Below are 576,716 nucleotides of genomic sequence, written 5' to 3' on the forward strand. Positions count from 1 at the left end.
GAGTTGCGATGTACTTATATAAAGTATTAGAACATGGAGGGCTTGATTTATAACACTAAACAGTTAATGGGAATAAGTCATAAATTACAACATTAAATTTACTGGGTGTTTGAGATCCTTGCTTTTTTGTGTGAGTTGGTGGAATAGGAGGATGGCAGATTTTTTTTTTTTTCTGGATGCACCTTGTGGGCTTTCATATGTTGGTTTTACATCATTATATCATTTCAGTGAGTCAAAAGGAAACATTTTTAATTTGTGTGCTTTGAAAATGTGGGGAATAGGGAAATTTCTTTCCCTCTCTGTCTGTCCCTACCTTCTTTCTCTTTGTTTCTGAAAGCAGCCGTGGTACCCGTGGCTGCAGAGCACTGCACTGGAGCTCCAGCTCTGGGACATTACTTGCTGATGGCAGCAGTACACATATGAGATGAGAAGACAGCTGGAATGGCCAGTAGGATAAATTGCAAGTTGAAGAACTTTAACTTCCCTCCCCCCCCCTTAAAGGACAATTTCTATAGGTTTCTTGTGACTGTAGGGGTCTGCAGTAAGATCCACTGAAAAATGTGGAAGGAAGCTGTAACTATGTATGGGAAGACTAATATTTGTTTATTCACTTTAGATCTGAAGCTGCACCTGCAAAATCAACATGCTACTGATCTCTGAAAAATCCCCCATGTTGTCAAAGCCAAGTAGGGAATGGGAGGGAAGACCCAGGTGCCCAGCAGAGAGGGACCGCCTGGGCAGTACCAGACTGGCTTTTCTCCTGCCCCATTCCTACATACCACTGACAGCCCTGATGTTGGCATCTGGAGGCTGAAAGACAAATGCATATTTGAAACATCATTTTGGGGACAGGAAAATAATGCCAACAAGGAAGACTTGGGAATTTCTGGTTTATGGAAAATGGAATTATATGCTTCTGGTTCTGCTCCCCTGAGTTGAATTTAAGACCCTGTAAATAAGTACAATGTTGATAATGTGTAAATTATTGCCTCTGGAAGTAGAAGAGAAGTATTATAGCAGGGATAGTTAGTGGTGAAAGACCACTGGTCATCAGTAAGCCTTTGAACATTAGAGTAATGTGTGCTATCTAAACAGATGGTGTGCTTTGGCTAATTTTTCCAAGGATGAATTGGTGACATACAATCAGGAGATGTCAGAAAAGAAAGCATCCACCTTTGAATGGCAAAGCATAATTGTTGTATACGCAATTGAGAGTGGACAGTACTGGACTTGCAGTAATGGTTGCTCAAAGTGTTGGACTGGGTTTTTTTTGTCAGATCTCAGATTTGGTCCGACAGCAGCAAACATCTCCTATCAAAGTGTTAGTTTCTTTTTATGCTCCACCTGCCGCCACCCCCCCCACCCCCCCACCCCCTTCCTGTTCTTTTTTAGTCATTTGACAATAATTTACTACCTTGCTTAGCTTTTTAGTCAGTTGTCTCCCACTCCGGAAAGCCAGGCTTCTTAAGTGCTTCTATGATGCCAAGTTAATTGCCCGAAAATAAGTGCTTGAAGATGGATCAAGTATTGTCTCATCAGCATTCAGCATCCCTGCCAGAGCATGGGAGGGGGAAGGGAGACAACACCAGGAAGGTTTGCAGAGAAGAGATGGGGAACAAAGGAAGGCATGACTGTCCTGCAAATGGCCCTGGCTAGGGTGAGGCAGCAAAGCTCTCCTTGGCTGCAACTCAATCCCTGCAGTACTTGCAGGTTGTCCTGTGAAACATCATCAACGCTGCAGTATGGACATGGGTGGGGCTGACCTCCCCTCCCCAAAAATGAGAGGGGAAACTGTGCTTTTGGGTGGCCCTGGTCTCGATTCTTTACTAAGGCAAAAGTTCAGCCAGTACTTGTGTAACCACTGCTTTGTTTTCTCTACCTCTCTATAAAGCAAGGGAGGGAGTCAGTGTCCTGACTTGTCATTATGGTGAGGATGATTTACAGATAAATGAGCAGTCTCAGAGGTATGTCTAAAGTGCGAAGAAATACAAGAGCGATCATATAAGTTAGAAGTGGAGAGTGCAGAGGAAAAAAATCATAGCTGGTGCCTGTGAGTCCACCTTGCTGCTGGTATGTAATGTAGTCAGATGCAGCACAAGACTGGATATAATACAGCACCTTTTCCTTCTTTTTTTGCCATGGGTGGTATGCAAAAAAATGAACAGGAGTCATAACCATGCCCATTTGAGGCAAGACAGGAAGGTTTTTATAGGATAAAGCACAAAGCATCCCCCTTTAGGCTCGCAGGGTACTTTGAAGGAACTGTGGGGATGAGGACAGATTCCAATGCGCAGCCAACATTAGTAACAGACACTTTGTGCAGCGACCAAAGTGCAAGTCAGTCCTGCTGAAAGCCCCTGTGCCTCAGTGGTGGGTAGGTGCCGGCAGCTCTTCATGAGAGCATGAGTGTGTTTGGGGTACCTGGCTGTCCAGCCCTGCTTGTCACCTTGGGTTGTGCTCCCCAGATCTGGGGAGAGGAAGGAGACTGCCACCCCCTCCAGACTTGCCAGCAGCACTGAGGCTTTGCTTTAGCCTCCTTTGCCAAATACAGTCAGGGCCGCTCCCTGGGATTTAACAAATCCTTTACTATTTCAGGGCCCGAGGGTATTGGCAGTGCTCTTGATCCCTGCTGCCCCATTCTCCCTCTGATTGCTTACACTCGGGTGGGTTGGACTCTGCATCCTGAGGGATTTCTTGCAGTCCTCTCTTTCTGGGACCCAATGGGCAGATTTGCCCTAATGGTGCGTATATTCATACCAGCCCCCCTTACCTCACCTCAGTGAGTTTCAACGCCTTTTCTGCTCGCCTTTAATCTGGGAGAGCCTCCCTGCTCTGGAGAAGGAGCAGGCTTTTATTCTGGCTTGTGCGTCGTCAGCGGATTTGTTAACTAAGCTTTATATGTAAAACCTTTAATAAATGAGATGTCAGCGCTTTAGAGAACCTGCCTGACTTTCACATCCCACTGGCAGGGCCTGCAGTTAGAAATACTGTTCTTTCACTAGCAAATTTGGTATAGGCACATGAATATACGTGTAGCCTATAGTCACTTTGGAGAGCATACGTATTTTTTTTAAACCTTTTTACCTTTCAGTCCTTATCTTGAGATCAGAAACACTGCAGTCCTTTACTTGATTAGGCAGCACTGAAAGTAAATAATTATAGTTGAAAAACACTCTGAAAATATTAAATATTGCTTTAATAAGTGCTCTCCATCTACATTTGTGCCTTTTGTCAGATGCGCAACCCTCGATTAACGTGTCAGCCTTTCTTTACCATTCATCTGTGAATGTTACCCCATTTATCGCCTGCATTTTTGAAGGACCTGTCACTGCTGTGTCTGTGCATCTCTTCCATATCTCATTTGCCAAACAGGTTGGGGCTGGCAATAACCAGAAAGGAGTGTAATGAGCCAGCACGCCTGGTGCATATATTCAACAGCATCCTAGCTGATAAATTTGCAGGTCTACCTTTGATGGTGCTCACTCAGTAATGTCAGTTCAATAACATCCCTTCAGGACAGTAAGATGGGTTTTACATTTATAATGAATGAGATAATTTGATTATTGTTGCTAGAAGCAAAGAGGTTTAGAGATAGTCCAGTTCTCAGCCTCGTGAGAAGCAGAAATGATGAAAGAAACATTGCGGCATTCCTCTGCACACATTTGATCCATCAATCACCCAGACAAACTGTGCACTCCTAAACCATTAAAGTGTGACATCTTCTCCTCAGACTTTTGAGTTTACTGACTTTAAAGCAGCAAGTCAATTAGGAAGCCAAACCTAAGCTGGGAGGAGAAGAAAAAAACACTATTAAAATACTAACTTGACATGCTTAGGTTTGTTTGATAGGCTAACAGACTGCTAATATTTAATTTAAAAAACCTGGATGCTGTCCAAAGCAAACTTATGAATAGCATAAGTCATATTAAAGCAAACTTTCATTAAGCAACAGCTTTCTCATAATTAGTTTCAGCAGAAGGATATGGTTTCAGAGAAACTGTGGCATTTCTTTATTTCGGTAACAGAGCTTTCTGCTAAAGGTTATTTCCAGAGGGTTACTCATCGTGTGGTGTGATGAAATAAATGGGGGACTGATAAATCTGGAAGGAAACCTATACCATGAGTCCCACTCCTGTTCTCTTCCTGACAGTCCCTTGGACATGAGCATTGCGTTAAAATTTAACCTCTATGTGCAGTCACCGTGGGGTGCTGCAGGGGTGAAGTGTGTTAGTCACAGTTCTCTGTTGGAAATGCCACTGTTAGTTACCTGCTGAATGACTGGGCAGGAAGAAAAGTGCAAAGAAATACAGCATAAAGTGGTTCTGAAATGAAATTGTCTGCTTAAACAATAGGCCAGGATAGTCAAACGGGTGTATTGGAAATAACCGCTTAAAGATTTGACTGCTGCGTGAGATGTTTGCAGCCCTCGTGCTTGCACCCTGTCCAGTTGTTGCAGTGGTGTGTGCTGTGGCCAGTAGCAGATTATATGTGTCCCCAGGGCCAGCTGCACTGAAAGTCATACAGCTTTGTAATCAGAGATTTTGGCCTGGTGTAATATTTATGCTTTTGCCTTTTCCTTTGATAAACTGCATTAAGTTAATTGCTGATGAGGGGAGGAACATGCACAGAAATATCCAAAGGGAGTGAGGAGCCCAAATTTTCTTGCCCAAATTGTCCTTGATTCCTTAAATAGAGAAACACACATCCAAAAATACAAAATATATCCCAAAATAGCTGGACATGACGATGTGTAATTAGTGACTTTTTTTCTTACTACTATTTTAAAGCTTGTGCACTTTCCCAGTAGTTCCAACATTTGACCTAGTAAGGTCTCTGCAATGATGAGGAGCAAGGGAGGTTTTCTTACTCTTCGGCATGTGTTTATTTTCAATGTCCATGCCTTAGAAGCCGTAATATGCATGTGTGACAAGTGTTTGAATTTCCTGGGTGAGAGGAATGGGTTGTGGGAGATAAAGGGATCAGTGGGTGGCATCAGCAAGAAGCGTTGGAGATGGCCCTTGTCATGAGTCCCATAGCTGCTCCTCAGAGGTATGGGAGTTCATGTTCTTGACAGCTTCCCCTCCAAGGTCTTCAGATTGGTTCTTAATTGGCAAGCTCATTAGCAGGCTCACTAACAGGAGGGAGAGCAAGCCAAATTTGTATTCTGTCAGCACTTGCTGTGAGGAGTCAGTAATCAAGTAGCTTTTTTATAGTGTCTTCTTTGGTGTCTATTTGTGATGGCTCAGGTTTGTAGGCCTGCTGTAAACCCCAATAAATATAACAGCCATTAATAAGTGATTGACCAAAGGGATTTATGTAATCACGGGATTACAGATGCTAATTCCTTTCTCCAGTCATGTTTCTGCATTTTATTGATCGGGGAGCTGGCTGTAAAACTGATTTAAAGTAATGGCATGACAACGCAAGGGTGGGTTTAATGCCACTTGGATGCCAAAAGACTGCTTTGGCTGAGTGATTCTTGGGCTGGTTTCACAAACACTTGAAGAGGGAGGTGGGAAATGGTTTTGTGTCCTGAGGACAGCTTCTCCAGCAGTTGCAGTCATGTAATCACCTCAGACAAGGCGACCATACTGGGCTGAAGTAAGTCTACTTTCTTGCAGTGTTTGCTTATATGAGAGATGTGCTCTGCTGTAGATACCTGTTTTTATTGGGATGTGGATGTCCAGGACCCTGTTTTGTCTTGTAAGCCAGTTAGGTTGTTTGGATTTGCTGGTTCCAAATGGGAATTAGAGTTTTTTTCAGCTGGGGGTGGGTCCAGGGAAAAGGAAGAAGTACCACCCTTCTAGAAGGGAGATTGTAGCTGGGCTGTGGAGACTGGGAGTGCTGGAGCTGCTGGGGGCTATAATTGAAGGTCGTAGAGGAGGACTGGGGCTGAGTGATGATGGGCCAAAATGGCTCCTGAGGTGAGTGTAGGTAGTGACATACCCTCTTCACAGCCAGGCTAAACTTGGGCCTGGCTTGGCATGGGGGGTCCGTCACATTTGGGGCTGTAAGACATCACTTGGAGAAAAGGGGTCACCCAGTCATGACTGTCCCTGCTCCCAAGCTTGTTTCGGGGCTATTGTGCATGTCTCCCTATCATGTTTCACCAGCTAGAGTTACCTCATTAGGCTGGGTCTCTGTCCCCTTCTCCTGGTTGATGGGGAGTGATGGGGCTGATTGACACCAGTTATTGGCTCTTCCATACTCGTGTTCTTAAAACCCCTTCAAGTCTTTTCCAGAAATTATTAAAGAGCATTTCCTCTGAGGTGCTACCTGTCTTTCCCAACTGTCCAGGTCTTTCACCTATAATTTGACCTGAATTTTCCCCTGAAAACCAAATTTATTTTTTTCCAAGATGCTAGAGGCAGGAATGTTTGGTTTGCTGAGCATGGGATGTTCCTGCATTAGTAAGATGAAATTACTCCAGGTTGTAGAGGTGCTATGAATCCACGAGGCACTGTAAGGCAGTGCTTACTGGACTGTTTTGTTGCTGTCTGCTAAAGACCTGCAACTCACTGTAGAGTGATGAGACCTGGACTTGTGAAGATAGCTCATCAATGCTTTAAGCAGGCTGCTGGAAGTGCCTCTGATGAACCATCTTTTTTCCACCTAAAAGTAAACAAAATTCATCTGAAAAAATGCTGAATAGAAATCATCAGATGGCAGTGGCCGACAGTCAGTGTTTGGAATGTGAAATGTATTCTAGATTCCCAAGGCAGAGGATGCAGGTGGTGCCACGTGTGCTGTGCCTTTGAACACTGAACGCACCAGCTACATCTGAAAGGTATCAGACCAAAAATCTGAGCAGCAGTGAGTGCCTATCAGCTCTGTCAAACAAAATCCTCTGTGAAAAGTGGCTGCTGGTAGAAAACCAGACAATATGCAACGATGAAATGCTTTTCATCTGTTTCTGAACTGGATGTTTTTTCCCCAAGCTTAACTTTAACTTTTTTTTTTTTTTCCTCCCCCCCAGAAAAGCAGCACTAACAGCCACGTAGTTACTGTGGATATGAAGAAGACCTAAATAAAAAGTAGAAGTGAGCATGCCAGGTTGATGTCTTTGCTCGCTCATGTTGTGGTGCACAAAGCACAACTTTCTGTAAAAGCTGTGGATGCCGTTTTCTGCTGCGCCCTTCCATCCGACAGCGGAAACAATTCCCAAGGGTATTGCTATTCCAAGCCTTTGCCATCCAGCTCCGAGAACAATAGCCCTGTTGTGCTATTTTGGTAGGCTTCAAGTTAGGCCTTCCCTAAGAGCATGGGTTTCTGGACAAGATATTGCCATTTCTGCTCCCACCCTGTTTCTGGCCATATTGTGTCTTCTCTGCATGGGCTCACTGCATGGGTGGGCACAGCTGAGGGGGAGCTGCCATTCCCCAAAGGGAATCTCACTTTCTTTCCTTGACAGCTCCACATCTTATGACCCTCCTGGAGCTTAGTTTAGTATAAAAAGTAATATCCCAGCTTTGTATGTCTGTTATTTATCACCTTTTTTTTTTTTTTAATTTACCAGCAGCTCAGGACTTGGAGACATTCCAGGTCAGGCTTGATGGGACTCTGAGCAACCTGACCTAGTTAGAGATGTCCCTGCTTATTGTAGGGGTGCTGGACTAGATGACCTTTGGAGGTCCTTTCCAACCCAATACATTCTATGAATCTATGACTGAGTGTTACGACTTAAATGTTGAATCTGGGCTCTCTTTCAGGGGACAGCATGAATGAGCAGCAGATGCTGGATTAATGCCTTATCCTGTTCTCCTTTTATTTGCAAATACCCAGTTCCTTGCAGATGGCCCTTAACAACAAAAAAACATACACGGCCTGCCTCTGGGGAAAATTAGGTTGGTTGTGGCCACTGCCGTCTGAGTTATAATCCCTGCTGGGAATTTCTTCATTGTCATCAGAATGAGGGTTCAGTGGCACTCTGGAGGCACAGCACGGCAAGGTGGTATTGGACACAGCACCCCTTTGGGCTCTGAAGCAGGACAGTGGAAAGAGAAAGAAGAGGACTTTCTCTGTTTAGAGTGAAGGGTGTTGCATTTTTTTTTCCTTCTTATCATCCTTTCACTGGTGCCATGACAAGAGGGTCAGGACAACCAGCTCATGTGAGCATCTGTCCTTGTAGCACGAGATACCTTCTCATGGCAATGGGCTGACTGTGGAGCTAATTTCAATCCAGACTGTCAGTTCTCCATCTCGACTACTGTCCCCAGGCTTAGCTGATGTGTGGCGAAGCAGTGCTCATTCGTGACTTTATCCTCAACTTGTCAGAGTGTCATATGAGAAATCAAATTTGATGTGATGAATTAAGGGCAGGGCTGGACAATAACTGCTCTTGCGAAAGGTGGGGGGAAAAGCTGCTTATCAGGAGATAATTAATCGTGAAAATCAAATGATCAGATTAAACTTTGTGGCTTCACTATGTCCCAAAGACTGCCAGCAGAAAAATGCAAGAAGCTTCCAATAAAGAATAGGTGTTGCAGCAGGAGAGATGAGCCCGAGGTACCATGTGCAAGCAGAGGTACTGGCTGGTACTGCTAAAATTTGTCACTGCTAGCTACGCTAGAAAGAAGATCTTACTGAAGATGTCAATGTCACATTGTTAGTCTGAAGTGAAATGCTTTCTTGACTCACTATCTAAGAAGGCAGGAAATTGCAGAAGATAATTAACTACCAACAATTTATCACTAGGGTGCCTGAACCAGCTTTCTGGATGCTTCCTAGGTAATCTAGAAGCCAGTCTGTTTTGCTTTTTTCTTTCTTTTCTTTATGTGGGTAACTTCTGGGCTATAAAGGAGATCTCCTTTCTTCCTGTCCCTTTGGCACCGCTGCCTTCGAGGCTGGGGTGCTACGTCTGCCTGCAAGCTAGTCACAGGGGTACTGCACCTCTCAGACCAGTACATGGAGGTGAGCACTGAGCAGAGAACTGCAGACAATTCAGGAGAGGATCTGATGTCTTTGGTTTTGGAGTTAGCAAAGTCCCTCAGACCCTTAGTTTGTGTCTGCATGCCTGTCAGGGCTGGTAGCTCTACTGAAAGTAATCGGGCTTCTCTACTGCTTGAACACCTTTAAAAGTGGGATTAGTTAGGAAAATTGTTGCTGTAGCAGCTTAAATCATACTGAAAGTCTGTGAAGCACAAACATGCTACTACTGTAAATTGTAATTGTAATTGCCATGTGAGACCTACTTTTGATCAAGTGTATCGTGGCAGCAATAGCAGTGAAGCTGTGGCAAGACAAGGCTCCCTTGTCACTCTTTCTGGCGCTTGAGTCAGGTTGATTAAACGTACTGCAGGTATGTTGGCATGTGTTAGTTGCACCTTTGACAGAAATATGAATGTGCCTTGAGGCTCCTGCATTTTTGGAAGTATGTGTTTTATCTTATTGAAAGCTTAGAAATTGAAACAAGTTGTGTGCATCTTTTTTCCCTTTCACAAGCTGACAAAATCAGTCCAATATATGGGCCCTATCCTAAATCCTCTGCCATCAGCAGATGCTCCACAAGATACCAGCAGTGACAGGACAGAGCCTGACTCGGGCTATCTTATAAAGCAGTGCTTCCAGTTTAGCCTTTGCTCCATTTCCCCCTTTTCTCCTCTGTTAGAAGTTTTTGTTCTGTAATTGTATTGACATTTGCAAATATTTTTTGGATGCCATCTGTAGGAAAGAAACTTGGCCAGATGTGCTCTCATATGCCAGGTACCCCTCTAGCTAGATAGTCTGAGTCATCTGAGTGCCTAGTGCATGTCTTTGTCTATGCTGGGCCCTCTGCCTTTTAGGGCAGGAAGGCTGTATTATGAAATAAAAAATTAAATTAAATTTGCAGTTTCCAGATGGCAATTAGGAGATGTCCAGGGTTCATGCCATGACATTTTGTTCTGCTGTAACTGCTTCTTCGTGCTATTGCTTTGCGATCCTCTTGCCTTTTCATGGAAGACTGCTGCAGATGGTTCTGCCCAGGTGTAACATCTCAGACAGATGTTTTGAGTATCCTCTTGAAAGAAATGTGATTTTTGCCATGTTGAATTGACTGTACTTACCTCAGCTTTGCTTAACCCGCTTCTTAAAATATTGTGTTCTTATCCTTTTCCTGATAATCTCCAGCACTTACTCTCCATCTCTGAATTCAGAATGTTAAAGGAGGCTTTGCAGGTGAATGTCCTCCTTAGAAGGAGGGTTTTTTTGTTGTTGTTTGGTTGGTTATGGGACATTTTGTAGATTTGTGCAGTGGAAGTTGAATCCCCAGGAGAAAAGGAGACGCAGTATACCTTGAAAGGGCATCAGTATTTGGCTATTAGCTCTGGCTGGTTTTAAGTGTTGAGACATGTCCCTGGGTAGCAAGAATATCATAAACCATGTTGCATGTTGTCTGAGTGGGGGAAAAAATGGAGCTTTGGAAGACCGCGCATGCTCCTGCTGCAGGGAGGGGTCCAGTCCCCTACTGAGGTCCAGCTGATGGCCTGCACGTGGATATTGAGTGGTTTGGGGAACAGAGGAGTCCTACCTTGTCCCCAAGCCAGCTAGGGTGATGGCAGAACGGGGATTTAGACGAGCAGTGGCAATTTGCTGCAGGGCCAGCCATGGGCTGCAGCCATGTGAGCATCGTTGCTCAGCTGTTGTTTTCGTTGCTGTCTATGGGAGCGTGTGTGGAAGGGATCACTAAAGGCCAACCCTTGCCACTTTGGTGCAGTCCCAGCTCTGCCTGTCCCAGGGCTTCTCTGGCATTCCTGCTGAGGGGTATATGCTTGCACAGACCAAAGCTTAGGAAAAGTGCCCTGGCACTGGGTTTTTTGGGTTTGTTTTTTTACTTTTTGAGCAAGCTGCCAGTGTCTAATAATACCAAGGCTGATAAGTCTGTAGTTTGGTACAACAGATCAAGGCAGTGCTGCCTGCTCTAAGAATAATGCCATCTCCAAAGCACATGGAGGAGGATTAAATGGTTTTCCAGCAACCTGCTGCCATCTGTGCAAACCGTTTCCTAAAATACGCTGGTAAATGCCTGTGAGAAGAGCTGCGAGTCTGGTTGTGTTTGCAAACCAGTACGTTAGTCATTGGTCCTGTCTGCAAGGTTAGGTATCAGCAGCCCAGGTAGAAGACACTGATAGGAGTAGGGCAGGTATAGAGCGGATGCATGGGGTAATGGAGGTGGTGGGGAAGGAGAGGCAGTGAGAGCCAAAGAACTTGGGAGGGTTTGATTCCTTGCTCAGCAAAGGTGCCTCCTAGAGCATCAGTGTTATTAAGCGGAGATTGGCCATCTTCAAGCCGTGCGGCAGCAGTGGTATTATTATTAAATGATCTCTGTAGAGATAAGAGGCTGTTATTTCTACAAATTCACTTTGAGACAGATCCTGCGGTCTCCACTTACGTTCAGCAACTTGGTTTTCCAAATCCCGTGGGTTTTGTTGAGAGCTATTGTGTGCTAAACCCTGCTCAGCTTGAATATTGGTGGAATAATCTGGTCTTATTACCCCAAGTGTTATATTAAAACTCTATAATTAAAAGAGGGAGAGGGATCTTCAAAGCATTCTCCTTTTAATATCGCTATCTTGCTCAAGAAATGTATCTTTTCGAGAGAAGCCTTCTTACTGAACTGTGCATCTCTGCAAAAAGAAAAACAAATACTGACTCCAACATAAGCTCCATTCTTCCTTGAGGCCTGTGAGATAGCAGCATAAAATGTGACATTTTACATCAGCCTTTTCTGAAGGCTTCCAGATAATTGTGAAGGATCCCTTTGTTTAGAGCAGTCACTTTTCACAGCTCTCCTGCAAAAACTCTGGAGGGGAGGATCAAGAGCAAGAAACCCTCCTCTCTGGTTTGGGAAACACTGCATTAAGAGGTGCATTTTTAGCATTTATCTTACCTCAAAATTGATAAGGTTTCAGCTGTCTTGCTCATTTTCTTTCCTTTTTGATAGAAACTGCTGAATTCAAAGCTGCTGTACTGATGCTTGCCATACTTGATATGAGTCGGGACTGTTAAGAGCCCCGTCCTGCAAAATGATCCGTTATTCTGATGACCTCTCCTCATGTGAAGGCAGGATTAATCACTGTAGTCTATTTGGAATCCTACTGTCAGCTGTCACTTGTTTTATATGGAAATTGTGAGCTCTTTGAGGTAGAAAGTGTCATTCTGGCTACTTGAAGTTATACCACCTAGGGCAGCAGGGCTCTGAGCCAGGACTGAAGTCTTCATTTGGCTGAAATTGTTCCAGGGAAAACATTTTGGTTTGCAACTGGAAGGCCTGAAAAAAAAATAAAAATCTTTCAATCATGGTAAACCAGTTCTCTTTTGGTAGTCCCAAGTCCTTTTCTGAAAGATCAGGGAGTAAATTTGAGGCTTATAAGTAAACTAGAATGTGGTCTGCATTGGAAGAGTGACTTTAAACCAAACATGTATGTTATAGTGGCGTAAGCGGTGAGAAGCATGAGTATGCCAGGGCGGCTGGACAAGCCCATATCACGGATGAGTTGCAGAGGCATAAGCAGAACAGAGGTTCCCAAATCCCAGTTCCATTGCCTTGCTCCATGGTCCATGGAACTTCTTATCACCAAGCAGGGTAAGAAGAAAGCTTTACTTCCATTAGGATATGACAAACCGCTCGATTTGGTGTGGAGTTTAACTTGGAGAAAGACAGTTTGAAGCTTTCATGTACTTACTGGTTTGGGATCATGTGCCCTCTCTCTTCCCTTGGAGAACACTGATTGGCAGCTCTGAATGCTTTGTGTGAACTTCAGGTCTTGGGTTAAGACTGTACAAAATCATCCAGTTACATTTGGCTTCAAGTTGAAGTTGTAAATACTTCTCTGTCACTGTGAGAGAAAGGCAAGGGGGTTATCCCGATTCATAGCCCTCTTTGGGGTGGTGCTGACACTTTCCTGAACTTTTCTTGGGGGCACAAGCTGAATTTCGGATTCATGGTGAAACTTGAATGCAGGTCAGCACCGTGCTGCCTCAGAGATGGTAACAAAAACCGTTGCTCGGTGCTATTTATAATCTTTTAATTTGTATTCTGGCCTGCTGAGCTCTCCGGGGGGCTGAAATAATGGTGACCGTAACTCAGCCCCCAAGAATGAACGAGTTCCAGCAGGGTCGCTCTCTTCTGCAGCTATTGAGTCCAAATTAAACGATCCCGTTGACCTGTCTTTCCCCCTCTCAGAGGGGCTTTATAACATGGCACAAACACAGGCAGGGCTTTTAACAACCCGACCAGCACAAGTAGGAAGAAATTCAGTGTAATTGTGCTTCTCCTTGGAAGGTTCCCAAAGCCGAGGGTCTGGCAGCACCGACGTTCCCCTCTTGCTCCACAGACCGTTTCGTTGAAATCAATAGGATCTTGGCAGCTTGTGTGTTGTGAGGGGCTTAAAAATGGAGCAGAAATTCTGGAAGGTAATCTAAACGAGGAATGAACTCAAAGCAAGGTGCCTGTGGAGTAAGGGGAGCTTTAATCAAATAGGTCACTTGAGAGCTGATGATTTCCTCTGTTGCCTGCCATAAGTCCCTTAAGTTTTCCTGTGTCTCCATCTTCAAAACAATTGTGTGCCTTGCTGGCTTGTTTTATAATATGGAATTGATAGAGAATTATTTGCCTGGCATTTAGGATTTCGCTATTATGGGTTTTTACAGCTAGGAGACTATTAACTCATCCATTTCAACCTCCAGCATGTCACAATTATCTTATTTTCCAAGGTGCTTCTCTCTGGATCCCTGTAGACGTGAGTTTTAGGTAGTCATATGTATTGCTGTTATCCCTAGGCTTGCTTGCACTCAAGAATATGTTGTTCTTGTATATCTCTGAACAAAGCCATGTCAAGGCACCCTTTCCCTCTTCTCCCCTTAGCACGACCTCCAACCGTCCCTGTGCAAGCAGCATGTCTGAAGGTGGGCAGTGCTGAGGTCTTGTTTCTCTTGCCATCTTCCTTGTACGTCTTACAAATAATCTTAATGGGTATATTTTTGTTTGGTTGCTTTTTTTCTTCTCCCCTCATCTTTGGTGTTGAAACTTAAGTGCTTTAATTGAGGTGCTTTGTCCACCAATTGCTTAAGGCTGCTTTTGGTCCTACAGTTACTTGCAGCAAAATGCAAACTTTTTGGATGCATGGGACATAGGACAGCAGTGTGTGCCTGCTCTTGAGTACTCATCTTCTCTCCCAAGTGGCTTTTAAATGTGATATTATACTGTTTGGTTTTTTTTTTTTTTAATAATGTGAAGCCATTTTTTTTTAATATTGTGAATCTATAATATTTTTATAAACCACTTTTATTAGTAGTAATACACACAGGCTCCAGCTGACTGATGGCCAGATACGTAAGAGCGGTCTGCTTCTCATCCAAGTAACCAAAATAAGCTGGGAGAGGAAACAGAGTTGCAGAGCAGGGAAGGGGACTGATTTAGGATTTTGCACCACTCTTGCTGAGTGCAGTCCTTGATTCAGAAATTTAAGGTGTGCTTTCTCACGGAGGCTGTACCTGCAGCTAGATATCTGATTCATGGGCAAATTACTGCAAGATACCCTGTGCCAGTACATCGTGGTCTATGGGCTGCTGTCCTGCAGGGAATATGAAATAATTTGAGATGTTATGTTCTCCTGTAAGAGCTATGTCCTGCTTACCATGGAATTGTGTGCACAGATTTACTAGGGAACGCAATATAAGGTAACTTGTTTCAGAATACAGTGTTTGGGACAGTGCAGTGCTAACGCTAGGTTTATAGGCATGTTGCTGTCATGGACAGAGTTGTCCTGCTTGCAGGCCATTTCTAGTGTTATTTTGGCCTGATTCCTACAGTCTTCCTTTAATTATACTAGAAGCAATTTGGTCTCAGGAAACAGGGGGTTTTATTGTTAAAATTTATTATTCTAATTAAAAAAAAACAATGATGGCAAAGATAAAGTTAATATTTTGTGTTTGCAGCTAGGCATTAGTTCCCCATTTATTCATATCCATCAGTACTTCTCTATTGTGCGGAGTGCAGTTTGGATGAGGCCGTAACACAGCACTTGAGAATGATGAAGGAACGTCTGCTCAGGCTAAATCCTTGCCTGTCTAAGGCAGTTTCGTGGTACTTGGGTGTATCGGCTGTTTTGGCCTTGAGCACAGTTTAATGAGCTGCCTCTTAAGAGAGCAGAGAGTTCCTCCGGCTTTGGTGCGGAAGCTGTCTCCCTTTGTCATACACGCACAAGAGAGGACGGCGGCTGGAGAAAAGGTGTTGTGCCTTTACATGTGGGAGTGGTGTCTACTGGTGGTGTGAGCCACTGAAAACGACTGTTCAGAATTGCCTCTTCCAGCAGTTTCATTGTGAAACTCTCTGTATTTGGTATCTTTCTTGAAATCTCAGCTCCTTCAGTCCCCTTACGGCATGAGAATTTCAGCTTCAGATTTCGTTTCTGAGCTGTGGAATGAACCAAACAGAAGATCAGACAGCTCTCTGCTAAGGGGAAATATCTCCCCTTCTTCTCCACACCTGAAAAACCTAAAAGGTAAAGAGCAATCCAGTCGCTCTTTAAGGGGTGGGGCTCTGTGTGTATTTTTTCTCCTTTAAAAATATTCTAATTTTTGAGGCAAAAATTAGAGAGCAGTGGTCTGAAAAACAGAAGCAACTTGGATGCATTAGAGAAGAACACTGTGGAGAAAGAACAGTGAGTGAAGGTAATATAGGCTGCGTTGCCCCCACCGTTTGTTGTTTGGTTTTGTTGTTTTATTTTTTAATTTTGGCCCAGCATTAGGCGTGGAGGTGCTAGCTCTTGGAACCTGTCCCTTTGATATTGCAAATTCTTTTTATTCCTGTCCTGTGTTCATGCTTCTCTGTGCTGGTATATGTTGTAAGCAGGTGAGTGGAGGCATAGCAGCAGGAAGAAGATGCATCATGAAATTTAGCCTTGCGTTTGTTACTCAGTTGTTCCTGCATTAGGTGCAATAAGCGCTGGGTTCCTTTAAACCTGTGTTAAAGTAATAGGAGTTTAAAAAAAGAAAATCATGCATGTGTACATGCACACTGTTTACTCTTGGTCAGTAAACCCCAGGGAGACGTGTTTCATCATCTGCTGGCTGAGAGTTTAAAACCAACAAATCCCTCCCCTGCGGAGATAATGCCCGTGTGAACAGTTCATTATCATAGTCTCTGTTTTGCTCTTAAGTTCTGCTTACCTTCAGAGAAGCACCTATTTAACAACCCTCTTGTGTCAAGGGCCTTGGGCAAATGTTTATGGGCTGTGCGGGCTGGCAGTCGGGAGGAGAGGGAAGGGTCTGTATGTGAGTGCTGTTGCTCAGTGTGTTGCTGGCCATCCCGTTTGCCGGTTGAAGTGAACTACTATGGGAGGTGACATGTTATTTCCCACCTCCTTGCTAATCGAGAGCATCATCGTGTGGGGCAGTGAGAGGGCAGCTTTCACTTGCCCACTGTATATTCCTCCTCGCAGGTAGATGGGATTTGTATTCTTTGGGGGGAATAAGCATGGCCTTTTGCACAGGCAAAAAAAAAAAAAGAAAAATGTTCATGTGCTTGCCCTGCATTGCAGCAGTGCCTGGCAGTTCGCTTTCTCAGCTAATGCTTTGATGTGTATTTTCAGAGTGGCTGTGACACCGTGAATGAGGGACGATGACTGACCTGAATTTTGGTGGAAAAAACAGGCAGGCAGTTTCATCAAGTGCCAGAAGAAATAGATGATAGACTGGCAAATGATGTTTTATCTTGAGAACCTCAGAGCTCTTGTTTCCTTGAACTGCTAGAGTGGTTTCCAGTTGTTTTTCCCCTCCACTGTAAATGATAAGCTCATCCAAGGAGAGGGACAATCATTTCTGCGTTGTAGAAAGTGCCAAGGTACATTGGTACTTACATAAAGAACGGATGTTTCACCCTCCTTTTTTTCTTTTTTTTTTTTTTTTTTTTTTGTCTTCCTGCCCCTCTGACTTAAGACTGTTTGTACAGCAATAGCCCTTTTATTGCAGTGTCTTCTACAGCCATACTTGGACTGGATAAAAGTTCATAACCCTTTAACAGCAGTTGGGTGAAGATACGGGATAGATGTGCTATGCTGAAGAGCAGCCTCTTTGCATAGAATCATAGAATAATTTAGGTTGGGCAAGACCTGTAAGATCGAGCCCAATTGTAAACCTAACACTGCCAAGTCCACCACTAAACCATATCCCTAAGCGCAATGTCTACATGTCTTTTAAAAACCTCCAGGGATGATGACAACCACATCCCTGGGCAGCCTGTTTCAATGCCTGACCACCCTTTCAGTGAAGAAATTCTTCCTAATATCCCGTCTAAACCTCCTTTAATGCAACTTGAGGCCATTTACTCTTGTCCTATCACTTGTTACTTGGGAGAAAGTCCAACACCCACCTCACTACAACCTCCTTTCAGGTAGTTGTAGAGAGCGATAAGGTCTCTCCTCAACCTTCTTTTCTCCAGACTAAACAACCCCAGTTCCCTCAGACGCTCCTCATGAGACCTGTTCTCCAGACCCTTCACCGGCTTCGTTGCCCTTCTCTGGACACACTCCAGCACCTCAATGTCTTTCTTGCAGTGAGGTGCCCAAAACTGCACACAGGATTTGAGGTGTGGCCTCACCAGTGCCAAGTACAGGGGCACAATCACCTCCCTACTCCTGCTGGCCACACCATTGCTGATACAGGCCAGGATGCTGTTGGCCTTCTTGGCCACCTGGGCACACTGCTGGCTCTTGTTCAGCTGGCTGTTGACCAGCACCCCCAGGTCCTTTTCTGCCGGGCAGCTTTCCAGCCACTCATCCCCCAGCCTGTAGCGCTGCGTGGCGTGGTTGTGACCCAAGCGCAGGACTCGGCACTGAGCCTTGTTAAATCTCATAGAACTGGCCTGTCCAGATTGTAAGTATGTTGGTAGCAAACCCGAGGAAAATTCTCCCTCCCCTTTTGCCAAGTTACTCCATCACCTGTTTTCTGAGATTTCTCTGTTGTGAGTAGTGTTGCAAGGTTATCTCTAGAATAAGCCTTCCCAGAGAAAAGGGATAGTTAACTTCTCACTTCTCCCTTGTCTCTGACCGAATGTCTGTGATTTCACCATTGCAATCCATCCGATGCTCAGGTGAAGGTGATGCCAGGGGAGCTTGCCCTCAGCTTCATGTCAGTTGGAGTGGGACGAAGCTGACTTCATTTTGGGTCTCTGATGCTCCTCTAAACAGTGTGGTAAGTTTAGGGCTTCATGCCCATCTGTGAGTTGAATTCTCACTTGAACTTCCTTCTTCAGCTTGTGAGACTGCAGATTGATATGGCCTATGGCTGCTCCTCCACAGGATGCAAACTCCAAAAGCAGATTTACTGTTGAAAGAGATTTTCTCAATGATTGAGTCTTCCAATTTTGTTTTCATATTTCCAAGAACCACATGGGCATTTAATGCTCTCCCTAGTTCACAGGAAATGAACTCCAGGTTGAATCAAAGGACATTTCATGGGAGCTCTGTCTCTGTGAAACACTGCTGGAAAGTGAATAGCTTCTGTGGTGGGTTTTGTTTTCTTATTATAGCATGCACATCCAAGTCCCTCTCTTAAAAAGAGGGAGCATTTTTGTTGTGCTTGTTCAAGTGTTCCAAACTTCCCCTTTCTCTGAATGCAGAGAAAGAAGCTGCTTTTTGGTGTAGCAGCACCTTTTTTCTAGTACAGTTGTGCATCTTTGTGACATCCAGCCTCGTCCAGTGTTGTACATGGGTGTGCAAACCTATACAGACCCGGCCTGGCTACAGAGAGGGCTTCCATTCATCTCCTTTTCTGCTGCTGTCACTTTTTAGTTGTGTTCTGCCTTTGTAGGTTTTGTTTATTGTTTGGTATTTCAGGCCAAGAACTATGCCTTTTAATCAGGCTGCAAATCACTCGGTACTTTTTGAGAACTGTGTAATAGTGATTTGCTGTCAACCTCTCAAAGCTGCAAAGAAAGTTAAAATAAATTCTTACCAGAACAAAGGGTGATCACCTTTTGATGAATAAACTCGCAGGCAGTTAACATAATAACTATAATGTCTCCAGACATCTGTCCTCTCCCTTTTGCCAGCTCTCCATATGGCACAAAGTTTGTAGGCAGAGAGTAAAAAGGAAATCCCCCATGAAATGTGTTGCTGTGTTTCACAGGACTGTTCCCTACCCAGCTGCTGCCATGATCCAATCCTGAAATTGCCCCCTGTACATGCAGAATAAGGTGATGGTTCTTCATAACCAAAGCCCTGCAGGGCTTCAGGGCCCAGAAGGTACCTGCTGTCACAGCAGCATCCAACGCTCTGCAAAAAATAAAACTGCTCAGTAGCACAACTTTGTCGTAAGGAAGATTATGCCATTTGTGGAGGGAGGGTGTATTGTGCAGGACAGTTAGGATCTTCTGGGTGTGAAGATAGCTGTTGTCATGCAGGGAGGGCAGTAGTGATATTTATCAATGTATTTTCCTTGTAGTTTTGGAGCTTAGACAGCCAGATGGTCTGAAGACTGATGTGGGGTATGCTGTGCCCTGAACCCACTGCATCTTCAGGAAGAAAAACAGTTTTGAAAGTGTCTTTTGCTTTAAATTTCCATATTATTGGTATACAGCGGGAAGGAAGTTTAAAAAAACCCTAGAACTAGCAAGGAAAGAATATAGATAGTTGAAAGTATGGAGGGGGAGGGAGAAGAGAAAAATAAAGAAATTAAAGTTTGTTTATTTTTAATCATTAACATAGAAGAGAAGTTGTCTCTGTGCTATTTCTTGGATGACTTTTATCATAAGTTTCTCAGGGGATGATGGCAAAAACCAGTCAGAATATATTTGCATTCATGTTACCCACTTGCTCTTGCACAAATGTGAGAGTTTTTCTGTATGTGACTTTCCTCTCTCATTTCCTTAGATCCTGAGCAGCAAAGAGATTGCCAGATTGTCTGATAAATGGTTCCAGGATAACCTGGTCACAAGGATTTTGTGAGCTCTCCAGGATTAGGGGCTGGGATATAAACATCTGCTGCTTTTGTGAATTGGCTTCGTCACCCTCTTGTGGCAGCGAGTTCCCTGACTTAGGTGGAACAGGGGGAATTTCTTCAAGATATTTTGATTTACTGCTTTTTAACACTGCTGCATGACCCTTGATCTCGTCTGGAGGAACATCAGTGTCCTCGCTACCTGAATCTCTTTGCATGTTGTGACTGAGCCCCTTCATGATTGCTTTGGAAGTGGTGTCTGTTCTAAGTGATGTGCTTCCATTATACGCAGGATGTATAGATGCGGAGTATCTCTAGTTGGTCCTGCTTTGGTGAGCCTGAATGATTGGTTTCCTTTGCACTACTGGGATAAGGAGGCTGGATTTGTGCCGAGTTTTGTAGAAGCGAGGAGGCTTCTTGCTAGCATGCAATGTGTTCCCCCTTTTGAGATCAGGAAACTTTTAAATTAGTGCCAACTAGTAACTTAAAGGGGTGGTGGAGATTTAGTAGGCAACTCTGTGTTTGTGGCCCTATGCAACTGTGTTGGTTTTACACAGATTGTTTACTATATGAAAAGAAAATATTCACCTGCTGATAAGGAAATTAAAGCACTGGGGGTTGTGGGGGGGAAGAAGCAAGAGGCAAGGGAAACAAATGACTGCTGGCTGTGTTGTAACTATGCTTTCTGACCCAAAATTTCTGTGTGTCCAAATGTCTGGAGTCCTTTCATATGTCTTTGAATAAGTCAGCAGTGTTATATGTTGAAATCCGAAAGATTGCTTTATTCAGCTGGGAGGGGCAAGTATTTGAATCATGAGGCTTTGAGCGTAGCTCATTAGTGCACAGAGGGGGTAAAATAAGTTGGGGGAGCCATTAACAACAATGATTAAAATTTATCATAGTGGTACCATAATTGGTACCTCGACTGAGCGAGAAGTGAAGTACTCCAAGCCAGTTGTATTAAGTGTTCATTTCTGAGAGGCTGACAAAGATTTATAGCTTCTTTTCTATAAGTCCCATTTAGTCTCTGCAGCACTACATCTTTTACTGATGCACATAAGAAACAGTTACTATTAATGGCTGGACCATTTCTCTGAAGGGTATGTTTAAAGTCTGATTATTTTGGAAGAGAGGGGGAAGCACTGTAGACCTTGGGCTACCATTTGCAAAGGCTGCATTGTTTTTAAAGTACATCTGTAGGTGTTATTTGACTTCTTAAACACAGTCTGACCTCTTCATCTGGTGAAGGACAGCAGCTCTGTTCTCACCACGCTTTTTGGCCCACTAGGGTATTTCGAGGCTCCCCGATGGCTTTGGGGCACTCAATCTCAAACAAGTCTTCTGCAAACCGTTGTTCCTGCTTGCCTGGCCTAAAAGGTGTGTTAGCAATTTAATGGCCTCTTGGTATGCCTAATGCATGTGGGATCAGGGTCTGAAAGCAGCATTAGAGACCTGCGGCTCCTCTCCTGTGTGGCTGGGAGCCTCGGCACTGGTTTCCATGGAGGAGCACCAATGAGAATGACTTACTTGTCCTGTGGGTGTGGGATGGGGCTGATGGAGAAATTGTGCATGGTTGCTGTGGGGCCGCTGGGCCTTGCCAGCGGATCACTGTGGGGCTTGAGCTGCAGTGGGCAGCGGGGAAGAAGATTGCTGCTTGGGGAACATCAAAGTGAGGTCTTGGGGCCAGGTGTTGCCATGGGGCCCAGGGACCCTGGGGATGGGGCCTGGGGAGGAGGCTGTGGGGCAGGCCCCACACCACCTGGGTGTGGTGGACCCCAAAGAGCAGGTCTGAGTGCCCTGAGGCGGTGCTGGCCCCGCCAGGGCCTCTACACTGTCCTCTATGAGGGGAGGGAGGAGGGCTGGGGGTGGTGGCCACAGTGACCAGGCAGGGCTTCCCCTGAAATACCACTTGGGAGGTGTGTGGGACCTGTGCAGCCCCTTCCTACCCCTGCCGCTTCTGCCAAAACCCCCAAATTTCCAGCTTGTTACAGAAATCCCTTTGGAGGCCTCTGACACAACGTTGAAGGTGTCCTCCCCAGTGCTCTGTGGGGATGCACTCTGTGGTAGGAAAGCACTAGTAAGTAAGGTAGCCCTTCATGTTCCAGGCCTTATTTAAAAATAATTTTAAATGAAAATAAAAATGATTAAAATTTTATATGAAATATTGTATATATATATGTATAATATACACAATGGATACGTGTACAACTTGCATATATTTTTTAGAAGGAGATGGACAGTGTATCTGTCAGTACTTGCTGCTGCTGTGGTCTTTGAACTTGCAATCTTCCTAAACATCTCCTGACCCTCATAGCTGTCTAGCTGGTATTTATTGTTTTACTGATGTGTTTATCCCCCAGCTCTTTTCTAATCCTGCCCCGGTTTTCACCCTGAGACCATGGGAGCAACGGGGAGGGAGGGGAAGGTAAGTGTGTCCCTAGAAGCCTTTCACCTGGCTGAGAAAGAAGATGGGAACATGCAAGTATCCAGTGGTTGACAGGCTTTTCTGTCTCTGGATGCACATTAAAATAAGCCCATGCATTAATTTTATCTGGTTTTGTCCCTGCATAGTGATGTGCTTTGTCTGTACTCCAGTGCACTCAGCAGGAGCAGTTTTCAGTCAGGCAGAGCGTGTCATGAACCGATCCGGGTAGCCTTGCTGAGTTGTCTGAGGTTGTCATAACTAAGTGTTCAGCCTGATAAATCCACAGCAGAATTGTTTAAAAAATAATTTTTGTTTTTTACTGTAAACTATTTTGACAAATGTATAACACAGAACATGCTACCAAGGGGTTTTTGTAATTATCCAAGGGTGAATTCAGGTTTTTAGGAATTATTAATTAGGAGTTTCGGTCTCCACTTTTCCATTTTGCAAGGTGATAGAAATGTTTCAGAAGGCGAAGAAAAGAGTGTGGAAGTATAGCTCCATAGAATCAATAGGTTCACATTGCTGCTCATTTGGTTAGTGGCTTACCAATATTGGCCCTGAACAGTATTGATTTAGTTTTCTCACTGTCATTACAGCATAGCTTTGCTTTACACCACAGAGATACAAGTTGCATGTTTTCAGTTTGCAGTGATTTTCATGCAGGCTGCCTTTGAAATTGTTAGCCTCACGGACACAATTATTGCCTTGTGAAGATGAGCTCTCACTTTGCTAGTTATCCCTGCAATCGTTTCTGTCCTGTCTCCAGTAACCATGGTGTGGTGTTCCTGAGTATTCCTCTTTGTCCTTTTGCTCAACATGGGAAAACCTTTCCAGATGCTGTTTGGTTAAGAAGACAGAGGAACATATTTTAAGGGTTGGGGCTTGCTGCATTTCACTGGAACTTTGCCAGTTTAAGTTACAGTAATGAGGTATAGATATGCTGAAGGGCTATGAGGAAGGCTTAGTCCTGGTATAGTCTTGAAGTGTGGACTGCAGGTATTCCCTGAAACTATATATGTGACAATGGCTTCATTAGATAGGGTGAACGAGTCTGACTGACACTTTCACTTAAACTGGATAAAATCCTGCTGCTGACTTGAAGATTACTATTCAAAAAAGAATCAAAGGTGCTGGCTGTTTTTGCAAGAAAAGGTAGTGTAATACTGCAGAGAGGAAGGCACAAGGAAGTGCTATGGATCAAAAGTATAACATCAACTAATTCAGGATTCACCCTTTTTTCTTTTCTTTTTTTTTTTTTTTTTTTTTTTTTTAACAGACAACCCTGAGCTTTAATTCCAATTATTCCTGACATGAGCTTTTTAGGTCTATAGTGTTCACTTGGACAACACTGCCATGCGTGGTAGAAAAGACTCTAATGCTGCCTCTCCAGTACCAGTCATTTGTAGATGAGAATAGCAATACCCAGATTAGGTCAGAGAAAGATCAGTGAAAGAACACTTCAGTCTCACACCTCGCTTCTTTGAAAGCTAAACATTAGTGAATGTGTTTCAAGGCAGGTAGAAAACTAAAGTAGGTAGAGGGAGCCGAAACACAAGCGTGTCTCACAGAGGAAAGTGCTTGAACTGATTGTGTGGTGCTTGAGGATGGCGATGCTGGAATGTGCTTTGCTCTCACTGTTCACTTCCTTACTCTCCGCCTTTTTGTCTGGGTAATGCTGAAGTTGGTAGGGATGGGCAAAAGAGCACGTTGCATTCGTCCTTACTGCTGGTACTGGTGAGTTTGCTACCAGGGAGCAGACCCACCCTTTGACTAGCTGTTCTGATTTAATTGTGGCTAACTTCAAGTTACCCAATAAGGAGAATATAATTCTAGGGAGACCTGTGTTCTCAACTACTCTCCACCCGTTAGCTTTCAGTGATGTGCTGGTCCATACTTCTTCCATCAGTCTTGTTTTTACCTACAGTAATGAAAGGCTTGGACTCTTTTCAGTGCTTTGGGGGAAGAAAGCGGTGGGTTTGGGACTGAGCCCAGTGGGGTGGAGATTCTGGGTATTTAAGAGGTGAAGGGTGTATAAGCTGTAGTATATTTGGTAGCAGGGAAAAGAGCGCTTGAAAACGTATGTGCATTTTGCATTGAAGGAGGATGGGGAAGAAGGGGCTTGCCCTTTTGCTGAGGGAAGCATAACAGAAGTATGATGGAGAATCAGGGTCATAGAGGGCCTTCCAGCACCAGACTTCATTTGCAGAAGTATGGTGATTCTTTCTGGTTCTCCTTTCAGCTCATAGTAAGCTGCCCAGTGGTCTGACCGTTTTATGCAAGAGTGATCCAAGCAGTCACATTGCACACATCTTCTCTATTGAGTAGAAAGAAAATTACTGTAAGTTGTTGGCAATTTTGAGGACGGAAAAAAAATAAATCCAGGGATTACTATTTTCTCCAGCAAATTACCTTTTTTTAAATCAAAATCATGTATCAGCCAGAATATTTCAACATAACTGAAATATTTTCTCTTAAGAGCACCTTAGTTTATTAAAATCAAATGTCATGAAGTGAAACATTATCAGAAAAGTTAATTTATAACTGGGTAATAGGAAAAACTAATTTCAAAAATATTGAAATTGATCACTTGTTTATTTTCAGAAAAACATAAAATTCAGGAAAAATATGAGAAAAAAAGTCCTTTGGATCAGCAATGCTGGGGTAACAGAAAACCTGTGTCTTCTGTTGTTCTGGAGAAGAGTTTACATAATTCTAATTCTCAAGGAAGAGATGAAGGTAACTTTTCTAGGATAGCCCTGATACATGCAGGTTGGTTGAGAAGTTCCTGCTGTACCCCAGTCACGTGTGCCAAGGGCTTCTGGTGCCTCAGAGTGAAATTCAGCTCTGCCTCTGGGTACCTCGGGATGATTTCCTTGCCTCTCAGATAATTAACTCCTTCCTCTTCAGGTGATGCACCTAATTTTATTGTTTGTCTCAAATTGGGAGGGTTTTTAAAAAGAAGAGCAGTTGTAAAAGGGAAGGAAATTCCTATAAGTTCCCCATCCTGATTGCCATGAAAAGGGGTTTTGGTTGCCTGCTGTCAACAGGTGACTGTGACAATCAACAAGACTCCTTATGGGTGAAGATTCAACCTCTGACGTTAGTGGACTTCTCTGCCAAGCATTGCTGTCTCCCTCTAGCTGTGACTGAAGCTGTGAGAAGGTGCTTGTTTGGGTTTTCCCCCCCATCCTTCACTCTGACGGTCTGAGCCCCACATCAGTGGTTTTAACTCCTAATGTAGGAGGAAGTAATCATGCATAAACACCATGATAAAGTTCTGATAGCAAACTGTGTCCCTCTTGAGCTCTCCCTACTCTCTCACCCTAAAGCTCTCTACAGCCTGAAATCTACTGGCATGTAAATACTTTGGCTTTATACATGTAGATTTCTGAAGTGTTTGATGCTAAACTGTTCCTGGTGATCACATCCGATTTACAAATGCCGTTCCTGTTGTCTTCCCTAATGAGACAGCCCTGTCTGGGATCTTTCTCTGAGGGCTTGCGTATGATACGCTGCTGAATTATACTGTCTGCATTTACACTGAATGTGTGCTTTGGGTAAAGGCAATGTTAAATTGTGTGTTCAGAAGGGACACGTATGCCAGGAAGCAACTTGCCTACTTCTTGCCCTTAGAAGGCATGTTCAGGTCTTCCTTTCCTATATCTATTACAGTCCAGGAAAGGCCTGAATGGAGAAATATTACTTTGGAGAAAATTAATTTTAGGTATTGCTCTTTTTGTTGATGGTCAGTTTGATCAACAGAAGGTCTTGACCTTCCTCTTAGCTTAAATGCAGTTTTCTTTCAATTCAGACATTGCCTCTTGGGGATCTCTTTGCTTTGGGACTGAAACGTATGTAAATGTAAGGTAAGCAGTGGATGAAAGGATCTTAATGTTAGATTTTTAGCCATCAGTTGGCTCTATTACATCTGATAGATTTCCCATCACAGGCGATCTGTGTTCTTGCTTGCTCAGATCCACGCTGGTGCCAAGTGCTAAACAATGACACTATCTATCTTTCTGCACAATTTGCCAATTTTGGTTACTTTTGAAGCCAAATGTTCCTGCTTTACGCTTGTACATCTCCCTTACAGGGAGAACAAAATGAAGCAAGGAGTGATTGCTTTAGCAAAAAGTTTAGGGCTGATTTTTCTTTGCTGTTTATCCCCTTGTTTTATAAACTAGAGTACTTACTCCTCTTACAGTAAAATAAGTCAAAGTAAAGATGTAGTAAAAAGTCGTCCTTTGTTGTTTATCGTGAATGGCTTTTCAGATAATTGAATGAAATACTTTATTGCAGTTCCACTTCCAGCTACGACCTTAAATAACAAAGGTTTTACTTGCTGCTTGCTAGGTTTAGGGTGATGTTTTAAAAGGCCCTCTATTGGTTGTGCTTCTTCCTACAAGAATCCGTAGGATTTTGCCGGTGGTCTCAGATAAGCTATCATTAGGGCAGTGCTTTTCAAACTCCCTCTGCAGAGGATAAGAAACGTGGTCTTCCTTTCACAGGGAACATTTCAGGAGATACCAACATTCTCCTCCCTCCTCACCCCAAATTCATCTCACATATCAAATGTAGCTACATTTTAGTATTTGTAGAGTTCTTTGTAAAATATCACAAGAGACAGGCCCATGTATCAGATTAATTATCTTGCCTTGTAGTTGCCAGAGGTGCTTAATTTCGTCTTTGGAATTGAATGTGATTTCTGCAATTAAATGTTTTTCCTCAGCTGCTGAGACATCTTGCTTTTTCTAGGTGGAAGTACTCCATTAGGAGTAAAATCAGAAGTGGACTTGCATACTTTATATGTACCACCACTAGTAAAGGTGTTACAGAAATTCTACAACTATTATAGTTAGAGTATATGGGAATGAGACCGTTTATTGTTTCCTTAGAAATAATGGAAACTGAGTAATTAAGTTCATTGCAGAGTCTCAGTGGTACAGCCATCCGATTTCAGTTTGACTGTATTTGATTTTGCCAGATGCCTGTGACTGAGTTAAATGTTTACATTGTTTTCTTGATAATTTTAAGTTCAATGTGCACTTAAAACTGTAAAATGTTACAGAAGTTCAGTTTGGCAAACTAAAATGAGAGCATTGTTGTTGAATACAGTTGCTTCAGTCCTGCAATAATTTGTCTAAAAGATTAGTTTCAATCCCTTAATTTCAGATTTCAGAGGAAGTCAAGCAGGAGTTAAGTTTAGTTGGGGAAAAAAGCCCTGAGGAAGTTTCAGGTGTTGGTTTGGGGTGTCGTCACCCCCGCCCCCCCCCCTTACGTGATACTGCATCATTTACTGGGACTTTAGATAACCTTCTGTGGTAAGAACTGCCTTCAATTTTCCCGTGGATCTTTTAGTGACTGTAACTGTGTAATAGGCTGTTAAGAAATGTGTTTAATTTGAGCGTTTCTGAGGCAGGCAGATTTTAGATTGGAAAATTTCAAAACAGGTGTATTTTCTCTTTTGGCTGGTTGCTATGAGGCTATCAAAATAGGGCAAGTGTCTCGCATTCCTAACTCAGCTGCCCAAGACAATTCTCTTAAAAAGCACGTTTGTCCTGCTTGTCCTTACAATTAATTTCAACAAGAAAGCACTCAAGGAATTAATTAATTTTAGCCTTTCACCCACCCAAACATTTTATGGTTTAGAAACTTTATAGTACCCTTTAAAAAGCACACATGCTTACTGGAGTAAGCTTTTCTGTTGCAAAAGGCAAGTATTTTGCCTCTAAAAGTATCTTTTGCAAGAATTGGGGACCAGGCCATTTGGAGAAGAACTGGTCACCACATGGATCTTACCAATGCCAGTTCATGATGCGAGAGCCTCCGGAGACTTTGGCTGAGAGCTCCTGGTGAAATTCCAGCCAGGTTTAAATGTTCTGTTTAGTTAAGATCCCTCTTGTAGTTTCATCTGGAAATATCTGGCCTTTTTTTTTTACTTCAAAAGGGAAAAGAGAAATGTATGTGATCTGCATTATATAAATATTTTATTCATCCAGAGGTTCTAGTAAAAAAATGTTTCCTTTGTAGTACCAGGAGAAGCGTTGACTTTCAGCTGTAGCACTGTGGCCCCTTCGAATTGCAAATTGCTGCTGTGTAGAATTGTGTGATGCTCCCAATTAGGAAGGAGACCAAAGAAGTTGCAGTCTATCAGCTTGTCAGTTTGAGGGGGGACTGCTGCTTGGGGTGACACCAAAGTACCTTCACACAGAGCTGACCCCTCACATTTTCACTGGATAGGGGTTTAGCGGCATTTTATAGAAGACTGGTTGTAGTCTTGGCCTCCAACTGTGTGAAGGCAGTAAGAATGATGCTGAGGATATTACCTCATTTCCGTAAGGTTTGATGGGAGCTTTGCTATCTGGCTTGCTAATCAAGCTTCAGTGCTGAAGTAGTAGCTTGGGAAGAGATGACCGCTACCCTATAAGATCTTCAAAGTACTGCTTTGGAGAGGGACAAAGCTAAGGCAACTGCAAATTACTGGGGGTAGGAGGGTGGAGGACGGGATATTTTTGCCAGAGATTGGATTGAGTTCAGTTGCTCTCTTTGGAAGGGCTGCTTCTGCAGGGATTAAGGAAATGTTGAGTAGCTACCACTTGTTATCGAAGTCAGCTGGAAATAGTCCACTTACTGGCTGAATCTTGGTTTCAGAGTTGTAGGGCACACATGGAAATCACCAGCTGCTATCTCTCCACACCTCTGTTCTGTGCAGAAGAGTGTTTTCCTCCCGTTCTTTGTTGATTGGATAATAGGAGGGAGGAAAGGGGAAGGAGGAGGAAAGCTGTGTTTTACTGTGAGAATGCCCAGGACCTTTCAGAACTAGGCTTTGGGTTACATGGTGACCTGTGTTAGCAGCATATAAATAATAACAAAAGTATCTGTGCAGAAAATGAGTGCAATAATTGAATCTTTTCCCCTGGCTCACCCCACTCCCCCCGCCCCCAAGATCAAAGATGCTGGACTCTTGATTAATGTGCAACAAAAGTCATTAACATGGTAAAATGTGGAAAAACAGGGTCTTTGTTATTACTACACAGACATTTGCTGTAGAAAACTGTAAATACTTTTTGCTCTGTTATTTGGCCTGTTGCTTTTTCTATTATTCCTGTGTATGTAGCTCATTGGAAAATACCATGCCTAGGAATGTAGATGCAACATTTATTCCTCCACATCCTCTTAATTTTTTATAATGCAGAATGCTGCTTCTGTGTTACTGTCTTGCTTTCCCACTCAGCTATGGACTGGCTTTGCCTTGCTTGCCTGCTCTTTTCTATACTACATCAAGTGCTGTTTGTTTTTCTCCTAGTAACCCATTGGGCTGCTCTACTGTCTCTAGGTCTAAGAATAATATTTATTTTTTTTCATTGTAGTTATGAATGCTTAAGGTTGACTGCTTGTGTGGAAAAATGAAACAAAGTTTCAGACCTACTAATGCTCATTTTTGAGAGTGACTACAAAAGACTAAATTCTACCTAAGATTTCTCCAACACAGGAAGGTCAGGAGTTTTTCACAGATTTTACTTCTATCCAGACTCTTTCTTAATTTGCATTATTTGGTTGAATAATGTAACCTTCCCAATATTTTTCAAGCCACTTACACTTAACTAATCACTTACACTTATCTTCAGCATAAACCTCATTGATTTTATTTCTCATTGAAAACATCAGTAGTAGCAAATATGATCCTATTGGCTCACAGTCGATTAGAAATAAAATTATATTAAATGTCTTGTGGGGTGTGAAGAGGTTAAGTCAAGGAGAGTCGTCCGAAAAAGTCATCCTGGTGTAAAACATAAATCTGGTTTATATTTTAAACTGCATGTCACCCACCAGCCAAAAATAGCAACGATCATTAAAACCCAATTTGCTGCTAAACATTAATAGACGTTTATTACATCGTAACAGATCTGAAAGACAATTAAACTTAACTTTTTCCTAGGTAACTTTCTTGTAAAAATGTATTATTCACCTGGCTTTTGCCATTAATCTCATTTGCCAGCAATTTTTGTTTTATTTGATAGTGTGCATGTGTGCATAGATTTGTATGTATAGGTGATCCCTTGTTGTTACTCTAATTCTTTAAAGAGCAGTACATTTTAAATTGGAAAAGCAATTAACCTTGCTTATACTGCCTGTTAATTTCCTAATCAGCACAAAAAGTGAAGGAAATTACATTTTTCTTAGGGCAAAACAAGTAGTATCTCTTACCATACTTTTGAGAAAGGAATAGTAAGGAAGACCAGAATAAAAAGGCACTGGAGACACATTTTGCTGGTAGCTTTGCTGCTGTTTTCACTGCAGTTGCTTAATCAAGTGGTACTCTTTCCTTTTTTTCTTCCTATGTATAGTTACACGTGCGAGTAGTGACTGGAGCTGGAGTAAGTTAAAGGCTGAGGAAATCCACCATTGGCAAAAGTACTGCTTCCTACAACACAGTTGTGACCCTGATATTTCGGTTCATGCATTGCTGTCTGTCAGGTCCCTGCTGCCACGGGCCCTGTGCAGCAAGCCATTGTAGAGGCCAGGCTTTCTGCTTCAGCTCAGCAGTGCTCCATTCTCTGTAGCTGGTGGTGCCTTTAACTTTGCTTAACCTTCATATCCAAAGAGCTGTGGGGCCAACTGGGCTGTGAAGGAGAGTATCAAGAGGTGGACATAAGGCAGTCCCTTTTCTGAATTGCAGGGCCCACAAAAAAGGATTCACCATCATCTTTGCAAGTAAGAGTCTTCTCCGGCATATGCCACTTTGGGGGAGCAAACAGCTTGGAAAGCCTGTGTACCATCTTCCTGTTCCTGGCTGATGCATGGAGAGGTAGAGCACCCCCATATGGGCTTTGGGCTGCCTCCTGATGAGCTGCAGGCAAATAAGAAATGGCCCCCACCTGCATTCCCCTACACCCCCCAGGAAGAAAACCCACCCCCAAAACCTGATCTTGCTGTAATGGCAAATGGCACTCTTCCCTCCCTCTGTATCTGCAGCTGCTGGACAATTTTGGGCAATGTAAACAGGTCCTTTCCTGCCAGGATGGAGGAAAAGAAGACAATTATAGGTGGTATGAAGGAGATGGAGAGAGTGGGAAGGGAGAGATAGGGTGGGTAAATGAATACTGAAAATTATTTTAAAGGCTTCATCCAGAGGCATTTAGGAGTGTTCTACCTCTGATCCCAATATCACACTTCTCTTAAAGATGAGCTATTTGAACTCTTCTGGAATTCTCTGTCGTTTCCTTTATCTGTTTTTCTCCTTAGTGGCTGTCATTTCCTCAGGTTAAAGCAAGACCTAGTGCAGAAACTGTGCCATCACAATTACAGCTATGGTAAGACACTTGAATAAACAGGGCTGGTGTGTATGGGAGAGGTGATACATCAAAATACAAGCTCTGCTAATGGTAGCAAAGGGAAGTTAAAATTATGCTAACCCTGGTGATAAGCGTGTCTCCATTTTCAATGCACGCACCACACATGTTTTATTTGTCACAGAAGAATTTCCAAAGGCTCTGTGGAATGCAAATATGCAGTATGAGAGCATTGTCAAACCCAGGCTTTCAGCATCATGAATCATTCACAGAAAAAATTATGAGATTTGATTGTGTCATGTGAATTTCAAATCAAATAAATATGTTACGTTTATTTACCACTGGTTTACTAACCCTCTGGGCGGCATTTGGGTCCTGTTTTTCAGCTTCTCTCTGTAAGGAGAAATTTATTTGAAAAAAAGCTGAAATTTTCGTTCTTGCAAGGAGCTGCTGCATGCTGAGAGTTTTGCAATGAAATCGTAACTGTTAGTGATAGTGTGAGAAGTGCTTGCTTATATATTGTTTTCCCTCTATAAAGATGTGCTACAAACAAAAGCATTTGAGAAAGATGGCATATTATGTAGGTATAATTAATTTTTGAGAAAGATCTTAATACCTCCCCAGAAGCTTGCAGAACATTGTTGTGGTAGTTGCTGTATACAATGATGAAATAGGATTGTTTCAGGTGGTCAGAAGTTTATGATGCTGTGCAGCTTGTGCAAAGAGCTGCATAGCTTATCCCGAGACTTGTAGGGGTTTTTTCCCCCAGTGGGGTTAAGAGTGGTGCAGGGGCTGACTTGCTTCTTGCCAGCTGCGAGCTGCTTTAGCAGGTGGTGCTTGACCAGTAAGACCACCAAGTTTTTCCTAATCAGTTTTCAGAAAGCCCACTGATTTGGGGATGGTAGTAATGCAATACAAACATTTGCATATTTTACCACATCCTCAGATGATACCCTGCACCTTTTGAAATTTTGTATGTGTTATCATATATTTGCATACATGCAGGGACCTTGTGAATGATGCACTTTCGTCTTTTAAATTCTGTGAAGAAGTGTATTGCTGAGGATAACTAGCAGATGCCTAAAGAAAGGCCTGGAGCATTCAGTAGCTGTGATATTAATGCATGGAATTTGGTACAATCTTTCTAAACTTCTGGACCATGTTTCCAAGACTCTTCCTTTTCTTTCTGTTCCTTCCCCCCATCTTCCCATGTGGAGTCACAAATTTTGTGTGAGTAGCTTCACTTTTAGTTTGCTTATAATTTTCTGCTGAAATTGCTTTGATCCTGGATTGAATGGGAAAACCAACAAGCAGCTGATAGCTTAGGTTCCCCTTTTGACCTTTGGAAAAGCACAAAAGCCTCCATTTCACCTACACAGGAAAAAAAAAACAACCCTCCTATATTCAGCTGGTCTATATTTGAGTGTGCTCTTATCAAAGGCTTGATTAATCTGAAATTAATTAACTCAGTTAACACTTCGAGAGTTATTTTGCAGCGAATCCCGTAAGTACATCTAAAGAGTTCTTTGTCACTTTGAATTATAGCCTAAACAGGTGGTTGATGAGGCTTGGTTTAAGCTGACAGTTGTTGCATGCTGCCTTGGCTGCTCCTCTCAGGGGAGTGTAAGTAACACTGCGGTGACACCTGAGAATCTAGGGTGAACACAAACTTACTAGACGTTGTTGCTGTTGTTGCTTGCTTTTAAGGTTTTTGAAACTACTTAGAGTGCTACATAAGTTATAAAGGAGGAGTAAAGGGCAGAATGGTCTTAGGTTTTCAAACAATATGGATGAAATGACTGTTAATATACAGGAATGTGTAATTAGGGGCAGAGGCGCTTGTTTTAAACCTTGTTTGGAAACAGGGACTTGGAAATACCTTGTAGATTTATCGGTCTGGGGTGAGAGAGTTGAGGAGTTTCCTTCTGAGTTCACAGCCCCAGCAGAGATGTGAGAATGGGAGCAGGGTCTGTGGTACAGAAAGATCGTAGATGTGAGCAGGTTGAACCACAAATCGGTGAGTCCACTCACCCTAAGAAGCCTCACTGGGTCTCTCACAGTGCATCACATCTAGCAAACTTAAAACCTGAAATGAAGAGCCAAAAGCCACGACTGTCACTTGATATTTTGAGAAACAAAATGTTTGTTTTCCTGAACTCTGTGAGAACTCTGACTTTATGAGCATTTGCAGTGTAGGATGAACCTTCTTCTGGGCTGAATGCAGACACAGATAAAAGTTTACAGACCAGTTCTGTTTATGCGTGTCAGAAGCATGTTCCTGACTTCTTCAAAATGGTCGTGAAAAAATCTACCCACAAATAGTCCGGTCCCTGTAGTGGTATCTTCAGTGAGTGGCTAGGAGTGAAAGTGCATGTGGTTCCATTGAAATGCCAAGAGTGCAGCCTGCTCCTGCCCTGCTCCGCTTGTGTTACACTGTCAGTAATGTCCGCGTGACCTTTTACATGGCGGGTTGTGTTGCTGCCACCACAAAGTGACCACGGAGCCATATCCTGAATACCTGACAGGGAAAGGGATTTGAAACAGGGTAAAGGTAGGAAGAGGTGGGAGGGGAAAAACTTTTATTTTTTAAGTGTTGCAAAAAAATAACAAAATGTGTTTTACAGACAACTCATAACTAAATGTATTGCAGCAATTCTTTTGTTTAGCCATTCGTAAAGCGTGCGGCAATTCATAATGGGAGTGGCAGTACAGGTAATTCTTTTATTTAAAAGAAATTTTCTAACATTAAATTGCAGTTAATTTACTTTTGCAGAGATTGCTGGGACTGCTGGGATTACTTCTCTCTCTTCTTAGTGAAATTCTGAAAATATTGTCTGGAATAAATTGTCTCAAGTAGCAGATGCTGGGAATGGGGAATTCATCCATGGTTCCAGCTTGGCCCATCAGCTTGAAGGAATTTCATTACTTCCAAACTTTTTCCCTTGGAAATAGTGGATTTAATCAATATTTGTTTGAAGCACCACACTTATTTTCCACTTAGTAAGCAACTTCTGCCAAAGGAGGACACAAGTGTAGGAATTTTTTCTGTTAAAAAATATGAGGTAATCCTTGCATCACTGATTTGTTTACGCTAGTTTTACTATGCACATTTTCAGGGGTGGGCAGAAAATTGCTGCAAGTAAAACTGGGTAAGAACAAAAGGGCATTTCTGTCTGGCTTTTGCCAGATAGAGCCACTTTGTAAAACACTTTTCCCCCTCCTGTGGTCATACCCCAACTGTCTAGAAAACACTGGATACCTGAGGAAGGCAGGCAGTTTTTGCCGTGTGAGAAGGGTAGTGTCCAGCCTTGTGCAGGTGCAAATGCTCATGTTTGGAGGAAGGCAGTAATTAAGTGGATTTCTGACAAGTTTAGCTTGTGCTGCTCTAAATTCTACTTCGAATTCAGCCTATCTGTTCACTCGCTAGATGAACTGGTTTCCTTTTCTTTTTCACCCTACCTGTAGACCGTCGACAGATGAGCTCAGAAGATGCTCCATGTGCTGCTTGACATCAACTGCTGAAGAACAGACTTGGGTAGATGTTGAGTTTGTCAGTGTATATATAATGCTCTTTTATGAGCAATGCCTTGACAAATGCTTCACTGCTCATTTCTATACCACGACTCCTTAGTTTTCATTGGCTTTCTCTTATTATGTCAATACCACTTTAAGTTGGATTTTTGAGAACTGCCAGCATGCAAATCAGGTTTGGATGACGCTTGGCAGCAGATCAGATTGTGAGGGTGTCAGGGGCAGCCCTATGGGCAGAAAGGTCAATGAGCGGAAGAACTTTATTTTAAATCAATGCAGGCTGCATAATCTTCATGGTTTGAGTCCAAATGCCTCAAGTGTAGCCCTTAAATTTTTCGCTGTGATGGTATATCCCCTTCTTGCATCAATAAGTGTAACACTCTGCACTGAACAGTTCATAGATACATGCTTTAGTTTCTCTCTTTGGCTGTACTTTACCTGGAAGTAATCCAAAGATTAAGTGAATTTTGTTTTGCCGGCCTCTTTCTGCATCTCATAATGCTGCTTGAGAGGGCTTGTGTGACCATTAAGAAAAAGTGTTGCTCCACTTGTTTCTTCTCTAACTGTTCCTCTGCATATATCAAGTTCACAAACATGCTATGGTTATTTGATTACGAAGTACAAAACCACCCAGAATTTTATAGCTTTACAATGTGTTTGGTTGATATAGTGGTGCCCTGTGTTGTTAAACAACTTTGGCATTTCTCCAGACACGCTGTGGATTTCTTAAGATTTGTGCATGAGCTTAAGCCTAAGGGGTTGACATCTTTGTAGAGTCAGGCTTAAGGGCAAGGTTGTGCCAGCCAGAGTGCGCAGACACAACCTGACAGGCTGTGTCTCTGGCTTGTTCTACTCTGGCAGGAAGGAAAGTAGGGCTGGGAATATTTGGGCCAGATTTACAACTGGAGTAAATGGTGTATAGTGCTGAGCTACACCTGTCGTCTCTGTTCTGCACAGGAGCTGTGACTGGATAATGCTCTTTCCAGTATGATAAAATGTTTATTTGTTGTTCTCGTGGTTGCAAGACATTAGTTCCCATAATTAGTGTTTGGACTCTGCAGAGGGCAGGTGAATCCTTTTGCTCAGGCAGCCCCAGCCCATGTGACTGTAGAAAAAATCCTTGAATCCTATCATGCAAGAATATATAGACAGATAAAAACAATTTTAAAGGCCATCATATAAATATTTTGTTGACAATTATCCTTTCTCTGGTATAGGTAGAGTAATTAATTTGTGACTTCTTGAGTTTACACCCAAAAACATTTTACTGCACCATAATGTTATCTCTTTCTAACATTTAGATTATCCAGAACTTGATTCAGCTTAAATAAAAACCAGAAAACGAATCTTCCACTCCTTCATTGCCTGGCTGAGGTTTTGCTTGTATAGCTTCCCCCCCCCCCCCCGCCATGTACGCCTTTTCAACTTCTGTAGCACAAAAAGCTTCTCCCTTTTAAAACTTTACAGAGATTGTTGTAGAAAAAGCATGCATAAATAATGACCAGTGGTGTAGTTTGATGTGCATTGGTAGCCTCCTAAAATATAAATGGAAAACTTGATCGCTGTTTAGAATGTATGATTTAAAATATTCATGAGTCTTGTTCCCCCTTTGAAAAACAGTCTTTAAATATTATCAGTGGCCATTCTGATTAGTCCCAGCTTGAGCCAAGTTTTAATTTCTAAGATGTCTGTAAAGAAGCCACTTGACTGCATATTGACCTTGGGATTTTAGTCACCCCAGTTACAGAGCTGAGAAAAAGCTTTGGAAACTAAATGCTACATTTGAGTGAACAAATTGCAGGAGTAGACTGGGGAGGAGAGTAGAGTGGGAGAATAAAATCTTGGCAGTGTAAGCAGATATATTTATCAGAAAAAAATGCAGCTTCCTTATAGACTTTGGTTCTGAACAATGTGGGGTTTGATTTAGTTGATCAGCAAAGACATGAGGCAAAACAAAGGCCACTTTGTCATGCCGGAGTTTCAGAAATACACCCACATCACGATGGCATGCAGCACAGTTTTTCATATAGCTTTTTGGCTCAAACTGGGTTTTGGGTAAGAACAAAAGTTGGCAAAAACAGCTGCTTTGCTCAGAGAAGAATAACTTCTGTTGATCAGAGATTTTCGGAGAGATTTTTAATTAGACCAGTGCTGTGCAGGCTGCAGAGTCTAGGGAGTTCAAAACAGATACGCAAAGTACTTTTCAATTCCTCATACTTTATCATCATTTCAAAGTCAGCAGGGAGCTAAGTCTCAAACTGATGCCATGGTTTAAGTCTGTATAGTTGTTTTTTTCCTGCCAAGTTTGAGTCACCGTGGCCATCTCGCCCCTTCTTGAGAGGTTAAAATGATGGGAAGCTGGAATACTTTTTCCAATATAATGAGTGAATGTTTCTATTCAAGCATGGATTCAGATTTCCCCATGCTTTCCTGTAAGCATGCGAGATGGATGAGACCATTATTTTTAATCACACAATGAATAACTGCAGAGCTCAACTAGGAGTGACTGACTGAGTCACTGGCAGTCACCATAGAAAGTATCTATAGGGTAAAGGTGACTTAGGTTCTACTTGGGTTCAAAGCCTGGTCCAGTTTCAGTGATTAAAAGCCATACAGGACATATCAAATGGGGGATAAAAAGGCTTTTAGGCGTATTGTTGGCAGACATACTCCCAAACGGTATTACTGATCCCACTGCCTGGTATCTTGGCATCAGCCTCGACAGCAGAGGCATGGGAGAAATGCAAAAGGGAGTGAAAGGTCTCAGTAGAAAAGAGTGCATTGCCTGTTTACCTGTGGAAGCACTGGGCTCAATTTCTGTCCAAGTTGTTCAGGACATGTAGCGGATGTCTGCATAGATAATTCTTGGCCAGCGTGTCCACCTGCATTACATACTGCGCAGGAGGTTAAAGAGAAAATGGATTGTTGTCTGGGTGTCTTATCCCTTACGCTGGGACCAGCTGAGGTGGTGTGGATGTGTTTACATATATTGAAAAAAGGTTTTTGTTCGAAGGGAAGGAGGAGGCAGGCCAGGGAGTGCAGCTCTGTCACAACTGTGAGTTGTGTTTTCTTCTAAAGCACTTTGCTTCCCATGTGTGCTCACAGGTATGGCCTAGACTGAGTGGCAAAGTGACCTCTTGTCGGTGGTTTGTTGGCTTGCATGCTGGCAAGTGTGCTTTTTCAGGAGCTTGCATTTACTGTTTGCCCCCCCGCCCCCCCCCCCCCCCCCGCCCCCCCCCCCCGCCCCGCATATTTGAGGGTTTTGTGTGGAAAAGAAGTGACTGGGGTGGAAACTTATTTCTGTTTAAGAGATTAGCACAGAGCCTAGGCCATTTCAGCTCTGAAATTTCTGTTGGCTTGTGATTTATAGACACTAAAACATTTTCAGGAGAGTTGCAGCCTTTTCTTTAGAAGTCCCATGTACATAGGATACAATGCAATATGTATGGCCTTGATTTTTTTTTTTTTTTTTAGTCAGCTTTCAAGCCTATGGACTTTCTGGACCCGTGGGCATCACTGTTCAAAACCACTGTCTTAAGCCCTGTTTTGAGAGAGGAAGCAGAGCATTAGTGATGCACAAACTGGCTGTCTGTACAGGGTCGGTTTTAATTCTTATTGTACATAGGAATGTGTATACATCTGAAGGGCTGGGTGGGAAGACATGTTTGCCTTTACAGCTGTTGGCAGCAAAGAAACACAGCAAGACTTGATTGAAAACACCAATCTTACTGTTTTACTAACTGCGTTTTTTTTTCCTTTCTCATTTGTAGGTCTCAGACTCTGGATACTAGCTGTGGGAATTATTTTTTTTTACTATTATTATTTTTATTATTTTTGATTGGGTTTTTTCCCCTTTTCGGATGTGAATTGAAGGCCAACAGTTGAAGTGTTGCAAGCAAGTGCAGGAGGACGCTCACCTTGTTTTGTTTGAACCCTCGTTTGCTGGGATACTTTCAAGCCCTCCTTCACAGTCATGTGGTCATCACAGCTGCTGTTCTTCACAATGCTCTTAACACCGTTAGCCCATGGTGAGTGAGAGATGGTGTTAATTTGCCTGTGGGAAGGGAAGAAAGACTAGAAAATAAGAAGAATTTTGCCGGAGTCTTTTACCTAACGGTGTGGTTTTTTTCCAGGATGTTGATTTCTCTCCCCGCTTCCACCCCAGGTCTTTGAATTCCCAGGCTACATTATGACTAGTTAAATCCTGAAACAAAGAACTCAGGTCACACGTAAAGATTTCCATTACCGAGTTTGGCTGATACGTTAAGGCAGACTTTCTTCCTCATGCCCAAACCTATTCTGTTAGCTGTGTGTGGAAATGAATTCCCCTTCTGTGAATGCTGCTCATTAAGGGCAGTATTCCTCTTTAAGCCACAGTTCCAGGGTGGGATCTTACCACCATGTTAGACTGTGATTTCAAGCATTGCAGTGGATGTTTCTGTGCTCTGCTGAAAGACAGTCTCCCGTAATCTCAGTGACCCGAAACCAAGGAGAACCAAAACCAGTATAGTTGCCTTACTATAGTGCCTATAGTTGGCACGCTGTGTAACTCGCGTAGCAATGTGGAGTCATAAGGTGTAGCACCACACTGAACAGCTGGGCTGCATCTGAGAACTGAGCTAATAGCATCAGGCATCGCTGCTGTGCTGCGGGGGTGTATGAGCTTGTGTTGTGTTGACCCTGGCTGGATGCTAGTTGCCCACCAAAGCCACTCTATTACTCCCCTCCTCAGCTGGACAGAGAAGAGAAAATATGAAAAGCTTGTGAAGTGAGATAAGAACAGGGAGATCACTCACCAATTACTGTCACAGGCAAAACAGACTGGGCAAATAATTAATTTAATTTCTTACCAATCAAATCAGAGTAGGATAATGAGAAATAAACCCAAATCTTACAAACACCTTCCCCCCACCCCTCCCTTCTTCCCAGGCTCAACTTTGCTCCTGAATTCTCTACCCCCTGCCCAGGGTGGTGCAGGGGGACAGGGAATGGGGATTGCAGTCAGTTCATCACATGTTGTTTCTGCCACTCCTACCTCCTCAGGGAGGACTCCTCACACTCTTCCCCTGCTCCAGCATGGGGTCCCTCCCACGGGAGACAGTCCTCCATGTGAGTCCTTCCCGTGGGCTGCAGTTCTTCACAAACTGCTCCAGCGTGGGTCCCTTTCGCAGGGCACAGTTCCTCAGGAACAGACTGCTCCAGTGTGGATCCTCCATGAGGTCACGAGTCCTGCCAGCAAACCTGCTCCAATGTGTGCTCCTCTCTGCATGGGTCCACAGGTCCTGCCAGGAGCCTGCTCCAGCATGGGCTCTCCATGGGGTGACAGCCTCCTTTGGGCAGCCACCTGCTCTGGTGTGGAGTCCTCCGTGGGCTGGCATGGAGTCCTCCATGGGCTGCAGGTGGATATCTGCCCTACTGTTAACCTGCATGGGCTGCAGGGGGACAGCCTGCCTCACCATGGTCTTCACCATGACCTGCAGGGGAATCTCTGCTTTGGTGCCTGGACCACCGCCTCCCGCTCCTCCTTCACTGACCTTTGTGTTCACACAGTTGTTTCTCTCACATATTCTCACTCCTCTCTCCAACTGCAGTTGCTGTTGTGCAGGCTTTTTTTTTTTTTTTTTTCCCTCTTCTTAAATACGTTATCCCAGAGGCACTACCACCATCCCTGATGGGCTTGGCCTTGGTCAGCAGCGGTCCATCTTGGAGCCGGCTGGCATTGGCTCTGTTGGATGTAGGGGAAGCTTATGGCAGCTTCTCACAGAATCCACCTGTGTAGCCACTTCCTGCTGCCAAAACCTTGCTACACAAACCCATTACAGAGCTCTAGCAGAAAAATTTGGTCTTTTTATTAGCCAGGAAAATGTTAATGAAATCTGACACATTTAATTCTTCAGAGTAAGATTTTGAGGCTTGGGATGGGGTTTTGTTGTTGTGGTGGTTTTTATTTGTTTGGTGGGTTTTTGTTGTTTGTTTGTTTGTTTTGGGTTTTTGTTGTTTTTTTTTTTTAATATGAGAAGCCCAAATGTAGGCCTGAGAAGTAAGTTCCCAGGTTTCATAAGTGCTGAAGGGTTCAGGAGCTCCTGTTTGCAGTGATGGTTGCTAAATGCTCAGAGCTGTCTGATTTTCCTAATGCCTAAATGGAGGTAAGCTCCACCAAAAGTCTCATTTTAATTACAAGTCAGTGGGAGCAAATTTGTAAATAACGTGACTCCTTGTATGTAGGCTGTGGGCTGCTGCTTTTAAAATATTCATCGGACTTTTTGTGCTTTGAATGCACTGTGTATATGCTAAGACACTGGAGCAAAATTTTACAGTGAAGAAGGAGGTTAAAAAATGAAATACGTGTAATTGGCTGAACATATCTATAGAGTACAACCTGTCTGCTCATATCACTTATAACACCTTTGGGCACAAAGGTTATCTGTTCTTTCGTTCTTCAAACAAAACTTGCTGACTTGAAAATTGGAATGAATATTTAAACTGAGCCAACCAGTTGGGGTGAAATGAAAAAGCTATTAGGAAAAGCGCTCTCCATTCTTCTCCAGGAAAGTTAAATGGTAAATGTTTTCTAAATCTTTATAATTAAACAATAGTAACAGTTAAAGCAATTAACAATTTAAATATGCCTCTGGCAGTTCTGTTTTAAATTCGCAATGCAACTGCAGCTGGAAAAACCTGCCTGAGAGTCGCAGTAAATGAAAATGTCACAAGTATCCTAGGAGTCATATTATGCTACAGATGAGCAAACACCGGAGATGCAGAAACCAGGTGCCTGGAAATATTTGTATTCTTTATGATAGTAGTAAATGTTCAGGGTCGCTGCTGTGGTTTTTGTAGCAGTCAGTGGGATGAATCTGACCTCCACACATCTAACAAACACACATTTGTTCTGATCCCTATAAATTGCTAGTGGAAGTGTGGTAGAGGCTCACAGCCACCTTGGAACGGTGGAGAGTGAAGACCTTTGGTCTGAGCCAAAGGGCTTAGTTTGGTTCTCCCTGTTTTGATCTCTAAGATTGGCCAGGATGCAGCTACCATCTCAAAACATTGGCCTGTTGCCTTTCTTGAGGGAAGCAGGTACTGGTTGGTTGAGGGTGGTATGTTCCTGATACGAAACGAAGGGAGAAGACTGCAGTTTAGCTGTGTGATGTGATGTTCAATGAGTATGTACGCTATCTGTCGGAGAATAACGGAAGATTGGTGAGGAGGATTGTAAACACGCTCAAGTGACTTGCAGCTGGGGTGTCAAAAAACACATATATCACACTAATTGTCATTTATTTCTGTGTGTTTGACAAGTAGAACATCTATGTTCAGATAACGTAGGCCTGCGATGGACTCGGAGGCACCTTATCAAACACACTTGAGATTCCTGCCCTGCTGCAGGAAAGATGAAAGCACAGTGGAAAAATATGCCTGAAAAGTTCCTGTTATAACAGGCAAAAAGCAGCAGGGGTGTTAGCTTTTTACTCGCTAGCAGGACTGAGCTCCGCGTTGCCTGCGTCCCCACTTACGTGCCTCTGCCTGGGTGCTGCTGCAGAGATCCCCAGGACCGTGAGGTAATGAGAATAAATTTACTCTTGGCATTTCATTGGTGGTTTTGTGGTTGTTCCTGCGTCCTGCCTGTGTCAGCTCACGCAGGATCAGCTATCACTGGGCAGTCAAACCCATACAGTCTTCCATGGGGACTTGAAGGACATGCGCATAAAAGTCAGAGTTGTATCAAAGGTAGGAATAAATAGTCTAATGGGGCTTCCAAGGCTTTGAAATCCGAGACTGAATATCTAATGGCTTTCAGGCACTCTCCCTTGCTGCTCCTCTCTCTTCAGGTGCCTGCAGAACGTTGCCTGAAGTAAATGGCAAGCCAGTGTCAATGCAGAGGTTCCTGCTAGCCTGAAGGCAGTATATGTGTTTTAACACATGCCATAGCCTCACCTTGCATATAAAAATAGTCCAGTTAAGCCCTGCTTTTTTTTTTTTTTACCTTTTTAGTAATCCCCTTTCGCTGCATGCAGAAAACTTGCGTATTTTATGTTTAACACGACTCAAGGATTTGAGTTCCTATTTCAGGGGCTGGAATGACTCCTGTCCTGTATTGTCAGAGTTGATACAAACTGCTTTTACGGACTGACCTCGCTGCATCTCCTTCCCTTTTTGAGTTTCCTGACACAGTCTCTTCATCTGTAGTTGTAGCTACATTATAGACAGATTTCTTAGGCCAGTGATCTTGTAAATTTGTTGGTGTTTGGTTTTTTGATGTTATTGGGGTGTGGGTTTTGTTGTTGGTTTTGTTTTTTTTTTGAAGAGGCTTTTTTTTTTTTTTTTTTTTTTTGCTATCTCATTTCTTGGAGTATATTGTGTGTCTGGCGTTGTGATGACAGGTGTGGAGTCAAAGGGTGTGCGACTTCAGTGATCTGCAGGATGAAAAGTAATTTTCCAGGATACTGCCCTGGTACAATGTCATCTTGTTGATAAGCTGCAGAAGTAACAAAAGGGGAAGGAGTCATGAAACCTTGCAGTTTCTCAGTGATGATGTTAATCTGCTGTATCCTAAATGCATAGGCACTGTACTGTCTAGTTTTGCTTGGACTGCTCTGAATTACAAAAAGATGAAACTGTGTGAAATACTTGAGATAACAGCAGATCTGAGTAGTGAATTCTTTCTTTACTGTTGCCCTTCACTTGAATCGAAAATAGCTTACAGCTTGCATAGACAATGCAACTCAGACCATTATGGAAGCCCCCAGAAAGCTATCCCCTCTTCTAAGCTCTGGCAAAGCCTGTAAATCCATCTGTTGGATAAAACTAAACCTGTTATACAAAATTAGAGAATTAGCCAAGATAGAAAGCAACAATGCCAGGGAATAAAAAAACCCAGAACACCAGCAACAACAACAAAAACAAAGGCTTTGTCATCCTTAGTAAGGGCTCTGATATGGACAGGGCTTTTGCACCCCTCCCTGTTTTTTGCCCCTGTTCGGAAGCTTTTCCCAAAGCATCCGAAGGCCTGGAGCCCCAAGAAAGTGCTTCTTGACTTGCATCCCCCCTTGTGCACCTGAGCAAACTCATCCTCTTTGCCTGTAATAGATGGATTTCCCAGAGGCATTTTCTGGAATGAGCAGCTGTTCTCATCTTCCTCAGCCTTCTTCCCCTTGACCCCAAACAAAACAGGTTTCTCTTTACCCACAAATGAACACTGTCAAAGTTCACTGAAAATGAGACGGACATGACAGGCAGCAGCTCAGTTTGCGAGACTGGAGAGTTGTACACCTGCTTTGTCACATTGCTGTCATGCTCATGTGGAGCTGAGAGTTGAGATTTAAAACTTCCAGCCTGCTGGACAAAAATAATAATAGAAATAAAAGGATTCAGAACTGCATGCTCTTAGGAGCAGGATAGGAAGTATAGCACAGTGATTGCTGTGGGTTGAAATTTTGCATGTCTCCAGACAATTAACTTATTTTAGGCTTTGAAAAAGAGCTGAAGGCCTGTTCTATGCAAAGATCTTTATCATCCCATCAGATTTTTTCGTTATTATTTACTTGAAAATTATTTATTTTAAGAATTGTATTGTGTGCATAATTTCATGATGGGCAGCCAAGAATGATTTTTTTTTTTTATTGTTGTTGTTACTCTAATGCTTTAACAGTCTAATCCAAAAATGGACAACCACTTATTATTACTCAGATTAAAGCAATAATCCAAATTGCCCAGTTTCTGTTAAGAGATCATTACAAAAGCAATAAAATCAACAGGCATGGCGATCTGCCTGTTTCCTCTGATGCTAAGCTCTCTCCCTGAAGCTGTGTTGTGAGTGTGAGCTGTCAGCATCCTGGTTCCTGCTTGGGCAAAGTTGGTGTCAGTTGTGGGGGTTGGGTGGTCCTTGTTCTTGCAGCTGCTTGGGGTTATTTTTTATATGTTTTAACCGTGTATTTGTTAATGGGTTGCAGCCTGTTCCCTCCTGATGATCCATGGAGTTAGTTAACCATTGCTGTGATTACTTGAGTTTCTTAATCTTTTTCTCCATATACAATGTGATTTTTGAGCTAGAACCACACACTTGCCCAAAGCTAAGTGAGATTGAAGACAGAACAAGTTAAGCAATAATATAACCAAAACCTGACTGAAACTACAGGACAAACAATAGGTATCTGACATTAGAGCAGTTTTGCTATTACAGTTAGGACAGGCTGGACACAAGTCATCTGGTCCTAGGGTGAGTTGCAGGTGCAGCGAAGGTTTCTTAAATAACTTTGGAGATAGAGCTAAGCTTAAGCTAAAATAGATTCTTGTTCCTGAGAAGTCCTGGAGCTTGGTATTGTTATGAAGCTTAAGGCCTACTACTGACAGCACCAAACTGGCAGGGCTACAGTTGCTGCTGGCCCAACTCTGAACTTCCAAAAAACGAGTTGCCTCCAAGAATTTATTTATGCAAATGAGTTGTGGCATGGCTGTAAAGTGACCTTCCTGCATTTAGGGGCAGATGCCATTTTGTCTCTTCATATGAGAATTAGTTCGAGATGGGGCTGAACTAATTTATCATTTGCAGAGTAGAAAATGAAATTTGAAGTCCTCACAAGTCATTGCAGCTGCAAGGAAGAGAGTCTGCTGTCCTGTTCTGACCCTCTGCACTTCTGCACCATCTTCCCGATGTTTCTGGGAGACAACCGTGGTGAGGGAGGGCTGCGTCTTTGTGAAAAGATGGTGCTCGAAGGTCAAGCTGATCTCTCTAGGCATTAGCAGGTCCAGATGCCAAGCCAGTTTCTGTGGGAACAGTGAAAATATTTATTACTGAACAGCACTGGTAGTTGCCTGGTGACAATGATTCTGTTAAAGCAAGCAGCATTATCTTTCTTGGGGGAATATATGATGCTAGCAAGCTAGTCCTCGGTGACAGAGTGCTCTTTAATGTGAGCTGAACGTTTGCCTCAGTACTATTTTAATACAGTGGAAATACTGTCACTGCTTAAAATACATACTATGTTTCTTTTATACTTGTACAAGTGTTATGTTAGCTAGTGAATGGTGGATAATTGCCTTTTACTACAATACTCTTTATATAGTCAAAATGAAATACAAGAGACATGTTTTATTAGTTGTGAAATAGCCAAGTTGACTTCCAGGCTTCTGCCTGACTTCATTGTTTTAGAAGATTAATCATCCTTGAAATATTTATAATATTTGCTATTCTTGGCAATTTGTATTACCTGCAGCCGTGCCACCTTTTCCGTAGTGGAAGAAGTGATCGAGGAAGGCTTTTCCTGATAAAAGGAGGTGTCTGTTCTGTGTATATACTACAGTGCTTTCATTAGCAGCAATATACTAAAATTGGGAGTATTAAGTTCCCCATTTGATGACTGACCGATCTATAAACTGATAGAGGGTGAAATTCAACCTTGCGAAGACTCTATACACCATTTAATTCTCACTTAAGCCATTAAGCAGTGCAGAGGTCTGTGTGTGGACCCACTTCTTTCATGTCTGTTTCACACTAAATAAGAAGGAGATTTTTTTTTTCTTCAGTGTTTGGCAAGTCTGCTCATAACATCTTCCTTCATTATGGAGGGAAACAAGATCTTGTACTATTTTCACTTGCCATTCATACCAAAGCATACTTTTCTTGGGATGTGCAACCCATAGCTATTGGCACATCTCTAGTTGCAATGAAGCTGGAGCTACTTGATTTGAGCTATAAAAGAAGGCTGGTGACTAGTGCCCAAATTAATGCATGGAAATTATCCTTTCACACAGGCTTCTTAACACGCATGACATATGGCGGCAGGCACATGGCTTGCTTTCTGCGCTACAGCAGTAGAAGATGGGCTTGCTCTCACAGCAATAGGAAGCGGGGGGGGGGGGAGTTGTGTCACCCTGCAGGCCTATAACCTCCAATGCTTGTTTCATTTGTAACTGTTTCCTGACAAGACTGGTTTCTGATCTCTAGTGACCAACTCTGTGCGCTCTCATTTTTTTAAATTTTTTTTTTTAGTGTTAATTAAGCTGTGAGACGTGACAGCATGTGAAATACAGTGTAGTAATTCACGCCCAGCACATTCAGGCCCAAAGATGAAGGCCAAATGGCCTCTGTGCAGCTAAGTGTGAATTATTGTACCATAATTTAATTCCCATTATATTTTACTGTGATTATAAAAATGTTTTTGTTAGTGAACTTCTTTAAGAAGAGTTACTTTTTAGAAAATGAATTGGAAAGTATAACACGGATTTTGTCACAAAGAGAGATAAGTAGCTTTGAGGGATGAGGAGTTTTGTTGAATCCTGAAAAATTTGTATTTGTGTAGTTATTAAGCATAGTTAATGAATGGATGTTGTGGTGCAGACATCTGCTGTCTAAAAAATGGACCTAACTCTTAACTATTTGTTTCATATCAGCTGCCAAGAAGTTGCTAAGTAAGATGACTAGGTTTATTTATTCCTGACCTGGTCTTGATTTGATCTGGAAACTTTAGCTTGCAACCAGTCTCTTGAGCCACCTAATCTTTTTCCAGTCAGACTATGCAAATACACGTCAGACACTTATTACAGCCAGAGCGTTCGTTTTCAGTCCTAGCGAGCGCTGAGTGAATAGAGCAGTTGGGGTGTCTGCAGCAGTGTGGAAGAGCACTGGAGGTACCAAGCTGGTATGCCTGCTCTGCTGCATGTTGGGAAAAATAAGCCTGGAAAGTGGCTTGTGTGGTACTGGAGAGGAAAAACGAAAGGGCCATGAATGCCTTAAAAATCTTTCTCAATACTTCTTTGTCTTTCTACAAACCTCTAATACTCTTTTTTTTGTTGTTGTTGTTGAAGACAAAAGGCAAAGCTCTTGCAGTTAAGGTTGCTTAAGGGTTACCAGGATAAAACCCTCTTGCCAATGAATTGTTTTTAAAGAATGAAGAGCAGCCATGTACTTGGCACATTGTTCATTGAGATGACAGGATCTCTGAGGCAGTGCTTAGCTGTCTCTTTCTCTTGGGATTCAGGAGGATGTTGAGTTTATTCATCTACACTGATCCCGCTGTATCTCTCCTGCAGTAGTCCCTGGCTAGCAAGCACTGCTAGCTAGCACTGTCCCCAACTAGTCCTTGTCATAGCTAAGCACAGAATAAATAAGCAATAGCTATTAAAAGTGGGCTTTTCCAAGGGACTTGCTCTTTGAATACATTTTATTCGTGCTCTCAGTGACTTCTAGCTCATCAGGATATTGGTGGGGCCAGGGCTGTTCCACTTTTGGTGGATATCTGGATTTTAGGAATATTATACAGCCTAATATAAAACCATGATAATTTTCCATGTAAGCAGTAAGTGTCTGTGATATGACTACTGTGGTTTAACTTTAGATGTAAATACTTTTAAAAATCCCAACCAACCAACCAACCAAATGAAAAAAAAACGCCTGACTTTTCCAAATAAAAACATCAGCATAATCTTTTTATACATCCTTTTGGAGTTAATAATCCCAAGCAACCAGGACTGAAAAATGTAGTGAGTCAAAGCTGACTCATACGGGTACAGGCATCCCTTCGCCAATACCCAGAGGTATCATGGAGCACCAGAAATTTTTTCACATCTGCAGCTATCTCTGCATGTGAGAAGACAGCTTTTACTCTGTCTTCCTGGACAGGCAGGATACTCCAAAGGGACTGCTGTGGAGCAAGCTGAGGTTGAACCAGGCTGGTGCAGCAGAGAAAGAGCAGCGGAAGCGAGTAGCTTCCCTTCCCTCATTCTAGTGAATAGGGGAGATGATTGCCTACCCATTCCCTGTTGGCTTTCGCCTATTGTGTTACTACCTGAATGGGAAAATGGAGATCTATCTGGCTAATTACTAATCCTACCTACTACTTTGTTAATGCGCAGCTTCCAGATGAAGCTTTTATGTGGTTGAAGATGACAGGAAGCTACCAGAGGTTGGAGAGAACATGCTGTTCTGGGCTGTGTAAAGGGGTCTGATGGTTGAGGCTGTGCGTCTTTTCCCCAATACTTGGAGGAGTGCAGGACCTGAAGACAGCTTCACAACCAAAGTAGCTGAATAGTGCTAGGGCAAAGCCACCCTTTCCAGCAATGCAGGTGGGGAGCCATGGCCAGGTTTTGAAAGCGCAAAAGCTTGATGTGCTGTAACTCCTCTTTTCTGGATATGAATATGCCCACAAATGGGATGTCACTCCTGGGTTTTTTTTCCTAATAACTTCAGCCAAGCTTAAACCATTGGAGTTGGAGAGAAAAAAAAAAAAAACTTCTGAGGGTTGTCTGGCCCTAGTTCTCTCATCCATGTAAGCTGGGCATGTTGAAGTACTTTAAGCTAAAATGAGAAAAGAGTGATAGTAAGGCAATGAATTATGGCCACCTTCGTTCTCGCACTGCCTCCTCAGTTGCTGCTAACCTGCTCCCACAAGATCTGGGCAAATCTGCTGTTTTCCTGTTAGGAAGAGAACCCTTGGCCCAGCAAGAACAGCAAGCAGAAGCTCTTTATTGCAAATTAAACTGCTGATTCCCTAGAAGAAATCTCTAACATCCATTTTATCAGCTCCACAGTCATGTTAAATGAATCCTAGAGCTAGCTGATGTTTGTTACCCCATGGCACATTCACTGTTGTTCAGTTGGTTTCTTTAGTGATCATGGTTTCTTGAATTGGTTACATTGGTTGGTAATGTGGTTTTATGTGAATTTGGAAGAGGCTTCCTGCTGCTCAATAAGCAACTCATCTGGGAAAGATGCTCTGGGAAGGGAAGACATTAAAAGCATGTGAGAGAGTTCAGAAGCTTTTCCCCACTTTGAATTTCCATGATTCCACGAAATTGTTTGGTTCTGGGCAGCACACAGACACCACACCACCCATGCACCCCCGCCCCCCGCCCCCTCCAAATATGCCTTCCAGTGCCTGGCAAGACTGTTTCTGTTCTCTCATGAACCTGCTACAAGCTGTGAGGTGCTCGATCGGTTTTTAGCCAACACCACACAGATGCTTCAATCTGCCCGTCGCAGAGAGCGTAGGGCTGGACTGGTGGGTTTTCAGTTACAGTGCAGTACTGGATGCATACCAAAAACTCAAGGAATTGTAATCAGAGCAACATCTACTTTTTATATATTTCCTTGTGCTTTATCATGTTGAGCTGCTTTCTGCAGTGCCTGATATTGTTGGATGCCTTGCTACACACATCTTGAGGTGTGAGTTTGTTTCACGTAAGATTCGCAGATGCTAAAGATCCTCCCTAGTCAGTCTGTGTATTAGAGTGGGCAGAGCAAGGGGTAAGGGCTAGAAATATGTAATTTGGGTATTGTCACTCCCTCCTGTGCCATAATCTGTAGAAACCGAGATGCCTGATAGATTTTAGAAGCTCAGTCAAATTGTCAGTTGTTCTTAAATCTACAGAGCATGGAGCCAGAAATAAAAAGGCATTTTAATACTGAATTTTTAGGATCTAATCCAAATCCCATGGCAAGTTGGTGATTCCATGTAAACGTGTTTTGAATCTGGTCTGCTCAACCCAGAGAGGTTATTTTGGGGAAAGCTGGACTATAACATGGGAGAGATCATACTCTGGGCTTGTCTTTGCATGACCGTCTCTCAGGTCTTAGTGCTTGCAATGAACGGACCAGGTTGTGCCTGCCCCAAAAGCTGCAGCATTGTGCTCAGTCCTTATTCTTTTGGGAGACTGTTCCCCTTCAGGCTCTTCTAGGAGCAATTAGCAGTCATCAGTACTGCTGATTTAAATGAGGATTATTTTAGATTTTTTTTTTCCCTGTGCAGCTCTTTTTGCTAAAGATCTGTCTCCAGTTTTTAATTCTCAGTGGTTTGTTTCTATTACTGAAATACTGGAGGCTGTAGTAAGGGTTGATTTAATATCAAAAGAGCAGATGACAGAAAGAAAACTAGCTTTGGTATGTCAGTCTTGTGTAATATTCCTCTCTCTAGCTGGGTGAAGGGGGAAATATGCACGTCGCTTTATAAGCAAAGCAGTTAAACTGGCTGTGCTAGTTGTGTAGAGTTGGAGTGGGGCTGGGAACTTATCTCCTTTGCAGTTCAAGATGAGGATGAACAAACCCACGTGGCAGTGTCTCTGCTGGCAGGGAAAACCAGGGTGGTGCTCCATATAGCCAGGGGCTGGTAGTAACCATGCCAGCTGCTGCTTGCCATGCGTCTCTCAAAATGCATCATCTCCCTTCCCCTAATGTGTCTGCTTCTCTGCTGGAGGGGAGCATTTGGCATTGGTGCTGACAGGCATTCCTGTGAGCAGGTATCCTTTTTATTCCTCCAGTGGAGGCACGGCTCCACTTTGCAAGACAGATTCATAGCCAAGTCCTATTTATCGCTTAAAACAATGTTTTGCCAGCATTGCTGCTCACTTTAAGTGTGTGTAATTTATAGCATGTTTTGAGGAAGAATGCCTACTTGTAATAGTTGTAGGAAAATCCAGGTCACCGAGTTTATTTTTGTGTGTGTATTTATATATATGCATATGTGTGTGTGCTTTAAATACAATTTTCACACTGTATATATAAATAAACCTATAGAGAGCTGGTCTGTCTATACTTAGAATAATGCAAGGAACTTTTAACATGCCTTCATTTCATTGATGTGACTTGAAATCTAGCCTGTGATCACAATTTGTAATCATATAGGCATATACAATTAAAGATTTTACTATTAGATATTACTCTGGGGGAATTCTGAGGACTAAGAAATCAAATAATGTTTAGTTGCTTTCCTTAATTCAATTGCAAAAAAAAAAATAAAATTGGTCAGATGCCAAATATATAATGAGTTTGTATCATCAGCAGACACTTTAGAGTTTCTGAGTCCTGCTGACAAAAGTGCATGGAAGTCATGTGTTACAGTATCAGAAAGCCATTAAAAAAAAAAAAAAAAAAAAAGTACTTGCTTAACTTTATTCTTGTGTCTCACAAAACAGATCTGGATGTAAATTTTGGGAGCTGATGATCTCTTATTTGGCATGTCCTTAGCATTTCTACCTCTCCGGACACAGAGCAGTCACCATGAGGCACTGCAAGCGTGTCCTTACATCCTGACAGCTACAATCCTTGTTTGAGATTGCATACCTGAATTCACAGCAGCCTTCGATTAAAGGGGTGGAAGACAGTAAAATGGAAGAGATGAGACACAAAATGGACGAACCTGTGTGCTTTGTTTAGTGTCCTTGGGGAACTGAATTAAAAATGGGGGCAGGATTCCTGTTCAGTAGAAAGCAAATGTTTTAGAGTATTTGCTATATGCTGTGATTTGTAGCACTGGTGCCAAAAACTTCCTAGCAGGCCCCAGAAAGTGCGACTGCTCTATTTTGATGCCTGGCTTGATGTGGATTCACGTTTTGTCCCGTGCACTCTTTGCCGTGGTAACGTTGGCCATCTGAGCTCTGCTTGCCTTTCTCAGACTAGGGTGTTGACTCGTGGTCTTTATCCTCTAACCAGCCAGCAGTTCTTGCAAAGTGTGGTAACTTAATTATTTAGGGTCTGCACTGATTAGCCTCACATCTTGAGGCTATGCAGACTCTCAGCTATGGAACATCTGGTGACAACCCTTTTTCTTGGGGCCCTAGCCCTTGCACAAATACGGCCTATTTCTTTTTGGATAGGAAATGTCTGACAGAAGTGAAATTCTCCAGTTCTTGAGGGAGTGCTGACATGTTGAACTTCATTATCCCTTGTTGGCCAGTTGGCAAAATGCAATCAAGAATAACTTTTGAGGAGGTCTGGTGTATTCAGTATCGCTCTGGAATGCTATTACGGTGAGAAGCTTAAAGAAGGACGAGCTTAGGGCACAGTTAAGTTGATACAAGGAGATGGGATCAGTCTGTCTAGCACTTAGGAAAATGCAGAGCATTAAGAACGGTAAACTTTGAAGGCAGTGGGAGCTGTAAAGTACAAACCTCTACGAGAGTCGGACTCATGACCAGTTTAGGTGCCAAGATCATTTTAGTACACTTCACCGCAGTGTGTGGTTATTTTTTTTTTTATTTGTTTTTTTATGGTTTACACTGGAATATAGCAATCTGACTATCTTATGGAGATGGTAACTGCAAAGATGCCAGAAGTTCCTTAGTTTTTATAAATATATTCATTGGTGCTTTAAGCATTCAATGTTTAAACAACTACAGCATTATGTGTGAAGTCAAATACACATATACGGTGTATAGTAGCCAGATATATTCCTTGGAAAGTAATAGAACTAGAAGAAAAACAGTTAAAGCTGTGGGGAAAGAGCTTGTTACAGATGGAAAGTAATAGTAATGCTGGTTAGAGGTGTGGGAAGAGTTACAGCAATGGTATTTTTTTCTAGGGAAGCCTGAGGGAATATTTGTTTATAAAGCTGAATATGTGGCTTTGACAACATAAAAAAAAAAATATTTATTTTGAGTTGGAGTTTGCTGTGATGTCTCAGGTGAGTTGCAAACCCCACGGCTTCGTATGTGTGTCCTTCTCTCCTGATCGGGCTCCTTGTCTGAAATGTGTTTCTTGGGGGTGACCCACCTTCCCTCAGCAGGCTAGGAGAGGAGGTGTCAGACTTGATCATTTAAGTTAAGCTGTGCAAAATGAAGACCACGTATGCAGCCACTACAAGTTCCTCAGTTCTTGAGCGGAGAGGTTGATCAAGTTCTGCTTTTATTAGATTACAGAGTTCAAAGCAAAGTTAAGGAGAAAATCATGCAAAGAGCGTGAATGAAGTGTGAAAACTATGCATTCTGGACCAGTGAAATGATGCTATTGTATAGTAGAGGGAGTGAAGGACATTTCTGATTATAACTTACAAACATTGTAGTCAACTTTCTTTTTCCCTCCCTTACCTTCATTCCTTTCCCACTTCCCAAACCAGAAGCAGAGAACCCAACACCCGTCCCCCCACCCCACCCCCCTTTAAAATACCAAACCCAGCAGATCATCTTGTCTGTGGAGAACTGTCACTGTTCCTCAGAGACTGTCTCCAGGGTAATTTGTGAGGTCCTCAAAGGGACGGTGCCCTTCAGACTTTTTTCTGGGAAACAAAGCTTTTGCCTTACACCCTCAAATGCATTGCATTATAGTGCTTCGAATATATCTGAGCACTCACTTGAACCCTGCAGAACACACGATTATCATGCCAAAGTGGCGCAGGATTGAATAGATGTCATCTGAATGTCTTGGTAGCAAATGTAATCGCTTATGTATTAAAATAGATGTTCAGTGAAGCAAGATACTGCTTGAATATGGAGGTATCTGGTTCAAAAGCATGCTCTTTGTTTCTAGAGCTGTGCTGTTTGGAAGAGTTGCTTTCTTCTTATTGTTCCTTGCTGAGTATTAATTGATGGCCAGTTAACTAATTGACTCCCTTTCAAATAAAGAGCTGTAGTAAATAATTTATTACTTGACTGGAAGGTTATGTGACAGCTGAGGTTGTTGGCGTGGCACATGCAATCTATCCCTTTAGCAGGAAGAAAGGAACATAAGAAAGCATCTTTCTTAACTCTTCTCCTGCAACTTCGGTGTAGATCATACGTTGACATCAGGAAACTCTTTTCCTGACATACCTGTGTCCAGTATAAAAAGACCTGAAAAGTCAAAAATCTTGTCTGTTCTTGTACTTCTAGCAAGTAGTTTGAAGAGGTTTCTGTGGTGGTCCCTAGGGGAGATACTAGTCAAACAAACTTTATAATTCTGAAAAGGTGACATTTCATGAGTAAAGGAAATGATGGAGACTGATTTCTATTTTGGGTTCTTTCCTCCACTGGAGGATCTAGTAGGGTGTCTCTCCACTCCCAGGCTGCTCACTTCCATGAAACTTGCAGAAATTGAATTGTTCATGCTCTCTGTCCTTTCTGCCAGACAGGGTTCCGAATGGACAGCAGGCTAAAAGTGATTAGGGGGATACGGTCCAGCAGACATGGTCTACTAGCTTCAACACACTTGGAGAACAAGCCAAAACAAGCAAAAAAAAAAAAAAAAATCAACCCTTCTGGTATGCAGTGGTTCATTGCTGCTTGCTGCTTCTTTGCGTGGATGGCGTCTGCTAGCCTAACTTCTTCCCCTGCTCTCCATTAGCAAGGTCAAGGCGAGTCCTCTCTGACCTTGAATGTCAGAAGTGAGCATTAAGGGAAATGTGGGTTGTCGGTGTAACCATGCAGGTTCAGTCTAGCACTGCAGAGAACTCATACAGCCATGTGCTTCACATAACTGTTCCAGGATGAGTTGTTTTATAGTATTAGCTGCTCATTGCATATAATCTGTCAACAGCACTCATGGCTGAGCAGAATGAGGGTGCTGTGGAAGTCTTTTCATAGAGGTGGAGATCTATAAGGCAAATGATACAGCATGATTAAAATTATGTAACGATGCTGTTGAAATGAAACCCTATAGGGTGCTATTACAGATAGGGCTTCATTTTCACAAAGTTTCTGGACTTAACACCAGTTTCCTTAATTTGACACCTCTTTGTTCAAACAGAATATCAAAATGACACTTAAATTGCATTGTGAGTGAAGAGCTTAATAATAACCATGCAGTGTAATGTGTTTAAATTAAAGCACAGTGTTGTTTCAGTCTGGGATTTCAGATTTAACTTTCAAATGCATTTCATTTCCATACTGAAAATTTGACAGATGCCTTTTATTGGTAGAAGGTTGTAAAGACTATTTTCATTTACCTGACCTAAAGGACGCAGAGTTTATTTGCGTTTGGGTGGGAGTTTGCAGCACAGTGAATTAGCAGTAAACTGATACTTTAGTTCTTGTGGTTTTTAAAAAAAGAAAAATTCCTCCCAGGCTTTGAATTTTATTTTATTTTATTTTTTTTTTTTTTTTTTAGTATCATAATGTGTTTATACACAGCTTTTTTTTTTTTTCTCCAAATAAAGAAATCTCATTTTCTGTTCAGGAGATCGTATGGAAATTTTCAGAGACTAATTGGCAACACTCAAAAAAACAAATCATAAAATAGAAACAGAATAATGTTCTTTGAGACTGCTTTTGTATTCCTTTTGGATCATAACTTGAATGCCTTCAGTTTCACGTGTGTGGAATATATCAACATTGATTTGCAATGCAGACACCCAGTGTGCTGTGTACTTTATGGATATACTTGGTGCTATTAGTATTTGTATCCTGTGCTATTTTTATTTTATTCCATCTTTAATTCTGCTGCTAGTACAAGCTTAAATCTGCAAAGGCAATAATGAAAAATTTGGAATGTTAAAATCCAAGTGTCCTTGGCATGGTGAATCTAACTAAAGAGCCCCCACTGCCGAGGTGCTATAACTTTGTCATGCCTGTACTCTGAAGCTTAAGAGCCAAAGACTGCTTGCTGGATAATTGTAGAGTATCTAGCACAATGTCTTTGCAGGCTAGGTACTCTCTAAGTACATTTCATTTTTCGTTTAATTTAATCTTCCTTGTGCCAACATCTATTACTCTCTGTCATTTGTTGCTATTTCCATCTGCTTTGTGGTAGTGGTGCAATCAACTATTTTATCTTCCCTGCAAACATTTCTCCATTAGATTTTTATGGATGCTGTGGTTTCCACTTGACGGCTTCGCATGGGGGATCTGTGTGAATGCGTCTGAAATGTGTGCAGCTCTCCTTTTTTGGTAACAACGTAGTATTCTTATATGTTATGTACTGAAACCTCAGAGCTGGCACTTGTAGATGCAAGTGGTATTTTAGTAAGTGAAAAGCAGAAGTTAGAGTGAAGAATTTGAGAAGGGAATAGGCATCTTTGTGTCTTAACGCTCCTAACACAGAGTAATTTTTTGCAACTGTGGTTTCAGCTGCAATTTCTCCCAAAGGTCACTTAGCTGTGAGAGGGAAGGAAGGAATTGACACAGTAATGCTGTAAATCTGCCTTTGGGGATGCTGCACAGCAGCAGTGCAAATGAGCACTGCACCGTGCTCTGGGTGGGGATCGATTTCTGAAAACATAATGATGTGCTTCATATGGGACCTTTCTTGGTCACTGGGTGCTTTCTCCTTGGGCGATCTCCAGGTAGGGGAGAAGGCAAAGAACAACAACTGTAAAACTCTTGTGCCCTGTCAATCTCTCTCCCTTTTTGCCTGGGCTCGGAGGGTTTATTTCTTCGTTGATTAATCCATTTATTTTCAAAATGGGCTGCCTACTTTCTCTGACTAGTCTTGGATGATGATAAATTGAGGAGGCAGTCTTTCTCAGAATAACACTCTTTTTGGCGTCATTCCTTGCCCTAGGTGATACTTTTCTGCCTGGCGAAGAGAGTGATGTTACAGAGTGGTATCTAAAGAGGAGCAACAGCTGGTCTTTGGGTGTTTCACTAGAGATGGGAGAGGCGTATAGTTTTGGGGATACTTTTACTCAAGGAAGTGAGCTAAAAACAGCTAAACCCAACCTTGTTGTTCATTGCATCCTAGTGCTTGCTAAAATCTAAGCTATCCCCTGCTGCCTTCCCACGTCTGTGGAGAGTGATTTTTGGGTATGTCCAAGAAAATTGTCCAGGAAAAATAAGAGCCCTTAATGGCTTTTATTAAGTATTTGCCTAATTTTGGATCAGCTAGTTTAATAGCAAGCAGGTCATCATCAGAAACAGTGTATGTGTGTGTGTGTATATGTGTGTGTGTGGGTGGATAGGTGTGTATATATCCCTACTAAGATACAAATAGTTTCTGAAACTCTTGGTGTTAAAGGACACTATAAAAATGCTGAAAACTTTTTTCACAGAGGGAATAATTGATTTGACTCATGATTTAAGGAAAAAAAAAAAAGATTTCCTATTTTGAGGTTTGACATTTTTCCGACTGCAGCATGATTTTTCCCATCAGAGCCAGCTGTTGGCTGAATTTTGTCAGAGACATATTCAATATGTGCTTGTTAAGAAAACTTTGTATCATTGTGAGGGCTCCTGGAAACCTCTTACGTTTCATTTGCCCTTAGTGGATAGAGAAAAGCAAACCCACATGAAAAATGTGATTTTTATGTTTGATGGCCGGGCCAGAAATTTGAGCAATATAAGAAGAAAAATAGTTATTTCTTTTAAGTCATTTGGGGGTGGGCAGGCCAATTTTCTAACTAAGGGGAAACTTCTAACCAGGAGGAAAACTCTTGACTAAAACCAGCTCGCATTAAACTGTGTTTCGTCATGAGTCCAAATGAAATGTTTTATTTTTCCCTTTTAGATTTTTTTTTTAAAACTAATGTTTCAGTCTGACATTGCCCTGGATTATTTCAAAATAAACTTCCAGAAGGTACTTGGTGACTTTAGAACTGCTTTTCGGTGACTAGACTATCTAAATTAAAAAAAAAAAAAAATAAAAATTAACGTGTGTTAGACAGGAAAAACTCATCTCCTGCATCACTGATGTTGTCATCATTGACTTATATCTTGTGATATTTTGATATTTTGTGGCGTGCCTCGTGATGTTTAGTGTTTTTCTTAAAGGACCTACTGCGTAGAACTAAGTGATTACCTTAGGTTTTCAACTTCTGTTTAAAAATAAAAACCTGTATTGCCCTCAGTCTAGTGCAGGCAGCCTTTTGAAGACAGGGCTTAAAGTTGCTAAGATAAGAATTTGACTTGGGTGACTACAAATAGTGATGTGCGTGTGTCTATGAAGTTCTCTCTCACAGCAGAGTTTTTTTTGCTTTCCTGTTTTCTTCTTGTGAGATTCATGCTACTCTTTATTAAAAACGAGGATTGTGTGCTAAGTGTTATGGTCCGTGGAGAGAGACTTGATAGTGGATGCAATTAAGTAATAGGAAAATCTCACTTACAGAGGTGGTAGGACTGGGCTGTTGCATGCACAAATCCTAAGCCTTCAGTTTACTTTTCATGCTCCTTGCCTTTTCCTCCGTTGCCACCTTCCTGCTCTTCTTCAATGCAACCCTTCCTCTCTTGCTAGCTGCTTGTTGCTCTTGCTGTTCCTTGAAGGGCTGCTGGGTCAGGGGGTTGGAACAGCTAGGAAAAGTTATGAGCTTTGAGAAGGATTACAGGGTTTTAAAATAAATTAAAATGAAATTAAATTGTCTGTCTTAGGAGGAGGCAAATGCTTTCAAATTTAGGCCTGCTCTGATGTGACCAACGCTTGAGGAATACATTCAGTTGGTTTGACATTATGGGGTAGTTTAGTAAATGAACGCCACCGCCTACTAGTGTTTGATGCCATTTGTTGATGTCAGCATATAGCAGGTTTTGGGGAGCCAGAGCAAAAGCACACAGAATGTATAAATAAAAAGTACTGGATGGAAGGCAACTTCCTCGTCAGCTCAGACCACGCGAGAACACAATAAACAGATAGTAACTGGGAAGCAGCTAGAACATGAAGAACAAAAGTGAATTTTTTTTTTGCTTACTGTGCAGGTTATTTTTCAGTCATGACTCCTAAGGCTGGTGCTTGCAGGAAAACAGGTTTTACAAACACAAGAACTGCTCGTGTGTCGTGTCAGACTTGTATGGCAAAGAGACAGCAAGCACTCAGGTACCTTGTCTTGGTGGGTTTTGCATTTTATGAGGTGATTTGCCCTTCACTTTTTAATGTTCTTCTAGGCCTATTGTAAGACAGAGTTGGCCAGAAGAACGGACGGGGAGCAGCAGAAGGCCCCAAAGGCTTTCACAACCTGCAGTGTCTGAGCAATGATCTCCAGTGTCCATGGGTACCAAAGGCACACAAATGCATCCTTCCATGATACACTTGATAGCTTTGGCTGACTTGGACTAATGTGTCAACTGACAGCCACTGGCATGTAAACAACACAATTCTGTAGACTTTAGAGATAGAGAAATTCAAACCTGAATAATTATTTTTTTTTTTTAATGTATTACTTCCTACAAATTCTATGGTACAACTGGCTGCAAAATTCATTTGTCTCAGTGTGTGTCTGAATGCAGAACTCTGTTGCTGTTACTAACTTCCTCAGTCTTGAAATATCAGTATCCTCTAATGTAGACTTTCAAACATTGGGACAGTGTGGTGCAATCAGAAGACTCGTGGAAAAATGCAAGCTTTTGATACTAACCAGCTTGCAGGAAAATAGGTATGAAAGCACCTTTACGTGTACATCAGCACTGAGGAGAGATACCTGAAAGGTAAAGGAGTGTGGCATGATTCTCTGTGTGTATTTGTCAACATAGATGTCTCTAGAAGTCTTACTATTAATTAGAAAAGTATTCCACTACAAATTATGAAAATTAGCAGGAGACTGATTTCGGTTGCTCTCATTTGCTCTCATTAACACTTTAGCATAGTGTGCGCTTCAGTCAAATAAAGATTGGAACCTTTTTTTGTGCCTTTTGAGAGTGCCTCAAAAAGGGCCTTGATTTATACTCTACTTTTTAGCCTAATTAAAACTGATGATTAAAACATGCAAGTCCCTTAAGATGACTGTGCTAAAGTGATTTTATTTTTTTTTTATAAGCTGGATAATGTTTAATGTTCAGGGTAAAACTGAAAATGGTATTACAGCATCTCATTATGTTTTGTATTTAAACTTAAGTAATTAACATTAACACTGCCACTGATTGTGGATATTATTGTGGAAGATTATACACAGTTACTGAAATCACATATGAATCACTGTTCAGAAACACACAGCCTTAGGCCTCACAGCTCCAATATTGAATAACAGGGTGGTGGCCCTTATCTCACCTGTCTCCTGTCTCACCCAGGCACTCATCAGACCTGTGTCCCTGCTGTACATTTTGGAGACCCAGTCACTGTGTGCATGGAAGGGTCCAGCTAAGCTTTAATTTTATTGGGTCGGGTAGCGATGGGAATGAAGGAGCTGCAACAGCAGACATTCGATGTGACATCTTGTGGTTTTGGTGACTGGATCTTGTGCTATTTCGGGCTAATTGCCGGATTAAAGCTGCCCTTATATGCTGATTTAGGCCTTGATGACACTTCTCTTCCACCTCTCATTTTAGAAATCTCAAATTTGCTATTGCTGTTTGAAAATGCAGAGTTTCTTTTGTCTGTCTGCATTTATGTTTTTACTGCTTCCACTCTTAAGTACAGAGGGGTTTACCCTGCATAAACAGGGCTCACTCCCTCTTCTGCACACTCCCGAGGTCTATTCTTTGCAGCCAGACTACTCCGAAGAGCAGAAGCTGGCCAAGAGAGGCTGAAATCTTGGGATGAAGGGGAGTGGCCATGTGCTGATCTTCCTTCTCCTTGATAGCATTGTTTCCAGCACTTCTTGGGGCTGCGCAGGGGGCTCTCCACATCTGTGGCATCGATGGATATACGTGTGTAGGGTGGCAAGAAGCAGGCAGGCCATCATAAATGCTATCCTGCTTGTTGGTACCATGATACGCTGCAGAAGTCTGCAGGAATGAGCCCCTGGTGATGGGTTCCCAACCTGTGGCTGTTGTACGGTGTGAAAATGTATTTTAAAATGCTTCGCTAGCACTCCTACTTTTTATGTGCTGCTGTCATATTATTTGAGATGAAGGGCTCTGTTTGGCTGTCACACTTACAGTGCATGATTTGGTCTGATTTAGACAAGTGACATCACATGGCTTCTGGATACGAGACCAGGCAGAGCTTAGCCCTGTGAGGTGCTATAAAGCATCCTTTGCCAGAAGCACAGTAATCTCATTGCTGGATGGCTTGTATGGGAGCTCTGGGCAGCTTGAGTCTCACAAGGTCAAACTCTGAGGATTACAGCCATTATTCCAAATTTTCAAGGCATTACTCTGGGTCCCATTATCTACATGTGATGGGGGAAGTGGGTATAGTTTGTGCTTGGGGAAGCAGAGACAAACATTAACTCCACTACCATTTTATAAAAGCTGTTGTAAGCCATCTCTTGCAAGAAACATGAATGCACAAAGAGAGAGGCAATGCCAAAAAGTGTGTGGTGGACTGTTAGAGAGCCTGGTGTCCAGAGCATCTCCAGTGATGTGGCAGGGTCTGTATTTAACCTGATGAACAAGAACAGTGCTTTACCGTTGTCAAATTCCATTGAGAATTCACTGGGGGAATGAAACCTTAACCTTTCTCACTGCATTACATGGGGGTGTTTGAAGGATTTGAAATAATGAGACCTGCTAAAAACAATTCCCTTGTATAAACAGGATAGAAATGCTCTAAGTGCGTAGCTGGTATAATCTTGCATCTGCTTTAGCTTTGTCTGCCTGCTTGACTGAGAACTGTGTAGAACCAGACCCTCCACAGTTTATCTCTTAGATCCTTTTCTCCCAGAAATTGCTCACTTGATCATTCTTGGGCAGAAGTGACCACATCACCCCTTTTTGGAGGAGAACAAACCTATTCTGTGTGCTTCAGGGTCTTACGTTGCCTTTGCTATGGGTATCCAAACACTTGACACTATTGCAGGGACCAGTATGAGAGTTGGATGCGCTCTGCTCTTTGCCCAGCAAATGAACTCTAATGACTGTGGCCAGGGTGTACATACAAAGGTAACACTCTAAAACAGGGTGGCTGCCTCCAGTTGGCTTACAGAGTATGATCCTTGGCCTGTCCTAAGCCCTTCGCCTTACCTAGACGTTGGGAGAAAGTTGTTGCTGGAGCTGAAACCCATGCCACGAACAGAGCTAAGAGTTTGTATGTGGATGATCGTGTGGTAGTGTTTGTGACAGTGTCCTGGCCTTGTTTAATTTGCTAGTATAACTGTAATCACAGTGTTGGGTAATCTCAGTGTTGGGATTGATATTTTTTTGGGGCAGCCTTTGCTCTGTATTGCATACGTTGTATTCTCCCGTTGCCCTGAATTCATATGTCAAAGGAGCGTGCCTTGGCTTGCACTGACCAGTGATTTGTTCAGACAGACAATCCTGTGTCAGTTTGAAGGAGGCCCCACTGCAGCACACACAGCATTTGGAGATACTTGGTTTTCACTCAAAAAAATCTGCATGACCTGCAGATCTGGAGGTGCCTCTGCTTTGCGGTGCTTGCCTGGGTGAGCCGTGCCCTGCAGCTGCTGATTGACAGCTGCTCTGATGCCTCTGTGTGACAGTTGACACTAAATTGAGTAGCACCGAACCAAAATCCCCAAAGGAGACCAGGAAAGATGATCTGGAGAGCAACTGGTCGCCTGGGTCATATCTCGTACAGAGCTACAAATACCATGGAGGTAGGGCCCTGTGCTGTGCCTCCAGACCCAGCTGGCATCCCTCTAAAGGTCCTGTCACATTTTGGGTTTGCCACTGAAACTCCCCTCGTGGTGCAGTTCCTGCTGTCTTCCACATCAGCATGCCTGTGTTGAGATGCACAGGCTGATTTGCTAACAGACTCTTAGAAAATTGCGTGTCGTTGTTTAAATAGCTGGTGCTGGTCTGCGATGCAGGTGGAGAGGAGGACAGACTAGGTGATACAATAAAAGGAATGAAAACTGTAGAGAATTTTTATTTTTTTTTAAAGAAATGTAACCTGCATGTTTTCACACTTCACTTCCCTGAAAAATAGATGGGTTTAGCCTTCTATGTTTAATAGGTTGCAAGGAAATGTAGACGTGGGTATCAAATGAGGAACGTCTAATTTTGCTTATTTGAATTATTGTGCTTGAAACAAATTATGTTTTCACTCTGGTTTGTATCTAAAAGGAAATCATAATCCCTCGTACATTCATCTCAAGCGTAATAGCCTTTTGTTACTGCTGTTCACTCTTCCTTCAGAGGGAAAATAGGTATTAATTTTGCTTAGATTTTTGCAGTTACAGTTTAGCACTTCTTTTGTACAGCAAGTGTTGGATTAGTTCAAAGCTCTCGGCTTCATTGTTTGGCGCTTTGGGACATGGAGACACTCTTTGAATAGGTGTAAATAGCAGTTTATATGCTTGGTAAGTGTTGGGAAGCCTGGATTACTGGGAAGCAGCTTCTCAAAAATGCAGTTTATTCGAGCTTTGTGGTAGAGGGCCCATGTTGTGTTGGTGGTGTATCACGTGCATCCACATTGGTTATTCCTCTTAACTGCCAGAAGGACTGAAGGAGGTAACAGAAAGGGAGATAAAATGCGTATCTCTGGTACTCTCTGGTTTAGCTTGCTTCACATGCTGTGTGGCTCTTTCGATTTTAATATGTGGATCAGATCCCTGAATGCAACTCGCCAGTAGTTGCCTCTGACCTCATCCCTTGGGACCAGGGATCATGCTGATCTGCTGCCCTCTAAGAGCAGGGGAGGTGTTAATAGTTGGAGGACTCAGGTAGTGCAGGAAGACCTGGGAGACAGATAAGTTCAACTTTAAAGTGCTAGAAAATGCCTCTATTCTCCTAATAATCTCGCTGTGTTCTTCTGAATATAATTAGTGCAACATTCATAGCTGAAGAAGCAAGTATCTGATGAGAGATTGCTTTCTTTTCCTGTTTTGAAGAAGGCTAATGATTTAATTTTCCTTTCACTGTTCCTATACATGGCAGTTAAATAATTTAGTTGTTTTGCTTCCTTATTGGAGGAAGTCTCTGCTTTAGAAAAATGAGATCTGTTTTTACATTTCATTCTCATAGTAAAAGGGATGTGAAAGGAATTTCACTGACTCAATGAAAAATAGCTCTATTACAATAGCTACTAAAGGTGAATCTTAAAATTTATTTTTTAATGAAGTCATGAAAGGCATTGGCAATATTAACAATGTGCTTAGGTCTCTTTTGCTCTTTTTTAATTAAAAATAAATCTTCTGGTTCCATTTATGTTAATTCACTTAGTAAATAATTTGGTAAAGAAAGAGCTGCAGGAACAAGGCTTGGAATTAACAACCAGAAGGGGAATGTAATGGACTTCTGTTATATTGTTTATGAAATACTTTTTTTGTCTTCTAAATGTTAGAAGCTCATGGTTCTTTAAACAGATCTCCACACTCAAGGTCACCGTAAACCCTTTGTGCCAGGAATTAAATGTGCCGTGGATGCTCTGAGACTGCCTTGACATTTTGAATGAGACCCACAAGGATGCTCTCCATGTTCACAACACTTGCTGCTTCTCATCAATCTCTTAACTGGCTTTCTTTTTCTTCCTGTGTTTTGGTAGAGATTCTTATTTCCTCCTGCTATGTATGTCACTGAATCATTTCTTTCTTCTTCTTTACCTACGCCCCTCCTCTTTCCAGCTGCCTTTTGCGCAAAAAAAAAAAACAACCCTGGATAACTTTTTTCTCTCTACCTTTTTGCTCTCCATCAGTCTCTTTCCTCATCTCCAGGATGCCCCCTTGCTCTCTCATGCTTGAACTGTTGGTCTTTGTCAGAAATTAAGTTCTTTGGGGCATAGAATGTGTCATCTGTGTCATCTTTATTTCCTTGGGAAGGTGCCATGGACATTTATGGCAATGCAGTTGTAGTGATGGTAATGGGGAAAGAGAACAGCAGAGTGGCTAAACTCTGCCTTTGCTGAAAATTTGTCCTGTTTTATAGTTTTGATGAAACAGCCTAGATTGGGGGGGAATACTGAAGGTCATTTAAAAAATGCGTGAAACACTGTTCTTGCATCCCTGTGTAGCAAGATCTGATCCTATTGGCGTTATATCACTGGCAGGATGCTGGAGTGCCATATTAATGTCAAAAGCATTGAGATAAATGACAGCTGTGTTAATTGGGTAGGCATTTGGGCTCAACTTGAGAGCCGAACATTTTTTATAGGTGTGCTTGGGGCAACAGGGGGGTAGTATGTTGAAAAGTTACTGGGCTCTGATATTAACCTCTAGGTATGTTAATGTGAACACAAGCGTTGCTCTGTCTGTAAGGCTTGCATTGTTGGAGAGGGAGTTTAGGGATGCTGCGCACATAGCCTGAGAGGAGATAGACTCTGCATATATCATTTTTTTTCAGCTGCAGTCCCTTAGCACAAGGGGAGCTGTACACAGGCAATATGAGCTGCCTGCTGATCAGGCACACAACTCCTACTCAGGCGGGGATTTTTAGGGAGGTTTAAGGGAGCTACAGCTGGATCCGGAAAAGTAATTAAGCACTTCAGCTGACATTGAAATCTGGGAAGTTAGGAAGTAAGATGCCAAAACTTTAGTACTTTCATGGATATCTATGTTCTGCATTCAACAGAGGAAAAACTTATTAAAAATACTATCTCTAAACTATGCATGGGTTTGGGTTTTCCTGTGATGTCAGAGGTCATGATGCAGGTGTTTTCTTCGAGCTTAGTAGTCTCACCAGGTGACAGAGATGGTGGGCTCTGCCTCCAGATACAAGGAGGAAGAAAATGCATGCATTGCATCAACTGCCCAGCTCTTAAAGAGAATGCAATATTCAGTTGCTCAGGAATCTGTTGAACAGAAATGGTCTTTTTGATGGTAAAGTGTTTACCTGCTTTGACTAAGTTATTGTGGTGTAATGTCACTTTCCTGGTGACAATTTTGCTATATTTCTATTTTAAAAATTCCTGCTAGGAAATTGGAGTTAAGAAAGGTGGTTATTCTTCCTCTGCTGTGTTAGAGAAGTCATGGCTTTCTGAATTTTTTCTACATGGATAATTAGTTACACTTGTGCAACTTCAATAAATGCCATCAAATTGCACAGCAACAACTGTGGTTTAATTTGCCCAAACATCTTCTATTACTTACGATAACGTGCAACAAGGACGTATCCTGGGCTGATTTTCACATTCCAGGCTCATTTTTTTGGGGACTGGCAGAGAGCCATTGTTGTTCTCTGTTTCCATTTTTTGAAAGAACCCTGAAAACCTGCAGTCTTTGTGTGTATATGCTGCACACATTTAATATGGAAATTACAGTCAATAAAATCAGAGCCCTGCCATGCCTTTTTTTTTTTTTCCTTTTTTTTTCAAAACCAAGCTGCTTGTCAGAGTTGAATCACACTTTCAGGCTTCTGCTGCAGCCGGGGAGTGAAATTGGTGAAGAATTGAAATTGCAGCTGGCTCTGGAGACGTGCAGGTTTTTAGAGATAAATGACATTAAGGGGACATTTATGGCCTATGTAATTTTCCACAAGTGGCAGCCAGGATATACTAATTTTAACTAACATTTGTACTTCAGATGATTTTACATGCCAAGTAGGTCTTGAATAAAGTTCGAAATCTGTTTGCTTTTTATTTTATGGTGTTGACTAGTTAACAGGTTGCTATTAATAAAACCAGGAGGTTTTGGTTTTTCTGCCCTATGCTCAGCTGACAGAAAGTGTCTGGACTTTGCCCCAGGCAAAGTGCAAAGCAGCAAGGACATTGCGAACATATGAGGCAAAGCTTGAAGTAATGGGTGATCTCATTTCCCTGATGAGATTGAAACTTTGTCTTTTCTCCCAACAGGAGACTCGCTAGAACAGAGGAGTTAGCTTGAATCGAATGCTTTGGCACAGCTGGTATCGTAGATTCACAGTAGTCTCAGCTAGAGGGGATGTTGCTGAGCCAAAAGGGAGGTAACCAGCAGGAACATCAAGCCATGCATTTATTAAAACCAGCTTTAATGTGGTGCTCATCACATAAATGGCACTGACTGTATCTTCAAAACTATCATAAAAGCAATAATGTCTGTGGGGGGAAGCATAGGGGAGAGTTTTTCAGCAGTAACATTAATAACCCAGGACTCAGGTTTTCAAGTCCCAATTAGGTGCTCAGCAGCTGTGACCTGCTGGAGTTGCCCATTACTGTCAATCTCAGGAGCGGACTCCCGTGCCACACTGACATCGTCCACCCCAAAGGTCGATCGCAGAAACTGGTTTTCAGATACTCACTGTCAGCTCTATTATGCCACGTTGCATTTCCATATGTTGAAAAGTCAACAAATTGTTAATATGGTTATCATAAATCCAGCCAGGTTTTAGTGGGTGTGATGATCACTACTCTTCTGATAACTTGTGCTCCCCAAATTGGCAAACTTTTGAATGGTGGCGTTACAGTGTGCCTTGTCTTACAATTTTGCAAATAGGTGAGGTCCCAATTCAGGAAAAAAGTTATTAAACTATTTGACATGAAAAAAGCTTTCAGGTAAGGGAATAAAATTCTGCAAGACCCTCCTGGGAGTGCTGTCTTTTCTCCATGTAGTCCTGGTGGAGAACAACCAGGTAGACACTCGCATTTCAAATTTTCCCAGTTGAGTCAGAGTTTGATGGGAGCTGGAAAGGAAGATTTTTATTTTTTTTTCAGATGTCTCGAATATCAGAAGCATGGGGTGAAAATGGCAGTCTTAATTTTAGCTCAAAGGACAAGGGTTTTGATGGCTTTGCTGCTATAACTGCTTCACCTGAGTCCGTATTTGTGTTGAGTTGTGTTGCAGTAGTTGACAGAGATGTTAACTTTCACCAGAAACCAAAAAATAAAAATAATTTGAGATCTGTCTTCCTATTCCACAGCTTGTTCTGGAAATGTGTGATTTGTGGCAAGATTTTACCATAAGCAATGCGGATTTTCTTCTGATGTTCTTTAAGAAATTGGAATTAGTGATAAACATGGTTGTTTTTCCTATACCATCTTCTGTTTCTCATATTTAACATTCATTAGAGATAGTTTGTTCCTTAAGATCCTAATCCTAAAGGAACTCAGTAGAGTGTGGCTGTGTGTGTGACTGTGACAGTGCAGACTCCCTATCTGCTGAGAAGAGCCAGAGAAAAAAAGGCTTTTTTGATCATGCTGAAATGATTTTGAGGGGAAAAGAAAGAAAAATTTTCCCATCCTGACTGGAATGTTAGTGTCTTAAATTTAATCAGTGTATAATTTGGGAGTGGGGAAAAGGGCATGAGAACTCATCAGTGAAAATACTGGATTTATGGTATTTGGAAGCACCGCATTTTAATTTCAACTTTTTTTAAACTTGATTGAAAAAAGATTAATACATGCTTGGAAATGAGAAGGCATTCAAGATTAATTTAATCTCTTCATTTAGAAGATGTTTAAGTTGGACATTTTGACAATTTGGAAGTTTTTGTTTTATATGCATTTTTCTTTTCCCAAAAAGATTTCTCAGAATTTCCCCTCTTCCCTTGAACAGATTTAGTTTTGACAGATCACCATTTTCTGATGAAAGAACAAGTTTTGTCAGAATATTCTCAGCCAGCTCTTTGAGGGCTGTACATACTGAACACCACCAACCTGGCAAGCATACTTTGTTAATCCATGTGTGTGTCAAGTAAAGCATAAAACCAGGTGCATGTTATGCTAGAATGAAATTATAGATTCTGTGTTTTTTTCCTGAATTTTTGTTATTATGAACCACTGATGGCTTACAGAACTTTGGTTTTAAACAAAATGTAAAAATAGGTAATTTTGTACGTTTCGTGGTTTTTTTTTTTTTTTTTTTTTCAATGAGAAAAATGATGAAATCTGGTGAAGTGGTGGCAAACTTTTTTGTCAGTATATTGTGTTGTCTGTTGTGGAACACACTTATGCTGTATTGGGTAACTAGCAAACTATTAACTTGTGGGAAAAGCATTTGTATACATGGCGGGCCTTGTAGGATGCATGCTCAGTTTTCTTTCAGAAAAGCTGCCGTCCTCCAAAGGGAAATACTAGTGGTGTAGCCTGAACTTTTCATGCTTGTTTTTGAAGTCAGCTCTTGCAGTAGAGTGAAAGCGAGCTCTTACCCAGAAAGTGTACTTTAAATCACACTTTTTTTTTTTCTTTTTTCCTTCCTGGAGTAGGTATAATACATTCCTTTTAAGTAATTCAAAAATGCTTTACAAAGAAGACACCACCTTACAGGTGGTGTCTTCAGGTAGGTCTACAGGTCTTACAGGTGAGGATAGCAGAAATACAGCCAGATGTAGTAACCCATGGGTCTCCCAGTAGGCTGTTGCAACCAAGGCTTGGCATTAGCTCTGTTGTCGTGTTTGCAGGTAGAAGTATAGGGGAAAGCTGATTTCCTCAAACCCTTGTTCACTACATCATCTTCTGGATGTGGGCTCCATAGCCAGGCAGCAGTTGCTATTCCAAAAAGTGCTGTTCCTGCAGCTGATGTTGCTTTCTGCTCATGCTGGGCTGTCTTGCTCCGTGAGGTGGTCTCTGACAGCTGCCGGCAGCTCACTGGCCTTGGGGCTATCCCTCTGTGCTAATGGGCACAACAGATACAGATGCTTCAGATTTCACTTTAGTGGAAATGTGACAGTTTTTAATCATTATTCCTACATCTTTTAAACCACACTGTGAAGTGGTGAGTAGATAGTAATACAAGGAAGAAACCTTAGTTTTTTCATACACGTGTGGCTTCTCTTCATCTCAGCATGCAATAACCCTGCTCTGAAAGTTTCTGTAGCTTTGTTCCACAAGGCCCTGTGCACCCTCCAAGTCTTGTTGTTTTACTGGCTTGGAGCAATTGTGGGATAGCTGTTAAAGTCTTGGTTGACTTCTTGTAGTCTACGATTTTAGCCCCAAAGTAATTTTGCCCTCACCTTCACACAGTGGAGGCAGCTCCTGAGCACTTGTCCTGCAGACAGCAAGGAGGTGTCATTCATGTAACCTTCATGCCTGAAGGGAGGTGTAGGCAGAAATGGTCTGATAATTTGGGTTGCCTGGGTGGGGAAATGCTGTCGTGGACCAGGCTGGAAAGTAGTGGTTCTCTTGCCTTTTTTTTTTTTTTTCCCCTTTTTAATTTTTTTATATTTTTATTACCACCCCCCACACTAACTTTCAGAGATCATCATTGTTATTTTTTAGAAGGCGTGTATTTTTCAGTGCCCTAAAATACATTGGTGCAGAAACTTCAAGTAGCCTGGAAGCTTCAATTCCCATGTTCCTTAGGATAGGAGAGAGGGAGAGAGAGTTAACTGCAGTAACCAGTTATTCAGGCAGAGATATTATTTTCAGCTGGATACTGCTGTACATCATGCGATTTCAACAACTTCTGCTATGCAAAGTGACTCTTCTGTGTTTTCTTTGGCTTTATTTCCTTACTGCAGTGAAGCCTTTTTAGTCCAGGAATTTATTGTTTCAGTGACTTTACTCCTCTGATGGTTCTTCATTGGCTGTGTTATTTGTGAACCTCGGCAGCTACTTTCTGAAAGAGCCCCGTGATTGCATCTGTCCGGGCTGTTACTGTATTTCACTACAGCTCTTTATTTTCTATGTATTATATATATTTATATATAAATATTTAAACCACTTATAAAATGGCATTATAAATGCATGCCGCTTGGTAAGCTTTTTCTTCTTTTAGCAGGTAAATCTTGAGTGGCAGTGTATTGTATCAAGTAATGCCTTGTTAGTTTTATGCAACCTATAGATTTGATTAAAATGTGGTAGAAAATTGCCTTTGGTATGTGTGAGGGAACAAGGGCAAACCTTTCCTGAATCATTGTGTAGATCTCACATGAGGCTTGCTAGGAGAAGTTTTGAAAGCAGAGGAGTGATGTGTATTAGTAGAACTGTGCTAAAGATCATGGGAAAGTGTTTTACTATATTCCAGAAATATTGTCTCTTTTTTTTGATGATGATTTAAAATGGCAAGAAGAAGATGAAGTCTTGAAATGAATTTGACTGTTAAAATGTAACTGCTGTGAGCTTACGTGAGGACTGGTAGCACAATTAATTCTTCTTACACACTGACAGAGCTGTTGGATGGCTGCACCATCTGTCTGGGTGTGGGATAGACTGGATTTGATCAATATTTATCTTATTATTAACCCTTAGGATGCTGGCCTGCATCCACGAAGAAGGGATTTAGAAGTTGTTGATTCCTGCAGAGTTGGGAGCAGGAGGTGGACTGGGGAAGGATTTTTGGTGACTGGAAAGCAGAGCAAGATCCCACGCTTATGTGAACTGGCTCCTTTTCTGTTGTGGTGGGATATCCTGAAACTTGAATGTAGTCTTTGGTTAACTGGGTATCGCTCGTTGCCATATATGCCCACCTATGGGAGCTAGAAGAATCATGGAATCATAGAATATGTTGGGTTGGAAGGGACCTCTAAAGATCATGTAGCCCAGCCCCCCTGCAATAAGCAGGGACATCTCTAACTAGGTCAGGTTGCTCAGAGCCCCATCAAGCCTGACCTGAAATTTCTCCAGCGATGGGGCTTCCACTACCTCTCTGGGCAACCTGTTCCAGTGATCCACCACCCTCATATTAAAGAACTTTTTCCAAACGTCCAACCTAAATCTACTCTTTTCTAGCTTAAAACCATTACCCCTTATACAATTGCTACAAACCCTTGTGGAATAGTTCTTTGCCCACCTTCTTATAGGCCCCTTTCAGGTACTGGAAGTTCACTATAAGGTTCTCCCGGAGTCTTCTGTAGGCTGAACAACCCCAACTCTCTCAGCCTGTCTTCATAGGAGAGATGCTCCAGCCCTCTGATCATCTTCGTGGCCCTCCTCTGGACACGCTCCAACAGGTCCATGTCCTTCTTGTCTTGGGGCCTCCAGAGCTGGATGCAGTACTGCAGGTGAGGTCTCACCAGGGCAGAGTAGAGGCGCAGAATCACGTCTCCCGATCTGCTGCCACACTTCTTTTGAAGCAGCCCAGGATGCAGTTGGCCTTCTGGGCCAATTGTGCACTGGTGGCTCATGTCCAGCTTTTCATCCACTAGTACCCCCAAGTGTTTTTCCACAGGGCTGCTCTCTAGCATGTCTTCTCCCAGGCTGTATTGATACAGGAAGTTGCCCTGGCCCAGGTGCAGGACCCTGCACTTGGCCTTGTTGAACCTCATGAGGTTCACCTGGGCCCACCTCTCCAGCTTGTCCAGGTCCTTCTGGATGGCATCCCATCCCTCTGCCATATCGACTGCACCACCCAGCTTGGAGTCACCAGCAAACTTGCTGAGGGTGCACTCAATCCCACTGTCAATATCATTAATGAAGATAGGAAACAACACTGGTCCCAGTACGGACCCCTGAGGGACACCACTTGTCACCATTTTCTATCTGGATATCAAGCCATTGACCATGACCCTCTGGATGCAACCGTTCAACCAATTCCTTATCCACTGAACAGTCCACCCATCGAACCCGTATCTCTCCAACTTAGAGAGAAGGATGTTGTGGGGGACCATGTAAAAGGCCTTGCAAAAGTCCAGATAGATGACATCCATAGCTCTTCGCTTCTCCACTGATGCAGTCACTCCATTGTAGAAAGCCACTAGGTTCATCAGGCAGGACTTACCCCTAGTAAAGCCGTGCTAACTGTTTTGAATCACCTCCTTGTCCTGTCTTGAATCACCTCCCTGTCCTCCATGTGCCTTAGATGGTAGCTTAGAAAAGTCCTGAGTATACTGAACTCCTGTGGTGTCTAGTATGGACTGAGTTAAAACTACACCTTCTTCTGTGCCTATGCAGTTTCTCTCTTTTGCTTTGTTACTATTCTTACCAAAACAGTAGGAAGTCAATCATTAGCGAAATCTCTTTTCCTTGAATCAAAAGTCAGTGAATTGAGATGAACAAATACTGACCTGTACGTAACGATACTATACAAGTCGTCTTCCCATATGAAACAAGACTAACACTGCACCAAAGCAGAGTATAAGGATATACTGGAGTTGAGGTCTCCAGCCTGCCCCCATTTCCACTGTGCAAATGATGAGCCAGGCCATGCTCTTGTGATGGCACTTGACTTCTGCATGTTGGGATTGGAGAGCTGTTTGTTCTATTTGGATCATAGGTTTTAGTGACAGAGGCCGGTAAAGTGTGTTGGGTCCCTGTTGAATGTTTTCCGTAGTGATTTTGCCTATAGTTGGAGGATTAGCATATGAGATGTGTTCTCCCCTGCTGCCATTGCTACCTCTCTTCAGTGCTGCCGTTTAGTGACCTTGCTGAAAGCTAGAGGATTTATTAGGAGCTTCCTTAGTGTGGGGACACTTGTGAGAGATAATGCTTAATAACAGGGCTTTGAGCTTTTGGGCATATGCGTACAGGCTGCTTACCTGCATGTCTTGTAGCAGAATGCTGCCTGTGTGCGCTCTGATCAGTCCTGACAGATGTCATGGCGTCCTGGTTTCGGCTGGGATAGAGTTAATTTTCTTCCTAGTAGCTGGTACAGTGCTGTGTTTTGGATTTAGTGTGAGAATAATGTTGATAACACCCTGATGTTTTAGTTGTTGCTAAGTAGTGCTTGTCCTAAGTCAAGGGTTTTTCAGTTTCCCATGCTCTGCCAGTGAGGAGGTACACAAGATGCTGTGAGGGACCATGGCCAGGACAGCTGATCCAAACTAGCCAAAGGGATATTCCATACCATAGGATGTCATGCTCAGTATATAAATTGGGGGGAGTTGGCCGGGAGCAGCAGATTGTTGCTCAGGGACTGGCTGGGCGTTGGTCAGCGGGTGGTGAGCAATTGCGTTGTGCATCACTTGTCTTCCTTGTGTTTTACTTCTCTCTCTTCATGTTATCTCCCTCTTCATTACAATTATTATTATTATTATTATATTGTATTTTATTTTAATTATTAAACTGTTCTTGTCTGGATGTGTGAGTTTTACTTCCCCTCCCCCCATAATTCTTCTCCCTGTCTCACTAAGGGAGGCGGGGGGTGGGGGGGTGGGGGGGGTGGAAGAGGGGTGAGAGAGCAGCTGGAAAGTGCTTAATTGCCAGGTGGGGTTAAACTATGACACATGGAGGCAAGGGGAGAGGGAGAGCACTGACTTTTCTTCCCCAAACATTTCCAGCTCTCTTGGCTGTCTAGCAATAACAGCTATGCTGAGGATCATGCTTTTGCACAGATTTCCCTTATGACCACTAATGAGATGCTTGGGCTCATTTCCATGTACTGAGAAGCCCACTGAGATGGCTGATGAGTGGGAACAAGGTGCTTGCATGCTGCTGTGGCAGCAGTGAAGCTACCAGAGATGCTGACAGCACTGCCAGACTGAGGCTCACAGGGAAGATGCAGCATCAGGGTGAACATTGGCTTTTGGCTGAAGTCCCATGTCAGTCCTTGCACCAAGGCTCGTGCTAGTTCTTCTGACTACTCCTGGTGGACCTGGCCCGTAATCCCTTCAGACCTTGGTGTATAAAGTGAGAACATGAGAACTGTCCTGTCTCTTATTGCATGGCAGGCAGGAAAATGTAAAATGCACTCAAATGCTGTGGGAACTGAGCCTACATAAGTATGTAAAATAGTCTTGACTGGGGACTGAATTTGTCTTCAGACTCTGGTTAAGGTCCTTATGTCGCTCTATTAACATATATGCTGGGAATAAATCAAGATAAAAAGGTCAATATCCAGAGAAATTGAAAACACCAAACAACCACCAGGTGCTGGCATTTGTTTTGAGGAGCTAAAATAAGACATAATCTGGAAAACTGGAGCAATTGGTATAGTTACAAGTACCTATTTTCTAATCTCTTTTAGACCTTGCTTCTCTCCATTGAATAGCTCTGAGTACTCCTGTGAATGAAGCTGCTGTAATTTGTGACTGTTTTTTGAGTTGTTGGGTTTTTTCTTGATTATTTCTCATCATTCCTTGCTTTGCCTGCTTCCCTCTGTCTTGCTTACTAATTTCTTTTGGTTTAAGAGCCACGTGGGCGTCTCAGAGAAAGTGTGGAAAGCCAGTACTGATCACTTAAGACATTCTCAACAACTCTAAGAAGGGGGGAAAACATACATGTGAAAGATGTATTGCAGACTTTTTTGATGGGATGGCAGGAGATATTTTTATGGCAGCTCCTGTAAGTACATAGGAGCACTTGCACTGAGACAACATGATCACAACTTTGTCATGTAGGAGAAGTGTAAGACTAGGGCAGGCATGGTGCTACATGCTAGCACTTGCCCAACTGCTGGCTGTTTCAGCTTCCCAGCCAGATGTGGCGCTACGAAAGGTAGTGGTCCCCATTAAGTGGGGTGGAGCTGTGCTGTGGTAGTGTTGACGTGCTACTCGACCACCCTCACGCAGGGCCCAGACCCAGGTTTTCCCTGATCTTGGGCAGCTGGCTTGTAGCGAAGGCAGGTCTTGCATAAAGGCAGTACCGGTGGGGTGTTCTGGGTGGTGAGCTCTCTGCTTGTGTGAGGAGAGGCTGCGTGCAAAGCTCCTGTCTCTGAGTTTCAGTTGCCACCACCAAGTCATCTACCAACTCATTTTGCATGTGTGCGCATGTGTGTGTACCGACTCTGCCTCCTTTGGCATCGTATATTGCTGAGCTGCCATTTGCAGGGCCTCACAGCACTGCAACGAGCCCATGCAGCATGGTGGGGAATATGCCTGCAGAGCAGGAGTGTTTGAGGGTCTGGTCACTTCATCATCGGCTTTCTAGGTGAAGATTTGAGGAAAGCAGATTTATTAACACAAAAGATATGGTACCGTTACATTTGTTTTCTCTTCCATGCCCTTCTCGGTGCTTTGTATTTCTTATATTCCTTCTTCTCTTGGTTTCCAAAGAAATCTCCATAGCAACCTCCCTGCTACAGGGAGGAAAGAAGCCAGGCTAGGAGAAGTAAGAGAGAGTCAGCCTGTAAATATGGCAAGGGTGTGTGCTGCTACCTTTGCTAATTCTGTTTCTGAAGTAACTGTTCAGTTTGGGGTATTATCTAGAATATGAAGCATAAAGTACGGTGGTGCCAATGAGACCCACAAAGGGCAAGAATTACAGCAGTGCTGGTTTGAAGGGACCTCTGGAGATCTGTAGTTCAACTTCCCACTCAAAGCGGGACTGTTGCCAACCATATATCAACTTGAGAGTGATTAAAAGAAGAAAAAGAAAACCACTGTCACCATGCAACTAAATTAAAGAACTGTATACAAGATCTCAAACACATGAAAAAAACTTTGGAGGATGGTGATAGAGAAAGGAAGACGTGAGTCTGTGCACAGACTGACCTGGAAGATAAAGATAAGGAAACAACCATAAAATTTGCTTCTCAACTTGTGGGAGAACAGTGACCCCAAGGTGTGACTGAGAAGCTGTTGCTGGGAACAATGCCTAAGGGTGCCTGGTGTTTGCAAGTCTCCTTGCCCCAGGTGGAGCAATAGTGCTTCTATTGCCCAGAACCAAAATGTGGGAGAAGGCAGAGTTAACGCCATTAGATAGCTGACAACTCTGGCTCCAGCACGTAGTTTCTGGAGACATTGAAAACTCCATAGCAGTGAATCCACATGAAGCATGCCAGTTAGCAGGAGGGCAGGTGGAGAGAAAGCTAACTGAAAGACCCAGTAAGAGGCTGAAAACCTAATGCAGAAACACATGTGGGCTGCAGGAACTCAGAGCACAGGAGGTATGGACCTACTTTCTCTGTATGTGCAGTGCTAGAGGAAGTTGCCAGACATTCGACTGCCGTATTTGCAGCTATGCTGTGAGCCAACAGCCTATTCAGTTTGCTCTGGATTGCCAAGCCAGCTGCTGTGTAATCCCAGCCATGCTGATAAGCAGAAATATAAGCCTAAGAAAATATGACCAAGCCTTGGTGAGATAACAGTGCAATCATTCTGTGGCTAGCAGGCAAATGCAAGCATGTTGTGATAACAAGCCCATGCAAGAGGAGAGGTTTTTGCCTGGAGGTTCGTGCAGCTGACATACAGCAATACCACTTGTGGCGGAGCATGGGTGTAATCCTAGGACAACACTGAAGAACACCCTGGAGCAGGGTGGTAGAGCAGATATCTGGGCCCTGTCTAGTGTCATGAGGATGTACTGAAGGAGATGAGTGTCTACAGGGTGAGGTGACGATAAAAATAAAAGGAAGCTTTTCTCTCAGCCTTGTCTTTTACTCCCTCCATCCGTGCAATGCTTGTGTGGCTTCTGAAGCATAAAGTACTGGTAATGTTGGTGGAGAAATCATTGCATCCCTTGAAACTGCCCCATCCTTGATGGACCACTGACAGCACCAAGAGAGCCCTTTAGTAAACTGAGGGTTCATCCAGTCTAAGACAGTTAAGGAGGATGCAGAAAAGAAGCTGTTACCGTTGCCAAGGAGAAAAGATACTCTGGTGCTTAACTTGTGACAAAAACGGCCATTGCTCTGGGTTATGGCAAGCTGACCTGAATGAGTTCCTCAGCTTCCTGACATCAGGAAATTATTATTAAGGTGAACGCACTCACCTGTGGTGGAAGGGCTTCCAGGCATGGAGATGGTGGTTGATGGCATTTGTATGGCAGGAGCACAAAGATGCTGCAGAAAGTGATCACTGAGAAACTCAGTGCCAAGGTCTGTGTGCTCCTAAGGGAGGGATGATGCAGAATACAGGCCGGCTCACCCAACAGAGCCAAGCTCTCTACCACTGGTAGCCTCCAGCCTCCTCATCTTCTACCCGACGTGTCTCTGCCCTGGTTCCCTTGCTGAAACAATTGAGGGGGGAGAAGGAAATGAAAAACAAAAGACCCCCAACCATTGTGTGGGATCCAACTGAGCTTTTTGGTTGGGCTGAAAGGAAAGGTTTCCTATAGGTTCTGTTTATTTATTTTGCATAGTTGTTTTAAATGGCATTTAAAAAAATACAGAAATACGGTTTTAAGGTATTTGTTTTGTTTGGAAGATGTTTCAATGGAGTAGTGTTGGCTGTGTATTTAAAAATGAAAGAGGAAGATATTGTTTGAATATTACCTTCCAGTTCCTGTGTGCCTTACAGATTGCTTTGTTCAGTGTGAATCTGGGTGAGTAACACATTTGATTGAAACAACTGCCACAAACTTCTGCCTATGGCTTTGAAGTTGAGTGAAGTTGTGGCACCTCTTTATTTAATTCTGCTAATAAGGAGAGTTTGATTTTAGCATCATGGTATTTTGTTATGTTCTTGCCTGACACACGATATGTGGAAATAAACTCTCAGTGTTTACTGGGTTCACTGTGCTCTGTGTGCATGTGCTGAACAGGGATGGTGGTGCAGCAACATTCACAAAAATGGGAATTGCCCTCTAACTTAGGGGTTCTGGACCCAAGCCATTTCAGAGGGGTGTTGCCACTTTGGAGAAAAGATAATTTCCGGGACTGTATACTTGTGTGACCGATCCATTAACTAACATCAGTCAGAATAATTTTATATTTGGTCTTGTTTTCTTGTTGCCACTGGTGAATGAGAATGATGGGAGCAGAAAAGGCTGGTTACAAAATGCCTTACAGGTGTCAGCTGGGCCTTTGGAAGCTTTTTCCTGTGCTGCTTAAAAGGCGAGGAATGGCAAGGTTTTTTTTTTTTGGCTGTCAGGAGCCCTACCATAGGCTGGAAGAGCCTCCGCTGAGTCTGTTCTGGATCTGTCAGGCTTTGTATCTGCTAGGATGGGCTCTCACACAGCACTGTGGCTGGTCCTCAAAGTTATCTCTGCAAACAGAGAGATGATCGGGTGGCGACAAGGCAGGGAAGGCTGATGTGGTGTTTTTCCCTTGTGCTCTTGTTATGATCAGGGACCTCAACACACTGCTGAAGCTCTGCTGTCTCCTTTGGTGTTGGAGCAAGGACCAGGACTGAGCCGGCTTCTAAATTGGGCTTATGTTAGGTGTCTCCTGCAAGGCACATCTGGGAGCCATCCCTACCTACATGGGAAAGAAATGGAAGAGGAGGGGGTGAGCACTTTGCCTTTAGGTTAGAAACGAGACAATGGATGAAAAAAGTCAGTTTAAAGCTGGTGTGACAGTGTGCATTACAGCCAGGTTTTTAGGAGCTTGTTTCCCACTTTTTAGATGGCTTATTTGTTTAATTCTAGTCAGTTCAGTGAATTAAACTTTTTCGCTTCACCTCACTTAACTTCTGTGTGCAGAGAGGCCTAAGCAATTGATATGACTTTTGCTTTTTGCGGCTGTTATTTTCTCAGGCGGCTTTTTGATTACTGTTGTCTCTATTGCAGTTGTTTGTTCTTCTGCAAAAAGGGAGCAAAGCGCTCCTACTCTGTATTTTATTCCTGTGTCCTCAAATACGTCAGTTAAAAAAAAAAAAGGTAAAGAGGAACAGAAGCAAGGGTCCCTCCTTGCAGACCTTTCTCTCCAAGGGGCTGGGTTCTCATCCATCTCTTAACAGGCATTAAAAGCAGAAAAGCAGTATGTTACTTTGGATTAACTCTGGAAGTATCTGATTTTGAGATTGCAGGACAGTCATCTCATTGAGCAATTGAAGAAGTGATGATGCTTGTGATACTGCACCTCTGCCATTTCTGTGCACGGCTTTGACATAAAGCTCGACTTGCCCAAGACGTGATAATATCCCAGCAAGGCACGCATGTGCTGTTGTGCCTGTGTAACATAAATCTGTAAGTTAACAATGTAGAATGGTTTCACCAAAGTAACTGTAGCCCTAAACCCTTTCTTTTTTTTTTTTTTTTTTTTTCTCATTTCTTTCTGTAGCAGTGAACAAACATTTTGGATTTGGTTTGTGTAACAATATTGTGATGTACCCAGCTTATTGTAGGCTTCTCTTGAAGCTTCACTTAGTAGCAGTTGACGTGTTCTCCACAGCCTGTTTATGGCAGTAGTGAGGGGACTGATTGGCATGCTGTCTTCTCCCTGTCTGCTGGTATTAGTATTCGTATCAAAGCAAGCTGTTTGGTTCCCTTTCTCCTGGGCCACTGCAGGAGTCAAATCACTGCTTCCTGATGTGAATGGCAACAAAGACAGAGAAACTGTTCATTGATTCAGAGCAAAAGAGCCCAAGTGGGTGCTTTGATTTCAGAGAAACTCTGCCCTGCGAGGGATCTGCATGGTTAGTCTGCCAGTGTTCTTCCAAATTGTGACTCCCAAAGCGTTTTGGCAATAAAGAAGAGTGAAAGATAAGCAGGCAGGCCTCATGGATAATTTTACATTAATAACGATGACTTATAAATGCCACCGTAAGACAAGTGATTCCACTGTGAGAGTCAAACCGTCATTAAATGATCTAACTCTGTAGAGGTCTACGCTGGTGGTAAATGGGTTATTGACTTTCAGCTCCTATTTTGACTGAAACTACATACAGAATGTAAGGAATCTACCAAATCCCAGTGCCTAAGGTGGTAATGCATTCTGTAAATCAATAATATATTAGTAATAAAAATGACCAAAGCACACATCCATTAAGAATTCATAATAGAAATTTGTTTAGGTTATATACTGTGTGTATTGATTACTGATATTTAAAGATGAAGTATGTCTTTCAAACAGAGTGCTTATATATGTAGCTGCCTACATTTTAAATCCATTTATTTTTAATATGAAGATGAACTTAAATAACATGGGGAAATAGGTATGAATAGAAGTCAGCATTTTAGACTGCAAAACATTATGAGAGTGTAAGTATGCTGAGAAGCCACAAGTAGATGTCTGATGTTGCTGAAACCTAAATATTGGACCTGAGCAAAATAATGCGCAATGTATGTGGCAGTCACTGTTTGCAGCTCCAGGCTTCCAGGTAGCTTAAGTTTTTCTTGGTTTTGCACCTTAACATTGAATTGCTCACCTTCCCATGTTGTGGTATGGTGTATAATGTAACATTATGTAATATAGTCATACCGTGCCCTGCTTTGCCTGCATGGCAGAGACAGATTTGTGGTACAGGGCTGCTGGCAGAATGGAGGCCCTGCTTCTGTGCAGTGCTGCTGGCTCTCTGCAACTCTCCTCATCTGGCACGAGTGGCTGTACAGTCAAAGAGGACTTATGGGACCATGTCAGGGTGGGGGACACTTGCAGCACCATGACTGGGAAGTAGGATTTGGAAAATAATGACCCCAAACCATCCTCGTAACATCATACCAGGACCCTCAATGCCTCTGCTATTGATTTGATGTTGTAGGGTGTACACTGCAAAGACTTTACATAGCTAATAGCACCTAGAGACTAGTTAATAGGCTTTGCAGAATTATAACAATTTATTAGATAACCCTAATGGAAGGCTGAATTGAAAAGCAAAACATCACCACCTCCCACCCCAAAAAAAACCCAAAACCCAAAACTCAAACAAAACCAAAACCAAAAAACCCAAACCAAAGAACTCCTCACAAAGCAGACAAACCTACTAAAAATGTTGTGCCATACCTACGCTTTCATCCATACTTCTAAGCTTAATCTGACTGAGAGTCCAGTGCATCTTCAGCAATGAAGAGATACCTTCTGTGGTGATGGATGGTTGAGAAAAAATTCACATGCCATAGCTACAGTCTTTATGTCTCACTGCAGCAAATAAAAACTGTTTTAGCTTACACAGATGATGGTTCATTATGAAAACAAAGCAAGTCTCTGACTGAAATCCCATCTGTTGGTTTGCATTGAGCAATTCCCTTCTTCCTCCTTGCCATCTTTTATTCGTAGGAATTCAAAGAAGCTGTCCTGGAACATTTTTTGTCTATTCATGACTACTAGATATAGGCAAGATACAAGCCTTCTTTGCATGGCTGAGCACAGCAGGTATCTGCGTAAAAGCTGACTGAGGGTTGGTTTTGTTTTGTTTTGTTTCATTTTTTCTTTTTCACTCTAACATAATAAATTCTGTGGGTTCCATGCTGCCAAATGTCCCTCTCTCTTCCCATTTTCTTTCTCCCAGATCTTCATAGATCTTAAAAGTATAAAGAGACTCCTTGATCAACAAGCCAGACTGTTTGCACGATGGAGATCTCACCCAGTAATTTCTGAATCAGGCTCCCACATCTTCTGTTTGAGCTGTAACATATCTTCCAGAAAAATACTCAGTCATGATTTAGGGAGTTCAGTTGATAAGGAATACATTGTATACCTAAGTAAACTGTTCCATGGCAAATTACTCACACTGTTAAAAATAAATACCTTATTTCTAGCCTGAATTTATCTGGCTTCAACTTACAGCTCTTGCATCTCGCTTGCATTTTTGTGCTAAAGAGCTCCCTATTGTAAGAAATACCTTCCCTCTGTAGATACCTGCTGACTACAATGGTCTTTTGAACTAGTTAAACAGACTAAGCAGCTTTGGTGTCTCACTTGTAAAAGTGGCTTTCTAGACTCTACTTGATTTTATTATTTTTTAATTTTTAAAATTTTCTTAAGTTCTTTTGCAAACCCTTTCAAAGTTTCTGGCAGTTTATTTTGAAGTATAGACGCCGCAATGTACATGTTCTAGTAATGGACTCGTTAATACCATATGCAGGGCAATTTCATCTTCCCATTTCTGCTTGTTTTTCACCTCCTAATACTCGCAGAGATCATGTTTGCCCTTTGAGCCACTGTGTAGCGTTCAAATTCTTATCAGTCATGAAAACAGTCTTGTTTCAGAGTGACTGCTTGTGAGGCTGTGGTCTCACATAATGAGCACTTTTTGTATCCCTATGTGGACTTGTATTTGTCTGTGTTAAAGCACAGTCTGCTCAGACAGTGTATAGATCAATCTGCAAAACTGACAAGGTCCATGTCATTACTTAACATTTCATCAATTTTTGCGCTGACTGCAAATTTGGCAAGCTCTGAGTTTATTTTCTTTCAGATCATCAAGAAGAGCGTGTTGAATGATATTGGACTGATGAGGTTCTTGCTGAACTTTCAGAAATGGTTCAGCTGGGATGACAAGTCCACTTTTTGAGAAGCAACAGCTAATGCATTTTTTCTACGTGAAATCAGACTTGTGTTCTGGTTTTATAGCTTGATTTTTTTTTTTTTTTTTTTTTTTTAAGTCTTGCTAGTAGCAATGTACCAATGTCTCAGATTAAGTTAAAAAAACAGCAAGGGGTTCCGAAGATGGTTGTGGGTTTTTTTCCAAACTCCCAGGTAGAAGATATCTAATTCTGCAGAATTAAAAATATTGGGCTGTTTGCTATTATATCTTTCCTAATATCCAATAAAACAAAAAGCATCTCTTAATCACTGTGAATTATGAATACATTTTTTTGCTTCTTTCCAAGTACAGATTAGAGTGAATTACTGAGTATTTGTAGGGGCTTGATTTCATGCTTGATAACTGGTTGGTTTTGACCCATAGGTTTGCTTTAAAAGGTTTGCAAGCATAATTTTTCTTAGTCTGATGGTCCACAGTTATTTCATTTGTATTTTGACCTTTTATTACTGCATGCTTGTGTTTCCAAACTTTAATTCCTATTTCTTAACTACATTGCTGCCTTTGTCTTCTCTTTTTGAATGAGGGTAGACTGTTTAACAACAGAAGCTTTTTCTCATGAAATCAGAATTGGGGGTTTTATCATCTGGAAATGGACTTCTCAGTTTACTGTCTCATTTTTAAGCTTAAATCTTTATTTCTGTTTAATTTTGTGTGAAATATTTTAATCTATGAGGAGCTATCCTGGGTAAAACCCTCAAGTATATGTGTTATCAGTCAGGACTGTGATCTTAATTTACTTTCCAAGTTAAATTGGTTCATTGCTATTTGATTACAAGCACTTTTTTTTTTTTTTTTTTTTTTTTTTTTTTTGGGAGAGGAGGGGAGTGGTGCAGTTAGGGGGTTTTGGATGCAGTTTGTTTGGTTTGATTTGGCTTGGGTTTTTGTCTGTGATCAGTTTATTTGTTTGAACAGGATCCTATATGAAATTACCCGGAGACAGTCTCACTAAAATTTACTTAACTTTTTATGGTCAAAAGTAGGCATCAATACTTTATTGGTTTTGCCAGTCACAGTATGAGATTTCCAGTATATACTTCCCGGATAATAATGCAATGAAACAATTGCAGAGATATTTAGGAGTTGTTCTTCCTCATTCCTTATCTGAGCGAGGGACCTTAGGGCAACCCTCCACCAGCACAGCATCCTGTGTGTTAGCACCTCCACTAAAAAGCAATAAGGGCAAATACTGCAGTACATCAAAAACTACTTTATTTTTTAAAGGAGCAGGCTCAACAACAGACTTGCTCAGTGTCCTTTGATATGTTGCTCAGGTAGTTCCCCCCAGCCTCTGCAAAACAGTTTTTTAACCCTACACAGTTTGAGGTGCTTTGTTACACAATAATAGGGGGCATGGAAGAACTGTAAGTAGAAAACTCTGATTTCTCACATGAAGGTTTTTCCTTGCACTCTAAAAGTGCCCTTGGAGGGCAGTGACAGCAGAATGCTTTCCTTGAATATGAACAGCAAACACAAGATGAAGGAAATATGCAACAATTTTTTTTTTTTTTTTTTAGAAAAAGCAGAAAATTCTAGATGTGAAGTATAAATAACTCTAGAAGAATGATGCTTGAAGTAGATACAGAAGGAAATGGATATTGTAGGTACAGGAAAAAAATGCTCGAAATGAATCCTTTGTTAGACGAAAGTCTGTTTCTATTTAGAAAGTGCACTTAAATATACTGTGACTTAATTACATTAGAAATTTAACTAATGATCTCCCAGAAACAGTTCTCTGGAAACCTTTCTGTGGTGCTTTTTTCAGCTCAGAGGAATCCTTCAGAAATCTTTAGGGAGGAACAGTGCAGAAGGATTTGGCAATGGTTACAGGTTGGTGCCAGGTGGGGGTCTTGGTGCCTGCAGGCTGTCTGCCTCAGGGTCTTGTTGGAGGGTATCCCTAACCTTGGACAGGATGCGATGGCACCCCAACCTCACCCATCTGCAACACTCACTCAATCTGAGTGAAGCTGCCTAGACCATCTTCTGTCCTGGTAGGTCAAAGCTAGGATTCTGTATGCCTAAGGTCTCATTCTGGCCGACAGAGACTGTTTGGCTGGGGCTGCTGGATCCTGTGTCTGTTCTTGATCAGATGCTGTTGCATGGCTGAGCTGCAGTGCCCAGGTGTGCCTGAATTAACTTTGACCTCCCGATTCTCCAAGGGCCTCTTCTGTGTTCTAACCCTCTGTCTGGGCATCCTCTAATGTCACAGCAGTGCTGTCTTGTCTGGGCCTTGAAAAAGTCCTGCTTGTTCTGACCCCGCATCTGTAGTGGAAGGAGGGATGGAGTCTTTTATCAGGTTATGTCGTTGAAAACTTTTCTTTGCCTTTAGCCCTGATATCTCTGATTTTGTTGGGCAATTTGATCCTGGTTTTTGTTGCCAGCGAGATCAGCAAAAGATTTACTTCTTTCATTTACCTCTTGGAGGAGGAAAATTTGAAACAAGATTAGTGATTGTGTTTAAAAAAAAAAAAAAAGAAAAGAGGAGGAAAAAGGAAGCCACTAACTTTTATCCATCATAACTGTTTGCAGTGCTTTTTCCTGAAGCAAGTTATTTTTTTTTCCCCAACCGTATTTTCATTGAACTGGTGAGCATTATGCCCTCAAGTGTAGTATCTGCATCTGTCTGTTACTCATGCTGCATGGCTATCCTTTTCTGTGCCACCATAGCTCCTGTCTCTAATCTGCACATATTTCTTCTTCTCTTTAAAGTGTCCTTTGGGGAACAGACCCTCTTTTTGTTCAGTTGCACACACAAGTGTCTGTGAAGGAGCCCTACGTTTTCCCATGAGGCAAGTAATAAAATATCCCCTCAGGGGAGGGGAACTTGAATGCCTCTATGCAAACACATGTAGTATGGGGAATAATCAAGGGTAGACACATACACATACCTGCAGGGATATGATCTTATTGGAATCACAGAGATGTGGTGGGATGGCTCCTGAGACTGGAGTGTTGGAATGGAAGGATACAGGCTATTTAGGAAGGACAGGCAGGGGAGATGAGGAGGGGGTGTCGCCCTCTATGTCAATGACCAGTTGGAGTGCATGGAGCTCTGCCTGGGGATGGGTGATGAGCCAACAGAGAGCTTATGGGTCAGGATTAAAAGGAGGGCAGGGACAGGTGACGTTATAGTGGGGGTCTGCTACAGACTGCCTGACAAGGAAGACTGAGCAGATGAGGCCCTCTGTAGACAGATAGGAGCAGCCTCACATTTGCAAGACCTAGTCCTCGTGGGGGGGCTTGAGTGGCCCCGATATCTGTTGGAGGGGCAACACAGCAGGGCATTGGAATGCACTGATGGTAACTTCCTTCTCCAAGTGACAGAGGAGCCAACAAGGAGAGGTGTTATGCTGGACCTTGTTCTCACAAACAAGGAGGGGCTGGTGGGGAATGTGGAGCTCAAGGGCAGCCTTGGCTGCAGTGACCATGAAATGGTAAAGTTCAAGATCGCTAGGGCAGCCAGGAGGGTGCACAGCAGGCTTGCTACCCTGGACTTCCAGAGAGCATACTTTGGCCTCTTCGGGGAAGTGCTTGGTAGAGTACCAAGGAATAAAGTCTTAAGTGGAAGAGGGGCCCAAGAAAGCTGATTAATATTCAAGGATCACGTCCTCCAAGCTCAGGAGTGATGCATCCCAACAAAGATCAAGTTGGGGAAAAAACACCAGGAGGCTTGCGTGGATGAGCCAGGAGCTCCTGGACAAACTCAAACAGAAAAAGGAAGCCTACAGAGGGTGGAAACAGGGACAAGTAGCCTGGGAGGAATAGAGAGAAATTGTCCAAACAGCCAGGGATCAGGTTAGGAAAGCCGAGGCCCTGGGAGAATTAAATCTGGCCAGGGACATAAAGAACAAGCAGAAAAGCTTCTATAGGTTCGTCGATGATAAAAGGAGGACTAGGGAAAATGTGGGCCCTCTCTGGAAGGAAACAGGAGGCCTGGTTATGTGGGATATGGAGAACGCTGAAGTACTCAACAACTTTTCTGCCTCAAGCCTTCACTGGCAAGTGCTCCAGCCATATCGCCCAAGTCCCAGAAGGCAAAGGCAGCGACTGGGAGAACGAAGAACCTCCCACTATAGGAGAAGCTCATGTTTGTGACCATCTAAAGAACCTAAAGGTGCCTAAGTCCATGGGACCTGATGAGATGCATCCGCAGGTCCTGAGGGAACTGGCAGATGAAGTGGCTAAGCCACTCTCCATCATATTTGAGAAGTCTTGGCAGTGCAGTGAAATTCCCACTGGCTGGAAAAGGGGAAACATAACTCTCATTTTTAAAAAGGGAAAAAAGGAAGACCTGGGGAGCTACAGGCCAGTCAGTCTCACCCCTGTGCCTGGCAAGATAATGGAGCGGATCCTCCTGGAAACTATGCAAGGGCACACGGAATATAAGGAGGTGATTGGTGACAGCCAACATGGCTTCACTAAAGGGCAAATTGTGCCTGAAAAAATTTGATGACCTTTTATAACAGGGTTACAGCATTGATGGATAAGGAAAGAGGAACTGACGTCTGCCTGGACTTGTGCAAAGCATTCAACTCTGTCCTGCACAACATCCTTGTCTCTAAATTGGAGAGACATGGATTTGACAGATGGACCACTTGGTGGATAAGGAATTGGCTGGATGGTTGCACTCAGAGTCACGGTCAACAGCTTGATGTCTGAGTGGAGACCAGTGATGAGTGGCATTCCTCAGGGGTCAGTGTTGGAACCAGTGCTGTTTAACATCTTTCTTGGTGATACAGACAGTGGGATTGAGTGTACCCTCAGCAAGTTTGCCTATGGCACCAAGATGTCTGGTGCAGTTGACATCCTGGAAGGAAGGGATGGTGTCCAGAGGGACCTTGACAGGATGCAGAGGTGACCCTGTGCAAATCTCATGAAGTTCAACAAGGCCAAGTGCAAGGTCCTGCACCTGGATTGGGGCAGTCCCAAGCACAGATACAGGCTGGGTGATGAGTGGGTGGAGAGCAGCCCTGTGGAGAAGGACTTGGGGGTGCTGGTAGGTAAAAAACTGAATATGAGCCAGCAATGTGTGCTCGCAGCTCAGACAGCCAGTCACATCCTTGACTGCATCAAAAGAAATGTGGCCAGCAGGTCGAGGGAGGTGATTTTCCCCCTCTACTCTGCTCTCTTGAGACCGCACCTGGAGTGCTGTGTTCAGCTCTGGGGCCCCCAGCATAAGAAAGACATGGATCTGCTCGAGTGGGTCCAGAGGAGGGCCACAAAGACTATCAGGGGCTGGAGCACCTCCCCTATGAGGACAGGCTGAGAGAGTTGGAGTTGTTCAGCCTGGAGAAGAGAAGGCTCCAGGGAGACCTTATAGCGGCCTTCCAGTACTTAAAGGGGGCCTACAGGAAAGGTGGGGAGAGACTCTTTACGAGGGAGTATGGTGATAGGACGAGGGGTAACAGTTTCAAATCAGAAGAGGGTGGATTTAGGTTAGATGTTAGGAAGAAGTTCTTTACTGTGAGGGTGGTGAGACACTGGGAGAGGTTGCCCAGAGAAGTTGTGGCTGCCCCCTCCCTGGCAGTGTTCAAGGCCAGGCTGGATGGGGCTTTGAGCAACCTGGTCCAGTGGGAGGTGTCCCTGCCATGGCAGGAGGGGGGTTGGAACTAGTTGAACTTAGAGGTCACTTCCAACTCAAAGCATTGTGTGATTCTATGATGCCCAGCACTGTAGGGACTTTCATTAAACAGGGTTGACTTTCAGCTGGTACCAGGTTGGATTTTACTGAGCACAATGTCTCTGTGAGTATTCATGCTTGTTATTACTACTTTTGAAAATGCATTTTGGACTATTGTTAACCACTTTTGAAGGATGGAGTGGAAAATGAGTGGAAATATGTATCCTGGTGTCCCGGTTACTTTAAACTGGAATTACGGGGTGTGGAGTGCAGGATTCAGAGCATTTATTTCAGATAAAAATGTTGTAAGGCAAGTTTGGCCATGCTGCTGTGACCCAACCACCCTCGGTCATGATGGCAGTGCTGGTGTTGATGCAGGATAAGCGTCACCTCCCTAGTGTGAAGCCTAAGAGCCCTCAGCTCTGTGGCAGAACTGTTCTGGGAGTAGTTAATCTGTTCAGAGCTTTTCTGGGAGCCTACAGGTGAGCATTATTTCAGATTTTGTTGCAGCTCACCTTGAGATACGCAGTATTGTGTGTGTATGTGTATTTTATATATACTCATATTTATGTATATAGGATTTTTGGAGCAATATTTGCACAGGCTGAATTAGGTGGGAAAATAATTAACCACAGTGTTTGCTGTGAGCAGGTGGGAGCCACAGGAATTTTCATCACTCAGGATTTTAGTTGTGTTTTCTAATAAGTGAACCATTTTGTGGACTGAATTTAATTAATTTGTTTTAAGTTTTTGCTATTTTCCACTGACAAGAAGGGGTATCTATAGGCAAAATTATGTGATTTCCCCAAAAAACTACTTTTACTTGCAATATATCTCCACCCGGAGCAAGTGTGTGTGTGTTTCAGCTTCTTCCCCAAATTTAGTTCTCCTTTATTTTTAAGGTTGGAGGGAAGTAAACAAAGATGGCCACTGTTCATATGAATGCATATGCTTCTGCAAAGCTCTTTTTAGCTGCTAGTATATCTGAGGTGAAATCCTTGATCTTTTGAGGTCAGAGAGGAGTTACATCACGGACTTTGGGGAGAGTCATGATTCAGAGGGCTGCAAAGAATAGCTTGCCTCAGCCAACTTGTAATTCTTGTTAGCGTATCAGCAAAAAGGATCTTAGATATCGTGTCTCTGTTTCTTAGATGGAGCTCGTAGATGTAATGCTATGGAAATCCTCATCCAGCAGCTGGGGACTGGGGTATCTTTGTAAATTACTCACAGATCTTTCTGATAAGCACCCACTGGTTTCTAAAAATCAGTGACCTTTAAGGTGTACTGAGTATGGGAGCCCAAATTCCGTCTTGCCATGTAGAAAATGACATTTTCCATTTTGCCTGTTACATATATCATGCATTTATAGAAGTGTGTGTATATATTAAAAAATATATATGTATAATGGACTGCAATTCTGGGAGGAGGCAAGATCTTAAAGCAGTCTCAGGCTTCTTTATAAAACTTTCAGAGAGTTATGGCTAGTGGAAACTACAAATTCTGTGTTGATATTTATGGCAGAGACTCAAAGGAGCTGTGATGTCTAAAACACTAAGAAAAACCACTGTTATTTATTTAATGACCTACAGTTTAGCCATATTACTTCCTGAAGATGGCTAGTCTTCAAGGTCTGGGTAATTTCTTGTAAAATTAACTCTAAAGGAGTCATTCTTGGCCTTCGGTGATGTAAAGCAATTGGTTTAAATGATAAATATTTGAGGCCACAGATTTTTATATAGGTATTTAAATGACAGCTCTAATACTTAGGGAGAAAATATTCTCTTTTGCCTGCCTGTCTTTTTCTGTGGACAGTTCTTCAGATTTCACACAGTTCCCCTTTCTGGGCAATACAAACTTAAAAATAGATTTACTGCTCTGGTAAACAAGTCCATAAACAGCACAGAGTAATCCTCACTCTGCTGTTCATCATTTCTTTAATAATGCAGATATTTCTACAAGAGCTTTAATGTTCCCCTTCAGAGGCTATTCAGGGAACTGTAAATCAAAATTAAACTTTAACTTTGAAGAGGTGTTACTTGGTAGGAATCTATTATTTGCAGTCAGTCTGCTCTTCAGCAAAGCTCCAAATACATCCAACCTGTCTGATTTGCATCAGCCTTAAAAGGATTTCTGAACCTGCTGAGTTCACTGAATCTCTTCCTGACTTTTGGGATTTTTCGGGTGGGTTTTTTTTTGGTTTGGTTTGGGGTTTTTTTGTTGATTGGTTGGTTTTGTTTTTTGGGGGGAAGGGGGTGGGGGGTGTGTGTTTGTTTCTCCCTCCATTTTTTTTCTCCTAGGAAGGGATAGAAGTCAGACCTGGGCTGTGTTACATGTGGCCATCCTCCATGGCAGACCATCTCTGACTTTTGAGGATGCATTTGGGTCTCAAGTCTCCAGCTTATCCTCATCCTGCTTCCTGTAGCTCAGGTCTGTCACCTCCCAGTTCACAATGGTACAAATGGTGGAGAAGAGCATTGCCTCAGCACTTGGACAATAACTATCTGGGGACACCACTAAATCCTATTGAAGCCCATTCTGATGACTAACCTAAAAAAGCTGTGCTGGTAACAGGAAAGTTATTCCAGATTTACATTATTTTATCAAGAGTAAGAATTTAACCTAGTGTTTTAAATGGAAAAAGTAATGAAGTGTAATATTAAATAAACTTCTGATTTAATGTGAAATCCAAAAATTATAAACAGATTCTTTTTCCTCAATATTCTTAGGCTAAACCCTTGATACTGATTTATCTAACTGCCTCTATGCTTATACCTACTGTAGTGGTTTATAGCATTTTTTATCTGAGATTAAAAAATTAACCTTACTAATGGCTACAATAAAAAGCTACAGTGGAGTAATTTAAAATGGGACTAATTTTGTTACTACTCAAATTCTACTTGCTTCACCACATTAATTTAAGACTTCAAGGTTGTTCAGCAATGTCAAAGTCAAGGTTTGACTATTTTTTGGGGTTGGTTTTTATGGTGGGTGGGTTTTTGGGGTTTTTTTGGAGGCAGTGAAGTGTCTATTGTAACAGCAGTAACTTTGAGTTGTGTAAGTGATAAATGGCATGTTTTTCCTTATCGAAGGCCTTGACACAATTTGTAAAAAGGGCTGGTCCCTGTGGCACAGAACCTAACGCTTCCTTTATTGAGAACACAAATATCTCAATGTTATGTCCAGGATCTGAAACCCTGATATTTTAAGTAATGTCACTGTTAGGCTGGAGGGCAAATTTAGCATAAGGCTTGGTTATACATCTTGTGCACTGCAGTGCAGGGCTTTGACCGCAGATGCTTTCCCTATCTGTACACTATTTTCCTACACTTGAAAGTTAATTCATGTGAAGGAAGCCTGTGAATTTAAAGAGCAGTCATATCCAAGTATCTTCTCATGCGTGCCTTTCATTACAAATGAGATGATCCACTGCAAAGGAAAAGATACTTGGGAATAGCTTTTTCCCATGATGAGACCTAAATATTAATGTACTTGCATTCAACCTTCCCCTTGGAGACAGTGTTTCATTTGTCTGTTCTTCTCAACTTGTTGCTTTTGCTTTAATTAAATTCATTTAAGTGACATTTAGCTCAGGCTGGGACTGTGCTTCTGACCTCTGATTTGAAGGTAAGTTGTCATGTATTTTTGAAAAGCACTTTAAATTCAGCCTCCCTTCATTTCTTCTAAAAATCTTTTACTTCCTTTCTATGACCCTAGCTAACCTTCTTTGAGCTGATTCACCTCTACCAGCCCAGCAGAAACCTTTCTTTTCTTCTCCAACCCCCCTTCTGGTTTAGTTTCTTGGTGGACTACTGAGTTGACCTGTGTTGTGAATGGGTCCAACAAGCACCAGAACTGGGTGCAGGTCCAGCAACTGAACCATGGCTGGAGATAGGAGGGCTTGGCTGAGGGGGAAGCAGGACCCACTCTGCCTTCAACAACAGTGACCTGGTAGGTTGGCTTACCCTGGACCACTGCCTCTTTAGCAGCATGGACAGTGGCCCTCGGTGATGCCTTGCCTTGCAGTGTGCTCTGGTGTAAATATTAGCTGCAGAGGTATTCACCTCTCTGTAAGTGGGGGATTTGTGAAGATGAGTTCTTGTCAAAAGAAATGTTTGTTGCAATTCTCAGAGTATTTCCCATCACTTGCTAATGAGGCTACGGCCTGTGAGTCTCAGAAGATGGGAATGGAGAAACAAAATAAAGCACAGTACTGCTGTTGCACTGCTTTCTCCTGCAGGTCTGATTCAGTTCAATGCCACGTCTCTGGGCCAGGCTGTCTTCTTGCCTCTCTCCTTTTACATGCCCTCAGTCACTTTCTACTGTCAAGACTCCTCCATTGATAGTTACCATCTGGTTTTGGTGGTCTTGCTCTTTTATCACTTCACCTCCTTTCCTCACAGGGCCTCGCAATGACCCATTTCGCTTGTGAACACTCATCCTTAGGTGCAAATGCTTCTACTTCACCATTCTTTCCTCTTTCTGATGATCTTCCACCAGTCCTCTTTGCCCATTATCTGTGAATTTCTTTTCTCTTTACCCCTGTAGGAAGAGCTAATTAATACTTAAAGAGTCTAAGACAATGTAATACTTTTTACTAATGAGAAAAGCTTCTCCATACTTTGAACTAACGTTTGGGAGAGTGAGGGGAGAGAAGAAGGGTATTTATCAGCTGAGCATGGCAAGGAGATGAGGAATATCAGTGGTGTGAAGCATGAGCAGCAGAAGTGCCCCAAGATGTAGCTGTCTGGTGCTTAATCCTCTGTCTGCTGTCATAGAATCGTCATAGAATCACAGAATGGTTTGGGTTGGAAGGGACCTCAAAGATCATCCAGTTTCACACCCCCCCGCCCTGGCACTAGACCAGGTTGCTCAAGGCTCCATCCAGCCTGGTCTTGAACAGTTCCAGGGATGGAGCATCCACAACTTCCTTAGGCAACCTGTTCCAGTGTCTCACCACTCTCAGGGTGAAGAACTCCTTCCTTGTATCTAGTCTAAACCTGCCCTCTCCCAGCTTCCAACCATTACCTCTCATCCTATCTCTGCAGGCCCTTGTAAAAAGTCCCTCCCCAGCCCTCTTGTAGGCCCCCTTCAGGTACTGGAAGGCTGCTATAAGGTCTCCCCGGACCCTTCTCTTTTCCAGGCTGAACAACCCCAACTGTCTCAGCCTGTCCTTGTAAGAAAGATGTTCCAACCCTCTGACCATCTTAGTATCCGTCCTCTGACTTGCTGCAACAGCTCCATGTCTTTCTTGTGTTGGTGTCTCCAGAGCTGGACACAGTGTTCCAGGTGGGGTCTCACAAGGGCAGAATAGAGGAGCAGGAAAGGGGTTAGGGTTAGGATGTCCCTGGTCTTTCTGGGCATCCAGTGGTTAGTGGAAAGGGCCAGTTGTTTCTGCATCACCCTTTTGAGATCTGATCTCTAGGGTGTCTAGAAATGTGGAAGGAGGAGATCTGCCATGGAAATAAAAGGTGCTTTCCAGGACGCTGGTGCTTGGGGCCAAGGCTTGCTTCAGGGATGTGCTATTTGGGACTTGACTAGGCTTTTTGTTGTGCTCCTGTTTGCATCCTTGGCTGCGTCACCTTGGAAAATGCGTTGTCTGTGTGTAGGTTTGGCAGCCTCTATAGAAAACTACCTCTACATTTACTGCACACTTCTCCTGTGTCTTCTCTTTATCATTGGGGAGGGTGTCAGATTCAAACATGCTGCTGAACATCTATTGTATTTTAACTCACATTACCTGTAAGCATATCCCTAGCAAGTGTCACTTGAGTGTTACAAAGGAGGTAGATTAAGCAATTTATGGAACCATAAGATAGTTCCATTTATGGAACCTCAACCTCCACATAAAATGCACAGGGAATTGTGTGAGGGTTGTTTGTTTGTGGTTTTTTTAGCTTTTCTTCCGTTGCCATGGCTGGGGTGTTGCACAGCATTGTGTTTCTCTTCTGTCTTTTTGTATACTCCATCCCACCATATAAGAGGATGCTCTTACAGTTTCTGAAATCTGTTCATAGCTGGCTGTTTGCTGGGTAAGGGGGATCACTGCTTCTGGTGAAGGTGCCCCAAGGGAAGACACAAATTGGTTTTGATATCTTCTATAAAATAAGAAAGCCCAAGACAGCCTGGGGGGGATGTGGGTATTTGATTCACGGGGGGAAACTCAGGCTGAAGTCACGTTCTTCACCTTCTGAGGATTATATCTAGTTGTCTTGTTCCTTTCCCTAGCAGATTTTGGAGTGTTTAATGGACAAGATCAGATAATTTTCACATTTTTATAGATGAGACGGCAATCAGCTGAGGCACACAGCGGAGGGCTGGGAGTGGAGACCAGCACTGCCTGGCTCCAGCCTTGCATTGCTGATGGCTCCAGCTGTTTGGCCACACTGCTGCCTTCAGTCTTCATTTCCTCCCCAGGGGAGCTGGATATGGATGTTGCAAGCGTTTGCTGCAATGTCTTGGCACCAGCCGTTGTCTGTAGGATGCACCTTTAACCCCTCTGCAGGCTGGGAGCAGAAAAAAGGCTTTTCCACCCTGTTCCTCTAGAAAAGACACAGAGTTCTTAGCTATTTAATTTATTGTCAGCATATGCAGAGAAAGGATACTAATCACAAGTTTCCAGAGATCTTTGGACCAATCACATTTTTAAAGCTTGTCAGAACTAGATTGATATTTGTAAGCAATGAAAATACTGGGGAATGGAAGTATTGTACATTGGAGAAATGTTTGTTGTCACCATCTTTAACCTGAGGTTTTGTTTTCTACTAATGTTGAGATAAGAGGTCAGGTATAATTTGGATTAAGGAAAAAGAGAACAGAGGAGCACTGAGCTATGTTTGCACGCTGCAAATGAGTGCACTAATGAGACTATATCTTGATAGGGAAAAGTAGGGTCCTGATTCAGAAAAGCACTTAAGCATGAGCTTCTCTTCAGGGAGTGACAGAGTAATATAAGGCCTATTGACTCAATGACTAAAAAGGGTTTCAGCTCGTACCCATACCTGAGTAGGCTTTGAAATAGGTGGAGGCAGGGAGGGGAATTTTTTGCTATTGCTTTCTGATATTTTTTTTTTTCCTCAGTCAAGGTGAACTGTGGGAATATTAAGTACTGCAAAATTATAAATGCAGAAGTGTTCCTCCAAATTGGTAGGAAACTTCTTCCCCCAGCCTGTTGTGATTGCCTTTGGGAACAGTAAGTCAGGTATTTAACTGGACGAACCAAATCATGTGCAGAGCTTGTGAAAATAATTATCTCTACATTACCAGCTTTTGTTTCACTGCCCTTAAATATGCACTGAAATTTCACTGAAAATTCTGAGCTAGAACATTATTTTGCTGGGAAAATTGCATATAAAACCTAATTAAAAGCATCATCCCACACTTTTCTTTTAAAAGTACATCGACTACCATCATGCCTCTGAATGTAACAGAGCTCAACAAGTCTCTAGCAGCCAAGAAGACACATAATTTAAAGGCTATTTCAGCATTTGATTAAGCACACAGTGATAACTACAAGCCCATGCCCTGCAGGCATGACAAGAGGCAATTATGTTCTGAGGTCAAAAGCAAGGGGGAGAAGAAGCACAAGATTTTGATGACTTACTTAATTTTCCAGCTCGGGAAATTAGCAGAGACAAAGAAGTTCTAAATTGCCCAGATAAAATCCTGTCATTATCTGTTGCCGTTTCACCCTCTGCTCTCACTTTGCCCTGCAACATGCTCAGGAGGATGATTTTCCACCAAATGGCTGCACTTTGAAAACTCATGTTGGCACACGTTTAAATGTTAAAAAGAGCGTTTTTCAAAATCTTTAAGTTCTGCCGTCTGTATTTAGATAGCTGTCTGCACATAGGATCCTGGAAAAAGACACCTGTTTTCCAAAGTAGTAAGCAGCCATCAGCTCCTCTTGACATCAAGCCAACAATTAGGTCACTTATTTAGGAGATTAAATAAGGAGCTCAGTGAGAGACTGCAAAGATAGGGAACTGCTCAAAGGAGAGAGAAGTGCATTAATGAATTAATACAATCGTGCTGTGTATTTCACAGATGGGCTCTGACGTATCTTATTTCATAGCAAAAAAAAAATCTTTGCTCTTCACAGAAAAAACAGTAAAAATGTTTAAGTAAGGTTGTCATATAGGGACACAACATAAAGAAATGTGCTTACAAGGAGATAAATAGCCAACCCCTGGTCTCCCTTTGGAGTATTTATTGCAGATTTCAGGGTAGGAAAAAAAGCCATGCAGAGCAACTGGTTTGGTGGAGGATGGCAGGATGGAAAACATGCGCCATTGCTTTCTTCTATCATATTGTATTACAGTATTCAGCTATTCCTACAGGGTATCATGTTTCTTTTATGCTCTATAACCAGGAAATAAATGTTAAGTCCATGATACCACAGTGAGGCATCTCAAAGCGAAAGCTGTCTTTCTAATGGCAAGCAGTCCTGTGATTATGTGCGAAACAAAAAGGTGAATTCTAGTAATGTGTAGAAACGTTTGCATCTGTCCAGAGATTTTTTAATGGGAAGTAGAACATGAGCTTTTATTTTGGGGGAGGGGTGTTTGGTTTGGGGTTTTTTTGGGGTACTGGGGACTGACATTCATGCAATTTTAGTATATCGATGTACAGGGATGATGCCCAAGATACAAGAAATGTGCTCTCACACCTGGTGCAGAAACACATTTAACAGCTTTTACTAAACCTCTGTATTTTCATATTAACTGTGAAATCCTCCACCAGAAGCCTGAAGAACTGCATCGTCATTGTTGATAGAGTTGCTGTGAGATTAGGATGCTATCTTTGCCCTCAGATAAACTTCTATCCTAATAAAACGATATTGCTGGTAGCAGTTCCTAATTCTTATTTCCAAAAAAGACACGAGAGTTAAGATTAGCTGCATATGTACAGGATTGCTGTTTGACAAATACAGCAGGTTTGTATGAGTGAATTTCCAGACAGTTAATTTCTGTGATTTCAAGTAGGTTTTTCCTCAACCATCACATGTTTAATGTCTTCTTTCTTTGCCAATATAGAATAGTTACTGCAAAAAATGCATAGAAATTAACAGCAAAAGTTAAACTTTCTGAAGCATGTGGGTCAGAGGTTTGAGTTTTGTTTTCTGTAGTGAGAACTGGAAAAAGCAAAGTAGTATTAGCAACTGTCTTTACTGTTTCTGTAGCCTACAGTAGCCTCCCAGAGAAAAAGATTCAAATTGCCCAAGAACTGAGCCCAAACACCGTAACCCCAAATGGCTAATATTGACTGTAAACCTCATTTTGCCATTTTCTTGGCTGTTAATAGGAGTCCTCTAAGCACATGGCAGGAGGATGGAAGGCACTTGGCCTCAGCATTGTGCCAAAAGCTGCTAGAAACCTTCTGCCTCCTGTGTTGCCAATCTGCTCAGGTTTAGTACAGAGGAGGCTCGAAAAGAGAGCTCACAACAGCTCTTTTCCAAAATCAGCAACCTGGCATCAGAAGTTTTCTGGTTAGCGCTGGCCCTGTGCATGCTAAAGGTAACGCAGGCAAATATAAACTCCCCCCTGTTGCCGTAGAATTCAGTGCTTTGCAGAGCGAGGGCTGCTGCAGGCTTCTGTGGACTTAATACCTCTTGATATTTGTTGTAGGGCAGGGTAAAATTACTGGGCTTTGCTGACTCTGCCTTTCTGACAGGGTTATCTCTTCGATCAAATGTTGTCTCTAACTTTATGTCCCATCCTTCCTCCACTCACCTTGTCATCGATTAGTGACATAAAGCCAAGGGTAAGAAGGAGGTATTGCATCTCAGAGGTTTGCACTTGTCCTTCTGGCTTCCCTCCTTCTATAACAGAAGAACTTGGTCCCAGTAAGAATTTACTGCATTACACAAATGTATGGTGCAGTACAAGCTCAGGGCAAAACCATTTCTCTGATCTTGGGGAAGGAGGACATCTTACATGATCCAAACCCTGAAGCTGTGCTAATTGTAGAAACTGTTATTCAAGAATAAATGCATGTTTGTCTTGTGAATTTGGCAATTACTCCACAATTCTGGCACATCTTTAAGGATCTGTTATTAGAGTAATCCCTGCAAATTTACGGAAATGGGAATGTTTTTCTGTCCAATAATACAAATCTAAATGAGACAACTGGTAATAATAGAAGACTTCACAGAAGTTAGAGTAATGTTTTGGATTGCTGCCTGCCAGACCGACAGATAGAGCAGCCTGTGAAGGGGTATACCGAGAAACGTCAATACACTCTTATTTTCATAAGCAAACTTGGTGTCCACGTACCGTGTGGAGATTATATGGGACAAGACAACAGTGCGTTGGAAGGGATTTTTGGTTTTGGGTGGGTATTTTGGTGTTCTTATAATGGGGCTGGGGGGAAAGTGAGTTGAAAGATGCTCGGTGTCATATGAGTCCTGGATCTGTTAGAGGGTTAAACCTTCTGTGACTGCTCTGTGACCATCACATAAATACAGACTTAGGTTATATGCTGAGTTTTGTGGTTGGAAGTAGTACAAAATGGACCCAGAAGGGCACATCATCCCTGCAGCTGGAAACCTTTTTGGTGTGGGTGAGTTTTCATTCTTGTGGAGTAAGGAAGGGAAGGAGTTGGCTTTTGTTTCAGCTCATGGCTGGTGCACTGAGCTGGAAAAACAGTATTCAGTTCCCAGCTTCACCATGGATTTCCCTTGAGATCACCTGGAAGCCACATAACCCTTCTGCAGCTGAGATGAGAAAGACAACGCATAGCTACTTCATATGGATATTTGGGGGATTAATACATTCACGTTTGTTAAGCTGTTGAAGATCTTTGGATCAAAGAGGCTGTAAAGATGGGAAATATTATTGCTTGTTGTCATGTGAGTTTATTTAATAATACTTTAGGGCTTTGTTTTCAAGGCATCTCAAAGCATGTTTCTTTTTTCTTTTGCAAACTATAGCCTGGATTTCTTTTAAAACAGGTAAGATTTCTGAGAGCTCTTTAAATTAACTTTACAAGTCTGTGCCAGTATTGAACGTGCAGGCAGATCCAACATAAAGCTGAGACTGAACTTTAATCATACAGTGTCCCACATATTGGCCTTTCCATGGAAAATATCACTGCAGGGCCTAAACTTTGGGATGGTTGCCAGAACCCACAGGCCATCCCCCGGCACACTGCAGGCTACAGGAAAAGCCATTAGGCTCATGTTTTCTAAGGAGCAAGAAAAGGACCAGGAGCAATGCAGATGTTATTACATCTGCAGTAGGACAGATGTAATCTCGCTGAGCAGGTGGGATCCCGGTGCTTGGGTTGCTCATTGTCAGAAAATGTCTCCTGGTTGATCAGGTACAACAGGACTGTAATTTTCTATATCAAAGCCAACTAGCTTTTCACCTGGTAAGTAGAAGTAATAACAATGCCATAGTTGCTATTTATGTCTTTCGTTAGGGGATTTCTAAAGCCCTGTGTAAAAGGGATCATTAACTTCTTTTTGAGATGAGAAAAATCAAGTCAGTGAGTGGAGAAATGATTTCTCTGGGCAGTCATCAAGCCAGGGTTCGGATCCCATTTCTGCAGACTATAATCTCAGTGGTACTGACACTAACTCAGTACAACATATGAATAAAACGTGCTGCTAAACGTCGTTCCGGTTTTAATCCTAGCCTTAGTGTGGAAAGTAAATGTTTGCTGTGTTTCTGTGTTAATCCTTGCAGCTTTCAGCCGTGCCCCGGTCCCCATGGCTGTGGTTCGAAGGGAGCTGTCCTGTGAGAGTTACCCCATAGAGCTTCGCTGCCCAGGAACAGATGTTATCATGATCGAAAGCGCCAACTATGGGAGGACTGATGATAAAATCTGTGACTCTGATCCTGCTCAGATGGAGAATATCCGCTGTTATCTGCCAGATGCCTATAAGATTATGACTCAAAGGTATAGTATTTAATATTCTGTTTGCTGACTGTTGGTTTTTTAATCCAGTATGTACACACCAGTTGGTGTGTGTGTTTGCATGAGAAAATGCAGGTACTTTGTATGTATGTGCACAGAATTACAGCTATCATTGCTAAACTGTGGGTTTAAGAGAGTTGGGTTATTATCACACAATATAAATAACATTTCCTGTAAGTACTACTAGTCAAGTCATCTCGATACTCACTGTGTCCCAGTTTTACTTCTGAAATACCTAAATATCAAGGCACTTGGTGAACATATAAGTGAAGTCTTTCTCAAATGCACGTTCACTGCTTTTTGTGCTGTGTTCAAACAGATGGCAAATAATCTCCTTCAAACAATATTTTCTGTTTAGAATAACATTTACGTTTTTCAAAATACAAACAGAAGTCTCTGTCACTCATCACGTTGCCATGCTTAGTTTTAGGATGGATCTGAATTCCCAGTCAAGGACTCGCATTCACATTGGTTTTGCAGAAATCTTGCTAAATTTCTGTATAATACCTGCTGCTGTTAAGCGTGGCTACTGCATCTGGAAATGGTAACTGATGTACATTCCATGTAGAAAGACTCCTGTATTGCAGCGCCAGGGCCTAACAGTTGATTCCAACCTAGAGGTATCCTTGTTATGGAAAGCCTGTAACTGTTGCTGAATTTTTCAGGCTGTTTTCTGGCAGAAGAGGTGTTGTGGGAAGGATTCATAGGTCACAGTTCTTGACGTTTAATTGCATTAATTTCTCCTAATAACCACACATGAATAATTATTCAGTATATTTGGCTGTTAATTAAATAGCAATAGATATTAGTATTTCAGGGTATTAATAATGGTATTGACATAGGCAAAGTAGTTGCTAATTGAAGTCATGTCAACAGTGACCCAATGGCTAAAGCAGTGGAACATCTTAATGGAGTATCTTGCTGTTGTTTGCTGTGAGACACTTTGCACTAAAAATGGAGTTGGGTGAGCAACAGAAAAGAAAGTGTGAGTTTCATCTGTATTTGACATGCTAACGACTATTTTGGAGATCCCTTTAGAATTGCTCCACGTCAAGGATTTAGATCTCAAAATGCTGAGAGGTCTCATGAAAAATGTCCTTGTTGCTGCATATGGCTCCTATAAGCCCATTCTTTAAGTTGAACCTCCTTGCATAACTGGTAAAAGTCCTGTTTGTAGGACTGTGCCGATTACATTTTCAAGACAAGTGGAAAGGGTAACAACGTGCCATCAGCTGGTCCCTTGGATTCGGCATGGTTTTAGTGGAATTACTGTAATTCTCCTATTCAGGTTGTTAGTGGCTTCAAGCAGAAACCCTTAATCCTCTGCATATTGGCAGAATAAAACCATGTCATCCCCTTTGTGGACCATTACAGAGTACAAAGTATTAGTGTTTTTAAATATACATAGTAGCGTCCTCCAGGCGCTAGCTTCCAAGCCAAATGCAGTGCTCTGCAATCTTCTGGTCAGTCCCCACATGGAGCAAGTCTGCAATAAACATTAGCCCTTTGGTCAGGGAGGGCACATAATCATATTGTGTGCCCACGGCGCTGGATTGAAAACTCAGGTTGATTACTTGGCTCCAGATATCATCACTGCAGACTCAAACAGCTTAGCAGAGAGTTAGCAGGGAAGCACATCTCTGGGGCAAAGCATCTCTGTGGTAAGAAAGTGGTGCTGTAGAGGACTGCCACTGAGGGGAAAATTTCTTGCAAGGGAAAAGCAAACCCCTGCTGACTGAATATTAATATCTGTGGGGCCTTCCCTGATGCTGTTTATCAGTGAGGAGGCTCAGGAAAGGTGATGGCTCTTTCCATTTAAGCCATTTGATGATCAATTTTCATGAAGAAGTGTGCAGTCATGTTATTAATTGGGTATTACTGAGTTTCCTGAAAATAAATATAACCTGGTTCTAGTTAAAAGGCAGGTTTAAAAGGGGAAAAATACTCTACTTTGCATTTTTATGTCAGTCTCATTTCTTTTTTTAATCTTGGTTAATTCAAAGAGTTGAAACAATTTAAAAATAAAGCCATTAAAATGAAATATGTTCTTCACATGCAAACCAGTCTGCCAGCTCACAGCTCGGAGTATGCCTTATAGCTGAGCCTCTGAAAAAAGTAGTTTTAAAGGAAAATCGTGACAGCCTAGTCATTGTGGCACTAACTATGGCATTCTCTTCTGAAAGCCCCTACCTGCTAAACTAATCAATTCAGCAGTATTTGGGTGGTTTTGCAGATGAATGCAGGCTTTAATACAATAAGCTTGTCTTTGCTAACGCTGCAGGGTGCGAAAGCAGCTACTGGGAACTAAAGATCCTCGTGGCATTGTAACCCGCATGGTAATCGAAGCTGTCTGCATACGGAAAGAAAAACCATATGCACAGTGCATGCTTATTATGCATTGATTAATTATTGCAGTCATAAATACACAGTCGCCTTGTAGGTTTTATACTAAGTTGTCTAACTGCTGGCAGCTTTTAATCAGCAGCACTGTACAGCCGACTTAGACACTTTATGACATGGCTGTGGGGAGGGGGAGAGGGAGAGGTGGAAAGAAAAGTATGTATGAGACAGAGATGTTGTTAGTATGTTAGCTGAGGCTGTGAGTGAGTAGATTTATGGTAGATATTAGTGAATGCTCCCCCAGGCCACCCTCCCCCCTCTCCCCCTCCTCACCCCCTCAGAAAAATAGTTGAGCAAGAGTGTTCGTTTCTTCTGTATGTTTGTTTAAATTAATTTTGCAGATGAGTACGTGGGGTTATTTTGAAAGGGAAAGGCATAAATCTGATGGTATGTTTGTGGAGCCCCCTGAGCAGAGGGAACACAAGGAGTTCTTACTGCAAGTGTTGCTCTGAAAAATCTCTAAAATCTTCAGAGTATTGCTCCAAGTAAAGAACGTTTGAAAAACTTGTAGGGAGCTATTTTGTAGGAAATTAAATCTCTGTGGCCTAATTTGGTTTTTAACTTGCCAGCTCTTCCTTCAAGCATTTGAGTAGCAGCTGCCCATAAAAGCTCAGAAAGAGTGCTTTATGGACTGAATTTTTTCTGATATGATTAGAGAAAAATGTGTTTCCTGGTGTGTTTGCTTTGGAGAAACATCTTTTCGAGGACTGTAACAAACAACTAAATTCTAACCATGCCCGTTATAAACTGTGTGCACTGTACCATGGGAGACTTCACTATGTCTTCCCTTGAGCAACTGTGCCGCAAAATTAACATATCATCCATTCAAACAGCCAGGGTTCTCTGCGAACAATAGGGAAAAAGCAGCCTCCTATTCCCATAGGAGTTGCCTTTGTTGTTACAGTGTTAACACTGCCGTTTAGTCTGTTAAAAACACCCTAAAGAAAAAGAAAAAAAAATAGCTTTCAGCATGCTGTCTTGAATTTCTTGTGGATGCTTTCCACCACGGAAATGCCCAGCTCAGAAAGACAAAATCTGTGTATTACTTCTTGCATGCTGGTGGTTTCATTACAAGACAGTTGAGGTAGTCGCCTCATATAAGCGCCACACAAATTTAAGGCTGCAACACAGGCAAGGGAGTTAAGCATTTACTTGCCTCCTCCTTGATTCAGACAAATATGCCAGTGTGTACTTCTTTTTAAGGCACATGCTTAAGCGTTTTGGGGAACGCATGGACTTTCCTGGGTTGAAGCCAATGGAAGGAAGAAGACGCGTGGATCAGGCTTTGCATGTATGTTAGCAGAACTGTGCACTGTTGATACCACCTTTGTGTTTAACTTTGTAACTTGAAACAGTCTGTTTTACTGAGCTCCTTATCCTTTCCTGTAGGCTTTGACCTTGATTGTTAAAATGGAGGAGAAGACCAAGTAGCAAAGCTGGCATATAGGTACGCATAGACAGAACAATTGCATTTTTTGCCTTAAGGACAAGATCAAGCCTTTCCTTTTGCTGTCCAGATATCAGGAGTAAAGGGATCCTTGTCTACCCCAACTATTGTCTGCTATTCTTAAGCTGAAGGAATGAAGGGAGGGGTGGAATAATAAGGAAAAAAAAAAAAAAAGAAAAAAAAAGCAGGTGTAACAGAAGAGCCCGGGGAGAAAAGTTCACAGGTCTCAGGAGCTGTTCCCAAACTCAAAGCAAAATTCCTTCTGCCTTTTCAAAATTTGGAAGGTGGAAAATGTGGAATGCTTTTGCTGGGAAACTCTCGCATATCCTCAGCAGCTCAGAGAGCTCAATTTGCAAAGGGGGCAACTTTTGCCTTTTGCCGCAATAGAGCATTGCAAAGCTCTTGTGTGCCACTGTTGCCACTTCTGGCTTGGGGATGAGGGCTGAAAGCTGCTAAGCTCCCTCTTCTCTTCACCTCTGAAAGGAGAACTGGACCCATATTGTGTCCCACAGGCAAGACACCTCTTGCCCAGAGCTTCCCGCTGCTCTCAAGACAGAGAAACTGCAGCTCCTCCAGTGGACGATGTGTAGCCTGCACAGTGCAGTGGGACGTGTACTCTCTGCTCCACTGCAGCTGGTCACGGTGCTGTCTGCCCCCAGCAGAGCACCCTGGTGCGGTGCAGGTCAGGGCCTGGTAGGTGGGTGCTGCAGCTCTGCTAGTCGCCACTAGCTGAGCAGATAGAGAATTTCTGGTACCTCTGCAGGAGGCCCAGCTGGCAGGTACTAGATGCCCTGCTGGGCTGCAATTGCTTAGCTGAGCTAGCTTTCTTTAAGTTCGAGTCTAATCTGTGTGGTTTGTCCCTGTGGTTTCAGTATGGGCATCACTGATGAAGCCTGCAAGTCAAGACCTAGAGTTAAAAAAAAAACCCAAAACAAAAAAACAACCCAAAAAGTGCAATTAAGAGTGTAAGACTGCTGTCAGCTGCTTGATGCTCTCAGATTCCCGTTTAGTTTCATCGGAGGGCTTGATCTTTTTATCTGAGGAGGGGCATTCACGACTCTCCCAGTAGTAGTCAGAAGGATGGCAGCAGGCACTGTGCACAGGATGGGTGAGACAAAAGAAATTGTATGAACCAGCTTGCATTACACTGCAAAGATTTTTCATCTCCTGAAGGGCTGTGTTTTGTTAATGTTTTTGGTTGATGACCTGAAAAATGCAGGAGTCTGAAATGAGTGCCATTATTATTGTAATAATATTGCATCTCATGGTGTGCTGTCATTGTTGCCATCAGCACCTGTGATTTCAAGACACTTCTCAAATGCCAGTGATCTGCTCTTGCGTTGGAAATAAAGAAGCGGGGTTGTCTGTATTTTACAGATAGGATAATTCATGTTAATCATTCATGAAGTGGCCACTGGTTTTGATCATACCAATTTTGGGATGTTCTCACAGAGATTTTTATATTAAGTAGCTTGTCCTGGTGCATGTGAAGAGGATGCGCAGGACAAGGAGAGCTGCAGACCTGGAGGCTCTGTAATGACAAGGCTGTCAGTAGGACTGAATTGCAGCAGAGTTGTGTCAGGCTCTACAAAATTAATGGCCTATTTCTCAAAAACCAGCCCCCTGCTTAGACGTTGTCATCACCTCTGACTTGGATACCGAATGTCCCATTTAGTAGGAACTCCTCTGCCTTCCCCTGCATCCTGAGTACATTTTACAAAGACTGCCAAGATACTACTCATTTTTCTAAATTTGTTATCACACAGATGGCATGGGAAGTACATTTCTGAAGGACTGAGATGTTGCAATGAGAAGCTAGGTTTTTTTCTTCCTGGGAAGTGTGACTCTGGTACTTTGAGATCACCACGTGAAAAGCATCAATATGGAAAAATGCTAATGTTTCAGTTAAACACTGGTTTCTGTAACCAGTAGAAATGAACAGGGAATACTGAAGCTTACGTTCCCTGGATTCTTGATTTTAAAGGCTATACAACAAGCTTCACCACTTGGTTAAACAATCTATTTTCTCACCATGTGGAAAGATATTTTAAAATGAAGCAAAATCTACTAATCTCATCTGCACCTTAACCCTGGGACAAGGGCACTATTACTAAGAGAGGAAAAAAATTTTAAAAAGTAAAAAAACCCACCAGTAAGTACTAGTGGAGCAGTGTGCACTGAGCTGTTGAATCACTCTAAAGAAGGTTGCTACTTCCTACCCTGTACAGTCTTAATTTATCCTGCCTCTTCCTTTCCTGAAAATGCTGTCAGACCCAAGCAGGGAAGTAAATTCTGAAAGCGACAGCCCCCTGGAATTGCCCTGGTACCCTAGTAAATCAGGGCTTGTCAGCCCAAGCATCTTGGCTGATTGCAGCTGCCATGGTAACAGATGAGGGGAGGCAGTAGTTTCTGGAGGTAATTAGGTTCCAAACCGTGGAACACTCTGTAGATCAAAAATGATGCTTTAGGTTTCCCCAGGTACCAATTGGAAACCGTGGCCAGCTATAAAACATCACATTAAAAATAAATAAATAAATAGTTACATTGTGCCACGGCTGCTGGTTTTTGGTTGCTGTTAGCATGTGACTCCAGTGCGCCATCGTTTGAGAAAATCCAGGCTAGAGCTGAGAAAGCAATGTGCAACCAGCAGCTTCTGTGGCCAGATGGAAAGGCCTCCTTGAAGCATAGAGGAAGCTGGAGGAATTCATCATTGCTGTTTTCCAAGACTGTTTCAGTTTGCCAGTGATTTGGTTTTGTTTCATTTCATTTTTTACTCCCCTCACTGGCCTTAACTGACAAAGAGAAGACGTGGGATAATCTCTTGGATAAATCATGTCTTGAAGCGGCCTCAGAAGTGCTGAACACATGATGTGCTGAAAACCATGCAGGGAAAAACCAGGTTTATTACTCCATCCATTACTCTACTAGTGTGAAAGTTGCCAGCTTCAGCCTATCAGAGGGAAGGGACTGGCCAGCCCTTGGCAGCCTGCTGTGTGTAGCTTTTGCCAGTGGGAGAAGACCTGTGTGAAGCATGCCCCTGTCATCTGTTTTTTTCTGAACGTTTGAGGCTTGTTGAGAGCAGCAGCTACTAATTTGTACCCAGGGAGGATGTGCTGAGCAAAGAAGGAGACGTTGCTGACAGTAGCGTCCACTGGTTGAAACATGTACTGCATTTATTATGACATTGCAGGAGGTGGGTGCAAGCACATAGGAAGCCTTCCTGTGACTGCAAGGAGGGCAGTCAGGGAAGATGCAGCCCTAGGCCCTTGAGTATTGTTCTCTGCTTTTTCTGAAATGTGTTTTGTACCGTGAAAAGCACTATTCGAGGTGCCCAAGGAGCAAAGTTTAAAGCCAGGCATCTGCACGCTGCCCATGGCACCTCCTGCCCGTTGCCTAAATTGCTGAAGCGATAAACATCAAACATGCTTCTGCTCAGTCTTGCTACATCTTCAGTCCACCTGAATGTGACAGCCTTACGAGGCTATTGCAGGGCTTGGTCTTCATATGCTTGGTCTTTTTTGGCATGAGGCTTAAATTGATTTAGAGCATTGCAAGGTAGTGCATAAGGTTTATTCAGACTAAATGGACGTATACTATGTTAAGAAGAAATAATTTGGTTTGAGTAGAAAGATACATGCATGCTCCTTCTCCGGTTAGTCTTCTGGCTAGAAATAATGGCTAGAGGGCTGTGAGGTAAGATCACTTTGAAGTAACGCATCTATATCAGTTTCTTTTGCTTTTTTTCTTTCTTCTTATACAAAAGAGCTCAGTTAGACTGTGCCTGGGGTCAAAATTGGGTTTATACACAGGGGATTGCCTATTCTCTAGGATATTTCAAAGCTTTCATTCAGCACATTTTTGACTGCATCGTTTGTGGAGTCTTTGGAGCTTGAACTCCGTATTCTGCTCCAAGTCATGTAAAACCAGCACTGTCTTGTACCACACCCTCTCTAGTATGCCTGGGATGTCTGTACTTCTCTGCAGGGCTGGAAACACTCTCTTCAGACCTCACTCACTTTTGCACGCTTGCAGTTTGGCATCCACAGCACAGCTTTGCATTTTGTTTGATCGTTCTGCTGATAACCAAATACAAACAGGCAAAAAGATGGGTGTTAGACACAAATCATTTGCTTGTCAGTGTCAAAAATATGGACTGACGCAGGCAGTGTTCCTGGATCATCAGTTCAACACGGTCCTTGAATTTAAGTGTGAATTTTGTTAGTGAGATGAACTGAAGTTTATTTCAGCCTCTTTGGGGAAAAGGGGGAATGAATGGTTTTTATTGGAAGCAGTGACCCAAGAAAAGGTTTTGCTGCTGTTATGATTCAGGAGAAGGATTTTATATATCAGTAAGTGAACTGTGTAAGAGATGCTGGGCCGCATCTCTGATGTAAAGGAAGGGCAGGATATGGAATTTATGATTAGAGCCATCTTCTATGCATTATGCATAAGATAATACATTGGTGTCAGTTATGTACAGTGGAAGCCTTAATTCAGCTGGAGTCCTGCTGACATCGTAAACTGGGAGACAGCAAGTAGTTTATGGGCAGTAGTAGAGCCTCCGGTCTGAATTATGGCCTCAGCATTCGTTCCGTTACTGAGAGTTGCAGTTTGTAGTAGGCAGTATATTACGTGCTTTTACTCAGAGTAGGACCAGTGACAAAGAAGGAAAAACTTTATTGCAGAGATGCTGTGAGGAATGGGAGATGGAGTTATGGGCAAGAGAAACGTAGAAAACTATAAAACTAATGCAAGGGAAGAAGGGAGGATTTGGAGCTGACCAGAAGAAAAGATGCCAGAATGGGTATAGGGTTTCCCCATACAGTCACTGGTCTGCCCTCTGTGCCTTGTCCTGCCTGCCTCAGGGCAGAACGTGGCATCCCTTAGTGGGCAGGGACTGTCTCTGCCTTTTTTCATCCTGATCCCACGTAGTCAGAGATGGGCTTTCACCCCAATGCCCAAGATTTTTAGTATTCTTTCTAGATTTTCTTTGTTAGCATTAATTGGAATTGCTGGATATTCTTGCTGTCCATGTAAATGGCCAAATCCTTTCTGAATCTTATCAAGTCCCTGGTCATGATGACTTCCAGGAGCTCTAAGTCCAGCAGGATAATAGCTTATTGTGTGAAAAATGATTGCTTTTCCTCAGGTTTTAATCTCGTTGCCATCCCTCCTCTGACTGTGAAGACAGATGCATCCAAGCTAATTTTTCTTTTCTGTTCGTTAGCTTGTATTCATTTGTTATATTGCTTCTAACTTATCTACTCACCAAGGGAGAAAGTTATGATCTTTCAAATATTTCTTCTTATGGGAGTTTTTTGGGTTTTTGTAATGAGTGTGTGAAGGTTCTCGTTGTTTTTCCCTGAATACCCTTTAATTCTACATTGCCACATTTGAGACAAGATGAGCTGTACAGTGTTCCAGTTCAGGCTGCATCATCTACCTACATGAAGTCAAGATGTTACATTTTTATTATTATTTGCATTTACACACACACACACACACACACTCCTGTGAGACCTACTCAAATGCTGAAAGTTTTCTCTATTTTAAACAAAACTGAAAGGACAGAGGAGGGAGAAAAAAGTAGTTTGTGATAGATTTGAGAGTTTGAGGTCATCTCTCTTTGGAAAGCCTGCTTCCTCTCTTCCTTTCCCCGAATGGCTTTGAATTACGCAGAATGTCCGATTTCACTCAAGAGTATTACAAACCACACAAATATAATTACATCCTTCCCCAAAATGCCTATTCTGTTTCTGATAAATTATTAGCTCTTTTGGTCACTTGGAACAGGTTGTTCTACTGAAATGATCACAGTGGTGCCCAGCCAGCACTGATGTAGAAGTGAAGTTTGGTCCTTGATGCTAATACTAGCAGATATGTGGAGTAAAAAATAACAGCAACCATTAGGTTGGAGGGAGCAAAGTTCTGGAAAAAATACAGTGCTTGTTGCAGGTGCCTGGGGTCTGAATCATTCATATCAGAGCACTATGCTCTCATCAGTGATGTTGGTGGACTGGAGGTGTCCTCAAGTTGGTACCTCGAGTGATTTTTCCCATGGGTAGCAGAGAATTGCATGTACGAAGGCAGATGAGTAATCTTCACTGTTGATATTTGGGGGAGCAGGGGAGAAATCTTTAGGATCTCTCCAAAACCTAACTGTGTCAGAAGAGTTCCTTGTCTCTCTTTTGAATTACTGACAAGGTTGCTGACAGCTGAACACAGGCATCTAATGTCCGAGACACCTTAAAAAAACCCAAACCGCTTACCTATACGTACGCACAAAGTATATAGGTCACCTTCAATGCAGTAGGTTAGACTGAGCTCTGGAAAATCAATTTCAGTTGATTAGTTGCACTTGTAGCTAGATGTAAAGAGTTAAAGCCAGGCACCAAACAACGCAGGCTAACGCCTGTTGTGTCAGGCTGCGATCCAGAAAACACTTTGGTGCTTGTGTAACGCCATGCGCGTGACAGGAGCTGTCTGAAACCAGCAGAGAGGTAGAAGTGTTCCAGAATACCTCCGAACACTTTGTTTTTGTGGCCTGGATGGCATCCAGGCGGTGAAAGCACCCGATGCACCACCTCACCAAGTTGCTGGAAGTCAAGGGGACCTAGGGGCAACTAAGCAGCCACCTACCGCGTGCATTAGTGAGTTGGCAAGCCAAGGGTGGATCTCATCCTAGGCACCATTTCACCCCTTCTAATGACTATAGTCTTCTATGCCCAGAGGTGGCTGAAGTGAAACTGAAGTTGTAAACGTTTGTCAATTATTTGAAAACTAGAAATACTCTATAAAGAGTGAAGAGAGAGGAAGAGGGTGGAGGGGTATTTTGATAGTGCTTAGCATCCCCCAAAGGTATTTTTTGTTGGGAGACTTTGGGTGGGAGTAGAAACCTCTAATAACTAAAGTATCCTTCAGGAGGACCCATGTATTTGTGCTAGTATTAACAACAGGTGAAATAAATTCCTTTATGTCTTAATAATCTTTCTTTGTGGCTTAAATTTTAAGGGTTTATAACACTAAAAAGCACCCATTGCAGCCAGGAGCCTGACTCCCACTGAACTGGCACAACTCCTGGGTTCCCAATGTCCAGAAATGTCTTTTGGAAATGGAAGTTCACTCAAGTGGCTCCTAGCACCTTTTAATATTTTGCTCATGATCTGATTTGGATCTTAAGAATACCAATTTGGAAACAGCCTGCCTGACATCAAGCTCTGAGTTTTTAAACTCATATGGTTTAATAAGATTAAGTTGCTGCAGTTCTGATACAGTCTTCAGTGAAAGCTTATTCAAATTAAGAATCAGTCAGAAGGGAAGTAGCCTCAAGCACGAAGTAGGAGGTGGTGCCAAAAATGGGAGCTCTGAGAGGCTCTGTTGTCTCACCCTTCAGTGGGAGCAGAAACCTTTAGCTGCCAGATTACTGCACTAAGGGGAAAAAAAGCATAATTAAGAGACGAAAACCAAATATTCCCTTTTCAGCTGTCGTCTTTGGAGATGTACATAGATATGCACACATAGAAATGGATACATAGTTCAAAAACTTTTGGTTTTGAGACTCTAGAATATTTATTAAAATATGTGGGAACTGGGTACTTTCTTACGTGTCTGTTTGAATTATCAAGAATAATTCACAAAGTAGAGCATGGCCACTAAAATGTATGAATAAATAAGTGAGTTTGAGAAGTATTTCTGCCAAATCTGTGTTTTGGGGCTCTTCTGTGTAAAAGAACTAATTCATGTTTTTTAATCATTTTAGTTTCTTCCAGTGTTTCCTTGCATTTCAGCAGCTGAGCATCTCCACCATGAATTTAATTTCCTCAACGTTGGTATGGGAAATCCTGGTTGTGTAACCTCTTTTGACCCAAGGTTATATCTTAATCCACTTCCTCCCTGAGGGACACCCTCAAGTTTGGCAGGTAGCATGCAATTTTCAAATGTGTACCCTATTGATAACATTTATGCGAAATCAGGGTCCTTCTGGTTCTGATTTGAATTCTGAGCATGTTGGGCATTTTTTTCTTCTTCCACGAAGAAGAAAATTCTCAGCAGAGTTTCCATGCATAATTTGCTTCCACTGTTTCAGCAGGAATAAAGCAGCTGTGAAAGAGGACTGTGAAATCAAGAGCCCATCACTTTTTGAACATTGCAAATTTTATTAAGGGTGTTATAGGAAGGAGGTCTATCGGACAGATAGGCCTTTGGTCACAGTCTGGTGTTGCTCATCTAGAAGAGACACAAAGCTGCAGTGGCTGTGGTGCTAATTTAAAGACATGCTTAGCACTGGCAGCAGGAATGGCTGAAATGCTTAGTCATGAGGGGTAAATGTTGGGTAATTTTGAAATCCCTGTGTTGTGACAGGAGCCATCATCAGCCATTGGTTACTCAGACCTGGTCCAGGGGAGGGCTTAACTAAAACAGTACAGTCATGTTTTGACCACACGGGAAAATAGAAGATTTTGAGATCTGAGGTTTGCAGGGGTGTGTCCTCTGTAACGATGATGAAAGTGTGCCTGTACTGTCTTCTGCAGCAATTAAAAATGTGCTGAAAAACAAGATGGTCTTCTGCTGAAATTGTTTGCTGTACAATGTAGCCTGGATGTCTTTGTATGGATAAAGCTAGTGCAGTAATGGTTAATTTGCTTGCAGAGCAAAAAGTGAGTAGCCAGTAAATTTTTTTTCTGTAGCTTGGCAGAAGTGTAAAAAATCTAGTTTGGTTACATTTCTTCTATGCTTTTTTCCACTTCCAGATGGCTGTTGCCAAAATAGACAGTATACAGTATGATGTTTAAAATATATGCATTTCTTTAATGTGCAACATTTGGCATGTTTGTATATACATCTAGGCTGATTTCATATATGTAGAGAGGGATGTACCTATGAGAATGTACAGCAACATGCGCACAGAAAAATAGCAAATGACAGCCTTTTTTAAAGCGCAAACTTCACAATTCTTGCCTTACATGTACACAAAGAGTAGAACTGGTTTAATATCAAGAAGGAATGCAGAAGCAACTCACTGTCTCTTCAGAGAATTAAAACCAGTATCAACATCCAGAAGACCACAAAGGTGTTGCAGCATACTAGCAAATCCAGATTGTTTTATGATAGATATATTTGTTGATCATTTGTTTTTCTTTGAAACTTTGCAAAGCAAGCAAGAAAGTTGCACTGCCCTGGATGTCTGTTAAGCCTGTGCTGCTCTACGACACATAATGCTGAAAAATTGCTGTCTTAATATCCCACACAGGTGCCATGACTTTCAGCTTGGCACCTCCAAAATTTTATGACTCCTAATCAGTAAACTCACACTGTGACTGTGTGTCCTACTTTTGCCCACAGTGCTTAAGACTGTGGTAGGCACATGGAGTCCAAGGGAGGTGGCTCCATAATATGCCCAAGAATTTAACGATTGACTTCCAACTGCTTAATTTTTTCCATCTTACCCAATCTTTTTGCTTTATTATGTGCTGCTTATCCTCCCGTTATTAGGCAGTGGAGAAAGCTGTAGCTCTTGCTTTAATACTTTCTATATTCTCTTGGCTTTACATCTGCTAGATTTTTTTCTTTCTTCCTAGATGCTTCTCAGCATCCTTTTGCTCCCAGGTGATCACCGTTTTCTCTGTAACTGTGAAACCTGTGCTGTTGCTTATTTCTAAGTAATCCTTGTATCTTTTTTTTGTGTTGTTGCAGGGACTTTTATTAGACTATGTGGAACTGCTATAGGTGAGCTGCACTTTGCTGACTGCAGTCAGAGCGCACTGGCTTGCAAGTGCAGAGGATCTTTTTGTGCAATACAGCCTTTGTGTGGCCACACTAGCAAATGCCTTCTGTGGGGATAGCACCACCAGGGAGGACAGCTTCTATTTTCAATGACTTCCTACAACCACCCTTATAATGGGAAGGCTATCTTTGCTTTCAGGTTTGGCATTGAACAGGCAATCTGTATCTTGGTGCAGTATGTCATGTAACTGGAGAAGAGGGGAATTTCTTTGAAGGTTGCACAGTCAGCCAGTACGGAATTAATTTAATATTTTACAAGGCTTTTGTTCTGTGGCTGTGTTCAATCCCTTCGATCTTCACAGCTCCTAATGAGGTGGGGCCCCTGACTTTTGCTGGGCTGCGCATGTGACTCTGCCAGTGGTAGCAGTTAAATCCATGTTCATATTCCTGGCTTTGGGCTGTGCTCTGAGATGTTGAAAACCCTGAGTGTGGAGGCTCTCCCTGCCATGTCAGCTCTGCTTTGAGTAAGCAGTCATGCTTTGCTGAGGTTCTGGATGGCTTGAGATGGTGTGCAAAGCAATCTGAGCAGCAGAGCTGTATGCAGAGCGAGCAAAACCAGATGAGTGTATAGTCTGGGAAGTGTTGGCCATGATCAATGAAATTTCTAACAGCATTCTGGAGCATCAAGAGCCTGATTCTGGAAGGTCTAGGGTAATTCAAAGCGCTGTTGTGCATTAGTGGCTCAGTTCAACTGAGAACATCTCCTGAGCCACAGCGGTCATCCTTGTGATGTTTGCAGGATCCAGCTTATCACTTTTGAAAGTCCCTTGCTGTGGATTTCAAGATGCCACAGAGAGGGCAGAGAAGGAAGAGAAACTTGCTGGGTCATGGGGAGAATAAGGAACGTTTTAGAGTGAAACCTTAATTCGAAGAATTGGCTTTTTTCATTGTGTAGTAAATTCATTAGTCATGTACAGTGAAGAGGTTGATTTATGACTGTTAACTTTATTGAATTGACGAACACAGCTTCTTGAAACTTAGTGGCCAAAATTAAAGCCTCTCCAGGCATTAATAGATTAGACCGCTTAAAACAATTTAATTATTTGGCCTGTGCAAATGGGATAGGATGTTTCTAGAGTGATGCCTGTGTTGCTTTAGACATATTTTAGTATACATGTGATTAAAGCTCTGTTTGTAATTCCTACTAATTGGCTAATGGTACGAAGTGGTGGAGGATGGGAAGGAGCTTGGTTGAGTCTTAGGAATTTTTGATTTTGGGGATCTTGAAGAGGGAAGAAATAACAAAAGTGTCTCAGTCTGGTTTGAGTTCATGTTCTCTTCCTCTGCTTCCCGTAAACTCTGTCAGTGTCTGTTTGTAAAGGAGTTAAAAGACCAAAAAATAAGGTTATTAATAGCACAGTATGTCTGCATTAAAACACAGTATTATGCATATATACTGCTATTTTTATTGCTGTAGTATGCAGATCAAGTGATGTCCCATCGTGATAGGCTTTGCGTATCTCCCCACCTGGAGACCTTAAAACATCAGTGTATTTTTTGTGAGCGATCATGTCACCAAGTTGTATCATCTCCAAAGGAAATGACTGTGCTGTAAGTGGCTCGTCCTTAAGTGCTATCCTACCCGGAAAGAGAAGGAAATAATTAAGATGACATGAATTATGTAAAACAGACTTGAATAAAGAGTGACAGAAGGGCTGGCTTTGACAGCTGGATGTTAAATGAAATTTGTTTCTGTTGTTATAGATGCATAGAATGTTTTTAAATGTATAATTTATTTAGATTTATTTAAGGAGTAGAGGAAAGAAACAAGAAATCCCTGATGCGGAGAATTGAAATAATGAGTTGTTATACACACATAAATAGTCATTACAAAATATCTTATTGGTCTATTTTTGCTGTATTTATAAGGGCATTTTGAGACTCCTTGAGTCTGCATTTTACATGCACACAAATACACGCTGCATTTTACCCAGCAATCCTTATTGCGTGCTTAATTGAGTTAATAGCAGAAAGATGCAAATAATCCTGACTGCTCCAGCTTGGCTCTGGGGAGAGAATGAATTTTTCATCTTTTCCAAAAGAGAATTTATCCTGAACAGCTGTATCTCAGACTGAGTTCTATTACTCATACCTTTAAGGAGGCCAGAGCTGTAGGTATGGGAAGGCTTTCTACTCTAAGCCGTAAGAGCTTTAGCAATGAAGTCGAAACATCTACAAAGAAGTACTTAAGTTATGTTATAATGGTGGGGGAAACAGGGGTGAGGGAAAAGGGGAAAAAAGTCTTCAGATGGTTGGCTGGGGTAGAATTGATCCTCTGGTTAAGATTGTATAGTGCTTTGCAAATGTGTCCAGCAAGACTGCGGACCAAGGATTTATACAATGAGGGGAGGAATGATTTCTTCTGGGTTTGTTAGACCAAGTCACGTCAGAACTCATCTGCGATTTGCTCGTGACTTTTCCACTTACACTATATGCAAATACATGCTATCACTATAAATTTTAATCTTTATAAATAAATTATTTTAAAAATTCAGAGTATTCAGCAGCTCATACTGATTTTTGTGGAGATTAAACTAGAGTAGTGCTTAGGACACAAGTAGTCCTGAAGCAGGCAATTGTGGTAAAATTTGCCTGCAGGGCAAATTCTTCCTCCTCTCCTCTCTGATCCTTGCTGTCACTAACTTAGTAGTTTTCATCAGATATAATATTACTTGTGTTTCTCTCTTTTCTCTTTTTTTGGCATCCTGATATTGTGTTAGAGCTCTTGGACACCCTTGGGGCAAATGGCAGAGGTTTCTGTTCTCCTAACCAGCTGCCTTGCCACTGCTGTGCTTTTGCTTTTCTCAGTGCGAGCACCTTCTGGGGTTTTTAAGGCTTATATGTTGATCTGCTGTAGAGAGATCTCTCCTTTTTTTCTGCCTGTCTGGCATTTACTTTCCTGTAAGTTGTTTGGAATGAATTGGTGTCACTGATCCTTTTGCTTCTGCTGATCTTTTTTGTTGCAGATGTATTTGATGCCTCTGATTGCTACTGACAGCAGGATTGTCTGATAGTCTGTATCTTTGGGCGATTGTTTAATTGCCTCTATGACACCTGCAGTAATATGGTCAGGAATTTGTCACTTTGGTCGTGAAAATCATAAAATGTGTGTTTGCTCACAGATATTTTGTGGTACTTACGAAGAACTCAAAACTGAGCCTCTTTTTTTTTCCTATTTTTTCTTAGAATCATAGAATCATTTAGGTTTGAAAAGACCTTTAAGATCATCACGTCCAACCTAACACTGCCAAATCCACCACTAAACCATGTTCCTAAGTGCCACATCTACATGTCTTTTAAATACCTCCAGGGACAGTGACTCAACCACTTCCCTGGGCAGCCTGTTCCAATGCCTGACCACCTTTTCAGTGAAGAAATTCTTCCTAATGTCCAACCTAAACATCCACTGGCACAACTCAAGGCCATTTGCTCTTGTCCTATCACTTGTTACTTGGGAGAAAGACCAACACCCACCTCACTACAACCTCCTTTCAGGTAGTTGTAGAAACCAATAAGGTCTCCCCTCAGCCTCCTCTTCTCCAGACTAAACCACCACAGTTCCCTCAGCCGCCCCTCATAAGACCTGTTCTCTAGACCCTTTACCAGCTTTGTTACCGTTCTTTGGACATGCTCCAGCACCTCAATGTCTTTCTTGTAGTGAGGCACCCAAAACCGCACACAGGATTCAAGGTGCGGCCTCACCTGTACTGGGTACGGGGGCACGATCACCTCCCTACTCCTGCTGACCACGCTATTTCTGATACAGGCCAGGATACTGTTGGCCTTCTTGGCCACCTGGAAACACCATTGGCTCATATTCATCTGGCTGTCAACCAACTACCATAATACAAAAATATGTATTACTACTGTAATAAAAATAATATACTAGCAGGTCCCATTCAGATTACTGAAGAAGCCTTTTGTATGTTGAATCAATGTTTAGATGAGTGTTGTGAGCAGGGAGAAGTCCCCGAGATAGCCATTTGAAACTATTACTGCCAATAACCTTCCGTTTCTGTTCAATTTTCTACTTAGAGGTTGCTTGATGTGGAAATGGGTGCTATATATTAATTTTAACATTAATTTATATGGGATAGGTTGCTTGCAAACAGTAAGTAAAATTCTATTTCTGAGAAATATTAGAAAACTCAGTGTTTGTGACATTCTTTTGTATTAAAATACATGGTTACATCAATAGATGCCAAAAAATCCATATTGGATGATCTGTAAAGCTCACTTGGTATCTTTTCCACCACCATTAAAAAAGTGATAGGGAAGAATGGCAGTGTCTCTATTAGCAGAGTCTTAATTTTAATTAGATGTTGCATCCTTCATATTGTTTAATGAAGATCTTTCTGTGCATAAAGGTTTGCATCTGTATCAGACAGCTCTTTCGCTTGACAAATATTTTTGTCTCTTGGAGAAATTTTGATTGAAAAAAATCTCCAAGATATTGTAGGCACCTTTGAGGGAGAAGAGATGTGCATGAAAGCCTGGTGATGGCTGGATCATCTTGTACAGTGCTGGATGGTTTGCTTTTGTTGTTTTTTTGGGGGGGGCTTTTATTGTTGGGTGGGAGGGGGTTGCCTGCTATGTGGTGTGCTCTAGCAAACTGAATTTAGAGAATGATGAGAAGGCAAGATATGCAGCAGGCATAGCCTGGAGTCAGACAAATTTGGTCCATATTAAATGGGGTGATAGCAGGGATGGAAGTCTGCATGGTGGTTGAGACAGATTTCTAGGAAAGTGTTTTGGAAAGGAGCCTGGAGAGAGAGGGAAATCTTCTGGGTGAAGGCAGAAGAACTCACTGGTATGGATACAAACCTTGATGTAGGTCATCAGGCATCTAACTCAGTGATACTCTGTATTCCCTGGGGCATGGAAGAAAACGGAGGCCATCCCTTACTTCCTTCACATCCCAAATTAGATTTTGCCCATGGGGGAGATGTAATTTAATTATCTCCAAGAACTTCAACATCGCCAAGACACTGGAATGGCTTCACAAGCATCCCTATGACTTCACTGTGCATTTGTTATCCCAGCCCGCTCTCCTGTCACGCCTCCTGCTTTCCAGTTGATAAGAGCCTCTGCCTTTCCATTTGGTCGATTAAATGCTGTAAATTCTGCGATGAGGGGCAAAGCATTAAATTTCTCAAGCGCGTCTGTGTGTCTTATCGTGGAGCTGCTTCCATGTTGTTAACAGTATTTGATTCATACTGAAGGAAAATTGATGACCTGAATCCTCCTCACGTAAGAGCTTCATTGTTAACATCTCTTGTTCTCAGTCACCCCCCCCTTTTTTTTTTATGCCTTCCCATTCAATTTATCAAGCATGCTTTCAACAATCAAAGGCTAGAAAATTGCTTTCGTTCTTGAGGAAGATATTCTATGTCATTTTATCAAGATGTGGAGCTCCTAATTCTCTGAAGAAAAGCTAAAGAAGCGGGGGCTGTAGCTTAGCACCATCTCCCAAATCACGTTAACGGAGGATTGCAGCCAAGGTGACAACAGACCGTTCCTGGTAAAAGAAAGCTCCCTCATATGCTGAAGGAGCCGTGGGTAAAATAACCTTTCTCATTGCATCAGTGTTCAATACCGAAATGCACAGAGTCAGCTCTGGTGCATGGTAAACTGCTCGGGGAGGAGGCTTTGAAATGCCTGACTTCGAAGCTGTAGAAGGATTGTGTGTGGATTTAAAAGAATAAGGAATATCAAGGGAGTCAATAGATGAAAAAAGACAATTAAAACTGGTCAGACGACATCGTTCTGAGTTCAAATAACCTCCTGCTTTACAGAGGGCAGAATTTCCTGTGGATTTTGTAGACTGAGCTGGCTGGCTCTATGTGGGCAGGCTGCTCTCATCATTAGTACAAGCTATATTTTGTTCACGCTCGTAAGGTTAATTCTAACCCTTTGTTATTGCTTAATACAACTAGTACTGGTCCCCTGTTTACGCAGACCCGGTATCCCCAGGAAAACACAGGAGTAATTAAAGATGCAGTTAGCTGTGGAATAGACCCATGCTTAATTTTAAGTGTGTGCTCAAGAAGCATCTGGAAGACAGGCTTGTTTTTTGTTGTATTTTAAATGAGACTGAGTAAGTGAATAATCCAACTGAAAACAACTTTTTTTTTGCTGTGTGCTTCTAGCCATGATACATGTGACTCTCCAGTGTTTTGAGGGATTTGGCATTTGCTGTCTGTACAACCTCTACTCTAGATGAAGAATGATAGCATGGGTTTTGGCTCTTTTTTGACAAATGAAAGAGGGAGGGTGTGTCATTTTGGAAATTAGCTTTGTTGGGGAATAGCAGTGAGACTGATTGTTTTGCTGCCTGACAAACCCTTTAAAGATGGGTTGGTTCACCTAATAGCTCTAAACAGGAGCTCAGTGCTTTGGAGAGTTTGATCCAGGAAACACGACAGTTGTTTTATATAACCTGGTGATGGGTATTTCATATTTACACAAGCAAGAGGCATGCAATTGCTGTTTATTGGAAAGAGGATTGAAAAAAGAATCGTATGAACATAATTGAAGTTATTGTCTGTTGGTCACCATTTCAATTTCAGTACAACTGGTAGGTCTGCCTGCTGTATGGCAACTGTAGTGCACAACGGGAAGGGGTAGGATGGTTAGTGCTGTTGCATAGTTATGCTAGTAAAGAGGTGGGGAGGAAGTAAGAAAGAAGGAGGAGGAAAAAAAAAATCTACTTCACTGTCTAATTTAAATACCTTCATTTATCCCTTGCTTGGTTGCTGTAACCTGACAGCTTTCACTCTGTGGAAGCTGTTGTCTTTGTAAAGACAACCAGTAAACAGTCAAGATTTGTCTCTGGAGTTGTTTCTCTCATTGGTGACTGTCACTGCAGCCCTTCCAGAAAAGCAGGAGAAACCCTTTGTAATGCATTATCAATCAACCTATATGATGCACTCCTTTTTTTCCCCCCTCTTTAATGCCCTGTGTAGTTCATCCACTGACCAGGAATTTCTCTGACGCTAGTCACCTCCCATCGATCTAGCCATTCCATCTGATTCAAGTTGAATAGCTTGAAGGTGTACACCATGAAAACCATTGGGAAATGGTCAAAAATTGCATTTGGTGGTTTGTCAGCTGGAATTTTTTAGTGCGGTCCATTGGGCTTTGCCATGGTGATTTTGGAACATTTGCTTTCCTTCTTATTAGCCAGTTTTGACGTATGCAAAAGTATTACTGAAGTTGCTTTGAGACACTAATTGCATTCAGCCTGGGGAGTGGGGAGCCTAGAAGATCCTAAATAATCTTACAGATGCACTTAATGTGACAGCAGTGTTAAATTAGCAAACTTTTCATTTCTATAATGCTTTAAATTATAATTAATAAGTGAACTGATGTTGAAGCTTTTTCAGGTGTAGTGCTTTCACCCTGTTTTGTTTTCTGATGGTCATAATAGGTTGCATATGCTTTCTGTATTGAGGTTTCTTCATTCTTGTTGGGGTTTTTAGATATTTCTTGCTAATTATTGGTTAAGTTGGTGTGGAGCTCTCTGCAGAATATCCCAGGATTCAGGCTCTGATCCAGCCCATGGTGCTGACTTGATTTAATCCCTCCACATAGCTAATTTATCTTTTACTTACTGTTTTCAATATATCAGAGTTAGTTACTTGGAATGCTGGGGAGAGGGGTGGTTTTGGTATGCACTAGAGAGCACTTAAAATGGAATCGAGAAAAATTCTCCCTGCTTTCATGTCCATGTGCAGTATCACTGCTATCCCAGGTTTCTTACTTGGAAGTATTCTTGCAAACTTCAAGTTAGAACTCAACTATTCCCTGTTTTCTGTGTGTGTGTTTGCCATGTGTTGTATATGCATATGTCTTTTCCTCCAGTGTAGGTCATAAAGCTGAACTGTGAGCTATGATTTGTTATGAAAGAGTCACTTATTGTAGCAATGAATTGTCTTCACTGAATTCATTTTCACTCCAATGGGGTTTTCAATGAAAGTTTACAGACACTATAGTTCAAGCAGGCCGCCAGTGCAGAAGGGATTGCTGTTTGTGTTTCTTTATTTCAATGCCAAAGGAGGATTAGCTTGTGCTGAAAGGGGTAGAGAGGTGAGCTAGAAATGCTTGACCTGGTCTTTACTAGACATTTGCTCATTATTTTCTTTTGAGCATTTCATAAGTCCTTCTTCACGTGTGTGGGCAAGAACAGGTTAAAAACCATGTAGACCTGCCAAAGCTTTACAAATCTCTTTACTAGCTTTATTAAACCAAGCTAAAAGAAACCTTCTGTATCTTTTTTTTTGTTGTTTTTCCCTTTTATTTCCACCTTCCCCCCTGCGCCCCCCTCCCAGCATTTTGGGTTTTTCTTTCCAGCCCACACATGTGTAAATGTCTGCTTGGTACAGAAGACACATTTTCATAGTTCATTAGCTTGCCTTTCCAGCCCCGGCTTTGTCAGCATCCCCGACTCTGCGATGTGTTCAGAGCTTCGTTGGGCTGCTTGTGACTGTGTTTCGGTGAGTGCTGCAAATTTTCTGTAACATGTCTGGTAATTTACTTGAATGTAGCATAAGCTGGAAGATGGGAATGAGCCTTTGATCTCTGACATTGTGATATCAGCAGGGGAGAAAATAAGAAACACTTCAGAGTCAAGATGTGTTAAATTAGTTGGAAAGTAAATTGACAGAGAGTTGGCAACAAATACATGCTATAAAATAGCTAACCCTTTGAGTAAAGTATGGGTATTTTCCAGCAGTGGAAAGTAGTTTGCCCTAAAGATTTTGGCTAAGAAAACTGACTAGTAATAGCAAGAGCAAAGGCTTAACATTTCTGTTCTATGTCCAAGAACTTCTTTGAGGATACCACAGCATTGTCTTACGAAAATGAAAGCTAATACAGCAGGAAGCTCTTCACGTATAATTTGTAATTCTTAACTATTTATTTAAGGCTGCATTTCCTGTTAGTAGCATATCAGGCTGCCGTTTGTGCCAAAAGCTCTCCATGCCCCTCTTTCTGTAAGCCAGTTTGGTTTCCTAATTCCCTTCCCTGAGCTGCATAGTAAACGTAATGTAGTTCATTTAACAACCAATATATTGCAGGCTGTTGACACTGTCAAATGGACTATCACAGTAGGGCTTTGAAATCTCCACTGTATTTTGATGATGATATACAAAGTATAATCAACAAGCTACACTAGAAAAAAATCCAACAGCCTCCAAACTCAAATGAAAACCTGAAGTGTTTCCATCATCAGCTATCAGTGATGAGAGCCCTGCTTTGCACTTTGGAGGAATGTGTGGATTGCTGAGATGGTGAACGTGGTCTGTAATATAAGGTAGTAAGTTAATTTCTATATCCAGTGGCTTTTGAAGTTTCTGAAATAGCTATTTAAACAAGTGTGCATTTAAAACCTTTAGAATAACTTCCTAGAATCGCTTTCCAGAATTCAGCTCTCTGGGCAGAGATGGCACGTGGTCTAAACTTGTGTGCAGATTTCTTCTGCACAAAAATCTGACAGTGTCTGTTTGGGAGCAGTAGTGGGATGGGTAAATCCTGAATGCATTGCGACAAGGAAATGTAGAACAAAATGGTATCATTTAAATTTAGGCCAGGAAGCCAGAGCACATCAAAGAGCAGCTCTGAATTAAGGCAGATGCGCCAAGCACAGAAGAGAGCCACCAGGGATGGGAGGCAGAAGGAGACTCAAGAGTTAAACCACTTAATCAAGTTGTTGCCCCACAGAGGAATATGTAGGATGTGGCCATTCTCTGCAAGTACACGTGTGGTAGCGGTTTGTATGCACAGTTGCTCCTCATTCTGCATGTGTTTATGTTTTTTTTCCAAGGATTCCACACTTTTTAATAAGATCAAACTCAATTATTGAACTATGGACTTCCTTCCTTAAAACACCATGTGCCTAGATTTCCCAGTAGTCTGACTGGAAAACAAATACCTGGGCAATTTAAACAGGTGGCCATTTGCAGCATAATTACTGGAGTTGTTAATGATAAATAACAGGCTCAGCTTGCAAACCCCAAGAATATCTAATTTGTTTGCCTGCCTCCAATGGATTTTCTTCTGTGCAGAATACAGATGATCCTGCTATTACAAGCCGTAAAAAGGAAATTATTTCAACTCATTCACCCCAGTCCTGGAAACACTTGCAAGCTGTTTACAGGATCAGGGCCATCATTTGCTTCTATGAGGGCAACTGGTCTTTACCAGCTTTAATGATATTCCAGTTTTTCAGAGAGGAGAGAAACCCTGGAGCAGCTTTCTGAAGTTTCCAGTGTTAGTGATTTTGTTTTCACCTTTAACAAACTGGGCATTTTTTCTCCTTAGTCTCTAGCTGATGAAGACATGTAATATTTGACTATTTTGATTTTTAAAACAATATTTTTACACTGGCTATTTAAAAATACTTTTATTTGAGAGAGAGATTTGTGCTCCAAAATGTCAGGAAAATGTCCCTTCTTTTTACATATTTTTTTTCCTTGAATCAGTGTCATGCTTTTAAGGGGATTAAGGCATGATGTTTAAGCGTCTGTGTTTGGCAGTGCTACTCAGTTAGCAGTCAGCATAGGTTCCTCATAAGGAAAACATGTTTCAGGTGAATCTCGTTTCCTTTTCAGCCATTTCATTAAAAAACTTATGTCAGAATACTGAAATAATGATTCACTATCTGTACTCTTTGTAGTCTCAAAGACTTCCTCACTTTCCCTGTATTTCTTAGGTATAATATATAAGGTGGTAAAGAAATGAATTATTGTTACAATGAAGAAATAGCCCAGCAAAAATAGTACGATAAAGGAAACATCACCACTTTACTGTTAATTTGGAGCTAGGGCATGCATCTTTTCCCACTTACAAATTCCATAGTTTTGGTTCATTTGTATGGTTTGCTACCCACAAAAATTATGCAGAATTGGATAGTGGGAAATGCATTTATATAAAGCTGTCTTCTCTTTTTAAATACAAAACCTATGAATTTTGGATTTTAATGCAGAGTTTGTTTTCTTATAAAACCCTCCTTTAAGGTATGGCAGGCATTGGAAAAAAATATTACTAATTTTCACTGATAATTATTCTTAGTAAGCATATGCTTTTATGTATTTGAGACCAATACTTCAAATATCTTTGCAGTTTCCCTTCATGTTTATTAAACTCTGTTAACTTTTAAGCACACAAATCCTTTTCCTTCTTTTTTCTTTTTTTCTTTTTTTTTTTCTTTTTTTTTTTTTCTTTTTGAGGCAGGGATTAAGCATCTGGACAGTTGGTCAAGAAATGTAATAAAAGACTTTGCCTTGCTTTATATCCTTTAGACCATTACAGTTTATGATATCATTGCTACTACAAACTTGCATTAGCATTACTGAGCTTTGGTTCTACATGACAAGTTGATGGAGAGAGGAATTTGGTTACAGCTGCATTTTTTAAGTATGACAGACAAAATGAGAGATAGAATTCAGTTGACCATTAATATTTTTGGTTTTGGGGGGAGGGTGTTTGTTTTCTTTGATCTTTGAAGCTTGTCTCCCGATAGATACTCTCGGCTGCCTTCTGGGGAGGTTGGAGTTGTAAAGCTTTTGTCTGCCTAGAGACATCTTAAAAAAAAATAATAAAGCAAAAAACCAGCAAAAGTATAACATAGCTTAGCATGCAAAAGCTGAGCATTTATGTTAACACTGCATATATCACAGAAAATGTGCCTTGCAGGAAATTTAATCTAAAAATTTTCAGACAGTTGAATTGTAAGCATTTGTTAATACCATCTTTGTGTTCGTGAATATAGTCTTTATTTTGAAATTTTCCTACTAATTGGTGAAGGTATTAATTCATATTCATTAGGAAACTGCCACATCTTGTTAGAGCTGCTGAACACTGAGGAACATCAGGGCGGACTTGTCAATACAGTTGGTAATCCCACTTTGAGTAACTGAAACTGTCAATATGGTCCAAGAGAGCAGTGTGCAGATGCCTTTGTGGCACTTTGTTAAATATTTCTGATGTATTTTGTGTTACTTGACTAAATTCCCGTTGGGGGAGAACTACGTATTTAAATTCACCTTGCGGTTTGAGTCTGATCTCTTTGTGCTGCTTCTTGCTCTGCTTGCAGATTCCAGGCTTCCCCTCACCATCAAAGATGTCTAAGTCAAGAATACTAATGATCACACGTCCGTTGTAGTTGGAAAGCTTTATAGTTATGCCATTATTTATTCTAGCTGCTTGTTGTTTTTTTCTCACCTGAAAAACGTTATATTCTCCACTTCCTTTGGTGACAGTGACGCCATGGCCCATATGCTTTTGTTGTTTAACAGTCTCCTCTTCCGTGTCATTTACATACTATTGGCCACGCACACATTTTTAATAGTTCACAGAGTGAATCCATGTCTGTATCTTTTGGACAAAGCCACTTTTGGTCGTATCCAAGCAAGCTGCCATTGCAAGCTGCCAGAACTTGGACCACTTTTGTTGGACATGTTTTATAATGGCATAAGAGTTTTGGCATGCTATGTGTAGTAGAGGCTTATTTCAGTCAGTGCTGTCTAAACACACTAGATTTCCCATCAATTACACTGCTAAATCTTTGACAGACTCTGCCAATCTTTGGGTAAATGCTTCCCAATTCTTCATTTTGACAGCCAAAGGAGAATAGGGAAATGAGAGCTACTTTGCACAGAAAGTCTAATATGGGGAGTGTGTCAAAGTTTTCTTAGATTACTTTTTCCACAGTTGAGAAATGTATGGTAGGTTTTTGTTGTGTCTCCTGAGATGCTTTGCATCAGAAATGTCTTAGTATTGTGTTTGATTCTAATTTAACTTAGTAAATCTGTTCTTTTTTTTTTAATTATTTATATATATCTTTTAAAATGGATGGTGTGGTGGATTTTATTTTCACTTTTTAACCAAAGAGGTATTCTTTGGATTGAATGACAGTGAAGGCGAATGTCAGTATATGTAGTACCGAGGATTTCCTTGCCTTGAATCTTAGAGGTACTGTATTTCTGTCCAAGGCATCTTTGAAGCAGCACCTCAGTGATACAGTATAGAAAGCTTTCAGCATCATGTCCGTGACTGTCTGCTTGATTCTTTCCTGCTCAGAGAATTGGCTGGATGCTCAATGGAAGTGAGCGTTTAAATGTACGTGAGTTGCCTCGTTGCCTGCACCTTAAATCCAACATTTTCTTAAGTTACTGGACCCTTTGTGCGTGTGCTGTGCAATTTCACCAGTGTACACAGCCAAGATTTCTGGACATATGGTAGCTTCAACTGGGCTAACAGCTGTCCAGGCATCCTTGCACTCAGCATTGTAGATGTACAGGCAGTCCTCAGTCATCCCTACAAAATTTCTAGGAAACCTGTGCAGAGGGCAAGTGTTGTAATGTGCTATTACCTGACTTTCAGTCATACTCAGAATCCTTTCTTCTTTCATTTGTGGATAGCATCTTCTTGAATATGTTATACCTGCACATTAGAGGTGTGTGTACATATATTATATGTTTATATATATGTGTATTTTTATAAAATAATAAATATTCCTTGAAACTAGGAACTTAGTAGTAGCATATCCCAGTACATATTCTTCTGTGTGAATATGTACAGAATCAAATTCTATTATTAGGAATGTGATTTTATACAGATGTGGTTAACATCTGAACACAGTGAATGAAACCTTGTTTCTATTATAATCATTAACTGTCTACCTATAGATATTCGGGAATGGTACTTCAATAAGGATAGGTAAGTCATTGGAGGAAACTGGAAAAATAATTAAGGAAAATAAACCTGGTTTATTTTATCAACGCTATTCTTTATTACTCCTGAAAATAAACCTTATTTTCATTGGCTCACTGCAGAGTTAAGTGACCACTAAAGAGAGGAGTCGGAAGTCATTTAACGTACTAGTTTATTGCAGCTTTCAGTGCTGCTGTTACTTGCTTTTATGTGAACACATCACTTAAACATAGGTAAATTAATGGAACTGGAGTTGTTTTGAAATGGTTATGCCAAGTGGAAAGAGGTGGCTTATTTTTTGGCCTTGCCTGAAGAGCAGTTTTTCTCTTTTTGCTATGGAAACATAGACCTAGATCTAATGAAGCACAACGTAACACAGGCTTGTCATTCTGGCCATTCCTTTGCATTCTGCAGCTCCCTGGGCTGTAGAGACCCGACTGCAAAAATTACACTGCTAAATTGCCAGCTTGTGCAAAATGAAAAGTTAAGACAGTCTTCATGCCTCTCTCCTAGCTATTTGCGTCAGCCTTTGAGACCCCCTCGCTGTCATTTTGCTAAACTGTCGCCTTTATTGGTGGCTGAGAGGCCAGGACGGGCAGCCTGCCCTAGCCCCTCGCTACTGTGGGGTCAGCTTTCCATGCTATGCTGTCAGAACTCCTGAATCTCTTCATAGGTTTTGGAAATTTGGGATGAAGTTTGAGAGCGTGGTCCCTCCTGTAAATTAGTAAGTTGTTATTACTTTGTTTTCAACAACTGAGTGGCTTTGAAATTCTTTTTTTTGGCAGGGATTTTTGGCGTCTCCCACTCCCAACCATCCTTTATTTTTAAAGAAATGTTTTCTTTGGATTTACTTCAGGTTAAGGAATTTGTATTGTGTGTGATAGTCGCTTACAGCAAGGGAATTCTGTTTTAATCCCTAAACTGTCATTGAACAGGGAAGGAGCTTGTTCTTTCAAGTTGATGCAGGGAAGCATTAGTGATGATAAAAGGCTATATTGTTTAAAAATGGCTGAGAAAAGCTGCTGTCCGTATTCCTCTTTCCACCTTTCCTTATCCGTGATGGGCTTAGGAGGAGCCTTCACTCCCTCTTTGGACATGGAGGTCTTCATTGTGGCAGCCCTGTATGAGGCAAGGAAAATGAGAGAGAGAAAAAAAAGAGGGGAAAGAGCTGCTGGCGTCCTTTTTGGAGCCTGGTTAGTGGCTCAGTCGAAGGGCAGAATCCTGTGATGTACAAAGAGGTTAATTAGTGATCTGAACACATAGAGCTGCAGCACTAAAATAGGATTTTCTGCTCTTGATTGTCCACAGTCTTTTTTTCTTTTTTCCTTTTTTTTTTTTTTTTTAATTATAAGAAGGATGGCACTTCTCACTCGCTTCCTGCAAGCTTCGATCACACTATTAGTACAGCTTCCTAAGGCATGTGCGAAAGCAGCAGCAGTCAGTAATTTAGCCACACAGATGCACGCTCGTGACAATATTGAGCAACACCACAAGCGTGATTTGTAATGGTAAAGGACTAGTGGATGAACTGGAATGAACATGCAGCACATTTTCAAATCTAAGCCTCCAGTCTTTGAATCAGACTTATGTTAGCAGGTCCTGCTCATCTTTGGATAAGTTTTGGGAAGAGAGGTTTTCACAGATACAACTGAAGGCTGGGCCGTGATTCACTGTGTCATCTATGTGGGGATACTGAAGGAAGCTGATTTTAAATGTGGTCTCAAAATGGATTAAAATCATTTAAAGGGCTCTTACCATTACCTCTGATCATCTAGTACCAAGCCAGTGATGGCCAGAAATGAGTTCTCATGCCCTGTGGGTTGCTGATCGGCAGAGGAGTAAAAGATTAAACTGAAGTTACTATCCATCTGGAAAGGATTTGTTATCACCCAGGATGGACTGGAGTCAACAAGGGATTTTATTAATTCAATTAATAAAATCTTTTCTCTCTTCCTGCTGAAAAAAACTGATAAGGTGACTGAAAAATAAGGTGTCAGTGATGGGATTAGAGAGGTTCCTGCAACTTTTTCAGTCATTTGCTTTGAATTAAACAGCATTTGAGCTTTCTCTTGGGGCACTGGTTCTTCCCCCCCACCCCTTAGTTTCAGGCCATAGTTGTAGACTTTATTTTCTAATCAGGTCTGGCCTGTGCCCCTAATTTGGGCTATGAGGAGACCACTCTTTGTAGATCTATTTCTTGGGTGTTTGCCTCCATGTGCCCTTGTCAGCTGCTTCCCTGGAATTAGAGCCCTGCTCCTCCCAGGGTCTGAGCTGCCTCTCCTGTCTGCTAAATGCCCATGGCTTGGACCTGGCTGGCTCTACACATGAATCTTACCAGCAGGATAAGACCCACATACTGTTTCTTTTTTTAAGCCCTCGAAGATTTGTGCTTTCCTTTTATTTTGAACTAGCTCCTTATCAGCAGGCACACACCAAACTCTCTGGGAGGGAGTTGCATTAAGAAGTAGGTTTAGGTGAAAGCTTTATTCATTCTGTCTGTAATTAAGTAATTTGTTCCAAACTCATAAATCTCTCCTCCTTCTTTCTTTTGCCACTGACTAGATCATCCTTTCAGCTTCATGTCGAGCACTCCACTCCCTTCTCCCTTTCTAGATCAGGCTTCCTTCATTGCCTCCTTTCTCCTTAAACCTTGTGGGTTCTTTTTACTTGTGGGTTTGATTTTTCAAAGTTTTTTATTTTAAACTACTCCTTGTGTTCCTCCTAGCAGCCTCTGTTTCCACAGTCTTTTTGCAAAGAAACTAGGTTTTCTCTGTCTCTTTGCCGAGCACCTTCCTGTCAAGTCAAAGCTCCTGAATTTTGTCTGGCTCCTGACCCTAGCACGATTTTGGCTCTGTTGGTGGGTTGTGGGTAAATTAGCTGGTTCTTCCTTCTCCTCACAGTTCCTTTCCTTTATACATCTCACATGTCCCCCATCAATCACCTTGTGCCAACCTCAGAAGCTGTCAGGAGAAGTTGGCACCTCCTACTTCCCCCCTCCTCCTGCAGATCCCACTTTCTGACCGTTCCTTTATCCCTGCCGGAAGGACTCGCGGCTTCTTTTTCTGCACTTTGCGCTCTGCAGAGCTAGCCTGCTCCCTCACACACCTTGTTCTGCTCTTGGCGCATCATCCTGCCCAGTGGCCAAGATGTTCCTTCCCTGCTACCTGCATTGAGCTGTGCTTAGGTGGTCTTCGGCCTCTCTGCTTCTCGGTGTCTTTCACTTTTTATTGCCTGACTCTTATTTCCTGCTCTAGTTCTCCATTAAATCTCTCCTATGCCCTCACTTCTTATGAATGTTATTCTGATTCTGATAGGGTTGTAAAAAATATATTTAAGCTTCAGGGGAAAATTTGGAAACCCCCCCTAAAAGAGAAGACTTCCATTATGAGAAGTATTTGGAGGGGAGAAGAGGTTAAAATTACTTTGGAAATCCCAGCCTGCTTTCTGAGATCAGGCACAGTGGTGACACTCCTGAAGATCTCTGTTGCCCTTTTGATCATCAAAAATATTTAACTCTCAATCTACCTGCCTAGGATTGTGGAATAGCTCCATCCATTGAAGAGTCCTGGCATTGCCACTGCCTTCCCATACCTTTATCCCACCCCTTCTGCAATCCTTAGCCTAGCATAAGTTACGCTTAGTGATATTATCAAACAGGGCTGAGGCTCAGGGGAGCTCACATGACTTTGTATGCTATTTTTGTATACTGCTGCTTTGAGCAGAGGAAGGAAAAAGGGGTAGGCTCATATAGGCATTCAGAGACATATATGTCTTAATTCTTAGGAAGCACCATTAGGATCCTTGGAGATGTGCTGCAAGCCCACCATTTTATAAGCCAGTGTTAGTATGCTCTTTTTGCCCTGTTATCCATGAATCGCTGTAGTAAGCAGTCTCCAGGTTTGTTTGCTTTTTACTCAGTCAGGGCCCACACCCTGTGTGAGGCCAGTGGAATCATTCTTGACTCTTAAGCAGCCTGCTGCTGCTATCTGTAGCTAATTAGAAATCTGCTCTTACGGTCAGGTTTTCCTTTCAGAATGTTAATTAATTTTCCAAACCTCTCTTATTTGGAGGAATGGGACCACAGTGGCAAGATAAGGAAGATCTGGCTTCTCTTCCAGCTCTTGATACGCTTCTGGATTCCCATCCTCCTGTGTGCCGATCATCCCTGCGATAGCTGGGGTGGGGACGTGAGCCAGCCCTGGGAGAAAACACTCCTGCCTTTCTCTGCTCCATTTGATATTCTCTGTGTGTGTGTCCCGTCTTTATTTTGCATTCTCTTGCAATATCTAATTGATTCTTTATGAGGCCTCTGTGCTCCATTCCTTTCTGTGTAAAAATGTCAGTTCCGTTTGGCATTGTGCCGTGAGTCCTTGGGGTCAGGAGACTGGCTCTGGGTTCGTGTCCTCTCTCTGTGAGTTCCCATCCTCCCCCAGGGCAGTATGGAGGACCCTCCTGCCTGGGCTGCTTTGTGGGGTTTTGGGGTGTGCCCTTAGAGACATGAGTTGGAGAAGGAAATGCCTGTAGCCTCTGTAATTCTGCAGCATGTCATGTTGTTTCTCTCCTTCCACCTGTGAAATAGAGATAACTACTCTTAACCCATCTGTATCAGAACAGTGTTGAGAGATTTAATTAGCTGCTGTCCACAGGGCTTCAAAGGTGTAAGGTATATCTGAAGTATTTTAAAAGTGTTACTAAGATTAGCCTTGCTGAGTTTTGCTCTTTCCCATACAATTACCATGCAGATGTACACAGTACATGTGCAGATATGAAATAGTTAAGAGTTCTTGTGTGTCCTTAGAAAAGTCATCCCATTAAAACAACACATCAAAGTGAATTAATTCCCTTTGAAATAATCTTTCTTACTGTATGTGGTTTAGGACCAGCTGAACCCTCTGAAAAGCCAAAGCAGGGAGCGAGAGAAGGAGAAGGGGAAAGGCACTTATTTATGTGAAGTCTTGTCCCTCTGTTTGACTTTGTACAGCCAGAAACTGAAAGAAAGGCTTCCCTAGTGTGTCCAAGTTTCTGGTGAATGGCTCCTTTGGGTGCGGAAGTGAGCGCTGCGGATCCTTTCAGCCGAAAGGAACAGTTAATGAGTGTTTCTCTGTTCTGCGCTGCTGGAATGAGACACATCCCTCTTTCTAGGTCACTAAGTTAATCAAGTCAAGGATTTCTGTCCATTGTCCTTCTTATCAGTCACAGCTGCATTTGCATTAGGAAGCTTTCTGTTTCTTTAAGCCTCATTCATGTACTGATTAAATCCCTTTCCAAGTCTGCAGAAGCAAATGTCTAATGTATTATATAGCCATCTCCCATCCCAAGTAAAAACAAGATACAGTAGAATACGTTTAAAAGCAGATGAAAGGAAAAAAATCATTGCTTTGATTTATCTGATCCTCGGTGATAAAGCATAGGGGCAAAAGAGGTGGAAGCTTATGTTTCTAATGTGTGAGTTTTAACTTGGTGCCGGGTAGCATCAGTATAGGTATCAGTATATATATCAGTGCATACCTGACCAAACAATCTGAGGTGGGAAGTGAAATTGCTCTTCTTGAAAGTTTGAGTAAACATTGCTGTAGCATCTCATGATAAACAGCAGTGGCCGTTGCAATGTATTAGATAATAAATTGGTGCTGGCAGCGCATTTCCGATTCACAAGGATGACTGAAGGATAAACTTGAGACAAAAATGCAAAACCAAGTACCATTTTAACCAAACAGTTGTAGCACTCACTTTTAAAAAGGTAGCAGTCTGCCTATGCTTATACTTTGGTTCCCCATTGAGACATAGTCTTGATATTTGGAGGCATAAGCTAAAATGTCCATCCTATTGATTATGAGTACAATTTTGGACAAAATAATAAAGAATTCCTTGTCCTCTTGTGACTGCTGCAGCCCTTCCACATCCTAAAGGGGGCATCTCATTGCATTTTTTTTCCCTCTGGATCTCCTGAGTTACTAGGAGATGTCGACCTTAATCTTCTGCCAGTACAATTCTTGCTTTCAATGGTGTAAGAAAAATTACCTTGGTCATCTTCGTACCTTTCCTGTGGCCACTTGTCCATTTTCCAAACCTTCTTTGACAACGTTGGGAAACACCTCTTGGCGAACAACACTTAGACTTTTTTTCTTTGTAATAGCATCATCCAGGGTTCTCTGCTTAACAGCTGTACTTTACCCTTCCTCATAGATTTTCTTGCAGGTTCCTTTACAGAGGGCCTCTCTTACACTGTAAGCAGTGCCCTGAAGCTTGGACTTTTCCGTCTTCCCTCAGCCTGGTGAGCATATACGGGTTCAAGTCCTTTGCAGCATAGGAAGGAGTTCCTTTTGCTTCCATTTTCTTTCACTGCTCTCAGGCAAATACTCAATTTCCCTCAGTCCTGCAGAATTCAAGTGCTGTGTCCTGATCACCTGGCCTCCCTCAAACAACAGCCAAACGAAGGTCAGTGATGCCAACAGGCCACAGCAGGAGCAGGGTAAACCTCAGAAGTGGCTATCACAATACCAACACAAGCGAGGTCTAAACGGTGATAGTTGTCCCAGTGGCTGCTGGATGCCCTGCTACTTCAGCAGCTGAGGAGTGACAGAGTCTTCTTGGGGAGGAGAAAAACACCTAATTTCAAAATGGGGATGGTATTATGAGAGCCTAAAAACACATTGGTATACAAACAGCTCATCTTAAAAGGCATTACAATGCAGTTGGACCAATCTGAAACCTTTTTGCCTTCACATGAGCTTGCTTCCTGCAAAAGGCTCAGGTTGTCTCTTGCTGAGTAGCTCCTGCTAGGCTGTGGTGCAATCTGTGTCTCATGTGCACTTATTTTTGCATTTTAATGCCCACAAATCTACTCAGCCAATCCTCTGAAATACTGTAAGTGTCCAGAATTAGGGACCGAGGGGCGAGTGAGGTATTGAAGATCAGTGGCTCTGCAGTAACTCTCAAAAATATATATACATGTATTCCGAGGGACCATATAGTAATCTCAGGTCAATTTGAGGTAGCATGTAAGCTGGTGAAAGAAGACTGCATTACTTGGCATTTGCTGAGACCATGCTCAGCTGCTGGAAAGCAGCTATATATTAAGTTAAAAGATGTGAAGAAAAAGAAGCAACTCTTGGAGTTACCTGGAGACCAATTATTCTGTGCTGCAGGAACTTCTGCCGTTGAGGTGGCAGTGTAAGAGAGTTCTGAATCAACGCAAGATCAAACATTTGTAAATTGTCCAGAAGACCGATTTTTTGTTGAAAGAAATGTTTCTGTTGAATCAGAATATTTTGCTTTTCAAAACTACATAATCTGTTTTAATGAGAACACATAAATATATTTTAAACTGGAAAGCTTTTTCCTAAGTGACAGTGTGAATCAACACGTTCCCACCCTACAATTTGATTCAATAGTTCATCATTTTCCAAGAGAAAACAGACCCTTAAAAATATTTGGCTGTGACAACTATTTGGATTTAACCATGTTGATAAGAAACCACACGGTGGTTGTTCCTATGGATGCGTGCGAGTGTCTGAAGAAGCACAGACTGGAGCAGTGCAGGGTTTGAAGGGAATAGCTTTGCTTTCGTCAGAGATCAGTGGTAGCTCCATGGGATCTTTATTGACTGAGACCTGCTAAGGGTCTGGCTCACTAAATATGCAAGATAAAACTATCTAAATGCTCCAGTGTACTTAGAAGTTGATGACAGACGAGCTTCAGATTGAGTTGTTTAATTATTCTTATCTTTTGTCCACATTAACCTGTGGTTTCTAGAACTGCACTTTGATTAAAATTCTTCAATTAAACAGATGAGTTGACAAGACAAAGGTTCCTCACAGCCCTCTAAAGTGTGGTACAGATTTATGAACCTGTTCCTGCTTCGGTTTTCGTTCCTGCTTTCTCTCCCATCCACAGCCAAGTGGATTTAGGATGAATCAATAGGGACCTAAATATCTTCTGGAGCAGTATCTTTCATGCAAGAAAGTGTAGCAGCTGTAACTGAGAGAGAAATGGAATTTCTTAGTAGCTTTTGCAGAAGACCATTGTAATTTTTTAGTTGGTGAAATAGTTACAGACTTTTCAGCTTCCTGTTTAACATCAATAGCAAAAAAAAAAAAAAAATCAAGCAGAGGCCTTGACAAATACAAGCGCTCAGTCTCTATATTGTTGGTGATGGTCAGGCTGCAGCTGAACAAACGTGTCTGATTCCCTTTGTGTTGCTGTAGTCAGGATTTGCCTGAAATGGAGGGCAATACAGGAAAAGGCAGGCTCTGTAAGGGAGGATTTGGAGCGGGTGGTGAGGGAGGCTCCAGCTTTGTGCCCTTGTAATTATGTTGTGAAGTAATGCAGAGAGACGGTCTTGAGAGCAGATGTTTACGGGACTATTGGCACTGAAGGAATCAAGGGTGAATGCGGATTTTCCTGACATGAGGGGGAAGCCTTTGAAAACAACACTGGTCACCAATCTGCAGGCTGGTCTGCATTGGACTGTTTTGCCAATGCAGTTGGTTAACAGCATGAGATGACGTTGTGCCGTGCCATTAGGAGTCATATGTTAGGAACAGACCTATTAGCAAATAATTTGTTTTGCCAGGGTAGCCGGTTTTACAGGGAGAATGAGGAAAGCTCTGCCAGCAAAAGCCCTCTCTTACTAGCATCATTTACTTCTCAGTGTTGTTGAAGTGGTTTAGTTTGGATATGGCTATATCAAGAAGAGGCTTTTATGAAGCAAGCATTATTTTTATTAAATGCAATACTAAACAGGATTCCTCATTTGTGATACTTTTAACAGAGACGGTTAAAGCAATTTGCTGACTTTGCTCCTTGTGCAGACCTTGGACAGAGGCTAGCTTCTCCAGACAAAGTCCTCTCTCGGGTGGCACAAGGGTCCTTGATGCTTCCCTGATTTCAGAGCATCGTTTTGAGCATCAAGGCTATTGCAGAGTCTGCAGGCTAGACTGCAAACTCATCAGGTCAGGGGTTGTGTTTCAAAACCGAGGGGGCACTTTGATCCCCCCCGTGGGGGTCTCTCATTGGACTGATGTAGTAAAAATAATCATCCTTGTTGGAAACGGTTAGGTAATGAGAAATCTGGTCAGATTTGGTAAGTGTACAGCTATAATAAAGTAACACAGTAATGTCAGACCACCAGTGCTGCTGAGCAAATGTGCCATATGGCCCATTATTTACTTTTTCCTCCTAAAATTTGTAGGCGAAGGTTCACCAAACAGGAGCAAAGAGCTTTCATTTTGCTGTGAGTGCTTGTCTGCTATTTCACTTGATGTAACAAGTTCCAGGTGAACAGACAAAATGACTTTCACTCCCATATTTTTTTCAGATACAACCAGGTTTTAACACTTACATCATCACAAGAAAGTGCTGACCATTTATCACATCCAAGAGTGTCCCCTTTAAAAGGGTATAAAAAACCTAAAGCAGCCTGTGACCCAGTTTCTCAGCACTCGCTATCCCGGTACTCCTTAGCGCAAAGGTAATCACAGGGGCAAAACCACAGCGGGTTTGATTCACTTCAGTATTCCTGCACTGGGGCACTGGAATAACTGCCGAAATCAATACTGTTATTCCAGTGTACAAACAGAGCCTTGCCAGGGTGAATTTCTTTCCTTGGAAACAAAATGGGCATGGATTTACTCACCTAGTTGGTAGTCTTCTTAATTTTGCTCCTGTGAGTAACTGTTCTTGGTAGGGGAGTGATAGAGTCTACTCTTGTGGCCTGGAGAAATTTATTGCGCTTTTTCTGCAGAGCTATCTGCTTTTTTTTTTTTTTTTTTTTTTTCCTTCCTCCTAATTCCAGTGGAAATGCCTTGTTTGTCACAGGTCATCCCACATCACTGCAGCTCACTGGGGAAATGGCAATTATTCAACCACTTGGGTATGGATTTTGGGCTTTTCTCTCCCTTTTGTTTTGTGGCATGACTGATATTACTTTGCTTTGTTTGAAGGCAGTGGTTAAGAGGGCAGGATAAGTAAAGCTACGGTTGCATGAGAAATAAATGTACCTTGGCTCTTCAGGTGTTAATACCGTTCCAGGAGTGGTGTGAGAGTGCTTCAAAGTGGAGCAAAGGCAAAGTGGGGAGGAAAGAGGAGCAGGGAAGTCAGGAGAGAGAAATGTCCAAACACCAGTAGCTGCTGGCAACTTCTAGCAGCCTCATCAAAAGCAAAGGACTGAACAGATCTTGAAAATACTATCCCTAGATAGCAGATGCTGAAAGTTGCTGGAGCAACAGCAGGATGTTTGCTTCCTTGTTGTCATTTCCATTTCATTTTTGTTGATGAAGAGAAGACATCTATTGTCTCCTATGCAAATGGGAGTTACTCATGTGCTATAGCAGAGCTGTGGGGGTCTCTGAGCTGTCTTTCCAAAGCCTTTACTGGCACTAAATCATCTTTGCAAGTATATATGTTCAAGAAGGAAGAGAAAGGGATGAGGCTGGATGTGGTTTGTTAGAGACACCAAAGAAGAAGTCTCAAGATGTGAATCTCTGCCTTACAGAGTTGACAGCAGATCTCACTGAAGTTAATGTAAGTTAGTTGTATGATGTTCAAAGAAGAGGGAGACCCAGGGTTTTGCTTCAGTAGGCACATCAGGTCCTGTAAAGGACAGTACCATGGTGGTGTATCCATGCTCCAGCTGTGGCCTGTGTAAGCCCCATAGGCCATTCCACCAAGCTCTCTGTGTACCAGGTGGGACACAGGAAGACTGCAGTTTTGAGTGCTAGAGTGGAAGGGGAGGCAAAAAAAATGGTAACATCCTGAGGTGAAAGCGTGGCCCTAGAGCATTTTAGCCCACTTTCTTTTTTTTCTCTGCCATCCCTAGCATCATTTGGAGTTAACTAAAGTTGTGGTTTTAAATTTGTGTAATTTGCTTGTGCTTGGAGACATGTGTTGGTGTTTTAATGTGCCTTATTCAGTTTTATCATAAGTCAATTAGGACCAGGTAGAAACTAAACTGATTCTGTCACTCTTAACCAGGGGTTTGTATCAGCTTAGCTAAATTAGTTTAATTAAATCAAACACTACTGCATTCCTCAAACAATCTCCCAAAAGGGTGCCTGTGCTTGTGCATATGTGTACGCAGAAGGTGCACGTGTGCTGAATGTGTGTGCCACTATGCGTAAGCAACTGAATTTCTACATATCAACCTGCATATCTATCTGGGCATTTATAGGTTGCCAGTTACTCTGATATTGCGTCTAATGGAGAGATGTAAATCCTCCTATAAATTCAGCTTGCTGCTTTGGTGGCTTTGCTGACAGACTAGTAAACAATTTCTATGCAGTGTGCGATTTTCTAGTTTAGGAATGGAGCCACTCAGATTAGGACTCAGCATTTTAGTGAGAAACGTCTAAAACGTTTACATAACCTATTTACATATGAATACAAACATTACAGGCTTTATATTAACAGCCCTTGTTGTTGCTCATTACTATGCATAGAAAAAGACATCAGCATTTCTAGTAGCATCTACAAAATTATAAATATGTGATAGAGTAATTACTGATTTGGAAATCCAAATTATATTAAAATGATTGTAGCATCTGTGTCTCCAAAAACCTCTCCATTTGTCAATTCTAATCTTTTATTGCTTAGGCAATAAACATGAGTCTGATATCTGTTTACACAGCTCTTTATGAATTCCCCCCCTCCCCTTGAAATTTAAAAAGAAATTGGAGGAAGAAGAGGTTTGATATCAGGGTATCTGAAATTGGTCCATAGCTGTTTCTCTCACCTTTTCTTTGCCCCACACCCTCAAAAACGTGAGAATTGATGGTAGCTCTTGCAGCTTTATCTGAAGCAAGCAGGAGTTGCTGGGACTGATGAGATTTTGCACTTACGGTAAAAACTCCCAAGGAATTTCCTTCCAAGAAACAGAGGGATTGGTTCGGGGCTGATCCTTTACTGGTTTTACTGCAGACTGGCCTGAGTCAAATGGAAGCTCCTGTAAGCCACAGAAACATTTGGTGTGCTCCATGGCATGACTGAATGAAACTCAAGCCTTTCTGTGATCACTGTGATGCAAAGTAGAAACCAGGGACAGATTCTGATGCCCTTCATTGCAACGGTGCTTTGCTTCCAGAGGAGACCCTGTAGGTCTCGGCAGGTTTGGGTAGCAGATTTCACACATCAGTAAATAGTAATAAAGGTAGTATTTTTTTTTCATCTGTGGCTCTCAAAAGACTTTGTAGGGAGGTCAGTATAATGCTTCCCCATTTGCAGAAGAGCAGAGATGCCCCCCCACCCCCCAAGGTTCCTGTGCCTTGCAGCAGTAGTCACAATAGAGGCTCCTTTCCTGCTCCCTCTCTGGTCTTCTGGCCCCTAGAAGACACTGCCCAATGGAATTTATTCATGGCTCACTCAACTGTAATTTGTAGCAGTGTCCGCTTCCAAGTTTTTCAGTTCAGGAGCAAAGTTTTGATTGGGGGAAGTCAATGAGAGATGATTTTCCTGGAAATGATGTGCTTGCCAGATACAGCAGGTGCTGATGTTGTGGATGCTCTGATAAGCCTAATGGGGATTGACAGTGTCACACTGACCTTTAAGAAGGTATTTGAGAATGGGTCCATGTTTTTCACCTTGCTTGATGATGGGGAGTGAACACTTCAGAAGAAGTGGTATGTTTTCTCTGGCACACATTCCCCAGTTTTAGCTGAGCCATCCATGAGTCGCCCCTTGGCTTTAATTATGGTGCTGCCTCTAGCTTTCATCTCTCTTTACACCTACTGCTTACACCAAACGGGGACTTAAAGACCTGTATGTGCATAGTAACAGTTCTGTGAGATGAAATGCTGCTGTATAAATAAAGCATTTATCACACCTGCAAGGGAGGTTTGAGTAAAATCCCATATAGTTTTACTGCATGAGCAATGAAAGATCGGAAATGACAAATGGGTTGACAAATGGTGTGCAGTGCATAAATAGCATTATTTATTTACTCAGTCATATTGGAGTAAGTGAGATGAGGCTCACTGGCTTTTTGAGAGAGTTGCCAGAGGATTTGTAAAGGCAGAGGCTGCAGGATCAAGCCCGAGGCCCTGGCACTAGCAGGTAGGTAGCTATTAGCTGGAAAAGTGAAGCATCTCTTTCCCAGACTGCATGGTTGCAGAGAGTGATGGATAGGATGAGGCTGGTTGGGACAGAGGGAATTTCATAGTTGGACAATGTTTTAGGGATCACCTGTCAATCTATTTGCACTAAACTGTTTCTCAGCACTGTCCATATGCCTGTACTGGCTAATTCATTATACTGAAGGGCACTGGCTGTTTATACATAAGACTTCAAAAAGACAGGAGTGAGATAAATACTATTAAAGGCACCCAATGACGTAAGGAAAAGCTTCATCTTCTCAACATTTGGAAAAGAATTGACTTTCCATAGATGCATTGAGAAAAAGAAAGAAGAATTTGTATGTCGCCTGTGACTTAACAAGCTAGTCTTGTTTACACTAACAAAGAAAATAAAATTCTGTCAGTCACCTATTATTTTTACTGCCTGCAAGATTAGCAGTAGTGAGTATATGGAGAGTTTCTTTAACCCCGAAGCTGAGTTTAGATGTCCTTACCCCAGACCGCTTACTCTCCAGCACCTGAGATATCATTCACCACTGCTCCTCATTACAGCCAGGCTGCAAAATGGACTACCGAAGTATTGCTGGATTTTAAGTCACCACAATTTTAGTGGCATTATATGGAACAAAATGTATTGGGTTTTCCATTGCTGCTCTTGCCTATACGTTAATTGGTCAAATATTCACCAAGCCAGATAGGAGCAGAGCCTGCCAGATGTTTTATTCTAGCAGTCCAACATACACAAGAAAGCTGGGATGCCATTTTCAGCCCCTGTCACAATGCTTCCTCAGTTACTCAGAAAAAATGGAGCCCATTGCAAAGAGAAGAGGTTAGACCCCACCACTGTAAGGGTGTTCTGCTAGAGGATGGGAACTAAAGGTTTCTGTCTATCTGTGGAATTAAATGCAACTTTTTCAGATCCTGAACAAAATCTGTGGTGCTGACTACTGCAGGGAGCAGGAACAAAGTAGGTGCAAAGGATGAGGCATCATCAGACTACTATGCTTGGCAATAATGGTCATAATGGGGTGCAGGACTTCAGAGCTTATTGTGATTTTTTTTAAGCCTGGGAGGTGTTACAGCATTATTAATGGTTAATTTCTGTGAGTTATTGAGCTGATGCAAGGGCCCCTGTGTCATGAAACTGGGGAAATAGCTCCTTAGTGTCCTCAGGGGAGTGTGACTGTCACCTCTGCACCCATGTCTTCATCTCCTTGAAAGAACAGGGAACTTTATAAATATGAATGTCAACAGGGCACACATGGACTTGGACATGGCAAAAAGTCCAGTAGCAGATTCATGGTTTCAAGCATCCAGCACAGAGTTCAGCAGGACCAAAAGCCAGTTGGCAAGTTACTCCTTGGCTGGGAAACACAGCAGGAGCCGGTGTGTGTCCAGAAGTCATTTTCTGGCCGTGGTGCCATTACCAAAGAGCCATCCGGCCACAGCCTCTGCTCGGCAAGGGACACTTTTTGTGCACCCTGAAATTTTCCCATGACCTCCCCAAAGCTTATAGTGTTTGTCTGAGCATCCACAGTCAGTTACATGAGAGTCCAGAGGGTCTGGGAAGCCTTGTGAGTATTATTGTCCAGCTCTTTACAGTTTAAGAGCTTGCTTTCATTACTTGTACAAAGCTGGAGACAGGTTTTCTCCCGAAAATTGGATCTTTTGATAAGTCAGGCAGAGGAGCTGTTTGAGTGAGGGCAGGAGGAGGGTAAGACGAGCATTTTAGGGAGGAGGGTGGTGAGGATGTAGCATATGGCTGGTGATCCTGTAGAGAAATTGGGCACAGTTGCAGTGGATGAGTATAGCTGAGTGGGGGTCACATGTATGGGGTGGTCCTTTTTATTAACAGTGTTTTAAAATCTTAATAATCAACAGAGGCTTTGGGTGGATGGCTTGAGGAGTCTCTTTGGTTACATGAACTGATGAAACTGTGTATTTTCTTAATAGAGGAGTATCCTTGATTGTACACTCCCACTACCCAGCTCAGACTCTGTTAATGGTTCAGTGGTGCCTGTAAATAACTGTTCACCCACTGAATTCACTGAGGTATGGATCAAGCCTGTGGGGAAGAGCAACTATACGGCCATACAGTATGTTTGGGTTTTTTCCTAGGAAGAGTTTGCTTTTTTGCTTCTTACAGTGAAGTGAATAGTTGATGCCTTCCTCCTGGCAGGGCTGAAGTATTCATGACCTAGCCCATGATGTGTAGGCCCATACAGTGGTCTCATAAGATAACAGGGCAGGTATCAGAGGCTAAAGTCTCTCTTCACCTTGGTTGTAGCTAGCAGAGCAAGCTAGTCGGCCTCAAGGAGCATTAATGCATACAAATATTCTGTATCGTCTTATCCCTTAAATGCAACAAGGAGAAGTATGATAGAGGGAGCCACGCTCTCTTGGGGAACCCCGCTGCCAAATTCAAAGCTTCACATGGCTGTAGCAGTGCAGCTCCTTGTCATAAAATGGAGGATTTTATTTTGCTTTTATTAAGTAACAGAAGCTTAATTAAGTTTCTCCTGAATGTAATAAAGCGATACAGCTGAATGTAGGTCAGTCCCAAGTAATTGTTTCACTGCTTTAGCAGATGTTTAACTAATACTCAAGTGTTAAATAAGAATGCTGAAAATTTTTTAATTTTTTCTTCTTTTTTTCTTTTTTAGAGGGGCTAAGTGGTCTCTTTCTCAGGGAACTGTGAGTTTAGCCTTGGCCCTTTGAACCTAATTAATCAATGGTGAGGCTCTCCAAGTGCTGGTTGTGGAATGCTCTTTAATTGCTCACTTGTGCAGTCATTTGTTTTGTTTAACCTGCGACGGATTAAACTCTGTTATAAAGGTCCTTGCTTCTGTCATAGAACAACTCCAGCCAAGCAACAGCAGTCTCTCTGCTCCATTCCTGCCCCCCCCGGGGATGTGGCACGGAAAAAGGGAAATACAGCTCTCCCCACTCGCCCTCGCCATGCTGCCTGGACCCGCTGGCATTTTCACAGGCCCCCATCGCTGTCGGTGAGCTTCCCAGGGCTGTGCTCTTGGCAAAGGGAATATCATTAGCTGTTAGTATAACCCAAGAATTCTCCAGATATGCCCCTCGCTTTTCTAAATATGAAACTTTAGAGACAGAAACTTTAATGATTTTCTCTGTGTGTGTGTAATACTGTATGCTCCACTGGGATCCCTCTGGCATCCCACGTCTCTGAACAGCTGTCAGGCAGCTCAAATTCTTTTCCAAACTGCCAATCTCCGAAAATATTTCCTCCTCTTCTTGAGTATGGAATTTCGCCCTTGAGTCGGAGGGTCTTCGCAAAGAGAATGGCAGGATTCAGGGACAAAATTAAGGCTGACAAAACATTAGGCTTAGAAATAAGATCTTTTATAGCAGTTGTGGGGGGGGACCAGGACTGTGAATTTCCAGGCTACAGCAGGACTCTGCTTTTGCTTCCAGCCCCAGTGAATTGTTTTGAGACAGTGTGTTTCTTGTAATGCTTGCCATTAACATTCAGAAGAAAGCTGGATCATTTTAAGATGTTTCAAAAAGGGATGTTAAAATTTATCTTCCTTTTTATTAGATCCACTGCACCAAGGCACCCAGTGGCTTTAGAAATGTAAGTAATGAAAGCCAGAGAACAAATGTGAACTATAGAAATGATTTATGGAGACATCTGATGAATTTATCCTGCATCTTTACCCCTTTCATCCATCTCCCTGGACTTCAGCTAGTATGTCTGAGCAGCATCAGTCACATATTTTAAAGTTGACATGCCAGAGACATGCTCCACTCTCTGGAATGTGGATTTCCCAGTTTCTGCCCCACCTAAGGCTCCCCTGCTATCCCAGGCAGGCTTTTTTTTTTTTTTCTGTAGAGCTATCAGGGTTAGATTACCAAAGTGGTTAGGCACTCCATGACACAGCCTGCTGCCTGAAAAATGCTTAGTAGCCAGCAGCTTCACTGCTCTTCATGAGAACCAAGGAGTCCCGGGCCATGCTCAAACAGCTGACTCTTTTTGTAGCTCCTCCAAGATCCAAGCTCTTTGGAAAAATTCAGCTCTGGTGGGAGGCAGAGCCTTTCTGGAAAACTTGGCCTTCCTCAAAGGAAGTTTTCTTATGTACAGGAAGTTTAATTCTGTGAATGCAGCATTAGGCAGGCTCTGTAGTGTGAAATAGTCAATCCTCCACTAACAAAGTATTTTCCTCATCTTCACAAAGACTCGAGGTTTTGCAGAAACCAGGTTGCTCTGTTCCTGCCAGTTGTTGTCCCACAGATGTTCAGAGGCTTGTTTCCTATAGTTTTTGTTCTCAGGATAGTCTTTTTAGCCATATATTTTAACCATGTATTTTAAAGGCAGATAAGGTATGTAATGAGCAAGTAGTGTCCCTTTCAGGATGGTCACCAGATAGGGTGGGGCAGGAGAAGAGCTGGTGGGCATATGTAGCTGAAAACTGAGATGGAGAGATCTGCTGAAAACTACCCCAGGAAGGACAAGTGAGGAGGGCAGGGGTGTGTGATCCCTGACTTGCCCCAGCTTAGTGCTGAGCATAGTATGAGAAAGCCTCACTGGAGCTGCTCAACAGATGTTCTCAAAAATGCATCCCTCTACCCCCTCCCATGTTTCTGCATGCAGCCACAGAAAGTTCAGTGCTATGTTTAGACGTTTTGAGGAACTTCACAATGGCAGTTTCGAGTAACATATCTAAGATTAGGCTTTGTTGTTTTTTTCCCCTTACCATTTGCTTCCATATATGCTTTGGCTGGGCAACGCTGGACTGGGAAGCTTATGAAGGTTTTGTGACGCCGTGCTTTCTCTTGAGCTTAGAATCAAAGTGCAGGCTGCCTTTATTCAAGCTTTGGGCTGAAGATCAAAGAGGCAGAGTTGGCTACGTTGGAATTAAAAAAAAAAATCCCTTTTAAATATCAAAAACGTATTTAGTTCATTTGAGGATTATTTTTTTGAGAAAGTTTGCTTTGTTTGTGATTATTATTTGTACTGGTTTAATGCCTGAGACACAGACAGGGGCCAAGACTCCTATGCACAAGGTGCTGTACAAAATCAGGCGCCATTAACAGATGCTGTATTAACAACATATGACCCTGGCAGGCTGTTTGTTTTACTCACTAATGTTATCTTTTTGTCTGAACTGATTTAGCCATGATGCTAAAGGCATAACCTGTCACATGTTGATCCTACGTCTCACTTGGCTGGGAAGCTTGCCCCCTCAAGAGGTTGAGGGGCAGTTGCTTCCTTAACTAAAATCTGTGGACCTTTACCTAAAAATCACCTCGGTGTCATGCCATTGGCAAGAATGATGAAGAGAGAGGTTTCTCTGGGTTTTAGAAACAGTGCTGCATCGATGCCTTCAGTTCACTCTTGAGTTCATCAGGGAGTTGGCCAGCTTTGACCTCCCGCACTGTTTGGATGTATTCATTTTTGTTTCATTCAGTCATTCAATTATTATGTCAAATTTGAGATGTAGTGCAATACAAATTTTTTTGGCCCAAAACCTTTCTTTAACCCTATTCGCAGAGGTGAAAGGCTAATACATTAAACCTACCAGCCCATGAATACAGATTAATATAGCCCATTTAGAGACAATATTCTCTAATCTCAGTTTTTCCTTTTGCAGGAATCAGTCAGTGGCTGGAATGGGGGCATTGGCTGGTGACAGTAAGTGGCAGCATTGTGGTTATTATGGGCTGTGTAATTCCTTGTGCTTCAAGAAGACATGACAGTTAGTGAAAGGGGGTGCAGTGGAAGTAACACTGTTTTTTTAACAGGACAGAATATCTTTTTCTTTTCTTTTTTGTTAGTATATTTAAAAGGTTTCTAAATGTTCACGTTCATATTTGCTTTTTGCTCAGCCAGTGCTGAGCAACAGGTTCGTAACTTGCAGTGCTACAGGGCTGCAGCACTTTGGTGTCTGGCACAGCATTGGATCCCTGTGCTGCAGACTCCGGGTCTGAACACGCTTCAGAGCTGTTATACAGAAAATAATCCTTTGCCACTTAGCTGCACTAAAGAAGAAGAAAAAATGGGCTTTAACTCACATGGACTGGTATTAAAATGGCAATGAAGACAAAGTAATGGGGAGTGCCAGCTGAAATTCAGCCCAGACCTCCTCTAGCCTTTAGTTTGACCTTCTAACCCAAATTAAAAGCCAGATTGTTTTCTATTCACAGTTATTTTAACTAGTGTTAACTCTGGCTAGACCGACAAGCCTTTTATTAGTTGGTTTGTTTTAGGTGTTTACTCTCCTCTGTAAATACCCTGTCAGTGTTTTGCAAAGTGGATTTTTATTACGGTGCTACAGAAGTTTATGGAGTTGGAAGAAGTAGAGTACCTGTAAAAGGGCGGATGTAGTTCTTTAAAAGATGAGCTTTGCAGCCTTAAGGCTTGCCTGGGTTTGTTTTCAGACCGGCATCCAATAAAAGACATTAGCCTACATTACAAACCTGGCCTTGCCTGTGTCCTCAGCTCCTTGCAGCTGGAGCAACACCATGACTGCTTTAGACGTGCTCGGTGCAGATCTGTTTTCCATGCTGACCCAGACCTTTTGTCCAAATATACCCAGTGTCTTGGACAGATTGTCATTTTGTCATTCTTGCACTAACGATGAGTGTTTCTTCCACTAGGCTTGCGTTCAGGTTCCCTGTTGCTGCTGGGATGCTGTAGCCAGGCACATTAACACAAGGCACTTGGCAGGTTTTCCTGTTGGGGTACACATTAGCTGCCTTTGAGGATTTCATCTGCCCTCCTCACTGCGTTAATCATAAAGAAATGGGATAGAAAGCAATCCAAGGAAACTATAAAATGTAAGAGATGTTACATGACAAAGCACAGAGGAAAAAGCTTTCATTGCCTGGGGGCACCCGCCATTGGAGGGCGATGATGCTGGCAGGTCCTTGCCCAGACCTCAGATTCCTGAACTGGGGAGTCCCTGGCAGCAGAGCAGATGTACTATGTGCAGGGGTGCCCCAAATTGCCTTTAAACTTGTTAAATCTTGTGAATTTGCTGTTAAATGCTTCTTGTTAAATTTTAAGGGCCTTATCAATGAGTTGAAACAACGTAATTGCTTTTTTTTTTTTCCTTTTTTTTTTTTTCTTTTTTTCCTGCATAAAACTAGTGTTTAAATTATTTCCAGGACCTGTTTTCCATCTTGCTTCCATAATATATCAAGGTGGTCCCCTCAGTGACCTTTGCAACTCGGATTTGGTTTTGCTCTGCAGGATTTTTCTGCTGTTTGGCTGGCTGGGGTTTTGGTGTGGTTTTGGTGGTTTGTTTTTCTTCAATTTCGCTTTGCTCAATATAAAATAATAATCAGAGGAACAAAATGGATTGAGGCCATAGAAGAGGATTGTCTTTCCCCATCAAACATCGTAAGGTTTTACAATAGCCGTAGCAGTTTAAATGTATCTGATTGGTGTATCTCCACAAAAGCGCTTGGTGAGGCTGCAACTGGAGTGCTCTGCCTCTCCTCGTATTAGTTTGATCACATAAGAAGCAGCCTATCTGACAGCTCTAGTACCTGGATAGATAATTAAAATCTGTCAATAAAACAAGAAAATGCAATGTGTAGTGGGACTCGTCTGTGCTAGCATTAAACACCGCAGATAATCATATCACAGCAGAGGTTGGAAAGCCAGCTTCTCTGTGCTCTGAAAGATCGATAAAAAGGCCCATTCATAATGAAGAAAATGTTAGAGAAACTGGATTTTCATTTCCCCATCATTAGATCCTTTGCTTTTAAGGTTTTGCGGAGGCCAAAAAAGATTCTGTTGAGGAATTCTTTGTTTCTGGAAGCTAAATAGGTGAAGGATTTAGCTTTGCTTTTGTGCAGCACGTTATTGAAAGCAAATGTGGTGAACCAAAGGCTTTTCTTAGGGCTTGCGGTTCTGTTCTCCCTTCTCTACCCTCTGCTGCCTCCCTTCTCTGCTTGCCTTTTTTTATTTTTTTTTCCCCTTATTTGCAAGCCATCAAGTTAACTCCACTTATGAGTGAAATTTCTCTTTGCTTCCTGTTTACTTTCTCCAGGGCATTAATTTTATTTTATTTTTTTTCTCTTGGCCCTTCCTAAAGGGTTGATTTGGAAATATCACATATTGACAGAGGAGAACACACTCCTGGCTGACCTATTTGCTGTGACAGCCTCTTTCTTAAAGCAGTCATCCAGAGAGGAGATTTTTGTGTTCCAGAGAAGGAAAAGGATGTCTTGCAGCGTTGCCATGAAGGATAATGAATTAAGTCTGTCTCTTACTGTAAAACCATTAGGAAAGTATAATAGACCTTGAGAAAGAGGCTTAGATATTGATGTCTTGGCTATATTAGCATGCCTAGGCACGTGATGGCTGCCTCGTCTTTGCCGAAAAAAAATAAAGTCTATGTAAAGTAGGTGTTTCAGTTGAGGGGAGAGCGAAAGACTATCTTTGGGTTTTGGCGATTGGTGCTCATGAATGCAGGTGAACCAGATTGGTCGGCACACGTGGGCATTAAGAATCCCTTGTTATAAGTTGCTGTAAGTGGAGGGTAGCACCAGCTACAAGCAGGGTTTGTTAGCAGCAGCAGCAGCAGCAAGGGATGGATATGACAGCTCAGTGCTTTCTGTACAAATCCAAGCTCATGGTCACGTAGCCTGAAATTTTCCAGTCTTCATGGTATTTAAGAGCCTAGTCCTGGACTCCGATGGCCTGATTGGAGATTCAGAAGGGAGTGGGTGGCTTCCCCATTTGTAGTGGTTTCCAGTACTCCCTGTTCACAGGAGGTCCCAGCCACAGTGATGCAGAAAGCATTGCTCCACCTCAGAAGGGTTTGTCTCTAGAGGATAAGGGCCAAGAAAAAGAGGGAGTGTTGGGGATGAAATGGATATTTGAGCTTCTAGGCTTGTTGTGGAACTGTGCACAAATTTCTGATTGCTCTTCTCCTGGTGTCCCTACCATGATGGGCGTCTGCCCCCATGGGCAAATGGTCTCCACCTGGATGGGGAACTGAAGGATTTACTGGTATTGCGCCTGCAATGACTAATGCTAAAAACCTTTTGTTTGGGATTGATTATTTTATGCTGTCTTTGCATTTTTGTTCTGGCAAACGTTGCCCCAGACGTGTCTAGCCTGATGCTGTTGACATGTCTGTGCTATTAACGTTTCTGGAAAGGCCTAAAATAAACATCACCTGCCAAACTATTACTTTTTTCTTTCTTTCTCTTTTGGTAAATGTATGAACAATGTCAGCATTAGAAAAAATAAAAGATGTCAGAGCAGGAATAAGCAGCTGTTTATGTCTTAAAATGTTTCTGCCTCACTATTACAAGATGACCTTGTCACTTAAAAATCGTAAAAATATTGCCAGGGAGAAGGATTGGAAGTTTGCTGAAGGGAAATGAAGTTTTGGTGTTGGGTTGGGTTTTTTTAAGTCTGAACTGAGAGTTGCAAGCAGAGTTGAGCCCTGCAGCTGGTTCTGAACTCAAATCCTTCCTTCAGTCCCAGTGCTATAAATGCAAAACAAATGCCGCATGAATTATTATTACTGTTTCACATTAAAACTCCTGAAAGTCATTTTCCACTGGAACTTGAAGAAGTTCTGCAAAACTAATCCATGTTTTCTGTTACAGTGTATTTGTTACACTGGATCGACACCTCTCTTCTAGGATAAATATTTTTCCATATCTGAAAGACAAAGCAGGTACCTTAATAAGTGAGAATAAATGTAGCTGGAAAGAAGGCATAAAGAACCCCTTTTTTTCTTTTTTTTTCTTTTTTTTTTTTTTTTTCTTCTTTTTTTCCTCCTGTGTCTGGGACAATTTACACTTTTCCCAGGAGGTAATTTTTCTTCTGCAAAACATATATGTGAATAACATGAACTTCTGTTTATGAGATGCTGGGTGCTTAAAGGCTGCTGGGTGCTTCGGACTGATTTTTAGGAGGGTTTGCAGTGTTCTCTTTTCCTGAACGTACAGGAATGTACGTTGCTGTTGGTCTCTTAAAGCGGGGTGAAAATGCAGATCTCGGGTTATGCTTTGGTTTCTGATCTCTTGGTTGTTCTTGTTAGGCATCTCTGCTTGGCAAAGTAGATGTGAGATACTGGCCTTTTCATTGAACACACTTTGCACTGATGCAAGCATTTACAGAGAAACCCAGTCACTGGCAAGTCACTTTTTCCATATCTTGCAAAATGGAAAATGCAGTAGGCTTTTTGCCTTGATAGCCTGAATGCTATGACAGCACAGTGAGTTATTTCTGTTGAGCTGTGTGGACACTCGTGGTCTAGGCAAAGTGTCCACGAATCCCAGCAGCAATTACAGAGGTGGCCCAAGATGCTCAAGATGTCTGAGAAGCAGACTCTATCTTCATGTGCCCACCTTGCGCTTCAGGGAGCAACGGGGAGAGAGGAATGAGATTGCAGGTACAAATAAGGACTTCAAAATTTAAAAAAAAACCAAAAAACACAAAACAAAACAAAACAAAAAACCCCAAAAACAACAACCCCCAAACAACAGAATAGCAATAAATTCCGTGTCAGATTCCATGATAAGTAGCAATAAGGGGAGCTAAAACAACTTGGGGGACTCCTTTAATTCTTCCATGTCTCCAGAACATTTGCCTTAAAATGTTGTACAAACTAATAAAATGGAAGCTGCTTTTTTTTTAATAGACATAAAATTGTCTATCTAGTACCTCAGATTCACAGATTCCTCCTACAGTTCTCTTGTTTACTTGCTGTTAGAGCACATGGAGAATGAGAAAATACCCTGAGAGGCCAGAGGTCACTTAGGAAAGTTGAGGCGTGAGGGCAATGCAGAGGAGAGAAGTACTTTTGTTTGAAGGAGCTGATGAATCAGTGCTAGAAATAAGAGGCGCTTGTCAAAAGGTGCTAATAAGAGGTATAGATGGATGTAAAAAAGGTGACTGTTGTTTTCCAGAGTACAGTTATGCTAGAGCCAGCAATGCACATGGTTCCTGCCCTGTCGGAGGGGAATCAAGGACAGGGCAGAGCTGCCATTTCTAGCATAAAGCTAAAGGGCCTGTGTAGTGTTCCTATGATTACCCTATAGAAGAGACAGATTTATACTTGGCTGGTGCAGTGCTGATTCTCACTGTGAGTTGTATCTCCAGTAGTTAGTAAAGGTTTCCTTCAAGAAAAGAGGAAAAAAAGAAAAGAAAAAAAAAAGGGGGGCGAGGGCGACCAAAAAAACCCCAAAATAAAAATAAAACAAGGGATCCTTGTCACATGGACTGGAAAGGTCAATACCCAGCACTGAGCCTCACCACTTGCAGGAGTTTGGAGTGAGTATGGCTAAGACCCAAGCACCAAGAAAAAACAGAATTCAATGTGTAATTCTGTGATTTACAAAGAAGAGCTCATGGGCTGGTTTGCTGGGAATGAAGTAAGGCATGATTACATGGGGGTTTTTCCCCCTCCCTTTTCAAGGCTACAGATGCATCTTGTTTTACGTATCTCCTTTTTTACGTCACTCTTGTTTGTCACTTAGTGTCACGTGGGTCTTTAATCTACCTGGAAAGAAATATGACAAAACTGAAGGGACCAAGAAGCTGTTGTGAAAGGAGGGGGAAAAGTATGAGCAAAAGCATAGCAACCAGAGCTTTAACGATAAGTGGTTTTTACCTCTTTCTTCTCTTAAAGTTTTCGTAGCCTGATGTGTGACAGTAAAATTTGATTGAACAGGTATTAGGTTTTTTCTAAGGTTTTTAGCCCAAATTGCCTTCTTCCCTTAGGTGTGCTGGAATGGAAACTTGCATGTTTCACCCTGAGGTGATAAGTGGAAACTCAAAGTGCTGAGTGCTGGACATAGTTTTACTGCCTATATGAAATGCGTATGCAAAAGAGAAGAGGTTGAGTTTTTCTGGTCTTGGTGGGTTTTTTCCTGAGAGCTCTTTTTTGCAAATTGTGTGAGGTACTGACACCACATTGTATTTGAGCTTTTATTTGAGAGTTTTTCATTTGTTTTGCTGCTGTTTCCCCCCACAAGGTGCCACTGACACTTCGGTCTTGCCTTCTTTTGAAGTTCCTTTGTAGGCTCAGTGCTTTGCCATCCCCCAATCCAGGGATGTGCAAGGAGACTTCAGGACTTGCTGGAGTTGGGGGGAAAAGCCCATATCGGTATCCTGAGTTCCCCACTCAACCCTCTATATTGTAGTGCTTTTTACTCTCTTTGGTGAAGGCAGCATGCATTTGGGGAGGTTAAAGCTGGTGTTCACAGCCTTTGGCTTCCAAACTAAGTTTTGAAATACTGATTGTGAAACTGAAGCTTTCTAGGTTGCATGTTTTTGCTTCTGGTTTTTGTGTCCAGGTTCTTCCATGAAAAAGAAACATCCGCAAGGAAATGCTTGGCCATTCAAAGCAAATGCTTCCTTACAGACAGAAAGAAAGAAAACACATGGCAGATGAACCCTGAATGTGTCTGTTCCTCCCCCCCACTTCCCATTCTTCATGATTTTAGATCCCGACTCATGATTTTGAAAAGTCTTTGATCCATTGCTCTTATTGTATGTAACGTGGTCAGGGCTGTCACTACAGCCAGAGAGACTATTGATTAGGCCAGTGCAATTGGTTTTTGAAAGGCACATTGAGCCCAGTAAAGCATTTTTGTTGAAAGTGAAATTTGGATGATGTTCAAAGCCTCTCCTGGAAGGCTGCCCACTCGCACAGCCCAAGCTACCTGTGATATCCCAGCCAAGCCACCTGTCTGTAAGTAACAAGGTTGAGGGCAGCAAAGTTATCCTTTTTGTTAATAAAATTGTTTTTCTGTGTATATGATAAAACTAGTCACTTGCTGTGATAACTGTCGTCTTTCAACTAGAAAGCACAAGAACATCCCAGCCCTCTGGATTATCTATTATCCAGCAAAACAGCCCGATGAGCAAGCGTATCAGCTCTTATTAATCTTTTCATAAAATTAAAGAAATTATGGAGCTTAAGGCAGTCACTAATGAATCAATTTTAATTTATGGGCTCAAATAAAATCCTCATTAAGGCTGACAAACTGTAGCCTCAGGTAAACATGAAGCATTTCCACTGCAGACCTAAATAAGTTCTGTGCTGGATGTTGCAGCTTTTGCCAGAAGAGCAGGAGGGTCAGGGGTCCCGTGTCGCATCAGAGGAGGCAGCATTATAGAGAAAGTAAATGCAGTGGTCTAGCCCTTAGGAGGTCTCTTTCTGGCATGCAAAAGCATAAAAATCAATGACTAATTATATTTCTCTCTCTCTCTCTCTCTCTCTCTCTCTCTCTCTCTCTCTCTCTCTCTCTCTCTCTCTCTCTCTCTCTTCTTTAAACAAACAAGCAGAGGACTTTTCTCCATAGAACCACTGTAAGCTAAGTGGTTTTTTCATCGCCAAAACACACAAAAGTTGTACGTAGACATGCTTGTACAACGAAAGCAGGGGCAAATGGGGGTTTCCACGCATGCAAGAATCAGTCACCCATGGACGTGAGTCATATGTGCTACAGGGAAAGCATCTCACAGGGCCTAACCTGGGTGTGCTCTTAGATGCCCACTGCAGCAGGCAGGGTCACTTCTCTGCGGTTGTATGGCAAGATCTTCAGTGAGAACAGCATTCACTTTTGGAAAAAAATACATCGTCTCAGTAGATGGCATCTGTGCTGGGCAGAGCGATTGAATAAAACGTAGCCATTTAGAACAAACGCAAGTGTGTTGGCTGTGTATGAAAAACTACTATTTTTGGGTTTAGACAGCTTATTTGATGATTCTTTTTTTCCACTCAAATGTTGCTGTTTCTAGTCTTTGCTTTGCATTAAAAAGCATTATTCAAGATGACTGTTTTTGTGGGAACACTTTATAAATATTTTGTAAAACAATTTGTTATGCCTGCTGTAAAATATACAATTATTATTTTTGCCACAAATGTTGTTAGTTTAGTCTTTGTATTTTGTTTGGTGGGGATGCTGGTATTTAAGGTTAGTTGAGGTCACTGTGATGGCGTCTGGGTTTCAAGAATTTAAGGACCACGTACTTGTAATAATTTTTTTTAAATCTTCATCTCAGTTTGGTTTTAAAGAAATACGTCCTGGTGCTGGAAGAAGTACTTGGAGAGGAAGGGGTTGCACCACCATGCCTCTTCTCTTTTGGCAATAAGCTGATGAAGATATTGGTGTTTGCCATTAGCCTTTGCGAGCTTCCCCAGCTGATGCTGAAGTCCTGGCTTCTGCATCTTTGCTCCTGTTGACACTGGAGGGACTGCTGAACCTCTTGACCTGTCCTTCTCTCTGGACTGTTTTCTGACTCTCTTTTTTAATGCTTTTCAGATGCAGTAATCGGACCCAATGTGCAGTTGTCGCTGGCCCTGATGTGTTTCCAGACCCTTGCCCTGGAACATACAAGTACCTGGAAGTGCAGTACGAATGTGTCCCTTACAGTATGTATCTTGATATATTTGCATTTATGTTTTTAAGAGAGATCTGTTCTATTGTGGAGACGGAGCCAGCCTTGAGCTTGTCTCTTGTTGCCTGAGGGCAAGTAAACGCTCAGTGACAAACCACGTGTGTCATATGAGACTGAGCTGTTAAGATATGAAAAAAATGTCCTCTGTTCAAGGTTTGTGCTGAGGTTAAAAATATCCTAGTAGTGACCCATGTTTTCCTTGTTGTAGGGTGTAGCAGTGACATATCACATTTTGGAAAACACTTGGGAAGCCCCCATTAGTGAAAGCAGAGTAGAAGAATGAAGCACTATTGCTAGCTTATAGCTTCTTTTTCCAGAGTTTTATGCTTGTAATCATATAGCAGTGCACTTTGACTGACCTATGTCCATGTAATTAGTGACATTTGGTAAGTGCCTTAAATACAGTATTGTATTGCCAAGGAAGCAGAAGGCTCATGTTTTGGGAAATTTAATGTTTGATCGTAGAAAATACTAATTTATAATCTTCCAAAGTTATGAAGGCAAATTACAGGCAAGCCATTTAGCCTGAATTTTTGAGAGTAGAAAGACAGTCATCTGGCATTACAGCAATATGCACCAAACGGGAAATGTCAGAGTTGCAAAAAGTTAAGCGTACCTCAAAATTTGCTTTTTGTAGAAACTGAATTTGTTAGATGAAGTTATGGTCCTACTGTCAAAAATGGCATACCTGGAAAAAAAAATAACAATAGTAATACTAGGAGTGCATTTTTTGTAAGCAGTCATAAAGGGCTGAGCGGTGAATAACAACACTATTTCTAGGTTTTCAGTTTGAGTAGGCCAAAGCTCATAGAACACCTCTCAAAATAGTAAAGCAGGAACAGAAATGGACACTTTCAAGCCACAGAGTTGTATTGAGAGAACAACAGGAGGCCAGTTTGCTGAAACTCAGGGTTTGGCTCAAGGACTAAGAGCATCTTCTTCATTGCCTCGAGCACAGGCTGCAGGAGAGCAAACGTGGCTGAGAAATGGCAGGCACGCTGGCCACAGGGGAAGTGAGAATCTACAGCCCCTCAGGTGGTCCCCATCCTATGTGCAGGAGGTGTCTGCCTACCTGCCACCTCAACGTGGAAAGGCTGTGCGGGGTTTTGCTTGGTGTGAAACTTCAAGGTGAGGGACACAGCTAAGACCAGCTCTCTGAGCAAAGGGGACCCTCTCTGCGGAGGCACTCTTCCTTTGCTGGCGGGGGCTCAGAATGTCCGTGTTTGATTTTTTCTGAACCAAACTGTGAAGCTTTTAAATACGGTGATGGAATTTTTTTTTTTTTTTTAATGGGGTAAGCTATTAAACCCATGGAAAGAGTGACATCAGGGGCTTAGGGTCTGCCCTAGCGAGCTCATACCAAATTACCAGTTTGCAGTTATTCCACTCTAAATGAGGTCTTTCATTTTATAAACGACACTGTACGTGGGGAGGGCAGGGGGAGATCAGTTTCTACTTATCATAGCAGGTTGTATTTCCTTGTGATTTGTGATTTTCATGAGGTATGCCATTCCCTCCTGAGACTGGGCTGGTAAAGCAATAGTCATTACCTAGTACCCCTCTGTAGCCTTTGTTGCATATAAAACAAAGAGGAATAGTGATGCCTTCTGAAAAAGGTAATATGTGAATATTATGCCCTGAGGTGTTCATCAGCCCTGTGTACAAGATGTAAAATAACTCTTGTGAGAGGTTGCTCAGTACCAAATGTACAGTAGGGATTGAGTATGTTTTAATCATCTGAATGTGGGGAGGAAAACAACAAGAAGCCACGCTGCCTTTGCTATCAAGTTAGTAGCTTCGATGGCTGTTTCCTCCATTTGTTTATGAATCAAATATAGTGCCTCTGCAAGCAGAATTACGGGTGGGGAAACAAGGGGCGAGAATGTTTTAAAGTGGGATCCCATCTCCTGGGCTGCTCTTTCTGCTTTGTCTAGGTAATTTTGGGTCAAATCTTCATGCGTCGTTATTCAGTCTAGTACCAGGGAAGTTGGTTGTGTTCAGGCAAACTGAGTCACTTTATCTGCAGACGTGGAGTGGGAAACCTGGGGCTTCTTTTATTCTTCTCCTACCTCAGTCTCTGCCTGGCTTTGTTACTGCCTCAGTTTCTTCCCTCTGCAAATGGTCAGCTCAACTTTGCAGATGTTCCTTGCCTGGGCCCCAGTAGTGCCCCATGAGTGAAAGCCATTCAAGCAATGAGGAAAGTGTCAGCTCTGGACAAGGAGGTCAGCAAGAGTACAATTAGACCAAAGCTCTACGCCTGGTGGATGAAATCTGTTTCCCCCTCAATGCCCTTGGTGATGCCTCCACCATTTGCGGGTGGTCCCCACAGGATCTTATCACTGAGCCCATGTGCTTCAGCTCCTTCAGCCAAATTCAGGCTGTTGCCCAAGTCCTTTCAGGTCCAGCTTTCTTGACATTGCTACCCACACCCAACTGCCTTGCTGGAGGAGGGGAGTGGGCTCTACAGGCTCCCTGGTGCTGCTCACCACTGGGGAAAACCCCTCCTGCACTGCTGGCATTTCGTCAGTGGCTTCATGCACGGAGCCCTTGGTGAACAGTGGTGTCTGCCATATGGCCATCTCCTAAAGAAACACAGCAGTTGCATAACAAAGAAATTAATATTTCAGCAGATGCTTGTACTTGTGTGCAATTCCAGCTTGCTTCATCTGGTTGGATGGGTAACTCCTTATGGATTCAGATTATTCCTCATGGACAGAGAGAGACAGTTTACCCAAGTGCTGGCTCAGCAGTGCAGGGGAGCGTGTGTGCGTCTCAAGAGAGCAGCATTTAGGAGTCATCTTTAACAGATGTTGTTAGGACTGACCTTAGGCACTTATGCTCAATATAGTGCTAGTGTATATGCTCCCTCGGAGAAAAATTTCACAAGATTTAAGACTCCATTGGGTAGCCTGATCCTCTTGCATGTTTTTGTTTTGTTTTGTTTTTTTTTTTTTTTTTTAAATCCTCCACCAACAACTTGTATAGTTTTCAAGAGGAAAACATCCCCCTTTCCTCTCAGGAGGGGGGAAAACAAACTTCTTCTAACTTCAGTAGCTCATATATTTTAAAATGCCCTTTATATTACCCTCCATGCTGCATTCCTGTGTGTTCACTAGAGATACCCCTGTCAAGGAGACTTTTATGAGGCTGCAGTTACTCTTGACATGTGTGGAAGACAACAGATGATTACACAGGTGGCCCTCTCCTCATTTTCCTGATCCTACAGTCAGTTTATGTGATGACAGATGCCATCTACAAAAATGGACAATCATTCCAAGAACCTCTAGACTTTTTTTGGTGCCCTTTGACAATGGAAAGAAGTGAAAAGCAGGTGATTTCGGCAGGTGAAAAGATACCAGGCCTAATTTGACAGGTTTCAGTGGTATCAGTTGTCCTGTTTTTCTGGTATCAGAAAAAGTCACCAAACTGATTTTGTCTTTCTCAAAGCAAGCCTTGTCATGTGACACTTGCTTGCAACTACTGCCCCTTTTCTTCCGAAATACCACATTACTACTTCAGTTTTCTTAAATTGAATTTTGTTTTAATCATTACTGACCAGGAGAGCTTTTACGTGGTTTTCTGTTAAATATGTACTACTGCAGACCTGCAGTGTGCCTCTGCCAGAGCTGTGGACACATGGCACATTGCAGAGAGATGTCTGAAACAGCATTTTAGGCTGTGTTACACTGTATGTAAGTATGAGAAACCTCACTTTGCAAGGATCTCTTTGATGCAGTACTCTGTTGTTGTTTCCCAGTGCATCCCTTCTTTCTCCCCTTCTCCCTTTATGGAGCAGTGTTAAATGGGTAGTGGGAACAGCAGTGGTGAAGGGGTTTTGTGAAGCTAGGTCAACACTCTCATTGCAGAAACACTTCAGTATCTTCTTCTGGTGCTTGTATAGTCCTGTTGTCATGGTGCCAGTACATCTAGGAGTGTAATTTTTCTTATTTCACCTTTGTAATGTGCTAAGGGACTTCCCATTTCACTCATGAGCCGGCACAGAAAGCAGATGAGCAATTTATCCACTGCTGTACACGAGACTGGTGACAAGCAAGAGAGTCCAATTTTGCAAGACCAGTGGTGGTGGGAGAGCTGCTGAGCTAGTTGTCGTTGTAAGCAGCCAGATTTTCTATTGATAATCTGATAAATCCGAACCAATGTGTTGTTTTTTCCTATGCAGGATAAAGTATAGCCTTTGTATGCACATAACACTTTACAACTCAAACCATCTGTGTTTTAGTAGTCCTGCATGTATTTCTGAGAAGGATGAAGGGAAAGAACAGGCCACTCAGGGCTGAGAAGCCTCCTTCCCTTCACTCTCCCAAGCGCACATGCTCCAGAGGCCATGGCAGCAGCACTGCCCTTGATAGGTGACACCCCAAGTCAGAACAGGGGGACGTTTTTCCAACATGTGAGCAACTATGTCCCATTGCCTTTGACTGAAATTTGGGAATTGTCTGCATTTAGACTTTATTTTGGTTTCGAAAAAGGTGCGAGTTGAAACCGTAAAGGTATTTTGGAGTCATTTTTCTATTCATTTCCACCTAGAGACAATTGTTCAGGCTCTTGAGGATCCAGCGTGGTGTTGGAAAGAGGATTTAGCTAGCTGGGTCAAATTTATCTTCAGTTTTTCCTGAGCTTTCACTTGCCTTGGGTTCTAGGTTTTGGAGTTCACAGAATAACTTGTGCATTGTTGTCCTTCAGAAACAGTCTGGTTTTTAATATAGACTTGAAGAATTTAAGGTATAGGGCAGGACAAAGTGGAAAAAAGGTGGGCGCTCAAGGAGGGCAAGCCCATTGCTGCATTGATCATAGAATCATAGAATCATTAGGTTGGAATAGACCTCTAAGATCATCAAGTCCAACCGTTGACCTAATACCACCATGCCAAATAAACCATGTCTATAAGTGCCACATCAACACGTTTTTTGAACACCTCCAGGGATGGTGACTCCACCACTTCCCTGGGCAGCCTGTTCCAATGCTTGACAACCCTTCCAGTGAAGAAATTATTCCTAATGTCCAATCTAAACCTCCCCTGGCGCAACTTGAGGCCATTTCCTCATGTCCTATCAGTTGTTACTTGGGAGAAGAGACTGACACCCACCTCACTACAACCTCCTTTCAGGTAGTTGTAGAGAGTGATAAGGTCTCCCCTCAGCCTCCTCTTCTCCTGACTGAACAACGCCAGTTCCCTCAGCCGCTCCTCATAAGATCTGTTCTCCAGACCCTTCACCAACTTCGTTGCCCTTCTTTGGACATGCTCCAGCACCTCAATGTCTTTCTTGCAGTGAGGGGCCCAAAACTGCACACAGGATTTGAGGTGCAGCCTCACCAGGGCTGAGTACAGGGGCACGATCACTTCCTTGCTCCTGCTGGCCACACTATTGCTGGTACAGGCCAGGATGCTGTTGGCCTTCTTGGCCACCTGGGCACACTGCTGGCTCATGTTCAGCAGGCTGTCGACCAGCACCCCCAGGTCCTTTTCCATTGGGCAGCTTTCCAGCCACTCATCCCCCAGCCCGTAGCACTGCATGGGGTTATTGTGACAAAAATGCATTTGGCCTTGTTGAACCTCATAGCACTGGCCTCAGCCCATCAATCCAGCCTGTCCAGATCCCTCTGCAGAGCCTTCCTACCCTTGAGCAGATGAACACTCCCACCCAGTTTAGTGTCAACTGCAAACTTACTGAGGGAGCACTCGATCCCCTCATCCAGATCATCAATAAAGATGTTAAACAAGACCGGTCCCAATACTGAGCCTTGGGGGACACCGCTTGTGACCAGCCACCAGCTGGATTGAACTCCATTCACCACGACTCTCTGTGCTTGGCTGTCCAGACAGTTTTTAACCCAGTTTATAATACGCCTGTCTAGGCCATGAGCTGCCAGCTTTCTTAGGAGAATGCTGTGAGAGACTGTGTCAGAAGCTTCATTAAAGTCCAGGTAGATGATATCCACAGCCTTCCTTTTGTTGACTATGCGGGTCACCTGGTCATAGAAGGAGATCAGGTTGGTTAAGCAGGGCCTGCCTTTCATGAACCCATGCTGGCTGGGCCCAATCCCTTGGTTGTCGTGCACCTGCCATGTGAGCACACTCAAGATGAACCGTTCCATAACCTTCCCCGGCACTGAGGTCAGACTGACAGGCCTGTAGCTCCTCAGATCCTCCTTCCAGCCCTTCTTGTAGATGGGTGACACATTGGCAAGTCTCCAGTCATCTGGGACCTCCCCTGTTAATCACGACTTCTGATAAATGATGGAGAGTGGTTTGGCCAGCTCCTCTGCCAGCTCCCTCAGTACTCTCAGGTGGATCCCGTACTGCCCCATAGACTTGTGGATGTCCAGGTAGCAAAGCAGGTCTTTAACTGCTTCCTCCTGAATTACAGGGGGTTTATTCTGTTCTTGGTCCCTGGCTTCTGTCTCAGGGGGCTGAATACCTTGTGGATTGCTTGTCTGACTGTTAAAGACTGAGGCAAAGACAGCATTAAGTACCTCAGCCTTTCTTTTATCCTTGGTGACAATGTTGCCCTCCGCATCCAATAGAGGGTGGAGATTCTCCTCGGCTCTCTTTTTGTTGTTGATGTGTTTGTAGAAACATTTTTTTGTTGTCTTTCACAACAGTGGCCAGCCTGAGTTCTATCTGGTCTTTTGCCTCTCTATTTTTTCCTCTGCATGACCTAACAAGCTCCCTATATTCTTCTTGAATTACCTGCCCTTTCTTCCAAGAGTGGTAAACTCTCCTGTTTTGCCTAAGTTCTAGCAATAGCTTCATATTCAACCAGGCTGGTCGTCTTCCTCACTGGTTCATCTTTTGGCACACAGGGACAGGCTGCTCCTGCGCCTTTAGGACTTCCTCCTTGAAGAATGCCCAGCCTTCCTGGACCCCCTTGCCCTTCAGGACTGTCTCCCAAAGGAGTCTCTCAACCAGTGTCCTTAACAACCCAAAGTCAGCCCTCTGGAAGTCCATGGTTGTGATTTGGCTGACTCTCCTCCTAACTTGACCAAGAATAGAGAACTCTGTCATTTCATGGTCACTAAGTCCAAGATGTCCTCTGACCATCATATTTCCCACCAGTCCTCTGTTTGTAAACAGAGGCACCTCCCAAGTAGACTCCCTTACCAGCTGTGTCAGGAAGTTCTCTTTCACATGCTCCAGGAACCTCCTGAACTGTTTCCTCTCTGTTGTATTGCATTTTCAGCAGACATCTGTTAAGTTGAAGTTGGAAGATGGAAAGGATGGCAGCAGTGGAGGGAGCAAGATGGGTGCCTCAGGCATGGCATATCTCACTGCGATGATAACTTGCCTCGCACCCAGGGAGATCTATTCAAACAGCTGTTTCCTGAAAGGGGAAAATGTTTGTGGAAGGATGAATCGTCCTTCCTTTCCATTCTTCTGGGTAAAAGGGCTAATAAATGTTATGAAGGCATCAAATATCTTTGGTGCTTACAGAGATTTTCTGCTTTTTTTAATGCTAACAAGAGAAGGAAAACAATGCTTGAGCATAGTTCATCTTTTCTTTTCTTAAGACTTTTTTCTTTTTAAACATGGAACCTGAAATCACATTTCCCAATTGCTGTATTGATGGAAGAAAAGGTCATTTCTTTGCTAGAAATACTCCTTTTATTTCTGATAGAAGAGTAGATGGCTCACATATCAATAAAAGTGAGGGATGGTAAGTGTGATGTGGGAACAGAATTCAATAAAGTTTTATTGTATCACAAGTGGACTGAAGTGCATTTAAAAATGTTAAATGAAGGCTCACAATATATGCTCCACTGGACCTTAGGGCCAGTGAATAGACAGATAATTGAATAATGATATTTTTAAGAGAATACAAGTACTAGAAAGCAAACTGGTATTTTCATTGCTCCAAAATTGCTGGTGGAAAGAGAAAGAGAGGGGACAAGCTCGGAGAAAACTGCAATCTGAAAACAATTTAATGAGACCACTTTTCCCAAGAATATTGTTCTTAATTGTTTTTGGAGTGCTATAAGACCATTATGTGGCCTTCAGGCTTTCCCTGTGTGTGCTTTCTTGCCCCCTTCCCTATCAGTTGAGAAGCAGCGTTTGCCCACTGAGAGCAGTGCTGTGTTTTGTTACACAGATGGACTTGTGGCTTCTTCAGTTTTCTTTCACTCTGGGCTTTTGGTTGTTTTTTTTTTTTTTTTCTTTTCCCAAGAGAACTTGGTCCCCTGGGGCCCACCAGTGAAAATGACAAGCATTCTCAAGGGGTTAAACCTGTCTGTTGGTGCTTTGGTCAGTAATGAATGAATTCCTCCCTGAAGCCAGGTGTCCCTTGTTTTATTTAGTTAAATAAATGATTTGTGTGCATGGGCTAGGAACAGTAATTAAAAAAAAACAAAAAACAAACCCCAAACACCAGAACTAACTACCCGTTATTATTATTATTCTTGAACAAAGATTCTTTACTTTGTATCCTGCTGACAAATTGCATTTCTTCCAAGATGTACAATTTCCTGGGCAATGTGGCCAAAAAAACCCCTTTTTTGTATTCACTGAAATTCACAGCTTTGCTTGTTGACTTCATATCCATAGTGGCAGAAACGAAGGACTTCTTACTTCCCTTATCAGTCTCCTTTCACCATGTGTATGTGGGGAGAGTGCACCTATACGACAGCCAGTTGGAAAGGACCCTCAATTAAAATAACCTAATATTATGGGGCTTTGTGAACCTGGAGGCTGAGCTATCTGCATAGGTGTATGCGTAATTTTCGAGAAGGGGAGGAAAAATACATGCTAAGAGCTAGGGGACATAAAGGTGTTTGAAAACTTGAAAGTAGCCTGAGATGAAGGTAAAAGGACATTTTTGTGAGAGACGATGATATATGACAATGTGATTCATTTTTGAATCTGAGATGAGTTTGGTTTAGATTAAAGGAACAAGGTGATTTCAAGTGCACGTGCCTGTAATGCATACTGGTTTAAAGGTCTGCTGTCAGCAGGAGCACTATGGATTTTCTTGTGAGGAGAAGTTAGATAAATGTTAGGCTATCTCCATAGTATGAAGGCCACTACTACCTGCTCCATCTATAATTTCCAGCATGCTCCTGTGAAAAGCCGCTCCTACTGACTCCCGTCATCTTGGTTCTTTCCTCTAGCTTGCAGGACACTTCTTCATGTCTCCTACTTGTGCCAGTATGATCCCTTGTGTGAAAAGTGATCTTTTCTTTTCTCTGTTTCTCTGTGTTTCTCTCTTCTGAGTGTTTATCTGATCACCTCCTGAACTAGCTCACCTTTCTGCAGTCCCAGGCTTAAAATATTGCAGTGCCTTTATTCATGGATGCATTCAGTCTTTACACTGTGCGTTGGTTCTGAAGATTATATATCCACGCACAAGACGTTCTGCTCCCATGTATCTTTGAGTCGCACATGCCATCTTTATCAGAAAAGTCACCATGGTGCTTCTGCTTAATTGTATTAGATCTGAAATGCTGCAGGGGAGAAGAGTTGGAGTCTGTTATAGCCTGGCCACCTATGAACTTGTCAGCTGATCATGGGGTGTTTTATTGCACATTTGCTGTCAAGGTCAGTAAGGACATAATTTGATGGACATGTATTAATATCACTTAGAATAACAACGTGGTAGCTGAACAGATTGTTATGGAAGAGTCATCACAGTGAGTAAGTGTAACTTCAGTCATAAGAATGTTTGAGAGTCACTTCTCTGCCCATCGTATTTTAAAATTGCACTAATTAATCATGGCAGTGAGGTAAGCCTTAAAATGAGGGCTGACATTTAAGCTGGAAATCTACAAGCTTCATAGTTGATGAAGATCTTGCACTTAAGCACAGTGAAAATCAGTGTTGCAGGAGGTGGCAGATGAGACTTTAATTTGCTCTCAAGTAAACAAAAGGATGCCCTACACTCCTTTTTCATCATCCTATTATAAGAATTTCATTACCTCCAGACTTTTCATTTTTCACTGCAAAGAAAAACACTTTTTTGCAACATTACAAAATGGCTTTTTTTAACTGAAGGCTGAACTAACCCATTACATGATGAACTACGAGCACAGCAGCCAGCAGTGTGCTCTGCTGACAGGTATCTCAGTGGCATGGCGTGTTGGGCTACACAAGGTACAAATTAAACCTCTGCAGTCTGAAGGCCAAGTCTTAGGGTGAGAAAGGTGTATTTACTTTTTTTTTTTGAGGCAAATTCAGAACTTTCTTTTCCTTTCGTTTGGAAGACAGTGAGCAACTTTTGGACACATTAAATGTAGGTGAGAGAAGGAGCAGGAATGGCAATGTGAAAGTCTGGGTATTCTGGTGATAGATGTAATTAAGGAGGAGACTGTTTTTTTCCCTTCCAATTAATACTTAAGCAGTTGGAAAGTTAAATGAGTACTGGTGACAAGTTTTCAAGAGTAGAATTCGCAGTCTAAAGGGAAAGTGGAGGAGCATGGAAAGCATGACAGTAGTTCAATGTTCTTTTTTTTTTTTTTTTTTTTTTTTTTCCAAGCAAGTACGCTGGGAGAAGCTTGCTTTCTTTCTTTAGAGAATATAAAAAGGTTTCTGTGGTAGAGCAAGAAAGGCAAAATTCACATCTCTATCCCCACCATCACCTCACGCTCACAAAGTTTGCAGTGTGGAGAACCAGACTTTAAATAAATCAAAAGACTTTACCATAGCAATGTTATGTGTTTCTCACATTTGATGTTTTTCTTGATGTAGAGCCCTGTCCGTTCTCCCTAGGGCCTCTATAATTGGTTTATTATGGAAGCTGAAGGTGGAAAACTGTGATGAGTAGTGTAACTTATCTCATTTTATGAAGATTATGAATATAAGAGAGTAACTTAATTCCTTATGTGACTTCTGTGTGCCATTTATTCCTTTCCAATCCTGTCGCACAGCAGCTGAATTTTTAGTGAGAAAGTGTATATTGTTGGTTTGGATTTAGCCATTTAAACTAGAAGTTGCTTAAAATCTTTCAATCTGTTACCTGAATGCCTTGGGCTTCTAAGTCTGAATCAAAGGTCATTAAATCACAGGGAAACTTTCTTTCAGTGTCAGCAAACTTTGGGTCAGGTTCCTGGTAACCTGAGGCTGTCTGAAGTCATTAGTTTTTTTGGAGAAATTCATCTTTGTCACACCTATTTCTAGGATAGTAAATAACTGATATTGTCTCAGCTAAAAAGGAAATTGTAACCAACGCTGAGCAGAAAGAAGAATGAAATTCTGGTGAATTCCTCAATGTATTAATAAGCTACAATCCCCCCGACCTCGGTGGCTGATGGTTCCATAGCCAAATAGCAGAACCTCTTTCTAATATCTGAAATAGATTTGTGTTTGCTTAACAAAGATGTTGACAAAACATAGCAATCTGACCTCTGGAAACATGCTTGTCTGGAGTACTGATGGGAAGAAACCACTGGCTTTAAGTCGTTTGTACCAAGCCATATTTTTCATCTTTCTGACAGGTCTACTACTAGGTACTTGCCACCAATTTGCTGTCTAAACACAACCCCATACTTCCTAATTGTCTCTGAACAATTCTGTTGTCATTAAGAGTAATCTATTTCTTTCCATCTTTAATAACCTATTGCCTAAATTGTGCTATTATGCCGCTGGAGACATTGGTATAGATTTCATACATTTTATAACAGATCTTCATGGAGATAATATTTATATTTCCAGATTTTATTCCCGTTATCCTTTCATTTCTCTCGCAAGAAGTTCTGCAAAGGTTCCCTTCATTGCTGCAAACAGTGTGAGGAGATTAAGACCATCCTTGCCAGGTGCTATTATAAATCCACAAAAGAAATGAAATACATTTATTGGTTTTTATTTGGGCCGATGGGGAGAACAGAGTATGTGTATCCAATGGTTAAGTTGAGGGTTGGAGTTCATTTCTTCTAGCACATGAAGGAGGAGGAGGGAGGGGGAAATTTGAGTGTATTAAGGCAAATCCCTTTAGTGTGTAAAATACGAAAATGCATCTTTCCAGATCTAAAAATACAACTTTGTTGAGTTTCTTTATATTAAAAGGGCTCCCAGGAAGAGAGCCAAATGCATCTGAATGTATTACCTTTTTACTCATTTCCTCCACTTTCCTTGCTAACAACGTTTCCAGTCAACTTTTAATAACAATATAGACCTGCATGAAACCACAATAGTTGTACGTACTTCAAACTCTGGCAAAGGAGACAGAAACACAGACTGCATAGCATTTGATTTTGGTTAGCTTCTGTCTCTGTTTCCAAAAGGAATTAAATGGGAGGAGGATTTGTGGGAGGCTAAGGCAAAGGGGCCCTCCTCAGGGCCTCCTTTTTGGAAAAAAAAAAAAAAAAAAAAAATCAACTTATGCCTACAGGTTTCCGATCCCAAACCTCAACAAAAAAAATTACATGGCATGTCATTTACCCAGGCTGATTGCCAGGCTATGCAGAAAAGTTCTTAAGGGTTTTTTGGGGTGTGTCTGGCTTTGGCAGGGCATGGGGGTGGCAACAAGCAATTCAGGTTAGAAAAGATTTATTCCAGTTGATTTCCCAAATGAATGTATTGCTGAGGGTCTAAAGTAATCTCCTCCTCTAAGGTCTTTTTCCCCTCCATGGGTAACTTAAATATGTCTAGCGTAGTTTTAAAAAATGCCTTAATCTCATTTATCTTTAATTTCTCTGTTCCGCTCTACAGGCCCACATAAAAGGATTTACGTTGGGTATTTATCCCTTCCAATTTCAAAAGCAAATTCCCTTCCAGATCTCAATTTTCGCTGATAATCCTCAGGGATATAAAATTTTAATTTACCTTGCAGATGACGTCTACCTGGTTTCTCTCTCTGCTTCTATGAAGGTATTATTCGGCTGCACCCGATTAATGCTATGGTTTTTTTCTCACTTGTGTGTGTTGAATGGTGTCTATGAGTGAAACTATTGTCTTGAACTTTGCTGTAGTGTACATGCTAGTTCAGCAAAGGCTGCGGCATCACTGTGTAATCCAGCTGAGTCCTTTCTTTTTTATCCTAGGAGAGGCAGTGTCAGGCCTTTGTCATTTTTGCTTTAAAAATTAATAATCACACATTTTTCAATTTAAACTCTGGCAAGGCTTGCAGGACCACACAGATGCACACTCATGCACCTAAAAGCTTCCAAAACCTCAGATGTTCAGATTTGCAAAATAATGGTTCTGCTAAACAGAAAAGGAGTCATTGCGCTCTGTGGGATTTTGAAAATGAGACCATTATATTTAGATGCCCTAAAGAAAGTTGAGCTCCCCTGGAAATTTGCTTTAATATCTGTATATGAAACACTCTAGAGTTATTCCACCTATGTTACTATTTAAAGTAACAAATCATGCATTTAAGTGCTATTCTGAATGTGACCTTAAAAACCGGTTCCATGTTTCTGCAGCAAAACTGAAAGGATGGGGGAAATGTAAAGTCCATATAGCAAATGCAGACTTGGGTTTGAAAATTTGACCCTAGGGAGAAGAAAAATCAGGAAGCAACGCATAGGTGATGTTGGAAATATTTTTTATTGTTAAAACTTGGCACAAAACATTGAAATTTTAAGATAAATTACTTGGATATTCTAGCCTCACTTGGGAGCACAGAAAGGAGTGGCCAGTGCTTCTCTTTGATATAAAATTACACTATATCGCTACTGGTGGTCTTTTTCTTATCGCAGGCTGAAATTTGTACTGCTTCAAGTATAATTGCATTTGTATCCTGTTGCTGTTTTGGGTATTTATACTCGTGTTAGCAGTTCCTGAAAAAGAAAAGACTGATAGTCAATACTAAGTATGGAGCTGAAAATACAGAGGCATTAGCTATTAAAATGTAGCAGGGAAAATATGGTGGTATCCAAGTACTGCCACAGGTTTCTCATGGCGGGGTCCATGTGTAGGGAATGCCTGCAGTACATAGTCTAGTCTAGTCTAAAATATGCCTTGTGTATCCTTGCATTTTAATAGCTCTGTTGACACAGTCAACTGATCTGCACAGTTGCACAAACATCTAGCAATTTGTTTATTAAGTGTTTGAGGGAAAAAGTACCAAATTATTAAACTATTTTTGCCACGGGAAGATGCTGATGCTTTCCAATAACTAGATAAATGGGGCTTCCAGAGCACCATGTGTGTGCCCAGAGACAGTTGGCCACTGTTGGCTGTAATGTGTGGCAAGGAAAACTCCAACGAATTGCTTGGCAACACTTCTTCATCTGCATGTCGATACTCATGTTGAAATAGGTTTTCACAGTCAAACTCAGACCAATTCTTATCAATTATGAATGGCTGCAACAGATGGTATGTATTACTGTTTTTAAGAATGAGTGATGCATTTCAAATGAGAAACACATGTTGCTCAGCAGCTTTAGCTGCCACTTCTGAGATGGGAACCAACTCCCTGACCCCTTCTTCCCCTCCACTTGTTGGATAACATCCTATTTTAATAACCTGAAAATGAAGACCATGAAATACTGCATGATGGAAAACTGTGAGCAGACATCAATTCCGGTGTAAGAGGATACTGCTCTTTCTCAACTTGGTGAGAGCTGCACCTGTCTGGGTGCAATTCATATTTGCATCATGAGTATCGATCAGACTTTCCCGAGGGGTCTTAGGACGCGAAAGTTCTGCAAAACTTCTTACCTGAAGTTTCAGGCAGTTTGTACAACACTACTGCAAGGGTCTGATTGGTAACCTAAGATCAAGGGGTATCATGATGATGTTGATAAATACTTTGTCAGGGGCCTGGCTTTGCAGAAGATACTGTATATTCCCTCAGTAAGCCAGTTTTCCTTTCAATCTACATCTGTCTCGTTGCTTTCTTCTAAAAATAAAACAAGTGCTCTAAATACAGCAGGTGAAGGGTTATTGTGGAATAAAAGCCAGTCTCTTAAAGAGCAATACAGATGACAGCAATGATGTTATTCATTTGCATCCAAATGACTTCAGCCCAGCAGTCCTCAGAAACTGGACCAACTATCTTGGAGACTACATTCTCTGACCGTGTGCCTATTTTTACTACAGACATAAAAGTTTATGCACATGTCTTATCTGGAAACAAATAAACTGTGAAAGCATCTGCAGGATTGGTGCTTAATTTGGTGGAGAACAGGCCATTAAAAATCTTCATCGCTTTTACAAAATATTCTGCAAAAACATTTGCTGGCTATGATGCAAAATATATCATTAAGGCACATATTGCCAGAACAAATGAGCCAAAGGTATTTTGTGGTAGTATTCATTCAGAAATAAAATCACAATCATTTGCTTACTTTCTGATTTATAAAATTTCTACAGCGTCTTGGCTGAAACTGGGAGTAGAGAGTGTGTATGTTCTTCCTCTGGCCTTTTAAAATTGACACTTAACATTCATAATACAGCAAAATATTCATTTCTGTGTCTTTAAAACCAATCATATTAGTTATTCCCCTGCTGAATTTAGTGCTTATTCAAATGCACTCTCTGCTCTCCTTGAAAAGAAATTTTGGCTCAATTTCTTTAGCGCAAAGCCCTTCCTTAGTGCCTAGATAACACAGTGTTATCTTATTCTGTAATGCTTCACCATACAAAGTAATCTAAAACCCAAGGAAGCATGCCAAGAGACACTGGCCAAAAAGCCCTTACGTAAAGTTTGAACTTCTTTCCCTTAACAGTGCAGCATTTACACAGCACTATTCAGGAAGAAAATAAATAAATCAAAACAAAGCTCTAAAGTTAACTAAGAAGTTTCTTAAGTGGTACTTTTGATATTTAATGGGAAAAAATCCATTTTATTTCACTTTTATCAGACTAAATTAGAGGAATTCTACAGTGCGGTTTGCTAACGGTAGGACAAACTCCTTGTATCGTGTCATTGGTACTGTCTGGGTGTAGAAAGTTTCCAGTGTAAAAGCCTGTTTTTTTGTGGTGGGATTTGATGCTCTGCAGGTTATGCCTGATCCTCTATGGAGTGTAGTAAGAGTCATGCAAGGCCTAAAGGATTTATTTTCCCTAGAACTAAGGGCAAGAAGAGGCAGACTTAGATACTGATGACCACCTCTGCAAGAGGTGGACCTCCTGCTACCCAAGTCTTGCTGCTTGAAGATACACAAGAGATGCATCTTCCTTCTTCTTCTCTCCCACTTGTGATCATCCTCCCTGTGATGCTTTTGGTCCAACACTGAGGTACTGTGTTTAATGTGAAGTCAGTTATCTTTGCTATGCAGTTTGGGGGCTGCATAAATCTGAGCAGGTTGACAGACTCATTGCAAAGTAGGATGTGTGGGAAGGAGCCCCAAGTACCCGAGCTTTGCTGTCTTTCTCATGATATCAGAGTCCATGGAAATTAGGTATATGAATACCATTAAACAGCGTAGAGATGTGAACTATCTGCAGAGAGATTATTTATCGTGTTCCTCTCCATCTGCCTGAATTCAGGGAGGTTTTGTTGAAAATTCACCTTTTCTCTCCCCTTCTATTCTTTTTCCACTTCATTTCTTGCATTACTGCCTACTCTATCATAAATGTACCTGCACAGCTATGACTGTGGCTTTATAAGCTTCAATCTCTTAAATCCAAATGCTCTTCTTTGCAGTTGACCTTGCCTTTTGGGAGCAGAATCTCTCCTGAAAGACAAGGCTCTGGGAGGATATTGGTTTGTAGAGCATTGGATTTGCTATTAATTGGTCAACTTGGATTATTTTTTTTCTTTTGGTAAGTTTTTTTCATCACACCAGCAGAGAGTCCGAAAATCTGTCCCTTCCCAGGAATGCGGAAGTATCCCGACTTAATGCTCACATGGCTTTTGTGGTACCAACACTGTATTTTACTTTGGTCAGTCAGTAGGGTCAAGAGGCGAGAGTTTGTCTGGTTTATATCACTGTTTGCCTGAAGTCAAATATGTAGCCAATTAAATTTTCCAATATTGAACAAGAATAGAGTGGTAGTGTCAGCTTTTCTACAAATGGATATTAAATTACATGATGTAAAAGTGGCTAAAGATGATTCACAGCAATAATATGATCCAGTTATGTGTTTATTGCGTTTAAAAGACAATTGGGGGGTTGATTTCATTGCCAGCTGTGTGGTAGTTAATGATCAGTAAGAAAGCATCAAACTGAGAACAACTTATGTTTCTAAATACAGCCCACTGTGCTGAGTTTCGGAAGTTCCCGGAATGAATTGTGTATGTGTAATGGATCTAAAAATAAGGAGAGTCATGCTTTTATTCGAGATTAATAGTATATATTCACCATAAAACTATTCTTAACCTACAAAGAAAAATCATACGCAGAAATGATGGACTTGCTTCTAAATGCACATAATTGCTCTGACCTACAGCTATATGACTCCTGATTAGCGCTGGCCATAATGAATGTCCTAATATAATTTTGAAACCTATGAAATTAGCACTAGAAGCCAAAATTGTTACTTCCTCTTCAGACCGACATTTTTACTGCAACTATGAGTTTTAAAAACATCAGGCAAGCTCTTTAGCTGAGTGGTCTGTCCAGTGTCACTGCTTTAAAAATTAATTTCTGGAAACAATTGCACATACGATAAACATTGCTTTGAAAATTCAATTTACTACATAAAGAATTTGGGGACATAGTTTCCATAAAACAAAATAAGTCAAATAGAGGCTTCTTTTCATAGCCTGCAGGTTTTCTTTCAAGCGAAATAGCAATGATTGTTTTTGGTCTATAAAAGCATAGGCATTAAAGCTCCAAAGAACAATGTGCTACAGAAAATGTTGAATTGGAGGTACCTAAGAGAAAATTATTGTTACAGGTTTTTTTTTTTTTTTTTCTTTCATTTTAGGTTTTATTATGTACATGGCTTGTTAATTCCATTTAAAGAAATGACTATGCAAATATCTCTTGCTCTAAAAGACATTTTATTTGAAAAAAACAGAAATTCTTTCACATGTTAATTAAAATGTAGCAGCATCCCAGTGTCTCTCTTCACCCAGTACTGCAGTGGAGACATTTCTGTGGTGATATGCAGCAGCTCTGCAAAAAAGAGTGGCAAACTGGGTGATGCTGTGGACAACATGCAAAGAAAACTCTGGCTTTACTCACTTGTCTTTCTAGTTGGGAAAAAGTGCAATAAGTGGGCCTGAATTTTGGGCTGGTCAGTGCTACTGTTGGGCCATTTGGGTAGGCTTTTGCCTGCCTTGAAATGGGGACGGAGCGGAAAATAGAATTTTGGCACTGCTGCTTCAACCTTCAAGACATCCTTTTCGCTTAAATCCAAACAAAAGTTTAGTTTCTCAGGTAGATGCCTGGTTCAGCATGGTTTTGCAGAGGAGAAGCTTCCTTAGTAGTCCAGTAGCTAGTGGAAGAGCTTTTCCTACTTCATGGTCTGCCAGACTCCAAACCTAATTGACCTGGACTTAAACAAATTTGATACCAAGGAATTGCTGGAAATACAAATACTCTGGTGTGTGTACCTGAAGCATGCAATTGAACTAAAAGCTCCGAATGTCTTCAGCTAGGCACACAGAAGTAGTTAAGTATTTTTAAAAACCTGATTGTGTGAGTAAGGTTTAGTTTGCAAGAGATGATTAACGCAGCCTTGTTGATGGTTATCCTGCTGAAGGTGCTTTGCAGTGGACATTGCATACTGCCTGTGCTATTCCTGGCTGCTCAGGCCACTACGTAATTGTAAACAAAGAGTGAGAAAAACAGCTTGACAGGTGAACATTGCAAGTGAAATAATTGATAAAAAAAAACAACTTCCTCCATTTAGTGTGAAGGCACCGTTATTTAGAACTTTTGGACACACTTTCTCTTTTTATCCAGAAGAGCTAATCCTTGATGTTTCACTGCTAATGGAGCAACATTTACAAATCCTGTGTCTATTTACTTGGGGTGTGATTTTACCAAATATACTCATGTTAGGATTTCATTGTCTTTAAGCAAGTTATCCAAATAAAATAATAAAAAGCCTATCGATTGCAGGCCCATGCATCTTTGATGGTAAGTGTGGAAGATGTAAGCTGTTCCAAACTTCTCACAGTAAATTGCTTTTAAAGAACTGGAATTATGTCATCTGAAAGACACAGAAATAGAGTAACCAAATAGGATCTGATTGCCGTTTGTCTGTGTCCCATAATTTCTTTAACTTCCTTTTGCATTCCCAGGAAAACATTGAACTCATCGATACTGATGATCCTGCTTTGTGGGGTGCCATGGCTTTCCAGATAGCATCCTAGGGGAAGGCAAGCTCTCCATGATTATGGAGATCGTTTGGGCCAGTTGCATCTAGATGTTTTATACTTCAGTTGGGAGCGTTGTAATGTGAAGTGTAGGGAGGAAAAGATATGCAGGGGTTTTCATCATTCCTGTTTTGCTCTTGCTAATGCCCTGACTTCCTTGTGTTGGATTTCTGTCATGTGGAAGGAAACAGAGTTTTGGCCTTACAGTGTGACCTTGGTGCTACAGACTGCGTTTCTATTGCATAGATATCAGATCTCTCTTTCCATTCCTCTGTCTGCTGGATATTACTTTTAGAAAAACTAATAGATGTAGTCAACATTCTTGCTATTTAAATTAGTTTGGTAATAATGTGTCTCTTTCCTCTCCTCTTCCCCATAAAATGTCCAGTCCAAGACTTCGTCTGACATGAAGTGAAGGTTTTTTACAGACTGTTGTATATCCCACCCATCTTTCTGATCTCCAACTCTAATATGTGGAATTAATCTTGAACAAGTTGAAACCCCTCTCTGCTCCTCCTTTGTTTGCCCTAAAAATGCAGGACAGTAGCCTGTGATGGTGCTATAAATGATTTTAATTTTGGCTTATGGTTCCTGAATGTGCGTGGTGCTAAGTGTTAAATTTTTACTCTTAACAAAGCTTCATTTATACACGTGTTTGCTTACATACTCAGTTGTGAAAAAAAAAAAAAAAATCCTTGTTTTTAAAGAATTATCAAGCAGTTTAAAATTACTTTTTTATAAAATAAGATTTTTGTCTCTATGTTTTCCTTCAAAATGTGCACTGAAAACTGCTGAATGGCGATTCTCACATTCTCTGTGTGGAAACTGTTCTGTACAAGAGACCTCATGTGTAACAGCGTTGAAAATCTAATCAGAATGCTTCATAGAGCTGTGAAATCATTGCTGGATAAAACATTTTAACAGGGAAGCGAAGCTGTAATTGCCAGAGAAGGTCATGATTGAAAACGCTGTGTTGACTGGGTGTGACTTGGATGAATCCTGGTGGTCCAGAAGGAAACCCAGTTACGCCCTAACCTGTTGGCCGCTGTTTTCCATTTGTTTTCCTCTTGTGAAACACAGTCATTATGTGGCTAAAGGTTGGAAGACAAAGCAGAAATTCTGATTACAGTCAACAAGCTCAGCATTCTGCACACTCAGGTCCCTGGCGTGATGATATTGTGTACAGCAGTGCCATTTTCCACTATCGACTTTGTAAGCAGGAGCCTTCCCTGACCTGCTCTATAAATAAAGTCCATGTTGCACGCAAAGCCTGAAGTCCCCTTTAGATTTATTAACAAAGAAAGCAACAAAAAATAGCGTGCTGAGCCACTCCTAGGGCTCCTCCCCAAGGACTGCACTGTTCAGAGCTGAAGTCCTCTCTGCACACCAAGTGCTCTCCATTTATCCTCCCTGTGAGCAGAGGTAGAAAGATATGCTTTTCAGAGCTGCTTAACCCTTTCCTGGAAGGAACTGTGTCTCATATTTCCTCTCGGGGAGGGTTGGTGTTTCCTTTCATCTTGGTCTTCCCAGCATGCATGCACTAGATGACTTCTTGTATAATCTAATTAGGCAGATTCCTGCTGTAGGAAGTAGTAGAGAAATTCAGAGTCAAAGTTCTTGTGACTCCCAAACCATTGTGTGCATGTCACACATGTCACTGCGTTAGGCTACCCTTGCGGTTGTGGCCAGGCAGAGCTAAGAACATAACAGAGAGCCTAACTGGCTGCACCCTCTGGTACCTGTCTATCTTGGCATTTATTTTCCTGAAGCCCCTAAACATCTCATTTTGCTGTCCCCTGGTGTGAATGCCACCTGTGTGTGGTGTCACAGTAATCCTAAACTCTAGCTTTTTCTGTCATGTTTTCCACTGTCTTATGGTTCTGGTCTGTGTTTTTTGAAGGTGGGATCTTGGTGGGATCTTGGCCACCTCTGGCATTGCTAGGAAAGAAAATAGTAAGGCCTTTATCCAGAGCCACTGCAAACTGGTGCAGCTCTGGTGGTGGTTATTAAGCATATATCCTTCCCCATGACCAAATTGTCATCCATCAGTCTAGAGTAGCTCTACGGCATGTGAGTACATGAAAGGCCACTTCCATTTTGACTTCACCTTGCAACCTAAGAGCCTTCTGCTGTGCAGACATCAGGAACGGGGGAGAAGGAGCATCAGTGAGAGTGCCGTATGCCTTGGTGCTTTGTGGTTGAGAGACAGGAAGGGTGGTGGCACCCTTGGACTATTTGCCAAAAGGGCTGTGGCTCCAACCCCATGTTGTCTCCCTGGGTTTGGTGCCCATCAAGCAGCATCCCTGTTCTCATCCCCAGCTGCCTCGGGCCTTATTCACAGTGCGTGACCAGTGCTCACCACACTGGTGGCATCTCAGCAACTTTGGTTGCTGGAGATGATGGCTGTCACCTCCTCGGCCATCCCTACTCCTAGGATGGACACCGCCAGCAGGTTCATGCAAAGACAGCTGCCCTGACAACGGGGTGCTGGAGGGAGCTGCTTCTGAGCCTTTGCCAGCATCATGGTGGGTTGAAGTGCATCCAGAAGGCAGTTGGTGCTTTGTCCAGAGCACAGACCATGGCCTTTCCTCTTGGGAGCTAACTTGTGTAAAAGCAGAGCAGCTGTGTTGTGCCCCAGCTTTAGTCTCCTGGTGGCTTTCCAAAGTGCAGCCTGTTCTGGGAGTTTAACCTTGTAATGGTTGAGGCCAGGCCCAGCTCTCAGAGAAAGGGAAACAGGCTTTTCATGAGCTGAGGAAAACAGAGAAGCATTTCTTACAGACTTTTCTCCCTCCTGCTGCTCAACGAATCCAGACATAGTCGGATCTGTGGGGAGGCTGTCGCTAGGAAGTTTTTCCACGGTTCACAGGCCAGCACCTGAAAATGATTCTGTAAGGTAACAAACCTTTCAGTTCCTTAGAGCAGATCTCCCCATGACCAGACATTCCCCGCTCTCAACCAGATTCTGCTGAGAACAGATGACAGGCATCCAAGCAGGTAGGAAGACTGAGAGAAAATAGCTCTCAGTTCACTGAAAAGACATTAATGTCCAAATCCAACCACTGCGTCCTCTCTCCTAAGCAAATGTGGTCCACGGGAGTTCACAAAATTTAACCCATGGGATTAGAGGAACAGAAAAAATATCTCTTATACCTGCTTGGCGTCTCTCTAAAGGCATGCTGTGATTCCTGAACCACCCTTAAAAAGACCTGGGCAAGGTGTCCTTGCCAGGCTGCACATACCATACTGGGAGGATGCCAACAGCTGCATTTGCAGTCGTCATCCCTGGAGGAAAGCATCCGTGTTTGCTTCTTATGCTTGCAGGTTTTCATATTTGATTTTGGACTATGGTTAAAGTGCTGTAAGCTAGATTTGGCACCATTTCCCAGCTCTGCCATGGCTTCCTTGGGCGAAGTAGGTAATATTTTCCTGCCACTGTTCCCAGATGGGAATGTTACTTAATCTTTAATTAACCCTGACTATTTTGTTTGCTTAGCTTGCAAGCTATTGGGAGAGCACTCTTTTCTCACTTTAGATTCTGTGATTATCAGGGGACCATTCCTATTTCTGCTTTGATCCTGGGACATTGCTATAGGATAAGTACCATCAAAAAGAACATGATATCTCCTTGCCTTCTATCTTTGCTGTCATGGCTGTCACATCCATAATGGAAATGCTGTTGTTGGCTTGTTGATCCACAATTTTGCTTTAAGTTTAAGATCCCAGCATGCATAACAGGAGCCTTCAGAGAAGCAATTTTGCAACAAATGGGAGCCTTGTGTTTAAAATAGGATTAAGAGGAACAAAACAAGATACGCCCATGAAAAAGGCAGCTTTCTTCATGGCAAAAGCCAATGTTTTAGGGATTTTTTACATTTCATCTAGTGTTTGTGTTATTTTTCTAAACTTTGAGCAAGTATATACAAAATGTTTTTTATTGCTGTAGGCCTTTGCTTAAGAAAGTCGGCGTGACAAGTTAAGAATATGTATATAGTTTTAAAATTAGTATTTTTTTTTCCTGTGAATGTGAGTCGTGAAGTGATTATTTCATCTCTTTCTTTAAGAAGATGAGCCTTGTTCTTTTTGGCTTGTATTTTCGCTCAATATTTGGTTGTGATGCAGTCAGAGATGACCCAAATTGTAAGCAGTGAAATAAGTTTTCTGAGAAAAACTTAAAATTACAATTCCGATCCAGAGTGGTATGTGGTTTTGGATGGAAATTACAGATAATTTTAAAATACCTATTTAGGTGGTGGTTTTTGGGTTTTTTTTTTTTTTTTAAGTTTAGGCATAGTCCTCCTACAGCCCCCACTCCCCCCTGAAAAACATATAGAGAGAATAAGAGGATATTTTAATGTAGTCTTGCTGTTTATACTGTGGATACTTTCTCCTGGCTCCTCTCATGCTTCAGGAAGGAATGAGACACTTTTAGCAAATAGAGGTTTATTGTGGGATATCCAGATTTTTGAAGAGCTCTGACATACTAGACTTGTCATCTCAGTTTTTCATTGAACATATTTCTTCTGTTCTTGAGTTCATGCACGTCTTTGTATATGTCAAAAATGGTTTCATTTTGCTAAATTCACTACAGATTGTGCCATGAGCACCTAGTCCAGTTTTTCTCTGACTTCGTTGCATGACTTGGAGCAAACTGTAAAATCCCTGGGGTTTTTTCCCTTTTGCCATTCTGAAAACTGCATTGGTACTATTCCTAGAGAGTTTGTGAACTCAGAATTGCTGTAAACTAATGGACAATTAAATGCCTGGCCAGCTGTGCCAGGTCACTGATCCTTGTTCTGTCAGCGTTTCAGAGTGCTGGCATTTGTGTTGGCTTCCTTACCTGTAGAATGGAGATATTACTTGCTCAGGTGCGGTTTTCGGGGAATAGCTGTGTAGTACCTACTCTTTGCATTGAGCAGAGAGTCCAGAAGCCATCAGTCGAAGGTGTGTCTGTCAGGGAGGTCCACTAAAAGATCTGGAGGCCAGCAAAGTGGGCTGCTTCCAGCTAGCATTTCTTGCTTGTGGGCCACCACAAGAACAATGCTGTAGCCTTGTGCAGAAGTTTCCCCATGGCTTAAAACCAGAGGCATCTGCTGGGGTTATGAGCTGCTTTAGCAGCTCGGCTCAGCAGCAGAGATTCCTCTAAATCAATCAGATCTGTCTTTACCTATAGATTTTGCAGCTGTCATGAGGAATGCTGTCTTTACAGCTCTGGGAGTGAGAGCAGCAGAAATGCTGGATGGAAGAGATGGATGTGGTCACGTAAAGAGAGGTCAAGAAAGTATGGGCTATTCTGCATATGCCTTCATGCAAGAGGGATTTGGGGATTTTTGCAGGGATTGGGATGTTTTTTCTTTCTTCTGCTTCGCCCTGAAATGCCATGCGAAGTGGCATTTCTGTGCTCATTTTATATTTCTATCCAATGGTCTGTTTCAAGGTCACATGTTCTGCTGGTTGAAATAATGAATCATGAAAAGCATCCTAGTTCATGAGCCAGACCAGCCTGGACACTGCAGTCGAACAATGGGCTCCTTTGCTGGGAGCCTGTCTCAGGGTCATCAAAGCCTCAGTGCACACCAAAAGGCAGGATGGCCCTTCTCTGCTTCCTCCTCCTCTCTCACCACCATGTCAGCTGCCTGCGAGCATGCGGTGTCGGAGCTGTCCCATCCTTCTCCCTTTTTTTCCTTTCCCCATTTAAGTGTGACACCAGAACAGGCAGCACTAGTTGCCAAGAGCCTCTGGCTCCCTCTCCTTTAGCTTTCAGAGAAGGGCAGTCTCTCAGCCAAAGTAATATGTACACTTCCATCCTTTCTCTGTGTCTTCGGTCACACACACACACACTCTGCTATTATTAAGGACATTGGTGTTGCACCAAGATACTGGCCATCATCTTTCTGAAACTGCCAAGTACCTGTTCTCTTTCAATCAGAGCCCTTTTTTAAAAATGAGTTGGTCTTCTGCTAATTTAGGCTAACATCTTTAGAGCTAAAGATTAGGCCTTCCATCTCAGTCAACCCAAGTAGAGCCATCATGGGAACTTCCTTCTTGTTTCTTCTGTTTTGTGCGTTAGCTTAGTAAGAACATAGTAATGTACTGAAAGTTGTTTAAATTTTTATAGAAGTATGCATTTGTGAAGTATCATGCCACACAAGCTCCTTCTAGCAGTAGGGTGGGCTACCCACAACCCCTCACTCAAGGCACTGCTCTTGCCTTCAAGTTGTGATGGACATACACAACATCCTAAGCTTTCATAAGCTTGTTGAGGACAAACAGTTCATTAAACCTTTGTTAGGTGGTGCCTAAGTATGATCTGAATTTTATAATGTGCTGTCACTCTCAGGAACACCTGTTATTATCATATTGGTGTTTTGCTGGTCGTCAGAAACTGCTGCCTCTCTCTGGGAGGTGAACGTGGAAAAAGCAGGCTGGGTGAGTAATGAGCTGTGGTGACTACTAGTTGAGATGTATGTTGTTGGGTGGTCTCTAAATTGTGTTTCCATACCAGTCTTAACGGTGATGCTTCTTAAACTGTTTCACTTCAAATTCTAGCCTGGTATGGCCTCTTCTTACCAGCCTTAGGTCACCTAATTGTTAATTGTGCTTAGTTTTGGTCCAACTCTTCTCAAAAGCCCTTCCTTCCCACCTCCAAGATTATTTAGTGGGAAGTTGAATCTTCAAAAGCCTCTCCCAGGAGATGCTGTAAGCTATGCTTGTGCTGTTCATGGGCTTAGGCCATGGCACACTGACATCAGAACTGTTAGATGAGGCCTCCTGAATGCAGAAGAGAATGGCATGCAATGAAAGGAAATGGATGACTCCTCTGTGCCACCATATCAGCATGGCCCTATCGATGTTCCTCTGGGAACCTCTGGCAATGTGATAATTTGATTCTTGCAGTTTTGCCTCATCTAAATTGTCCAGAAGAGATTTTGAGAGAGAGCATTTATGTAAAGCAGGCATAGCCTTGGCATCTGGCTCTGTCCCCTAGACCTCAGGGTCCCTCTTAGCCCTATTTCCTATTTGCAGATTACTAAAAGCTGGAGTGAAAACTGAACCTCACGCTTAATTCTTTTTCCATTTTGAAGTTAGCAAGATAAGTAAGTGTTGTTTTACATAAAACCTAAGCCTTAGCAAAGTAGACAGATTTATTGAATTACCTCATAGCAAAATGAGTCTGTTTCATTGTCACTTTTTTATTTTTCACTCTACCAAGAATTTTGGGGGGGGTTAATCTATTGATGCCATGGGGAAAATGCTGAATTGGCTGTGAAATAGAGAGAGGGCACCACACACTGACCACTCCAATAATGTACACCAGTAAATACTGTGCAAGAGCTCAAGAATCCTCATTTTCGAATATATAATATATTAGAAGTTAAGCTGTTGCAAAAGCACACAAAAGACTTCTCTGAACCTTCATAAATTCTTATGCTTTAAATTAGAAATAAAATAGTCTCTTTTTCATTAATGGCGAAAATGATAGGTCTTTGCAGTGCCTAATATTCAGTTCATTGCAAATAGTACCGAATTTCTACATATTCGCCACATATATTTTATTGCTGTAATTTGTGGTTCTCCCAAGCAGAATAATATTTTTACTTCACAGAATATACCAGTGTAAGTTAAAGGTCTCAGATGTATTCCTTTAAAGCGACAGTTCATTCCAGCTATATCCCTGCTTTATATCAGTACTTATTCATTAAAAGGTAAGTGTAAACTATAATGTCATCCTTCTTAGTCCCATATTCAAACAGTGGGGAGCCATATCCCAAACCCCATAAAGTGCTCTCTATTCACACTTGGGCTCAGAGCGTGCATTTGTTGCAAGCTACTCTCCCTTAGCACGTTTACCTGCATGCTTGGTTAAGTAAATACACCCCAGTGCCAACCTGTCAAGGATCCACTTGTGCGGCAGCCTCAGCTGGTGGCAGGCTGGCTTGCCACAGCCTTGCTGAGAGCAGTGCAGGGACTCATGGCTTCATTTCTGCTCCTAGATCAGCTCTGCAAGTACCTGAGGGTTTTCTGCACTGTTTGATAGATAGTAATTAATGAGTGATTGGCATGGAAGCGAGCCGAGTGAAACAGAGGTGAGGAAGATGCTTGTACACAGCAGAGAGAGATTTGCTTAGTTGGGGTTTGAAGATACCCTAATGTTCAGCAGAACCAGCACATTTAATGTTACCTTCTGGTCCATACCTCTTGAGGAAGCAGGTATGCCTATCTGTCTTGCACTGCATAGGCATGCACACAACCTCTCCCATCTCCCCAGCACATCTGAAGCATGAACTGGGGAAGAGGAATGGGAGCCATTCACAATTTGGCAGGGCATGATCTCCTCTGAAATATCTGCCTCTCAGCTGAAATTTTGTTGACTCCGAGTACTGAGAGCCAGAGCAAAAGAGAAGATGAAGGCTCTTAAGCATTTTTTTTTGGTAATACTTGCTTTAGCAGGTTGTAGATGGGATGTGAGTATCAGACTACTGCAGAGACGTTTCTTTAGAGTGTTTTGGGAATGTGCCTCAAGGTGTAAGCTATGCCAGTACCTTTGTGTTACATGTGTAACACATGTATGTGCGTGACACACGCTTGGGTTAATTATTTAAATCTTAAAATGTTGGAAGTCACTCCTCTGCATATGAGTTCACATATGAGCACGCACACACATACAGCACACTTGTGTTAATTACTTAAACCTAAAAATGCTAGAAGTCATGCCTTGATTCTTTTTTTCTTCTTCTTCTTTTTTTTTTTTTTAATAGCAGATGTTGTTAAAACTTACACCAGATTGTAAAATCTTGTTTCAAAGGACCAGTTCTGAAGAAGTCTGATGACTCCTTCCCCTGCTCTTCCTTGCTTTCCAAAGTGGTCGCAGTAAAATCCCACCTCTCCAACTACTTTGTAGGTGTTACCCCGATGCAGACAGGAGAAAACAAATGCGCTGGTTTGTTGTTTGTTGGCTTTGTGGAAATCCTTTTCTGATTTTGATGAGCATTTTACTGCAGCATCCAATTGGTGACACTCAATAAGTACTCAATAAGTACTATTGAGAGAGGCAATTGATGCAAAATCCTTACTTACCATTTTCTCAGTAGCTAAAAAGAAGCGGTGTTTTACCTACCAAAGCGTTATTAAAGGAAACTCAGGCATAGCAGCCAGTGTCAGCAATATGCCTTGCAATCAAACAAGAAATATGGTAGACACTCCAAGACATGAGATAACTGCCAAGGCTTATTGCAGAGCAAAGAGCTTTTCAAAAAATGTTTTCTCTGAAGAGCATCAGATTTCACTCACTTTGCACAGCACAGACATGCCTTGGCAATCATGATTAGCCTCATTTGGGCCTGTGGAATCCATTATTTTATAGCTAGTCTCATAGCTGGCAGGATGACAAACAGTTTATTCCTCTTTGGAGAGAAACTGGACCAAAAGACACAGAGCTTTAATTCAGTGTTCCCCCACCTAAGAAATTTTTCCCTTCCTGTTTATTGCTTAAGGCAAGACACCTAATGTTTACCTTGATGGCTCTGTCAGGCTCTTGACATCCCAAATTTATCTCATGCCTGGATGAGGACAGATCTTTAATGAACTTCAGGCTTTTGTTCCTTTTAAAGCTAGGCAAGGAAGGTTTACAATTCATCTGGCAAGGAAGAGATAAAGAGCTATGCAAATAATAGTTATTCTTAATTAGGTATGTTTGCCTAGTTGCCAAGTGATCTTTCCATGTGTTTGACATCCCAGGAGGAGGAAAAAGTGGGGTAGTTATCCAGGTCCATTTACTCGACCTGATTACACATGGGCTGAATAACCAAGGGGAGTAAGACCTAGACTCAAACTTGCTTACAAGAGCTCTCTGGGGTTAGGTTTTACCAGGCAAGGTTATTTCCCAAACAGCTGTTTTGTTGTGGGGTATTTAACCGTTCTGTTGGTCTGTCTTTCCATGCCCTGTCTCTGAGCTCTCCTGGGCTGAGCTTGCAGCGCTGGGAATTAGGTGTAACGTAGTTTCCTGCCCTGAACAGCCATGCTCAACAGCCCTGGAGGATCAAATCCTGCTGCTGCCACCCCTTGGTCCACTTCTACGTGCACAGAAGCCTTCCTTGATGGAGAGGAGCATCATCTTGGTATTCGTTTTGTGCCCAGACATTTTCCAGAGGGGCACTGTTAAATAAGCATTCTTGGAAAATGCTCAGCTATCTTTCTTTTTTTTGTTTTTTAGACCTGGAGCTGGAAGTAATGCACAGTAATGCCTCTCTCCCCTTTTGGAAAGGATCTCATAGCCTGGATTAGGTTCAATTCACGCCTCTATTGGAGGGACCAGATCTCCACACCTTGCTTGTCCTAGCCACAGGACTGTGTTGCAAAAACCTGGTAGATGCTGAGCTCAGCATCAGGCTGTTCATCATAAGCAGGAGCCAGCTACAGAAAAAGTGCTACAGAGGGTCAGCCCTGCAGTGCTTGCCTCCCTTTCTGGATCTGCGCTTTTGCCTTTTTTCTTGTTTCCTTTTTTTTTTTTTTTTTTTTTTTAATTATTATAGGAGAATGATATCCAGGTGGCTGATTCTGCTGTTATTTAATGGCAGCTCACTCATCTGCTGTTGTGCTGGACACAATAAGAGGCCAACTGCCAAGGAAAGTTTGGCTGAATGACTTGTAGCCGTAATCGAATTTCACACACTACTTGTATGGTCCTTTTTTTCCCCTCTCGTGCTAACTCATCTAGCTGCTTCATTTTAATTGATGAATTTAAAATGAAAATTCAGGTGCACAAGTTGAGAGAGTTGCAGTGAATTAAGAAGTTACTGCTGTTTTTTGTATAAACTGGTGACAACAGGTGAATGTGCTGCTGGCCGTAGGGTCACAGCAGAAATCTGTCCAGCTCGTTTTTCTGCTTTTGGTGGTGATGAGCAGTGCCCAGTACTCTGCCAAACGCTTTCACTAGCATAAACAACCTTTTTGTTTCCCAAATTCAGGGATGAATTGTTTTTTCAGGTTGACTTATCTCTGGAATGGGGCTTTAAACATAAAATCTCACCTACAGAAGAGATTTATACTCGTTAAAAAATAAGATATTTCTTCTGAAGATGAACTTTGAATATAGCGATACTTGCTGCTTCTTTTTTTTCCAGTGCAGTATATTTTGGAACTCATAATACCTTTAGTGAATTATCTTTACTTGAGCAAAAAATATTTACCTCTTGGAATAATACATTTACAAGTGCAGCGCAATCACATTCAGTATCTGCTGAAGCTGATGAAGTGTCTGCTTCTTCAGAGAAGCCAGTCACTGTGACTGCCACCTGGAATAATAACAAGAGGAGAGAGGCAAAGAAAGAATAGAAATTATTCAAGGAATTTTGGGAAATTCAATTGTTTGCAAAACCATTGAGAACCATCTCACTGATCTCTGCTTTGCACAGTAGCATCAGCTCTTGCAGGGCCAGGCATGTAGAAAGGATTTTACTGTTTAACCCCAAAACTCAGAATCCGAAAGTTTTGTTGACTTTCTATAGGACTGATATTTTTTTTAATTTTTTTTTCTTTGCTTAACAAACTATTTAAAGGCATAATTTTTTGTGTGATTTCGTACCTAAAATAGGAAATGAGGTTATAATATTTAAGCGCCTAGAAAACTGGCCTTTAGGGAGCAGTGACCTGGGAAAGCATTTGTTATTTCTTGGGTTTGAGGGAGGAGTCTGTGTGAGGACTTGAGCCTCTGATGCCTGTCATTCATTACACGAATGTCTAACAAAAAGATGGCTTCCTCCCAAAATAGCCTGAAGTTTGATCTATAACACACAAGGCGATTTTGTAGGAAACCGTAACTCTTTTCATCTCACAGAAACCTCTAGTGGACGAGAGTTAATGTATATTAGTGGTTTCCTGGGTCCTGATGGCTGTAGGTTACACTGATGGGTGTGTTAACATTAATAATCCTTAGTTTTATTTTAGTGAACATCTATTTAGTTATTATGTATTAAAAAGCAGACTGAAATCACTGACATTTTAAGGAAGCTAAAATTAATGGTTTGAAAGGTTTTACAAATTTAGCAGATGAATGGAAATCTAAGGGAAAAAAAATCCACTTATGAAAAACAGCAGCTTTGATTTCTGCAAATCTAAGATACCATATTTAAGGATCTAATTTAGGTTGTGGTTCGTGAACGCGTTTACGGATTATTGACATTTCCAGTCTCTCTACTTCACAGCCAAATTAATTAGGAGGCGATAATTTTGGGAATGTGTTACTTGAAGCCATTGTAACACAAGGTACTTGTAGAGCACCTTCAGTTGCTGATGCCTGGATATTATATGAAAAATGTAATTTGGAAACAGAGCAAGTGACATTATTTCTCCCAGAACTTCATTTGCTTTAAAAGGCAAGCATTTCTCCTGTGCAATAAATCAAGATTATTCTTTTTCCCAGGCTTATGGGAGGGAGTAGAATGTGCTCTTACAGGTACATACAGTCAAGAAGAAGGAAGTACTCTGTTTACTGAAACCTTACATTTTCTTGAAAACATAAATAACCAAAATGATAAATAATGTTATAGACCAAGAGGGTCCCACCATTATAATAATTTAAACCTAAACAAACTTTAAAACTTAGCTTGCAGAATAGTTTTGGAGAACTGCAATGGAGAGGCTCGAAGTTGCGTGTGATTCTTTCATAAGTTGATTCGTGGCGATATAATTGATAAGAATAATTTCTTCATTCCTCTGGCTGGAGAATGAAGGTCTGAGTGCTTTATATTCAACTGTAAGGTTACTTTTGGTCTGCAAAGCCAGGCAATGTTAATGGGGTCTGTTCCCCATTTAAATGCATATAGGCGCTTGCCGTTAGCACAGGTGAAGATCCCCCAGGTAAAGCAGCAGTGGGGCACAGTGCAATCTGGTTTTATTTATTGTACCATGCCAAAGGAAGCTGACATTGTTCTTGCTCTGAAAAGGAAGGGAAATGATTTCCAGAAAACCTGTCATGTTGAGGAGGAAAAAACCACAAACCCATAAATTGTAGTAAAGTGGGATTAGGTGGCAAGAATGGGAAGATAGCAACAGTATGTATTTGCACAGTAGTCTTAGCAAACCTAATTCTTTCATTTTCTGTGCTTGCTCCTGAGCCAAGACCCAAGAAGGCTCTCCCTGTTGCATCTTAAAACTTTTCACATTAAAAGCTCATTAAATGACAGTTTCTCTGGGGATAATGGGACCAAAGCTAAGTTCTGGCTTGAGGGCAGCTTGTTGTGGAGGGTGGGGACAGAGGCTGGTCACTGTGTTTTCTGTAGTGAGGACAGTTGCAATGATGGGACTGAAACCAAAGACCACTGTATTGCTGTTGCTTTTCCTTTACCTAGAGGCAAAATGTCATCTGACCTTCTCATGGCTACAGCTTGCTGCAGTGGATGTGACTGTGTTCCTGTTATAAGGGCATTCAGGGTCCAGCAACCACCCACCTGCACTACAGTGGAACACCAGCCTTTCCTAGAAGGAGCGGGTGGGTGAGAGAGATAGTGGCATGTGCTTTGGTCTGTGTCAGTGTTGCAAGGAGTGAGCACTGAGCTTGGCTATATGGTCTCTTTTGTCTTTTTAATTATGTGTCAGGAGAAGAAAATGAAGCAGAGATGGTAACTCTGCAGCATTTTGAACTCTAGGTTGCCAAAGCAGCTCGTGTCCTAGAAATGCTCAGCTAGCTTTCTGACTGTTCTTCTGGCAAACCATATGTGGGGGATTGAGTGTGTTTTAAGTACAAATTTATAAAAGAAGATTATTTTCGTATTTTTCGTATTTCAGTGGGGCTTTGAGCAACCTGGTCTAGTGGAAAACGTCCCTGAACATGGCAGGGGGGTTGGAACTAGATGATCTTTAAGGTCCCTTCCAACCGAAACCATTCTGTGATTCTATGATTTTCATTCCCTAGGTTTAGATATATTTGTTTTAAATCTGCTGCTACAGACTTCAGCGTTTCTCCAACTGTGCATCCCCATCAGGATCTGTCTGTGTACCACCTCCGCTTCCCAACAGTAAAGCACCATGGGTTTGAAACGCATACAGGTCCTCTTCAGCCTCACTGGCTGAGTACTTGGACACAGAGGACAAGCAAGAAGCTGATGGTCCTCCTGCAGTATATGTGCCTCACTCTTATGTTACCTCTGATCTGTCAACTGATGCATTTCTTGGGGGACCTCAACCGATTTCTTAAATTTTACATGTTGGTGTGGTGGTTTGACCCTGGTTGGATGCCAGGTGCCCACCAAAGCTGCTCTATCGCTCCCCCTCCTCAGCTGGGCAGGGGAGAGAAAAATATAACAACAGGCTTATGTGTTGAGATAAGGACAAGGAGATTACTCAGCATTTACCGTCACAGGCAGAAGAGATTCAACTTGGAGGAAAAAAATTTAATTTATTACAAATCAACTCAGGAAACAGTAATGAGAAATAAAAACCAAATCTTAAAACACCTTCCCCTCACCCCTCACTTCTTTCCCAGGCTTAACTTTGATCCCAATTTCTCTCCCTCCTCCCCCCGAGTGGCACAAGGGGACAGAGATTGGGGGTTGCGGTCAGTTCATCACACGGTTTCTGCTGCTCCTTCCTCCTCAGGGAGAGGACTCCTCACACGCTTCCCCTGCTCCAATGTGGGGTCCCTCTCACGGGAGACAGTCCTCCATGACTTCTTCAGCGTGAGTTCTCCCATGGGCTACAGTTCTTCATGAACTGCTCCAGCGTGAGCCCCCCTCATGAGGTCTCTAGCATCAAACCTGCTGCAGCGTGGGCTTCTCTCTCTCCACAGGCCACAGGTCCTGCCAGGAGCCTGCTCCGGTGCAGGCTTCCCACGGGGTCACAGCTTCCTTCAGGTATCCACCTACTCCGGCGTGGGGGCCCTCCACGGGGTGTAGGCAGTCATCTGCTCCACCGCCCATGGGCTGCAGGGGGACAACCTGCTTCACCATGGTCTTCGCCGCAGGAGAATCTCTGCTCTGGCACCTGGAGCACCTCCTCCCCCTCCTTCTTCACTGACCTTGGTGTCTGCAGAGTTGTTTCTCTCACATATTCTCACTCCTCTCTCTCGCTGCAATTACTGCTGCGCAACAACTTTTCCTTTCTTTATCACAGAGGCGCAATCACCATGGCTGATGGGCTCAGCCTTGGCCAGCAGTGGGTCTGTCTTGGAGCCAGCTGGCATTGGCTGTGTCGGACATAGGGGAAGCTTCTAGCATCTTCTCACAGAATCCACCCCTGTAACCCCTCCACTACCAAAACCTTGCCACACAAACCCATTACAGTTAGGCAGAGAAACTGCTCAGGACCTCATGTGCCCTATTACTATTAGCATGACTGGGAATACATCCTACCCAACAGCAGATTTTCCTACACCCTAGAGGACAGAATTTCTCTAGCGCTAACTACAGGGTCCTGCCATCAATAATCTCCTGTGCTGGATGTGCTGTGAATCTGATGCCACCCTCACCTGTATATTGCCTAGTTGCCTAGACTGCTTCTTTCTATTGTGATAGCTAAAAGGAAATCTGTTACTAGCACGTGCTTTGGTGCCTTAAATTTTGAACACATCACTTGTTAACTTTAACCTTCTTTTACTAAAGGAACACTAAGGTTCCAGCACACAGCCATGTCTTCAAAAAAAAAAAAACCAACCAACAAACACCTTCATCTCCAAGCAGTCTCTACATGGGCATGCTTTGGCGTTCCTTGCTAGGTTTGCAGCTTCCCAAACATGTTCCTGTTCAACCTAAAGTCCACAGATGGTGTGTGTGTGTTGGGGAGAAACAAGTAAATTGGGAGAGCTCTCTGTAGGTGCTGTAGGGAAGCCCTCAAGTCAAAGGCTGAGTGTGTTGTGGGTGCTTTGCTTTTGGCACAAGGCTGGCCAAGGAACTTGAGGTCTAGGGATAAGAGAAAGAAAGAAAAGGCTGTAGATCCGAGACAATCCTCGTATAAGGAGCCCAGGTGCAAGGCATCTTCCAGACTTTGTTTTATCATTAGTGGGAGCTCCATGCTTGAGTCCAGCACAACAGGGCTTAGGGCCTATTGGTGAGTCAGTTGTGTGATGGTCACCATCTTGGGTCGTGTGTCAGGGCAGGGCACAAAGACAGTGCAGTGCCTTCTGGGGATGTTTCTCCCTAGTTGGTTCCCTAGTGCCATGACCACTTTCTGGCTTCACCTCCACATGCATCTGGTTAAGCTGGTTGATGGAGGCGAGATGCAGCTGTTCTCCACCTCTGGCGTGAAGCACCCTCAGCATCGCTGAGATTCTGCATCTTGTACTACTAAGGTCAGCCTCAAACCTGTTTTATTAATCCTTCTATTTTGTCATTAACTATGTGTTTAATGCTGAGTCTTATTAAATTAAATCAGTTTGACCTGTGAAGGACAGGATCAGGGACTGGATGACACTTACTCTGCTATTAAACAACTTTCTTGGGAAAAAAAAAAACAAACAGTTGGCAAAGTACAGGGCACAACTTTTTACTTTTGCAATTGCCTGTTAACATCCCCCCTACTCAGATAATTTTTTATCCAGGAGTTTTGTGCAAACCTGTTGTGGGTTTGAAGCAGTGCCGGAGAGAGGGTTCTCTACAGGACTCAGACACTGCATGCTTATGCCTTAAATAGTTGAGTGCAACTCAACGTGGTGGTAAGAAAATGAGCAGTTAATGTTGTTCAAGTGTTAATTGTGCCAGAAATTAAGAGTGTGTTTTCAGAGCCCCAACCCAGCAGTACTAAGAGCAATTAATTAATTTGTTTGTGTGATTTCTCTGAATGGGTGGCAGGAATCAGGCTGATCGCTTGGCTCCAGGCGCAGTGGGGGCAGGCTGTAGCAGCTGATGATCGCACATCAGCCTCGTTTTTTCTTCTAACTGAAGAAATGGGAGAAAATCAGGGTATGTGAAAAATCTTGTTTGTAACTCCCTTCAGACCTCACCAGTTGTTCTTGATTTCCTTCGGGCCTCTAGCACTGTTGAAGCCAATGGTACTGGCCTGCAACTGGCTTAGGAAATTGAGGTGACATACCCTTGTTCTGCTCCAATGCAGCAGTAGCAGGAGTGGAACATCTTGCTGTAAGAGAAATAACTGTGTGTACCGCAGTATTTAAATTCTATGGTCTGGCACAGGCATTGCAGAGATGTAAAATTGTCTGTAATTGAACAAAATTGTAAAAATTCTTCCAATACTTTATAAAGACAGTTTTGCAGTGATAGGTTGCATAATTGAAGGGATAACCAGACCCTAATTAGACCTTTCCTTTTAAAATTGCGCAATGAGCTAAATCCTCCAAGCTTCCCATGCAACCTGTTTGAATAATGCAGTGTCCCAATATAAGCTGAGAAATTATTGAAATTCAAAAGCATATTCAAAAGCATGTAGTCTTAAATCAGCAAGAGGAAAATGTGTATTTGGGATATATACAATGGAAAGGACCATGCAGGAGGTCACCAAAACACGCACTTTGTCTGGAATTATAAGAGAGCTGAATATGGCACTGGCTGCTAATAACATATATGAGCTATTCAGAATAAGGGTAATCAATGCTTCAGGTCACTCAGCTCAGCTGATCATGAATATATTATCTCCTGCAGAAGCTTCTCTCTTCCTGCTTTACAATATCACACTGTTGTTCAAGTGCATTACAAAAGCTTTTGCTAATTTGGAAACGTAAAGTACTATCTTCTGTGCTGCCAGAGGTACCATATACATAAGCCAGAAGAATCTGTGTGAAGCCATACATTTGGGGATCTGTCGTGTTGCTTTCTTCCTTTTGCCAGATGCATTTAATGTTTTTCTGAATACCAGCCACAGCCTGGGATGGAGAGAGCAATTGCTGTGCAGGTTTCCCCAGTTTCTGGGTCTGGTGCTTTTTAATCTTGCTGGCTCTTTCCCTTGCAAAACCAGGCACTTGCACTGAAAAGCATCGTCTCTGTTCCCTAGAGCCCTGACAACCACATGGTGAAAACATTTGCCTTTAACCTTAACCTATTATGAGGTAGAAAGGAACCCGAATCAAAGCCCAGGTAAAAAAGGCTGTTTAAGTTTGGAAACATTAATTTTGGGAGCCGCAGCTGGCTCTGGATGTGTGCTTCCCAGCACAGCAAAGTGCAGATCCACATGTCTAGCCAATGCATTTGCAGTCTTACCCTGAAATTGTTCTTCCATTGAGCCTGCAGTTTCCCATCCAAATGAATGAGACTTTTGAATGCAAGGGGATTTGCAGTCCCAGCACCGGAGGACAGTCATTTGGCAAGTGTCTCAGTCTGGAAGGGGCCAGAGAGAACTCTGGGCAAGCAAAAACAAAGCACGCGTGCATACCTTTGCATTCCTGTCTTGCTTCTCTGAACAGAGATCTCTCAGCTGTCAAAACCATACTGGTTTGCTGGCAAGTTCTCACTTCTCCCTCAGTGATATTTTATGGGGCCTGTCTTCTACACCTTCAGGGAAGAGGCCCTGCTGAACCAGCAAACCCCAGTGCTGGGGGTGCAGAAGCTGTTTGAGGCCCCACTATACTGGAAGAAGGGGTCTGTGCCATGACCGCAGGGGACTTTTGCATAAGGGCCCCCAAGGCCTCTCACAGGAGGTTGTTAGCTATAGAAACTGGTACTGAGCGTTTAGCAATTAATAAGTGCACGGCATTTATTTATTCTGACTGCAAGGGGCTTTGTCCTAAGGGATGCAACCTCTGCAGCGGCATTATTATGCGTGGTGAATAATTCACATAAAAATACCCAGAAAGGTCTGGGATTGGACTTTTTAAATAGTGCTTAGATTTTTTTAACTTGTTAATACTATAAGTCTTTAGGATCTTATAAATCGTGTAAGTATTACATATTTAAAATGTTTTTTTCCAAGTATTACCAAAGTTTGTTTCTCTGAGACGTAGGACAGGACTCTATGAACATCCACTGATGTACTTCATTTGTCTCTCCTAAGTTCTCTACTTGTGTCATAAGGGAATATTCTCCTGCTTGAAGTAGGGCTTTCTGTTTTACAGGATTTTGGTGAAATATATGAAGATGTATATTCTATAAAGTTTCTATCTGGAGTTTTTATTCTATATGTAAATCTGTATCAGTCATCTGTATGAGTATTTGTTTTGCTCTGTGAAACTAGTGCAAGGCTGCTGCTGACAAGGTATCTCAAATAGTTCAGGGGTCTTGGTATGTCCCAAGGGTTGGTTTTTTTTTTCTTCTTCTTAAAGATTTTTGTAAAGTTGAAATTTATCTGTATTTTGTTCAGCTTGTCTGCATATTATCCAGTGTATATCAGAGCAAAGGCTTTTTATATATTAAAAAAATGTTCACATACTAAAGTAAATTTATAAAGCTTCCTTTTCATATGAAAGAGATAAAGAAAAGTACCTGGCCAATACAGTACCATTAATCTATTCTCTTTTCTCCTTTCTCTCTTTACCTCTCTCTCTACAATAGAAGTGGAACAAAAAGGTAATTAAATACCTTTCAAATTATATATATATATATATATAACTTATGTATAGGCTAAGTTATTTAACAGTTTAACGTTTTAGTTGAAATACTTTGTCATTAATTCTCACTACTTTTTTGTTAAAGTTTATTTAGTATCTCTGCTGCTCAACTTCAGATAACTCATTTTTACTGAAAAGTTTTTACCAGTGTCACTTTCTTCGCTAAATTTCTATTCAAAGGTTTAGATAACTTACTCTTCTCATGTCCCAAAGAATTTTGAAAGTGTGCATACATACGTATGTGCATAAGTGTATCTAATTTTGCCATAAAAGCCTCTTGGAAATAGCACCCCTTTATCAGCAGCTCTGGGTGGTTACTTAGACTCCAATAGAGCAATATACTTTAACAGTAGTTACTAAATCAGATTTTCCTCCTGTCTTGCTCTCCAGAGGACATCAGCAATTTCTGCATTTCTGAAAATAATTGGTTATGCTCCAGGCAGGGAGCGTGAACACAGGATCTCATCTGCCAGCCCCATGCTATCCGAAGCATGTGGTGGGATACCTCTTCCCACCTCCCTGCTGCCTCTCCTCTCATCATGGTTATTGTACTACTCATGTTCTCGGAGATCAGCATTGCAAATAACCAACAAATATTCTCCCCCTGAAGTGTGTGCAGTGCCTCCAGGTCAGGAGGATGCTGCCAGGGATGACAAGGGCCAAGCGAGACAGTTCTGCTCCAGAGCATCCCTCCTTTTGTCTCTCCGGCCAGCCTCTTGGCGTTGGCGTTCCTGTGATGCCAAGGTCAGCTGGGTACTGGCCAAGCCTCCTCCCAGGTGCTGGGCATGCCCTGGCCCTTCTCAGCCCCCATGAAGTCTGAGCAGCAAAGCACCCCAGTTAGTCAAACTGCTCCTCTGTGCTCCTTTCATGTAACAATAGAAGGTATATGTTTTTAAGTTCAAATTACTACTATATTTAACAGGACATTTTTTAACTGATTAAAATCTAGACCTTGGGTTCCTCTCCAGTGAACTTTATTCTTTTCCTTCCTTCTTTCCTTTCTTCCTTCCTTCCTTCCTTGTCTTTTTCTTCCAGCATCCATATGTCATTCGTTTTTAATTATGTGGACTGCATGTTTTGTGTGTCCTGTAGCAGCTTTGAAAGCCTCACTTCTAATTATACTACAGATCAATAGACGGGTGTTCCCCCTGACTCCCTTTGCTTTAAACGCTCTTCAGAGTTGCTAAGGGATTCGCCTCTGCTTTGCTGTTGGTACCCTTTAAATATTTAATATTGCTCGGGCTGTAAGGATGGGAATTTCTTTCTCTTATTTCCATTTCTAGGCCACTGTTCTGTGGGCTGTTCAAATAAATATGTGGATTAATTCCCCAGGAGTTTACCCCTTCACCTAGTAGGTACTGATTCACTGCAGAATATAATCTGGAAATATAAACCCAGAAATCCTTTGGGGGCTCATATTCATTTCAGAGTTTACAAAGGCGAGTGGTCCAAGTAAGTACACCTGTAAAAATAGATTTGAAAAGCAATAAGAAAATGAGCCACAGCTGATAGAAAAAGCAGGGAAAAAACCCCAAAACATTCAGTTCAGTGGAACAAATCTTGTTCTAGAGACACAGCCAGCAGGAAGGCTAGTCTCCAGCTACAAGGCATTGCTCTTGGGTTTCCTCTGATCTTGAATGTCCTCTGCTCTAGAACTAGAAGCTGTTGAGATGTTTGGGCCAAGCACCCCTGAACTGTCATTAACTTTGGGTTTTTTTGTTTCAAATTCTTTCCCCTCTGACAGTTTTTCTTTGCCCTGGACTGCTGAAAGGAGTATACCAGAGTGAACACTTGTTTGAATCTGACCACCAATCTGGTGCCTGGTGCAAGGACCCCCTGCAGGCCTCTGACAAGATCTACTACATGCCTTGGACACCGTACCGGACAGACACACTGACGGAGTACTCCTCCAAAGATGACTTCATTGCTGGGAGGCCAACAACGACCTACAAACTCCCACACCGCGTGGATGGCACGGGTTTCGTGGTGTACGATGGGGCTTTGTTCTTCAACAAGGAACGAACCAGGAACATAGTCAAGTTTGACTTGCGGACGAGGATAAAAAGCGGGGAGGCTATCATAGCTAATGCAAATTACCATGACACCTCTCCCTACCGCTGGGGAGGCAAGTCTGATATAGACCTGGCTGTGGATGAGAACGGGTTGTGGGTAATCTATGCAACAGAACAAAATAATGGCAAAATAGTCATTAGCCAGTTAAACCCTTACACGTTAAGGATTGAAGGGACGTGGGATACTGCCTATGACAAGAGGTCAGCTTCAAACGCCTTCATGATATGTGGGATTTTATATGTGGTGAAGTCTGTGTATGAAGATGACGACAATGAAGCCACAGGGAATAAAATAGACTACATATATAATACTGACCAGAGCAAGGATAGCATGGTGGATGTGCCCTTTCCAAACTCCTACCAGTACATTGCTGCTGTGGATTATAATCCGCGGGACAACCTCCTTTATGTATGGAACAACTATCATGTCGTGAAATATTCCTTGGATTTTGGTCCGCTGGACAGCAGAGCAGGTAAGGGGTTTAATAACAAGCCAAAATCTGAATCAGGCTTTCTATTTTTCTTATAAATAGGGTGTAAAATTGAAGTACACTCCTGTCTTACTGATCTGACTGTGTTTCTGTAGATTAAGCCCCACCACAAGATCTATGATGGTTATTGAGACATTAATACATGCAGAATATATTTTTTTATTCTTAGTTTGAAATGAAATAGAGAAAGGAGCATGCTACCTGTGACTAACCTGAAACAATCTCCAAATGTCCACGCTCTTGTTCACATCACAGGGATAACACTCTTTTCTCCTTAATTGGATTTTCCTCCGTACATCAGATCATCTTCCCTTCTGCAGGAATTTTGGCAAAACAGACCATGGAAGATGCTGTCGCAGCAAACAGCAGGGGAAAACTGCCAGACAGTTTAAATGACTTCATTCCATTAAGCTGGGGGAGTTTGGGCTGTTTAGGGAAGCTGCTGCTAATTGTATACATGAGCATGCATCCACAAGTGTGTGTCTAGAGTCAGGAGGGGAATTGACAACGAAGTTGACTCCAAATTGTTGGTTTCTTTTTTTTGAAGTTGCTGGGGTTTTTTAAAGCATTTCATGACTTTCGCTAAGAGAGGAGCATCTGGCCCCCAGAGGATTCCCAGCTTTTCCAATTTTTTTTGCTGTTAGAAACTATGCTGGAAATTACTTAGTTGGGTTATATTCCTGATTTCTTCATTGTTTTGCAAGTATTATGTTCACAGTTGCCACTTTATTAGTAAAATGACTTAGCCTGGATTGTGGTGAAACTCATATAACAGTGCAAGAATTTCCAAATGTCATTTGCGCAGTCGTTTTCAAATGGTTACTGCTGTACGTGGTATAGTCATAGTTGTATCAGGTAGTTCCTGTGGTGGACTTTCTGCTTCAGAAAGGCTGAAAAAGTAAGAGGAAATGCAGAATTAATAGAATCTGGACAGTAAACTATTTCATTTGTAACATGGCTTTCTCAAAACATTCTTTTTTTTTAATAAGAAACTCAGAAGTGTATGAGTGGATTCAGGGCTTCAGATTGCAAAAGAAGCAGTCAAGAGGTTTCTGTTGCTGAGCTTTTCTTTTTCTTTTCCTGTGTGCAGCATGTTATCCATATAAAAAATGGATCGAGAGATGCTGAAAGAAACTGTGGATATGAAAATCTGGGGAGGGATGGAATAAAAGTAGTAAAATGGCAATGAATTTCTCATTTTTATACAAAAATGTAAGGAAGAGGAGAAGGAAATCTTGAGGAGGGCGATGAACAGAACTGATTGACTGTTAAGAGAGAAGCAGGGATATTTTCAACGATGTTGACCTCTGCAAGATCTCAGATGAGCAAAAAATGAAGTAATACTTCTTATTCTCCCAACTTAATGATGAGCACGTACATTCTGAGTGGTGGAGTGAAGCAGAGCAATTTCTGAGCTGTTGGTTATCCCCGAGGAGTGAAAATCAGTTTCATCCCTTTCAGAGGGATTTCACAGAGTTTCTCTCCTTTTCGGTGAAGTACTTCCAGGTATTACAGTGAACTCTCTGCTGCCACCTTTTCACATGGTAACCATTGTCAGCAATAGCATCTTTAATTTAAAAAAAAAGCCATAATCAGTGAAAAAACCAAAATTTTATACTTTTCTTTAAAAAAGGAAATGATTCTCCCATTTTTCCCAGTCTAAATCAGTGAGACAGGAGACCAGGTGAAAACATTGCAGAGGGCTGAATGTCTGTGAGGTGCAAGCATTTGATTTGAAAACCCTTTAATTTCACTCATGTTTGGATGAGATTTTAAAATCCCCCAGTACCTCAGATGAAAAGCTGAAGCACTTTTTGGCTTTGGGTGGTGGACACGAGAGTGTTAATCTGATGTCGTGGAATCTAGTGAGCCGTCTCTGACATTCCTTTTGTGCAATTTTTGATAGCTTTGTAATGTGGGCACAAAGCTGAATTTTACATGTTTTCCTCTTCTCTGAAAATTGCCAGGATTTCCTTTTTGGCAGACATGCATAAGGATCCCATTACGTCACTATTTACAGGTTTAGACGACTTTTGAGAGGACTGCTCTGACAGCGAGATTCACGATGAGACAGCTTGAATGGGCCAAGGCATTTCAAAGCAAAGAAAAATACCTTTGCAAAGGGGGTGGGGTTTACTGCTTCATTACCTGCACAGCCGGATTAGTGGGGACGTTATTTTACACGCCAAACAGAAACACCGATTTTGAACTGAATAGGTGAGAAAACGCTTGCTTGACACCAGGCTTTTTTTCAGAGAGGAGCTGGGAGACCAGGTCTGCATGACTGTCTCTCTTCCAAGTTCAGTGCAACACATTTTCTGGTTAGCACCAAATTTCATGCTGCATTGCTTTATATATTCTACTAAATATATGGCTTAAACCCAGCTCCTCCACCAAAGAGTAGAACAGGAGCCAATGCCACAATAGGAAAGCAGTGAAGACCCAGGATATTTTTATTTGGTTATTTAGTTGTGGGGTTTTTTACAGAGTGGATTGTGGATATGTGTTTCACCCTTTCTCTTCCTAAATCACCAGTGTTTCTCTGTTTAGAGCAAGGCAATGTTCAATGAAGCCATTTTCCATAGGGGTACAGTTTGAGTAGCAAATATGTAAACAATGTGTGCTTAATTAGAAAATAAAAGAAAGATTATGAAATTGATGGGTCGATCAAATTGCTTGTTAAAAAACAATTATGGGTAAAATTTTAGGAGAAGAGCTCTTAAAGCCAAAAATTGATCGTAACAAGGAAAGTAATATATTTAGCTACCTAAATAGCCAGTAACATATTTGAAACATATTTAAAATCTTTGTATTGTACATTTCAAGGATATCTAAAATAAAAAACAGGTGTTGAGGGCTCCAGTTCACTTAGAATCAAGCATTTTCAGTCTTTTCCCAAACCATCCAGGGAGACAGGGAGGAGGCGGGAGTTGCTTAATTTATAGGAAATGCAGGGATCACATCCTCTCGCTTTTCACAGTGATTAAACATTTTCTGTGAATTTTAATTAAAGGTCTGTTTGTGCATGTAGGTTTGGAACATACTTGGGATCTTCACTGTCACAAAGCTTCTCGCACCTGCTGTTTAAAAAAATGGACTTTTACTTCTCAGAGTAAATGAGTGTCGAAACCTGGAGTTTCTATGCTCAGCTTCTGTAGCAGCTGAAGGTACCAATGAAGACAAAATATTCTGAAGTCTTAAGTAAGGCACAAAGCTGGATTCAACTGATCTAGAAGCATTTCAGGGTTCTTGATTGAATTAAAGGGAATTGTTCATTTTTCTCAGAAATGGGAAAAGCTGTGTTTTAAGGATTCGCCCTGCTCATTTTTTTTTTTTCCTTTTGTCTGGGGTTGTTTTCTTTTATCCCAAAAGTGGTTTTGAAAGCAAACACTCCTCAGAGCCTGCAAATCCCAGGAAACGTGTCATTACTGTCTACCTTCAAGAAGTGGACTTGAAGATACCAAGAGCCTTTGAAGCATATTTTCTTTGAGCTGTTTGGCCTTAAAATGAGTTTTTGGAGGATGCTTCTCCAAAAATGCTCCTGAGCTTTTGGGTTATTTCTTTGTAGCTGCTTTTGTGTTTGCTAATTTAAAGTGATGGTGAGAATAGCTCTGCAACTCTAGCAGTGTTTTCCATCACATTCTTCAAGAAGTTGAACCCAGAAAAGTGCTCAGGTTATGTTTTTATATTCCCCGCTAGACATGTGCAGAGAGGGAAATGAAAGGCAGTATCAACAGAATGAAAAATTTTCTGCAACCTAATCAGTCTTAATATTCACCAGAGTTACATGTTTTAATCATCACCCACTTGTGATACAGTCTGCATAAACAAATTCAAGAAAATATCAACAAATCCTCCTCTCCAAAAATGTAAAGTGCTCCCATCCTGCTTCCTGGCACCGTGCTGCATACAAAAGCATGTCTCCTGGCTTTGCATCTCTGCACGTCCCCTGACAGTCATGACTCCTGCCTGGGCACTAGGTCGGGGTTCTTGGGCAGCAGAAAGACCAGAAGAATAAAGTTTTATCTTTTGAATGCCTGTGGTGCCCCACACTAGTGCCAGCAGCTCTTGCACAGGGGCTCAGGATGTGCTGGCTGAGAGTTTAGACCAAGGATAGGAACCGGAGCCTGTCCCATAGCTCAGCGGTGAAGAAGTCCAGGGAAGGACTTTAACCAGGATGAGGATCTCTCTGTGCATGTCTGGGACTTGGCTGTCTTGGCAACTATTCCCAGTGGCATGGGAAATACAGACCTCCTGCTTTCGAGGAGATGTTTTAAATTATGTCTAGGAGACACAGGCATTATAATATGGGTTCTTTAATATTTGTGTTAAGTTAATAAATAAATATGTCAAATATGTAAAGAAGATAGTGGTATGATATAGGGTAATACAGCCTCATTGTGCTTAAGTGGCTTCCATAGATTGTGTATTAACGCTGTGGACTGCCAGTCCAATATTTAAATGTGATATGAAGCTTCCATCCCTATCTGTGATATTTTAAAAACCTCAGAGGGTGCGTGTCAAACTTTTATCCTCCACATTTTGTTAAATATTGTGGGATGCTCTCTTGACATGTGATTACAACCATTTTATTCAGTAAGGGTGGTTGGTTTGGTGGGGTTTTTTTCCTAAAACAGTTTTACAATGCAGATAAGGTGAACCCTCTGTCCTTATAATATGCTAATTAAGTGCATTTGTGTCTTGGGTAAAAGATGTGGCAGTATGGTGATGAATAAGAACTTTAAACACATATGACACCTCGTTAAAATGTAATTTTCACATCATAAATCTGAGGCTTTTCCTTTGACAGCTGAGTAATGTGGATAGTGGGCAGAGGATCTTGAACATTTCAAAGCTGTCACGTGCTAATAGGTAGCTGAAAGCGGCTTCCTGCTCTGCTCGCCTTTAACGCCCTACATCCTTGTCTGGGAAACGCATCAAAAGGGCTGCCGAATCTTAAATCCCACTTGTGCACAGGATATGAATTGCAATCGCTTCAAGATCCCATTGCGATAAGCCATGCTTAGTATCTCTGAAGCTGAATTCGGGCTGCATTTTAAAAGGCCAGCTGAGCCTTTTTGATGAACAGCTTCTCCTGGCAGACAAGGGCCGTTTTTAGGGAGCTGCTGAGTGTTTAATTGCAGCTTCTCCTGTGTTTTTATTTTCCAGTTGCTTTCCTCCCATCTAGGAGCATCCCTAGCTCTCTCGCTCCTGTTCCTCTTCATTGCTTACAGTGACAGCTGCTGGTTGCACAGTGTTGCTGGAGGTTTTCAGAGAGATCAGCATCCTCTGCTAAACACGTATCATGTCTGGGGCCTTGGCTTTTATCCTCTAATATTTGCCCATATATGTGTGTCCCATTTATTCTATAAATATTTCAGTCCCTTTTTGCTATTTACATGTCTAAGTTTGGAGGTGAAGAAAGCAGCACAGAGACCCTTCATCTTTTATAACAAAGCTGACGTCTCAACCTACATTTGTTGCCAGGACCTTAAGCTCAGAAGGACAGGAAGCTATTTCACCTGCCTGGGGTATACTGGGATCCAGAATTGCATTTCTTCCCCATTTTGAGGCCTGATCTCTCTCTTCATTTTTATCCTGTTTTAAATTTTCACTCTTTGTAAAGCAGTGTTTGATTAATAAATGACAAAAAAGTATCCTATCACTGGACACTTTTCTGAAATTAGGGATTTCTGCTTTTTGCCAGGAAAGCTGGAGTTTGAGCTTCTCACAAAAAAATCTTTAAAAAGTGCAAGATTCCTTAGCTTCAAAACACTCTCTTTGTGGAGCATTTCATAAATATTAATACTGTTTGGTTAGCGCAGCGGGAGTATCTTCAGTGCCTTTCTAGTATGAATAAATATGTAGTTGCTCCCTCTTCCTAAATAAAAACGTACTTCTCCCAGTAGGACTTGGAGATAGCCTTACCGAATGGAGGTGGAGGAGCCCTCCGTTTCTTCAAGTCACTGCTCCTACTACAAGGTACCTATTTGAGTCAGCCTGAGAAAATGGTACAGCACACTTAACCCATCCAGGAGCTAAACTGGAATAGTGCTGTATCCTCTTTGGAGAGTGGTTGTTAACTATTGCAAACCAAATGGGAATCTGCTGTAAGGCCTGCATGCCATGAAGTCACAGCCAGTATCCACGGGCTGGGTTCCTGTTCCTGCGGGCTGGCAAGCAGGGTTGCTTGGGGAGTGGGCTGGTGGGCAGCCAGGATGGTTGAAGTAGGGGAAGGGCAGCAAGAGACAAAATGATTAAGCTAAACTTCACTTTCAAGCTTCAAAACAAAAGGAGGCCAGAGACTTCAGCACTTCATAATCCTGTCAAATGCCAGGAGGAAGAAAGCACCTTGCCAAGAACATGTCTGAAAAGCTGAGGCGGCTGTTCCTGGCAGCAAGCATGGGATATACTGCTGAAGATAGCGGGGTGTTTGCATAGGGAGAGAAGCATTAACTGCGTATGAAGGATAATGGCTTTTCTTCTTCTGCAGCGAGCTCTTCGACTTGAGGAATCAGCCTGTAGTTGTGATTAATTGTTGTTTCATTAAGTTCAAGACCACCGGGTTGTCACGCTGACATCCACCACAGCTTATCAGTCTGATGCAAATACCTTGCACCAAACCCAGCTATGAGTGTGACAACGCTTTGGGTCTGAGCTGTTTGCCAGAGGCAGGGAGCAAGAGGTGACCCATAGCAAACATCCGAGACTGCCTTTTGCAGGAGGAAGTGACTGCATCATGTACTAGAGGCAGCTTTTGAGTGTTGGATTTTTACATGTGTGTTATAGTGAAAAATGCATTGTTTATCTCTTGGCGAGTAGATTTTGTTGGCTTGTGTGCAGTGATAAGGGTCTGCACAGGGTTGGGTTTTGCCTGGCAAGAGACTCCAGGATGTTCCATTTTTGAGTGTTTGCCTCTGCCAGCTGCTCTCCTCCCACCCCAAAACAGGATTATAACCTGCCAGGCTTATTCTCAAGGCATTAACCTCTCATCTTAGATTACATTTGTGCACCTGGTTCCTCAAGGCTGGCCCTATGTGGTGCAAACACCTTCTTCTCCCTGCAGCTCTGCTCTGGCCTGGCTGCAGAGCCACTAGCCTGGCTTGGAACTTGGGGTCCCAGATGCTTTCTTCATGTGCCAGCTTGGGGTTTGCTACTGTTTTTTTTTTAAAATGAGCAGCCTTTATTCCTGCTTCCCACTCAAAATACCTCCACCATGGCAGCTCATGGATCTGGATTGCTCTCCTCGCTTGTCTGCCACTGATTGTGTTTGTTCTGGAAATGACTACTGTAATATTTTTAGCAGCACTTATTAAGACTTGTCTCCTGAAGTGTAGTTCAATGTTGCTAATTAACTTCTTCGATGCCGCCAGCACTCTGCATCACTGCCATGCCAGGTTTTCTTTCTTTTTTTTTTCTAACCAAGAAAGCCAAGAAAGCCGATGTGGATGCCCTACCATATTCTGCTTTAGAGTCAAAGCAAGCAGAGAACACATTGGATGCCCTTCATACTGCAGGCCTTCATACTCTGGTTGAAGAGGACTAAAAAACTCTTTAGGAGTAAGCTACAAAATTACTGAACCTTTATGGGGAGGCTTTACAGAGCCTTTGTGGTGATGCCCTTAACATCTCCCCATCCTTCAGATGTGGCAGCAAGTCAACTTTACAGACACCTCAGGTATAACTGTGCTGATATAAAGTGCCCAAGGTATACATGTCCATTTCTTTTGGGTGACTATGCCAGGTGTGCATCAGCAATGGTTGATACAATGAAAGTTCCTGGAGAGTTTCAGCTCAGCCATTATTCACACATCCTCTGAAGCTGGTGGGAGTTTGGAGTAGGGGCTTCAGGAGCGAGTCCACAGTGAATATATGTTTGCCCTGGAAGGAATTATTACATTTTGCCAGTCAGAGGCTTTTTCACTTCCTGGTTGGTGTCTAAAGCATCCAAAGAGGACATATAAATATAAATTGTAAGCTGGAACAAATAGTGAATATCCATATGAATTTGAATCTCAATATCTACCATACATTTTTATGTTGAAAAGACTTTTTTTAAGGGTGTGCTCCTGATTGGAGGGCAAAGCACATGGCGAAGGCTTAGGTGAAAGAGATACGTCCATTAAAACAATGTAGTGATTGTTTGCTGTAAAGGGATTTCTTCACTATAAATAGGATTTTTGCTTGATTAATATGTGCTGAGAGGAAACAGAACTTAAGGCAAATTTCACTGAAACACGGGATTCGGTCTAAAAAGACTGGCATTGAATAAGCAAACTGGGTGTTTCATGTTACAAAGCTCCTCGGTTCTGTGTTCTCACCAAGTACCAGCTGCTTGAGACTCAAAAAGGAGGGGGAAAAAAAGGAAAGAAGCGTCAGAGCTGAAAACTACAGAAGTTATACACTGGCCATGACAGAAGATGGGAAAATCAGCTGCCTTTATACCAGTCTGATCTGGCTTACTGGGGTGCCATTCATGTTTCCCTCAAATAGCTGGAATAAATTAACACAGCCACTGGAGAGATGAGGCATTAGGCAACTCTACAATTCTTTTTCATCTGTCAGTGTTTAGAACGGAGACAGGGAAAGGACCGTCTGTGTGCTGCAGGCAGAGAGAAAAAGTAAAAGGCAGCATCAAGTATAGATATGCCAGCAGAGAAGAAGTCCTTAGTCCATTTGCAGGGTCTTTCCAACATAACATGTGAAGAAGAGCTTTTGTGAGTCCCCGTGTATGGGCCTCAAATTCAGTTGCCCCTCTGACTGTGTTAAACTATTCCCTTTATCAAAGGCATGCGTGAAGGATGCTGTGGCTCACTAAGGTAAATCGGCCTGAATACATGTGATGTTTTGCACTCTTGTACTACTTAATTAAGCAAGTGACTGGTAATGTTAATGTGAACACTGAGGCTCCAGGAGGAGGGAAATACTGAGGGAAGACTGCATGGAGAAAAAAAAAAAAAAAGGGGGGCGGCTTTTATTTTTCTGAGGGAGAGGTAATAAAATATATTTGCTTGATGGGAGCATATGTATACACTGGAGGGTCTAGCGGCAGTGAGTATTTTTGGCCTTCTCCACCTAAGTGCTTGCTTTTCTCACTGGACAGTGACTGCCAAGTATTTTCTTGGTGCAATATTGAGTGTGTTACAAAATCTTCACAAGAAATATCTTTGGAGTAACTGGTACAGATTTTATTGATAAAAGCATTGAGCTCCTAACCATGGCAAGTATCAGGATGACTGAGGAACACCAGCACCCAAAAACCAAGCCAAGGTGGAAAGCGCTCTGGCAAGTTTCTGGTCAATTCATATAGTTAAAAGTGCACATTCATCCAACATTGTGTTGGGAGAGGTGCCTCTGCCTGGTGCCTTGCTTGTAAATATAAGCTGTCTTATGGATAAGCAAAGCCTCCTCCTGAGCTTGAAGTAAATGAAGCTTTTGGGTAGCCTAAAACTGCACAGTCAGAACATGGTGTGTTGTATAAAGCTGCTGTAATGTGTTCTTTTCATATAAATGAGTTTAAATTGACTCCAGTATGAAGAGTAGAACAGAGAATTAAATTAGATTAATAGATTTTTTAAGACCAGAAGGGACCATTAGCTCATTTAGTCTGACCTCTGTAATGCATTCGATTGGATTTCATCCGCTTCCTCTTGTACTGAGCCTAATGACTTGACTTTAACTGGAGTTTACCTTCCAGAAAGGCACCCAGACAATCAGTGCATCACTTCACGGAGTGCTTTTCTTGGGTTGATATTCTCTCAGTGTTAAAGAAGTAAAATAATATTTGCATTGTAAATGTTTTAGTTGTACTGCCCAGTCAGTAAATCCTTTTACTGCTTTTTTGCATCATACGTAAAAAGTCAAAAATGTGCTTCTTGAATTACGCTCTTTGCACCTTGCTCAGACAGTGCTTAGGAGGTTGCCTTCTGTGGGAGTTACTGGTAGGTCTGAGTTTTTTTTTTTTTTTTTTTTTAAGATGTTAGAAACTTGTTACATGGAGTGGGAAATTCCTGAATAGACCGAGAAAACAAATAATTCACTAGCAATGAGAATATAGCTTTCTGGGCACTAAAACCAAGAACACCTTCTACTTTCAAGTGTGTACTTTATGATGAGTGTCACTAGATGTGTCTGTAAACTCTGCTTTTTAATTAGAAGAAATTACCAGTCTGCAGGGTTTGCATACTGCTCTCTTAATGCCACTTCCATTTTTATTCGAACCAGGGTGGTAGGGAGTGACATTTAAACCTCCGAGTTTGTCGTCAAGTTCTAATTTTCTCACTGATGAGAACATCTGTCCATTGGAAAGGGCAAAAACTCATTCCAGCAGTTTCCCCATAGGGTATTGGAAGATTTAATTCCAAATGGGTTTTCTGATTGTTAGTTTCGGGTTTTTGCCTTTTGTTTCTTTTTAGAGTCTGTATTTACACTGGGTAAAAAAAGATAATGATGCAAGGAAGTGAGCTGTAGAGGGTGCAAGAAGCACTTTGGTAGATAACCATTAATTGAATTAGAGTGTTGTAACACCAGGTTTTTCACGTCAAAACATACTGGCAAATTTTGGTGTAAAGAGGTTGACATTTTCTTAATATGCAAATATAAATTGGCTGCGCTAAAAAAGTCTTAATTCAAATTGAAATACTATGCTATCAGAATGTATTTTTTCCTTCTGACACCGTGTTTTGTGATATTTTGAATGAACTTCACCTTCAGGCATTTCTTTATGGTTATTGACCACGTGAGAGACGCTTTATCAAGGCTGTGGCTTCATTAGATTGAGCACTGTGAGAGTAGACTCTTTCTCACTTTTTCATTGGAGAGAAGAAGCCTTAAAATGGGCACGTATCAAGGAAGGCTAGGGAGGTCCTGTCTTCCCTTTACAGTGTAATTTGTGACCACAGTGATGTCATGCATGTTTGGAAGTCATCACCCCAACATAGTTGACAGTGTATGCGTCAGCTGTAACCAAAGAAAAAGGATTCGAATTAGCCAAAATGACTCTGAAATGTCTTTGGGGCTGGCTGGTACAGAGTAGCACCAATGGGAGTTTTGCACTGCTGATTTCTATGCAACCTGCATCGAAGGTGGTAAGCATTGCCTTGCTGAACCACGGCCTTTCTGTGTTTCATTAAATTTCCCCCTTATGATGACTTGGGGAAATTATGTGAAAAGTTTCTTTCTACAGTTAGTTGACATTTCTCAGTGATGAATGTCTTTCCTTTAGTGAGTAGACCCAGAGCAGTAAAAGCTGCTCCTTTCCAGATAGAGGGTTTGTTACAGTGATCTTACTGTCCTCTTCCTACTCTGATTTGAAAGCTGATTTTAATCTGCAAAAGGAATAATCATTAAAAATATGGCATGCATCAGTGCATTTCTTTAATTCATCTTCCCTGGAAGCCTTTTGGATACAGAAGCAGCAGACATGGGCTTGTGCATACCTGAGGTTTATTCACAACTTGCTGAAATGATGTTTAAACGTGATTTCTTCCTTCCGTGCATGGACTGCAGAGACCTGTTTAGCATCATGCTGCTAACCTGGTTCCTCCAAAGTCACTTTGCGATGTGACCTGTTTCCTTGCTGGAGAAGCTTAGAGGAGCCTGTTGCGCCTTCTTTGAAGTGGAGGTGAGGATCTTTTGAGGGAGCGGAGGCACTGGTGTTTTGGGAGGTTATCTGCTACTGGGCTGGCCAAGAGGAGGTTGTCTACCAGGGCTGGCCAAGAATGCCTGCTCACCTCTGTGGGTGCATCTTGCCGCAGAGGTTGCCTGTTAGCCATCGTGAGTCGTGTCAAAAAATGTCCGAGGCTGTTGATATCAAACAGGGAGGTGGGGAAAATGTGAGGCTGGTAGTTAGCTGCAGATGAGGTCTTTAAACAGTAGTAGTTTGAAGATGGACCTAGCAAAGGGCAGTAAAGCAACCAGTATTTTTGCCTGAAGTTAGAAAAGAGGTCAAGTTTTATGAAATCGTTTAACATGCATGGCAGAAACTCTGGCCTATCACTAAAGGTGGCACTTTCCATAGCTGGCATGACTCATTGGAGAGACGTCTTTGAGAGTTCTGTAAAAGTATTTATTTATTTATTTGTTTGTCTAGAAACCTGAAAGAAAATCCTTTGGATGTTTCCATACGGGATGTTGATGTTATCTCGTCCCCTCAGTATCTTTATAAACTTACAGTTGTTATTGATTCTAGAGAACTGTTTTACCTGTCCTGGGCTTGTGACTCTTCTACTACAGGAGACTGATCATTGATTATTTTATTATTTATTATTGCATATTTAACAATAATACTGAGTGATGTTCTATTCTCAGCTGAGTCTCCAAGGAATGCAACTGTTTCTTATTATAAAGGGGGGGAAAAAGTAATTAAATTTTAATTATTTTTCCCTTTTGCCCAAATATCTTCACACAGTGCAAATTAAATAAAATTATTTAGCCATGACAAGCACTTCTGCCAGTTAACCCCTGAGAAGTGAAGCTGAAAAATGTATGCCACGCACATGCAGGCAGTCACACGCAGATGCCTGGAAAAAAGAAACCCAAAGGAGTCTAAGACAAGCATGAGTTAACCAGCCCAACAGAGCTGTGAATGGGAGTTTAAGCAATAGTGACGTCCATCTGCAAGCTGATCTGAGCTCTTTGCAGCTTCCCATCTGATACTCTGAAGAATCTTTTTCCCTTCTGGCTTAATAGCTAAAGATTAATTGAAGTTCAAGAACTCAGTATTTCTAGTAGCCTTTATACTGAAATTTAAGATGGGTAATTTAACTTTGAATTGATTTTTTTTTCTTCAATTTGAGCTTTTAGTATGTGCATATTTTTATCTCCGCTGTGCTTGGATTTCCTGAATTACAGGCAAGATTACCAAGAGATATTCATTAGACAAATGTGTTTATTAAAAACATAAAGATTGTTGTACTGAATGCCTGCAAACTGGATCAAGTTATTAGAAAAGAAAATCTTTCAGGCAATTTCAAAGGATTAAAGGAAAAATTCATCTTGTGTACCTGGATTTTTATATAACTGTTTTCATTATCTATTGAAAAACACTGGTGCTTTTTGTATGGGCTGTGCTCCAAGGTCAAAGTTAGCCCCATTTCTGAATTTCAGCAGATTAAAAACCCTACTTGAAGTCAATGGCCATTTCCCAGGGGAACAACTCTTTTCCAGAAAGACCTTGTCTCACTTCTGCAGGGAGGTTCTCATGCACAGGCATCTGGAGGGCCCATGAGGTGGTTGCTGGCTTGGTAAAAGCCATATCTGCATCTCTGAGATGTTTACTTAAGCCTATTTGGTATTCAGACTTCATCCTTTAGGAGCAGAAATCAAACACTGAGCATAGAGTCGTCTAAAGCTACTACTGGAGGAAGTACTATCGACAGCAAGTAGTGCACATTTTAGATACATATATATGTGTGTGTCTGTGTATATAGATAAATATTTGCACGTTGATTAGATATATTTGAAAAAGTAGGATTTGCAAGCTGGCTCAGTTGCCAAGGTGATTTAACTAAATATTCATTTATTCTCATGGAAGACAGGGACGTACTCAGTAGCTTTACAGAGGAGGGTTTTTTCCTCCTTGGATGAAGTTGTCCCAAGCAATGCACATATTCTGATAGATACAAGCATTTGATAGGCTTCCCTGACTCTACTCAGGCATCAAGATGTTATGCAGACCTGATTGTTTCCACACATCACTCCAAATATAGTATAGGGAACTGATGCATTTCTATCTCCTTACCTATTTTCCCTCCCATAGCATCCTCTAAGCAAGACTAGTTGGGCTTTGGCAGAGTAGCGAACATACTTGGCTCTGTTGGACAATATCAGATGGCCAATACTACGCTTAATGAGAAAGGAAAAAGGCCTAAACCAAGCCAAAATGAGGCAGCAAGGCTGTGAGGGAATGGGCAGGTTTCCTAAATTAGGCAATTTTCCTGTGGTTTGCAGTGAAGCATAGACTCGGTCCTAACTCTGACACCGTTAGATTGTCTTGATTTGTTAGGCAGTGGTTTCCAACCTCTGATGTTCCCAAGTACAGTCACTGCTTTGAAGAGGAGGGAGCATCAGCCTTACGGAAATTCAGACAGATTTTTGTAAGCAGGAGAGGAGTCATCCAGGTGGCAAATGGGAATAGCTGGGACACTGCTGCTTTCAGCCTCCTCCTCTATTAAGGTTGAAGGGTTTTTATACCACCCTGGCGCTTAGGTATGGAAAACTCTGTGTTTACACTACAAAACACCAAACTACTGTCAACAGAATGATTTTTTTTTTGTTGGAAAATGTCCCATTGATATAAAATCAAGATATTTTGTGGGAACTTGTCCTTTTTTGGCAGGAAGGTATCAAAACAAGCCTTTTGGATGCTGCTGTTGTCATCACTAATGTTAAATTGCTGTTATATTGTTGTTTTATTATGTTTAACATGGAACATTTTAGTATTACCCAAGAGAAAAAAAAAAAAATTAGTTCTATGGAAGTGAAAGATACGGTGACCCTTGAATCAACATGATTTGAAAGTCAAAATCCTTTAGAAATTTCAGCTTTTTGTTTCAAATCATAATGAAAACAGATCCTCGCACATCACAATTTCCTTCAAGGGCAGGTTTTTCTGACCAGCACTGGCCCAGGCTCACTCAGCTCTGCCAGAGCAATGTAAAGCTTTTGTTGATTTGAGTCCTGTACCCTGGACTCGTTGCATTTTTAGACCAAGCAGAGAAACTGTGGTTTAGAGGGGCTCTAAAAAGGAATATTCCTTGTCCTTTCTAGCTGGCCTTATATCTGTTTTGTGGCTGTTTCATACTCTGCCCTTTTTCGTAGCTGGTAACCTTCCTCTGCATGGGGCAAATGTTGGAAAATCGTGGCAGTCCTTGCTGAACTGAACAGGGAGAGTCTTAAGTTTGCTGATCACTAGGTAGGAAGATCAATCACGCATCCTGCCTTTTGCTTTTGCTTTGGGGGAAAAGGAGGAAGTGCGCCAAGTGAATTACTGGGTGATTTATTTATTTGCAATTCTAGGTTGGAATCTTTTATCTCCATAAATCTCAAGTTAGGATAGGTATTGTAACTATGCCCAGGGGTGATATATTTGTCTATGTAAAAATCAATGCCTTAACTGTGCATAGGGAGCAAACCTTCGTGTTTCACCCTAGCTGCATTTGATATCAAAAATTAACTAGGATCGTCCAGTGTTTAATTACATACTAAGATGAAGCTGTGTATTTCATTTCTGTATTGCTAGGCGCAAGGGCTGAGACTGAGCTTCAGGCTTGTGTGGAAGGATTGGCATTTAGCAGGGAGTGCAGTGTATGCCAGGTTTTGTGATGGTTGGGTGCATTGCACTAACAACAAAACAGCAAGGGGAGCTGAGACATGCATGATGTGGTTGAAAATGTCGAATGCTAGGAGTAGCGGCATGACAGAGGGGTGTTCAGCAGAGCTAACTCTGAATATGGCCTTTTTTATAAGGCCATTGTTTATTACAGAACTAAGCGCAGATGACTTTGGTTAAAAATTAGCTTTGGTGCCTTTCCAGTGTATTTCTCTCAATGAGAAGCAGGGATGGATCCAGGCCCTGCATCTTCCTGAGCTGGGCTGAGTTTCTGAATTTGCTGCTTTCCTAGGATCACATGCTTGCTTTTCCGCTTGGTGGTGTGTGGCCCTCCTTCTCCAACCGCAGTCTTTACTGAATGCTTGGATGCTTACTCTTTTCTAGCTAAGTCATGGTTTGCATCCTCAGACAGTTATGGTATTTTCTCATTTTATTGCACCCCACTGTAAGATTATTGCCTGCTCTTTTCTGTCCATGTTAGTGCTGTATTGATAGTATTTTAAATTGAATTCTGGACCTTTGGTCTGAAAGTGGGAAATGTGGGCCAGATCAAAAAAGGGTTTGCCGACATCAAAGTGTGTCTACACAATCACTATATGACAGCAGCCTATCCTTTGGTTATACATACTGATCAGCTCTGATGTTTCCAGTGCATTAATTTGTCTGTGATGATTTTCTTAGCTAAAATTTGAGCAGTAGGACTGCTGACTTCAGATGACCCTAATTTCTTCATCTTGGAGACCTCCTACTCAATAGGAGGTCGTTATAGATGAGATCAATGGAATTTTGGTAGATGGTCATCAGATTGGAGAGATTATGATAGAATTGCTAAGTTATCCTTTGTCCTGCACCCACTGAAAATGTAAGATGCATCAGTTGACTGAATCATATTATTTTAGCTCAGAAAAGCATCTGAATGGGCTGAACTTTATGGACAGGGTTTGAGACCCTTACCAGCTTCTGGTGGCCAGAGAGTAACACCAAGTATCTGCTCCTCTCCCCATCTCTCCCTTTTTGCCCAGCTGCCCCTAGTAAAGAAGCCTACCAACAACTGAGAGAGGAGGCCAACATGGATAAGGATTGTTGCTGGTGGCCCGTCAGTGTGTTGCAAATCCCTGTGTTGTATTAGAAATCACTGAAAAGTGTCAATTTTTACCTCCCTGCACAATGTCTTCTTCCCACCTGAATACCATTCATTACCATTTATATTGCCAGTCCTGTACCAGGCTGGAGGGGGTCAGATCTGCAGCTTGCATGGAAAGGTGCAGCCTTGCTGAAGGCAGTGAAGTTGTAGCTATTTGCACTGCCTAAAGATTTGGCCATTTGTCTTGAAACTGGCTTATCATCTCTGCAACCTCAGGGCATGTTGCTCCTTGCTTGCCTAATTGCCAGTTTAATCAAAACCTGACGTGCTGTTTCAAATATGATTTCTCCCACTGAACAACTCAAGCTGTCACAGAATTTCTGTGCATGTGTCTGGTGTACGCCATGAATAGCTGAAACGTATGGCTCTAATTCATGGTGCCATGAATCCGAGCACACTTGAGCTGCCCAGGCGCTGCGACTGTTTAACGATGTTCCCGTTCTCAACTATCATTAACCTTTTTGTGGGAGGTTATTCCACGCGGAGCTGGTAGGACAGAGCACGTAAGCGCTCATCTGCTCCAGTGCAAAGTCCAGCAGACAGACTTTGTTACCAGATCACTGGGGGATCAGGCATCTGGAGCTATATTCTGCTTTCTTCATTTTCTAAATGCCCTCCCCCCAGTATAAGTCTTCACAAAGACAGGCTCTACGTTTTGCTTTCTGAAGTTAAACTTCAGGGGTGTCAACTCTAGTGACCTTGTTGTTAAGCTCAGTGATGGTTTTTCCAGAGCTTCAGCCTCTGTGATCTCATGATTTTTGGTTCTGTACAACAGTCTTCTTGCATTTCTAAGTGGAAAGAATCATAGAATGATTTGGGTTGGAAGGGACCTTGAAGATCATCTAGTCCAACCCCCCTGGCAAGGGCAGGGACACTTCCCACTAGACCAGGTTGCTCAAAGCCCTATCCAACCTGGCCTTGAACACTGCCAGGGATGGAGCATCCACAGCTTCTCTGGGAAACCTGTTCCAGTGCCTCACCACCCTCACAGTGAAGAACTCCTTCCTAGTGTCTAATCTAAATCTACCCTCTTTCAGTTTGAAATTGTTACCCTTCATCCTGTCACTATGCTCCCTGGTAGGGAGTCCCTCCCCACCTTTCCTGCAGGCCCCCTTTAAGTACTAGAAGGCCACTATAAGGTCTCCCCAGAGCCTTCTCTTCTCCAGGCTGAACAACCCCAACTGTCTCAGCCTGTCCTCATAGGGGAGGTGCTCCAGCCCCATGATCATCAAAACACAGTTCCTGAAGACTTTGAGGCAGAGCAAGAAAAAGCCTAAATCAATAATATTTATTATTTCTTGTGGGTTTTATTTGCCTTGGGCTTAAAAGTCCAAGGATGTAGTCTTACAGTTTGGGGTGTCTCTCCTGAGTTGTACGTGCTTGAGGTTGATAGTGAAATGTCTTCCCAGCATCAGCTTTTGAGCAATGTCATTTCAAGCACCTGACAAACTCAGGCTTTTTCACAGGTTCTTTTTTTTCCTGGTTGTCCTGGGAGCACTAAGTTTGTTCCAGTCATTTGTAACCTTTGTAATCAGCTTGACTGGTGAAAACCTGCTTCCCTGCTTATCTACCTTGTAAAGCAGAAAGTGTAGGTATTTGCCCTCAATCCACAGCACAGGTATTTTGTTGCCCTCCACTTTTTCTTGCAATTGCTCCATTCTTTTGGTCTTGATCTTAATAAAATCTTCTAGTGGTTTTAAAACCTCTGCTTATCCTGAGCAGAAAGCCACCTTTGTGTCAAGTAACAGGCAGTTTGCAATGTAGCCTCTCATCTGTATGAAACTAATTGGAGATTTTTGGCTGACTTCTTGCAAAGGAAAAGCTTTCAGAGGACTTGCTCCCTCAACATAGAGATACAGGATCAGATGCCAGGGTCTCCAACCTGCTGTGAAGGTGAGCAAGTCTTGTCCTTTTTGTAGATGCTTCAGGGTTTATCTCTTTTTTAGGGACTTTTTTCCCCCCTATTTACTGTTCCCCTTTGCTTCTGTTTGATTTGCCTAGAAATAACAACAGCATGATTCCTCAAATGCAGTAACTTGAGATGGAAACCCCATCTCTAATTAAGTCATCCCTGGAGGGAAGGACAATGAAAGCTTGAACTCCCACACAAAGAAGTCACCTGTGCAAAGGAGCTTAAATTCACTTTGAAATGGCAGACTGGCACAGAGAGCAGCGCAGCCACCTTCCTCAGTGGCTCTCCTCTCCATCTGCAGGGGATGTACAAAGGAGGTAGGCTTTTGGCTGAGGCTTGCCCAGGGTTCAGCTGGTTTGCTTAAGGACTGATGGCTGGTTTTAGAAAAGTGAGTTTATGCTGCTCTGAAGAAGTCACTGCTATGATGGGGTCACAGCTACTTCCACATTGGATTTTTTTTTTTTAAAATCTCTTTTTTTTTCTTTTCTTTAAGCAGGCTGTGCTGCTCCAAGAATCCCTCTGCAACGAGTGGGCTTGTTTTTAATACTGATTGCTGAAAGTGAAATACTGTCTTCTATCAGCTTCTTGTGTACGTGCAATTCTTGCTGTAGTGGTCACTGAGCCACTCAACCAGTGTTACTTCAATTGAAACAATCATGTCAATCAAAGCTGGAATGGCTGATATTATTAAGACAGCATATTTAATCCCAAGGAGCCAACCTAGAAATCATACCTGCCCTTCAATGGCACCAAAGCCACTAAATGCTACTGGATATAACCCTAAACAAGAACGATTAAACAGGGTTGCTTTGTCCTTTCCTTGATCCAAGGAAGATAAGCATATATTCATCCTGGGCTCCTCAGCTATAAGGTAGTCACTACCATTGCTCAGTGCGAAGCTAATTCTTTAAAACATATGAATCCCATGTCATTCAGATACCTAGTCAGAAATACTGGTCTTTCTTCTTCCTTGCTTGGGTTGCAAGAGAGTGAAGGAAGCTTCAAGTCACTGGCAGAGGCCAGGCTGGCCACAGAATTGAAGCTTGAGTTTGTCAGTTCTTTGATCAAAAGATAATTTAAGGAACCCAAATGCAAGGTTAAGGATTAGCTTGTTAGAGGAAGTTTAGCTTGAGATCGTGGTCAGGGCTAGCATATATGGATATGTAGATCTGTACGTTCATTAAAGCAACTAAGGGGTTGTAGCTCTAAAGGGAAAAGATATACTTATCTTACATTGAGGAGTTGGCTGATTGTGTTTCAGAGGTAATGGAATATAGGACTAAGAACGATTTAAATATTGTCTGGTGCAAAGGAAAATATTCAGAACTAAAGCTGTCTATTAATTTTATAGCAGCATATTTCCCTGCAAAGAATAGGAGCCTGAGGCAAAAGGAGCTGAAAGAATTTTCAACTGGGCTAAAACACACCACCTTTTGGGTGTACTTTTCAGACCCTGTAGTCTCATTTTCAGTTATACTGTATGTCTCCTGTAATCCTTTTTGAGGCCACACAGACGCATCAGAAACGATGTAGTGTAACATGCCTTTTCCCCCTGCAAGTATGCAGCTCCATCAGTGGGATCAGGAAATTTGGCAGTGCCTCAGGACTGTTGCCCCAGCGCTGGCAAGACAGAGCAGTGCCCTTGCAGACCTGTCTGCTGCCCTTGCAGAGGACAGACATCCAGTATGACTCATACAGTGTGAAAGAGGCTTGGGTGAGAATTATTATGTATTATTCAAGAAGTACCAATCAGTATCTTATTGTTCTAGGCAGTGTGCAGACTTATAATCAAAACTGTCATCCAAAGGCCTACAGTAACATCGTGGGAACTAAGATAAGAATAATCCAGAGACATGCTTGAAGGGCCTTAAAGAATTTAGGTTCCAAATACAGAATATCTGATAACAAAAAATCATATTTGACCTTGTATGAAACATCTGGGCTGTAGAATGATGTTTAATGTGGGGACCTGTATTCTGCATACCGTTATTTTGGAGTCAGTGGGCTTGTGCAGTTTCTGACCCGTTGCAAACTTCTCAGTCTCTGGCCATGAAGAAAGAAAGAAGTGTAGGATGGCAGCATAAAGGGAACAGATGGTGAAACCTCCTGTGTCGTTCCTGGCTTCGTGAAGCAATGAAAAGGGACACAATGAAGTTTATCAAGTCCATAGCTGACTTCATCAAACTAAAATTGCTAAGCTGCAGACTTCAGATCTCTCTGAATCTATAAATCAGCAATTCTGCTGCATGAGTCTTTAAAACAAAACCAAAAAAAAAAAAAATTGACCATATTGAGCGTAGTTTCCCCCAGCTGAGTTTACAGCAGGTAAGTAAAGTGGAAAAATAAACAAACATCACTACTTAACTAGAAAAACTGTGGAGAAGGACCCAAGAAGCAAGACAGCAGTCGTCAAGTTGTAAAGCTGTGTTACATGCAAAGGTGAAAAGAGTGCAAAAAAACTCAGCCCCAAATTGTCTTTGCAAGGCACTTTTGGGCTGCTTGGCGCAGCTTCATCTTATAGGACTGGGGATTTCTGGAGTTCCTGATCGAGGTGATAGAAAGAGATGTTCTTTTACTGACTGTGACAGCAGCGTGCTTAATCTTTGCTATAAAGCTCTAAGAGTGCTCCCAGGATTTGACCATCAAAAATTGTATTCAGAATTTTCACTGATGTGGAAAGGTTACATACATATTTGCAGCTAGGGACAAGGTTTAAAAATGCTTAGATTTCATTTTCTTTGGGCTGAGGAAGGGGAAGAGATGATTCCTAATGATTATTGAAAAAAAGTCCCAGTGAATCTTTCTTTGGATGGCTGATCCAGTAGCTTGCGTATTATTGGCGTTGGAGATGAACTCAGGCCTAAAAGCTATGCTTCATATGCTGTTACTGTCTGCACCCGAGATGCATTGACTCTGCCCTCACTGGCAGTCAGAAAGTCCGTATGCAGTTGCTATATGTGAGTTAGTGAAACTGTTGTATCCAGATCCTCTATATGTGTGCAATGGGGAAATGAGAGAGACCTTTGAGACCTTCCTTTTCTTCTCACAGGTTTCTCCATCCAGCTAGGTCAATGATGAACAGTGCAGCAAAAGTAGGTGATCTCCCCTCTTCTCCCCCTTCTCTGAGACTGAACAGAAAATATGTATCCTTTAGGAGGCTTTTCATTGAGAGAGAAAACATGAAAACAGAAAGAAAGTCTGTCAGAGTTGGATCAATTTGCCCAAATGGCTCAGTTTTTCAGCTGACAGCATTTTAGCACTCAGAGGGGAGTTGTCAAAATCTCTCTACAGGCAGCCATGTCCTTCATGCTGAGACATACCTTCTATTATCTCAAAAAGAAAGAAAGAAAGAAAGAAAGAAAAGAAAGAAAAAAAGAAAGAAGATGAGGCGGCTTAGATTACTGGTCTGTTACGTCATGGAGAAAATACCCACCTTTGTTTTCATTTTTTCATCAAATAAAGCAGTGTTAATCTCATTTACTGCTTGATCGCTTGCTTCAGGCTGGAGTCTATCCCCTCTTGCAGGGAGTCTGCACCATAGCTGAAGCTTGCAGCAAGCTGGAAGCAGAGCCAGGGAGGCTGTACTGCCTGTCTCAAGGCTCCCGTTGCAGATCAAAAGAAGTGATTAATGAAGTTAGGGTGCACTGACCCACTCGGAAAATAAATTACTCATCTCTTTGCACTTCTTTAATGAGAGCAGTACCTGTAACGAAGAATACTGCTTTAGTAATGCTTTATCGTCTGGTAGTCCTTTCTGTGCAGGAAGGAATAGTCACAGAAACCCATGGAATATAGGAGTTAAGGTTTGTATGGTATGTGTTCGTGTGGCTGTGGAAGATGGAGTTCATTAAGCTGGACAAGAGGGCACACTTCAGGAGCCAGAGAAGCAGGCCCGTGTGCTGAAATGTTTCTGGGAGGCTTGCAATCACGAGTTCCTAGAGAGAGACTTGTCTGACATAGAAAGTAAGGGGAAGCAAGGTCTCATCTGCTCGGGAGGTGGTAGAGGAGAGAGAGAGGATTGCAGCAGAGGTATAGGCAGTACCAGGGAGGTACAACATGGGAATGAAGACCATGCTATGCATGCAGAGACATACAGGCTGAAAAATAAAGGCAGAATTAGAGGGGGCATCTGCTATGGGCTGTCACAAATGGAGGAAAGTGAGAGCGACAAATCCTTGGACCACATCTCACAATATTTGAAACCACAAGACACTTCAATTACCATCTCTGGGCTGGTGACTCACAGATCTACCTGTCTGCTTCGGATGTGTCTCCTACCACATAATCCAGCATCTCAGCTGATTTATCTGACAACCACCCCTGGATGCTTTGCCACTGAAATTTAAGCTCAACATGGCAAGAGCTACTGCCTGATTTCTTTTCCCCCACTGTGCCACTTTCTGCATGAACAAGAGCGTCACAAGTAACAGAAAAACAGGGCAGCGTCCCAAGCTCTGCCTGTGAGGAGTGAGTATACTGTAATGCATTTGGCTTTCATTAAAACCCTTGACCTCGAGTTGTAAGATGTAGCGCTCTAAATTATACTGGCAGGTGGATTAAAAGCTGTCTGAAAGGCAGTGAAGAAAGGATGCAATTGGTGGGAGTCTCCCTGGGGCAAGGAGAGAGTCTGGTGTGGGGATGGAGGGGACGTCCAAATACAATGCCACTACTGTTCCCAGGTGCAGTTTTGTGTTACAGTTAAACTGATAGCTGTCCCCACCCCACCCCAGGCTCTTTTATTCTTGCCCTTTCCTTTGCATCAGATCTGACACTGCTGCCACAGCAGCCTAAATTGGTTCTGCTCATTGAGCCAGTGGAAAACTAGTAATTATTGGTTTTGGTGGGTGGTTTTCCATCAAATCGGCTCTAGCTCGCTCTGTGCTTGCATTAATTACCAGGTCTGCTGCAAGGGTGAGGATGGTAATGACTGGTCGTGTCCCAAGGGAGGGAAGACCACTGTGAAATGAGTAAGCTATAACATGAAGCTGCACCCATGGTTAAGACTGCCCAGCTAAGAGAGATGAGGGAGACAACAAACACGGGTGATAGTGAGAGCACAGCAGCAAAGGACAGGCCCTGAAGGAGCACAGGTTGGGGTAAAAGAGAAAGCAAAGGGGGAAAAAATAAGGCAGAAACATCTCAGGCAGGGAGGCAGCATGATTTCTTCCCCCACCCAAGAAAGGGAAAACAAAGATTAAATCTTTTGATGGTGAGATCTGCTACTCAGCATCTGGGAGGGAGCAGCGGGCAGCCCCAAGGAGATACCTTCAAAGCAATGTAAGGAACAATTTTGTCTCTGCAGGAGATGGACTGGATGGCTTTGGCTAGGTTTCCTGCCAAAAGCTTTTTCTGAATTCTCTATCCCAAGTCTTTTCAGACTCATCTGAGGCAGAACAGGCTGAACTTGACCCACTAAGGCAGTTGGAAATGTACTGTTTGACTTTTGGGACAAGAGCAGAGTAAGGACAGCGGGAGCTGGCACAGAGCTCTTCATATCAGATTAAATCTTTGAGAGGTGTCCAAGAAAAGCTCCTTGGGCTTCGCTGCATTCACTGCTGCTAAACCCACTCTGGGTGGTTTGTGGTTACCAGTATTCATCATCTGCCCTAGGGCCCTGAGGACTTGTTGCTCGAAAACCCCTGGTCTCCTCTGCACCAAAATCCCTCTCCCACTTCCCCCTGTTTTCCAGTGCAGGTGACTGGTAAATTGTATTTCATAGCACGGCGAACACATCTGGGAGGGGAAGAATAATACGATGTGTCATGTTTCTTCAACCTGCCAGGCAAGCTTTCAGGGAGCAAAGCTCAGAAAACATGCAGCCCTGCAGGTCAGCTCCCCGCCTTGGGCACTGGGGAAAGCCAGACCTGCATGCGGCCTTCCTTCACGTGCTGCCGTATGGGGGGAAGATAGGAGGTGTATAACGTTGTTTAATTATAATGGCACATGTGAAACATTTCCTGGGTTTTTGTCTTCTTCTTCTTCCCCCCTGGCCCTCATACCAGGCTCTCATACCACAGGGTAAATTCTGCGATGTGCACTGGAAGATGCAGAGTATTGCTGGAGCCAAGGTGCTGCCAAATCAAATGTTTTAAGTCCTTAACAGAGGGGTGAGGTTCATCTAAACACAAAACACAAATTACTATGTTTGCATAGCAAAATGAGGAATCTCAGTGTGACTTGAAGAAGCTTCTTCACCGCTGACTTCCACTGGGACATAAGTTTCTGAGTCCTAAATGCTCCTTTGAAAATATGCAGCTGCCACTAGTGAAAAGCCTCCAATTGCTTCAGCTGCTATAATACTCAGGCAGGTTTTAACTCATTCCTTTGGCATTATTGTTGTCCTTAGTTTTGCCTGTGGTTCAAACCTAGCTTAGGCCCTCCCAGGTAATGGCTGTCACATGAGGGATAATTTGGTCATTGAAAAAGGCCATTTTGTTTTCCTTCCTCTCATGGTTAAGGCTGTTGTTTGTTGTGACAGCTTCAAAGCAGGAATGGTACATCCTTGGAAAAGACTAGTCCATTTTATCACGCTTTCTGCTCACACAAGCACGCTGCCAGGCGCTGCTTTTGGATTTGTGTTTACTCTAAAACATGAGATCCGTGTGTGACTTAGCCAAACGTCTCCCCAGCTCACCCCTCTCCCTGCATCCTTTGACAAGCTTTCTTCCTCGACTCCAAGGTTTTCTTTGCATTTGGCAGCCTCCATGGATGAGCCTGCATGTTGCTTTGGTCAGTACTGGGGAACTTGGCCACAGCTTGGGACAGGGAGGTGAGAACCCACCTCTTGCTTCTCGTCTGCAGATTGGTTCTGTGTGAGTTTTGCTGTTGACCACTGCCTTTGGAATCAGGGAGCAAAATGCACATACCAAAGCAGGTTTTCAGTAAAATAAATAAATAAATAAAAGGCGCAGTCCTGCATCTCTTACACCCAAACTTTAAGCTACGCCTTTAAGATAAGATGCATGAGCACACAATATTGGCATTTAAAATAGCTGCTATTATAAACATTTTATGATTGCTTCAAAAGCAATGTATAGCTGAACAGCTTCTAGAGTTGCAATATTATAAGTTTGGTCCTGTCAAGAACAGTATGGGAGAATAAAAGCATTTGCTTATTATGCTGGCTTTGCACAGGAGCCCTCTCCTCAGCATGGATTGTAGGGTCTCTGACAATGCCCACTGAGGCTGCCAGTTTTGGTAACCTCCATTTTCAGAAGGCAGCTGTGACCAGGAGCCAGCAGTCCCACCCTTGCCGGTACCCTACTTTTTCTGCTGCAGTTGCTTTAAGCTTGCGATGGTTCCTGGTGTGAAATACAAGAGGCAAAAAGGCAAGAGAGCACAAATAATGTAGTTGGAGAGCACCCTTTGGAAAACAGGGTTTTCTTGTATTCATAGGCAAACACAGCTTCAAGGGAAGGACAGGGAAATAACCCTGGGAGGGAGAGAAGAAGAGGAAGCATATGAGTTGCTGCTACCCTAAGGAGTTAAAAGGGCAATGAAAGATGAGAGATGTACACATGAAAGAGAGATACTCCATAAAAGTCCATGAATAAATGAAGTGGTGGACAGAATCAGTGCTAATTCTGACATGTCTGAGGTAGGGAATGGCTTTATAAAAGCTTTATTTAAAAAGAAAGCTTTTAATGCAAAATGGAAAAGGGTGGGCAGTGAGGAAACGATGTTTTGTAAAGATAGTCACTGATGAAAGGCAGAAAAAAAGGCTGCCGGGAGAAGTCTGAATATATGCCAAGTAATAGGTCTGCATGAAATTTGTTTAATGGCATGTCAAAAGAGTTTGTTAGCAAACCTACCAGCTTTTTAATTTCCCTTTCCATATGTTCTTTTATATGCCTACGTATTATGGAGTTGAAAAAGACTCACGAGTGGAGAAAAAAAGGACAAGAAAAAAAATTAATAATTTTGGAAGTTAAAGAGGATGAGAGTGATGATCCTGGAAACTGCAGCTCAACAAAGTAGAATGTAGTCTTCAGTGAGATAATAAATCAGATTTTTGAAAAAATCCTGTCAACAGTTAGAGGATTACAGAAATGTGGCCAAAAAGTAATGTTTTTTACAGACTGAACTGCTTTTAAAAATGGAATTTTTCAGTTACATGGAAAAAAAGGCCACGGCATGCAAAGTATACTTTATCTGTAAAGATATTAGTAAAATTGTTGGTATGTTTTCCAAGACTTTTACCTTAGAATACATATTCAGCATACCTAGTATGTGCCCATCCCGTTGTTATAAAATAAAAAATTATGTGAAGAACTGAAATCAGAGTCTCAGGAATTGATGTGCAGTTTCATGGTTACTAACTTAACTCATTAGTGATCCAAGTGAACAGGCAAACAGAATGAGGGATTAAATCCATGAAGATGGCTGTATTTGGAGGTGCTGACAGCAAAGGGCATAGGAAAGGCACTGCATAGGAGCACTGGGTCATCAGAGGTACCAGCTCAAAATTAAATTAAATCCTCTGCATGAAATGCTAGCTAGGATGTCTACAAAGGATCTTGAGAACTGGTGAGCCCGTGGAAGCTAAAAACATACCAAAAGAGGCTGGAAGATGGGTGGAAAACTGAGCAAGAGATGCAGTCTGACATGGCAGGAAAAAAAATGTGTTGCAGTGATCGCCTCTGGATGAAAGCAGTAAAGAAAGGGGACTCTCACCCCTTGAGGCAAATAATTTGAAGCATGTTTGATTAAAAAATGTATCTCCTGGTGGCTTCTCATTGCTGCTGCTGGAGCTGGGTCAGGCACGGGAGAGAACTGCAGTTCAGGTGCATGACTGTCCATGCTTACCACGGTACCATGGGCACTGAGCAAAGGAGAAGTAAGGAAAAATGAGGACCAGCCTTTCTGTTAATTGTAGTTATCTTCATGGCATTGCCAGCACCAGAGCTTTAGGAGGCAAGTCATCAGATGTTTAGGAGGTCTCTCATCAGATGTTTTAAAAAGGTTTATTTTTAGTCTAGTAAATGTTGGTGTTCTTTCTCTTTGCTTTTGGGGATTTGAATCTTCCAGTCATGTTTTCTGCTCAGGTTTTTTCTGTAACAGTGCACTGTAAAATCTCAGGGAGAAAATGAGCAAGAGCTGGCAGAAAGGTTTCCCACATGTGTCCAGGTTTCCCGCATGTGTACAGGATGACAGGACTTGTGCTCTAGCAAAATCAAACATCACAGGTGCTGGAAACTCAGCATAGGATCAGGAGAGAGATCTGCCCTGTTAGATGCTGCAAACAGTGGGTAAGTTTCCAAAAGGGACTGGGGGGAAGTGTTTTTAATGGATAAACAGATGAGACTTCTTTGTTGCTACTTTCCTTGGTTAGTCCATGCATTTGCAGATTTTTTTTCTGTAGTTTTATATCATGGCATCTGTAGATGACTAAATCGCTTAGGGGCAGATTTTTGAAGATGTGTGGATGTTTATTTTCTGTCTCTAAGTATCCAGATCCCTTTAAAACAAAACAAAACAAAACAAAAAACCCTTAGGCCAAGCTATTTTTTTTCCTTCAGTATTCACAAAACATTATCTTTGTTCTTCTAAGTTATTGGCTTTTTAAAATGTGTTGCATCTCTCATGTGCCAGACCTGAAAATAATGGCCAGTCAGGCACTTTTTCTAATCCATAAACATCTCCCCTGCTTCCTCTACCTGAGGAAGGCCATGTCACCAGGTGGATTTTCAAGGTCACGTCTACATTTCACTCCCAAAATTGTTGCTTCCAAACAGCCACTTCCCATTGCTGCCATACCTGCATATGGCCTGGCTGCTATAGGTGCAGTATGTCTGTCCTCAGTGAGAGAGGTGGTGTGAGCAGAAGACAGGGAGTTTCTGGCTGCCCATGACACACTTGCTGTTTGCTCCGTCACACCTGAGATGGTTTTGATCTTTGTGCAGTGTTGGGCAAACCTGAATCATTGTGGTAAGATTAAAAAAAAAAAAAACCAAAAAAAAACCAAAAAAAACCAGACAAGGACTGACCCACGGTTGTCTTCCAGCGTAGCCCTTGTTGCCCATTGCACTCCCTGCCCAGCTCCTGCTGCTCAGAGGGAGCCATGGCAATTGGCTGTGGTGGTGGCTGGACTTCACCAGCACGAGGAATAAGGGAAACGGAGCCCAACCTTAGTGATTAGAAACGAAATTGGCAACTTCATCGCACATGATTACAGTTGATTGCTGTTTACTTTTTTTACCTGGGAGCTGGCTGCAGAAACACCAGATGGCTATAGTCAGGGTGGGATTTAGAGAAGGCCATGCAAGCTGTTGTGATACAAGGCGTGCTCAGCTTTCCATCAGCAGTGGAGACATCTTGACCTTTGGTATTTTGTCAGAAGCTGACTTTTACTTTTTTTTTTTTTCTAATAACTAAAACCTGAGCCACTTATTTAAAGAGGTGCAGTTGGTTTTGTAGCATCCTGCAAATTTTGGGAAGGACCTGACACTAGTCATTTCCTCTGCTATAGGCATGTGTAACCAGGCCAATGCTGGTTAGTGTGTGGGCAGCTCTTCAGGTTGAAGAGCAATCGATCATATAGGCTGGTGAGTTAATAGATGTGTGGGTAGAAATGAAAGCCTGACAGCTGAAGAGATCATCACGCAGGCAAGGGAGGCCATGTCCCACGTCCTGGTGCTGCGCCATTATCAGCTCAGACCCAACATGCAGAAAAAACATCTGAAGGACCAGGCAATTTGGAAAGGGAGGTGTTGAGTGTTTCTGCCATCTCTTTTTTTTGTTAAGGCTTTCACATTCCCCTTTCAAGTGTTTTTCTGCAGTAGCTGGAACTGGAGAGGAGGAGATTGGAGTCAATCATTCCTAGAGCTGAAGCTTGAATTAAGCATCTGAAACTGCAAAATTCATGCAAAAGGGACTGGGAGTTGGCTTCACTTGGCAGAACTTGTTCTGTCAGTCTTTGTGACTGACTTGAGCTGCACCAGTGATATCAGCCTTAGCATTTTGCGTAGGTCCATTGGGTAGAATTGTGGGGTTTTTAATGGAGTCTGTGGCACAACTTGTAATACCATTAAAGCCAGAAGGGCCATAGCTCTGATCCTCTAGTTTGGCCTCCTGAGTCAGAGTTTTCTCTGTGTGCTTGTGTACCAGTCCCGTTGCTAGGACTTGCTTCAGGCACCCCCTTGACTCCCTTTCCTCAACCCTCTCAGATGTCACTATTGCAAATAACAGTAAAACTGAAGAAAAAATGTGATTCTGTTGATTAACAGGAAGGTTTACAAGGTGTCTTGATCCTGAATGTATAACTGGGGCCACAGATAGCAGTGGAGAGCCTTTTTTCCTTGTATGGGAAGACTGTGATGAGTCTGAAGAGCTACTAAGCTGGCACTCATGCCCAGAAAATGAAGCACAACAATTGTTTGCATTGGTTTATTATAGAAAGACTGTTAAAATGCAAAATTTGATTTATTAGCATTGTGGGAAGTGTACAGTCTAACAGAAGTCAAATTCGATATTTTTTTGGAAGTAGTGTGTTTTGCATCAGCAGCAAGTAGATAAAAGCTTTCTGCAACTTGTTTCGTTTATCACAAGAGAGCATTTGATGGTACTGCTTCCTCCATATTAGGTAAAAGCTTTTATAAAACATTCATAAACTTCCATAGTTATTACTGAATTGTAATGAATGTCTAAACAAACTCACGGATGTTTTGTAGTCTTTTATATACTATGCATGTATCTTTTTTACTCTAGCCTAGTCCTTTCAGCCTGCAGAATCATTCTTTTTTGTATTTGGGATCCATTGGTCCCAAGAATACCAGGTAATAAAAAATAATTAAAAAAACAATTAAAAAAAAAAAAAAAGAAAAGAAAAAACAACCATGTGTTAGCAATTTGCCCATAGGGCAAAAAAGGTCACCAGCCTCCTGGGCTGCATTAGGCAAAGCATTGCCAGCAGGTCAAGGGAGGTGATCCTGACCCTTTGTTCAGCACTGGTGAGACGTATCTGGGTGTTGGGTCTAGTGCTGGGCTACCCAGTACAAGAGAGACAGGGGTTTACTGGAGCTAGTCCAGCAAAGAGCCACAATGGTGATTAAGGGATTGTAGCATCTCTATGTAGGGGGAGGCTGAGAGAGCTGGGAGTGTCCAGCCTGGACTAGATGTGGTCCAGGGAATCTTACTGATGCATATAAGTACCTGATGGGGGGGAGTAAAGAAGATGGAGCCAGGCTCTTAGAGGCATCCAGTGTCAGGGCAAGAGGCACAAATTGAAATAAAGGAAATTACACTTAACATAAGAAAAGCTTTTTTTTTCCTGTGAGAGTGGCCAAGCACTAGTACATGTTGCCCAGAGAGGTTGTGGAGTCTCTATCCTTGGAGATACTAAAATTCACACTGAACACTTACTGTAGGCTCTTGTTGCCCTTGAGCCGGACTAGGTGATTTCCAGAGCTCCCTGCCAACCTCAGCTATTTTGCATTTCAGTGGTATCTGTGATGCAGCAAATGGGGAGCCTGTCCTGTGGTTATAAGGGCACTGATCCTGCACAATGAGCAGCTTGGAGTGAGACCAGACTGCCTGTTTCTGCTGCAGAACCAAGCAGCTATTAAATGATGACTTGTGCTTACTAATGGCATCAAATGGATTTTTAACATGTAAACGAGAAGGGGAAAGCAGGATAACTTGTTATTAGCTATGGGTTTGCCTGAAGCAGGTTTCCCATGTTAAAGCACTTAAAAGCAAATATAGAATTTATGATGTGTCGGTAGATTTTAAACCTGAATAACGTCCAGTTGTTATAATGGCTAATAATGCAAATTATCTGAGTCAGCCTCAGCATAAAGCAGTAAATATATCCTGTCCATTCAGACACACTTATTTTTTTTTCCCTCCTTTCCCATTAATATTTTATCCCCCTGAAGAGATGTTTTCAACATACTATGTGCACCAGCGTACTGTGCCCATGGTATTCCTGGATGTCATTACAAAGAAGCCCGAAGACTGTACTGCTGCTCTGCTGCCTGTGACGCTAGCTTGGAAATTGCTTGGAGCAACAACAGCAAGTGTCAACAGGGAGCCCTATTAATTATTTGGAATGTGTCTCATAAGAGGAATCAACTGCTTTTATTGCAGCACGAATATTACTTGAAACGGGAAGGTTACTCTAACTGTTATCGTAATCTATGTGTCATTAACTTTCCATGTTTAGAAAAAGAGATTAACAACCCTGTAAATTGTTACAGTAAATAGATGAATTTTAACAACATGTTTTTATTATAAATAGAAGTTTCTCAATATAGTTACCTCCAAATTACTGAAGAAGAATTGAGTCTTTAGCAATCAGGAATCTGCACGGTGGTGTTGGGAATCAAAAAACTTCCACCCAGGTGAAAGCAATACCGAGCTCCGCAAACCGATATCTGTTTCTTCTGCAGGTGGGAAAACCAGATGCAGTTGTACTTCATACCACTCTTCCTTCAAAAATTGCGGTGACACAGGAATGCTTGCTTCCCTCTTAGAGTGAGATTGACAGCTTGAATGGGCTTATGTGAAATCAGTTGTCTTCTGTAGCATATGGCCTTTTAAGAGAATATGGAGCAAAATGTATATGGTAGCGGTAAAGCAGGTATAACTAAAGTTCAGCATAGTACCCATGTCTGCATGGAAAAAGCAAAGAAATGGGAATGTTTTCAACTTTTCAGCAGGTGTCTCCACAAAATGGAAGTTCATTGTGAAAAATGCACAATAGAACAAAATACTTGCAAATCTATTCTGAATCCAGTGCCATAAAAATGTGTGTTTAATTACAGCCCTCATAGATCTCTATAGGAAACAGCAGAACTAAAACACTTATTTGTCCACAGGGCAGGCTCACAACGGGCAGGTTTCCTACATTGCCCCACCGATCCATCTCGATTCAGATCTGGAGAGACCGCCATCCAAGGGTGAGTCAGTGATGCAGCCTCCATGCACGTGCATTGTGAACCAGCTGTAGGCATGAGTGCGTATCATTCATTTATTCATAGAGCCTCCATGGTAAAATTACCACTCTCCATCCAAGAACACTCTCAGAAGCAAATTAATTCCTGCGAGAGAGCTGCTTGAGAGATGACTGTGTCCCATGTGCTCTATTACATAGCTTTGAACGTACCGTCTTGTTCACAAGCTATTTTGCTCTTCCCACTAGTTTAGTTCTGCAGGGACAGGTACACCTTAGGTCCTGCCCTCTGCCTTCCTGCTTTCCTTCCTAATGGCAGCGCACAGGCACAGGAGGCTGGCAGCAGGATGCAAAGAGGCATATTTCAGCTGCCCCTCAGGTGAGTAAAGGTACAGAAGCGGTCGTGCAGTGGTTCAGGCCTGGATTCAATCCACATTGCTGTTGCTTGAGGTTTTTCCTAGAGTTGGTGAGGAGACATGTTCACTCTAGAGGATGACTTGAATTTTAAGTGAGCTGATTGCCCTCGGGAGCAATGCTAGTAGCTGAAACATATGGAGTGAGTCCAGAGTAGCTCTGCTAAGATAGGTGCCTCTATTGAATGCTGCAAATAAAATGATATGAATGTGAGTCCTTGATTTCTTTGCCCCATTTGGAGAATTGTCCCCTTGCTGTTTTGTGATGAATCCTTGGTGTTTGCCCCTGTGGCCTGGGGAAATGGGCTTGGCCCCAGAGCAAGCATCTGCGCTGGTGCAGACTTCTTAGATCTCCTTTTGATGCTTTGAATTAGGTTATCAGTGTTGAGGTGGGATATCAAAATGACCAACTTGTCCTTCTTGGAATGGATAATAGCAAAGCTAAAATCAAAGAGGTATATGGAGGGATTTCTTGGTCAGCTCCAGAAATGTGTGTGAACATCAGACACAGGGAATGTTATGGAAGAAGAGAAAGGGAGGAGGAGGACAGCCAGAGCGTGTTAGCAGGGAGATGCACTATAGCTTAGGTTCGGGGTTTTTCCTTTCTCCTACTCTCCAAAGGGTGCTACAGTGGCAGAAAGGTACAGGATTGACCTTTGTAGTGATTGTCACCATTCTGCCCTGACACTGTGAGGCTGTGAGTATGTATCAGTGTGTACACATGTTTCTCTAAGAGGTCACAACTGAAAAATGCAACGTGTCGATGCAAGATTAATCTAGATAGGCACACTGTCATTATGTAATATGAAGAAAGCTGTCTTCTAAATCTCACTTAGTTATTCATCTTTAATATTCTGAGAGACAGAAAAACCTTTGTGTCGGAGAGTTGCAGCTGCAACTGCAAACCCTAGCTACTCCAAATGGCCCAAGGGCTTTATGGGCTAAATGAAAGCATACTGTTAATGCTCTTGGTGTGAAAGGCTCCCTTAGTTTTGAGTGAGCTTTTCTACCAGCATCCATGTGGCTAGATCTGTAACTTGATTGAGCAAATATTTGCTGGGTTTTTTTCCCCTTTGTAAGTGTGAATGTGTGTTTTCTTAGCTAATACAGTAACAAAAACTAAGGAATTGACTCTTTCTGCACAGAAGCTGCCTCAGCACTATTATTCCTTGGTGGTTCCTCTTGCATCTCTGCAAGGTGGAACCATGTGCTGGGTGTGGACCTTAGGTGTGAGGATTCACAGTCTTCTCTCCAAATCTGGTCTTGTCATGAGTTGGGCTGGTCATGTGCAATCTCCTGGCAGTCCACAACCTCCATTCAGCTTTGAATGAACTACCGTGAGATTTGACACATGCATTTCAGATCGTCAGCTGCTTCTAAGCCACTTGAAAACCTCCAGTTCTGCGGTAAAATTTACTCCCTTGCTTTTTCAGCAGAGCACTCCAATAAGGCAGAGGCAGTTATGACTTCCAGGACCTTCTTGCTCAAGTCTGTCTGTGATGTTGGGTGTGATGACTCAGAGCTTACTTAGAATAGGTCAATGTGAATCCTTGCCATGGGGTCTGGAGCAGCCTATGGAAGACTCAAGAATGCTGGAACAGCAGCAGCCAAAGAAGCTGTGCCTTGCTTTCTCCAAGATAAAAGAGCTAAAGACTAACAAAAGTCTTCAGTGATCTGCTGTTCGTGAAGGCATAGCTACCTCTGCAAGATGAATGGCACTGCCACCAGGAGCAGGGCAAAGTGGGTCAGGCAGAACAGTTGCAGCACTTGCAGAGAAGGTAAAATGGAGTTTATCCAACATAAACTGCTACATTAACTGCCTTCACCAGGGCCTCCACCCCTCACCTCCCCAGTTGAGAGATCTTAAAGAAAGGGCTGCTCAGAGTGGATGTTAAAAATGCAGTAATTGGTACTGTCTCCTGGGGGAAGAGCAAGGCTCTCCTCTGGCCCTGCGATCTGGGATGTGTGGCTCTACTTATGTGTCTGCTACCTCATTTTCAGCCTCAGCACCCAAAATCTGTTAGAGTGTTGTAATAATAATGATTTTTTTTTAATGTATGTGAGGGTTATGAGTTTTTTTTTCTTTTGTTTGGCTGCATTTTCTGATGCCTTAGGACATGCTCAGGTCATGATCCAAGCCTCATCCCATAACCACAAGAGCTGTTTTAGACAAAGGAAGCAGAAACACCTCTGTCCTGAAGCTCTCATCGGTTCTCCACATTTCCGCTAGCTGGAACTCTAAAAAAAGAGCAGCATTATGACAGTCGTCATAAACCACTAATGCTCTTGGCTGTTGCTTTGATGCTCTTCATTTCCCTTCCACATTCCCCCTCACACTGAGCTGAACACCAGGTGCAGGTCACTGTTGCACTTAGAGTGGCAAAAAGAAGAAGCCACCATGCAATGTTGACTGTAATAAATGGAAATAGAGCCAGGGTAGGAATATAAAAGCATCTTTCCTTCGCATATTATTAAAAAACGATGCAGCTTTAGTGCTCCTGTGGGTCTATGCAGTTGCAATTCTCAGCTGGCAGATTTATTTGTAACTGCCTCTTCCTTCTCCTTTTTAAAAAATTTATCACTGGTGACATTTACACACATTGTTTATGCATGCAGGGCATTTTTACCTGCCTTTCAGAGTCCTGATGTTAGTAGTGAATAAACTCCAGTAGTTTACTAGTACATTAGTGTCATCATGCATTACAGGGTAATTACTCTGAGCCACTGCTCTGTACAGCAATGCAGTAATGACACTGTAAATCACTTAACAGAAATGAGGCCCTGAATCAGCATTTTTTCTCAAGACACTTCTTATTCCACACCCCCTTTTTAATTTGAAGGTGGTTTGAAATTAGTTCCGTATACAAAGCCCTGTTAACCATTATATTTACACCTCCTCTCAGTCTAATGATCCAGACGTGATTACATGATTTTTATGCAACTCTTTACACCATCTGTATGCAGAATAATTCCAGGGGTGGATGAGACCTCAGATAGCGATCTCATAGACTGAAGATTAAACCTATGTTTAAAAATGGATCACTGGTTACTGACAATAGTAAGGAATTTCACAGATGAGGGTGATGCTGATACTCTGGCTTAGAAAGGGATTTGGTGGAGTTACCATATATCGCAATAAATTAAATTTAGCGTTTGGACTCAAATTCTGCCAGGAACTAAAACAGAGCAAATAAGTGACAAGCTTACTGAATCCACATACTAAAACTATTTATAAAGCTTTATAGAAGCAGATTTTAGTATATATGTGGACTCATATTAAACATCAAATATATGCCTGGTGTTTAAACCTAGGCAGTCTGAGGAGCGCTTCTACCCTGTTGAGCTTGTATTTTGCAAAGGCTTTCTTCAAAGTTGACGCTCAGGTAGTTGTCTTGGAGATTGATATGCTTGAAGTCAGTACATTTCCAAAACATGAATTGATAAGCAAAATCCTGTATTGGTCCCTAGTTCTAGAAATAAACAGCAAATAAAAGAGGGATGGGAAGTTCTCACCCTTCTGTGCAGGTTTCTCTAGCCAGGCAGGTTGTTTTGCCCCAGTTAGAGCACTGTGGGTTTTTTTTTCCCCCTGTAAACATCAGTTATGAGATCCAGCCTCTGCAGACACAGGATCTCATCCTAGCACTTGGGCAGCATGTCAGGAAGACAGACAGAGGTTTTGCTGTTTTTTCCTCCTCTCTTCTCCAGCTCAGTGGCATGTCCCATTGTGCTTTCTTCCTTCAAAAGCTCATCATTTTTCTCCCCTTTTACATTTGCAACGTCTGAGGAAGAAGTGTTCCTGAACATCAGAAGCGCTGTGAAATCTTATTACCAAAAATAGATCAGGTTTTTGAATCACACATTCTGGGTCTTTTTTTTTTTCTTTTTTATTTTCCCCCCTCTCCCAAAGGTCCCGGAGAGGCTTGATGGCTCTGCAGATGATGTGGGAGGATGTGACAGCTGGGCTCATTGCACAGCCCTAGCCCTCCTTCCCAAGTCCAGAGAAAGGGGAGCGCCAGGCAGAGAGGCCCAATGGCACTCCTTGCCTTAATTCAAGCTGACACATGAGGTCATGCATCCTGTGCTCGACAGGCTCTAAGACACCAGCTCTCCTGCCGCTCCCTCCTTGGGTCCAGCACTATGAGAGAGGTGCTATTCAAGAGTCCCTGCTCTGAGCCAGTGGTGGCCAGGCACCTCCTGTTTCCATGCTTTTTCATTTTCTGCTTGAAAGCCTGGGAAGGCCATTCCCTTAGCTCAAGAGTCCTTTACAGTGTCCCTCTGCTTCTCTCCAAGGTCCCACTTTTACTCGTCCTGCTCCTTCCCTTTCGAGTTAGTTACAGCTATATGTTTCCAGCTTCTTAAGGTGATACTATTTTCATGGCATCCTTCGGGTGGAAGGATCCAAGGGAGAGGATAATTCAACACCTTTGAACCAAGAAAGGACCATGCACTGGATGCTGGTTGAGGTCCTCCATGCTCAGGACCCTTACTCCCTTTTTCCCTGTGCAATTCTGGGGTGCTGTATAGTGTCTAGCTCTTCGTTGGTCATGTATAGGGTTTTCTTCTTTGCTTTTGCTCAGCCTTTTCTCCAGGTATGACTGCTCTCAGGCTTCCCCTTCATGACTGCCCTGAGCCCATCAGAGGATCTCACTCCCTCTGACATGGCGTATGAGTGCTCATTGCATCAAGCCAGCAACACACACACAACATTTTCTCATTCCGTGTGGCTTTCCAGACAAGCAGAGCATATGAGTCATACAGGTAACTGGTGTTATACCGGTTGGATGGGAGATGACTGTTCAACATACCTGCATGGTCAACAGAAAGGTTTTGCAATGACTACGAGCTTCACGTGCACTGTGAATTTTCAGCTGCCTTATTTTGAAGAGATCTATACAGATTTGTTTGTGGGGTTGCTTTGCTGTTTGTTTATTTTTCATTAGAACTCTGCTTTTTGTTGTGATGGGCAGGCTTATTTAAGGCCCTTGGCTTCCAGGCTGGAGATGAGTCTTCAGTCAGCTCAGACTGGCGACGGGGTGGGTTTTGGGTGGTGTGGTAGGTGCAGACACAAGAATGTATTGGCAGATATGGAGCTTATTTGGGTTGTGAAGACGGTGGAGAGATGAGCTCTGATATAAGGATGTGATGCTTTTCTCAGTCTAATCCAGGGCTCTCCACTAATCTGTTGTTGTGGCTCAGAACTGTACCAAAACATCTGCCTTCCTGGACTACACTGATCTCCCTGAAGTAGGAGCTGCTTTGAACATGTACCATTCTCCGTATTTATTAATTCCTCATTAGGTATCACGGGTGGTGATAACTAATGTCGTAGCTGGAGTAGCCAGAGCTCCTGGAAATCTTGCAGCCAGCCTGCAGTTCTGTTTGCTTGTTATTGCAAGGTCCCACTTTATGTCCTGTAGCTATCCATGCTCAGAAAGAGTTAATTGCATGCTGTTCGCCATTTTCTTTTTCACTGTGGTGTTGAACTGCTGCTCTTATTTCTTTGGAATGTGTGTTTTCATTGCGGAGGGGCACCTCGGGGCATTGCTGTTTATTTATAAGATAACAGTGTTCACTCTAGCAGAAAGCTGGAGCTAACAAAGTCTCTCAAGGAGGAGTGCTAAATCCTGTATGCTGGTGGGAACTATTGAAAGTATTAACACCTGAAAATATTTAAGGATTTTGGTGTGGGGAGGGAACAGTCTAAGTGATGTTTAACACTTTTTCCATTATTCCTAGTCATCTAAAAAAAAAAAAAAAAGAAAAAGCACTTTTTAACTAGCTTTTTTTACCAGCTAGCTGCTGTCTTGTAAAGGAGTTTTGCCATGGAGATCAGCATGAACTATGATTTAAAGATGCCTTGAAATGTTATTCTTTATAGGCTGTTGAAGCTGCCGTGTGACCTGATAAGCTCAAAATGGACATAGACATCCACTCAGGAATTCTTTTGACAGTGGGTTTTGTTTTCCGCTGTACTGAATTGTGCCACTCACCATCAGCAGTGGAAGTTTTCACCCACCTGACAGTGGCAACAGCTGGAAAGCAGAGTCAGCTATGGCAGTGCACCCTCAAGCATCACTAATCTAAAGTGAATGTCCTATTACCAGCTTGAAAAAAAGCTGTTGAACCTATTCAAAGTGGAAAAAAGAGCACAGTGCTACATACAGCATGAAACCCTTCTCAAACTTTTTTTTTCCCCTTTTCTGCCGGATTAATTTTTGGCTACACTTCTCTTTCTGAAATATTTATAGGGCAAATAACTGTTTTAAATGAGCAGATGGGGGAGACATAAGACAAGCTGTTAAATTAATAAACATGTGTGGTGCTTTATCAGTAAGGGAGCCCATTTTGGCATTTCTTCTGGGTGATTTGTATGGCCTATCACCATTGCACCTGGTGCAGGGACAAGAAATGGGCACTTAATAACCAAACAATGTGCAAACTCCTTCCATTATAACTTCATTATGTCAGATATAATCGTCTATAACTAGATGTCAAATACATAATTTATGTCCAGCTCCCCTGTGGTATAGTGGCCATATGAATGAATGGCCCCATTAATGGGAAGGAGCTTTTACTGTAACTTTTCCCCTCCTGGTACATGGTCCGTGGTCCATTTTGTCATCTGGTATTAATTCTGAATCATTTCAGGGCTGCAGAAAAATGCCTGTTGTATTTATATTTTTGTAATGGGATAAGATGGCAAATAAATCATATGAGAGATGAAATTTCAGGTCCACTGATTTCCTAAGCCACAGGCCTGTTTATAAGAGAATGCTTTGATGAGAGGCATAACTGGTCTTCATTTTACCTGTCCAGAGACACTGAAAAGGTGTGCAATGCAAGGTAACACTTTCTATGGGAGCCCTCTGCCACTGTTGAAGAGCTTAATCACTGGAAAGTCTTCATCTGCTGCTGCAGCCACGTTGCTTGCATCCTTTGCTGTATGTTGCATCTTCTTTCGTGTTATGTCATATGGTGCCAATTTATAGAAGTGTTCCATGACATATGTGTTGAAGTGTGTCGTCACCACGTAAAAGGATGGAGGATAGGACAACAATATTTTTCTAGAGGAGTCCTCCGAAGCCATAGTTGTGTGTTAGAGCAGGACATCAGATGCCGGTTGCTCTGTGCAGGGCCTGTGGCTGTTCATAAATGAAACAGGTACAAATTCAAAAGATCAGGTTGGCATGGATCCCTTTACAAAATGATTTTTATACATTTTTGTGATTTTTTTTTTTTTTTTTTTTAAGTATGGCCTTGTATTGGGGTTAAAACCCTGGTGGAGGGCAATTCTATACTCTAAATCTGGGAAGACGATTTGTTAGTAGTACAGCTAGGAAACCACCTCTGATCTTGCACTATTGGTGTATTATTGGTATATTGTTACTTAATGAGAAAACGTGTTTTATTCTGTTGCAGCTACAGGGGTAATGTTTGTTTCATTCTTCATCAGGTGCAAATCTGGATGAAAAATTGTCTAGTTAACACCATTTATAATAGTAGATGACATCTTAGTGTCTGATAGTTTCGAATTGCCAGTACAAAATGATTTTAAGACTAGATAATGAATGATATGTTTACCTGACAAAATACTAATGTTTCCTAGACTTGTGACTTGGATTTCTGAGTGGCATGTATGCTAAAATATTTGCAGTGGTGGAATATCATGTTAAATCCATAGCAGCTTCTTCTGGAAAATATTTTCTTCATTCTTTTCATACTTTTCATTTTCTGTGGTTGTTATTTTTCACTGTGTGTGATGTATTTAAAGAAAGCAGATCAGTCTTTCAAAAGAAATGTAAAAAATGTAAGTTCTGGTTTAAGACAAGTTAGGAAAAGCACCTGATAAACACCAGTGGTGCAGTCTGGCTGCCTTCCAATAAAATAGAACTGTCTTACTAGTTAATGAGCAAGTTTAATGTGCTCTCGTTGAAGTTCATCAGACTCAAGCTGTGCATCTCTAGAAAGGTAGGCAGCCAATTTCCCATACAAGCAAATCATGTTAGGCTCAGACATACTGCTGTTGACAGCACTGAGTCAGAGTTTTGTGTTCATTTGATGACTCTTCAACTGTGCAGTGGGATTTTCTGTAGGTAAGCGGGTTTTTAACATCACTTGGCTCTTGGAATCATCTTGGGTTGAATCAGAAATTGTTGGAAATTAGAGATTTCCACCAGAGTCAGTGGTCTGATGCTTCTAAAATGTTTGGGTTTAGAGCCTGCTTTGGCCCTTGAATTTCCTTAAAGCGGGTTGTTGAATTTTGATTCTTCCCTTTGTGAATAGTTTGTTAGAGAGCAATCCTAGCGATGTGATATAATCCATTCAGAGGGAAATTCATGCCCATGAATTGGGTACCTCACTTTTCAAAGGTGCTTTTGGAAATTCAAGCCTTAATGATTTAAGTGATTTACAGATAAGCATTATGGAGCCCTGTTGCTAAGATTGTAACTTGGCTCCCTCGTAAGAGGCCTCATGATTTAAGTCTTTCAGCCAAGTAAATTTGGCTTGATAAGTGCAATATTTGCTCAGAAAACAAGAACTGCTATCCTCTACCTCCAAATGGTTTGTTATTGCCTTAAGATTGGCTCATTGTAGTTCATTCTCCTTGAAAACTCACAAGAGCAGTGTTTAAAAGATCTTGATTGCCTTTGTGAAGAGATAGTAAGGTGGTTAAATGTAATTATAAGGGTTAGAGGGCCAGCCATGGGGCTGTTGGCCAAGGAGCTTTCAGGGATGGAGAGAACCAGCTGGACTTGGGGCAAGGAGAAGGCTTTGCCCTTACCCAGCCAAGGATGCTGTTCTTTTTTTCAGATAAGGTACACAAGGAGTCTTATAGAGAGCTCTAGATTAAGCATGTTAATTTGTAGCAAGTATACCCCTTGTTTCACTGCAGCTGGTTTTTGGAGAAAATTGCTTGTGCTTTCTTTATTAAAAAATTACCACAATTATGGACGGTCTCATGGCAGTCTCCCCTTTAGATTTTCTCTAAGTCCTGGTTCCATCTTTATTTCATTATGAGCGCTGCTTTGAACAAATGTGTGTGTGTGTGCGTGTCTGTATTATGCCTACAAATTTAGTAGTAGACATGCAGCAAAATAACACTGTTACTGAGTAAACAATTACATTTCATTTTCTGGAATAAAAGGGAATGTGTGCCCATAAATAATCTTCTAAATAATCTGTGTTGGAGAGTAAAAATAAGATGAAGTTTCTAAATTCATGAAGGCCCTTCACAGTGGAATCCTGTGTGCCACTGAAGTGTAACAAGCTTATTTATATTTTATTGTGCTTCTAGATCAAGCTGCATTATTATGGGCTGCATTCCCCTGACACTATAGCTGTTGCTAAGGAAGAGGTACATTATGTTAATATTTTGTGATCATAACTATGCAAGCTGGGTTCTGTAGATTGAAGAAGTTAAGGGTGGGAAAAAGTGAAGTTAATGCACCATTTTGATTAGAGCCTCCACAGACTGTCGCTCACATTTAGAGGCAAAAAGTAAGCTTGAATTTGAGAAGAATTCACATGGAATATAGGAGAAAACCAAACAATTGAAAGAATTTGTTCACTGAACTTTGAAATTGCTCAGCAGTAGGGATTTGGAACTGGTGCTGCTAAGAGGGAATCTGGCAAAAGCAAACTGAATGTTTTTACCAGACACGTTCAGTGAAGAATTTTTCATCCTTCTCATCCAATGTGTTTTGGTCATGTAAACAGAGCATTCATCCTTAATTCCTATTTCCTGACCATTTCCAGTGCTGATGTCTATTATGTGATTTTAGTACCTTCTGATTCATTTAGGTTGATTCAATCAAGTAGTAGCCAGCACAATACATAGAGTAAAATGGCAATGTGATGCGTTAGCTTCAGCATATGGAGACAAAGAAAAGGACAGATACTGATGTCCATGGTGGTTATTTTAAAAAATACGCTCTACAGGCTGCATTGATGAGTATTGTAAAAATGTTTACACAACAAGTAAAATAAACAAGGAAGGATCTTGGCATTCCTCCTAAAGGAAAGTATTTTTAACTGAGTTTCTCCTTTCAAAACTGTTTTCTCATTAATACCGCTGCCAAGGCATGAAGCAGGCATCGAGACAGAGGACTGGGTGGGTCGGAGCTCATCTCAATTCTGCCATGCCTTGCACCTAGCTGATTTGACCAGGGCGATGTCCTCAGGTGTATCCAGGCTTATCATGGTCATGGCACTGGAGAATAGATAATTTTTGCCTTGTCCTACTGCCTCTCCTGTTTTCAAACATTCAGTGTGCCAGAGCTGGGTTTGCACCTGGATCAGGTACAATGAGGATTATCCCCTCTTAATCTCAGCTCCTAAATCGGGAGGTGTGGAGAAAGCAGTCCGCCCAGCTGAGGTCAGTCCTGTTTACCAGAGCCCTGGCAAGCAGCATCCCTCAAGCAGGGCTGGGAAACCTGTCAGCATCCTAACGCCGTTAGTGGTTGTTTAACATCAGCTTCAGCCTCTGACCCTGCTATGATGAGCAGAGCCAGTTTTTCTCTGTTCTTCTCTCCCTTCGCTCCTCACTGTCCTTTTTACTCAAACTTTGTCCAATGGGTTCTTTGACCCTTAACAGGGCTTCAGGAAAGTTAATACTATGTTTTCCTAGTCAAGGCTGTAGTGATTCATGTTATACCTTGTTGTGCACACCTGATCATAAAATCCATCAAGAAGCTAAGGTGTCTGGCCTGGAAAGTGTCACTCGCTTGGGCAAATTAAATATACAGTGTGATGAGAGCAGGATGGAGGGGTGGGAGGGAAAGGAGTAGTCAGCCCTGGGAGGCAGTGGGTACTTCATACAGGAGGTGTGTGTTGTAAAAGGGAAAATGGGAAGAATAAAGAGTGATGAGCTGCCAGGACGTGGACTGGGGATGAGGTCGATGGGAGACAAGTACCAGAGGGTAAAGACAGGCTGCATAGTTTGGGCATAGGGGATGGGCACAGAGGGCTTGTTGGGCAGGCCACAGGGCTTACAGTAGATGAAGGCAAGACAAGGGGGAAAGGATGGGGAGGAAAAAATGGTTTTTTTTAAAGAATGCTTTTATGTAGCATATAGACACATTTAAAATCTTTTAGCTTTGGACAGTTGAGACTTTCACTGCCTCCAGCTGCTATGCACAGACTGACCACATAACATTTATATTCCTGGTTTCCTACCCCATTCCTACCTGCTTGCTTCTTCCCAGCTTTTGCATCAATTTTCTGCAATTTGACAGCAAAATTTCAGAGATTTCCTTGAGGATCATTAACCACTGCTAACCTGCCCTCTTGGCAGTAACATAGAGCTCAACTCAAATGTTGAAAGCAGCGCAGTGTGCTCACCCATTTTTTAATCTGTTGAAGTCTCCTTCTCAAACTGACTACTCAGGTCTTCAGCTGCTGTCCTTTTCAGATTCGTGTAGCTGTGCCTGCTGGCTCCCAAGGCCATGGGCACGAATGTTCAAAGTCCTTGGCCTCTCCATAATCTGCCCATAATTTTAAAAAGTGTGTGCCCCCTTATGGCCTAAGGTTTGTGCTTATCATTAAAGCACATTGCTCCTCCACATTGTCTTTGGTTAAATAAACACAGCTTGGTGTAGATATTTTGCATATAAGCTGACAGGGTTGACATTGTGAGTATTTTGCAATCATTTGTTTAATTAGCTGAAGTTCTCTGGGGAGAAGTTTATGAAATGGCATACTCCCAAAGTCTAATTTAAATCTGTTTTGCTTATTTTTTGATGGAGGGCTCGTAATGCAAGGCATTAAAAAAGGTACAAGTGAATGGAAAGCAACAAAAACCCTTTTGTGAATGGGCAGTGCCTCAGTAACAAACTCACCCAAATGCAGAAAGGAAATTACATTGGGTAAAATGACCTACAAGAGGGGAAATTGGAATTAAGTCTGCGCAGCTGTCTTGTCTTTTTTCTGTCTCTTTTTTTTTTTTTTTTTTTTTTTTTTTAACCTGTACTTCCCCTCTGTTTTCTTTTACTGCAGTGCTTAATTAAGATTTTCCTTTGTTTGGAGGTTAATTCCTTTTCTAATCTACAGCTATTTTTACAAAGGTGTTCATTGCTGGAGCAAACAAAGGCTGGAGACTAGAGAATGGCAGATGCTGAGCCTCATTTAGTGGGAAGGGTTTTTCTGCTCACAGTGAAATCTTGAGGCCCTGCTTTCAGTTGCAGGGCTTCTGTGTCAGCTCTCCTCCGCTTTCAGTGAAATAGTTCCTGGGATGGAGCTGAAGTTTCTGCCATAGCGCCAGGGGTGTGCTGTACTGTCTGCTCACTTAATGGACATCGTTAGAGACCTTTGTGCTCGGCAGATCCTTAAACTCCCATCTGACTATACATAGAGACCACTGGTTTCTCTTTTCATACTTAGCTGCCCATTGAAATCCCTGAGAAATGAAGATCCTAAATATTTAATGAGATCTGACTTCATCTTCGTGAGCCCCCATGGAGCAGCGAGCTTCTGCACACATGGTCACAGTGTGCCCTCATCACTCACAGTAGGCTCTCCTGCTTGCTGGCATAGCAATGCTCGAAGTCTCTGATCATAGCATCATAGAATCATTAGATTGGAATAGACCTCTAAGATCATCAAGTCCAATCATTGACCTAATACCACCATGCCCACTAAACCATATTCTGAAATGCCACATCTACACGTTTTTTGAACACCTCCAGGGATGGTGACTCCATTGCTTCCCTGGGCAGCCTGTTCCTATGTTTAAGTACTCTTTCAGTAAAGAAATTCTTCCTAATGTCCAACCTAAACCTCCCCTGGTGCAGTTTGAGGCCATTTCCTCTTGTCTTGTTACTTGGGAGAAGAGACCAACCCCCACCTCACTACAACCTCCTTTTAGGTAGTTGCAGAGAGTGATAAAGTCTCCCGTCAGCCTCCTCTTCTCCGGACTAAACAACACCAGTTCCCTCAGCCGTTCCTCATAAGACCTGTTCTCCAGACCCTTCACCAGCTTCGTTGCCCTTCTCTGGACATGCTCCAGCACCTCAATGTCTTGTAGTGATGCTTTGTTGTAGCATTTGTAGAACATGCAGAGTGCATTTAAATCATATAAAAGTATTTATATTGCAAAAAACTGGGGTAGCAACACTAAATGTTGCTGCTGAGCTGCAGTACCAGGGAGCGAGAAGCATTGATGAAGCAGAGGCTGGTCCAGCACAGGGTTGTCAGTCTGTCTGTCTTGCATGTCATGTTTGCCTTTGCAAACAGAAGTGAACACAAGAGAGAGAGCTAAAACAGCTTGTGGAGGAATAAAGCCAGTGGAAAACCCAAAGGAATGACAGAATGCCTCAACAGTTGAAAGCAGGACCCCTCTTACTCAGCATAGTCCTGTTAGGATCAACATAGCAGGCCACATCTAGAGGCATTACTCTGCCCATGCAGTCCTTCACCATCCTGTGTCATGGTATAAATAAAGGGTTGCTCTTTCCAAACAATGGGAAAAGTTAGTCATGACCTAGGAGCCATTGCTTGTCATCTAGAGACCAGATTTTATTCTTATGTTTCCTTGTTCTGGTTGTGTGATTAGTCATTTCATGCATTCACACATATACCTAGTTTCTATAAAAGTTATTTTTGAACTGTGGCACCATCTAACATTGTAGCTATTTATTTCACATACTATTCTGAGAAATGGGAAATGGTCTTTTTGGTTCTGTAGAAGCTCTAGATTTGCAGGAAAAGAGAAAAGGCAATTGTGGACTTAGTCACTTATTGCTGACATAGCATAATTAATGTGCAAATATTTCTGAAATCGGCAGTTAATGACAGAAATACATATCCTACCCTTTCCACACAGAAAAGAAATGGGACTGTACTTTAAAATACTTTTTGTTTGTTGTGCTCTCTAGGCACTGTTGTTGGTAACCTGTACACATTTTGCTTTTTCTGACATTTATTTTTTTTCCAGAAGAATTGACAGGATGAGAGATGGCATGAATGGCTCAAGGAGTATTGACTTTTGCAATCAGTGGCCAGTGAAATTAGCATATTCTTTCTGTTTAGTTTGCACAGATGATTACAAATTAGATCCAGAAAACATGCTCCCAGAGGTGTGGTTTTGGGTTTTAAGAGAATGCTGGCATGGGAAGGAGGGAAAACATGTTAGCATGAAGCATTTTACCCCCATTCGTAGCTGGCTCAAAGCTACAAGTCTTGCAAAAATTCAATAGAAGTGGAAAAGAAGAAAAATGTGGGAGGAAAGGCAACATAGGAGAAAACAAAGAGCTGTGTGAACAGCTTATTAGTACAGAATGCATTCAGCTGCGCAAGAGGTGTTGGGAAGATACTGAGCTTGTTACATGAGTAGCGAGGATGGAGAAACAGGCACACACTGAGCAAGGTATGTTCTCCCACCCACCAAAATTGTGTCTTTGAGCATTTCCAAACGTAAAGGTTGCTTTTCTGAGGTGACTTTCCTGTCCAAAATGCTTTCTCAGGGCTGGGCTGCTCTAAGAGATAGTAGTGCCTGTCCCTCCTGCCTTGGCAGGTCAGCATGGTAGTGTCCCTCTCTGGTAGCTCTCAAAGAATAGGTTCAGGACAAATAGCGAAGTGCTTGTGTTGCTGCAGACACTGCTGTTCGGGACTCCAAGCGAACTAAAAACGCATGTACAGACTCATACCCAGCATGCCTGGAAAGGGCTCTTCTTCAACCAGGTAGTGCCAGGTCAAAAACACTTGTCAAATACCTATCTCCTGGCTGCCCTGGGTCCTAGAGGTCAATGCAAGGTGAGGACAGGTTGCATCCATGAGCTTCAACTCTGGGTGCTTGGCCACTGCGTCTTGTGAAGGGACTGAGCTTTAGTTTCTGGTTACCTGATGGCGTTTGAAGTGTATCCACCACCTGACACCTCCCTGTTTCAAGGACAGCAGGATGGAGTAAGACCAAGCATCCATCAGCTTGCTAGAAAAGGCAGAGCCGAAGGGGCTTCTAGTGAAGAGCCCAAGCTACAGTTATAGTCCTGGTTGTTTTTTTTTTTTTTCTTTAGCCAAATCCCATTGGGGATGTGATGGTATTTCTAGGCTGTTTTTCTGATCCACACTTCCAGCCCAATCCCCAACATATTGCCCATGTAGCCCCTCATCCCAGAGGCATTGACCACCCCTGGAGTGGTGCAGTGTGGGGGAGAGAGTGGTCTGTGAACGCCTCAGCCTCCAAGCTATTTGGATGTGCAGCAAAACTAGTCTCTGCCCCAAAATTCTCACCTCCCAGAGTGCCCCAGTATATAAACCAGCATCTCTCCAACTCCAAAGCCAAAGTGATGTAAGTAACAAGCAGCTTTTATTGACTGTAATTGCACTTGAATTAACTACATGCCTGTGTAGTTGGTGGCTTCTGTAGCCTGACATCCCTCCTGCAGCACTAGAAACCTCATTGCATTGCCTCACAACAGTTCCTATGCCAGGAAGCTTCAGAGGGCACAGCTCTCTTGGCATAACTCTAAAATAACTTGGCAAGTAAGGTCCGGAGGCTTAAACTCTTGCCCCAGCTGGGATACATAATGATCTAGCTACCTGCTCTCTTTGATATTCTCTTTGTTCTCTGATTTTTCACAGAATTATCATTTGTTCCTCCCCCCCCCCCCCAAAAAAAAAAAAAAAAAGAAGGAGGGGGCGTGGGGAATAGAAGGGAAAACCACAAAAAGGAAGAGGTTTGGAAACACTCCCTGCAATTTGCTGAGATGCAGCCTTAGCTCTGCTCTTTGTGTCCTCAGGGTGGTAGTGCAGCCACTGCTTCCCCATGCCTTGCTGACTGGCGGGGAGGAGAATGCTCATTGTACATTTAATTTGCTGCTTAGAGGTTTGTTTTAACCTGCATCCCTGTATTTAAATGACACAGATGCATCTGCTTGTGTGCTTTGTTTCTTGAAGCTTGTGTCAAGGATGCCAGGACAACTTGTGAAGGGGGCATTTTTGTGGTACCGTGCTAGATGAGAGGGTTCTGAATCGGGGACTGTAAGTCACTGTCAGATCAGCAAGGATTTAGTGAAAATCTCTTCTGTTTTCTGTCTGTTGCAGCCTTAGGAGACAAGGCAGGACTTCTGTGAGCAACTGGCCAAAAGCTACATGGCTAAAGAATAATGAAAAAAATATATAGGGAACTTTTACTAGGTCCAAAAATACTTAAGATTTTTTTCTGTGTGTCCATTTAAAGACCAATGCAATTTACAGAAATCTTTAAAGAAGCTGATATTAATGACTGGATAGCTGACAGTTTTCTATACAGCACTTTTCAAAAGGCAAAGGAGCTTCACACAGTTACAGCAACAGCCCCAAGCAAGGGTGAACCACAGCCATCCCCAGCATAGTTATTGAGGCTGTATACCTCAATGCTTCTTTTGTCCTTAAAGTTCTTTTGTTGGGGTTTGTTCCCAATGCTGGTATGCTGCTATGCTGAAAAGTATGATATTACAGGAAAAGATAATCACGTAGTGGGATTTAAGCTGCTTCAGAAGGGAATGTAGTACATGATCCACTTAAAATGATGAGTATAGCTAAAAGTCACAGAATTTTACACAGACCATAATATACTACAGGGCATCCGTCTTTAGCAGGAGGGGTTTAAATCTGTGGAGTTTTTCAGCCTTCATCTATGAAATCACTTTAGCACTTGGGTTTTTCATTTGGCTTTCTACTTTATTTGATTGTGGCCATGTTTGAATAATGTCGGAGCGGAAATTGGTTTTATTGGACTTAATTTTGTCCACAGCAAGATGTATGTTGCCTTGAAATATGATGTAATACCCAAGCAGAAGGAGATGGGCTTCTCTTCAAGTCAGACCTCGGCTCTGGTGCCTTGGTTTTTAATACACTGGGCTGCAAAGTAGCAGGAAATGGTGGAAATTGCAAGATGGAAGTGGGTTTAAATGGCAGTAATCTCTACCCTTGCTTCAGGGAGAGAGCTGTAAATTGCTACTCTCTCTTGGCTCTTGCCCTAATGCAGGTTGTTGCTCTGCTTTTTTTTTTTGATGGTATTTCACCTTTTCTTTAAGTGGACAAAGGTAAAAGATTATAGGGAAAAGAAAGTTATATAGTGCTGTGGGGAAAAACAAAAAGGTGTCCAAACACCTCGTGTTGTTGGATGTGGCTACTTCTTGGATAGAAAAAACTCCCTTCAAGGATGGATGCACACAGATGGAGATACTGGCTCTGAATGAGGGATAACTGAAGTCTTTGATTGGATGCAGTTGAGTGAAAAAAACCCTAAGAAACATGGTGCAAAATCTCCTAAAGCCCTGAAATCATGCACAGCTCATCCAGCGGCCATGCTCCAGATTGGAGCCTCCCAGCCGCCGCACTTTTCTCTTAAAAACCAAAGCAAGAGTCATGGCTGTGTGAAGAACTATTTAAGAAAAAAAAAAAAAAAAAAGGTGATGTTGCTTGCATTTTCTGGTTGCCATGGTTTTTTGAGACTATGGTATTCACTGCGTTCTCGATATCTAGATACAGACATAGCTAATTTCACCTGGAAAAATGGTAGGATTTTATCTTCTTTCGCTCCACTTTAAAGTGAAGATTTTATCTGTTCTTCACCTACAGCTTCTGGGAGGCTGCTTGTTTGTTTATGGATTTTGTGTGTGTGTATGCAGAAATGACACTGAATAAGCTCAGTAGTGAGTCCATGGGCTCTGCTTAATAATGCCAAAGTTGACCTGGAGTAGCTTTGTAGTAATTCAGTGCAGTGAATGCCCATATCAAAGATAAATGTTGGTGAGCCAATTTTTGGGTGGGTCACTGCTTTCTCAGCTGGTAGATTCAGCAGTTACACAGTGGTACAAACCCCAGAGCCTGGTACAGGGGCTGAGCATATGATGCCAGGATGCCTTCTTGCTTTAAAAGTCCGCAAACCAGTGCAGGAGTTAGAGTCTCCATTTATATTTTTGGAGAGGGATGGTTTATTCAAGTGTCCATACTGTAATGGCATTTCACTGGGCTGCATTGTCCATGCTTGTTTGGTTGGGAACGAAATTCCCCCTTTATTCCTCATAGTGGTACTTGGGATTTGGTGCATTTTTGAACTGTGGATATATTCAGCTTCAAAGGCATTTTGCATTTGCACATGGGAATAACTGTCTTGTCATAATGACCATGGCCTTAAAATCTGCCATTAACTAAAAAAAGAAGATTGTCTCATAGCTGCATGCACGTTTTGTGAAGATGTTTCGCTTACCCTACACAATTATATTTGGGGAAAAAAAAAATATAACTAGGATCCAGGAGGGGCTGTGCAAGTCAGAACGTGGTTTGTTCACTCTATGTTCAATCTCTCCTTGAGCCCAGTGCAGTTCTTCACTAATTCAGCTGGATTTGAGTTGCAAGCTGTAATGTACCAAGAGAAATGTATAGTGGGGTACAGGTCTTACTGGATGAGAAATGTGAGAGAAAGAGACTGTTCCAGCAGAGAATTGCAGCTGGGACTGGTGCTTCTCCTGCCTTTCTCTAAAGAGATTCTGGTGGTCGCCCACCACTTTAAATGGGAAAAATTTGGAGCAGGGGTGGAGAGGCGAACGCGGTTTACTGGAGACAAAGTAATACATATCCCTGCATGTTCCCTGAGCTGGAAACAGCAATGGGGATAACAAATTCATGTAATTTTTAGTTTTCCTGAATATTCCTTTTCTCGGCTAAAAGATAGATTTTCTTTTGCCTTTGACACCTGTAAACATTTGCTGCACCAGTGGAAATGAAGGGTAAAAATATCCCTATGATAATTCAGTGGTACTTTACACCAACTGTGCCGTCACTTTGCACAGGCATAAAAATTACTAGATGAGGTACAGAAAATCAGTCTGTAAATCCGTAAAAACTGTGGGTTTTCTGCATCTACTGATTTTCCATTGTCTGTATTCATTAACAGAGAGCAAAATGGATGAATTAGTGCTCCGTTCCAGGCAGCTGTTCATCCAGCTTCCCCAAGCTGCACATGCTGAGGGTGTTTAGGATATTTTCACTTGCAAAGAAATAAAAAAAATCCCCAGCTTCTGTTATCTCTTCCGCTTTCTATGTAGCCTTCTGAGGCCAGGGAGCCCGCTGCTGCATTTTGTGCTTCCCTGAAGCCCAGCTCTGATCACGTGGCCACCTTTGAACAAGGATTTCATACTGAAGAGTGGCTTTTGCAGGGATCCTTCCACTTCTCTGAATGGTTCCCAGACCTCAGCTACCAATTCTTGTGTTGGGGCACACATTTTCCATTAAGAACAGCCTGGGAGGTGCTGAGCTCCACTTGCTATGTTGGTCCTCCTGGAGCATGTGCAAAAATAGTCTCTAAGTTGATGACAGAGGATTTTTGAACTTGGAAGAGCAATGGGAAAGCTTTGAGCCCACTGTTGCGGCATAGTGAAAGGACCATGACTTGCATCCGTCACTTACCGAGAGGTAGAAAGGCTTGATTTATTTTATGAGAAGCCATCATGCTCATCCTGGTGTTTACAAGGATGGGGAAGGCTGTGGATTAGGCAGCCTTTGGCAGGAGATCTGTACATTCATAGCCCATGGGGAGGAGCGATTTGGAGGAGGGTTGGGAGTGTCCCACTGCCCCAGGTGCAGCTGGAGGAAGAAGCCAAGAACCCAGGCAAAGGCCAGCTTGCTGTCAAGGACTTGGTGCGTGCTAGAAGGAAAGTGGAAGAAAGCTGTACATTATTTCAAAACAAAGCATTAGCCTTGCTCCTTTGCCTAAAACACATTGGAGAGCAGTGAGATGAGTAGCCCTGTCAGCAGAGCTGGGCATGGCGGGGCATTTCGGGCAGGAGACTGAGGAGAGGCAGCCGGGAGAGGGGCATATGCTTGGAAAACACAACTGAGTAATTTGGGATACAGATGGCATGTCAGAGAGAAAGGCCACATAGATTATTAATATGGTGGGTGGCTTTCTTGGGAAGGGGACTTCTTAAGCTGTTACTTTTCTCCCTTTCTGCAGCTCGATGCTGCTGATTACAAGAGGAGAAGAGGATTATTATAGATATTAGCTATTTAGACACTAGAGATAACTCACAGTGCTGAAAACTGAACTTATCTCTGATTAAAATTTAATTGCTCCCAAGCTTCCACTAGTTACTTGCATTAAGTTTCACACCATCGGAAAGTGCTCATCAACCAGTGTTGGATTTAACAGGAATTTGGCAGATGTTAGTGAAGTGCTGGAGGAAATCCAAACCACAAGATCTGCGGCATATCATATGTTTGAAAATTTGTTGGCAGCTGAAAGAAAAAATCACAAACCTGGAAATAGCAAGAACTGGACACAGATCTCTTCTCATCAAACAGCGAAAAGGTTGGATCGTCACCTCCAGCACCTGAAAGACCAGCACGGGTCATAAAGTGCTGTGTGTCAGATGTCTCGATGAGGTGTAAGGCAGCAGATATTACATTATTGGCTTTTAGAGTGCCTTATGTGAGGAACATTGGTATCTCCATGGAAATCCTCAGAAAAAAAAACCAATCTGTTCTGAGGCAATTTAACAAATTAGCTATGTTTTATAAAACTTAGGTTTTCAGTGCAGATTTTCCTTCCTCTTGAGGGCATTTATTCAGAAAGAGGGTCCTTGTTCACTAAGAGACTAATTTATTTCTGTTACATATTTCTTTCTAATTGCTCTCTGTCTGTAGCATTGTAACCTTTGGCACTGCTTAGCTTTTTGTCACCAGGATCTGCTCCTGGTGCAAGGAGAGGGCAAACATGAGTACCTAACAAGGTTCAAGAAAGCTTGGTCCATTTTTTTTGTAACTATATAAAAGAAAAAGCTCTTAGCTTTATATCAACGTGTCAGTGCGTAGCCTCAACAGCTGTAGCACAGTGAGACTGCAAAAGGAGAAGATGCCTCTTTTAGACAAACAGGAGCTGGATTAAAATTTAGGATGGTACAAGTCCTTTTCATGGAAATGCTTAGTTGTGTTTAGAAATAAATATAATACACTTCATGATTTAGTATCTGTCATGTTTTAATGCATGCAAGATTCTTGACAGTGGTTGTGGCAGGAGCTTATATGGAAAAAAAGTAAATCTCACCTTAAGCCTTTTTCAATTGAAACAGTGTGTGGTGGAGTTTGTGTGAAAGATTAAGTCTGATTCACCCCTTGTTGGGACTGAGCTCATGGGCACAAAGATGGAGCAGGACCTGCCTTGTGCTATTGCAGCATTTCATCGCTTATATATGATTTCATTTGTTCTCTGGTAGATTGCAAAATGCATTCATACCCTCTTGTCCTCTGTAATGTGACCTGGGGTCAGCAGATCTCTGTTGCTAGGTCGACGCTACTTGGGAGAGATGCTAGATCCCTGTGATAATCCTGCCTCATCTTTTGATGCTGATCTGGCTTTTTTCGATCTCCTGGGGAGGATGTGAGCGAATGAGGGTTTAAAAGTTTGGATCTGTGGTTGGGAAACGAGTTCAGACTATCTAGGCTCTTAAGCATTGGCTTAAATAACCTTAAGCCTACACGTAAAAGCTGTGCTGAATTTGGGGACTATATGCTGCCATGCTCTGCGCCACCAGGTTAACAAGTTTGGTATGTGGTAGTCCATTTCCTTAAGTTATGTCTCGTATTATTGCTAATAATTAATACATTTTTATAGAAAGAAGACAAATCAAAATACATCAACAAGTATCCATCATTTCAGTTCCAGATGCAAAATGCATCACTGCTTCATTTCACATAGTATTTTCTGAAGATTTTGTAGACTATATTGTGCAAAGCAATTCAGACATACATGGATAGAAATTCTATTTCCAGCAGTGAAACTTACTCAAAAGCTGATAAGAAAGATATATTTTTTTAAGCACCAAAGGCAATCGATTTGGAACTTGGAACAGTTACGTGGGAGGCAGAAGGTACACGTAGGCTGGTGCAAGGCTCTTTGCCAGTGAGTGGGGAAAAACAGGGCAGCACAGACTCTCTTCAAGTTTTCCAGAGCAAATCTGAAGCAGATGTTCTTTAGCCCTGAGATACTGCTCTAACGATGAGCGCTAATCTAACCTGACCGTAATAAAGGCTGGCCCTACTTCTAATTCTGTCCAGCAAATGCAAAGAGACGTGTACAGAGGTAGCAAACCATGGGAGGGATTTCAGCCATCTTGAACTATTTAAAGTGTGATGGGTTAAACCATCCATTGGGTTCCCTCTGCTGTCAAGGGAGAGGGACACCTCCAGATTGAGATTTGGAAGAGCACATGCCAAAATTGAGCATTCTTGTAGATGTTTGAAGAGGATGTTTGTGGGTTTTTGGAAATTACAGGTATTTGAGATGTGATGTAAATATAGCAGTCAGGGCTCAGCAAGGTACACTCAGGATTTCCCAGTTAGCTTGAGTGAAATGGAGGCCTTATTCTTTTAGGGTTTTCTTATATCTGGCCTCACGTGTGCAACTTCATTAGATTGGACTCCCAAGCCAGAACTGAGCCTGTGCAGTAGGAGGATGAAATTCAGAGGGAAAGTAAGACAGACCCCTAAATAACCTGATACTCAAAAAGCCAGTGCTTTTTTTAAGGCAGTGGGAGATACTGCTTTCTTAGTCCTTTTAAAAATCAGGCCACTTGTTCAGAGACTTAACATTAGGATCCTGTTTATGAAAGTCTTGACCTAAATGTCTTATCCATTGTGTTTGCATTTTTTTTTCCTATGGGAAAAATAATGAATTGCAAAAATTAAGGGAAAGGGAAGTCTGCAAAGTCCTGCTTGACCCGTTGGTAAGGGCACAGGCTGCACAGGACTCAGTCCATACTGCTGGGCACAGCCCGTTCCTCTTGCACGCCTCCCTGCTATTTTGCTCTCAAAGGGACAATGGTGTTCTAAATATTCAGTGCCCAAAGAATTTTCTTTGGTTAGGACTATAACATTTCAAAGGGACTAATTTCAAACAACAAAAAGCCTAAACTTTTGTCTGCTTCATGAGCTCCTTCACTGACCCATGAAGCAGGAGTTCCCAGAGAAGCACGCACTTGACTTTCTCTTGGCACATCTCTGGCACAACTTGTTGATGTTCTCAGGACAGCGTTTGGGTAGCTGCCCCACTGTTCAAGGGCTGAAATATTTTCTAGCTCTTTGTAGCTCTTTCCATCCTTGCCCTACCAGCCTGGGAATAAAATTGGCCTTTCTTTACCTGAGAGCTCTTGGAGGATGCTGTGACAGGTCGGGTGTGTGATGGCATCGTCTTCCGCAGCACCTCATGCTACCTCCAGCGTCATAGGCGTGGAATAAACATTCAGCTGCTCTTCCTGCAACCTAAGGCTTCTCCGCATGAATGCAGTAAGACAAATCCTTATCTGTGTCTCCCACTGACTACCCCAATGATGGGCTGTGTTCACAAACTCCTTACCTATCATCATTTGCTCTGGTGCCACGTGCCAGCTGCGCATCTGCCACAGCTCGCCTAGCCTTGGCCGCCAAGGATGGTGTGGACTGAATACATATTTCACAAAGAAAACTGAGGATGCCCTGCGACAGGGAGGATTTAAACAGGGCTTTGCTGTGCTCCGATCTTGATGCGTGGCAGGGAGAGACAGGCAGCATGGGATTTTGCTGACACAGCTGTTATATTGTCAGCAATCAACTGGAAAGTTTTGTTCGATTGAATGTTTTCCATCTATGAAGGATCCTTTGGCTTCAAGTTGGGTTGTTAGAGGACTGAATGTCTCATGACTTACTTTTTTTTCTAGTATGCTTGGTTACTGTTGGCAAAACCAGCTCTTTGCCTACAGTTCTGATAGAGCACACCTAACTTAAAGAAGCTCAGATCACACATTTTTGTGGGTGTCAGTTTTGATTTCATATGTCTTTTTTAAAAAAAATCACTTTTAAAGAATACCAATTATATTGAGACAGGTGTTTTGAGTGCAAATCTTCCATCGCATCCTTTTTCATGTGCCGTTTGATCAGATGCAGTTAACTCTAATTGTAATTTGTTTTGTGGAGGAAGAAGAGTATATATAAATATATACACACAAACACAGCTAGTTCATCTAGAAGTTCAGGGGCTGGGGAAGTGAATGTTCTTTCCACGCTGAAATCCACCAGCACTACCCCACTGGTTATGGCTCTCCAAAGGTGGAGAAAGTGGTAATTCAGCAATTACCACTGGGATGTAGCACATCAGCCAGAAAGAAGGCTTTTTTTTTCTCCGCTCCCTATACCCTGCTGTGTTGGGTTCTGCAGAAGGAAAGTTGTTGATAGATGTTAGAAAATGCCTGGGATGTTATGAGCTTAATTTGCACTCTGTGCTCAGGTGGGCTTCCTTTGGTCCGTTAGACCCTTACGTGGAATAGGAAAAGGTTTGTCAGAAGAATTTGAGACACGTGTTGGGGATCCACAGCCCTGGGCTATAGGTGCTCCTCCTGCAAAGGTGCACCTAAGAAAAGGAATTTATAAAACCCGGTGCCTCTAACAGAGCAGCCGAGCCTCAGCATTCCTGGGCAGTCTGCAAGCAACTGAGGGGCAAGACCTGGCTCAAACAGAAAATACCACTGAAGCTAATCTGGGGCTTTGTTGGGCTGCCCTAGTTTCCAAGGCTGCCCTGTGGCTGTGGCAGCACTGGGGAATGAGTTGGTGGGTAAGCAACAGTCGTGGTGAGCTCCTGCCATGGTGAAGCCATGGAGCTGCTGCAGGTCTGCTCCATTGCTGTCATGTCCTTTGGGAATGGTCACTGCAGTGTTAGCAGGGAGTGATCTACCACTCCTCTCAGGTCTCATTTTTCCTATCTCTGGTAGGATAACCCTAAGTGGTAACATCCTGCATCTCCAGCGTACTCTTCATCCCACAGTAATCCTTAAAATAAACTCTAAATGAGAGCTGAAGGCACCACCCCACACTGTAAGTTGTGTCTGCTGGACTTTGAGGGGGTGGGGGTGGAAAGGGTCAGATGTCAAGTCAAGGAGGTATCCAAAATTGTTGGTATTGGGAGCATCCTTGGTTTTAGAGTTAAGTGAACAGAGAGCTGAGAGGCGGGAGTGAGGCTGAGGAAAGCTTCAGGTCAGGATGTGTTTGCCAGTAGAGGCTTTTCTGGGAAAGGAAAGCAAATGGTAAAACAATAGAGAAATAAAACTGGAAGGAGCAGCTCGTTACTCAAGGGGCAGATGTAGAAGTGGTTTGTAGGCAATGACAGGTGAGACAGGCAGGGGTAAGTTTTGGAACTGACCCGGGATGAAGAAAAGAGCTAAAAATAGTGATTTAAGATCTCCTTTAGCAGAGGTGAGCCAGAGAACTGTAATGCAAGTTCCACATGAATGAGATTTTGTTCAGCATGCAGGGAGAAAAATCTGGCTAAGACGGAGATTGGGGGATTTCTGAATGTTAGGCTGAAATTTCAGCAGGGATCCTATCACCTGCAAGGGCTTGGCCTCATCGGCATAATGTTTCTGTTGGCTGAGGAAGGCAATCTAGCACCACATTTCCCACTTGGAGGATCCCTGCAGAGAAATTGTCTCTGACGGGAAAATGTTCAGTGACACTGGCTTAGCTCACATTACTTTCATCCCGCCAGGCTGGTCTTTAAGATTTAGATACTATCAAAAAGGAAAAAGCAACTTAGAAAGGCCGAACTTAATATTAATTGTAGGAGGAAGGAATTGTTAAACCAGGTTGGTCCTTGTGCTTGGCTTCATTCTCATTTTACACACTCTGCATCCTCTTTCCCTTGTTCCCCAGCTCTGTCCCATTTCGCTCAACATGCTCTCAGTCTGGCCTGGGTCAGTTCTGCCATGATTTTGTTTTTAATTTAGGCAAACACCACAGCGTGGACTTGCCTCAGCTTGACAGAAAGGGACACACAATGTTCTGTTGTGTTGTTATCAGACTCCTGCACGCTTCAGCTGGCAAACAGGTTGTCAAACATCCTTGAACAATATTTGCTCAAAGTGCAAGAGAGAAAAGGAATCTAAGATCTGCTTTTAGATTCTATTCCTTCCTTATGTGTTTTATTTGTTTTTCTTTGCATACACTTAAAATGTCCTTTCTGTTAAAGCATATTCAGCCTAAGTTGCTTAGTAAGATTTGTTATCCAGTGAGTGCTTGCTTATGTTTAAAAGCTGGCTGGATCGAAGGCTAATTTTTCTCTTATCTCCACCCCTTTCTCTCAGTGGTGGTGAATGACAGTGAATAATAGCTCCTTTCAGGGACAAATGTCCCCATCCCCACCCAAAACAGCAGCCACCAGTGGGATGAAAGCCTTGTGTGGTAAAAAAGTGTCAGGTCAGCATGTCCCAGTAGGTACCAGTGTCTTGTAGGCTGCTCACAGAGATGCTCTTGAGTCTCTTCAGTACAGGATGCACCTTGCTATTACTGAAAACAAAATCTCAGCCAGGAAGCATAATTTGCATTACTGTCCCTGGATCCAAAATGATGCGTGTTGCTGAAATAAAGTTGCATCTCCCTTAGTTACAACCCATTGCCTTGTTGGAGTCTGTTTGGCCAGGCATCTTGGTCTCTGTGAGATTTCTGTGCTCTCTGAACAAAGGCTGCAGACAGCAATGATTTAACTGAATCAGTGTCTTTGTTTTAGCTCAAATATGAAGTTAAATAAGGGAAAATAACAGCTTAGTTTGTAAGGCCTCTTGTAGACCAGGGGGACTGACCTTGTACGAGTGACTGCTGCCAAGAGGATTAGGGAGTTGTATGTTGTACTCAGAAACGTACTGTCGACCAAGTTTGGTGCAGAAGATGGGAAGAGTGGTCCCTTCAGTCCAATACCTTGTCTGAGCTTCAGACTTTGCAGGAGATTCCTCAGGGAATAACCTGGATCAAGAAAAGGGCTCATTCTTTTGCATTAGACAGTAATTTCCTCATACAATAATATAGGAGGAGCAAAGCCTTCACCAACTTTCTCTTGTTTTACTGTAAACCTTGGCACATCTTGGCACCTCCCAGGAGTGTGTTGTGGACTGTGATGAACAATGTCCTCTGCAGGAGGAGAAGGAAATAAGGACATCAGGTTGTCTGGTGGGAGCAGAGTTTTCCCCCACCTCTCCCCACCAGCCTGTTCTTAGCATCCACACTTTAGTTCTGAATTTTCTGTTTATCCATGGAAAGGCTTAAGCCTTTCCCAGCACCAACTAAAGACCTCAAGGAAAGATGAGTAAATAGTTGAGACGCTTGCAGTTTCTTTTATGCCCCAGAGATTTGATGTAAAGACCACCATGTTTTTCAGGAGACACAGTCAGAAGTTGCTTGGTGCTGGGTGGCACAATTTCCAGATGAGTCTTGGGCACGTAAATGTTGATACAGTGAAGGCAATGGCATTGCAGGAACCTGTAGGCTCCTGCTGTTGCCCAGTGTGGTGAGGCACCGCCAAAGAGCACCTTGATTCTTGGACAAACTGAACAGCTTTTGATGCTACTTTTTCCTGTCCATAGACTGACTGACTCAGATTCCTAAATCAAATCTCACTCTTTTTCTATCTCTTCAAGCAAAGTCACATTTTTCTCTGCCTTGGAACGATCTCCGTGGCAGCTGAACAGAGTGGGCAAGCAGCTTGCCACTGCAGTGCTTACTCTTGTAATTTCTGTTTTGGTAAGCAGCTCCAGGTTGGCATGAACTCTGTGTCTCTGATCAATGGTCAGTCAGGCTCTAGCCTCTTAAAAAAAACCTAAAATTGTCTAATGCTTATTTGAAGGTTTAAACATTTCTTGACTTGCTTAGTGCTGACCACAAGGGTCTATCACGGGTGACCTGCTTCCTTCCTTCCCATCTCGAGCCTGACCACCATACTAGAAAGTCTGTTATTTCCTTCAATTCCAAATGAGTTCAGTGTTGTTCTCTGGTATTCCTGGCCTGACAGATTTCCTCTCATTATAAATTATTCTGTCTGCTTCAGCGGCATGCTTTTTCTCATTTACATTTAAGATAATGGAAGAAGAGTTGCTTTTGATGACATAAGTGAGCTAGCTTTTGCATTAGTATTATAAAAAGAGAGTTTTGGCTGGATAATGTAAAATATTAGGAATTTTGAGGGGTTTAGTACCTGTAAAGCACTGCAATGACTAGAAAAACTAATATGCTTCTTCCCTGCAAATTGATGAAACTTCTTGATGCGTGCATGGAATGTGAAAGGCTCAAGGCTAATGACATTACAGGTCTCAACACATGTACTAAACGGTCTGCTGTAAAATGTTTACAAAACAAGAACATTTCCACATATATGACACTGAAGAGGGGAAAATTAATAATCGCTGTTGACTGGTGCATTTATTTTATGTTACCTGTGAGAGCTGTAAAATGAGGTTTAGGCTGTGTGCTAGAAGCATACAGCAGCTCTTTTGCCCTGTGCTGTAGCAGTAATTTTATCCTATACTTAAAGTAGTAACTGTAAGTATGTAAGGGTCTGTGCTGTATTTCAGAATCAGATACAAATTACTTGACTACTTTTTTTTTTTTTTTCTCCTGGTTTTCTGTTACACTTTTGAATGTTGCAGTCATATGAAGATACATTCATGTTTAGCTGGACAGCAGGTATTTTTTTCAAGGTGTGTGCATTGGACCAGGTCAGACTTTCTCTTGTCTCTCCTTTCATTCTTTTTTCGGATGTTGAATGTATGTATCTTTTTATTTTCCTTGTGAGAGACATGATTCTTTTGTTCAAAGTATCACATTTGTGGTTTGCAGTGACATCAGGTACTTTAATTTTGTGGGTGTATATATTATACAAAGGCAAGGAGATTACATGCTTAAAAATCTCTAAGTGATACAATTTACTTTTTTAATTTCTGTGTCATCCTATCTGCTTTTCTTCACCAGTTTCCAACTTCCTCAGATTCTGCTGATGCTCATGGAGATCTGCAATGCCTTTATTGATAGCCCAAGTGGGGGTGCAGAGTTTAGGCTTCCAGGCCAAGAGTACATTATGGAACATCTCTATTCTGGCACAGCAGCACCTGGATGTTCCTCTGTGCATTTGATGCCTCTAGTTTGGACCAGTAATTCCTCTGGGCACATTAACTTTAGCACCTTCCTGCATGCAAAACCACATGCCAAACCTGGGGAGGCAGGCATACAACTTCAGCCTAAAATATATTGATTTTCAGCACTACTGTTAGCTTTCTTGTAGATTTTTTAATGTCTTTCTTTTCTGAAGGGCCAATTCAAAGTCCTACGAGGTCTTTGAAGAGACAGCTCTGGAGAGACCTTATAGCAGCCTTCCAGTACTTAAAGGGGGCCTGCAGGAAAAGTGGGGAGGGACTCTTTATCAGGGAGTGTAGTGATAGGACAAGGAGTAACGGTTTCAAACTGAAAGAGGGGAGATTTAGATTAGATGTTAGGAAGAAGTTCTTTACTGTGAGGGTGGTGAGACACTGGAACAGGTTGCCTGGAGATGCTGTGGATGCTCCATCCCTGGCAGTGTTCAAGGCCAGGTTGGATGGGGCTTTGAGCAACCTGGTCTAGTGGGAGGTGTCCCTGCCCATGGCAGGGGGGTTTGGAATTAAATGATCTTTGAGGCCTCTTCCAACCCAAACCATTCTATGATTCTGTGGTGAGGTCAATGCGTATATTCCTCTGCTTCACAAGAAACATGCTTACATTGCAATGTGCTGGTCTGAGCTAACCATTAACAAGAATAATCTGAAAGCTGATAGATGTAAAGCTAGAAAGCAGCATTGAAGGTTTTTTTCCACTTTGGCTTATGTATTGTTATCTTGTCATCAACTCCTTGGGTAACGGTTTGGAACTACTTCTTAGCCAAAGCTGACTGCATGTGAGCTGGTAGCCCTTAATGGTGCAGAGCCAAACAGGTTAAATCTCCTTTTCTGATTTTTGGATGCTGTTCCTTCCTGCCTCTCATCTTTCTGCTGTGAATTTCAACCGAGATGACTAGCCATGGCAATGCTTCCAGCCCTGGAGCCTTCAGGTTGGTGATCTTTGCCATCTCCGTGAGATGCTGAGGCATATGAATGCATATTCGACATCGCTACCAGCACCCCAGTGTGCTCTCTCAACCAAAAAATAACCTCCAGGACACAGGCAAGGGATGCTTGCAAGCCAGGCTTGTTTGGACATCAGCATGGACTTGATAGCGTACCAAGTTGCCTGTGTCCATACTGAAGTCCAATATGAAAACAGGAGATCCCTGAAAATGTTACCCAGTTCATTTCACCTTAAAACGCCCTGTATATTGCACAGTTTGTTTATTTGTTATAAATCTGCTTTGCTGAAGCAATTGTAGTTTTCATAATATTAATGGCTCTCTTATTGTTATACCCCTCCTCAGAACGTCAGATATCTATAAAGCAAATTTAGACGCCAATCCTGTAGTTAAGCATTATTTAGGCAGATCCCTGAGCCAACATGAACACAGCTATTAGAATTGAGCTTTACAAAATATTGACATTTCTACATAAGTAATAAAGAGTTTTGGAAGAGAGCTAAACAGCGTTTTATGGTTTGTCAGGGAAACTGCTTTATTTCTGAAAGTAGCTGAATATTGATATTCTTACAATGGAGTTTTGTCAGCTTCTTAGGATTGGCTTACATGAAAGATTTTTTTTCTGTTTAGCACAGGCTTGTTCCCTCCCTCCGTTTCATCTTGTCACTCCAGGGGCAGAAAGCAAACCACTGGAAGTTTTGGGAGAGGGTTGAGCTAACCTAAGCACTAAAACCAGGATGTGGCTGAGAGGCCGAGGCCGTGCCTGCCCTCTGATTTACAGGAGGGGTCTTGACAGCACATCCACAACGAGGTGCACCAGAGCATGCTCAAAGGATGAGAAAAAACAATGTTTCTAAGCATTTTGCTGTTTCAGCTGGTTTCAGCGGTCAGCTGTCTTCATAGTTCAGGCTGGTTTTCTCGTAGGAGCAAAAATAAATAGAATAAATAAATAACATATAAGCCAATGCAGTCAGAGACTGAGTGGAGCAAGTGCCCTGTAGAGAGAAATCACTTTGGTGGCTTTGGAGAAGGATTTGGGGGTTTGGATCAGATTTGAAATAACCAGTGGGTTGTAGCAAGAGGAGAAAATAGATAGGTTTTGTGAAAGATGAAAGGTGAGCTTTTGCTGGGAGGTTTATCATTCCTGTTGCTGTACAGGATGCTAAAAGTACAGTATGGATATAACGTCTACCGTACAGACAGCAGGCCCTGTTTTCAGGTCTCAAATTCATGTCTGGGAATGCAGTATGACCTGCATGCTAAATGAAGTCAATCCTAACATGGGTTAGAGGAAGAAGGGTATAAGCAACCCTGACTCCACCTTTGGTATTTTGTGTTTTATTCCCTTTCCTCTCTTCGATTTCAGCTAACCAGCCCACCCACAGAGTATGTTTGCACTGAAAACGCTGGGCATCGAGACTGATTTGGAATCCTAGCAATGGTACACGAAACCAGGAGGGACCTCAAATTCCAAGTCTCAGAGCAGCTGGGATCAAGGGACAGTACACATGGTGTAAGGAGAGAGGCACAGTAAATGCAAAAAGCAGCCTTTGTGATTCTAATCTCCAAAACCAGGCAGGAGGAAGCAGGGCCAGGCAGTTTTCAGTCCACCTCTGCCCCCATGCCTCTTGTACACATGCATGCTGCGGGGCCAGGAAGCTGATTTCTTGTAGTTCCAGTGAGTTGTCTCCTTGGGTTTAGTTGTACTATGCCCTCTTCCTCAAGATAACAGCATAACACAATCAGGTCTTAAATATTATTATGGAGATCACAGGAGTGTAGCCTGGAAGCACTGAATCACTGAAAATTGAAAAGTCTAATCTGTCCTTTTGAAAGCTGTCCAATTTCTTTTTTATTTACAGCATTTGAACCATTTCACAAATTGGAAAGCAACCATCCAGCCATTTCACAGGCAGATTATGATATGTTTAGAAGAGTCCAAGGCATTTGTCTGAATGCAATTGGCCATCTTGCTGACTAACGTCTAGATTGGAGATATTACACACACAGATGAACAGAGACTATTTGAAGATGATGGTTTTCTCTTACTAAACTTGTGTTTGTAGCTTGCAAATGAAGAAATGTTTTGGATAGTGGTATAACCTGACTGCCTTTGGCCCTCGGAAGGACTCGTCGCATTGATTGGATAGATCAGAAAATGCTAGGGCGTGAATAGTAATTTTATGACTCCTGCACTTGCTTCCATTTATCACAAATGCAGAGGTGGAGAACTGCTGGAGAAGGACTGGCTCCATCTGGCACTGCCTCTGCAGAGCACGTGCAAGTTGTTCAATTAAAGATGCAAAAGTGCAGGCAAAAGGCAGGAAACACACATTAGATGAAGCTACATCCATTGCCAAACAGACGGGAAAAACTTTTTCCTTCGTAGCAGCTACACACGTGCTTGTTCTGCATAGAAACTAAAAGGTATGTTTCAGCTTGCATGGATAAAATATATATGTGGTTTAATTAAAAGGTAAAAAAACCCAAGACAATCTCAGCCTCTAGTAAATCTCTTGAAGTGTAAAGCGTAGTGCTCATGTGTCTGCACTCTTACATGGTCTGAATGAAAAACTGACAGCACCTGTTATTGAAATCAAAAGTGATTTCTCTAACAATGGGATACTGGGGAATTCCTACCAGGCTTCTCTTTAATAGAGTTTGAAGGATTCAGGTTGGAAGACAGTGAATAAGATCTGCACCACTGGCTCTGATGGATGTGAATCACGCCAGGGGATGGAGATTGTTTAGGAGGTTAGAAGTTCACTCCATACATTCAGTAATAATATGCAGCTGGTGTGCCCTTAAAAAGAGATTGTATGCTTTTTTTTCCTCTGTGTGAAATAACGTGTGGATTGGAAAAAAATAGTAGACAGTTTTTATACGTTCAAACCCAGAAATTCAAAATAACTGCAACTACATCTGACAATATTTTTGAGAACTAGAGCGATTTGAAGATAGATTGTCTAAAAATAGCTCTTGAACTGAACTCTCAAACCTATTAGATTAGTCCATTTATAATAAATCCTGATCTGCTGTCTATTAGATCAGCTCTTCTGTAATCTTTTCCTGTTTACCAGGCCTCCTATGGACATAGTTCATCTGCATTTCTAAAAGTATTACAGCATGACGTTGAAAAAAAATGCTCAATTTTTATGTCTTGCACACGATGGTCCAGTTAAATTTCTGCCTGAGCATCCAGAATCAGTTGCAAAGTCTGGAAAGAACAATAGGGGTGGCATTAATGCTCTCTTTGGATGGGTGCTGAAGGGTATGAGAAGTTCGTGAAGGTGGATTTGGCAGAGGTCCTGGTAGGAAAGCAAAGCTAAGACTTTAGGAATTGTCTTCTGATAGAAGAGGACCATGGTGAAGACAGCAGCTAATGCTCATGTGCTGTACCACTTAATTTCCTGGTATTGCTAGCTATGCCAATGTTCTGTAACCTCATGCCAATGACAGTTAAAACATTGTCCAATGACTCTGAAGTTACACATTTTAAGCGGGATCCAGAAATTCTTGGACAAGAATGGGTCAGAGAGGAAAAGAAGAAAAGAAAAAAGTAGCTGCTTTTATTCAAATGACAACTAAATTGGGGACCTGACATTAAGAGCTGTTGGGAGCCAGGAAAAGTATTAAGCACTCACAGGCACACACAAAGTAATCCCACAAAAGCATAAAAGTTGGTATTTCACCAAAAAACAGCCAGGCTACTGTTTGGGTTCTTACTTTTTCAGGCAAAACCTGGGATTTTGCAATAATAGCTAGAATGTTTTTGACAACGACCTTTACATAGCAATCTGGCATGTGTAATGAACAGTTGATCATTGTCAGAAGTGTAAAGTTTTGATTCAAAAGGGCTTTGGTAGACATATTTTTTGCCTGTTGGATATTGGTCCCATGTGGTGGCTGCTTTGAATGTATTAATTGTCTTGCTGAGAGTTGTGGTGCGATGAAAAAGGAAGAGTTGGGGCAGATTGACTGGACTTGAGCCTGTTGCAATGATTTTGCACGCTTCAACTCACGTTCTTTGTTGTTTAATGCTAAATGCTCAAACTGAGATTCAGAGGAAAAAACCTAGAATGTTAAGTGATTCCAGCTTGAAGTGCATTTGAAACAACTGAGTTTGCACGATGTCTTGGACCACAGCTATATGTTTCCCCTTAGTACAGGGAACTCAGCGTCTGACACATATCCATTACAGCATCTGCCCAGGCCCAGCAGAATTTTCACATGTGGGCAGAGTAGCCTCAAGGAGAAAAACTAACCCCCTACTGGAAGAGTTAGGAAAAGCATTCAGAAAGGGTTTTTCCGTTCAGCAGTCGTCCACAAGGGAATGGACCTTTCTTCTCTCAGGTGCAGTATCCTCCTCCTCTGCTATTTCAGATGTTAGGTAAGAGGGAGGGAAAAGAAGAACTATGTATCTACGTATCATAGTTTATATGGCTTTTTCAGGGTGCAAGACTACATGCAGTTGTGTTGTTGAAGACACAGTGTGCCATGTTGAACACTCTGAGGCCATCACATATCTGATCTTTTCTTCCCACCAATGGTTTTTGCAAGCCTTTTGTCAGTCTCGGTCAATAAAGCTCCAACAACAAAAAACACAACCCCAGTCCTTCCAAAAGCAGTCTGTGAACTTTTATGTTCACACATGATTCTGGCTCAGCTTTTCTAAATAACAGCATGTGTGAGCACAGGGGAGAGCTGTTCAGATGTTTGATGTGAGGCCTGCTTTGCCTTCGCCTGCAGTAAAAATAAATCATAGTTTCTCTCAAATACGTAGAAGGAGCTGTACATAATTTAGGGGCTAATCTCACCTTGTTGATTCTCCAGCCCACAGCTCATGGATGGCACCAGCATGTGGCTTTTGGTCTTCCAGCGGACACCCAACACAAGATGGTTTTGCAGGGTGACGTCTTTTGTGGCATGAACTCAGTATAGTGTTGCAGTCCACCACTGTGTTAACAACTGAGTTGACGGTTACCTGCTTATGCCACTCTTAGGTATGGTACTGGGTATTCACGGCTCAACCTAGGTGCTCCTTGGTTGCAGTCATCCTTTTCTGTCACCTTAAAGGGAGTTTGGTGAAAAAACACTCCAAAAAAAAGACAAAAGAAAATGGGAATATATTTATTATCAATTTTTTTTTTTTTTCCTAGGGAGTTTCAGAAAAATGTTCTGAAGTGCATTTGAAAATGCCTGTAGAAAACTCATTCCCATGAGATGCATTTATGTGACAGGGAAGAGAAAAACAGCTGTGATATAATCCTCCAACTGGTATTAGATCTGGGGGTTTTTGTGCTGCTACTTTCAAGACGTCCTAAACCTTCTTATTTGCTATGTAAATACAACTTGCACCATCTTTCAGTAGAAGTGATAAAAGGGGATGCTGTAAGCAAAGGATGTGGTTGCCAAATATGAAAAGGGCAAATCTAGCAGAGAGGGAGGGAGGGACCTTCAGGTTTTGTGTTTCTCGCAGCCTTTCAGAAAGCAACAATGCTCCGTTTGTCTTAGTACTGCAGTGCTGTGCCTAAATAGCATGAACGCAGCCCAGACGTTCTCGAGAGGGCACTTGGATTGCTGTATCCTCCTGAAGATGTTGAACCCCTCAGATGAGTTGTACCTCAGTTACTCAAGCATTGCACCAGCTGCAGGGTGCAGGCGTGGGCTCTTGGCTGCCAGCGCCCCGGCACATCTGCTTGAGCGTCAGGCTCAGGAACGCAAAACTCGCTGGAGAGTGAAGTCATCACGGTTTGCTTGGACCTTGAGCACAAAACTTGGAGTGTGGCCTCTCCTTCCAGTTACATGAGCAAACTCTAGCTCGTAACACATAGCCATCAGGCTAAACCTTTGGATCACAACCCCTGGGGGAGAGCTTGACAGATGTCTTCTGTCATCTGTTACCTAGCACAAGCCAGTGAACCTCACACAGGAAATCTTGTCTGCACTTTCTGCTTGAGGGGCATCCAGTTATCTTCATTCATGGGACAGAAATTGCATGACAGCTCTTAAAAATTATTTTCAGTTATTGAATATACTGGGTCATAGGCTGGTTACTTAGATGCCAAAAGAAAAAAAAATGAGAGAAAAAGTAGCTTGGTAGTGATCGCAAATAACCTTGCTTGCAATGAAAGCCACTATTGTGATAGGAAAACACTAGTCAGAGTCATCTGGAAAAGCAGTTTCCCATGTCTGGGAGCACCAGGAAGAGGTGAGCAGAGCAGAAGGTGAGATAACATGGGTGCTGAACTTTCCCAGAGGCAGATCTGCAGCGCTGGTCTTGGGCCAGTTGTGCACTTGTCATGTTAGGCCAGGAAAGGGGAAAAGAAGGAAATGGGAAAAAAAAAAAAAAAAAAAAAGAAAAAAAGAAAAAAAAGACAGTCCCTTATTTATTTAATATTTTTCTCTATGAGCAAATCCCTGCCATCATTTTCCTTCCACCAAGCAAAATTCCTCCTCCAGAGGCCTGAGCTCTGTGTAAAGGTTGAGAAATAAAAGAAAGAAGGGGAAAAAAAATAGTAATTTCTTTTTCTTGCTAGTCAATGTGCTGGTAGTAGAGAGAGGCTCCTCTGGGAGTTGCAATTACTCCCCTGTGGATGCTGGAAATGTTTTGGTGGTTTTTTATAGCTGCAGCTCTAGTCTGAACGATGACAAAACTTAGTCTTCTGCTATTAGTGCCAGCTTTCCAGATAAAGCAGGGAAGAAAAAAGTGAAGTATCACTTTGGGGTGTTTCTGGGGAAGAGATGTGTCCACTTGCTTTCTTGGGACCACTGTGAAAACACCTGTCTCAGTGCTGTGCTTTGTGGAATTGAAGTCTGCAAGTTCTTGGGTTTGAAGACTAGGAGTAAAAACTGAGTCTTACTCAAAAGCTGTCTTTAAACTCTTGGTATGGCAACACATATTAAAAATAAGTAGTAAAAGTAAACTAATCAAGATTATACATTTATAGTTGTACTAGTGTTGATGGATTTTAAAGGTTAGGACTTGTCTATGAACAAAGATTGTATTATGATGTATTATCTGAAGAATCCTTCTACTAAGGTGATGCTGCAATGCTGCTTTTCCCCAATTTAAAAATTCACAGTTTATTGACAGCCTGAGTTAATCTGGAGGTTTGATCTCTGTTCTGTGCTGTAGGATTTAGGTAATTTTGCCCAGGTTGCAGTCTGTTCGTGGTTTTGCTTGGATTTGAGAATCATTTATATGTAAATGCTCCTGATCTCTTGTTCTTTTCCTTCCTACCAATTAACTTTGTTTTAAAGCATACAATTGTGTGAGCAAAATCAGCAAGCAGTGCTGCCTGGGGCCAGTAAAACTGGGTGATGTTAGCATGGTGATCATGTTCGCTGGAGCTCATTAGCAAATTGACTCATTGAATGATCAGACCTTTGAACTGAGTTCAGTGATATCCCATCCATCTCACTCTGTTAGGCCACTTCAAGGCAGCTCTGTCTTCTTATAATTAGTCTGATGTAAATGGTGGAGGTGTTTATTTTTAAAAGCAGCAAGAAAGCCCAGTTGAACAAGAAAAAAATTGGAAGAACAAGCCCTCAAAGAGATTTCGACACTAGTGCCAAGTGGTTTATGGAAGATAAAACAACTCATTTTTTTGTGGCTAAAGGAAAATTCCATTAAATCCCTTGTGCCTAGCTGCTACAGCAAACTTGCCAGAGCTATTCCAAAACCAACACACCACGAGATACTCGATGATTGTCAGTGAAAATTAGGCTCAAAAATGGAGCACCCCTGCGTGTAGATCAAGGGGATCTCCTGAGTGCTCAGTATATGTTTCTATAAACTCACAAATGACTGTAAGAATTACTTTAAGGGGGGGGTTGCTAGTTTTGGCTTTGAAACTGCATCTGCTGTATCTACTCGGTACCTCTGTGACTGTAGTGCATGGTGTAGGTCATTTTGCAAATGGAAAATAACTTGTTATTGCATGAGTAAATGGGAAAATTTCTGCAGGTTGTTATCTGCTGCGCTAATTGTTACTGTGAAGAAATAAAAAATGTACTAACGGCAAGAGCTGCTGCAGTAAAAACAGATAATATTTGGCAAAGGTCTCTGCAAATTTTAATCCTCCCTGTAATGTCAGATGGAAGTCGTTGCTTGGTGATCTAGCACAGCTTTGTGCAGAAACTAGAAGAAATCTGTCGATATCTGCAAGATTTTGCATTGTATTTTTTGGAGTTCATGCAATCTGAGGGCTCATAGTGGAAGGGAGGTGTCACGAGAAGGCTGGAAAATCTGAGCAATGAGCTCAGGAGATCTGATTTCAGGTGAGTGTCCTGGTGCTCAGGTGGTTTAGTGCCTGTTGTGCTATTGCTCGCCTTTTTGGAGGCTGGGGGAGAAGATAATCCTGTTTCCTGAGGGATGGCAGAGCTGTGATTTTTAAACTGAACATTTTCTTGAAAAGTAGTGATCCCTCAGAAAATTATGTTTATGATGCTGCTGAGTTTTAAAGTTCGAGGAGAAAGTGTCTCAGGCTTGGAGTAAGATTACCTAAATCCAGAGCAAGCATGTGCTTCAGCTGCCATGCTATTGATTGCTGGGGCAGAAGAGTTGCTCACAGCACCATGGGCTTAGATTACTTAAATAACAAAAAAAAACCCTTTCAAAATGGAAAAACTCCTATTTTACACTAAATGCATGCATCTCTATGCTTGAAATAGGTTGACTTGAATGAACTCCAGTGACAGCAATATCATTACACATAAATAACTAATATTGCACGAATAGCGAGCGTGATCTGCTTCACTGGACCTAGAAGAGAGGACAGTCTCCACTCTCATGAGCTTGCAGGCTAAGCTTGATCACACAACTGGATAGTTAAGAGGCTGCTCCTCAGGGTGACAGGGTGATTCTTGTATTTAATTTTAATTTCGGGCTAGTTCACACATGGGTGTCTTAAATATAGAAACACCGATTTGTGTTGCTGTACATGGAGCAACTGTGACTCTGAAGGATTTTTGGATGCTGGAAGAGGTGGGATGGTAGGGAGATGTTGTGGCATGGGAATTAAAGAGAGAACGGTATCAGGCAAGGATCAGAGAAGCCTATTCATATGGCCTACTGATGTGCTTTTAATGGGCAGCGCCAGTGTTTCCCCAGGCAAGGATTGAGGGGGCAACTGTGGATATCTGGCATTTAACTGGAGTAAAAGTGTTATGTTGAGAGAGGCAGGAGGGTGCTTATCTTTGGGAGGGGCAAAGGAGATGGGAGAAACAGGCTTCTGTTGATGTGATGTCAGCATGGCAGGGGTGATGGAGGAGCAATTGGAGGCAGCCTGCCTTTGTTTCCCTACCTGAGATTTCAGGTCAAGCCATAAAGAAATCCACTTGAAGCTTCAGTCTGCGCAAGCACCTTTGTCTAAATAGGAGGCAAAATAAGGTAATTATAAGGTGGACATCCCTCAGTATTCACCATATGCAGTATTTAGCGCAGCTATTGCAGGATGTAGGATGGGTTAATGCATTTCTAAAGCAGGTTCCCCACCTCTTGCTGCTTGACCGCTCATCGCAGGTTTTAAACAAAGTAGCCTGTTGAGCATTAAACTCTCGAGGATTTGGCTGGGCTGACATGCACCTTTGCATTTGCCACATGGCCTTCAGCTCAAGAGGCCAAGCACTGCTGTAGGGATGAAGCAGCAAGGCATGAACCTGATAGAAAATAAACAGCTTTCTCAGGAGAACAGCCTTGAATTATCCCTCTGTGCACTGCTGTTTTGGGGATGGATTTGTGGTGTGGGGTTCTTTTTATTAGACCATGGAAAATGTTTTTCTGTCCTAACCAGCTGGGTCTTCAACAACACTAAAAAATTAAAAGCACTTCTGTGCTGGGTGTTCCCTAAAAGATGGGAAATAAGATTTTTACATTAAAATGCCAGGAAGAAAAATGGTGAGGGCATAAAGTGCTGCTTTATTTTCATCAGATGCTAGTGCTTTTGGAAAGTCAGTTGCGCTCCAGCGGTCATTACCCCCCTGTGTGCTTCTTTTGCCGTGTGCTCCAGCTTCTCTATAAAAGGTGGCTGTGCAGAAAGCCTTGTGTTAGCTGTAGCTCCAACTACACCCCACAGGCCACCACAGTCGGCAGAGGGGACATCCTCAGGACCTAGGCTTGGGTCTCTTTTTTCCTTCCTCTCATTAATCAGCTGTGTTTGTTTCAGGACTATCGACATCAGGGGCTCTGGGCCCAGGGAGCACTACCACCAGCACCACGCCACGGGTGGCCACCAGTAGCTCCGGCCGCCCCACCACCACCTCGGCCTCAGGCAGGAGGAACAGGAGCACCAGCACACCGTCACCCATGGCCGACATCCCCGACGAAATGACCACACACCTCCCTCCCGCCTCCTCCCAGCTGCCACCAGCTGGCACGGAGAGCTGTGACCCCATGGAAGCCCGCGATATTATGTGGTCTCGGACTCGGCAGGGCCAGGTGGCAAAGCAGCCGTGTCCCGTGGGCTCCATAGGTGAGTCGAGGTGTGGGAGAACACGGCGAGCCATTTGCTCATAGGACATTATGAGCATGCAACCAGGTTGCCCATGGGCCCCTGTGGCACACATACTTTCATCAGCGGAGCATGCTGGTGCCTTCTGTCAGGTCTGCATTGCCTTGAGGTGGCAAGCAGCTGGCCAGGGCTGAAGTCTCAATATGCTGAGCACGTTGTGCATGATCTGTGGCATCCCAAGCTCTGGCCAAAGGAGGGTACAAGCTAACAACCTTGTGGGGTTGAGCTTGTGCTATAAGAGCCTCTGCCTCCAGAAGTTATGTATGATTCACCTGTTATCCCTGGTTTTGCTTGTATTTGTAGCCCCTGGACTCATTGACTTGATGTGTTTATGGCCAATGGTTTGCTTGTTTGTGGTGGGGGTGGGGGGTAAATCAACAAAACTTACATTTTGAAGCTCTGCACTGAAGTGCTGCACTGTTTGCATTTCAAAGGCCGTGGTCAGTGTTTGGGAGCACAGGTATTCCCAGATCGCACTCCTGAACCAGCGTGAGTGATTTTTCAAACTACAGCCAGCATCCAATGTGATCAGCAGGGAAAACAAAGCCAAATATTTCAAAACAATTTATTGCTTATTGGATTTTGCTCCTTTTCTTCTGCTCTTCCCCCTAGTTGTTTTCTTCCAAAAGGTTGCTTTTGGAAATTTTCTGTCCAAATTAAAACACAGTCAAATGAAGAATGGGTTTTGGCATATGGTTCGGTTTGCTGTATTTTAACAAATGCAGTTTTCTAAAAGTGTTTATTTTCAAGCTAGTCTTGGTGTCCAACCCTGAGAACCCACAAAAAATCAGAAGGTGGAGGAAATTGCCTGAAAATAAGGGCTGGAGGGATCTGGCTTGCAGAGGAGGCTCTTGTTAATTCTCCACTCCATTGCCCTGGAGAGCCATTCACACTTGTGCATACGAATACTGACTCTCTCTTGAATTTGGTGTGGTCAGACTGATAAAATATATGTTAAGATATGGGGGGCATGGAAAGACATCAATGGTGAGAATAGGTAAAGAATATTTTTGCTGTCTTTCCCAGCCTCGCTTGGTAAAATTAATACAAAAAGTATCATGTGGTTCCCAGAGAGGGGGCAAGATAGTCTGAATTGAAGCTGTGAAAAGAAAAGAAAAGATAAAAAAGGAAAGGGAAGGTTGGATGCAGAGAGCCCTTTTCTAATCACAAGAGTTAAAGACTGAGTGAAAATAGCTAAGGAAAAAAAACCCCACAACTTGTTGATAGGGGATGACAATAAGCTTTTCCCATCTCTAATTTCAGTGATTCATGCGACTTGTTAAAAGCTGTGGTATATTAGCAGTGGGCCCCTTCCAACTCCATTTGAAGGCATAAGCAAATTCTCACTAGTTTTAAGCTACTAGTTTAAACTGCCATCAGACCTAGCCAGGTCTCTGCTGAAAAGTTTTGCTCTGCAGGGCAGAGCACTTTATAGAATGCAGAATCTTTAATCTACGTGTACCAGCTTTCTTGCTTAAAGATTTTTAACTGCAGCATTTGGGATGCATTTCTCTTTGTCTGGAAGGGTCTGAGGCACTTTGCTGTCTTTTGCAGCAGGGATCTGTGTGGCCATTGCCAAACAAAACTCTCCTCTAAAGTCCCTCTCAACAGTTGGGAGTGGACAGTAAATCCCAGCGTTACATCTTGATGTTCGTAACACTTAAACTCTTGTGTATTTCCACTCAATGGTTTCATGATGATTCAGAACAGTAAAATCTTCCTAAAGCAGCAAGGAAGTCAAGGCACAGGGTCTGATCCCAGGGTGCCAGTGATGGGGCAGAGCAGTCACGGTGCACAACATTTGAGATCCAGCTTCGATATCTTAGTCCCTGCCAGCGTTCCTGCCTGGCCTAAGGCAAAGCCCTCTGTCTGCAGTCTGCATTTGGAGAAATGGAGATAATATCCCTGCGCTACCTCATGGGTCTTTTATGTCTTAGGGCCCCTAATCCTTAAGATGATGGGAGACTAGGACACTGAGATGACTCAGAAGTGTCCTACTGAGGTCCTGAGCACTAGCAAGCTCCCAGGATTTGCATGAGTTGTCCGTCATTGTGAAATGAAGCCTGCGACATGGGGTCCTGGGGGCAAAATGCAACCAATAACACTGAACTCATAGGCTTTCCTCTTCCAGGTGTTGCAACTTTCCGGTGTCTTGCGCCAGACGGGATCTGGGAGCCCCAAGGACCTGATCTCAGCAACTGTTCTTCTCCCTGGATCAACCATATCACTCAGAAGGTAAAACCCTTCCCATGTGTTGACCACACTGAGTCAACGCACTGACCTTCTTGAGTTCCCTGGTTGTTTTCACAGCAGGAAAACGAAAGTGACCAACAGTCACACATAAAGGGTGAGCCACAAATAATAGCCAGGAATTGCAAGGAGAAAGCAAAACTGTAAAAATCTGATGGAAATTAAGTCAAAGAGTGAGGGAAAGGTGAAGGAGGGGGCCTGAAAAGTGGAATTAAACTAGAGTGGATGACAGTTCTTGTTTGTAGCAAGAAAAGGAGGAAGAGGGAGGAGGATGTGGGTGAACATCTGGAAAATACCAACTTATTGCAAAAGGAAACTTTCCCTTTAACACACCCTCAAGGATTTTCTCATGCCACACAAGCACAGGATAAACCCTGTAGTTGAGAAATCTTTACCAAAGAAAGGCAGACTCAATGTGAAATGTTTGCATTGCACTTCTGACATTCTGGTTTTGACTTTGTAAAAAATTGTAAAAATTGTAAAAAACTAATGGAATAGAAAACAATGCCACAATAGCGTGTATCTTTTGACTCTTAAGTCCCTTGATGAATGTTTTGTAGCACTTCATCATTTATCAGTGTTAAAAGTGCATTAACATGTGACAATAGAAGTTCAAGACAAGCAGAGCTTATTTGGTAGCAATATGTTGAACGTTTTTGTTATTAATGCACAGTGGTGCTTTCAGCTGATTTCATTACAAACAGAGACCAGATGTGTGTTTACGCCACGGAGTCTGTGGGCTGAATCCTTATTATAGCAATTTGTGGGGATTTATTCGCTCATTTAGCCAGAGCGAGTAAGTTCCAGCATTGTGGGCTAGCTGTGCTATTGCGCGGTAGCAACACTGCGCTCCTAGAGAGACAGTGGTTGCTTGTGAATGGGATGGGATGACCCCACAGAAAAGACGCTTTGGCTTTCTTCTCTCTGTCCCCCATCTTAACGGAGACTCGACAGCCTGTGAACTGCTAGCATGTACACCCCTGATCATCCCTATCTCACTTCATCTGTATTTGTACCCATCCCTCCCCAAAGACAGGGGAAGACAACAATTATGTGGGGGTGCTGTGAAGTGGCGCAGCCATTACAAAGCCTGTGGTCCTTCTCTCCTGTGCAGGAGGGTGGGCAGCCCTCCTGCCATACGCTCAGCTACCTGATTAATAAAGACTGCCTTTGCTGGCGTTAGCAGCTGTGCAGCTCTTGTTTTATGACCCACGTACTTATCCTGGAGGGGTTAATATTACTTACTCTAGCCATAATTCACCCAGGCAGCTGGGAGACCTCTTGCTGTTTGGTGAAGACGGCTAGGCCGTTAGCCATTAGCAGAGGGAAATAATAGCCTGCACTGATGAAATCTCCATCAAGGTTAGGCTTATTTTATTTGAAAGCCCAGCTATCATTTGTGTAACAAATGAGCCCCGTTTAATTTGTTACATGCTTTCAAAGCAGGCTGAAATTGAAGAGCCAGGTTTTTAGAACTGCCCAACAGGTTACAATTGGGACTGGATTTTTTTTTGATTGTTACTATTTTTCTGGAGAATTTGGGAGAGTTCCACAAGTCGGTGGAAAGACTAAAGGGGTCTAACAAATAACTTTGGATCTAAACTTTTGATGCCTGAGTGGGAATACACTGAGATCCTGGGATATGTGGCGTAACCTCTATGGAGAGCTACTACAAAACATCAAGAACTTTCCAGGAGTGACTTGAGGGGAAAACCCTTCCAGGCTTGTCTAGGGGCTTCTGTTGGGATTTTCATTCAGTAGAATCCTTACAGCAAACACAGTTTTAAATTACTTGTGACGTGCCTGACAAATTTGGTGGCCTTCTACAATGGGGTTATAGCAACAGTGGATAAGGGAAAAGCAACCGACATCAACTACCTGGACTTGTGTAAGGCGTTCGACACTGTCCTGCATGACATCCTTGTCTCTAAACTGGAAAGACATGAATTTGATGAATGGACCACTTGGTGGATCAGGAACTGGCTAGACGACTGCACTCAAAAGAGTCGTGGTCAACAGCTCAACGTCCAAGTAGATACCAGTGATGACTGACGTTCTTCAAGAGTCAGTATTGGAACCAGTGCTATTTAACATCTTTGTCGGCGACATGGACAGTGGGATTGAATGCACATCCAGCAAGTCTGCTTATGACACCAAGCTGTGTGGTGCGATCAACACTCTGGGGATGCCATCCAGAGGAACCTTCAGAGACTGGAGAGGTGGGCCCATGCAAACCTCATGAAGATCAACAAGGCCAAGTGCAAGGTCCTGCATCTGGGTCAGGGCAATCCCAAGCACAGATACAGGCTGGGTGATGAGTGGATCGAGAGCAGCCCTGTGGAAAAGGACTTGGGGGTGCTGGCGGGTGAAAAACTGAATATGAGGCAGCAATGTGTGCTCGCAGCCCAGAAAGCAAAATGCATCTTGGGCTGCAATAAAAGCAGCGTGGCCAGCAGGTCAAGGGAGGTGATTCTCCCCATCTACTCTGCTCTGGTGAGACCCCATCTGGAGTGCTGCGTCCAGCTCTGGGGCTCTCAGCATAAGAAAGGCACGGACCTACTCGAGCAAGTCCAGAGGAGGGCCATGAAGATGATCAGGGAGCTGGAGCACCTCCCCTATGAGGACAGGCTGAGAGAGTTGGGGTTGTTCAGCCTGGAGAAGAGAAGTCTCTGGGGAGACCTTATAGCAGCCTTCCAGTACTTAAAGGGGGCCTACAAGAAAGGTGAGGAGGGACCCTTTATCAGGGAGTGTAGTGGTAAGATGAGGGGTAACAGTTTCAAACTGGAAGAAGGTATATTTAGATTAGATATTAGGAAGAAGTTCACCCTGCAGCTCAGCTCTCCTGCCTCCCCAGCACTTGGATCCTCCTTCACCACCCATGCCACAGCAGCTGCAGCTGTAGCGCAGCTTACAAAATGGATAGAAGCGCTTCTTTGGCAGCCAAGGTTCATACCTGCTCAGCGTGTTTTCATTCCTAATCTGCTTTGTCTCCCAAAAATCCCATCTTCTATCACCTGCTGGGTCCAAGCTGCTCAGGAAGAAGGGTGATGGATCCCCTGTAGGGATTTCAGCCAAGCCAGAGGGGATAGTAGGGAAATGCTGTGCTTGTTTTCATGTCTCTGTAGTAAAGTAAGGATTACTACTTGCTTCTTTTCTTTCTCCTGCTGTGCTTAGACCATACATTGGGTGTTTGCCTGCTTGCATCATGGTATTCGGTTTTACATCCCTCTATTAGCTTCCATTAGAGTTATCGTGCTTGATGGAAGATCAGAACAAATGTCCGCTTCAGCAATTCGTTGCCCTCCTGACATTTACTTTAACTTTATTGTTGGTGCCTACCATGCCCTCGTAACGTAGCAGGAGAATAAACTTGCCAGCACAATTGAGTTATGCACCGCTACCTGGGTTATTTCTAGAGTCAAGCAGTAAAAGGAAGCAAAAAGTTCAGCTTTGGGTACATTGCATTGTCCTGATCATGAGGTCATTCAGTTGCAGCCTGTTTGTTTTACCTCTTGCTTTTATCGGTACTGTCCTTGGCACAGTGTGTGACTTGCCTGAAAATATCTTTTCCTCGATGCAGCTTTCAGTTGTGGGTGCTTCCTGGGAGGAGGGGCACCACTATGCTCAGCTTCAATCCTCTGAAAGAGAGGAGGCCTTTTTGTAGCAGTGTAGAAAACGTTGTGTCTTTCATGAATACATGAGAAGCCTCAAACTGTAAATCTAAAGCACATGCCACCTGTGTTCATATTGTCCTCCTGAACAGCCTAGATGATATAGTCACAAAGAGCAGATAAACCTTAGGGTTCAAAGTACCTTTGTCAGGTCTTATAGATCTGTTCGGGTGTGTCTGGCAGAGGGAGTGGGGTTTTATGGAGGATGTCACCACATTGTTGTGTCCAGGCCCGAGGGTGAAGTTGCGATCCTGATGACACCACGATGAAATCCTCCATCCAGATTGCTTTAGACAGTCTGTTTTCAGAGCGCCATCATGTACTGGATAGAGCAGATGTTACAGTTGGCAGATTATTAGAGGGACATTAAATGCAGTGTAAGTTGTTTGCATACCATAGTTTCAAAACCACTTTTTTAGTATATTCCAGCTCTGCTGTACTGTATGGAGACCAGCAATCCAACTCTCTGTTGGATAACCAGTGTTCATAACTAGTTAGTTATATCCTTAGGTGTGGCAGGCCAATAAAAGAAAAAAACGAAGTTGAATGGAATGGGATGTTCGTCTTCCAAAAAAAAAAAGAGGACAGTAGATATACTCTGACTCTTTTCTGCAAATGTGTACATGTATAATGAAACCTCTGCCAGGGAAAGAAAATGGCCATGAAGGCTTTGCAGTATCAGAAGTTAGCCCACAGCCCATGTTTCAGCCTTGGTACCTCACTGCTGGCAGCTGATGGTGCCCGATGAAACCTGTCAGATGTTTGTCCCTCCAGAAAGTAGCATCAGCTCCATGGCCTTTCCAGCTGTGTGTCACTGTTTTTAAAAATCCAGGTTCAATCTTTCATACCATCTTTTTTTTTTTTATGTGAGTCAGCATCAGGCTGCAGGAAAATATTTTTGCCTTTATGACCGCTGGTGTTTCAGCACATTCGCTCACTTCCCACCATCCTTCTTATTTCTTCTGAATTTTCTTTCCTAAACACTTCTTTTCTGCAATTTCTCTCATTTTTATTCTACGGTCCTCTTCTGCAGTTGGTTCCCCCTGGGAAAGGTAGGGCTGAAATAGCAAGCAATGCTGCAGGAGAGTCATTGTTAGTCTTCCATGACAAAGCTCCCTGCTTCTGTTCCTTGGCATATAAGAAATAGGCAGGAATATATGCCCTCTCCAACATCTATTATTTCACAGTCTTTTTGGTCATAAGAAGACACAAGATAGTGGTACAAACTTGGAAAATGTTAGTGAAGTGTTGAACAATGTGATTTCAGGTATGCCAATGCTTGTTTGTAAATCTGGCCTGAATCCTGCCAGTGTGCTCAAATGGAAGAGGGGAGCAATTTCTTTTGACAGAACTAGAAAATTATGGTTTTTGTGTTGGTATTTTTGGCAGGAAACATATTTTCTCTGTCAAATTAACATGCCAAGACTAGATTTTAAAAATTTGTAAAAGGCAAAAAAAAATCATCCAAACCAACCAGAAACTCAATTTGGTTTGAACAGAATGTTTTCTTCTATCCCAGAATCCGTTTTGGTTTTTAAATTTAATTTTTTCATAATCAAAATAGAGAATTTGGAAAAGAAAAATAGTCTCAAATCAGAGAGATGTATTATTTTTAATTCCCTTTACTGCTCTTGAGCCTCCCAGTAAAAAACTCAGTTACTTGCACATTTTTTCCCTACTTCTTGCTTGCCTGTAAGTAATAGCCTAACCCTTGAAGAACCTCCAAGGATTGTTCCTGTGTTCCTATGTGACTATGTCAGTGTTTAGCTTAAAGAGTGTTATGTGTTTTGGAAGAAATATCCCATGAAGAGCCCATCTTCCATGTGCCAGTAATGAAGAGGAAGATGTGGAGAGGTGCTTTATAGAAGGGAAGTAAGTCAGTAATGTATTCTCTTGGGCAGCAGTGAACTTTGCTGAGCATTACATAGAATTACAAAGAGGGGCTCAGTCCTGTTGTTATAAGAGACCAGACACATATCTTAGGCCTGGAATATGCAGCCAGCATTTGGGACTGGTAACAGAGGTTGGGTTTGACGGGACTTCATAGAAGACACTTCAATTTCAGTCAAAAATCCTCAAAAGAATTGGGGAAATTAACATGTCAAATGAACATCATTTTGGATACCCCTTGTACATTTTGCACCACACAGGCAGGATGGAAAGAGTGTCACAGCACTGTTGTAGTGACTTGGAACTGCATTTTCTGGGTGACAATGAATAGGTTTGGAAATGAGCGTCAGTGCTGGGAAGTAGCTTCATCACCAGTCAAGCAGACACATTGTCCCAAAGGAATGGCCCACCTCTGTGTTTTCAGGAAACCTGGGTGTGTGAAATGAGTTTGGGTAAATACTTCGATGTCCCAGGAGTTCACAGATTTTGAGCTTTAATGTGCCTTTTCTCGGGCGTTTCTTCCCTTATTTCCTATTTTGGGGTGTTTGGTCATGCTAGAATTCCTCAGATTTACAGTTTTTGGGATTACTCCAAGATAAAAGTAAAAGGGTTTATTAGTGACTAGCCCGCACCACTGTTGCAAACAGGTAGGAACAACGGCAGCCTGCATTTGAATGCAACAAGACACTTACTGCAGGGAAAGAAAATCCTTGGGTTTGCTTTTGCAGCAGCTGAGCAATTTGCTCTGAGTGTGCCAGTTTGTCTATGTGCGTGGTCCAAGAGAAAATGAATGCATCAAGTACTGGGTAGCAGGTTTGTTTCTAACGTATCTGTAAAATAACTCTTGCATTCCTGCAGTTTTCTGCAAGGCTTACAGAAACACTATATGTCATGATACATGTGAAGATGCAGTGGTGAACTGCAGGAAAATGTTGAAATTTATTTCTTTATGTAAAGGTATTTGATGCAGTCATTCTTTAAATTTCTGGGTGCCAACAAAAGAGGTGAAAAATTCAGCCTCTCTGGTGGTGCCTGGCTTTCTTCAGCTGCTTGGGAGAGCACACAGCTGTAAGAATAGGATCTGGTTTCTATGGCATTAGCCTTGTGTGTAACAACAAAGAAATAATTCCATTTTTTAATATATGTTATCATTACTCTAATGGGAAGAACAACACATTATCTCCTTTATTTATCTATATCACCATATGCTTTAATTCTCTGAAGATGATCGTATGAACATCTTCAGTTAGATTTCATTAAATCAGATGGGCTGTTGCTGTCAAATTGATGGAAGTAAGTTATTCATTTGTAACTCAGCTAATTGATTTACAGACAAGTAGAAGCTCAGCCTGCAATCTTTCCCTAGAATCTTACTTTTATCATAAGCACTAGAAATCGAGGGAACAAGAGAAATATCTGATTTCTAACTGTTGGAAGATAAGACAATTGGACATTTCATATGAAGAACGAGCAGAGTTGGTCATTGAGCCTGACAGAGAAGTAGGAGCTTCATTTAAATGTCTTCCTGTGTAATTTCTCCTTATCCCTGGCATATTCACCATAGATATGCATTCCAGATCACAGAGTGGTAAATAACGAAAGAAACACCAGCAACCTGCAATAGTGTTTTCATAGTGGGCTGCTCGTAGAAAGAAGATGTCACCAGCTGCCCTGTCCCCACTCCCCATGGCATAGCAGAGGAAAGGGTCACCAGCTAGGGAGAGCAAAACAAAACAAGGGGGAAAAGCCACAGAGGGAAAGGAAGAGTTTCCTGAAAAATTGCACAGTGAATTTCGCTGCAGGTGATTCATGAGTTTTATGACTCAACTAGACAATAAAAGTCTTTTAATAGACAATTCAGCCAAACAGCCTACTTGGTTTTCCCTTCCAGCAGGCCTCTGCTTGAAGCCTTAAGCCTTTTGCTCCTGAGTTAGCATGCTTTTATATGCTGAGAATCACTAGCCTCATTACAGATGTAGTGACTACTGTGGTAAGGAGCATGTCCCCTGCATGCAAATGCTAAGTGGTAAACTAACACCTGATTGTTAAATCCACATGATAGGAATTGTGAACTTTTTTCTCTTGTTCGTCTGGGTTATGTCATCTTTTTTGTTCCTTTTACAAGGAATTTTTTTTGCGCAGAGGTTGTAACAAAAATCATCTCTTCACTATCAAATATTCTTCCGGAGTCAGAAGCTGCTCTTTCTTGACAGGAGAGACTATTTACATGGTTTGTTTTTTTTTCAAGTGTCATGGATAGGGCAGTGGGATAAGCTAACTGAAGCCCTCCCTAGCACGGGCATCCCGTGGCAAGCAGTGCCATCTTTGGTTGCATCTGCTGCAGTGCAAAGAAGTAGCTGTCCCTCAATTCCAGAAGTGCCCTGTGAGAAGATCAGAAATTGTTGTGTTGAAGCCAACACGGTGACCATATTTGGAAAAATCACATGTGTTTAAACCATACTCAAATGCTGTACATGATCAAACCATGAAGACCCTTGCCGTAGCTTCCTTCTTGGGAACTTCTCTTCCTCTCCTCTTTTTCTCTCCTATTCTTCTTCTTGTGGGGAGTTGACTCACTTAACGCTGTGGGACTGGAAGGGACTAGAATAACATCATACTAACAGCCAGGGACAATTTTTTTCCTCTGCTTTCTCATTTGCAGATGAAGTCAGGGGAGATGGCTGCCAACATTGCTCGGGAGCTTGCAGAGCACACAAAAAACCACTTGTACGCTGGTGACATCGCGTACTCTGTGTCCGCCATGGTCCAGCTGGTGAACTTACTTGACGTGCAACTCCGAAACCTGACTCCGGGCGGGAAGGACAGTGCTGCACGCAGCTTAAATAAGGTAAAAACAAAGGGGCTTGGGAAGGGACAGGAGGCTGAAGAAGGGTTTGGCTCTCCCTGGAGAGCTATTATCAATGTCTTTCTGAATGAGTGCGATTTTAGGGCAGTGATTTTTTCGTAGTAGACAAGAGTACCTGACATTTTTTCGTTTACAGTGTATTTTATTCTGCTGAGAAACGAAACAGTTGTAAATGCCAAGTGCACTATTGGTTCTGGGAAATGTATACCCTTAGATGTGTAGATATATGAACTCCAGGTACTTCATTGTGGTCACAGCTGTCATAGCTCTGTATGAGAATAACTCAAGTGATGCCATGGCAATTATTTTGGACTTGTGCCAGTGAATGAGACCAGAATTTTGTCCAGTGTTTCCAGTGCTGAATCTGTCTGTGAAAAGACATGTAATATGATCCAGAAAATCCGAATATTTAAAGCCCCAAGAGACAGAGAGGGTCTAGATTTTGATTTTTTCATCTTGTAACATTACAAGATGATGATGTGAAGGTCGAATGAACATTTTATGCATGAATATAAACAAATACAAGCAGACAGAAACATTTATTTACACTGGAGATACATTTACCAAAGGCACGTAAGATACCATCATATTTATACTTAAGGTCTTCAAGACAGTTTAGTATTAGAGGGCCTTTTTAGTAATGACCCGTGACTTAGCCCAGAAGCCCCTTACCGCATGATGACAGTGTGGTTTCTGTGCCCCCTGTTTGAGAAGAATTGTTAGTCTTTTTGTCATTTCCAGAATGAAGTTGAATTGCTAAATACTAAAGGTGATAGAAGTTACTGGTTGTGGGAGGAAATATGGGCTGTGGAGTCTGTAAGAATACATTTAAAGTTGAGGGTTTCCTTGATCCAAGGCAGTGTTCATCTCTGAATCGCATGTAAACACACGGGATAGGACTTACATAGGATTGAGACAGTGAATTATGTGGGCCTGGTCATCAGAACAAAGAACAGCTGAACCCTGCAGCTATAAGCCCATAGTTATATTTGCCACCCAGTTAAAATAAGACACATAATTTTGTTCTCAGCTGCATAGCTGGATCTGACAGCCAGGTAAGAACAGAATTTGGTCCCAAGGTTATATGGGGAATAAATGATCCCAGCTAAGCCTGAAATTTCTTATGTGTCTTCTGAAGAGAAATACTTTTCAGAGAAGTAACGTTTTCTTTTTTCTTGTAAGTTATTATTGTAGACTTATGCTGTTTTAAATGCAAAGGGCTTCTCGATTGTTTAAGATTACAGCCACATGGGAATTGAAGTCCTGCATCTCATGTGCTTTGCATGTGCTGTGAACTGGGTTATCCTGATGCTTTTAATTAGTGCTGCTTCCAGCTATTTTATAACAATGTAGGTAATAATTGTATTAACTGTTACATCAGCATAACATTATTTGTTATAATCATACCATGGTTCTTTGTTTGAAATGATGGTGATGTCTGACAATATCAGGTAAAACCAACAATTAATGTCACCTACTAACAGGTTTCATGATTGTAGTCTGCTTGCTGTTCTGAATGTGCCCTAGCCACACCCAACATTTTGTCACTTCAGCTTTGCAAGCACAGATTCTTCATCTTTTTATATCCCACCTTCTGATACTTGTTTCAATTACATGAAATGGGGTTGTATCATGGGGGCAGGTATGAGTTATCAAGAGGAGGGGAAAAATGGGCAAGGCAGAGCTCCTCAGCTTGGCTGTCACTCCTGGGGTCCCCCTTGCAGGTTTTCCCCCCACCATCAGCTTTGCACAAGCAGCTCATACAAATCAATTGCGCTCCACATTAAAATTCTGGACTGCATGGAGTCCTGCAAAACAGCGATGCGAGTCAGTGATCCAAATGACAGGCTCGGTAATTTACTTGCTCTCATTCCCCACTTAATTCTTTAGAAGAGCAACTGCTCTGTGTTCATTTAAGAATGCTTGAATTCAACTTGGAAGTAGTATTGGGCAAACAAAAGGCAGCAGAGTTACTGCTCCATTTTCCCCTTCACTGATCAAGAGTATTTCCCAAAAAAAAAGGGAAAAAAGTCATTTGCAAAGAATTTTGTTTAGTGCTGTTTAGTCAGAAAGAAGAAATAAAGTAAGTACTAGCCATTAAATATTCTTTTAATCATTAAAGGAAATGTGCTGGGGATCTGAAAGTAATCACCTGTGCTGTTTTGTACTGGTTTTTTTTTTACAAGCTGATGTACAATGAATTGAAATAAACTGGCATAATCAGAATTTTTAAAAGCCATCATCTTTCAGGAGCCACTTTCCTGTCACTAAAAGCTTTATGCTTTCCACTGGATCAGGCTTAATTAAGGTAATAATTGTTCTATTGCAGACTGGCAAGACACCCGAGTGGATAGCTCTGTAATTTGCAGCAAGGCTTTCTTTGATCTCCATTTGTTTCTGTAAAGTCTTCATACTGGCCAAGTTTACCCAGAGGAAGATTTCTACTGTTACAAATTGATGAATTAGAAATTGAAATTAGGTATTGCTTGATACCTGGGTGTATTTTGTTTATTTCAGAGCCTCAAAACTCTTGGGGACAAATTTGGCTCTGAGCTGTACTAACGGGATTGCACCGCTGTGAGTTTAGAGCACAAGTTACCCTGAATCTCTATTGATGTGCAATTTCCAACTCAGGCACATCAGCAAAAACAAACCCCAACAAGCCAGTGGCTCTGAGCAGCCTGATTTTGTGAGGTTTAGTTGCACCAATGCAGAGCTCACCAATTCTAGCTTACTGCTGCAGACCACCTGCAAAGTCCCAGGGAGGTAAATAAGTGCCTGTTTGAATTTCGTGACACATGGAAGTGCAGTTATCAGGCCGGAGGCATGCAAGTGCATACCAAAGTACCGTCCTAAACGTGGCTTATATGGAAAAGGTGGGATTCTTTGTGGAAAAGCTATTCAGCATATAAAGCATTTAGGCCCAGGAATTAAAAAGGGAAGCACAACTTGGTATGAGAGGATTGGAAAATACATTTCTGGAGAAGCAGTTTAATCCAAAGGGGAGGGAATGGCCTCAACTGGAAATACTACATCAGATTCCCATTTCATTGTTACACACTCTTCAGTGGCCCTTTACACTGTAAGGATCCCTGAGCAGTGCTCTCTCCTCCAGTGCCATGTGTTAGCACACTTGACGTGTGCCTGAGCTGGCCTTAAGCAAGCTCACAGCAGTGAAGCTGAAGTGCTATAGGTTTTGTCTTAAGCCGAAGACCTGAGCAGGTGTATCAGGATGGGTCTGTACAGGTCCATCCTGTATCAGAATGCAGTCCTGTATATATCTTGCTCCCTGGAATTGGTCCTGCTCATCCAAAGCTTGGTTGCACGTCACTGTGCCATCAGCGCTGTCTGACTGCAGAGCCCACTCTCCTTTTATGTAAATAACCATCAGCCCCATCCTTTCCAGCCTTGTTTGATGCGGAAATATCATGTGTGATCTCCAAGCTGTAAGGAGAACATCGTCTCTTGAGCATTTCTGCTTGGCTTCAGTGTCTCCTACCACCTAACACCTGCTCTTGCAAAGTTGCCAGTCTGTGCTTTACTTCACTGAAAAAGGACTAACCCATATTTCTAGAGCCAGTCCTTCCAGCCTTCCACTGCTACCTAGCTCACATGCTTCCTTTGATTTGGTTGGTTTTCAGGAGCTATTTGAGAGAGAAATGAGTTTTTTTTCATAGGCATTTTCTTCATTTTTTTTTCCCTTGTTCTGTCACTAACGTGTTTTTTCTATTCTGTCTTTAATCTGCTGTCTTTATGGACTCAGCTTCAGAAAAGGGAGCGCTCTTGCAGGGCCTATGTCCAGGTATTTCTTGTGTTTTTAATACACATGTCCAGTTGTTTGACTGAATGACTGTGAAGTGGGTCTTGTCTCTGTGAATAATCTGATTATTACCATCTTTGTGGCAGCAAGTTCTATGGTTAAGGTTACAGGATAATAATTTCCTTCTTCATCTCCTCCCACCTGACCAGTTGCTTGCGGACTTGACAAAAATTTGGTGCAAAATATCTGAACCAGAAAGTGGGAAAAGCCGCAGGAGGGATCTGACCAGACTGATGCGACCATCAGAATAAGCAGGACAGTATGGATCTGTGCAAGTAAAGAATGCAAAATTCCTGTTCATGGAGGTGTCTCCAGACCAGATGGGTTCCACTTACGACACATCACTCATATAATTGCCGCCTGTGTTTCCTTAGTTTTATTTCTTCCCCTCTTACACATGCCAATTTAGAAACAATTTGAAATGGCAACACTTGGCATGAGGGAGGAGGTAGGATTGTAATGAAATGCAGGATGTCCTCGCAGAGGGATGTAGGAAGGAGAAGAGTGCTGCAAACTAAATATAGGATTAGGAACATTACATCTCATAAAGTTCACCCAGCTGTGGCCCAACTTTTGTAGGCTTACGTTGGTTTTTATGTGAACAAAGTCAAGCCCCAGCATTTTGGAAAGACTTGCTTGTAGGCTTTTCAAGAGTGAGGCCTCGAGTTATGTTATTTATCCTGTCACCTTGCCTTATAGCATTTGCTCCAGTGACTTTTATATAAACCTGTTTGTATACTGTGGGTGAGTTAATGCTGCTTTAAGAAATGTGAACGTTTTACCTTCTAATTTCTGTCTTGTGCTTATGAACATTGATGTTGTACTTATGGGTGGTTGCTCATTATTTATATGTGTACGTGTAACATGCAGAGGTGTAGAAATTACCTGCATTTTTCTGGAGGGGGCTGTCTATACCTGAATTTTCCTGCAAAATTCTACTTCCTACTGTTGGTATTGACTTTATCTTGTGAGCACATACTTCATTTAGTGTGAGGGATTAGATGGTTTAGATTTCTAGGATGTTAAAAATAAAACAGTACCCCTCTGTGCTGGTAGGATGTCTGTCTTCCCTGTGAATATGGTCATGAGAGAAAGTCAGCATTTCCCTTCCGTATACATTAATGGATAAAGATGAGTTATGGAGTTACACATCCCTTGTCTGGAGTGACTTAACTTAAGATTCCAGAGAAAGTAACTAGGATTTGAAGGAATTTAGGAAAGTTTACAGTGCAACACTAACTCCCAACCTAGCTATCTTGTTTGCTGGTACCACTGGGAACGTGGTGAGGATGCTTTGCCCATGGACCACACAATCCTGTTGGGGACCTTGAGTGCTACTTGACCTTTCCACAAGCTGCATGGATGTACTCTACAGAGTCAATACATTCTCCTGGTCTTTTTGTCTTCTTTTAAACAGTAGTGAATAGCAAGTTTAATATACTCTACAGAAAGCTTGGCATTGATAGAATAAAACCTGAATATTCTCCACAAACTTCAGCTTACCCTTAATTTCAGGGACTTCTTCCCTTTCACTTGGAAAGGCTATTTGTGTGTTTAAACACTAATCATGTGTCTGCCTCTTTAGTAGACAAAAACTGATGAAAACTTATTGCCTAAGCTGTTTAGTATAAATATGGACAAAGCTGGTAAATATATTGAAGAGGACAGTCCTGTCATGGAGGGCCTGAAGGATGAATTAGATGACCTAATTGAACCTTTCCAGCTCTGCTTTGTATTATATGGAGGTAAAGTAATGTATCTGGACGTATTTTGGAAAATCATGTAGCTAAAGTCATCAAAAAATCTTGTGAGGGAGAGTTTGTCTGTAATAGCAATTAAATGTGACTGCAGATATTCCTGTTGCTAGCCACTTATCCTTTACCAGGCAGTGAAATGTCTGGGCTGGCTAAGGCAAATTAGCAGAGATTTTTCAACAAATCTTAAATGATGGAATCCTGGACTTTGTGAAGTCAGCGGGAGATGGGAAGTCACTGGGAAATATGCCACTGATGGCAGAGAAATAGAGTTCTCAACCTTGCTGATGTACTCTCCTTGTGCTGATTCATTTATTGTGAAGAGCATCTATGGCTGAATTTAGCTCACAGGGCTGGAAGTGTACCTTTAGTCCTGTGTTCCCTAGACAAAGGAAAGTGTGGTAAAAGTTTATGTGAGAGATGTCCAGCAATTATAAATACCAAAAGTACAATTGAGAAAAGGGAAGAGGGCAATAACTTGAGAAGATAATAATTGCTGAAATCAGTCTTACTGTTTTCTTTGGGCTGACAAATTTAAGTAGTCATGACAGAGCCCCTGTAGTGATTGGAGTGTAAAGTCCTCTTAAGTCCAAATTAAATTGATAAATATGTAAAACAAATATGGAAATTTTGTGAGTTATTCAAATATGAGACTGGAGATGCCGTATCAGATTATCATCTCATCTGTCTGGGTAACTATATAATTAAAACAAATACTGATTTAATTTGTGCGGTAACCCAATATTTGTTGAGTTAAAAGCTCAGGGATTTTATTTACTGGAGATAGAGGTTACAAATGCTGCTTCTTTGGTTGTAATTGTAGTAAACAATCTTTTTTGTCTCAAAAGTCCAACGATAACTAAAACGACAGGTGGCATGGTAAATACATATTACTATAATGACTGGACAGTTGCTGGGAGATTTTTCAATCACGGTGATATTTAAGAAACTGCCACATAGACTTTAATTCATGATACTAAGAGTCAACTTAGGCTGAGCTGACTGAGGTGGATATCCAAGATGGACAGAGTGAGTGGCCTTGAAAAGGTGCTCTATTGGGTAAGGAGAGCTTGGACCCGATGCGTCGCTTTTTCGAGAGTAGAGATCTACGTCTTTCATGCCTACCTTTCTGCAGTGCACTGTTCTCGCACTCTTATTTTGGGAAAGGGATGGAAAAGTCATTGTGTGGGAGAATGAGTCACAATGGGTGACGCATTTGATTAGCATAAGCTTCATTTGGTGACTGGTGTGTGACGTAAGCCAGTCTGAAATGTCTGTATTTTTTTTCTGAATTTATATTTGTTCATTTTCCAAAGGCGTTTCTCCTTAAACTGAAGCATGGGAGTTGTAGAAAACACAAAATGTTTGTATTTTGGGGGCTGTGAAACTGGGCTTGGTGTCACAGATTTCTTCTGTGCCCATCAGCAAGTGGCATATGCTCATGGTTTCTTAGCTCCCCAACTTAAAGTGCCATGGGTACAATTCCTCTGGCCTCTGGGAACGGAGGTGAGGTAGTAAAGAAAAAAAAAAACTGAGTGCTCAGATACTGCAATAAGAGAGGCCATATTAACACAGAAAACTTAAAAGGGGGAAAAAAATTAGAGAATTTTGCTGTAAGACTTAGTAGCTGGAAACACAAGCTTTAATAAAGGCTTATACCATGTCCAGGTATGTAATCTTTTTCTCTCATACATGCGCCTGATTGCAAAATCTGAGCTCACCTCCTTGCTTTGCTTGGATTTGTGGGCTAGAGCTCTTCAGCATCATGAGGCCAATGAATTTCCTTGCAGTGCCAGCCAGTAGCCTCTTCCCATGTGAAAGTACATGCTGTGGTTGGGATGCAGATGTCAGAAGACAAAAACTTCACAGGGATCCCCTTCTTTTTGTTGTTTTTTTGTTGGTTTTTTCTTAAAGCCAGTCTTGGTGGCTTCAAAGCTGGAGGCGGGTGAATACAACACATACAATACATAGCCTCAGTGGCAGCTTTGTGGGAAGGGTGGAAGGAGGCAGCAGAGCATTGTTTTTGCAGTGTTTTCCTGGTCTAACGGTGTTTGCCACTCTGGCTCCTTCCCTCCAGGCTGTCCTGTAAGTATGCTTGCCCTGTTTTGTAATTCTGGGCTTGTCTGTACAGCAAATTGCAAAGATTATGGAGGTGCCACCCACTCCGTGAAGATCAGAAGAGCTTCTGGGTGCAGGTGTCATCAGAGCCACTGATGAAGCTAGTGCTGAGCTCCTGGCAGGTTCCAGGTAGCAGACAGTGGCAGGTGGCTGCAGTCAAGAGTTATCCTTCTGGTTCTGGAAGTTTTCTAAATGGTTCACGCTTGTAATGTGGGCTGTTTGTGTTGCTATACTAAGCAAAAAATGAAAGGCTTTCCTCAGAGGATTCAAGGCATTAAGTTTAGAGCTGAGTAGAAGAGACTTTTTTTTTTTCTTTGCTAACCTAGTAGCTCTCAGCAGATAAAAGGTGCATCTGGGACTTAATACTATTTAAAGTGGATTCATTCTGTTTGTCCCACTTCTCTCTTGCTTGCATGGCTGGTCCCAACTTCCATAAAGACTGAATGAAAGAAACTTGTAGCTCTGAGAGGGGGAGTAAATTGAATTATGCTGTGTTTACTTGTGTTCTTGTTGTGCCTGTGACAAGAAAAACTCTAACCTCCATTTATATAGAAAGGGGCAAATTAATGAGGATTTTCGAGTTCCTTGTTTGGTCACTTAATTGGCTGTATGACAAAGAGCTCTGCAGTGTGTGTCAAACAACTTTCAGAGTCCTCTAATGATTTGCGCATTGCTCGACTCCTGATGCTATTCTGCCCAGCCTGTCAGGCGAGGTATCGTTGTTAAAGTGGCTGGAATAAATTGGCTAGCAGTGTGCATACAATGCCGTATATTAACTATAGCTACAGGGAATACTTTTAGCAGCTTTTTCAAGAGATCGAGATGTTTACCCATCAGCATCAAAGTGCCCCAAACTTTCATTTAATATAATTAAAAGGACATCTGAAAGAAGTGTGACTCGCAGCAGGGTTCTGCGGTTCAGTAGCCCTTTGTTAAAACTCTGTGAACTTAATATACTTCACAGCTTGAGAAACCTGCACTTGATTTGCGTCAGCAAAAGCGAAACTAGAAATCCCCACCCTGTGTGTTTCTGCTGCAGTAAGCCCGTTGTTAGGGGAGAGGAGGATCAAAGCAGCAGCCTTGGGTTTGTCACCAGACCCCGAAATTCTTTGCATAAATATTAAAAAGGAAGGCGACTACATATTTCTCTACCTACAGCTGAGCTACACCTATGATTGTGTGCCCACATATAACATAGCAAGACTGAGGAAAAAAAAATCTAGCGTTTTCTGCGTTGCTATGTGCTTACTTTCTGCTTTAGGCTGAGTCAGTCATGGAATCCGGTGGCACTGGTAAAAAGTCTCAGTATAAATTGCTGTAGAGGTCAGTGGGAGGTGTCCCTTTGATTTGGACCATTGGAGGAAAGGATGAGTCTCACAGACTCCCTAGGAGTTCCCTTGAAGGCTATGGATATTCTGTCAAAGAGGCATTTCTTGTTTGCAAGCTGTTTTCCTTTCTTGCTACACTTTGCTCTCTTCCTCAGTGTAATTACTCTGGCAGTTGCTTGTATAGTCTCAAACCCCGAACAGTAGGGCAGCAAATACAGATGATCCATAAATGCAGTTCTCAGCTTATTCTGCGGGGAAGATCTCATTAGATGAAATAGATCGTATGTTATTTCCTTCTTCCCAATCAATTCATTTTATTTCAGTCCTGCAGATGCCTTCTGACCTTAAAATATTCTTCTCCATATACTAAGCAAAGCAAAACCATAACCTGTAATTTGTAACCTTGTTCTATTTCTCAGATCTCCTTTTTTTTTTTGTGCTCTCATTAGGACATTATTGGTAGTTCAAGGCCAAGGTTGCAAACAGTGCATGCCTAGTGCAAGACCATTAATTCCATAGTTAAGCATTTTGTAGATGGCCTAATTTTAATAAAGGTCAGCGCCTTTGTTCTCACTGCAGTGAATTCACAGCGCCGCTGAAATTCAGGCCGTTTCTGAGTCAGTACAGTCCCTGTAGCCACAGCATAAACATTTGCTGTAGAGTTGAAAAGAGAAAGTTTCATGCTTTTTCTTGAGAGCTTTTGCTCTCAATCTATGGAGAGTTTTAGAAACTCCTCTGCAAGGTTGGGGGAAGATCTCCTCATGCCTTTGCCATGAGCAGTAGGTTTTGACTTAGTTCACCAAAACTGATACCATCAGTTGCTTATCACCAATCTGGTACTAGATTTGGCTACTGCTTTTGGCTTAGTTTCAAAGACAGAAGCAGAGATTAGCAGTAGATATTCTAATGATTTATTTATTTTTAAGCACTCATTGCAGTTCAGCTAGTTTCAGTCTAAATATGTGTTTGTTCGTTTCATTTAATGTTATAATTGGTTTGTGATGACCTTATTGCTTTGTAAAAAGCCTTAGATAGTGGCTGGGCTTTCCTGTAAGAAATTGTCTTCAGTGTGCTTACTTATGCTTTGACCAGAGACAAATTTTAATTTGGAATTAAAAGAAGAAATGACAAGGTGAAAAACCATCCAAGTGTGAAGAGCCTTGTCAGACAGATTTGAAGGCACTTCTCAGATAAGAAGTAGGATTTAATGCCATCGTTTAGCCAAAAGGACATTTTCCTTGTTTAGGAAGCTGAAAAAATGACATGTGCATATATTTTTGACCTGAAGTCCCACAGAGCGGATGGCTGTTCCAGTTTGATTGGTGACCCCTGTGTAGTGGGATCGGGGTGCCATTCATTTGCCACTCTAAGAAGACACATAATTTCCTGAGCTGCTTCCTTTTAATGCAATAACCTTGCCAGGAGCAGCTCCTTGCATGCCCAGATTCATGCTTTCATGCTGTTCCTTTTCTTCAAAGGGCCCGTTCAGGCTGCACCAGGTACATTGAGAGTTAATGGGAGTTTTTCTTGTACTGGTGCTTTTTCTGGCCAGAGGCAAGAACCGCACAACTTCCAGCAGAACTTGCCATCAATGGCGTTGATTGTGCGTTTAACTCAGTTAGTTTGAAGGCTTGCAAATACTGATAGCTTAAGAAAAGGTTTTGGTTTAGCACTGGGTGTTTCATATGAATACAGAGCTTTGCTGGGTGTTTCATATGAATATAGAGCTCTGTATTCTACCAGCTGTTCTTGAGCAAGGAAGCAGGTAAGCTTTTTTTAAAAGTGTCACCGCTTTCCAGTAGGAAAAAAGGGAAAAAAAAGCATAATGTTGTGAACATTGAATCATATCCACGTTTCAATGCATCTGCTGTCTGATGGGTTTTTCATTTTCACCGTGAACTGTGGAACTGAAAGGGTTTTCATGCTTTTTTCCTCCGCTGATTTGCCGTAAAACCTCAAGCTGCTATTAAAAAGTAGGCTAGTAATGTTTTTACATGCTTCGAATAAAGATGATGATGCACCTGTTTCGGAGCAGTACCTGGACACCTCAGGCAGGACCAGAACCCCAGGCCGTCAGCACAACCTAAGGCTGTGTCTGTGTGATTGCACGCTACAGTCTTAGCACTGCTGTTCTCAGAAAGGGTGAGCAAACCTTTTTTGATGAGGCTGTGCCAGCAAACACCGTTGGTACAGGGATAGCTGTACAAGCAATTGTGATTTTAGTCTACTGATGCAAAGCACGGCCTTATTGCTGTAACTCCTTCTATCCTGATTTTTGAAAGTGCATTGCGTGAAATATTCCTGTGAGATCAAGGAAGACAAGTGTTAGCAGTATGAGACAGGGCTTTAAAAGTTATGAAATGCAGGTATTTTAGTTAGAGATGTCATTGCAGAAGTGGCACTTTAATGCCCTGTACCACTGTCCTCATTCTCCTAAAGCTCCTATAGGAAGTTCCACACAAAATAACGTATACAGTGTGCTCAGTGTCCTCTTAAAGAGGTGCTCTTTTGTAAGGGAGAACAAACTGCATATTTGAAAATTATTCAGCAGAAGGATTCAACCAATATTCCCTGTAGGGCCTGCTGGTATTCACTTGCCATGAAGCAGTATTTTCTCCAGTAGTAAGTTTTTTGGGTTTTTTCTTCTTCCATCAGCTGCTCAGCAAGAGGCCAAAATGAACAATAAAGGTTTAGGAAGATCCTAACTCTAGGACAAATGCTGGTTTTCTAAGGTTAGGGTTGCTGTGCTTAAGCACCATAGCATAATGCAGTCTGGTCCCAGATGTGGAAATGAGATGAGTATGTCTAACCTCTCTTAGTGATTTCCAGTGTTGACTCCCAATTAAAGACAAATTTTACATTACAGAATCTGGTTTTGTCAGAGCAGTGCCTTGGATGTTGGTTCAGTGAGAGAGAAATAAATGAGTGTGGTAACACTGGATGTATACTCCCCTCCAAGGTTTAAACTGTGTCACATAGCCAGATATTCTCACCAGACAATTCTAGAGGGTGAGAAGATAAAAATAAATGAACAAGCAAAATTCAGTTTTACAGAATGAAGCAGATGTCACAAAGGAAATCAATGGGATATGTACAACTGGCCTTTTAGTAATGTATGATTACTGTAAGGCGCCTAATTAGTTACCTTTTGACAATACATCTTCTAATACCAATTTGTAAGTGTCTGAGAAGGAAGGTTTACATTTTGTTTCTGTTTTGTAACCTCAGGACAAAATCAAGAAACCGTGAGCGTATGCCCTTATTTGGGAAAAAAAAATATCTCCCTCTGCGGTTTATTAACTTTTATTTACATTGAAAGTACGCTCTCTGGTGCTATATAACCGCATAATGAAGGGGATCGCCATCATGGAATTTGTCTTCTATGCCTGGCATGTTCCTACTCTTCTCTTGATGTCCAATTGTAGCCACTGCTGGAGATATGAATGGTCCACTGAGTCTAATATTCTCTGACCCAGGATGGTTACACTTTATGGGCTTGTATTCAGGGGGTTTGGCTTTGCACGTGTAGGTGCCCTGACATCACAGGCAGCATACAGCTACACCTACATATCTCGGGACAGAAAGGCAGATGGAAAGTCTTCCTTCTTGGCTCCCTTCTGCCATGCCCTTTTTCCCGCATTTGATCTTAGGCTAAAAACAAGAAGGCTATGCTTTGTGAAAGCTTTCTCTTGGTGTCATTTGAGTTACTTCTGTCCTTCTCTTTGAGCGTATGTGTGCTTGCGCTGTCTATTCATTAAGCCCCAGCAACCACGGCATTGGATTTGTGCCATGCTATGGATGATGTTGAGGTACGTTTGGGCTCCAAGCCCCACATTTTTATTTTGCATGAGGCTCACAAGAGTGCTTTGGAAATTGTTGAACTAGTTGAGCTGCATTTGGAAGAGGGATCAGGCAGGGGAAGAGAAAACAAACACAGCAGAGGAAGTCCTTTAGCTTGGGATGCAAGGACAGGGTCTTCAGTGAGGTAAACATGCAGCATCCTTTAATAGATGTTGGGTTCTTCAGGGACAGGATTAATCTCATGTCACTTTGGGCATCTAAATGAGGATAATAGTTGCTGTAGTTTGACTTTCACTGGGGAGAAAAACTAGAGGGCATCTGGGCTCTCATCTTTGCTGCATGTTAAATTCTTGAAGTGAGGTGTGATGAAACTAGATCAGAACTTTCCTAACTCCCTCTGAAAGCCCCCACCTTTATCAGAATCGCCATGGATCTCAGGTAAAACCTATCATGCCATCCGCTCCCAAGCACACCTGTATCTCATGCCTTCTTCATTTCAAAGGTCCTCCATCAGGGCTAACCCTCCTACTGCTGGTCAGTGAGAGGCTTTCCTGGGAGCTTGGCACTACTGTTTCTATACTGGAGCTTCATCAGACCTCAAAGTCATTGGAGCGGGTGCCAAACCCCCCTAATCCACGATGGCTCAGCTTAAATGCAGACGTAGACCGATCCTTGCCCTGTGTGCCTGGCTTCCTGTAGTTCCTGCTCCCTTGCCCGCCTTTTCCCAGTTGGTATCCCTGTCTCAAGAGACACTGTTGCTTTAACAGCTGTTTTGTTTCATTTGAACACCTACCTCAGCTCCTGCCCAAAATGCAAACATTTCATTAGCACCTCATCTCCTTGGCTTCAGCCCGCAGCACTCAGCCATAATGAAGTGCTGCACTCAGAAATATAATGCGGGGAGCACTTGATTAATGCGGTGAGACAGGTGAGGGGAGGGAAAACCTATGGGCTAAATTCATCTCAGATGTAATGCCAATGAAGATAGTCTACCAGCTTTGTTCAGACACGTGCTAAGGATCTGACCCACAGTCCTTGGAAACCTTTCTGGAGCTTTTGTGTCAGACCCTAGAAGTGATGTGAAATGGCTGGTTTCAGATTAGACACTTCAAGAGGAGGATGCTCCCCAGCGCTGCGTCCATTGGGTGGGGAGTACACATTGTACGGCACATTAGGCCTAATTGGTGTTCTCTCAAACTTCGCATGCATACATGTACACATATTTTAAAGAAATAAAAAATTAAAAATGCATTAAATGATAGAATAATTTTTCTGGGGAAAAGTCTTTGCAGCAGATGTTTCACCATAACACAAATATTTCAGCATCTGTTCCGTGTTTTGACAAATAGACATTATCTTTCCATCCAGAGTCAGGAGCTGGATCTGCTGCAAAGAGTCTTTCCACCATTGAGGTACTAATAAAAGTATCCAGGGTGTTGTTTTAACAGAGATTTAAAGACACCATTAGTAGCTGAGCTGAATGGAAGTCAGGCAAATTGTTGTCTGTATGATAACATTGAAAAGGGAAAAAAAATCCTCATTTTCTGCTTTCCATGCATAAAAGATTTTTGCAAGAAAACACCATGTTGTGTAGAACGTGCACAGCTAAATAGTCAAGCTTTTTGGACATTGGGAAAGAATACTACCTCCTGTTTGCCTGTAAAGAGATAAGCTACCAAAGGGAAGTACAGCATTTTATTAAGAGCTACAGAGATCAGGCTTCCAGATTTTAAAACACTGAAAAAAAAAAAAAAACAAAAACCCAAACCCAAACAATTAAATGCTGTGGATTTTTAGTATTTCTTGACTATTGAAGTCAACCAGCTTTTTGTGTGCACCTATTAAATGTGTTAAGAGGATTTTTAGGCTATTTAGGAAAATCAGTTTAATAATGAGTTTAAGAAAATGATTTATGGTTAATAAGTTCTACTTAACAGCAAATGAGAAAGTGATTCTAGTCCTGGATTGTAAAGGCTTGACAACAAAAAGATTTTTGCAGTATCAGTAGAGGACAAGATTTTCAGCCGTTTCAGTTTGCTTCAGTGGTTGAAGCATAGGTTACTCCATACTTTGGGAAACCAAGGTGTGAGGCTCAGGAGAAATGTTGCCTATCAATCAGGGGACATGGGGCAGTAGCTTCCAGGGAGGGTAAGATCTGTTTAAGGTACAGGAGAGGTTTGGCACAAGAACAAATTAGTTAATTGATCATGAATAAATGTAGGTTGGAGAGTAGGACCTTCGTACTGTCAGAGCAGACCAGTTCTGGCTCAGTCTTCCAATAGGAACCATGGTGATACGAGAAACCTTCCAACCTCAAGGATATTTAGGGTGAAGATGCACATGGCAATGTCTCAGTGATGTGTCTTTGCTGGGATTAAAAGCACCAGCAGTGACAGCTCTAGCTGTCTTTGTTTCTCCTTGAACCTTGCTGTAGTTGGAATTTTTTTGATGGTCACCTGGATATAGCAATAAAATCAAATTCTGGTTTGATGTGATTATATTGTCCCATTGCACATCATTACCTGACCATGACTGGTGAGTGAGTCAGGATGCCCGCACTCTGTGCCATGTATTGCTGTTGTAACACTCCTCCTGAGGACTCTGCTGGAGAATGGGCCATGCTGCATCTTCTTTACACAGGCTATGTTGTACAGGTGGGTTTAGAAACACTGACAAGAGTAAACACTGAAGTAATTCCATGAAGGTGAGCCCCTGGGGCATCCTTTGGCCTTGCAACATGTTGAAATCCCGTGGCACTGTCCTTGCTTTGCAGAACAGAGGTGTGGGTTTGATGCCTACATGTTCACCATACAGAAAATTATTAAGAACAGCAGCTTCATCTCAAAGGGAAGGTCTGTTTCTGCAGTCAGCATTAGCTAGCAGTGGAGCTGTTTCTTTGTGGGGCAGGCCTGCCTGGTGGCTAGACACTAACCAGCAGAAGAAAGCACGGTCAAAGTACCTTTTTTTTTTTCCTTTTGCTCTACACAATCAGTTCTACCAACTGGTACAGCTGGTCTCATTAAAAAACGTTCACTGGAAGGTAGTTGCGTCAGCTCTGGTTAGTAACTAAGCAGGGGTTTTAGCTTGAGCAAAACCTTCAGGTTGGGTAGGCTCTACTGCTGTAATTTTGCAATCATGAGGACAGCATGGTTTCATGTGATCCTGGATGCGCATCCAGATTAACCTGTGGGAAGTTCTCAATGGGAGAGCTCTTTGTGTGTGGCAGCCCAGGGCAGAAGGTGCACTGCAGGAGGGACTGAAGTTGTTATCACAGGGCTGACTCCTTCCTGAATGGAGTGATTTGAAATGTAGTGTCTTAACTAAATCTCTACGGGCACCTGCTGCTTCTCTGGATGAAGTGGCATAACTCAGCTATCTCTGTGTCTTCATCACTGCCTGCCAGAGGTTATGTGGTGGAAATGCTCTAAGGAGTGTAGCCCTTGCAGGTACTAAATACCTTCCTTGGGTGCCCCAAGCCCTACTCTTGAATTCTGGTGCTGCAGGTAGCAGCAACCTGCTTCACAGATGGGTTTTGAAATCTGTTTTCCTGTGTGTTTCCTTAATGATTTTCTCACCTTGCCCCCACTGTCGTGTCCCTGTCCATCCCCGCCCCCCACACCCACCGCCCCAAGTGCTTCTTACTCCAAGCCCAGAGGCAGAAAAGCGCTATTCCCAGCCTGCATTTAGAATAAAATCAACATTTCTTCCCTCTCCCATCTGGTGGGATAAATGATGCCTAGCTCCATTGCAGGCTGCCCCAATGGGTGGGGAAAAGAGATGCTGTCCTCTCCTTGTAAATTGATGCGCATGGAGAATGGGACTGAGCGTATGTCAGAGGTCTCAATGGTCTCACTGGCTTTAGGTTTGCTAGAGCTCTTTCTCACTCAGTTCCTCTCCCTTGCAGGCCATGGTGGAGACAGTGAACAACCTCCTGCAGCCACAAGCTCTGAATGCGTGGAGGGACCTGAATGCAAGTGAACAGCAGCGCGCAGCCACCAAGTTACTTGACACCGTAGAAGACAGTGCCTTCGTGCTGGCTGATAACCTGCTGAAGACAGACATTGTCCGGGAAAACACTGACAACATCCGTAAGGAACAGATCCCATAAATACTGAGAGCAGACAAAGGGAGAGTAAAGGCTGGGAAACTTGGCTTCAGTTTTGGCCCCTAGATTATCTGGAGAGCGATTTGTTAGATATGTCTTGGCCCTTTGTCTGAAGGACTTAAAAGTCTTTCCAAAAGAGCCTAAAGGAATAAGACAGCTTTCTACCCTTGAAATCCCATGGAAAATGAACATCTAACTTGCCTCTATTACTCCTGGCTTTGAGAGCAAAATCTGCACTACAGCAGTGAGAGCAACGCTTCATAGGGAGGTTGTTCATCATAATGCAATTGTGTTTCATTTCATACAAATTTATGTCTTTGTTTGGCTGATTGTTGATTTTAATTAAAAAACAAGCATGATGGAAAGCACCAGCACTCCCACTGTGCATATGTAAAATGAGAACAACTCTTCTTTCTGTTTCTATGAATGCAGATCCCAAGCACTGATAACATTTACAGAAAGTACCAATCGCCAGTGGCAAAGAACTAGCATTTTCAGATTTTCATTTTAACCATTGTCCTTTAATATCCTGAGATTCTTGTTTACAAGAACTGGTTGTCTTTTGTCTTCCACAGAGAGTAGAATTTATTTGCCTTTTTTTTTTTTTTTTTTTAATTAAATTTAAAACTTCATCAGGGCAAAGATTTAAAAAGACATAGAAGCCCAAACAGAGTCTAGCCATGAAATATTGTAAGTTGATTCCTCTGCTCTCAGATGGTCTGGAGCACCATTTTGTAGCTTTGAAGAATCGTGTTGAAGATTATTTCGGTAGAGATTTTTCTTAGTGTCTGTCTCTCTTGCAAACAGAGCTGGAAGTTGCGAGACTAAGCACAGATGGGAATCTGGAAGATCTGAAGTTTCCCCAGAACATGGGCCATGGGAGCGCCATTCAGCTGTCAGCAAATACCTTGAAACAAAATGGTCGAAACGGTAGGTTCAGCGACTCTGGCCATGCCGACCTCATGAATCAGTTGTGCTTTAGGCATTGTTTTGTGTTTAACCAGTTGTAAATGTAGTATTACTCATTGTGTTAATATTTAAATTAATGGTAGTGTCAGTTGCTCATGCCCTTGACTGCAAGCTAAGTTGGCTGACTGGGAATGTATTACATTGCTAAGTGATTCACAGCCTTCAAAAGTATTACGTGCTGGTAAAAATACATCAGATCCTTAAATGATGTGGCTGTTGGGGCACAGTGCTGAGTCCAGAGAAGTGCTTTTAACAGCTGTTGTCTGCAGTAGGAGACTTCAGGTGGGATAAGAGGCTTGTTTCAGTAAACTGCTTCACAGTGGGGCACTACAGAAATATCTGAAAAGGGAGAGGGAAGAAACAATAGTAGCAAATATTAATAATGAGCCAACATAGCAGAAAATGTTGATTATCTGCTATGAGTCTGAATCTTCAGTGCCTTTCTCTCTGAAGCTTATGAACCTCCTGATGTAGCAATAAATTAAAGATGATCTTACATGTGAATGGTCTTCACGCTGCCAAGCCATTTACCTCCAGACCAGGAATTTGAGCAGATACTTTTTTTGATCTCTACAGCCCTGCTATAGACCAACTTCAGACTCCCAGGCTTTCTACTAATGGGCCTAACATGTTCCTATTTCTGAGTTCCTTTAAAATTTAACCTGTGTGCAGGGACAAGGCACTCTAGTATGGGTTTGATGATTGCCCACAAAACATGGAGTGATAGGGCAGACCAGATGTGTTCAAACTGCCAAAAATTTTTGACAACTGTTGAGAGAAAAGTTTGGTCCAGTGGTTCAGAAAGTTTTGCCATTAGCTTCCTTGATACCTTTGCATGTAGGATTTGAGGAGAGGTATTTCCTTTAAAGACGGTGTAAAACTCAAGATGCATAGCAAAACTCTGGTAGGGCAGGAATTTCACTCCACTAGAGGGCTTTGGAGATTTGTAGGGAAAGAGAAACTATGTTGACAGTGGGGAAGGGAAAGTCTGTATTTCTAAGCGTGGTATTACTAGAGTTCTGGTCAAATCAAGCCCCATCAATTTGCACCAGCTTGACACCTGCTCAGAGGTCACCAACCAAGCTAGAAGTAAAATTATCATAGAAGGATTTAGGCTGGGAGAGCCCTTTGAAGTCATCAGTGCTTCGCCTTCCTCAGAAGCTGGGGTGATTCCTATAGAAACAAAAAGATACCTCCCCACAACTAATACATATAAAGGCAAACTAATAACATTCAATTCTTATGTGTAGCCAGTGAAATAATGTGCAAAACAGAAGGCAAACTGGATGGTTTCGGTTGAAAACAGTTGGCTGGTAGCCTGGGTTTTCTGCAGGCTCCCTAATGGTTTTTTTTTGTGGAAGAGGGAAAGTATGATTGGCAAAAAAAGAAAAGAAATATAATTTAAAATTTCTGCAATTTTGTTTTATCTTTCATATGAGATTGGAATTGTGTTGGAAAGTTTTGGATTCCTTCTCCCAGATTTGTCCCCACACTTTTCTGAGGCAGTCTTAATTTATTAATGGACTGTTAAAGTTTTATACTGCACCTGTGCAACAGGCCAGAATGAAACATGTTTCCCAAGCGTAACCTGGAGAATAAGGTGTTATGTCAGGTGGGAAATGGGCCACCTAGCTTCTTTTCTCTGGAACCAGTTACACCCACTGACACCAAAAATAAACCCACCTTCTCTGTCTTCTGCCAATCTGTTTATAAAAGTTTGTTTTCGGAGAGACAGCCCTGCCCTTCTTGTCCATGGACCACTTGTTGCACCTCATGGTGCTCGCTGGGTTTGGCAGGAGGACGTGAGTTTTCATATGCCACATCTTGGTCCTTTCACATTTTCTTGGAGGAATTTTGAAGTTGGTTCAAAGAAGAGATTTATCACCTAAAGAAAAAAAAAGAAAAAACACAACAAACCCAGTGCGCTGACCTGCATATCTAACCTCTTACTGCTCTTCTAGGTGAAATCAGGGTGGCTTTTGTGCTGTACAACAACCTGGGCACCTATCTATCCACAGAGAACGCCAGCATGAAGTTGGGAACAGAAGCAATGTCGACTAATCACTCTGTCATTGTCAACTCCCCAGTCATCACGGCAGCAATAAACAAAGAGTTCAGCAATAAGGTTTACCTGGCTGATCCCGTGGTGTTTACTGTCAAGCACATCAAGGTGAGTGAGTTCGAAAAGTCCTCCTTTTTTTTTCAATTTCAAAAACAAAGTGATGCAGAAGTTGGCTGATGTGAGGCCCCCAGCAGTCCTTGATTAGATTTTGAATTATACATTTGTTCCTTTGCACTTTGTGTTATTTATGGAGAATGCCTTTTTTACGTTGCATTAATAAAAGTGAGGAAAGAGTCTCCTTTGAGCTGATGCCCATTGCTCAGTTGCTGACACACGTCATTCTGTAATTAAAAACTACCAATATATTAGAATAGACCATAATATTATTTTATCATGGTGGCAGGGGATATTAGAGGAAAGTGGAATTACAGTGAAAGAGGACAGCTAGTCCTCCTGTTAGCCAAGCACAGTCATTGCAAAAGTTGATTGCTTGAAGCAATTAATTTCTCTGCTCTGCAATGCAAATGAAGCAATCTGGTTTTGAAGAGCTGGGTTTAGTCTATGGCTGAAATTAATCAAGAACAAAGAACTAAGTTTGCATTAGCAGAGAGAGCAGCAACCATCTAACTTCCTTTGGTATCAGCAAGTAATACTTAAAGTATAAACCACTGCTGATTGTTTATCCAAAATTAAAGGGTGACAGTTACAAAGTGCCACTGGCAAAAAAAAAAAAATAGTACGTTTAGAAATTTCTGAAACCCTATGATTTTTATTTCATTTATTCATTTCTTCCCTGCAGCAGTCAGAAGAAAATTTCAATCCTAACTGTTCATTCTGGAGTTATACAAAGCGTACAATGACAGGGTATTGGTCCACCCAGGGATGTCGCCTTCTGACAACTAACAAGACACACACCACATGCTCCTGCAATCACCTAACCAACTTTGCGGTCCTCATGGCACACGTGGAAGTTAAGGTAGGCATTGCAGTTTCAGAGGCTGCCAATGCACTGGGCAGGAAAAGTGGCCAATGTAACGCGATTTTGTTACCGCAAATGGAACTGAGCAGGGAAATTGCTGTGTGACAGTAATTCTAAGAGTAGAAACCATCTGTTGTAAGTCTTCCTTCTGCTATATAGTGAAACAGGAGATAGTCACACCAATGCAAAGCCCGTCTTCGGCTCCTGACACGGGCAGCTCTGAGCTGAGGATGATGAGTGAGCAGAATTTGCTGTTGCCTCATCCTTTGCTTACTGGTGCAGAATAACTCCTGGCTGGGCTCTTACTCATGGGGTCCTCACTGTTCCTCCAGGGAGTAGTGAGCACCCTGGGTGGTGGGACAGAAACATGCAGAGCCTGTCTCATGGGGTGCAAGTTGTCTGTCCTGCTTGCAGCAGCTGCAGATACACTGCCATACATGTTTGTGTGAGGTGCATGTATGGAGCTAAAAGTATTTTCAGCTTCCAACTAGGGGAAAAAGATACATTCTCTGCATCCCACTATGCGACAGCAAGCTACACATAAAAGGAAAGTTCTTTATACTGTCATGCAGAGACTGTATACCTACCTGAGGCCAGTACATGATCAGCTAGTTCCCTTGCCTGCATTTGAGTCTATGGTGTAATTCTGGCTTCCCACATGACTACTCCCAATGGAGCTAAAGAAGCTGCTCCTGAAAGTAGATGTTCCTTCTGGTACCAGTGGCTTGGGGAGTGAAGTGCACATCTGGGATTTCATTCAAGAGCAGGAGAATGGTTGAGATGGTCCTCCAGTTTCTGAGCTATCTTGGCCGTCTTTGGTTAAGAACAGTCTCAGCTGCTGTAGTAAGAAGAGGAGAAGGATGCCCAGAAGATTTTGGCCTAGTGATTTTCTGTGTTGCAGTGTCTGCATTTCATGTGCCTGGTACTGCAGCAGAATCCATGGTTCTGAGCTAGATACAAATCTGGCATCTTCCATGCAGGCAGAACATTTCAGAGCTACTTCCATGGCTACGTAACCATGAAAGCTATTATGGTTTTAAAAGACCCTTTCTCAAATAGTCTTCCAGTGTCACTCCTTTGTATAGTTTTGTTTCACTTGATAATCTGAAGAGGAGTGTGAAGAGCTGCCATAAAAATACATATTAAAGCACTGTCATGCATAATCAAAGCTCTGCAATAAATGAAATGGAAGCCTGGCAGCACATTTGCCACAGCAGCTGGGTCCAGCTGAGAGGGGCAGAATAGATCTGCTGCTGCTGCAGGGTGACGTATCCGTTATATTCTGCAGGAGTCACTACCGATCCAGGAGATATGCCATTAAGTGACTGTGGCATTATCCTGGGAGATGTCTGAAGAAATGGACTGTTCAGAGCACATGTTTACAGGTGAATGGCATTCTGCAGTCCAAGTCGGGTTCTGCCAGTTTTCTACATCTGCTCAAATTTTCAAAAGAAATGTGTGTTTGCCTCGTTATCACCTGCCTGGAGTTAACAGATATACCTGAGTCACTGAAGTCAGAGGCTGCACCTGGGAAATGCAGATAGCTTTCCACACCACTGATGTGAATGAGGGTGATCCCTACTGCGTGGTGCAGATACAGGCTAGCGCCGAACAAACCTCTTCCCAAACTGCAAATAGGTCAGCCTTGTCTGCACGGCACTTCACCCAAACCTCATTAGACTGGTAGCGCTGGTGTTATCTCATCTTGCAGAAAGAGAATGTGAGACCCTTGCTTGCCCATGCTCAGCCAACAGGTTGAAAAGAGCTACAGCTGGAAGCTTCCTGAGTGCCAAGCCAGTGTGCTATTAGGCAGCGGGTGTTTCTGGGTGTTAATGAGTGCCCTCAAGACTTTCAGGTCATGTTTTATCATTTGGCTGCAGCCAAAGTATCATTGTTGTGAGAGCCAAATTGGCTCCACTTTGTTGACTCTGATGCAACCAGACAGCTTCCTGGCATGTCCACTTTAGCAATCATCCCAGTGTGAGGGCAAAGGCAGGTGTGTACTCTGCAAACGTCTGCAACTGTTTTCTCCAGCTGCTCATCACCTTGCTCTTGCTGGCAGCACCGTCCCTCTCTGGTCTGCTGGTGGAGCTGGCCATGTGGCTCTTGGCAAATCTGGGAGGTGGCTTGGATGACATTCCTTAATGCTATTGCAATGAGTTGATTTTAAAGTCTTGCCAACCTGCTGGTTTGGAAGTTTTAAAATAAATGGGGGACGTTGTCATTCATTGACTTGCACTCATCTCTCGTAGGCATGCTTTTGAGACATTTTGTTGTCTTGTGTCGTGTACAAAAAGGCATTCCTTGCCTCCAAGACCTTTTAGCCTTCTTGGAGGTGGAACGATCCTTGGGGAAAGGATGTTGCACACTTGTGCGGGACCTCTTACAGGAGTGTTCTGGCCAGTGACTAGGATCCCTAAAGAGGGCTGTTGTACACACAATAATTAATAATATTCTGGGAGTTTTGCAACAGAAACTATTTTCTCTGTAATTGAGATATGTAGTTTACTGACTTCAGTTTGCTCGATTTTTGTATCTGTAGGGAGCATCCTTTGGTGTAACGCATATCCACAGCACCCTACCTAATGAAACCATACACTGGGCATTGCGGGGAGCGGACATCAGAATCCTGCTCCTTAATCAAAAGCCAGCACCAGTTTGACAAGTGTCATTTCTGGTCAAGAATGATCTCCCTCCCTGGTAGCATGGTGAAAGAGCGTGTTCTCTGTAGGAGACCTCAGTGGCTGCTCTGTGAGTAACAGGCTGGGATTTAATTATTAGCAGAGCGTGTGTGGCCAGGTGGAGCTAGAAGGTAGCGCCGCTGAGGAGGTGATTGATGGCCGTCTGGCTCTCTCACATGAAACAGCAATATGTCTTTGTCTGAAGGGGCAGAAAATGACATTGGCTGACCATGGCAGCAGGGATTTATTGTTACACTTACAGAGTAGAAGTTGCTGGAGTCAATTCCAGTCTTAATAGGACAGTACACAATTAAAAGGAGGGGATTTTAATTTGAAGATGCTTTCTACCTGTTAGAATTAGTTGGGCCTAATGTTTCCTATTCACCCATGTATTTCAGTGAGGTAAATAATGGTGCCCAAGACCGAGAGCCTGCTGTGCACATGGACAGGATGCATAGCTGCTGGGAAGAGTGCTGGACCTGCAGCCGCAGGTACCCTTCCAGCTGCTGTCAGAGCATCAGCTAGCATGGGAAGGGGACAGCAGGACTGTAATGACATGTAAGCTGAATCTCACTGATGCATCCTCCTGGCAAGGGATGACCTTACAGACCTGCGGCGTTCGTTGCCCTTTCAGACAATTTACCAGGAAAAATGAGAACCTCCCTTTGGAGACAGATTTTAAGACTTGGAAACAAATCACTGTTTTCATCAGCTAAGAAGTTTATTTGTCCTGTGTTATGGGAAAATTATTACAGTCTCATAGGTAGTTTTTTAAATTATGAGATATGTTTGACATAGATGAGATCTATGTTAAATATCTATCTGCTGTTTGAATCACTGGACTATTTGTTATGACCCTTAAATGGTTCTCATGCCATGGAACAAAGCCAATAGTCAAATAAGCCATTCTACCTGTGTAATTGCTGCAGAACTATTCAAAATTTACAAGCTGTTTTTCATATAAGCTTGCACCTTGCATCATATTAATTGTAGCAGATGCATCTTAAATGTACCATGGGAAAAATATGCAGCGAGAAAATAAGTTCAGAGCTAGTGGGAAAATGCAATTGAAAAAAACCAGACAACAGAATATGCAGATACCTCAGAGGAGATAAATGTTGCTTATCAGTATGTAGTAAATGCTAGAGCTTACTCTTCTTTTAAAAATAAATACATAAATAAAATGAGAGAAAGGAGGGGAAAAGAAAGGTGTTTTTACTGTAGCAATTAGTAAGAATCTTTCGGATGTGACTCTATACCACAAACACATCGCACCATGCTAATTATTTGGGTAATGGAAGCATAAGGAAAGCTAAGGAGAGAAAGGAATAAAAATATATGAAGTCTAAATGGAATGCAGTGGTCCATTGCCTAAAGCAATATAGCCATTTCGGATATGAAGAGCAAGCTGAAGTTATTGCAGTGCTGGCTTATCCATATATTAACACTTGTGGGATTGAACAGCAGTGAATGAAAGCAGAAGTGGGTGCAGGATTGCAAAAACACCCTAACTGCAGAATTAAAGTGCTGAAACCGCTATGTAATGAATTTTGCAAGACAAACTGTTTTGTACCATCAAAGGAGTTAATTCTCAGAAAAAAAAAAGGATTTATTACACCCTGCAAAAAATAACTTACTCTAATATGTTATTAAATTAGAACTGTTTTAATTAAGCAGAAGAGTTATTAAATGTGCTTCAATGAGATTTTAAAATTCAAAATACAGCAGTATTTGAGCTTGTGTTAGGAGCAGAAATCTGTGACTTCAATGAACTCCAAGAACAAGGAGTTGTAAACAGCACATTGGGTTATACCTTAGGTCAAATATACCTATTAGATCAAATAATCTATGCCTACAGGGTCAATTCAGAGTTGTACCTGGTATCAGTCTTTGAGCTTTTTTGCCTAGGTGGGTGGTAAGTGGCTCCAGGGAGTTCTTTGAGTTCCCTACCCGCAGTTTGACATGTTGTTTTGGATTGAGCCCTAGTTGTTTTACTGTTTCTAGTTCTGATGGGTTGGACATCTCACTGGTACTTGTCAGTGCATTCTGCAAAGCATTGACCCAGATCTTCTCAGGTAGCCACTTTTGGGTGTCCATCCTGACAATATCTAGAACCTGTCTTCAGTATGACGTACTCCGATCCCTTGAATTTGGAGTTTCTTAGCTCAGTGCTTACAGGTGTCAGGAATTTGAGGACACAGCAGCTTATTAGCCGCAGCTTACTTTTCCCAAAGTCCGACAGGTACGTAGTGGCTTAGCATTGCCCTTCTTGATTCTCTGATCCATGAGCCAAGGCTAGTTGCATAGTAAGGAGCTGTGCCACAGGGCATGGGGACAGCAGCATTTCCTGATCCTCTGTCCTAAAATGTGCAATTCAAGTAGCTGCCTTTGGCAAGTGCTAAGCCATGCCCTGTTTCTTGCTACTCCCTTTCTTTCTGGCTGAGAGCAGGGTGAACACAAGGACCAAAGAGAAGGTAGCGGCCATGGTGTGATGGCGCCATGTCCCAGCTGACTTCTGTCACCAGGCTGGGTAAGACCATCGGTGTGACAGCAGAAGCTGACGATGCTGTGACCAGGTTTTTTCTGGGAACTCAAATTAACAAGCCAGCAGCCTGGCTAGGTAGATGACTATGCTGAGTTTGGCACAGCTGCCGTAGCTCAGTTCTCAAGTTGGAGGTGCCTTATGAGTAAGCAGAGCTGCACCGCTTTACTGAATCCAGCCAGCACAGGAGGGCAGGACAATGGATGCAGTTATTGCCCCAAGCCCCTCCTCTGCTCCACAACTGAATCTTACCTCAACTGCATCTCAGTTGCAGCAGTGTTGGTGAGTACAATGCAAATGCTGGGCTCTCGCCACACGCTGCGTCCACAGTAGCATTTGTAACACGTGGTGAGCTGAGGTCTGTACCCATTTCTCTGTGCACACTGGTCGCCGCATCAATTTTTTTCTGGCCTGGGGGTCTCTGCATCTTATGCTGGCTGCTGCTTCTGGCAGTCACTGGAAGGCTGTTGCATTTTGGGAAGAAGTTTGTGGGAAAGGGTTCTGCTAGGAAGGCAGAGGAGGAGGAAGGTGGTCTGTGTGGCCCATGGAGAATATGAAGGCAGCTTTGAGGACTAAGACAAGGAGAGGAAAGGTGGCTAAACCACCTTGCAGGAGTGCTTGGTGTTCTAAGCCTTACTTTAAATGGCCATAATCAGGAGACAGTGATGTTGCACAAGGGCTTCAAGGGGGAATTAAGTTCTCTTTATTCCTGGGTTAGGACCTGATAGTGCCCGTGACAGCATCACCTTTGCAGAGTACAGAGGTGATATGTACCAGTTCCGTGGGTGCTGTGTCTAATGTGGACCATAGCTGCCTGCGTCAGTGTATTCTGGGAAGAGGGAGAGGGTGGGTGCTAGAGCAGTGGGATCCCCCCCAAACATGTCTCTCTTGGCCATAGAGAGGGGAAAGCCCCCTCAAAACCTCTCATGCCTACATAGCCACAGCAGGCAATGCTGCAGGAGCCCTTGGAGTTTCCTCATGGTCCTTGTAGCCCAGCTGATGCTTTTGGCACATCTACAAAAATGATTTGCCTCTTATGTAGCCCTTTGCACTTAGCCATGAAGCATTACAGCCAGGCTGTAGCAGTAATCCTCTCTTAACACCAGTGATGGGGGAAGAAGGGCAGAGGGAGCCTGCACATCCCCAGATAGCTACAAATCTAAGGAGCAGCATCAGCAATGCACAGGAGTTCAAACCTGTCCCACTTGGGTCTCTGCCCAGCCCAGCACACTGCCAGCTCCCACCGGGCACCAAGCGGTCATATCTGAGCTAGTTGATGACACTGTGTTTTTATTTACTGCTTGCTTATTCCTCCACCCCCAAACATATTACTCTCTATTCCTGGAGGGACAGATTAGGCAAAGGAATGTGTCCTTTGCTGCTGGCAGCTTGCTTTGGCTGCTGTTTTCTTCTGCTGATGTTTTTAATAAGGGAGGAAATGGCTGTTCATCTCAGGGAGAGCCATTCTGTCATAAGCTGACATTCCCTGGGATTTGTTTTTATTAGCTTAGCTCTGGTGTACAGGCACTGCCAGAGCTGCTCATTGATTTTCCCAGCCTGGATGATATCTAGGCTGCCTGCTTACCCTGCTGTGGTTGCTACCAGGGCTCCCGTAACTCCTCTGGCACAGTTTTCCATCAGTGCTCTCCTCCTGATGCTCTTGGCCCCACTGGAGCAAATGTGCGGCTTTTTTCCAAAGCCAGGGAAAACTTCTTTCACTGGGCTTTGGGTCAGGCTCATGCCTAAATCATAAATGTAAAATGTACTTAATATAGAAAACCTCTCACTGAAGTGGATTATTTTATTTCTTTCAATTAATCAGTAAGTCATTCCTGTGCTGAAAATAATCTACATGTCAGCTTACGTGTAAAGCTAGCATAGCTTAGTGGTAACAAAGCAATGGCTTGCATGATGGGCCATGTAGCACTGAACTTGACAGCCATGGTGTATTTGGGCAAGGAGGTGATTGGTTAATGCTGTCAGGAAATTGTCCCTTGAACTGACAGCTGGTATCTCCCATGGGCTCTTCTGGTTGCCCAGGTCTTTGGGGAGATGATCAAGAAGCAAGAGTTGACTGTTATTAATACACTGATGGTTTCAGATTTATTTTGCGTGCCTTGGAGACTCTAGGGCATGTGGAGTGCTGGAAGAATATCATTAGCACCTATGGCAAAGCTATTTTATCCTCAGTCAGGGAGTGCTTGAACGATGCTGGGCAGGGTAAAGAGAAGATTTGCTCCTCTTGCGTGTCTCTGCGGTTGAGGGACCCGGCTTGGAGACTGCTACCTAGGTACAAAATTTTGGTGTACTATTTATCATACTTAACTCTGGAACACCATATACCAACTGTATAAACCAGGTACATTGCTCCCTCATTTGTCACATAGAAATGGGGTGATGGCAAGGATAATCTCATGGCATTGAGGAGTGATTACCACAATTCCTCCTTTTCCCGTGTTATTCTGTTTCGTGGCCTGTGGCAGTGTAGTATTTTACAAGTTTCAGCCTCCAGCAAAAGGCCAGTTCCCTTTTATTGGACTTTCTGGTGTAAAAGCTCAGGATGTGCCTGGCCTGAGGGCAGGTGGCACTGCCATGGGAAACATGCCAGTGCTTACCACCTCCCCTCTGACCCATTAGCTCTGCCACAACATCTGAAATTGGGCATTCCAAGCAGGACAGAACTCACCCAGCCTTTGAAATCCAGCTCACTCCTTCTTTTGGATTTCACTAGAAAAGCTACAAATTCCTATTTTTTTTTCCCCCAAGCTGTTTTTAAATTGCTCTTGTTCCCAGTTTATTGTTATTATTCCTTTTTTGTTTGTTCTTTTGTGAGTTTGTTGAGTCTGGGGAGGGAGGTTGTAATTATGGAGTTCTTTTTATCATTGTTTCCCAGCACCCCAGGGATGGGTGTTACCTACATGAAATCAGTATTATCATTACAATTAATATTAAAGAGTAGTAAGAGTGATAATACAGCAATGAAATCTGCGTTTCTTGCTAAGCATGGTGAGCTTTGCAGGCAAGCAGCCCTTCCCTGAGGAAGACCATGAACCTAGATGTCAGGGTCCCTCCCCAGGAGCAAAACCACTCCTAATTCCTGCATTGTGTCTTAAAGTCAGCAAAGTTATAGTTTCATGATAGAGGTACAGGGACTGAGACCTATGAGATTCATCTCATGTAGGAACAGAAGCCCTTGGAGAGCTTTCCCTGTGCAAGGCTGGCTTTGTCTTGGGATAGGTGAATCTGTGCCATTGGTCACATCTGGATGGGATGGATGCATCTGACGTGGTTTCCTTCTGCTTGCATCTGCCCGCATTATCCGCCTTGCCCTTGCTCCCCCAGCCCAAGATATCCTCAGCCTCTTGGTCACGTAAGCCTGACAGGGTGGTCTAATCAGGTGAGCTGGCAGGGTTGTTCAGGGACATGTTCTCCTGCCATTCCCCAGCAGCCTCAGATGAAAGAAAGAATGATTTGCAAGGTGCAAGGTTTGCATTAACATTTTTTCGCACTGAGTTAAGAGGGATAGATGAGCTGGAATGACACTGAGATAAAGCAATACGCATCTGCCAGGAAAAGGACGTGCGCTTCGTCTTCTCAGTTTTCTGGGTGCTGCTGGAAGAACTGGCTGGAATAGGCATTTCTGTCATGATCCACAGTAAGCACACAATGTTTTCTTGCCTCTGTTAAACTTGCAACCCGTAGTTCATTACATATTGGAAATACTCAGGAAGAGCTGCAAGAGCATTTGGAGAAGTGAGCCATCATCTGTCCACCTCCAAGTCTCCCCAGAGAGAAAACTTCCAGCATGGAAGAGATGGAGCAGAAAGTCACTCCTCATCTTTCATTATCATTTGATGCCTATCACTCATGCTGATAAAGCCAAAGAGCTGAAAGGTTTGAGTTGTTTCTCACAAGTGCTGACATAGCAGAGTATATATCAGGAAAGGCCTGACATTTGATGTGGCTTTATCATTGGCAAGCAGGCAAAGAAAATGGATAAATTAATCACCTTTTCCCTCCATCTGTCATAAGCTTTTATCCCACAGGGAGGAGAATGTTTCCAGTTTGTCCTGGCTTTTTGAAGTGTGACACTATTGTATTTGCCAGCCTATATAATGCCCAAGTTATCAAATGCCAGAAGTGGAGGGGAATGTGAATACCACTTATAACACAGCCTGGTAGACCACAAAGCTGGGTTTCAAGCCTCTCTGGTCTTTTTGAAAAGACCTCAGAGATTTCCAGCCAATCTTTTGCTCAGTTCTTTGACTCTAACCACTTAGCCCTGAGAAGATACCTAGTGATTTACCATGTATTTTTCATTTCGTATTTGCATTTTGCTAAGTAATGATATCTCTAATTTCACTGCATCTGTTGGCAACCTGGAGAGTTATAGGCAAGTTTTACAGCCTGAATAAGGTGGTGGGATATCCTCAGTGTCAGGGGCCTAGCACCCCCACCTCTTTCTGGGAGGGACATGCAGTGTAAGCCCAAAAGCAGTCCAGCAGTGTTTTATCAGCAGACCCAAGGCACACCTGTGCCACCCCTCACAAAACTTCGTTGCTAAGTTGCCTGGCTTTACCAGTGCAATGACCATGTTTGCATGGCTCCGGGGTAAAACCATATTATAAATTCATCATAGAGAATCTCTTACTTTCCAGCTGTCTTAAAAGCACTGTTCTGTTACAGATTAAAAGCAAATTCATGTTAAAAGGTCTGTATTTTTTTCTGGCTGGTGTTCCAGGGATGAGTCTGACCTCCCAGGAGTTTTAAGATATAGCTCCAGAGCATCTACATTTAGCCTGTACCCGGGGCTAAACTGTAACAGTCACTCTATCACCCAATAACCCCTCACCAGCCAGGGAGGGGAATCAGGAAAACAAGAGCAGACCCCTGGGTTGAAGTGAAAACAGATTTAATGAAACAACACCAGTATCAACAAAGGTATGCAAAGTTATGCTCAGCCCAATAAATATCAGTACCAACTGACAGGAGAGCACCCCTAAGGAGCTGGGAGAAACCAGGGGATAAACAGGAAGGATACCAGCAGAAATCCCAGAGGACTTCTCTCCCCTTAGTAAACTCTCCCCCTTTATAATGACCATGACATTATGGTATGGGCTACACCTGTAGTTTACTCAGGTCAGCTGCCTTGGCTGGCTTGGAACTGCTGATGGCCTACCTAGCATGGCCTATGATTCTATCCCAGCCAAACCACGACAGAGTTTGAAAATGAAAAGTCAAACTTTCTGTCTCCTTCCCTGGTGGAAAAAAAAAAAAAAACAAACCACAAAATGAAGACATTTAAGTGATCTCTTTCTGTCCAAAGCCTCCAAGCTCATATGACCCTGTAAGCATTTAAAGGCAGTCTTTTTTCACTGTTGGTAAATGTTTGTAATGGACTTGTGGTTGTAATCTCCACAATGTTGTTAGCATGAAACATTTTTACACTCAAATCACAATGTTCGATGATTCTTTATACTGTGTGTTTGCTCCTTTGCCGTGTTTGCAAAAGATGGAGCTGCATGCAAGACTAACTATGACATCTTGTTTTTTTCAACAACAGCATCATTGTTTCTAAGATATTTTGAGGTCTGAGTCTGTTCAGGGCACCTGCAGCTTGCCAGAAAATTTGGAGTCTGTGTTTGAGGTTGCAGCTTTCTTGATGCAGGATTCAAGTCTAGGTCCATTTAGTCTTTTTGCTGCTGGTCCCATGTGCCACAGCTTAGTGAGTGGATGCAGATATTTGGGGAAGGGTCTCAGACAACCTCACTCTGTCTCTGGGATGGATTAGAAGTCGTGCAGCATGCGACTGATGATTTTGTTTTATCTCCAGCACAGCGATGCAGTCCATGACCTGCTCCTGGACTTTATCACATGGGTTGGCATCCTGTTGTCACTGGTCTGCCTCCTGATCTGCATCTTCACCTTCTGCTTCTTCCGTGGGCTGCAGAGCGACCGCAACACAATTCACAAGAACTTGTGCATCAGCCTCTTCGTGGCAGAACTCCTCTTCCTCATTGGCATCAATCGGACTGACCAGCCGGTAAGAGGGAAAGCAACCACAGGCTCTCATCTCAGTGCGTACGGGATATTTGACCATGCAGTGAGATATACTCCATGCTGCCTTAATTCCATGCATGATTCCTCACAGGGCCAGGCCCCCGGTTGTTAACTGGGAGTCAAACACTGATGCCTGCTGTGATTTCAGAGGCTGCATGTGTGTTGTTTGTAAGTATGTACTGCATGCGTGTATGTTTAATAAACAAGTTGTAAAAATGCACTTATACTATGTACATCTTTATGTGTTTATGTGCCAGATTGTGTACATACCTAGCTTTGTATCTTTGAATATAATTGATATATGCAGAGATGTGTCTATTTTAAAATAGTTCGTGGATGTTTTCCAAGTGAAAAAAAGTGGAGAAGGGAAGATAAGAACTCCCTCATTCTTATTAAACCCAGTAAGAGTAATCCTGACTGTTGCATTAATTCAGCGTGGTACAAACACCTTCCCTTGCTCTTTTCAATCCATACGCAGATTGCCTGTGCCGTCTTTGCTGCCCTCCTGCACTTCTTCTTCCTGGCAGCTTTCACCTGGATGTTTCTGGAGGGGGTGCAGCTCTACATCATGCTGGTGGAGGTTTTTGAGAGTGAACACTCCCGAAGGAAGTACTTCTATTTGGTAGGCTATGGCATGCCTGCACTCATTGTGGCTGTATCAGCAGCAGTGGACTACCGGAGCTATGGCACGGACAAAGTGTGAGTGGGGCCTGGCACTGCTTGGACCTGGTCGGGGGGGATGGGAATGGGGACAACAAAGGGAAGTGAAGAACTGGCTTGTGCAGGCAGAGCTTAGCCAGGAGGCATGCCTTGGCTTATCTCTGTGTCTCCAGCACAGTCCATGATGATACAGGACATATTCCCCCATATGAAATGATTTGCAAAGGTATTTTCTTGGGGAAGTCAGTCAGGGAAAATTTTATCACAGCACAGCATAACATCAGCAGAAGTGGCTGTCCCAAGTCTTAGTTTTCTAGTGTTTCAGCAAGGTCATCCTTCTTCTCTGACCAAAGAGTATTTCTCATTTGGATGATGAAATCCTGCTTTCTTCTTCCTCTTTTTTAAGTGTTCTATCAAATTAACAGAGCCTGCAAGCAAAATAGGTGGTGACTGTGGAGTGCATTAGATTCTTTGCAAATCAAAACAGTTATACCATTTTTCATTATGAATATTCTTAAATGTTTTCAACATTGCTGAAGCTGGTATCAAAGCACAATTTAGATGAACGTGCAACACCGTCTAACGGAAAACAAAGGGAAAATCGAGCCTTTGATTTTCTTCGCTAGCTTTGTTACAATAGCACTAGCAATGTGTTCTTATTGACTTCTTTTTTTGTTTTGCTTTCCCTTGTCAGGCTGGCTTTCCCCTGTCATTTTAATTGAGTTAAGGGCGCAATCTGAAGGCATACATAGCAATGAGCCGGTGGCAATTTTAAAGCTCTTTTTTAGCATAGATCAGGTCAGGCCATAGCAGCAGTTGATATTCTGTTAAATTTAACTGCACCATTTTTGCCTGAAACCTTATTGGTATATATGAACCTGATTCCTTGTGGAAACAAATCTAGAGCAGTGGAGCTGCTTATGATCCATTACTGTGCCAGCAGGTAGGCTTGTATCCTAGCTGGATACTTGCGTCGTGTTCCTCCCATGAGTAGGAGAATAACAACCTGAATTTGTATAAATGTCATGCTTTCTGGAAAGGAAATCGCCCACACAGATAAAGGTAGGAGGGATTAAGTTTTCAGGGATCTCTACCAATTTATCCAACGTAGTTTGACTGACTTTGACAGGGCTAGGGGGCAAAGAAAAAGTAACACAACAGCTGATTACAGTTTCTGGAGAAGAATGTTTCCATCAGCTGCTGCCTGCTTTCTGCCCCAACCAACTCTTCTGTTCACATCCCTGTTTGAGCATGCAGAAGTCCCCACTGAATCAGGTATTAAAACATTCTACCTTGTCCCTTTAGACAAATTATTCTTACTATAGTGTTTCTACAGAGGATCTGTCTCGTCACAGTGGCCTACAAGGGGCACGTTGAGCATCAAACATGTTACAGCCAAAGAGCCGTCAGTCCGGCTCCCTAGAAAGCCAGCTGGATGCTCCCGCACATCTGCCATCACCGGAACTGTGTCCTCACCAGTCGGTCCGGTTCAAAGTCTGGTGGTTTAGCTGCTGCCTTCCACGCTGTTCACGGTGTGACTTCTGCAGCATTACCGTTGCAGGGCTTGTAGCCCCAGAGCGATCCTTTTAACTTCTCCCTCAACATTTTGGGCTGCCTACCAAGAAAATCCAGCATTGCAGCTAGTTTGCGATGAAAGCTAGCACCAATTGCATTCTCTTATAGTGCTTTGTAGCTGTTGAGTGTTGAAAATGTCTTACTTCATTCTCGGAGTAAAAGGACATCCTCAAGCCCAGGATGTCGCTTCGGATGGGAGACAGCAGTGGATTTGCATCTGCCCTCATCTTTGCAAAGTCCCTCATGATGCTCTGTAGGGACGACCCGAGTGCCAGCGTAGGTTGTGGGAGATAGTGGCATGCAGCAGGCTGGCTGTGGAGAGAGGGAACATACAGCCCCTAACCACAGCTCCTGTAAAGTGCCATAGCAGCTTTGTGTTGCTGAAATTTTTCCACTCCTGTTAAATGAGTATATGGACCTTTCTGAAGCACAGAAAGATAAATAGGTTCCATGGGACACGTTGCCTTTTCCCAATAGACCTTGGGTGCCCAAATGTTTCCATGGCATGGGAGGTGCAGGCGGAAAGTTTGGCTGAAATTCGCTGAAGGCGAACAACAAAACTTTACTATCTTTGTGTTGAGGAGGCAGCAGTTTTATGTCTGTGCCAGTAAAATCTCTCTCCCTCCCCGCAGCATAAAGTAGTATTTTTAATGATTAAACATGTATATATAATATTTTGCAAATAAATATTTACAGAGATTTGCAGAGCCTAAAATACTTATTTATAATCTCTAATTCCAGAGTGCACAATATTATCACGTTCTCATAGTGGAAAATAAAAAACATACAATATATTTTGTATAACTATCATGCTCCATCTGGTTGATGGATGATCATGTATTTTTCTGTATAATGTTATTAGAAGGGTAGAACTGATTAGAATTTGTAGCGAACTATATGCCAGGCATACATAATTTGATTGCAAGAAGTTGCTTGGTTTTGCCGGGTTTTGTAAAACATCCTCTGGAATATATTACTTGCCTCCCTCCATTATTTATTGCATTTGTTTACGCAGGACTTATGGAGCTGTTAGTGTTATTTGGGTTTTGCCTGGCATTTGGTGCCACCATTCATACATCTCAGAATGATTTGCTTAGACACCCAATGTAGGTTTTCTTGATTTCATTTTCCTTTCTAAATCCAACCCTCCTGCAACACATGCCCAGATTACATAGCCAAGAACAGGCAGTTGTTCCTTTTTCTATTTCTCTGCTCATCGCTTAGTGCTTGTGATTTTCTGAAGCATCCCATGTCCTAGTGTTCATATTGGTGTTTTGGAGCAGCTGACCAGTAAAGATACTCTCTTATACTTCATATTCCAAGGATTGGAATGAATCCTTTTCCTTTTACTATTTTTTTTGTTTAAGAGCAGTTCAAACCACTTGTATTAGGATATTAATTTGCTTTTATCACCAAGCAGCAGCGTAATGATTCCATTAAAAGATCATCCCGTTCAGGCCAGCAGGGACTATTCATGTGAGCAGGCTGAGCTGTGTTTGGCCCTTTCCCCCAAATAAATAAGAAATGTTGCACCTCACCTTGTTCTGATTGTAATTTCTAAAGTAAAGGTGAAAAGCAGGAAGCCCCACTGCAGACAGTGTGGTCCCCCAACATTGCTGAAGTGTTCTGGCAATGCTCATGTCACCATTTATTACAAGCCAGGTCTTCAACTGCTGAGTCTGAAATGGCCACATCTCAAGTTTTGCTGAAAAAAAAAAAAAAAAAAAGATACTAGGATTGCAGTTTTTAAAAGTTACATCATGTGCCTCGTCCTGTGTGTTAACCAAATCCGTCCATCTCCTGGCCGGATCTGGTGTCAAGCGTCATGGTGGGCAAAGCTGCGAAATGCAGATGGAAATAAGCATTTGTGTTTGTTGTTAGTATTTGAAAATAACTTGTGTCTAAAATTTAGTGAAAGCTGGTTTAAGACTTTAGCAGCCTCCCTTTGAGAGGGCTCACTCAAGTAGCAGGCCATCCAAAATCGACAGCAAGAAGCTATTCCATATTCCCAGACTGTCCTGTGTTTAATATTAATGCCTCTTACAAATCTCAGAGGAAAGCAGCTATGCTTTGAATGGTTCCATATATTTTAGAAAACGTACTTGTAGGTGTATTCATTCACTGGTGATCAAATTCATCATGACAGGAATCTCTCTATTGTTTCTCCCCACCTTTCCCCTCTTCTGGTATGCTATAAAGCAGGATATACGTGGTAAGCAATCCAGCTGTCAGAAAGCAAAATGAAAGCCCAGCGTATGTACACAGCCTCCAAGTCCATCAGCCAGCCACTGACATTTTATGCATGTTAACGTTGCTCAGAAAATAGCTTCTAACAATACAGTCTGTCTTGGGTGGCTCCACTGAACTTGTTTTATTTTTAGCATTCATGCTGGGTATTTGAAGGAGGAAGCATGAGCGATGTGGATGCTGGACTGCATTAACCAGAACCTATATTGCACCCTTGAAAGGCATGTCTTGTGCATACATATCCCATTACCACACCCAGACAAGGAGGCTGTATAGCCACGTGAAACAAACCACTGAGCTCCCATGAACAACATGATATGTTTAGGACTCTTCAAATTTTATGGTCCAATGGCAGCTAATGATTGTTTATTGGTTATATTTAATGCACACCGGGGATCGTTTAGTGTTTGATTTCTCTTCATGCAGAAAATAGAGTAAACTCTTTGTAGTCTTTATTACTTGGGAAAAGCTTTAGGTGAATATAGTGACTTGTCTCTGTGGAAAAGGAGGAAATTAAAAAGTAAAGGAAAGCAGCACCACAGAGCTTGTTATGAGCACTGAATATGCTGGTGTGACTCTTGGAAGAAGCAAGGGGGTTTTGAGCAGCATTCCCTGCATCCGCAGATTTTCGGATAATCCGCTCTGCCTTGTACTAAGCCCTGAAGCAGCTCGTTTGCTTAATAGCAGCAGAGTCTAAACTTGTAATGCAGCAAGTCTGTGTTCACCGTGCAGCTGCACATGGTGGGTCAGAAGTAACTCAGCAGCCCAAGATTAGCAACTTCGGGAAGTGAGTTGCCTGATTGCTTCCTTGTTTTGAGGAGCTCATTTATGCAGCTCATTGTGCATGGGGGTTTTTGTCTTTTAAAGGAAGAAAAGCTCAGTGTAGTACTTGTCTGATTAGCAATTTACAGCTTCTCAACGCAATTGGCGGGATGCCTGTCTTTTGATGTTTTGGTCTTAATTTGCATTTTTAATAAGGTATGACTTAAATGGGTTCAAAGTTGTATCTCTTCCTGATGACCACAAAAAACCCTGCCTTTTTAAAGTCCTTCTGCAGAGTGGAGACAGTCCTGCAGCTTTCCATTTAGTCACCCAAGATTTATGTCATATATGGTGTCACAGAAATGCAATTTTTCTACTCAAACAAATAAAAAATGACATCACATTCTTTAAAGCATGCAGAAAGGCATGCTTTCTCTGGTTTTTGCAAGCTGTGCTCTTGCTTTGATGAAGCTGTCTCTCATTGGAAGGGGACCCTTTAGCTCCACGCTTAGCCCAAGGGCAGAACCTGGCTCCTCAGCTGTTTCCCATCCAGAGCATCCATCTCTTGTCACTGAATTGTGTTCCACATCTGATTTTTCAGGGGAATGGGGTGGAAAATTTCATCCATTTGGCTGACTGGGAAGGAAACCAGTTGCTTTGCACTTGTTTGCTTAGCCCAGCACAGCTTTTCCCTCGTGCTGGATTTCAGCTTTCACTGACTTTCCCCATGTCCCTACCTATATGCATTCAAAACCAGCTGCATCACATGTGACCATATGGCTGGCCATCCTGCTTTAAGGAGTAAAGAGAGGGTTTGTGTCTTTCCTCTTCCCGGGCTTTCCGAGAGCCAGCTCACTCTTCGTGCTGAAGGAAAACCAAGTTGCTTGGCAATTAAAAATACACTGTTCTCCCTCCTGTGCAGCAAGGGCTGGGGGGTGTTTTGAATGTCAAACTGGCAAAAAAAAAGTTCAAAATGTTTTAATTTAAAAAGAAAAACTCAACCGTCTGAGTCCTCTCCCACACACCAGTACTCTTATTATCAGCGGAAGAAAGTCACGGGGCTGCGTATTCCGTGATTTATATATGGCAGCTGAGGCATAAGCACTAGTTACACTTTTTTCCTATGGGATGGGGTAGGTAGAAAGTCTAAAATGCCATGTAATGTGTGATCTGCTGCTATGTGGACGTCCTTTTTTCAGAGACCAGGGGAAGGATTTTTGCAGGTACTTCATTATCTTTGAAACCTCTATTCCTCTATCAACTCTTCTTGCAATTGGGCAACATTTTGGATGTTATTATGGGTGATACACAGATGTCGTGATCACATAAACCCTTTCCTATAGGAAATCAGACTCAAATAGTTTCTAGTCACTCGTGTTGTTCCATTACCAGCTACGTTTAAATCACCTTGAACTTCAGTAGCCGCAGAGGAAACAAGATTTCCCTGCAATTGCTCTGAAAGCCTCTGTTTGCCTCTCTCATTAAGATTTTGGTGCTGTCACAGGAAGATTTTGGATGAACAGCTGCAGAGGCAGTTCAGGAGTGACAGTCATGGAAGTGATGGTGTTTTAATTTGTGACAAATAGCGGTATAACCATATATATATTGATACATCTTCAACACTGAAGAAACCTGAAATTTATATGGTCAGGGAGGGAAGTGAGAAACTTTCTCTACGTCTTTGATTTTATTCATATCTTGGTGTCTCCCAGTTGTAGAGATCCAGGGCATGTTTCATTCTCTTGGCAGGCGGCTCCTGCTGATCTCTTCTGTGCGACTGCTGGCACAGACCTTCCTGCCTGTTGCAGAGTCCATTGAAAATGAAAAAAATGTGCAGCACATGCACTGCAGTTGTCCTTTGTGAGAACTGCTATCTCTTCCACGATGATAAATTCATATATACGGTTCCTGTTGCTTGCTTAATTATGAAATTCCGTTGGATGTTTAGGATAAGAGTGGTTTTATGCTTTCTTTCTCCTCTGTGTATAAACGGAGCTGTGATTTGCAGCATTGCAAACACGACAAGATATTATTATTTTAAACATCGTGCAAAACTTTCTTGGAATTTATATTCGTCTGTCTTGTAACCAGTCACTTCCATTTTATCTTCCTGTCGCCTGGAATGAACTAGGAATGGAAATGTAATTTCCCAGGGGCCTTAAAAAGTGTGGGGAGTATTAAATGCGGTTGAAATTAAGCGATTAATAATTTAGTTTTAGGCCATGAATCAACTTCATGTGATAGCACAGACCATATGCAACCCTTGAAACATTAGTGGAAACAAAACACTCCGGAGGTTCAGGGAAATAAAACGCTCTAAAGGGGAAGTTGCTGAACCTAATTAAACCTCAGCTTTCGGTTATCGTGCTTCCTATTTGCACCGAATTTGCTCTGATCTGTTTGCTGGAGAAATGTCATCTTCCTTGACAGTTGACAGACAGCTTGCATTGCATCAGAGCTGGAGAGGAAAGAGGAGCTTGAAGTGAAGAAGCAGCTCTGTGGATGCTCATCGGGCCCCTTCCTTAAAAAAAACCATAGTTTAAAGTTTTTTTTGAACAGATGCAGAAAGCCTTAACAACTAGGCCTTGTGCCATTTTCTCCCTGCTTCCTCCAGAGGTAATTATCTTACTCCATCAATAGCGCTGTCAGAAATTGGGCACATAATTCAGCATTTAAATGAACAAGCAATGTAATATTTCCTGTCTCCCACCGGCGTGTTTTGCAGCTCACATTCTTCTCTGTCACTCGCACAGTCTTGATGTATGTCCTGGGTGCAGTCCTTGAATGCCTTCTCTCCCCTGTGTTTCATTACAGATGTTGGCTCCGACTTGACACCTACTTCATTTGGAGCTTTATAGGACCAGCGACCTTGATAATTATGGTAAGAACTCCTAATTAACTACTCCATCTCTCAGGTCAAAAAATAAAACTTTTGCTGTCCCTTTACTCTTTATCTTTAATTTACACAGATTAATTTGAGAAAGGCATGTTCTTCTTTGACCCCACCTGGCACAAGCAATTAGACCCTCATTACAAGAGGCTCTTGGCATTGCAAAATAGTTGATCAAAACGGGCTGGGGACTTTGGAGCGGGTGATTGCAGAGTTTGGTTTCTACCATTGGACATTCAGAAGTGCCAGACTCTAATTTTATGCCATTCACTGCCCCGCCCCCCCCGCCCCCCCCTTTTGAATTCCAGAGTGAAGCTTTGCATCGATCATGCAAAAAAGGGAAATCTGGGGTGAGGGGAATGAAATAAAATCCAAACTAGAAGGGAGGTTTGAAGGTGGTTTTTCCTCCCCAGTAGAAGTTGAAGCTCGTGTGACTTCATGGTTAGCACATTGCCAGCATATCAGCTAACACAGCAGCAAGTTAGAGAACTCAACTTTAGAGGCAGCTGGAGTTTTCTCATACTTTAATCGCTGCAATATGGCTTAAATAAACCATCCTTTGTTTTGAGTAGACTACAGTTTGTCTAACATAGGAAAGCAGGCGCTCTCACTTCAATGCAGACATTGTCCCTGCTTCTCCTGTCTCTCCTGCAACTAGGGGCCATTTTAGCAGCCTTCCACATCAGGAAGAGGGCCACACCATCAGCTAGAACTGTTGGAGTTTTTTCCCCTTAAGCAATTAATTCATAAAAAGACATCTTCCCTGTTTGCTTATGTCTCAAACCCTGGCCTGGGCTTTTGGGGGAAATCATTTCCAGGAACTGGCAGCCTTGTTAACACTGAGGTGTTCAAACAGCATGACATCCTTTACAGAACAAATCAAACTCTTTTTCCTTTTTATTTTTCGGCTTTTCATTGTGCTAAGCATCTTTAGCAGTTGTGATTTCCCTGTCCATCTCCCCCATTACACCATATTTAAGTGGTATTCACAGAAAAAGATGCTTTTTTGCTTCGTTGCAATGGGGCCAGCTAAGCAAGATGCTTGGAATGACTTTTCACAACTGTACAGCTCTCAGACACAGAAGAGCTGTTACAGCAAATATTTTTAATTTTCCATAATGTCGTTTGAAGCACTACATTGATGTTGGAACGAGCCCCATATCAGTAACATACGCAGCGCCATGGCTTTGGTAATGCTGTGGCATCACCAGTCCTGCAGTCTACAGGCCAGCTCAATTTATAAAATGCTTGGCAATTTTCTGTGATTCAGTTGCTATAAAACTGTAGCAAGAGGTAATTTCTACAGCAACTCATCTGTTACAGAGGAGCAGCTGACTTTCTCCCCATCATGTTGTGCTGTGTCATGTAACCCTTTTTCTTTTTTTTCTCCTTCCCCTCCATTGCAGCTTAATGTCATCTTCCTTGGGATCGCTCTCTATAAAATGTTTCATCATACTGCCATACTGAAACCTGAATCTGGATGTCTTGACAATATCAAGTAAGTGACTGGGGTTTTCTTCTTTCTCTCTGCCTATTTCTGTCTTTTGCACTTTATGCCCATGTTCCTCTCTGAGGACTGTACAGGGGAACCCACTCTCCTGGCAGCAGTGATAACCAGGGGCAATATGCTGGGTTATGGCACTGCAAAGTGGTTTCTGATAGGTACCAATAAGTGGCTGATGATGAAGCACTGTCTTTATTGGGATTTGGCTGCCAGTGGTGGCATTTCCCATTCAGTTTTACGTGAAGGAAGCAAAGTTGCATTTGCTGTCCTTGAAGCAGATAACCTGCTAGTCCCTCTATGTAACAGAAAATTGTGCCCGATAATTACCGGCTAATTATTGCAGTCTCTGCAGGGAAGGTGTTGAAATTGTTAATCATTACTATTTTTCTGTGCTCTGAGGGCAGCAGCCTTACTTCTTTTCTGTTTGTTTTGGCCCCTGACAGATTTAATGACCCAAATTCTCCCCGGAATTTGATTAGTTTTGGTGAAGTTGCAGGGGGTTTACCTGGGATTGCCCACATCAGAGGATGTGCTTGCCAGCCAAGGCATGTTTTGCCCTTGGATTCAGTTAACGTCTGAGCCTGGACATCTTACTGTCTAGCAAGCTGCTTCATTATATTGATAGAATATTAGTCTCTGTCAGTGCCTGTTTATTCAAGTACCTCTGACTTTAATTACTTGCTTCAAAAATACAAGTGGGATTTCAGGTGCAGTGTGCGATATGGGGAGCCTGCTAATTAATTAAACTATCTCATGAACTTCAGAAGGAGGAATTGTTGGGAGTCAGCACTTTACTGCCTGCCCAGGAAAGGAAAGCATTGTGTGACATGGCTGGAAGTTGATTCTCCGCTGTCTTCCGTGGTGGAAGAGGGAGAAGAGGCACAAGGGGAGCTCCTTAGGAGACGACTGAATTGCACAGTTGCAAGGCAGTTCTCAAACAAAGTTATTGTTTTTGCTGCTGAGCCACTTTTGCAGATTTGGTTTTAATTTTAACTAGGTCAGTCCCCCCTTAAAACTTCCCCAGCAGGCAAGGCTTGCAATGCCACTGTCATGTCACAACCTGGCATGGTCCTTTGGGTGAAGTGTTAGTTTCTTAGGTGCAGCTTCTTCTTCAAGGATAGGGAGGAAAGGGCACAGGAGCCGTACAAATGCAGGAGACCCCAGTGAGCTCGGGGACCCACAGAGCGCTCATTCGCCCTGTGTGTCCCTGGCTGGGTTGCAGGCAGGCTGCTCTGTGGTGTGTCTCTGTTTCTCCTGCTGTTCCTCCGCTGTAAGGTGAAATTGGAGGAGCAGTCCCTCCTGGATGTCCAGGACTGATCCCAGCATGATAATCATTCATTCAGTCTTGGATGAGGCGTTAAAGAAATGGTACATTTAATAACATTTATTAGTATGACTACTCATCATACCTTAGTGCTATGGGATTTCTCACTGAGAACAGTCTTTCTAAGGTTACCCACACAAAATATGTCTAGAAAGCCTTGCAATATGACGTTTAAATTAAGAACGGGGCGGGGGGGGGGGGGGGGGGGGGGAATATCAAAGCCCTTATAATTAAAGCAGAAATAATAATTGCCTACTGAATAATCTTGCTTGTACTAATCTCTAGTATCTTTATTTAAAATGCCAGGATTTTGTACAACCAGTTACGTCAATTTTAATGTAATTGTAAAATATTTTATAGGTTCTTTGGCAGATGAGTGTCTATTCCTGATTTGACTTCATTAAAACATTTTGAAAACACAAGAAATTAAAATACTTTTAAGTATGTTGCTGATACCTTTCCAAACATGTTGCTTCATTACAAATGATTTTTCATGCTTGAAAAAATAAGATTAACATAATATAAACTCAGGAAGACCCCAGGCTCACCCTAGGAAGTTTATCAAAACAAGAATTTCAGAAGGGACTTGACTGTAATTTCTGAATATCTAAGCAGGATGAAGTTAAGTCTCTAAATCCAAGATGTGTTGTCTCAATATTGGCTATGCTTGAGTTAGCAGAAGGTGCAGATTTTTAACAGAGAAGAGAATTCACCTTTGAGGGAACTTTCTTAGGCATGTGAGGGGCTTGCAATCTCTGGAAAACTTTCAGGTAAGACCATAGTCATCTTCTAGGTAAATTTGTAGTCGTCTTTTAGGTAAGATCGTGATCATCTTCAAAAGTCATTGGCTCTAACTCAGTTGCAAAATGTTGATGTGGTACAGCAGCTCTGGAATAAGAAGCCACAGACCACATTATTTCACACATGACCAGGAAGATCCTTTCTGAGCTTACCTCCATGGGTCTGTACAGCTGGTGAAAAGACACCCAGATCTGTTTCTCAAGACACACGTTGCCTTTGCTGGCTCTCAGCGTGGTCCCAGAGCCTTGCATCTTGTCTTATTCGTTTATATTTAAAAAACCAAACCAAATCAAGGGCCTGCGTTGGAAGGCCCCTTGCTGCCATCTGTGTGTGACAGCTTTACGGCACAGAGGGAGCTGAATGGGAGTTTGTTCTCCCAGTTCATTTCCTAGCGCTGCTCTGTGTTAGGCTGTGGTGAAGCTCTCGCAACATAAATCCTGAGCCTGTTCAACAACAGCAAAATACTTGATTCCCTATGGCAACGTAAAAATAAAGGCCATAAAATATTTTAATAGGCTGTTAATAAGCGCCCCTGCAATCTGGTGCTTGCCTATGTCACTTTAAAGGTTAGAAATACATTATGAAGTATAGAAAATACAGAGCCAAATAACTCCACTTAAATTAATGAACTTGATAAGGGATCAGGTGTCACCTGGGATACCTTTAATTACTGCACCAACAGAAAAGCCATTCAAAGGGCAGTGCCTGAACCAGATGCTGTGTGGCTGAAAGATTTGTAGGCACTGTGCAAAGTTGTAAAAATAAACTTCCCTAACCTTCAGGAACAGTCCCTGTATTATTGTGCCAGCATGGGAGAATCTGACATTCCCGTGGTGGAGCACTGGTTACCCAGGAGTTACTGAGCAAGGGATTTGATGAGTACAGGTCTGGTTTATTTTTTACCCACATTAACTTTTCTGGCTTAGCCCAGCACTTTCAAGAGGGAAGTAGGGTAGCCACATATGTGGGTCCTTTCCCCTGTGCTGAGAGCATCCTCCCTGTATGGCAGGATGGTACTGAGCCAATTCACTGCATTGCATCCACTGAGACAGCAAGGTTCGTGCTCTAGTCCTGCTTTTGAGGCATGTAGCCAGGAGAAGATGTGAGCTTTTGTCCATGGGATATGTTGTTTGGAGATGCAAGAGTTTCTGTGTCTGCCACTGGTGCCAGGAGGGTAGACTAGCTCCTGTTTCATAGCAGGTACCATCACCAAGAGTAACACACTTTTACCTAGGACCTTTTGAAAAAGTTCAGTTTGACTTCTTCCTTCGGTAAGTTTAAACAGAAATATTGTGGGTTCACCCAGGGTGGGGATCTCTTCTGCCTTTTAAAGATCATTTTATTATGAAGCGATGCAGAAAAGGATGCTGAAACAGCTGCATGGTGGTACATGTAGCTTCTGTCCATGCCTCGCCAAACACAGGGTAGGAGGGGATTTTCCTTCCCAGCCTTTTCCAATGGCTGTTTGTGGTCCACTGTGGCCTTTGCTCTTTCATCTCTTCAGGGCTCGTTGACAAACATAGGTGAGCAGAGGTGGGAGGTGAGCAGAGATGGGTGGTAAGGAGCATTGTTTAGTCTTTCCTAGCTCTGTCCACACCACTTGTATCTGACTCGTGGCCCATCTGAGAGTGTAAATGGGGTGTGAAGGGTGCACGAAATGGCCTGTGAGCACAGAACTGATTCACTGTCAACAAGTGTACCTGGGAAGGCATTGTTTCAGAGGATTGATTCCCCCAGCCCTTATAAGCTTGCAGGGAAGACAGAACTTTCAAGCCAGGGACTACACAAACTTTTTGGATGGCAAAAGCCTGCTGTGCTGCTTGCATCTATAGCCTGCAAGGTGGAGACTGTAGGCGTATCAGTGCAGTATTGATGCACTCTTGCTAGCAGATGGCTCCTCACAAGGACGTGTTACCAGCTGGAATACTTTAGAGCAGCTGTGAGGCTGTTTCACTGGAGGTTGCTGCCGTATGGAGTGATTTCTGGAGCTGAGCAGCTTGAAGTCTCTCCTTCGCACTTTTCCATTGTGTCGGGTAGATGTTAGATGTGTGAAATGTCTGAGACTGTCATAGACAGGAGTACACTGAATCTTTTTTATATTCACATTCCTGTAGGAAGCCTTATGTGACAAAGGAAAATACATTTCTATGTGAATAGTCCAGCACAGTTCTTCAGTTTTCCATCCATCAACTCGTTTCCGGGTGGTCAGGCATGTACTGTGGCTGCTTGCGGTCCTCTCACACCAGGTTTTCATCTGACCCATGCCAGATGCTGCAGCACAAACATCTATGTGTTTTTGGATGCTTAACCCCCATTCACTGTGCAAAATGGAGGGTTTCAGATTAACGCCCTCCCCAAATACCTTTGTGTTGTGTGGCAGTACACTGCTTGTTCTGTAGCCATTTAAATACTGCTCGTTCGAGTCATCGTGGCATTAATAAAGGGAAAAAAAGAGGGGCTACACTGGTGGTAATCCAATGTGCTTTACATGTCTACTGAAATCTGAGATCCTGTCTTTGCTGTATGCTGTTGTTGTGCACAATGTGGGGCGTGTTAGTTCCTGACATGCAAAACTGGTAGAAAATCGGGTGGGGAAAACAGTTATTTAGTTAATGAAAGGCAAGTCCCATAAGCAGATTGAAAGGATTCATAAACAGGGCCGAGCAGCTGCCGCACCTGAAGGTGCATCTCCAAATGACCAGAGGGGAGAGGGTGAAACCTCCTTTCTCCTAGCAGACCAGAAGCCATCCTTTCTCTTCCTTACAGATGTAACATTTCCTTTGAAGTTCCTGCAGGCGCCCATCCCCTCTCCCCCCGGTGCTGCCTGGCTGCGGTTGGGTTTGTTAGCATTTCCCCCAGCCAGACCAGACTTCCTGACATTCTTCTGTACTGCAGTATGTGGCAACGAGATTTTATTTTATTTACTTTGGAAGGGGGACACGTCGGCCATAGCTGCCAAGCACAGTTGCGGACCTGCTAGAAAGAAGGCAGGAGGCAAAGGGCTTTGTCAGCTAACTTCTCTTTTTGTCCTGTTTTATTGTGTTACTGTTTTAGCCAGGGTATAGCTTGGCTTGTGCCATAGGACACTTGAATGCTCTTTAGAAAGCAAAACTCGTGAGAACCTCTTCAAAGAGGAGTGTGCCAGGCTGTAGTCCTGGGTTTGTTGGAAGAGCTTATCCAGTGCAATAGAAACCCACCTGAAAGTCATCCTGAAAATTTAATTTTCTTTCTTTCTTTCAGACAGGGAGACCCAGAGTCTTAACTGTGAGCTCCTTTTGTTGCTGAAGAGGCACTATTAATTAGGGTCCTTGAGATAGTTTAATCCTGACATTAATCACTGTAGTTTTGTTACAGCTTTCTTCCCTCTTGTGGAAACCTGCTCCCATCCTATCTTTTGCCACAATGGAATAAGCACTGTGTCAAAAACCTGAAATTCCCTGGAAAAAATATGGTTTTTTGCAAACACACAGGAGAGAATGTTTTTAGGTTTTCACAAGAACACACTCTGAAATTCCATTAATGGTGATGATGCAGAAATGTGCTGCACTACAGCCTTCAGAAATCAATCCCCAAATGACCAAAACAAGCTCCCCTCAGATCGCTAGATGCTGTGGGAGCTTCACATGGTCCGGGGCTAAAGGCACACAACACTGATTTAATGGATAAATAAAAAAGTATATGTTCTCTCAAGTTTCTGACTTGAAACAAGACTCATACCGTACTCCTGTATTTATTTTTTTTTTCCATGAGTCTCTTGCTCACAGGCTTACAGAAATAAATCTGAGAATGTGAAACCTAAAAGCCAAAAGTAGGAGCCAAATGCAAAGACTCAACGTTGATTATTACTATATAAAACCTCACAAAGCCCAGTCCAGGCTCTTTTAGGGACTCCAGCCCAGGCTGGGGGAGGCAAGGGGCGAGGAGCGTCAGGCACAAAACTGAGAAGCCCCTTTTGAAAATATGCCTCCTTTACAAACCATTGCCATATCCCACTCTCCCCATATGTTGTATGGGTGTAAGTGATTATCTGCTCATTTTCTTGCTTCAACATATGTATTTTATTTAAAGAGACATGACTAATCCCAGCCCCCAGATTAGTTTGCTGTTTCAGTCTTGTGGGTTTTCTTAAGTCATAAAAAAATCCTCAGAATTAGGTGGAAAATTGAAAACAAAGGTTAAATAGAACTTCCAAAAATCATCTGCAGAAATGTTTAAATTAAATCCTTGATTTAACACAGAGGTATTGTGCTGGCAGGAACGGAGGTTTACCAGTTTAGTTTTGTTTACTCAGCTGATTGAAATGCAGAAAAAGTAAACATCCTGTGTTTAGTGCAGTAAGGAATGAGTTAGACCTTCGAAAATGCAAGATTTTTTCTCCTTCAGTAGGAAGAGCTTGCAGTATCGATGAAGAACAATAATTTGTAGCAGGTATCCTTCCACTAAAGAAAGATTTCTTTGTGCTTTATTCTAGCCATTTTAGAAACAAGTGAAAGTAGGTAAACAATAAGAATTATTTAATATTTTTCTGTTGAGATTTAAACTTGTCTATTGGTTTTCAGATCTTTTTTGTTTAATCATAAGGCACTACAACTTGGAAATAGTTTGTGATGCCAAAGGGTCTGGAATTGAATATTGTATTGCATTCACCCAGGGGACTTGACTTACAGAACAGCAGCACTTTAATCCTTCATTACTTCTGAATTTGCGGTTGCTTGGGAGTGCACAGCAAGGACACGGTACAATGAAGGGGTCCAGCTCTTGGGAGCGTGCCCAGCACAGCATCTGGGTGCAGAAGGCCCAGTCCTGTATCTTCAACATTCTCAGTTCCCAGCAAAGTAATGGCTGAGGATTTGTGGTAACGTACAGACTCCTACTTTGGAGTAGGAAGCAGGGAGAGGAGGTTACATGGACCCATGCAGCTTCGAGGAGGTGTGTGCGCTGGCATGAGTGGTGGAAAGGACGAGGTACAAAGGGTTTGAAGCACAAGCTAGTGAATGCAAACACTTACAGGAGCCACAGTGAACCTCTGTTAAACATGACCCAAAACCCTGACTGGCCATTGCCTATAGCTTAAAACATTACATAAAAAAGCAGTGCCTGTAAAGAATGAGCTTTCCGTTAAGATTTTCATACAGCCCTACTAACAAAACAGGAAGAGTAAGTGAGTGGGTTGTTCAAGAACAGAGTGTTGAAAATCTCTCCTTCGAAGCCAGCTGTGATACATGCAGCAGTTTTGGACTCCTCTAACTTCTGGGATCAGCAGGCTCAGAGCACAGCAGCTCCAGGGATACCTTTTGGAGAGGATTCATCCCTGGATTCCTGTTCCGGGAAAGGATGATCTGATCCTAGGGAACAAAAAGAGTCCCCAAGCCATTGTTTGGGTCTGGATAAACTCAGATGAGAAATTAAGTGTATGTTTTAGCAGTGCTTGGGACGTGCAGGCAGCATGTTCTCTGTCACCGGAAAACTTGACAGGAGTGTGTTTGCAAGGATGACCAAATGATCTGGGTACTTCTGAAAACAAGGAATACCTTTTTCTCTTCCTTGGAAAACTTACTCCTGTGCAAAGTTTGGATGTTAACCATGGAGTACTAAGCTGGGCAATAGAAACTTCCTGCCTCACTTCCCTTGTACAGGAGCTCAAGCTATGATCTATGATCTTTGTGTCTCATATGGACTTGAGAGAGAGTACCATGTCTTCTCAAGCATGATGGCTGGTTTAGCATCTCTGTGGATCCTGTGTAAGAAAGCACCATGCTTCCTAGTCCTTTGGGTAGCTCAACATGGCTCCTATATGGCCTTCACCTGCATCTCTGCATGAGCAAACTTTGAACAGGCAGCCTAAAGCAAACCCAGAAAAATCACGTGGAGTTGGCTCAAAATGAAGTATTTATGAGCTTCCTGTCAAGAAAAGATATGGCACATATATATTTTGCCAGAGTGCAGACTGTGAGCACCTCAGAGGCAGAAACCCTGCTGATGCTGAAAAAACATTTGAGATTGCTCTTCTGTCTGGGCCCCTTTTTTGCTCAGTGATGTTGATGGCAGCATCCGATTCTGTTTGTTGCAATCTGCTGCTGTTGTGAGTTTTTCACAGAAGGGTTTGGTTAATATCTGACTGTTTTGGCTTTGGGTTTTGCTTGTTTATCTATGTTTTTTGTGATGGCTGTGTTAGTGTTGAACGGTGATTGTAAAGCACTAATCTTCCCACTGACAGGCGTCATCCTTTCTGAATTTAAAAAAAAAAAATAAAATCAATCAGCAGTTATTGATTTGGGAGCGTGTCCTGGAAGATATTAAATACCTAAGGTCTTTTTGTGAACCCATAAATCGTGATTATTGTTTTAAAAGGCCATACTTTTTAAGTATTTTGTCAGCAAGGCCTGCTGGTGCTATTTGGATAATTCAAACGTGTCTAAAGGCTTTCCTGAATCCATATCGTGTGGAAACAATCAGATATGTGAGTGTGGTTTGAATAATTATGCCATGCCTTTGCAAAGTTAGGAGGAAGGAAATAAACAGGGTAAGCAATTCTGAGGGTAATTAATTACTTACAGAAAATGAGATGAGCTTACCAGAATCGGTCTTTCCAATTGCAATAGTTAAGAACAACTCTCAGAAAGCAGGCCATGACTTCCCTGGATGAGTTGGGAAGAGATGATGGTTTGCCTTTGGCAGAAAAAATCTGGCATAGGTTGCCTCAAATCCTGGGCTTGAGCATCACGTAGAGCCAAGGAAGGTTTGGCCTTATTTGTCTGGGTAACATTTTCTGAGCTACCGGTGGAAGTCAGAAGTGGATTTCAATCTCTATAAAATTTCCCTTATGCCAGGAGGTGAGAGTCCAACCTTTATAGATCTCCAAGGCATGTAGAGCCGGGGGCTTCTTCTGCAAATGAATCTGTGACAGACCCACTGACCCCTGAGATGGTTACAGAGGTCTTCAGGGGACCAACCTCCTCCTGTCAAAGATGGTGCAGGAGCCAGAAGATGAAGCTTGGAAATGATGGCTTGGAAAGTCGTGTGATGAACGCCAGCAGCCTAAAAGGAAGGCGATTAGGAAGACATTTGGCTTCATGCCATCAAGGTGGTAACTTCGTCATGAAACACAGTCAAAATCCGTTAAGCACTCTTTTATTGCTTGCAATTGATTTTTCTCACCATGAAGATGCTACTTCACTAATTAGCAATGAACCCGTTTGCTTTATGAGGGGAGGGCTGGACTTTCCAACCCCTTCCTGTAGATTTTCAGCAGTTCGATAAATCAATCTTTTCTAATCCTTGAAATTAAAAAAAAAAAAAAAAAAAAAAAAGGAAAAATAAACAAACATTCCTACTGCCTCATATTGGCAGGTAGTGGGGAGACACAATAACATGCTTTATTTTGTGTTTCTGTCATGCTTGCCTGCAGGAAACATCTGTCTCTGCTTTATTTACACCATATTAAAATTAACTCCGTGGGTCTTTCCGAATGCTTTCGAGGGGGCACATTATCCATCTATTTTTATTTGGGTTTCATCACCCGTAACACTTACTAAAGGTCCTATGTGCTCACTTTAGCATTTTTGCTTGCTAGGCAAACTGTGTTATTTTGGGGCCCGAACCCTGAGTCCACATGCTTACTGAGCCTTGTCCTGCTATCAGAGAGATGGGAAAATAATTTGAATTGTCAAAAGAGTGATAAATTTGCATTAGGTGAAGTTAAACCATAAAGGGTTGAACAAAATTATAACACCTGAACTTGATAAGTTATGTAGGGTTTTATTAAAGTCCTAGATTTACTCTAAATGTGGTTTAAAAACTACACTTCGTTAAATTTATATTAAAAAAAAAAAAGTCTTTTTCAAAATGTAAGAAAAACAGACATTATTCTTTTTAAAAGAGATCTGAATAGCTGCCTTTTGATAACAGAATTTCTCTGTTCAGAAGCTTTTCAGGAGCAACATGTGTGTGAAGGTAAGTTCTAGACTTACTTTTCCTGCTGCAAAGAAAAATTAAGGCTTTATCAATCCAGGATATTAATGTATAAATATATGGAGGTGGTTTGCACCATATAATATAAGTTGCGGATTGTCTGTGCCTCTGTATTGGGCTGTTAGTGTATTCTGGCAATTCGATCACCTTGTGTCATAAAGCAACATGTTAGGGTTTTAAAAGGATAGGCAGCGTGAAAGCGGTTTCCAAGCTTAGAATGCATTGGTTTTGAAATTCCTTAAGCATCTAAACAAGGATATAAGTAGCTAATTTTAGGAACTTTTTTAAAAAGTATTGGTCTGGAAATATCACAGGAATATAGAAGGTAATAGGAACAATCCTTTCTTATCATTGAAGGATAAAGTACTCTGGGAAATTGAAAGACATCTAACTTAAATAAGATTTTGAAAGAGTTTTACATGATATGTAATTAACCTTAAGAAGTCTTTGCCCCAAGGTAGTCAGAGCTTTTTTAAGATTAGAAAATGAATTAGGTATTTATATAGATTGGTAGACCATCCACTATCCATCATCTGGGCTACAGAGAAACACAAGGGAGGTGAGGTAAGATTTCACAGGTTAAAGGAATAACGGAACCAATAAAGATCGGCTTTTTAACTTCAGGTATTTGAAAGTGAAGCCCCCACATAAGCCATCACTCAGGTTTCTCTGCAGTCAGTAGAGACAGGTATTTCTTCAGGGAGTGGTGAAGCCTCACCAACCTTAAATACCTGTTCTTGTAGGGGATAAATTGCTCTTTGGGAGTACCAATCTCCCATCAACTATGGAGGGATCAGGGTCACAGTTTAAATCTAATGGGCTGTATCCCTTACTGCCAGGAATTGGAAGAATTTATCGGAATCTCGAGAAAGGACTTTAGATCTAGCGTCTCAATCTGTGCTAGGCTAGGTTTTCCAGTGATTTCTCCTTCAACTATTATTTGCTTGTACCACTAGTGACTATAAACTCAGTTTTCCAGTTAGAAGCTGTTTTCCTGTGAGCTAAGGCTCTTCCAAGGCTTTTCTCTTGTCCAAGTGATGGTTTTTATGTATTGTGGATAATGACACAGTATTACTGCAGCACTGATCAGTTTCACAGACTTTACCAGGGGGGAGAAAAAAAAAACATTCTGGAGTAATTTTTGTCAGACACGTATTGTTGCTAACACAACAGTTAAGCTTCTTACAGCACTTCACTTGGTAAAATGAAAAGGAATGATCTGTATTTCATGAGGGATATAAGAGACTAAGTCCTATGGACCGTATGTTTAGAGATTTGAAGTGTTTTAGAGTTAGGCATCTTTGAAAATCTCAGTACTTTAGGCACCTGCTTGCTTTGGGCCATGGGTCCTTGGCACATCTGGGTTGGAAATGGGGTACAAACTGCTCAGGTCTTTTTGATGGTTTTCTCCTGAGCTGCTTTGAAGTGTTAGCCTCAAGCTAAAAGGCAATCCAAGTTTACCGATTTCACATTTTGACTGTAGAAACATGAAGCAGAGCCTTCAGCTGCCTTGAAGAAAGGCTATTATAGATCACTGAAAAACTTCGTGAGGGTCTGGATAGCAGCAACAGAGTAAAAAATTTCCCTAATTCTCTCTTTTTGTAAGTGACAGTTCAACAGTAAAATCTTTACCATAAAACCTGAGTGCTTGTGAACACAGTAACAGGAATTCATGCCCTGCTCCTGCCCACACTGCTGGGCTGAGAGCTCCAGTCTGTCTCACGTCTATATTTAATTTAATTGCATCGCAGGAGAGATGCAGGTCCTGTGATGCTAGACATGCCATGAGCACAATGGGAACCTGCCCCAATGATCTTGCAGGCCGAGTGGATGAGAGGGCAAAGAGAAGCAGAGGGATTTGACCAACGTTGTACTATCCAGCTGGGATGGGCTGGAGATCCCTGCTGGTGCAGCTAAGGCGGGGGACCCTTTCAATACCAACGGCTTTTCTGTGTTCCTAGTATGTCCCCAGATGCATTGCAGATGCAGAGGTCACACTGTCTCAACCTATGTTTTGCTAAGCCAAAGGAACTGGGCTTTACTTGCTGTGTCTTGGAATGAGGGACTCAGTTCCCTGCATCTAGCCACCTCCTCTGTACTTGCTTCCTCCCTTCTTGATCCTGATGTGCTTTGTGCTTTTCCTGTGCGTTGTTAGATACCGCCTTGGAGTGCCCTGGGGTAGCCCAGGTGTCCTCATGCGGCTGGCAGATGTGGCACAAGACCTAAGGCGAGCAGCTGTCAGGGTGGCAGCTGATGACCTGGGAGATCCCTGCGGGAATGGAAGCCAGGGAAGCTGAAGGGGGTGGTTGGATGCTGGAGTGGAGCTGCCGGGATCTGTCAATGGCTGGGGGTGGAGGGGATGGAGAAGAAGTCAGGGAGGGCTACAGCCCAGGGATACTGTAGGTGCTCGAGCTGAGGTAGAACTGCTTGCCTGGCAGTGATGTGGGGACAGCTACCTTGTCCCCCATGGTGTATCCTCTACTTGCATGTCACTGCTCAGAGTGGGGTTAGGGCAAGTCTTATAAGCGTGACCAGATCCAGTGCATTTAGCAGCTGTTTCTTTCCTTTCCCAAAGACCCCAAGTGACCATGCCAGGGCAAAGCTGGAACTGGCAGCATTACTGCCTCTTCTGTCTCAGCCAAGGACAAGGTGGGGAGAAAATGGGAATGTTTTGCACAATATACTGTATGAAACAACCTTCTTCCCATGAAGACTAAATCCTGCTCCTACTGATAAGCAGATGGAACCCATGTAGCTTCAAGTGCATGTGAATGGTGCACGAGTTGTCACTACATGGCTTTAGCCGTTGTGAGGAGAAAACACAAAGCCTCATCCTGTACATACTTAGTGTCCCTCTCAGTCAGAAGTTACTACTGAAAATCATTCATCTTTAATACAGCTTCTTTCTAACTCAGGCTGAAGTGAGTCCCCTCCAAGTGGAGCGGTTTGTTAGCAGAGGGTATAGCTTGACAGGTTGCCAATATTGACCAAAGGAGGTCTCAGCAGAATGGACTGATCCCAGCTATCTTGACAGGGGTAATGAGATGAACATATTGAGCCAGCCTCCTTCTCTGGCATCCATGGTGGCCGCTGCAAGGGATTGCAGGTTCAAAAGCTCCAGGCCAGGAGGGAGAGGAGGCCTGGGAGTTAGCCTGCCTTCCCCGCATGTTGCATATCATCCACCATACAGGCACACTTAGGCACACAGCCTGTCCCAGAAGTTCAGGGGGAGCTCCCCTAGGAAAATGTCTGTGACTAATCTTGTGTCCCCACAGTGGCAGAAGCTCATTTTGAGTGGTCGGTCTTGGCTTCTTCTTCACTGCATGAGGCTGCTTTGCACTCTTGCTTGGTAGAGTCCTTTCTTTGTCCTTCCTTGTGAAATGGGAGTAAATAGGTCAATGCTTTCTGCCACCCAGGGCTTTATAAGTTCCTAGTGCCATTATCTCAGCGTATCAAGAGGGTAATGCTGCAGTCTCACTCGTAAGCTGGCAACTTGGGAGTTTCACTTATGAAAAGGTAAACAGCAATAAAGAGGTTCCTGTAATATGCTACAGCACTGCAGATGGAGAGCGCTGGAGGCGTGGTGAAGTTTTGCCACCTGAACACATGAAAGCCTTATGTGGTGGCTAAGCTGGAGTTTCAAAACTCGTCTTCTCCAGAGATACCCATTATTTTAAAAAGTTCTCTCATTTCTGTGCATGAAGCCAGCGTCCTCAGTTGTGTTTCAATTCCATGGGGCAGCAAGCCAGGCTGGCTGGTGTGTACCAGGTGCACTTGATGCCGGTCCACCTTTGGTTTTGGTGATGGCTGGTGGGAGAAGGGAGGGGGAGTAGCAGTAAGCTATATTCTCTATGTCATTATATCTCTAATGTTGGTGTTCTTGTCTTTATGTCTACGCATTCTTTAGCTATGAGGATAACAGACCCTTCATCAAGTAAGAATGACCTGAATGGCTGATAAATTTCATTTATCAGTGTGGTCTCATGAACCAGCTGTCAGATCAATATTGAAAAATCATTAAAGCTTCTGTCATTCGCATTTGAGGCAGAAGAGCAAACTGTGCAGGAAAACAGCCAGGCATACAGCTAACATGCAGAGTAAATGTGCTGCATATGTATTGCCAACCAAATGTCACCATATTGGCTTTATATTCTTTGATTGGACATTGCTTGAATTCAAGGTGAACGTTCCCAAAGTTAATCCTGTGTAGTACAGACTTGTTATACCAAAGCAACTCTCTGGTCCACTGTGCTCTGTCACTGAGAGTGCTTTATGGTGATATAAATATAGGAGTAAATTTTCAGAAAGGTGCATGGGTGTTAATCCCCATAATTCCTGTTCTACTTAATGGGACCAATGCAAGCAAATCTGTTTGGTTCATTGGAGACTGTCTTACTCATTGGAGTATCTAACTGTAAATCTCTGATTTTCAATTACACCAAAACATGGATGTTTTTATTTCTTTATTGATATAAAATTGCACTACGGAAAAGAAAAACCATGAAAAAGCAACAGCAAGTCTGTACAAAGAGCAAAACAAAAACCGCAAGCCACACCAAAAAAAACTGCAAAGAAAGCCAAAAATGCCTAGAAATTACATGCCTTAGAGCATCCATGCTTTTCCTCCTGCAACCAAAAGTAATGCGCAGTAGCACGAAATAGAAGCAAATCAACTTTGCAGTAGACTTTCAGTTTGTTCTTCTGGTGAAGAGTCCTTTGTGTTCATTCTTGCAGCATCATTCCCATGTTATCTTTCATCGCTTCATTGGGTTTTTTCCTGCGGATATGGAATGGAGCTATTCAAAGAAATCTCCATGCCTCTTTATCTCCAGGTCTTGTTTTCTGAAGGACAACACTAACACATGCAGTTTGCATTATTGAGGGTCTTCTAAACCCACAGGTTCCTTTCTGTCACTGAAGGTAGCATATTTCTAAATAACTGTTTCGCTCCTGCACACCTCTGCAGCCAAAGGCTCTTTAATCGGGTTCAAGAATTGGCTGTGCTTCAGAGAAGAATAGTATTCTGATATCCTGGGAATCATTTTTAAAGGGCTCTGTAAAAGCAGGAAGCTTTTAATCATGGAGGAGAAGAGAAGGGGGAGAAAAAAATGTGTTTACCACTTCATTTGTCGTTCTTTTTTAAGGACAAAAAAAAATATTTGTATTTTTTAAATTGGCAGGTAATTAAGATGATAAAGTGCTCTCACTGATGATGGAATCTTGGGGAGAAAAATATACCAAGCGGCTAAAGCTGTTAACTTTATCTAGTGGCTACCATTCTGAAGGATTTTGAGAGTGCATTTTCAATTTGCATCGTGCTAAATATTTATTAGCAGGATTGGCTGGAAATGCTTCAAAGGAGCTGTTCTGGTCTGCTAGATACATAATAGTGATTTTTAAAGAACTGCCTTAATAAGTGGTTACCTTAGGGAGTTCTTCTGGTCGTGTGGTTAAATAATACATATTTTATAAACTTCAGTGGAAGACTTAATGCTGCATTTTTGTTCTAATACTTAAAGAAAAAAAATTAAAACACAAAACAAAACAAAACATGAATACAACATCGGTGTGCTTCTGTTTGTGACAAACCCTGCTAGAAGGAAAAGGATTCAAGGCTGCAGCTGCCATGGGGTCTCCATAGTGGAGATTGCCTGCCTGACCTCTGCAGGACTTACTTTTCCCCTAAGCTGCTGCTGCTTCATCTTTCTCCCCCATGACCCATGCTTTGCTTAGCAGATGGAAGCCCAAATATGCCGAAACCCTGGCCAAGTTTCTACAAGGCTGAAGTGGCTTAGAAACGTAGGCAGGTCCTTGTCCCTGTGACCCCTTCTGCAGCACCCCAGGCTGCTTTGGGGTGGACAAGGAAGCAGAGGTGCTGGCTGCCTGTAGGCTTGTCTTCTTTGGGGAACCAAAGGGTTAAACAGTGAGAGAGGGGTGCAAAGATTTGGTATCATTGCATTCGTTTTATGATGTTACACGTAATGATACCGGGGGAAAACAGAAGAATATCAAGGCCTTGAGGGAAAGGGCAAAGGGATGCTCATGGTGCTGCTTGCTATGCACTTCCTGCTGTGCTTCCCAGCTAGAAGTTGACTCCCTCCCCTGTACAGCAGCAATTCCTTTAAAGTTGTAGGTAATTTAGCATGTAGAAACTAAGGAGATGTCTAGAAGCAGCACTCAGTTCCTATCCTGCTTGTCACACTTCATCTCATGTCCTGATATTGGAAGATCAGTCTCTGAGAAGTTAATTTAGCAGATGACTAAATGTTATTTAGCAGGGTAACATGGAATACTTCTCCTGCCATCCCAGCAGAGCTTCCAGTTTTCCTGAAAGTGCACTGGAAAAATAACATGCAGCAGCCATCCCACGTCCACAGCTTTGTTTGTCCAAGCAGAAAGTCGCTGGGAGAAACCAAGCAGAAACTACAGGCTATCCATCTTTGCTTGAACAACGTCCAGGGCCAAGCAGTGGCTGCAGCCCTACTGCCGCTTCCCTTACAGGGTAAAGCGAGCAATAATCTTAGTTTTGCAGCCAAACTGAAGAAGGATTGCCGCTCCTTTTCTCTGAGCAGAAGTGTGGCAGTAGCTACTGTTTTAGCAAATGCGGTGTGTGAGCGCCTGTATGTGTATATATATTTCCCCTAATTGCAGGGTGGACAAAGTGTGAAGCAGCACTGCAGAGTGTCTCCTTGTGCGGAGCCGATCTGACAAGCAGTGAGGGCTTGCCCACCTGCTTGTAATTGTTTATCTGGCTTACAGGCATATGGGAGACTAGCTAAAATGCAGCAATACATGTGTCTTGGTGTTAAGCGTAAAGAAGCTAATCCAGCTGGCACTTCTGCCCCAGTGAAACCAGGGGACACTAAAAAAGTGACATTTAGAATTGTTCTGGTTGGTTTATTTTCTTTTCCTACCATTTGCAGAAATAGCATCTACATGTCATTTACATATACACTGCTTCTACATTAAAAAAAAAAAAAAAAGAAACATTGTGTTTACAAATGTGCTTTGGTTATGATAAATTTCTATGCTTATAACATTTCCATTTCCGTGTATTTCCTCAAGCTTGAAGATTTGTAAACTGCATCCAGCTTGAAGACAAAACGCCCTATGACTCATTTTGATACACTTGTTTTCTTTTTACTAAAACCACGGGCAGTCTTCCTGCTTGTAGACATGTGCCTTCTTTTGTAGACAAAAGACCAATCCCTTTCTTTTTTTTTTTTGTTTCTCCTAACAGGTCCTGGGTTATAGGTGCAATAGCCCTACTCTGCCTATTAGGACTGACCTGGGCATTCGGACTCATGTATATTAATGAAAGCACAGTCATCATGGCGTATCTCTTCACCATATTCAATTCTCTGCAGGGAATGTTTATATTCATTTTCCATTGTGTCCTCCAAAAAAAGGTAAGACAGACGGTTCCCGGTAGCAAAAGAGGTGGTAAAGGGATGTTTTGTTGCCTAACATCTGCAGTGTAACATCATCTGTATGCCCTGATTTATCTCCGTGCACCTAATAAGGGTGGTATTTAGACTGGAAACCAGCAAGATGCAAGGGAATGAGGTGATAACGAAGATATGTGGCAGTGGCATTTCAGCAGCCAGGGCACTGGTGAGAAGTGTGTTAGAGGCAAGGGAAAAGGCAGCTGACAGTTTGCAGGGCTTTAGGGCAGCGAACCTGTAAAAGGACTTTCCCTGATATCTGCCAGATTCTCCTTTCCCATATGCCAGTGTGAGAGGGGAGCGACTCCATGAGCCTTCAGAGGGTCCTCGCATGGCTGAGTGCTCACAGCAAAATGGAGCTTTACATCCTCATTTGCAGTCCCCGCAGGAAACCACCCCTTTGTATAGCAGTGTATATAGGTTGATGGTATGTAACAGGGGCTGCTTTCCCAGCTTTTTTAAGAACCGAAGGACCTGTGCTCTGCAACAGTTCTTTAGCCTTTGTATTGCTTGGTCCTAATGTGGGCTGTTGGAAATCTTCCTCAAAGCAAGCACAGTAAGTGCTTCTTGTTGGAGCTTGAAGTATGCCCCAATTAACATTTGGAAGATAACCATGGAATAACTTAGGTAAACTCTGGGGGAAAAAAAAATCAAAATAAAAATCTCTGTGCATATATGTAGATCAAACTTACAGCCTCTAACAATCAGTAATAAATATTTTTAAGAACCATTTTATTCTCCACAGATATTCAGTAGTACAGAGCTCTCCAATTCTGTGCATATCTGCTGATAATTTTTAATGCACATCTGGGTTTCAAAGGGCAATTTCTTTGTCCAGTATAAACATAGGGAAAGGTTTATACATGGATACATCTGGGTCTCATTTCTCAGTGTAACCAGTGGCTTACTGAGTAAAGTCAGGGCCATGCTGAGGTCTGTTCTCCAAGAGCTCTGGGCTTGCTTCTGTGTTACCCACATTTTCCCATACAGGGAAGGGAGAACTGACCTATGAAAACATAAGCAAAATTCATCATGGCAAGTGGGCTCTGCAAGTGCCCCTGGAAGGATCTTCAGAGCTGTTTGAAAATGTCATTCTTGAAACTAAAGGAAGACTTTTGGGGTTCAGAGTTTTGTCCTTGTAATTTCGTCTCAAATTTGTGCATCTTAAACCTTAAAAGCTTTATCTAAATGCAACTGCCTGCTGATGATCCCAAAACTTTAAGCAAGAAAATTTCCAGGCAAGAGGATAGTAAGAGTGTAGGAAGTATCACCATCACTAATTAAATCTGCAGGCGCCTCTTTGACGAGGAGTTTGAATTTCTGCACCATTCTCACTGGTCCATCCTCTTCCCTCCAATCCACCTCGCAAAGGGTCAGTCCCTAACCTGGCATCCCTGCACGGCACTACAGCCTCCTTGGCCATCGGAGTGCTCACTCAGCATGGGAGAACCATTCTTTTTTCTGTCTCAAGCCAGTCTACACACGTAAACCATCAGTGATGACTGTGGGATTGCTCCTGATTTATGGCTGCATGGAGGGAAGGAGAATGCAGCTGCTACCTTGCTGTGGGTTGGATGCATCTCTCTGACCCAAAAGCTGAGAGAGGAATTATTTGAGAGGAGAAAAAAAAAAATCCTTTCGTTTCCTATCTATCATGGACTAGAAAATCAGCAAAAAGCTGCAGAGAGGCAAGCAGTGGGTGGCTAATTAAAGCAATTGAATTATTTTCTCTCAGCAAAGGATTGATTAAGCACTCGAGCATATTGGGCACTTGTGGTATTGTGTTTGTCTCAAGTGCTTAAGGAAGAGCCTAATGAAAAAGCTGTAATTTGCTATTTAAACAGTTGTTTCACAGAGTTTTGAAATGCTCGTAGATAGTCTGGCAAAATTTCACTGCTAACCATGTGCTCCAAGGAACCTCAACTGGTGTTTTGGACATGCACGGGGGGGGTTGGGGCTTTTTTTTTTGTCAATGAGCAACATGACCTGCTTTTGGCTTTTTGGTAGAGCTTGCTTATTTTCAGTCTTGTCCCATCTGGTTTCTGGATATTGCTGCCCATAAAAATTCACAGCTCAAGCTCAGTCAAACCTTAGATCCTGCGCTGACACAAGTCAGCATAGTTCCCCTGAAGCAAAGGAGGTGGCATGACTTTACTCCAGGCAAGGAGTTGGCCCGGTTTGACTGCGATGCCCGTTTGAAACATGACTGGCTTGCACAGTGCTGTGGGAAACCAGCCTCCAGCCACCCCTGTGCACTGGGAATATAATCTCTAGGGCTGCTGGCTCTACAGTTTCCTCGAGTTTCAATTTTGACTGCAAGAAATAATTAAAAAATAATAATAATAAATCAATAACTCTTACATATTTCTTTTTGAATTTCTCTTATTAGTCCCCTGCCAGAAGCAATAACTTTTAGTACCTTGATGAGCCAATATGCTAGTTTATATCAAATCTATGAGGATATTAATTTTCAGTCATATATCTGTAGTTTCTCCCATGCTTCTTTCATGTGTCTCAGAGGAAGCTACGACCAACTGGTGTCAACCAGCAGCTTTGCTGCATAAAAGCAGTCCCTCACACCATTTTAAACTGTGAGCTCACATACTGAAAGCATTCAGCTGCAAGGTGTAATAGGCTTCTTCCCCGCATGCTGCCACAGCTCTTGTTTTGATGAACCACTGAGGAAAATTCAGGGGCTGTGTTGAAAACAGGAAGGCAGTGGGTTGGAGGAGGAGCTGCCCGCTAACCTCAGTTGCTCTTTCCTTGGCTAGGTACGTAAAGAATATGGAAAATGCCTGCGCACACATTGCTGTAGTGGGAAAAGTACAGAGAGCTCTATTGGCTCAGGAAAAACCTCGGGGTCACGGACACCTGGAAGATATTCCACAGGCTCACAGGTAACCCACGCTTCTTGTCCACTCCCCAATGTTTTGCACCACCACGCCAACACCCTTCATGGCTATGCTGGGAGGGAATATCCTCTTGGCACCAAAGGAGCTGCCTTAGGGCTCTACCCAGTGCACCAGCAGAGATTTCGCTCCCTCCTGGACCTGAATTCAACACAGTGACTTCCCTTGGGATGTGATGGCAATTAGTGCCTCTCCAAGAACCTTCTAAATAATTGTGATGAGAATAAAAAGGCCAAATTTGCCTTCCAGAGGCACATAGGTGGTCTGTCACGTGAACTATCCTGCCTGCTGTCCATGGGAATCAGGAGCTGGAAGAATTTTGTCAGCTATGCTACATCCCAGTACGTCCTTTAATCAGGAGCTGAAGGTTGTTGTCACCACTATTGCCATGTACAAGAATGATGCTATAACAATCAAATATTTTTCTTGCTAAAAAAAGACTACAAGAGTCTTGCAATAGCCTTCGCAGTGAAAGGGTTTTCTTTCTGGCATTCAGTGGTTTGATCAGTTCCTTGCCTCACTCGATTTGCCTTGGTTTATAGACCTCTTAGGAGACTCCATTGGGGTCAGATTATCTTATTAAATTACTGTATTTGTTACGCTTTGGTCACCTGAAAATTCAGGTTTTGTGTAGTTTGTGCGTTTAGCAGTTTTGAAGCTAACTTGTACATACAGATGCAGATTTATGGATGAACAGTTCATGTAAAATGAAGAAGCTTACTTCTTAATCAATAGAAACCAAACACAGATTTATTCAGTATTACTAATGGAAGTAATTATACATGACAGTTCCACTATTAAATTATGAAAGACATGCAACGAGTAACAGTTTATAACCTCACAGGAAAACCTAATTTGTGGTTTATGTCTTGGAGCAAATTATTATATATTTTCAGCGTTTTCCAAGATGTCATCCAACAGCTCCACTTTGGCATTTATGGAGATCTGGATGTTGTGCAGGGCAAAAACCAGCAATAGAATATGGAGCCTCTCTCCAGTAGGCCATTAAATCCCACAGTAATCAATAATGTTCAAAAATCACTATATCCAACAATATTTAGGTGGCTGATTTGAAAGCCTTTGGTTTTACGTAGCTACTGGGTAGGTGCCCTCCTCTCAGAGAACAGTTGACTTTAATGGACTCTCCCTCTTGACAGTCTCAGCACAAGAAATCACTTTTGAGGGTGATCTGAGTCTCCTGGCAGCAGTCCCCTCGTAGGCAAAGTTTGAGGTACCAAGGAACATTATTTTACCTGCAGAAGCTTGTTATTGGAAGGTTGGAAGTGCCTGAGACCTATTGTAGGCAGAGGAAACCTCACATAGGTGATGGAGAGTGGATGGAGATCAGTCTGAGTTGTTGAAAGCATCTGCCTACTAACTTTTGAATGAAGAAGTCCATGAGGAGGAAAACTCCTAAGACCCTTTTTTTTTTTCCCTGAAAAGCACTTAGGAAACAGAATAATTAATCCACAATGGATCACATCAGAGAAATACAGTAGATTAAATGTCCAGGTGAAAAATAATTGCTGTAAAAGTGCATTGGCCTCATGTCACTTTGTGCTTCCATTTATAGAGGGCTAATGCATGACTAGGAGATGACATTTCTACATAGTTAATGAGTAAGGAGGCATGTTTCAGCTGTGACCACATGAGTAAGCCCTGGAAGATCTTGAATGGCTAAGATCCCACTTCAGGAAGCACTGGATTTTTAGCAATTAGGAAAAACATGGTCTGTCACAGTGGGAACCAGCCTTCCCAGTCCCCTAGACAGCCTAGCACCACTTTCATGCAGCCATGGGTCACGTCCAATGTACTCTGAGAAGTGAGGTGAGGGAGACTTTCCCCTGGACACCTGGATTCCCCAGTTGTCTTCAAATAGAGGTTGTGATTGAACCACTTGCAAGATGCATATTGGCTGATTTTTTTATCTTTTCCAAGGTCTAGTTGGGGAGGAGTGGGACAGTGGCATAAAAGCCACAGAGGTAGATACTCCGCAGCATATTTGAGAAACAAAACAGAAAGCCAGCATATTCAGGACGCTGTTTCCCCAGCAGCAGAAGCTATACCACAGATGGGAAAACCATCACAGAGTTCCCCCCACAGTAGGGGAACAGAAGTCATTCATTTGTGGGTTTTTTTTTTCCCACCATATTCCCCAAGGTGGAGAGTAGATATAGAAAACTTCTATCCATTCCAGCACACCAAGACACAGATCACGTCTTCTGTTACACTTCACAAGATACAAGACACAAACTGATATAGCATGGGAAGCAGGCGTGCTTCTGTGTGTAAGTTACTTTTCCATTATTTGGTGCTATATTGGTAAATCTGTAGCTCACATGGATCTGGGTTTCTCTCGTATATGATTTCTATTGCTTTTTTTAATTAAGATGAAAGCAATCCAGTTATGCACTTCTTCGAGATAGGTGTTTGTGTTACGAAGTTAGGCAGGCAGGGTCTGGCATGCACGAGGTGGGTTACAGCAAAACAGCAACCACTTGCTTACAGCTGGCTAGAAACAAGTCTCATCCTGAGCTAGACATGCCAATAGCCATCTTTAGTGAGACATAAAGAAATGTATCTGCAGCTGCTAAAAATTCATTACCTGCTGTGGTTCAATCCCTCTTCAGAGCCGGATTCGTAGGATGTGGAATGACACAGTTCGAAAGCAGTCCGAGTCTTCCTTTATTACTGGAGATATAAACAGTTCAGCTTCACTCAACAGAGGTAACTATAATATATTTTTCATATATCTAATTCTTGCGATGACTTTAAGGAGTCTGAAATATGTTGCCCCCTTGCCACCCTACCCCCTCCTCCTCACCTTGAACAGCACTGGACTCTGTTTTCCCACATAAGAGATGTTACAATGATAACTGGGAGAAGAGTTTGTGGTGGTTGTTGGCTTTTTTTTCGTTTTCTTTCTTTATTTTTACACATGAGTTTTCAAGAATTGTCATTTCTGGAAAGGAGTTAGGAAAAGCAAAAAAGATAAATGGAATGAAGTTGAAATCTCCTGTTTCTCTCAGCAAACTTCTAGTGCCAGAAGCTGCTGAGGTGTCAGGCCTCAGTGCTGATGGTGAAACTGGGCCATTACAACACTGTACAGTGTGTGTTAAGCATCACAAGAGTCCTGGTTGTCCTGGGTATGTAGCAATACTGTCATTTTTACAGAAGCAAAAATGAACAGCAGAGCATAGACATAAGAAAAAACTGTGCTTGGAACAAAATTGTCTGCATTGATGTTAATGTACCTAGTTTGAAGAACTGACTGATGTGAACTTTATAGACATCGGCGGAGGAAAGGCTACTAGAAACGTATATGCCAAACAAAATGTGGTGCCTGGCACAGGAGGAAATCTGAACAGCTTTCATAAAAAAGGGAGTTGCAGGAAAACAATGTGGTAAGGGAATACCAGAAAAAGAGCCTCAGAGCTTGGTTTCTTTCTCTTCCAGTACAATTACTTAATGGCTTCGCCATGAGCAACCAGATGCCAAATTCTGGTTTGTGTGTCTGCATAGTTGATGTTGGAATTCAGAGGGGGTAGAACTGGGATTACCGGGTCCAGCTGTTCTCTCATGATGGTGAAAACCGGAAGTATTTCCAGTCCTGATGGTTGGACTGCAAAGCTCAGCTGAGAATTGAGTTGGGACTTTGGTTCTTATTCAGTCTTTATTCACCCAGAATTCTCACTGATTTTAGGATGAGTTTTGCCTGAGGATAAGTTTGAAGGATTTTGACTTTGCTGTTAGTAATATTGACTACTGAGTGCTGGGGACCTAGGAGTGTACAGTTCAGTTCTCTGAACATTATATATATCGCCCAAATCAGTGCAAAGGGGAAGGCAGTGTAGTTAACATGGAGATGTACTTTTCTCCCTCAACCCACTCTGGTGAGTTTTGTGCCAGGATGTTTTCACTTTATACTGAAGATTCATTAGCAAATATGGCTATAAGATGCTGATACTGCAAATGCCTGGTTTATCCACATGTGTTGCCCTTGCATCTCTGTCTTTGCATCAAAAACTGGAGAGCTACAGCCAGGCTTCTCTGGGGCTGATTTAGAGAGGATTGGTTGTTGCACAAAGGTTACAGCAAGAACTGCTGTTTGCCTTGTCCATCCGTCTCTCCATCTCAGTGGCAAACCAAAATGTTTTATGCATGAAATGTTTGCTCCTTTAGTTGGCAGAGAAGTTGACTCGCTCTCCGATGCAGCCAAGGCTACAAAGGGAAATACTTTAACAAACAGGATCTTCTGGGTTTGTCAGCAAAAGAAAACCATCTCTCCTTTTTTCAGTTTAGGCTTTTTTTTTTTTTTCTGTGCAAAGAAGGGAGTATGACCATAAATTGGGAAAACTGTGAAGAGGTTTCAAGTGGGCAATCTTCATCCCAGTGTGGTGAGAGCCTGTTACTAGATGTGCCTGTTATTTAAAGGTCAGTTGGGAAATGAACTGCCAGGGGAGGCATCTTCAAAGCGGATTCCATCCAGCTATTTTCCTTGTGTAACATCAGATGAGATGAATCGCCCGAAGGGCCTGAATCTCTCAAGTTACTACAGAAGCAGCCTGGTAACTGTCTTGGAAAGGAAGCCTTTTAGGTGGAACATTTAAGTGACTTGAATAAGTTGTACTGTTTTACAGGGACAGACTCCCTCTATTTCACACAGGCAGGCACAATATTTGTTGTTGTTTTTTTTTTCTTTTCTGATAGAAGAAGTGTCTGCAAAATGGAGGTTAAAACATTTCTTTGGGAGTTAGCATCTCCAAAGCAGCAGGTGCTCAGTTCTGCTAGGAAAATACCCCTCACATCAACAGTAATCCCGACTACATGGGGCCCCAGATATTTCACACTTACTCTGTTTATTCCAGCTGAAAATAAATGTTTGTGGTCTTAGGGCTTTGCATAAAGCGTAAGTTGTTTCTTCAGTCTCTCCAGAGAGAGCCGCAGCCTGAACAGACCAGTGGAGCAATTTGGTTTTCACAGTTCTTGTCTTCCTCTTAATATTTTAATATATATCAAGCTTTAAAGGAGCTGTTTCATTAATGTTTTGTTTACAAGTGTGCAATAAAAGCTCAGAGGAGTCAAGTGCAAGCCTTGAATTGTATGGTTAGTAGCTTTCCCTGCCTGAGGTTGATACAACAGGGTTGCATACCCGTTCAGAAGTCCCTCTCCAGCCCTCCCAGCTGAGATACCTTTTGCATGAAAATATCTGTATCCCAAATAAAACATTCATTGTGCACTGGTATTTTTCCCAGAGCCTTCAGACAGCAGCCCCCTTTCTAAGCCAGGAAGAAAAGGATCCTTTCTCTCCAGAATCATCCCATCCTCCAGGTCCTGACCCAATTCCATTTCTCCATGTCCTGGGCCAGCGCTGAGTTTTCATGTTTCTGTCGTGGGAGCAGAAAGCAGTGAGACATCCTCTAACTGGGGTACTTTCTCATTTAAGCCTTTTTTTTCACTGATCACGTTCACAGTACTCGAAGTCCCCTGCTGCTTGATAACATCCCAGGCAAGACTGCTCTAGCTATACATATTCCTGTATGATGACCGGCATCTCTCTATACCATTCCATCCCCTCTTCTTCCTCCATGAAGCTCCTGGGCATCAGTCTGGAATACAAAGTCTGTGTTAGTGCATCCTTCTTTTAGACATGTAACTATGTCTTTTTTTGGTTTAGGAGATAGCACAGTGCGTATGACATTTTTCATCTGCAGATCCTACTAGCCCCACACCTCCCCCCAAGTAATTGGGCATTTTTCTTATTTTCATTTATGATACCAGGAATTTCAGGCATAACCCCAAACTCACCTGATGTAATGTGTTCTGTAAACTATACTCACTCTTGACCCATAAGACATAGATGACCATTTCAGGTATTTCCTGAAGGTAACGTCTAATTACGGATTAGTCCAAAATGTTTCAGGTTTTGTTTCCCCTTGCTGCTCATTATGGCTTAGTCATGGTGTGGATTTTGGGTTGTTATACCACTGAAATCAGGAGGAAGGGAACAGAAACCAGCCATGAATTTCCTCTTCTACTGTCAAATGAAGAGCATGCCAGTCCATGGACTCTGTTTCAGGATCCAGGGGAATTCCTTGCACTCCAACTCTGCAGCCTTGCCCAATTTTTCTCACCATGGGTCTGGCTGGATATTTCTGCCATCTATTTTACATCCACGCTGTGCTCTACATTTCTTTTCCCAGTGCTAAAAACTTGCAGGGGTGTAAAAGCTGACCAAAGATGATTACCTCATGAGTAAAAAGTCTCCCTTTGCCTCTAGGGTGTTCGCTGTAAGTGGTCTTGATACAGGCACTTAGGTGCAATGCTGAAAAACTCGACCCAAAAGGGATGCAAGTAAAATGCACTGCTTGCTAAAACTTACTACTTTGAAGGATGAAAAGCAGAAGGTATGAAGGGAAAGCAAGAGACAGAGGTTTTGTTTTTGTTAGGTTCATGAGGAGAAAGCAGAGCAGATGGCTGCTTCATTGTAACAGCAGATTTTTTTTGGTACTTGGGCTAAGGACAGTTTTTAAAAAGAGCTAGAGATTAACAGTAATTAACGGCATTAGCGTTATTCCAATTCTGCTGTACTTGTGCTTTGGTAATCTAATCATGGACCTATGCTGTACCCACGGATGGAGACAGCAAGGAGAACGGGGATGTCTCTCAGCACAGTGCTGATGGCAAGAGGAGAGGATTGCAGGGGACTGCTGTAAGCATGAGCACTGCTGGGCTCTGATGGTGCAGCACGGGCCCAAGCTTTGCGTGCATCCAAGTGGCCACCTCAGGAGCATGAGGGACAGGTCTGTTTGCACCTTCAGAGCGTTGCTGTCAAAAAAGCACTTGGATAGCTCAGACAGCCTTGCAAATAAGCAGTCATAGCACGAAACACCAATGCGACTCCAGCCTATTTTTATCCATGTCTTAGGTGAGAGGCAATACAGTAATTACTGTCTCTCTTTGAATATGAGACAACTGGGAGAGAAAAAAAAAAATAATCATGAACTGTATGGTACTTTGTTATCCTTCAGCTTTTCAATTATGGGATGGGGGGGTGATATGCAGGAAAATGCACTGATGAAGCTATGTATATCCATTCAAGTTAGAAAATAAGGGGAACTATATCTTCATTCATGGTGAATGCTTACTGTATCTTAATGTTGGTTTTTTTCTCTCTTTGGGGAAATAAATGGGCTAGAGGTAAAGCCACCAGATTTCTTTGAAAATAGAAACCACTCCAGAAGTCTGTTGTGTTGGATCAAGTACTGTAATGCTCTGAGTCTTGGCTTACAAACTAGACAGCAAGTTTAATACTTTATTCCAACAGTCTTGCTATACATACAGGAGTATGTGCACCTTTTGTCTTTCGGCTATATGCATGTATGTTTTATGTCCCCTCACCCCCAAAGCACTGCACACTGTCCCCACCACCCTCATCCACAGAGGTCTCCTGGAAGGATTTCTTGGTGGTCTACATTGCTGCTCTACTTGTCTGAAGGACAAGAAACGTCAGGGAGCTGTAAGAGCAGAGCTGTTGCATGAGGGATGAGAGCTGGGAGCTGAGGGGGAGTCAAGCAGGAGCCATGCCCTCACTGATGAGGCGTGGTCCCACAGGAGCTTAAGCCAGCAGGCAGAGCTGGGTACTGGTGGCAGGGTCCACCTAGAGCCCTAGGTAAGGTGAGGAGATGAACCAGGTCCAGGGTCCAACCCAGAGCAGCAGGAGATGTTGGCACAGATAGGGCTGGCTGGCAACTGGGCTACAACCCAGGTCCAAGGTCCAGCCAGGAGACAGACAAAAGGCAAGGACTGGGTGCCCAGGGCTGAGCAGGGGGTGTGGATCTCTGGTGGGTCTCACTGGGTCCAATAAGGCCTTATGGGGGTTATCAGGGTCCCGACAGCTGGTGCAGGATTGGAGCCCAGGACCTCTGGCAGCTCGTACTGCAGGATGGTGAATCTTAAATGTGAATTCATCCTTGTGGCCCTAATGGTCCGTTCATGAGGGAGGACTCTTTTGCCAATAAACCCCATCAAACGGTCATCACAAAGCCCTAAGATGCCCAGTATTAGCACACCAGATATTATTCCTGGCTAGGAAAGCCATATTCACTCCCTGTTTGTTCCCGTGCAAATGGGCTGAGATGGGAAATGGAAATGGAAATGGGGTATTGTTTGTCCCTGTCCCTTGCTTTTTCTTCCCAAATGCTTAAGCGTCATTGGATGTCTCAGCTTCTAAGTAGCACTCCAGAATAAATACTTGATTTCCCTTTGCTTTATTATTTCTCCCCTGCGTTTTTATATCAACCACAAAGACTTAATCTGAAACATACACAGGAAAAAGGGAAATTATTGCTACTGTTTTCAGAGATAATCAGTTTAATGTCAAATTCATGTGGATTTCTTCATAATGAACAGAACAAATTGAGCTCAAATTCAAACAGTGGGAATCTGAGTCAGAGGGGAAAATTAAAATGAAGAACATTAATATCCTGATTTCTAACCCAACCGAGAACTGATTGTTTTCTAAATGAAATCTCCCATCAAATTCCTCCCACCCACCCAAAAAGATAATTAAGCTGTGATTTCCAGGCTGAAAGCATATCTGCACTGTTAACTCAGCAGGGATGACTATATGTGTTGCAGGGAGGGTGAGTGAAGTTCTGAATTATCTTCAGGTGGCTGTATTATCCAGCATTTTTAAGAAGCAGTTATTTAGAAAACACAGTAGGAGGTAAAATTCTTCCTTTGATAGAAGACTGTCACTCTAGAAGATGGGAGATGTAGTTTAGTGCTGGGACACTGCACTGAGTCAGGTTTGGGTCACTCTCCCCAAATCTTCACTTTCTGCTCAGAGGTAGGAGCTGCCAGATGTGTCTCAGTGTTGCAACATGAAGGTACTTCAGTTTAGCTGTCTGCAGGCGTGGTGAGTGTCATGGTCTGGACATAACTTGGCAATACAGGAGTGAAAACAGGGTAGAGTTTGGTGTGATTAAAAAGAGGGACAAGCAGAGGAGGAGGAAAAAAAAAAAAGAAAGAGCCAAATGGAAAAAGGAAAATCAAGTCAAGATTCCCCTGGGGATCTCAAACCCAATCCCTGATAACACTTCAGAGAATGATTGCTGCTCATTGTAGCCCATTTACAATGCTCACCTTTTGCTGCTGGTGCCTAGATAAAGCAGAGAGCAGGTGGAAATTTGGACCATGGAAGCACTACTGTTGTCATGCATCAGTTTTTCTCAAAGCTTGTTCGCTCCTTGATGGATTGATGTGACTGGCATGACAGTCAGATTTCTGCTGAATTTATGTTGCATATAAAACAAATAGTGAGCAGCCCAGCTCTGGGAGAGGTGGAAATGCCTCTACTCATCTTGATAGGATATTCAGAGGGCACCATCAACTGATCTATCACAGTCTGTCCAAATGCTGCTTACCTGCTCAGAGTAACGCCTGTGGCTCTTCTTGTGGCTTAAAGAGATTAGAGAATAAATACTTTCTGGGTTCTTTCTATTTGTTTTCTTTTTACAGTGGGCAGCAAATGGTGCCCCAGTTTCTCCTGTGAAGTCAATCAGTCTTCATGTCTTTCAGAGAGATGGTTTTATGAAGTGGGGATTTTTTTCATTTTAAATTAGCATGTTGTGGCTGTACGAACATGCAAGTTGGCAGGCAGAGTTAGGGATGACCATTGCAATTTTTCAATTGCACGTTTTCAAGTTTGCCAGATCACTTTTTTTTTTTTCTTTTATTCTTGTTCCTGCTGTGGTACTGGGTAGCCAGGTTCAGTGCAGCAGACTCACAGGATATCCAAGGCGCCTGTGGTTACTTTCCTTGTTCATGAATACATCTGCAGATGTCTCAAGGGAACTCAATGAAATATTCCTGGGTATAAAAATACTTTGTGTTCTTTTTTTTTTCTGAACACTAAAAAGTTCAAAAATAATTGGACTAAAGAAAAGTGTCTGTCTCCTGCAGACATTTTGCTCTTGTGAGTAACATCACTGCATAACTGGGGATGCAGTGTTAAGCAAGAGGTGCATCTGTTTAAATCTGAGCTACCCCTGGAAATGCTTTAAATGCTTTGTGCTTCATTTTCAGTTATGCTCAGGGTTTTCTGGAGGTAAATGCAGAGGACTTCTCAAAGTCAAGCCCAGGACAGCCCTGGTAGGGCAGCAGCCTCAGTGACCATTCAGAGACCATCATCTGCTGATATGCATATCTCGTTTCATCATTGTCATTACTCTAAACCTAAGACATGGCCTTTTCCCCAGAACCTAGCCTTTTCACAGAGTGCTGAGGGGTGTCAGTGCTTAACGCTGTCCTTGCTTACCATTACTGAGTCAGCAGGGCCAGGGTGCTGCATAAACCTAAAGGATGCAGTGAACCTTGCCCTCAAGCATCTCTCTTCACACTGGCCAGCAAAGCCCTCAGTCCTGGGAAATTTAGTCTTTGTTTCATCAGATTCATCAATCTTGGAGCTTGGAGGCCTCTGGTTTAGCCACAAACAGCAACAGCAATGCCACTCTCCTCCCTCCTCTGGAGTACGATTAGAAGTTCAGTTTCTATTGCTTTTCAGCCCAGGCTGCCACTTGAGAAGTGGGTAATGGTTTTCAAAGTAAGTGTCCCCTGGCTGTTTGGTGGAAATCAAGGTGCGAGAAGGAGGGTTAGAGTCCCTGGCAGCACCTCTCTGCTAATCCAGGGAGAGGCTGCGGGCTCTTTTCTAGCATCTTGTCCAGACACAGTTTCTTGAGCGCTATGGCTTCTTTTCACCAGTCAGATCAGTATTCAAGAGTGCTTGCTGTCCCAGCAGCACAGATGCTTGTAGCAGAGCTCACAACATCCAGGAAAGCCTGCAAAAGCAATAGCATTGTTGATTTATATCAGACTTCCTCATCTCGCCATGATTGGTGTTTTCCTGATGAAGCTCTTTGGTTTCATCCCCTGTGCCCTTCTGCTTCTTCTGTTCCCTCTTGTAACCCTTTACAGACTACACACATCCTTCCCTGACCTCATGGATACTCCTGCCTGGGGCCCATCACCCAGATGAAGGGCATATTTGGAGGGAGTAGTCCACGTGCAGTTGCACTGAATCAGCCAGGAGGGATTGCTGTTTGCAAGCCATAAATCTCTGCAGCTCTGTTAAGCGGCTGTTGGTTTGGCTAAATGTCAGCATCTGGCCTCAAAATGACCCATCCTGATAATCACATATGAAGCAGAGAGAAATTCCAGGTAGATGACAGCAGAGTATTTTCTGTTAGTAAGGGAAACTCAGCATCCTTTTGGACTAGCAATTGCCTCTTCTGTTCTTTTCTTCCCCCCCCCCCCCCCCCCCCCCCAATCAGATGTACATTTTATGCTAGGAAAATTATGATTTTCTGCATCAAGGATCAAAACTTAGTGAACTTAACTCCTATTTCTGCCTATGTGCAAGATGAATCCCACTGTTGATTGTCTTCTGGTTTATTTTGCCTCTCTGATGCCTGGCACTGAGTTAGCTGAGATTTGTTGCAGTGATTTCAGTGAGTGACGTGACATTCTTCCTTTGGGAGATATTATGAACTGGCTTTGATTTTAGAATTGACAGCCATATAATTGGAAGTTCAGTCATTAGGTGGATCAGATTTAAAGAGGAAAAGTAAGGGCAAGGCAATTTCTGAAATCAGAGCAGGCTTTGGGGAATATTAGATCCAGCAGAGTATTGCTGCAGTGCAATCTTAATATGATGACTGTGAAGGAGGAAGAAAGCATGACTGCTTATATGGATTCCTGTAAGTGTGGTCCAATTTCCACCATAGGCAGGGCTCTCCACATGCCTTGTGTAAGAGCTCAGGTCTAGTGAGAAATAAGCATAACCAGGAGCAATTAGGGATAATGCATGTTTGTATAGTTGAGGTACAATGAAGTACAAACCCTTGGAAGGGGTAGTGGTTGTAAACAGAAACGTCCTATCCTGGGACAATGTTTCTGCTCCAAGCAGTTGAGAAGGAATCAACAAGTGGGCAAATATTTACAAATTTATGTAGACTAGCTTTATGTTTTGCACATTATATGGTCTGCACATTATAATCCAGCAGAGGTTTGTTATCTGAAATTATCACAGAAGAAAGGAAGGAAAAAAGGGGCAAAGAAATACTTTTCCTCTCCTGTCTCTGCATAAAAGGATGGGATGTTTCATTTGGCAGAAGATGGCCCAGAGCTTAACAACCTCATTTGCTGAAACTCCATTTCACTGCAGTCAGTATTAATAGCTTCTCAATGAATAGATTAGATGCTGCAAGTGACAACAAACCTATTTGAGAGAAATTTAATAGGGAGGTTTATTGAAGTTTATTAACTGAATCCTGTTGGATATTATAAGAACACAGCTCAATAAATCTAAATGTCAGAGCATTTTTTGGAGGGAACTAGGAAAAATGCTGAAAATACCTGTTGTCCTCCAGCAAATAGGTGTGATTTCAGTTTTCGTCATTGCCATAAATTGCAAGGGAACACATGGAAGACCAGGTTTCTTTAAATACTTGAAAACTCTGCCTGTAACACAGGAAAGGACACTGCTGAATACCAGTAAGAAAAGTCACAGAGCAGACTAGAGCTTTGACTCCTACAAACCTGCTTTGAATGTATTTTCTTTCCCTGGGAGTAAAGTGGAATAAGTAAGTTAATGCTAAGTGATGTACAGAGCCAGCCAGAATTTACAAACTGAAATCAGTGCGGTGAATATTTGAGTTCATGCAGTAACATTTGAGTTAAGGAGATGAGTTATTTACTATGGTTAAGGTAAGGCAGCATGTGTTGTGGGTTTTTTTTAATGGACACTTAGGAGAGGATTCATCTCTAACCATAACGTTGGTGTCTGGGCTAAACTGTGCTTCCTGATATCTCAGGCACCACAGTACCTTCAGGGAATGGTCCATGTTCTCTCTGGCTGTCACTTGTCTCTGCAAGGTGGTCTGAAGTCAAGTATATGAAGTGCAAGAAGTTGAGGGACTTGTTTTATGGTGGCTGTGAACAGCAAGAGGCAGAGCAGGCAGAAGTACAGCACCATGCCCTAGCCCTATGGGAAGGGAGCTGCATGGTTGGCAAAATGGAGAGAAAATAGAAAGATGGAGGTTGACCAAAAACACAGCAGTACATGCTTTTGTTATTTTTTTCTTTCTTCTGAAAATAAACAAACAAAAAAGCCAAGAAAAACTGCATTTTGGGACTGCTGGGTCAGAGGCAATAGAACATTTTGTTACAGCTGAGATGTGCTTTTTCTAAGCTATTTATTTTTGTTTCTACTCTAATGAAAAAATGACATCATACAAAAAAATCTAAGTCAGCTTTCATACAAACCGCTCTTTTGGAACAAAAAGAGAAAACGTTTCGTTTGGAAAATACTGGTTTTTGAATGGGCATTTTTGAAGCATTTGGCTGATTCACTAGATCATCTGATTAAATTTGTTAACTGGTTTGGTCTCCTTTCTCAGCAAAACTGCATTTCTGGCATGTCTGCTGGGCGGTGGGGGAAATCTCCCCGTCCCCAGTGAGTTTCTGCTCTGCTGAAATGCACGTAGCAAGGATAGAGCTGATTTTGGCATGCAATTGAAAAGACCTGAAGCCAAAGAAGATTCATGAAGGCATTGTTACCTATGTGGACAGATGATCCCCGCTAAAGCAGTGCTGCTCAAGCCGTTTCAGCCAGGTAGAACCACGCTGAGTGACATTATTTTTCAGAAAGTCTGGAGAAGCAGTTGGATCCATTTCCCTTCCTGTTGGGTAGACCATGCAGATGATTCAAGTTAACCTAAATGCCTTTGTGTGGATTTGTCAGCCAGCTGCCCACAAGAAATTATTTGAATTTTGTTCCTGAATGATGCAGTCTGGAGTCTGGCAATGTGTGCTTGTCATCATCATTTTCATCCTTTGCTTTCGCTGATAAATCATGCTTGTGTTTAACAAGGTGCAGTTTTCCCTTACAGTCATAACATTAAACTCTTCCAAAAAATTTTTTCAGTGTTGTCCTCCATCAAGGACATCTATTTCTGTGTTAGAAAGGGAAGAAAAAGGTACCATTTGGTTGCATACTGTTGTTAAAATAATACCTACTTTCATGGGCACACAAAGCTGCTAACTGTAGCTATCTGAATCGTCTGTGTGTGGTCGCAGAGATGATAAAAATTATGGGATTTTCGCTCTTTGTTCTGGTTGGTTTCCCTATCAGATTTTCTCAGTTTGCGAGTCGAAAGTGCAAACTCCAGATCTCCCCCTGCACCCTGAGCGCAGGCTATGCCTTCTCATAGACTTTTAAACCCAGTAAGAAAGGCTGAATGTTCAGTGTTTGAATCGTGAGGATCCCTAATGCTGTGAGAGTTACAGGAGCATCTGCATATTACCCAGCAAATACTTGCCTTCTGTGAGAGCATCATTCCTTTCTTCTTGTGATCACAGTCTGTAAATCCTTCATTTGAGGAAATCCACCATCAGGGAAACCCCGAACTGAGCACTGGCATTGACAGAACCTGGAATTTGAATGTCAGTTGGGATATGAGAGGTGGTCTAGTAGCTGTGTTTTGTGCTGAATTTTGATCTTTGGTTGAGTATCAGGGGAAACAAGACTTGGGACTGCAGTTGTACAGGTGTAGTTGTAGGGAATATTCTTTTAGAGGTGTGAGTTTGGTTGTCAAATATGTTTGCTGGTTGTGATGATCTCATTGCATTGAACAAGGAGATGCCCAGGTGAACCTGTGGGTTTAAAGCCCCATCTTTTTTCCAACCCCAAATTTATGCTCACACACACAGAGCGCATGATAGGGGTTTGGAAACAGTCCATTTCAATAGGATATCTTTGACTAGCAGAACCGAGGGCTATTCAAAGCAGCTGAGTTGAAGGCAGTCATCTAACTAAAGCAAATAAGGAGTGATGTCTGTGTGCTGGGCTCAGGTGCTTCAGGAGACGTCAAAGGAGGGATTTGTATAGGGAGTGTTATTGCTGAAATGTAGGGAAGCAAGGATGACACAGGGCTGTGGGATTTGCTGGGAGAAATCGGTGTGGCACCACAGATGCTGAGAGCCAAGGATCTGAATACATAAAAATAAACGATGAACAACTGTCACTTGCTGAGGATATTAGGCACATCGCCAACACTGAGCCAGGCAGCTGCCAAGGGTCGTGTCCCGAGAGCACTGTGCCGGGGAGGAGATTCAGGGCAGTCAACAGGCACCTGCAGCCCTGCTCTTTCTGCATTGACCTTTGCAATCGCAGCCCTGGTGCCCGGCCTTTGCTGCTCACCCACAAGCAGGGCTGCAGAATAAGTCTCTTTGCTTTCTCTCATGGTATTTTGGGAGAGCATGCTGCTTTGATCCTGTGCTTGCTTTATTGGGTTTTTGTTGGCTGTTTATTATCAAGGCCATTTTCATGCAAACGGTGTCATAGTTTGGTAGTCTACCTACCTGCTGCTTCTTCTTGTGCCTCATCTGCAGACCTAATCCACTCTTCCTAATAACCCCAGTGGTTGCTATAGCAATGATAAAGTGTTATGAAAAAGGCAGGATGATACTTACGTGTATGGCTGGTGTTACCTTTTTCTTTCTCCCTCCCAGGAAGGAGAAATCAAATAATGGGGATTTGTTTGGTGTATTATCGTTTCACCTAAAGCTTTAACTGTGAGCTCTTTGGAGCCTGAATGCAGTCCTTCTCTCTCAGCATCTTTTGAGGCTGGGAATGTTGCAGCTCTAAAGCAGTTAGGAAGAAACAAGAGCCCAAATTAATAAATACAAGATGCATAGAATTTTGGTTTTAAGATGCCAAAGGTTACCTTTACTGTGACCCAGAGAGTGTGAAGTTCACCGTGGCCAGCCCACTGTGATGGGAACCTGCTGCAGAGTGCCCAGTTGGGTTTTTGAAAGTATTGAAAGGTACCTGAATGTGTTAGCAGTGGGTTTGTTTTGGATTTGCATCAGGAGAATTACTCAGCACTGCCATCAAAAGTGGCGTTTTGATCAGTAAATTAAAAAAATCTTAACACCCTCAGCAGTCAAGGGAAAGGAAGGCAGAAGGTGCAGTATTGTTGCTTAGTAGCTGCATACAGGAATTGGTAACTGTTTTGTTGTACCAAGCCCCCTCTTTTACACATCCAAGACAGCAAAAATGACTTATTCTTTATTTTCAACTTTTTGCCAAGTTTATAGTCAGAATCATGTATCTGCATTAAAAGTTGCCAGAAAACTATCTAATTTGTAACAGCCTGAAAGAGCCGGGTTTGTGTAAATTTAGCTGGCTTCAGAGCCCACCACCCTGATGAGCGTAGGCGAGCAAACTGTTAAGTGCTGACACAGATTGGTCCCTTCTCCTCTCTTGTCCTTCAGTGAGAGCAACCCCCTCTCACCCCACCTTGCAAAACAGCTCGACCTTCCCAGCCCTGACAGGATCAGCTTGTTCCCACCTGTTAGGGGTCGCTAGACAGAATCAGACGAGGGATATATCTAGTGAGATGCTCTTTCTGGCAGTTGCCATTTAAAGACGCCTCAAGCTTTAGCATTCAAATGCTTTAGCATTCAAAACCACGCAGCAGGTATATTCTTCTCCATACCAAAACTCATAGGGACCAAGTTGGAGATTGGGTTAAATCACAAATGGAAGGATTGTAACACTTCTGAATTTATGGCTGGCATTAACTCTGGACATTCCCATTACCTGTCTATAAGTGAGTCCCTTTTTGAATCTTTTATGACCTGGCTTGATTAAAAGTGGGATGAAAGCAGAAACAATTTTAATGGACTTAGTACTCACACTGGTATAAAAGTAGTGGAAGAACAGAAGTGATTCCCTCATCACAGATGTACATGAAATTGATGGAAAATACATTACCAGACAGAAAGAGTTGACTCATTTACCTGTTAGTTACATTCAACGTTGCTTAGTTAAGCGTTCATATAATGTTTTCTTACAGGAGACAGCTTTGTTTCCTTATTTCCAAACACAACAGCTCATCTTGCTTTCCATCAGCATAGCCAAAAATATCAGGTGAGAGAAAACAAGTCTTTTTTTTCCAGCTGCATGTGTCAAGGAGCCTCCCTGGCATGCAGCCCCCATACAGCACCGCCTTCTACTTTGTCCTGTGCTCAAAAGATCAATTAAGTGATCCACTAAGTCCATACACCTGGGGCTGGGAAGGGCTGGGGGAGGATGAGGGAGAGGCAGGAGAGCTGTCAGCTCTCTCCTCTACCTGCACAGACACAGAGAAACGCCATCCCGGGAAATGGAGCCAGGCCAGCATACAAGCACCACAGGAGGCAGCTCTGGAGGCCTCCACCTAGCCTTAGGTTTGGCGAGTTTTCCTTTTTTCTCTTTTAAAATAATTAGTAGGTATGAGCTTTCAGAGAGCTCACTGCTAAGGGAATTTGTACCAGCCAGAGGTCCTTGAGGCTTGTATAACCTCAGCAACTCCATCCAAAAAAAAAAAAAAAAAAAAAGAAAAATAAGGTAATGAGTTGCAGAGAACAGATTGTACCCAGCACCCCACATGCCTCACAAAGACTGCCTCTGCCATGCCACGCGGCCACCTCCACCCATAAAAGAGGCAAACGGGTCTCCATGCCCCAGCCATTGACAAAGGCATCCCTGACAGGGTTGCTGGGTTTGGGTGTTGGCTTTTCGGTCGCTTGTTTGGGTTGGGGCTATCAGATGTTGGTGACAGCCAAGTAACCTGAGCCCTCTGACAGTCCTATCCTGTCTAGCTCTAGTTGCCCCACAAAAGACTCACTTTCCTGGTGGAAAAGTTTTATTTTAACAGTTTAGCCCTGGAGGTAAAAACCATGGTGTGTCCTTGAGTATTCTTGGTCTAAGTCTCTACAGATTACAGTGGGAATGGTCCTGGGGGCAAGTTTTTGAGTTGGTCGTCTCTTTGCATCCCAGAGGAGATTCACAGCAAGGGCTTAAAGGGTTTTTTGGTCATCTAGGTCAGCTAAAAGGTTGGGCGAAGGCTTTACTTCATGGGTTGATACCTGCAATAGGAATCAAGGTAGGTCTTGGCAGCCACCTGCCAAGCCATGATGATCCTGAAAAGCACAGGCCCAGAGGCTGTGACTCCAACGTATAAACAAAAGTGGGAGGACGACTGCTGGCTGAGTGCTTGGAAACAACAGCAAAGAGGTCTGGGAGTGGGGAAACAAGGTGTTTGTGGGGCAGAGAGCCTTCAAATGTGCGTCTTCATGGCCACCCTCACTCCTGAAAGAAACGCCTGATAGAGCCACGGTGCTCTCGCCTTCAGTGGTGGATTTGGGTGGTTGTGGATGTGTTTGACAATGGTACCAGAGCAGTAGCTGAAGTAGAACTCATCCTCTTAGATGTGAGAAACAGCTGCTCTCTGATGAGTGCCGAAAGCCTTCGGAGAGGGCGCATTCTCCATCCTTTCTTTTTAATTCTGCTTTTTCAATTTTAGATCTGTCGCAAAGTACCAGTGAAAGAGATCCTAGCCCATAGTGGGAGTTGAATGTGCTGTTTTCTGTTAGTCATTATATATTTTTTTTATTCATTTGGCATTTTCCGGAGAGTTTTTCCCCCCATATTGTGTAGGCTGCTGTCTTCCTTTCTTTCTTTATGGCAAGCATGTGGGCATAGCCTTGCTTACACTCCAAGCGACTGGGGAACCACCATAAATGTAGCTTATCCGCTTTCTGATACATTTTCTTTTGCATTAGTTTGGATCTGTGCATCGTCAGTAACATCTGTTCTGCTTTAGTGGCATACAGTTTTCTGAGTCTAATTAGCTGGCTGCTTGTAATCAGGACTATTTCAACTGTTGTCATTCTGAATGTTCTTTTTCCCTTTTTTTTAATACCACATTTGCCTGATTGACCTTTTTTGTTTTTTTTTTTTCTCTGTCTTTCTATCGGGCTGCTCCAGGAGCCATGGCTAATCATCTTATAACCAATGCTCTGCTTCGTCCTCATGGCACTAACAACCCTTATAATACATTGCTCGGGGAATCGGCGGTCTATAACAACCCTTCTGTCAGCATGTACAACGCACAAGGTGTGCTGGAGTTTCTCTCTAATTTTTCTAGTGAGAATTCCATTTTCTATGGCTTATTTTGGCCCATTTATTTCTTTTTTTCTTCCTCCTTTTTTTTTCTCCCCACGCACACACTTTCTTTTTTTGGAACTGGGCACACACAAAAAAAAAGATCCCCTCCCCTTCCTTTCATTTCAATGCATCTTTCCATTTTCCAGGGGCTTCTTTTCCATGAGCGATCAAATTCACTTTGAGAGACCCTTGTCAGTTCTACTCAAAGCATTCATAGTGGTTTTGATTTTGATTTTTTTTTTCAATCTTCTCGCTTTTGTATTGTTTTGGTCTTGTGTGTGTATTTTGTCAGATGTATCCATTCCTCTCTTTGTTGTCAGCACATTTCCTTGTTAAACTATTCATTTCAGAAACAGGAACACCTTTGAAGGTAAGTGAAGCTAAAATGGCCTTTGCCACCAAAGCTGCTCTCATTTGAAATGGCATAGAGAAATGTGGTCAGCAGTGCACCAGCCTGCACAGGAAAAAAAAATGCAAAATAAAGCAAAACTGCCCTTGATCTCTATGAAAAATGACAGCTGAAGTGAGGGGCATAGGTCAGCTCCAAAGAGCAGAGCTTAGATATTGTAGGAAATGCTTTGTTGTTTGCATGAATACATTTTATATGTGCTATTAGAAAGAAAAAAAGAATAGGTAAAGGTGTAGGGAAACTAGAAGCTCTTGCATATCCTGCTTTCGGCAATAGAAAATAAACAGGTAGAATCAGTTCTACCTAATGGAGGTTTCTGCTGTAGAAATCAGTCTCTTGTCACTTATGTGTTTGTCACTGCTCTGGCTGTGGGAAGGGACCATGTTTGTAAGCCCGATATCCTGATGCTTCCATGAGGGAGAGCAGATGCATTTAAGCAGGACCTGAGGAGGAGCTGGGGAGTGTGGAGCTCTGCTAGCTTCTCTATGTTGGCAGCTCCATCCTGCTCTGCCACTTCCATGGGGTTTTTTTGGGTTTGTTGGCTTGCTTGCAAGGTGGCTGAATCATTACAGAGTAATGCTGCGTTCAAGTGCAAGTATGTCAGCACTCTGTCAGCTCTCTGTTCCCAATGAAGGCATCCCTTTCCAGTAAAGGATCTCTAAGGAAGGGAAAATAATGATGGTTATAATGCAAGCAGGAAAACCCCCTTTGTACTATATGGCAGCGTATTATGATAGAAATAGATATTGAACTGTATCACTAGGATATTTTCATCCAAAGCACAAAAAAAGCATGCATATTTGACATTTTTGTTGTTCATTAATTTCCTAAACTATGCTAACTTTGTGCAATAAATTTGCTTCCGTGAGCGCTTTTTAAAAAAGGCTACTGTTAAACATGAAACACTCTGAATTTTAAGAACTTCAGTATACTGCAAATGTCAAAATGAGCTTTGATGTTCTGCATAGTTTCTTGCATGGTAACATTTAGGTTTGGGGGACTTTTAAATCAAGTGGCAGCAGGTATTGCTGGGTCAGCATTTGGCTTAAGAGAAGTCCTGATGTTCAGGTCTGGATGCCTCAATTGAACCCAAGTGATTTGGGCACAAATGCGACAAAAAGATTTTACATGCACTTTAATAATCTTGTGTTCTTCTAATTTTCAATACAGTTACCTGAGCTAACAGCATTTTATTCCATAAAAATAGTGTAATTAATTTGCAAGTGCTGTTCAGTGCAACACAGCCAGATGGACAACAGAAAAACCTACCCAGGCTTCATCCATGGGAGATGAAGAAAGAGAGTGGGACCAGTACTGATCCCATTTAAGCCCCTGGAGCTTTGCTACTGACTTCATAGGGAGCAGAACCCAACCTGTTCTCTTCAGGAGACTGCAAGTTAATTAATGACTGTAGAACTGGTCTAGCTATTGCTTTTCAAACTGATTACTATCCCTGAACAATTGCAAACTATGAATATTAGGTCATCCCGCAGCAGAAACAAAAGTTAGCAAAACCAACCGGACCTAGTGGCCTCGGCAGTTCTCTGGGATTTAAGGATGCTGCACCAGTAGGCACGCTAAAGCCATGACAGTGCATTGTAAAAGTAGATGCTGTCACCATCTCTGGGTGTGCCTTGGCTGGGATCGGCGTGAAGTGAGGGCATTGCTAGCTAACGTCATCCAACTAACTCATTCCACATCACTAAGGCTATGATTTTTTTTTCACCTTCATCTACCACTTCTGGTGCTGGACATTGACAGGGAGAGGACACTATAAGAAACCTGGGGCCTGATCCAGTCCACCCTTCCTTTCCCGATCCCCAGTTGCGTGTTTTAAAATACCCTCTCTGCTCAAGCCAAAGCTAACCCATCTGCGGTAGAGACTCAGCAGGGGCCGACTGCCCTAAAAACACCCTTGGAAGGAGACGGGGAGTCAGACCCCAAAAGGCCAAAGTCCTATTTCCCGGTGGCGAAAGCGATTCCTTGATGGGACACAGAGCATAGAGGAAGGAGGAGATGGTAGGTAAGGGGCCTGGCACCCCACAGCACATGCCAAGTGCTCACCGCCGTTGGCAGCTGACGGATGTACGCTGGCTTGGTCTCTCGGATGCAGGAGTTTCTCGAAATGGCCTAACTGCTTTCGTGAAAGCTAATTTTAAGAGAAGGCGGCAATCCCGTTAACGAGCTCTGGTTAAACCCCAGCGTGCTACAGACCGTTGCAAAGTGGGAAGCTGAGTTATCACTGGCTCTTCATCTTCATCTCTGGCTCTTCTTGTTTTACCCTTTCTTCTCAATAGCTTCATTTAGCAATGCCATTATTTGAACTACCGTTCCTCTTACATTTCTTTTGCAAAGTCCATGTAGTTTTCCATGTGTTTGGTTAAAAAATGAACAGACTTAAAGTTTGTAAAATGCCAGCAACCCCATGATGAGCAAAGTCATACTCTTACAAAGCACTGTTGCAAAGGATGGACGGTAAAACATTTTTAGCAAGGAAACGGATTTCAGTTTCAACTGCCAGGGGTTATTATAACTAAAAGTAAGTAAAGCCATTCATTTTAAGACTTTGGAATTGACGTTGACAGTGCCTGTCTTTTCAAGCATGACGGTTACCAGCTTTAGACCTCTTTTAAATTTCCAGGCGTTATTTCTTGATTTGTGTCGCACACTGAACGTTTTATAATGGCATTGGAAAACATTTTAAATGTTATAATTATTTTAATAAAGATGTAGTCTATTGAATATTGCGCGTAAAATAATTTTTCTGTCTAAAATGTCAATATTTTTAACTTTAAATAAACCATGTAACAAATTCATGTATTCTGGGCAGTGGAAATTATTTCCGTTAACTCTCTTTTCTGCATATCATCAATTTGCTTTTTACTCATGTTTCTCCTACTGTCGCTGTAAGCTTACTTGTTGTTTTTTCTTTCCTTTTCTTCATGCTGTCGTTTAGAGCCCTACAGAGAGACAAGTATGGGAGTAAAGCTAAACATTGCATATCAAATGTAATTTTTTTTAGTTCACTTTTATTGCATCACATATAGATGATGTAGTTAATAAAGGAAATTCATCTCAGTTTTGAAATTGAAAGAATATGAATATACATGTGTATATATACGTGTATGCGTGTGGATGTATGTATGTGTATATATATATGTATCAGTACATATATATATAGATGAGATTAGATGATGCTTTGTTTATTTCTTGTTTTTGTGGAATCATTTACCCAGCATAGTTTCTCATAAAACTCTGCGTATGATTTTTTTTTTAAAACGTCACATTTTTATTTGCGAGATCATGGCATTTTTATACGGTGTTTTTCATTGCAGACCCCACTCTGTTCTCACCTGCGATGCCTCCATTTTATTTCCCCACTAAACCCCCGATCTATGCATTGGCAGCAGAAGCGCAGTGCTCAGCACCTCAATGCATACGTTACTCAGCGTGACCATCAGACAGATGCTGTTGTACCCGTCACCCATTACGTATGGTCCTTCCCCCAAAATGCTCACTTTTCATTTCTCCCCAAGCATCATGACTTGGTTGGAGAGCTTCCACCGTGAAAATCAATGGCTTTGCTCTATGTCTGTGATGGCTAGTTGATTTTTTGCCATAGCTCCCTCGTTTGTTGGGAAACCTAGGATATGACAGCACCCTCTAAGCTTCAGAAACCTAAAAAGTGACTGACATATTGGGCGCATTTCACTCAAAAGCAAGAAGAAAGCCTGCAGTGGCTCTTTCCAGCCCTTGACATGAAGCTACTCCATCGCAGATATAGACCGAATCCTGTATTTTCAGAAGGTATACATGCCATGTACCAAGCATGGTATGAGCAACTGTTCATCTGAAATTGTCAGCTAATGGCTCCTCTAATCCACCACTTCTTCCTGGGAGTTGCTTGCCATTTTTTGGCAATGCCTGAAGCCCTTAGCTGAAAGGTTGATATGTTATTTCATGCATCCCCACACCTGCACTCCTTCCAAGGAGGCCAGTAATCCCAAAAAAGAAAGCACGGCAGCATAACTGCTGTGCCTGATTTTCTTCTCCCTTGCCCACTCATCCTGTGTTGCTCTCAAAGCGCTTCCCCGCCATCTCCCATAGCTTGTTGGGAAAGAGCTGAGCTCCAGTCTTACCTTGACAGTGTTGAGACATCTATAAAGATGTGATTGGCAGTTAGTTGGGGGCTCCCCAAGACACTGTTAATCCTCTCAGGTTCCCCCGAGCCCACCATATTGTGGCAGTGATGGTACTTGCTGTACTTTCCACAGAACACTCTGCTTTAACTTTGCAAGTGAAATGGGAGCAATTTTTAAAGGCTTTGCAAGACCCCACAGCAGCTGCCTCCAACATCATTGTATGAGAAAGTCCCCACCTGGCCAGTGTCAAGTAAATAATTTTGGCCATGACCTTGTGCTGGGAGAGGTAGGGTATTTAGCCTTGTTCCAAAAAAAGCCTAGGCCAGGAAGCACTTTGTGCCTTCACCTTGCTACTCCCTGAATCCTGCCATTCAGGCCTTATGCCTTTCCGCTGGCAGCCTACCCAGCAAAAGAGAACAGATTTTTTTTTTTTCTCTAGGAAGGTTACACTCCCCAAGTTTGGGTAATGATTAAGCTGGGCTGCGAATACTTTCCCCTCAGCTGTTGGGGATTGCCCACTTCCTCCAAAGCACTTGGAGCCAGAGCAATTGGGACCAGCCCAGGCTCACCTATTTCTCAGCTCCCCCAGAAGTATATAGAGCAAAGCACAAGAGCCATAGGAGGTACCGGCCAGGAGAGGTTATTCCTTCCCACTAGCTGTTGTTGCACCTACTCACTTACTTGAGAGCACTTTCCTTTTTTTTTTTTGTGGGAAGACCTTAAGCCGGTTAACTGAAGCTGCACCCTCCTATTTTGTCTGAGACGCTCTCCTTGCTGCCAAGCCCTAGCAGCCGCGGCAGCCTAGGAAGGGGGTTTGAGTGTGCACATCCCGCGTGAGTGTCCTGTTTGTACAAGTCACCCTCTCTTGTGTGATGTTTTTCAGAGGGGCTTCTGAACAATGCCAGGGATACAAGTGTCACGGATACTCTACCACTGAATGGTAATCACGGCAACAGCTACAGCATCGCCAGCGGCGAGTACCTCAGCAACTGCGTGCAAATCCTTGACCGTGGGTACAACCACACCGAGAATGCCCTCGAGAAAAAGATCCTGAAGGAACTCACCTCCAACTACATCCCTTCCTACCTGAACAACCACGAGCGCTCCAGTGAGCAGAGCCGCAACCTGATGAACAAACTCGTCAACAGCGTGGGCGGCGGGAGTGAGGATGATGCCATCGTGCTGGACGATGCCACCTCCTTCACCCATGAGGAGAGCCTGGGCCTGGAGCTCATCCACGAGGAGTCAGATGCCCCGCTGCTGCCCCCCCGGGTGTATTCGGCAGACAACCACCAGCCCCACCTCTACAGCCGGCGACGCATCCCTCAAGACAACAGTGAGAGCTTTTTCCCCTTACTGACCAACGAGCATACGGACGACCTCCAGTCGCCCAACAGGGATTCGCTCTACACCAGTATGCCCACACTGGCTGGCATGCCCATGACGGAAAGCGTCACTGCCAGCACCCAGACCGATCCCCCACCGGCCAAAAGCGGTGGCAGCGACGCCGACGATGTTTACTACAAAAGCATGCCCAACCTTGGCTCCAGGAACCACGTCCATCAGCTACACACTTACTACCAGCTAGGTCGAGGCAGCAGCGACGGTTTTATAGTCCCGCCAAACAAAGAGGGAACCCCCCCGGACGGCAATGCAAAAGGACCCGCTCACTTGGTCACTAGTCTATAGAAGATTCAGCAAAAATTAAGCAAAGAGACAAGAAAAAGCCCCTCCATAATGCTCGGGTTACTGTTCTGAGTTAATCCAAACAGTGGTAATATCGTGTGTACTCCTAAATCTTCATGCTGTTCAAAAGCAAACTCTCAGACTTTTTTTACTGGAATTTTTAGGCCGGCCCGGAGAGGACAGTAACTGCTGCCCCCCCCCCCCCCCCCCCCTTCTCCCTCCATCCTCCTTCCCTCCAGACAGACTTCATTATGTTAATGAAAGAGATAGATAGATAGCGGCACACTTCGTGGCCTTCTCAAGTTATGCCGTGTTTGTTTAAACAATCCTTGATGCTGTGTTGCTCTTAACACCGAGGACCTGATTTAAGAGGGAAACAAAAAACAAAAAACAAAAACAAAAAAAAGAAAAGAAAAAAAAATAAAAGGCCAAAAATGTGCATTTTAAACTAGTAGCGATGACGCATCTAGGTGGGAGCGCTGCACAAAAACAAGCTAGCAAAACTCTTTCTTACCAATCCAGATCACGTCATGGGTTTTGGTCACTCACAACTTGGTTTCACCACAGCGCCTTTGCTGCGGGAGCAAACAAAACAAAAACAAATTTAATGAGACAGAAAGGAACCCTAGAATTCTGTGCTAAAGGCATATTTCACATTTTGCTGTATTAACGGATGGTAAAACTAATGGCAGAAAAAGCGAAGTGAACAATTTCTATGTAATGTACAGATACTAGCATTGCACATATAGTCTGCTTTCTGTTCCTCCAGAACTTGCGTCCCTGTTAATGTAGTGGAAAAAAAAAAAAAAAGAACTTCTTTCTGTTGTGCTGGTCTTGTAAGTTTGTCTACCAGTAGGAGCAAGGTTTTTCATAACTCCTTCTTTTTCTTTTTTTTTTTAAATTTTGCTTTGCCTCTTCCACTGCCCCTCTGCTCTGTCCCCTCCTCATCCCTGTAAAACAATCTCACTGATCAAAAACACCCTGAACATCACTTTCTAAGGATCATTTTTAGTAACACCGTCATAATTTCTTTTTGGCCAAGGCAGTCTTTTTATTTCCTCACTGTATAACTTTCTTCAGCCAGCGTATTGCTGGCAGACTTTTGGCAGACTAGAGCAGGGCAAACTTCCCCAATGACAGTGCACAACCAATCATGACAATAGTCCTGCGAAGCATCTTTGGCGAGCAGCCCCTCAGCCAGGCCGTAGGGTCGCACCCAGGAGCCAGGAGGTTTTCTTTATAGTTGTAGTGGGGCTTCTACAGGAGATGGCCATTTCCCTGGAGGAGCGAAGGGCCTTCACGGCTCCATCTGGTCCCCGGTTTAGGCACTTGTACTGCAGTGGTTAAGAAGAAAATTAATTGACACGTAGTAAGCTAAAAAGTACTTTGCAGTGATTTAAAAAAAAAAAAAAAGTCTTTTGTTCATTATTTTTCCTAACAGGAAATTTATTTATTTGACAGGATTTTTGAGTAACATAGGCTTTCTGGAGGTAAATTAGCAGCACGGAGTATGAATTCTTCTTTTTTTCTTTTTTTAATTTATGATCCATTTTGTACGGTCTCAACAGTTGAATGACCTCATTACTAATATTTGTTGTAAAAGTGAAGCTTGTTTGCCAACCAATAAACAACTGATCACGATTTAGAAGATACTGTATGTATGTACTGTACGATTAATCTCTCTTTTTTTGTTGTTGTTCCTCTCTTCGTTACTGTTGTCAGTACGATCTCGACTCCTTTATGGCATGGGTGAGCAATGCCAAAGAAAGGAGGCCTAAGCTGAGCATTTTAAGCACAAAGGTTACGCAGCTATGGCTGACTAGAAATGTCAGGCTAGTGGTACTTGATAAGGGGCGAGAACAATGCTGATTGACAGTTGTTGCAGGTGATTCTAGGTCTGTTTTGTGCCCACTGTATAAACTAGCCAACGACACACGGATGATTTGAGTATAGTATTTCATGTGTCGTACCTTTTAATCATTGTAATGATTTGGGTTTTTTTTAATTTTGTCTTTTTTTTTTTTCTTTCTTTTCCTGAGATTAAAAACTGCTGGTAGCGTGTCAAAGAGTAAAACAAGTCCCCGTTAGGCCTCCTCAGTTGTTGTTTGCTGTCTCTTTATTTTCTTGCTCTCGGTGTACGCAAGGCACCATCACATTGCCCTTCCCATCCTGCCACTGCCGATGGCCTGCTGGCACTTTGCTACTCTCCTCCAGCCTCCCCCTTCAAATCCCTTGGGAGCAATTAAGTTTCATCGTCAGGATTTAGAAAGCCACAAAACAGACTAGAAAGTAACCACCTCCGGACATGCTCAGTACCAATATTTTGGTATGTGATTTTTCACAAAGTCCTCCTATCCCTTGGGCTTTGGGGTCTTGTGCTGCCTTCATCCAAGCTGCCTCCATCCAACTCCCATCAAGCTGAGTAGAAGTCAAAAGATTTGGAGCAGGCGGGTGATGCCTCTGTTAGACAAAATATTGCCAGTGCTGGGGGATAAATGCAGCAGTGGAGCAAACGTGCTCCACCCCAGGGTTGTCCTTGTGTGGGACGATGCTGCTCAGTGCTGCTCAGCAGGGGCTTGACAAGGTGGGAGAACCAGGGAGTGGTGGTATTCGGTGGTATTCGTGGCCTACAAAAGAGTCTGGTTTGAGTCACCTGAGTCCTTCCTGAGTCCTTCCTGCAGCCAGGCGCTCGGGCCAAAACATCTTGGGGAGGAAACTTAATTTCTGACCAAGCACTGATCACAGCTGTGCCTCTTGCAGGGTCTAGGTTTTGGCAAGGGAGGATTTTCCATCAGGAGACTGGGAATCACCTGGCTTCATAGCAAAACAGCCCCTGGCCAGCCAGGTCATGCTTTTGCTCTTGATGCTGCCTTCCTGTTTTTATTTTCCATGTCAGCAGTGATGGAGCTGGGCAGTGCATGGTAGACCTATGCAGGCAGGCAAAGCAAACATATCAGATGCATATGGTCATACCAATCCATGTAGCAGCGCAACAGAGGCAGCTGAGGCTTGAAATGCTTGAAGTACCTCTTATTTTGCAGAATGTAAGAACTCTTTTACTGTATTAAACTCCCAAAAAAATAGTTTTGCAGGCATATGGCAGGGTTAAATTCACACAGAGGGTGAGGTACACCACAGCAAATATTGTCATGATAAAATGGGAAGCAGGTGATCAACATGGCATTTACCAGCATGCCTGAAACTACGCAAGAGCAAACCAGTGATGAATTTGCTATGGGATGATGGTGTCCTACTGAAAAATCTTTGACTTTCTTTACTCTGAATGGTTGTTCTTCCCCAGCCTTTCTGTGTATTTCGGATTCATCAGTGGACAGGATGTTTTTCCCCTCTTCTCCATCCCTTCTCACTGAAGCTTCTCTCTGCCAGCCTACTATACCTATTAGTGCTTTGATTGCAAAAAAATGCTGTTTATTTTCAAGCTGATTATTTCCGTCCCCAGGCTGTTCTGGCACCACAGGATTCACTGTTAGTGCTTCTTACAGCTTTCGAAACAGCTGAATCAAAAACAGAGGTGCAATAGATATTATTAATTATATTAAGCCAAAAATGGTTTAAGACTGTAATTTAGTGAGGGGGAGGAGCAGAATAGGGATTATTTTTGCTACTTTTTCCCCTTGAAAACAGGCTTTTGTTGTGTCACATAGTTGATTATGGGCATGATGAAGGTTACTGTTTGTTGATAAGTAGCTCAGTAGATACAATTCTTATGCAACTGGCAATATAGCGGTGTCTTCTGTGCAGACTGCAGCACATGAAACTCAAGTCAATGTTAAGTCCTCGGTGCCTAAATGCTCCTGGGGTAGGAGGGAGAGCTGCAAAACTTCTGAGGCATTTCTTAATGCTGATCCAAGTCAGAGATGTGAGAAAACAGCTTGATGAAGAGGCAGTAGTGATTATGGTATTAAATCCATACCTATGCTTGGGGCACGTAACTTTGCAAGCTGGGTTGAAGTGGATATCAGGCCTGTACTGGAGGGATCTTCTTTTTTAGAGATTTGTTTAAAAAAAAACAACAAAAAAAAACAAAAAAAAAAAACCAGCAGATTTGCCTTATAGGGAGAAGATTAAAGCTTCATCATTCAACTGCAATAGGCATCCCCCTTTCAATGAAAACCAAGCGCAACGGAGGCAAACAGGCAGTGCTTGGTCTGACAAAAACATCATCCTGGATACATAGACCCCCCTTCCTGAAACATGGGAGCACCTTTGGGAGGCACAGGTTGCTGGGTGTTTTTGGAGTGAGGATTGTCGATGCCAATCCCTTGCTTGAGCTGTCCTTTCAGAAAGCCTTAATTGCAGACAGAAAGAGGGGGATGGAGAAGCGTGAGGCTCCGTGCCTTGCGTTTTCCTGGAAATCATCTTGGGATGCTTTGCAAATTGTGAACCCCTTTTTTTCCCTCATTCCTTCTAATTTGCACAGGACTGGGTTGTTTTTCCTGTGTAATCCCATCACAGACTGCCCCATAACAAGCTGACGTACCAGTTTACAGTGCAATCGCTATGTTTTCTACTGCTTGAGGACACTGCGTCCAACGGGCAACGCCTGCCCATTTTCTGCAAGGGCTGTAAGAGACTGTAATGATGTCCCTGAAACATGTGAAGGAGAGACACAAGGGGACAGACATGCCAAGAAACACTGTGTAGGCTGGAGGGTTGCTGGGGATAGGGGGGGTATTCGTCACAGCTTTGGAGACACTGTGTAGGCAATATTCCTTATCATGGTGCTTCTCCTTTCCAACAGTTGATTGCATTTGATTCCCTGAAATCTGTGGTTGTTAACCAATCTTTTTTCCTTTCTCCCTGCCCCCAGGTAATGAGCAGTGAGGTGCTTCAGAGGGTTGGGAAATGGTGGCAGCAGTGGGAGGCACTGAGCTCCAGGGGGTCCTTGTGTGTCTCTGTGTGTGTCCCTATTGTCTGCATCCCCCTTCCCTCTTCTCTGGCCAGCTGGCCTTTCTCTCACACACCCCCATATGCTCTTTATCTTTCTAGTTTATAAAGAATATAATATCCCACAGACTTGCCTAGACAACAGGGATAAAAAGATAGCTCTTCTTATTAAAAAGCTATCTCAGGAAAGCCTAAGAGCACCAGCTTGGTCATCTGTCACACCCTGATCTCCTCCTTACATTTAGAAAGAAAAGTACTTTATTTTTAGCTACCTGCTGCATTCAGCCAGACTCTATGCAAATTTTATTTAATGAATATTTTAGAGTTTAAATAGTCTGTGCTCATGAACGTTATATAAATGTCATGTTGTCGCAGGCTCGCCAGTAACAGCGTGGAGAACATCCTGCAGCGTAAAGCTGAAACAAGATAAAATCGGTGATTAATGCTCCCAGGGAAGGCAGCGATGGTTGCATTAGCAGTGGCCATTCTTGGTAGGGACATTAGCAGCGTAACTGGGTAGCACCCAAAGGGGTATCCCCGGGAGGGCAGCAACACCCCCAGGTCTGCACCAAGAGTCGTTTCATTCAGCACGGACAGTTGGTGTAGGGGCAACTTTGCTCTTCCAAGGGCTTCATGGATCATACACCGGATCGTATATTGGCCCAGTTCAGGAGGCATGGTCTGTTTAATGCTGAAATATTGAGACTAACTAGAATAGCTTAGAAATCTTCCTTTTTCACATCAGAATACATTTTTACAGGTCCTTATTGTTTTTTGTATTTGGTACGCCACACAGATAGTGATAGTCTTTTCCAGCAAAATGCCAACAACAAAAAAAATCATCCTAACTATTTGCTGTCTTTTTATTTCTTCATCCTCCACGTATTGTCTTTTCTTATATTTCTACTCCTTAAATCACTGTACATGTGTAAAAACCCAAGCTAAAACCTCAATAAATAAAAAAAAAAAAAATGGTATACAAAGCAGTTATTATGTACTGGAAGCACATGCTTGATATTTTGACAGCGTTGCTTAAAACCCCAAACAACAACTTAAAAGGCACAAACAGAGCTGCTGCACAATGTTCTCAGCCGGTGTGCATGGGAATACTTGTACGGATGACCCGATATCTGACTGACGCTTATAATCAACTGCATCTTATGTTACAACTTTCGAAAGGTTATTTCCAGCAGCAGGATGCTGAATGGGTAAATTATGGCTATAATAAAACTGTTTTCAGTCTGTCTTCTCCCACTTCTCTCTGAGGCACCTCAGGCACAGGTTAATTTGTGTCCCTGTGGCAGGTATGAGCCCTGCAGCCTTTGTGTCCCACCGGTAGCAAAGGCTTTACCTTTCAGCAGGCACGAGCCTGTGGTAGCATCCACTGATAAATGTTTTTGAGGGATGAATGTTGAAAACCAAGTGATCAAGGAATCAGCTGGAGGATTTCTGGGTATGCCACTTGGGAAGCAACAGCACCTCGCCCCGGGCATCTCTTAGCACTTGGTTGCACAAAAGCTGTAAGGGGAGTGGACTTTGGCGAGGGAAAGTAGAAGAAAAAGCCCCTAATTTCTGGCAAGGCTCTGTCCTTTGGCTGAAATGTGCCAAAAGCAGTTTCTCAGGCACTTTCAGTGGGCAGCCAGAGACGCACGGGGTCGTATGGGATTAGCCCACATGCAACAGGATGCCAGTTTGAGGCACGCTGAAGCCTCACTCCAGCTGTCAGGTGCCTGCTTTGACTGGCCCCTGGTTTCCTCACCTTAAGAAAAAAGGAAAGAAGGTTTTATGGTTTGCTGCCAAGGATCTCAGCAGCCCTTTTTTTTGAGAGGGTCCCTCCTTGATAAACAGATGAGCTTCTTTCAGTACAGGCACTTTGGCTCTGCCCTTTCGTCACCTCACCTCACCTCCTTGCTTGCATTGCTACCATTCGTACATGCAGATAAAAGGCCTCATTGCTTAAGCTGCCATTGATATCAGCCAGAAAGAGTGCTTCATGTTAAATAGGTGGTTTTGTTGAGTTTTCTTCTTGAGATACACTGTGCACCCAGGCATTTTTAGCTGCTAGCAGTTTGCACTGCAATGCAAAGCAGCCTGCCGCGCTAGCAGCAGCGGAAACGTAAGGAAAAGTGCATCCCACTGCTTGGGGAAAAAAAAGAGATGAGCGGCAAGGAAAGGATGAAAGTCCCTCCTCTTCAGAAAAATCCCAAAAGAATGGCCCAAACAGCCAAGCTGCAAGATGGCCGAAAAGTGGGTAGTTCTGCCCCCCACACTTTCCCTGTGATATTTTCTACGCTGCTGTGCAAAGCAACACAGATTTGCTGGCCCTTGGGTGCGTGGGATATGGGTTGAAATGATTTACACTTAGAAAATGGCTCCAGGACAAGTCTAAATTTGTCTTGAATGTGTCTAGCCTATCTTAACCTTTCCCTGAAATATTATTTGTAAAAAAAAAGCCTGCATGCATTCACCCCAAATTGCATGTGGCTGCCTCTTCCCAACCTGTGTGTGTAAAAGGAGGCGTTTTCCTCCCAGGGCCGCAACGATTATAGAGGCAGCTATAAAGCAGAGCACTCAGGATGTGAAGTGCCCTTCAGACAATATCTCATAGCAAACCAGATCTGTTTACCCTGCAGTCATTTATACTGACTATTTATTATTAAGGGGTGGAGACGACCACAAAAAATGCACTTTGGTCAGACAAGCCCTATTGGGCTGGTACGAGCTGGTGACTGCAGCTCCACGCTGGGCTAAACCCAGAGGAGCAAAGAGGCACCTTGGCATCACCCTTCATCCAGACAGTGGTGAGCAGCAATGGCCAATGCTGATGGTCCTCACACTATTTATCAAATAACTGGCTCATGTGGGGACAAGAGCCAGGCAAATCTGTACTACTAGCTTCAGCAAAAGGGGTGGGAGGAGGTTCCTGATGGAATCCAGCCCACAAAGACATTCACCTGCCCCAAGCAGGCCTTCCCTTTCAAGGCAAGCCTGGGCATCCTATGCTTTGTTTGAGGGTGGAAATGATGTTAAAAATAGCTGGTGGCTGCTGCAGGGTCCTGCTTTGGGGCTTTACCTTCTCTCCCCTTGTTCTTCACAGAAAGCGGAAGGACGCCCAAGCAGGAACCAGTCTTCAGGCGAGTCACCATGGAAGACAGTGTCATCTAGCGCCCGGGGCACCCAACACGCCTGCCCCAGTGAGCCCACACCGGTGCGCCGCCTCAGCTCCTCTGAGCCTCAGTTTACCCATCCCTCACTTGGGATCACACAGCAGGAGAGGCCGGAGAAACTAGTCTCGACCAAAACCCTTGGCAAACCCTCACGTCCCCAAGGAGAAAACAGCCCAGCTGAGATTCCTGCTGCCCCGCGCATGACGGCACCCTGGGAAGTGCCCTTGCCAACTGGTCACTTGCTTTTTTTTTAAGATGAGCAGAATGGGCGAAAAATATCTTTTGTAATAAGAAATGTTATAATAAGTTTTTTCTGCTCCAAACGTTGGCTTTGCAACTTGAAAAGACTTAGAGACATCTGAGTGTGCTCAACCCCGCCTGTCTTGAGCCCCTCTCCATGCTCACAAGCTGGGCTGTCTAAAGGTGACCCCACCAGATCCAGGTCCAGATTGTAAATACAGACCTGGCTGTGCAAAGGGGTAATGTGGGAAGGAAAAGAGGGACAAAGAAATAGTCCTTACGCCAGCAGAACCTGAACTTGCTGGCAGAGTATTGTCAAGCAAAGCTGTTGCTTGTAAGTAGGGACCAACCCACATGTCCAGAAGTGGCTCCGCTTGGCAAAAGCTTCTCGGGGAAAAGTTGCTCAGATTTTATTGTCTTGTGTAAATAGAGATATTTTTTGGAAAAAATGAGCCTTAGTATCTTGAAGATAGCGTTTCTCAATCAGCCTAGCTGGGGATGGATGTATAGGAAAACATGGTGTCTGCCCAGTGGAGGCTGGTGTGGGGTCTCACAACTGAGCTGTACCACTGTGACAGGCACAGGAGGCACCTGAAAGATGACGGATGTGTCCAGCAGAGGACTCGGCAGATGTTTCTTCTTCATTCCTATAAACAGGGTGGACTCGCTGGGCCCATGGTCTCCACTGGTGTAAATACTCAGCTACGGCCCACAGAGGACTTGGGCTGCTTGGTGCAGGTGTGTGTGGGGTGGGATGGGCAGAAATCACCAGAGGGATGCAAACGGCATTGGTGTGGTACCCTCGAGGCTTTTAGCATTAATTGGAAAAAAAAAACAACAAAACCCTGAAGACTTGTTAATGGTGTTGGGCCAGCTGTTCGGCTGAGCAAATGGAGGCATGCATAGACATCTGTGTTCATGTCAGCCGGCGCCTGTACATGCAGTTCTCGGTGTGTATGCAAATGCTTGTGCAAGACCTTGCTCTGCGCAGGTGGCTGCCAGACAGTGCAGGTCCCTTTGTCTGTGTAGCTGTGTCCATGAGAGAAGAGAAGAGGTGGACGTGTATGTTGTACTCACCTTTATATGCGTAAACACATTTGAGAAGTCGTAACGCTGCCGGGTCCAGCAGCAGTATTGGCATAAGTGCAGAGTAGTGCCCACATCTCTGAGAAACAAGGCACGGTAGGCCTGGGGGGCGGCATCAGCTGAGCGAAAGCTGATAAATCTCTGCTCTGCATTGAGTCGTCATCCGCTGCCCCCTCGTGCGGCACAACAGCGGCCATCTGCAAACGCTCCCAGCAGAGCAGGGCTGCGCTTGGGTGGGGGCGTTTGCAGGATGCACGCTGCTGCAGCGTAGTATCTGATGGAAGCAGGAGAGGAGCTTTGGGGTTTCCCCTTCATCCTTCACAACTCAAAGCTTACTTATGACTTATTCACTCTGAGTCTGACTGTGTGGATTCATGCAGCGGAGGGAAATTAGAAAAAAAAATTTAAACTAGAAATTGAAATTAGAAAAAAACAGACTTAAAGAAAAAAAAAGATATTTTGGAAAATAACCCAGAATAACTTTCTCTGGACATAAAAGTCTTTCTTCAGCCTGGCATTTTGCAAGGAAGCAGGGCCAAGGTTGATGTGTCCCCTTCCCATTAAAAAGCCAGATAGTGTAAACCAACTAATGCACATATTTAGCATGATATTGGGGCCAAAGCCCCTATACCTTTGCAAGGAAAAGCCAGTGGGCGATCAACAGAAACTGGAAGCTGGCTCAAAGCACCAAGACGTTTGGGCACCATGAGTGGTAATTCACTTGTGGTGGTTTGAGGCGAGCTGCAGGGGTGGTCTTTTTCTGTTGGGTACTTGAATACCTCCTCTGTCATCCAGCTCTGTGGGGCTGCTGTTACCATTAACACCTAACAACTGCCAGTGCCAAGTGATTTATTTATTTATCAAACCATTTATTTATTTATCAAACTGGCATGCAGGAGACACCATGCATCCACTTGCCACATGTGGACACCTGTTCCTTTGCCCACTTCTCCAGCTTGTATGGTCTCCCCAGGCAAGGTGGCCATCATCTGGGGAGACTCAGGTTTCCTCCCCAATGAAGGCTGTCAGCCGTTTTTTCCAGGGACAAAATTAATGAAAAAAATGAACAACCCACCCCATCTTTATGCCAGAAATGTTATGAAAATCAGACAGCCTATTAAGGAAAATAAATACCTCCAAAAAGTTTGAAAGCTCATGATCTTTCACGGTCATGAGGGGACCATCCCTATGGTTTCTAGAGCCTGAAGGGCACTGCTAAATCCTGAGCCTAAGGCTGCCTGGCCCTGCAGAGGTCTGTTGTGCTGCATGGGATGAAAGGGGGGCTGCAGTTGCAGGGAAGCAGAAATTCTTTTTTTTTTTTTTTTTTTTTTCCCAGAAATTTGCTGTTTTTTCACTAGATCGCAAAAAAGCAGATATCCCCTGGGTTGGGTGGGATTTTTTCATTAGAGCCCTCACTATTAGTTTCTTTCACTGGACAATCCCATCATCCTGCACCTTAAACCCTTGCCATTATGTCTAGAAGAGTTATTCTTGGAGGCATTTACGACAACCTTCAATCTCTCTCTCTCTTTCTCTCTCTCCAACCCCAAAGAGGCTGACACCTGGTAACTAATGGTGGTGGCTGTAAAGATGAGCTAGACTGACCCCAAGTCCTAATAAAAATGGTGAATCCTGTCTGCTGCCTCCGTATTGATGGTGCACAGGTTACACACGGAGGTGAGCCAGCGAGGAGGGGGAGGCAGATGTACTCACTGAAGAGCAGGTCTGGGAGGTGCTGTTACCAAACCCACCCAGCTGCTGGGTTTCCTGGGGCAGAGTTTTGGTTTAATCCAACCCCGAATCAATGGTGATGGATGTTTCACCTGCTTTCCATATCTTAACTGGACTTCCTTACTCCTCAGGCATGGAATGAATCTTAATACATTGTAATTACTGTACTCCTGGTGATGAACCAATATGAAAATCTATCACGGAGAGCATTAATAAAATGTACATTATGAAAAAGAACTTGGCATTGTCTGAAATTAATAATGCACCAGATTTTTCTCATCCACGCCTGCTCATTACAGGCCTGCCCTTGAGTTTTCTATTAAAATTACTTATTCAAACTACTTCTATAGCTGTGTTCAGCGTGAAGTTATGTGCTGTAGGTTTGCATCCCAGTTAGATGTACCGCATGAGGACTTATTAATCTGTTACATCTTTCAGGCATTGATTTTAGTGACATTTATATAACGCTAGTATGACTAAAATGAACTGATTGATTCATGCGTATGGATTAGTTTGCCTAAGACTTTGAGGCTAGGTAGCTTTATCATACACTGTAACGCCAGAATTCATCACTGTATTATTTACGAGAGACTGAACTGGCTGCATCTCAATAACTGAAGAGATCTTCACTGTTTTATTTATGTATAAATGTTTACTTAATCAGCCACCAATTTTGTTTAGCAGAATTTGTTAGCAAACGGAAATTGTAAATGATAACGTGGTTTCTATTTTAAAATTTATAGGCTTTCATCTATAGCAAAATCCAAGATTTCCAAAGTGTCTTTGTCTATTGGCAATCAGCAAGCTCTCTTGTATATACTTTCTGGTAATTGCAATTAGCTGCTCCAATATTTCACATAAAAAATAATACAATCCTAGAACAGGAGATCTGAGCGGTAGTGTGTCAAAGTCAACATAAATATCCCAATACTTAGAAATGTTGCTGCAAGTTTAACAAAGCAGCAAGGAGCCATCGACTAGTGCAAAGGCAGGAGCCCCACGGCTTGAGACGCGGCGGGTGTCATCACCCACCGGCTGTGGCATTGCGCTGGATCAAGGGGCCAGACCGCTGGCTGATGCCTAGGGAGCAAGTAATGCCAATACACACGCCTGGCCCCTGGACATGCCGGTGTGGTGAGTTCTGCTGCCTTCTCTTATGAGAAAATGCCAGTTCCAGATAAAATGAAGTGAAGCTGTATCTCAGTTGCACGGGCCATATCCTCTGCAACAGCTTGAGGAAAACCTGGTCTAAGGGGACAAGGAAAGCATTTGCTCACTATGCATCGCAGCTGGAAATGTAGCCAGGCTACATTGTGGGTTTAAGGGAATAAAAGTCTGAGGAGGCTTGATCCCAGGCTCCCAGTCAATGGCACAGGTTTGCTTTGGACCATGCTGCTTCTCCCAGAGACCAAGGAATAAAGAGACTAAAAGGATGTTTTAAATGAAAGAGGATACTTGCCTGTTAGGAGCCATTTAGAAATATTTTTACTGTGGAGGCACATAAGAAGTGACATGTTAGAGGCATATAAAAAAATAAGTAGTGTCCAGAGAAGGTGAATTGAGTGCTGCAGTTCACTGTAGGTAATACAGCAAGTGACACTATGTGGGGAAATGGAGAGGTGAAGTCTTAAATGTAGTTAAAGGCAAAGCTTCATTACCCAGCACGGGATTAACCTACAGACTCCCTGACCCAATGCACCAGTAAGATGATGTACAATGAACTTAAGTAAAATATTACACCTTTTTGCAATTTAAAGAAAGAAAAAGAAAAAGCCAAAAAAAAAAAAAAAAAAAAGCGCCTGGCATCTACAGGCTCTTGTTACAGGGTCACGAATAATTGCTAGCTCCCCGAGGAACTGAAGAAACACCCCTGCTGATTCTTCAGCCATACTTCCATACTTCACACTGTTGTGATTTTTTTTTAACCTTTTTTTTTTTTTTAGGAAAAATAATTACAATAATGTTAGGTATGCCTGGGAAATCACTGGCAGTGCTAGGGGGAGTAAAGGGGAGTAAACCTTGCATGTCAGCACCCTGGGCTGTAGCTTCAAGAGCGTGGGCACACAAGAGGGGAATGCTGCAGCGTGCATGTGCCTCACAACCATTGAACCAATTGCTGCAGAGCTGTTAAGAGTTAGCTCACAGCACATGGCTAACATTGCTGGTGCTTTATTTCTGTGGCCAGTGCATGGCTTGTAAGAGAAAACGCAACGTCTCTCCTGTGAGCAAACCAAGAAGGGCCACCGCCGTTCTGCCTTGAATCCACTTTGCACTCCAGCTGGTTAATATTTAAAGCCAAGCACATCCCCCGTATTGCAAATCCACACATTCAAAGTAAGGAGATTTATGGATTGAGTAGTTTGGTTTTTTTAAATATGAAACTTCTTAGGGGTATGGGGCCAGGTGATGCTGTCTTGGTCAGCGATGTGCAAATGTGCTGGGGGCAGCTGAGCCTTGGCAACTTCATTTCCCCTAGGACTAGCGCTCACCTTTTCTTCGAGCACAGAACTACATTATTAGTTACTTTCGTTGGACAGCCTGTGATTGTGATCTAATGCAAGGGGCCCTAAATTGGGTTTTGTGGGTTTGGGTTTGGATTTTTTTTTACACAGAATGACACAAAATTAATCAAAACCACCAGTACAAGCTAAAAAGTGATGCTTTGTGAGATTTGTATATGAGCAGCCACTCTTATATGCACCAATTTTGTGGCTTTCAGGCTTTAGGACAGATGTTAAAACCCGCCATCCTCAAGCATGCTGTGGGTTGATTTTGACCTGAGGCCACAGCGATGTACCAAACCACAGTCCTGGAGCTGAGAGGCTTTACCTCCTCTGAGGAGGGCTATAGCTGTTGGGTTAGACATACCTTTGGGATGCTCCCACCATTTTGTCTCACGTAGCTTCTGTCTCTTAAGCGTGACTTGCATACTCTGGAAGTTTATTCATCATTCATTTAGGGCAATTAGGAGATGCAACTGACAAGGGCTAAAAGAGAGGTGACAACAACATAAGTATGTTGTATGAAAGCCAGCAGCTGCTTTAATCAGCTCTGTGCCCACCTGGATGTTAACTCTGGTTCCTAATTGGAGGAGTAACAGTGGCATAGTCTGGGTGTTGCTTAGAGATCTCTTAGCAAGCTCAGGGAGATGCTGAAGATGGGTTCCTTATGCAGGCCAAAACAATGAAGCTGATAGTGCTTGCAGCAAATTTCTAACTCCTAGCTGAACTGAGGACTAACCTTTGAGAAAATGTTTCAAGGCTGACTGCAGTTTTTGAGGAATGAAGAACCTGTTGGACTGCTTGGTAAGCCTTCCCATGTGCTAACTGTTTCTGCTGATGTACAAGTACTACAGTTTGCAATTAGATTTTATTTCCTGTCTTATGCCCTGTTTATCCATGCTAATATCTCTCCTAGATCTCTTTGGATAACACCTGCTGTGTAGGAAGGTATAAAATTGTAGGAAAGGCTGAAAATTTGTCACTGTAATGTCATCAAAATGGTCTTCCCTAAAAGGTGTTGCTGCGGGACTCTGATTTTTTTCTCAAGCTTCCCTCCGTGCCTATGAGCTTTTAGTTAGTCATGTTTCAAAATAAAGTGAAGGCTTGTCTTTTTTTTTTTTTTTTTTTTTTTTAAGCTGTAAAGCTAAAAATGAAGCTGTTGTGTGCATGCTTCCTTCTGCTTGGATGCACTTGCCAGCATCTGCTGCTGTGGGAAGCTGAAGTCACTGATGGCAAGGCTAAATTCAACCTCTCCAGTGTGTGTGTTGAGGGGGTATAAATTGACATATGTAAGGTGGTGTGTGGGGTAAGGGTAACTGATCCTCGTGCTGATGTGCTCTGCTTAGAGCATTGCTGTCCAGGGGATGCAACAGCTGCACAAAAGGGTCTTAGAAAACCTAGTTTTCCTCACAAGATCCTTTGCCCTTAAATATGTGTTATTGTATGGACTCACGAGGGTTTAAAGCTCCAGTGTGCAGTCCCACTAAGCATCACCCAAGAGGACCAGTGGCTGCCCACTGCTCTGTACCTACGCTGAATATTAAGTGGCTTCCTAAATGCAATGAGGCTGTTATGGCTGAACAGCTTCACCATGTGCTGGCTGCACAGACATCCAGTGAAGAAATCAAAGGCATGATGTCACCAGTATTTCTTATCTAAAATTAAATATCTGTCTTAGGTCCCCAGACACGCAGAGACTTTGTATTAGAAACATATACTGAGAATTCAAACTCTGAGTCATCTCATATATATTTCACTCAAGCTAAGGGAATAGCAGGGAGAATAGACCTGCAAAAGAGCAATTCTCTGTTCTAGCAAGATGAGGGAGGAAAAACTGTTCGGGGAAAATATTAATGGGTTCACAAGCAAAAAATCTTGCCAATGAAATTGTGGCTCTAATATTCTGTACCTTTGCAGTAAAGCTGTAATTTGCTGTGGAAAGTGCAGCAGAGAATAAATGGGTCAACTCCTGCTCATTAGCAGTGGAGACAGAGCAAGTGGCATTTAAAACAAGCTCGCTCAGACGTAAAGTGAAATAATGATTTATTCTGAAGTTGTAAAATGTTTGTTGTCACAATTAGCTTTTCAAGAGCAAGCCGCAGAGCCGTGCGGTGCTGTCAGCCAGGCTGGGTTAAGCCAAGCTTTGGATGTACCAGAGTTCAGGGCTGCATTTCTGCTGCAGGTCTCCACTGCATCACTGGACATGCAAGCTGGCCAGTGCTGTGCCCTTTTCCGGAGTGTGCCACAAGTGCTTTGGTGCAGTCATCAGGGGCAACAATAGGAGACATGCTGAAAATTGTAAGTCCCCATCTATGTGAAGGCGTAAATTGTGCCAGGCTCTGTGTCACCTGAATTGCACATCAGTGGCTGCACATGAGCGCAGTGAAAGTCTCTGGATCAGAAGCGCAGTTCCTCTAGGAAGAGGATATTTGGGTTGTCAAAGAGGGCTTTTAAGATCCCTCTGCCTTTAGTATCCCCTTACTGGCCCCTATTTAGCCCCTGGCTCTATAGTGCCTCATCTTCCCTCCCTGATCTCATGCTGTGCTGCTCATTTGTCTCTCACCTGGGCAAATTCATGTGTTGTGGGCACATCCTAGCTCCTAAATAAGTTTCTTCAAGGCAACTAGAGATGTTTGCTACTCAACAAAAGGGTTTTCTCCTCCTACGTGCATTTCAGGCTGTTTAGGTGTGGGGACGAGCTGTGCACTGGGTTCCCTTGGGATCCGTTGATGCTTCCTGTACAGGAAGGCATGGGGCAGGAGGCAGCACAGGGGCATCTCCGGAGCTGCAGGGGATAAAATCCCTGCCCTAGGCTGTTCTTCAGCTCTTACTGGATTATAGCTCAGGCCTGAGTCCCAACACATGTATTGTCAGGTATGAAGTATTGGCCCAAGATTTGTGCTGGCTCCATAATAGGAACCAATTCCCTTCCCTAATGTGCAGTTGTTGTGCTGCATAAAAATCATTATTACACATTGTGAAATCTAATTACTTTATTGCACTCTGTATACACTCTGATAAAGCCAGTGGATGCAATAGCACTGCCAGTAATACACCATTCCACTATTGCTGTCAATTTTACTTTCATTTTTTCTTGATTTACGCTGAAAAGCAAGGCTTTCAGCTTGCCTACTTTGGCAGGTGTGAAGCAGAGGGACCTTACAAGGGTCACAGCACCCCACAGCTCCTATCACAGTTGGGAGCACGTGAGGAGGGAACTACCATGACCCTACTCTGATACCCAGTGGTAAAACATGACTCTCTAGAGAGTTACCAGTGCTGTTCTGAGATGGGTTCAAACCAGCAGGGCTCAGTTGCCCTTGAAAGTGCCCCTTATCTCCACTGGTTATTGACCCTTGGACACCTGTGCTCTTAGATGTCTGAAACCAGATCAGCTCAAATGCCTCCACCCCTCCGGCACTGTGGTGTGCCAGAGGAGGACAGATGGTCCTTAGGCTTACTTCACAGATATGTATTTGCGTGTGACAGCATGAATTTGGTTGGACTGAGATGGTCCTCACCAGCGCTAGAGCTTATGCAATGAGACCTGGACTCAGCTGAGAACAGAGGGTAACTTTCCAATTAGACCAATAATGAGAAAAAAAGGAAAAGGAAAAGAAGCAGAACGGACATCTGAGGTGTTGAGCTGAGAGGAATTTGGCTCTCAAAGGGTATATTCAGTTCTCTGCTTCTCTGCCATTAATGTCTCATTGTAAAGCTTGCCTGATGAATACAAGCTGCTGATGCTAACCTTCTGGTCTCTTGCCCTCTGCTGTCCTTGCAAGCTGCCACACAAATGTGAGACAAGCTCTTTTTACTAGTGCAAGAGATTAAGAAAGACACATTAAACATCTCAACATCTCCAAAGGGGTAGATGGAGAGTTACCAGCCATTGCAGTGCTGTTTGCAACATGCACTGAATCCATTTGTCTCTCTGAGAAATCACACCGGGAGAAGATGAGAGACAGTTGTAGGGGTTGTAATGACCTTCTGAAGATCCCTTCTTTTCAAGTGTGGCAAATGAGCTAAGGGCTCAGCCACTGAAGAAGAAGAAATGAAAAGGGAAGGTGTCAAACCATGGACTGAGAAAAAAAGTATTACTTTGTATTTCCTTTGCTAGACAATTCAGAACTGGAAGATGCTGTCCTGCTGTACCCATCATAACCTCCTCAGAAGGAAAGGGTATAAGTCTGAAGTGTTTCAGCATGTCTTTTCTTCTAAATGAAATGGGATGCCAAAAGTTAGCCCCCGAACCACAACTAAGCATTTACAGGAGAAAACTTGGTACTGCTTCAATCTCCTGAAATGTGCATTTGCTGAGCCAAAGGTTGTCTAGAGTCCTGGTGCTTGAAACGAAGCACAGCTGGTTCATTGCTTCACCTAATTTACCAAGGCAGCTCCATGTGAGGTTGTTCCCTGGCATGGGGTGGGCACAGTTTTGGCTTTTTCACAGTGTAGATCTTGTTTTACATTGAGTAGCACAGCATGCCCCAGAAACCCACCTCTGTAAGATAATCTCTCTCCTAGTCCAGCATACAAAGCACCAAATGCACAATGCCAAGTCCCAGCCACTACGCTGCCCCTCCTCCAGGCACATCCACATTTACCACTGAAGCATCTTGTGAAACAACAATGATTCATCTAGTCTGCTCACAGCCTGCCTGGAAGTGGCCCACATATTAGCTTTTGCCTGTCTGTCTTCTTCAGAGAAAATCTGCTTGGAGACACATATGTCTGTGGAGCACCTGTGGATCAAAATGTGTAATTCCCATCACAGTGTTCAGGCTGTAGAGGACCGCCCTCTCTTTAATATCACAAACTGTGTCTACAGATGCACTGGAAAAAAATACTCCTTGTGGTAGCCAGCGGGGTATGAAATGCATTCTGGCTATAGATATAACATTTCTAGGCTTTCCAGGTCCTGTTGTAGCAGGTATAGCAGGAAGGAGTCTGATCTCTGTCTCCTGGCCTGAAATAGAGGTGTGAATATTGCTTGCGGACAAACAGGCTTCCTGAATCTATTTAACTTAAATTATCTGGACTGAGACGTGGCAGCCAACCGGTCGGCCAGAGCTGCAGATGTGCAGAACATGGAGGCTGCTAAACTCCTGGGGGCTGGGAAGGATCAGGAGACCTGGAGTCACTGCTTTGGCATATGGCTGGTGTGCAATGGTAATACCTTACAGGCAGGTGTAGTTTGGGGTTTTTTTTATCACCTGTTGATTAATATCGCTCCACACTAATCGATAATAATGCACCATTAGTGGAGATAAACTGCCTCACTAAGGAAGTAGACTGAAGAGTCTATACACACTGTAACCTTGCCATACACCTTGTGCCCTTTTCCTCTTTCACTACCATGTCCTTTAGTGACCATGAGATTTTTTCATACTAGTTTCTAGCCTTTTTTTTTTTTTTTTTCCTATAGATAATTCCAATTAGTCTCCCATCCTGCAGGTGCAATTCAACCCTCATAGTAAGTTTGGTATCCTGCCAGTCCCAAAATTCAGTGGCGTCCTTTACTTACCTTCTGATACTGAGGACCAGTGATGTGCCAAAACTTTGCAAAATGCCCTAGCTGCCAAGAAATGCTGCATGAATGGCATGAGTGGCAATCCTCCGTTGATACCTGTTGCATTGTTTGGAGGAATTCATGAAGTCTCGCCATTTGGAGACTCACAGATGCCGTTCTGTTGGGAGTGCTCTGAGGCTGCCGTAAAATCCCTTTGGATAAGATTCAGTAAACATCTGGTACGTTTTTTTAAAAATAAATCTATAATTGTTTTAGGCCTTGTTGTCTGCCCATGCTGATAATGTGCCTGCAAGGTCTAATTAGTTGACGAGTGACAAAAGAAGCTACTGTGGTGAAGGGGAGGCTGGGTGCCAGGATCGTTAGATAGGTTAGGCAAGAGCCACAAGAGCTGGCAGGTGATGGATGCAGGTAAAGTGTATTATTCCCTGCTTTGTTACAGATGTGGGGACACGAGGAAACGAGGCAAATCGATAAACATTTTGCTATTCATCTTATGTAAAATTGGACCTGCAATCTTCTGTGAGTATGATGGTTAGGATCTTTAATAGCTGTTCAGTGAAAAAAAAAAAGCCGACCTTCAGCCTGTATTGAGTACCTCTCAATGTTTGTGAAAAATAAGATGGAGTGGACTTGCTCCTGAGTTTAGCATGAGTAAGATTTGTAAAAACTCATGGCACTGATGTAGCTGAATTCTTCTTTGCCATCAGTGATAAAATCCCCACTGTCAGTCAGCAAAAGCTGAATTGAGCCAAGGCTGAAGGGAGTCCCCTCTGGTTTTATAATCAAGTCTACAGGACAGGATCATTGGCTGTGGACAGCAAAAGCTGACTACCTGCTTTGCTTGAGTCTTCTCCTTGAATTGTTGCTTATTCCTAAATTAAGAAATTTGTTATCCATATCTTTATGTAGGTATAATATGTTAAAGAATGTTGTTGCACCCTTTCAGACAAAAGGAGTTCTGGGCACTTCAGAAAGCTTTCCATATCTGGGGTAGACTCTTTCAGCTGGTAGCTACCTCTCCATCAGTATATTGACTACACTCCAACCATCTATGCCAGGGTAGAGCTGGCCTTGTTAGCTACACGAGGATGCCCAACACATGTGAAGCTGCTGGTTCAGGTGCTGTATGCCGTCTTTTTCGAGTGTGCCAGTCCCAATGTTTGATTTTTCAGTACAGGATCTATGGCCTGACTGAGCTCTGCTTGGCCCTTAGCTTAGTTACGACACTGGAGGTAGGTAGTGTTCATGTATGGATTTGAAAAAGCTTCTCTAGGAAGTGGTTTAGCACTGTTTAGCATATTACTGTAGATCTGTTTCCATGAATTAGATCCTCTTCATTTGCCTTGGCTCCTCTTGAACAGTTAACATCAAGTGGGTAACAAGATGAGTCTTGGGGCAGAGTAATGGTGGGTAGCGTGAATGCTCTTGGTCTGTGTTTCCCAGCACTCTTGCCAAGATGGCAATATTTTTTTCCTGGTGTTACTGGGCAAATCCACTGGTAGATTTTGAAATTTCACAGCCATTAGTCTCATACCTACAGCAACATCTGGCTCATCATTGCTAGACTCCCTGGGCCACGCTGCAGAAGTGTATTTGATTTGTGTCGAAGTCACCCTGAATCACAATTACCAATGAGAAGGAGCAGGTGCATAAAAACAGTTGTGAATGAAGTTGTATAAAGAGGATCATCGGAGGTGCAGATGAGATCACTGCAATATCTGCCATCAAATTCGAAGACAATAGCTACATTTATCTTCCCATGTAGTCAATAGTTCCCTCCCACATCCTTATTGCTCCATAGGCATGACATGCTGTGGACAGTAAGGAAAATCCCACCAGGGACAAGGAAACAGCACCCTCTCCTCCTGTAAATCAGGAATAACCCCACTAAAATCAGACAGATTCTTATGTCCAAGTTAAATCTTTGTAAACGAAAAAGGAAAGGATTTGCTCTTATTTTCTTCTGTCCAGGGCACCATGAAATGAATATTTTTGAACGTAAAAAAATGCAGCTAATGTTAAAACTATGTCAAAGAGTTTAAAAAAACAACATTATGTAGACTTCCAAGTTCATGTTTTGGCAGCCAGTTAAGTGGCCAGATTTAGTTTTGGTCTGATAAATGGGGGCAAAAGAAACAATAGAATCTCCACACCCAGAAACCTCATGCGTTACTCCAGATCCCTGTTTAGTTTATCCCTCTGAACAAAATGAATGACATTTAGTAAAGCTCTCTTTCCCTAAGATATTGCTCTGAAATTATAGGGTAGCCAGAGGAGCAGGAGGGTGAGAGAAGGATGGAAGTGAGCAAAACACATTAAAATCTTTTAAAACAATAACAACAGAAATAATACTTTTCCACGATACTCAGCTGCCTTTAATGCTTTGGTTCCTTTATTTCTTTGGAAGTGGGGGAAATCCAAAACCCAAAAAAGGCAACAACACTACACTCTTTGTCTTCGTTTTTTTACAGCACAATATAATTCAAGGGCAGAACACTTAAATTTTGATTCTAAGATCACAGGAATTGGGGTGCTGTCATCTTTACATTCCTGGCATGTTCTGCTTCTCAGATGAAAAGCTGGGATAATGATTATTGTTTAAAAACAACAAGAAGGACAAAGGCAAAGTAGGAAATGTGCTGTAAATACAGAAAAATAAATTACCCTGGCATCACCTGTGTGTTTGTACATGTATATATTTACATAAAAAAAAAGAAAAACCTACTGAGTTATTGAATACAAATGAGATGGGCAAGAAGGGTTTTTCCCCAAGCCGTTGCATATTCCACAATCCTGTCACAAAAATGTCTTTCCTTCCACCTCTGACTTTTTATTGTTGCTTTTCAACCAAAACAAAGTGAAAGGAGATGAAAAGATTGGAGAGAAAATGCCAAGTTATTTTCAAAGGTAATTTCTGTTTTTTTTTTTTTTTTTAATTGTGTGCTGGTATGTCACAAAAGTGTGTGCCCAGAATGATATTTGGTAATTTGTTCTACTTCTTTGTTTAGTTAAATAAGACCAATGTTGGTAACACAACAGTATTTTCCCAGCTTTTTAATGTTTTTCACCATCTCTTCTGAGCAAACGCTTGCTTACCATGAATTAGCACAGCCTGATACTTACATAAACAATTCTGCCACAAAGAAATACAATTGTACTTTCTTCTGCTTTGGTTTACGGTTTTGCAAAGCAGACGTATACTCCTCCATGGCCTTGAGATTTTTGTGTGCGAATAGAGGTCTTAGCTGACTACCCCAAAGCCTAAATTCTGACAGAAACCAAAAGAACGGAAGAGCATCCTTGAAGCAAAACATGCTAGAGAAATTTCCTTAATGGCAGCTGCAGTTTCCAAGCTTCCTCAGCTATAAGCATCTACAAATTCACCTCCTGGGACTTCACAGATTTCGCCATTTGTAGTTTGAAATCTCACCCTGGAAAGCTGCACTCTTCTGTACACGAATGGTAGGTGCAGGAGGTAATGGCGCTGCCTTGGGTTGTCGGTGCGACCCCACCACACACGCTTTAGCATTTGCTCATGATGGAGGAGCTGCATTTGCGTGGAGACTCCTTTAGCCATGACAGTCTCTGTAGCTCCAAATCTAGCTCTTGCCCTTCCAGCAGAGGCATGCCAGCAGAGAGCCCATCCTCTCCCTGATGTACCTTTCACTCTGTAATTTGAAGCCCATATTGCAGTGCTGAAATAGCAAAGCAGGAAGTGCTCTCACAGGATGTAGAGCCTGATTTGCTAGCACACCAGTGAGCATATCTCTACTACTGGGATCCCCCCAAAACTACCCACGCTGATGAAAAAGGACCTTGCAGGTTTGAAGCTGAGCTGATAGAAAGGCTTGCTTTAAAAACCAGGCAAAGATGAATCAGTTAGATATGAAATCAAATGCAAGGCTCCCAGGGTGGTGGGAATGAGCCCACCTTCATAAAGAGAAGCCCCTTGACTTTCTGCTGGTGTTGATCATGGGAACCCTACTTTCCCACAGCTTTTCTCAGAGGAATACAGCACATTCAATTAACAGCTTCGGTCCATCTGAGTATTACTCATGTTCATGCCTTAAAGAATGTGTAACAGCATTTTATAACAATATCTAATAGAGATTAGGCCTAGAAAAGAACTCAGTGTAATCCTGTTATATAAGAGCAAGGATATTTTGCAGGCTATAAATCAAATGCTCCCCACAACAGAAAGCTCCTTCGTTACCTTGTAAGCCAGATAAATACTCCAAAAAAGCTCAACTATAAGGTATATGTTGTGATAAATAATACACAAATCAAAATTTAATTGCTAGCATCTTGCCCATTTGCTTGTAGTCATGCAACCTCCCTTCCTTCCACGACAGATCATGTGAAAAGCTTTTAGACACTCCATGCATTAAAAGTGCAATTATGAAAACAATTTATAATCAATATGTGGTTATTAAGGTAACCCGCATGTATGGGATATTTTATAACAATTACAATTCCGACAGTCCTTTCTGAGAGCAAAATGTGCATCTTGTTTTTTTCTTTTCAGGTTTCAGTCCCAGCAGTGCCACCTACTGCTGAGATAACTTTGAAAGCTGAATTGCTTATTTTTGGGGGGGAAAATTTCCAGAGACTGAAATCTGCAGGTGGAACACAAGTTCATAGGAAAAAAAAAAAATGGTTGCAAAAGCTCATTCATCTCTGACTAAAATCTCCTCACCTATACAGGGCTGAGACCAAAAGGGGGGAGGGGAAGGCAAAAAACCCAGCAATCCCTGATTTGTAATCTCACGTTGCTGAAACCAAGCGTTACCCTGATTACTCCTCATTCACTCATGGTAATTCATTACTTGGCTGGTGGGAATTGTCCCAGCTGCAGTGAATATCATGGAGTTATACCAGCTGCTACAAGCTGATTTTCTGGCCCAAATAGTTAAAAAAAAAAGTATGCAGAATAACTTTTTTCTTTTGGAAACAAAAATAAATTACTTCTGCCAACAAAAGATGCAGCCTTGCTTATTTCTTAGTGATGGAAGGTTAGTTCACTCTTCTAAGAATAATTACTAGGTCGTTTGGTTAGTGAAGGACAGCCGAGGTAAGATCTCAGGATCTCTGCTATAAGTGCAAGGGATGTGCATGTTCTGGTGTTGCTTTACCAGACTGCTGCTAGCAAAGGAAGAGGTACCAAGAATAGGCTTTAAGGTCCTGAAAACAAGGGGAAAAACTAGCAAAATGGTGTTTGTTTGGAAACAATCTGAGATTTTGGGGGAGTTAAAATGCGTCCTCCTCAGGAGGCACCTCCGAGGTGTTTGTGTCTTGTTCTCCTCCAATGCCTTGCCTGTGGGCTGGACTACCTCCCCCAGGATGCCTGTTTCCAAGCCAAAAGGAACTTTTGGCTTTGCTCCAGAAAGTTCAGTTTGGCTAAGGAACTTCAGCTGTGAGGAAGAAGGGTAGAAAATGCTGTGCTGTACCTAAGGCTAAGGCTTAGCGTTGCTTCCAGCAGGGCATGTATTACAGGGTAAGAAGTGGAAGGGAGCAAGCATTTTTTGGCTGAGAATGTCAATTTTGCAAACAGTTTTTCTATTAAAATAGACTTTGAAGTAGCACCACTCTGGATTTCATTTATACATTCATCTAAAAGAAGAGAGATATTTCTCCAGTGTTATCTTCACAGCATGCTACAGGTGAGGTGAAGTCCCGCCGAACCTGGCAGACTCTCCTTGTTTAGGCAGGAGGAGGTGATATGTATTTTGCAATAAGATGGCTGTAAGAACAAGACTGTGACCCAAAACAGGGTCACCGGAAAGGCCAGAGAGACAGTAAGTGATTTGTGTGAAAAGGGTTAGCTGGGAGCTGATATCACATGCTGGGGAGTGGTTAGTATTTGTCAGGACTGCATTATTTGCAAGCAGAGAGAGACTGAGAAGAGAGCAACAAAGCTGTGGAAGCAGTGAGACGAGAACAGATAGCCTGACTGCGAGATGAAGTCCAGAGAGAGGTCTCTGCAAAGAAAATCTTGAAAAGTTTTCAGCAGCCTGTGGTTTTCCTCCCTGATGTATCCTTATTGCCTGTCACAGCAAGATAAGCACAAGAAAGGATGGAGATGGCCAAGCACCATTAGCAAAGCTCTTGCCTTGCACAGAGAGTGGTGGGGGCAGGCAGGAGGCATAAGCGAGCAGGGCTGGAGGTGACTGCACAAGCGAGTGTGCATGCAGAAGAGGGAGGCATCTGCTTTGAGGTAAGGGTGGTGAAGAGAAGAGGCACTGCTGTTTCTGTAAGATGAATAGTGGAAACCTTGGAATGGGGACAGGAGTTATTATTGTCATTATGTCATAGATACTGCTAAGGCATGCTGCCTGCCTTAATCCAACCAGACCGTGATGCTGAGGGCTAGGCCCTGTCTTACTGCGCACTGGTGATGCTGGGAAGGGCCAGCATAGAGCCAGTTGCATGTTCCCTTCCTGCTTGCTGTTGGTCTATTCATTGTAGTACAGCCATGCGGGTCATCACCATGGGATTTCATGGACTGGCACATCATGTGGTAGATTTCTTAGTGACAGATAGTGGAAGATATACTACTCAGTAGGGCTGCAGGTTACTGCAGCTCACCATGGTCGTTGCCACTATCTTTGGCTGGTTTGGGATTTTGGAGGTTTTTTTAATTTTTTTCTGACTGTGATGTGGCAGTGCAGTTTACACTAGATCACCTCATTGCATGAGGGGGGCTGCAGTGTTTGCAGACTGCTACGAACTGCACTAGAGTTGTGTGTTTTGCCTCCTGGAAACATGCCTGAACCAGGCTTTTTTCTCATCTGACTTTACCTACCTCTGTTTTCTACTGGAAGTAAATTATTTTAACCCTCCCTTCCATTTTTATTTAGCACCTGAATTTTCCAAGACCCAGCAGCCTGGTCATGATAGGGATTGTGTGTTTGTCTTTTTAGGTTGCCCGTCCTTAACTCTAAGTATTCAATGTTTTCTTATACCCATCTCTACAATTTGACATCTGGGACTCATTTACTACCCCTTTTCTGTGCAGATTTTATAATTTTAACTTCATCTTTTCCCAAAGTGATAGGGCAAAACAGTAAGACAGGAACAGGGAGTACACCTGTCCTATAAGATCAGCTTTTGGTAATATGTATAAGGCTTTATGCTAATCTCTACGAATACTTCAGTATAACCACATGCTTCCTCCCACCTCAGTAAGCACTCTCCATCACAAGCCAAAAAACAATTTAATGAAGAATAGTTAAATGTTGGTTGTAGTTTTGATTACTTTCGTGTCAGTATGACGTTTTTTGTAGGTGGGCAGAGAAGGATCCAGACTGATGTCACCTCACCCACCCTGACAGGAACTGGTGATGTGCACCCCAAAGATGTTTTTGCTTGACTTCTGGGTGTCATATAGACTGCTTATCCTTCCAACCGAATTAATCCTTTTCATTGCATTTCTCAAATGCACTTCCAAGACCCTGAATTTGCTAAATGAAAAAAAAAAAAAAAAAAAAAGGAAATGAAAAAAGGGTTGATGGTAAAACTCTTTTCTGGGCTTCTTACAGGAGTGATTCCAGCACCAAGTGGAAAAAAAAAAAAAAATTACAGCATAATTTGCTGCTGTCCTTTCAAATCGTGTCATTTGCCCTGGCTAAATGTTTCAACCCAGAATATCTCCAGATGCTCTCTTGCCTGTGAGAGAACTTGAATTTCAGAACACCCCCTCCATACACCCCGTGTCTCTGCTGGGAGCCCAGCTCTGGTCCACGGGATTATATCTGGACGTTGTTAAACTGTGCTGATCAGTGACAGAAGTGTCTTCAGAAAGCAGTGATGAGCAGTTGCTTAATACTGGTTTTGTGGTGAGAGGGAGGCAAATGTCTTTTGCATTGGCTAGAAAAAAGCAGTTTGTGTCATTCCTAGAAGCATTTTATAGTGGAAACACAGCTCAGAGTCATTCTTTACAGGCTGGTTGCCAAAACTTCAGCAGAAACAGAAAAGCTTGCAAATAATTAACTAGACTGTCTCTAGCAGGTGTCACTTTGGAATTCATCATTGATGATAATCCTCAAAGATTAAAGAGAGGTGATCTGACAGGACAAAACAGGTCCACTATTCACATATTCCTTTGCAAGCAACCACTCTTCTTGCTAATGCACAGTTATGATAGGAAGCTGCTTGACAAAAACATCTGCAATTTGAACTACAGGGTAAAAAAAAAGAATAAATTGCTCTTTTAACTTGAAAAAAAAAAATCCCCCCTACCCCCAAACAAATCAATACAATGTCTTGAATTGGGAAAGGATGCTGCGTAATTGGAATACACATCCTGTGTGAATCCCAGATTCTAGCGAGAGGTATTTAATACTTTCTGCCACAATAAAAGAAGAGAATTAATGGACTCAGTGGGAAATCTAGATGGCATTTAGCTCTGAATCAGACTATTATTTTACACTTGGCATTGATAGGAGTCAAAACGAGGCCACAAGCCCAAGACTTTCTCAGCTTCTTGTGAGTGCCAATTGCCTTTATATTCCCATGATCCCTGCTTGGAGGCTTCCCTTTCTCCAGCTCTCAATCACAACAGCAGCAAACTGAAGTAATAAATTATGAAGCCACTTCAGGCTAAATGTGGGTAAAAAATGCATGCATTTTCTCCCTTTTTAAATATGTGGCTATTGCACATACATGTAAGATGTAGCTGACAGATTATAAAATAGATGGTAAAAACACAGATGTTTATTACAGAAAATGTATTCTATGAATGCATGCTTTATCAAAATATGCTGCTTGCCCTATAAAGGAGGGATTTTTTTTCTCAGTGCTGTGATTTTTCAGGCATGCATGTATATTCAGGGTGAATTAAATGGGGAAAAGATCTCAATAAATTTTTGCACTTTCTAGGGACAAAAAGCTGCTGAATTTTTGCAATCTTTTTTTTTTTTTTTTTTTTTTCTTCCTTTCCCCAATATTAAAAGAGCCAGTAAGAAACGGGGCAGGTGAGTGAAGCTCATGAGTAAAAACAACAGAGCCAGCTCTCCAAATCCATGCTAGAGTTTATTTGCAAGGGGATGATTTATTTGGAAAGCCGTCTTGATTATCAGCCATCTCAGAAGCCAACTGCAGTGGTCCTCAGGACTATTTGGATATACCAAAATGTCTGTGTTGCTGTTGCTTTCCAAACTCAGCGTTATGCTGACTGTAAACCACATGATACTGTGTGTAGAAGCCATTGTTTATAAACCTGTGTCTGATGAGTCCTCATGATACCTTCAAAAGTGGATGTATAAAGTTATTAATATCTCACTCTAAGCCAAATGGCAAGCGAGGAGCAGAAATGAGGCTGGGATTCAAGAGCTCGCAGTTCCCATGCCTTTTGTACAAAACCTGTCATACAAAGATGAGGTGTGAGAGCAACAGCGCAATGAAAAAAATGCTGCTGATGATCACCAGGTGCTGTGCACTGGTTCTGATGCTGTTCTGGATGCCTCCTTTCAAGCAATCTGGCTTCCCTGTTATCTGAAATACCTAACAGGTGACCTTGACATTTGCAAACCAAGTTGTAGAGCAAATCAACAACAATGGTCTTACCAGATCCCACAGAGCAGGGATGCTTGGAGGAAAATCATCTTTAGGGTAGTGGGGGGAAAATGTACCCTCTGACAAAACCAGATGATGGGCAGTAGGAAAACAAGCATGAGCCCTACTCCTGGAGGACTTCTCAAAGAAAGGGCTGTGGGACTGTACTGGGGAACACTGTACCACATGAGCAGCTCCTTGGCTTTGGGCTCACTGGCCAGCTTCCTTACAGTCACATTTTTGCTTTTCACTAGGTAGAAAACAGATCTTGAGAGAGTCAGCTGAGAAAATCACTTTGAGAAATACTTAAGAGGGGTTTCTCTCTCCTTCCCCAGAGCAAATATTCATAACAGGGAACTGCTTTGTGATATTGCTGGAGCTGCCAAGACATTTCCAGGATAGAGAAACCCCATCTGAGCATTATGAGGAGTGGCTCAGCTGTAGGGCTCATGTAACTTGGGGCTGGCTGGCTCCTTTCAGACCTGTAGTGGTTTATTTCGGAAGTAAATCATGCTCTGCAGAGGCTTGAGCTTAGCTTGGTAGGAGAGTGTTTTTGTCCTCTCCGTCTTCTCTCCAAGAGAAGCTTTATAATATGATGGGCTCAAGGGTTTGATAACCTCAGATTTGTTGGTAGTGGATAGCATGTGTTGGCAATCCCCAAATTATGCAGACCCATTTTAAAAATGTGCTGATGCAAAGATAAGCTATTGTCTCCAAGTATAGGGTTTAATGAAGCCAGCGTATGAGAAAGCGAGGATCCAAGCCAATTATAACCTAATTGACCCTCGTAAGCCTTCTTTCTTATCTAAAAGCTCGTTCTTTGACAGGCAGGCTCATGATATCTGTAGCTTGGAAAGTGTAATTTTTAATGACCTGTTATCTACAGCATTCCTGATCCAGATAAATAAATGCAGGCATCCACCTCTAGATGGATGATTGATTTAGTTACAGTGGTCATAATTGGTCAATTAGGGAGAAGCAGTCTGCTAAAGCCAGCAAAATGAACATGAGACGGTGGGAGGCTGAGCATAGGATTTACCTTGACAGAGAAAGCAATTTAAACTAAGGGAATCCACTGTTGCCTATTTAATACTCCATGAAGTATGAAAAGGCTTTCCAGAAATAATTACTCTCCATATATTCTGTTGTAACAAGGAAAAATTAAGTTTCTGGCAAAATGAAATCACAATTTTCCTGTAAGTTTTGATGGCTCATTTGGCACTATGTGTTGGAAGCCTGAAAGCAGAGAAGGAAGGGGTGTACCATGCTGATCAGCTCAGGGGTGGGTGGCCTGTGAGCATGCTGCCAGCACATCTTGCTGACTAAATCAGGGAAGGGGCATCCAGCACCAGCATAACTCCTTGTATTTGTTCTCTTGTGTCCAGCAGTGGAGTTGTGTCTTGTGTCCAGAAAGGGTTTGGACAAGAGAGGAGACAGGAACACGGCTCCTGTGGCATGATAAGGAATACCATATAGCAGCTCAGGTAGAGAGGGAATTGGAGAGCAAAGTTAGGAGCAGGTAGATTAATCCATCCAAAGGGCATAGAGTGTCTTGGCTGGATACATGGTGCAAATTCAGAAGAACAGATTTGCTTCTTGCTTCTGGGTGGGAATATAAATGAGAAAATCAACTCCTACCTCTTCCCCCTCTTAAAGACTGAAGTAGGACGCAGTGTGCTGCTCCACCAAAAGCAGGGGAGACACAGCACAGCATCCAGGCTTGCTGGGTGCTTCAGAAAGTCCACCTATTAGGCTCGTTTGCTGGTTTCTTGTCGTGGAGCATATGTACACACGATCCCCCTGCTCACAGTGACATAAGGGGAATCGTGTGTACATATGCCCCTTTACGTGCATGCATGCATGTACCTTTAGAAAATCTTGCAAGCTTTCATTCTGCCAGTTTTCAAGTAGCATCCTGAGGGGCTGTGTCAGGTGGCACTTTTATTTTTTGGCTTGGGATCTATAACCTTTTCCATTCCTGTCTGGTCTCAACACCTGCATTTCTGAATGAGCCTCATGCTGTTTCATGCCCAGTATTATTTGGGCCAGGCAAGATAATACATTGGGGTCACAATCAGGGAGAGGATTTGGTGCCATCGCCTGCAATATTTAACAGAACCCAGCTGCAGCTTGCAATAAAAGGCATCCCTTTCTCCCATCTTCCTCCCTGCCCCAGCTCTCAAAACACACTCTTTCTATAAACCATGTGGAAGAGCCCCACAGGGAGCAAACAAGAAGAGGGTGGCAGGAGTCACAGCTTTGTGCCATTGAAAATATCTTTGGGATTTTTTTTTGTCTCTTTACCATTTATATCCCATGTCTGACTCCAGTTTCTGCAGGTGTATTTGTTGTTGCCCATCCCTACATCCTCTCCATGTCTGGCAGAGGGAAACAGGCTAGACCTTGCTGGCCATCAGCAAAGGTAGCAGAAGCAGTGATTTTATTAAATGGAAATAACATGGTTGCTGACAGGAGTATCCAAACACATTGCCCTAGGTGCCAGTTGCAGTGAGGCATATGCTTCAGGACACTGGCAGAGCTTACCCACCCTGACAGCAAAAGTGGTCTCCTAGACCTCAGCAGCAACTTTGTTGCTCCGTCCTGAAATTTTGGCTTCTGAAGCTTCTCCTGCTATATTTTGGCTTCAAAATGAAATGGCCAAGCTCTACCGAGCCACGACACCATGTGCAGAAAATTGAGGGGGCCCCGTGGTGTTGATAATCCCTAATTGCCCCCAGCCTCACCTCAGTCCCCACCTGCACCAGCCACCCACAGCACCCATTTAAGCCCTGGCCCTGGCCCTAGCCTTGGCTGAAAGTGCTGGGAAGCAGGTATGGGTTGGGGAATGGTTTATGGTACCAGCTGACCCTGTGGGGTTAAGTACTTGTCTCTGTCAGGCATTATGCAGGTTGTGTGAGCCTTAATGTTGGTGAGTGGGGTTAAAGAGCAGCTGCATTTACTTCTGCTTGTGTTGGGGTTAGAATGTGCAAGTCCATGCTGATAGCCCAGTGCCTAAGCCTTTGGTCTGCTGCTTGCAAAACAAGCAGAGATTTAAGTAGCAACTTATTTGTCTTGGGTTTGTAGCGAGCAGTTGCTTTGTTTATAAGCATGATGTGATGTGTTGTGGTGTTTGTTCGACCTGTGGATCATTTGCAAGTATCTGCTTGTTGCTTCATTGTGCTTGTTGGGGGGAAATCTGTGCCCCTTGGGGAAGGTACTTTTTCACTCTCAACTGGCCCCCTATTTTCTTTTTGTTCCTCAAAACTCCTTAGAGGGATTCATCTCTGAAAATTCCCACAGTAAGGGAGCAAGAATTTGGGGTGGCTCATTGCCCTGTTTGCATCTGCATTGCACTCCTTTACAAAGCTGAAAATGTGCACCCTCCTCTCCCAAGCTCAGTCCCTGCCTTGAATTTGTTACTCTTAATGTTGCTGTACCTGATTTCCATCCTTCTGAAACAACACTCAGTGCTTCCAATGAGGGTAACTGGCTGCCAAGCTCCCTTGGGATAATTGTTCCCTGCATTGCTCACGTCTGCAATACAATCTCAAGGGACAACAAGATGTTTTTTGTCATGCAGGGTCTGAAATGGGAGGAGTTAACTGTCTGCTGGGCAGTGGTGTAAGATTTGGTTAGTGCTATAAGACTAGGTGTTGTGATGGGAAATTAGTTTAAGAATTAGAGCCAGGCAGCTGGGGGTCGGGTAGGGAGTTTACTGTCTAAAATATGGCATTTGAATTTTTATCCCTAAAATGAATAATCTGGACTGAAGCAGATTCATTCCCAAAAGGTAGCAAAATGATGTGAGTTCCCCCAAGCTGCTTTATGTTGACCTGGATTTCTTGCCATAAGCACTGAGCAGTACTCCCTCGGTACCCCTGCTTGTGCTGTCTGTGCGGATGGAGGCTGCTGCGCTGAATTGGATTCCAGCTCTGCCCATCCCATTTTTGTCCCTCTGACTACCACCAGCTCAAGACACTTCAGAGGAGTGTGCAGTCGGCAGCTGATGTTAGTCAGGATTAACCCTACCGTATGGGAAAGGGGAAGTGGATGGATGGGTGGGGGGAATCCACTTGACAGAGGGTGAAATAGAGCAACTTCTGTAGGAGATAGTCCCCAACCAGGTCTGGCACAGAAGGAAAAACAGCAAAGCATCCCAGAAATCAAAGTGCATGGAGCAGAGCAAATGCAAACACGAATGTCAGGAGGGCCTTAGTGTTTCAAAAGTGTGCAGCTAACTAATGTAGATTTCCTCTGCATATATATGTATTTAGCTACAAAGACAGAAGAGGTGACGTTCTGTCTTTCTACGGTGTGGCCCATCTATGGTATTCAATAATGTAATATTAGAGAAAAGCCTTTAGTATGGTCTTTAATAAAATACCCTGACCTGACAGGTAGTTATTGACTATTATAAAGCTGTTAGATTTAATATGAATCTTCTTGGCAATCCCTGATATTCATCATATTTTCATGAGTAGCGAACGGTTGTAGATATTGCCAGATGTGGTCTCAGAGTGGAGAGCAACTGAGATAAAAATTGCAAAAGCAGCTAAATGATGCATGGGCTGAAATCCCACTTCCAATCAGACCCAGAGCACACTGCGAAAAGATTTAGTGAGCTACCTCCCAGCAGTTTGAAAGTCTCCTGAAGGGTTTACTCAGCTGCCTTCGTGGAAAGAGGAGTGGGCAGAAACTGGATAATCTGATCTTCATATTAATTTTATCACAGAGATTACTTTAAATCCTGAAGTAGGAGATTATATAACCCTGTAGTATTTACAGTTGCAGCTCTGGACGGCCCCACAAGTGTCTCATCCCAGGACTCACTGATTTTGTTTTGACTTTGTTAACATCTTACTGTAGCCAGCATCTTAACTCTTTACACTGTATGACATGCTGGTTTCTTGCGCTGCCTTTGTTTTTAGCATTTCCTAATCTTATTCTAGGCAATTTTGGAAAAAAAATCTGATTTCCAGCTTCCCTGGTAATAGTTTGGTCAGTCTCAACTGCTCTGCAGTGGAGAAGAAAAAAGGGCTGTGGTGAACTTCCCTCTTCCTTTTTCTGTAACTCCACAGTTTCCTGCTTCAGTGCTTAAATTTATTTTGCAGTCATTCCCGGAGATGTCCCCCATGGAAGTCATGCCAACATCATTGCTCTAGGTACTGTACAAACACAAATAGTAAACCTCATGTGTACGGGAACCGGAGCTGTGGGACTCCTAAACAGAAGGGGCAGATATCCAGAGAGGGGCTGTGTTAAAACAGCTCCCGCTGGTGTCAGTGGGAGACATGTACTTTTGCAAATCACAAAGCAAATGTGCGTTGTCTGATTTTCCTGTGCCAGGATACTTTTTGGGTTGTTTTTTTTGTTTGTTTGGTTTTTTTCTTTGGTGGGGGGTGGTGGTGTTGGGTGTTTGTTTGGGTTTTGTTTGTTTGTTTTTTTTACTAGAATATACTAGTGCACAGCATCCTTACTGAGCATGTGGTCCAGGCTTGTGATAATGAATTTTGCCTTCACCAGTTGCTCCTGCACCTCATGTTTCCATGTGTCTGCTGAGAGCTGTGAACATTGTTGTTGCCTCTTTCCAGGCTTGTGAACCAAATCAAAGGTCATTTGAGCATTGAGGGGAATGAACACATTTGGAGTGAGAGCTGATGAATAAGTGGTGACTAAAACTGTCAAAGAGTTTTTTGCCAAATCAATGGCATTGGCCAAAAAACTTTGGTAACAAGACTAAGCTACTCTCTGACAAACAACATCCAAAAAAAAGTGCCTAAACGTGCTTTGTGGACAATGTTAGGTCAACTTGAAAGAGTTAACATCTAATCGTAGATTTGTTTTCCTTGATTGACAGACAATTTTCAGAAAGAGTGCGGTTTGTCAAGAAGTCATTCCCTTCTTCCAGAAATCTCTCTTTGAAACCAGGGCAGGCAATTTCCTGGCTGTGATGGCATTCAAGACACGAGATACCCTTGTCTTTGACAGCAAAGGACGTTGGTTTCATTTGAGCTTTTTCCCTTATCACTGACAACAATAAAATTGTCAAGTGTGTGATTTGAAACATCAAATTCAGTATAAACTTTTTGTGTAAGCAAGGGACATTGGACATAATAACTTCTTTCTCCCACTTGTACTGATATATGGCACATACAAATTGACAAATGGTAAAGATTGGCTGATGTATGTGTATGGTAACTTATGTATAAACTATAAACAGACCAACAAGGTTATAATGAAATCCTCTTTTGAATTTAATAATAAATTTCCCTTTGTCAGCATTGGTCTAAGGTAGTGATGTGATGCGTCTTAGCAGTGAAGACAAAGGAAGACTTCACAGCTGAAGAGTGCCCATTTTAATTGCAGGCTTGGAAATACTGTCTGTCAAATCATGGTAGCATTATTTTATTTTTATGGAGAAGCTGGATGCATTTGAACCTGACCCCAAACCCCAAAGCCATCCCTCTCCATTCAGAACAAATCAATCATGTTGAACAACTGATGATTTAGAGTATTTTAGTTTCTGAGTGCCTAAATAGTGAAATTTGAAAGTCATCTGGAATTTGTCAGTTTCAGATTTGCTAATTTGAATGTAAAGTCTGGTGTTATGTAGAGCTAAACAAGATCTTCGGGTAGCCTTCCAAATACTAGTCTCAGACTTCACTTAGATAGAGTGTAAATGTTGCAAGATTCATTGGATGAGCTGGTTCATTGAGAGAAGAGTTGATTTTGCCTTGTGAGCCATGACTTCAGTGTGTCATATCAAATTGCTAGCCTTTCTGCAACGCATATTGCTATACTACAGCTTGGCTAGGGGAAATGTAACCTTAGTTTTTAACCCTGTGGTTGAAGAGTGGCTGGAGAGCTGCCCATCAGAAAAGGACCTGGGGATACTGATTGACACGTGGCTGAACATGAGCCAGCAGTGTGCCCAGGTGGCCAAAAAAGCCAATGACATCCTGGCTTGTATTGGGAATAGTGTGGCCAGCAGGAGTAGGGAGGTGATCATCCCCCTCTACTCGGCATTGGTGAGGCCACACCTCAAATACTGTGTTCAGTTTTGGGCCCCTCAATACAAGAAAGACACTGAGGTGCTGGAGAGAGCACAGAGAAGGGCAACAAAGCTGGTGAAAGGCCTGGAGAATAAGTCTTATGAAAAGCAGATGAGGGAACTGGGACTATTTAGTCTTAAGAAAAGGAGGCTGAGGGGAGATCTTATTGCTCTCTACAGCTACCTGAGAGGACATTGTAGAGAGGTGGGTACTGGTCTCTTCTCACAGGTAGTTAATGATAGAACAAGAAGGAAAGGACTCAAACTGCAGCAGGGTAGGTTTAGTCTTTACATTAGGAAAAATTATTTTACCGAAAGGGTTGTCAGACATTGGAATACGCTGCCCAGGGAGGTGGTTGAGTCACCATCCCTTAATGTGTTTAAAGGATGTTTAGATGTGGTGTTTGGCGATATGGTTTAGGGGTGTCCTTGGTAGAGTAGGGTTGGTGGTTGGACTTGATGATCTCAAAGGTCTTTTCCAACCGGAATGATTCTGTGATTCTATCATTCTAAGGTTTTAGCTCATCATGAGTATGACATACTTTTCAAAGTTTTGGGTTTGTTTCCTTTTTAAATTAAGCAGTCGTTGTCTCACAACCGCACCTCAACACCTTCTGAAGTGAGTCTATGGGAATTATCTCAAACTTCAAGTATTAGTCTGTAGACTGAGAGCACCCAAATCCTTAAGCCAAAGTCACTTGTCAGAAACAGGGACACAGCAGAAAGCAAATGAGGATCAGAGCTTATTTCAGCTATTTGACACCTTGAAAAGCTCAGAGGAAACCTAAATGGACACATGTTTAAATGCAATAGACTCATGGCAGTGCACAGTATGTAATAGTAGTTGCTCTCTATGCTTGTGCTTTTACCCCCACCCAAGTACGATGCCCTGCATTTTACCTTTACCATTGGGGTCAAGTAGAGGCGTGTGCATGGTTGGTTACAGAGGTGGAGCTGGCTGATGGTAACTTCTTGTATTGCCATAACCCAGTTGAATTCAAGAGTGTGCCTATAGCCAAAATTTGACCAAATGCAACCAGCAGCACTAGAAGGTGACTGGGTGGCACTGCATGCCTATGCTGAGCTGCTCCAAAACCTGTGGGGTCCTACAGAGGTGAAACAAAAATATCACTCATTTTTACATTAGTGGGCAACAGCCTCCAGCCAGGAAATCGTATTGGTTTTGTCTTCCAGCCCTCTTCCACTGCAAAGTTTCTACTACCTCCAGGCCCCAAAGTGCAAAAATACATGGCCATATGATTTCTTTGTAAGAGGAATTTAACTTTTGCTGCTGAGTGGTAGTGTTCTCAGCTGAATTACAGGCAAAAGCCTGAACCTAACAGAGTATTTATTTTATTTAGCAAAAATTATCCAACGGTAAAAGTATAGTTGCTGCCATTGGAAGTATGACTATTTGAATAAAAGTTATGGCAACAGTAAGATTCAGCTATGGTATGTTAATTCAAATCTGCAGTAAATCTGTCAGGGTTGCAAGTCTGTTTAAGAGCTAAAATGTAATTGTTGTAAAACATCAAACTGCGATTTATATATATTTTTCCCAACCACTTGTGGGCTAGCAATATTTCAGTTCCATAATCACAATTTGAACCTTTTAAAAGGTTTTTTAATACAAGTCAGCAGAAGTAGTATTTTATTGCTTTTCTTTGTGTGGGATTCTTTTGAATGCAATACACTATTGGGGAGGAAAATGGTCTGGGGATAAAAATCAGCAGACACTACCTTAAACGTGCTTCTCTTTTCTGAAAGATAGACATATCTGAGTGTGCAATGAACAATTTGTCAATCAATTAATTTGGAGCTCAATGAAAATGACTGTCAAAGTGGAGTTTTGTTAGTTAGATTTCAGATGCCATTTGACCCTGCAGACATGCTTTCTGTAATGGTATTCTGTGATAACAGGCAGATATGATTCTTTTTTTAAAAAAATAATCCATTAGTAACATAAATATCTTTTAAAAAATAAGCTTGCTTGTATAATATAGTACAAAAAAAAAATCCTGTAAACCACTTTCAACTTGATTAAATAATTAAATTAGGGCTTTAGACTGTCAGCTTTCGGTCCCAAGAATTTTCAGGTATGTTTTTTCTATGACAGTCACCTTGACAGTTGTTACTCAGAGTTTGTTACCCATCTTCTTGGATGAGCTGTGATGGTCACTAAGAAAGCAGAGTGTGGACATGAAGCAGGATACATACACCATGCTTTGAACATCTGGCTAATATTACAGTTACAAGGTAATCCTCCTGTTGTCATTTGAGAGCAAGTAATGCATCTGAGGAGCTGTGTGTGAGCATCACCCCCAGCAGAAACTGTAAGTGTGGTGGAAGAGAGGGTTTAATGCCAGCCTACCCTTCAGCAGGCTAACAGCTTAGTGCCTACTGGGGTACATTCCCGTCAAATTCATCTTTGGGTGGGTTTCCAAGAAAATTGTATTTATATACTGCCTGTGATCCTAAAAAAAAAAAAAAAAAAGGTGACAAAAACAAAACAAAAAGGTACCAGATGGTACCTTTTAAGCCCTGACTGTTGGTCAATATACCTTAATAATACAAAGGAAATTATCAGCTTTTAGAACAAAAGCATCAGCTTTGGGCAAAAAGACAAAGAATTGAGTATTGTCCATTCACAGGCAGGAGTTTCAGGAAAGAAGTCCCCAGGAGCCAAGTGCCCACTATAGGAGATAAACTCATCAGGCAAGGTTTATGGGGATTGATGATTTTGGGTGAGTTCTTATGGGTTAGGGATGAAATTTGGGGCCTTGGGATCTCATGTACTCTCTGGTCACACTTGGGCTCTGGCAGGCTCCTGAGAGGGGTTATTGCAGAGGGCATGATGTTGTCTTGAGTTCAGATCCACAGGAGCTCCTCTAGAGGTACCCTGGGAGCCACTTAAGGAAAAAGAAAAGGCAGCCTGTTCATTTGTCCTTATTAGGAATTATTTTTCGAGAGCCGGTGAAGCTTCACTGCTCCAAGGAAAGTTACATCTACTGATTGAGAGGAGAGGAAATGATAGTAAAAGTTACTCTGTTGAGGCTAATGTAGCCTTTTGACTTTTGCAGTCAGATGAGTTTGAGAGATTAAAAGGAAAGAGAAAAGGATGGTCTGTGTGCTTAAGAAAAGGATAAATACTCTTTGTACATATTACTTTGCTATGTTTTTGAATTTTATTTTTTAAACTTTGGATTCTTTAAAACATTAAGAGGAAGGGGACTCGACAATTCTTTGGCAGCTATTAGACAAAGCTGAATTAGTGCAGCGAGACCGTTGGCCATCTGTGTAGTCTGGGCTGCTGTGACTTTTGAAACTAACACACTTCATGTTAATAGGTTTTGATAGCCAGAGTCTGCAAAGAAAATAATGAGAACCAGGGAGAATATTTTTTTATTTTGTTGTTACTTGTGTTGAAGCATGGCATTGCCTGCTTCCTGCAAGGAAGGGACCGAGTGCTGCTTGCACTAAGGTGATGGCCCTCTGTTAGCAATTCTGGCCAAAGAGCATGCAGAGCTTAGCCTGTTGCAGAGCATTTACAGTCCAAGCAGACAGGGGAAGACCTCCTCAGGAGGGGCAGGAAAGCAGACATAGTGTGGGAAATGGAGTCCCAGCAGCAGTTCCTACTGGCCCCAAATGAAGGAGTTTCTGGAATTCCAAGCACACATGATCCTTGCCTTTAATATCGCATTGCTCTTTCCCTGATCATGAAATTCCTCTTGTTTTAAGTCTAGTGCCCATAAACTTAGCAATTCACTCTCTACAGCACACGCAGGACCCTGTCTCTGGGCCCTGACAGGGTATCAAGGAAGTGCCATGATCATGCCCTGTGTGTCCCCTCCACCAGCAGGAAGGGCAGGTACCTCCAAGGACATGGGCCACTGACCCTAGTTCAGCACCTGAGCTGGCACCTGCTGACAACTGCCTTTTTGATCACATATCTCTTTCAAAGTAAAGAGATTGCTGTGTATAATGGGAGAAAAAGCCTTTCAGATACTGTTTGATGTGGTCTCTGGGTTTCAAAATCCAGACAGCAAAAACAGCACAAAACTTGCAGGAGAATCCTCTCCGGTTGTGATTCCCCTGTAACAAGACGACAAGAAAGAAGAAAAGGCATTTTATTGTGAAGTCTTTCAGGCTTGCAAATGCACTCTGCCTTCTGCACGGTTTCTTTTGTTTGCATTGTGCTTGCCTTAGCAGGAGTCTGCTTCATTATCCTTCCCCATCCCTCTTCCCCTCCTGCTCCAAAGCAACACTGCAACCCCTGTTAAGAGTGAGGTGCAAGGGGTGCAGGTGTACAGAGCCTTTGTCCTTTGTACTCGGACAGAAGAGGGAAAGCAAGCTGAGAGAGGCTACAGTGATATGTGCTTGTACTGCATAGATTAAGAGGAAGATGGAGAGTGATGGGGCCCAAGAGCATTTGAGGGAAAGGAAAAACCTTATAAAACAGACAGGGCACATGTGTAATGACACTGTGAGACATAGTCTCAGCAGGTAACCACTGTTAAGAAAAGATTTTGAATGTGCTGAGCTGCAGAGAGCAGGTCTGCTTGTTAGACACTGAGGGCTGCAGCAAGAGGCTGACCAGTTGTCTCTTCCCCAGAATGCTCTGGAAAAACACACAACAGCAGCTGCCCTTTCTTGCCATTTCTTCTACTTCTTATTGCAATTTGCTTTTACCTTGAGTACCACCCTGATTTCGATGCCATGACTGCACAGGTGAGGCACTGGTGGGGCTGGAGGTTACAGAGGGAGCGTACCCAGTCATAGGGTCAGCTCTGCTGTCCCTATCCCATCATGCAGGAGCAATGCCTCCAGAAGCCCTTTTCCTGCCTGTTTGGCCGGACAGGACTGAAGTAATTTCCCTCTAAATATAGCTCTGTGCACGTGGTGGAGCCAAGCTCTGCTGGCATAGCAAAGCACGAGCAAAGAGAAAGCCAGATGGCTGATTCATGCTGAAAGGCAGCATGAGGGAGTAGAGAAGACAGGCAATAACTTGGCACAGTTACCAATTCCTTGGATGCCTTGGAGAAGGCATTTTACCGTTCTGTGCTGCCCTTTCTGTCTACCCTTATCTTTTCAAGTTTTTTTCAGATGGTGGCACCTACTTGTCAGGGACTGTCTCCCAAAACAGGACAATCACAGCACGCAAGATTTAGGCCTGCAATATATGAGATATTTAATCAAAAGAGGGAAGCAGGCTCATCCTCCTGGAAATCCAAATCAGCCATTTCTCTGACTATAGCAAGCCTTGGCAGGTGTGGTGGTGACTTCACTCATTTGCACCAAATCTGTGTGCTGTAGGATCTCCTTGCCATATATGGGATTAAATTTTCCTTGAATCAGCTAGGGAATACAAGACCATGTTTATGCTGGTTTTATGAGGACAGACAGCACCTAATCCAGTGTTGTGTAGGTCAGAGCTATCCCTGTGTGGGTTTGCGGGTGTTTTGGAGAGAAGGTTATTTTGGTTTTGCAAACATGGACCAGCAAGCAGGCAGCTAACAACTCTGGGCTTAGTGCCATTTTTGACTGAGTCATAAAGGTTTTTCCCTCTTGTGGAGCCACAGGTCTGACACACAAATATTTCTCAGAGCAGATGCTGATATGGGTTTCCTGCTCCTAAACAGAATGAGTGGGTGGATTGGATCTCTATTGAAGACTCAGAATTGTATCTTTTACACTTCATTTTCATCTGACCTTACCTGGGACCTCGGGCACTTCCCAGTCCTTCCTTTTTCCACCCACTCCACCTGGAGGCAAGTTTGCAGAGTCCCTTCAGCCTGCCAGCCAGCCAGCCTGATTTCTCTGTCCTCTGCTCCTCAAGCCAGAGACTCTCTCCAGGTCTAGATGTGCAGATTGCCTGTCCTGCCTATGGCTGAACCTCCATTTCTAGAGCTGAAACTTCTAGGGATTGCAGCATAGTAGTATAGCTCTAATTACTCACTTGTTGCACAGTAAGCTAGACTGCTAGTCTGTCCATGGCTGGCTTAGATGTTTTGGGGACGGGTGACAAGGGAGTTGGAGGGGTGCGGTGACTCCTTACTGAATGTCCGTATGATGGAAAGAGGGGGAGATGAGAAAGTTTCTATCTCTGTGCTTGAGCTTTGCCCCAGGCTGTTGTGTTGCTTGGGCCAGGTCCTCTCATCTGCCTTGGCACGTATTAGCTTTGAAGCTACTGCAAGGAAAATTTAAAAAAAAACCTGTCTACTAGCCAGAGTACGCTTAGGAAAACTGCACTGTGCCACCAAACTGTAGCAAATGGGTTGAATTGCAAAGGTAGGGGGTAGCCTCAAAACACTTTGAAGCAGTGAGTGTATTGGGGGGGGCTGCTGAGAAAGCACGAGGAGGGTAACAAAGGGTTGAAATACCATTTTCTGCTAAAACACACACAGGTATTCCTTCCAGTGCGCGTGTGGTTCATATTTGCCATGAGGGGAGAAACTGAAGCCACACTGTGGCACAGGCTTCAGGTGACACAAACACCATTGCAAGTGATGAATTAAGTACAAACACTTCAAATTATCACTGCCTTTGTTTGCAGCGGAGAAGACACAAGCCAGTTGGCAGAACTAAGTGGCAACGCAGTGCTAAACACTCGAAAACAAAGCAAGAAAAAAGGTATGCCTAAAACCTTTGCTAATAATACATGGTAAGCTGAAGCTGGGATTTGTCCTAGGCTGGGGAAAATGAGTGCGGTTAGTTATTGTCTACTTGCTGAACAGCCACCAGCACCATAGATGGGACATCAAAATAACTCCAGCTTAAGGGCTGCAAGGTTTGCTAGCTTGCTATTAAACTGCAGCAGATGAAATGAACCCCCTCAAAATTTGGGGTAGATTTAAAAAAACAGATCTTCAAAGCTTTTTAAGCATCTAAATAGAAACTGCCACCATGAACTGGAAACTTGATTTAGTAACAGGAGGAAAGGTATAAGGAAGAGTGACACAAACCTGAAGCTTACAACAGCCAGTCCAATATTACAGGGATTTCATCTGTATATCTATAAGATTGTGTCAATGTGTTCAGGACATCCCTAGATTAGATCTTTGTGGTCCCTTGGATCCTTCCCCATGCCTTTGGGACGGTACCCGACTGTCTTGTATTTGCTTTGCCAACCTGCAACAGTCCAGATCTGGCTCACAAAAATATTATCTTGGAAGAAGGCTAGCATGGCAATGAGCCTGTGTTTGTTTTTTCTTAGCTGTGCATTAAGGCAAACATGAGGGCAGATACAGGGAGATACTGCAAAGAAACTTCAAAAAAAGGAACTAAAATTCAACCTGGGAGAGGGCTGGCTCAGGGGTAGTTGTGTAGATCTGGTATGTGCTGTGGGTACAGACAGAAAAAACTGTCTTCAGGTGCTCTGGAGCAGGGAGTAATGTTGCTGGCTCACTAGCCGATTAAATGAAACATTGCCTTTCTACAGGAAAAAGGGGCCTTTGAGAGGTTCCTGCACTAGCTGCTGTAGCTTATTAGACTATATTTAAGCACAGTCAAGAAATACAGTTTGCTGGCTTGCCTGGCTGTTGAAGCTAGCCTTTCTGATGACCTCTGGGCATCTTGTACCAGCCCCTCCATGCCCTTCTCCTAGCAGCAGGAAGCTGATATCTCTGCCATACTCCTTGGAGTCGAAGTGAAATGTAAAAAATCTCCTCTGAGGCTTGCATTCTCCTTCCTTCTGGGCACACAAAAATTAGTGGGATTTTAGACTCCTAAATCCCAGAAAGTTTGGAACCTTGTTTTCCTGTGCACAAGACTTTGTTATTGGAAGAGCATCACACTGCCAACCTCCTGTAATCCCTGCAGGAGCAAATAGCTTCAGTATTCCTTGCTTTATTCATCTGCCATGCTGAGTTAGGAAGGGCTGAGCACAGGGCTTGCAAGGCAGGATCCAGGCTCTGCTCATGCATCCTGCTCCAGCTGCAGCTTTATAGATCAAGTCATTCACTCTGCCATCCTGGGCTCCCTCCCCTCTCTTCATCTATTCCTGCCAGGCATCATTCTTTTCATACATCCAACCCAATGATGGTGTAATCACACCCAGTCTGGTTTAGTAAAACAGACCAAGATTAGCCCCTTTACTTGGTCAGTCTCTGCTGCCCCAGCCCTGAACTGTCTTGAAGAATGATGATTTGAGACTGCTTGCAAAAGCAAAGGACCTTGGGGACAAGCTGTGTGTGGGGGTAATCCAACACTAGCCAGGTCTGTACGTAAGCAGAGCCTCCCTTCACACTGAGCTGCCAAAGAGGAGTTTCAAACCAGGAGCTCCTGTTGTTTCACATCCTCCAGCAAGTTAGCACTGGGAAGACGCATGAGGGACATGAACCATGAGATATGGGTGTTATGGGTTAAAATGCTATCATCTTGCTGAGCAGAGCACATAAAGCATGCACATCTGGAATGTGTGGGAGCTGTGGAGGCTGTAATTATAGGTATATGGCACACTGGGTACTGTGCTGGCTGCTGAGCTGTTGGAGTTCTTTGAGCCTGGACTAACTCGTGTGATTCATGGTGTTAATGATGCACTTTCTTTGCAGTGAAGGAAGAATCCTATTGTCCTTTCTTCTTTGTTTCAATATGGTTTTGCTTTACCTCTGTTGAATATTATTATTTTGTCTTGAGACTGTATTAATTTTTACAAATTGATCCCTGTGGTGAGAGCCTATATAAAGGTATTGTGCTGCATCTTCTAAGGCTGCCTTAATGTCCCTGAATTCATCTTTTGAAGATAATAATTAAAAGGGAAAAAGTACTGTCTGTGGATTTCTGTCATGATGCCAGTTGAGTCCATTTTCTCTCTTGTTGGTAACAGATCTGACTTGCATGCACAACAGGCTGTGTTTGCGGGTGGAAAGTGTCACTGCTTTTATTTCATGTCTGGACTGATGAGAATAGTAATGAGAATGGCAAAGCAGTTGCATCCCCAGTTAACCAGCTACAAAGCAGGCAGGCTGAGTCCTCGATGTACTGTCAAGTCCATGCGTTGTGTAGGCAATTAACATGGGTGCTGAAATAATTAACGATGAGAAAACGTCAAAGGGTTTGGGTGCTTCAGTTCAGATGAGCACCAGAAGCTCAGATTGTTATCCAGGCTTGCCTAGGAGTTGTCCGAGTGGATCTTATAACCAGCTTTTTGATGCTGCAAACCATGAAAAGGCTGGGGCTTTCCCCCCGAATTTCACATGTTCAGACATCTCAAAAGCTCTATGAGATGTTTTTATGGAGAACGAGCATTTCTGTTCCATCTAATATGAGCTGTTTTGTACGTATTTCATCAAAAGACATAATTGTTCTATTTTAGAGATGCGCTGCTTGGGTTTATTTACAATAGGTTATCATTTATAAGTTCTGAATGTTTAAAGTAATGATCAAGTTCTTTTTAGGGTGATCTCTGGAGTAGGCAAAAATATAGGGAAGGAAGTTGGCAGTGATGCCTCAAGTAGAACTTGCTATCCAAGGCAGCACCTTGATTCCCCTATTTCATCCCCTGAGGACAGAACTAGCCTATATATTTTCTGGAATTATGGCTATTGACCCTGCCTCAATACTAACCATATTTCTTTGGACAGATCAGAGAAATGCCTGCAACTAAAATGTCCAGAGAAAACAAGCATTTATAACTTTAAAAACAAACAAAAAGCCCCCACCAAAACCCAAACAAAAAAACAACAAAACACCCACCAAAACAAGACAAAGAAACCAACTTCAGTCACATGCCTGTCCTGGCCTGATCACACCAGGTGTCAGGCCCTTCTACAGTCAAATATGGAGTGGTCATGGTCAGTGCTGGAACTAGATGCATTGATTGCCACTTTGCTATCCCCAGTAGGGCTTAGAGAACCGCTGGCCCTTGTAAAGTCCCACCTGCCACAGGCTCACACAGCTTGCGGGACTCGCATGGTGGAGGCCTTGGGTATTTCTAAAACTGGAGAACACTATTATGTGCATCTACTTATATTTAGCCTGACAAGTGTGTTTAGTTGCTTCAAATTGGAGATACTTGAAAAAGCTAAGAGGGGTGTCTAACATACTTCTCCAGGGCCGCTCCTTTGCATCTTGCTTCATTGGACTAGATCTGATTATATGTGCAGCAGTGTTTAAGGTCCTGTCCTACAATCATAAACATCTGTTTTTCCTATAGAGGAATGCAAGTCACTGTGTTAATGACCAAACTGCCTGTCAACTGTAAAAAGAGGTGAAAAACGGAACTGAACAGCGTGAGAGTCATTTAAAGGAAAGCACATCTCAACATGTGAGTGCAGCACAGAAATGCTCCTGGTGGGCCACAATGCATAGTTTCTTCCTGCATGTCTGTCTTCAGAATATAATTAGGTGTGTGCTACCACATGTGTTCTTTAAAAAGTTTCTTACTGACAAGAATATTTAAGTTTTAAAACAAAAAAGATATGAACCGAAGAGAAAGTAAGTAGTCAATGTTTTATTATCCAAAGAGAACTTTGATGTAGAAAAGTCACACACAACCCAAATCATCTATTAAATTCACCTCATCTGTGGCCTGCTTGATTTCAAAGGCCTTTGAGTAGACTTTTACAAAGAAAGTTTTAAAAGTTCTCGCATTATAGGTAGCATTTAAAAAATCATGACTCATTTATTTTTTAATGACTACACATACCCCTTGCCTCTTCCTAAGGTAGCAAACCAAACATCTGGCTTTTAGGTTCAGTGATGCTTGGATCATGATCAAAGGGAAAGGTTGCCAATTAACCCCCCATGATCTTTCCACCATGTGTGTTTGATGCCATCTTTTTTCCATTTGATTTATTTCATCTGAGCTTGATATTAAATCCCTTACCCAATTCAGATTAGCCATGGCTTTCCCATTGCTCTGACAGCACATCAAAGCTCCAGAGGACCCAGAAGGTTGAATTAGCCACTGTCTGAGTCTTCACTGAGCTGCTCTGAGAGATGTATCTGTGTAAGGAATAAAGGGAATAGATGATATCCCTGCTCTGAAACTTTCAGAAAAGTTAAATGGGTATAAGGTAAGACTGAGCTAAATTCAAACAAGAAGTACTGTGCAAAGAGTGAGTTACACACAATAAAGAGGGTTTGTATACTTTATAGAAAATAAATAGCAACAAAGACCTCGAGTAACTTGGAATAATTTCAGTAAAATGGCACACATTATGTTACTAAAGGTAATATACTTGTTATTTGTATTAAAACAACAACTTTAGAAAAGTAGGGAGGAGCCACAAGGCACTGTAAAAACTACACTTTATTGTCATTGCTATTACAATCATTAGTTACCTTTAAAGCAAAGGGGCCAACACTTAATCTTAAGTCTGTCTCGGTGAGCTAGCTAGTGCCAAGAGCATGCAGCAGTGTGGAAAAAAATACACCTGATGCTTGAGAGGAAGATGGCAACAGTTTACATAGAAAGAAAAAAGAGGAACATGAATTTAGGCCTCAAGGACTCAAAGTTAAAAGGCTTTGTGTGTGTATGAGACTGGCTTGACCTCACTAGCCCAATAGGAGAACTATATCACAATGGTGCCCCTTCAGCTAACCTCATGCCCAAGGATGAGTTGTTTGCTGTTATGAGGCTACACAGACTGCTCACCGAGGTGTGGGGAGCACAAGTCAGAGACAAGGAGCTTGATTTGGTCCTGTGCCATTCGCATTACAATTGTGACAATAGCCAATGGGCTGGGTAGGGCTTTGCTGTCACTGTCTGGGGCAACCCTCCACATGTCCTCTGTGAAGATACAGGTAGTGTCAGATGCCTCTGATGCGTCTAGCCTATTTTGTATGATAAGGGGTGATTTGGTACAAAATCTTGAGTCTAGCAGTTGAAATTAGGATTATATCCCAAGGGTTGATCAGAAGCTAAGGAAGACTGCTACAAATCTTTGGACCTGTGCCACACATGGCTAGATGCTTTTTCGGTTTCTCCTTCAGATAGAACGGACACGTTCTGGTGAGCTAATTAATAATTTTTCCATTCAGGAGATCTCAGGGAGTCATTTCAGAAATGGAGTGCAATCTCAACATGAAAAGAAAAGAGTAAAGAAGGGAGCTGTGGTTTGCTGAAAGGATGAGCCAAGTTCGTGGGGGTCAGGAAATCCTTTGGGATCTGGAGTAGGTGCTATAGAGGATGGGAAGAATTATCTGTAACAGCAGTGTAGATTTATTGACAATTCCTTACAAAGGCAATTGTACAAAATAGTAAAACATGATACAGTGACATTGAAAGGACATCTCTTAGAAAAAAAGGGCTCATATTTGAAAAGGAAGGAGAAAGCCAAAACAGAATAATATAAAATATAAAGCAAAATGTGGTCACTCTCACAGCAATGGTTTAATGGAGAAAGACTCTCTACTATAAGAAGTATTGCATGTGTTAGGTGATAGTTACGTTGCTTAAGGAGGTGACTGAGATCAGAGTTTGGACCCATGTTTCGTTCTCATGCCTTGTATTTGAGTTGTGCTGTGCGGCCAGATATGAAGGCTGTTGTGAAGAGGGAGGAGATCAGCTGCCTCTGTGTGGTGGATGGGACAAGGAAAGGCAGTTTTAAATTGCAACAAGAAGAATTCAGGTTAGCCACAGAGAAAACATTTCTAACAGCTGGCCAGTACTGCTCTGGACTTGAGCCATATGCAGAGGTCATGGGTTCTGCAGCCTGAGCTCTTGCTTCACTTAGGTATGTTTAAGTGCATGTGTAAATCTAAGTATGTAAATTACCCCATTTGTTTTCAGTGTGTAATGAATCTAGGAATGTTTATTACCTACAGCCTTTGAAGTCTGGGCATTTACTGACATAGTTGCTGTCAAACTTAGGCTTATGGGTGTGGGTGGAAAGGCAGATGCTGAGATAGGCATTGTTTTTCAGCAGCTGATTTGCATTATGGACCAGAATGGCCAATATTATATCACTACTTAGGAAAAAAAAGGCAAAATCCACAACTCCTAAAACACACTTATGATACTTATCAACATGAAAATCACAATTCTGGTGTAGGAATATACAAAGAATATGGACAAGGTTTTTTGAACTTGCATCTCTGACATTTGGCTTATTCCATGCCGGCACAACTCTTCTGGTTCCTTTCCTTGAAAAAGATATTGATAAAAAACCCTTTTTCTCTGTACTCTGATTATTTTCAGCTGTACAGCTGTTATTACATTTTTGTTGTAGCACACTAACTCTTACCTACATCACCGTCTTCCTCTCTAAAAACTTTCTTTCCCCTACTGTATTTATATTGGCTCTATATATTGGCTCATTCATGTGAGAATGAATACGTGTCTCAAAATTTCCTGTTGACAATAAGTGTCTCCAGACAGTTTATCGCTGGACAAACGAACTTCTGTAGGCACATAATCAAGTTTTGTTCCAGAGAAGGGTCAGAAGTCTTGTGCTATTTCATTTGTCGTTTACAGTGGAGTGCTAAAATGGTGGATCTGAAAGTTAGAATAGAGCTAGTATCATCCACTGAGCCCCTTTCAAAACATGGGGCAGAAAATTTCATCCTGCTACTCTTGTCAGTGAACCTGGCAATCTTTCTTTACCTAAAACATAATTTCCATTAATATCAATAGTTCTGACTATGAATTTAAAAGGAGAGGAGTCACAGTATTTTCTGGCATGTTTGCTTACTGGTTCTTGCCATTAAAAATCTTGTGCTTTATACTCTTACTTGACCTTTTCCAGCTTTGATTTTTAACCATGAGTACTCTTACTGTTTTGTCTTTAAGTTAAGAAGAAAAAAAAAAAGTTGATTGATTGCTCAAATGCCATTTCCAGTCTTTCAACAAAAACAAGCCACTTGGAAAGCAACTCTGAAATGGTACTAGGGGCATGAACCCCTGTTAGTCACTGCAGTACCTCCAGTACACATCTCCCGCCAGCTTTCAAATAGGCTGGGAAGCACAGGAACCCATGCAAAGGCTTTCAGGAGCAGAAGTTACAAGAGTTTTAAGTTGCTCTTGGTTATTCCCTTTGTCATTTTCACCTCTGGATCCAAGCAGGCAGAAAGGAGGGCACCTGGGGAAAATGGGATGGGAATTTTGTGCCAGGTAGAGGCACAGCAATGGGGCTGAGCACTTAGAAAGTGTGGGAATTCTCCTGTGTAGCCAGACAGACTATTTTCCTATGGCAAACCTCTGAAGGCAGTATTAAAGTCGGTTACAGAAATGCAGACTCTTAGAGCTCAGTTTTCAAAATTGAGTTCTTAATTCAGCAATTAAACACCTGCACACTGATTAGTTATTCAGAAAGTCTGTTGGCACTTACCTTTTTCAGCGGGTGTCAAGTGCCAATTTTAGGTCTAAGTGCAGATGTAGGTGCGTGAACAGAGGGTTTCAAGATTGGTAACCAGGCTCTCAACAACAGCAGGTTTGTCTGCCTGTGACTCCTCTGCACTGCACAAGAAAATCAGCTGAGCATAAATGAGGAGAAGGCAAGGAATAAGGAGCATGAACCAGCTAATAGCTGCTGTTATGAAACTGTCAGATGATGACTTGCTGCCTGACAAGGAAAATACTGATCTGCTGAACAGGGCAGCAGGCTCTTCAGCTCCAAATTTATGACATTTCTTTGCTTTGCTTCCTTTTGTTTTCTGAACTGTTTTCCAATGCCTTCACCTGCAGAGCGAGCATGTCATTTAAGAGTATGGCACCTTCTGAACCTGAAGAGGCTGGCCACTATTTGACACCCTTCTTCTCCCTTGGGGTAGAGGCAGTGTGTTAAGAGGCACCAGTGTACTATACCTAACAAAGAGGGAATGAACAAAAAGCCTGAACGTCACAATCTTGAAGGAAGAGAGGAAAAAAGCGTAAGAAAAGACAGGCTGCAAAATGAGACGTTGAAGGCATCAGGGCAAACACAGCTCCTGTCATCAGGTTTCTCCCTGATTTGGGGACAGATGGCCTACCATTTCTAGCTTGTGCTTCAAGTTCCCCTAGGATGATGTGATCATGTGTTTTCTTTAAATCCAGGCTGACACAGTTATAGTGTGAACTACATATATCACATAATCGAGGTATGGATTTCTCCCTTTTTCAATGTAACACACACCCCCCTCCAAAAAAAAAAAAAAAAAGGCAGCCTTGTCAACCTCGCACTAATACCTGCTGGAACATTTTTTGGGTGAAGGAAAGAAACCAGTACTAGGTTGTGAAAGGGGGACCTCTATTTCTGCACATATCCAGCCAGACACTGACTGAGAAAAAGCAGCAATATTTACAATATATAAGGCTCAGGGCAGGGCCAAAATGCCATAAACATATTTGTGCAGGATCTCTTAGATGAGGCAAAAGAAAAACCAACAAACAAAAGAGTTCAACCTGCTATAAAGAGTCTTGCAAAAGTTAGTAAATGACAATAGATCCTCTCCATAGAAAATTTAGCTCTTTTAAAATGAAAGCCACTTCTCAACCAGAGCAGGGTTCCTCATGGGGATGGACAAAAGGCTGAGTTTTGTGTTTGAAGAGGCAAATTTTCTGTAAGCTGGAAGGGAAGAGGAAGTGCTCTGGCAGTGCGCTGTCAGAAGTGGCAAGACCCCAACCTCTTGCTCCCCATGGGTGGGAAAAGGATGGGGAGTGCTAATGGGCTTCCTGATATCAAAGGGAGTGACGCTGCCTCCCAAATAATAGAGTGTTGCAGGCTGAAGTGGCGTTTTAGAAAGGTGCCTGAGCTAGTCCTGGCCTCAGCAGAGCTGGTTCAGCAGTGGTGTGCTAGGAAGACTACAGCATCATGAAGAAAATGCTGCTTGGGTGCTGTGGGTGGCTGCAACTCCAGCAGCATGGAGCCTTGCTGCTTCTTCTGAGGATTGCAAAGGCAAAGACTATTGTCCTGTAGGGTCAAGATTTAGAGTTTTAGTAGCTGATATTATCAGCTTTTATCAAAGTGACATCTAGCATGCAGAACCAGTCTATGCCAGAGCCAGCAGACCTTTGTTTTTGTCTAGCAATCCTTTTCTCTTACAGTAGGGGGAAAACTAACAGGAGGACCTCTTTACCTCTCCTTTGTTGTTAATTTGCTTACTCTTCCCTACCCTCTTGTCTGTTACTCGCCTCTGCTTTCAGTCTTGGCACTAGATGCTTGAAAGAAGAGTGTGTGACATGGACAACAGGCACCCAAAGGTGGCAGGGACAAAAATCCTGTTCTCAGCAAATATAGGGGGAGCAACCACAGACAACTGGATTGATGCAAAGAGGACTAGGAATATCATGAGTATCTTAGCAATGTGAAAAATGATGTTGTTGACAATAGAGCCCAAATGTGCCCGACACTGCTATGTATCTGCTGTGGAAGAACTCCCTCTATTCAGAGTTTGTGCTTAAAGCAGGAAAGAGTGGGAGAGGAGATAAGGAATTGCTGCATGGTTAGAGCTTTTCTTTCTATTTAAACTCAGGTCTTCTTTCTCCAAATTGCATAACTTACTCTAGAAAAAGCATTACCTCCTTGTCCTGTGTCACCCTGGTGCTGCTGAGCATTGAGTAGACGCCCTTTCATTTGGGGTTGTTGATGCAACAAAACTTTAACGATTTAGTTGCTGGGAATTTAAAAGAAAAAAAGCCCTCAGTTCTTAGGCTGCTTGTTAAATCCCACCATAGCTAAATAACATCTGGCTTTCTATAAATACAGCAAGCCTGTCATTAACAGTGGGACTATTCACTGTTTACAGAGCTGCATTTGAAAAGAACTGAAATGCAAAATATTCATTGAAGTCTGCAGAGCATCTGCCTGCAATAGACTTTTGATAAATCCAGCCGTACTCTCCAGCTACCTTCATATTCCAGTATTTGGATATCTTGTATATGACTAGCTGTCTTATTTTCCAGAGTTGCAGACATGTTACTGATGCAGGCAACATGGGAGTTTCTAATGTGCACAGAAAATTCTTGTGTGCAAAACAACCACCTTGGATTCCTGCTTCTATTTAGATATGTGCAGACAGTCCATCAGACCCAATCAGCCTTTTATCCAGGTAAAGCCCTTTGCTGAATCAGGACAAATAAACACAAGTCGTTCATTACATCAGGGATTTCTTAGAAACATCTTAGCTGTCAACACACCACAAATCCCAGCCTCTCAGTTCTGCATGAAGAAAGTCAAGGTGAGGTCCACGTGCAAAAGCAAGGACTTCCATCCACTGAGGCAGAGCATTTTTATAATCCACAGGACCTCCGATACACAGTTAATCTGCTGACATTGCAGTCCCTCCATGAGTGGGCTGCTCAGACAGACCATTGCAAATAGATATTTTAAACCAGGCTTTTCTGAGCATACTGGAAGCAATGAAGCCTGTTTTCTTCTGGCTTTTTCCTGTGCAGATACGCTGATGCTTAATAAAGCTCATTAGACATTTCCCCAGAGGCTAGGGAGAGACAGGAATTTTTCCCTACCTACAACCCAACTGTGTCACACATGCGTAGGATCTAAGTGCCTGTGAGAGATCCATCTGTTGTGTTTAGATAAAAATTGCCAGAGAGGTTAAAAAGGGTCCTTTGGGTGGAAAGGCAAGGGGTACTTACAGTGAGATCCCATAACTACCCCTTCCAGAGAAAAATTAAACTGGAAGGGGATGTTTGCAGCTAATGATAGAAGTGTCTGTCACTGAGGAACTATTTCTGTGTGGTGAATCGGTGCTAGTTAGTCTCTCAGGGGGGCTGCTACATTAATGATATTTCCCAGCAGGATGCTTCACAGGAGGTGACTGGCACAGGAGGGCTGGGGCAATCGCTTTTTGCTGTGAGAAACACCAGAGCTCCTAGCTACTCTTGCAAAGGTACGTTCACCCATATCAAGACGAGCAGCCTCCGGCACGTGTTGTAATTATGCTTAGAAAATTACATTTAAGGCACTTGAAAAGCTGTTTCTAGCTTCATTGTGAATAGACATAGTGATAGATTCTTGTTTCTGCCTGCTGTGTATTGCTTCCACCAGTCTGACCACCTCTGCTGAGGCACTGGTGGCAGGACTGAGGGCAGGTGCTTCCCAGGATGAGTGAGCCCTTCTGAAAGAGCATGAATTCCTTTGCAAGGTGTCAGGGAATGGATGGGTGTGAGCTCTGCTGCACCAAACTACTGAAGCACAGAAGGAATCTGAGGCTCCATTTTTTGTGTTTGTTCGGGGTTTTTTTTTAGTTTTATATTGCCATCTTTGGCTTCTGGATATCTTCTATATGACAACAACTGGGGGATGACAAGTGAATTGGCAAGACTTAGGGGGCAGGCTATTATGGGAGACATTGTTGTGGGTGTTTGCTACCAGCCACTGGATCAGGATGATGAGGCAGATGAAGCCTTCTACAGACAGCTAGAAGCAGCCTCACAATCACAGGCCCTGGTCCTCATGGGGGACTTCAACTGCCCTGATATTTGCTGAAAAAGTAACACAGCCAAGCAGCCACAGTCCAAGAGGTTCCTGCAGAGCATTGATGATAAATTTTCGACTCAGGTGGTGCAGGAACCAACGAGGAGAGGTGTGCTGCTGGACCTTGTTCTAACAAACAAAGAAGGCCTGGTCGGTGATGTGAAGGTTGGGGGCAGCCTTGGCTGCAGTGACCACAAGATAGTGGAGTTCAGGATCCTGAGGCAAGGCAATCAGTAGGATTGCAACCCTGGACTTCAAGAGAGCTAACTTTAGTAACTTCAGAGACCGACTTGGAGGAATCCCATGGGCTAGGGTTCTAGAAGGTAGGGGGGCCAAGAGAGCTGGTTGCTATTCAAGCCCCACTTCCTCCAAGCTCAAAACCAGTGTGTCCCTGTGAGGAAGAAATAGAGCAAAGGAGGCAGAAGGCCTGCTTGGATGAGCAAGGAGCTTCTGGAAAAACTCAAAGGGAAGAAGGAAGTTTTCAACATGTGGAAAAAGGGACTAGCCACTTGGGAGGAATATAGGAATGTCATCAAGAGTATGCAGGGATGCAACAAGGAAGGCTAAGGTCCATTTGGAATTAAGTCTGGCTAGGGATGTCAACGACAATAAGAAGGGCATCTTCAAATACATCAGTGGCAAAAGGAAGACCAGAGAAAATGTGGGCCCCCTGCTGAACGAGACAGGTGCTCTCGTGAATGAGGATATGGAGAAGGCAAGTTACTGAATGCCTTCTTTGCCTTAGTGTTTACTGCTAAGGCTGGTCCTCAGGAATCCCAGACCCTGGAGGTAGGAGAGGAAGTCAGAGGAAGGAAGACTGCCCGTTGGTCGAGGAGGATTGGGTTAGGGATCTCTTAGCCAGACTGGACACTCACAAATCCATGGGCCTCAATGAGATGTACCCACAAGTGCTGAGGGAGCTGGCAGGTGTTATTGCTAAGCTGCTCTCCCTCATCTTTGAAAGGTCATGGAGCACAGGAGCGGTGCCTGAGGACTGGAGGAAAGCCAGTGTCACTCCAGTCTTCAAGAAGGGCAAGAAGGATGACCCAGGAAACTACAGGTCAGTCAGCCTCACCTCCATCCCTGGAAAGGTGATGGAACAGTTCATTCTGGCTGTTCTCTCTAAGCATGTGGGAGGAAAGAAGATTATCAGGTGTAGTCAGCATGGATTCACCAAGGGGAAATCCTACCTGACCAACCTGATAGCCTTCTCTAATGGCATGACTGGCTGTGTGGTTGAGGGGAAAGCAGTGGATGTTGTCTACCTCGACTTCAGCAAGGCTTTTGACACTGTCTCCCATCACATCCTCATAGATAAGCTTAGGAAGTGTGGGATAGACGAGTGGACAGTGAGGTGGATTGAGAACTGGCTGAAGGACAGAGCTCAGAGGGTTGTGATCAGTGGTGCTGAGTCTAGTTGGAGGCCTGTGACCCAGGGATCAGTACTGGGTCTGGTCTTATTCAATATATTCATTAGTGACCTGGATGAAGGGACAGAGTGTGCCCTCAGCAAGGTTGCTGACGATACTAAACTGGGAGGAGTGGCTGACACACCAGAAGGCTGTGCTGCTGTTCAGAGAGATCTGGACAGTCTGGAGAGCTGGGCAGAGAGGAACCTAATCACGTTCAACAAAGGCAAGTGTAGGGTCCTGCACCTGGGAGGGAATAACCCCATGCACCAGTACAGGTTGGGAGCTGACCTGCTGGAGAACAGCTCTGTGGAGAAGGACCTGGGAGTTCTGGTGGACAGCAAGTTGACCATAAACCAGTAATGGTCCCTTGTGGCCAAGAAGGCAAATGGTATCCTGGGGTGCATTAGGAAGCGTGTGGGCATCAGGTCGAGGGAGGTTCTCCTTCCCCTCTACTCTGCCCTGGTGAGGCCACATCTGGAGCACTGTGTCCAGTACTGGGCCGCCCAGTTCAAGAGGGACAGGGAACTGCTGGTGAGAGTCCAGCAGAGGGCTATGAAGATGATTATGAGACTGGAGCATCTTTCTTCTGAGGAAAGGCTGAGAGACCTGGGGCTGTTTAGCCTGGAGAAAAGAAGACTGAGAGGGAATCTTATCAGTGCTTGTAAATATCTAAAGGGTGGGTGTCAAGAGGATGGGGCCAGGCTCTTTTTAGTGATGCCCAGTGACAGGACAAGAGGCACAAACTGGAGCACAGGAAGTTCTACCTGAACACGAGGAAAAACTGCTTTCCTTTGAGGGTGACAGAGCACTGGAACAGGCTGCCCAGAGAGGTGGTGGAGTCTCCTTCTCTGTAGATACTCAAAACCCACCTGGATGCAGTCCTGTGTGACCTGCTCTAGGCAAACCTGCTTTAGCAGGGGGGTTGAACTAGATGATCTCCAGAGGTCCCTTCCAACCGCTACCGTTCCGTGATTCTATGAACCATTAGTAATTTTAATTAGTAATTGTATGGAGTCTGTTAAATAAATGTCCTTCAGTTTTGTACTGTCTTAGGGCCATAGCTTTTAGTATCATAATGGTAGTGCAAGGCAGAAAACCACCTCTTTTCTGGTGGAAGCTGCTGGTTATGTGTTTTCTGATGGTACAGACTGGCCATGTGGGGAAACTGGGAATAATATGATCCTGAAGTACATCTCCCAGGTGGTGTTGTGGTAACTTTGCCAGCCTATCTACGCCCACCCTAATACACACAGCCTGAAAACTTTCCAGGCTTTCAAGAAAAAGATGCTTAGAAACTCTCAGCAGAAAAAAAAAAAAAAAAAAAAAATTCTAAAGGAAAAAATTACATGGATTATACCCATCCACAAAATCTGCACAATAGATCTCCTGGGTGCCGTATGTTCATGGGGTGGGAGCTGTAGAGATTATGCCACTTGAATCACTGCTTTTGCTATTCTTCCTTAAACAGTGACTCTCTTCTGTATTTAGCTTGATGGAAACATCACTGAAGATGATGAGAAACAGCCTCCTGACTTCAGTGATCTGTGGATCATGTCATCGGCCTCCAAAGTGCCTACAGGTTGTACGTTCCATCTCAGGTAAGTCTGGAGGGTTTTACTGCCACTGTGGACAGGTAGTAGGAAGATCCCATATATTGCTTTCTTCTTGGGACACTTAGTGCAGCGGTGTAAAGGAGTGCCTCCTCCTGCTCTGTGTCAGTCCGTCAAGGAAAAAGTGAGACAACTCTGAGTGGTCCTTGTCAGCTGTTTTTTTAACCTGTGCTTGCCCTTGGCTATGTCATTGACCATGAACCTGATGAGAGCTATGGTGGAAAAAGTGCCCATGAATTGATTTTGTATAGGCTGTGCTGTCCTCTTGCACTGTGTTCAAGCAGGCAGATGCAGTGTGGGCTGAACACTTTGAAACTCTATACAGTAGCACCAAGCACTATAAAATATGTACTACTTAAATATTGTCGGTAAATCAAGGAAAGCTGTCAGAAACTGGTGTAACTTTTGATGTTTAAAACACTAATGGTAGATGTTATTGCAGTTCTATGCATTTGAGAGGATGTTTTGCCTTTATTTTAATTTGTTTATTAATTTATTTCACTGCCAGTGTGCTCTATTATGGGATGTTTATGTCATCTTTAAAGTAAATATGCTAAGGATTATATATTTTAAATTTAACAGAAATTGGCATATAGTGATAAAAAACAGTAACTGAGGGTGTTTATGACAAGCTAACTTCCACCTGTGGGGTTATGTACATACAACATGAAAGTAAAACATCTTTTTGAAACCGTCATGTCATACATCTAGCCCAGAGGGTAAAAGACAATAAATCACCAAATTAGGAAGGAGGCAGTTTGCTTCCTCAAATTACGAGAAGGAAGAACAATCTGGATTTGAGATCTACATGCCATTTTCTTTAAGGAAGAGGATGATACAAGCACAAGGTGAATTTATCACGCATTTTTAGGGCTGGAAGAGACCCTTACACCCCATCCTCAATCTGACCTTCAACCTAAGACAGATTGGGGAGATGTTAGTGTTCGATATGTGTTATTGTTTTCAGAAGTCATTGAGGGATTTAAGGAGCACAGGTCCCACCTGAAGAGAATGATACCCTGAGGCAAGAGCAGCTGAGATGTAAATGCGCACAGAGAGCCAAAGCCACAGCCCCAGGGCCCGTCATCTCCACCAGCAAAAACATGCTGTTAAAATCAAAGCAGCAGCTGCAACTCATTCCTCTCCATGGACCAACACTCAACACCAGGTGAAATACACTCCCCAAAGCACCTGCATGTTAAATCCTTAGGTAAGCATGGCTGTGTTATTTCTTTCCCAGAGATTAGTGGGACACTCCTAGCCCCTGTGGATTTAAATCTTTGGCTGAGGTATTAACACAGAGCAGGAGAGGAATGAAATAAAGTGGGGGAGAGAAATGCAATCTGTGTCTCCTCTGTGTAGGGGGAGCTCCTGGGGGGATATCCCAGTGCCGCACAGTCTACTGTGGCCAGCTGGCGTACAGAAGTTGAAACACACCTGAAGGACAAGACAAAAACTTTCCTCTCCTTTTTTGAGCATTCTCTCCCCTGCACTAAACATGCCCCTGCTGTGTCACCCTTGCAGAGGGACGTAGCCACTTCAATGGGGACGTACATCTGCAAATCCTTCTGACTACACCGTTAGCTATATGTGAGCCACGTGAGATAAAACTAAATGCTTGACATCTTCCTGAGCTTAATAAACCCCTTTAAAACAGGAAAGCCCAAAAATATGTCTGGCATAGTAATATATTGCAGGAAACACTCTTCATCCTGAATTTAAAACAAGGCCTGGAAGAAAGGCTTTTATTTTACTGCTGGCAAAAGCTCTGGAATGACTTTAAAGTACATTTTATCTAGTCTTTCTGTGACATAAACTTTTAATTAGTCATAATGTAACTGGGGAGAAGTGTGTTGGAGCACCACTATGTAAAATGAGAGTTGCATCCTTGACCTATGTCAGTCTTACGGAGGAGATGACAGTGGCTGGTAAATGTAGGTCTTGTAATATGCAATAGCAAATTAAGTTATTATTAATTATTGTTGCTAATAAAACACACCCTGAAATTGGTGCTTTATTGTGTTAATAAATTTTTGACTAGCTTTCCTCTGTAAATATTATAGCCTTACCTTTTTGGGAGGCTTTTCCAGCCATAAAAATGCAGGCTGAACATGACATTGGGTCCCACCCCAGAAGGAGGAGAGCATTTCTGCCCAGGCAATAAGTGCCCCTATTAAAGCCTGACTCCATTGCTTCATTCCCTACGTAAACATTTGCTGCAATGCAAAGCTGGTACTAGACTGACAGGACTGCACTACGTTACTGCTGTGTGAGACCAAACTGCCACAGTAAAGATTCCGTTTAGCTGCAGGAGTCCTTGGACCTGGCCAAAACAGTAGGACCCACTTCCCTTAATATTAGCAACCTAATAATACTCTAGCCCCTGGACATTTAGGCTCCCTCCATGATTCACACAAGGTGCAAGGCACCTCTACAGGGCAATTGGTGTACAGCCAAAGGTATGTTGTACATTAACCCGAGCACAATTTGAACTTGGAAATAGATGGCTTTGTTTGGGTGGCAATATGTGGAACATGACTGGCCCGTTCAGGTCCGTCTTCCCTTGTTTGCTAGCTCATTTTTCACTCCCAGCGGGAATCAGAGGTGGTCCATCCATAGCACAGATATCATGCAATGGACAGACTCCTTTTGGGCCAAATACGGAGAGAAAATGCTCCAAGCAGCATAAGAAGGTATTCCTATTTTATTTCTACAGAGCTGTGCTTCATCTAAACCCTCAGATCCTTCTTCAGAAAACCAGGATCCTGGTGAGATATACACTAGTCTTAACAACAAGCCTCTATATGTGCATGAGTGTGTATTTAAAACAGATTTTGAAGGAAAATAAGCCACCATTCTCTTTGCAGTTCTTGTTAACTTTGCAAAGAGAAAATGTAGGGCCTGCATTATCCACTGTACAAACAAGAGATGGAGGGCAAAGCGTGAAAACAGGTGTGAAGGCACCTGCCCAGCATCATGGAGCAAGTCACAGAAGAGTCACAGGGAAAATTTAGTGGGGGTGGAGGGGAGAAAAAGCAATTTGAAGGAAAGTCAGTGAGAAAATATACTCTCTCCCCCCTTTTTTTTTCTAAACCTTTTTTCTAAAGCTACCTGGTGTAGGCACTTTTCTGAATGAGTGTTGTTATAAATAGTGCTCTGCATTGCAGCCTTCACACATGACTCTGCCTGCAGACAGCAAAGTGTGTCTCCATTTATCGCCTCACTTTCTTACCTTGGTTCATCACCTTAATTTGCCACTGTTACCTGGAGCTGACAGCTTCCAATTACAGTCGCATTTGCAATGCCGTTAGAAAACATCAGGGCCCAGTTTTCAAAGGTTTGGTCTATTCTTTCCTGAACAAGCATTCTCCCTGCAGTCCACTCAACAGCTTGTTTCTGAGATTGTGATCTTTTTCACAGATGTGGCTTGAACTATAATGCTATAGTGTACCGTAACCTGTGTGGAACCAATGCAGTTCCTGCTAAAAGTGTTAGATACAGTTACTGGAGATCCCAGGTGCTACTTTGAATGTGTTACGCATTTATACAAATAAAATGACCTTTAAAATTGGGTCAAAGTTTTCTATCTTGCTTTTCTCTAAAAGAAATTAATCAGAGATTTTTGCAGGTATAAGCTACTGAATTGCTCATCATAAAGTGGCTCGGTAAGTGCCGTGCTGATATCGAGGCAGATGTGGAAAGAAATCGTGAAGTCAAGGCTGGTGGTGAGTGAGGTGGATTGGAGAAAAGCATATGAGAGCTGCTGTTGCTGAGGAGGGCAAGCACAAAGCTTCCTGGACAGATGAGCTGCCCTTGTCCCACCTGCCCCTTCCTATGCTGGCCAGACTGCAGGACTTGAGTCCAGGAAGCCAGATCTTCCAGCTCCCTGTTCCCAAATTTGGTCTTTCTGCCCCCTCAAACCATCTCCTAAATAGGAATGAGCGAAGAGAGAGATGCCATTGACAGAAAACCGCTTCCCAAAGGCACTCAGCATCACAGGCTGTAGAGAAGCTTCTTGGTGATACTCTGATGAACAAAGATGCCCCTGGGGAAAGCATTTGTGGGACATCAAAGGAGGTTTGTATGGTTCAAGATGGCTGAAGATGGATCTCAGAGCTGATCCTCAGCTTCCTTTTTGGACCACTGTGTCACCCTTTGTGGCCCCAGGACATCAACCAAGTAGGATAGCTCCAATATATGAGCTTCTGCATCTGAATGATTGGATTTTTTTCTTTTCCAAAGTGCGAAGTAGTAGATTGAGCTAAAGGAGAGACCAGAGGACATCCTGACGTACGCATGGAACATGTTAAATGAGCTGGCTGAAGTTCATAGCCAGGTCAATGGAAATTGTGCCAGTAATGCAGATGAGAGAAACAGACTCGATTTCCCATTCGAATACATGACAGTGGATAAAACCAAAGTCTCTTCTGTCTTATTCCTCATCTCAGCTGCTGATGCTGCTGGCTGACAACAGATGCCACAGTTAGAAGGCCACAGCCCAGAAAAGGAGGCTGGCATATCTGCCACCTCCTGCTTTGTGTCTTCGATTCAAGCTGCAGTCATCCCTCCTTTTGTAGTTAGAGGCCAGCAGAACAAAGTGCTGCCTCTCTATTCTGTGCAGGTACCTACTTGCAGACTGAAAACCACAGCTGGTACCTGAAAGCAGACAAAAGCAACAGTGAAATAAACACCTTCGCCTAGGAGCAGGGCTGCTAGAGACTGCTCCTCTCATCCTGAAGTGAGTGGAACATTCTTGATCTGGGAGAAGTTGCAGTGGCCATGTCAGGGGCAGTCTGGAGTTTCTACTGGGTCTTGCCTCTTGCACCTTTTCTTCCCCTATTAGCAGCAGGTTTGAGAAGGGACCTCAGCTTACATCCTTGAATCAGAGGCCATGACCCATTATTTAGTACTGCTTCACTAGATTAAATAGAATTTCTTTGGGTACTTAAATAGCCACAAGTCACAGGAAACTGCATGACTTTCTGTCCTGCTGGAATCTGAATGCAAATAGGTTCTGCTTTTTAATCTCAAGATCACCAGTATAAATGGCAATTCTGTCCTCTTTTCAAAGGAATTAATTAATTTTGTGGTGCAAGAGTTTGAGAAGAAAGCAGGAAGGTACTGGTGGGACGGCGTGGTCCAGAAATCACCTACTCCAGGCAGATCCCTGTTGTAGTTAATAGAGTTAGATTAAAACTAGTTCGTTTTTTTGCTCTGCTATTCATCATAGGGAATTGCTTCCAGCCCTGAGGACCATCCTTTTGGATGCAGTGAGGAGCTACAGTAGCGTTTCTCCAGTCCTATGAGCACAGTGACAAGCTATTTCCAAGCGAGGTGGGCCAGGCAGCAGTCACAGCATAATAGCAGGAGGGATTTCAGCATGGTCTGGACTACGTTCGCATGCCACAGCCCCATTGCCCAAGTACATCATTGCCATCCCTGAAGTTTTGTGGGTAGATTCTGCCAAGGACCCAAGATGCTGGTTTTAAACCAGGTGAGACTAGTCTTTTCTGCACTCTTGTCTCTATTGTGAAACACAATGAGAGAAAAGGAGATGCCTTCCTTGAGGCACTGGATCCATAAGATAGAAGAAAAGATTCTTCAGAGGGTGGGACCAACCCACCTTTATATTTTGTTTTTGAGAAGAATATTTCCCTCCATGGTGAGGCTGGGGCTGTCTCAAGCTGTACCACACACGTATTTGATGTTTCCCATCTAAATGTCATGCAGGATGGATAAATAACAAGCAGAGACACCTGTGCCTACACTTCAGTTGATCGTTTTCCTAATTATATGACACATTTAGGTGGGTCAAAACATACTAAAACAACCACTTAACAGGAAGCTGGTTAGACCTGTGTGACTGACTTGCTAATAAAATCACTCTGTATTTAGTACATTCTGGAAGACCCCAAAGCACCTACTGGATTTTGAGCCTGATCCTCTTTTCCCTTACACTGATGCAAATCAGATATGATCCCCATCAGTCAGTGCCTGTGTATAGTCACACACATAAAGGCTAAGAGGAATTAAGTCATTAGAGAAGGATGGGGAGACAAATCGTAGGTAAAGTGCCCTAGGCATCTTGGGTCACCCTATTGCAGCTGCACAGCACCACAAGCCGCATAAAGCAGCAAATAAAGAGTGTAAATTTTGAGACTTCCTAGGGTGCTGCTGCCCAGTACTTGAATCTGACTACCTATAAGCTGGAAACCAGTAAAGTGGTGGGATGAAGAGCAAAGCACAAGTGAAAAACAAAGCTGTTTTGAAGCAAAACGCCTTAAAATTTTTTTTCTGCCTTACCTGGCAGGCTGAGGTGTTGTGTCTTTCTTTATAAGCCATGGAAACAAGATAAAAATAAACTATGAATGCAGCCCTCTGAAATTGTTGGAAGTTGCAAAAATGCAAACAAACATGCAGAACTGGAAGAAAAAAATATCACAAATGCATGTGAATAAACAGTTTCCTAAGGCACCTTTGATCTTGCCTGTGCACAATTAATTGCTGTCCTTTCCAAGAGAGGCAATGAGGAAGAGAGAGCTCGAGAGAGGCCATTATAGAGACTGAAAATGGGGAGGGAGGAACACAGATCTTGAAGAAGGGATTTATTATACTTACAGCAGTTGAGGGGGGGAGAGGTGATTCTGGGAGGGTTTCGGTATGTGCTTTTGTTATGATTTCTACACGTGCTTCTACCCACATTGCTGAGCATCCTGTTGTGCCAAGGTGTTTGCACTGTCTTACAGCCCTTTATGGATCATGTCTGTGCCACACAAGTTTTATATTTTGAAGAGCCATGAGATCTAATGACAACTTTTCCCTCCTCTGACATGGTGTGATTACTTATTGGTAGAGAAGCAGTCAGGTATGAAATGAATGAACGACGTAAGCACTTTTTTTAACTTTCTCTTTCAGTTCTTCTTCTTCCCCTTGAGATTTCCCATCATCCTGTGCCTGCTTTCCCCACTTGTCCTATTGTAAAAGGGTTGATCTCAAAAGAGGAGACACCATGATGAAAGATTTTTCTGAAATCATAAGTGACTGGCAGGGAGATAATTTAATAGTGAGAGATGAAACTGGGACACTGGAGATAAGAAATTAATAGGGGAGTTAGTCACATACACAAAGCAGCACTGAGGCAGATGTAAAACAGCTCTTTGATTCCCTGCATAGCTTACTGTAGTGAACAACACCTTTTCAGAATGTCAGCAGGAATACCTGTGTGACCAAAGCCTACCAATGACCATCTCAAATGTATGTTGCCACTGGCTTGCAGGTTATGTGATCTAGCTTGTTGGAGCTGGATAGGAATGGTGCCTATATATTCATGTCACTGAATTGTAGAGAAGTCCAATATATTGAAGCTCACAAGATCAGTGTCAGAGGAACAGAGAAGATATAACATATAATTATTTCACATCAGAATTCCAATATTGTTAGCTTGCTATTTTCTTTTTAAAATACTGCTGGCAAGAAACTTTTAGACGTGGTCTTTGAGGGCACCATTGGTCTTATTACAAGGGGCTGCAAGCACAATATGTGTGTGCATATTTTAAGCAGTATTCCATGTTTTAAACAGCTTCAAGGAAGCAGAATTAAAAAGTGAGACAGAGCACCTCTGAATCACCTGTGTTTGCACAAAGAAAAAGTCTAGAGTTTCCCTTATCTGACAGAGTTTTAGTGTGTTCTTTCTCCTGGACTGCTTGGAAATGATAGGAGCTATTCCAGGATGTCCTAGACCTCCCATGGTCATAGACAGTTGCTCCAGCAGTTCAACATCATCAGTTAAAACACAGCGGTGTTCTCTTTGTAGGCTTATTTCTGCAAGCAGCAGGTGGAAATGGGGAGGTGTTGGCGTTGGGATGAGGGACCCATGAGATGGCTCTTAGGACACAAGGTACAAACCAACACGAAGATCGCAAGATACAAAAAAAAAAAAGTAAAGCAAGGGGGGAGGTAGACCTTCCAACCTGTATATTAGAAATGAAGCACAGCAGTAGGAATTACTGCCTGACAGCAGATGACTCTTTAATGTCCAAATTCACCCAGTTATTTAGTTGCCTACCTCCCACGAATTTAAAAAGACTTGACAGGCTTGCATTTTATCTTTTTTTTTTTTTTTTTTTTTTTTTTGGCATTAATTTCTCATCCATACATGGTGGAAATAACAGCTTTTCTTTACTTTACAGGGCTGATGGGAGGCTAAATGTATTAAAGGCTGTGAGGTTGGTTAGGTCACTGAGGAAAGGACAGAGCAAGCTCATTACACATCAACAAATGTGTGAGCTGTCAAGCCAGTTTTAGGGCAGAAATGCAACTATCTAATCTGTGTACAAGGTAAGGAAAATAATTTGGATCACGTTGCAAGAAATGTTCATCTGCTGTTCGTAGCTTAAACCAAAATTTAAAGTATACACTCATATATGAGGTAGCTGCTGTTAATTTTTTCTTAATTTAGAAGTTAGCATTTTTGTATGGCTTATCTTTATAGAACTGACCCTACTGGCTCAGTGCCATGACATGCCAGTTTATAGGTACCCTCAAAATGTAAAAATAATTAAAATACATATTGCAGCTGTTTTTCACTTCTGACAGTCAAACTGAGCACAAAATCAGTCCGGACTCACCCCACGTGTGTCACTGAAGTCCTTCTCCAGGTGTCATCACCAAGCTAATCAGAAAAGCCTTCCTGTTTTCCTTTGCCTCCCTCCATGACCATACAGAGAAGAGGCACTGGCAGAAGCCTTCAACTGTCACAAGCGCTGCTTTGGCAATTTCAGTTGGTTTTGATAACAATCGATTAGAGTTTCCCTTCTGATGAGGTTGGGCAGTACACCTGTTTCTTCACACTGCACCTAGTCCTGGGGTCTGCAATACCCCTCAGAGAGCTCAGGTGAGTCAGTGCTTACTGCAGTGAACCCAGGAGCAAGTATGATGAGATGCAGGAACTTTCCTACATTGCAATATACTTTTGCAGATTTGTTCTTCCTCTTCTTCCCAGGAATTGGGGTGGGGGGTAGGGGTGGGTGTTGTTGGTTTTTTGGGGGTTTGGTTTGGGTTTTTTGAGTGCTCTCACAAGTTCTGGGTGTTTCTGCCGTCTTTCAAAGCATCAGGCTGGATTCTGTCAAAGGCAAGTTGTTGACATCACTGGACCTTTGAATCAGGGATGACAAATTCTGCATGAGGCAAATTGCACTGGGGTAGAGAGTAAGATTATATGTTCCAGGGTTTGCATCTCTTTCTCCATCAGTTTTATTTCATTGACCCCTGCACAGCTGCTCTTGATGCCTACCCTTGTAGGAAGAGAATTACTTTCTTCCTCTCTCCTTCCAGCTTTGCAATGCCTAAGGAGTGACTCACAGGTTAACCAGAAACTTTCAATATCAGTTATATCTTTACTGCTTAAATACAGCTACAGAAGAATGGTCATGGGTTTTCTTACTGCTAATAAGAAAAGAATCTCTTGCTGTTGTTAATTAACACTGCTCCAGATTTATCATTATTTCAACAGGATAGCCTTAGGATGAATTTAACCCCTTGCTCTTCTGGAAGCAGTTTAAATGACTTAGCCTTGTTCAAGTATGTAGGATGAATTGTTGGCTGGGACTTTTCAAAGGACAGGCTCATTGATGGAGGCTGGTGCCACTGAAATCCAATAGGATTTTGGTATCACTTATCCCAGGGGTCAGACTCTGATTATCGCAGTAATGGGTAGCAATTACTAGACATGCAGTAAGTTGCAGAGGTCTATCATCTGAGAGTCTTGATTGCCCAGAGCAAGAATGAATTGCATTTTTGACCAATTAGTGATCTCCAATTTTATACGAAGTATTGCTGCTTAATTCACTTATTGAGGTTAACATTAAAAGCTTTGCTTACTTTGAATATTTTTCCTCTTAACATCTGCAATTAACAATGGTGCAGGGAGGAATGAAAGATCAATAAAGCCTCTCTTATCTTTCAATATCCACCTTGTCAGGCAGATTTCTGTTCCCTAAAAGGGCCATGGTGATGGGTTCATTCTGGAGATGGATTTTTTTTGAGTCTGCTTGGCAACTTTCCCTTGTATTTCAGATTTGATCACTAATTTCTACCTACGTCAAAGGTTAATGGAGGACTGTTATGTGTGTAATCGTACCTCATTGAGGAAAGGGGTTAAATAGGTTTATGGGGATGAATCTCTATTGATTGCTAGGAGTGTTTAAAATAATTGCACTCAAGCAATCAGATTATACAGTTATGATTATGAGATGGGACTATATGGGGTAACTTACATGCTTGACATAGATTGTGTCTGATCCAGGTTCCTTTTGTCTGTAGTATGCTGCATTTTCACTCTTCTCCTTATTAAAGCTGGGACTAATTAGAACAAGTTTTAGGCACCAGCATAAAAAATTGGCTAAAAATTTGTACAATAATATGCATGTCCCAGCAAATGCATGGAGAAACGTGCCTGCGCTTATGCATGAGGGAATAAACTGAGTGTTACAAACTGAAAATTGATGAAGTCAGACTGTATCACAAAAAGAATTCAGGTATCTCTCTGAGATAACTTGCACTTTGTGAGTGTTCTCCTATCTACATAATTATTTGCTGGAGGGGTGAAAAACCCACATGGGAATTACAAACCATCTAAGTCAGAAGAGCCCAGTGCAGAAATAGCTTTACCTCTTGGAGAGCAGGGACCTACAGTAATATGCACCAGAGCTATCATTTAGAAACCTACATCCTCCATAGGGATCCACACATGTTTCTACAGTCATCTGGGAATGTAACAAGTGTGGTCAGGAGCTAGGAAAACCCAAAGATTTGGGGTCCTCCTAACCAGGAGGCCGCTTTTAGAACATAGGAAGGAAACTCAAATACATGACTCCAAATTGTTGGCATCAAAGACCAATAACACAGAGAACCCAAAATATATTATTTTTGAAATCATGTCTTTCTTGACTTATTTTCCCGATTCCACAAGTACCAGCTTGCTGTTTCAAACATGAGCCATTCATAACTTCAAATTCCAGTTTAAAATGAGCTGTTGCTGCTGGGAGATATTCAGGGCTACAGTTCTGGGGAAGCAAGAAAAACCCTCTTGTTCTGCATTAATAAACAACATAGAAATTCCTCTTGCTAAAACTTTCAAGCAAGCAGTGAAGTTGTTTATTAACAAATCTCTTTCTGTTTAGATTGTTCTTAAGGATCTCAAGTTCCCCCTACTTCGCAGGTTATGCTATGAGAAACATTTACATTTGTATACTTCTGATAAGTTCTAGCAGTTACCACGTAGTACAAAGTGAATGCATGTACCATAACCCAAGACATCATGAACTGGAAAATCTGATCATGTAGCTAAAGCAAGGGGAAAATAGCACTTTGAGGCATTTTGGAAAATGCTGGGAGCCAAATCAGCAGTCCCATGTTTTTGCCCTGTATGTCTTGAGCAGTGGAAGAATGGTCCTACTGGGACAGACCATAGGTCCACCTGGCCCAATATCCAAATTTCAAACTAGACAGGAAAAGAGGATTAAGAACAAGGCTTGCATACAGTGGTGTCTTCCCAGCTACTGCACTAACAGTTAAGACCAAAACCCAGAAGATTTCTTGAGATCTCTAGGTTAATATCTGTAATCTAGTGGTAGTCAATGCCATATGACAAAAGCCAGGTTGTTGTACATGTGTATTTCAAGGAGCTACTTTCATTACTCTGTGAAGTTTTCTAAAAAAATGTAGAAACCCCCTCACAAATCTGGCTGTGAGCCAGACTCCAAGTTCGTTGCTATCAAAAGAAAGACAACGTGAAGTAATGTGGGCTTTTGGTTTGAGGAAGGGGAAGAACAACCTTCCTGTTGTATTTTTTAAATTGGCATGACCATAATCAGCACGGCAGGTATAATTCGGATAGTTCACTTATCCCTGCCATCCAAGCACTTTTTTTAGTAGTCCAGACCTAGACAGTTAATTGTAATGTGCCATCCTTTTGAATGCATGGCTTGTCAAAGGAAACTGGCAACTACAGGGCTGCAAGCACTGGAGTGGGATATTCAGCTTCAGCAAACGGTACTGGAAAAGTTATGGCTGTTGACTCTTTAATGTTATTAATTAGGTTTTAAAAACCTTGCAGACCGTTACACTGGAGGGGGTGGGGGGGTGGAGAAAGTTCTTATATGTCTTAGCACGCTTATTTCAGCCCCTCCATGGACTCAGAAAATTAGCAATTTAAGCCGAGTTATCTTCACAGGCAGAAATACTTAAGTGAAAGTTTGGATGCTGCAACAACTTGAATGTTTGTGGGATGATCTCAGCAATGTTCAGGTTTCGCACACGCACAGACCCCAATTACCACCAGCCCTGTGCTCACTCTTAGAAACAACTGTAAAAGCTACAACAGGATAAGGAAAATCACTTTTTTATTTGCTTCTCTCTCCCTTCTGTAGCTTGCAAAATGTTTTACCAACTGTTGCAAATTACCTTGTTCATACAGTAGAGTTTTAAGTGCTGGTTTTACAGCTGGGTGAATAAAGGAGAGGGATAGAGCGACTCTTCCCATCCTCTTGCAGATCCGCTTTACCCCTTTTCAGCCCTGCTGACCACGTACTGCTAGGAAGAGCTGAAAGCCTTCACTGGCAGTTTCTCAGTGAAAGCAGTTTTTCTTGCACAATATCTCAAGTTTTTGTCTGAGAAGCAATTGAGGTCACACCTGCTCTGGCAATTAGAAATTGATCTTCAAATCATCTATGAGCAGGGACTTGCCAGCCCTCATTAATGCAGCCTTTCCCAGTGCTGCTGATCTCCTGGGTTTCAAAGTGGCCTGTTGATCCCCATGCTCTGCCACCATTCGCTTGTATTGTCTTTGAAGCTAATGAGGCAGAGAAGCTTGAGGGTTACAGAACTCAAGCCCACTCAGTCAGCTGGCAGGCACATTGCAATGCCCTTTTCTCCCTACATTATCTGTGCATAAAGGCAAACCTGGGGGAGAAGACGTGCTGTGCACAAACTAGTTCCTTGAGGACCCCTACAGAAGAGCCTGGGATGTGACAGTGCTGTGCTGAAGGGGAGTGAGGAAAGACAAACCTGAACAGCACAACTAGCTTTGGGGAGAGCCACAAGAGCTGAAGGGGTGTAGGCTTTTTTGTGGGGATGCTGCAGCTGAAGGAAACCTCACTGTGAGGCAAGGTGAGTAGGAGCTTTGCTGTGGTCCTACGGTTCTCTCTGTGCTTGCAAAGGTGCCTCTGGCAAGAACCTATGGCTTGGGTTGCCAAGCCAGTGAGTATTTTTTGATTAAGCAAGACCCCCTTACTCCTTTCACGGAATGGCTCAACAAGGAAGGATAGGGCCAAATTGCTACTGAACTGAATGAGGACCATTAGATGCTTTTCTACACTTTGTTTGAAGAGACTGGTGATTTATAAGGTATATTAGATCATGCCATGGCTATTTGTTTTATTACTTCAGAGCTGGCCAAAGATATATTCTCCAGAAGACAGTTTTCCTGGGAAAAGCTACTTTTGCCTAAGGACAACAAACAGAAAATACTCTTTCACAGATTTGAGTGAATTTTAAGGAAAATAATATAGAAAGCAGGGGGAGAAGGGGAACTTCATATTTTTTTTTTAAAAAAAAATCTCTTTTTCCCTCTGAAATAATGCACGTTTAAAAAAGAAAAATTGAAATTTGTTCTGAAAGCTATCCCATCAAAAGGCCTCATTTCCTCTGAAACACTCACGAAGCTTTCTCATGGGTGTGTGTTACCCTTCATCCCTAGTACCAGCACTCAGATCACCCGTTGTAGGGCAGGACCTCTGTCTTCTAAGTGCTGTTCAAAGGTAGAATAAAAGAATAGTCTCTGCTGCAGTGAGTTTAAATCCCACACTCTTAGTCTTAATCTTGCTTGGTATTTTGAGTCCTGCGGCAGATTTCGTGACACAGGCGCTGTTAAGTTGCTGCCATTGCGAGGTTTCTGCAGCAAGTGGGCTTTCATTCACAATGCTGTATTAATTGCTATTATGTTTTGCTTTCTGGTTGCCGCATGTCAGTAATCTGCTACTTACAAATGTCTACTCCCTAGGGAGAAAATAAGTCACATGTATTTTTTGGAACCAACGCTGATTCAATACTTAGCAAATGCATTTGGTAATAATATTGGCTGTAATCCTCCCAAGAGAAATTAATTATAAACATGTAGCAAGGTAATCAGGGAGCTGCTCTTGCTGTGACATTGAGCAAAGAACACCAAAGCGAGTGGAAAGGTTGGACTGAATTAAAACCAAAGTACATCATGTTTCCAGAGGCCAGATGGTATACAACGTTGGGTTAGGAGCCCTCAGTGCAGGGAGGTGAAAAGGCAAGTTGACTCAGACAAACTAAGGAGTTACAGCATGGTGTTGTTATTACATGACTACTGATGTGCCAACCCAAAGATACAGACTGCTTCTGATAAGGTGGTGGGTGCTGCTCTTGAGTTAGGATGTACATGTGTGCCTAAATGTCTGTCCTTGCTTATGAAGAAAAATTCTCCTGGGTAATGAGAGAGAGCAAAACACCCTGAGGGTTCAAACGGTATTGCAATCAACAGTAATCTGTTACCGCACTGCCCCTATTGTATAGCTATCTCCTTGCTCTAGTCTTTCTGTTCATCCCTGGTACCTCACAGATCCCCATCCACTCCTACCACCTTTTCTTTGAATCCTCTCCTCAAGCTTTCCTTCCCAGGTAGTTGGAAAGACTGAGTTTTGTTTTGCCTTCTCTTTGCCCTTCCTTGCTGAACATTTCTAAGCACTGTAATACCAATTCATTCACCAATAAACCACAAATGAATGTGGTTCTGTTTGAGCAATTTCACGTGCGGGCAAAGGAAAAAACCTTTTCTGCTTTTATCCCTGTTGCTTTATTTTGCTCATTTTTTTATTAGCAATGAGACCTGTTCAAATGTTTGGCATATTAGATGTCCATATGTACTGGATTAATGGGCTAAGCACAAGGGAGGTGGTTAAAAGCATAGGAGAAATGCAGCTTATTCCATGACACATATTTATTCTACCCCTAGCCACCCAAGAACAAGGTATGGATCTCTGGACTAAAAAGCATCACTCTTTCACTTATCACAGAAACACATTATAGCCTGAGAAAGTGAGAGATCCAAGAGCCACTTAAAAGTACAGGGGTGAAATTGGAGCAACAGATCTATACTAGAGTGTTTTTTTCCACCCTGGAAAACCTCTGCTTCCCAGTGGGGCAAGGCTGGGGGGAACAGCAGCTCCAGCTGGCTTTGGCCCAGCCCCCACGTAGCTGCAAATATTCTCTCTGCTCACCGAACCTCTTGCAAATGGCTATAACGTTCACCTTAGAAAAACAGTTCAGAAAGAAGTAAAGAATACTAAAATCAAGATATTGCTGCTGTCTTTCAAGCAATGACAACATTGCCGTTTTTTCTTTTGTTTTTAAGAGATTAAAGCTGAAAGCACTGATGATGCAAAGACTTGAGTGTGTTTAGCTTTCCTAAGTAGTCATATCAACATAATTTGAATCATTTCCACTCAGCATATTTGTGTTGCTTTTAAAAGGCTCGTTGTCCTTTGGGAAAATCATTGCGTCTTGCATAGTTAATTCTTCAGCTATCTGTATAGAAGGTCCTGTTTTTCCTTTGAAATACATCGTGGAATGAAATTCAAGGCTGAAATTTTTCAAGAAATGTGATTTTCTATGGTTGAATGGCTGGCTTCTAATAAGATGGCTCATTTCATGTCTGAGGTCAGTAACTTGGTAACATGTGTCACCCCTGATCTCCAGAAAGTACCTAATGAATGTGTCCTCAGAGGCTAGGGAAAAAACTCAAGGTCTGTGTTCAAGGTACAAGAGCAAAATTTTGACACTGGGGTTGCAAGATGCTAGTCTCTATGTTTTAATTTAGTGGAGTTCACAGATTGTTAGGTCTCCCTGAAGGTCTGACATTGTCTGCTCTTCTCTATTTAAATCTCCTATACCCTTGCACCCTTCTTTGCTGTAGCTCAAAGTATTAGCAAAGGGCTGAAACCCACCAGGCAGCCTGGTTTGGGGCTGGGCTGCTGGGCTGACAGGCGTCTGGCATGCAAGGAGGGAGGTAGCGCTATTAGAAGGGGGAACCAGAATGTGCCAGGATGCTGGTGGGTTCATTATTATTACTTTTGTATCCCCATGAGCCTGCTTCCTATGAATATTTGATAAAGACCAAGAAGGTCACTACAGCTTGTTTACTCTCCATATGGCATTTCTGCATGTCCCTGCTCTCTCTGCGTGTGCATGTGATTTTTATCCTTTAGCCCATGGCACTCAGCCAGATCCCCCTTTTTCCCTGCCAGAATAATTCACGGGGGGGAGGGTGTGTGTGTGGGGGGTGGGAATAAAAGGAAGAGGTTTTTATTATTCATCACAGGTGAAAAGCTGCATGTACTTTGAGCAAATCTGAAGGGGATGCTTTTGTGCTGGTGTGTGTCTGTGAGTCATTATGGAAACCAGTTACCCAGGAATGAGTTTCTGAACACCCTAGATGGCCTGTTTATACTTCAGTGGGTTTTGCTGGTTTAGGCACATGAATTGAGTTAGGCTGGCAACCCCCTCAAGGAGAAGTAAGCTTATTCAGTGCAGAGTCACTAGCCAGCACAGATTAAAGGGGTTGCCTGGATGGAGTGTGTTAAGCTTGTAAAAGGAGTTTTGTGGGAGTAATTATCTCTATGTTTGTTTTTGGCTGGAAAAACCTGGATGTGCTCACCTTCCCTATGCCTCTGTCCCATGCAAATCCAGCCAGAGTCAGCTCTAATGACGCATGCATGAGGTGAAACAACTCCGGGCTGCGGTCTGTGGTTGACAAAACCTGGTGTCTTGGGACAGTGCAGCCCACAGAAGTTACTAGCCTTGGAGCAAAGTGGGCAAAAAGGACCATGCACCTGCCCTGCCCTTGCTGCAATCCAGGATCTGGTGCAGCAGCTGACATCCCCATAAGGTGGATTTGTGTTACCATTGTGACTGACAGGCTAGCACAGCTCCTCTCCTGACGTCTCGCCTAGGTTTCATAGGCTTAAGTGGGATGTGTAAACAAAGTACTGCAGCGGTATTAACTTCAATGCAGAAGTTGTTTGCTCAGTGAACCTCAGTCCAAATCCTGGCTTGGGTTTTGTAGCCATGTTCAGTCTTTGGCCAGGGCTTGAGAGTCCTTTAGACACATTAGGTGATCTTCATTATTGATAAAATAATGTTGATATTCCTTATATAATTGAGGAAGCTGAGGGAGAGAGTGATAATCTGGACCAGAAAAATTAGTTGTTCTTCTGTAGATTAAAAATCCACTGTCTGGTGCAGCTGGAGAACACAACACAGACTTGATGTTAACTGTTTCAGTATTTCCTTGTGCTGCTGTCAGAGGTTGACATCTTGAAAACACCTGGAATACAAAGTCCTTCTCCCATTTATCAGGTGCTGTTTGGCTCTGTGATGCCAGCCTTGTTCTCTGCTTCCCTCTGTTTATCTAAGCAATGTAATGAAGGCAGAAAATCTTTTCTGCTGCTTTGGGAGATGTGGTTCAGAGTTGATCAAGTGGCCAATGCCTAGCTAGGGTGCCTGGTAAATCTGTGTCAATCTGCCAGCAATGTGCGCTCACAGCCCAGAAGGCCAGTCCCACCCTGGACTACATCAAAAGAAGTGTGGCCAGCAGGTTGAGGGAGGTGATTCTCCCCCTCTACATCACTCTAGTGAGATCCCCACTTGTAGTACTGCGTCCAGCTCTAGGGCCCCCAGTGTAAGACAGACATGAAGCTGCTCAAATGGGTCCAGAGGAGGGGCACAAAAATGATCAGAGGGATGGAGCACCTGTGCTATGGGGACAGGCTGAGAGAGCTGGGGTTGTTCAGCCTGGAGAAGAGAAGGCTCCAAGGAGACCTTATAGCAGCCTTCCAGTACTTAAACGGGGCCATCAGGAAAGGTGGGGAGGGACTCTTTATCAGGGAGTGTGGTGATAGGGTGAGGGGTAGCGATTTCAAACTGAAAGAGGGCATGTTTAGATTAGATATAAGGAAGAAATTTTTTACAATGAGGGTGGTGAAACACTGGAATAGGTTGCCCAGAGCGGTAGTAGATGTCCCATCCCTGGAAATATTCAAGGTCAGGCTGGATGAGGCTCTGAGTAACCTGATTTAATTGAAGATGCACCTGCTCATTGCAGAGGGGTTGGGCCAGGTGACCTTTAAAGGTCCCATTCAACCCAAACCATTCTATATTTCTATGAAAAATTAGGAATAGGCTTATATACTTTAGCTAAAGGGAGAATGGCTGAGAGCTTTCATGGACATTGTTCTCTCACTTACATCCTTGTTCCCCTCAAACCATCTGTAAGCACATCTGCATCTCTTCTTAATCTTTTGACACAAGCTCTCTGGAGAAACAAGATATGCTGGTACAGTGCTTGGCATGCTGCAGTGGACATTCATGAGATGTCACTGCAACACGAATAGCAGCTACTGCAACACCAATAGCAGCTACTGCCACGAATAACACTGGGAGGTATAGAGATAAGAGATACCATTTTGCAGTTACCACTGTTTTTCTCTCCCTGTCATCAGGTGTGTAAGGCAGAAGACGCTGGGTACAGAGTCTTAATAAACTGTGATAGTTTTAATAAATTTAAACATGCTCAGTAGATTTTCCCTAAGGGAGTTACTCACAAGGAGTAAAGATGATTAATGTGAGAATTTAGCTGGACAAAACAGATGGTGCAACAAAAGGCTCAAAGTGTTTCATGTGTTTCAAAACTGCTCTTATTTGGTCCCAATGAAAAGACTGCGATCTCCTTGTATGTGTTAACTCTCCACTGATTCTGCAGCATCCTTTTGTGCCCTGCTCTCCCCCTTCTTTTCCCTCACTAGGAAAAGTGCTGTCCCCAGAGCATGCTAGTTACTCTATGATAACCAGCTGAGTAAACCAAAATTATCTGTAGTTTTTAATAGACACAATGATCTCTTGGTGTGCAGAAATCACCACCTGCCTTGTTTTCACTAAACTGGTTTTGGCACTTGGCCAGAGTCACACCTTTCTCCTAAAAGCACGTTTGTAGGGGTGTATGCTGTCAGGGGTTTTTCCAGCTGAGACAGTCTCACATGTCCGACTTCCCTTGAATCATCATTGTTTGCAGGACACCACTGATGTAGGAGCAGGGATCGGGACTAGCATCCCTGTGCCAGATCAGTGTAAGACAGTTGGAAGGGGAGGATGGAGACAGCAGCCACTTTCTAAAACCAAGCTTGCTGGGAAGATTGAGATGGTCTTTGTCTTTTATCCACTGCTTCATGTGTCTTCTTAATGCACCAGGTGTGTATTGAGCCCTCTGTTCTTGGTGTCAATACCAGTCTTGTCATCACTTTTCAACAGAGCTGGCTTATGCCCATGCCTGCTGTCTAAAAATGTGCAATGATGGCCCCATGGGCCAGCCCCCAAATGCCCTGCCAACTCCCAACTCCTGCAGCTGACTCCCAGCAGTTTCCTGTCTCTGCCCTGGTAGCTCTGCCAAGACCCGGGCATGGAAGTTGGTGCTGCCCTACGCACTGTGGCAGGCCAGAGCAATCCAACAGCTCCTTTGTTCTGCCCTGGGAAATCCTGGTGGTCCTGTTCCATAGCTGTCTAAATTTTGAGCAAAGCCAAAAGGAGAAAACGGCACCAGCAGGACCTCCTCTGCTTCCTGAGCAAATGGCACCATGAGAATGGCTGTGCTGTGGGCTAAAGAGGCAACTTGAATAGAGAAGCAACCCCCTTTGGGTCTCCACATCATTGACCCGACATAATCAAGATGATACAAACAAGCATTTATTGATTTTTTGTTTGTTTGTTTTTTGTACATGGGATGCTCGGGTATGCTTGGCCTGCCACGGTCTCTGGGAAGGGAGTAAAGATTTTTATGAATGGTTTCAATGGGAATCAAGAGAGAGCAGCAAGAAGTAAATGCCTTTGAAAATCCTACCTTCAGGTTGCTTTTTAATGCCAATATAGAAAAAGTGTACCTTCTGTGTTAGCTTGAGTTTTGTAGAGGATGATAGATAATATCAAGATCAGATGTTGGCTTTACAAAGACTTGGTGTTGTTTTATTTCTTTCTGAACAATTACTCATTGTGAACTGTTCACACTGGAGAGCAATGAATTAGTATTTTCCTCAAAGTTCATGCTTTAATACTGAAATAAATAAAATCATATTAAGTATTAGATGACTGTGACAAGGCTAAATTTTTTTCTGACCAATATTTGAACACTAGAAAGAATTTCTGGAGAAAAGAATTACTCAACTCCGAAGTGTCCTCATTTCTAGTATTTAATTAGGTGATGTTCTAGATGATAGCATATCTTTACAGCAGTATAGGGCAGGGGAAAAAAGCTTTCCTCTACTCATTGCTGTAAATATCTCTGCTAATTAGAGGAACAGTATTTTTATGTAGCAAGTATTATCTTGTGTTGTAGAAACTCTTCCCGGTCTTATGTCTGGTGAGAAGAGAAAGAAATTTCTGAGTAAACAGACAGGAACATGCACAGAGGACTGTTACCATTTATTCACAAAGAATTGGTCGATCCTACAACTCAACCCAGATGCTCTGTCTCTGAATTCTCAAACATAGGCACCGGGGCTTCCTAATGCCACGATGTCCAAGCAGTGTTTCTGTGGGCCATTTTTTGGCTTTGTTGTTGTTTGGTTTCTTTTAAGATCAACCAGATGGCAGTAACACTGGGGAGAGATGGTGAAAGGGAGTTCACGCCTTTCCAGGCTGCTGCAAACTAAAAGGCCAAAACTGTCCTCCTTGGTGCAAAATAGAGCACAAAGACGCAGTGCTGAGGGTTCCATCTTCATTCTTGTCTGATGATGCCATGTGCTGGTGTGAAAAGCCATGTTGAGGGCTTGCTGAAACCAACGCAAGTGTGTCACAACTTGCAGAAGTCGCTAGGACCAGGGATGAGGCAGCACAAGCCAGGCTGTGCCTGTGGTGATATGAAGGGCCAGGAGCGGTGAGCCATGAAGTTGCATACCCTGCCAAGGCCCTGCCATCTCGAGCCTCAGAAGGTGCAGCTTAGGGCAGATGTGTTTTTCCGAACTTATACCACTAACTATGTCACTAATAAGTGAGACCTTAGTGCAGTCTGTGACCGCAGCCTAGGGAACAAATCAAATATTATGTTTTTATTACTATAGAATACCAATAGTAACTCACCCTGTATGCTTCTGCTTGGGGAAATCTCTAATGAGTTGCTGTTCAAAACACCTTGAAAGCAGTGGATGCTGGGGGGATAAGCAGATAAGCTGGAGGGTCAGACTGAACTGGGGATGTCGTGTGTGCGATACCAAGACAGTTCTGATCGATTGCTGGCAATAGGATCACCTCTTAGACCTAAACTTGGACCTGAAGGCAAGTCAGGCAGTTGCTGGAAAAGAGGAGAGAGGTTCATCTACCTGCCGCTTGGTTTAATCATTCATACAAAACTCTCAAACGTTATCATGAAGCTTTGTATGACTCAATTACATTAATGAATCACTCTTGCCTGCAGCCATTAGTCAGCAAGAGGACACTTGGCCTTGTGCACTCTTGATATCTTTTCCCCAGCTACTGCATGTTTCTTTTAATCAGGAAGACAATTTCCTCTAAATGTTACTTGGTCAAATGAGATTCCTCAGCATGAATAACTGGTGAGAGCTGCGGGTGCTGCACGGGTGGGGAGGCAGAGGGTTGTGGGGATGCTCTCCCTGGCTCCTCTCCTGCTGGAAGGGAAGAGGGCATGGACTCTGAAAGCCCCCAGCAGCTGCTGGTCAAGGAAGAAGGGAAGAGAGGAGAGTTTTGGCAAGGAGGGGGAGCTGGTGGAGGTGACAGTGATGTTGCATTTCCCATGGGCACTGCACAAACGTGTTCATCTGAGCTTTCAGCAGAGGTTTTTGCAGTCGGGTCACAGCTAGCAAGGCTCATCTTAACTCAGATTTCTGGCTAGCAGGGAAGAGCCTAAACTTTTGCAGGTTATCTCCATCTCAAGATTGGTTTTGAAATGTGTTGCAAAAGGGAGGGAAAGACAATAGTCTTGTTTCCTTGATTTTCAGGAGAGGCTGATTCTTTGGTATTCTCTCAGGTCATCATCCTTTTTTCCCAAAAAATGTTTGTCAAAGGTATCCAGAATTGTTGTCAAACTGAAGCCTAAACAAATAGTAATAATAAAAGGGATTAAGCAGACAGTAATCTTCTTCACTCACACTCTATGAAAACTTTCTGCTCCATGGTATAAGATTGGTTTTGATTGTTTGTTGGGGGTTTTTTTAAGTGCTAAGCAGATGCTCCGCTGTAATGAGAGGAAACAGAAGTGAAAAACAAGGAGGCTCATACTTAAACAAATGAACAGATGCAGGGAGTGGAAAACAACAAGGTAAACAAATGAATACTTTGAGTAAACAACCTCAAACAAATAGAAAATCTCCACAAACACTCAGCCTGCACCAATCTGGAGCTGGGATTAATCATCTCCCCAAAATTTTCACAGATTTTTTTTTTTTTTAATGGAAGTTGAAAATAAACTTTTCTAGCAATTCTGCAGTACACCTGTTTGTGGAAACCCCTGCCACTGCCCCAGTGTGGGTGCTCATCTTGAAGCCCCAGACAGGGTTGCTGTGATGCTCACTGTTGCCTTCAACACACCCCTACAAAGGGAAACTGAGGGCTTGGGAAGGCAGGGGACACACTGAAGGTGTAACCTAGACTCCCTAGAAAAGCCAGGACAGGGACTCAACATCTTTTCGGTGTTCTCCTGGTGTGTCCAAAAATGCAGCTTCACTGCTAAGCTCCTGGATGTGGAGACCCTCTGTAAACTCTCTCACCTTTCATCCTAGGAGACAGACATCATACACTCATTATAGACTATAACAAATAGCTCTCATACCTGCGTAGCTTTTCTAGCCTGTAGCAGATGCAAGGACTTATGCTATACTCCACACAGACACAGACAAATATGTATCAGGGTGTGCAGAGGAGCACGAGAGGAGAGAGGATGAGATCAGGAAAATGGAGGTGAGACTGGGCCATGCAATACGGCAGTGGGACTGTCCCTGGGCCAAACCTGGCCCCATGAAGGAAAGATGGAGAGGCAGAAGTGCCATTTCAAACTGGTCAGGAAAGTCTAGATGAAGCTGGAAAGGAAGGGCAGCCTGCCTCTTGATAGGCATTAAAAACCCTGCCTGGTGCAAAACAGCAAGCTTGAGAGTTTCTGGTTCACAGGAACTGGCACTGGGAATTTGGGTGTGACAGCCTTTCTCCCCACTCCCTGTGTCAGCTGATGCAAATTGCTTTTCTTTCCTCTCCAGCCTCTGCTTGGCCTTTCCTCCTGTCTCTGCTTAAATGTGCATCTACACAGAAAGGAGCTAGACCCGAGGCTTTTTCAGATCTGCTTTTCCGCACAGCCATCCTTCTGGCTAACAGACGCTGCTCTGTTCTTCTCTATTAAGGGGCTTTGCGTAGCACACAGACAATATTTAGGGAAAACAAACCCCAAACACAGCTGCTGATGCATCTGAAAGGGAGATCAGTGTTGAGCATCATGCCACCAACTCAACTTTCTTCTTCCTCACCCCTGAGGGAAGTTGCCACTGCCTGACGTCTTCCCATCTAAAGCTGGGGTCCAGCCCCATCTGGGCAGGCTAAGCCTGGTGCATCCTCTGCCTTGATGGTAGCTGTGGTAATGGCAAGCAGAGAGAAAGGGAATGGTAAGCACTAATCCTCACCATGGCAGGACAACTGCTGTTGGTTAATGCAGGGATGTGTGGCCTTTTCTGCTAGAAAATCATTGAGTAGAGAACATGTGTTGTAAGTTGCTGATGAATTTCACTCCCTGACATTTCTGCGATAAGGAAAAGACGGGCAGCACCTGGTTTATGAAAAACATTTAGACATTTTTGCAAGCTCTTACATATTTTTAACTTGGTATCTCATTACCTGCTTTTGAACAAGGTTATTATTCATTCTTTATAAGATCTCCTCCCCTCTCCCTGTCATCATTTATCCTTCTTAATTAACAAATGGCATCAATTAAAATGTCAAATATACTCTGCACAGAACATGCCAAAGCCACACTCTGTCGTGTGTTGAAATGAGAACATCCCCTTGTGGCTCAGCAGGGACAAAGATAGAAAATCTTGTCTGAAATGCAATTACTTGCAAGCCCTGTCTGTAAGTAAGGATGGCATTTGTCTTACACAGAGGAGCAGACCTGACAGCCACAAAGCTTTTGCCTGAAGATCTGCCTGATTTAGGCAGTTGGCTGCTTGGGGTGGGAAAAAAAAATCATTGCTTGGGATTTATCTTAAATTATTTAACCAACTGGCCCTGGCATTGGCCAGTGCTGGGTATCTGGGCTCCCGTGAGAGTCATCAAGAGCTGAGGAGGAGAGAAGAGCATTACCAGACTGTGATGCAAATCCTTGGTTTATGTGCCTATTTTAGGATAGAATGAATCACCCTCTCCTGCAGAGAGGCAGGTAGCTCTGGGGGGAAATGAAGTCTGCCTGAGCCTTGAATACCCCCTGAGTGCAGTGTACCCAGGTGACTGCTGTGACTAGCTACTTAATTTTTTGACAGCTGAAATTAGCTGAGATGTTCTTGCAGTGTTCAGTGCAGCATAAGGGCAGGCTGATCCTTCATCAGAGGCTTCTTCAGGATGCTTAATCAAAACATATCACAGCAAAGGTCTTTTAGAGAACATGACTATCGTTTTCTAGGAACAAGCGCTACTTATCCACTAGGGCCTAATGGTACAAGCCCTTCACTGTGAACACTCTGCTTGTTTCAGGTCCATTGTATGAGACATACCATAATTTTGGCTCATGCAGATGGAGGAGAAATGCAATTTGTATAGCCCAGAACAGGCGGCTAATGTTCTTCCCTCAAACACTAATTCACAATGCTACACTAAGCAAGGCCGTTACCCCCACTTACCTGTGCCCCTGTTTTCCCAGGCAGTTTGTAGAAAAGCTTTACCAGCTTGGCAGGGATCTGTTGACTACCCATTAGGTCTTTGGATCACGATTTTTACCTAAGAGCTGAGGTCAGGGACTCAAACCCTGTTGTGCTAGAGGCTGTAAAAATACACAGTGGAAAAAAAGTTTGGAGAGTTTTTTGGAAATCAAGGCACTGTGCAAAACTGATAAGACAGATCAATAGTTGTTCAAATATACACATGTGGAATGCAATACAGGCTGCCAGCTGGCAGTCACAGCAATGCCTTCCTCCTTGGTAAGGTTTGTGTGTGCTCTATGCATACTGCTGTTGTGCTGTAGAGCCAGCACTTAGAAATCCTGCGGGATGTCCCTCTCCCTGCTCTGTATTACAGCAGGTCCCAAACCAGGGTACAGTTTTCCGTGTCCTGGGCAGTGAAATAAGACCAGGAAAAAATATTTCCCCAGTAAAACATGAACTATCAAACGAAATGGCTCTTGCTTCTCCCAGCCAAAGGGCAGGCAGAACTGCAGGGCAGCATTCGGACTTTAATACTGACTTATCAGAGAAAATCTAAAGCTCAGTAATTACTTTTTTTTAAAAAAAAACCACAAGTGCAGTTAATCTGATGTGCACACACCTCCAGGGACTCCTGTGGCATTAAGCCAAGGTCAGAGAGGTTTTTTCAAGAGAGAAGCCAATGTTTTATCTCGATTCAAATTTGGTAATGGCAACGTGTGCACCCAGTGGCCTGCTGCTACTGCCTTTGTCTTCAAGACCTCTCCTTAGTCTGCGTCTCTCGTTTAGTGAAGTTTGACTCAAGCGAAGCACTCATGTCTTGAGGAGGTGTAGGACAAATAAGGCAGCGTTTGCACTTGCTGGCATAAAATAATTCTGATGGGCAACTTCAGCATCTGCCCATTTCTCAAGCCATGCACACACTTCAACCCATTTCCAGTATGCGAAAGCCTAGGATTTAGGAAATCCGGGTTTATTTAGTTAATTCATTCAATAAAATCTTTGTTTGAGAAGGTATCTCCACTCAGCAAGTGTTTATGCTTAAATTCAAGCAAATGCTGAAATCTTGTGAAGATAGAAGGATTTGTTAGGTGTGTAATGGTAGCTTTATGCTTAAATATTTAGCTAACAAGAGTGGTATTAAGCAGATGCTTATGTGACTTTCTCAAATAGAAACCTGACAAAGTACTGCAATAGGGAAATATCCCTAATCCAGGTTGACAAGATGTCTGGAGCACTGGGTGGATGCAGCTTTCTGTCTGTTAGTGGCTTCTGGTACGTATCAGGCAGGGAATTACATGCTACAGGTGACACTGCCAAGTAGGGTAACTCAAATCCTTTTTTTTTTTTTTTTTTTTTTTCTTCAGGGTGCGAAAAATACATTGGAAACAATGGCCCTGCATGGGGTAAAAAAACCTTCAAACCTTTACACATGTAGTTATGGGCTCTAAAGTGACTGCTGCCAGTAAGGAAAGAGGTCTTGGAGCTTCAACATCTGCTCAGTCCTCGTTAGTAGTTACACTAAAAATTATTAGGGAAAGGGAACAGAAAATACCCCCAGGCTGCTGTTTAAATGCATGGTGTTTTTACATCTTGAGCACTGCATGCGATTCCAGTTTGTCTAGCTCAAAAATGATCTAGCAAAACTCGGCAACATCCAAAGCAAGGCAATAAGTATTATCAGTACTATGGAACAGCTTTCTATAAGGGGTGATTAAACGGCCTAAGGCTCTTTGGTGTGGAAAAAGAGGCGTCTGGGAGGATATATAAGCAAAATCTATAGAAATGTGAGTTTGGTGGAGAGGGGAAGTTGATTGTTCTTATAACTCAGGAGCCAGGAACATCAAACGAAATTATCGAGTGGCAGTTTCAGTACAAAAAAACCCAGCCTTTTTTTTGTCTTCACAGTGGTGAATTATGCTGCCAAATCATCGCCAGAATGGAATTAGATCTTGAATTGCCTTTCAAGATGGGGAGCAAGCACAAAAGTATTTCATAGAGGAGTATCCTCTACTCCAAACGGAAAAGGGTACAAAACCATCCTGAGACACCTAGGGAAGATCTTTCTTGGTTAGCAGATTGAGTCCTTACTGTCATAGAAAACAAGTCTTGTGATCTTTTCCATAGATTTAGGAATCCCCCTATTAAAACTAGTTAACATTTTTCCTAACTTACTCTTCTGGCTGGAAATCTGTCCAAAATTGACAGACATGAACCATCTTCTAATTGCCAGCCTTAATTTATTTATGACTTAGTTAAATCTATTTGTTCTTGTAGCAGCCTTAACTCTAGCTTGAGAGGCTTTTCTTTCTCCCCGGTGTTTATTATCCTCATATATTTTGCAAAATTGCAGAAAAGCAGCATCACAGGGAACCATTTATGGTTAACCAGTTCCTGTCCTCACCTCAAAGCCTGATAAGTCATCCTGATAAAATTCCTAATTCATATATGTGTAACCTGTTTGTGAAGACACTGAGCAGTGGAAACATCTGCATTGCCCACAGTGGATGCATGCTAGTGTTTTGCTTCTCCACCTTTGCATCCAGGAGCAGAAAATGTGCTGCTTAATTTTTAAACTTCAAAGGGGGGAATTAAAAAAGAATGAAGAAGAATGAAAAAGCTTACTCTCTAGCCATCTAGCAAACCAAACAGGAAAAAATACATAAAAGGAGCAATCAAAAGGGTGAAATTCTTGGATTACAGCATAAATGCTTTAAGTAGAAGCTCAGAGTAAATGTGTATTACCCATCAGGGAAAAAAAAGTAAAATTAAAGGGATTACAGACAAACAGTTTGGTTTAAAAAAAACACTGAGGAAAGACAGAAATGATGTTTCAACACACATGCACACATACAAAAAGACACTCCCAAATTCTGGGAAGTTACATGCTAAACCCAAACAAGAAGAGGAAAAAAAAAAAAAAAAAAGGAGGGGGGACAGCTGAGCTTGCTAAATGCAAATGAATACTTTCCACCTCCCAAATGTGTCAGAAATAGGGGTATTGCCATCTACTCTGTAGGGATAATAAATGATTGAGGCACAATCAGGGACACTCAGAGAAGATAAGACTGTAATAAAAAGTCATTAAAAAAATCATTTTGATGAAACCAAGGTAGCTTTTCCACATTGGAACATCTCCTTCTGGAAGTGCTTTTCTGACAATCTATGTTAAATTAAATTATTGATAGAAAAAGTTTCAAATTAACAAGAAGAATAGTAACCAGTTGCAAAAGCTAACTAGTATTCACACAAGAGGTGTAAAGGAATTCAAGTATGAAAATACTGACCTACCAGCTGTGGCATTTTCACATACTCCTTAAATAGCCCTTGGTACTAGGAGAATGGAAAGTGGCAAATATAACCTCTGTTTTTGAAGTAAGGTCTGGGAGCATCTGGTATAAACCGTAATTAAGAATGGAATGAGTAGACATTTGGATAAATATGATACAGTGTGTGTGTGGGGAAATCTATGTAGTTTTCATAAAAGGAAGTTATTACCATACAAATCTATTGGAGGTTGCTGTAGCAACCTATATGTTAATAAGGAGAATTCAATCAATACAAGGCACTGGAGTTTGAAAGTCTTTTTATGAAGACTTTTTCACCAAAGTCTTTTAAAGCTATCACGGGATAAAAGAAAAGGTTAATTAATTTACATATATTGCTCCTATTTATTAATTATTTGTAATTAATTTATTCCTAATACTTTTTTTTTTCCTCTGTTAAAAGATAAGTAATGAAGCGAAGAATAAATGGCCAGCCTATGCAATGGACATCCATAGTGATCAATCCTAGGACCTGGTATGTTCTGCATAGTCACAGGTGATTGTAAAAGGAGTGCTTGGGAAGTAATAAGAGTTCCCTTGCAGTTATATGCCATTCCAGAAACACAAAAGTAAAATTGCCGCTGAAGTGTTGAAGACGCTAAGTGACTGTGGTTGATAAAATAGCAGACAAAATTCAGTGTCAATAAATGCAAAGTAATACAATGGAGAATGATGCTAAGTATGCATACATAACAAGGGATTTAAATGAACTGTTTTGCAGGAAATAAATGCTTTTTTTTCCTGCCTTCCTTCTCCTGTTAAAAGAAATGTAATATTTTTCTTGAGAAGGCTATTGATCCGACTATGTCTTAAGCTCCTTCCTCCGATTTTCTCCCCTTCATAGAAGAGCAGACCTGTGGTAGCTTTAGTGCCTTTGTGTCTAGGACAGCTTTGCATCTTCCTAATTCAAAATGCTGAGCTCTCCAATTCAACTGACTTCCACAATTTTTCCCCTTACTTATCAAAATTTGTTGGTCCAGATCTGGAAATGGAAAACTGCAGATGTCAAAGCAAAACACTCTATTTGGGTACCAGAAGTAATTAACTATGGGAAGAGCTTGCTCAAAGGTGACAGTGAATTGTCCTTCATGTCAAGTTCTTTGAGTGAGATTGAACCTCTCCTGCTGTAAGGTCAGTGCTGATTCAGAAGTGGGATGTTGGGCTTGATGTTGGCTGGACTGCTCTGCTCCACCCTACTCAACTCAGCTCTCTTCATGCCTCTTGCCTCACTGTCGTCTCTACTGTACATGTACTTCTCCCTGACAAAACACTGCATGAAACGTATTGCATTTACTAATTAGAATAGCAATTACTAATTAAGTTCAAATTCCAATGTACCAATCAAGTTTTATTTCCTAATTGTGCTACATTATCACTAATTAGAATAGCAGTTTTTACTTAATGGATTATATTTAAATTAAGATGTCTCCATCCAATGTTTTTTCCTACTTACATTTTAACTAATTGGTGCTGCAATTATTAAGTCACGTTAAAATTGAAATATATCAGGCTGGTAGGGAATCATATGATAGTTTGCTTACGTCTGTATGATCCTAGTAGGAATGATTAAGATACAGTCCAGTTAATTAGTCCTGGAATCAAAATAATTTTGTAAGTGTTTGAATAAGGAGAGAGTGTACACTACTCCCTTGCCATACTATTAAGGAGGAGCTTATTATGGGCTCAGTAGAAATTTAACATGGTTATTGGTACTAATCAGCTCAGATTCAATCTGCAAATATTTAGCCCCAGGTTCAGGAGGGTATTTAAACATATACCTGTATTTAAGCATGTTCTTCATGGTTGCACACATTTCTAAATAAAAGTATTTTGATTCCTGCTTGTCAACACTTTAAATGTTTTTGTGATGGCTAATAGAAAAAGGCCTTTGAATATTTATTGACCATGCTTTACCTTATTCTGCAATACCATCCAAAGAGATGCTGGTGATGCTATACAAACACAAAGACATTTGCCAAGTCCTGATGATTAACTAGCAAAGAAGTAGACCACAGCCTTGCATGACATATATGCATTAAGATCCAGCACAGAGGCTTACTACCAAGCTAGCCAGAGCACAGGGAGGGGATCATTACTGGCTAAAGGAGCTGTGATTCTTATTCTCCGTTGATGGTGACCTTAAAGCAGCATGTCAGGGAAAGCATTTCAGATTGCAGCAAATACCATGACCTGGGAGTTTTAATGCTGCAGCCTTTCAGAGGAGCAAGCGCAGCATCCAAGCTTCAGGCCACGCTTGCCCTTCCTGAGGGCCAGCTAACCCTCGCTGCCCACACCACCTCTGCTGACTGAGAGTGCAAGACTCTGCTTGTGACCAGTAAGCATGGGGACGAAAAACTAAGGAGCTGCAGCCTGGCAAAATCCCTCTATGTTTTTCTTTCAGTGCCATTATGAACTTAAAGACAAGTGGGGTGCTTTTTGACAGACACACGTAGATACATACCTGTATTTGTAGACGCGTGCCAGATCCTGTGTCCATTCACTCTCATGCATGCTCTGGTGCATGCAAACAGAGGAGCATGAGCAGATGAGTTAGGTCTGCTTTCTTTGACAAAATCTGTTTTGCACAAATGGTAGGGAGACGTTACCTTCTGCATCCTTCAGCCTAGGCTTGGTCACATTCAGGAGCTGCAAGATGTTCCCGTGGAAACGCTGCCTTTTTTTTTTTTTTTTTTGTGACCCAACATATAAATCAGGACTGCTTGAAAGCTGCAAGGCAGTGTTGTAACAGCATCATGATAGAAGCGAATATCTGGGAAAAGAAGTCTGTACCTACTACCATTTCCAGAGTTGCAATATTACCAAGAGCGGGTGGGGGTGGGTATAATGATCAAACTGATCTGTAACAAGTTAACAACCTTCCTCATAACAGGTGGTCTCTTTTAGACCAGCTAGACAAAATAAATAAATAAATGCATGAGGTAAAATGAGGGTTAAATTAGGAGGAAAGGTTACTGGTGCTTCACAGACAAAGGAGCCCATTAAAAATGAGAATAAAGTGCAAAGTGTTGAATCAGTGAGATTTTAAAAATATTTCACCAACACACCCCCCACCCACCCCCCATCTATGTAATTAAATGACAAGATGAATTTCAGAAATGGTACATATTCAGTGATGCCTTCCTCTTCCTCATGGACCATGCTTTCTGAGCTTTACAGGAGCAGACTGGAAATCCAAAGAAATCAATCTCCATTAAGGGGGTGCAAGTCCTTTCAAAAAGCCTGCACAATTTAAGAATAAGTGCAAAAGAAAAGATACCAGAAAATCAGATTGTCCTCATATTAAACAAGATCTGAGTTTTGGAAGTCCCATAACAGCCAATGTCATCAAAAGCTCCTACAGCATTGAAAAAGAACAGAAAATGTCGATGGAAAACTACTTAACTGAGGCAGAAGGATCGGCTTGAGAGGTAAGAGATGATAAGCCATGCCAGCAACATGTGTTTGAGAGACTGATTGTGTCCTTCATTGCAATACAGCTATAGACATGAAGGCAGATGCTGTATGATTGTTCTTTAACAGTGAACTATGAGGGGATTTTATCAGTTTTCTTTCTAATTTACTCTGACTTTGTAAAACTGTATTTCTCCAAGCTCTTTCCAGCATGCTAACGACTCCTGTCCATACCGCATGAACAAACGATGAAAGCCCTGAGCTGTATTTTTCCTTCTGTGTGACTTATTTTAAGGCAGAATGTGGAGTCTTTTCTGCAACAAACTTTGGCGGCTTTTAGAGCATAGTTGCTTTTGACTGAAATGCTGAACCCAGCTGATAGTCATGTCCAGGCAAATTGCTCAAAGTTGGGTCAGCTTCCGAACGGACACTAAAAATCTGCCACCTAGTGAGTACAGAAGGGATGCAAGCAAGCATTTGTGGGCTACTCGTACTTAGTATAAGGTGTAACCCCAATTCTCAAAATATCTGCATTTCATCCTCTAGCTTAATAAACAATAGAATCAGGTGAACACCTTGGGTTGGATACTCGGTATAAATGTGTAGAGCTATGCTGATTTACTGCAACTAAGAAGCTGACACCTGCACTCTATGCTAGAAATCATTTCATGAGCTGCAGTTCAATAACCACCCTTGATGCTTACAGGAGGTGCCTTCAGCTAAACTGTACCAGTAGGAACATTTCTTATTGAGTTGGTCGCAGCCGGCACATGATGTCATGTCACACCATAACTGTTTTGAGCTGTGTATTGCTTTTAGTGATGTTTCCACATCTTTCTGTTTTCTTAAACCCATGGGGTTTAGCACACTACCCTTGGGTGTAAAATTAAAAAAAAAAAAAAAGCAGGTTCAGAGCTTTGCCGTCTGAGTTGAAGTTATCCAGGGTGAAAAATTGCCGTGATTCAGACTATGGGCTAGAAAGAAGACTTTGTGCAGCTTAGATGAATGCTGTAGCCACATGGCTGCATGCAGGAAAAACTTGAAATTTTGTCCAGGGTGTTGGCGGGGAACCCAAAACTATGGGATTCAGTTTTTGCAAAAAGTATCCAGGAGTATTTGGTTATGACCCACACTATGGCTCAAAACTTTCAGAGTTACCATGAAATACAGGCTTGTTGTCTAGTTAGCTTTATATTCAAAGAATTATCTAAATCTAGTGTACAATAGCGCACATATGTTCTTTCATAAACACATGGAAGGCACAACTGAACATTAACAGTATGAAATCAGTAGGGGCAAACTGCACTGTAAGAGGCACTGATTGCAGAATCTGGACTCTAATGTGTTATTTCTCTTCTCAGTAATTTAAAATTTTTAAAAAAAGTTTTACAAAGCACTATGTGTGTGTACGTGTGTGTGTATTGTAACTATGATAACTGTGACAAACTAGTTAACAAAACTGAGGAGCTGGTATTTGTTAAGTTAGACAGACTGAGTTTATGCCAAATTTTATTTAGCTGTAATTCTGGTGGAGAAATGTCTTCTTATCCCACTCTGAAATTTCTCCACCACAACCCCCACCCCCCACAGATGGGAATTCATTTGCTGAAAGGAGAGTTGGCAGCAAAGACCATCCTGAGCTCTGTAGGCTGTGTCTCTTCAGGAGACAGGATTATTGCAAACACTCCCTCCGCACTAAGATATTTAAACAGTCTTCCCGGCAATGTTAAAAATGTAAGGTGTGCATGATTATGAAATATGGCTGTACAATGACTTTCACATTTAAAAGCAACAGAACATTTTCCAGCTGCAGCCACCACAGTGTCAGAGTATGATATCACTCTGAGCATTTATTTCTGGAGGCAAAAATACTCCTGCCTCCCTCCCTCCTTCTCCAAAGCATTCCCCTCCACACCCGATGGGCTCTGTCATTCGAGGCAAGTACCCTTCATTGGCTCTTAGTTCCTCAAACTCGCTGAGAAATCCAGACCCAGAAAGCAGTCCGGCACTAGTGAAAATCCTCCCTTTGCCTTCGTGAGATGAGACACATTCACAGGTATCGTGCACACCTGCAGTACTGTTTTAACTATACTGTTTCACAGTGTGCACCGTTATTATAATCTGGATTTCCTGGCTAAACCCAAATTATAGATAAAACCATGCAAAAGGTGCAATCTAGACAAAAATCTCCAGGGCAATTTTGCTGAAGGTAAGAGCAATGTTCCTCATATAAACGCAGCAAACACCTGCCAACTTTCCAACTGAGCAGCAGGTCATAAAGCAAGCACAGCTCAGAAAAGCGGAGGCATACATAAGCATCAGAATGAGAGATGAGAGATAAAAACAGCTTTTGTACATGTGGGGCTGGAAAACAGCTGAATAAAACAACTCAACAGGAGTGCCAGCATGGTTTTCTGCCCAACAAAATACAAAGCCATATGTGTGGAGCAAAAGAAAATGGTCTCACTGATTTCCAGAGCTGGAAGAAAAACCAACAGGAGAAGGAAAGGAGGTGAGTTGAGAGCATCAGCTACTGGATGCTGCCAAGATCTTCCAGACTGGAAAGGCTGTGAGAAGATGCAAGACCAGATTAAGAGTACATTATGGTGTGTTTGCCTTCAGTGAAAATTCAGAGGAACAGCAACATAATTCTGTTGATTGAAATTCAACCAAAGTGGCACAGCCTAGCCTTATGAGGGTGAGTTCCTTTGCTGTCATGAGTAGCAGATGTTCTGTTCAAAGTGGGCAGAAGTCCTTTCCTTATGCCCTGATTTGCAAAACTCCAAGATTTGAGAAAACAAAGAACCTAGGAGCCTACAATGTGGTCTCTCTTGTTCGATGGAATTCTGACACAACTTATCCTGTCAAGAGCCAAGAGCAATTTCTCTTGGCTGCTCAACCCACTACTTGGTTGTAGCTGTATTTCTCTAAATCCATCTTTATTCTTGCCTTCTGCTGCTGAAGGCTTGTTCTGTTTCCTGACTGGCTTACCTGTCTGTTATTTGGACTCAGTTATATGGTATTCTCCATGATTTCTTTTCATCTAGACTTGCTTCTGAATGTGTGTTTACCTTGCATATTGCTTGATGATCTTCAAATGTCCCTGACCATTGGACTACCTTTGGGCCATCCTTCTTGCTCAGACTCCTGGCCTCAGCTGCACCTTGGTCAAGGTATTGGGTTCTCTTCTAGGTTAGACAATCCTCACTTAGCTGCAATCACTGGACTTTTCTCACTATGTTTGCCTGACAATCCTTACTGCAAAACTCCAGAAGCTGTATCAACTAAAATGGGTCAAAAAAACAGAGCAGAAAAATAAGAGGCACCTGCAGTTGTTAGGAATTGGATGAAAGGCCCATATGATCCAAGACGATGCATCCCCATCTTGCTTCTAGCTGTCAGTTCTGGCAAATAGTTTGTGTAACTGAGAATCAACAGCCAAAAACATGAGCATTTTTCTGTGTCATCCTGTGCTTGTTAATGCAATCCATGTGCTTTGAATGTTATGATTATTTATTATTAAACCAAGAAAAACATTGCGTGAGTCTGTCAGACTTTGAGGAATAGCTTACACTCTTGCACATGCCTTTTGTTTATGTAGTTTGGCACCTTTGAACACATTGGTTTTTCCTGTTTATTTTAAACTGAGAAGCTTGAAGAAATGCACAAACAGTCACAGGGTAAAAAGCAAAACAGTTATTTATAGTATGAAGCAGTTAAGCTTTCAGGATGGTTAAAGTATGTTTTGTAGCAAGCAGTGCCCTAATTCTGCAACCGCTTAAGGGCATCCTGCACTTGACGCATGAGGCGAGGGGTACTCTTGGCCCAGTTTCAGGCATGTCACCAGGGCCATCTTTGAAAGGACACTTGTGCCCAGAACAGATGTGTGAGCTGTGAGCCTGGGCTCAGGCATTGCTGGATGTACCTCCTGATCATCAAAGATCCATCTGGGTGCCCCAGCACAGGTGGCAACTTCATATGGTGACAGGACAGTGAACCTGTAGGGAGGAGAGCACCTTCTACACGATCTGGGTAGATGAGATGGTCCATGGGCTGCAGAAGGGCTACCCACTTTGCCTAAAGGTGTCTGTGTGGGGATGTGTGCAGAAATGAGACTTAGCCGTGGGGGTACAGGGCTACATTATGCTGCCAAAAAAGTAAAACATTAAAGGTAACTTCTGAGTTTTGAAAAGAGGATATTTATCCTTAGAAAAAAAATCTACAAAGACTTTATAGCAACTGCTTATTAATTCTGTTAGGTTAGTTAGTTTCTAGCCACCAGGGTTTTTTTCCTATTTTTTGTCTGTGTTATTCCCCCTTAATGCACAAATTTGTCTTTCTTGGTGAGAAACGTTTTGCTGGGATGATTTTCTCCAGCTCTAGACGCATGTGCTGAAGGGGAGTTACTGTTATGTTACTGTTAGCATTACGAAGAAATAGTGATGCTGACAGTCACTTTGATGTGCTAAACTAAATCCCAGTGGGCACAGGTACCAAGAAGAGCCTTGCAAAAACACGTCAGACAGATGGTCTTAATTGGCCAGAATTTTTATTGTAATAAATCAATATTTGATTAGCAATAAATATTTCCTCTGATCTCTCTCTTGCTTCATAAGACTGAAAACAAAGGTGGGATGGGATTTGTCAAAGCTCACTGCACTAGTCTCATTAATCTCTTTTTGGAGTCTATGGTAAAGTGCCCTGTAACACCAGTGGGAAGTGAGTTATGACAACAGTAAGCACTTTTTACAGCCTGTTGGTTATAGGTGCTAGAACAATGTAGGACCTGGATCTGGGTTTTACCAGAGGCTATCAGTTGTGGCTTAATTTCACAGTGCCAGGAAAGTTGGGTTGATAAAATATTTGAATCAGCCTTAGGAAGCACTTTTAACATGATGGCAGAGTGAAAGCTGGTTTTGGCTTTTCACATTTAATTATGCACTCGTGGCACATTTTTGTCCATGCTAAGACCTGGCAATGTTCACTGTTACATGAGACAGCTGTAGCAAAGTTTCATACTTGCCACACGCAAGCCTGTGGTCAGTCCCATGATGGACTCATTTCTAAGACAGGTTTTCCTGCACAGTGGTTTCAAAGTAGCAGATCCCAAACACATCTTAGGGTTTTTATTCTTAGCATTTCGGCTTTGTTAGACATGGAGTGACAACTGTGACATTTTAAAAAAGAAAATTCAACAAACAAGATTTTTTAAAGTATATCTGCCCTGTATAGAGTGTCCTTGCAGAGGATTTCCTTTCTGATCAGCAACTTTTTGTTGCTTTCTGGTTGCAAGAACTATAGAGTCCCTTTCTGTGTCTTCTAATTTTTTTTTTTTTTTTCCTTTCTATAACTTCAGCACCTTCTGGACTCTCCCTGCCACCCAGGTCTCAGCCCACCAATACCTCTTTGCCCTGTGTCAATAACTCCTCACTGGCCATGCTTAGCACTTTTCAGATGGGGAGGAATGGCTCAGAAACAGCAACTGTATCTGAACAAAAGTGTACGTCCCTCTCTGCTTCCCCATATCAGCGTTTTGGAAGAATGAGAGTAATGGAAACAATCTTAACTGATGTTATCCATCACAAATCTACTCATGGTGAGCAACAGGTTTAATGTAAGTGAGCAACTGCCTTAACTGCTGCTTGTTTGTTCACCAGTTACCTAGGAGAGATTATGACTGCTTGAGAACCAATGGCTGTCACGTATATGTGAAAGTATTTCAGTCTAACGTCTGCTTTATAAGTAATGGTTCAAGTATTCAATATACAGCTAGTTGTTTCATGGTTTGTAGTAAGTTGTGTGGTGCCTCTTTTCTTCCTTCTCTAGATACACACAATTTTTTGAGTTAAGAAAAGGATGTAAATAAGTCCCATGTAATTGCACGATGCTGCTGCCACAAATACTCATGGTTGCAAAAATGTTCACAGCATTTTTATTTCTTCTGATGTGGGGCTGAACAACTTACCTTTTGAATTAATAAACACTGGACACAAAAGTTTTGGAAGCAAATTCAGAGATTTATTCCAGGAAACATCAGCGGAAATGTCTCTTGATTATTTTTGCTAGCATTTGGGTGCTAGATGTTGTTTAAGATACGTGACTAGAGAACAGGATCCCATTCTCTCTTTTTCTTTTTTTTTAATCTCTCTCCCTGTCAAGTCCTAACCACAGCTCCCCAAGATGAAGCAGGCTATTCTAAAATAATTAAAAGTTTCTGCCTTTGCATGACTTCTATTGACAGCACATCTGTTTGAGTGTGGTAGGAACCAGCTCCAAGCCAATTAAAAGGAGATGGGTGCATTGTACAGCTCCCTTCTCTCTTAGTGAACTTTTGACCAAGAGGGCACTGTATTGATGAATTTCATTTCTTCCTAATCTGCTTGTGCTCTGCTTGATAGCTTGGAGCTTTGCTCTCTTCTGTTTCAGTACAGTGACCCTGCTCTTGAGAAAGCTGTGAGTTTGAAGCAAAGCAAAGATTTCAAGTTATTACAAGATGTTGAATGCACAGATCTCTTTTTGGCTGTCTGCAAGATGTTGCCTGAAAGTTGAGAAGGGCTCTTACCCCATAGAAGAAGAAATATAAGACATTATTTCACAGCTTTTAAGGCAGTAACAAAGAAACAGAGTTTCACTCAGCACTACGTAGCTAAATAGACTCAGTCCTTCATGGTGAATATATGGAAAGGAACAAACTAACTACACCCAGGGGCTGCATTAGTGAAAAATGCTTATGCTATACAGTTTTTAAGAGCTGGCCTTTCAGGCAGGTGCTCATGTGCTGGTCAGTAAAGTCAGAGGTCCCTTTATGGGTAACCCTACTCATATGAAGACTAAAAGGACATTTCTGTAGGACTGCTGCTTTTTCTGTTTCTGGGGAGGTGCTGTAGGTACTTTTGCAGAGGTCTCGAGCTGCCAATATGCCACCCTTTATACCTGTTCTGTAATGGCTTGTCTTCAGCAAAGTGTAGTGAGCAGGACCAAGGGTGCAGTGTTGCAGGGTGCACTCTAGCCTGCTTGCTATTATGCTAGTGTGGTGGGTTGACCCTGGCTGAATGCCAGGTGCCCACCAAAGCCACTCTATCACTCCCGCTCCTCAGCTGGACATGGGAGAGAAAAATATAACAGGCTTGTGGGCTGATATAAGGACAGGGAGGCATCACTCACCAATTACCATCATGGGAAAAACAGACACAACTTGGGGAAAAACGTAATTTATTACCAATGGACTCAGAGAAGAGTAACGGGAAATAAACCCAAATCTTAAAACACCTTCCCCCACCCCTCCCTTCTTCCCAGGCTTAACTGTATTCCTGATTTCTCTCCCTCCTCCTCCCAAGCGGCGCAGGGGGACAGGGAATGAGGGCTGCGGTTAGTTCATCACACTGTTGTTCCTGCTGCTCCTTCCTCCTCAGGGGCAGGACTCCTCACATGCTTCCCCTGCTCCAGCGTGGGGTCCCTCTCACGGGAGACAGTCGTCCATGACCTCTCCGGCGTGAGTCTTTCCCACAGGCTACAGTTCTTCATGAACTGCTGAGGCCTGTGTCTCCTCCATGGGGTGCAGTCCTTCAGGAACAGACTGCTCCAGCGTGGGCCCCTCCATGGGGTCACTAGCAGCAAACCTGCTCCAGTGTAGGCCTCTCTCTCTCCACAGGTCCTGCCAGGAGCCCAGAGGGTCACAGCCTCCTTCAGGCAACCACCTATTCTGACTGTGTTCCTCCACGGGGTGTAGGCAGTCATCTGCTCCACTGTTAACTTCCATGGGTCGCAGGGGGACAGCCTGCCTCACCACGGTCTTCACCACAGGTTGCAGGGGAATCACTGCTCCAGCACCTGGAGCACCTCCTCCCCCTCCTTCTTCACTGACCTTGCTGTCTGCAGAGTTGTTTCTCTCATATATTCTCCCTCCTCTCTCAGAATGCAATTGCTGCTGAGCAGTAACTTTTTTTTTTTTTCTTCTTAAATACACTACCTCACAAGCACTACCACCATGCCTGATGGGCTCAGCCTTGGCCAGCGGCAGGTCCATCTTGGAGCTGGCTGGCACTGGCTGTATCAGACATAGGGGAAGCTTCTAGCAGCTTCTCAGAGAAGCCACCCCTGTAACCCCCCGCTACCAAAACCTTGCCACTCAAACCCATTACAGCTAGCCAGACAAAATTGGTTTGCTTGTTGGCCTTGTTGTCAGGTAATGAGCTTTGGTCAACAGAGAGTCTTGGCCTCAAATAGACTTTCCTTGGAAAACAGGGAAATGTCTCTTGATTATTTTTGCTAGCATTTGGGTGCTAGGTGTTGTTTAAGATACGCGACTAGAGAACAGGATCCCAGATCTCTTCTTGCAAGCAGAAGATGATGCTGAAAGGAAAGCAGTTTACATATCTTTCAGGAGAAAACCAAAGCAACAAAAATTGATCTTCTTATACAGAGCTACAAGAAAAATCCTGACACCTACATCTTCATATTGAAAAAGTCCTTTGCCATTCAGAGACTGTACGTTAAAGATCTAAGTGACAGGCGGAAGTAACATTCCAAAACCAGTACACCATGAATTTCCATTTCCTTAGCAATTTAATATTTATAAAGTGGCCTAGCTTTGAATTGCTAAGTGACAGTATCACAGCACTAAAGACTTGGCTGTCCTGATAATATAAACGTAACTGCATTCCCCAAGAGCATTTTTGACTAGTACCTGTTCCAGTCTATTTTATTTTTTCTTTAGTCATGACTCTCTGCACATACAGAATGTGTCTTTGTGGCACGGAAAGGAAATAAGCATGACCTTTGCCAAATTAAAAAAAACGTGCATTGCTACTGCAACAAAGAGTAAGTGTAGATGAAATACAGATGCTTGTATTTACACAACATCTGGAAGACAAATACTGACCAAATCTTTTTATCACCACTACACCACTCCAAGTTAATTGAAAAGACAGAAGGACATCACAGAATCTCATCAAAGGGATTTAGAGATGTCAGTCTGAGTTTCTAAACTTACAGTGAATTTGGCACCTAATTTTTTTACCTAATCTTTCAGAGTTTCAAGATAATAGAAAAGAAATAATGGAATGGATAGGATAATTTAGGAAGAAATTGTGTTTGAAACCGTATTATCAAATAAATCACCCTCTGTGGGAGAAAGCAATCGAGTGGGACCTTGACTTTACCACTTGGATAAAGATAAGTATTCAGACTGAGACAACTAAAGCTTAAGAAGATAATAGCTTGTCCATCAGGGGCAATGTTGCCAATTAATGTTAATAACAGCATCTAGATCTCCTCAGTATTGCCATTGGGCATGCTGGGAATATTGTTAACACCAACACAGCCATCTGTTATTAAGGAATTGGAGGGGCAAAAGGAAGTAAGAAAGAGCACAAGAGAGGGAGGATCAACCTCTCGCTGGAGATCAAATGGTTTTCTCTTATTTAGTTAGGTAGCATTTTTTTAAGTCTGAAACAGAACGAGTGTGTCCACATTTACCTACCATGTGCCTCCTCCACAAGCACACCACATTTTGAAACCCAAGATCAGAAGAGGTATTTTGTTAACAGGAAAGCATCATTTATGCTCCTTACTACACATGCCTTGAACCATTTGTTGATGTTACTACTTCTTCCTTGTAACTCCATTTGTGTTTCAAAACACAATAAAGACTCATAGAGACAACTATCTTTTCCTCACCAGGACATCTCCATAAAAGGAAAAAAATAGATAATGACATGGAGGCTGCCATCTGAGGAAAGCTGACCATCATCTTAGCTCAGCTCATCTTATCCGTTTGAAACTAAAGGAAAAACACCTTCCATAATATCATTCATTCTCGGTAAGGGAAGATTGTGCCCAGAGCTAGTTACTAGGACTGATTGAAAAAGTTTTGTTTTTTTTTTTCAGCAGAGGTTATTTTTCCCCCTGTGGAAATCTGAGTGTTAGAATATTCTAGTGGAAAACAGAAATATTTCTGCTTAAATCCATAAAGACATTAATCTATAAATACTTCTATTTTGCCTCATGGAAATTGCAATTCTGAGCTAAAGAGGAAAAATCAGGCACCTAAATGACGTGGCTCAATCCCCTTCACCACCCTTGGTGACTCCAGGGGGGGCAGACAGTGACATCATGAGAGTTCTAATCTTGGTGTATCATAAAAACTAGCTTAGAGCCTTTTCTGCAGAAGAGAATGACAACCCACAGCATTTGAACCATGGGGTGCCAAAAAGCACACCAAAATCATAGCCAAATACACACTTTCTGGTTTGATTAAAACACCTAATTTTCACTGCCGGAATGAAAATGAAAAATTCAGTGGAAACTAGATACTACTTGTGAGCAATAACATCTACTTTAGTTATTCAAGTGATACATGTAGGTGCTTTTGCATTTCTTATTATTATCTGATTGAGGTAGAAATACCAAGAAAAGACTAAGAGAACATGCCTTGTATCAGTACTGTAGCAGCTGCAACAGCATTGCAAGAGCAGAGGAGAGTTTTAGAGTGCGGTCAATAAAATCTTTTCCTCTCAAGCCTGGGCTGACAGAGACCTTCTGACTTGTACAACAATTTTCTCAAACGGCATCTCCAAAATAAGACTCAGGATTCATGTTTTCTTGAAGAATTCATGTGACTCCTGGTTTCAGTCCCCTCCTAAAATCAAGGTTAACAACTGAAAAGGATTCCAGCTAAGAAAATGTAAGTGCTCTCAATGGTCTTGTGAAAATAAGCAAGCAGAGAAATAACAGCATGCATTCCAGTTAACAAAGGTAAATGCATTGGCCTGACAGATACAGTAATGGTGAGAGATGCTCTCACTTCTAGCATGTGTTTCAGTGTTTGCTTCTGGCCTTCAGCATCTAAGAGTGAATCAAGACTGGCTGGGAAGGAGCTGGGTTGTTCTTTCTGTCCACAAGCCCTATCTTCCCTTTTACTGTGCATGTGCCTTTGTGCAGATGGAGACTCTGACTGCAAGCTGAGGGTTTTGCAGAGATGACAGCACATGTGTGTTTGTAAAGTTCCATGGCCTTGCCCTTACACTACTAGATCTGGTGATGGGCAGATTTGCACAACCACCAGCAAAAGGCAAGGTCTGCCAAAACATCCCTCAGGAGCTCTTCTTGATATATGTCTTTTTAAGTCTTAAAAAGAAATTAGTTTTGCAAGCTGCTGACTACAAATGTGGGAAGATTGAGCATGTCCACTCACACCGCTTTAATGTGAGCAGTGCCAACTTACATCATGGCTAATTGGCTTCCCAGCCCTTCGCTTGGCCTTCCTGGTAGGTAAGGTTCTCTTCCATCCTCCTGCTATTACCCTATTCTGGTTTTCTTTTCTCAGCTTTGGTTTGTGAAGAAGGATTGCATCATTCCATCATAACAACAGTTAATTAGGAGTGAAAACCCACCCAAATCAATTACAACAAATCAAATTACTCTTAGAACAAAAATGCAGCAGTGAATTTTGCGGTAAAATATATGAGAAACACCTCTTGCCAGTTCAGTATTTATAGTGGCCAGCAGCCACTGTAAATTCTCTGTAACAGGAAACAAACAGCATGTGTGAAATGATCTCATCTCTTCAGGGTGCTGATTTTACGAGCAGTTCTGTTGGTGCTTATCTTCAGCCATGTAGATAGATCTAGTGAACATCATGGACTTCCATTCCTGAGAGGGCAGAAAGACCCCTGAATAAAGACGATGGGTGGGGCGGGGGGGCATCAGGAAATTGGCTGTAAAAAAAGAACAATTGAGGGGAAAACATCCTTTTGTTTTGTCAGTTTTGGTTGGTTGTTGTTCAGGTTTCTTTTTTTTTTTTTTCTGTTATGAATACAATGTACTGGCCCATACTAGCACCATTTTTACAAGCAGACTGTGTCTTTGGTGTTTTTCCCCTCTCTTGGGAAATCATCCAGAAGACCGAAGCAGCATGGAACTGTGCAGGTATGCCCCTGTTCTCCACCATCAGACTACATGTATGACTGAGAGAGGTCCCAGCAAGGCTTGTGAAGTGAGTGGAAGAGGCAAGCTCAGGTTTGAAACAGGAATGGATGTTTTGAAGAACCGTGGTCTATGATGGAGGACACACAGCAGAGAGGTGATGATAGAGAAGATGGGAATGCACCAGTGCTTTAAGCCATAAGGATAGATGGGCATAGTTAATAGGATATCGGATGTAGTACAAGGCTTTAGAGTTAGATTGCTCAAAGCAATGCATGCTATGGGGTATGGGTGGTACAGATGCCCACTATTGAGGCCCCCCGTAGGCTTTCATCCACACAGAAGTACAACCACCATGAGGCAAAAAAAGTAAAGCTTAACTTATTTTATAGATCTTTGAGGGTGAAAAATTCCAACAATGACCCATTTTCAAGTCTATCTGATTGCTGACTTTCCAACTGCTCCTCCTCTGAAGGAATAAAAACCAAAGAAAGACACAGAAGAGATGAGCAGAGCTCCCTGCAAGAGCCAGGTGAGTTTGGGCAAAGGTGGAGGTACAGGGAGATGGGAATGGAAGAAAGTGAGCAGCCTCCTGCAGAGGGACTGAGGGGGTGATGTGGGATGCCAGCAATGGCTGTGGGGTACTCATGAGTACTGGTGCAGAAACACTGGGGTTTATACCTGCAGATACGATAGGTGAATGTAAAAGGGTTGCATTACCACAGGGAATTTCAAAAGCTTTTTGCCAGGAATGCGCTCTTAGCAGCACTGAAAATTTGGCTAGACTGGAGCAGACAACAGCAAATATAAATCAATGGAGGGCAACTAATTACCAACAGTGAGGGACTTGTCCAGTATTTCAGCTGTTGTAAGGGGCTGTGGTTGTTCTAGTCAGGGAGGGGTGAGACTTGGTGATGAATCGACATTATTTTAAAGGTTTCTTTGCTTTCGTTAGGATGTCTGCTGGGATGGTCTGGTTTGATCTCTCTGACAGGCTCTCTGAAGAGTAAATGGCTATGTGGGGATATGCCTATGTGGGGGGAAAATAATCTTTCCCTAAAGAGAAGGACTCTGAAAAAGACCTTTTTTTAAGCCTATGTGTTGAGAGTATGAGACTGGCATGAAATTTCTTTTTATGTCTGACTCCCTCCTGTCCTTTCCCAAGAACATCTGTCCCAACTGGCCAATTTCAGACACATTTGAGTGAGATGGCAGATGCCTTAGGATACTGGTTTAATGAGACCTGGGGCCCAAGCAGAGGAAGAAGACCAGTGTTGAGCTTTCTTTGGGGCATGTGCCTTGTCAGATACCAAAGAATCAAGCTGTATCTCCTTCCCAGACACAAGTGGAGGAAGACCCTCTTTTCTCAGGGAAAAGATCAGGATTAAAATAAGGATGCTGGAAAAGATGTGAGTCATTTCCCTCAGGGTTTCTTCCCAGGGCTGAGGGAGGTTGAGAAAGGATGCACGACTTTCCCTGAATTGTAGTGCCTGGGAGCCTCAGACAAAGCTCTCATTTCCATATTTATTTTAATTACTATTAAAATTTAGATGGCTGCATATTTCAGAATATGTTGAGCATCCTTTTAGGAAATGTGTTTATGGAGAACAGGTTGTTTTACAGCGTCAGGGTTTTTTTTAGTGAGATACAGAGGAGCAGTGTCCACAGGATGAGATATGCTGGGCATTTTAAAGTACGGTTGGAATGAATGCTCACAAGTGCAGTCCCTAAATGCACATAAATGATTGTGGATGGACTTCAGACTAATGAACACAAAGTGCTTGTTTGCTTCATTTTTATAAGCAAAGAACACTGAAGGAAAATTAACATGATTGGGGAAAATAAGGAGATGAACTTGAATACTGTGCTGCAGTAAATGGATTTTGTCAGCTTTAATGTATATGCCAGTGACACTTCAGGTATAAATGAGGACTCGAGAAGCTCTTAAAACTGAAGATGGAAGCTGATGAAACGTGATATTCTTCATATATTTAAATTAAGCTTAGCAACTACTAGATGATCACTTAAACCCTGGCTGATTCTTCATTTCTGTGGCTTATTGGTCCTTAATTTCTCTGGCTATTTTTAAGGAATTGATTGTTATTGTCCCGTTAAGCAGCTTCACTAAATTATTTTGGGTCAGCATTGTTAGCTTTGGATGCAGGTACAAATCAAGATCTCTGCATGAAGAGAAAAGGTGACTATATTTTGCAAGCAACAAATAAATAGAAAACTCATCTTCAGTGTAAACATTTCAAAGTAATTTGATAATAACTCTTTGCTAAAACAAACAAATAAGCCAACTCAAAATATTGTATTACATATGTTGTCTTTCTGTGATACCTTTATGGAGAACTGGTTACTGAAGATTTTCCAGGCCTACTCTTTAAGTTCAGTTTGGGTTTCACTGATTGTGAGACTGTCAGAGATATTTTCTTTGCATTCATAAGACTATTCATATCTCTGAGGAGAGACAGGGTGGGGGACAGGGGTGGGGATTTGCAAATATCTGGTACAACCTAAGTGACTGCACTGTTTGTTGGTGCAGAATAAAAGCCTGAAGGTTCTCAGCATGCAGTGAATAGATCAATGTGTATTAGGAGCAGAAAGAGCCTCCCTGGTTATCCAGGCTCAACTCTGCAGGCTGTGAGTGATTCAGCTACCTGTCCTTGCAGTTGGACTTATTTTTCCCCTCTTGCATTTAAGTCTGGGTACAGGACTATTTGGAAGCGCAGTGCTTTTTCACCGCTTTGTGGAGACAAATACACGTAAGTTGAATGAGGGTGTGTTTGGGTAACCTTGTCGGGCTGCAGATGCTGTACACAGAGATCACAGTCTACCCTGTTCAATGCCTTCTCCCACCTGGACATCACTGTATCCTCTGCCCTGCTTCAACCAAGAGAAATATGGTTAGCAAAGGGTGGCTATTCAAACTGTGCTTATCTACAGTATTGACTTTGTCTGGGACAGGCCAGGGAGTACTCATCTCATGTGAGTGGCTCAGTTGGCAGATCTGGAGGCAGGTAATCCACAGCAGAGAGCAGCAGTGGCTGCCCCGATGGGGAGCAAGAGGGTAGGTGATGGGCTCTAACCTTTCCAGATAGCAGAGCTGGTGCTGAGAACAGATGTGCAAATAAGTTCCAGTGCCATAGGCTATGCTCACCTTTCTTTTGAGGCAAACAACAGCGCATGCCCAACGCAAGGCAATTTTACACTTCAGCATGTACAAATTTGCCAGCTGAGATGACAAAGGGAAACTTTCTCTAGCAAATCCGTACCTAGGAGCAGGATCTGTCTAAGGCACTGGCCTGCTGTCTCCAGAAAAGCATGCCTCCTACCCAGGTAAATAAAATGCACGATTAATTCCCAGTGCAGCGCTTAGGCCACTGTTTAGATTGGAAGAACTTATTATTAGGCCCTTTAATCTGGATATGAGAATGGGGCTGCCCGTTTAGAAACTGCAGACTCCTTGGCTTTGAATGTCCACTTCTCAGAGAATTGCTTCCCCCCACCCACTAGTTTTCTGATCCCTGGATATCACTGCCTTTCAGGAGAACTGGTTGAAAAGTTAAATTGCTAAAAATAAGGGAGGGTATACTTCTGCTGCTTATCACAGGCTGTAAGTTTCTGTCCAACTTATGACATGCTCCCAAGGGAAATTGCAGCAAGTATCCTTTGCCTGTGTGACAGAGAGCTGGGAGAGCAGAGATGCTCTTGGAACTAGATGCATCCAACAGCAGTGCCAAAGTTAACTAAGGATTTTCACCTTGTGGTCCTTGTACACAGCTCTCCTGATGCTGTACTTAAAGCTAGGCTAGATGAACCGGGCTTTTAGAGAGCCAAGATTTCATGCTGAGCCCAGCACAGGGCACAAAAGCACCACACTCTTTGCTGTGTAGCCCATTTCTAATTACTAGAACCATTCAGTCCTCCTAAGCTACTCATTAAAATGATTAGCTTAGAGCTCCTCTGTTACATACTATTCCTAAAAGAAGTCTTTTATTTGCAGTTGATTAACATTAACAAACAAATTGCCTGTCCCTGCTCATTGCAAGGATAATCTAATGACAAGGACAGCATTTGTCGTAAACTTGTTCTATGCTGGTTGTTTTCAGTAAGGCTTCTATCAGATGGAAAGATGAAATGAGGTTTTGCTCTATCAGCAGGAGGAGGTAGCAGAAACTAGCTTGTAAACAATTAACAATTATGCTGGGAATTAACTTCCAAGGAGAGGACAGACTCTTTCGCAACATAACCAGATGGAAATGAATGCCAGGCAAATATGCAGGGTTTCTCAAAACCACATCCAAGTCAATCAGAATGCTTGGTTTCCCTTGTCCACTTTGCGGTTGAACTAGAAGTTTGTACTTCTCCTCCAGCAAAATTTTAATGTGTCAGGTCCCCGCTCAGAATAAGCACATGGATTTTATCGCTGTCACTTTCTTTTTCTTTTTTAAGACTGGAGGAAAAAGGAAAATTGTGAGAAAGGATGCTAATTAGAGAAAACAGGCTTACTTTGGAAGGTATAGGTACCTCTTTTATAAGCTTTTGTTGAGCTTTTGCCCACAGTAAATTTATACAAGCTTTGGAAAGATGGTAAATCTCTGTTTACTATGGCCTGCTTTAAATGAGGAACTTTCAGCACTACTTTGCTGACAGCTATGGGCACAAATGAGGTAATAAAACCAACAAGTCCTGGCAAATGCCCACTCAGCTGGGAGAAACATTTCCTTGGATCCCTTGTTTTTTTGGATCCATGTGAAATAGTATTTGTTGTTTCACTAAGACGCTTGGTAGCTACAGCACTGCGAGCTTAAGAAGGGCTGTTATGAGTTTTGATTCCTCAGCTCTCTGCTACCGTCTGTCTTGCCAGTCAGGCATTTCAGACCTCTTTCAAAAAGACTTGTATTTATTATCACAATTTCGTCTCACAGTTCCTGGCCAGCCTACTGCTGGAAGTTTTTACTAAAGAGAATTGAATGCTGATTCAACCCAAATTGAATGAAGCATGACCTGTGTACACTTGTCAATTGGATGGGAGTCACTTAGATGAATTATTATTAAAAAAGTAAAAATCAAAGCAATGCAATCACATTTAAAAATTGTGGTTGTATTTGATGGAGGAATCTAATTAGATGACCAGAATGTAGTGTTGTGGCTCGCACAATGCTGGGACTGACCCTGAGCCAACCCTGGCTGCCCCACTTTTCAACAGAGTCAGTTCACATTGAATGTGATGAGTGTATGGGTTCCTCTCTGGCACAGGCTCACCAAGAAGGCTTGGTGGTGGCTGCCAGTGGCAGGGCAAATTGTAATGTCCCACTACTGCTTGCTAGCAGCAGCATGTGTGCTTTTACCCCATTGGGCACAGTAATCACCTGTCATGATGTCCAACCTCAAACCAAGGCTACATCTTCACCCACCCTGTCCAAACTACACATCAAGCACTTGACCTGGAGATGAGAAACACCTCTCACATGCAGGGGCTTCAGCTGGATGGTGGACATCCCAGCATGTTTCTGCCTAGACCTCAGTTGCTTGAGAAAAAGGCCTGTTAAGTCTCTTCGCCGATACCAGTCACAGTCTGGCAGCTCTGGCATTAACATTTAGAGAATCTCAGTTAGGTCTCTGGTGTTACCATAATGACTAATACATTAACAGCTCTGCAAATCCATGTGCAAGGGAATTACCCGCCCAAAAAGCACTGTGAAGATCTGGTCACATATGTCTTATGTTACATGCGCTAGAGCTAAGACACCATTAGTGAATGCTTAGTGTCTCTTCATCTCCATACCATCACTGTAAAAGTGGAGTAAATTGCACCTGCTGGATGAGGATGCATGGCTTTGTGGAAAAGGCTATTTGTGTGAAGGTTTGTGTTAAATTTGTTCTACCTCTTAGCAAATGTGCTGGAGTTGCGAAGGAAGCAGTCTTGGCATAGGATGGGGATGGACCAACAGCACTCCCCCCATCTTGTGCACTGAAGAACAGGAAAGTTGCTTCTGCCTGAGGGAAAAAAAAAAGCAACAAACATACCAAACCAAAACCATTTTCCTGCTAAATACTGAAATCTACTCTCATCATTAGGATGGCAGTAACACCAGCTCCCAGATAAATCGGAATGCTGAAGAAAAGCTCAGCCGTTGAACTTCAGTCCTCCACTGACAGTGAATCTCCTTTATGAACAACCACAACGGCTGTGCTTCCCTTAGATAACGGAGGTGGCAGTCTTCCCCACGAAGAAAGTAGTTTTAGCATGGCACTTATTTTATTGAAATACTCTTTCAAAAAAGTCTACAGGACAGGCTTGAGCCTGAAAAGCAGATGTGGTAGACAGATAAATGAAATAGAGATAGTAAAGATCTCAGCAGTAACAGATGGACTGAGCCCAGGGTCTGGAGGCAATTCAAGAGGAATAATCAGGTTGAAAAGTTGAACTAATAAAGAATTCTTGGAGATGTAGACAAAATCGGAAAAATCAATATTTTTCTTTCTTTTTTTAAAATGAAAATATTCAATTAAAATTTCTGTACCTAAAAAAAAAAAAAAAAAAAAGGAAAATCTGTTCTGGCAGATTCTTATCCTTTTTATTTGTTTGTTTTAAATAAAACCTTTTCATCTGAGCACAGCATTGAAATACTGTAATTCTAAAAAACATTTGAAGAAATGTTTGTAAGGTCTCAACAGACTGGAGGCAAAATTGATTTGGGGAAATGACAAATGGCCATTAATCCAGGAAACTGGCCCTTTAATGAAATGACTTAAAGGGCAGCACAGGAAAAGATGATCAACGGCAGATCCTTTCTTAGTAACTACTCATGTGGAGAAAAGATAAGAGAGAACAAGTGTCTGATTGCCTTTTACAATGAGATTATTATTTTGTGTGATCATTAGATATGAATGAGGTCTTTTAGTCACTGTAGCTAGGTCTGGTCATTGCCCATCAGGTGAATTCTAACAGAGGTGTTACTGTAATTTCTTTAATATTAATAAAAGCATTCCCTCCCTCAACAAATTACTCACTATCTGTTTTGACTCACAGTCTTAGCAGAGAAATGGGATAATGTTTTTTTATCAGCTTTTGGCCACTTCCTTTGGCTACTGAACAAATGATGACACCCTTACCAGTCTGAATTTTCTGGCAGAGCAGCAATTTACATTTTCCTCATTGAGCTACCCCTGTGCAAATCTCACCCTTTATCCCTCATTTCCTTTAATCGTGCATTTGCCATAAGACAGTTTGTGAAAACTTGAATCCTGAGCCATGTCTATATCCCAAGGGTCAGGCCCAAGTTTGCTATAGACAGTCCCAGGTTGTGGAGTCATGGAATTACACTGATGTTTCTGTTCAGCTTTGAGGAGATACAGTAAGATCCCAACTCTCACGCCTGTGCTGGACACCTTAAGAAAATAAGCATGTAAATAAGTCAATTCTTTCTTCCCAAGATTGCAGACAGCCTGATACCATAAATCTGAAAGTGGAACTTACCCTCTGTATTTTTAATAACATCTCAAAACAATAATGGGGATAATGTTGGAGGGGGAGAAGGAGAGGATGAGGCAGTTTCTTATCTTTAGCACTTGAGATGGAAATAGTAAACTGGACAAGTAAGAGGTCATACCTAAACCAGTGGAGGTAAAGCTGGATACCAGGCATGCTGTAAGCTGACAGCAAACTGGCAGCTGGATTTGCAAGCCACCAGCAATGTGGTCCAATGTGAAATGCAGCTACAAGGACTTTATGTATTCCCTGGTGACTCAGCTGAACCCCTAAATTGCTAAGTTGTCTCTGGGTTTAATTTACCGTCATACGCTGCTGTCTAAGGTTGGGCTCTGTCACACTGGTAACTACTGGTGTCTCAGGGACTATTGGATTTCTAGATGCTATGGGGCCCTTCCCCATTCTCAACTTTCCACTTTGCAGCTGCTCAGCTACTCCCTACAACCGGATACTCCAGCATCTCTTTGCACCATCTTGTGTCAGCGTGTACTTCCATATCTGGAAATTTCTGATGCATACAACAATGTAAGTGTCTTGTGCAGCCCTCTCTTGGGCCTCTGATAGATAACAGACATGCTGATTATCAGTCTTTTATCCAACTGCTATTCAGTTTCTTTCCCAAATGCCTCATTACATCATTTGCACAGCCACACTAATTAGACATGATACTTCTCATGGTTTCCAAGCATCACTTCATCCTGATCCAATTCACTGAAAGATCTCTCTCATCATACTAGTCTCAGTGCTGCTTTCCCTGCAACTACCTTCAGTATTTCCTGCACTTCCGAGTCCCCACTGGGTGCCAAACTTGTTGAATCTCTGTCCTGTAGTGGAAGTGAGTGAGAGATATAATGGACATTGTCTCTGCATTACTGGCATTTGACATTTTCTGATAACAGCTCCGTCTATCAGCTACCAGAAGGCACTGAATAATAATACTGGAAAAGGAGCCATCCCCTTTGAAAACCTGCAACATTATCCTCGTAAAATCAGTAATGAAATCTAGTATTAAAATAACACACATCCATCTCCTACATACAGATAAAATTCAGACCTCTATTGACACAATGGATGCCAAATTCATACCATGCTGTGACTTGAAGACTGACCTCAAAGCATTATCTGTCCCTTTTCTTAGAGTAGTACTCCTAATGTATTAATTCTTTTGAAGCGCCAGCCCAGAAAGCGAAAATGTTGTGAAAGAAATGCAATATATAAGTGTTTACTTGATTTAAGGTGCAGAACACAGAAATTATGGGATTCTGGGTACTGCTTAATTAAAAGGATTATTGGCAGCAGTGGTTCCCAAGGAAGAATTTCCAATCTTAATTGAAAAATAAAATGTACTGGTGGAAAGAAATGTTTTTCTATCATAAAAACTAATAGCAGCTCCCTTGCTTTGCCTGACAGTTTGCCTTTGCCATCTAAGATAATTGTGTTATTTTGCATGGATGTGCAGACACGGTTTCACTGCTAAGCACGAAGTTGCCACATAGGTTTGCTAAGTACTCACAATATAAAATAGTATATACGGTAGAACCCTATTGATCATGTACCATAAATCAATTATTTTTCCCTCCAGATGAGAGTAGAAAGTGATTATTCTGGGAAGGGATGTTGTGACCTTAGACATCATAGTCATATCACAGTATTTGGAACCAAATTTTCTATATTACAGTCATATTTTTCTCCCTGAAGTCAAAATCATTCAGCCTTAATTCAAAAGTACTAAGTATTCATAAGTAATAATTATTTCACCACTGATGATGTTCTAAAACATCATCTGTGGTCTACATACACCAAAGTAGACCTTGAAAATGCATTTAAGTGTAACAGACCCCTACAATGTTAGAAGCTACAATCAACCAAAGAAAAAACGTTTCTTTAACTGTTTGCCTCAGATTAACTAGACTCCATTAGAATTACTTCAGTACCTCTGGATGGCTATTATTAAAACCATTCAGGAAAGTTAGAGATTTAAATCCATCAAACAGTTTTGGAAGCCCAAAAGAATTTCAAAAGTGTGAGCTGAGACCCAGCTCAGGGTTTTATGTTGTTCATCCACCTGTGGAGCAATATGACTTTAGATGCAATAAGATGGCTCTTTTGTATATCGACATCAGGAACTGAACCAGGGAGGACTAAACCTGGGAGTTCCTGCATGTTAACCTACAGGGTATGGTGCTGATTGATGCAGCAGTGCCATGTCCATTACCCAGTCCACAGAAGGTGACACTTCAATTCAGACTCTATAATGAGAGGGCAGGGAAAAACATTTATGTCATGATCTCTGCACATTACAGTGTTCAAAGTGAGGAAGGCAATGGGACATGTGTTTCTAATCTTGAGTTTATGCTGTAGTTGTTTTTGTGTGTGTTACTGGGACAGCTTGAAGGAGAATAGCGGGTGATATATGTATGTGAATGTCACCTGCTATTAACCTCCCTCTCATCTCATGGTCATTCTCCCTTTATTTTCTTCCACACCGTTTTTCATACTGTTTTCATATGCTGCATTTTAGGTCTAGCTCAGGTATCAAGAAGAATTTAGGTTCTACTTCCTGATCAAGAATTTTAGTCATGTCCAGCTCTCAGCAACATCTATTATTTCTAGTAACATTTATTTTTATAACTAGATTTATTCATCTTTTCTAATAAACTGGAAATAAAGGTTTCTTATATTTCCTTGTAAAACCCCTAAGAGGTGCAGCTTAAGTCTCCGTAAAATACAAGGAATGAGAAAATAGTTAATTTCTGGATGCAGCGGCCAACATAGTGTGAAATTCAACTCTGTAATGGCAGTGATGTAATTCCATAACATTCCTGCTCTTTATATAGATAAGCTTTTTAGCTACAGTTCTGTTCTAGTTATGCCAAAATCATGCTGTTCTAATTTCTGTTAATGGAATGGCTAACTTTCCAATTGAGTTTTGTTTTTGCTAATAAAAATACTGCTGCTAGGTTTTGAGCAGTAGGGTCTGGGAATCACTGCAATAGCAGGCAAAATTTCCCCTTCCTGAAGAAACACTGCTAATGCTTTACTTTTGGAATAAATTCACACAATGAGGAGTGGCAGAAGTGAAATGAATAAACCCCATGAAACAAAATGAGTCAAATGAAATTAATGAATTTAAAGTAGAAGGTGGGAGGAAAAACACTTATTTTATGTGATTGTGAGCATGACTGAAGCTTCCCTGTGGAGCTGTGACCAAAAGGATGTGGGAATGGACATGGAAGCTGGGAGTGCTACTTTTGCAGGTGTGCTTTGTTCCCAAAGGCTGCAGCTCATCCTTTTGTTGTGCCTGGAAGATGCAGAGTTTCATTCCCAAACCTCTTGGAACAGACAAAAAAGTTTCTCAACAATGTAAAAAGGAAATTAATTTCAGGTCATTTCAACTCAAAAACAAACAAATGGAGCCCTTAAGGAATTTGGTACCTCTAGCAGAGCTCTTTTTGCCTAAAGTTATACCGATAACAAGACTCATCAGATGTTCCACTGAAATTCTTATTTGCAGTTGTGTACCTTGGAATAAACAGTTTTGTGAGTAGCAAAACTGATAAGACCCTATTTCCTTTGATTTTTTTACTTCCTTTAAGGCTGTGCTGCATCACAAATAACTTAAGCTTTCTTCCAGTCCTCTCTTTCATGCCAGATAATGCATTGCCTGGCAAAGGCTATTATTCAGCTAGAGCATTGCCCCTACTGGTTGCTTCAGCTGCTCTTACTGGTGGTCAGCTGGTGTCAGGCATGATATGAAACAACTGAGTGTTCCTCTCCTTTACTTACTCGCTCCACTGCATAACATATTAACATACAGTACGAGATCTGTACTGAGACCACAATTCTCATAAAGGAAATACCTCCTCAGTCTCTAAAATATGTGACTCTGTTTCCTAACCAGCTTGGTGTCTCCTGTGGACTTTCAGATGATTGGAGTAATCTAAGATCTTTGCTCTTTGTCCGACACCACCAGGTAGAGTAAAATACAGGTATAGATTTGTATTTGATGCAAAGGAGGATGTGTCTAAATTAACTCAATAGATTTGAATCTAACATATGCATCAGGTTCACTTTAAAAGAAGGCTAGGTATCGGTGCTCTTAGTTGTTAATTTTAGTTGGTAATAGTAGTATATTGGATTTTAATCCTGCAGTGGGATTTTGTTAGGTCTCTTCTATAGTTTCTTGCTGTTTAGTCTCTCCTAAGCTCAGCTTTTTGGCCTACAGAAATTATTTTAATATCTCTGATTATTTTAATGTATCGGCACGCTCTTGCAAAGAGCTCCGGAAAGTTTGGCTTAACTTGGAGTCCTTAGTATTAGGCCCTTTGCTGTTTGCTGTTAAAGTGACTGTTGCTGCCTCCAAGGCTGAAGCACAGTTTCTCACTGGGGCTGGAAATTGGAAAAGATGAGAGATGAGTTGTTTGTTTTTCTTTGTCCCTAGACCTCTGTCTCCCCCAAAGTTGCTCTTGATGTCTTTGCTCATTTTTCTACTGTATTTTGACCTCCCCATTGCTTGGCTTGAAAGCTGCAAGTATTGTGTGCCCCTCCTCCCAGAATTTCAGCTTTCTTCACCCTAGCTACCAAGAGCTTATCTGAAGTCTGCTTTTGTTGCAAATCTGCAGTGGGTAAGAAAAACTTATCTACACACAGTTAGATAAGTAGAGATGTCCTTTAATAACGATGCGCACCGGGGATGTGGGATCCTTCCCAAAGATGTCCGCCTGCACATTGCAATCAACAAATATTTATGCATTAAATTAATACATATTCATATTCTATACAATGCATATTCAATTTCATGCTCTCAATGATTGGTTCTTCTTTCCTCGCTTCTGATGCAAATTAGCGCGCAGCCTCTGTTGTAGTCTTCATTTGTTCTCTTTTGAGTAGGTGGTATAATTTGGGTAAGTGGTCTGTGAGTTGGAGGTCTCGACCACTCCTCGAGCTGACCATGTTTGGTCAAGGAACATGTCCTTGGCTCTTAGGCTCTTGGCTCATACCTGCTTGGTCATAATTCAAAGATTATACATAATGGGTACCATAATAAGTCCTGTCTTGCAGACATCTTGGACTACAACACACTGTCCTTGTTTCTAACCACTGACAGATTATTGGTTAATGAATACCTTAGGTCTGGAATTTTACAGAGGCATGCTAGCAGCATTGGCAATACAGATTTTATTTTATATTTGATCATTTATTCCATTTGAGATTTATCTTCCCCAAATAATCATTAGTCTCTCCTACTAATATTCACTAATTAGAATTCTTGATATTCAAATCAAGATGGGAAAAGTAAGGGGATTTCTAAGCAGTATCCTAAAATCCTAAATCTGGTGATTGCTGCAACACTTTGACATTTAAAACTATTTCTGTTTCTTGGCCCTGGCTGTGTCTGTGATTTGTTGACTCATTCCTCTTCACAAGCTGTATGATCCTAGTGATTAAGTGAAGGTAACTGCCATAGGCTTTAGCTCCTAGTTTCACAGAGAGATAGGTAAGGGCTGTTGGGCTCAAAAGGAGGATAAATGTACCTATAGCCTGAGATTAATTTCGTCCAGAACATGTTTTTTGTGATCTGCTATTCTGACAATTCAGTCTGTAATGCTACCTGAACTATCCGTGCTGCCTGAAGTGGAGGAAAGTGTTCCTCATTTCTGCCCATGTCAGAATCTCATCTCCTCCAGCACATCATACTGAGAAAGCCCTGAAGACCAGACAGAGGTAAATGTTAGTTCACTTCTGGGGCAGAACCTTACCAATGAGATGGCAATATATGATCGTGACTAGCCAGTAAACTCCTACAAAGGAAGAAGTCTCAGTGGAGCTGGGCAAGGGCAATGTGCCCTTGAAGCTCAGGGAATAACGCAGGGTGTGACTGACCACAGCTGTTACCAAGCAAGCTGACTTCATCTCAACACAAAGGGGACCAGAGGGTGGCCTTTATTTTAGTTAAACAGCTATTAACAGTTGAGTGGATCGATTGTTGGTGTAAATGTTTCTCCCTGAGCTCATTAAAAGAGTAGGACTGTCTCTCTGAGTCAGGAAACCAGCATGAGGGGACTGAATCTGTGGCTTAGCCCAACATATAGTAGAAAAAATACTATCAAAAGAATTTAAAAGACAACAATTATAAGGAACAGTAGTGGGAATCATGTTGGTATTGTGATTGGACTGTGTATTACAATTGCTATAGTATATTTTGTACCATTCCACTAAATCAGAAACTCCAAGTAACATCAACTATCTTCAAACAAGTAAATTTGATATTAAACATTACACCCTCCAGATGTGGACTATATAAAAGAAACTGGTCTGCCAAAAAAAAGAGGGTATTGGACTCTGACAGTGATGGGCAGACACTGTCATGAGACTTGAGAACTGAGAATTCAACCTTATCTTGCTTCTGCCACTGAACTAGTCAATAACCTTGGAGATGTCACTTTGCCTCTCTTTTCTCTTGTGTTTTTAGCTCTTAGTTTTGTCACAGGATAGTTATAGGTAATATCTCAGATGTTTCCTAAACCAACCTAGCTAATTTAACTATACTTGTAATCTGCATACCTTAGGGAAACACAAACATAACAATATAAAAGTGTTTGTATCAGTGCAGCTGGGCCTGTACGAGGACTTACACTAGCCTGGCTATGTAGGCAAAAGTCATATTTCCAAGTGACATGTTTTATAATGCCAGTCTGCACTGTGTAGCAGTAGTGTCTAGGATAGTGACACTGGGTACAAGTTGTCCTTCACTAGCTACAGCACGTTCTTTTTGTTCAGAGGGCTGTTTAGGTAACAACAGGTGATACACTCTTCCCACTTGATCCCCTTGAACCTCCAGGTTGCTGCTGCTGTTGTGCTCTACAGCTTCCAAGTCCTTCTGCACAGTCACCTTCTCTGAAGTGGGTGGATTTTCAGCTTGCTGTCAGAGTTTATGCACAAAATTTATGTCGTGATACTGCCAGTCAGACCTGTTGCTGAGAGCTGCAAAAGCAAAGGTCACTCCATTTGCATTTTTCTTTTTGCTGATATGCCCTGCAAGGCAGGATCAGGATTTAGGCACAGTGTTCACAGTGACCTTGTTCTGCAAGTCTTGATTTCATATGGGAATGGAGCACAGTCAAATTTGGTCTCTAACTCCATGCAACATGAGGTAAACTAAGCTTCTCTTTCTTCCCCTTGGGGACAAGCTGAAAGGATCCCATATCACACGTGTAGGGTGACTAATTAATTTAATGGGAAAAGCTAAGCAGAGCTGTGTTTAGGGTGAGAACAAGAGGCTTGCATAGATGAGTCTGGGAATGAGCATATCTCATGGTTATAGATGGAGCATTCCTTTAAGGACAGGCATACAATGTTAATTTAAGTACTCAAAGTGAGATTGTATAAGCAGGAGGGCAAAGGGGCACCAAGTTCTCTTACTTTGTCTTCAGATGATACAATATACTAGCTGGATACATGCTAGAAACTTATAATTAAAGGTCTCTGCAGAATATATGAAGGTTCTGCTTGAGCTTCCTGCATAATTCTCAGTGAAAGGAGAGGAAAAATTCCTTTGAAAATACATGAGGCGGTGAATCTGTCCTCTCTGTGTGATAGAGCTCCAGCAGAGCTGCCGGGGCCCGCTGTCGTTGAAGGGATGTAATACTTGAAGTACAGCATGATCAAATAAAATATGCAGAAACCAAGCACAGCCTTAGGCTCATTTCATTTTAAGCAAACAAATAAAAAACTGTAAGGGTTGATCAAGTTGGAAATGGCACAGGGAAAACAGCACAGAGAAGAAAGCAAACCTTTGATTCAGGAATGTGAGGTACCCAGATGTAACTACTATGTCAACAACAGGGCATGAATATCATTTCACCTAAGCTTATGGACCACTCTCAGTGATGGCCTCTATGTTTTTGAGGCTGCAGTGCGTGTCATCCAGAGCTGTCTGCTCAGGCCATGCTCTTTCAAATTTATTGGTATGGGTGGACCTGGGTGCCTGTAAAGAAGCTCTGTTGCATCTGTTAGGGCTGCTTGCAGGTGTGGGGTTACTGTGTGCCTACCTTCATCCATTGTGAAGAAGGCAGGCATAAATGAAGCTCCACAGAGCCATTTGCACCTGCCAGAGCATCCCTAATTGTAGTTGTGAACTGATCTCCAACATTGGCGCTGTATCAGCAAATGCAGTCTCTCCGGCATTTTTGAGCTCAGAAGAGGAGCATATGCTTCCTGTGGGCCTCTCGGAGGAGCTTTGAGATCCCTTGCAATCTTCCTCTGTTCCTTCTTCGTGCACGCTTGCCATCCAGAAAGCAGGTGCAGAAGGTACATTTGGGCTAGTGGTGGTGAGCGTACCTTCACCAGGTGCAAACTGGTCTCATGGTTTGGGCTGTTTCCCTTCCCGCCCCCAGGTCTGTGGCTTAAAAGCATTGCCTCTGTCTTATAGTTCCTTCGCTCTGGTGAGCTTTCTTGTCCACCAGCCTTTCTGGATCAGAATTTTGTCTTTTATCTTCAGCAGAAACAGGATAGATTAATTAACATCTCAAAACAAATAAGCTGCTTTTATTTCCCCCCTGCCCCTAAGTCAGCTACTTGGAGCATTTCCAGGAGCAGAAGCTCCTCCAGTTATTATATCTTTTTATGCTGATCAAGGTTTCACATCTTTGTGTAGTAGGATGCAGAGCTGAGAATAGAACAAGATTGTTCCTACCAATTTCTATTTGATCATCTCTTTACCACACTGCCATTAAAAGACTTTCACCATTCCTGCAGTTAGTTACAGTATAATATCACTTACTGCTCACAGTGCTCTGCTATTCTTGCTCAGTTTTTCTGCATCTTTTTTTCTAGAGACTCAGCAATGAGTAGAGTTGGTTCAGCCCAGGAATTTGCTGGGCTGGAAAACTAGAGTAGAGGAAAGACTTTATCCCATCAGGACACAGAGGACAGGGACATTTGTTTCCAGGCTTTTCATTTAGTCTGTCTCTACCCAAGTAGATGGTAAAGGACAAAACATAATGTCATACCCTGTTCCTATACAGAGGTGTTTTTTTTTCTAGAATACGGCAACAGGCATTAGCCTAGGAAGGGTGAGGAAAAAAAAAAGAGGACAAGCTGCTGTGAACTGTAACAGTCCCCCATTAGGGTCACTGCCTTCCAAGATTTTATGATGTCTCAGTAGTCAAAGGTCAGCTCAGTGTTCTGTCTTCTTAAGACAGGTGTTTCAGTGGGGCTCTGAGCTTTCAAGATTAAAACAAGGCAGCCCTCCCAAATCCACATTTCCCAACCTGCTGGCTGTGTAAGACGTGGTAAAATATGTTTGCTTGGTACCAAACGACTTAAAAACTGCTGGGCATTTTTAAATCCCATGCTGCTGTGATCCTCTTTCACCAAGTGAAATAGTAGCACTTCCCACTTTGTAGACAATGGGAGTCCTATCACTGCTGCGTTAAAAGCAGAGTTATGCCAAAGCTGAGCTGTTTTGAAAATCCCTCCTTGAGCTCCCAGGCTTTAATCTCCTGGTCTTGCAAGTAATGCCTCATACATCCCTTCAGCCTCTCTCTTGCTTTAAAAGAAGTGATCCTTTTGAGTAATCTTGTGCCTCAAATGTGAAGTGATGTGGACATGAATGAGGAGGGCTTACTCAGATTTGGAAGTCACCCTTTCATTTTTTCGCTGTATTGTCATAGTAACAACAATCTGCCCTTTGTGTAGTCAAAAATGATTACTATGTGCTAGCTACATTTTACAGAGGAGGATGTCACATTGTTTATCTGGAAAGATGACAAGGCATGAGAAATAATCACAGTGACTTGAAAAACCAAAAGTGCAATTTTGTGCATGGTGCCATTTCTGGTTTGCATTTCACTGTACACCAGTGGCAGGAAAAAAGATAATTAATGCCATAAAACAAGGACTTCCAATCCCTTGAGAAACACAGCAACTCCTTGTAGAGTTTTAGTTGACATGATGATATTTAAAAGCAGCAATAAAGGATCCTGGAAGCCATGGTAACTCTTGCTGTAGAGAGATACTATAATGTAAAACACCCTGTGGTGGCTCTGTTGACAACAGGGTTCGAATCTACAGTCTTTGACTATAAAAGTAACAGGTTCAGTGGCTAAAATAATTGTTCTGTTATGCAAGCAGATGCACCAGCCTCTATATGTTCCCTAGTACAGGCAGGCTCCACTTCTGAACAGGGGCAACATGTCATGCCTCTTAAAGCAGCCATAAATTGCTCCCATCCCATGATGGGAGAAGCAGTAGACTTTGGTCAGTCTCCCGCTGATGACCTGCAGCTGACAGCCTGAGAATTGCACCAGTTTCTTTTCCTCACCGTCAGCCCCCAGGGCCAGTAGGCAAGGCTTTTGAATGGGATGTTAGCTCTGTCAGCTTCTAGAGAAACTGAGATAATGGAGAAGATGTGTGGTGATATCTGCTGGGAAGCACTTGTGATGTGAAAGGCTGTCAAGGGCAGATGGTATTAGCTGCTTGACTGTGTGATTCTGTGCACGTGAGAATTACCTGTACTGCCCAGTGCTGCTCTTCTGCAAAGCTGCTATCACAGGGGTCAGTCTATTGAGGTACCAGCTATGTCTCGTGGAGGTAGGTGGTCTGCCAGGTGATGCATCAGGGTGCAAATCTGGAGTCCTGCACTCTATGCCAAGCTTTCCTAGAGGGTTACAGTGTTGTGTGGCTTTCTGCTTGGGTCAGGATTGTATCCTGGCTCCACTGAAATGGGACAGAGAGGTTTGCAGCAGGGATTCTGTCTCAGAGTGCTGTGCAAAAATTTACTGGGGCCCTGATCTTGCTCGGAGCTTCTAGATGCTAAAGTAATATAAAGGTTAGTAAAAATAATTCATTACAGAGAGAGTAGCAAAGCTGTTTGCACAAAGGGTCCTAGAAGAAATCCTCTCTGAGGTGTATTTGACCAGCTCCACAATCCTCTCCCTAATGCAGAGCTGCGCTTTCACACCAGTCTCGGGCAGACTTGAGCAATCAGCAAATCATTCCGAGCCCTTAAAGCCATGGCTGCCAGCCTGTGCTGAGCCTTCAGATATGTCCTTCTGTAGCCTAAGGGAAAACTGCATTGTCTCAGTTATTGTGGTGGCTTTTGTTTTTCCAACAGTATTCAAACGAAGCTGAGTGGCATTGGTGGGTTTTTTGTCACTCTTCCTGGCAGCAGATGATGGTGAATGGATAAACGCAGTGATTTCAGATGTTAAGGCTTACATCAGTCTGAAGCTACAATGACAATGCTAAAAAATGAATAGTTTATAGAGAAATGACAGCTTAGTATTACTGTGTGGTTTTTTTGCTGTTTACTTGTTCATTTTAGATGTACCAAAAATGGTTAGATGCTCCCAACAAATGCGAATCAACCTCCAAAGTATTTCTCAAACATATAGTAGAGGTCGACTTCATACTGGCAATACAGTGACTGAATACATGCATGCTGTAAACCTTGCAGGGGATTTTTTTGCCTTCATTGGTCTCTCAAGTTGCATATTTTACTGTGCAGATAGTTGTATTTGTGTGCTGTTGTCATGGTTGCATAGGTATGGACTTTCCCATTCTGGAAGATAGAGAGGAAAGTTAAGAGCACGTCACTGAGCAGGTAAAATCGCACAGGGACACATGCCTGCTAACACAGCAGGATCCTGTTCTTCCTCCTCTCTTTTCTCCAGCCCCTCTTCCTCCAGCTCTGCCCTCTCATTTTAATCTGTACTGCACATTCCCTGTGGGGAGCTCCTAAGCTATTTACTACTGACTCAACTATTGATATCAGTTAAGAGCATTATCACTGAGGTAAACAGAAGAGCCAGACCAGTGCACAGAGCTTTTGACAATCCACCTTGAATCTTCCTGCTCCATTTCGGCATAAATCTTTACGTTGCTTTCCCATTTTTCCCCTCCTTGCATCGTTTCTTGCCAGTTTCCTTTTCCTCTGCAATATTTAATCTCTATGGATCTCTAGCCCTTTGACTTTCTTTTCTCTTCTGCTTCCCAGGGCTCTTCACTGATTTCTTTCTTTCATTATTTTCATGTAGGCTTTTATGGGGGAGATCGGGTCAGGAAGCATGGGCTAGATTAGAAGGGGAAGGATTAGAGGACAACTGGGGAACTGTGAAGGTCCTAGGCTGAATCTAGACCTCTACAGCTGCAGGTATCACTTCTCTCATCATGATCTCGGATGGTCTTGAGCAAACAGGTGAAGGTCAGTGAACCAGCAGACTCCTCTGTCACCATCCATAAATCAATGACACGGTATAGTGAGGCACTTGGTGCGTAACAGGGCCTCAAACGATTTCTCTGTCTGGACACTTTAGGCAATTTCATCTTGGCTGTTTGTAACAAAATAAGTGCGACTATAGAAGGACCTAGCAAACGTGTATTGTCCTGCATTGACATAGGTAAGGTAGGCAGTGGACATGCACCAGCAAGGGCACTGTCAGCCAGAGTACAAATGGTTTCCGTAAGCTGGGTATCTATTTCAGTGACTAAGGTGGCTGTCCCAATGTGATTAGCCAACAAGGCATTTACTGGTGTCTGAGACAACAAACTGGTTCTGCTCTGGGAGTGTGTGAGCTTGCAGTGCCGAGGTGAAGGGGCAGGAGGTGGAGATTTAGAGCAAGTGCTGAAAGCCTTCCTGGTTTCCCTTGTAAATTCATACCTGGCTAATGCACCAAAGCCTACCTGGCTGGTATTGTCTCCCTGCTGTATCGCTCAAGGCAGACAGGCATCTTGGCATTTGCTGCCGAGGCACCTCTGCTTTGCTGTGTAAATACATTCCTAATGTCTCTGGGGATGTATCATTTTAAAAGCTTGGTTTTCTTTGGGTTAGCAAAGCAAGTAATGGGAGTAGCAGTGTCCTGCTGAGACTTAGAGGGGAATGGAGAGAGACAGAAAGCAATTATTCAAGTCAGAATGTGTGCAGAGCACTTTTACTATTGTTATTTATTGTTTTACAGTCATGCAAGTTGTGCTGCGTTTAGGAGGAGGCAAAGTGAGCCATTGGCACAGCTTGTGTAAATCACCACAGCTCCATGACACCACTGGATTTATACCAGCTTGCTTTTGCTGTGTCCTGGCCCTCGGGTTTTGGCCTCAAAAGATTGCCATGTGCATTTTAAACATGAAAAATTGGGACAGGAGGCGTGATGAGCAACAAGGAGGTGATGGGAAGGAAGCAACCCGGCTTGCTGCCTGATGCAAGAAGAGATGCTAGGTTGATAGGCAAAGCAAAGAGATAATCTCCTCTCCTCTCTTCTTATTTTTTTTTTTTCTTCATCTGAAAAGTTTTGGTAAAGATTTTGATAGTATTCTGATTAATGCTTGCATTGTGAGATGGAAACGCACTGGGAGGCAGGGCATGTTTTGAAAGCTTTGAGGTGAAAATAACTTCAAAATTCCTGTTTGCATCAAAGTAAGGTGTGTTTTTCTTCTTCTCTGCCAGCTTCATGGCTAGGCATTTCATGTTGCCTATTTGAAGGATAGGCTATTTAGTGGGCAGAAGTCTCTTTCTCTTTTTTTTTTCATCTCACCTATTGCAACATGTAGCTCAAGTACCCCCTTGTGCTGCTTTACACAATTGGCAGCTGTTGCAATGCATGAATGTTCAATGTGAGACTACGAACCTGTTGTTTTGGGTTCAGCCATGCTTTAGAAACGGGCATAGGGAAGTCAATATTTAGTATTTCCTTTTGTCTTCATGAACTGTGTGAAGTTGGGATAACCTTGGAGCCTTTTTTGGTGGTAGTTTTCCCTGTTCTCATCTAAATGATTAAGAGGAAGATTTCCCAGGGCAGTGAAGTGTAACCATAAAAAATTGTGGATGTGGTAATGAGTGTAACCATAAAAAGTCATGGATGTGGTAATGCAGCTTGCTGCCTCATGTTGCTTCCAGAAGCTTCTGGCAGCCCCTGGTAGGCACCCATACCACCTTTCAGAAGCCCAGGTGAAGGGGCCACCAGGTGCTGCTGCCCACCGCCACCTGGCCCTGAGGGGAGAGCCATGCCCCACGGCCTGTCCTTGTCACCCTTGCTCCTGGCGTTGGTGCCAGCCACCTGTATTCTGTTGCTGTTGTTTCCCGCTGGGGACTCAGCACAGAGTGAGGTGGGGACCCCTCCTTGGATGGGGGTGTCAGTCGCCGGGAGGGGTTTGCCCTGCTTTCTGCTAGAACCGCCTCTGGAGTTGTTGCAGGAAAACCGTGGAAGAAGTGAGTTGTGCGCATTGGCTTTTTTTTGCGGGGGAGGGCAGATGACGGGGGGACGGTGGTGTTCAGTTTTGCTTTTTTTTTTTTTTTTCCCCTTGCAGAAGCCAAAAGCAGCCATTGCTATCAAGATGTATTGAATAAGAGAAGGTAGTTTACAGTATCTAATCCATATTCATTTTAATGGTTTTAAAATTAAGTTAACCTTTATAATTAGCAAATCAAGGCTTTTAATAATCATTACCCCAGGGAAAAGTGACTCCTGAAAAAATCCCAACCTAATCTTGCTTCTTTATATATTCTACACTAACTTTTTTTGCATATTTGGTTTGCTGCTGACTTCATAAACAACGCCTGGTCATGTGCCTTGCTATACCATTGGGCAGTTTCCTCTTAGGAGGCTATTGTGTAAAACGTTCCTCTGACATCAGCAGTATGGTTGTGTCCATGTTGCTGTAAATCACCTGGTAGGTGCTTATCAGTGTGTTCATTTTCAAAACAAATCTGGCAAGCCTTCTAACCAAGTCAGTTTAACAAGCTGTGGTATCTGTATTTTCCACTCTAGCTGTTAACATAACACTGTAACTTGTTCATTTAGCTCGGTTATTGTAACGTGCATTTAGCTAATGCTATGTCCATATCTCTGCAGTCTCAGTGCTGACAATGAGCTAAGTCTGTTAGGTCATGCTAAGCCCTCTTAGGCTTAGGATCTAAAAATGTCCTACTTGCATTTTTACAAAGCAAAAGTTGTAACTCTTCCAAGCCTAATCTGCAGTTTAACTACGCAAAGTTGTGAAGAGCTGTAGGGAAAGAAACAGAAACTCACATGGAATTGCAGATTTATTTTCTCCTCCTCCAAGAAAAAAAAAAAAAATCTAATTTATCTGAATAAAGATATTTTTGTTCTTGAATTTTTTGTAAAGCAGAAACTTCAGCCTTTCAAAGTCTATCAAAACCTGGAGAAAGCATTAGGTGAAAAAGTGTTTTAGTCAGTGGAAGGAGAGGGAAATAACGCATTTTACCAAAACCAAAAAGCAAATACTTCTCAGATGACAGCAAAATATCCTGAAAAGAAATGTCAAAATATTCAATTTTTAAAGTGGTTTGTTTGACCACTTTCGTTTCGACTTCTAGACTGCCATACTTGGCTAAATTTCGTTTGAGCTTGCAAATACTCTCAGACAATCAAGAACTATGTTTTAAACTTGTTTTTCTTGGTGCTTGACTTCATATTCACATGAAGGCTTTTGTCTAGCAATTATTAGTGTAACAGAGCTCAGGCATGACCTCCAGAAATATGCTCTAAACCTGAAATTTCAGCCATGTGCACCATCAAAAAAAAACGTGTCCCTCCCTAGTCCTGGCTTCTTCACCAGCCTCTTTATTGTGAATGTTTCTGTCCTGGCACGAATGTTGTGTGGGTATATGTGTGGGACTGGATATCAACACAATGGACAGACCATTTCTTTTAGAATCACAGAATTACAGAGCAACCCAAGCTGCTAGGGAACTTGAAAGATCATCTGGTCCATCCCTTTGTGGGAAAGGGAGCCTAGTTGAGATTACCTAGCACGCTGATTGCATCTTGAAAGCCTCCAGTGATGGCCATACTACCACGTCCCTGGGGAGGTTGTTCCAGTAATTGATTGTTTCACTGACAAAATTTTCTGTTATTAAGATGGAACATCTCCCAGTGCAACCTGTACTTGTTGCCTCTTGCCTTCTCCATGTAGCTCCTTGTGATCCTTGTGCTGGATCGTTTCCCTGTCATGTCCACCCTTGCAGGAAACTAGGTGCTTAAATCAACATGCTTCAGGGATAAGAGTGAGTTGCTGGGAAGGGAAGACACCTCAGTCACCTTCGCTTTAGTGGCACTGTTTCACTATATGGGCTTGCTGTATGATGTGTTCTGCAAGATGGAAAAGACCAGAAGCCAGCAGGTGGGAGGAGCCTGACTTGCATTTGGGGTCCTTCTCTGATGTTGTTGCAGGCATGGTGCTTTTGGCTCCCTGTCTGTTGCTTCTGACTTTGCATATAAGTACTTTGCCAGATAGAGAGAATATTGCTAAATAATCCAGGCTGCATTTGTGACCAGCATCATGGAGCTTGGAGGAAGCTGTAGGAAGCCTAGAAAAAATGGAAACAGCTCCTGAAGAAGCAGGGCTAATGAACCTTATTTTCCAGTAGATTTGCTGAGGCCTGGTCAGAGGGAGCATTCACAGTACAGCCTTTTGCCTAACTAGGGTCTTAAAATGGCCTCTCTGCTTGCTCTGCTTCTGATTCCTGCAAAAAACAGAAATGTTTTTGAGGTCTCTTCCTTCCTGCCAATTGCAGCTGAAGTTGGCTAATGAGCTCAGAGTTAGCAGAGGGAGGCAGAAAGGCACATCCAGAGCATATAACTGGTTTGGAAACCAAACTACAAACCTAACCCTCGGTGAACACAATCATGTGAGATGAGAGGCTGGATTGCCAGCGGGTGCGGGAGAGGGGTGAGAAGGTTACTATCCTAGCATTGCATATGGATGCTTCATTGGTAGGTGGGAAGCTCTTAAAATCAGCTTTGATTGGGAAGTTAAGTCAGTTATTAGAAAAAGACTGCTATTCTAAAACTGCTCTGCTCCCTCTTGTGTCCCATGGTATGACTAAGGGGCCTTGCCAATTGAGAAGAAAATACAGTTGGACTCTCACATATTAAAAGCTCCCTGAGGCTCTCAGCGCTTCAGGGCCCTGATGCCAGCAGGGCTTCCAAATTGATTTAGAATCAAATGAAATAGTGGGGGGAGGGAGAGGAGGAGGCATAAATATTTTTCCCTTGCTAATTTATTTTCCCCTTTCATGCATGAGCTAATACGATGGAAAGCAATGCAGCTAAAATGAGTGCATTCGTTGGGAACTGGGTGCTGTGTTGCTCAGAGGTATAAGTGGAAATTGCTCATTAGCCCGTTGGGCCAGTCCATTCCTTCCCCACCCCCCACCCCTGCTGTATCACCATGTGCCCCAAGCAGCGCCGGAGGGAGGCAGACCCTGGGATGTCTAATGAACACATTGGACTAACAAACGCAAATCTAGTCAGATAATGCACAGATGAGGGCCAAGTGCTGCACCTGCTTTTGCCATCATGACTGTGCCACCTCCTTCAGGAAACAAGAGGGCTGCTCAGGGTACGTGTACCCTTGGAAAAGGCTTCACTCCCTACTCCTCCCTTCACTGCCTGTTTGAGAGACCCTCTCTGTGTGCACCTTTACCTCGTCTCCAGCGTGTTACCATGTGTTTCTTTTAAAGTTAAATATTACAATGCAGTTCTCGCTGTTAAGTGCCTTGTATTTTCCCATGGTGCACCTCTCCTGCAGAGACTTCTCCCTGGCCTGCATGTTCTAAATGAAACTCTCATTTTGATGCATCTTCCATCTGCTTAAGTGTTGGCCATAAATAACAACATATTACAAAATTGCCTTCTTGTCAACACACAGATTGTTTATGTGTCGTTTCCTTTATCCTTTGTGTGGCTGTAACTTCCTAGGGAAGGAGGATTTATTGGTATAGCAACATTTGGGAATGAAACCAAATCCTATGGGGGTATGAAATAAATGTAGTCAATTTTTGGTACTACATTTTTATTTACTTTTTAAAAAATGTCTTCTTTCCTTGACGGCTTTGTATCTCGCCATGTGGCATCCACTAGCTTTGCCATATCATCTGTTATTTAGGGTCTTATATTTCCAGAGTATGTTTGCAAGCTGAGTGTAGAACTGTGAACCACAGTCCCACAGTATTTTCGACTGAAAACTAATCTTGAATTCCCACTTACTGTAAGCTAATCTTGAATTCCCACAGTCTCATTTTTGTGTCATATTGAAAGAAGGGCTCTATCAATTTAAAATGCAGGTGGGAGATTGGTCAAAAGTCACATTAGGAAAGAAATAGAAGTTTCTGTTGTCTATTTTTTTTGAAATCAAGTAGGCTATAAAAAGTACCCTTGACTTATGTACTGCATTTCCTGTGACAGTAAATTGCTAAAGCCCTCCTATTCAGCAGGTAGTGTGCTTTTTTGTGTGAATGATCACTTTCCTAGTGGCTGACTGGACCTGGCTGTTTGAGAACCAGCTGATATGGCCACTGTTCAGAGTTTGAGTGCAGTTTTTCTCAAGAGCTCATGGTTCTCATGTTGGGCTCCATTGGAATTTTGTTCCATCATTTGAAATGCTGAAATATCGTTACTAACAGTGTTGAGGGCCTTTGTTACTGTAGTGGTAAGTGCTCTTGTCCCAAAGACGTTTACTATAGATGCAGCAGATACAATGTGGGCGCAGACTTAGACCATTGGGACGGTAAAGGTGGAGAGCTGGGTCTCAGTGACTGTCTCTTATGGCCCTGGGCCAGCAGTAGCAGAGGTGTCCTTGAAGCAGGATTGTTCTTTTCCACATGTTTGTTTTGTAAAAGAAAACTTACAGAATTTTTCACTTACTGAGGATAATTTTATGTGTGCTAAAGCTCATCCTACACATGTGACCGCATTTCCAAGCAGAGTTACTTGGAAATTGAAATGTTTGTCTTTCACTATTGAAGCCGAGAAAACTCAGTTAACAACTCAGTGTTATCAAGCAGGTATTCTTTATTGCGGTGCCAGGCAGCACGGGGGATAGCTCCTTCCATATGTGTGCGCCCAAGCGTTAGGATTCTTGCCTTATATTTACAGCTTTCATGTTTATTCATTACATTTCTAAGAAAATATTGGGTTATTCTAATTATTTCATTAACATAAGTTCCTCCCATAGTCCGCCCAAGTTAAGCCCACTGTCAGAGTCCTTGGTGGTCATTGGGGATGAAGGTCCGAGTCTTCCTCATGGTTGAACTTTTGAACTTGTCCTGTGGTGCATGCCCTGTACCATTCTGGGTCTTCTCCAAACTGCAGAACCAGCTCTTGCTAGCTGCCCTCCCTATATCTCCTGCTTAGTCTTCTGTGTTTCTTGAGCCCCACAGTCTGATTGAAGGATTCCACCTGGTGTCCTTCGCTTGACGGATTCTGCTTCATTCTTATCTTTAAAGTGTTTCTTAGTTAGTCCACAATGGATATATGCATAACGGTTAGTACAAATCAGCCTCCCTCCCTATCTCTAAAGGCTGGTCAGCAGCACTTTTCTAAAAGCCAGTTTTCTAAAAGCTAGTTTTCTAAAAGCTAGTTAGCCATTCTTTATTACACTATCTTTCTTCCTTTTGTACACGGGTATTATTGCCCCAGACCCAAGAGGAACGGGATCATGCGAAACAGGCCAGGCATATACTTTTTAGAAAAAGGACCTTATCTGAACAATGAATGCTCCTGGCTCTAGACTACTGAGTTGGACCAGGAGAGTTTTGATTACGACTCAAGAGCAATAACTCTACTGAGCAAGGCCTGCTGCCATTTCTGTGTAGACATAAGTCAACTCTGAGACACACTGCTAGCCGTTTTACAACATATGTGACAAATTCCCAGGATCTGCTGCTGTAAGTTTTCCAGAGGGGCTGGATTTGGACTGCATGTTTGCCTTCAGGTTTATTAGATCCTTTGGAGAACCGATGGCATGGATAGTGGCTTTTTTTCCTTTTTTTTTTTTTTAATTATTTCTTTAATCTTCTTTGAGCTTTTTTGGCTTTAGTGATGCTATGTTTTACAGTTATCGCTGGTGAATTTTGTGATGTATAGAGCACCAGCTTAACTTTGTTTCTGTTACGATCTGCAGTAAACCTCCAAGAAAATCCCACTCTTCACTTCCTTTACCTTGAGTCAGAGCTTGCTTATACAAATTTATACATAGATTTACTTTTTCTTGCATGCATGAATTGGTCCCTTAAAAAGAGTTGACACTTATCTTCCTTTGAGAGAAGGCTAGAATCTAGCTTCAGGCTACTTGGAAGATTGAAGGTCACTATAGGGCTCTGCAAAGCACAAGGAGGGAATGCACAATTTGGCTTCTGCAGTGACAGGTGGGACCTCAAGTCTCATGTAGAATTTGCAGAGAGCCCTGGAGGTGTGGTCAAAACCCTGTGTGGAAGACATGCAGTGGAGGCAAAGTAAACAGAGGGATTGTTTATGATCTACTTCAGGTTTTTTGAGGTTTTTTTATTCCTTCAAATGAAGAAGTTGACTGGCTCTGCTTATTTCTGATGAAAATTTGGGGTTTAAGATTTAAAGATCTTTTCAAATATCTAAAGATGTTTTGTCTTTTGGGGCTGTTTGTTGCTAAAAGCAGACCAAAACCTTCTGTTTCCAGTATGTTTATAACATAAAATGTCTCTGTTTTATTCCTAGTATAAATTTATCTTTGTCTTATGGAAATAGATTTCATAACAGATCTTATGCTGACCATAAAGTAAGTAGCACTAATCATAAGGTGCAAAACCCTGATGTGCGAATTTCTTTGTTAACAATAGTGGAAATATTGTAGTTGTAAATAGGGTTGATTTTTTCCAAAAAAATATTATTTCAGTGCCTGCTTAATTCTACCCTGGGACATGTATCACCATTACTAGGTATATTTCCCCATTTTAAGGGTAATGGTGATTATCAAAATATCAACATATTTGCCCACGTGTGGTGGATGACATAGGAATTTGTAGGCTTGTGTTTCTAGAAGAAAGAATTAAGAAAAATCTGGACAGTGGATCAGACTTTGTGGTCAGGATCTGTGTCGTGGTTTGAGCCCACCCAGCGGGCTCCAAAAAGCACCACGCAGCCACTCACTCACCCCTACCCCTGAGGGATGGGGAGGAGAAAATACAACTAAAAGGGCTTGAGGGTCGAGACAAAGGACAGGGAGGGCTCACTCTCCAGTTATGGTCACGGGCAAAAGACAGACTCAACTTGTAGATAACAACATCAGTTTAATGAAGAGCCACCACCATCAAGGATAATGAGAAATACAACCATGTCTTAAAAACACACCTTCCCCCCACCCCTCCGGACTTCCCGGGCTCAGCTCTGCTCCCTCTTCCCCCCCAGCAGCACAGGGGGGCAAGCAATGGGGGTTACAGCCAGTCAGCCACAAGGTGTCTCCGCTGCTCTCCCTCGCCCCCTCCCCGGCCCCACCGCGGGGTCCCTCTCCCGGCAGACATTCCTCCTCCAACTGCCCCAACGCGAGTCCTTCCCGCGGGGCCGCAGCTCCCCAGAACCCCCCAGCGCGGGTCCCTCCCGGGGCTGCCGCCCTCCCACCCACGGGCGGCTGCAGCGCGGCTGGAGTCGCGGCTGCTCCGGGCCCGGTCCCTGCCCCTCCGGCCCGGGGCCCTCCGCGGGCTGCAGGGCGACCTCTGGGCCACCGCTGGGCTCCAGGGCTGCAGGGGCTCAGCCGCCACCCCACCGCGGGCCGCAGGGGAATCTCTGCTCCGGCACCGCTCCCCCTCTCCTGCCTCACTGACCGGGGTGTCTGCGGAGCTGACTCTCTCGCATCCTTCTACTCTCCTCTTCTCGCCAACAAAGAACTTGCTCCACAGGTTCTCCCACCCTTAAATAGAGTTATTCGCAGAGGCGCCGACTGGCCTGGCCTCGGCCAGAGACAGTTCCAAAATTTGAGCGGGGGTATGGGTGCTTCTAGAAGCCTCTTACAGGAGCCAGCTCTGTAGCCCCCCTCCCCCACTACCAAAACTCCATCAGATGCCAAACCACCACAATCTGAAGTCTCCATGGTTGGTATTTAATTGCAGGTCAGGCAATCATTGATCGGGAATGACACAGGAAAAACTGAGCCTTCTTGAGGTGGGAGTTGGCCCTGTGACTTCTTGAAGTCCCTTCCATCCCTGTGGGTATATGATAGTTGCATGCACTATAGACTTTCCTTCCTGCCAACTGTTGCATCTCGTTGGATGTATGTGTCTCATCACACAGAGAATGAGCTGTATGCTTTATAAACTGAGAACCCATTTAAGGAGGGAAAAAAAAAAGATAAACTTCCCAAATCATGTGCTAAATAATTACGAAGCTCTCTGATTATGGATAGATTTACACTGATTGTTTGTCCTTTTCTACATGTATGTTCTCATAGGCTAAGTGATCATGGTTTGTATTTTTCCTGTAGGATCCCTGTCTCAGTCTGAGCGGAGGGTGCCAGCGCTTGCAGAAACGGTAGCTGTTTACTGTTGGTTGTGCTTCATGCTCAGTCATTCCCCATACATTTTCTACTGCACGCTCTATCTTGCTCTGAAGGTAAGGCATCTTTCTTTTCCAATATATATTTCCAGTGTTGCTTCCCACACTAATTTGGAATACTCTGTTAATAGAATTATCACTGTGTACCTCAGAGTTATCAGCTTCATCCTGTAGCAGAGATGCAGTCAGAAAGAAAGCAAGCTAGAATCCGTACAAATTTACTGACCCAATTCAATTATTTGGCTGTGTAAATTCTTCTTTTCTTCTGTGGTGTCAAACTGCAGTCTCCAGACGTCAGCAGCAGTTTCAAGTACTTACTGGTCTTTGACAAGTTGGTTCAACCTGGGTGTTCAGAAAATGAGGGACACACTGTTAAAGATTAGGCAAAACTTGATGGTTGCCAAACATTACAAAGATGAAAATTTAGTAGCCCTGGTTGTTGCCTTCATGCTATCTTTTTCATGCCACAAAAATCCTGTTGGCCACAAATAAAAGACCCATGACGTGGGTGCTATTGTGTTTCATTTTCCTTGTACTTCTGAAATATGGCTCAGGGGGAAAAGGTGGTATTCCTGTCTGCCCTTTTTTGGGTGGTTGTTCATAGCCCACACATCAGTACAGCAAAGTTGCAAACTGTGAAGCAAAGTGTGGGGAATACGTTTGAAATGTTTCCTGGTGTTACTAGTTTTCAGTACAACTAATATGAGGTTTAACAAGTCCCTGCCCAGGGTTCACTGCATTTTTTTTTCCTGTTGTTAGCTGCCCTCTGTTATACGTTTGACTCCACAGGAAACAGAGATTATTAGCATAGAGCCTTGTCCTGTATGATTAATGAAAGAGTGTGCTTTCTGATGTGAGACTGCAAGTTCTTCCACTATTATGACTAGGTTCTGCTCAGCTGTCCTCTTGAGCAGAGCTTTTTTTTCCACAAGCCCTTGATCTGTGCTTCATTTCCTGTGTTCTGTTCATAGAGGTTTGCCTGTATTTTCATGGGGAGTCAGGGTTTGGCCTTCCCAGTCCTGCAGTTTGAGTTCCTGCATGGCAATGAAAAACAATCTAATTGCACTTTTCCTTCCTTGAGATGGAGGCAGAGACACTGTTCTGAGGTCCATTTCAAGCATGTTTTATGTACAGCTATGAAACCTAAGCTGCTAAGACTCCTAAGTGGAGCCATCCCCAGTGTAACAACTAACAATTTTGACTTGGTAATTTCTGTAAAACAGCAAGTTGTCACAGACTTTGACCTGCCTATATTTTTTAATTGTTTCTGTTTTGGAGAAACCCTTGTAAAAGAGACACCTCCTTTACATTTGTGGGCAGATACAGCTCTTAACATGATTCAGATCATGCTGTTTCATAGTGCAAAATGTGTAGCATTCATAGATTGGTACATTCAGTAAAGCTGTTGCTTTACTGGAGTCTATTTACACCTTTGTAGCCCATTGCTATTCTACACATGTGTTACTGGCTGAACCTGGTGTGTGCTAGCAGATTCTCTCCTGTCTCTGCATGCCTTGCTGTCGTCCTACTATGTTTCTGTATGATAGAGTGATGACAATGCTTCATGCATGGTTTTTTTTGTCAGTATGTGGCAGGCTGCTTTACAAGAGAAGTCTGAGTTCTTGTTCGCCTGTATTGTATGGAAAGCTGAATCACAGGGCTTAGTACAAGGCCTGTCGCGGTGTGGCAAAATTTGAGGTTTAACAAACAGCTTGCCAGACAATGTGTCTGTGGAGTATTTTGTGTGGAATTCCTGGCCTTTTAACAGTCTTGGTTAACGCAAAGTACAAATAAGTTCCTTGCTCTTCTTAATGTCTGGAAACTAAGGAGCTTTATTGCTGCTTTCTCCTATTATTCTGTATTAGTGTGAAAGTTGTACCTTCTAGGATGCTTTGTCTTTGATCTTGCAAATAAAGTGGAGGGTAGAGGACATGGAGCCAAGGCTGGGTACATTGAGTACAAAATGAAAGCGAGCAAAACCAAGTTTCTCTGTTACGTCAATTCCAGATAGCCAAACAATTGACTTCAGGACTTCAGAAAACTATTGCTGTTGTCTTTTGACACTTCAGAAATGGCTTTGCAAGAGGCATTATCATTCAAGCATTTGATAGAGGTATGATCTTCACTCATGGACTACTGGTGCGTACAATATGAAAGATGAATTTTCTGCTCAGCCACTCCCCAGCTTATTGTAGTAGAAAATTGTGCTTGGCATTACGTTGTTTCTTTTGCTGTATATTATGTGTTATATTTCCAGTGCTTGAATTAGGGTTACAAATTTCCAGAGTTATGTGATGACAGCATAACCTTGGAATTATTTTAAGACAGCGTGGCAGGTAATAGAGGCCCCGACTTTATATTTGGTAATAAAAAAATAACCTCTATAAAATTTAATATGGACATAGAAATATTATTATGACTTTGCAAATCATTGCAATGGAAAAATTCCCCTGCGACGCTTTCTGTCCAAAGGCAACACTTAGCAGTGGCGACGTCCTCACTTGGGTTAAATGTGCTGTTGTAGTTTTCTGTCTTACAGGGTGATGAAGAGGAAGGAAGTGGTAAAAAAATAAATTTTCTTTTTATTGTTGTTTTAGTTTCAATAATATAGGAAGTTATTCATAACTGCAGTTGCTTGAATAATTTATAAGATGCATCTTTGGTTTTTTCACATTAATTATTTGATCATTTCCCCTGCTTATGGTTGTTTGTAATTACAGTGGTGCCTAGAGGATCAAATTAAGATGGGGGTCTCTTACTTCTAAAGAAACTGCAATCTAAGTTGCTGTGATAAAAAGAGGAAAAAGAAGATAAACAGTTTTCTCAGGGTCATAGCAAAGTCTCTGACAGAGCTGAGTTGGCTCATTTTTGGAGTCTCACCCCAACCCTTGTTGGTTGGGCCATAATTTATCTAACTGTGGTGACATGCTCTCCAGTTTCCTTCACGTGTAATGTGACATATCCTATTGTGTATCTCTTTGGTTCTGCTTCATCCAGGCCTATTGTCCAGCAAGGAAAGGGAGCTCCAGTCCTTAGTGCTGGAATGACAGACTGGAGGTTTGCATTTAATACTCAGAACGGTAGTGGTTAATGATACTGAGAAGTCTATAAGGAGAAAGAAAATCCAGTTTCTGGCAATGGGAATGAGAACAAATCCATGAAGGCTAGGATGTGAGGATTATTTTAGCAGCTTTTCCTGAAGCACTTGTCCTCTGTCATGACTTGACCCCAAGGCCTGGACTTCAAGTCTCTGACTCTGTCATGCAAAGTGGTTCTTAGGCTGAATTCAACAAAACTCAGTGTAAATTTCAGATTCCTCTGGGTGTTTTCCATTGCCCTGACAAGAACAACTGTTGAAACTGTATAATTACATTTGGGTTTATATTACTTACTGTAATATATTATCTTGATTCAGTTTATGCACAGTGTTTGCCATCATAGTTGGAGTTTGAGAATTCAATAAATTATGAGATTGACTTATTCCCATTAAAAAAGTAATTTCAAAATAAGATTGCTCCTCTGTAGTGCTGTAATCGAAGACTGAAACACAATGAGAGCAAGTGATTGTTCTTCTGTGTATTTCAACATGCCATTAAAAACAAAGAAAAAAGAAAACCACAAGCTCACTCACTCCATTTAATTTTAATAGCAAATTTAGAAAAATAGCTGTTCACTGAAATGGAGATGAGTGACTTCAGGTGTGATTAAGACCAAAGAAATAGAATTGAATTAAAATATTTTAAGAATATGGTCATTTGCTTGAAGATGTGGAGTATTGTATTCTCTGCCTGTCAACATCACAAACTGTTTCTGGTTGCATGTCAACTCAACCAGACCAGAAGAAAGATTCATCATGCTTACAGTTAGATTTTGGTCTAAGCCAGTGAGCCAGTCTCTGCTAGTAATCTTTGGGCAGAGATAGTGCCAGAGGCTGATTCAACCTGTGTGTTTTAGAAGGCAATGAATAAACCGAACTTTGGATTAGCTTTTCTTTCTCCATTAGACTACCTTAGAGTAAAAAGTTAATCCTCAGAAGATGAACCCTTCAGACTGAAATGGCTTATGTTTGAGTTTTAGGAAAGTGAAGAATAATGTTGGGGTAGATATGTATTGTCCATCTCCTAGTTATTTTTAAAATGACATTGAATGACAGGAAAATTGTTGAAGAATTAATCTGAATGGCCAGGTACTCCTTTCCTCTGATCTGAGAAAGGATATGTTTGTATATTTTTTTGGTGCCTGTTCTTAAAAACCCACTAGTAACCAAGATTCCATGTCCCCTGGAGTAACCTATTTCCCTGTTTCAGTAGTCTCTGACACCTTGAAGTTCCTGTTGCAATTAGGAAGGTGGTCTTGAGGCTAAAAAGCTAACTTTCCTTTTTTTATTTGTGCAGATGTGCCAAGTTTTTTAATTCGGAGAGGAACCATCAGGCATTTATGCTGTAAGGGATTACTGGAAGTGTTTTACTGGCACAAAGAGATTTGCCGTATGTAGCAAGAAAGGAGACTGTTGTCATTCTTCTGAGCATATCTCAGTGCTTGGTGTGTGGCGAGTTTTGTGTGTGTGTGTTGTTTGGTTTTGTTTTAAACATGTTATTCTGACATTTGCCCATGCCTTGGCACATGAGCAAGGTTTCTATGCCACTTGTGGAGTAGGAGAGATATGGATATGGAGGCATCAGTGCTTTAGAGGGGAATAGTTCCCTTATTTTAGGCAGTAGTGGAATCTCGCTTGCCTCTGTCCAGAACGATTTGGCAGAGGTTGGCCTGTAATTAGCAGGAATGCAAGAGGTGCCTTGGATCCTTTAAAAAATATAGTATTAGAACTATGCCAGAATAAATATCAGTTTCCTGCTGCTGACCTGGAATTCGATCATCAGCCCTTACAACAAAACCACTCCAGTGAGCCTAAACCTTCATGGAACCTTGGTTCTGTCCCATTAGGTTTCATTGCCTTTGTCGGTCACACCTTTTCAGTCTGCTTAGCTGGACAGGTGTGCTTTCTATCACCCAGAGGGAAATTGGGCTGGCTGGGGATATGTTAATGAGTGATGTAATTACAGAGGTCACTAGGCAGTTTGGCTGTATATCAGGACATGTGTGACTTCTTGATTATTCCCAGGTTACCAATGTTTTAGGTCTGTTTATTTTCAGTAAAACATTATTGGTGCATGAAATTACTGCTAGGATCTCAAGAGGTTCAGAGGAGAATGTTAATATTGTTAGGATCTAGCACTTTGAAAAGGAAGCTGGGAAAAGGTACATAAAGGTAGGGAGGTAAGGTCTAATTACAGGCCAAATTAAAGTATCTGAAGGAATACAAAGCATAGTCCAAGAGGTAACATAGACACAACAGAAACCAAATCCATCTCTGGACTGTGGCTTCTGTGACAGAAACCAGATTGTGTTCTGGTTTTACAAGGGCATTGAGATCCCTTAACAAGAATACTTGGGAAAAGAGGAGTATATAAAGTAAACCCATTATAGAAGGTTTTTGTGTAATGATCAGCTGGGTGGTAGTGGAATTGTGTGCCCATAGCAGTAGCACAAAGGTTGGTTTCTAGCCCCCCAGACTTCCCCTCAGCTCCACGCCCTAGGTCAGACAGTCTTCCCCGTACTTACTCTTTCTTACCAGACACAGTTATTCATATGTAGGTCTCTGAACGTTAGCTCAGCCCCTTGAGCTAAATGGTGTAACTGAAGATCAGAGTTAACAACATTGAAGGTGTCAGACCTGTTTTAAATGCATCAAACAGAGCAGAAGCTGTCTGTTTATACATCTCAGCAGGTCAGGCTGAAGTTTAACAAAATGTTTAATACATGTGCTGAAATCCATTCGTCTTCCACAAAGTAGTGATTGCCCATCCATAACTGTAAGAATATTCGGAGTACTGAGGTTTCGCTGTAGGTGCTGTGCAGTTTGCTGGCTTGCAGGCCTTAGGCTATCATGCTGTGTTTTGAGGTATACTTTTCCTTTCTTGCTGCATAACGGCTTGCTCTTTAGCATGCTGGTTTAATTTAACTGGTAACATCAACTGAAATATCAGGATGTTGCCTGAGACTGAAGTTTGCTGCCTGTGACAGTTTGTACGTTCAGATAGGTGCTTCACAGCTGAAGCTGAGTGTTAACTGAATCCCTTTCTGTTCGGAAAGGTTGTTCAGCTAAGATGTGCCTTGAAGCCAGTTCTCGTGATTTGCTCTATTTATTTCTGTGAAAGTCATGGAGGATCACATATTCACGGGGATCCTTGTGTTTTCTTGTCTTCTCAGGAGGATTGCTTTTTAAACATGGATCTGAGTATTAGTGTTAAACGTAGCATTGCCTTCACCTATGTTTTCATTCATTCAAATGCATAGCATAACACAATACAAATTGTTATTGTATTTTTTAATTTTTTTTTAATTTTTTTTATTTAACTATCCTTTCAGCTCCATAAAGGAGGAGGCTTCTGGACTAGAATGGATGTTGTTCTTGTGCTGCTTTCAAGGGGATAATTTTTTTTTTTCCCCAGAGCTTTTATTTGTTCCTTGTCCTTAGCCTTAGCTGCTTTGTAGCAGACTCCACAGAGGAAAGTAGGTTGTGGGGCACAAATTGCTTGTACAAAAAGTAAGATTACAGAATGGGTGAATTGATTTCTTCAAGGGAGGGGAAATAAAGAAAACAGAAAAGGACGGCTAGAGTGCAGCAAAAGATGAAAGAGGTGTTTCCTCAGGAAAGGAAGGTGGTAAATGAGGCTATTCTCATTTCAGCAGTCTATAACCATGTCTTGTCTTCTAGAATTGCCAGCTGCATTTGGGAAGTGGTATGTTTTACTTAAGGATCTCCCTGTCTTGGTGAACATGCACCTTTTTAGGAGTGTCCTGGTATTCTTTGGTCTTGGCCAGGGACAAGAGCTGAACATTCAGTTGCTCAGATTCATGTGGACTGCTAATACCTTTAACATCACAGAATCACAGAATGTCAGGAGTTGGAAAGGACTTTGAAAGATTATCTAATCCAACCCCACCGCCACAGCAGGACCACCTAGAGTAGATCACACAGGAACACGTCCAGGAGGGTTGTGAATAAGCTTCAAACATCTCTGTGAGGAAAACTACTCCAATTACATGAAACAGATCTCTAATTTTGTGTGGCTGAGTAAAGATTGTATCTGTTAGTCTCTTGGAGTCATGTGATTGCAAGAGTATAATTTGTAATGATTAATAGCTCTTAAGCTCTCAAGAAACAACTGCAGCATGTTCCTGTGCATGTGTATGCAGTACAGTTCCTCTGTTGGAGAGCTCTGGGAAATAAAAGTAGATGTGCTCAAAGCTATTGTTTGATATGTGAAAAACAAGAGGTTCTTCCTAAGTTCAGTGAATCAGCATATTTTCAGATAACTTATCAAGAGACCAGAGAACCATTGCTTCCAAAGCTCTTCAAATGCCTGTGTAACCTGATGGTAAGAGTAAATTACAGATCTCCCCTGGTTGATTATGGATAGGAGTCTCTCACGGACCCAGACAAAAGATGACTTTCATGCTTTTCATAGGAGGAGTCCTGAGCAGACCCCAAGTCTCTGCTGGTCAATGTAGCAGTGACTCCGTGGAAATGATTGCATATTTAAAGTTCAGCATGCTGTTCAGTTGTTTGCTGAAGTATGGTCAGCATGCAGTCACATTTTGGGCTATATGACTCGTTGTTGCAAACTGGAATGAAAAGGCCAAGCACTGATACTGTTTATAGCGTTGTGTGAGAACATTCAAATAAAGAAACTGAATGAGAACCCTGCTACAGGGGTATTGGGACACAGCATGACTTACCAAAGGCTTTGGTTAAATCTCTGATCCTGGACATGTTTTAATCCTTACTGCATGTTTTTCTACAAGGTGTCCTCATTCAAATAGCTTTCAATTTAGGAGAATCATTTACTAGAGTTTAGGCACAGTAATTATTGAGGTATTTCATGGCTTTGTTTACATTTCTATGGGCACTTAAATAAAAGGTTTTGGGATATGTCAAAATCAAGACAGACATAAAGACAAGATGATTTGTTCTGAATGAAGTCCAGATTGGAAACTATTGAAGCATCGCTGTCCCATAGTAATAGTTGTACCTGACACCATAAAGTGTTCATGTGGCAACCATATTGCCTCAGCCTTTCAGCTGTGAAAAAAAAATGTAAAGTTTTCAGAAGTAAAACTTAGTTTGTAAGTCAACAGGCAAGAGATGATTTCCATCCCTAAACTCCAGTAAAATGTCCTAACATCTACATTGTTTGCCAACTGATGACCTTGGTCATAAAGCCTATAACATAATAAACCCTGAAATGGGTGGGAGGAAAGTGATTCAGGAATTACAAGACATTTTGAAATTATATGAAAGTGCATCTGTACTTTTGAAGGAAAGTCAAAAGCTTCATGGCAACTGTTTAGTACATACAACAGCTCAGTTCAGAAACAGAGTCTGGGGTAATGTCTTGATTTAGCAGATTTTTTCAAAAACAAAACAAAACCAAACAAACCTTAACAGAAACTTAAGCTGTTAGCTGTTACCTAGTGCCCTCTTAAAATTCAGGTCAGCCAACCAAACAAAAAGAACAAACAGTCCTTCTCTTACTATGGTCCCCTAATGCTGGATCAGCAATGCTGGTTTTAAGAAAGGCAGGGCGTCTCTTTTTAACAAGTTTCAAAAGCCTAAATTTACAGTTATGTGTAAGTATTCCTAAAACTTGAAAAACTGCTTGATCAAGTGTTCTGCAAGATTTTATCAATATGGACTTGAGTGACGTCTTGTTATAGATCTCTAAAATAGTTTGCCATGATGCATTTGCCAGGGGTGCAGATCATTACATTCCCCTAGAAATTCCAATATTTCAAATGGATAAGATGTTTTCGTTTTAATCCCAAATGCTTACCTTTCCAGCAATGGCTTGTTGCATGGAAGTGTGAGGTGGAGCTGCAGAGCCTTTGTTGTCAGGGGAATGTGGATCTGGTGCTGGTTGATGCTGTTTAATTATCTTCCTGCTTCTGCCATTTTGGTTGACTCTTTTCCACTTAAAATTGGTTTGATGTTTTCTTTGAGAACTCTGTTGTCCCTCAGTTGGGGTTTAGGTTCGTGCCTGGTAAGCAGGACACAATGAACATACGAGGCCAAGATCCACCTTCTAACCTTTAATGCAGTTCTGTACAGAAAGGGGTGTCAGGTGATAGTTTGCAAAACTAGCATACCTCTTCCGAGAGGTTGTAGGTTTCTATACAGGTTACAACAAAGAAAAAGTTACACAAAACTTGTTAATTTGTCGCCTTGCGATTATATAACTAATGCCCTTCTGCTCCGATTAGTGGCTAGTTCATTATACAAGGGTGGTCTGATATTAGCATGTAAGGTCTCCTCCCAGGAGTGTGATTTTTACCATGGTAATTAAACTTAGGTCACCTTTGGTTAGCCTTGGGCATCCCCACCTCCTGCTCTCCCACCCCCTGATCAGAAGGTGATTCATTTTTCTTGGCATTAACTCGTTCCTGTGTTGTGTTATCTTGTTGTGATTCTTTACTTTAAGGACCACAACTTCTTCAATGAAAACAACAGTAATAATCCAAGTTAAAGTGGGTGTTTTCAAAGATCATATGCTTTGATTACATGCAGGTACCTAGCTGGCTTGTCCAGGTGTTGTACCAGCAATGAATGGCTACAATATTATCTGTGTGACACCATCAACTTTAGCTAAGGTTCCCTATTAAGCAACAGGGCGGAGAAATCCTTTCCTTTTTGGAATCCCTCAGGGAACACATGGGTTTGGCTTGGGAGTTGATATTTATTTTGTCAAACAGTTCAATAGTGAATATAAAACCATTTACATATCAAATGCAGATGGAAACCAGCAGCATATCTTTAAGAGAAAATGAATTGCTGTGTTGAAAATAAGTGTTCTGACAAGCCACGCATCGAGCCTGCATTGACAGTTTATCATACTAGCCTGGCTAATTTGAGTCATAGTTTTGTATCTAGCGTTACGCGCTGTCTGTATAGCTGGGTGTTGTGCTGTCTGAACTCTATATGCAGGCTTGCTTGAGAACTGATATTCTGAACAACCAGTGAACAAGTGCTGAAGTAGTGGCAGGGCATCTTATGCTGTGGTGAGTGGCAGGCCCGGGAAGCTTTCTGGTCATCTTCCTCAGTTTATTTACTGGCTGCCTGTACTATTATCTCATCTTTGATAGTGACTGATGCTCTTTACATTAAAAAGAAACTCAACCTCCTAAGTATTTGGCAAAACATATCCATTTAAAGGGGATCAGTTTATGCAGTGATGTAGAATGGCTAATGAACCATGTCATTGTTTTTAACTCCCAGAGCTGCAACTTTTAATGGTAATGACAGCGGGAACTTGGCCCAGCACTGTACAGTGTCTCTGACGAGCATGGGTTCATTTATGGGCTTGATATAGGAGACTCCTAAGGGTAGATTTTAAAACGCCTGTTTTGAAATGATAAAGGAGAATGACTCAATTGTGAACTTCTGACTAGGCTGACTAGCCTGGGAAGCAGATGGTCTTTATGAAGACCTTTAGCTTTTATGAAAATAGTAGCTAAAAATGCCCTAACTAAAAAATGAAGACAAAGAAACAACTGTTTGAAAGGAAAAGACTTGGAGATACATCTAATCCAGACTGAAGTACATACCTTGGATAGCCAGAAGTGCAGCTATTATTTTTTTTTATTATTTATTTTAGGAGATGCAGGTCTGTCAAAGGGGAGACTAGGTCAGAGGTGGTATTGAAGCATTCCTGGGTGTGTTGGTATTTGTTTTGTATTTTTAACTGTGAAGTGACCACAGAAGGACTGGGGCAAAAACTGATACCTTTCTCTTTCCAGTTCTTCATATGCTGAGCTCTTGCAGCAGCTGTTGTTGGCAGGGTAACCAGAACCAAAGGCTTCAACACAGGAAATGTGTATCCTTCAAATTTCTCTGGAAATGGGATGCTCCAGGCAGCAGGAAAAAAATAGCATCTCTAGCTTCTGTTGGAAGAGCGCATCACACAGCGCTTTGTAGAACTTGTAAATGTCTCTTTGCTTTTAGGTGCTTTAAGGTCTGCTGTTGAGGAGCGCTTGAAATGAAGGAGATGTGTGATGATCCAGACTTATTGTGCTTCCTGGCTTCTAGGCATCTAACCTTGGCTCAGCTGTGAGGGTTCAGCCCATAATAAGGGAAATGTATCCAGAACACAGTCCAGCAAACTATTGCCCTTCCAAAATAGGTCTTTCAGTTGTCCCTGGTTGGTCTTTGGCTCGCCCACGCCCATGGTAAAGACAGGGTTGTAGGAAGGTTATTGTGACTGATCCAAGTGCCTGGCAGTTACATGCAGGAACACATGAGACCTAATCATTGTAGTTCTCATTGGCAAAGACTTTGTTAGGTGATGAGAATGCGGTTTGATCTGCATGTGCAAGACCATTCTGTGGCTTATCTTGATGCGCTGTGAGAAAACATGGTAAGTTTGTTGGAAGTTCCCGTTTACTTTGACCTTCCGTTGAAGTCGCTCTAATTTGCTGGAAGGTGGCCTGTGTTCTTATACTGGATTTGGCCCTATCCAGCCTGGCTGTACATTCTTTTCTTAGCTCTTTCAAGTTTCTGAAAAACAAGTGTGCCTATTTCTGACCACCTGTCTTAATATGGCTTACTTGATCTGGTCACTAGCGTTTTTCTCAGTGCATTTTTTGGATTTGAAACCAAAGTGCAGTATCCAAGGGTGGTGTTTGCTTTGATGGAGCTGCTTGAATTAGAGCAGCAATCAACTAGTTAGTACTGGTTTCAACTTTGTGTTTCTTTTACGCTTCTTGTATATATTTCTTTTTTCCCCATGAACAATAACTTTTTTTCCTGTAGAAAATCAACAGCTGTTCTTGGCAGGTTGTTTTTAACTGGGGGACAAGATGTTCAAAATGCACGTAAACTCAGTATTAGGAGTGCCATGAGGTTTTATTATTTAGGCAACTGACTCCTAATTTCTCTCTGAATTTAAGCTAAAATAGCTTTTAATCTTTCTTCTCACGTTGCACCAGTAATGGGATTGTCCTTTCTAGAGTTTCCAGGAGTGTACAGAAACTCTTCTCTGTTTTCCTATAGTGGAACTGCCAATGTTTGCAAACAGTCATTTTGCGTAAATATGTGCTCAGAAGGTTAAAAAGAGGGTCTTAGGAGACAACACTGTGTCTCTTTTACTATTTGAATTGAGGAGTGCTGAAGAAATTTCTGGGTCCTCCTCCCTAATGGTGTCCATTATGATTTGGCTCTGCTCTCAGGATTATGAGAACTCTGAGAAATGTTTGGTGTATAAAAGTGAGGAGAAGGAAGTCCTATTTGCATAGAAATTAATTTCTCCAACTGTCAGATGATTCTTTTTATTTAAGAAAAGAGAGGAGAGGATTAGATATTGTATACTGAAAGGCTGAATTTTGTCTTCTACATGACTTGCTTCCCAGGTTGGAAATCTGTTATCTTCTTTGGAACGGGCAAAGAATACAAATACAGTGGGTGTTGTGGGTAGGTGTATTGGTTTGGGGTTTTTGTGAGATTTTGAGTGCTGTATTCTAGACCTTGGGTAAGCTGAGCATCTGTACTGTAACTGCAGTAAGAATGTATTCAGATCCCCTTCATCACTAGCCTTTTCATGACAGAAGGAGGATGAATTCTGATTCTGAACCTAGGTGTTTTGGTGATCAGTCTTGAGAGAAAAGAACTAGTTCAAATGGCACTCAGACTGCCTTTAATAATTTGAATATATTTAGATTAACTTTTCCACTTGCTGTTCAACCGCATGGTACACTATAAAGACCCTGGCACTGAGTGCAGTTAATCCAGTCACAGGGAAACCTGTGAAGTACTGGAAGAACTAGGCATGTCTGAGGGAGGGAGACTGGACGGCAAAATGAAATGTCTGCTGTATAGGAGCTGAAGCAAAACAGAACTCTGTGAAGAAGTTGAAGTTTGTAGCATTTACAGCAAGGCCTTTGCATTGTGGAGAGTTGAAGGACACTATTGACCTATACCTTGGTATATGACAATCCACAGCTCCAAGAAATGCAGCTTCCAATTGATCATAGATGCAGATAGATGTTTCTACTTTAGCTGTGTGTTCATGCTTTTGAAGTTCTGGTTGTTTTAAACTTGAAAGATATTTCTGGGTGAGCTCCATGGGAAAGTCAGAGCATTAAACCACCTCATAGCTCAGCATGAGACTGAGCTACATAGGTCTGCAAACCAGATTAAGTAGTTAACCAAGTTCACTGGTTGAGGACAATCATTACTTGCTGTGTAGGGGTGGGAATTTTTGTGAACTGCTGCTCGGAAGGCTGGCTCCCTTGAAAATGGACAATCAGATGCTATTGTTCTCTATTAATACTAGGGTGGCAGCTAAAGCCTCCACTGGTGTAGGCTGTACATATGCAATGAATGACAAGACAACACTTGTGCAGTGGAAAGTAGCTTACGTATGGGTCAGGAAAGCCATCTGCCCAAGGCTGCACAGAAGTTCAGCGGTAGTCTCTTGCGTTACCCAGAGGATGATCTCAGTTCTGAGGAACCAAGGAAGGATTTTCAAGGGGGTGGGAGTGGAAGGAAAGGCACATCTTTCTTTGGCTATTACCCAGTTCTTGAGATTAAATGCTGGACACTCCAATTCCAGGTGTGGGAATGACAGGCTTCTTCTGTTTCTTCATTCTCATCTCTTCCTCTGTTTTTTGACATGGTATGCCATGTACCCTTTGGGAATGCATACTACTCCATCCATGCATCAGGAACAGAGTTATTAAAATCTAATCATGTATTTTCAATAGCCATGTGAAGTTTTCAACATATAATTTTAATGATTTGTTATCACAGTGTGTGCCTTATTTTTTTTTTAAACTGAGCTAAGCGTATAGCAGAATTTTTTCAGAGCCTGTCAAATCTTGGGCAACGAGGCTTCATTTTTAAGGGACCAAACATATTTTCTAGAGTAAATGTACTGTACACTGACTTAGTGACATCTTTCTTCTTCTGTCAAGGGGATGAAGGGGATAATTTGTTATCAAGTGCACCGTATGCCATGTAACTTAGGAGCAATCAGTGATCAGGAATGATGGGTTATAAATGACTCTACTCGAGGTCTTGTTGATCTTTAAGATTGCATTCCCACAGGTAGGGTGTTTCTGCACCACCACCCTGCACCACCACCTCCCCCACTGGGTTTCTCACCTACGCATACTTCAGTGTCCCTTCTCTATGAGAACTGGAAAATGCTGGTTCTTTCTGTTATCACATGTTCATAAACTTAGACCTTGACGAAAGCATGCTAATCGGGGATGAAATAGGTTGGATACAGATTCAACTTGCTGTGTGCTACACTCCTACCTGGGAGACAGCCACATGTATTAATAAGCAATAATAAAACCCCTTCTGTTAGAAGACTTATGGATAAAATAATGATAGAACTAAGCAATTCAAGGATGTTATGATGAAGTAGTGTTGAAATGTCTTAATTCTTCCATGTTGTCATATCCTGTCAATAATAACGACCTGAGACGGATGACGCTGGATAGACAAAGGCATGCTTCTATTTTGGAGTTCTCCGTTAACTGTAATTATCACTGTTGGCAATCATGACCTTATTACCCTGTGGTAATGCCTCAGGAAATCTTGTGCAGGATTTGTTGTGATGATAATTATGCTTTCCCTGGATAAGTTTCTTTTCTGTTTGGCAATTGTATTTGACAGTGAATTTCTGTATGTGAAATACCCTCCATTGAATCTTAATTTAGCTAAAACTAAACCAGGGATGAAATGACCTAAAAAAATCATTCTTAGCTAGATGTTATTCAATGGTGTAAAGGCTGTAAAATTAATTGAATTCTTGTTCCATTGTCTGCTGACCTGAGCAAGCATTCAAAATACTAACTTGACCAACACTAACTCCACTCATACAGTGGAAATGAAATCTGCTCCATGTGGAGATGCTTGCACTTCATTCAGTACTAAGAGTTCCTGCAGCAGGCTGTCTCATGTGTTCAGGCACAGCCCAACACAAAGGATGAGCACATAAATGGGTTAGCAACAGAAGTAGACCCATGAGGGGTCTTGTGTCCAGTCCTTCAGATTCAGTTCTCTAAGCCTTGATACCAGTGTTAGTCATTGGAAAGTTATAGACTTTGGAGCCCGTGTGTTGAACATGTTCATCATTTGCTTATCCCGTGTGACTAATCCAGGCAGAAATAGTCTTTCATCTACTTTGTGTAGTAGGAGCAGGCCCAAGTCTACAATGAACTTTCCTTAAGTATAGTCTCTTGGATACTATGTCTCTGTTCCCTGTTCTGTTCCTTGGGACAGATCAGACAGATGTTTCATGTCTAGGTTGTCCCTGCTATGGTGTTGATGGGGGCTTACCTTTGTGGTGCATTGAGACAAAATAACCTTTAAATGCTCTACGTTACGAGAATTCAAAGTGTGTTATAGTGTTTCTTGCCTATCTTTGTTATCATATCAGTGGTGGCTGGAGGTCAGAGTGAAATTCTGATTTTAATGACCTGCTGCCTAACTTTTGACATTAACATTTTCCAGTTAAAAAGGGAAATGTGCCCAAATATGCCTTACAGATAGCACCTCAAATTTGAGGTTTGATTTACTTTTCACTTTTTAGGAGTTTACACAGCACCTGCAGTCTGATTTTTCTACTCCCATCAGTATAAATCAAGTCTTGTAAATCAAGCTGTAACTACAGCCTTTTATCTGTGAATTTTATTTACAGTGGAAATAAGAGGCTTCAGGAGGTGAAACTGCTGTCACATGAGCCATATCCACCTTCCTGGAGCAGCACACACAGAATATCCTGGTCAAGAAGCGGTCTTGCTCTTGGAATTGATTTACAGATAGACTTCCAGGTATGAACCTTCTGCATACTGTTGGATTAAATTGGCATACACTTGAGCTGCACTGAAAGATGGCCTAGTGGTTACCACCCTTCCTTGGGATACTGGCATTTGCCCTTGCTTTGCCATGGATTTCTTGTGACTGTGCAGGTGCATTGCTTGGGCTTTGTATGGGACACTGCCGTACAAAGTGATGTACGAGTAGCTGAGGAGTGAACAACTCTGTTTTAATTCTCCTGCGGAAAAGCTACAGCATATGAAAACCTTTGCTTTTATGTCACCTGACATTCCACTTAAAGGTACTGATCATGCTGTTAAGTTTCCATATCTGCTTGATCCTAGTAGTTTTGCCATGTGGACACTACCCCTGTATAAAAAAAGGGCTGCTAGCACTCAGTTATTTTACAGGAGTGTCACAAGGACAGATGCACAAAAAGCTGTTGCTTGGAGAGGGTGGGAGTGTGTACCTTTCCTGATATGGCAAGATGAGAGTGGATTTGGACAGACGATGTTGCTCAGCCTGTCAGGATCTTGGGCCAAGGCTTGCTGTAGAGTTGGGCTCCAGCTCTCTGTAGTGTTTTTGCTGTTGAGCTGGGAATTTGAAAAGGTTGTGACTGGGAAAAGGTTGTCTTTTGGTCAGTAACAGCCCCTCCTTCCAGAGCATTCTGCCTTTTGGACTGTGGTGAAACAGAGCACTGTGGTCCCTGCTCTGAGGAGGCTCCAATTCCTAAATTCTGAGTGGAGTAATGCAAGTTCGGACTGGATTTGGGGTAGGGCTGTTTTCCGGTGGTTCACCTAGCTCTAAAGGGTAACAGGACAGAGTCTTCCAGACTACTGAATCTGGTCTGTCACTGAAAGCTGATAATGTTTTGTTCGAATACATGGATTATATGTTTTGTCTCTAAATAAAGAATGTGTGTGTACATTGTTGATATTTTGAAAAATCTCATTTATTTTAAAAACCTAGACCAAATGAGTAATGCATTCTTCAAAATAAGGAGAAACTGTTGTAGGCAATTTTTCAACACTTGACAGCTTCCCAGCCAGTTTACTTGCTCTCAGCAGAATAAATGGAGCTAGCCTGTCTCTAGTGTGACTGCTGGCTATTTCACGTGGCTACCCTGGCCGCTTTCTAAATTGAGCCCATGGAGAAATTGTTGCAGCATGGAAGAAGGGACTGAAGGTGCAGGGAGCTAATTAAATTTCAGACATGAGGGTTGTGAAGACCCGTTTTCATCTCAGACAGGTAAGTGAACTGTGTTTAAAGAACTGATTTCCATATTAGTGAACATATATTTCCTGAGATCTGATTCCATGCATGTGTGGACATATGGTAGATGTAAGAAATTGTCAGGTGAACTCATCTGGTACCTCTGGATCCTGTCTGACTGTGACTGGAGCTGACAAGTAGTAAGAAGCGGTCAGCTATGAGTGACATTGCAGTAATCATCAGTTATAGGACTCCTTGCTAAAAGTTGCCTCCAGCCATGCCATCAATCTTTGCCATGAATTTTCTAGTTCTCTTTGGAGTGTTCTCGTTTTGCCTTTTGCCTTTGCAAAGTGATGAGCGGTACAAAACAATTACCTGAGGCCTCAGCGAGGGACTGAGCCTGAAGGCATTCAGCCATTTGGTTTCTCTTTGGACACATGTGATCCTTTGGAATCTCAGGCAACTTCAAAACTGTTTGGGAATGAGAATGAGAACAACCTCTTTGGTGTATTGGAATACATAATAAAGGCCACAAGGTGATGCCACTGCAGGAAATGCAGTCGTTAATATTCTGGAATGTGTTAATAGGAGTGAATTACATCAGGTGGGAGAGGTAGTTGTAGTTATTCTGCTCTATTTGACAAAAGTGAGAACTTAGTTGGATTACTGGTTTAGTCATTCCTGTGAGCACTGCAGGAAGGTATAGATTCATCTTAGAGTCCCATGGTGATTTCTTATCATTTTTACCAAGAAAGATAAGCTGTAAATGTTACTGAATGCTACCTTTAAGAAAAGAAACTGCTTGTTCAATCTAAAAATGAGATCTCTTCCAGTGAATAAAGTACTCACAAGAGAAGGGCAATGAACAATTGTCTTTTGCTTCTTTTTGAGGTTAAGCCAAGAGGTAATTAATCTAATTGGAAGCAATAGAGATCTTACCTTGATACTAGGAAAAGCTTCTTAACTTTAAACACTGGAAGTATGTTGCCCACATAGCAGTGGAACTCTGGTAGAAGAGTTGAGTACACTAAAACAGGGACAGAGCCTACCATATTTTATCATGTCTGTAGGTTGGTCAGACCTTGCAGTTCTCTGGTTAGTTGGTTGGTTTTTAATTAGCAAGGGCATACGAAGTGAAAACTTTGGTCATTATGGCTTTGTTTTGCTAGAAGGACAGAACAGTGCCCTGGGACAAGGCAAGCCTCTAAAGAAGAAATGCTTTGATCTGTTGAGTGAAACAGCCTTTAAACAGGAATCTGTCCTCGTTAGGGCTAAACCAGAACTAATTCTGTTTTAGTGATTTTACTTTTCAGTTAAGTCTCTTCTAAGTAACTGTACTTTCTGAAAAACAGCAGCATGTTTTTCTAGACAGTGACTGTTTCTAGGAGTGATAAGGCCTAATGTTCGTAGTTAGTACCAAGGAATGATGTGCAGAGGCCCTTGCTTATATTTGTTCTTACAGCAACCAAGGTCACTTGTACTCCGTGTTGGGGTGCTGTAAGTGAAAAGGGTCGCAAGCACGTAAAAGGTCACACCTGCAGGAAGGAGCTAACCAGACAGGTGACCCAAACCTGACCAACAGAGTATTCCATCCCATATATGTCATATTCAGTATAAAGCTGAGGGATCACGAGGGTCAACCTCTCTTCTTCAGTGGCTGACATCTGAAGAGGACTCTGTCTGTTCTTCTGTCGTCGATCCTGATCCGTGCATCCTTGAATCCAGTGCCTGAGTCCAGCTCCAGCACCTGGTTCCCGTCTGCTGCTGAGTCCGGCCTCAGACAGCCCCAGTGCCAGCCCTGCGGTGTCCGTAGTGAACGTATCACCATCAGGGTGGGGGTGTTGAGTTCAGTATCGGTTTTGTATATATTTGTATGTATTTCATTATTTTCTTATTATCTTTTCTTTTATTGTTATTGTTTCCTTAAAGCTGTTTTAGTTTTCTTCTCCAAACCATGAAGTCTCTCTCCCTTGTTCTCTCTCACTTCCCTTTCTGGGAGGGGAGGGAAGTTAATAGAGGGCATCTGTCATTCATTAGTAGCCGTCCCAGCCTCAACCCTTGACAGAATCTTAAAAATTAACTTCCACACTGCTCAGTAGGTTTCTTTCTGTCCTGCTTTGATTTAGCAGATTTCAGCTGCTCTGGGCTGCACAGGATCCAAACAGTCCCCTCTATATCTCCTATAAAACCTTTTTGCTTATCATCGTTTCCAGGGCTTACATGAAATTGTACTGCATGCCACAGTCAAGATTTCTCTCCACTTGATCTTCTGGTCTGTCATCATCCTCACTCTGCAAAGCATTCACAGGCACCCTTAGGGAAGGACTATTCCCTCAATTTCTAAACATTTAAATTAGGTGCAGGGGACAGTCCTGGAAAAAAGCAAAACCTTTTTATTATATTCAACTACACAATAAAATTCGAACAAGCAAATTAAACACTTCTACTATTTGTAATGTAGGAGGTGGGAGCAGTGACTTGCTGAGTTCCCTTCCAGCTCTGTGATTGCTCTTACTGACGAGATATGAGTTGCAGTGTTCTACATCCTGATTGGAAACATCGGCAATCCTGCTAGTCACTTGTACTGTGTTCATCAAAATGATCCTAGATCAGAAAACACAGCAGTACACTGCAGCGGGCAGCTTATAGACTGGCTGATAGATGTATGAAGTTGCACATGCCAGAGTTCTGGATAAATGGAGTGCTTGCTTGAAAGACAAAGTGTAGGGCTCATGGACCTGTGCCTGTACAGTGTAAACAGGATGCAGTTTCTAGTCTCTGTGAGACACCAGCTCAAAATTTTGCTGTGGTCTCAATGGATAAATGATGAGTACCTCACAGGTGCCTGAATTCTAGTGTTAAAAGTGCTGCAAGGGAGAAAAAACAGCTTTTCATATTTCCTCTTTGATTTTGACAGATGCAAAAAAACCCAATTGGACCTTCTTACGTGGTTTTCTCAGGTATGGGTTGAAGGGAGTAGCTAACATTTGTATCCTGTGATGGGAGCCTAGGTTCCTGAGAAGTTGATTGCAGGTAACAAATTTTCTAATAAAGAGATCATAAACTACTCCTCTGAATAGTTAGGTAACTTACACCTACCCATGCTCTGATTTACCTTTCTGGAGCTAACTCATCCTACATGTGCTTACTCTTTCTTGACTTCAATTTTGCTATGCAAATAATAAAAGGCACAATATTGTTTGCTTGAGTGGGTCTGAGCCCATGTGTACACTGCCTTGTTTGTGCAGAGACACAGCTCTGGAACAACATTCAGCAGGAGCTTTCACGCACAGGTGATTTCAGAGGAGACTTTTGAAAATGCTTCTGAGGAATAGTTTTGTCCTCTTTCAGGAAGTCACTCCCACCTCTTTCCTCCCTTCCAATCGAAAAGTCTTAACCAAGTCTATCAAAATTGCATTTGTCCCAAAACAATATGCCCAAGGTCATAGGTGCTTTGTGTCAGCGAAAATGTATATGGGAAGGATTGGTGGAGAGTAAGATCATCAGTGATTGCTAGGAATTGTACAGTATGTTCCACAATTTAAGACTATTTCTTTTTTCCCAGTGTACCATTTTGTTTTATAATAGCTTATATAATTACTAAAAGAACCATGGGAGAAAGGGCTGGTGTGGGGAGTGTGTGCACGTGCACAATTCTGGTCTCTTGATCAAGGAAGGTGAACTCCAGAACAGGGCAAAGAAGTTGGAGGGAACTAGAAAAAATGACACTTTAACCAACAATATTGTGAACTGGAGACAAAATAGGCTTGTCTCTACATAGATAGAGTTATATGTCATGGAAAAATTAACTATTCGAGTCCTGTGACAGCATGTGGTAGAGGGGGAAAAGGCCATGAGTGACTGCAAATTTAGCTTAGAGGTTTCCTTTATCAGAGGAAACTGCTAGAGTTTTTGGTATAGCAGAGGCAGGTGAATGAGCTTCGGGAACAGCTTCCCAGTGAGTACGTCTGTGTGATGGGGACAAAGGGATTGCTAAACTGCTTTTAAATGGAGCTGAATCACTTGATAGTAGTGATTCTATGCCACTGTGTTTACAGCGGTAGAAGACTGGATTTGATGACCCAGGAGAGAAGGTCCATGGAAACACTATTCTACCTCCACAGTACCATATAAACATCAACTGATTTAATTCTTAGATCTCTTTAGGAGGCAGAAACATCTTAAGTGCATTTTACAACCCCATGCTGTGGTTTAGGGCCTGATACCATTGAAGCTCTGCTGCGATTAACATAAATCATACAGCATGTGAATGTTACCTGGTAGAATTATCATTTGTAATGCATCTCTAAGCTTATGTTTGTTCAGGTGATTTGGACAATTCTTAAGCAAATTGTTTGCCATAGTAACTGGAGTGTATGTCACGGGTGAGCTGAGTTAGATAACAAGCTAAATCTCTTGCCCAGTTGGTAGGTAGCTGGATTTGTCCAGCATGCTTGGTTTCATTTTGAGGTTAGCTCCTGTAGAGGTGTTGAATTGCCAGATTATGTCATGCCGAACAATTGCACTGCTCTTACCGAGATGTAAGCAGCAGGGAAATGTATGTTTTTTCAGGGCCTGGAGAGAAAGTTTTCTGTCCTTAAGATGATGTCTGCTCTATATGACTGATCAAACACTCACTGGAGGAGGGACTGAGAAGCAGGCAAGTTCTCTGCAACAGCTGTTTCTCCTCAGCTAAACAAGTAGTTGAAGCACTCTATTTAGCTGTCACTGCTTCAAGAGGATAAGCTGAGCTAGTTGTTCTAAATTGATTGGTAAAAAGAAGCAAAACAAATGCCCAGACATTTTGGTTAGGTAAAACTAGAATAATTTCCTTTCCTCCTCTTTCTTCTGTTCTACTTACCTGATGTTCAATGGATGTTGTGTTTGTTGTAAGAATACTTGAGACTATCATAACTGTAAACTAGTCTGTCATATTGATTTGTGAAACTAAAGTGAGGCACTGTTTTCCACCTCATTTTTTCCATGGGAATGGACGTTTTTGCATGTACGGTATTCAAATCTTTACTTTTTCAGTACTGGTAAGAATCAGTTCAGGCTTCAGCAAGGTGACTTCGAGGTTGGCTGTGTACAGTTCTCCTTTTGGAATTCATGCAGCCATGTTTTATATTCTGAAACCGGCTAGACTTGTCAGAGAAGGAAGATGTGGGATTTCAAGTCTACAGTAAGTTAGAAGGAAGAATCTAGGCCCAAGGACATGGTTATACTGTGGTGCCAGTTATTCCAGCGTGAGTCTGCGATGACTCTTAATTTCACTGTGCCATCTAAATCTGTGAAATGTCTTGTGAAATTCAGCAGTGATCTCTACTTCCTGAAGCTGGTATTTCCACTGGAGATAGTTGTGCAGAATTGTCAGTGCTTCCAGTGGGATGAGATAAAGGCATTACTTTTTCCTTAACAGCTCTGTGTTGGCAGGTCGCTATTATATGGCATCATGAGGGTAATAAGAAAAACTTTATAGGTATGTCAGTGATAAAAGGAAGACTAGGGAAGCTGTGGGCCCTCTTCAGAAGAAAACAGGAGAACTGGTCACAGGGTATATGGAGAAGGCTGAGGTTCACAATGACTTCTCTGCTTCAGTCTTCACCGGCAAGGGCTCTAGCCACACTGTCCAAGTTGCAGAAGCTAAAGGTGGGAACTGGGAGAAGGAAGATCTGTCCACTGTAGGAGAAGATCAGGTTTGTGGCTATCTAAAGAACCTGAAGGTGTACAAGTCCATAGGACCTGATGAGATCCATACACGGGTCCTGAGAGAACTAGCAGACCAAGTTGCTAGGCCACTTTCCATCATATTTGAGAAGTCATGGCAGTCTGGTGAAGTGCCCACTGACTGGAAAAGGGGAAACATCACCCTCATATTTAAAAGGGAAAAAAGGAAGACCTGGGCAACTACAGTCTGGTCAGTCTCACCTCTGTGCCTGGCAAGATCATGGAGCAGATCCTCCTGAAGGCTCTGCTATGGCACATGCACATGGAAAATGCGGAGGTGATTGATGGCAACCCACATGGCTTCACCAAGGGAAAATCCTGCCTGAAAAGCAACTGATATCATCTGTCTGGATGTGTGCAAAGCCTTTAACACTGTCCCGCATGACATCCTGGTCTCTAAATTGGAAATACATTGATTTGGCGGATGGACCACTTGGTGGATAAGAAACTGTTTGGAAGGTTACACTCAAAGAGTTACAATTGATGGCTCGATATCTGAGTGGAGACCAGTGACAAGTGGCGTTCCTCAGGGTTCGGTACTGGGACCAGCGCTATTTAACATCTTTGTTGGTGACATGGACAGTGGCATCGAGTGCACCCTTAGCAAGTTTGCTGATGATGCCAAGCCTTGTGGTGAGGTCAACGTGCTGGAGGGAAGGGATACCATCCAGAGGGACCTTGACAGGCTGGAGAGGTGGGCCCAGGACAACCTCATGAAGTTTAACAAGGCCAAGTGTAAGGTCCTGCAACCTGGGTCAGGGCAATCCCAAGCACAGATACAGGCTGGGTGATAAGAGGATTGAGAGCAATCCTGGGGAGAAGGACTCGTGGGTGCTGGTGGATGAAAAGCTGGACATGAGCCAGCAATGTGTCCTCGCAGCTCAGAAGGCCAACTGTATCCTGGGCTGCATCAAGAGAAGTGTGGCCAGCAGGTCGAGGGAGGTGATTCTGCCCCTCTACTCCACCCTCGTGAGACCACACCTGCAGTGCTGTGTCCAGCTCTGGAGGCCCCACACAAGAAAGACATGGAGCTGTTGGAGCAAGTCCAGAGGAGGGCTACCAAGGTGGTCAGAGGGCTGGAACACCTTTCCTATGAGGACAGGCTGAGACAGTTGGGCTTGTTCAGCCTGGAGAAGAGAAGGCTCCAGGGAGGCCTTATAGTGGCCTTCCAATACCTGAAGGGGGGCTACAAAAGGGCTGGGGAGGGACTTTTTACAAGGGCCTGCAGTGATAGGACGAGGGGTGATGGTTGGAAGCTGGGAGAGGGCAGGTTTAGACTAGATACAAGGAAGGAGCTCTTCACCCTGAGGGTGGTGAGACACTGGCACAGGTTGCCTAAAGAAGCTGTGGCTGCACTTGCCCTGGCAGTGTTCAAGGCCAGGTTGGATGGGGCTTTGAGCAATCTGGTCTAGTGACAGGTGTCCCTGCCATTGCCGGGGGGTTGGAATCAGATGATATTTGAGGTCCCCTCCAACCCAAACCACTCTATGATTCTATGATAAAATTCTATGACATAATTCTATGACAAGTGCTTTCTCTGTTAACAGTTTTTATATGGCAGGCAATTCAGTGCCCTGTGTCTCTTCTGATGCTGGTCCATAAAGAAGGCCTATTTAAAACCCCGTGGCAACAGGATGGAAAAGAACCTATTAAATCATCGGTGCAAACAGGTCAGAGATTGTGTTTTGTGGCAATGAACACCGTATTGTTGAGGTTATTTCCATTTAACACGACTTGCCACTGCCCAATTTATAAACCTGACTGGTCAGCTGGGAATTGGGATGGCTTCTTGAGCAGACTAACATCCCAGAGACTATACAGCAGCTACCAGCATTATCTGTCACTTCTCATGAGCTCAAAATCCATCACAAAATGAGCAAGCAATTTCTGATGCTTTTTTTTAATGAACTGTCTCAGAGAGAGAGTGAGAGAAAAAAATGTTTTTTCCTGAGTTACATAGTAAAGAGTTGGTTATAGAAAGCTCTGGATTTCTTTTGTGCTTGTTTCATAGTATGTAATATCACCAGGATTGCACTCTGAGCCTCTCTAGCTAATACTACAGCCTCTTAAACACAAACATTGAATTTGGAAGCAGTTTTATTGCAAACACTCAGAGAGCAAAGAAGATAAACACAAGGAAATTGTTTCAGTATTTTGACAATCAAGTTTGAGAGCTTTTACTCATTGACTCTTGACAGTTCAGCATGTCAGAATACTAGAAGTGAAGGGTAGTGACAGGAAGAAGCAAACAAAATAGGAACCTAACCCCCCAGCAAAATAATAATTAAAAATTGGAGCATACAGGAAAGATGTGATTTTTCCAAGGTGCTGAAACAAGAATACAAGCTTTCAGTTTGTGTGGTCAGGGTGCACATGGGGCTTCATTACGGCTTTTATAACTGCTGCTATTAACAAACCTATGATGTGTCCACTAAAACTCAACATCAGCTGTTGAGTATCGACATGGGAGCTACAAAAGCATAATGCTAATTTCTCTACATCTGTCTTTTCTTCATTGCATATAATCCCGAATTGCAATCATTGATTTTGGGTGGGGTTTTTTTGAGTGATGACCTTCAGTTAGGTTAAGGTCAATTCATTCACATGACTGGCAAAGTGTATTAAAGTTTGACAAGTTGCGGTTCCTGAGAGTTTAAATGATAACATGACCAAATGAAATACTGGAGCAAGAACAATCCTCAGTAGTATTTCCATCTTTGATTCTAGTTTACTTTTTTCTCCCAGGAAACACTTCCAGTGCTCTCCCTCTGCACCCCATTTGTATAATAAGAAAATTATATTTTCTTATTGCACAGTGTTCTGGTTATATTCCACATATCAGTGTGTGATGCCAAGTTATTCTGGTGGTAGAACAAGAGAGATTTGGGGGGTGGACACCAACCCCCAAAACAAAGAAGTTATAACTGAAGTAAAATCCATGAAAGATCTTGGATCTTATGTATGCATTAAGTGTGAGCAAGTATCTTTTCAGAGTGGTTTGAGTTGCTAAAAAGCACCTGTTATATCTTAGTATGAACTTTTTTGCATATCTCTATGGTCATCCTTGCAATGATATGTACATGCATAGTGTTGCTTTGTGTTTCTATGTTATTTTGTTTCTTCTCTGGTTAGAGGCGAATGGGATTTTCTGTGTTCTTTTAATAGCTTGGGGTATCCCTGCATGTTCTTGTATTTCTTACCTTATTGTCCAAGGGATTGAACATAGTCCAGCAGAAAAATGGTTGACAGATGTTGAGTACTTGCTTAGTAGCTATTTAGCCCTGACAGCAACGAGTCAAAGGGACACAGGGAAGCAGTGGACTTACCTGTCGTATTGAGATGCTTGATGGTATGCCTTGGTCTTTGTCCAAGATGCTGGATTTTGGTCAGAAATGTGTTCTTGTATTCTTCATTTTTTGAAGATTCTTAATATATTAGTAGAAACAAGAATTTATTACCAAATGTGCAACTTTTAGATGCCTTGAAACAGGAGAAGGATAAAGATATCTTTTTCAGCTTTGTAGTTGATTCTCATGTTGTGATTTTCATATGCACTTTGCCCAATGCTAACACTGAATTTGCAGCACAGAGGGTGAATCTGTATGTCTCACCTGTGGCTCTCAAACGTGTGCACGCATGCACATGTGCACACAAGCGTACACATTGTTTGTCAGCCTCTCTGGTCTCAAAGCTCTGCATAATAGAGGCTTACACTTGAATTGGCAGGCTTTAGATTTGGGCCTGACAGCAGACAGCAGCGTTTGCTCAGAGCTGCTGCTGCACTATGTGAAATTGTGGGTCAGTTGAGGAAAACTGCTGAAGCCCAGCTTGCAGTAAAGGTTACAGAACTGTTGCTCAGGTTTTTTCTTCCTTTTTGAATAGTCAGGTGTTTGCTCTTGTGAAGTAAAAAGGGAACACTAAGAGCCTTCAGAAAATACCTTATCCTGAACACTGGATCAGAGCATACAGGTGAAAGAGGAAGGATTGTAATTGAATGGTTTAGCCCACTGCCAAATCCAGATCGCTTCTTTAAATCATTCTTCTTTTGGGCAGCTGGCATTAAGGAAGAAATTAGAAATCAAGTGAGTAGCATTCTTTCCTGTTAAACTTCAGAGAATGTGGACCTCGGTGTAGAAAACCAGCTTTTTCTCTCAATGTTATAGAACCGACTTTTCAAGTGAGATCTGTGGCTTTACAAGAGCTCAGAACTATTTGTATGACAGTCATCTTTGTAACAAGATTTCTTCTTCCATTTCTCAGTGTGTGGGAAGGGGGGGTCTGTGTGCGATACTGATCATGAAATGAATATTGTGAAGGTACTGATCAGAATGCTGCTGCTGTTATGAGTAGTCACAAAACCAGGCATCAAGGCACTTCAGTGTGATGTCAAGAGTTTCAGATAGTTATGCTGGTAAATTACCTGCCAGAAGATGCTGCTCCGTGGCCTTTGTAGAAGTAAGTGCTCTTGGACCACTTCCTTATATGTGGGCGAGTCATGCTCAATATGAAGTGTTGTTGCGCAGTGGGCTTGTATGAAAATTGAGATAAATAAGGTAAGTTTAAATGACTGGTATGCCTGCTCGTACATGTGAAGCCTTCAGCCAACAAATCACCTTGGAAACCACAGTACCTCAGGCCCACCAGCTAGCAGGGAAAGCAACAGCACAATAGGTTGTCTGGAATACTCTAGCAGAGGCTTGCAATGTTCCTGAGCTAGAGAAGCTTAGTTCTAGGGAACAGAGCTCTTTCGGTACCAGCATGATGAGACTTTTTTGTTGTGTGCTGATAATGTAATACTATGTTTTTTGAATCTTCTCAATCTAGCCATACCAAGTTCTGGTCCTTCTTAGGATTTCCCAGGGTAGGTCTAAAGTACAGGACCTACCTTCCTCTGCCTCCATGTGCCTCCCCATTAGGCTGGTTTTGCCATGGTAACAAGTGGTACATAATATTTATGTAATTTTTCTCTAGCTCTGGGCAACTAGACAGAGATAATCATAATTCCTAGTGTGTGGGAAGGAGCATAGTGTTGCTATCTTCTAGCGATAAGTGAGATAAAACCCATGTCACTAATGTGTACAAAGCGTGAGTATGACTCTTCCATGTGATTGAAACTAAATTGTGTGTTGGGGCATAGGCTTGAGCAGTGCTTGATATGTGAACTGTACCACTCTTGAGGTCATGCTCAAATTTCACATACTGCTACTTTGGAGAACTGCAGTTTAAGGTAGCTCTATTTGCCTTGTTGCTTTGGGTTATGTGTTGTGATTTGTCACCAGATAAGAGCCCTCAGGAAGCAACAGCGAGTAGCAACAGCAGCTACTGTTCAGAGGAGAACAGAGAGATTCCTTGTTCAGCCATTGTTCCTGGCATGGCTGAGAGAGGGTAAGTGCACAAGAAAGAGAGAATTCTGCGTAGTTTGTGAGGTGCCTAAAAGAAGGAGGAAACATTCACACTTAGAATTGAAGAGGGCCCTGATGGTGTTACTGTAGTCCTAATGGTGGGGAACCTCTGTCCATCCTCCTACTTGAGTAGTTGATGGGAAACATCTGTGCCTGATGCTTCAGCTAGGGAGGCTAGAAGGCATGTAGTGCTCACACTGGAGCTATTATGGGTGGAGGAAAGGAGGTTGTGGTATGAGTCTCAACAGTTAACATGCGGTACTGTTGCCAGTCTTAACCTATTGGGTAAATAAGACCATAACATGAGGTTAGCATGGAGGTAGTGGAACCTGTAACACCTGCTGTAGAAAGGAAGAGGAGTGTGTGGGTAAAGGCCTAATTGTATAAATGATCATCTGAGAATGCTAGAGAAGAATCCCAAAGGCTTGGTGGAGGGAATTGTCATGCAATACCGCCTGCATGTTTGTGTGTCCTGTCATCTGCATAGTACAACAATTAGTTGGGGGTCCTAAGAAAGGGATGTTAGGTGAAATTATTCCAGATGTTTCTTCGGTTATATAGTACCTGTCAATTGAATTTCCACAAAGATTCTACTTTTTAATTTTTTGTTTTAATTCATGGTTCTATTTTGGTTTAGTTTCATTATGAATCAAGTGGTTAAGCACCTAAAAATGAGATAATGTTGGTTAGCTATATTTCAGCAGTCTTCAGCTGGCTCCTACTCTATGTCTTCTGGTTCGTCCTTTTATAGTAATAGTGGAGGAGTTCTGTGCTTTTTACTTCAGCAAAAATACATCAAATTTGTTGCTTTGAAATATGGCTGGGAAATACTACCTTAAAAACATAGCTATGTCCTTAGAATAGATTAAGAGTCTGATGTTTCTAATAATAATAAATTAGCGAGACAGTACATTTTCTGCTTGGTAACTGACTGGAAGGCAACAAGATTACTTGCAGTGTTTAGTTTCAAATCTTAGTTTTCTCTTCCTTAAATTGCATTAGTTATATCTAATTATAGGTACAGTTTTTGGTAATCAATTTGAGGCATAACGATGTGAGTTACTTCTCTCTAGAAAGAATATATTTTGACTTGGAACACTAGAGGTATTTTGAATGCTGTGTGATTTTCATTTATGATTTGATTACACAGGTAATTGAAATGTGACAGACTGATAACATTTTGTTGGAACAAATTGGTGAGTTCAACTTTTTTCTCAGATACATTTTTTTGCCTTCGTAAAGGTGAAAGAAATGACAGTTTTCATCTGCTTGCTATACAGGTATTTATGAAGCATTTAATCTTTTTGCACTGGGTCTTAATTTTTCTTTCTATTTTGATGTCCATTGGAAGAAAAAAATAAACAACCCAAACCTTCTTCCCCAAGCCAATAAACCCAGCAACAAAACTGCCCAATGACAGTAAACCAGACTTAAGCGTGCTTTGGCAATTTAGATGTAAATCATAATGAACTTATGTCAACTCAAAACTGTGCCATTGCAATTGTGATATGTTAGTATTCACAATTAAGTTATCCAGTAATCCTTGATTATGATGAATTGCAAAACTATGCAGCCACTTAAAGACTCCAGATTTTCTCAATATTGGTAAACATCTGTGAACATTGTTACAGTATTTTCCTTGTGATGAAACTGAGTGACAAACCTTATGTGAAATGTCAGTTAAAACAAGTATTTTCACTTCCATCTTGTAATGCGTCTGGGGAATGACTGGGCCGCTGTGCACATGTCAGCACACAAAACCTTTATTCAGAAACAAAATATTCAAAATACTCCAAATGATATGTACGTAGAAGCTATTACATGAGATTAAATTGTACACAGTCAATTTTTTGTCTTGAGTAACTTGATTTTAGACTCCAGTCATGCAAATGTACACACTTAGAGTAATGAGTAGATTCATTAACTGCAGTAGTTTGATCATTTACAATGAACTAAAGTGTGTGTATAAATTCTCTCAGCATTGGGGGTTAAATATGTTGTGATAAATTGTTCTGTTGGAATGGGTAAAAACAAAGAAAACAAGGCTAACCAGAAACTTGTTTTCCTTTGGTGGAGAATCTGGGAAAAGATAGAGGAAGGAAGAGTAAAATGAGAACTGTTCTTTACCAGCTGAAAATAAGAACTTGACTCTGAAACTTCCTGCAGAACACAAATTTTCAGTGAGTAAATTCAGGACTAGTGATCCATAGTGTTATGGATACTATTGAAATGATCCACTGGGAAAGTGTCTAAAATTTAATTTAGATAATGCATTGATAGATTTATGCGTAGCTATATGTGTAAATACACACATATGACTACACACTACAAGTATGGGTGCATTGCCATATATAGTATTATAGGTACTTTTCTAATTCTGTGATTTGCAATTTTTTTTCCTTCTGCAATTTGTAGATTGCTAAAAATATCTCCATGGGAGATGTGGATCCCTGTGTAGTAGATTTGAGCTCACTAAAAGCCAGCCTGTGGTTTCTTGTGGTCCTAGAGATTGTGACAGATTTTTAGAGAGTCATAAGATTAATAGCAGCTTTGAACTAAGTTTGAATGTTTTGCTAGTGGCTTTTTTCTTTCCATTTTCGGCAGTGTTCAAAAAATAGGAAAATAGTCCTTCTGATAATTTTTTGGGTGAAAATAATGTGATCTAAGCTAACTTTTCTTGGTGCTTCCTAGTGTTTCCCTGTGTTCAAAATGAAAAGAACCCTTCACTATTTGGTGTGTGTGTGTGTGCTGTTTTGCACGAGTAGGTTTGGTGTGATGAACGTTCAGAACTAGGTAGTATACTGCCTTCAGTTACACAGTTAGAGTTGAAAGGCATGAACCATGGGCACTTCCTGAGGTTTTGTGTGTGCACGCTGATTCTCACCACCCTTTCCTGGGGCAGAAGCTTGCCTGGCTTCTTCCAAAGTGTGTCCTTCCACTGCCACCTCTTGGTAGGTTCACACACTGACATAGCTACAGAGTTAATGTGCACGAGTGAAGAGGTAAACATACCCTTAAAACACAGCCTTCTGTCCCATTAGCTGCCCGCTGAGCAAGCATTAACCTCGCCTAGCGTCAGTGGATACATGGAAGCCCGGACTTCACATTTATTTGTTGAAAATATAGTAGCCTTATTCAAAGGAGAGGCTGGCTGATGCACCACTGCTGGATTTAGTGATGTTACTACAAAGGTTTACATGCATTTGGATTTAGTCCAGTAAATAAAAAGCTGTAATGTAATATTTTCTATCAGATTTTTATCAGTTCAGTGTGCCTAGTAGACTGGATTATAGTGCTGAGTGGTCAGCAGTTTTTACAGCTGATGTGAAAGTAGTTGTGCTTTAGGTGTATAAAGGATTGAATAACCTTATCTGCTTTGTGGAGTAAAATCAAGGAGCACGTCCTTTCAGAACTTCCTTCTTCCTGCTTCTCCCATGATATCCATAGTGCTTCAGATTTTAGGGAGGAATATTTTCAGGTGGACGATGGCAGTACATATTCAGCTTCTGGCAATAGGATCCAAGAAAGAAAGGCCAAAGTGAGGTGAGTACCTAGCACCTCTTCTCCAGATGTTTCAGTTTCTTCATTCTGTCTTGATTTGATCCCTTTCTCCTATTTCAGGCTATTGCTTAGGATTTTCTGTTAATTTCCAGAGGAGTGTAACTGGTAAATCTGCAGGTGAATGCTATTTGCTCTACAGCCCTTGCATGCACGGACAAGCTTAGGCACAGCAGAGCCAATCTGGTCAATTTTGACCTTTGATCAGTTTGTTGTGTTAATATGTCTTCTTTATGGACGTGGTATTGGTGATTATAGTGCTATAATCAATAGCTCCCTTACCCTTAACTTTGTTATGGGTTGTACCTAAAACTGCTGAGAAAAGCTAGAGATGAAGAAATACCTTCAGAGAGCACTCCATAAAGATGCTCATCTAATCTAATAATATAGACTGAACAGATGAAATGTAATTGAAAACTGCTATTCAAATGCCGCACAATACCAAAGAAATCATCCTGCAAAAGTGTTTTACAAAGATAATTAGGAAAGAAAACCACCTGTAACTGTACATACTTGAATGGGAACGGGGAGGTGAAAAGCTTTCATTGTGTCAGTCGAGAAGGTGAAATTTTTCTTTCAAGTTTGCTCCTAATGAAGTTGTGGATTCCTCACTGACAGATGAGCCCAAAGGCCCTACTGCCAATCTCAGTAAGGGCGTTCTTACTCATTTTGACAGCAGATACTTAATGTTTAATTGTTTCAGCATTTCTGGTGGTTATCCCCTCATGTGTTTTGAAAGCCCCTAATAGTGCTTTTTGAAGGGCACATGCAAGTATCATCACTTTCTCTTGGCTCAAGAGCAGGGAGATTCCACTGGCACGGCAGAGATCTCTAGGTACATAGAAAAGGATGAGTTCTTTCTGTAGTTTGTCTTAAAGACCTAGAGATGCACAGGTGTCTAAAATTCCTTGTGTATGCATATTTGATGTTTATTTGTAACCTGATTGGAGGGTTGCTCAAAAAGAAATGAAGTAATAGCACCTTGCCCCTGGCAACAAAATTGACCCCTTTCAGAAGTAGTGGAACTGCTCGAAAGAGAAAATACCAGGCTTAATGGAGAATTCCAAACTGGTCTTAATAAGTTCTTTTTAATTTTGGTTTGTTGGTTGGGTTTTTTTTGAGGTTGCTGAAAGTATCAGCAAAGTTTTTTCAATCCAAAATGTTGATTTTTAGAAATGATAAAATTCACATTGGGGGTTTGTCACCTTTCCCCAGATTGTGGTGGAAAATCTGTTCTCTTTGATGCCTGAACATCAAATAGCTCAGGAGTTGGGATGCTTCTCAGCACTGTGCGAGGTAGGGATTAGGGCTCAGGGCTCCAGTTTAGGTGGTTCAGAGCCAGAACTAGATTTTTTTCCTTCTTTCTTCTTTCTCTTGAAAATCAGTGTACAAGATTATGCTGTGTGATTTTCTTGGCTGACTGTCATATTAAAAAAATCACTAAGCTTTGTGTAAATGTTACTAGGCCAGAGAGAGAGAGAGGTTGAAACAGTAGAGTCTCTAGGCTGTAAGTTAGGACATTCACATGGGACACAAGAGACTGGCTTACTTCGAATGTGGTGTTTTCATAAAATTGAATTTTTATTTGGGTCAAAATGGAATTATTTTCATTGTCTTCATGGTTCAATGCGAAGATGTTTTTTGCAGCTCTCTGCGTGATGGTTTTGTCCAAGTATTACAAAATTTGGTGCTTTGTTGGCTCACATTATGTGTGAAGCAATTTATGTTGTTTCACTCTAAAACAGTGGGCAGTAAGCCAAGCTTTCTAAAGTGTCTTTTAAGCAGCATACCTGTTCTGTTTTGCTGCTTTATATAGTAGCTTTATAGCCACCCTGTATTTGCCTCTATTCATTTTAGATATTCTGAGTACAATGGAGTGTTTCTGAAGCACCCAAATCTGAAATGTTTATGACAAGGCTTGAATTCTGAGGTGCAACGTGTTCAATATTTGATTGAAATCTTGGCCCAGCTGAAGCTGATGCAAATGCCTGTCTTTTCCATTGAAGCCAGCTTTTCCTGCCCTTCAGCTGTCAGTGTATGCCTCTGTGTACAGTAGCTAATGCTCTATTGTTAGGATGATCTGCATTAAAATAATGAAAGGAGAGACCAAAACCAGACTTTGATTCTGCTGTCAGATTCAAATTGTGAAGAGAACTGATTTGATCCAGGAAAGTTTCTGATGAGGATTTAAGGAGAATATTTTTGTCTCTGTCAGTGCCATCTGTTTTGCCTTACATGTAAGGCCTGCATCTTTGATGTGGACAGCTGCCTGTGACCATTGTAAAATCAACCTGACAAGTTTAGAGTCTGTGATGCCCCTTTTTCTAATTACATGTTTCTCTCTGAAACACAGTGGAGCTGATCTTGGTAGAATGTGGTGATGTCTCCCACAGGATACTTTAAAGGCAAGTGATTACAAACAAAGTACTTTGTTGCAACCTAAAAGAGGCAATAATAATAAATCTTTAATGTGTAGTAATAATTCGGATATATGAAAACCTGTCTGAATGACTTCTATAATTTTATGTGTCATGTATGTTTTTCCCCTTTTTACATTTCTTCCTTATAAGTCACAGAAGTTTTAATTGGGTATGGAGGTCCCCAAGGCCTCATTTATCACAGGCATTCGTGCTGAAGAATGGCTTCATTTTTGGGGAGATCTTCTGCTGAGAGTGTCTTTCCTTGGTTTGATTAATGGATGGGAGGAGAAGGGTGCATGGAGTGGAGAGGCCTGCACTTCCTCTGCCTTGCAGAGATGCATCCCAGGCTCGTGGCACAGGGGAAAGGTACTAGGGAGGAGCTGAGTTTTCTGAATTGTAGCATGTTTTAGAGTTAGATTAAGTATGATTAAGACATTGGGTTTGATGATGAGACACTAGAAACTTGGCAGTGAGACTGGGACAAGACTTACTGAACTCAAGTGATGTTCCTGATGTGAGATGACTTCTACTGTGAAAGTGCATGAAAAAACACAATTGATGCAAACAGTACCACTGATTTCAGGCACAGTCAAAGCAGTGGGGAGTTTTAACAGCTTTCAGGATAAGTGGAGCACTGCAGAGGGCATTTCCTCCCAGTGTACGCTCCAGAGTCACATCAAGGTGTGTTGCAGAACAGCTTGAAAAGACATGTAGTACAGGTAAAGAGATGCTTCTTTCTTCCTTGCCCTGGAAAAAGGCCCATCAATTTTCTGCTGTGGTGACAGCAGAATAATCAAGATGGTCCTAACTGATACTGTGAGAACCAGAGAGAATTTTCAGTCACCAAGTGTCAAACTGATCTCTCCCAGTATTAGGCACATCATCTAAGCTGATTGTCTGGATTCTTTCTGTGGCTGATTGAGATTTGTTAGTGCAAAACACATCTAAAGTGAATGAAATTAGTTGATCAGTTTACTTTTGGTGATGCCTCTCTTGGTTCCTAATGGGTGGCTTTTTTAGCTGGCCTAGACTGGGTAGCTAACTTCCACCTGCCTGAAGTGAGGTGAGGTAATCTCTGCCAAGTTACAAAGTTTATCCCATGAGAATAAGCTTGCTGAAAGATTCAGCTGGGCCTAAACTTGACATCCTGGTGAACTGCTTGAATCTTTCTGATCATACAACCAGGTATTATTCTTTGACAAAGTAGATGAATATTTTTCTTGCTCAGTGAGATCACAGCCCCTGTAGCCTGTGTGCTGAAAAGAGAAGGGAGGGATAGATAATGGGAGGAGGAAGAAAAAGGCATGAAGAAAGTTTTGGCAGGCTGCTTAAACCTTCTAACTGCACCACTGAATATAAGTGTGATAGGAGGTAGAGGCAAACCTATGTGAAATGTAAATTGCTACAGCTGGTAGAAACTCTCTCCCCAAAACCTAAACTGCACTGTGATTTCATACGGCCCGTCAGAAATTCTGATGTGTTACCTTTGGCATAGATTATGATGTTTCGTTTTATGCACTGCATCAAAATGCAATATGATATTGTCCTAAAGCAGGAATTGAAAAAGTTACTGTAGATGTAATGTTTGAGAGAGGCTTTCTCATCTCCCATAATATCTGAATTAAACTACGTAATTGGAATTGAGCAGTCTGTCAATTAAATTCTGCACCAAATAAAACTAGTGAGCAGCATTCTGGTCATACACTTTCCAGATGATTTTAAGAGATATGCCCATTGCAGAGAATAGCAAGATGATACTTTGTTGTTCTGTGATTCTTTTACAAGATCTGCCTATTGGCAATACAATTTGGAAAGCTTGGCAGGGAATAGAAGTGGGTGAATTAAATAACAGGTAACTGAATAAAGCATTTGCTTAGTTTCATGAGAACTTGTTCACTTTCTCCTGTTGCATTTATTATGTCACCTGAGAATCAAGCACTATTTACAGCGTATTCCATGCTGAATTATTTCATCTGCTTATTCCAAATAAGAACTTTTTGTAAGTCTCTATCACAGGTGAAGAAATCTAAATAAATTAAACACATCTGCAAACAGAACTGCCGCTATATTTCTTATGAACAAATAGAAAAATGGCAGGAAAAATGTTCTCAGCTTACTGATGTGTCAGTGTGTCAAATCTCATCAGGATTAACTTCAGCCCCTGGGTATCTGCGTGTCTTTCTTCACAAATATTTATGATTTCCTGGCACTGGTTACTTAGTCCATACCAACCGAGAGATTTTTATGCTGAGACAAGTTACACAGATTGAGCAGAAACATTAGCACAGCAGTTTGAAATGATTGATATGTGCAGTGCCTTGTCCACAAAGCTAGTTAGTTTGCTACTTTTGACAAGGCAATTTTACCATAGAAAATTGTTGATAGTGATCAAAACAGATTGCACTGTGAAGATGGTGGGTTTTTCAAGCAGAATCTAAGCTTTGTAAGCCTACTAGTTTTGCCAAAGGCTGTGTACCTTAAGTTACCAGAGTTCTTAAGTGGCTTAAATGCTTTGGAAATACTGCCTCTAAAAACGGGCTCCAGAGAGCCACAGGACCTAGACTTCATTTAATTCTTGCAAGGTAAAGTTTGAAAAATTACCCAAGTGCGGATGGGATTTGTGTATTTGTATATCTTTGAAGTCTGGCTCTAGAATTTCAAAGGCAGACTATGGAAGTGGACTCCAAAGACACAGAGGTATGCTTCGGTATTTTATCTCAAGAGTTATTGTTTAAATCTATGGATTTGCTATCTAAATAGAACGTTGTGCTGTCTGCTAGGTTGACAATTATCTCTGAATATCACTGGGTATTCTGTATGTTAGTCCTGAGCTGCATGCAGTCTCTGGCTGACTTTTGCTATTCTGGTGATCTGTAACAGTGGAGGCCTTCAACTTATGTGTATTCCCTTCTGCCATGCTTCTGTTGCTCTGGGTTATTTCTTTGTATCATAGTGGTGCTGGCGTGCTTAGATCTCTTACTGAGCTTGATGGATAAAAAGTAGAGGGAGAGAGGCAAGAGGATTTGGAAGGACTTGCGTGGAAGTATGGCTGAATTGCCTTTGGTCTTCCTTATTTTAGGTTAGCCAGGGATGTGGAAGTCATGTCCATTGGCTTGGGTGGCTTCTTCTTTGGATAAGCTCCAGCTTTTATCATCTGCTGTGGGAAATTTGTAATGCTACTGAAGCAGCACAAAAAGAGGATAACAGCCCTAGTACATGGAAATTCTACATTTTCTTCAGCCGTGCTGGGCTTCTGTCAACAAATGACTACACTTTTTTTATTGTTGTTCAGCTTCAGGTCACTCCCATGATCTCATCTTGCATGACAGAGAAAAATCAAATTAGCTTCTCAAAAAAATTGAATTGATGAAATCCAGTTTATGACAGCAGTCTGGCTTCCTTATAGCAGCAGCTCTCTTATCAGGATCACAGCCCGAGGAGCTATACAGCCCTTTGTTTTTATGGTAATCAGACTGTTTCATCCCAGAATCCAAAATGCTGTTGGAGCATATTTAATATTCTAACCATTGCATGTGTCAAACAAACATTTGGGCTATATCTAAGCTGGAAAAAAAAGTTGCATTATTTTTTCCTGTTCCTCTGTGTGATTATCTGTCTTTACACAGGTTGGTGAAGGGGTTTTCTTGAGCCCAAATACTGTGGGGATAGGTGAAGTTATATCTCACTAGCCACAGAAAAACCTGACTTTGTTAGCTATGGCAGAGACGCTGCAGAACAAGTAAGGGGAGCAGCAGATCCTGAATGCTACTTTATGATTTCATGAAAACGTGAGTGGTGCTGGTGGAATTTTCCAAAGCATCCAGGATTGACGGTGACCCTTTTGCCATAAATGACTTTGGAATACCCCATTTACAAAGTGATTTAAAAAAAAAAAAACAGGCTGGGTATAGAAGAGGAGCTCTGAATGTCAAGCACTGATTTCTTGCCCAAAGCAAGATTGCCTTATGCAGTACGGTACAGTCTATGTACCCGTCTTTTACAAACCTAATTATGAGGGTAATGAATCTTTTCTTTATTTTTTTGGGAAATTCAGCTAAAAACTGTCTTTAAAATCATAGCCCTCCTTATTCACATAACAAGATAAGAGACAATGTGCAGACAATATGCCATAGATTATTTTGCTAGGTGATAATGAAAAGCAAGATGTTCAGAAGACATATTACTTAATTTTAAAAAAAGGTAGTTAAATACATAAATCTTTCCTCATAAATTCACCCTGGATGGTCGTAGTTGGAAATTTATCATGTAGAAGTATTCTAGTTTCACAATTCATTTTTTCCTACTTTACATCTTTAAGTTGGAGATTGATGCCTGATTAAAACATCTCTCCCACACCAGATAAATTTCCAATTAAAAAAATCCTTAGCAAACAGGAACATGTCAAGTTAGAAAAATCACAGCTACCTGCTCTGTGGATTTTCCACCAGATACTGACACCTGAGCTCTTTGTAGAGTACAAGAATAATTACAGTACATTTGCATAGGCTGGTGCTGAGTTCTTGCAAAATAAATGCAGGAAAGCATTAGTATACTTAATTACAGACCTTGTGTATTATACACTGGATTCTTGAAATAAATGTCCTCTCTTCCTCCCACCCCCCCAATTTTATTGTTGTATAATGTTTCTAGCTTGAAACATTACTTTCAAACTAACTATATTGGTATTTGTAGAGAGAATAAGTAGAAACAAAATCAGTTTATTAAGTAAATATTGGCTCTACCTGAATATTTTAAGTGCTCTATAAGTGTGGAGCCTGTGTGTATCATAACTTAAACAGTATTTCCAGCTGGTTGCGGGCAGTCAGGGTTCTCCAAGGACAGTCAACTCTAGCTGGGATCAAACATCAACATATAGTTTGTGCTTTTGCTGAAATGACAACTAGAAATGCCATCTGAGATCAGGCCCCTCAGTACTCTGTTCTGCACACAGAGAAAGCATATTCAACGCAAGACCTACAAGAACAAGACACTTGAAAAGGGAGAACAGAAGCAGTGCTCTAAGAAGTTACTTGCTTGGTTGAACCCTTTTCCGTGTGCTGACTAAGAGAACTGGAAGAGTCCTTGTGGGTTACTCAACTCGAATGCCTTCATTCAGGTGCCAAACTGTTCCTGATGCAACCTATTTCTATGTAGTCTGTTTGACTCTGAATGTCCTAGCTAGTGTAGCTTCTGCTGTTTCATTTGATAGGTTTTTCTGTCTAGAGAAGTAATATTCTGACATTGGTAAAGTGAAAGGGTTTTCCTGCAAAGGGAAAATCAAGGAGAGCTGTAACTGCAAGTTTGTGAAAGGCTGCTAAACTGATAGGACAAGTAGTGATAGGCCTGTACTTTAGAAAGGATGATTTAGGAAAGATGTGTTAGGCAAAATTTGTAGCAGTAAGAGCTTGGGCTGCCTGGATACGATGGACAGTCTCAAGTAGCAGAGATATTGTAGGAAAAGCCTGGACATGCTTTTGCAGAGGATGGACATGGCTCTAGGCAATCTTTTAAGCTGCTTTTCAGTCTTGTGCCTCTGACTTCCTTGGCCCTTCAAGGAGATGGTGTCCTCTGAGAATTAAAATGTCATTTCATTACTAATGTTCACTATTGATTTGTTTATTGTTAGTGAATGGAGCACCTATGGGAGCACAGAAGGGCCTGTATTTTCTTTCCTGTTTTACTCCTAGCCTGCTGCATGACTTCATGACTCTGCCAATCAGAGACACTGCAAGATTTCTGGTGTATCTTTGTTACAGGGATGGGACACTGCACAATTCCCTCAAATGTTAGAAATGCACCTGTTGTTTCATGTTGAGTGGTGCTTTTGGTGAACAAATGCCATGTTTAAAGCAATTTTGCAAGTCTATGCACAAAAAATATTTTTCATTTATTTTTTTTTTTAATTAGAGTGTGTACTTCTTACTTTTCTTTATTGCAATTTATTTCTGGGTACTAAAACTGCACATGAACATAGATAGAGAGATCCTTATCACTTTGTTTAAGAGGCTATAAGACTTAAATAAATGAATAAATTATTTACTCAGCATTAGTGTGAATTACACTCCTTTTGGCTGTAAAGTTATGCATTGCAAAAGTTATTTTTGATCCTGCTAATTGAAGGGGTTTTGAGATCACGGACTAGGTTTTTGAAAGCACTTATGTCTGCTTTTGCTCAGAACAATTGAGAAGATCTTCCCCGTTGAGAACGAAGTGAGCTGTGAGGTGCCAAGCACACTTGAAATTTCATCCGTACAGCTTTAGACTGCATTTTGTTAAGGATTCTTTCTGAAGGTTCCAGTAGAAATACTTGGTTTCAGCAGCCAATAGCACCCAAGGATTTGATTTGATGCTTATTTTTCCTCAGTTGGGCAAGCTAGGGAATACTGGAAAGTATGACTCCAAGATTCCAGGCTTGGAAGAACAATTTGAATTGAAGAATAATGAAAACTTTCCACTGCTGCTTAGTACAGGTCTGCTGCATTCACACCTGTTTTTAAGCCTCGGCCTTCCACCTATTTAGTGTTTCTCCCTCAGTGTTTGCACTCACTTCTCTCTGACAAGGAAAGGTCTTTGCCTGCTTTTTTAACAATGAACTCTACGTTCAGTTCTTCTTAGTCAGTCTCTTTCCAGGACTCTTTCTTCACAGAAGCTTTTGGGGCTGATTTTCAGAAATACCGATCTCTTCACTGTGCTTTGCCACCAATAAAGTCTTATGATAAAGCAGTAAGTGCATTTCAACACTTACTTTCCTGTGAGAAAGTCGAATGGTCGTGGTTTAAAAACAGATATCTGCATTTCTTTGTTGCTTGTTAATGTCACAGTATCCAAGTTTTTCAGTACAGACTCGTATCTCTCTGAAGCAGAAAAGTACTTTTATGTCTATTTTGCAGAAGAGATGTTGTACAGAGGTGGTATTGTGTGACATTTTACTTAATCAGAAATAAGGAATATGGTCCATATTAAGCAAATCATAATGAAATTGTAAATCTAGAATGCTTGTAGTTGTGCCTAGTAGGGACTTGGATGGGTTGGTCCTTGACTCTGCCTGTATGACATTTTCATCAAGGAAAGCTAAAATTATTAATGATAAAATCTACAGATGACATTCAGGCTAAAGCAGTAGCAAATAATAAAGAAGTTGAAATCATTGCAGTCTGCATGCAGCTTATTAAAAAGCTGCAAACAATGTGCATTCCAGTATGATCACGTGAAAAGATGAAGATTGCTCACTGTATGTGCATGGATGGGGGCTCCTAGGACACCATGTCTCCAGAAAGGAGCTAGCCACTAGGATGGGTGATGAATGGGATATTGAATGGTGGATGCCCTGCGGTGCTTATGAGTCAAGAGACTTACATGAATCCCAAATAGATAAAGAGCAATGTACAATATGAGTACAATGTTTACATTGTGCTTTGATGCTGTTATGACCACTATTGGAACACATTTTTAATTTTCATGTCTATAGCTTAATAAGTAGTGGGAAAATTAAGCAGAGAACTGCAAGGAGGATAGTTGAGATCCTGAATACAGAGCTATTGGTTATAAGCATACTTGCTTAAGTATTCTATTTCTTCAAAGAAAAAGTAGATAAATTTGATCACAGTCTAGCAACACCTCTTTGAAAACTTGAGAAATACACTAACGGGTGTCCAGCTATCAAACGAAAGAACAGCAGCATACAGTGACTAAAAGTTGAAAGTGCAGCTTCATTTTGAATGATCAGGATAATTAATGACTGAAATTTTCAAGCATCATTGCAGATACACTGCACAATGAAAATTAAATAAGAAAGTGATCCTAGTGTGTGTCATACCAGAGTTGAAGCTGGAAGGTGAAATTAGTTCTAGATAGATGTATCATCTGAGTCTTGGGGCAGTACTTAATTCCAAGGCTGGAGCTACTTGATTTTTTTTTTCCTCCCCCTTTTTCTTAAGACTCCTGGATGTAAATTACAACATGTTATTTCAAGTTCTACAAAACTGGATGTATCCTAGTTAGTGACCTCAAGACTAGAAGCTGCAGTCGTCTGCTGCATCTGCTCCCTCAGAAATGCGGAAGAGTAAGAAATATGGGGAACTCTATTAGGGAACTGGGAAACATCCCGTTTCTGTATGTCACCAAATTTACTTGTATATTAGGTTTACGTGACAGCTTGCTACTTCAGTAGCTCAGTACCATCCTTTCCTATTCATTCACAACTGCTCTTCTAAAAAATGATTCAAACTTGAAGAGTAAAACATTATCTTTAATGCTTATTTCATTATATCTAGCACTGAAACCACCAATTTCAATAAAATATATCCAGAAGGGCGTTGTGTCATTTTCCTGAACATTGCAGGAGACAAGTTAAAATGTATATGCTAATTGGATGTAGGAAAGCAGGACTTGAATGTTATAAGCTCTCTCTTGCTTTTCCTAGCTATTCTGTAAAGTCCTTATTTTTGTGTCTGTTCCCTGCCAACTTCTTTTCTGTATGAAGTAATCATATTCAGGATTAGATTGTAGGACAGCAATCATAATAGACTTTTCTAAATTTTAAACAGCATGGCATGTACCCATGCTCAAAAAATTCTTTCAATATAGCCGTGATCTCATTTCATTCCTGTTCTTTCACCATAACACATGCACTGATGGGAGGGGCAGTTGTTGCCAAGTACTAAATCACAGGAGGTCCAAGGGGTATTTTCACTTCTCTCATCAGCCAAGCTGAAGTGCTCACTGCAACCACAGTAAGGTCCAAAAATGTGCACATTGATGAGAAAACTGCAGAGCAAACAGAAGTACGGCAGCCTTTTGTGTTTGAGATTCAGCAGGCACACAAATCTGAAAGCGCCTCTTCTGCTTTGACATTATCTACAGGTTCAATCTACAATATGCTGATTCTATCATAATACAGAAAATTGGTTAATTCCCTCTGGAAATTTACAATAAAAATAATTCTCCCCTTGAACTGCTCTTGCTTCTTCCTTTGATTGGATGATGCTATCACTTTTATTCTTAAGCAGGGGACAAAGAGAGCATTTTTGTATGAAAGTATGTGCATTAATATAAAATCTGCACACTTTGCACGTACCTTACACTTTCTGTACAAATATTGGCAAGTGAAGATAATTAGTCAAGCATATTTCCAAGTCACCAGGACCTGTGCAAAACTTTATCATTTGCAACTGGTTATCGAATAACTTGAAATTTCTTTCCTGCTTTGTGAAAAATTTTTCCCTCCCCAACCTTGGCTTCTTCATTTCTTTGAGTGTTGTCCTCACCCAGGGTGTTCAACTCAGCATGGGAATTACAGGTCACTGCATCGGCTGATATGGTGATTTTACTGTCCCAATAGGAGCCGTTTTGCTAGCTAAATGGGACCGTTTCATTTATCCACCTGTGGAAGGCAAGAAAGCTTGGCAATAGCAAAAACCTCTAATTCGAAGTTTACACTCATTTCTGCGGAGCAAAAACTACCTTGAATCTAGGAGTAAGGCACATGTTGTTTTGGCAGGGAAAGTAATTAAGCACCAGTACAACTTTACTATCATGTGCATGAACTCTCTAAACTTTGTAAAGTAGCTGCTAAGGATCTGACAGATATCATGAGGTTGTCATGATAATTGGAAAGTGGGGCCCATGCCTGGTGGCATGAGAAAAGATCAGATGGAGGAGATGGTGTGATCACCCCTTCTAGCTTCCTAATCTCAAACACTGTGCATTTCCTTAATTTTGGTGTGTTTATGGGTAATATGCACCCAAAAGTCATGTGGCTCTGCTGTTAATGCATAGCGAAACAAGCCAGGTTTAATAGGATGCAACTTCTATTTTCCATATGTGTCATTGTGAAGATTTAAAGGTTCTGAATTGTGTTCCAGGTAGAATTTGCAGCCAATGAAAACAGTTCTTAAAACAATGTCAGGCATTTGCCTTGTGGTACATACTGAAGCCTTGACTTGGGGTGAGGATAGATGGCTGGAAAAGGGCCCTCTGGGAGGTTATCTGGTAGGGCTGCCTTGCCAAGTGTGTGTGTATGCTTGACCAAAAAACATTCTTAAAAATGACGGCCTAGTTGTATAGTCCACAGAAGGAAACACACACCCTAATCAAAACCGAGTACTTCATATTACTTGGCCTTGCTTTAATTGTAGACTGCAATAGACTGCTATTGATGAACTCACAGGTAGTTTTTGTCTATTAATAGTTCTCTTCTACTGTCTGTGGTAGAAAACACAGATTTAGAGAACCACAATTTTGTAATGTACCTCTGCAGTCTTTAAGGCATGCTGGCAGGTAATGGAATACTGTACCCATGCTGGTTCCTAAGCTTGCAAGACTTTATGAGAAACTCCCTGCAATAGAAAATTTCTTGCTACGGTTGTAAGATGTGTGATTTCTGCTACCTGTTGAGCTTTATCTGCTCAGCTAGTTTCCCATAAAACATAGAAAGAAGGAATTTACAGTATAAAATCCTGGTTTTTCTTTTTTCTCTTTTTTATTTTTTTTTTAATTTAATTGCAAGAAGCTGTTTTATGAGCAATTAGTTTTCTTTTCCCTAGAGTAAAATTTTTGTTGCTGATTTGGCATATCTTTAATCAGGCTAAATAAAAAAAGACTTGCTTAATTTCCAGAAGACTAAAGAAAAATAACATGACTGCCAAAGACACAATTTTCATGGTGAGACACTTAAGTCTGGTATTGGTTCAAGTTTAGCAAAAGTGTAGGGAAGAAGGGCTGGCTCTTGCCGCAGACGGAGTAGGTAGAAGAATTGCCCCAGCCTTTACATTGTCTTCCTTGCTTATTCTAGATCTTGGGAGAACCGTGCTTATGGCCCCTGCCAAAGCCAAGATGGAGTCATAGCAAACTGCAGCTAGATTTGAGGGGGAGAAAATAGCAGTAGGACCCTCAGAGCAGTTACTGCCTCTGCAAGCAATGTTCCTGATATCAGAAGCGGGAATAGCTGGTCTGGGTTTCCATTTCAGCTTTCTCTGGTAAGAATAGACCTGTCTCCTCCTCTGGCTGTCAGAGGCATGGTTTAAGCCACTTCTTGGGATCCTGAGAAGCTGCATCATGAATCTGCAGTGACAAACAGTTAATACACACAAGTGCTCAGCCCTCAGGGAAAGGGAAATAAGACCAATACTCCTGAGGTTTAGCCCTTTTCTCTTAGGTCTTCCACTTCTGAATGCAATGGTCTGTAGTATTTCTTCTTCCTCAAAAGGGGAGGGATATATTCTGAGTTGGCTAAAGAGCTAAGCTGACAGAAATAAAACGAAGGATAGAATTTCGAAATATCTTAGTTGCTTGCATTAAAGAGGATTATTATTTTTTTTTGTCATTTAAAAATGATCTAGACAGAACAAAGCTTTCAGAGGCAGTTAAAGAATCTTAAGGAAACCAAGATTTCATTTAACATTGAACTTTTTATGTACATCCAAATTAAAAATACTGGTTTTTTAAAATTCTTCATAAATATTAAGCAAGTTATTTTCCTTTTCCATATTTGGAATTGTTTGTTTGTTTTGTTTTTTTTTATGAAGCAACTGAGCAACCTGTCATTCATAGGGAAAGCTATCTGTAAGAGCTGTATAATGCTTTTGCCTGTAAAGTGCCTTACCGTCATTTGGCATAACAGATTCCAGACAGTTTGTTACCAGCCAAATGAGTTTATGATAAACAGTTGAGTTAAAGTATCATTTTTGGTTTTTAACTACTCCTGTAATATATTACAGGAATAGTGAGCTGCAGCATTGCCTGCCATGAGAACACATCCCGCGAATAACCTCACCCTGAATTCTGCATTTTAATTCCCTTGTACTTATACAACAATGATGCACTTTCAGTTTTGAATCAGAATATTAGCATACGTAACTATTTTCAGGATTGATAGAGTTTTCTTTTTTGAGAGAGTGTTTATAAAAATAACCCTACTTTCTTGAGCATGATCGGGTTTTATATCTATTAGGTATAAAGCAGGTCAGAGTCCCCCAGCTTTAATTAAAATTAGACAAGATAGACTAAGGCATGTCAGCTCCTGTTCTGGTGTGTCCTTTGGAATTGACATACGTTACATCTCCATTTAGGAAAAAAAACAAAACAAAACAAAACAATATCATAATTATTTTCTTATAAATAGTTTGGAAATTCCAGAGTGTGGAACGACTTATTGTGAGTTGCTACTTTCTGTTATGACAGAGCAAAGGAAATATTTTTTTGAATGAAGGTGAAGTTTAGATTACCTACAGGTGATCCCCACTGCAAAATATTGCAGTAGCCTCTTGCTTGCTCAGCAGTCCAAAATTTCATCTTGCTGAGGCATTGCATTGCAGATGTTGCTTTCAGCAGCTGTAATTATTTTCAGTTGTCCCTCCTGATACAACAAGTCTTTTGATCCTTTAATTAGACAAGGTATGTCCAGCCAGTTAGAGATCACAGCTTTTACCAGTGTCCAAAATAATATGAATTGGAGAGAAGATTGTGTTGCTTTGACTACCTAGTGTGTTGGAGTTTTTTGAAGGGAAAGTACTGAAAATGGGCAAAACAGGAATAACAAAGAATTTTATTAATGATAGGGAATGAACTGGAAAAAGAGTTCAGATACAATTTGAAAAGTCAAAGGAGAGAGACGGTTTTGCTGGTGGTTAACAGTGGCACTTCAGCAACAAGAAGCAAAAATCAGATTGCTTCTGTCACGTGGCCTGGTTTGGAGAATGAAACGAGACCACTGGGATGAGGTAGTATGGCTTCCTATAGTCACCTAGTCTGGAGACTCCCTTGTCAGTATTTCCTGCAACAACTTGTTCAACTGTAGCAGAATTAGACAGGAGCAACCAGAGTTGGTGTGAAGACCATGAGAGACAGAAAGTGTAGCCTGGCTCTTGGCTAAGCAATCTCAGTAGCATGGAGAATGGGAAAGTGCCCAGCAAGTTTTCACTTCAGGCTGTAATGTGTAAATTCTGTATTGTTAAGAATGAAGAAATGCGAGTCAGTTTTGACTTTTCCTGTTAAGCATCTTTGTAAGTTGACTCTTTGGACTTGCTGGAGTTTGAAGTCCTGAGACAAGCTGCTGTGTTTTGAGACTTGCTTGCATCTTAGTGTTTGCTAATTTTCCCCCGTGAAATGAGAAAAACATCCTTATTCCCTTCTTTTCTCTGTTGGTCAGCAAAACAATGGAAAGTAAAAAATGTAGAAAGAAACAAAATTTTTTAAAAATCCTATAATTCTGTGTGATGCTGATGAACCCTGAAGACACAATTTTGGTAATCTGGTGCCAGTGCCACCAGCAATAATGCAATAGGAACCTTTAGTGATTAAATATCCTTCTTAACATCAGTAATAATCACTGTGTACACTTAAGCAATAAACTAATCCCTGACTTCAGTCCGTTATAATTAAGCTTAATTAATTGAACTCTCTTTGGTGTCAGATAGGCCTAAACATTGCCTAAAACTACAAGGAGAGGAGATACAGCAAAATGCTTTTGTAGGGATAATACAAGGATATTGTGACACCATGTTTCTTTAAAATAGAAATATCTGCAACTAACTAAAACACATATTTATTGAAAAAATATGTACATTAAATGCTGGAATTGCATTTTAGCCTGTTGTCTCCTTCCTCTCCCTGGTTATAGACACTTGTTGAAAATGTTCAGAATTCCAACAAATATTTTGATGATGTGTTTATATTCTCTTTTTAGCTCACTTTCTTATATTGTTTCCAGAGCTGTTGTAATGGGAAAGAAGCTGGATGAGTCAAGTAGTCATTAGTGAGCTGGATTTTCAAAGCTCTCAGTAATGGCCTAATTCTATTCATTGTTTGACATGAGAAGAAGCAGTATTAGGGCCAGCAGAAAGCCTCAAGGTAATATTGCAATTTGAGCTATTTTAAGGACTAGAAAACTATTTTCTTCTCATTTTTCAGGCTTGTTAAAAATAATAATAATAATAATAAAAATTTAAAAGATTCTGGACAGGATCTTGTGGCAAAAATGTTGTATTACCCTAAATTATGGCTCGTAATTGATTGTTCCTCAACATTCCAGATAGTCAATGGTATAATGAAATATTTCATTCAATCCAGACACATTCTACATGTGTATGGTATAAGCAGTTGCTGAAAGTGGCTGAGGGTTGGAGCGGGATGCTGGATAATGTACTTTCTTCTTGTGCTATTAGTACCTGCTCCTGCTGTAAGGAGAAAAATACAGAGGCTGTGGTTCTGCCTCCATGCCTTTGTTAGTTGATCTCAATGCAGAGTGATTTGGAATCACATCTTTGTCTGGCATGCATATTATTTGACTCTGCTGCTCATGCAAATGTAAAAATGTACTGGGGCCTGCGTCAAAACCTTGGCTGTGGTACACTGACAGCAGTGGACTTTGGTGCAGACTGATGTAGCCCCAGAGAAATGCCAAACCTGAAAAGATCTGGATCTTCTCTACCTAGTTGTGCACTTTAATAGCTATTTAGTGTCTTTAAAATGTCTGGTATTTGATAGTATCGACTTTTCTGAAAATTCCCTTAGATGGCACCTGGGCTGCATTTAAAAAAAAAAAAAAAAATCTAACCCAAATCCCTTATGCAATCCCCATTAAATGAAAATTTTCAGTCATTTCAATCTCAATGGGAGATTTTTGTCTGAGGCAGGATTTAATGTGGTGCTCATTCACATCTGTAGGAATATATTAAAAAAATCAGAGTGACCCAACATACTGAAATGAAGCACATAAATCATATTATGTCATTAATCAGATTGCCATATGTAGTTGCCAGCCTCTGCTTAATATGACTGGGATATATCAAAACATAATGCATCAAGTAAAGGGTGTTTTTAAAAGGGATGAAAGTAGCATGTACTCCATTACCATTTCTATTTTTTTAATTAATGATCAAATGGAAAAAGCTCATTTGCAGTGGTGATGACTTGAAAACTTGGCAGTAGTGTTTTTGTATTTTTTACAGAATAAAATATGTGAAAGAGTACATGTGCCTCAGAAATGGCAGAGGTTTGCGTCCATACATAAGTGTGTGTGCATATTCACATAATTTACATAATCCCATTTAAGAGCCTTTTAACAAATAGGGCAATGGAAAATGTCTTGAATGACACTTCTCTGGATATCCTCTGCACTTTCAGTGCAGTGAATTATGTAAAGGACCGATGAATCAAGTGCTTTATAAGGAAAAGTGCCTCTGATTTTTCCATCTTTTATGCATATGGGATTGAATGTGTAGTTTTCCTGACTCAGACAGAAACCTATCATCACATAAGAAATTCACCAACCACAGCCTCGATTGCAACTGGCTGTATGATTTTAAAGGTCTTTTTATATCGTTTTCCCTTTTCCATTCTGCATAATACTTCTTACTCTGATCAAGATTTGGCTGCTTTATCACCATTTTCATCGGATTTTCTCTCTCTTTTATTTTTAAAGAATATTTTCGAAAAGAGTCAACTCATTGTGGCTTTTACTTCTTTCTAAACTTGACATTCATAATCATGAAACTCTAAAAAAGTCAGTGCCACTACACTGCTGGAAATGGATACAATGCATGTTAATGAAGTCTTCAAAGAAGGAACTGTTTTTATTATTTTAATTTTAAAATGACAGATATGCTTTCTTGAGGTAAACCTAAAAAAGCACATTTGAGGTGGATTAGTTCAGGGAGGAAGAAAGAGATATTAATTCATGAGATGAGCAAGGCTATTTCTTGTCATCTTTCTTTCTGTAAGCATTTGAACTCTGGGAACTTTAGTCACCTTTCTGTAGAGCTCACATGGACTGCTTGAAAGTTTCGGTCGTTGGTTATACACTATCTCTTTCTATCTTCATATTTTATGGAACTTGGATTGAAAATGCCAGCATTGTAAACAAATCAGAAGCACTGAGTAAAATGTAAATATGAGCTTCTAAGTTTAGGTGACACTTGTAATAAAAGCTCTAACTGTGGGAAGAAAGATAAAGCTAGTTACAGATACACTTCAGTTTCTGCCTCAGAATTGCTGATGTGATGTTTGAGGAGCTGAAATAAAAGTGAGCTTTTTTCTTTTACTGAAATCCCTGTCATCATTGTGCTTATTTAAGATAACATTTCCTTTTACTACAGTTCATTGCTGCCAATGCTTTTGATATTACTACTTCAGAAGCCTGTTTTCCTGATACTTCCAGATTACCTACTTCAAGCCATTTGCTTGTATGATCTGCAGAGATTGCTTAGTGGCCTGATGAATGGGTGTTAGTATGGTATGGCAAAGAAAAGGCACATAGGGGCTGCATTTCAACTTTTCAGTTCATCTCAAGGTTTCAACAGCATCCTACCAAAAGGCTGCTTCTGAAAGAAGGTGGGTGACTATGTGTGCAAGTCAGTAGATGGATTTCCTGGTTTATAGGGAAGTCACTTTTCTGGCTCAGCTTAAGCTGTACATGCAGACCAGTAGAGCCAGAATCAGTTCAGTTTCTGACTGTGCTGTCCTTGCCCATCTGACTTCTCCTGCTTTCTTCCTCTGCTGCATCTGCTATGCATGATCTTGCTCTGTGTTAGGTGACATATTTCTCAGCTGTGTAAGTGGGCTCGTGACTAAAACCCGTCTCTCTTGTATCTTTGAAGTACAGGCTTTACAGCACATAGTTAATCACTGTAAATGCATTAAAATGCATTTTTCAGTGACAAATGGGTAGGAGTTTACATTCTGTAACCTGCTTTAGTGGGGGAATTGGACGAGATGATCTCCAGTGGTGCCTTCCAATCCCTACCATTCTGTGATTCTGTATAGGATTATCCCTTTCCTTTCTGTACCTTGCTCCATGTTGCATTCGTTTGGCTGGTTTTACACTGTTTTGCTGTATTTTTTTAGTCCAAGGTGCTCCTTTAGGATGAGTTTTCTTCTCAATATTGCTGCATGCCCTTTGTAAGAGCTGCGCAGGAGAGGTGACACACTCCAGTTCCAAGTGTAGCCCATGCTGCTCCAACTAGAAATTCAGAAATGGAAACCAGCCTTGCCTTGTTGATAGATTTATAGTTCTATTTCAGGGGCTGCAAGTTCTTTGTTTTGGGTTTTATGTGGCACATATTGAAGAACCTTGTCACCCAGCCTCTAGAGACTACCAGACAAAATGGAGGAAATGGAAGTATAGAACTTTGTGGTGACTTGTTCAGGGCTAAACAGCAGTATGGTCTTGGAAGTTGTTTCTCTTCTCAGTGGAGTTGCGTACGGAGCGGGCTGCGTTGCACTCTTGTGCTGTACAGCCTTCTCTGCTTGTCAGTGGTACAGGTAGGTTTCAGCTTGTCGTTTGCTTGACTTTGCTAGTGCTGCAATAAGCTTTCATATACGTGCATTCTTGCCAAGTGTATGTCCTTTTTCTGGCTGAACCTACCTCTGTTCCTTCTAGTTTTTAAGCATATATGCCACATTAAAAAAATCGGTGGAATTTTCTGCTGGGAGATGGCACTCTGAGCTGAGAAAGTGAGTGATAAATAATGAGGAAAGAGGGAATTAATGTGTAAATGCAGAAGTTTTATCCTCTGAAAATTGCTGTTGCATCAAAGTCCCCAGATGAGTAAAAACAATGCGCCAACATTTCATCACAGACATTCATCAAAACTTCAAATAGAATTTTTACATACATACACTATCATGAAGTATTTATAATTATTGTGCCAGGAAATCTAGCTGGTGATTCTCAGAAATCAAAGGATTAAAAATAAAAGAAACATGAATAAATAATTATAGACTCTCTCTGTGCATTCTCTAAACCTAGAGCGTCTAAGTTTTTCTGTAGTGGGGAATGACTGACATTTTCAATTGAACTCCTTAGGAGAGAAATACAAAATGTGCCAGCAGAGGAGGAAAGGCTTTGCTGTACAGAGCTCCTAGTGAAATCAGTAGGAGTGCTAGCTGGGTAGCTTAATATCTGTGCCCTGGTTGTTAGCGGTGGGTATTTTTTTTTTAAGATATTCAGGCACCAAATAAATAGGCAACAGATTGGCATCTAAATAGCTCTCAGGATGTGGCGCTTGCTCAAGTGGATAGTTATGTTTAGCTGCAGCATGTAAACATCGTGATATGCATAGGGCATTGCTACATGAGGAAATCCTTAATTCTGAGTGAGGGCTTGGACTTTTTTTCATAGCATGTGGAGAGAACTAGGGGCAAACAAAAGTGGTTCTTGGAAACCACTGGGGCAATGAGATCCTAATACTACAAGGATGGAAAGATGGAAGAAGTGCAAGTTGGAGGTTCTAGCTAAGTGAGGTTATTGCTTCTGACTGCTTGGGACGTATCACATCAGGAGCAAGCCAGGCTGTAGAGAGACAGATACTGATGGTGGAAGGCAGCAAAATCTCTTTGAGGAGCAAGGCAGTGAGAGAGAGGGAAAACATTCTTATCTCTCTGGTACCATCAGCCTATTCACTGGAATTGGTACATACCCATTCAGCAGTCTGGATAGTAACCCAGGATTTGCCTGCTGATATGACGTTAGAAAGACATGAATGATTTCTGCCTAAGTTTACCTGGAGCTGAGCAGAACCTGTGTGATTGCAATTACTCTGTGCTGAGCTGAAGGTAAAAAGTTGTGCTGGGATACCCTGAGTCCCTACCTGGATGCCAGTCAGGTTAGGGCAGTGTGCAGGGTGAGACTGTATGCAAGTGATAATCTTTCTGCACAGAAAGGGCTCCCTTTTTGAAGTGCCATGTACTTATTGTGCTGGTGGTTGAGAACAGACCTGGTGCCTAGTCTTTGCTGCCTCCAACTACCCAAATGAGATAGAGGTAGCTAAAGGCACTGGCATGACTTCTAGGAGGTGCCAAGTAATACAGAACTGATTCTCTTTATTTTATGACAAGTTACATGTGCCTTACCTGGGATGTGGTCAAACGAAACTCACTTTGCAGAAATCAGAGAGTGTCTCAAAATGGACAGACGGGAGGGGGGGGGGGTGTGGATATAGAAAACATGAGCACTTCAGAATCCTGGCTATGCCTCAACGTTTTGATCCTGCAAGTTGCTACACCTTACTAGATCTCAGTTTTATAGGAAAAAATTCTGTATTCTTTTCAGGTCTCTCACGGAAGCATTCTATCTTAACTTATGCATTTTTCAGCTTTTGGAGACAGTCTTGTATGTGTTCAGCTGAATCAATCTTAGCACCACAGTTAAATGCTGGATGATTTAGAGTGCCATCAAAAAATGCATAAACTACCTATTAGAAATGTATTAAAAGTTCAGCAGGAAATTGACTGTTCACAATCTCCTTGTAGTAAGAATACCTAAATAATACAGCAGTCATTACTCAAATTATCTAAACTTAGTTAATTGCACAACAATGTGATGATGATTTTGTGATTGATGATTTTGAGTCATAGAGTGCAAGAATAAAGTAGGACAAATATATTTGAAAAGATGGGGATGGGTTTCTGTGAGCAAATTACACGGAAATGTTTGCAGCGGTGTTCCCTAATCCCTGCCAGGATCTGGAGTCTCAGAACTGTGACCTTTTCTGTAGCAGGCAGTTCTCCATTCTATTCGTCACAATTCCAGCAGCAACTTCAATGAAACAAATTCTGTGCACTTCACACTAATAGTGCTAAATCACTTTGCCAGATTTACGCCAAGGAGAGAAACCATTTTTCAGATATGTTAAATTTTTTTGAACAGACCTGAAAGATCGTTTGAATCCAAACATGATAATATTGTCCTGACAGTGGTATGATTTCCTTTATTGATGGAGTAGGATAATTGGTTGATTATTGCTCACACACAATAGTGGAAAAATACCAATTTTTAATCTGTGTGTTACTTTCATTTTGTTCTGAAATGCTGGATAGGAAGACAACTCTAATGGTTTAAGATGTGATATGGTTTATCAGGGTGCTTTAAAATGTCTGATACCATTTTGAAATAGATACTGTCTTTCATATGGCTTAAATGCTGGGAGAATATGTACTTCCCTCTAGAATGAGCAGACCAGTGCAAAAGAGACTATGGGAGAAGAAGTCCATTCAGTGAAAGATATTGTAGGGAAACTCTTCACCATCATTCATACATTGGATGAAGCCAGAGATACTAAGGGCAGAGTGAACTGTTCTCATCTTATCTGATTATCTGTTTGTGGGAAATGATGTGGAGCATTGCCATGACTCATAGCTTCCATTTGAGTTTCATTACTCCTCTAGAAGTCTGTCTGCATTTTCAGAGTATTTCCGTGCTTTCATTTTGAAAATACAGAACACTTGGGTAAGAGAATGAATGGCTGGAAATGAGAAGCGTGCCTTGAATTAAAAGAAATGCAGAGGATATTTGGAGGAGTTTATAACACCATAAGTGAATTAAATATGTCTTGTATTGACAGTGTGTTTCTGGAGAAAAAGCATCTTTAAAAGGAACCATGGGCCTTTCACTTTCATCCAGGCTGATTTATGGTTTCACAGCCTCTAAGCAGGGACTTGCTCATCCTCAGCATGTTTCAAGGGGTACATTTTCTCGTCCCGTTTTCCCCAGGAAGTAGCAAATTTTAATATTAGGCCTTACCCTGTCACTCTTCTGAGTTTTCCTGAGGTGGGAGAGCTGCAGTTTCTGGAGGAAACAAATTTTGTCCGTGGTTGGGCCCAAGACCCAGAAGACGTCAGAGCTGAGAGATGGGTTCTCTGTCCCCATTTGGGATCTATAAAATTGTTTCACTTTGCCTACACCCAAAACTCCATTTTCAAGTCATAAGAATGAAAGGCAAAACAACAGGTGCTCATAAGGAAATGCATTCAAAATGGGTGCAAGTCAGGTCTCTTGCTGATGTTGACCATCTTGTCAGAATGCAAGGATGTTTTTTGACAAGCTTTCTGTGATAGTCCTACATTGTAGGCAAAAGACTTGAAATGTCTCCCTCTTCTTTTTCTGTCTCTGTACTGCTCAGGCTTTTGCACCATCAGAGGAATGAAAGTGTTTAACTTCTAAACATGTTGTTGAAATATTAAACAAAGTTTTTCCCGTTGATTGTTAATGCTGTATCAAAGCAGGTTTGAAACTGCTTCATAATCTCTTACATAATGCTGTCATGCTGTTCATGTCACTGATGTTATTTCATCCTGATAGCTGCCACTGGTAGGAGGCTCAGAAATGTGATTGTAACCGTTCTCAAATGCATTTTAAATAAATTTCACGGATTATTCTTGGGGAGATGGGCTTTCTTACTTTACAGCTTTTTAGATGGAAACCAAATAGAATGCTCCAGTAAATCAGTCTCCTTATCCATGCATTGTAACACAGATAGTCCTCCTCTTCCTCCCAAAAAGTGGATCATCCTTAAATTAGTTGCCTTTTGCTGGAGTAGGGTTAAGGAGCTAGAACACAAACTCTTCTCATGTATTCTCTTCTTGCATATAGATGGTTCAAGGATTCATTCCTGTGTGTTCTCTTCCATTGCAGCTAACTCTGGTGCAAAATAATCCCCTTGTACCCAGAAAGGAGTCTGTGATTGAAATCAAGCACTGCCCCCCTCCCAGCAATTTCTGGTAGTTTATAAAAGGATTGATTCATATGGGATTAGGAGATCCTGCTTCATCTGAGTTAGATCAATAACTTGAATAACATCTTTCCACTTGAGTGGCCATATCAATGTGTACCTGCATATAGGAAGTCTGTGTTTCTTTGGAAGAAAAAAAAGAATTCTTCAAAAAGCATCCAGCTTAACCTGCTATGGACAGGAATACCTGCTGAAATAGCAAATATCTTTTGCCAGTTAGGAAGGTGACTTAGATATGGGCAAGAGAATTTTTCTAGATTATATCCTTCAAACCTCCATGTAAGGAAGTCACTGAAGCATATATTGATGTCTTTTGGGACTGGTACATGCATGACTGCTTCCCTGAGGCAGAATGCTTTCTGGAATTCCTTCCTGGATTTCCTTCAGGTAAATATACCTTATGGCATGTTAATTTCTGACTGGAGCCTTCATGAGCCAAGTGGGGTTTATTGTCCTCACTTGGAGAATGGTAAAAAATATTTGTGTGTTAGAAGGTGAGGAGTCAGGGAAAAGAAAGAAAGAGGAAGAAGCAAAAGAATAGGGAACGCCTTCTCCTCACTTTCAATTTGGTAGTGTATTTAAAATTGAACAAAAGATACTTGTGCTGCAGTTTAATCAAGAAACTACAATTGCTGTGCCTCAAGACAGGGTCAGCCTCTCTGAGAAAATGCTGTCATGTTTGTTGAAAATCAGTCATCTTATTTCCTTAACCAAAACCTGTACAGACTGTTTTAAAGTAGTAGTGGGCATCTGGAAAGGCAAATGTTCCAGTTTGGTATGTCATGGGAAATTTTCATCTAAGAAATAAATGAAAATGCTGTGATCTGAAAGTAGAACTGCCAGAAGGGAAGTTCAGAGAGAGTCCCTGAATGCAGCAATAGCCAAGGAGGAGAATGACTGAGAGGCTGAGAACCTGTGTGTGTAGCTGGACTAATCAGAATTTTCTCCCTAGGATCATAATAAAGACATTTCTGTCAGAACCCTAATCGGAAAGCTTTGGCATTTGCTCTACTTTTTTTCATCTCTGTCAATACTTAGTAGTTTTGGTGAATTGTTTCGATCCAGTGACTCAGCTGTACTAGGCATCTCCCTGAGTATGGAATAATTAGTCAACTAACTGTTAAGTCTAATCTGCTGTCCAGTATATTCAGTAGGAGGACTTCCTTCTGAATTTGTAAGGTGCTGGAGCAAGTTCCAACCAGTGTAGCCTGCTTGAAGGCTATAGGTGTCTACACAGCTTGCTGAGCAATGATACAAGCTTATGCCAGATGCTTGTTATTTGGGTGTTCATGTTTTCTATAAAGCATTTTTTCTCTTTTTCTCTTTGACACAGTGCTTTCCTTGCTTTGTTATTACTGCATTGTTGAAAGTACATTCAGTTTTTGCAGCACAGAACTTGTACCTACCGGAATTTCGGTCATCTGAGAAAGAGAGGGGTACTTTTACCCCATAGGGATGTGATGGAAACTGGATTATCAGTGTTCCTGCTGTATGCAGAAGCACTGTTTGCAAGCTTACCATTACGCATGTGAATACAGCTTTATAGGATCAGGACCTTAAGAACTGAAAAGTGCTTAGGAAGGTGCTCATCACAGCTAATTGTTATTGATAACAAAAGAAGATCTCATCTACATTAATGATAGGAAGCTGACAATCCACATATTTATTTTCATATTGCTGAAGGAAAGCAAAAAAATCAGGATCTTTAAAAATAGCAGTGAATTTTAAGATGTTCTAAATACTGAACAGCAGATTATTCTAGCTGTCACTATGCTTCAGAGCCTGGTACTTGTTATGATTTTTCCGTCTTGATTTCGGCTTTTGCAGAGGAAATTCACAGAAGGGGTTTATTTATTCAAGGTTAGGGTGGGCTTTCCAGCTCCAGCAGAATAGTGTTTCACTGTTAGCCCACTGCGGGTCACCAATGCAAGTGCCAGCCTCAGAACTGACTCCTTTCTGAACACACACAGGGAAAGGATAAAAAGTTCTCAGGCTTATTCCAGCTATGCCTATAAATCTGTCTGGAAAGGATTCTTCCCCTTCAGCAATTCTGGTGATTAATTAGCTAGCACGAGTCTCTGCAATAGCTCGATCACATCGAACAAATGGTGTCACATTCCCTTCCTAAATGTGATTATTGCAAATGTCCACGATATAGCAGCAGATTTCTTCAGTGAGATCTTTTACTGCGTCAGACATTACAGAACATTTACTACTTTCATTTACTACCCGGCACCAGAACATCTCAGACAATTTCAGCTGTAAAACAAGGGAATACATGTACAGTTTTAGGATGTATTGGAAACTTATCTGTACTATTAAGGATCACAAAATAAAATACATGCAGGATCAAACTGGACTTACAGGATATTTTGGAGGTTATGTTTTATGACTGATAATTCAGTCTTCTTGAAAACGTGATTCTACTGCTTATTCTTGTCTGCTACTACTTGCTTGCAAGCACCAACCTCTCCTCATGCGACTAAATTGTTTGAGTTCAATTGCACAGGGCAGATATTCCACTAAGATACTCCTCGTGGCTCCCCCACTTCTTGGCACAGCCGATTCCTGCCTCACATCTAATTTTCCAAATGCTCATATCTGGGGAGAAAGACATCCTTCCAAGAACCTGTAAACTCAGAAAGCTTGTGTTAATTATTGAGCAATACAGTTAAATGATTAGCTCGTAGTAATGTCACTGGTATTTATGCCTGAATTCTGAACTGGTTCACGTGTCCTTCTTGTTGTAATTTCAGCATGTACTGAGTCTCAGCAGGATCACACCAATGTCAGCATTTATAAAGGAAGTTGCCCTTAAAACCTTGATTGTGGTGCTGGTACTTCAGAAAGTGAAGCTTAGTGTAGACATCTGCTTGTGTGTGTCTCCTGCTGCTGCCTGGCTGGGCACAACTTGCTAAGCACAGAACAAACCCTGGAGAACCTAGTGCTTACTCTGTGGATGCAGCTATGAGTGACTTCCTATTATTTTTCTGGTGTTGTGTCTCCAGGATGCTTAATTTTTTTTCTGTGGTAACCTGCTGCTGTACTTGATCATCGTGCCCCCTGGAAACCTCCTGCTTATCTGTTAATAATACAGAGGACCAGACTAGAGAAAAAAAAGAGACAAAGAAAGTATGCAACCCCAAGGCAAGCGTTATGCTGGGACCAAAGCTGGGAAGAGAGCTGAGGTCCTGTGTATCCTAACCCAATATTCTCCTGAGTAAACCACACTGCAAAAATGCAGCTCTGGTGTCTGATAGAGCTTGAGGTTAAAGGACAGAATAAGAAAAAAAAAGTTTCATTTCCTGTGTTATTGTAAAAATCTTCCTAGATGTAACAGTTTCTTGTTAATACATTTCTCTGTGGAAGATGGTGCAGATATTTTTACACCGTGGTGTGTAGTAAAGATGCTCAGTTTCAGAGTCTTTTCAGCCTTTTCTGACTTGTTCCTTTTTGTTGGATTTAAAGAAAGTTTCAGATAAATTTTCTGGTAATGCTGTTTCCATCCTGGAATTGTTGTTTGGATCTAGCTACTTTGGTGTCATTATCGTTCAATCTATTTACATCCTGATCCACAAATGTCACATGCTGGTAGTTATTAAAACTGGAGATATGGTCTGAGCTGCCTAGAGAAGAAACCAGTAGGAGATTAGCCTCTGTGAGTGCAATTCCAGACCAGAATGCATAATTCAAGTGGAGATAAGTGGCAAAAAATGAAAGGGAGATAAATTCAGTTTCAGTTCAGAGGCAATGCTCCTACTTCAGGTGACTCTAGGAGGGGATTTGTTGGTTAATTGAGAGAGGTGCATAGCAAGACATCTCTCAGCAACTGCTGTGAGCCTAGTAATGTGACATCTTGCCTAGACATGTGCTCCTTTTGATTGCCCTGAGAAGAGCTCAGTCAGTGAGGACAGACACCTCTGACATACTTCTGTTTTGTAATCGCAGACCTCCAGGATTCAGTTGCTGCTCATGCAGGGTTTGCTTCCCTTGCAAAATATTTGGGGAGCAAGAATTTCTTAAGTGTCATGTACGTGTTACCATTAGGATATCGAGAAGGGCTGATCACTGATCACGACAGGGCAAGGCACTGCTAGAGGAGGGGAACGTACAGTCATTCCTGCTTTTCTACTGCAGATGTTTGAGAGGCATGGTGTGCTGGTGTAGAGATCATCACCTGAGAATTACAGTCCCCTGTTGTAGTCTTCACTGTTGTACTGAATTGCTTGAACCTTGAGCAAGATATCTTCCTTGTCTTCTCTTTTAAACCTTGAATACTGCAAATAGCTGGGATTTGTTCCTGTTCCTAGGTGTGGAGTGGATGTGTTTCTTGCAGCTGTTTACTCACCAATGATGTCTTTAGAGTCAAGAGGAAGGGACAAGAACTTGGTGGGGAGGAAAAAATTAATCTCTTAGGCTGTACATATCTCTTTGCATTGGCAATAGAGAGCCTGACCAACAGAAGCAACAGCAATCTCCAGCAGATATCTAAACTCTGGGGTCTCAGAGCTACCTGGTGCCTTGCAGTGAAGATGAGACAGAGAAAAAGTAATATTTTCAGAAGCATGGGCAAACTCAGTCTCATAAGTCAGGTATGCATTCAAAAGAAAGCAAAGGGAAACCAATAGCGTTCCTGGTTGTACTAGACAGTGAAAGAAACTGTTACTTACCTTCCAGATGACTACTTGTATCCTGAGGGATTTCAAACATCCTTACAGAAATTGGGCCATTAAATGATTTTGCTTTCTAAGATGCTGTTTCAGAAATGAGTTAGGCCTTTATTCTTCTAAGAGTAGACTAAAAGCCAGGGGGATGGTGGTATTTAAGTGCTGCCTCCTTTTGTAAATGCTACAAGTAACCCTTTGGCCTCAGTTTCCACAGCTGAAAGAAGGCTATGATATACTAATGCTCCTGTGAGGACTTGGCTTTGCCATGGCTAATTCATTCGTGTGTTCAAAGCACAGTGGGTTGCAAAATTATGATTATTAAAGCCAGCTATTAGAGAGCATTGTCTCCTTTGAGAATATTGATTTATTCACATGTCTCTGTGTATTTAAAGTCTGAAGTGATATGATGTGCAAAGACCAATTTATTTTGTGTTTGTATCTAATGAATAATTATGGAGTCTTCTCTGTTCTTTCCATAATGAATAAAAATAAATGTTTTTAGTCAGAAAAGACAAGAGAATGTACTTGACAAAGGAAGTCCACCAGACTATGCTGGATCATCTTCTAACTTTCTTTTCTTTTTCCAGATGTAATTTTTTCCTGTTTTTTTCCCCGTGTTTTGGTTAGTGCAGTAATTTTTTCCCAATTTTTTCCTCTTCTGTGAAAAAAGTGACTTTTTGAAAAAAAATGAGGATTATTGTAGTTCTTACTGTTCCCTTACAGACAACTTTGAACTTAGAGTATGCTTCCTAAAGAGAATAGCAGTCAGAAGTTTGGTCCTTCTAAGTTAACTTCATGACTCAATTTAATATTGATACTGTTCTGATGTGATAGAAGAGTAGAACCATGCTTGTGAGGGGGACCACTGAAGGAATATCTGCTGAGGATCCTGTGGCTGCTTGCTTAAAAGTATCTGTGATCTTACATGAGCGGCCAGGCATGCACTCCTAGAACGTATTCTGTTTAGGAAAACACTTTGTGTGGAGGATGAGGTATACCGGTGAGGTGTAGGGTAGCTGTGCCTTAAAAGCTGAAGATCAAATTTCCTCACCCTGGGTGTCATAAACTCACCACTTAGAGTCATCGAATCATCTGTGGAACCCTCTTTGGAAAGGGGGATAGATGGTTACCATCTCAGTCTCTAGAGTAGTTAATCCATGGCCTCACACACATAAGACTGTTGTGGTGTCCCTTGTGTTGCCTGACTGCTCACTAAGGCTTTTTGCTTGTGTCTTGATCAGAAGATTCCCTTTCTCTTGCTCTTAAGGTGCTTGGATGAGGCTTCATGTTTCTGGCCTTCATTCCAGCAAAGAGAGTAGATGCACTGCACTGTGTTGTGTTGACCCGTATTGGTTCTCCAGAGAAGCAGGACAACTCTGCTTTCTCTCCAAATGTAGGTTTGCTCATGGCCAAATTATTGTCCTCCTCTTTGTCCTTGTTCTGTCTCTTGCTACAGAGAGTGCCCACAAACCATGTGTTTCCATAGCTACGTATCTTTCATGTAATTGTTTTTGAGACCATGTCCCAAAAAGAAACAGATTTATAAAAGAAGAGCATGTGTCCAGTTGAGCACTTCCGGAGACTCTGAAGCTCCAGCTGCAGTGAAAACTAGTATCCATGAGATTCTGCTGTCCTTGTTAGTAGGGATGTAAAACCAGTGCCACCAGAGGCTGACCTTTTTCTACAAAGCCAGTTCAAAACCCTCTGAGATTGTTGCAAAATGTTCTTGTTTGTCATTGCAGGCCACGCTGCCTTCTCTGTGTTTTATGGCTTAGGCTGAAAGTAAAAGTATAAGAAAAAGAGAGCCTGCTTCTTCTGAGCTGTTTAGTTCTGTATCCAGGACTTTAGGGTTCCCTGTGTGATGGGTAGGCAGCTTTGAGAGATGGCATCAGACCTCTGTGGAGTTGAGACAGCTAGGGCACAAATTCTCAGCCTAGCGTGTGCATGTGCATGAACTGGAGCTGATATGGGCATCTTGTTTTTCTGAGAGGAAGGGTGAAGTTTGCTTTCAACTTGGGCTGAAACCAGATTTAGAAAATAAACAGAAACCCACCAAATACCTCTGCCTAACTACCCCAGCCCTTTAACATTTCCTCAGCTGTCAACACTGTTTTGGCCAGCTTTCCTAGTAACAATTTTGATCCACCCTTAAAGAGAAGATTTGAAGGATTGAATTGCTCCTTTGGGAAATGAAAAATACTTCCAGGTCCAGTGAGTGCTGATTTGCTTTTATTAGACTCACTTCTCTGTTGAAATAAACTAGGGCATGATGCTGTGAATTGCATGTTACAGTACTACTACCAATAATGTCAACTCTATTAATATAATGTCTGTAATTCACTGCATCATGCCTCATTATTTCATCTCTATAGATTCTTGTTGTTGTGAGTGTAATCGTTTTTATGTTGTAGTAAATTAACTCTCTAAGAGGTCCAGCACTCCTTTATATATTCCCCCAAAATAGAAGATACTAAGATATGCACTGCCTCAAAGGTGTTACATTTTTATTGTGAAGTGATAGATTATCTATTGGAATGTTTCCTGTTATATCAGTGGAAGGATATGAGAAAAATCTCACCTTTAAAATATTTCCATGGTATCACAATGTCTCTCAAATCTGCTGCTTTGTGCAGCCCCTTTTGGGCAGGACACTGTAATTATGTTTTTGTCGAAGTAATAGTTGCTTTGTATCTTACTGATTATCTGAAATCATTTTTGCTTCTGCAGCCTACTGGGTTTGTGTTAGCAAACTTGCTTTGTGTAAACACACAGATGTGACCTGAAAGATAGTTTTGACTCTGCTTTTTTGACACTGGAATGATTATCTTTTACCCACTTTATATTGTATGAATGTGTCTAGAATGTATCTAACCTTTATTTAATACTTAATTTTTTAGTACTTAATAATTTCTTACATTAAGCAGCTGAGGTGAGTAGAGTATTATGGGAATATGTTAAAGTTGCTGCTGAGATGTTTCTACCTTTGCCAAATACACTGCAGACTGCAGTCGTGTTGTAAGGCAGGCACTTGGAAAGCTTTGGAACCAGCTAGTCTGGATGTAGTTAATGCTGGTCTGTGGCACCTTTCTAAAAATATTAATGTGGTCCATGTCTCAAAGTTTCTGGCCTACAGAGCTATTTAATTTGGAGTGGAGTTAAGGCTGAAGTTCAGAACAAATTGTACTAGTTTTTAGCATTTTTTAAATTTGAAATATATTTGTGTATGCATGGTGGTGTATGTTTTCATCACTGTACCAAGGAAATGCAACCGGTGAGATGTTTTGATTTTAATACAGATCAGGCCTATGGTTTTGAAAGTCCACTTGCAACATAGTTGAAATTCTTCTAAAGAACATGCATTTAAAAACTTTCCTCCATACTCCTTAGGCATACTCTTGATGTTTTCTCAGGGAATGGTTTTCCCATAGGAAATTTCTCACCCACAAAATCTCATTGTTGCTGGGAATCTGTACTGGAACATAGATCTTATCTCTATGCTCCCTTCTCCAGGAGAAGGGCTGCCTTATCAGTTGAGATCTGCTACATGAGCAACTGCAGAAAGGGCAGAGGCAGCTAGTTTCTTTTAGTACTATATTGTGAGACAGGCAGCTTGGAGCCTCAGACCAAACTAATTCCCAGGTATTTCTGATGGGATGGTTGGAAAACTTTATTCCATGGGAAACTAGTGCTTGTGTATTTTTTGTTTCCTCCTAAAACATTTAAAAATTAATATTTTGTTTGGCAAGGGATTCTATTTTCTCGTCAGATCTGGCTGGAATATAGATTTTTCTGCAAAGTGACAACAATAATTCAGTTTTCACTTTCTCAAAGTTTGTTGCTTTTTGCTTTGTACGTACCCTTTCCTGTATCACATTGACTTTTGCAATAGCAAGTTTCTTCTTTCTTCTTCATTTTCCTATTAAACTGTTTGGGATGTACATAAAACATTTGCCATTGCATTTTTAGTTTAAAAGTAGATAATTTTCTGATTTCACTGCAACTTTTCCAAACTGAGAAGAACTCCTATTAACTTTCATGGAGCAAATTATATAAGATGATGCAGTCTGGAAGTAGCAAGGTATTATGAAAATCGAAACATAATGTATACCCCACTGAAAAAAAGGACACCTTGTATCATTGCATCTTAAACTGAACATAGAGTTTCAACAGGACATCGTTTGCTAAGAGCTAGGGATGTCTTTGGTCTTTTACTTGGTTCTACATTTGAAACATAAGGAAGTCTGTTCCCATTAATCCATATGAGTGCAAAACTCATGAGCTTCTAAGATTTGAAGACTCTGCTGAAACAAAATGGAAAATGCACAATCTTTTTAATTATGTGGAAGATTACCCAAAAGCCTGTACTTAATAGTAGGTTTCTGTGCATTATCATCCTCAGTTGTAGGTTTTCTTTTAAAGGTATAAAAGTCACTGTGGAAACCTCCTGCAACAGCTTTTAGACCATCAGCAATGTCCAACAGTCTGTTCTGAGAAGGGCTAGGGACAAATCAGGTGAATTAATTTAAGTCTTCTGAGAACGGCAGAGCAGACCTGGAAAGTAGGAGAGAACAGCCTACAACAACTAGTGTCTGTAATAACAGCTTTTGGGTTCAAAGAGGTCAGTGCGACCATTCCTCTTCTATAGAAACTAGTAATTGAAGTTTCATTTACCAACTTAATTTGATAATGAAACTTCCTGCAGTGTCTTTAACAAGCAAGGAACTTGTAAGGTGGAAGAGAGAGATCTGGTATTCAAACAGCTAAAGTTACTTTTTTTGTGTGGAATTAAGGTTAGAGCAAGGAAAAAATTTTATTTACTGCTCATTGATTATGCATACTGCATTTCTGTATGTAAAACAGGCAATCAGTGTTTTTTGAGTCTTTTTTCGTCACTGAATGCTTGCAGGAGAAAGAGTTTCACTTACTTCACTTGAGCAAATAGAGTTACCATGGAATCCAACCCAAATACCTGAAATAGTTATTTGTTTTTAATAGCAAGCAGGATGGATCTTAAAAATAAATAGCAAGGTAACTAGAGAACAGTTGTCAGTTAACTTCATCACTCCTTCCCAGAGCTAAGTTTTTTCTGCAACTGAGGAAGGAACCAGAAATGCTAATGACTTGCTATACATTGGGAATACAGCAAGAAGTCCTCATTTGCAGGCAACAATGACTCATAAAGGAAATGCCATGACGCAAGGGATTTTTCTTTCTTTCATTTATGGTTTGATTTCTGTCATCATTATTTGATAGTCATAGGCGTAGCTGGATGCCACTCAGGCTTTAAAAACAAAGAGAAGTAAGCCTGAAGCGAATCGCCTTGCACACTGGGGAAGTTCAGACTTCTCACGAGGCTTGCTTTTCCTTTTGACTGCGATTGGAGAATAGTTTCCCTCACAGGAAAAACTAAATGTTTTGAGACTTCCTCTCAGCATACATCAGGATGAAAGTGAATCTCTTGATTCTACTTGTTCCCTCTCCTCACCAGCCATGCTGTTTTCTATATCCCTTCACTGCTTCTCTGCATCAGTTACTGTCTTTTCCCTTTGCTTTCAAACATGTTAATGTCTCTCTCACGCTACCTTATGAAACATTCCCTACATCCCATCTGCTTCCGTCACTGTCACTTCTTCTCTTGTTCCTGCCTCCCTCTGTGTTTCAGCTCCTCGAGCAAACTGTGCCATGACACACTTTCTTAGCTGTTCACCTCCATGAGTACATTGCATCTGTCCTCTACTTGCTGTGTGGGCTTCCTGCTCAATGCTGAGCAAATCCATCCTGGCTGTTCTTCACATCCTGAGCCTAGACTGCCTGAAGCTCTAGGATAACAGCCGTGTTTCACAGCTTGGTTCCTCAGGTGCTTCTTACTGAAAAGATGGAGTTTCTGTTCATCAGAGATGGATTTTACATCTGAAACTGCAAAGTCAACACCTCCACCTTTCTCCCTGCTACACAGACCCACAGATTAAGAAATGCTGCTAAAAGTTTTTACTTCTTTTTTTCCCTGTTGCAAGGTTCATCTCTCTTATGTGATTGTCTCAGGAACACACAAGGCACAGAAGACCTTAAATACATCTAATTAGACTTTTATAGACTCATTTTGCAATTGCAAAGAAGCGTTACAGGTGCCACCCTACAGTTTTCCTGCTCTGTTTTTTACAAATGTTGTTAATGTTGTGTCTTTTGGTGTTTTGCACTGAAGGTCTGTACAAAGACGGGGGGGAAGGTCATTGGTTTGCTTTGGTGCTGTCAAGAGTTCTGTGACACATTTGGTGGGGTTCTCAGCCACTTTCTGGATATGTGTTCCATGGTGGGCAGTGTTTACAAGAGAAAGACATGGATTAATCAGTTAAATTGTTCGATCCTCAGCCCCTAGATTCAGAAGTAATGATTTCTAGTCATACTGCTCCCTGCTTTTTGGACATGAAGCTTCAATATTGTATGGGAGAGAATACCACTAGAACAGCATAGCATGGCCAACTGAGGAAAAATGTGCAGTCTTTTCCTCCAGTGTACTGCAGACTCCCCTTCAAAATTTTGTTTCACACTGTTTCAGAGGCTGAGATGGAGGAGCTAAATATCCGAAACCTCCTGGTCTTTTTCTGTTCTCGTTCTCCCCAATGTCTGTCTTGCCTTTAGCAGGAGGGACTTCAGGTCTCTCACTAAGATAGCTGCCCTTGAAGACTCTGCCATCTCGTGGTGGTCTTCTCTGTTGACTGCTCCTTTACTGGGAGTTACCCCTTTCCCAGGATAAACCCAAATTGTGCCGTATGCGAGTGCCCCATGTGGAAGGTAAGACCTAACAAGCTAGAAGTTTGAGACAGTTTGTGTTATGCTCTCCACATTGCAGTTGAAAAGCTGAACTGCGGGAAACTGAAACATGCTCATTTCTGCACAGTGAGCACTGTTCAGGAATGTGGACACAACTGCCTCCTTTGAGCTCTAAGCTTTAGCTTCTCTGCCATTTTCTCTCCCTCTCCCTCCTTCTAACAGCTCAGCTTTTTTCATAAAGAAAGAAATATTTTCTGCAGTGTTGCAATAATAAGTATGTGAAATTTGAAGAAAGCCCATACCCAGGTTTTCCTCCCTGATATTCTTGGCACTATGACATCATAACCCCTGCGTATCCTGTCACTAAAACAAATGTATGAAACAGTTCCGCTTCTCCTCTTTAATTGGAACTAGCTTGTTTCAAGGAGCTGAAGAGGCAGACTACTCGCAAAGGTTAGTGTGGGGAAATATATCATTGTCTTGCAGGATGTTCTAAGTGGGTCTCTTGAGTATCAAGGTCAGAGTTTATTTAGCAGCAAGTTCTACTAGTATGAATCATCAATAGTGTTTCTTACACAATATATCAATGCCTAGCAATTATACTTTATTCTCTAAAGAAATTCTACACTTTTTTTCTGGGGAAATGGTGCATATTTTTAACCCTTCGTCGTCCTTTCCAAGTATAATTCTCAGTTTCTATGCAGAATAACAGATATGAGATAGCATTGTGTGATGTTGAGCAGGTTTTATGTCAAAAGTCAGTTCTGTATCAAAACCAGGACTTCTTCAAAAGCAAAGCTGACTGAGACAGAATTAATTTTTATTAGAATCCTGTTTTTCTTGATTTTCTGTGCTTTAAAAAACATGATCTTGGGGCAATAGAATGTATAATAGTTTTATTAATTTCTAATGGGAGAAAAAAACCACCTTCTTTTACACTAGGAAATGAAATAATTTTTTCAGCGTCTTAATTCATGCTTCAGTGAAATTGATGAACTAAGTATTTCTGAAAATTCAGGATTTTTCTATCGGGATGTGTTTTATTCAGTTTGGTGAATGAACTCAGAAGAACGAACCTCTGTTAACTGCCAGACAAAATGTGGCTGGGCTGTCCTAGATGAAATAGCTTTGAAATTAGGGATCAGTTAAGCAATCTGGACATACATAAATCCATGGGCCCTGATGGGATGCACCCGTGAGTGCTGAGGGAGCTGGTGGAAGTCATTGCTAGGCCATTCTCCATCATCTTTGGTAAGTCATTGGAAACAGGAGAGGTGCCTGAGCACTGAAGGAAAGCAAATGTCACTCCAGTCTTCAAATAGGGCAAGAAGGAGCACCCGTGTAACTACAGACTGGTCAGCCTCACCTCCATCCCTGGAAAGGTGATGGAACAACTTATCCTCGGTGCTGTCTCTAGGCATATCAAGGATAAGAGTGTCATTAGGAACAGTCAACATGGCTTTAACAAGGGGAAATCATGTTTGACCAACGTGATAGCCTTTTATGAAGACATAACCAGGTGGATAGATGATGGTAGTGCAGTGGATGTGGTTTATCTTGATTTCAGTAAAGCATTTGACACCGTCTGCCATAGCATCCTCGCAGCTAAACTGAGGAAGTGGGGTCTGGACGATTGGGTAGTGAGGTGGATTGTGAATTGGTTGAAGGAAAGAAGTCAGAGAGTTGTGGTCAATGGGACAGAGTCTAGTTGGAGGCCTGTATCTAGTGGAGTCCCTCAGGGGTTGGTACTGGGACCAGCACTATTCAATATATTCATCAGTGACCTGGATGAGGGAAGAGAGTGCACTGTCAGCAAGTTTGCTGATGACACAAAACTGGGAGGAGTGGCTGACACACCAGAAGGCTGTGCTGTCATTCAGAGACCTGGACAGGCTGGAGAGCTGGGCGGGGAGAAATTTGATGAAATACAACAAGGGTGTCCTGGGTTACAGTGTAAAATGTGCCAAAAGGAAAAAATATTCTATTACCATCTTCAGGAGCTGTTGAGACCAGGTGGGGCGGTGCTCCCTGCCTCCCCCCTCTGGACTATCTCCTGTCAATGGGCACAACAATGCCTTATCGCCTGACCCATCGATAACTCGCTCCTGGACTATCTCCTGTTAATGGGCACAACAATGCCTTATCGCCTGACCCATCGGTAACTCGCTCCTGGGCTATCTCCTGTTAATGGCCCATCAAGGAACTGCCTCACGATTCCCCATCCCATTGTGAGATGCTCCGCCCGGGGAGGGGGGGGGAAGGAGCCAAGCAGTCCATGCCAAATAAAAACGGAGATTTTGAACACCCTAGCAGCCTTTTCTTCCACTGGATTCCCAGAGGAGCTTTTTCCCCCCCACTGGAGTTCCAGAGGACAAGAGCTACCTACCTACCACTGGACCTTCGGAGGAAGACCAGACTCTTTTACCTGATTGCTGCTTCCACAGAACTACACCCATCGCTTCAGGAGGACTGCAGCCAGCATCTTATCGGACTGCTACTGCCACCCTAACAGGGTGTCAGGTTGTATTCCTGACTCTGTCAGTGTAAACCAGTGGGTTGTTTGTTTTTCCCTGCCTTGTGTTATATATATATATTAGTAAAGAACTGTTATTCCTATTCCCCATATCTTTGCCTGAAGGCCCGTTAATTTCAAAATTATAATAATTTGGAGGGAAGGGGTTTGCACTTTCCATTTCAAGGGAGGCTTCTGCCTTCCTCCACAGACACCTGTCTTTTGAAACCAAGACAAAGGGCAAGTGTAGAGTCTTGTGTCTGGGAGAGAACAACCCCATGTACCAGTATAGGTTGGGGACTGAGCTGTTGGAGAGTAGCGCAGGGGAAAGGGACCTGGGGGTCCTGGTGTATAGCAGGATGACCATGAGCCAGCAATGTGCCCTCATGGCCAAGAAGGCAAATGGCATCCTGGGGTGTATTGGAAGGGGTGTGGTCTTTCTTACACTGAGGGCCCCAGAGCTGAAGACAGTACTCCTGGTAGGGTCTCACGAGAGCAGAGTAGAGGAGCAGAATCCCCTCCCTCGACCTGCTGGCCACGCTTCTTTTGATGTAACCCAGGATGTGACTTGCTCTCTGGGCTGTGAGCACACATTGCTGGCTCATATTCAGTTTTTCATCCACTGGCATCCCCAAGTCCTTCTCCACAGGGCTGTTCTTGATCCATTCATTGCCCAGCCTGTATTTGTGCTTGGGATTGCCCCAACCCAGGTGTAGGACCTTGCACTTGACATTGCTGAATTTCATGAGATTCACACGGGCCTACCTCCAGCTTGTCAAGGTTCCCCTGGATGACATCCCTTCCCTCCAGTGTGTTGACCGCACCACACAGCTTGGTGTCATTGACAAACTTGCTGAGGGTGCACTCAATCCCACGATCTATGTCGCCGACAAAGATGTTAAACAGCACCAGTCCCAATACCAACCCCTGAAGAACACCACTCATCATTGGTCTCCCCTTGGACATCAAGGTGTTGACCACGACTCTTTGAGTATGACTATCCAGGCAATTCCTTATCCACCGAGTGGTCCATCCGTCAAACCCATTTCTCTACAATTTAGAGACAAGGATGTGTGCAAGACAGTGTCAAACACCTTACACAAGTCCAGGTAGATGATGTCAGTTGCTCTTCACTTATTCACCAGTGCTGTAACCCCATTGTAGAAGGCCACCAAATTTGTCAGGCACGATTTGCCCTTGGTGAAGCCATGTTGGCTGTCACTGATCACCTCTTTATTTTTCATGTGCCCTAGAAGAGTTTCCAGGAGGATCTGCTCCATGATCTTGCCAGGCATAGAAGTGAGACTGACTGGCCTGTAGTTCCCCAGGTCTTCCTTTTTTCCCTTTTTAAATATGGGGGGTTTGTTTCCCCTTTTCCAGGCAGTGGGAACTTCACCAGACTGCCACAACTTCTCAAATATGATGGATAGTGGCTTACGCACTTCATCTGCCAGTTCCCTCAGGACCTGCAGATGCATCTCATCAGATCCCATGGATTTATGCACCTTCAGGTTCCTTAGATGGTCTCAAACCTGATCTTCTCCTACAGTGGGCAGTTCTCCATTCTGCCAGTCCCTGCCTTTGCCTTCTGGGACTTGGGCAATATGGCTGGAGTACTTGCCGGTGAAGACTTGAGGCAGAAAAGTTGTTGAGTACTTCAGCGTTCTCCATATCCCACATAACCAGGCCTCCTGTTTCCTTCCAGAGAGGGCCCACATTTTCCCTAGTCCTCCTTTCATCACTGACGTACCTATAGAAGCTTTTCTGCTTGCCCTTGATGTCCCTGGCCAGTTTTAATTCTCCCAGGGCCTTGGCTTTCCTAACTTGATCCCTGGCTGTTTGGACAATTTCTCTGTATTCCTCTCAGGCTACCTGTCCTTGCTTTCACCCTCTGTAGGCTTCCTTTTTTTGTTTGAGTTTGTCCAGGAGCTCCTTGTTCATCCACGCAGGCCTCCTGGCATTTTTGCCTGTCTTCCTCTTTGTCAGGATGCATCACTCCTGAGCTTGGAGGCGGTGATCCTTGAATATTAACCAGCATTCTTGGACTCCTCCTCCCTCCAGGGCTTTATCCCATGGTACCCTGCCAAGAAGGTCCCTGAAGAGGCCAAAGTCTGCTCTCCTGAAGTCCAGGGTAGCAAACTTGTTGTGTGCCCTCCTTGCTGCCCTAAGGATCTTGAACTTCACCATTTCATGGTCACTGCAGCCGAGGCTGCTCTCGAGCTCCACATTTCCCACCAGCCCCACATTGTTGGTGACAACTTCTGCTTTTTGCCTCTGTCACTTGGAGAAGGAAGTTATCATAAACACATTTCAGGAACCTCTGGGATTGCTTATGCCCTGCTGTGTTGTCCCTCCAGCAGTTGTTGGGGTGATTGAAGGCTCCCACGAGGACCAAGGCTTGTGAATGTGAAGCTGTCTCTCTCTGTCTGTGGAGTGCCTCATCTGCTTGGTCTTCCTGGTCAGGTGACCTGTGGCAGACCCCCACTGTAATGTTAGCTGTCCCTGCCCTCCCTTTAATCCTGAACCATAAGTTCTTGGTTGGATCCTCATATATCCCGAAGCAGAGCTGCATGCACTCCAACTTTTAAAAAAATGTTTGTTTTTCTTTATACAAACAATGCCCAGTCTCACTATCTTCACCTTTTCATAGCCCTAGTACATAATACTCATCTATTACACACTGTGCCTATGGAACAATTCTCCCAGGCAAGCTCCTGTGCTTTGGTGGAGTGCTATGATCTGTACAGGACACGGTGAGGATGCATGCAGCCTTATGTTTTATTTCTGGAGGCATTCAGTGTTTCTGATACACCTGTCCAGTCAGAGCTTCCCCGTGTTTCATCCAATACTTTGTATCTTGCTTCTCTGCTCTTAAAGCATCAAAAGAACATGACTGACCTAAAATACTAATCAGCTGCAAACTCATCCCCCACCAAACCGTTTATTTATTTATCATCCTTCTGACATGTCAAGATTCAGAATGTGTCTTCAAGATTTTCCCTGCAGGTAGGCAGAGCAGCTATTTCCTTTCTGGGAAAAGCTCAGATTCCCATGGTAACTGAATTCCAGGAGCTCGGTCTTCAGTGCAAATACTAAAGATCACAAGTTTCCCCATCTTTCTGTGGAGTGCCTTTCCCAAGTGGTGCCTTGAACTGAGGCTGAAGTTTCCCCAAGTTATCTGTGGAGATGAGGAATGCTGCAGGTTAGATTGTGTTTGTGTATGGTGGAGATGCTTTCAGCCCAGAGAGCTTATATAGTTCAGATGATCAATGAAACAAATACAGATATGAAAATACTAAAGTGACTGTCATGTTAGCGGCATTCCCATCCATTGTGTCAGCCTTAAAACTGGACCCAACTGAAGAAACTGTGGGTACACAGTCAGGGCAGAGCCAGCATTCGGACCTTTCAATCAGCATGTAGCTGACAGTGAAGTTGAGCTGAGAACAGAATACTCTGCCCTGCACTTAAGGAGCTTCTTTGTGTTCAGTAGTAGCAGGGGGCTATGATGCCTTCTGATCTTTCCTCTGTTATTTGGAATTCAGAGGAGTGTTGCTAGACTTCAGTATTAAGTGCAGCAAGTCATCCAGACCTGCACTGTGGATTGGGCTACAATATGAGAAACTCAATTCCGTATTCTGCATGAGCTGTGCAGATTATGAGGGTCTTTACTGAGAAGTACATGGGGTGGGAAAGGGAGATGAGGGGGGACTGTGACTGTACTTCCCTAGTTATTCAGTAGGTTTGTCTCTGTTATAAACCATCAGGAAATCATAACCTCACTGGAGCCAGATGAAAGGGGGAGAGAGCTGAGATGCGGGAGTCCTGGGTTCTATGCATCTCTTTAATGTAGTCATTTCACTTAAGTCAGCACAGAGGAGTGTGCCTGCCAGTGTATTTTGGTCAAAAGTGGCTTGTTTCAGTTTGGAAGACATATTCTTGAAGCTGATTTGTAAACTGTGCTTGGACACCCACATTTCTTTGCACCCACTTGATGGAACAATGTAATGTTTCATTGAAAGTAAAATCAAACTGCTACAACTGAGTGTGTGTTGGCAGACACTGGACTTGTCGTCTCTGTGCACAAGTTGTGAAGCAGCAATAAGGAATTAGATTTGACAGATCTATCACCAACACAGGAGGCAGTATAATCATGTCACCATAGCACTAAACCTGGTGTAATTAGCCTGGCCAGGAGGCAGAGTTTATTTTCTTTGGCTCTGTGCAGTGCTATCAGGGCAGTATTGAGCTAGCTATTGAGCCAGCATCTCCTCAGGGACTGTGTTGCCCAAATGAACATGTGCAAGACGAGAGTTCAGCCGTGTAGGGGTTTGGTTTTGTGCTTTTTTGGGTTGTTTTGTTGTTGATGGTGGTTTGTGGGGTTTTTATTGTTCTTTTTTTAATGTGTTATGATCAGTAAAGCAGTAGGAGGAGTCTTTTCAGTGCTCTTGGCTTCAGAGCTTGCTATGGACCTTGTTCCCTTCATCAAGATAGGCCAGTGTGCTTACATTATTATAAGGCCTAAGCTGCATTGAAGTTTTGTGCAAGTCTTTATGAGAAATCAAAAATAGTGCTTTTAACTTTTATACAAGCCAAGGAGGCTGCACACGTGAGGAAAAGCTTTTAAGAGGAAGAGGAAAGAACTGCAACTTTTGAAGGGGTTACGGGATTTTTCTCATAGAAATGGTAAAATCAGTTATTCTAGAATACTCTGATACACTGTGTAACACGCCAGTCTCCAAGGTAGAAGGAGTTGGGGTTTTGTACAGCGAATGTCCCATCCCAGATTATCCTGCAAGTTTTGGGTACACAGAAGACAGGGGAGAGGTCCTCTAGGATACCGCACTGTTTGACAAGCATTCATGAAATACAAGAGGGTAAACTTTGTTCTCAAGCTCACCCTCACCCTTCTTATTTTTCAGCAAAAAATTTTATTATTAGAAGGGAAACAGTGTTATTTGGTGGAAAATATACTTTTTATTTTAGAAGGGAAACTGTTACTTGGTGGAAAAATATCTTTTTTATTTTACTTGGTTGTAAGTTATTGAGCCTGCTGGTTGCCTTTCATAGAGTTTATTAAAGCTGACGCTGGTTTCATCAGAGCCTATGACAGCAGAAGGACTGTAGACTTCGTTTTTGTTTATTTTTACTGAGCACTCTTGGAAAATACATACAATGGTCAGATCTGTGAAAGTAGTGCAGGTGGCTTAAATGGTATATTGAACAAGTAGAAATAGCACTGCTGAGGAAGTAGCAATTTAAAATGGTGGTGGATCAGGTGAAAAATGAACAGCGAAACAGAACAGAGGGAATCATCCCAATCTCCTAACTTCTTATTAATCAAGTTTTCTCCTAGACTACTAATAACTGCTTGTTTACTGCTCTGTAAAACTTGACTTAGCTGTAGGCTCATAAAAATTCAGTAAACTCTGAGTTATAGTTTCTGTAGAGAAAAGAAATTATCTGGGCAAATGTTTAGTTGCAAAGAAAAGTCATCTTAAATGCAATTCATTGATGTCTGAAAGAACTGGTCTACATCTTTTGCACAAAATTTTACTTCTCTAAGGTATTCTGTGGACAAGCCATTCCCATAACAGTTTTCATAGAGATGGTAACATCCAATGATGGCTCTGATACATACCTGGTATATGCTTTCCATGATAGGGAACACAGAATTTCTGTTCTCTTCCACCACTAAATCTCCGAGCTTGCTCATTTACCTTGTTCTTTCTTACTTTCATTTCCCTCTTTAAATAGGGAAATTTGTAGACCTAGATGTTACTTACCCCTCTTAATCAATACTGTTTTGTGAAATGCTGATAACACAAAATCGTTAATCTGTCTGGAGAGACTGTGGGCCAGATTTTTATGTTCATAGTGCTCTTAGTCTGGTGTAGAATTCAACTTCAAGGGATGTCATCTGTCTTCTACATATGTTAAATGGAAGCTGGAAGCTGTATATTCAAGGGAGGTGCATCCAGATTGCTTAAATAATTCAAAACCACAATCCCAAATAAATGCCTAAAGAGCTAGTCATCAAGTTCTTATGAAGGCAGTGTTTTCTTTCTGGGCACAGAAAAACATCTGCAAGTCTAGTGTAGATACTTCTACATGATCAGCCAACTACTCTAGGAGCAGCAAAACAAATGGAACCTACTTTCTTATTGTCCTCGCCTTTGTGGATTCCCTGGCATGAATTTACTAGCCTTTCCTCCGTGGAACCATTAGTCCTGTTTTTCTCTTCTCTAGGCATGCCTTTACTTACAGACCTTGAAAATCTGTTTCTCTCTGAAACCTCTCTCAGATCTTGTTTAATATGTCCTATGGGCTGAGAAGCTATTTAGGGTGGTAGGGACAGATACTGTGATTGTCTACTTCTCTACCTCCTAGGACATGGAACAAGGAAATAATGCATTATAATGAGATCAGTCAACTTCTTTGGTTCAGTGTGTACAAACGTAATACAGTGTCTTTGTAATGGTAACTTTACAAAAATATTTTTGAAGTATTTGTGTTATAAAACTGTAGAAGGAAAAAAGGACTTATTTTGTTATTTGCCTGCTTCTTCTATGACGTGCTGGTGTTAGTGACTTTAATTTTTAAAAGGCACTTGGTTTTGTGATAATTCTACTGAAGCCTCAGGGGACGTGCGTGGGAGACTATGACTCTGGCCTTACATGGACAAGAAGCAGACTGAGTGTCAGAGCTCTTGGGTGAATTGCATAGATGGAGCATAGCTGACTTCTTGAATGGAATGTCTAAGGAGGTGTAAGCACCTTTCAGTTGAGTTTGACATGAGTTTTCCAGATGGATTCAGCTTTTAGGCCTCTGTTTGTTTACTTACTGTTTTCAGGCACTGAATTCTATAACTATTCTCTGTTCGAGCAGATAAGTAATTTCAGTTTTGCCATCTTCTGCAGAACACATCATCTTGGTTTAGTGGTGAGGCACATTATTTGAAAAAAATAATTTCTCTAGGAAGTTAAATTTGTGAGACACTGGACTTTTCTGTTAGACTTCTTTAACAAAATAATTTGACAAAGCTGTAAATGATGGTAGATTAATGTTTTGGATTCAGTCATCTGTTGTCTCTGCTCTCAATTTTCTTGCTTTTCTTACTTTTTTATTGAAAATAATCAAAAGAGGAAAGTCTGGAAGAAATAAATACTCTGTTGTATTATATTCCAAAACAGTAATCTTTTCCCTCTCTCTCTCTTTTCTTTTTCTTTTTTTCTTTTTTTAAAGAAACTTCTTTCTGACTTCTTTTCAACGAAATACTTTAAACATTTGTAACTGATCTAATAATAAAATCTAGCTCACATTCTCCCCATCCCATGTGTTTTTGTTATCCACAAATCGAGGCACAGCAAGCTGCCTCTGTGTTGTGTGCCTGCTCTCTAGGTGCAGGCACACAGGAGAGAAGTCCTTTCCCATCCCCTACCCCAAGGGTGAAGCCTTCTCTACTCTACATGTGTGGATCGGCAGTGACTGCTCAGTGGGCAATGATCAGATTTTCCCAAGAGAGCTGCAAATGCTGTTGACTGTAACCAGATAACATTGCTGAACTGAAGTGGTGTAAAATCTCCGCAGCAAAGGAATCAGCGAAGCCTGACAGAGGGGGAACTGCAAAAACCAGCCTATGCAGTTACCTTCATCTGTTCTAAGGCTTGCTATCTCCTGGAAACTTAGGGAAACCGCTAGTGTTATCTTAGTCCTGAGCAGGGATCTGCTGACCTGTTTGTCTCTTTGCAGGTGAGGTCCCTGTTCCCATAAGCCAGGTCCATTTGATCTATTCTTTCCCAAGCTTGGCATAAGAGCGGTGTGACTCTGAGGGGAAATGGGAAAGGAGTTTCTTCAACTCAGAGAATTAACCCTGTGTCATTACATTACAAACATTTCAGGTGACTGTCTCCCACAGAGTGTATGGACTGGTTGTCATGGGTTGAGGCTGGGCCGGCCACTAACAAATGACAGACTCTCTCTATTAACCCCTCTCCCACTCCCAGAAGGGAAAGGGAGAGAGAACAAGAGAGAGAGACTTTATGGTTTGGAAAAGAAAACTAAAACAGCTTTAATGAAACAATAACAATAAAAGAAAAGATAATAATAAAAATAAGGAAATA

At 42.3% G+C, this 576,716-nt stretch overlaps 1 protein-coding gene across 19 annotated transcripts; it reads left to right on the plus strand.

Moving 5' to 3' along the window:
* Nucleotides 1-99,970: 99,970 nt before the first annotated feature.
* Nucleotides 99,971-368,329, plus strand: ADGRL3 (adhesion G protein-coupled receptor L3). 19 transcript variants are annotated; one of them, XM_086463866.1, is made up of 25 exons: nucleotides 99,971-99,986; nucleotides 100,723-100,936; nucleotides 155,633-155,742; nucleotides 194,362-194,376; nucleotides 196,162-196,962; nucleotides 229,185-229,265; nucleotides 269,704-270,009; nucleotides 272,180-272,283; nucleotides 280,522-280,707; nucleotides 284,489-284,527; nucleotides 297,451-297,634; nucleotides 298,459-298,581; nucleotides 300,582-300,790; nucleotides 301,482-301,658; nucleotides 312,718-312,927; nucleotides 313,423-313,643; nucleotides 321,003-321,069; nucleotides 322,485-322,576; nucleotides 336,586-336,612; nucleotides 339,919-340,087; nucleotides 342,895-343,020; nucleotides 345,663-345,759; nucleotides 361,910-362,038; nucleotides 365,455-365,472; nucleotides 367,524-368,329. In XM_086463866.1, exons 2-25 carry the CDS (start codon nucleotides 100,746-100,748, stop codon nucleotides 368,327-368,329), a joined length of 4,488 nt encoding a protein of 1,495 aa, XP_086319992.1. In that variant the 5' UTR covers nucleotides 99,971-99,986; nucleotides 100,723-100,745. The 19 variants fall into 19 exon arrangements, with proteins under 19 accessions (XP_086319992.1, XP_086319993.1, XP_086320001.1 ...); XM_086463867.1 differs by lacking the exons at nucleotides 194,362-194,376; nucleotides 365,455-365,472; XM_086463870.1 differs by lacking the exons at nucleotides 99,971-99,986; nucleotides 361,910-362,038 and having other exon boundaries at nucleotides 100,719-100,936.
* Nucleotides 368,330-576,716: the final 208,387 nt, after the last annotated feature.

The sequence above is a fragment of the Leptosomus discolor genome, chromosome 4, assembly GCF_034619465.1.
Source record: "Leptosomus discolor isolate bLepDis1 chromosome 4, bLepDis1.hap2, whole genome shotgun sequence".
Lineage (NCBI taxonomy): Eukaryota > Metazoa > Chordata > Aves > Leptosomiformes > Leptosomidae > Leptosomus > Leptosomus discolor.

Bases quoted from the DNA above. Each gene is read 5' to 3' on its own strand.
- ADGRL3 (XM_086463866.1), top strand. From the start codon at position 100,746: ATGGCTGTGGTTCGAAGGGAGCTGTCCTGTGAGAGTTACCCCATAGAG. The intron at 280,708-284,488 runs GTAAAAACAAAG...TTATGGACTCAG, and splicing joins CTGCACGCAGCTTAAATAAG to CTTCAGAAAAGGGAGCGCTC. The intron at 322,577-336,585 runs GTAAGTGACTGG...CGCATTCTTTAG, and splicing joins GGATGTCTTGACAATATCAA to CTATGAGGATAACAGACCCT.